Source organism: Lynx rufus, unplaced genomic scaffold, assembly GCF_022079265.1.
Source record: "Lynx rufus isolate CCGP_SWC_20201006 ecotype Redwood Valley unplaced genomic scaffold, mLynRuf1.p SCAF_2, whole genome shotgun sequence".
Classification (NCBI taxonomy): Eukaryota; Metazoa; Chordata; class Mammalia; order Carnivora; family Felidae; genus Lynx; species Lynx rufus.
In genome coordinates, this window is record NW_025814834.1 from 172211109 (window position 1) to 172787824 (window position 576716).

General features: G+C 41.3%; 1 protein-coding gene and 1 long non-coding RNA gene across 3 annotated transcripts; one reads left to right on the forward strand and one right to left on the reverse strand.

The window, feature by feature from the left end:
- Window positions 1–53998: 53998 nt before the first annotated feature.
- On the reverse strand, window positions 53999–421158 carry NFIA (nuclear factor I A). Of its 2 annotated transcripts, XM_047083780.1 has the most exons (11): window positions 420840–421158; window positions 414858–415389; window positions 232674–232739; window positions 178842–178916; window positions 161253–161370; window positions 154494–154621; window positions 130058–130186; window positions 108834–109012; window positions 106369–106534; window positions 87847–87938; window positions 53999–57348 (listed from the first exon to the last, which is right to left on the reverse strand). In XM_047083780.1, exons 1-11 carry the CDS (start codon window positions 420864–420866, stop codon window positions 57331–57333), a joined length of 1530 nt encoding a protein of 509 aa, XP_046939736.1. In that variant the 5' UTR covers window positions 420867–421158; the 3' UTR covers window positions 53999–57330. The 2 variants fall into 2 exon arrangements, with proteins under 2 accessions (XP_046939736.1, XP_046939737.1); XM_047083781.1 differs by lacking the exon at window positions 87847–87938.
- Window positions 421159–421456: 298 nt separating this feature from the next.
- Window positions 421457–423250, forward strand: LOC124515163 (uncharacterized). Its single transcript, XR_006962760.1, has 3 exons — window positions 421457–421609; window positions 421769–421819; window positions 423035–423250. It is a non-coding gene; the product is annotated as an uncharacterized LOC124515163 (long non-coding RNA).
- Window positions 423251–576716: the final 153466 nt, after the last annotated feature.

Sequence of the window (576716 nt, forward strand, 5' to 3'; positions counted from 1 at the left end):
GTTTGGCCTTCATCCTTGAAAACTTGTAATTTATTGCTTCTGATATTTCCATTGTGTCCCATCATGAGATGCACAGATAACAGAGGCAGACCTGAGATAGCAAATGGCCAGCAGAACCATGCTAATAATTAAATCATTTCCTTGGGTCGCACAGTGGGCCCATTTACACTGGGAGTCTATTGTGTATAAATATACTTTAACAAATTACCGAACAGGAGCGCCATTCAGGTTCTCCAAGAAGACAATCACTTGCAGCAAAGCCAGTGAGTGGGGGAGGAGACAGTACATCAAACCCGCAACAAAGGAAAATGTGAAGGCCAGCAAAGTCGGGCCCTGTCACCAGAGCTGGTGTGGCTATTCCCTTTCACTAGAGATACGCAGTCTCTGCTCGAGTTCTGGCGTCCTGAGAGCAAGATGAGCTGGAGAAATTTCGGAAAGAGGGTTCTCACATGGGGAAATTAGTAGACACAGAGCGTGCACAAACTTTGGAATCAAAAATACCAGTATTCATACCATTGCTACTGATAATACTAACATCAACTAGCAAACACTTCTGAAGGGCTCACTGTCAGTCACCGTTCTAAACATTTTATGTATAGTAAGTACCTCATTTCATTCTCACAGAAACTCCGTGAGAGGGGCATGATGATCGTCCTCATCTTACAGAGGAGGAAACTGAAGCTTAGACAGATTCAGTAACATGCCCAAGGTAACATACGTAGTAATGATGAAGGCAGGACTCATACCCAGGCAGCCTGACTCCAAAGTCAATTTTCTTTTTTTTAAATTTTTTTTTCAACATTTATTTATTTTTGGGACAGAGAGAGACAGAGCATGAACGGGGGAGGGGCAGAGAGAGAGGGAGACACAGAATTGGAAACAGGCTCCAGGCTCTGAGCCATCAGCCCAGAGCCTGACGCGGGGCTCGAACTCACGGACCGTGAGATCGTGACCTGGCTGATGTCGGACGCTTAACCGGCTGCGCCACCCAGGCGCCCCCAAAGTCAATTTTCTTGACGATTCTGCTTATCAGCTGTTCATCTTGGACAATTCATTTAAGATTTTTTGAGTTGAAGTTCCCTCCGTTGTAAAATGGGGATTTGAGAGGGTTATTCTGAGGAATCAAATAGCAGTTATGCAAGAAAATAATTAGAAAACTGTAGTGAAAAGAATCCTGAACTAAAATATATCATAACAGTTTTTTAAATTGAAGTAGGGTTGGCATATGATGTTATACTAGTTTCAAGTGTACAACATGGGATTTGGCAAATCTATACATTATGCAATGCTTACAATAATAAGTGTCGCCATCTGTCACCATACAAAATTATTACAATGCTATCGACTATATTCCCTATGCCATAGCTTTCATCTCCACGACTATTTATTTTATCATTGGAAGTTTGTACTTCTTGATTCCCCTCACCTATTTCAGCCACCCCCCTAACTCCCTTCTCTCTGGCAACCACTAGTTTGTTCTTTATATTTATGAGTCTGTTTTGTTGTTGTTGTTTGTTTCTGTTCATTTGTCTCATAACAGTATTTGTTTTTAATTTTTTATTGAATTTATTCATAACGGTATTTTTAAAAGTTTATTTATTTTGAGAGAGAGAAAGGGAGAGAGAGAGCAGGAGCAAGGGAGGGGCAGAGAGAAAGGGAGAGAGAGAATCCCAAGCAGGCTCCGTGCTGTCAGTACAGAGCCTGATGCGGGGCTTGATCCCACGAACTGTGAGATCATGACCAGAGCCGAAACCAAGAGTCAGATACTCAACCGATTGAGCCACCCAGGTGCCCCAATAGTTTTTGATTGTAAGAAACAGAAACTTAGGCACTCACTGAGGCAAAAAGGGGATTTATTGAAGTGATATACAACATTTTGTGGAGCTCCCAGAAAACCATCTCTCAGATGGAGATGTTTCTGCAGGACATTCCCTGGAGAATGCTCTTGGCAACACAACCCACAAGGGAGTGAGCAAAGCAGGATTGGGCAGATGGAAAAGTTGAACTCGATCCCATAAGGATGGCCTTTCAGAACTATCCCAAGAGAGTCCACGCCAGGGAGGGCGCATAACCTTGGGCGAGAACACCCATGAGCAATGGGCAATTCTTGGATGAGATTTATCTGTGGCTGTCAGTAAGCAACACTTCTGGGACCTGAGGGAATGAGTGCTTCAGTCCTGAGGGGGTAGCTGGACATTGCACCAAAGTAGCCACTGTGGGAAGTAATGCACAGAATTGAAGTAAATCTAAACGCTCAGGCTTGAGAATGGAAGTGGCTAGGCTGCACTGGGGAAGTAAGGTAGCAGGAATACAAGGACCGTCTTTCTGGAGTCATGATGCCACTCTGCTGGGTTCTTTCATGTGAATGTCACATTCCAGGCAGAGAGCACCTGGAGGGGTCTACTGCCTGGAGAGTTTACCTGCTGACCAGGATGGGTGGAGTCTTTGATGAAAAGTTCTACCAAGACTGGATTCAGAGTAAATTGTAGTGGAATTAAAAGAAGAAGTGGAAATAGATGGTAGGGGGACAAATAGCAGGTATCTATAATACTGAAAATCAGGAGACTTGGGGAGAATTCTTGGTAGAGTTAGGGTTGGATAGTTGGCAAAAAAATTCCCATTATTTCCATCCTTGTAGTCTGACCCCTAGAAGTGTGACATTAAAGCTCCTCCCACTAGGAGACGGAGACATTCCCCGCTCCTTGAATCCATGCTAGCTTTGTCACTTGCTTTGACTAATAAATAGGGTGCAGCGTTGTAGTACCAATTCTGATACTAGACCTAAGAGGTACTTCCGCTCTTCCATGGAATCCTACTCACCCTCCATGTAAATAAGCTCAGACTACTCTGCTGGAGGATGACAGATCACGTGGAGCAGGGATGAACCATCTTAACTGAGGCCATCATGGGCCAGCCAATCCCTAGCATACCCTGCATCTAACTGCACATGCATGAATGAGCCCTGTCAGGACCACATGAGCCCAGCCCCCAAATCCTGATCCACAGAACAATGAGCTAAATATATGACCACTGCCACTAAGTTTTGGGGTGGTTGGTACTTGGCAAATGCTAACTGATGCATGTCACTAATATGTTGTGTGACATTAAATAAGGGGTTCCCTGCCTGAGGAATGAAGGGGTTGTACACATGAGGATCACATAGTTCATGAATCTGAGAAGGGTCAGAAGTGGGGGTAGACTACCCAAAAGCAGAGCATGAAGCTAACATATACCTTGAGTTGCCATTACCTAGTGGAGAGGGGCCTCTGAGCTGAGATCTCTTCAGGATCTTTGATGAGTCATGAAATATCATCAGGTGAGGGTGGGAAAGTGACAGTGTGCTGATGTGGTTATTTTTGATGATCAGTGAAACATAGGCTAAAGACCACACCACAGTCCGTAGAAGGCAAGGACACACAACCATCCCCCTCTTCCTGTGACCATGATAACCTTCTGCACCGCTCTGTTTGCTGGGGATGGGGATTATGAATGCTTTCTTCCAGCCCTGGTGTTGTCATTCAAATTGGTACCTCCTTTCCTGTACATCTGCTTTTCCTTAACTGAAGGCAAGGGTGCAGTTAATCTCAGATTCCTTGCCACATCCAAATCCAAACCAGCCGTTATTTCTCAGATGAAGCCTGTGGCCCAGCATGAGCTGGTATGTGTGCGTGCATGTGGTTTTTTAGTTAGTTAATTAGTTGACTTTTTCAGTTTTCCAAGTCTTAGTAATAATTTTTTAGTTCTTGCAACATTTATTGAAAGCATGTTATGCACCATGCATTATTATCAGTTGTTTTCATGCGTATTACCTTATGATGATCCCCATTTTCCAAATGAGGAGAAGGAGGCTCAGAGAAAGTATGTAACTTTTCCAAGGCCATAGAACTAGCAAGTGGCAGAGCTGGAACCAGCATGAAGGTTTTTGGTGTCTAATTTAAGTATTTTTTTGTCCTGTAATGGGCAATTGATGAAGCCAGGGGCTTCTGCCTGGGCTGTGGGACCACTCCTATTGAAAGATGTGGGTTTTGAGCCCACCAAGTAGAAGCAAGGATCCCTAAAATGAGAGAGAGCTTATCTTTAAGCGAAATCTGAGATAATGACATTGTTATAGAATGGAAACTTAACTTGTGTTTCACAATACATGTAGTTGATTTCATGTGGAAAATAAAGCTTTGTATTTCATCAGGTCCCTAAACGTTACATATACTGTTTTACTCATCTGATTCAGCCTCGAAGGGACATAGATTTCCTGAAGCCTGTTGCCAAATTCAAGTGAATTCAGGGCTAATGGTTAGGGGGCAGGTACCAGAATAGGTATATTGGTTGTCAAATGTGGCAATAATTCCATCCTTGGCAGAATGTTCCTGCTCTGAGCCTTCAGAATACTCTCACACCCCTCCCTGACTCAGCAATCCTGAGTCAGGGACCCTTCACCCCACCTCCCCATGATCCAGCAACTAAAGGGTTAACAGCTGGCCCAGTAGGGCCTCTGGTAGCTGACTCTCTCCCTGCTGTGGGGCACTCTCTGTTAGCCCTCTACCCTCAATGCTTGTATTTCCCTGGCATCACTCTTCTCTGCTTGATAAAACTTGGCACTTTAGAAAGATCTCTGATGCGGCTAGAGTTGAGGATGGGCTTGGGGTGGCAGAGATGGTGCAGCTGGAATTCTGCATTCTGGAACTTCCCCCATCCTTTACCATGACCCTCAAAACCTATCTGTCTCATGCCTTATCCACTTAGGGCTCATACTGTTCTTTCCATGGGGAAAGGACCCATCGCCTTCAAAACATTAGTCTCCTGAAATGTCCTCTGAATAAGAAGGTTCTGCGGTCTTGGGAGTTGATGAATGCTTTGTACTATACCCTCATTTTAGAGCTTCACATATATACATAGTAAAGGCTCTGAAAATACCTTCAATACAGAAATCTACCTTGTTTAATCCAGCATTTCATAACCAGGGGGAGAGAAGCATCTGCCCTACCCCCATTAGCCCACTGAATTTCTACTTTACCGTATGAGAGACCATGGATGTATAATGGCCTTGAAAGAGGGCAAATGAGGGGTAAAGGGAGGGAAGGGAAGCTGGAAAAATGCTGCTGACATTGTACCTCATGAACCAGAAAGGGATAGGAGGGAAGGTAGGGAGGGTGGAGGTGGGAGAGAAAAGTGTGCAGGGGAGCATGTCACTGGCTCTCCTGCATCATAGGCATCACCCTGCTCTGAATCCTGGGCAAGCTCAGAGAAAGAAGAGGGCCAGCCAGCAGCTGGGAGTCTCCCCAGCAAATCTGGAAGAGCTCCAGGCAGATTCCAGTCTGCTGGTTGAGAGCTGGGTTCTTGTTCCAGCTCGGTAATTTTCCAGCTGTGTAACTTTGAGCATGTTATTTAAATTCCCTGGACCTCTCTTTCTCCAGTTCTAAAGATTAAATTAGACAAATACATGTAAAGGATCTCAAACTTGAACGTGCACGGGAATCAACTTGTGAATCAGACTTGTTAAAACACAGAATGCTGGCCTCCCCCCACCGCACCCCACCCCAGGGTTTGATTAAGTAGGTCTGGAGTGGGCTGGTGAATTCACACTTCGGACTAGTTTCGGGTTCAGCTGCTGCTGGGACCACACTCTGAGGGGCATGGATAGAAGAAGTTGAAGTGCTTTGTAATTTGTAAAGTATACGTCTTAATTGATTTAAATTAATTCATCCATTCTGTGTTAACATAATTATGTGTTCATGGGATAAGGTTTATCTCTTACTACCTCTGCGCTTTTGGGAGGAAACGCTTTTATTTCTCTGCCAGAGGAGCAGTTCCCATGATAGAAGTTTTAGGAAAGCATCTGGGCCCCCGGAAGCCTCTGTGACACTTCATGGGCAGGCATCTGCTCTGGCTATGTCAGTCCCCCAGACATTCCCCTGACAGGACAGAGGTCATCTGTCATCTCCAGAAAGCACATACTGACGGACACACCCCTTGGCGAGTGTGTGTTGTGGAACTCTTGTCCCTTAAGATGTCCTATGGAAAAACTTTTCTATGATTATACCCCCTTGGATATGTTCTATTTCTTCTTTGTGCTTCATAATACTTACTAATGCATAAAGGTTCTGTCAAGTCCTGCAGGAAAGAAAGCTAGTCAACTTTCCTACAGAGGGGTAGTGGTTAGAAGTACAGAGCCTGGATCTGGACAGTCCAAGACAGTTGCCACTAGCTACGTGTGGATATTTCAATTTAAGTAATTAAGTGTACATAAAATAAAAAATTCAGTTCCAGGGCACCTGGGTGGCTCAGTTGGTTAAGTATCCAACTTCGGCTCAGGTCATGATCTCACGGCTTTCTGCTGTCAGCATGGAGCTGGGAGCCTGCTTTCAATTCTGTCTCCCTCTCTCTCTGCTCCTTCTCCGTTCATGCTGTCTCTGTCTTTCTCTCAAAAATAAATAAACATTAAAAAAAAAGTATTTAAAAAAATTCAGTTCCATAGGCCTAGTAGCCACATTTCAAGTATTCAAAGGCCCCATGTGGTTAGTGTCTACCATTTGTATAGCACAGATACAGCATATTTTCTTCATTGCAGAAAGTTATATTGGGCCCAGAGGCAAGACTTTAAAACCCAGCTCCACTGCTTACCACCTGCATGGATTTGGACAAGTTCCTTAAATTTTTGGTCCCTTAGTTTTCTCATCTGTAAAATGGGCCTAGTAGATGGTACATACTTCAAAGTGTCATTGCCAGAATTAAACAACTTGGGGCTCTTGGGTGGCTCAGTCGGTTAGGCATCCAACTTCAGCTCAGGTCATGACCTCACGGTTCCCGGATTCAAGCTCTGCATCAGGCTCTCTGCTGTTAGCACGGAGCTGGCTTCAGATCCTCTGTCTCTCTTGCCCCGCTAGTGCACTCTCTCTCAAAAATAAAAAAAAAATAGAGGGGAAAATGGGTGATGGGCATGGAGGAGGGCACCTGTTGGGATGAGCAGTAGGAGTTGTATGGAAACCAATTTGCCAATAAATTACATATAAAAAATAAATAAAAAATAAAAATAAAAAAATAAACTTTTAAAAGAAAGAATTAAACAACTTACATATGTAAAGTATTTAGAATAGTGTTTGGCACATAGCAAGCCCTCCATAAATCGTGCCTATTATTATAATTTGTTTAATTTACTGTTCTTAAACCAATTTTGGAATCCTTTATCTATATAATACTATTCGTTTCATGGAACTAGTGTTCTATGGGAACACAATTTGGAAAACATTGCCCTGAATTTAAAAGCAGGTTTCAAGAAGAAAAGGAGGTTCTTTACACTGTAGTTCTAAACACAGTCACAAAAAATCCCAAGGAAGAAGAACATGGCTCCCTAAAAGCTAGTTGAGACTCTTAAGATGGCAAGAAAGAGAGCCCACTGAAACAGACTTCAAATAAAAAGGAATTTTTTCGGAAGGACTCATTGGGATCTCATGGAGCCCAAGGAAAAGCTGAACACCTACAACTCATGCAGGGAAAGAATGGTAACTCTAGGATTATAACAGCAGGAATTGGAGGCCTTTTGTTCTAGAGTTCTTCCAATGACAATTCTCAGCTCAACTCCAGGTTCTGTCCTTCAGGTATATTTTCTATAGAAAGAATCTCCAACTCTAGTCCATTCAACCATGGCTGAGGCTTAGTCTCATGACAGAAATAGGACTCCATCTATGTGATGGGGAGCAGGGATGTTTCCAGAGAAAGGGTGTCATCAAGCAACTCAGAGAAGTGACTTGCTCAAGACTTCCCAGCTCTCTCTGACACTAAAAGCCCTCACTCTTAATTCCTGGGAATACTCCCTGGACTAGAAGATTCACATCTGGGATTCATCCTGGCTTTCAAGCAGCATAATCCACAAACAATGAGCCTCTTTTATTGCTTTACAGGGTGCTCATCCATCTTTGGAATATCAAGCAAGGCCACAGAAATCAGAAAGAGTATAAGCAGATTGGAGGGACCATAATAACCCTGCACAATGTTCCACGATTTATAGACCTTTAAAGTGAGACATGTGCATTGCTTCATCAGAGCCTCGCACCAACTCTTAAGGTAAGTAAGATGGTAGTTGTGATTCCCATTCCACCCATGGACAAATTGAGGCACAGAAAGGATGGGTTCATTGGTAGAGAAACTCAAGTTTTTTAACATGCTTCAGCTCTCACAGACCTTCACCTCTCAAGGAATGATCATTGTTAACTTTTTCCATGAATATCTCAATAGTCCTGCATTATAGGCATGATGGAGATTATTATCTCACTTTTCCTGATGTGATGGCATTTTGGAGCAGGAAGAGACCAAGTAGCCCAACCTTTTTATTTCACGGATAAGAAAATCAAAGGTCAGAAAGAAGGAGATTTCTCAAAATCACAGTCACCGTACATACGTTCATTCACTGGGAGAGAAAGTTTGCTTGAAATGTATGTCTAAAGCTGTAATTGTTATGAGGGTAAGTTCACTTGACAAATATTTATTGAAGAATAGCTATGTGCCAGGCACAGCAGATACAATACCACCCTACCTCTCATATTCCACTAGTCCCTACCCCTTGCTCTCTCTGTTAGCCTCTGCTATGCCTCAAACATCCCGTTGAGATCACACAGTGGGGCTTTACTCAGGTCCTTCTTTCTGTCTGGAAGACTTTTCCTAGATATTTGCTTGGTGCACTCTCTCACCTTCTACACCTCTGCTCGGATTGGACCTTTTCAGTGAAACCAACCTTGACCGCCTTATTTATTACTGCAACGTAGACCACCTCCCCTTCTCTCTCCTGAGTTCTTCATCCCAACTTACTGTCCAGCTGAGCCCCTCTTAGCATATGTCCCATGCTTTCTTAATATTTACCTGAAATGCTACCTTCTGTTATCCTACCTTTGATAAGAGCCAAGCATGGAGAAAGGGGTGAGCATGTGCTAGAAAGGAGATAGGGATAGAAAAGAAAATAGCACACCCTGCCCCATATTCTGCTCCTTTAGGCTGTTATAAGCCTGGCATATTGGAAGAATTCCGTGTGACCAGGGCATGGAGTACAGAAGACAAAGGGGAAGGGATGGGCTTGGAGGGGGAGATCATCAAGAGCCTTACAAACCATACCAGGAAACTTAGACTCACCTTGAGGAGACTGGGTGTCACTGGAGGGTGCTAACTGCACAAGGGCGTGGTTAGATCTACATTTTAGAAGAACATTCTTTGGTTGTGCTATGGAGACTAGATTTGGAGCTACAGGGAAATCTGCAAACTCTGGATTCAGGGAGGCCCATTAGGAGGCTGGGTAAGAAATGATGGTGGGTGCCAGTGGAGTCAGAGAGAAATGGACACATTTAAGAGCTACAAAAGAGATAACACCGTCAGGACTTGGAGCGTATTGGATGTTGAGGGTGCAAGAGTGGAAGATTTGGCGGCGGGGGGGGGAGAGTGTTGTTAATATATTTTTTTAATAAATAGAAACCATGTCACTTCATTTGTTATAGCAAATAACAAATGGAGGGAAGTAATTCAAGAAGGATCGGAAAATTTTTCCATCCACAGAAGAACAGAAAGGATAAGCACCTTTACCACCCAAGTTTTGGGTTCATTGTTTTCTATTCTCTGCCCCCCACAGCAGCAGGCTGTTTCCAGAATGGAACTCTGCCTTCAACTTTTATACTAGCTGGGAGGCTGATCCATCATATGAGTCAAGAGAGGATGATGAGCTCAGTTTTTGGGCTGAGGGTCAGTGGGACATTCAATGGAAATATCCAGGAAGCAACTGGATATACAGGGCTTGATGTCCCAACACTGACTTCTCCATACTTTGTCATGGATGGGGTAGGGAAGAGTCAGAGAGTTTACAGTGGTTCTCATATATGTCCTCCTCCCACCAGGGGACACTTGACAGTGTCTGGAGACATTGGGGAAGGTCCAGTGGCTCTAGTGGTCAGGAATGCTTCTAAACACTTCTACAGTGCACAGAACAGGTTTCCACAGTAAAGAATTATCTGACCCAAAATGTCAGTGATGCTGAGGTTGAGAACCCCTGGAGTAGAAGTAGCTGGAGCCCCAGGAGGCAGCTGTGTAGTTGTCACAAAGAGCACAAGCTGGAGTCTAAGAGTCAAGGTTTGAACTCTGGCCCATATGGCTCACTAGCCACATAACCATTGGAGTTATGGAGCCTCAGTTTCCTCAATTATATGGTGGGGTGGTAATATCACACAGGTAGAGTAACCCAGTTCCTCATAGAGAGCACTTAGCTCATAATAACTACACTGCTCAGGGCAGACCAAGAATCCATTTATTCAGTAAAGAATTGTTGAGGCTGTGCTCTGTGCTATACATTGTGTCAAGCCCAGGGACACAATGGTGAATAAAGTGTAGTCATGGTATTCATGGTTTCCACACTAAAAACTGCACACACACACACACACACACACATCATCATCATCATCATCATCCCAACCTCTATCAGAAAACATAATAGCCCTTGCTTGGCTCCTTCTCCTGGATCCAGTTGACAAACAACATCGTCTCTTCATCCCTCTCTGCCAGCTGAGTGTTTGTTTTCAGGAAAGAGAGAACGATGTTGGTATTTTGGCCACAGGCAGCCTAGGACTTCAAGGCGCTTTCTTTCCTGTGCCTCCACCTTTGTCCCATTCTCAGAGTCCCCATGGGCATTACTAGCTGGCACCTATCTTCCCTCTCGTGACCTCTACTGGTTTAAGGGAGCTTGCTCAATTTTGAGACTTTAGCTGTGAAACTCTAAGGGGAAAGGAGCCTCAGACTTCTCCTTCTTGTGGGGATGTAACTGAGGGCTTCCTTGAGACAGGGCTTTCTACATGTGATCATTTAGCCATGGGGCCCAGAAACCTTCAAAGAGATCTAAACACTCACTGTATCCTTTAGTGGGAGCATTGAGTATCTACCAGCTGGGAAAATTCTTCAACCTCAGTCTCTGTGGCCTTACCTGAAAAAAAAAAAAAAAAAAAGATAATATATACCTTATAGTGTTGTCATGAGATTAAATGGCATAGGGCACAGTGTCTAGAACATGGGATGTGCTCATTTATTAATTCAAATATTTATCAAGTTTCTTCTCAGTATCAGGCACTGCTCTAGCAACTGGAGATCAACAGTCTATAAACTGAACTAAAATCTCTCCCCTCATGGGGTTTATGTTTTATTGCTTAAGATTTGTGGCAGTTTGGTACTATTTAATAGGCTTTATACTCCAATTTTATCTATCTAACCATCTATCTACACACACACATTATGTGTGTGGTATATGGATATACTTATATTTATATCCTGTTAATTGCTACTATTCCCTTTTATTTAGATCAAGAAATTGAGATTCAGGGGAATGAAGTAAATTATTTGGATTCACAGAATCAGAAAGCGGGGGAGCTAGAACTGAAGTCCAAGTCTGTCTGCCTCTAAGCAGGCGCTCTTTCAGCTATGCTACAGTCAGATACAATCAGACCCACTAAAACCTCAGACAGTGGCAGCAATGATCTGGAGACGAATGGTATTTTCCTTTTTCATTTCAGTGGCGCTTGCTGCACAAACTTTCTTTAAAAGGAGTATTAGAGACACTGACTTGAATGCTGCAATGATCGCTACAGAGCCCTACCGTGTGGGCCATAATTAATAGAGATGCCAAGTGCCAACTAACCAGAAAAACTCCAGCATCGTAAATCTGTCCCCTGGCTTCTCAAGAGAACTGATGGATGAGGAATTTAGCTTAAATATTTAACAATCAATAATTCAAATACCTATCCAACCATTTGCAAGTTGGCATGTTTATAAATATGAGGGCCATACTTTCTTGAATTTTACATGAAACTTACCTGGAGTTGAATGGAGGGGGTAGAAACCACCCCCTATTTTATGGGAAAGAATCTGGGGGAGGAGATGGAAATATCCTCCAGTCTTGGCTCCACTCGAATCTGCGAAAAACATCCAGCTACAATCTTGTACCATTGTTCACGCCCTCATGTTGCTGGTGAGCAAATCAACCACAAATAATGTGTTGGAAGGCCCAATTGTGCAGCTGGAGTAAGATGCCAGAGCCTGATTTCCTTTCCATCAGCAGCTCCTGGGATGAAACCTAACACACAGCCGACAGGACAATGAATTATTCACTTTGAACTTCCATGATCTCTCTGTCACTAGAATGGGTCATCTCTCAGGCTGTAATTCAACCTCTTACCTCTTTCCCCACTTCCCAGCAGACAGCCAGGAATGAAGCCCGACTCTGGGAAGATATTCTAGCCCAGTGGGTGGGGGCTGTGAGCCGCGTGTGTCTGGATGCTGAAGAGGAGTATTGCTGTTTGAATTTAACTCTTTTGAATGAATAAAGTCTAAGTCAGCATTGACAGCTGTGATTTATCTGCACTTCACAATTATTGAATTTAGATGCTCCATCCACTTGCTGATTTATTAAACTGCTCTCCCCTTGGAGGGAGAATCAAAGCACCTCCTTTGGCCCTAATGGATAGACACTTGGGAGGCACTTAGGGAAGCCATTGTTGACAAGACTTACTACCTCAAAGAGTACCCTCTCATGTTGTCTCTGCATGGCAACAGCCTCCATTATTCCTACATTATTTCTTCACAGGCAATAACTCACCATTTCCAAAGAAGGGTGGGGCAATTGGCAAAGGCCTCTGATACTGTAGGGGTTGGAGTATCAGGCCTGAGCAATGAGCTGCCTGCCACATTTCATCTACATTTCCCAGTTGTGTCTCCTCCCAGCTGTGTAGCCCAAGGTCCCCCGGGGTTGAAGGAAGGTTTTGGGCACCAGCTGCCTATACTCCCTGTTCACAGTTTCTACCTTCCCTTGGCTGCTTCTAGAAATAATCCCAGCCAGTATCTGGACCATTATGAGCCCTTTTTCAAAACAGTGCAGATTTGGAAACCCAGAGGTGGAGATAGAAGAGAGGGAGACATGAGATGAATTCAGGCCTGGTAGGCTCACTGCCTTCAGAACTGGGAAGGACTGTGGCTTCTCTGCACCACCAGTAATTGATGATTCCTAGCGGTGGATGGCCTGTTAATGATATGAATCCCAGGCAGCAGCATATCTGGTGTGGAATTTTGGCTCTACCGTGGGAAAACAAAACTAGCTGGTAGGGGGAAAAAGGACAGAGCAAAAAAAGCCAAATTCTCCTTGCAAAGACACCAGTTATAAGTCTGTCTTGATGTCGGTTTCAAGGGCTCTAGAGGAATAGATGAGGTGTAGGTCAGCTATGTTTGAAAGGAGGCAAAGGAAAAGCAAGGCTGGTCTAGGCTAATGATGAATGCATGTGAGAAAGTATGATATGTAGAATTTCTGGAAACTTGTATAAAGGACACAATAATAGTAACTAACTTGTGAACAGCATGTGAGAAATTCAGAGCATATTCACAATTGTTTTCATTGAGTCGGGGCAGGACTGATCAGAAGGAGAATCTGGAGGACTCTGTTATGGGAGGAGGAGAAGACATAAAATGTACTTATTAGAAGCAAAGTACATTATTAATACATTTAGGAGAAAGTGGACTAGTCACTAAGCCCTTATGGAGAACATCTGGGGACTGTGGACCTGTGGTTTCTCTCACTGACAGGAAGAAGTCAGCCTGGATCATAAATCTTATGGCTGCACATCCAAATTTTTGGTCTGTTTTTTCACCCATTGGTGTTGCTGCCTAGAAGGAGCCTCAGGCAGAAATTCCTTCTCACCTGTGTACCTTGGCTTGGGTGGAGAGCAATTGTAATGGCTGCTCTTTTATTCTTGCCCAGGAAAATGAGCCTGCTTGGAGCAGAGTAATTGAAATACAACGAGGAGCCAGGCTTCTCCTGTGAGGCTCATAATAATTCCAGGAAGTAAATATTATTGGTTCTATCTTTAAAACAAGCAAACAGAGGCAAAGAGGGGTTGAGCACTCTTCTCGATGTCACACATTCATATCATTTCTTGCAGAGCAGAGAGTTTAGTCTATGTGTTTCAATCTCCCCCCGCCGCCCCATACCCTTCTCTTTTCTTCTACAAAGAAGAGAATCAGGAGCTGGGATGGGGTGGGGGGAAGAAGGCCAGATAGGTGGGACCTGGGGCTCCTGCCTCTAAATTAACCAGAACATTCTCCTCTCTTTCACACATGACAGTCCACATGCAATCTTAGAGAAAAGACCTTGGGCCACTAAAAGACATTGAAGACCATTATAAAAGACAAGTTAATTTTCCTTTTACTGGCAACTGGATATAAAGATGACATGAAAAATCTGAATGCTAGCTGAAGACCTGGTTTTTTATATTAGCCATTTTCCACGTAAATAATGCTTTTCACTAACCTAATACTACCATAAACCGGAACATCTGGCTGAAGCCAACTACTGAATTTCATGCATGGTAGAGTTTCAAAAGTATTGAGTAAATTGAATTGAAAGTCTCAAATACATTGGCAAGTGTAGTTCACGAGTGAAGGCCTGCTTGCCTCTCTCAGGGTCAACAAAGGCCAGGCACTTATCTGGAATTCAAGATGAGACAACAAAGGGTCAGGTATAGACTGTTACTTCTCGAAGGACAAAAACCTTTCAGAATTTTGGCAATTATTGAGAAACCACCCAGGGAGAAGGTAGTTTTAAACACAATTAGGATTCTATTTTAAGGAGAAATTCAGAAACTGCCCACTTAACGCTAATGTTTGATCTTCTGTGAAAGGGAGAAGGGAGAAGCTATTACAAATTTGCTAATACCATCAAAACTTATAAAGTGATAAAATGAAGCTGCATGAAGAAAAGGCAGTCATCCCAAGCATGCATGAGGCATGCTAATAGCTGTGAATATATACGAGAGCAGAGAATTATTCTGAAAATCAGTGAATAGATCAGGCTGTTTTATGGGCACGCAGCATGGTGACCAGAGGAGACTCCTGGTTCTTGACCTGTTAGAATGATCTACAAAGTGGAGACACGTACAAGGATTAGAACTTCTATTTGCATTTATTTTTATTTCTTCTATTAAAAATGACTGTTTTTATGCGATTTTTTTATAATGTCCATAATACCTTAGTACAGAAGTACATGAATATAATTTAAAATAAATAGATCTTTACTGTCTTTACTACCCAAACTCTTGTTATCTGAACACAAGAGTCGAATCAATTCAGCTAAATTTTAGGATGAATTTTCTGCTGTCCAAACTCAGACTACTTGCTGTTGGAAACTCAGGGACCCAAATAGATTTGGATAAGCTTGTATTCCTCACTATCCAAATATGGTATCCCAAGCCAGGAACCAAGATTTGGATAATGAAGGATAGTCGTGTGTAATCACAGAGCTGCCAGATTTTGGTTTTAGACTAAGATTCACTATGAAAAGAGTTTAGGAGACCACCACAGCGGAGGACCATGTCGATACGTTTGACTTTAAGTCACAGGGCTCACAAAATCCTGAGGTGATCTCTGCTAACCTCAGACCAGGCAAAATGCTCCTGTATAGAATGAAGCTGTATGTTTCTTGGGGACTAGGTTTGTTTTTTTTTTAATTTTTTAATGTTTATTTATATATTTTTGAGAAGAGAGAGTGGGTGTGTAAGCCTGTGAGAGTGCAGGGGAGGGGTAGAGAGAGGGAGACAGAACGTCTGAAGGAGACTGCACTATCAATGCAGAGTCCAATGCAGGGCTGGAACTCACGAACCATGAGATCATGACCTAAGCCAAAATTTGAGGCTTAGTAAATTGAGCCACCCAGGTGCCCCTCAAGGACTAGGTTCTGATATCAGTGTATAGTGTAAAAACTTCATATAATCCAAATATGTTTTGGAAGTTGATGTACCTGCTGTTAGTAAGTCTGATGTGGTCAGGTTTTGCTTCAGTTTGGGGGTGGGGAATCACTATTTCTTAACTGAATCCCAGTGAAGATGCTGAGTTACACTTTGTGACCATGTGGTACCAGAAAGTCCTATCTTTAAATACTAGAATCAAACTCAGTGCAGCTACACACTCTGTGAGAGGCTGTGGAGAAGAGAGGTCCTTGAGAATGAGCCAACTCCAGGCCCCCTTCCTACAATCCCCCCGGGGCTAGCTGTGTTGAGCGCAATGACTAGAATCCCCTCTACTACTGCAATGGAAGTCAACTGAGTGTAGTGATGGTTGCCTAACTCTGTGACTACACTAAAAACCATTAAATTGTATACTTTCAATGAATGAATTGCACATATGTAAATTATATCTCAATAAAGCTGTTAGTTCAAAAAAGGCATACATCTCTCATTTCTGAATGAGTGCCACACTTTAGAGGTCTCTTTCTTTGGCCTTCCTAGGGCTGCATCCTCCCCACTGACTGAGTGTCCATAGGGCTAAAGGGACCTGCTCACCAGTCCCTCACTACCCCTTATAACTCATGTTATTGGTTCTAGGCCCCCTGGAATTCCTGCTCAACAGACCCCAATATGCTTTCCTGGCTTGTATAGTCTATTCACCTGTCCATTTCCCAAAGGCACTGGCAGATTTTGTCACAGGTATGTATACTCTTAATTTTGAGGGGTTAGACTGGAGCTTCTCTTTGCATTTGGGTGAGAGTATAGACAGAGCTTAGATATTCAGGTTGGGATGTTCAAGCGTGTGCACAGGGCTCCTCAGAGTGCAGGGCTGAGTTGAGGGTAGTAAAAAGAAAGGGGCTATCCTTGAGCCAGCAGCCCGTCTATGTATGCTTGCTCCAGAACCCTCAAATATTGGAACATACCAGCCATGATGGAACAAGGCCTAAAATCAGAATAAGCATCAACCTACCCTGGTACTTTCTAATATAAACACATCTCTTCTTTATCAGAAATTCAAAAACAGTGATGGCTAACAGGTATTAAATCTCCTAGGCTCTCTTTTATGAATTTAAATCTTACATTGAAGTGGATGCTGTTATCACCTCAACTTCTCCAATGAGAACACCAAAGCTTGCAGTGGTTAAGGAAATTGTTGAGTCAGAATTTGGTAACAGGACAATCTGACAAAATCCCACTGAGCCATACTGCCTCCCTGGGAATGCCTGGCTCAAAGATAAGATTGTGTTCTCAAGAAACAGGCTTCTTTTTAGCTTCTAACAATTCTGAGAGCGATTCGAAAGAAAAAAGAGAAAAAAAGTGTGTGTCTTCCAACAGAATAGTTGACTAAGTTCCTTTCATTTGGACAAGACCGGCTAGCACAGAATGCGCATAAGCATTGTAATATGAATCACCTTTGTAGAGGACACATTCATTTTCTCTGCAGCCTGAAGCAAAAGGTTGTCAGTTATTCCTTCTAAGATTAATCTTTCTGCATCAGAGATATGGAGATTAAGGGTTCAGGGTGTGATGACTTATGCACACATGAATATGATTTTCTATATGTTACTAAAAATTTGGTTCACAAAGCATTCCCTCCCTCTGAAATCTCAGTTCCATGGTTGCTTGAAACTTATTGGTGTGCCTAGACGTGGTTTTCTCAAGGTTGCAAGCAGGACCTCCAAATGTACCATCCTAAACTGGTTTTATAACAGCTGACTCAATTCTAGCATGGATTCCATTCAAACCAATTTATAATAAATGAATATTTGTGAGCATGTCCCATTATCAGGTGGCACTTCCATTCTACAAATGGGAAAATCAAGTCTCAAAGAAGTTGTGGAAATTGTCCAAAGTGGTAAGTAGGGTCAAATAATCAAATCAGTCTCAGGAGGCCACATGGCTTGTTGGAATGTGGTGTTTTTACAGGTATAAGGCACTGCCATTTTCATAATCTCACATGACTTTTAAATTAACCTAGACAGTTGTGTAGGAATAGGGGCCATCTGGTGTGTGCTTCCCCAGCCCCCATTTTTCCACCTTTTTCTCCCAGAAAATGCACCTATGTCTTCATCTGGAGGGAAGTCCCTTCCTAGGCTTAGCTCTCCAATGTGGAGGGGATGCCATCTACTTCATCTCAGATGGGGGTTTGGTTGGCTTAGGTTGTTCAGCTCAGCCCACTCTGGGCCACAAGGGTTTCTCAGGATGGGTATGGGACCCAGTTTGGCTGCTGAGGTGTGAGGAAATAGCTCTTGGGACTCCTAGGAAAGACGTTTCCTCTTTCATCCACGGTAACTACTGGAGGAGGCAAATCTTCTTCCTTTGGAACATAGACTGCATGGAAGAGGGGTCTGACTGTCATTTTTTGCTACCATAAGTGGAAGCACACCTGAACATGTCATTTTTGCTTAATTTTGATTGAGTTGATACAGTAGGGAATATCTTTCTCAATTTTGCACAAAAGAAACTGAGGGTCAGTAGGTTAAAGAACTTCTCAGTCTCCCACAGCTAGAGAGCCACATCTAGGATGGAAATACATGTTCCTTCACTTCAAGCTTGGGGCTTCCTCAGTGTTTTCAAAGATGCTTTCCCCACACTTGGGTCAGAGCAATACTTTTTCTCTTTACCCAGGAAAAATAAGCAAACACCCACTCCATAGAAGATTTATGGAGACAAGGCCAGAGGAATTGAAAAGAACAATAAAGCCATTGTAACAGAAAAAGTTGTACCAAAGCCAATAGAACCAAGAGAATTGGAAATAGCCAATCTTGGGCATTCAGAACAAGCTCTATTAAAAATGTTGACTGATTTATGAGAAACCAGGGAGGCCATTAAAAATTTTTATAATTAGTAAGAACCTCAAAATAGTCCTATTAAGATGCCAAAATTTGTGGAGCAAATAAGAAATGTAATAAAAAATAAATTAAAGCATAAAATATTAACTTTAGAATAGACCTTATACATCATTTCATCCTACCTCCCACTAGTGGAGAATTGCTTTCTACTATATCTCTAACAGTCATCCTACCTCTGTTTGATTACCTCCATTGATGGAGATCTCACTATCTCATAAGGCAGACAATTTTGTTTTTAAATTATACTGTAATCTGATCTAATTAATGAAAAAATAAAAAAGATAAGCACAGACAGTAATGTTGTAGAATATTTTATATTATTAACTTATTATTTATTATGTTTTATTTTTATTTTTTTGCTTTTCAGTATTTCCTGTTATTCTAAAAACCTTCCCCTGATTTGGCAAACAGCTTGTATGTTCTGTATTTTCTGCCTTGGAAGAGGGAAGGTCAGACAGAATGCAGAGAAGAAAGGAAAGTCAGGGCATAAGTAATAGATTCAGGAATATAGATGTAAAGCCAGACCATCCAGTCTTTAGAACAAAACAACAACAACAACAACAACAACAACAACAACAACAAGAGATTCTCCAGGTGAAGAGGTCAGAAAGTCACAGGAGAAGCATGGAGGGGTTGGACACAGTGGGGTGTTGAGAAATGTATCCTATGTCACACTCCACCTTCAGTCAGGTCCTAGAAGAAAGGAGACAGCAGATATTCCAGACAGGTTTGAGGAAGTCAAGAGTCCTCTTTCCTTTCCTAAGGAGAGTCTGTGAAAGGAGGAAATACACCAGAGTAGAAATAGCCATCTGTATCATCTAGGAAAACAGATCCATCATGTCCCCTCAGACTTTCCCATAGCACCGCGTGATGGTGGATGGAGGGATGTTTCCCAAACACAGAGAGAGAGGATGGGGCACAGAGCTCTTCTTGGTGGGAGGAGGTAGATTCCGTGGAACCTGCATGGACTCATGACATAAAGTCACATACAAGTAGCAGCATCTCTGTGAGTTGATGGAGGTGACTAATGACCAAGGATCAGAGTGTCCCTATCCCCCTGCCTCACCCTGCCAATGTTATGCCATGCAACATCCCTGAAGAGAAGCCCCACCCCACAGCACTGATCCTTTTTCATTTTTTGGCTTCTCAAAACCAAACCCTTTCTGAGATTTTGGTAGAAGTCTTAAGTGGAAGTATTCCCTCTTTCCATCACCCTCCCCCACTAGAGGGAGGGCATGTGACCTATGGTCACTAAGTGCTTCTACCCAGATGTTTGACTCTTGAGTGAGTGAAGCAAAGGCAGAGGGAAGAGGAGACCAACCACAGGGTGGCTGATGTAACTGGTTGTGACCACATCCTCGCCGATTTTTCTTGCTGCCTAGCCTTGCTTGGTTCCTGACAATTTTCCAGACCTGTGAGGTACCCAATACCTTCCAATGAATTCTTCTTTTGTGAAATGTAGTTAGAATCTGTTTCTGTTCCTTGAAATTTTCGGATACAGGAATGTGTATGTGCCACAGTCTCTTCAAGTCAGAAGAGCTGTAGGGTAGAAATCTGGGATTGATTATGTTGCCTCAATGGGGAGTTGATGACAATGATCACTTTTATCTTTTTTTTTTAGGATTCAGAGATAGGAACCTGGAAGCCCATGGTTCACAGGAGCAAAGCATCTTAATCATTACCTGTGGTGATTTGTTTTTGAAGGGCTCATGAAAAGCAAGTTTCAAAATCCCCCTAACCACTGTCATGGGACATTATAAAAGACAGAAGGAGTTCGAAGACTGTGGGATGGGCTGGCTGCTTCTACTGGTCCTGGTTAGTCGATTAAAAGAGAATGATAGATTTAAATCCTGGAATTCTCAGTTTAAGGCATATATTAACATCCAGAAACTTACTATGACTGGGCCAAATGGATTTCCAACCTCTAAAAGCCACACAGCTGAGAGAATGGGGAAAAACTTTAAGTTGGATTCTGAGGTTTCTAGAATTATATCAGTTAAGTTCTCAGCCTTGTCATCCTCTTAGGAGAAAGTTAAAGCATGGATAGGATAAGACTTGAAATGAGGGTATATGGGACGGCCCAGAGAACTCACTAACCCTTCCATGCCAGCCAAAGCCTCCCTCCTCCCTTGACTGTTGACCCTTTTTATTTTTTGCCCAAAGGTACTATAACTTCCTTACCCTAAAGAGTTACACTGAAAGGAAGAGTCTCTTTTTAATGATCTGCAATGCAGCAACCTTCCTTTGTCTTCAGGATCAGACCAGAATACCCATGGGGGAGGTGGGTAGTAAAAAATCAAACCTGGGAGCAGAAGGCATATATAACAAGTAATTTGCAAAACTTTGCTAATTTACACCTTCAAAGATCTGGGGAATATGTGTGGGAATGAATCCTGTAGGCTCTTGACTAAAGATGAGAAGAATATCATTTAGACCAAGTTGGAGTCCTTGACATGGATTCACTTAGCATAGACCCCAGATTCTGATGCAAGTTCCAGCAGCTGGGAGTAGACACCGTTGTTTGTTCAGTTGGTTGACAGAAGTCTGGACTCAGTGGTGGCCAACACTAAACAGATTTGAGATGTCATAAATTCCTTGATATCAAGTAAAGGAAAGAATCCAAAGACTCTGAGAGATAGGAATGCTGGAGTGAATTTATCATGTGCAACTGACCCTATCACTCCCTGACTATGTCTCCCAGGGGAGTGCAGAGGACATCCTCCTTGCCAAAGTCTTGAGAAATACCTTGAGGAGGGGAACACCAATGTCTTCACCATGGCCACTGTTATCTGGAGGCTGGAGATTCCGATGGAAGCTGCAGTTGACATGGGGTTTCTGGGTTCAGTAGGGATGGGAGGAACCCGGGGCAGCCAAGGACACATCGTAGCTTTTCAAAGGCAGAGATGGGAACTGAAGGGGGATTCCTTCCTGTCCCCTCCCTGGGAACACGTGGCTTTAATTCAGCCACTGAGATTTTCCAACCCTCTGAATCTTTTATCAGGTGTTTCTTTTGCAAATATTTTCTCCCAGTCTATGGCTCACCTTCTCATTCTTTTGACATTGTCTTTTACAGAGCAGAAGTTTTTAATTTTAATGAAGCCCAGCTTATCAATTATTTCTTTCATGGATCATGACTTTGGTGGTTGTATTTAAAGAGTCATCATCAATACCAAGGTCACCTAGATTTTCTCCTATGTTATCTTCTGGGAGTTACATAGTTTTGCATTTTACACTGAAGTTTATGATTCACTTTGAGTTAATTTTTGTGAAGGGTGTGAGGTCTGTGTAGAGATTCATCTGTGTTTGCATGTAGATGTCCAGTTGTTCCCATGCTATTTGTTGAAGAAACTATCTTTGCTCCATTGTTTTGCCTTTGAGCCTTTGTCAAAGGTCAGCTGACTATATTTATATGAGTCTATATCTGGGCTCTCTGTTCTGTTACATTTATATCTATTTGCCTACTCTTTTGCCAAGACCAGGCTGTCTTGGTTACTGTGGCTTTATAGTTATATCTTGAATTCAGGTGGTGCCAATCCTCCAACTTTGTTCTTCAAGAGTCAGCTTCTTGAGCAAGTAAAACAAAAATCCGGGTGGTGAGATTGTATTGGGGGACTTAAGGATATAGACCCAACCTAATCTGATACTCAACCTTACCTAATTTGACTTTTGATTTTTTACAAAGCTCACTATGAGCAAAGTCTTAACTTATCTTCCATTTCTACCTGCTCCATTCTCCCACTGGTCTCCAACCACATTGGCCTTCTTCCCGTTCCTTAAACTTGTCTGGACTTCCCTTTCCCTACATCTTTCACACATGCTGTTTCCTTTGCTCAAAATATTTTTCTTCCAACTCTGCCCTGGCTAACTTCACTCATCCTTGCAGCTACAGGTAAAATAGATCTTTCTTAGTACACCTTTCCTCTTACATTCTCTTAGATGTTTTCCTCTATTGCTCTTATCAGGATGTTAATTTTCTTTTAATTTGCATGCATTTTCTGTAATGTTTGTCTGTTCATGATCCTGCTTTGTTCTTTGCTGTGTCTGTTGCTGCTAACTTCTAACAGTAGCCTAACAGAGATGGTGGTCAAAAATTATTTGCTAAATTGATGCTTTATCTATGCTGTCTTGATAATTTTTCCTCCATTGTGTAATGGGAACATCTCATGTCAATAAATATAGCCCATAAAGTCATTTTTAATGGAACCATAGTATTCTACAATAGGAATTATGATGATGATAATAGTAATAGCTATCTTTATTTATCATTACTATCTGCCAGGCCCTTTTGTAAGGGCTGAACATATGTTAATAATTTAAGCTTCCCAAACTTATGGGGTAGACGCTTGTATTATTCCTATTTTATAAATGTGTACACTGAGGCATGGAAAAATTAAGTAACCTTTCTTAGCATCTCAGAAACAGTATTTTATGCAGCCAGGATTTGAACCTGGGCATTTTGACTGTGACTTCTGTGCTCTTAATCTTACTGTTGTGTTGCATATAAAATTCTATTTCATGGGGCACCTGGCTGGCTCAGTCAGTAGAGCATGCAGCTCTTCACCATGAATTTGAGCCCCATGTTGGGTGTAGAGCCTACTTAAAAACAATAAAATAATATAAAAAATTCCATTTCATTTAACCAATCCCCTTATTGGTATACATTTAAATTGTTTTTAACTTTGAGCCATTGCAAATGTAAGAATTAATTCTCATTATCTTTGTACAGTTACCTAATTATGTTTGAAAATATTTGCTGAATTGTCCACCACATCGAACATATTTTCCATCAACAGCTTGAGCAGACTCTTACTCCACATCCTTTGTGCTTTTTAGTACTGACAAATTTAACAGAAGACATAGGGCTACCTGATTTAGCAAATAAAAATACAGGATGCCAGTTAAATTTGGATTTCAGGTAAATAAAAAATAATTTTTGTGTAAGTATGTCCCATAAAATATTTGAGACACATGCTGTTTAGTGTAAGTGTGTCCCATGTAACATTTGGGATGTGTTTCCAAAATTTTTTTTGTTCTTAACTAAAATTCAAAATTAAATTCAAATTCTAATTTAGCTGGGCGTCCTGTGTCTATCTGATAATTGTAAGGAGGAAAGAAGTATTTAATTTAAAGTTGTCTACCTTTAGCAACCAATCACTACAAAATGTATTTATTACAATAGCCAAATTAGAAGCAAATTAGCAAATTAGAAGCAGCCCAAGTGAATGGATAAGAAGATATAGCATATATATAGATAAATGCATATGCAATGGAATATTATCCAGCCATAAAAAGAATGAAATCTTGCCATTTGCATTGACATGCACAGAGCTAGAAAGTATAATACTAAGTGAAATAAGTCAGAGACAGACAAATATCATATGATTTCACTCAGGTGTGGAATTTAATAAACAAAACAAATGAGCAAAGGCGGGGGGAAGGGAGAGGCAGACCAAGAAATAGACTTTTAACTATAAAGAAAAAAATTGATGGTCACTAGAGGGGAGGTGGGGGGGGATGGGTGAAATAGGTGATGGGAATTAAGGAGAGCACTTGTGATGAGCACTGGGTGATGTATGAAGTGTTGAATCACTATATTGTACACCTGCCACTAATAAAACACTGTATGTTACCTGTACTGGAATTATAATACAATACAATACATACAACAGTACAATACAATGAATGCATTTATAAAACAGCGGCTAAGTGCTGGATGCTTTGACTATAAATAAGAATATTAGTGCACTGTCTAGTGAGGAAAAGACACATAGTTAAATCTAATACCAGGTCATAAGCATAGTGATAGAGATACAGACAGGGGTGTCCATGAGTGACACCTAAAACCAGATGGGGAGGCAGAAAAGAATTGCTAAAAGACTCTTGAAGGTTTAGCTACCCTAAGGGGTAGTGGAGTATTTTAGGCAGAGAGGAGTGTATAATCTAAAGCAAAAGCCAGCAAGCAGCAGGAGTGTGTAGGCGATACAGCAGTTGATGTTGCTGGAGCCAAAGGCGTGAGGCAGAGAGCGACAAGGAATGAGTGTGGGGATTGGAGTAGGAGGTGAATCGTGAATGTGGCTTATTGTATATACCATGTTACTGAATGGAACAAGATTTTAAGTAGGACAGTGGCAGGGACATCCTCTCTCTTTCCCTGACTAGCTGCTGCCTGCTTCTAAGGCTCATTTCTGGTGCTAGCTTCTCCATGAACCTTTTCCACGAACCTTTTCTCCATGACCTTTTCCTTACGGCTTAGGGTCCTCTCCTCCAGGCTGTTCTGGGGATAGATACTAACCACATCGTGTCCCAAATGCCTATTCACTATCTTCCTTGTGGGACTTCCTGAGGGCAGGAATCATGGGGTTTTTTTTGTTTTTTTTTTAGTTTTTGGCACCTCTGTACCCTCATCCTCCAATTTCATGTTGGTTTTCCTGAATCCTAAATATTTGCCAGAGTGGGTGCCACATCAGTGACCTAGAGCTAAAGCACATTCTCTCTACTGCTAAATTGTATTCTGTCTGCCAATAGTCTCCAATGTCCTAACCCTGCTGTCAGTACTTTCCCAGTGCTGGGATCTCTCAGCCAATTCTACAGCTTGGAAATGAACTTCCTTTCCTACTTCTTTGTCATGGTCCCCACCAGTCTTCCTGCAACGCAATGACTTCTGCTTTAGAGAATGTCCAGTGAGAATGACTTCTGTTAGTGATGTCCCACGGCAGCTGCGGGTGGCCGACAGTGCCCTGCTCACCCCAAGGAAACTCTGGTTGGGATATCCCGTGACCACCAACTTTGATTTTCTATCACCCCTTATTGTCCTTCCAGAGGTTCGCCCTTTCTCAGAACATTAGGTCTCGGGCATATATTTGTTAGACCTTTGAACTTGCTCCGATTTAAGTTGGGGCTGTTGTTGTGTTATAGTTTAACTCTCAAGGACCAGCCTTACTTGCCTCATTGTCAATTTGTGTGTGTGTGGGGAGGGTACTTTTCTAACATTGCCATATGGCAGGGATATAGTAGTCCACCTTGAAGGATGTCTGACTGCTGATCTTGCTGTGACCTTTCTGTAGCAGGAATAAGTTCTCCAACTTCGCTCCTGTCCCAATCCAAGCCCTACCTTGCACGCTAATGGGCCCCAACCTCTGTTCCTTGCTTGCCTCCTCATCAGCTCTGGCTGCTTTGGCACACTGCCTTGGCCTCTGTCTCTCCAGGGTCTTGAGTTTCTGTGGTTCAGTTATGAGAGCTCTGGAATCCGAGGAACCCAGCTTCGACTTTCATTTCATTATGCAATTTAACCTGCCCAAGAATACTACCATGGCTGTATTATCATCTTCTGTTGACAGATAAAAAACAAAAACATATGGTATCTGTCTTTCTCTGTATGACTTATTTCACTTAGCATAACACTCTCCAGTTCCATCCACGTTGCTACAAAAGGCCGTATTTCATTCTTTCTCATTGCCAAATAGTATTCCATTGTGTATATAAACCACAATTTCTTTATCCATTCATCAGTTGATGGACATTTAGGCTCTTTCCATAATTTGGCTATTGTTGACAGTGCTGCTATAAACATTGGGGTACAAGTGCCCCTGTGCCTCAGCACTCCTGTATCCCTTGGGTAAATTCCTAGCAGTGCTATTGCTGGGTCATAGGGTAGATCTATTTTTAATTTTTTGAGGAACCTCCACACTGTTTTTCAGAGAGGCTGCACCAGTTTGTATTCCCACCAACAGTGCAAAAGGGTTCCCATTTCTCCACATCCTCTCCAGCATCTATAGTCTCCTGATTTGTTCATTTTAGCCACTCTGACTGGCATGAGGTGGTATCTCAGTGTGGTTTTGATTTGTATTTCCCTGATGAGGAGCGACGTTGAGCATCTTTTCATGTGTCTCTTGGCCATCTGGATGTCTTCTTTAGAGAAGTGTCTATTCCTGTTTTCTGCCCATTTCTTCACTGGATTATTTGTTTTTCGGGTGTGGAGTTTGGTGAGTGCTTTACAGATTTTCGATACTAGCTCTTTGTCTGATATGTCATTTGCAAATATCTTTTCCCATTCTGTTGGTTGTCTTTTAGTTTTGTTGATTGTTTCCTTTGCAGTGCAGAAGCTTTTTATCTTCATGAGGTCTCAATAGTTCATTTTTGCTTTTAATTCCCTTGGTTTTGGAGATGTGTCAAGTAAGAAATTGCTGTGGCTGAGGTCAGAGAGGTTTTTTTCCCTGCTTTCTCCTCGAGGGTTTGATGGTTTCCTGTCTCACATTCAGGTCCTTTATCCATTTTGAGTTTATTTTTGTGAATGGTGTAAGAAAGTGGTCTAGTTTCATTCTTTGGCATGTTGCTGTCCAGTTCTCCCAGCACCATTTGTTAAAGAGACTTTTTTCCATTGGATATTCTTTCCTGCCTTGTCAAAGATAAGTTGGCCAGACTTTTGTGGGTCCAATTCTGGAGTCTCTATTCTATTCCATTGGTCTATGTGTCTGTTTTTGTGTCAATACCATGCTGTCTTGATGATGATAGCTTTGTAGTGGAGGCTAAAATCTGGGATTGTGATGCCTCCCCCATTGGTCAGAGAAAGACAGATACTATATGTTTTCACTCTTATGTGGATCCTGAGAAACTTAACAGAAGACCATGGGGGAGGGGAAGAAAAAAAAAAGAGAGAGAGGGAGGGAACCAAACCATAAGAGACTCTTAAATACTGAGAACAAACTGAGGGTTGATGGGGGTTGGGGGAGAGGGGAAAGTGGGTGATGGGCATTGAGGAGGGCACCTGTTGGGATGAGCACTGTGTTGTATGGAAACCAATTTGCCAATAAATTTCATATTAAAAAAGATAAAGACAATTTATACAAAAATAAAAAAAATAAAAAATAAATTAAGTAAAAATAATTACTGGCTCAAAGTAGTAGATTAATAGGTAGTTTAGTCTTTAAAATATATTTGAGAGGTACTGGGTGGCTTAGTTGGTTAAGCCTCTGACTTGAGCTCAGGTCATGGTCTCACAGTTCGTGGGTTCGAGCCCCGCATCAGGCTCTATGCTGACAGCTCACAGCCTAGAGCCTGCCTCAGATTCTGTGTCTCCCTCTCTCTCTGCCTCTCCTGGACTCGTGCTCTGTCTCTCTCTATCTCTCTCAAAAATGAATAAACATTAAAAAATATACTCAAAATATATGTGATACTGTTTTATATTAGAAGAGAACTTATAGTTTGAGAAAGAGCAAGGGACATAAAGAATTACATATTTAAAGCTGAATAAAAGAACCATAGCTTGGTTCTTCAGTTTCTTTGTGAGGGGAAAAAAAATGCTGATCTTGAAGATAAATGTTAAAAGATTTTGGTCAGGGTGGCGCCTGGTGGCTCATTAAGTTAAGCGTCTGACTCTTGATTTCTGCTTGGGTCATTATCTCACAGTTTCTGGGATTGAGCCCACGTGCACTGTCAGTGCAGAGACTGCTTGGGATTCTCTCTCTCTCTCTTTCTCTCTGTCCCTCATTTGATCACACTCTATCTCAAAATAAACAAATATTAAAAAACAAAAAACTGTGGGCATAGAAAAGTTAATTTTTTTTTTAAAGTTACCCAGATAGTGAGTGGCATACCTGGGGTTCAAATTCTCGCTCCACAACCCACATTCTCCCCATCACATGGTCTCCATACAAGCAGAATGCACTGGCCCAGGGCAAGGCACTTCAGTTTATGAGTTTCGGCTTCCTCCTCTCCAAAACAGAGTTAATAATAGGTTAATGAGAACTACCTCTCAAGATTGGTGTAGAGATTAAAAGGAATTATGTAAATTAGGCACCCAGCCCAGAGCCTGACAACAACCGAGCGAGAAATATTTCCTTCCCTTCTTGGTGTGTCCATCTGGGTAGACTTTTCCATTGTCTTAGCAAGGGAGCAGCTCTGAGGAAATATCAACTTGTTAGCCAAGACGGCCCGGGAGGAGCTGCTTTCCAGAAACACAGGTGAATGAAGGCTCTGAAAACAAAACATGTGTGGGAGTCCCCATGGGCACCCAGAAAACACCCTGTCACAGATCAGGAGGCATTTGCATCCAGCGGGATGGCCTGGGACGTGCCCCCAGCACCTGGGAGGCCAAGTTTCCACCAACCTGTGGCATCCCAGAAAGAGGTGACTGATAATGGGCTCGGCAGTGTTTTGGGAGAAATGCTCTTTTGGATAAAGCTGCTTTTTGGTATTTCCTATCTCCCCACCCCATCTGAGCATGCCCACAGCCGTGCTCTGAGTTACGAGCACATAAATCTCCATCACAAATTTATTGCCATCATTTATCAGCTCCTATCGCTCAATGGCCAAGCAGTTAATTTTAAAATGAAGTGGGGCTGTTTTCATTAATACCCGTGCGCTAACTACCTATCAAAACACTCAAAGACAATTAATACCATGTTGCTGAAGTACTGAACCAATAAATATCTTCAGTCTTGGCGTGTCTCTGGCAGATAAAAGACATTAGACTCATCCCCTGTTTCAGTAATATTCTTCCATTCTCTTCCTCTCCATAGCATCAGAAACATTTACATTTAAGAACGGGATTAAATAGCCAGACCAGCCCATAACATGAATTTAAAAGGCTGTTGTTTCATGACATCTAAGTAATGCCTTCAGGGTATAATGGTAATGACAACGTGCCTGAAAAGAAGATGGAACATTTCTGAGGAAGATACATCATCAATACCAAAGCCTTCTGGCCTCAGAGGCTTTCTGGAAAGCAAATGCCTCGCCTCTGATGGGGGCTGGAATCCAGTTTGATCAGCAGTCTGAGCGGTGGGTGGGAGTTGGAATCCACACTCTCGCAGGCTCAAAACCTTTACAGACAGAATATTCTAGATTTTGACAACTCTGGAGCCACATCAGGGACTAACGGCATGTGGTCATTTGTTATTTACTAAGGCATGACTTTACACACCTCACATGGAGGCTGCTGTGCGAGTGATTTTCTCACTTGGGAGGCCTAGCAACCTTTTCTTCCACCAGCACCTTATTCGATCATTTTTCCTAACCGGTTATTTGTGGGTCCAATGTGTGCAAAATGCTGTCCCAGGGACGCTGCAGAGCATCTCAGTCTGCAGGGAGCACATTCCTATCTCCTTTATCATTTTCCATGAGTCAGCATCATTTACACAACAACGCTCAAGTAATAAAAATTGGTGTCTTTTTTAGAAAATAGCCCTGAAAAGAAATACAGGTGTTGCATTAAAATAAAACATTTTAGGGGTGCCTGAGTGGCTCAGTCGGTTAAGTGTCCGACTTCAGCTCAGGTCATGATCTCACAGTTCGTGGGTTCAAACCCCGCGTCGGGCTCTGTGCTGACAGCTCAGAGCCTGGAGCCCCCTTCAGATTCTGTGTCACCCTCTGTCTGCCCCTCCCCTGCTTGCACCCTGTCTCTCGCTCTGTCTCAAAAATAAGCATTTAAAAAATAAATAAATAAATAAATAAATAAAATATTTTATTGCTCCCCCCTCTACCCCATATTGCTTAACTAATGTGTTCCCCATGGCAAAAATTAGAAACTATAGCTGAGCAAAAAGAAAATAATTAGCTCCCTAAATCCTACCACCCGGAGATAACCATGGCTAACCTTTGCCTCCCACACACAGGGACTCTCTTTCCTCTTTTATATATCTACTGCCTTTTTAAAAGCATGATTATTCTTTGTATAATTGTCTGCCCCTCATCTCCTCATATAAGGCTATACTGTCCCCATCATTCTGTCTTAATAAGCACACTTGTATTAAGTAGCGGCTGCAGACACTCTGAGAGTCCTACTGTTGTGTGTGTTTCATTTTAAAAACGTACCCTAGGGGCGCCTGGGTGGCGCAGTCGGTTAAGCGTCCGACTTCAGCCAGGTCACGATCTCGCAGTCCGTGAGTTCGAGCCCCGCGTCGGGCTCTGGGCTGATGGCTCAGAGCCTGGAGCCTGTTTCCGATTCTGTGTCTCCCTCTCTCTCTGCTCCTCCCCCGTTCATGCTCTGTCTCTCTCTGTCCCAAAAATAAATAAACGTTGAAAAATCATAAAAAAAAAAAAAAAAAAAACGTACCCTAGGGGCGCCTGGGTGGCTCAGTGGGTTAAGCGTCCGACTTCAGCTCAGGTCACGATCTCGCGGTCCGTCGGTTCGAGCCCCACGTCGGGTGTTGTGCTGACAGCTCAGAGCCTGGAGTCTGCTTCCGATTCTGTGTCTCCCTCTCTCTGCCCCTCCCCCGTTCATGCTCTGTCTCTCTCTGTCCCAAAAATAAATAAACGTTGAAAAAAAATTTTTTAAAAGAAAAAAAAATTTTTTTTTTAAAATTAAAAAAAAAATAAATAAATAAACGTTAAAAAAAAAAAAAAAAAAAAAAAGAACGTACCCTAGTTTATCTATTCCTCCCTGTTTGGCTATTGAGGTCATTTTCTGCCCTTTTTAAGTTATAAACAACCCTGTGGTTCTGTTTGACTTGTCATTATTACTAGGTCCTGGTGCACACCCCGAATTATTTCCTTGGGATCAATTCATTGAATTGGAGTTTCTAGCTCAATTTATAGGCATATTTTTAAGGCTTTTGACTTATGTGGCCAGACTGCCCTCAAAATGGTTCCAGTTTATGCTCCCAGACCTGCTTGTCCTCTGCCATGCCAGCAGTCTCCAGTTTCTCCCAGTACAGTATGGGGGAGGCAGAGGTCTCCCTTTGCCCACGGCTCCTTTTACCCGGGGCTCTGCTTCCTACCCCTTTGTCGGCCTCAGGGCTTTTCCTCTATCAGTGGTAGTCTCTTTCTCTGAGCTCTTTCTACAGCACTTAAAAATACTGTCTCTTCTCTTAACTGCAGAGAACAAAGTGAGAGTTGCTGGAGGGGAGGTGGGCGGGGGTATGGGTTAAATGTGTGACACGCATTAAGGAGGGCACTCGTTGGGATGAGCACTGGGTGTCATATGTAAGAGATGAATCACTGGAAGCCATGACAACACTGTATGTTAACTAACTTGAACTTAAATTTAAAAAAAAAAAAGGAAAGAGTTTTATCACACACAAAATAATCCTGCTTCTTGTGTATTAAAAGAAAAAAAATGTCCCTGACCTCTGTCATGGGCTGAATTGTCCCCCCTCTCCCCCCCCCCCCCCAATTCATAGTTGAATCCATAACCCTCGGTACAGCAGAATGTGAGCACATTTGGAGACAGGGCCTTTAAAGAGGTGATTCACTTAACATGAAGACTTTAAGGTAGACCACAATCCAGTCTGACTGGTGTCCTTATAAGAAGAGGAAATTTGGCTGCACGGTGTGTGAGGTGTGTGGGCACACAGGAAAGACCATGTGGGGACGTAATGAGAAGGTCGTCATCAAGTCCAGGGGAGAGGCCACCAAAAACCCAAAACCTGCTGAGCCCTGATCTCAGACTTCTAGCCTATAGGACTATGAGAAAACACATTTCCGTTACTTAAGCCCCCGGTCGGTGGTTCTTTGTTACCCCCTAGCAAACCAATGCATCCTCGTTATAGAAAACCTTTCCTAGGGCTGCCCTTGTAAAACCAAATTCTTGAACAAATTTGCTCTTACCCTTTATTCTCTTGTCCCATCTCACCATCTGGTTTCTACCCCCAATTTGAAAGACAGCTCCTACCAAAGTTATAGACCATCTCCACATTACCAACCCGATGAACACCATGCCTGGCATATATAGACAACTCACTCGTAGGAGTTGCTGTTCTAATTATTTGAGTAAGAGATGCCAGCTCAGCCTGCCAAATTAGAGTACAGGATAATAAATATGTCCATATTATTTCTTTACAAAATGTGCATTGGCCATTCCCCCTACCTAGCCCTAAAGGAGCCAGAAGCAGCAGGAAAAGGGTAGGGGAAAGGCCTTTTAATGCCTGAAAAGGAGTGGTAATTATGGAGAACATGTTCGTAACAGGAAAGCTAAGGCATCTTTCCAAAATATCATAGAATATGTTTAAAGGGAGTTATCGGTCAAAAGTAAGCCATTTTCTTTTTGAACCCCATCAATTTTAGATTGTTCCATTAAAAAAGGAATCAATTGGGGCGCCTGGGTGGCTCAGTCGGTTGAGCGTCCGACTTCGGCTCAGGTCACGATCTCGCGATCCGTGAGTTCGAGCCCTGCGTCGGGCTCTGGGCTGATGGCTCAGAGCCTGGAGCCTGCTTCCGATTCTGTGTCTCCCTCTCTCTCTGCCCCTCCCCCGTTCATGCTCTGTCTCTCTCTGTCTCAAAAATAAATAAATGTTAAAAAAAAAATTAAAAAAAAAAAGGAATCAAAACACACACACACACACAAATGGACTTTTGTTTTCATTTAATACTATATCATGAATATTTCTCATGGCATTAAATATTCTTCTACATCAAAAGAAGTGTGCATTGGTAGTTTTCCAAATATGGGTAGAAGAAGTATACCAGTTATAGACTTATTTGGAAAATAGAGTAGGCATACACATTCTAGACTATTTGGGACATACACTGTGCTATGTGGGTCAGTTTCTTCCAGATGTTTTTGTTGTTGTTGTTTGTTTGTTTGTTCTCTCTACGCAGAGTTGTTTGCATGCTAGAGTCTGCCACATGTTATCCTGAGATTATTTTGATTATTTTGTGTCCGTCTCTCTTCCTTTTTAGGTGACATTATAACTACACCTCCTCCAGCTATAGTCAGGTTATTAAAAAGGAGCAGGTAGCTAGTTCAGGGATCCTCCTTGCCCTCCTTTCAGTTTCTAAGAGTCAGGTTTGGGGAGGTTTCTGGTAGTGCTTTGGCCTCCACAAAAATTAAAAGCAAGTAGCTATCAAGAAGCAGCCTTAGGACTGCGAGCCTGGTGCATGGCTCTCCCCTCTCCGTCTGCTCCCAGATGTCTAGGTGTGTGACCGAGTGCTCCTCAGGATGACCGAGTGCTCCTCAGGATCACTTGGCAATGATGCCAAATGCCTTTCAGAAAGAAGGGTGAGCCAGGCAAGGGCTCTTGTATCCGGCACCTGGCCTGGGCCAGGGCTTTGCTTGCCAGGGGGATGTTTCTTTCATCAGCCGGGCTGTTGTTCACCTCTGGAAGGAGAGACTTTAAGCGATCTTCCACAGACCCGGAGAGAGGTGGCTCAAAGCACTTGAAAGCACAGAATTTATGGCCTCATGGTACAGAGACTCCCTGGTTTGCGCCAGCAGAGTAGACCCAGTTCCGATGGGAAAAGAGGCAAGAATTTGGACCCTATCTTAGGGCATGGGTTGTTGACACCACATCCCCATGGGCACGCAGGGCCAGCGTGCAGGAGGCTGGGGTGGTAGGAGGTGGAGGGGTTTACCTAACCATCCGTCACTCAAACTGTGATGCAGAGAACCAGACCCCGGAAGCGAGAGGGCAGTCTTGGACCCCGTAACGCCAACCTCCTCTTCTCTGAATCCTCCCCTATGTTCCCAGTGTCACTCCTTCCTCATGCCTCTCCAGCTGGTTCCTTGGAGGGACATCTCTCCCTTAGCACATCCTGCCCACGTTCCCAGGCTCACCTGCTTTTCCATTGTGCCTTGAGCCCGAACAGATTCTTCCCTTGGCTTCCTGCCATTTGACACGGTCACCAATAGTTCAATAGCTTGTTTGCAGAATGTCTTTTCTAAGGATACAGAAATGTTCCCTGCCCTTAGAGGGGGAAAGACAGATATATACACTGAAAATGCCATTATTAATGGGGAGAGTGCTGCAGTGGAGGGAAGCACAGAGTTCTGTGGGGTTCAAGCCTCTGAAGACAGTCAGTCTTTAAACCCAACCAACATGCCAGAGTCCCCAGTTTCGGTCTCTAGCTTACTTGGTTTTCCCTCTGCTTCCAACGTTTAACAAGTAACTGCCTCCTAGACTTCAATGCCTCACATGCATCTGTGGCTTAAAATTGAGCTCCTAACCTCCCCCCCCCCCCCCGCCCCGCACACCTTAAAGTAGCACGAGCAGTAATACCCAAGCCCCTGTTACTTGTACAGGCATGAAGATCTCCAACCTCTGCCTGCTGGGCTGCCTCAGATTATTAAATGCTTCCACTATCTTCTCAGTTTCTGCCGTGTTTCTAAAACCTGAGGATTTCTCTTTCTTCCTTGCAAGCTGAGCCATGCGATTCACTTTAAAAATTTTCGGATTGACCAGTATCTCTAGTTGTAAAAGATGTGTCAATTTTTTACACAGGTAGGGTGCTCTGCCCTGAGGGCCTTCATTGTATTAATTTTTTAACTTATGAAATATACCACAAATACAGATAAGTGCACAAAATAAAGATCTATACTTCAGTGATTTATCCCAAGCAAACCTTCTCCTTTATTCTGTGGGTATGGTAAAGGACGTTGAGTTTGGGATGCTAAGGTAACCTTGCATTACTGGAATAAAACCAAGCTGCGTGTACTGTATGGCCTTTAACCATCAGGCTGGATTCGGTGTTAACATTTTGTTTACAGTTTTTGCGCCTCTGTTCGTGAATAAGATTGGCCTGTAACTTTTCCCCCCTATAATATCCTTGTCAAGCGTCAGCATCAAGGTGAAATAGATGGGTTTCTCTTCTTCTATTTTCTAAAAGAGTAACAAACTGTTAGCATCCTTCCTTCTTTATATGTTTGGTAGAAGTCCCTGTTGGAGATATTAGGGCCAGGAGTTTTCTTGGTGGGAAGGTTTGTAATTTCTTTCATTTTGATAAGACCATTCAGATTTCAATTTTGTCCAGTGTTAGTATCTTTAAGGAATTTGTTCAACATCAGTTTGGCCAATATTTTCTAGTTCGTTGGGATAAAACTATTTTAAGAAACTTTTCTTATTATATTATTTTAATGACTACTTTAGCTACAGTTATATCCTTCTTCTCATTCCTGACATTGCTTAATGTGTATTTAAGCTGCACTTTTATGGGTCATTCTCCTCAAAGTATTCAATTTTACTGTTTGTTTCAAAGTGCCAATTTATGGCTTTGTTGACCTCTATTGTATGTTTGCTTTGTCTTTCATTATTTATCTTTCTGTTTATCTTTCTCTTCTTTCTACTTTCTTCAGGCATAATTTAGTGGTTAAAAAATATTCGTAAGTTGGATCCTTGGTCCACTGATTTCATCCTTTTCTATTTGCTGTAAAATGTTATGTGCGTATGGTCTAGCTAAATCTCTTGAGTTTTTTCAAAATTTATTTTTAGTTTTACTTATAGTAAAATTAACTGTTCTTTGCTGATGAAATGTCTGTTCAAATATTTTTCCTATTTTTAATTGGGTTGTTTGTTTTATTATTGTTGATTTTTGAAAGTTCTTTACATATTTTGGACATAAGTTCCTTGCCAGATATACTCTTTGAACATATTTTCCTCAGTCTGTGGTGTTTCTTTTCCTTCTCTTAACAGTGTCTTTTGACAAGCAAAATATTTTAATTTTAATAAAGGCAAATGTATTTTTTGAACGGGTCGTGCTTTTTGCTGTTGTATCTAAGAACTCTTGGCCAAACTCAAGGTCACAAAGATTTTCTAGTATATTTTATTCTAGAAGTTTTATAAATTTAGGTTGCACATTTAGTTCTGTGTTTCATTTTGAGTTCAATTTTGTACAAAGTGTGAAGTATACATTGAGGTTGTTCTCTCCCTCCTCCTTCTTTTTGGCGTGTGAATATTCAATTTTCTAGCATCATGTGTTGAAAAGACTATACTTTTTCATTGGGTTGCCTTCGCACCATTGCCAAAAATCAGATTACTGTATTTGTATGAATCTATTTCTGGACTGTATTCTGTTCCATTGTATCTATTCTTTTACCAGTAGGTCTTGAAATCAGATAGTGTGAAACCTCCCATTTGTTCCTCTCTTTCAAAATTGTTTTGCCTTTTCTAGTAACTTCTCCTTTCCATAAAAAAAATTGAAATCAGATTGTTGATATCTACCACATTGTGCTGTGATTTTTGTTGAGATTGAATTGACTCTACAGATTAACATGAAGAGATTTAACACTTTACAACATTGGGGCTTTCGATCCAAGGGTGTGGTGTATCTCTGCATTTATTAAGATGTTATCTAATCTATTCACCAGTGTTTTTTGGTTTTCAGTATAGACATTTTGAATGTATCTGATTAGATTTATACCTAAATATTTTGGGGGAGAAATAGTAAATGGTGTTTTTTTAATAAAAATTTTTTTAAAAATATTTATTTATTGTTGAGAGAGAGACAGACAGAACATGAGTGGGGGAGGGCAGAGAGAGAGGGAGACACAGAATCCAAAGCAGGCTCCGGGCTCTGAGCTGTCAGCACAGTACAGCTCAAACCCACAAACTGTGAGATCGTGACCTGAGCCGAAGTCGGCTGCTTAACCAACTGAGCCACCCAGGTGCCCCCGTAAATGGTGTTTTAAAAATCGAATTCCAATAGTTCATTACTATTACATAGAAATATAATTGATTTTTGTATATTGACCACGTATCCTGTGACTTTGTTGTTACGGACTGAATGTTTGTGTCCCCACCCTCCCCTGCCCAGTTCATATGTTGAAGCCTTAATACCCAATGTGATGGTATTTGGAGACGGGCCTTCATGGGCCTTCCGGTTAAATGAGGTCATGAGAGTGGGGCCCTCATGATGATATTGGTGCCCTAATAGCAACAAGAGATACCAGACAGCTTCTTCTGTCTCAAGCCTGCAAAAAGAGGAGGTCATGCGTGCACACAGAGAGAATGCAGCTGCCTTGAAGCCAAGAAGAGAGACCTCAAAACGAAACCCACTTTGCTGGAAACTTGGTCGTGGACTTCTTAGCCTCTAGAGCTGTGAGAACTAAACTTCTGCTATTTCAGCCCCCCAGTCTGTGGTATTTTGTTATAGCAGCCTGAGCGGATTAATATACTTGCTGATCTCATTTCTTAGAGAAAATTCTTAAATTTCTTTTTTTTTTAATTTTTTTTAACGTTTTATTTATTTTGGAGACAGGGAGAGACAGAGCATGAACGGGGGAGGGTCAGAGAGAGGGAGACACAGAATCTGAAACAGACTCCAGGCTCTGAGCTGTCAGCACAGAGCCCGACACGGGGCTCGAACTCACGGACCACAAGATTGTGACCTGAGCCAAAGTCGGGCGCCTAACCGACTGAGCCACCCAGATGCCCCAAGAAAATTCTTAAATTTCTTAAAAAAATTTTTTTGTAGACTTTCTGGATTTACCTTATAGACAATAGTGCAGCCTGTGAATACAGATAATTTTCTTTCTCCTTTTTAAGATCAGTAACGGTGACATGCTGAGCCATACTGTAGCCTAGGACAAAAAGAAAAATCAGTAATATGGACTCTGTCTTTATTGAAAATTTTGATATTTTGTTCATCATGACTATCTTGCCTTCATTTATTTCTTTTTTCAAAATGAATTTTATTTATTTTGAGAGAAACAAAGAGTGTGTCAGCAGGGGAGGGGCAGAGAGAAAGAGAGAGAGAGGGAATCCCAAGAAGGCTCTGTGCTGTCAGCAAAGAGCCCAACACAATCCTCCATCTCAGGAACTGCGAGATCATGACCTGAGCCGAAGTCGAGAATCGGACACTTAACTGACTGAGCCATCCAGGCGCCCCTGCACTAATTTTTATTGAAAAAAATATTGCACCAAAATATTATTTATCTTGATTACTGAGTTTTTTGGCACCCTCTTAAAGTTTGCATCTTTTTTTTTTTAATTTTTTTTCCAACGTTTATTTATTTTTGGGACAGAGAGAGACAAGGCATGAACGGGGGAGGGGCAGAGAGAGAGGGAGACACAGAATCGGAAACAGGCTCCAGGCTCTGAGCCGTCAGCCCAGAGCCGGACGCGGGGCTCGAACTCACGCACCGCGAGATCGTGACCTGGCTGAAGTCGGACGCTTAACCGACTGTGCCACCCAGGCGCCCCTTAAAGTTTGCATCTTAGCAAGTACCCAACTTGCCATGCCTGCGCCCCGACCCTTGGTCTACTCAATTAGGAGCCAGAGTGCAGGGGTCTGTTTGTCAGAAGGGCAGAGTGAGGAGATGGGGCCATCCTTACATTAGGAATCTCATACCCCCGTGCCCCTGGTCTCCAGCCATGACCTTTGCTCTCTCTGTAGTTGATATGGACTCTGAGCTCTGGGCCCTTCCTAGGAAAGAACAATCGACTGGCACGATGCGTGCTCCCACCCACACCACACAGAACCACACCTCTGTTGTGATGCAGGCAGCCTTTGCACTGGTTCAATAAATAGCATTGGTAAATGACTGGCACACCGTTCTCCATTTTGGTAATCATATCTTTGTTGTTTTTACAGGACAGTTCACTCAGATATTATTCGTGGTTTGTCCTTGCTGGTACAGGAAAGTAGAAACCATGAGAAGTTTTTGTTTTTCTTCTCTCATCCCACGAAGTCAGTCCGCCTCCAAGTTCCGGCCCTGGCTGCCTGGACTCCTGCTCACCAGCAGCCCTGGACAGCCTGCAACTTCACAGTCCTCATTTAGGCATGGAAAACATGTAATTGTCTTTCACTTCTGATTCTTAACTTCTTTTTTTTTTTTAATTTTTTTTTTCAACGTTTATTTATTTTTGGGACAGAGAGAGACAGAGCATGAACGGGGGAGGGGCAGAGAGAGAGGGAAACACAGAATCGGAAACAGGCTCCAGGCTCTGAGCCATCAGCCCAGAGCCTGACGCGGGGCTCGAACTCACGCACCGCGAGATCGTGACCTGGCTGAAGTCGGACGCTTAACCGACTGCGCCACCCAGGCGCCCCTCTGATTCTTAACTTCTAAGCTTTCAGCAGGCAACTCAATTTAGACACCTTGGGATAAATTCAGGCACATCAGTGATTTCTGTCAACTTTAGAATGATCAGAGCCACAACCAGTTTAAAACCATTTCTGGTTTCTTCTCTGCCCTGCTCTGGTGTCTGTTCCAATGCCAGGGGCACTGGGGCAAACACAGCTGGGTAAAAGTGGAAAAAAGGGAGGGGCATCACGTTCCAGTCTCTCTTGTGTCTTGTTCGTATGTTGCCAGGGATGCTCCCATCCCCACAGTCTCACCTCTTGTCACAGATACTGCCTCGGGGTTGCTGTGTCCAGGGCACCTTTGGTTCCCTGGTATGAGTGATTCCCATGGAGGACACCTCTTCCTCCCTCACTCCCACGACCCATTGATGGGCATCTCTGTTGTGCATCCTTTCTGCCCCAGCAGGTGGTTTCCTGTAGATGGCACACAGGACCACTCTCCCAGGATCCATGTCTCCAACAGGGCAGCCTGGGGTGGCCGCTCTCAAATTATGTCCCCTCTTCCATTAGGACTTTCTTGTATTCATTGCCCTTCTTCCCCTCCCTCTCCAACAGCCTCTCCCCCTACCTTGCAAGACAAAGGGGGACATGAGATGGGCAAATGCTCATCACCGCTTGTCTCTCTTCTAAAACTGTTTCTACCTCCCCTTTTCCAGAGCCCATTTACCATTTCTTCCCTGGACAAGGGAAGAAGATAGTTTGGGTCTCTTCAGAAGGGTGTACAAATTAGTTAAGTCAGACGATGGGGACGGTGCCCTTTGAGCTTTATGTATAAAAGACCAGGTCTTGGCTTTGGTCACGGGTTCTGTTCATAGCAATCAATTCACTTCCAGCAGAACAAATGGATGTTTCTTTGGGTGTTGGTGGGGAGTGGGGAGTGACAAGCAACGAGTGGCCCCAAGGGAGCCAATGGGAGCACTTATCATTAATATTTCTGTGGCATCTCTTAGGAGGCACGGGTTATTTTATTATCTTCAATTCAAATGAGATAATACTTGCAAAGGAAGCCCTTAGCACATCACTTGGCATTTGGTCTTCATGAATGGGGCTAATTTACAGAAATAGTAAGTTGAAGTTTACTCTCGTTACTATGTCAGGTCTAGAAATAAGGAAGATATTTTTGGTTCTCTCATTCCAAGAAGCTAGCAGACCCTCCATGATTTGAGCTCCTTTCCCTCAGAGAGTCATTACTCTCTTTTACGCTTCAAGGCCAAGTAACACAGTTGCTAGGGATCTGGAAAAAGCCCTCCACTCGACTAATTATTGGGAATCTGGCCTTAATAAGATATGATAAGGCAGGAAGTTGAGGAGGTGGAAGGGGCAAGGTAACTTTTTGTTCTATTACACTTGGGTCTTTTGCACAGAACTGGTAAGATGAGGAAATAAAGGGGGCTGGACCCCACATCACAGCTCTGAAGCTTAAGCGAAAAAGCCCCAGGCCCAGGCTGGCTTAGAAACAACAGAGCTAACTACTTTCTGGAGGGACTCTCGGGCTTGGCCAGTTCATATCTCAGTAGAAGTGAGCCAGATATACCAAAGGGCAGGGGATCCTTTCTTGGGTTTTCTGGACTGAGTGAGCCCTGTCATTAGATGGGAGTGGGGAGCGAGGACCCTAATGGCATCTTTCCCCTTGGCAGAGCCTGATCCAGGGATGCCATCTTTTTGCTTCATTTCTCACAGCCCTTAAAATCCATTTGTCAACTTCTTATGGCCTTCCTTTGTTTACCAAGGACTTTTCACGCCTTCGAGAAGGCTTTATTTCACAAAGGAGGGGTGCTGTGATTCAGAGATGCGGTGGCCAAGATGAGTGAGCCTCTGAGAGCATCAGAGGAGACATTCACCCCCAGGCCTCCTGAGCCGAGTGGTAGCTGTTGACTACCCCTCAGCTCTGAACTGGACCTTAAGTTCAGATCCTGTGTGTTTTCGGTTCCAGGACAACATGAGGCTCAGTCACTCAAAGCGCGGTGGGCCAGGGAGTGCAAATCTCTGACTTCCTGTTGCTGTGCATTGGTGAGCCCCCGGCTTTCTGTGCCATGACCAAGGACTCTCCCTGGGCCTACCTTCTAGAGCTTTTGAAGATTAGGACTCCACTCATCCTTGTAATAGTCATGCCGTGTGTCCTCAGGAGTCATGTTCCCCACTCAGCCCACTGCAGACCCATACTTCCTGTAAATGGTGCTCAGGGTAACCAGCGATTTCCTTGTTGGTTCACATACTAACCACCCACTCTCAAAAACATGAATTGTTCAACAAGAATTTAGCACACTCGAGTGGTGCTAAAATTATTCAGATCTCTCCTTAATTATTTCGCTTTGTTTTGTTTTTTAATGTTTTATTTATTTTTGAGCGAGGGCCAGCAGGGGAGGGACAGAGACAGAGGGACCAAGGATCTGAAGCAAGCCCTACACTGACAGCAGCAAGGGCTTGAACTTGAGAACCGTGAGATCATGACCTGAGTAGATGCCACTCGACCGACTGAGCCACCCCCACTCTCCCCTCTCTTTGATGATTTTGAAAAAAGTTAAGGGCTGCGAGGTGCCTCCAAGTCCTAATTAGGAGCGCTTTTGGGGTATAAATATTCCATAGGATTAGTTGTTGGTACTTCTCTTTGTTGAAACAGATTTTACTCAGGTCTCAGGGCTCGGAGGTGAATCTCATGGTTCCTGCTCACTAGCTGGGTGATTTTTTGTTTTTAACATTTATTTATTTTTGAGACAGAGAGAGACAGAGCATGAATGGGGGAGGGTCAGAGAGAGGGAGACACAGAATTGGAAACAGGCTCCAGGCTCTGAGCGGTCAGCACAGAGCCCGACGTGGGGCTCGAACTCACGGACTGTGAGATCATGACTTGAGCCGAAGTCAGCCGCTCAACCGACTGAGCCACCCAGGTGCCCCTAGCTGGGTGATTTTGATCTTGCTGCGCCTTATCATATTTTCACTTACCAAATGGGATGAATCGCATCTACCTTGCTGGGTTCCTGGGAGGATTCAATGTGAAATGGGACTGAGCCAATGACAAAAGCCAGGCACCTGCTCCAGTGTTGACTCTAGGGTTTCACAGCTGGGTGTCTAATTGGAGGACTAAGTAAGGGCCGGTACAGCAGTCATTTATGCCTTCATGGGAACAAGGCAAAGGCCTCTTGTGAGTATGTTTACCAATCTAGGAATGAGGAAAACAAAGCATATCAGGTTGGAGAACACTTTAAAGATCTAGATACATGGTTTAAAATATGGAATTGGGATTGTGTGTGTGTGTGTGTGCATCGGAGTTTGAGGAGAAATTCTGAAATTCGGTAAAATTTATTTTTAAGCAATGGTTTGTGGGATCTGCGGTTTATCAGATCCTGGGGTGTATTTCTGGTCCTCGTTCCTGGCTGGCTCAGCTCAAGTCCAGTGAAAGCCCAGCCGGGTGGAGACTGATGAAGGGAAGCAGCAGAGGCCTGAAGGCTAATAGCAGGTTTCTGTTTACAAAGCAGCCGCCTTGTCAGAGCTGGTAAGTACCAGCAGATCGGCACCCTCCAGAATTCAGGGTCAGGATAACAGGCGGGGATAAATGGCCAAGTGGATAAATATATCAAAGGAGACGAAGAATCCCCCGTCACTCCTGTCAGGAACCCAGTCCGTGGTCTTTCAGCAGACGTTTGGAGTCCATCCCCTCCCCTGAGCAACCTCTTAGATCTCATTCTTGCAGAAGTTTGCTATGGCGTAGTGTTCTCCTAGAATGTCCAGGTTGATGACCTGAGACTAGCATGGGCAGATGATCTGCTTTCATTGATCTGCACTTTGGAGCCAGAGAAGAGAAAAGACAATTTAATGCACATTTTCAAAGAATGAAGGATCTTTTGTTCAGTTCTTGCCAGGGAGCAAGACAAAGGCAACGGGCTTCACCTGTAATGGGAGGGGTCCATGTCAGACAGGAGGGAGATTTATCAGGCAGGGAGTATGAAGACACTAAAATGAGTTATGGTATCTCCTTACCTGGAGATCTTCAAAGTAAGATATACTTCCCTCTGACAGGAGCAGTTGGGGGTGGTGGTGGGGAGGTGGGATTCCTAGCTGGAGGCAGGAAAATGGACTTCAGCGACCTTTGAAGGTTGAGTCCAGCCATCTGAATCTAGGATAAACTAAGATGGGAAAATTTATGGTTTTGACATCCATCAGGTGAATAAATCTGAGCCTCTGCTGGAATTTGAGGAGAAAGAAGGTTCCAGAAGCCTGCTCTGGCTTGACCACTCTATCAGGGTTCCAGCAGGACACAGACAACACATTCAACTCAAGATCATTTGAGAGGGGTTTAATAAAGAGACTATTTATAAAGGTGTGGGTAAGATGTAGAGAAATTATAAAAGATGGTAACCCAAAGCTCTTACTATCTCCATGCCTAAAGGGGTGAGGAGTGGGGTGGGGGAGGGCTGTTATCAGAACACAGAAGGAGAAATTAAGGTATGGAGAGCCATGTTGAGAGGAGCTTTGACCTTCCTTTGAGGAGGAATGTCACCAGCCAGAGAGGACCCAGGGAGAGAGCCAGGGGAATAAATACCCTGACATCACTGTCCTCCCTCCCAACAATCTATTGCCAGGGTTTTTGACTGGCTCATCACAGCTGGTAAGCCCAGGCCAAGAAAGCCCATTGACATGGTCCATATAGGTCAGCCTTCTGAGCACAGGGCAGTTTGGAGGAGGGTGGAGAGTAGATCTGAAGCGGCAAATAAAAGCTGACTGACCCAACCATGGCTTATCCTCTGACAGTACAAAGTGCCTTTTACGTGCTGAGCATGATTCTAGGCACTTGGAAGAGGACGGTGAACCAGACTTACATTTGGACTAATTGTGATTTAGAAATGTTATCTATCCCTTAAGCCCGTGAACATTAAGGCGCCACACGGGTAGTTACTAACATAAGTAAGGCAAGTTACTGAAACTCTCTGTGCCTCACTATCTGCATCTGTAAAATGGGAATAACAATTATTTCTCTTTCATGGGGTTAGCTTATATGTTCTTGTGCATGTGAAGCCCTTGGAACCATGCGTGGTGTGAGGGGCTCACTCAGTACATGCTAGGTGTCATTACTATTAGCATATCTAATGCTATTTGTATCTTCTAGCCAGTCTCTAGAACTCTTGCTCATCCTTGAAGACCTAGATTGTACGTCTCCTCCCCATGGCTCTCTTTCCCTTGGGAATAGTTGGTCCCCAGATTATGTGATGCCTTCCTGGCTTTTATAAGGCCATGATTTGATTTGCACGTCTGTTTTCTCTGCTAGACTCTATACTCTTCTGGGCTGATCTCAGATTCATCACCGTTGCCAGCCCCAAGTTCTGGCACATGGGAGGTATTCAATAATGTTGGTCCCGTTTGCTTTGGATGAGATTTTGTACTTGCATGGAGAAGAGTGTGGCTCAGGCCAGTGTTCAGAGGCCATGATGGCGGTAGTGGAAATAACAGATGAGCTAGATGAAGTGATCTGCGGGCTCCAAAGATTGTTCCATAGAGACTGATTCTCCATGCCCGGGGACTGACTTCTGCCCCCGAAGCCACACAGTCACAAGGGAAGAGAATGCTTGTTGCACAAGGAGGCAAGAGCAGAAAGACTTTTATCTGGAAGGTAGACTTTACCAACAAGAATTATTCATCTTGTTCCCCTTTAAGGTGGAAGCTGGCTTTTTTTTTTTTTTTTAGGTCATTCAGGTAGACTCTCCCTTGCTTCTATGGTTCCCGGCAGAGAAAAAAGCTAGCTAGGGATGGAGTTGGTGAACAGCTCCTGGAGCATTTTTCACTTTGGTTCAGTTATTTTGTCTACAGCTTCCAGAGTTGGGCCACAAACACAAGGTGAATTCTTTGGTCCATTCCATGACAGTGTGTGAGGCAGTCTTGGGATTGCATCCCATGGATCAACTCCCAAGGTCACGAACATGCTTCCAATTTAACGGTAGAATGTGTTTATGCCACAGGGATGCAATTCACAAAACTGAGATGGAAAAACTCTTCAGGATAAATAACCCAGTTTCTTCAGCAAATAACTGCAAGGTAAATAAAAGGAAGGGGATGCTATAGATTTAAAGATTTAAGATACATAAAAATCAGTTACTGTATGCACTATAATTATTTGAATTCTTATTTGGAAAACTATTAAAAGCATTGTAAGACAGTAGGAAATATTTGAACACTAATTGGTTATTTGATGATTTTAAGGAATTATTGTTAATATTTTGGGGTATGAAACAGTATTTTGAATATGTTTTATGAAAGAGTCTTTGGCTTTTAGAGATGTAGTCTAGAAATTACAGATGAAATATATGATACGTGAGATTTGCTTCAAAACAATATGGGGTGGTCAAGAAGTGGATGGGGTATAGAGGGGGTAGGAGTTAATTGTAAGTGATGAGTAAGAGGTACATGGGAATTCATTAATCAATTCTAGTTTGTACATACATGGTATTTTTCCATAATAAAAAAAATTTTAATGTGACGGTAGAAATAAATTTACTTTTCATTTGTTTTACCAGGGCTCTCTGTATTGAACCTGAAATCCAAACTGAATGTGCCAGATGGAAACCAATGTAGCTTATGTGAGGGGCACTTGAATGACTCAGTTGGTGAAGCATCCAACTTCAGCTCAGGTCATGATCTCATGGTCTGTGAGTTTGAGCCCCGTGTCAGGCTCTCTGCTGACAGCTCAGAGCCTGGAGCCTGCTTCCGATTCAGTGTCTTCCTCGCTCTCTGCACCTCCCCCATTCTCTCTCTCTCTCTCTCAAAAATAAATAAACATTAAAAAACACTAAAAAAAGAGAATGGGCTTATGTGTTTCAGAGAGAATAGAAAGAAGCTAGTTCATTCCTCATAGGTCAAGGAAAGCCTGGTTTCTCCCTAAAGGTCAATAAGACCTCTATACTTTGGCCATGTTCTTTCACCAAAGAGCCAGGACTTGAAGGGTTAAAATGATGACTAGGTACCACTTCCCTTGGCCAATTTTCCCTGAGTGATGAGAATGGATTTCCCTGGCATTTAACACCATTGAGGGACATAGGAACCAGAGCCAGATGGGACCCTCCAGCTGGGTTCTAGTCAACACAGCCTAGTGCCTGGTGCTTGGAATTGTGCTTCCCTGCACATCCTCATCTGTATTCATTGAGCCATTTGGGCCTTTCTCTCAGTTGTGACACAGGGAGAGTCACTTATTAATATCATACCAATAAATGGTGGAAGGGCCATTCACACCTGAGTCCTCTGGTTTCAAGCCCAAGCCTCTTTCCACTATATAATATTACCCTCTCAGGTACCAGAGTTCTTCTCCTCAGGGATGCACCAACCCAGGGTTGCAAATAATAATAGTTGTTAGGTGGTTGATACTGTGTCAGAGGGCCTACGTACACTAACTCTTGTAACCCTCTTAATGGTCTCAGAAGGTAGGTACTATCCTTATTCCCATTTTGTAGACAGAAAACCTGAGGTCCCAAATGTCAAGATTTAAACCCAACTGTGTCTGTCCTCAAACCTTTGACTACATTTTTTAAGCTACTTCTTGCTACTTAGTTGAGGCAGATGTTGAATGAAAGTTTTTTCAGGATTTGCTCAAATAGAGGCCTGGAAATGATGAGGAAGAGGGCTTTATGCCATCAGTGCACTGAAAGAACGCCTTATGGCCACATTTTGGAACCACTTCTTTATCGTTGTAGTTACAGCATTCGATATAGCATTCACGATATGCCAGGCCACACCACTCACCCCTTTATGAATGTTAACTCATCAAATACAGCAGCCTTGTGAGGTGGGTAGGGGCTGATTTTATTATTCCCATCTTAACAATGGGGAAACAGAGACACCTGCCAACATCACAGAGCTAGTAAGATGCAGGGCCAAGATTCAGCCCAGTCACTCCTGTGCCTGGGCCTGTGTCTTTGACCTCTACATTGCCTTCACCCCAAGCCCTGTAGCTACTCTCGACCTGTCAACAAGAGTTGCTAAATGACTTTAATTCCAGTTTCGTAACTCTGAATAATAAAGACCAAAGTGTCTTCTATTGGCTGGAGTCGTCACCGAAAGGTAATCACTGATTCCATCCGACTTAAACTCCAAGCCATGCGTGTGTGAAATTGCTCTATTCACTTGAGTCCGAAATGTGTTTTGAGGACTGACTATACCTTTTTGAGAGCTGCAATAATAAGAGAGAAAATATGAAATTTAATGGGATAAATCACATTAAAGAGCTCAATACCCTGTAGCCATTAATATCCTTATTACCTTCTCTGATCTGTCCGCCCCACCGGAGGCACCACAGCCCGGGCGACCGTCCTGTCCTCTCTCTCGCTGGCCTTCTCTGCTCTGCACCTCCCCCTCCTCTCCTCAAGCTATAATCTATAAGAGTTCCCGGCTGCAAACTGATGGTTTCCGGCGGGGAGGTGGGGAGGGGGATGGGTGAAACAGGTGAAGGGGGATTAAGAGTACACTTATCATGATGAGCACTGAGTAATGTATAGAATGGTTGAATCACAATATACACCTGAAACTGATATAACACTAAATGGTAACTGTACTAAAAAAAAATAAAATAAAAAAAAGGGTTCTCTAACCCTCCCTCAAGGAGGATTCTCTCCTTCCTGGTCCTGTTGAACTGAGGCATGGTCACATGACATGCTCTGGCCAATGAAATGAGAGGGGCAGTGGTGTGTGTCAATTCCAGACGGAATCGTTAAAAGCCAGGCGGTGCCTTGCCATGCTCCATTTTCCTCATGCTAACACATCCAGCAGTGGTTGAGATGGTAGCTGCTTTTCACCCTGGGTCCTAGAGTGCATCAAGACCCCCACACAACCCTTGATGGACACGCAAAATAAGATGCAAATCTTTACTGTTGTAAGCCACTGAGGTTCTGGACTTGTTTTCATCGCAGCATAGATCCAGCCTAATCTGACTGACACGTGTTTTAGGATGCTCTCAGGGGATAGGACAAAAGTCCCTAATATGCCTGGAAGGCCTTGCAATATCTTGACTTAAATGTCAGGCTTCATCTTCTAACATATTTCCTCTCCTTTTCTTCTCTTCATCCAGACGGGCCATCCTTCCCTCCCTCAAAGGTGCCAAACTCCATCCACCACAGGCTGTTTGCACATGCTGTTCCCTCTGCCCAGACCATTCTTCTTCCTGCCTGCCCCCTTTGCCAGTTAACATCTATCTGTCCTACTACATCTCGATGGGCTTTCATAGCACTGTATATCCTTTATAAACCTCATCACAACTACAAGCTTACCTTTGCTGCTATGTTTATTTGGATAATGCTTATTTTGCCCACTAGACTGTATACTTTATAAGAACAGTTGCTCAGTTTTTATTTACTTACTGTCCTTAGCCCCTGGCATAGTCTCTGGCACATAATGGGTACTCGAATAATTTTTATTGAATAAATAGTTGAGTTGATATATTGTAGTGACTATGGTATGGAAGTTGGAAGCCGACTTCTTGGATTTGAATCCCACCTGCTACTTAGTTGTTGTATGACCTTGGGTGACTTATTGAATCTCTTTCTGCCTTAGTTTCCCCATCTGTAAATGGGGATGAAAACAGTGGTCTGTCTTTGAGGTGTCTGTGAGGATTAAATGGCTTGAGATATACGTGCTGCTTGTGCACTTTCTGTGTCTGGTCTGCAAGCTCACCTCTCTATACTCTGTTCTGGGGGGGGGGGTGCTGGTAGTTTCCTTCCTACCTTTTCCTTACTCTCTTCCCAGATGGCGAGGCTTAGATCAAGCCAGAGACATTGGCGAAGTCTTAGAATACGAGGGAAGGGAGAGAGGGGATTTCTTTCCAGTTTCAGCTCCAGCCCACATGTGACAGCAGCAGAGGAGGCATTCGCCAAGAGCCTCCGCCTCCTTTCAGCTCTCCCAGCACCCACCATGCCTCGCCTCCTCAGAAGTACTGATACTGTTGGTTGCTTCCCCCTCAGCGATCCTAGCACCAACGTCCCCGCAGGAGTCTGTGACCATGCATGTGGTGCGTCCCACCTTCATGGCGCCCCCTCTCAGTAAAGACCCAAGTACCGGCTGCGTGGATTTCCTCCTTGGAATGCCTAGGTTCCGCTAGCCCAACTTTTCCTTTTTGTGTCCCCAGCTCCAGGGCTGGTGGCTGTAATCCTACAATTATTTCTCTGTAGGCTACCGCAGAGCCCCCTCTTGGAACACCTACCAGACCCTATTCCTGATTCCTGACTGGGCCCTCACTGATACAATATCTAAAGCCCTTAGAAGAGTATCAGGCACAGAAGGAGCACGGGGTAAACGCAGCATTTGTCTAAGCAGGTGAGAAAACCAACAGTGCCCATCAGACCTCTGTGGAGGGCGCGATGTGCTCGCCATTTATCCAGGATAATGCCAACTCCCCGGTGCAGAAGGACCCGTCCATACTCTTCCCCGTTACTCACACAAGCACCCAGGTGTGATTTAAAGCAAATGAGGACACAGCTTCCATAGCATTAGCAATTTTTTATTTTTCCTTTTTTGTTGCATAGGAAATGCAGTACTTGCTTCCAGTAATTGTATTGTAATGTGAGAAGGTGGTAGCACTAATGGTTGAATACAAGAGTTAAACTAATCCACACCAGCTCAAAAAACCTGTGGAGATTTAGTTGAATAAGAATGGACGCCCACAGTGATTCTCAACCAATTACAAATTTTCACAGAACACAGTAAAACTAAAAGGGTAGCTATGAGAGTCAATACAAGTATACTAGAGGCACAGGGGGCCCGGCTCATAAAAACAAATGTCAAACCAAGTTATTAACACGGGGGGGTGTTTAGTTTCACAACGGATCTCTTTTCATCTCTGGAAGTGTTCGGTCCCCTACCCCCCAACAATTTAAAATGAAAAAAAAAAAAAAAACCAAAAAACCGAGGTATCTTGAGTGGACAGATTTCCAAGGGTGGTGGGAAAGGTCCCCAGAGAACTTTGTTCTGCATTAAGAGGTCAAGGGTGTAGGGAAGGAGAATCACGTGTTTGCCTTTGAAAGTCTTTACTAAGGCCCTCCTAGAACCTGACAAAGCTCCAGCTCTAGGCTGAGTTAGTATCTCAGTGGTGACTCTACCAAACGCCTTCACAGTGCAGACAGCCTGGTCTGAGAGCAGGGAGAAAAAAATGGGAGCCAACCACTCTCTCAAACCTCCACCCCAACATAGCCAGCGGCCTTGTGGCCTTCGATTGAGATGTTAAAACAAAACAAAACAAAACAAAACAAAAAACATGCTGATGTATAGACTAGTACTAAAAAAATAAAAATAAAAAATAAAAAATTGAAAAGAAGAATAACACAAATAGAATAAAGGGGGGGGAAAGCTTCTGTCATTTTGAGAAGTCGAGCAGAAAACAGCAGGAAAAATAGCCCAGTTCGTTGGGCAGCTATTTGCCCTTAAAAGCACTGTGCAGATACAAAAGTTCACCCGGCGTGACCTGGTGAGTGTTTCCTCTCCCCCCACAGGTGCTCTGGTTGGATTAGAGGGAGCACTCCCACCATACAGTCCTGTGGTCCTGTGGACACACTTGGGAAATTGTGTTTTTTGAATTAAAACGCATAAGGAGCCCACATGTGAAACTCACGATGCCTGGCACACAGGCGAGGTCCTGCCCCCGCATGCTGCGGCCTCCCCGTTCTGGAGCTCAACTGCAGGTGGTCCCCTATCTTCCTGAGCATTTCCGGCATCTACACCCCATCTCCCCATTCCCCTCATCTGGTCATGTGACCCTTTTGGGCAGAAAAGGCAGATGGGTGCTGGTTTAGGGCGGGGGAAAGGTGAGATGAAACATTTAATTTGGGAAGCAAGTAGTTTCAAATTTAGACCCAAAAAAAGTATATTTAAAAAAAATCCCGTGTTAATAGCAAACTTCTTTTTCTTATGAATCGGGCCCAAAGTTTGTACAGAGTTTTATTTCTGAAGAAAATATTGCAACTGTGCATGAAACTAAATAGCCATGTGATTTCTTAAAGATTTTTTTCAATTTTTTTTTTTCTTTTCATATGAGGAAGTCTGGTGTGAAGACGGATCAAGCATGGGTACCTGGCTGAACATTGTCCATTAAGAAAATGCTCCAGGGTCGGCATAGCTTCAGTCGAGGGTCAAGGAAAATGTCCCTCGCTTGGAAATGTTCTCAGAGTGTCTTCGTAGCACAGTTCTTGAAATACAAATGGTCGTTTTGAGACAAAAGTCTTGCCAGGGACTGATTTCTGAAATCAACCACCCATGCTTGTCCCCTAGGAAGAAGAAAACAAAAAACAAAAACGAAAACAAAAACACAAGTAATACTGAATTTAAGTAAATGTATACCTCCAAAATACTGAAAACAGCCGAAATCAAGAAAGACAGAATTTGCGTTCTCAGTGAAATACCTTAAACCTAGCTGACAAGAACCAAGTCAGAAAAAAAAAAAAAAAGACTAACATAACTTTGAGTAATATTCATACAGTTCACTAAGCATTATGGAATAGCATGCATTAATATTGTACGGTTATTTTACATCACCTATACCAGAAGGTCCTGACTGACAGCAAAGGCTACCGGTGTAGAAAAATCTTACTTCAGAAGAGCAATATAATACAGATTTCACAGGCACTACATTTTAATATATCAGGTATTATGCTGGTTTTCTTATAATTCTTTCTGTCCTAAAGCTGGCATTATAACAATGACCAAAAAGGCAAGGATTGAAGTAAACGGAAAGTAGATACCAAAGTTGATATAGTTTTTTTTTTCTTCAGATAGATTAGTGCATAGTTCTCATGCAGATAAACACTGCTATGCATTTACACTGTTGGAAAGCAGAGTGAATTGAGCCCAAGTTGTCACATTGGTGTAAATCATTTTGTCAGCCTGTTATAGCACCATGTAATGGATTTGCATTAAACATTAAATTGATTTCAGAATTGGTGACACAGTATTCACTACAGTTAAGTGCTATGGAACAGCTTCAATGTTACCTGCTATCTATCAAAGCAATTTTCATCCCACTGCTTTTTCATTGGAAAAAAAATAAAAGGAAAACATACGCGACACTAATTAGGCAAATGCACAGCCTTGGACGTGGAGAAGGCAGAGCGGGTTTACCGTCAGACAGTAAATACATGCATTGACTTCAGGACGAAATTGGCCTCGGAAGCCGATTTGAATGAAAGCCCTGCCTGTGGGCAGTGCAGCTTTCTGAGACGAGACTGTCCTGGGACAGATCTCGGGGTTGTGGGGGGGGGGCGGGTGGTGAGGCGCCACTGAAGCTCTCCTTACACTATCATGCCAGTGGTGTTTTGAATTTGTTCTATGGAGGCCTGCTACCGGGAAAAAAAAAAAAAAAACCTGACAGAAAGATAGAAGGAAAGAAAGAAATATGGGAGAGAGACAGAGACAGAGAGAGAGAGAGAGAGAGAGACCACCACCATTATGGACAAAAAGATATTTCCAGAGACATGATGCAAAGTACATTAAACGACATTCTTAGAAATCCCTCCCCTCCCACCCCACCCCCCCAAAAAAAAATCACAAGGGAAAAAATGTTTTTCTTAATCCAGATTTTGTAAATACTTGATGATGCTGTAACTACAGAATTCAAGGTGTAGGGGGATAAGGGTTTGAAAAGTAAAAGACAAGCTTTTTGAGGGATGGGTTTTGCATATTGCTGTGGGCTGAATGAACACCATGACTCTGGAAAGTCGGGGTTCCCTTACACTTGGGCTGTCAGAGAATGAAGGATGCAAGCTTGGGGAGGTGTACTTTCTTGTTGTCGTGGGCTTGCAGGGGTGGGGGCGGGGAGGAGCTGACACCAATAGAGGCCATGCCAGGATGTGAAGAAACAGAAAAGTTTGCCCGAACCTCAAAGCAAAGTGAAAGGCTCTGGGATGGATAGAGTGGCATTAGGGAGAGGGCCTCTGCCCGTGAATGATCAGAAAAGGAGCATTTTAGTGGCAGGGGATGGGCCAGGAGAAAAAAAAAAAAAAAGCATATAGAAAAATGATCAGATTTAGTGTTTGTGCCTCTGACTTCAGTTCCCAAAGAAAAAAACGTGGAGAGTGATTTGAGGGACTTCTCTTTGCCAATATTGTTAATGCCATTTGATGGGAGAGAAAAAATTCAAATGTGTCTCAGAATCAAGGGCGGGGCCTTTCCACTGGGCCAGCCCTCAGCCTGTCAGTCTACACACCCCAGGTAGCAAAGTCTTCCTCAAACATCTTCGCTTGGCTTTCATCTAAAAGGTAAACACTCAGCTTGTTGGTGTTTCTTTTTTCCTGCTTGATCACAACTGAACTAGTTTCCTGCTGCTTTCTGGACAATGAAACATGAACAAAAATGTAACTTAGTGTATTTAATACTTAACCCCTGTTCGTTATCACCCTAGACTGCCTCCTTAATGTTTTAAAGCCTTTAAAACATTTTTTTTCCTGCAAATCTGTTCAGAGTTCCCTAATTTTAGCTTCATCAAACTGAATACAACAAAATACCTTCAAAAATACAGCATACCTGTAACGTCCATTTACAATGGTTTTTCAGTAGACCTATACTTCTCAAGCATAGGAATATGCTATACCATTGAGAGAAAAAAAAAATAACTGTATTTAAATACTTACAAAAAAAAAAAAGGAAACAGGAAAGTTTTAAACTTAAATCCAGTTCCCGAGGGGGGTGGGAGGGCGGGGGGCGGGAAAGAAAGAAAAGCAATTCTATGAACGCTGCCTTTATAATGGACAATCAGAAATTTCACTAGGCTAATTTGACAGAAATGTTTCCTCATTTAAACAACATTACAAAAGTCCTGCGTTATAAAATAGGGTAGAATAAATCAGTGTAATCAATAAAACTATACAACAATACAAATTACATATCTTCTGAGCGGGCAGTTTATCCTCTCTCTTTGCAGTCATGACTACAACATGCTCACTAGAAACAACTAAAACTGCCCAAACTATTGCTTAGTTTGTTTTGTTTTAAAAAAAGGGTGCAATTTTATTGTATATACAACCAATTTACTGGTAATACCTTGGCTTATAGCAAAGGTTCTGACAAAATGTTTGTCTAGGCTTTTTTTCCCTTCACTGTGAAGCACTGAAAGCTGCTATTTTTTTTCTTTTTTTTTTCTTTTTTCTTTTTTTTAGTGCACATATGTCATAAGAAAGTAATGCCCAGCTAAGTGCTATCGGGGAAGGCGAATTATGCTGGCTGGCTATAGGAAGTGACACCATATACTGACAACCACACCACACAAGAGCGTCAAACGACTATTCAACCACTTATCAGACACATATGAAAATCCAAAATGTTTTATTTTATTTTTTTTTCCTTAAATAGAGATAACCAGTAAACAATTTTCAGAACTTGGAAGTTTAAAAACGTGCATATAAAAATGGGCATTATATCCTTTTTATTGAATGTGGATTGACTGCGGTCTGCTAAGAAAAATGGGGTGTGGGAGCTGAAGAAAAAGGAAGTTGTCTTTTTTTTTTTTTTTAAGGCTTGCTTGTGAAAGGAACAGTTGTAAAAACAAAATTGCTTGAAGCAGGGTCAGCTTAGTGCTTCACAGTTTGACTGCTTCTCTAAGAGGAGCCCTTCCTGCGCACGTGCATTCAAAAATCACAAAAAAAGTACAAAGACAAACACCTAAAACACACTGCGTCAAGTGCAGCACCGACTTTGGTCAAATAAAAAAAATAAAAGAAAAATTAATAATCGCTAAGCTTTTCTACACGATATAAGCAGGTATTGCATATTTTCATATATCTGGGGGGAAAATAAAGGAAGACTCCAAATAAATTGTAAAATGCAGCAACATCCAAAATACTGATATTCTAAGCCATCTACAGATCTCAGAATAGCACTGCCACTGACCACAGAGGACAATAAAGACTACTCCTATCTGCGGAACAACTAACTTTCTATTTAGTTCTAGATGTTGAAACTGACGATGGCTGACATAAAAGTCACATTTACAAAAAGTGTCTCCAAATGCTTGACTAGGGAAAAACCCCTTTCAATAGAGGAGCATATGTGCAACAATTCCACAAATAATCGCTATCCAGGGCAAGGCACATTGATATGGAATTTTTGTTTTCGTGCAAATTAAGGAAAAAAAACAAAACAAAACAACATTGTTTCGGGGGAAAGATGAGGAGCAAAGTGTCTTCCCAAGAATTTCAGTTACTTGATTGTATAGGACAGTAGTAGAACCCTTCTGAAGGGCTGAAAAACATAGTTTAAAGGCAAGTGCCTAGAGTAGGGATTACAATATTGTGTCTTAATGCACTCTACTTTATCCTACATTAACTATATAAAAATTAGTTACTAACACTAGAACATGCAGAGACTTTCTCTGATCAGCAGGGCTTGCCAACCAGAACGTATATATATGTATAGTATAGGAAACCTTCTTGAAGTTGCATGGGAAGCAAAGGGGTGCTTCGCTGTCTGGTAGAAAAATCACTTGCACTTTTTTTTGTATGTTTTTTTGTTGTTTTTTTTTTTGTGTGTGTGTGTTTGTGTGTGCGTGTGTGTGTGTGTGTTTACATAAGATACAGGACATTTGGGGGTGCAAACTTTTTTTTTCCCTAACAGGTACCCTTGATCTGAATGGGCACCAGCATTTGTGTCAGTATTGGTTTTATCATCATCATTATTATTATTATTTTCCCATAGCCCAGTTCAGGGGCGCAAAGGTCTTTAAAAGTTCTGGACAATCTCTGGTACAATGAAGTGTCTGATAACTGATAAATCCTATGTTGCTGGATACATGTAAAAATTTTCAGAATTGGCATAATCCATTATAGTGACTTCTAGCTTATAAAATTAACAGATACCATGATCTCATTTTAGTTATGTGCTTTGATAACAGAAAATAATTAATTAGCATTTAATGTAGTTAACATATCGTGGTAAAAGCACCATTAGATTTGTTTTTTGTTTTTTTTTTTTAATTTTCCTTCAGTTTTTAAAGGGATACAAGTTTAACAATAAAAAACATAAAAAGCAAAAATAGCTCCCCTTTTTCTTGCAAGGCTGTTTTTTTACCCCAATAATTTAGAGTCCTGGGGTGGAAGGACTTGAAAAACAAAAATAGAATTTTCAACAATCTCTATCTTACAAAGATATTTAGCTATCCAATGAAATTGCACTTTACTCATTTCAAAATTCGATTGTTTTGATTGATTCCTGTCAGTTTCTGTCAAAACAGACCATCTTCCCCATTTCCACGTGAATTTGTGTGTCATTGTTGAAATTGTTGAAAAAATGTTTTTTTTTTTAAATGTAAGTGCAGCATTTCACAACTTTTAAAAAACTGAATAGTAGTAGTAGTTTGTCATTTCGGAATTGTTCTGCAACGTGAGTGGATTCACTGTCCTTGTGGGCCATGTTATATATTTAACTGCTGACTGCTGAACCAAAACCAAACTAAAAGAAAAAATAAAAAAGGAACATAACTGCATTTTCTTTCTCCAATATGTTACAGAAAAACATTGCCCTTTGACTGTCCCGTAAGTTATATATTGCAGATCTCAGCTACTACAAAAGATTTAGTTCTCCATGTGCCTCCCGATGACTCAAGGAGGCTCACACCTGTGTGGGTAAATTCATGAAATACTGTGAAACAGCCAGGCTCCGTAAGGGAAGTGTGTTACAACGGGAAGTCAGTGAGCAAGGGTAGACCTCCGCTAGCCACATCACCTAATGCTCACGCTACCACGGGAACACTCCACGTGTTACAAAGCCCAACCATTTCCAGCACCATATGAGAAAATTACAACAGTCCCTAAAGTATTTAAAAAAAAATCCCAAAAGGTTATGGCCTTTGCTGTTTGACCATAATGCTCGCTGTTTCCATGTACAAGTTGATTTGATTCTCCCCTTCCACTGACAGTGAAGTTGTAACCGCGCTGGGTTGAGGATGCGTCCATGTTACAGAGTTGAGAAGGGGTCAGGTGGTCTGTCTGGTGGATGGTGGGACGCTGCGACTTTTATCCCAGGTACCAGGACTGGAAGACAAAAGGAAGAGAGTGATTAGAGGTACAATTTGGAAAGTAACGTATTTTAGAAGTTGCCCTTCCAACCAAGAAATTGGAATCTGTATCAGGAATGAAGGGGAGGAAGGGGGGTGGAATTTTCTGGGGAGGTAGAGGATTGACAAACAGTAGTAAATATTGAGTCACTGAAGCTGATCTTATTCCTCTGAAGTTAAAACTCAATGTCTTCATTGAGGTTTGCCAACATTCTGAATGTGTCTTAAAAATAAAGTATTTGTGTGCTATATATATATCTACAGGAGGGCACGGAGCTCAATCACCTGGTCACTGAGTCTTCAGTGCCCAGCAGTGCCTGGAGTAGAAGGTTCTCAACAAAAAAGTGTTCAATGAATGGACAATGGGTGAGGGGAGAGGTTTCACGGGCTGATCAAGGTCTATTTTGATGATTTTCACATCTTTTTTTTTTTTAATATTCCCTCTTTTTAGTTATTTACATTTTATTTTAATCACCTGGTACTCATCATGACAGGTGCACTCCTTAATCCCCATCACCTATTTCTTCCATTCCTACCCACCTCCCCTCTGGTAACTATCAGTTTATTCTCTAGTTCAGAGTCTGTTTCTGGGTTTGTCTCTCTCTTCCCCCCCCTTTCCTTGTTTGCTTTGTTTCTTAAATTCCACACACGAGTGAAATCATACAGTACTTGTCTCTCACTTATTTCACTTAGCATTATACTTTCTAGCTCCATCCATGTCATTGCAAATGGAAGATTTCATTCTTTTTTATGGCTGAATAGTATTTCAGTGTGTGTGTGTGTGTGTGTGTGTGTGTGTGTGTGCACGCATATACACACATTCTTCATCCATTCATCAAGCGATGGACAGTTGGGCTGCTCCTATATTTTGGCTATTGTAAATAATGCTCTATAAACATAGGGGCGCATGTATCCCTTTGACGCAGAGTTTTTGTACATTTTGGGTAAATACCCAGTAGTGTGATAGCTGGATCCCAGGGTAGTTCTAGCACATTTCCTTTTCAATGAGATGTAGGCACTAAAGATGGTATTGTGACATTCTTTTAACAGGTACAGACGGTCAATAGTGATACAAAAATAAGTGGAGGTGAATTAGAAAAAGTGGCATACCAAGAGTCTTGCGTATTTAGGCAAGTCACAGCACCTCTTTTATACCCCGTCTCCTTATATGTGCATGAGGTAGATTTTATGACACAAAATGCTTTCAGCTCACTATTTCTAAAATAATATTTTCAAAAATGACAGATAACAATCAAGTGATATCAAGACCACACCCTATTACCTGCCATGAGGTCCAAATGACAAAAACGAGGCCACTGCATAGCCTGTGTTCATGCTTTTGCTCATTCAGCATTTATTTAGAGCCTTCCATATGCCTGCTGGGCCCTGTTACCAGTTACCTTTCAAAAAATCCTCAGGTGATGAGCTTTGGACAACAGTCCGGTGATACATCACTTTATATGCTGGAGTTTCTTTCTCTGCTGCCTACACAAAGTGACCAGTTATGGTCTAATATCAGAGTCAGTTTCTCAAGTGAAATAGAGAAGCACGTGGCTTTCGCCAACTTTTCTCTGGTGATACCCTGCCAAGTTCACCATATTCATCATCATTCACAGCAAAATCATCAACTTCAGCAACAGTGAATGCCTGTGAAAATCACTGAGTTGGCACTCTCAGAAAGGGGGTACATTTGAGTTGATTCAGTCCAGTGAAGGTTCATTGGTGCCGAGGAGATTCAATTAGGTGAATTAAGGACTCTGATACCAGGGATAAATGGCAAAGTGATAGCTACATGGAGGTGGGTATGAGATTTCCTGGTCACACAAGCTACCTTTGATTTCCAGAGGACTTGAAACACCTAAGCCTAAACCGTAAAACGACTCATCCTGGGTACTTTTCGATGTTCTTCTTTGACCACGTGCTTTGAGGGAACACAATATAGCCTCTTGTGTCCCGAAAGGAAATCATCCTGGCAAATACACGGCCTAAATCCAACTGGACAAAAGGAAGAAGAGGGGGGAAGAGAAGAGAGGGCAGGCGAGCCCCCAAACCGTATTTTTAGTAGGCCTCTCCTACTCACGCTGATGGACTCACGCTGCAGCTGCATTCTCTCGTCAACAAAACAGTCTCAAAGTTTGGGTGCGTCAAATCACGCTTACAGATTTTCTGTTCTCACACTTTCTAAGTCAGTTGTGAAATCCCAGCCTTCTTCAATCTGACACTGCATAGTAGCTCTTGAAGCAAACATCGGGGACCCAGGGAGTCAGCAGGGGGAGCAGTTTTCCATACCACGGTTTCTGGACACAACCTCAGAGTGCTACAAAAATCTGCAATGCCTCTGCACTTCTCTTAAAAAGCAAAGCAAAAAAAAAAAAAGTTTCTTCACACATCTTACTATTCAGTGTGTGCCTTGCCGACAAGGTTACCCCAGAGCAGCTCTGTAATCCTTCACTGAAATAGGCTTTATTGATTGCTCTGGTCTATTGTTCTCTTTTCAAGTCCCCCAAGTTCAAGTTCATCCTGGTGTTACATCATGTCTGGTTGCTAAGAGCAACCAGACAGACCCAGACGTGACTATCATTAGCAAGAAACCCTCCGTTCTCCTCCCACCAACCTTCCAGTGGCTCTGACGTAGCAGGCCCACTGCAAACACATTGAAGTATTTATTCTGCCTAATTTATGACCTACACAGCAAGCAAGACCCCCACTCCAAAAACCAACACTGTTGTATATTTAATTAATCTGTCTTTCTCTGGCACTTGGGAAAGTTAGACAAAGGACTAATTATTGTGTTTCACTCTCCATACTTTTCTTTGGTGGGGGTGTGTGTGTGTGTGAATATTTGCATGGGAAAGAAAACTACAAGGCCTAGCATTGCCCCCCCCCCCACTTTTTCTTTTTGCCCTATTGACATTTCATGAAATACTTTAGCTGCTTAAGGGAATTAGAAAAAAAAAATGTGATGTGAATGTTACTCCTTCTGAGTTGGTATTCAGTAACACAAATCAACTCATGACATGTTTAAATTTAAATGCTAACCACACACTCTCAGAGTTACTTTAAAGGTTAGTTTTTAATCAATAGAAGTTGCTGACTCCGGGTTTTTGAGCTGCGCACTGCAGCTCTTGGGCTTTTGTCTAACGTTAGAGCTTTCAAACTTTTTTTTTTTTCCTTGAGATGATTTTAGCAATGATTTTCAGACACAGAAGGCTATTGTGCTCTGACCAGCAACATGTCAATAGAGAAGCGAGTTGCCCTGTGGTGTGGTGTCAATATGACTCCTGAAGACATGGGTTGGGGGTCTTTAATAACCCGTGAAAAAAACTTAATTAACCCTTTCAGGCCCAAACCAAAACCTATTCTTAAACTTTTTCACTCCTGTAATTTGACCATTAGTACTTATTTCAACATCACACTAATCTTCATGACAATGAACCCAGCTACTTGACCAAGGCTTTCCCCAAATGGGAAGTCAATCCTTTAGGGGAGCCATACAGGGAATTTGTTTTTTGTTATTTTTTTTGGTTTTTGAAGTTCTTTTTGGGCGGGGGGGGGGGGGTGGGGGCGGAAATGAAGTCTCTTTGATTAAATCATTCCTTTGCAGAGATAGCAGATAAACAGTTATAATCATAATCAAAAAACGTATCCATTTCACTGAATTATTTTCTCATGATCTGTTTGTAACTGAGACATTCCTAATTCCTTTATGGGGAATGTTATAGCTGCACATGTATAAGCCGCTTGATTTTTAGAGACTTCCATGAACTACTACTAACATCAAATGGACAAGATAGTGTGTGGAAAAGACTGCTTTTCTCTTCTTGTGATATTTTGTTAGCAAATCTATTATGCAAGCAGTGCCAGTTTCAAAATATCACTTGAAGAATGACTCTGCGCATTTTCTTCTTGGGTCGTACAAGCAAAATATAAAAAACAGTCTGAGGTTGTTAAATTGTTGGGGTTGGGTAGCAAAAAATCACCAGGAAAATGGTGCCACACTAAACAAAGTTCATTGATGGAGAGTCAAAAAATGGTCTTCAGATATGTACTGATGCAAGCTTATATTTTATATGGTTTCTGCCTTCATACTTTATATGCCCTTAATCTAACCTACTGTATCCAGATGGACTACAAAGGAATCTCTCTGTCCCTTATCTGCAGCGAGTTCCAATATTACAATACAATATAGGATGATGTTATCTTGATACATTTACATTAAGGAAGTAAACACAGAGCTTTGATCTATTTTTTCCTCAGGGACTTTCAGCTCTAGTTGTTTTGGAGGTCCGTAAATCCACAACTCCCACAGAGGCGCTAGTTAAGTAAAATTACCCTGCTACACTCACAATTTCTACAGTTTGGGATGTGCTGGGGGGGGGGGGCGAAATGGCGGGGGAGGGTAATTGTCCTCTCTCAGTGTTCAAGGTGAAACATCAAAAGAAACCTGCAGTCCAGGACCGGAGCTCAGCTTTCCTTTTCTCCAGTCAAATGAAGAAGTAATCTCATCAGGTTGGAAAGTGCTGACTAAGGATTTAATAAAGTGCCTGCAGATGTGGCGTCTCTAAGGTATTCAACTCATGTAATGCAAAACAGCTCCACGCTGAATGTGCTTATAAAATTTCATTTAACCATTGCAGCGCGAAAAAAAAAATTTTTTTTTCAGCGTTCTCTAAGGAGTTTTATCACACTTCCCGCCCCTTAATTTACAGCTCCATGAAAGTTGGAATCCCATTCTGCTGGGATTCTGGAATACTCACAGTAGTCAGGTTTTATGAGCCATAAACAATATCTATCCGGCTGCATCCTAAACAGGAAGGCTGAAATAGCAGTTGGCACCCTCTGGCAGTGCCAGGCTCTCTCCTTCCTTATGCCCCACAGGGAGCAATTAGGAAACTCTTCCAAACTTTGGTCATGAGGTGGCCCGAGACATGGTTGAAGGAGACTCAACTCCTTAGTGAACGACACACATTCTAACGTGAATAACAACTTTTTTTTAAAGGCCTTTTATAGACTCTTCTCACTAAGAGGGCAGGATGTATATCTTAACAACAAAAGGAAATACAAGTCTCTTTGAGATAGCTAATATTTTACTTTAACCAAAAAAAAAAAAAAACCCAACAAAAAAAGGGAGGGTGCAGGGGGTGTGGATGGGGAGGGTGGAACAGACTGTGACGCAGCAGAATCTGTTTTTCAAATTAAAAAGTTAAACAAAAGGCCTCAAGGGCAAAGTTGAACACTGCGGAAGGAGGCTGTTAATGTGGAATCCAGAACTGGGTGTGACGCCTCGTTTTCTTCTCCACACAAGGTGGGTTATTTAAGGACATTCACACACATAAAAAGGAGACATGCAGATACAGGGGGGGCCTCTGTCCCCACCCCGCGGGCAGGCCCGCCTGTTCATCAGCCCCAAAGAGGACGCTACCAACCAGGACCACATGAGTTGTGGTCACCATTTTGACTCTTCTCTTGAGGAAGTGCTGTATCTCTGTGGGGTCACACTCATCCAGTTAGTCATTTTTGGCTTCCTGCTCTTGTTTGGAGGAGCAAAAAGCCCAAGGTTTAGCCCAAATGAGTTGCCCTTGGCAAATCAGCCAAAAGCCCCGTAGCTCCCCCGCCCCCTTTCAAGACAACAGAAATGGACCACCTTCTGAGTTTCTCACATCAGTAGACACCATTTTGGAGCACTTCTTCCCTCAATCCACAAGCACTAGGGGCCTAATGTGTGCTCGGTGCTATGTACACTAGGCTCTGGGGGGAGACTCCTTGAGTCGTTGTGCAGAAAGAAGGCACTGAATTGCAGCCTTCTATAGCTTTCATTGCTGTTCTTACAGTAGGATCTTTATCAACTTAATATCAACGGATGAGGCTGAGCATCCAATGTCCCAGGGACCCAGGATTGAGTCCTACTTTTTCCCTTAACTAGCTGTGGGATTTGAAGTAAGCTGGTCTCTGTCCTCGGGCCCCCAGAGGGTTGCTGTGAGGGCCATTCTGCATTACAGGAGAGGAAGGCAGATTTTCACACTGGTTTCTTCTGAAAAAGGTGCCATGCTGTACACAGGTGTCAGTTATTGGTATCACCAGCCATGGGCTTTGATCCCTGCCGTCATTTTTCTTGTCTGATTTTGTTAATTAAAGAAAACCTGTTTTCAATAACGCTAAACCAAGACTTGTTTATTGTACAGGAAACTGTTAAAACATTAATGGGCCATGATTGGCCCCACTTACCTTTGTGGCCTTATCTTTTCGCTGCTTGTACTCAACACTTGTGCTGTGTTAAACTTCTTCCAGATCCCCCAAAGCCAAATGCTTTCTCCCTGCTGGGCCTTGGCACGGGCTGTCCCCCTCTCCTTGGCTTGGCTAACACTTGCTAGCTCTTGCGTTCTCAGATTAGCATCCCTTCTTCCAAGGGGTCTTTCTCGAGGCCTTTCGTCCCAGGGTTTACCTCTGTCATAGTCACTGAGCTTTAATTACCTGTTTTCTCCCCAAGAAAATGGATACATTCTTGAGTGCGGCATCCCCAGTGTCTTGCCCAGTGGCTGGCATAGAGTAGGCACTTACTAAATACTGTCAAGGAAAGAAGGAAGGAAGGAAGGAAGGAAGGAAGGAAGGAAGGAAGGAAGGAAGGAAGGGGTGAGCTATCTTAGAGGTTCTGGAAGCCTGGTATCAGTTATCCCAACAGGGCATTTAGATGGATGACTTCTAGCATGGCTGTGCCATATCCATGCTCACGTCACATGGCCATGCCTCCCCAAATGACAGGCGCTCTCCCGAGAGAGGAACAGGTCTCCACACGCCGCCCCAGGCAGTTCTGACTAAAGAGCTGCTGCAGTGGGACCAACTGTGGCCAACTGCGTCAGTAGCATGTGCAATAGTTTTGTAACATGGACTGCTGCCTACTTACTACAAGCACAGAGGAGTTGTCCAAACCACCGCTCCCTGGAGAGTGACCGTGCTGCTCCCGGCCAAGACCTCTGTTTGGTTCAAACCTCAAGACGGGAAAACACTAATCTTTTTACCCAATGAGCCATCCGGCACCTCCAAACCTTGAGAGTACGTACACAATCCAGTTATTCCGACCGTTGTTCCAAAGTCTAACTCTTTCGCTGTATTCCAACTTGCCCTAGTGTTTGCCTCACCGTCAAGTAATGTTTTTTGTTTTTGTTTTTGCCCCCCCCCCTTTACATTTTCATCTGAGGAATCTTTTACCTCATGAAACCAGAGACTTCTGAATTAACAACGGCACTCGGGCCCACTCACATTTGCTCTGCGGACTTCCTGGAGGGCTGTCCGCATTGCAGTAGAGCTGGGGCCCTGGAGGCCGAGTTAGCAGAACCTCATCATGTAACTAGTATGCACCATTATGTACTAGTTAAATCATCTTAGGCGAGTTAGCATTCCCCAATCTTGGTTTTAGACTCCATGAAATGGAGATAACAACTTTATCAGTTTTTATGGGGATTAGATGAGCTAATGCCTGGACAGAGGCAAGCACAGAAAACCAGAACGCCAGGGTAATGGATTCTCTAACTGTAGCATGTGGACAGGCCCTAAGGTCCACGTGAGACGCAAGGAGGACCGGTTCCCTTGGAAAGTCATGGCCCGACAAGGCGTTTTTCTCTCATTTAATGATATAATTTCTTAGTTAAAAGTAGCAGCTGCATCAGTTCCATTTCCCCAGTTGCAAGAGAAAGTTCTTGAGAAAATAAAAATCTGTCTTTAATTGCGGTATTAAAATCAGAACAGCGAAACCAACCACACAAAAGGAATTGGCTCAAGTTTATGAAAGGCATTTGGGCCCTTGCCTTGCAAGGCTCAACTGCACGCCTTGGAAGTTGGGGGTGAGCGGGGGAGAGGGGAGGCGGGGAGGGAGGGAGTAGTCAGGCAACCAAGTGGGACAGAAACAATCCTATTTTGGTTTTTGTTAGCGAACGGCATACTACATAGATCAGAGACTTCTTATAAAATACAAACCCCCACTGTACACAAAGCACAGGAAAATGTGAGGAAAAAAGGGAAAAACTAAAAGCAGCTTAGGGTGTGTTAACGCTGCTATTCTGTCAGCTTAAAGAGTATTTTATGCTTGATCAACAGCTCTTTTTTATTGTGCTTTTCTTTCATTCATTCAAGACATCAAAGCCGGTCACCACCAGTGTACCTGCCTTCTGGAGCCGCTTGTGAGGGGGTTCTAATGAAGCACGACTCTGGGAGCCGGAGACCCCCGTGGACACGGCAGTTCAAAGGGAATATTTCAACAATGATTACATTTTGTAAATCTTTTTATGAAAGAGACAGCTTATTTCCTGCTTTTTCATGAAAAATAGATTCTATCCATTAAAGTGAGCCCGCGCCACGGAAGCTGCTTGAGATCTGAGGTGCAGCGTGGAGATTAAGGGGACAACGACCCGATGAAATCGTCCAGAGTTCCTATCTGTTTGGCTGGGTTAGCACCGCCGGATTTTCTGGGTGGAGCCCAGACAGTGCCCGGATGGATGGCTCTGCCTCGGAAACGCAGTGACAAGGGCGCTTCGCGGTTTATTTTCAGGAGGGCCTGGTGTTTACTGTTTGTTTTTTTCTCTTTTTTCTTTCTTTCTTTCTTTCCTTCCTTCCTTCCTTCCTTCCTTCCTTCCTTCCTTCCTTCCTTCCTTCCTCTTTCTTTCTTCCTTCCTTCCTTCCTTCCTTCCTTCCTTCCTTCCTTCCTTCCTTCTTTCTCTCTTTTCTTCCTTCCTTCCTTCCTCTCTTTCTTTCTTTCTCCTTCCTTCCTTCCTCTCTCTTTTCTTCCTTCCTTCCTTACTTCCCCTTTCTTTCTCTTTTCTTCCTTCCTTCCTCTTTCTTTCTTTCTCTCCTTCCTTCCTTCCTTCCTTCCTCTCTTTCTTTCTCTTTCCTTCCTTCCTTCCTCTCTTTCTTTCTCCTTCCTTCCTTCCTTCCTTCCTTCCTTCCTTCCTTCCTTCCTTCCATTCTTTCATTCTTTCTTTCATTTTTTGAGTCTACGAAGTCCAACCCAAGTATCAGAAAGCATTAAGGCAAGCCCTTTTACCACACAGAGGAAAGATGAAAGATTTTAGTTACAGATTCATTAAACGTTGTGTTTTAATGCCCTGAAATGGGACAAACCCTTTTGCATGTGGGAAGTTTGCCATTAAAAAACTGGCTCTGGTTTGAAGATACAATACAGGCTTTATGATTGGCTAATGTCTGCCCCAAAGGCAAAAATAGAGAAGGCAAGCTACCCTTTCGTGATTTTTGATTTTCAGTTTTAAGATCATCTTTCCTCTAGTCTTTTTTTTCCTTTTTTTTCTTTTCTTTTCTTCTTTTTTTTATTTTTTGTTTTTTGGTGGCAGAGAGACTTGAGTACAGTAGGGATGGCAGAGAGAATATGATTTCCTAGGGAGCTATGAAATGAAAAAAATGTATGTTTTCTACACATCAGATTCCAACTTTAATTAAATGCCTGTTGTCTAACAAGCACAGACAGTCACACTTGGGGCTGGCCCAATGGTGGCCGGGGGAGGTAACCTTTCTTGTTTAAAAAGAGAGGCGTGGGAGTGGAGGTCAGAGCTCAGCAGAGCGTGGCCACATTGTAATAATCATTCCACCCAGTGCTTCTCTGCTCCTGCTCTTCCCCCAGAGCGGAAAAGACCTTCCCAAACACCACTCAGGTTCACAGCGCATCTATCATGTAGATTTGGTGTTGGGATTGTGCAGGTAGAGAAAGTCTGGAAAGGGGAAAAATAACATTAAAGCGAAAAGTAGTCCAGTTATTACAAAAATTCTCGCAGAGCTATCCTGCAATAGGATGACAGAGGATCTGGTTCTTTGCCAGGAACGAATTCCCAAACTAACCTTTTCAGCCAAGAAGCCCCTTTTAGGCACTGGATGGCATCTGCCACCTTTGCACCTTTCCACCCCAGCTGGCACCAACTGCGAAGGCCCAGAGCACAGGTCTTTGCTTCCTACCCCTTTTAAGCGCCCTCCGTTCACGGTCCAGGCTCCTTCCTCCCGTCCTTTCCAGCCCAGTTTCCGGCCCCCTTCCCACCCCTCCAGCCAGTCTCTTTCTCTCCCTCTCCACCTGGGTTTGAGCCCCCCACAGGAATGAGGGCAGACCCCTCCTCTCCCAAAGTCCACACAAACCAACAGTCCTTCCTACTCCATTCACTGGATTAAGAAAGGCCTCGAAGAAGAGCTCAGTCAGCTGCAACCACGACCACCCCGCCTGGCAGCTGGAGTTGGAGGGCTTCTGGAGTGAGCCAAAGAAACGAGGCTCAGAAGCAGATTTGGGACAGAAGGTGGAGGAGGCTGGGGCATCTTAGTTCTCTCATTCACGAGGAAAGAGAGGCTGGGGAGATACACCTCCTCACTCACGGGACTGTGAATCGGGAACCCCCCCACTCCAGTCGCTGGTTGCCCTGGGACTTAGGCACACAAGGAGGCCGCTCTGATCGTACTCACAAAAATCCCATTCCTAAACTTTCTTTACCTTTCAGGAACGCCTGCGTTTCGATTTCACTAGTTCCAGGACTTATCTTTTCCTCATTCACAGTGTGGATGGGATGCTAGGGTAAAACTGCTCATGTCCCTCATTGAGGCTGGAGTGAGCTTGGCCATGGAAAATGCCAGAGACTTAACTTCTAGCCTCTGTGACTTAGGGGGTCCAACTTAACTTATCTGCAAAACGGGACTGGGTATACCAGTTATCTCAGCATTTGGGGCAGGAAATAACAAACATAAAAAGACAAAACTTTGAAATACTGGCCTAAATGACTTTGAAATGCCGGCCCCAAGCGCAAGCAGCATCATCACGGGAGGCGTTGCTGGGATCTGGATGGCATGGGGTGGGGTCAAGGCTTCCTCTGGGCCAACTACCCTCCATAGAAATGGAATGGTTTCCCCGAGCCCAGTCAAAGCTCCATGTGGTATCCCCGAAAGCACACACCAGGGATCAGTGAACAATGCTTTCCTCCTCCTTCTGAAAATGTGGTGGGATTTAGGGTTTTATGGCAACACAACTTGTCTTTGTTAAGACGTGACTTGCAAAACAAACCCACATGGGGGAGTTGGCAGTTTCAAATGACAGTACTTTTTTTTTTTTTTAATGCTGAAACAGCAAATGCTTTTTATGTTCAGATTTATTTCCTTCTAAATTTGTAGATTAAATTTACAACTGAGCAATATTCATTACTACAAACAATTCGATTCTTCCTGAATATTTCTCAGGGAGGTGAGTGGGAAGCCTCTTGGTGGGGCTGGGGTGGGGGGGGGGGTTGTTGAACAAAGTCCCACAACGTTAACACTCTGTGTGAAGGGTCTTTTCAATGGCTTGGACATAGACATGATATATATGACTGGCAGTGCTACCTGGCTTCCCTGTCAGGAGTCTATGCTTCTTAGAGAGAGGTAATATTACACTAACATAGACAAATTGGATTCATTTTTATCTTTTTAGTCATGACTTTAGAGAAGGTGGAGATCTCCCAAGCAAAGATTACTGAAGACAGATTTAAGCATGTGTTTATACAATCAAGCCATGGAAACAAAATCACCTACTTTGTGTTCAGATAAATTTTACCTGGTAGGGCTCGTCCAGTAAATGACACTCCGGAACAAACCCACAACTTATGCACACAGTGCTAATCAAGAACAGCTATACATTCCACTATCATTTTATTAAATTTTAATGAAACCAATTACACATTGGACTGTTCTATGTTCATTGGCTTTTTTTTTAACTTTTTTTTTTTAACATTTATTTATTATTGAGAGACAGAGAGACACAGAGCGTGAGCAGAGGAGGGGCAGAGAGAGGGGGAAACACAGAATCCGAAGCAGACTCCAGGCTCTGAGCTGTCAGCACAGAGCCCAACGCGGGGCTTGAACTCACAAACTGCGAGCCGAAGTCGGTCACCCAACCAACTGAGCCATCTAGGCGCTCCTGTGTTCATTGGCTCTCTAAATATCCTTTTTTTTTTCTTGCTAAATCACTATACAGATAAGAGATCCTATCGTTCATTTTGCATGAATGGTGGTAGTTTCAAGGGATACCTACTAACTTTTGCTGGATTCTGCAATCACAAAAATCTTGCAGCTAATACCACGTTAGCTACCTTAAAGGCACTGAGTTAAAAAAAATAGAAGATTTTTCTTTCATTTAGAGAAGTGAATTGTCTGAGCTAAAATATGGCTTCCCGTTGTACTCCATCAGCCTCTCGGTTGTTCTTCAGGAACATGTTTATGAGTTCAAGTTCAGGTTTGAACTAAATAAAACACTCCTCAGGAGTTTATAAGTGAGCCTCATTTACATGTGCTCCCTCTGAGCTCTGCCAGCCTCAGTGCACCAGTTTCCAAGGCTTGGTGAAGGAATGTTTTACAGTTGGAATCTGTACTGCTTTCTCAGGCATTTCAGACTCTGAGACTGGGCAGCACAGAGTTAGTGAGTATTAAAAGTTTCCTCGGATCTGTTATAAAGTCAAAGAAAGAGAGAAAGAAAGACAACAAGACAGGGGCCGGGAGAACTAACTGTATCCTCTTAATTTCCTCTATAAGGCTTTCAAGTTAACGTTCCAGTTAAAAACTAAGTAACAGATTCTAGATGTATATTCTAGAATTCCATAGCCATGGCTTCGAATTTCTTGGCGATCATTTTCAGCATTCTCAATGCATGTGTATTCCCTTCAAATATAAAAACTAGGATTTGCTTAAACTGTTTTTCCGCCTTGAAAATGAAGATAAAGAGTGTTATGAAGATAAATGTGCCAGCCCAGAAGGGGCTTTTCAGGTCAAAAAGATCTCGGGGATTTTTCAGGCAATAAAGGTACACTAGAGAGGAAGAAATAGCTCTTTTGGGTTTGGAACCAGGAGGAGTTGAAGTGGGGATTCTAAATGCTATCATATGGAACCAACCTGGAGAGAGCTGATTTCGTGACTCAGTGGAGTCAAGGTTAAGTCCAGGAGTTCAGAGAAAGCAGCCCTGCTCTTCATGGGCAGAAATGAAAAGAGAACCGGAGAAACAGCACCATGGACTCTGCCACTCAACTTCTCTCTGAATTTATCTAGCAAGAAAGTAGGTATAGGACTAATACACCAATGATGCAGGGCCTCAGGGTTACTTTACAGCATCTCTTTACACTGGAATGCTCCTTTCTTGACAGGTGAGCACATCCAGTGTCACTGCAGGTCCTGGTGTCCCCAGCTTCAGCAGCTGCCTCCCTGCAGAGTGGTACATGAGGAGTCAAATAGTTCAAGGGTAAGCACTGCTGGGGGGAGGTGGTGGTTAGAGAAGAATCTACCTGGCTGAGGGGGCATGGCCTAAGAGTCCACGATGAGTCTGTGTCTCAGTTTGTGCCTTGTGAAAAAAAGAATTAAGACCACCTTCCTGGCACGTGGTTGTGAGAATAAAATGAAATAATACATGAAAGTGCTGTGTGTCTTAACTAGACTATGCAGAACCGATGCTTTTTTTTTTTATGGCATTCTTTTCTGACATGGGGAAGACAGAAACCTCATCTTTATATGCCAGGCCACTGCTCCGCTTGGCCTAGTACAATGATGGGTAGTCGTTTTTCTTGAATAAATACGGTAATAGCATGAGTGTGCTAGCCATATACTCTCTTCCCTCAATCTCCTGAACTTAGACTAGGTCGAATGCTGAGAAACATTAAGGATTTTCTAAAACCACATTAAATGTGAGTAAGCTTCTAAATAAAACTCTTTGCTATGAAAATAAGAAGTTTCTTCTTTTGGATAAGCACATGAATGAAAGTGGAATCATGTAGATGATAGTCTGAAGAAATGGATGATAAAAGTAGTGTCCTTTCGGGCGGTGGTTTACTTATGGTGACTGAGTGGAACCTGGGCTTACAACCTTGGGAGTTTTTTCAGACGTTGGCCAGGAAAGGACTGGCCAATTTGCAGAAAGATGATAATTTGCATCTGAGACAGTCTCCACTAATCTCATCGGTCAGTCAACCACAGATTACTGAGAATCATGCTCTTTCTTTTGCCTAGTTTTTTGTTTCTTTTTCCTTTTTTATAAGTATCTAATTTTGACTCACTCTACACTGCCCTTTGCATTCTGCTGTTCAAGGTCTCTATAGGAAACAAATTAAGCACAATTGCTAATGTCACTGGTGTGTGTGTGTGTGTGTGTGTGTGTGTGTGTGTGTGTGTGTGTGTTTTAAGTTACTCTGGCAACATGGTGGATGGGAGGAATTTTAAACTCGAGATGGTGTGCAGATTTTCCTGAGGATTTAATTTACCAATGTGGACCTTAATTGTTTTGAAGATAAAATAATTTGATAGTTGACTTGATAGTTCAAAAAGCTGTACATTCATTAGTGTGTCTGTAGGTGGATGCAAAGGTAATGTTTTTGAATGGATGCTGAATCCATGTTTTGATGCATATCCAATGCTTTGAATGGACGCTGGTAAAGGAGTAGCCTTATTCTTCTACAGTTTTCTTTAAGAAACAGAGAGCAAGCCGCAGTTCTTGGTCTACAAAGGTCATTGTGATGCAAGGCCCAGGGGAAGAGCCAGGCGGAACAGCCTTCCTGGAAGATGGTGGGGGTTGGGAAAGGGGAAGAGTGATGTGTTTAGGAGGGTGGGGTGAAGAGAACCTGGTACATCTTTAGACTTCAACAGGAAAAAATATTTGGGAAGAGGCCAACTGTGAGATACAGCATGGCCCTCGCTGGATGGTAATGATGTAACAAATAGCAACATTCAGAGCTATCCAGATACCAGAGAGAACAACTGGCAGATATTAAAATCATTATAAGATGTGAAATTATACCTCTCACTGCTTCATTATCTCTATATTTCATAATATTTGTCTAGAAAGGCACACAAAGCCTATCAGGTTAAATTAATCCTAATGATCAATTTTACTTTTATTCTAATTAAACAATTTCAATTTAATTAATGCGAGCACAGAAATTAGTCAAAATTACAAATGTAAATGTTGAACTTTAAATCAAAGGTCCTCCCTACTCTGCCTCCCGCGGAAGCACTTTAAAGTGTTTGCCTGTGAAGGTAGATGGGAATTTTAACCTTTGTCTATACCGTGAAGGACAAAAGTTAGAAAAATGTGCAAGCAAAAGCAATCCAGGAGCACAGACAGAAATGCAGGTTTAATGCCCACCCACCCTCACCCACGTACGCACAATACACACACATGGTGGTCTATGAAGACACATTCCGTGAGGTAGACTTTTGAACCGCGTGCTTTTGTTCCTGAGGATTCCAACGCACTTGGGTCAGTTTAACGGATATTGGGCTTTTATAAAACACCTTTGTAAAAGAGGAGCCATGTACCCATTTCCTAAGGCACATGTTAAACTACCAGTCCCTTTCCTCCCTGGTGTCAGATACCCTGCATCTCAGTTCCACTTTGCCTCTGATTGGCCATGTGCCCTTGGAAGTATTTCCACCTCCCTGGGCTTTGGGTCTCTTATTTGGAGACGCTGTTTGATCACAATGATACACACTTTATTCCAAAATGCACTTAAATTTGTATCTGGAAAATGAGGGCATCTAGAGTAGATCATCTTTAAGAAAATTACCAGCTTCCATATGCTATATTTCTATGACTTCGAAAGATACTGGCATCTTAAAACGGATTTGAAAATGGTATGGGGTATAGGTGTCTGAGTCATTCTCTCAAGATATTCAAATAACTTTTCTTCTTGCTTAATAAAAACCCAAAGTGGATGGAGCCCAGACTTCTAAAAATGTGAGGTTTCAAGGAAATGATGTGACAAATGAATTGTTTTTTCCTAAAAAGAAAAAAAAAAGGCAGACAGGGTAGCAGCACATGCAAAAATGTGAAATAGAAAAGTTACACATGATAAAAAGAAATGCATTTCATGTTTTGTATTTAAAACTTTCTGTTCTGGTGAAGCATACTTAATAACGGGTCTGCAATGTCACAGATTCTCGGTCTTAGAAGAGTGTTATATGCAGCATAAGATTCTATGTTGTCACTCTTATATCCATAAAATAGCCACAACTTCTTTTCCCACAGGGAAGCCTTCATACATGATCTTCCATCCTGACTTGTTCACAACTGCATATGCGAATTATTTGATAGCAATCAATCCACTATCACTGTTCAGGGACATTATAGGAGAACAGCAGAGTAATTTAACAATATAGTTGATTAGTGTAATAATTATCATTAAATGTAGTAATGATAGTGGGATTCCCCTTACCTTGGTTAATGACCATGGACAATTCATTTCTTGACTGCCAGTGGTAGAAATGGTTTTTGAAATATTAACTTCTGCCCCATGGGAATGACACTTAGCCCACCACATTTAATTTTTGACCTTCACTGAACAGCATGATCCTAATCCCTTGATTTTATAATCTTAACTAGGAAACATTAAAATATGGATTGACTCCAGTTGGCAGGAATCTTTATGTTCTTTTCACTAAAAAAGCTATAAATCCAATGGTTGACCTTTTATTTCCAGGTCACAAATGACACCCACTCACTTTTGTCCATTCACCTAGGATTTATGTTAGGGTCTACAGGTATAAGCCATGAAAGTTGAACTTTAATGAAATGTCTTTCAAAGATGTGCACTTAGCCAAAAATTTTCCCACAAAAAATCAGCAGATAGCCTTTAAAAAATAGCTATTATATCTTCAGGTTTATGGTTGGCCTCAACTACCTCTATTTTTCACTTGTAGTAAGTTTCCTCTCGTACTATTATTTTTGTGAGGGTAAAAATTAGGCGTGTGTTTGGGATGATAATAGTACTTTAGTTCCCAATTTGGATTTCTAAACTGAAAGATTTCTGAAATGTTCTCTTTTGCCATCACAGTAATTCATCTATCTCCAGCTGAAAAATGTTCCCTGTCCTTTTTCAACGAAATCAATTGTATTGATGGGAGGCGTTCTGTGTTGTCAATCAGGGAAATGTGAGTTGATGGGACCCCAAAGCAGCGAGATAAGGGAAGGAATACCAAACCTGCTCAGGTCCACACCATCTGAATGAGATCAATGCTTTCCCATAATACTCTTCCTGTCATGTAGCACCCTAACTGTCACAATTAATAATGTAGAAGGGGCTGATTAATTTAAGTAAAGTGCTCTCTGCTGTGTAAACACATAAAGATCTATGAGGCAAAAAAGAAAAAAGAAAGAAAGAAAAGGAAAAAAAAGAAAAAAAAAAGAAAAAAAGCAAAGGGGGGCAGGAAAGAACAAAACGTCATTTTTATTTTTCATGTGGATGTGTTCTCACTTTCCATTCTTCTCTTGTAACAATTACTGTACCAGCCACTCTGACAGAGTCAATAAATTGATCTGGGTCTTATGCAGCAGCAAAGCAGACTGATCTGATACACCATTATCTGCAGGGGAGAGTGGAGGTAGGGGGTTGGGGTGTGCTTGGGTGGCAGAGGGCAAGGGGGAGAAGTCAGCAAAGGCAAGTCAGCGTTGTTCTGGATAGGTAATTAGTGCTCTATGTGGAGTTTCTGGAAGACATAAATGCATACACGGTGTGCCTGCGTGCATGTGCGTATGCATGTGTGTGTGCGTGCATGTGCGTGTTGAGAAGGGACAGAAAAAGAAGCCTTCAACTTGGCTAAAGGATGCAGCCTAAGTAATACCGTATGCACGACTTATTTAGGTCCCTGCGGTATTTCAGTCACTCACACGGATCTGCAATTCAATGAGGATCACCACCCCATTAGAACTAATCATGTCAGCTGTGTATCTGACAAAATAAACATTCAGAAACTGTGCTCCTAGGTTCATAACTTGTTTTTGCACTGGGATTTTTTTTTCTTCTCTCCCTCATCCAGCATAAAGTTTAATAGTTTTTTAATATGAAATTATAACATACAAAGAAACTCTCCGTATGCATTCCTCCACGTAGTTTGCCTCCCAACCAGAAACTGCAGCTGTTAGCTGAGCTTTAACTTGCTCCTTGGGAGTATGTTAAGTATGTTCTTAATAAATAAATATCATTCCACTAGCTAATGAGAGAATTAATGGCACAACTTATGGAAAACGGACGTAGAAGGATGGGGCAGGGGGAGAAGAAACTCAGCTTAGGGGGAAAATGACCAGATTACCTCTGGGAGTTTTGCCATATTAACATTTCTGGGTTTCTACTGGCAATCACAGGTCCCGGGTCCTAAAGATGAATTAGATGCATCCTGCCTGACCTCTGGTGCTGAGAGAGGTTCAGTTCTAAGGGGTGAATATGCAGCAACAGCACATATCAGCTTTCTGTGTGCCAGGGGGGTACTGGGGGGTCTTACAATCTAACCATATTGAATCTTCATAAAACTCTAAGTGGAATGCAGGAAGCAATTTATAATTTTATAAATGTGACATGTAAGGTTCAGAAAGGCTAAAAACTACCCCAAAATCACTATACTAGTCTCAGACTGCTACAACAAAATATCATAAACTGGGTGGCTTTATTTTCTCATGCTTCTGGAGGCTGAGAAGTCCAGCATCAAGGTTCCAGCTGATCTGTACCTGATTTGTACCTGAGGGTCCTCTTTCTGGCTTGCAGATGGCTGCCTTCTCACTGAGCTCTTGGGTGGCAGAAAGAGAGCAAACTCTCTTCTTACACCGGCATTAATCGCATCGTGACACCCAACTCTCATCTAAACCTACCTCCCAAAGTCCCCACCTTCAAAAACCATTGCAGTGGGGCCCAGGGTTTCAACCTATGAACTTTGGCAGGGAAGGGGTAGGGGTGGGAGGAAAGGGGGGAACGACACAATTCAGCTCAACAGCAGTCACGTACTGAGATAAATCAGTATCAAGTGTGTCTGGCTCCAAAGCTGATGTCTTCTCCACTGTATGATACTGCCCAGGAGAGGAGGCTACCTCCTGATCATGGGTCTTCAAACTACTATGATCTGTAAAATCCTGTACCTAATGAGTGTTAAAGCGATCTAGGTTAACGTTTCTTCACATGCAGAGATCCCACTGTGTCCTTCACCTGCTTCCTACCCTCCACAGAATGAAGTCCAGTTGCCTTACCATTGTTTGAAGTTATGTATTTATTCATGACCAGATCCTAACTTCCCAGCCTCATGATTCAACATTCTCTGCCACTTACATGGACAGGTATGCCAAACAGAGTAAAGTTCTCCAAACACACACTACTACTCTTTTGCATGTGCCTGGAATGGAATGTTGTACCTACCAGGTACGTCTGTCTCCTTCAAAACCATGTGTCACCTCCTTTAGAATAGCTTCCACGACTCCCCTGCTTCTCTCCAGAGTTAATTACCTACTCTGTGTACTCCTTACGGATCATACATACTTCAACGTTTTCATTTATCATACTTTACTATAGTTTGTTTACTTTTCTCCCTAGACGTCTGTGAGCAAGGTGTGGAAGGGACTGGACACGCGCGCACACACACACACACACACACACACACACACGCATCTCAATGGCCCTCTTCAAGCCTAGTGTGGTACCAAGAATATAGTAGGTGCTCAGTAAATTCTGAGTTTTTTTTCCCCCTGTCCCCAAGATTAATCACATGCTCATGAGTGGGGGGAGATAAGCTAGGCATCCAAGTATTTTGACTCCTAGTCTACCAAGATGCACAGGTCCCTACTACAGTCAGTTCCCTTACTAGAATTTTCTATCATACGGTCCTTCCATCTCCCCAGTACCACTCCTTCCCCACCCCCCACCCCCGCCCCATAATGGCCAGGGATCCATGGAAGGGGGATTGTACATGAGAGAGGCAGAAGCTGTGTGCCATGAGAGCTGGCCTTAAATTTCCCCCAACTACTCAAGGCAACAGGACACATTCACTTGGCCTATCCTGCCTTGGAAGGGAGCACTGAGCACGTTCTACTTCATTAAGGCAGCACTGTGGGGGGCTGAGGTTGCTCTTCAAGTTCATGCCTGGGCTGCAGCTCCGTTATCCCAACACATTCAGACTCTGGGAAGGGAGGGCGTGAGGGCAAGGAACACAGGGCTAGGACAGCCTGTCCTAACCCAGTGTCCCAGTCTCAACACAGGGCTCCAGCTTATCACAGGCTCCTGTGATTCATTAGTTAATGTGTAAAGCATTTGGAAAGTGGAAAGCTAATTAGAAGTGCTAAGTTATTTCATCTCTGCTGTAAAGGAAGCAATGTGAAGCCTAAGGAAAAATTCTCATGCAAATATTTTGGGGAGGCGTGTGCAGTGGAATGTAGCTCAGTGAATAGGCTCCATTGAAAGGCTAGATCTCAAAAAGAGAGGCCACTGATAAAAGAATGTGCCTCCATCCTCAATAAACAAACAGGAAGGTAAACAAGTGGGTGTGAGAAAAGTGGACAGGAAGAATCACTGAGGACTCACTTGAGATCTTTGAAAATCTCACTTTAGACAATAGGTTACCGGCCTTAAGACTGTGTATGTCAGCGGGACCTTCAAGGTCTCAGGCTCATTAGAAAGCCTGGGAAAGCCTGTGTCCAAAAGGAACCCCTCCTAAATGTGAAAGCCTATTTTTTTAGAGCTCAGAAACATTTGGTAAAGCAAATTCCTGGGGCATGGGAGTTTTCGCATGTGGCGGCTTTGGGGAAAGGGGGCAAAACCACCTGTATTGCCTTCTCGCCTCACAGTTCACGTAGCGGGGCCAATCAACTCATTTTCCTGTTCTCTGAACTCTGTTGACTCAAGCTCAGCAAAACCAGGCTCTTTTCTTTTGCAAAGGAAGCATCTGGTTCCAAGTCATAAAAGAGAAACCCAGAACCCATTGCTGACTGTTTGATAAGCACCTGGGAGGGCACATGGAGGGCACTGTTTCACAGAGTTCCCTTGCAATTACAAAGGCACATGTCCTCCAACTCAGTCTTTGCAGAATTCTAGTTTACCAGGAGAAAGTTGACCCAGCCCGTGGGAGCTGGTCTGCACAAAACTCTAGTATGTCTGCATGAATCCTGGACTCAGACAGAGGGCTAAAATGACATGATCACTACTCTCTCTCTCTCTCTCACACACACACACACACACAGACACTTACACAGTATATATGTTTCTTACACACATGGGGAGTGAGTATAGAGGAAAGGCCCTGTAAAAAGACAAGCATCAAGATATGAAGGGAGTCAAGTGCAACAACAGGGGTTAAAAGCACATGAAACACAGCAGAGAGTAGGAAAAAGAAATATGTCAAATACTGTTAACGGTTTACCTATTATTGATGGCCCCTTCCTTGTTGGGGCAGTTTTGTTTAGGGAGGACAATGTAACCAGCCCACGGCAACAGATCATGATTTGAGCCGATCAAGATAATTCTGTGCTAGCTTTCCCAGCATTCTGTGCTGCTAAAGATTAAAATGGAATCCAATTTTAGTCAGACCTGAACAGAAATTTGCTAACAGGAAACAGGGGAGGAGTATGGCAGGACCATTGTTTCCCTGATGTAAGAGAAATAGTGGAGAAGGATATGGGCATGATATCTGGAGCCGCAGCAGCCATTCTGCAACCAGAGGCACCAGGCATGAGGATGAATGGACGATGTGCTGAGGAGGGTAGAGTAGAATCTCTGAAAGAGCATGGGCTCCCGCTGGCATCATATAGCAGATGAAATAAGGCCAACAACCACTCAGAATTTCACGTCAGGAAAATAACTCTAGTTGGCTTAAGCCGCACTCAAGTGGGTTTTTTTCTAGGGGGTAGAGGGTACTGCCTTCATTTCATAGATGAAGGCATTGAATTTTAAGGGATAATGTCCAAGATCACGCTGATGAATGGCATAGCCAGGATGTGAAAATAGGTCTATCCTCCTCTTTAATTCATATTCTTTTCCCCTTGTCCCCCCACAAAGAAATCAGGCCATGAGTACCAAATATGTTTCCCTTGGTGTCTTGGAACTTCTGCCGATCAGAAGCATCATCATCAAGAGCCATCTAAAGACTGGGAATTTTGACAGCAATTCTGCAACCAAAACTAGGGTTTCCTGGCTTCATTGCAAGGCTATCATCAAATTCAGACCTCACTCCTCTCAATTCTCTGTGCAAATTCTCACCTTCTGTTTTCTAGCTTTCCTCCCGCCTCATTTTTTGGCCCCCCTTTTCCCACGATCCCAAGGCTAATTTAACGGATACCAGATTTTTTACCCCTCTTCTTCCGTAAAATCGAATTATTTCCTATGCAGGCTCCCTCTTATCTTACCCTTCTCCGTGGCCACTGATCTCGTTTTAATACTGAGAAGAGGCAAGTGAGGAAGGAGCCAGTATTTATTGAGCACCTATTGTGTGCCAAATCCCAAGTAGGCACCCAATTCTTTCAATAATCATCCATTTGCTGTAACTAAGAAGCTTCCCCAAATCTTTCTGGAGCAAGGCAAAAACCAACCAAACAAAAAAGACTAACACCGCACTAACACACAGAGTTAAAGGTAATAGGATTACAGAAGCATAAGAATGGAGGGAGAAAAGGAGACCACTATCTAGAACTGATGCCCTTACTTTGTCCAGAAGTGAAGTGTGTGGCTGAGGACATCTCAAAGGTGCTGCTAAGTTAAAAACTGAAAGACTGGATAATGGGGATAACAACAATAATGGGTCTGCCTACTTAATGGGTTGCTCTTAAGATCAAATGAGAAAATAGTTTGTAATCCAGAAAATACCATTTAAATATGAGTTTAGTTAGGGGCGCCAGGGTGGCTCAGTCGATTGCGCAACTGACTTCAGCTCAGGTCATGATCTCACGGTTTGTGGGTTCGAGCCCCGCGTTGGGCTCTGTGTGACAGCTCAGAGCCTGGAGCCTGTTTCAGATTCTGTGTCTCCCTCTCTCTCTCTGCCTCTCCCCCACTCATGCTCTGTCTCCGTCTCTCTCTCAAAAATGAACGTTAAAAAAAATATATAAATATGAATTTAGTTATCAACCAAACAATAAAAGCTATCATTTGTTGAATGCTTAGTTGGAATCAAGCATTTACTTTCTCTACACCAACAGAACTAAGACTTAAAACAACCATTAGAGATCATATAATCATCATTCTACAGTTAATAAACCAGACTAGAAAAAATTGAATTACCAAGAAAAAAGAAAAAAAAATAACCAAAAAATGGAAACATATACTGCTTCTAACTGAAGGAATAAAGTTCTACCCAAGTTCTGAAAAGGAAGCCCACAATCTCAGCTGCTCTGCTATCTGGTCTCTGGGCAGAGTCTAGCTGTTCTCACAGATGTGGACCGACATCATTAGTAAAGGTCTTTTTCCCAGACAGGATGACAGAATGAGCCTAGTCTTATTTTACAGATGCATGAACTAATAGGAAACTGGTCTTCAGAAAGACCAAGTGAGGCATCGGTCCTATCCCACAGGATAGGCTAGGCTTCTGATTCCTTGACGTAAGAGGATGAGTCAATCTTAGGCCATCTTAAAGAGAAAATGGTCAATAACTTTTCACTAACAGTAATTAAGCATGCAGATGGCATTTGGGAAAGAGAAGTTTGAGAGACAAACCGGTTCAAATCCTGGCTACCTCAATGGCCTGGGACGAAGGTACTCTTCCGAAACGCCAGTTTCCTCATCTGTAAAATGGGGATAACAGCACCAATCTCAGACGACTCTGAGTCCGGTAGCAAGTTCAGGCACAGAACCTGGCACATGTGGGTACTTAAGACACAGTACTGATTTGACCAATAAGTCTTCTTAACTTCGTCCAAAGTCAGAAGGAAATGAAATTTTGTCTGTCATTGTATGGGCTTGTAACTGAAATGCTCAAATTCAATTCTAACTAGAAAGGGGAAGCTACTTTTTTTTTTTTTTTGCCTCTAAGAAATCTTAGTTTCCTGCCTTTGCAGCTCTCTGACTGCTCCCTGAACTTCTGTGGGTACCCAACCTCCTACAGGCAGAAAGCACGGGGCAGGTTGGGGAGGAGGCAGAGAAGGCTTCAGCTAACTTGAGTGTAATCTCAGGTGACCTTGGTGCCCTGGGCAAGGGCATTACACAAGGAGGGGGAGTTTCTTGGAAATGAAGGGTGAAGGAGCTACAGGACATGACTGCGTATCTGGTTGGTCCAGAGAAGACAGAACTCAATAAACATGTTGCTCTTCCTAGGAGGGGCGAAATAAAGCCTTATCTACCAGCTCATGCATAGCATAAATGGGCAAAAATTAAAGGTAGGGGGGTAAAAAAAAGGGTGAATTACATGAAAACCAGAATCATATCATCACATCAAAATTAGATATGGGTAGAAAAATGGTTTAGCCTTTCTGCCCCCTTCCACTCTTTGAAAAGTTCTTGTACTATGGTCTCAAAGCCTCTTAGGCAAATCAGGCAAATCTTATTGTAACTGGCATCACGCTGCATTATTAATGTTGTTGTTGTCACTACTATTATTATTATTTTAAATGTCTATTCATTTTTGAGGGGGGGGCAGAGAGAGAGGGAGACAGAGGATCTGAAGCAGGCTGTGCACTGACAGCAATGAGCCCTATGTGGGGTTCGACCTCACAAACCGTGATATTATGACCTGAGCTGAAGTCGGACGCTCAACCGACTGAGCCACCCAGGCACCCCACTATTATTGTTTTTTTAAACATCTGTGCCTTCTACTAGTCTCTGAACAACTTGAGGAGAATTGTTACATCCTACATTCTGTAGGTGTTGGGAATACTATAAGGAATGGTGAGTAAGCAAAGAAAGGAACTTATGAAGAGTTTTGTGGATTGCCTATGCTTTTGTCTCTCAAGCAGAACTTCAGGAAAATGACACAGAATGTCAACAGATGGAAATGCTCTCCATATTCGCTGCCTCCCCACGTTCCTTATGCATCCCCACCAGAGGCAGACAATGGGTGACATGCCCATAATTTAGCCATGCAGGGACCTCTCTAGATCAGGTGGTTTCCAGCACAGTGAAGTGTGTGGCTTGTGCCTACGTTTATAAATTTCATGAAGCAAAGGCAGTGAAGTCACACTGCTCGCAGGCCGAGCAGCTAAATGATTTATTAAGCAAAGGTTACAGCACCTGTGCCTTTTTGTCAACAAATCAGGCCCATGCCATGCCAAGCGATTCTTCTAATAACCCAAATGGTAATTTGGTTTTAAATAGCATTTCAGATACCACAATTCTGTTGATGCAGAACAGTGATAGATTTGGGTGGCAGGGAAGAAATGCCTGTTTTTAATATTGTTTGCACTCATTTTTCATCTTAAAGAATTAGTTCTCATTGGAGTTCTGCAGGTTAAGCATTTTATTTGAACATTCTGATTAAACTAGAACCTGAATCAAAATGAGTTCTTTGCTCAGTCCTTCTGTGTGGGAATTGGTATTTCTATTTATTACCTGATGATGAAATATTAACTTTTTCCTCTAAATAAATGCATCCTCTTAATGGCTCTCGTTTTCAGGGATCAGATTAAATTATGGGATGCAATTGAAATGGCCATTGGCTTTCTGCTATTTGAGATGAGAGCATGTTCTCTATTATATTATATCATTCAGTGGGCGTGCAGGGGACATTAATAGTGTCCAAAGTGAAGTAAAAACTCTATGCCCCAGAGACTTCTCTATACATTAATATCAACTGTTCCTAGGACAAATTTGAAAAATAAGAGATTTGGGGTGGGGCCAAGCGGTCATGGTGTCTCAAAACAGACGGATGTTCTGAAAGCTGTAGGGAGGTGGCCACCCCCTATTTTAATGAGTTACGAAGTGGAGGATGCAGAGGGATACGAGTCAAATAATGATAGTAGCAGAGGTAGCAGGCAAGTGAGGCAGAAGAATGGGACAGATAACTTGGCAGGAATGTTCGAACAGAGCCACGAGCTGCGGTGAAATGTACAACGCAATTGCAAGATGGTTTGAAAGAAAACTAGCTCAAGGCAAGGCTAAAAAGAAGGCGATTCCATCTCAGTGAAGGGAAGAATTCACTGGAGGAAAAAAAAAAAAAAACAGACTGGAAGGGAAGGAGGAGAAAAAATGGCTTTCAATTATCCACGTTATCTTTCCCTACCAATCATTACAGATGATGAATTGGTGCAATAAAAGCCAATATTCAATTTTTCCAATTTACATGGAAAGAAGGCCATAATATATTGTTAAAGGGAAGAAACAGCAAGTTATCAAACGGGGTATGTAATATGATCTCATTTTTGCAATATACTTGTATGCATAGAAACAGTCTGGATGGATTTATATGGAAATGTTAACAGTAGGACTACAAGTGATTTTTATTATTTTTCCCATCTGTATTTTCCACAATTAACATGCATCATGACTGTAATGAGAGAAAGTCATTATTTTTAAACTTTCTTATGAATCATTTAGATTCAAGCAATGTATGCTGACTACCCACTATGTGCTGGGCATGAGAATCGGTACTTTGAGAGAGGTCAGCACACAATTACTGTGGATTTTGTTGATAAACTGCCTACTTTTCCTATTTGCTTTACAGAATTTCACGCTCTTCAGAGGTGAAAGGGCCATCGGAGTTTATCGAACGATTACATTTTAACAGTTGTGGTGAAACACACATAACATAAACTGGACTGTCTTAAACTAATTTTAAGTGGACAGTTTAGTGTTATTCAGTACGGTCACGCTGCTGTGCAGTCATCACCACCAACCGTCTCCAGAACTCTTTTCATCTTGCAAAATGGAAACTCCATACCCTTTAAACAACGACTCTCCATCCCGCCATCCTCCCATCCCGCAGCCACCCTTCTATTTTCTCTATGAGTCTGACTCCTTCAGGAACCTCACATACATGGGATCATATAGTATTTGTCCTTTCGGGACTGGCATCTTTCACTTAGCATGACATCGTCAAGGTTCATCCGTGTAGCATACTGCAGAATTTCCTTCATTTTTAAGGCCAGATCATATGCACTATACCACATTAAAATGGTGTATGCACAACAAAATGTATATGCCATATTTTGTTTATCCTATGTGTCTGTGGATGGAGACCTGGGTTGCTTCCACCTTTTGTCTATTGTGAATAATGCCAAGTACATGGGCGTACCAATACCTCTTCAAGACCTTGCTTTCCATCTCTTGGATATATACCGGTGATTAGATTTTAATACGGTCTCAGATTTAAAAGCAGGGAGCATGCTCATAGTATTCCAGAGCTGAGCATCAGTCAGTGTGGCTCACCAGCATGTGAGGCCTTCGTGAAGCACAATGGTTAGAGAACACAGGCCTTGCAGTCAGCAAGCTGGGTACAAATTCTTCCTTCACTTCTCACTGCTTATAGCCATGGGAAAATGAATAATCTCTTTAGGTCTCAGTTTCCACATATAGAGTGGAGATAATTATAGCTACCCTATTGGGGTGGCTGCAAAGATTAGTTGGGAAATGTACCTAAGGTACTTAGTACACAGGAAATGCTCAATGAATAGAAGCTCTATATAGTTAAAGAATACTTTTTTAAAAGTTGTTGTTGGTTTTTTAAGATGTATTTTGAGAGAGAAAGAGAGAGAGAGCTGGGGAGGGGCAGAGAAAGAGAGAGAGAAAGAATCGCAAGCAGGCTCTGCATGGTCAGCACAGAGTCTGATGTGGGGCTTAGACTCACGAACGGCAAGATCATGACCTGAGCCAAAACCAAGAGTTGGATGCTTAACCGACTGAGCCACCCAAGTGCCCCAAGAGTACTTTTTATAAATAAAGTTCTTACTTTCTTTATAAACTGAAAGCTGCCTATTTAAAAGGTCTACACAGTCGTTCAAGTTCTATCTGCTACAAAACAACAGAGACCATATCTAATCTGTCTCCTATAAGTCAATGCTTCGGTTATGTTGAAGAGATTTCCACTGGGAACTGGTCTTTTGGAGAAAGGGACACCATTTGACCTTGCGTTTGTTCATGCATTTGTGTACCTCTTCTGCATTTGTAAAGCTCAAGTACCTGCTTGGCTGACCCTTCAATTTTACTTCTCTAAAGGTAGAAAGCAAAATGTCGTCTCTCCAGAAAACTTTTCTATAATTCAGTTAATACACATTTCATGCCTCATCAACAAAAGCATCAAAGGTAGAAAAAAATGCAAGCTTGTGTAGAAAATTACTAATCTGCAGGTCATGTTCAAATTAGGTCTTAAAAAATTCGTGTAAAAAAAGAAAAACCAGACTCACTTCTGAATTAATGTCTTCTCAAAAAGGAGATTATTTTTTAAGAACATGACCATTTTTATCTACATCTATACATGTCTAACACTTTAAATGGTTACGGAAAGTAGTTCCTTTTTTTTTTTTTAAAGAGTTAACATATACTCCTTAAAATTAAAAGATTTTGAGCATAGGGGCACCTGGGTGGCTCAGTCAGTTAAACCAAGCGACCCTTGGTTTTGGCTCAGATCACGATCTCACAGTTTGTGAGTTTGAGCTCTGCATCGGGCTGGGTTCTGCACTGACAGCTAGGAACCTGTTTGGGATTCTTTCTCCCTCTCTCTCTGCCCCTCCTCTGCTTGCACTCTCTCTCTCTCTCTCTCTCTCTCAAAATAAATAAATAAATAAAAATTTAAAAAAGATTTTGAGCATATCATTTTTACCTTAGGATATATACACACATTTTTTTTTTTAAATGACAACTCCATTAGTACAGTTTCTCATAAGACAATTGGGATGGTTTTCTTCAAGATGAATGTGGCAGGTGTAACTGTGGTAAGAAACATTTAAGCTGTTGTCCCTATGATGCCAAATATTTAACAGACACCAAAAAAAATTCAATTCCAGATGCCAAAATTGGGTCTAAATGACATCATTCATCCAGATGCGTGGAGAATCTGGATTTTTAAGAATTGAATTTTTGTGGTCAACATCATGAAGACTCAGTTTCTGGGTTAAATAAGGCATTTGTGAAACAAAGCCTTTTGGAATATAACACGTTTTGATTATAGAGAAACAAATTGAAAGGAACACAGGGTACCATTTCAGTGCTATGAATCACAGACTGTATAAAAAAATACTATGTAAAGTACAAACAGGACATCTCCAAACTGCATATTTGAGGTTCTTAATGAAGTAACCCAAGCACTCTGGGGCTTCAAGAAAAGCAATCATTCAATATAGAGCCACTGTCCCCGGTTACCCCCTCCCACTGAACTTGAACACATGAGCCAAAAGTACAAAATCAAATTTTAATGCATCTGAGGTAATTGTTCAACTTCCAATTCACCAGTTAAGCATTTGAAGGTGTAGGAAAATAAGCAATAAACCGGAACAATTTTATGGCAGGTCCAGAGTAGATGTTAATCCCAGAAGCCAAGGATATGCCCGCTTCAGGAGGAACAGCAGAAGTGGGAAATTCAAGAGTTAACCTGCTGCCTCCCCTTTTTGCTCCCCTTCCCCTCCCAGCTGCCTCCTCTGAGGCTGTACTTTCTGTGACCCCGCTTTGGCGTAAGGAAGGCTTCAGATGCAATGTAGTTTCACCTGCACTGTCGACACAGCAATAAACTAAAATCCTTTACAGAGTGAGCAAATGGACCCAGGAAGGCAAATCTATCCCGTTGATAAGCATCTGGTCATATTCTTATAAACAAAGATGAGTAGTTACAAATTTGGCATCTGGAGATTACACACCCAGGCATATGCACAAAATATCCCAGGGAATTTTTTCAAACAACATGCTGAGAACCTCACAAAGAACATACTTTATGTCAATTATGATAGTATATAGTTCCATTCTAATTAGGAAATCAGAGAGTAGTTCCTTTCCAAACTTTAATCTAATTCTATTTCACAAACTTCAAATATTTCTACATCTACTACCTTTGAACTCCAAAAGTCTCTCACTGTTTCTTAATGAACAGCAGCCATTTCAAAACTTTTAAAAGGGATTTCTTCTCCTTGACCTGTACTAGGACAAAACACAACTGTCTACTGAAAAACAAGCTCTAGATGTCGTCGTACACTCTTTTCTCAATCACCTACCTCAACATATGACATTATAGTCGCATATGTCCCCTCCCACCCCGCTGCACCTTGCTCTCTAGTGGCCAGCGTAACCAGTAACAAATATCACCTATTTCTGCACCAACACCAGCAACTTAATAGGACTACTCAGAAACCCTCTCTTTTCTTTTCTTTTTTCAGAAAGTTTGCCAGGTTCCTGGGGACCCTATAGTGAATACAGAAGAGTGGCTGGTTCCCCCATTCCCTGGATGCACTCTGATTTTAACAGCAACCAGAGTGGACTTTTCCGGGTAGAGGTATACTTCCATCTGCTTGCATGCAGAGAGACCAGAATTCCTAGACAAGGAAACAGACGCTAGCTAGCACTGGGAAACCTTTCTCGCCACCGCAAAAGGAGTTCTGGCACAGAAGCCTTCCTCTTCTACCTCTCGATACAAGAAACGAAAAATCGCAGACAGCGTTTTCCACGATTTCTGAGAACACAGGGAAATGTGGCTGTAGGGCCAGGAAGGTTGGGGTCAGGAGGAAAGGGGACCAAACAGGGGCTGGGAAATGCAGCCTGTTGTGCCAAAAGACGAATTACAATGCACCTGATGAATAAAACAAGCTGCACCACATACAGAAAAGATGAGAGCGGCCCACCTGTGTCTGTTGAGGGATATTTACAAAGCTTGGATCCCGTGGTCCAACACTGACGAATCGGTTTGCGGGGGAGGTGCTGGGTGTCGAGTAGGCTGTGAAGGGAAGGGACACATGCGTTCAGGAAGCAGCACGAGATTGCACACACAAACAACACCAAAACACACAGTCTCTGAGCCTACGCAGCTGATTAACAAGGAAATGTGCAAACACTGTAGCTAGCAAAAGGGATCTGGCTAGCAAGGGCATTTGAGACAGTCATAAAAGGGAAAGGGTGTTGGCTTCTAAAGACTGTTGGAGTAAAACGATGTCAAATTGGTGCTCAGATGAGTTCTTTTCTCCTTCCGTCATACAAATTAGAACATGCAGGACATTTTTGCAAACTATACTTTCTGAGTTAAACATGAGCTCAGGAATCAGAAAGAGATATCCTAGCCCTTACAGCACAGGGAGAGAGAAATTAGGTAGAAAGGGGGAGGAAAGCAGTTCATTTTACAACCTTGCTTTTCACACTACTGCATTCCCCAAAATCATGAGACATTCCTGTGCCTCTATAGGTAAATACTGAAGAGGAGTCTTTATAGAAGAAATTAATGCGTTCTCCAGAAAGGAGGTGGAAAACCATTTAGAACCAGCTGTCTTTATAGGTCCCAGGAGAGTGTCTAGAATCTCTATGATGCACGAAATGTGCTTAAAATATTAATATTTGGGGGTGCCTGAGTAGCTCAGTCGGTTAAGTGTCCGACTTCAGCTCAGGTCATGATCTCACAGCTCGTGGGTTTGAGCCCTGTGTTGGGCTCTATGTTGACAGCTCAGAGCCTAGAACATGCTTTGGATTCTGTGTCTCCCTCTCTCTCTGCCCTCCCCCCTCTCAAATATAAATAAATATTTAAAAAACATTAACATCTAGTCTTCTGAGCCTAGAACCTTTCTGTTAAAGGTACAAATTATCAAGATCCTGTGTAAACCAAGCTATCACCCTGCAACCACACTTCAGTTTCCTATCCTTTCACAGTAAAGTTTTGTTGTTGGTTTTTATATATACAGAACTGTATATATATTTTGGGTTTTACATTTATATTTGAGAGCTTCACTCTAGTTTAGTGAGAAAAAAACTCAGCAGCTTTGGTGTTTTGTTGGCTTATAAATCCAAATGTGCATTTGGTCCTTTGGTGTCCTGCAATACCCTTCTCTATCACAAACTCCCGATATTTATTCGCATTCTTTCTTTGTACTAGAACTTTTAGATAGACTCTTGCTTCATTTCAAATCTGTTAACAACGCTTGTAAAAGGGGCCAAATTTTTCGAACGAACTCTAGACACACACCATCTAAAAGATGAAAAGGGTCTTCAATTTTGAAAAAGCACAGATAACTGAGGGAATCATACCAAATCCCTTTGCCAGATTTCTTTTTTCCTTTTTGGCATCATCCGCTTTGTTTTTGATTTTCTGTTTTACAGAAAACCACTCGGACTTCTTGTTTCTTTTGTGAAGCACAAAAGATATCTAAAGATAAAATTTCCACCAGTTTGGCCCAAGTCCTGTTGGTCATCTTTGGTAAGAGCTAAGTCACCCCCACCGATCTGTGATGGTCACATGGTGTGGCTGTGTTAAACCAGCATGGAACAGTGGATGGACATGAGAATCCTCTGATGTCTAGTAATAAGAAAGTTTTGCTGTAGTATTTGTTTTAGAAGGATTTGTCCGGTAATAGCTTTATATAAAACAATCTAGATGCATGATGTGTTATACTGTCTACTCATGTGAATCTACTGATTTCCTTCCCAGCCCAGACTAAATTGAACACAATGGAAAAATACCTGTCGATGTAGCCTTTCTGTATGTACCTCTCACTCACTGGTATGGCAGAAATTTAAGTTTTTAAAAGTTCAGTAAAAGAATTTTTGTTAATTGCTTTATTCAGCCTATTGCTTTGCTTCGAGATGGTTTAAGAAGTTTCCATAGAAAATTATTATTGAAAATGATGGACTATAATTACCTGGTAGTGAATTTACCTGCTCCTAGGGCATAAAGAGGATGTGGGAGAGATAAGGAGGAAGCTAGTAGATGAAATAACCTGTCAAACCTCTCAGTGGTTGGTGGGGGGGGCGGGGGGGGGGAGTGTTCCTTCACACGTGAATAGAATGGGAGGGTGAGAAGGAACAATAAAGGTATGAGGAGTATGCAAACGGTACGAGACTAAGTGATTGATGACAGATGCAGAGATCTGAATCCTAGAGAACTGTGTGTGCGGGTCTGCACTGGTCACAACAGACACACCACAGGATTTCCTACGATGCTTTTGCCGCACTGGTGACTTCAGAAACAAGCACGCTGACTGATCCCAGGATTCATGTTTTGTTTGTTTGTTTGTTTGTTTGTTTGCTTTTACTAAACCCGGAAAGGCTTGCACTCCATTCCATTCTCTATTGTTTGCCAGACCTAAATGGTGCCATTTGGAAGGTTTAGCATACAAATAATTTAGCCACTCAAAACTGCTAACAACTGGCTATTTTTTCTTCTTCAGGCATAGAGACCAACTTTGAATTCTCAATTTCAAAATATCCCAGAAGGCCTTTAATGCTTTCATAGGCATCCTAAAACTGTTTCAAAGTTTAGTCTGGTCTTTAAAACAAGAGCAACAGTGAGAGAGGTGGTAGTGTGTTAGCATTAAAAAAAAAAAAAAAAAAAGAGAGAAGGAAAAGAAAAGAAAAGAAAAGAGAAGAGAAGAAAAGAAAAGGAAAAAAAAAAAGGATATTACAACTACAAAAACCTGGGAATCTCTGAGTACCCAAGTCATCAAATGGAAGAAATGGTGCCCAGGGAAATTTATTCTATAGAAATGTAGCTTCTGGGAAAACTCAAGGACGCAGGGAAAACAAGGGAAGGAAGAAAGAAAGTCTGACTCATCTTCCATTATGGTAGTTACAATAGCCAGCGTGTTCACCTACAACAGGATGTAGTTCCAGAAATGAGGTGACATTAGTTAAATTTGATTTTTCCAAAGAAAAAGTGGAATAAGGGAGTTATACTATTGAATAAAAACCTCAATTGCAACTTTTTATTAAAACAACCACATATACCATAGCAAATCAATTATACATGCATAGTTAAGAGCTTTCAACATGAATATAAAATCAAGTAAAGGGGGCAATGTGGTAATTAATTATATACAACTGTATTTATTATGCTATTATATCACATTCATATCTTTCTTAATTATAATTCTGGCGTTATTTACAGCAGCAATAATCAAATGCTGCAGAAAGAGCTTCAGGAAATCAGGAAATCCAGAAAATAATTTTCTGGGAAGATTATTATAGGCATTTTTTTGAGGATTCTGGAGGGATGATTCAGGGGCATTTGACAATTTTCTGATAAAGTCAATCAGGAAAGGGAAATCAATTTGCTTATATAATCTCATTGTAAAAGTCCTCATGGCAAAGATGACTATTAGAAATCAAATTATTGATTATTTGCTTCTGAAGCAGAAGCTTTGTTTGTTTGTTGTTGTTGTTGTTGTTTTTGCTTTTTTTTTTTTTAAGCAAGTCTTCTTACCCACATGAGCAGTATCATCATGGACTATTTTCCTAATGTTATGGATGAACATTCCTATTAGAAGCTTTCACCATTTTATTGGCACTAATAAGATCATATTTTTCTTCTTTCTACTGTATTTCTTCCCATTATCCAATAGTCTTACTTTGGCCTTAGCCATAGTGATAAGTATCAAAATCCTAGACCAGAATTTGATCCCATATCCAGAAAATCCCATTCTTCTGTGTTACCCACTTACCATACACGTTGCTAATTATATAATCCTTCACTTAGTGCAAATCCTGTCTTAGTATGGTCAGTTGGAAGGATGGCTCAAGAACTGTTCATTCTTTATAAGTAATACTTTTACAAGGCCTCTTGAGGATGCCAGAATCTATCTCTAGCGGGGACCATGAGGCGGGCATGAGGCAGTGGGCAGGACAGTGGCAGAGATTGCCCTTTAAATCTGCTCTTTACCACTGTGCAGGTAGGTGTTCCCTGGGAGAACTTAGCCTTTCTGTCTTCAGAAATGATGTAACGGACTGCCTGCAAGCCTAAAAGAATTCCTACGTTTATTGTTCCCAAGGTGTAAGGCTTTGTTTTGTTTTGTTTCTTTTTCTCAACATGAAGATGTAAGGGATGTGTCCGGATAAAGAAATCATGATATTTCCACATAAATCCATTTTGAGTCTGCAATGGCCTTCACCTATAAAATCAAATCTGACCACGGTGTTAACAAGGTGGTCAAACTGTCTTGAACAAAGATGCTTGGAGCCTTCCTTGTTTTTGGGGGAAAAAATATGACCGAAGAAAAAGATATTAAAATATTTGTACCATTGTCAGTTGACATTTCCTTAAGTTAAAAACTGTATCATTAAAATCACCCAAATCTGACAAACGAGAAAATTAAAAGGAGGCAGACAGAATCAAGGTCTAGTTCAAATTTAGCAACCACTAAAATATGTGTAATCACTGAAAAGGGCGAAAAGGGAGAACATTTAGACAGATGTCTTTGCGGGGAGTGAGTGTAAAGGGAGAGCTGCCTTTTGGTTGAAGCCCCATCAGGACTCCCACAGGGAGGGAGTGCCCACAGGGAGTGCCCACAGGGAGGCTGAGGGGCTGATTCCCCTCTAGCTGAACTGCCTGAGGGGAGCGATGGCCAGCCCCCCTGCCCTGACTAGGGGGAAGTGACACAGTGAGGCACGTTGGCAGAAAAGAAAATGTAAGAGAACTGGTGAGCTTTGAGGCTCTGTATTTGCTTCCACACACAGGAAGCAATGAAGTCCCCTAAACCTTGGTAGCCTGGCCTACAAACTGACATGGAGTTTGCAGAGAGATCTGGGTTCTGTTTCATCAGACTCCAACTCTACAGAGGAGTGAACATCCCCTTTTTTATTCCCTTAAACCCTACCAAGTCTAACCTCTAGAGTGCCTCAAAGAGAGATATTTTAATATATTTAAATATTCATATTCATTCTCTCCTCCATCTGTCTCTCTGTCTCTCTGTCTGTCTCTCATGAACACCTGCTCTGTGCCAGGCTCTGTACTGAGCACTATGGGAAAGCCAAAGGTGAGCAAGACACAGTGCTATCTGAGAATGCTAGCGTCTAGTGGTGAGAGAGGAGTGTAGAAAATGAAAATATGGTATTAAAGGTGATACAAATAAAACTCGGTGAGATGTTAAAGGACAGAAAAGGGACACACAGGAAAAGCCGTGCAGAGGAAATAGGGATGGCTTTTGCGACATGCTGTAAAAGATGGCATTGGCTGACAGGTTCAGATGGATGGGGGAGAGGGTCCCACAGGAAGCAGTATGGGCAGAGGCGTGGAAGCAGGAACTGGAGGCAGGAATCCGAGGATCAATCACAGAGGGAAAGGAGAAAAGACAGGACGGTGCAAACCACGTTTTGCCATTTAGCTCAGGAAGGTAACATGTTAAGAATCAGAAACCTGAACTATTTGAAAACGGAGGGGAAAAAGTCCATTGAAATTGTTTTTCTTTTAAGAAGAATAAATAATTCATAAAATGAACAAAGTTATCAACTTCCCATTCTGAACACCACTAAGATCGCTTGACCTCCCCACACTCTAAACTTTTCCCTTCATATCTCAAATATTAATAGGCACGTCACATGTTCCCTCGTTTTCAGAAACTCAGACATACTCACATGTGGGGATTTCACTCCAAAAAAATACCTAGTCAAAAATTCAATTTCATAGACTTTAATGTGACTCTACCACCTGCCCAGGAATGTGCTCGTTATTGGACAGAGGTAATCAAAGCAAGTTCAGGAATGCAGACTTGAACAGATCCCTGTGTATTCAAGTTGCAATTTTATTAAATGTTTATCAGTGACACCTGACAGTGAAGAAAAAGTGCATGAGACAGCGTTCAGTGGCAAACTTGAAACAGTGAGATGATTAAGCACCTAATTGAAATAGTTTCTAGAATCTTAACTGCACTATTACATTATTTAAAAAAAAAAAAATGAGAAGCCCCGTGAGAAAACTTTCATTTCTTAAAAAAAAAAAAAATGCAGTAACTATCAGGAAATAGATTGGCTAATTTCTAAATGAAACCCATTACAGTTTAACTCATTTAGGAACTTGAACAGCACTATTTCTTGCAAGGTCACAAAGAAATGCTGGAGGATATTGGAGCGTTTTTCCTTTAAAGAAATCTATTGGTATCGACAACTTTACAGGGCCTGGGTTAGCATTATTCATATCATTATATAGCCCAGGAAACACATACAGCTTTTCCTACACATGATCCAGTATTCAGAGATTTAGAAATTCCCACATGATTGGCTGGATATTGTAGTTGTCATCCAGATGTTTGGAATCTAGAAGATAACCACACTGAATTTCCAGTATTTTGATCACATCTGTGCAGTTACCTCCTTCTATTATCTCTGTAAATCTTTTGTCTGCACAAACAAGTTACCAACAACAACAACAACAAAAAAGACACAGCCCTCAGGGCATGAAATTAAAACCTACTTATTGCTAGTAAATTATTACAGAACAACACACCCATAATCTTTGTTCCTGAAAAGCTAATGAATTCGAACTTTAATATATTAGCATTACTTAACATGTATGGGAACAATTTGCATGACATGTCTAATGTGCCAGTAGTTCACAAAAATCTTGAGAAGAAGCAATTTAGCCAGATGGTTTTGCTCTGCTGGCATTTCTATTTGTATTAAGGATCCTCACAGGGAGGCAGGGGCTCTAGCTACATCATGATTTGGGGGTAAAATATGCAGAAAGGAAGGTATAAGACCATTCATGTGTTCACACAGACAGAAGGGGATCAGAACACGTAAACCGGAGACGCTTTGACCTTCTGCTACCCAAATCTGTGTCATAAGCAGGCGCTTTATACTATTTCTTATATGCAGTCTATTTAAACTGCCTAGAACACTGTTTTTCATAATAGCTGTAAAGGATAAGAATACAGACTTGTTTCAGTTAATTTAAATTTACTTCTGGTGGCTAATCTAAATTCGAAAACTGTCATTTATTTTTATGTATACGCTGTGTGCTGTCCAATTGATAGAACATATATATTGATCTGAAGCAACAATGTACATGAGGAGGCACAGGTGAAAGTTATATTAAATAGCCATAGGGAATAAACTGGATTCAACTGGGGTTTAACTAAAAAAAGAAACTTAGATCAATATATTGGATTGCTCCCTTTTGAAAGGCTTCTGCAGCCTCTCCAAAGGCAGTGTAACTCTGGAAACCTACTTCTGGGAATTTATCCTCAAAAAATACTTAAAGGTACAGATAAAGATGTTCATTACAGTATTACTTATAAAGAGGAACAAATTGGAACCACCTTATATGTTAGTGCTTCACTCATATGTTGAAGTATTTTGCAGCCATTAAACACATTTTAAAATAATAATGGCATCATGACATGTTTATAATAGGAGATAAAATGAATAAAACCGGTTTACCAAATGGTATATGTATACATATAGACACACATATGCACACACACATATATCATGATCAATTATGTTTAAAATATGCACAGAAAATGACTGGGAGATAAGCACAGAAAGCGGTTATCTCTGAAGAACGGCATTGTAAATGATTTTTAAATAATGTCCAGTAATTTTTAATCTTAAATAAACATAAACAGAACCTGAAAACCCAAGTAACACTTTTGTTTTTCCAGCAGTGCAAGGTAGGTAGAAAATGAATTTTAGAACCAGAAAATCCTGGATTGAATCCATTCAATCTCTTACTTGAAATGTGATCTTGGCAAGCCAATTAACCTCTCTCAGCTCCTACATATAAAGACTCCAGCATAATAAATAACATTTACTCACATAGGCATGGCCCTTTAAGGCGTCATCCCTCTGCGTATATCTAATGGGTTACATTTTCTACAGAAGCCATTCAGAAAGTAATCCCTAAGACAGGCTTAGCCAGCAAGATGGGAAATCTCCCAAATTCCATTATACTTAATATTAAAAGGATTGAAGAAAAATGCCAAAGGCATCCAATAGGGGACTATTGATTCCAATATCTGATTAAGGGTATTACACTCTGAGACATCTGCCTTCTAACACTTAAAATAAAAAATCCAATCAAGGGTTAATGTTATGATCAGACTCATAAGTAACTTATAAATCGGCACAACCCAGCTGATTGGTGATGTATACCAAAATGAATAGTCACACTGTTGGTACTAGTAATTCCAATTCTAGCAATCTATCCTAATGAAATTATTAAAGTTGGGGACAAAACGTATTTTCAAAAATATGCAGGAACCTATTTCATAGATTGGGACAAAAGTTAATGTTCTAGAGCAGAGGAATAAGTACAAATTGTTTAAAATCACATTTTCTAATTTTTTTATGAAATAAGAAAAAGTGTAAAATACTAATTAAGAAAATAGCATACAGAATATTATATTCAGCATGGTAGCAATCATCTTATGTATGTGTGTGTACATCTACATACAAATACACACATCAACATGCATTAAGGAGAAAATGCACCAAAATGTTAATAGTAGCTGATTATAGGAGAATATAATTTTATTTTTATTTATATGCTACCATATATATTAATTTTCTGAAGAGTTTCTTAAAACGCATTTGTCATTTCTGTCAGCTGAAAAAGTAAAAAGCTGAGGCAAAAGCAAGACTTGAACGGGTTATGAAAACCTAAATGAAGGGAACGACCTATTGCCTGTTCTCTCTGGTCACTCTTTGTTGACAACATCCATCTCTTACTCCACTCTTGTTCCTCGACTTTTCACCAATTCAGTGTATGCAAGAGTCTGTTATTCTTGTAATAATATAAAAGTTCCTTATGGAGTGTCTTAGGGTTTTCAGAGGACAGATGTAGGTACAGTATTTTATCTCTAAACAAGGTATATATCCGCGTAGGGTAAGTACAAAGCATCAGAGTCCAACAGACCTGAGTTTGAAGCCCAGCTTCATCTCAGTTTCCTCTTTTTAAAAAGAGGACTAACAATCCCGATTTTGCAGATTTATAATCATAATCAAATGAAACTAAGGTAATGCTTATGAAAATACCTATCAAAGCACCTGCTGCTTTCCAACAGTTATTTTTCCTTTGCATATTTAAAAATGGTAAAATTACACTGTACACAGAATAGGGATATTTTGCAAAAAGCATTTATGAAAAATTATGATTTACGATAGTATGTGCCCATTTGTATTCAATGGGTTCCTAAACTAGAAATAGTGGCCAAATAATGGCAATGGAGAATGCAAATGCTAACCTTACACTTAACTCCTTGCTATAGGTGAGGGAAAAAGAATCCCTTCACCAGAAAGATCACACATTTTTTGCTATCATACCCAAAGTGCCGGTTAATATAGCTAAAATCTAGATGTATAAAAATTGCCAAGATTTTTATGGGATACCCCTCCCCACCCTGAGTTTTGGTCACTGTAGTGATTAAGGTAGAAAGAAGAATTTCTGGATCATTAGACAAATATTTTTGAAAATAAAAAAACAATCATATTTGCTATAAAAGGGGGATTAAAAACTCAGTAATATCATTCTCTTTGGATAAGGTACCAAAGAGCTATCCTATGACAAACCAGTTTCTGTCTTTCAACACACAAGCAAATGTGTATATACATCTCCTCCCTCTATGGTAGTATTCTGTACACACTTCTTAGCATTCTCCTTTGCTGACTTAACACAACCCCAAGATTATTCCATGAATTCATATAGATTTGTCTCTTTGTTTTTAAAGGGTTCCTAATGTATATAATGTTTGTAGATATTTAGGTTATTACTAATCTTCTATTATAATCAATGTTGCAATGAATACTTATACATCTGTGTTCATGTCCAACTATGTCACTTACATTTAACATTTATGTATGTAAAGACACGTATGACTCATATATAGTTTCATATGCGTGAAAAATTTAATTGTCTTCTGAAGTGGTTGAACCAATTTACAGTCCTCTAACAGTGCAAAAGACTGCCCATCTTCCACACACTTGCCAAGACTGTGGAAGATACTTTTTGATCTTTGCTGATCTGACGGGTAGAAATACCACCCAAGTCTTAATTTGTATTGTTCTTATGCTACATGAATGAGCCATCTTTCAAACGTTTTCCATTTCTCTATGTTTATACCGTTTCTTGGTCTTTCTATTGGACTATTGGTGTTTATATAATTTAACCCTCTGTCACATGTGTGGCAAATATTTTTCCCACTTTCATTTTTGTCTTTTTGTTTGTTATTTTTTTCCATGCATAAATTTTTGATACTCTTAAAGTAGAATTTATCAGTCTTTCCTTTCATGGATTCTGGGTTTTATTTGTGTGTGTTATTTAGAAAGGCCTTCCCACCTCCAATATTATTTTAAAAATTGTTCTATATTTTCATGTGGCACTTAAAGCTTAACCTTTGTATGTTTGGTTTTTTCCTCCAGCTAGAATTTATTTTGGTGTAAGGAATTTATTTTTTTTCCTGGACAAGTTACCCAGTTGTCTGGGTAACTTTACTGAATAATACTCTCCTTCCTCTCATATGAAATGCCACTATCGTCAAATATTAAAATATTGCATATTATATAGGTCTCTTTCTAATTCAGAAGAATATAAAAAATTGAAATGTAATGGAGATAGCAGCAGAACTGGTAGAGAAATTAAAACCAATGTGGAAAAACAAAACAAAACGAAACAAAAAATGATACCAATGTGGAAATGGATTGCAATCAAGTTCCCTGGCACTAAATAACCTCAGACATTAAATTAAAAGTAGGTAAGAAAAAGAAGGAAGTTTTGGGATTGTTCTCTATCCTGTCTGTAGAATTGGTTGCAAGAATCTATGATATTATAAAAACTTGTGGAAGTTTACAGCAAAGAATGGATTTTATTGAATGTAATTTAAAAAATTTAAAGGAAAAGAATAATGGAATAGTTCAGGCGTCACTAATGAAAAAGTGTTTTGTGAAAGGAAGCCACTAACTTATTTTTCCCCCATTTTCTCTTGCAATTATCCATTGGTTTTCTCTGAAAGAGGAAACAGTCCTATGTCACCTAAAAATTGTGAAAATATGATATATCATTCACTAGCTTGTTCTGAATCCAATTATTGATTACAACAGTGTGTTATACATTTTAAAGAAAAGTGTTGGTGAAAAGGAGAGGGGTCATTATTTGGGTGGTAACTCGGAAAATAATTCTTCAAAGCACTCATCAACAGTCCAAGTTCTCGGGAGTCGTGGAGAATAAAGGAAATCTGCCTTGATCAACATCTCCTATTTTTCGTCTTTTTGCTGTTTTTGTTTGATCTCCTTCCAAATCTTCTGCTCTCTTCCTTTCCCTGATAACAAGAGTTACTCTCAGAAACAGAGACCAATTCATACTGCAGTATAAATGGCCAACTAACATCTTCTTCTATATTTTTCCCAACTGCAAAAAAACACAGAAGCTTTGGGCTAACGCAAAGATACCCCATAGGATGCTATGGCCAAGTGTATGAACCACAGGGTCAAGGTGGCTGGGTGTGAATCATGATGCTGCTATACCTGGCTAAGAAACCCTTAATTAGGGTAACAGAAGTATTTACTTCATAGGATTATTGTGAAAATTAAAATAAGACAACACATACAAAAATACTTTTAAGGTGCGTGGCACATGAGTAAAAAGCTCAATACTTTGTTGTGCTGTGATTAATTTCAGATAAGCAGGCAGTTGTGGCTTAATAGCAACCAGAAATCATGTCATATTGCTCTGTAATTTGTACGAGGTATGTATGAGATAGTAGAAAGAGCATAGGAAGGCCTGCATTTGAGTCCAGTCTGGGTGACTACGGGAGTATGAGCTTGGGAAAGTAATATGCACTTTTTCTTTTTTTTTAAGTTTATTTATTTATTTTGAGAGAGACCAAGGCAGCACAAGTGGGGGTGGGGCAGAGAGAGAGAGAGAGAGAGAGAGAGAGAGAGAGAGAGAGATTGAGAATCCCAAGCACGCTCTACGGTGCTAGCACAGAGTCCAAGGTGGGGTGGAGGGGTGGGGCTCAAAATCATGAAACTGAGAGATTGTGACCTGAGCCGAAACCAAGAGTCAGATGCTTAGCTGACTGAGCCACCCAGGAGTCCCAGTAATCTGCACTTTTTAATCTCAGCTTCCTTGTCTATAAAATCCTGACCAACCAGGACTCTTAGGAAGACAGAACAAGATAACGTATTTGTGTACAGAGTGTTGCTAACCAAAAAGTATTGAACATACATTAATTATTATACTGCAAAATTTCCATCCCCATCATAGATTATTGTTATATTCTTGGTTAACAGGTTCATACTCATTCGCATAATGAATGTATGTAAGATTCACTGTAGATATAAAAATAAATAATAAAGGAAACTTGTTATTGCATGCTTCTTCTTTAATAGAATTCTAGTTTTAAAAAAACCAAAAGTTCATGGCTAAGAAGGCATGGAGAAAAATGTTATGAGTCTTTTATGCATTCTTAAATTGAGTTTTTGGGTTCCTAATTAATTAAAAAAAAGAAAATATGCATGTTTTATCTTCCATCATAATCCAAAAGCATTTTTTTTCCCTGTTATAATTCTAGGCTGTGATGCCAATCTGCAATTTCTTTTCTGGATAAGTCCATTTTTATAGTATGATCTTGGTACTAACCTATTATATAAAAATTGGATGTTACAATACAATTAAGAAAAAGAATACTGCATTTGGAATCATCATATCACAAACAGACCCAAATGTAATGAGATATTTCTCCTATTCCTCAACTGTTGTCCTCAAGACTCTGAGGACTATCCATTCAATGTATGGCATGTTTGAACAGGAATCCCTTCCCAATTAATGGATGATGCACACGGAAAAACTCAGTTAACTGCAAAGAGCTTTCATAGGTATCATGCTACTATAATTTGTACCAAATGGTAAGATACCTAATAGACATGTCAAACATAATTTGGTCAAACCAAACTCTGGTCCCTACCCCTCACCCAGATTGACGCTTCCTGCAATGTACCCCTCTCAGTTCATGGCAACTCCATCTTTCCAGTGGCCCAGGTAAAAAACCTAAGTCATTGTTGATTTCTCTCATTTCCCCCCTCTCAACCCAATATCTAAGGTGTCAGCAAATCCTATCAGCTCTCCCTTCAAATAATTCTCACCACACCTCCTGCCCCGTGTTAGTTCCTGGATTCTGCAACAGGGTGCCACCTCCCCTCCCTGTTTTAGTTTTCTCCATTAGACCTTATGGTCCCTAAGTTACTAATTTACTTATACTTTGATTATTGTTTGTCCACAGGGAAGGAGACTGTTTTGTTCACTTTTCATCCCTTGTGCCTAAAATAGCAGCTGCAGGTTGAAGACACTCATTATATTGATTAAAAAAACAAACAAACAAACAAACAAACAGCCTCTTAACTGGTCTCCCTGCTTTAATTCTTGCCCCCTACAATCTATTTTCAACAAAGCCTTCAAAGTGTTTCTGTTGAAAACTAGGTAGTTATCACTTCTCTACTTCCTGTCTCGGTCAGAGTAAATGCCCAAGTCTTTACAAGGGCCTACAAGAGCCTACATTATTTACCTCACTCCCAGCTCCCAGACTCATCCACCTTACCTTTGACCTTGCCTTCTCCTACTTTTGCTTCCTCATTCTGTTCTCACCACCCTGGCCAGGTGTACTGGCTGTTCTTTCTGCTTGAAAAGCTCTTCCCCCTACAGCCTCATGGCTCATCTTCTCACTTCCGTCAGCTCTTTGCTCAAATGTCCCCTTCTCAGACAGGCCTTCTTTGCCCACCCTGACAGTCGTCCCCTACCTCCACCACTCCTGACCCCTACGTATGCCGACAGACAACCGACTTACATCACCCTACCTTTTATACTCACTATTTTTATTGACTTTCTTCCCTTCTGTAATCTGAGCTCCACAAGATCAGGGAATTTTTAAAATCTCTTTCATTTCCTGCTCAATCCTAGCACCTAGAACACTACTTGGCAAATAGGTGATGGTCAATTACTATTTATTGAATGAACGAAAGAAGCAATATTCTCTCAGCAGGTATCTAAACCCACCAAAGGTAGTTAGCGGGAACAGAACACATCCATTGTGAATGACTCTTACGGGTTATCCGTATTTGTTATGGTATCAGAAAAAGATCTGACATAGTAGTACATCAATCTTTCTCCAAATAACTGTTAACTCTACCCCCACGCCCCTGGTTTTGTTTGTTCTGTTTTGTTTTAGGGCACTAGTAAGGATTTCTTCCATTAAAATGTATTTATTTCATTGGCAAATTTTTTCCCAAATCTGCCTTACCCATGTTTTTCTGGCCACAGCTGCAAAGTTGAATATTTGATGCCAGAGGCAACTGATTAGGTTAAAATACATACTCTGCTTTAGGCTGGCATCCATTTGTATTTCATTATAAGATGATATTAAAAATTATGCCTTGGACTCTTAACTGTCTACAGCACGGCACATCTGTCACCCCAGTTTGTCCTGTCAATCTGCCTAAGAGAGTGGGTATAGCAGCCAGTGATACTCCCATTAGCAGATAAGGGAGTTTGAAGCCCAGAAAAGTTGGTAATATAGGAGACCCTTGGCATGATTTCCTACTTGTATTTTGAAAATTTTATCTTACTGGAAGTCATCTCAAACGCCAGGTAGAAAAGGCTGTCCTGGGTCATACAATTAGTGTTTTTGAAAAAAGCCTCAATTTCCAACATGCTATTGGGATCTCGGACATCTGTACTTAATACCTTGTCATGATATTTCTTCTTGCTAAAGTTGAGCTCTAATAAACTGGCAAAGATAAACAGGATCCAACCACCCTGTGATTTTAATTTCTAAGAAGGTACATAATTTATGAAACTATATTTTTTGCCCTAAATTTTTATTCAGTGGTAATCTAATTTTAGACATCCCCTCCCCCAACCAGGCTGGTTTCTGAAGAAAAGTGCTACCTTCCTCCTCAGATTTAAAATACGAGACTATTATCCCTTCTAAATAGAAGTCACCCTCTCCAAAATCATCGTTAGCTAAGACTCTGTGCCTAGACCAAACTCCCTCCCAAGTGCTCCTGTAGAACCCAAGCCTTTGTCCCAGCGTTGTCTCCTGGGAACTACCCATTTGCCAGCTGTCTCCTTCCACAGGATCCTACATTTCGGTAGAGCAAGGATTAACCATCTCTGTATCCCAAGCAGCTAACACAGTCCTTGGCACATGATAAGTGCTCGCTATATGAAGGCTGAATGAGTGAATGAAAGAAGGTAGTCATCAAGATGCATGCTGAGAGAGGGGGAAGCGATTTTACTCAGATATTTGTTCCCTTCTATATCTTTGTGGCCTCTTTCCCTCTGATCACTTTCTACTTTCTAGACTGTAGAGTTTAGAAGTAAAAACCAGACATGACTTGTCCTGCTCCTTTCTCTTAGGAAGACAGGGGCTGGTACGCAACATGCAGCCATCTGGACCTCCGAGCTATCAGCTCTAAACGGGAGGGCAGACCCCGCTTAGGAAGGCCTGTGGTGGTCAGACATTGCCAGTCACTAGAGATCGGTCTGTGTAACTCAGGGGTTCAGCATTAGGAAGCACATTTGCTTACAGTTATCAACTAAATTCTCTGATAGTAGAAGTGATAGTCTGGTCTTCCTTATGATTTTTTCTTGTATTTTATTTACCAATTGGTTCAGAAATCAGGGCATGGAAGAGGAGTTTGTGCGTGTGCCTGTGGTGGCGGGGCGGGGGGGGAGGTGTTCCTTAAATGTCTTCCCAGTGTGGACCAGCGGGCTTTGAGATTTTTAATTGGAAAGGCTCCCCTATGCTATAAATTACATGTCCTCCAGCCTATCAACTGTCTTATCAATAAAGGAGAAGATGGTAAGGCGAGCTATTGCTGTGAAACAACACATTCTTGTGAATTCAGCAAACCCCAGAAAAGCCCAGAAGCAAGTCATGATGATAAAAGCCTTTCTATGCCACCAGTAGAACATTTTATTTTGCCTACATTCCTAGAATCATATGGTTCAAAAGTATTAAATTACCTATATCAAACTTTCGGGCTCTCTCTCCTGATATCCTCCTTTCCCCCCAAATCTTTAAACCCTGTTCTAATGGGCATGCAACCATATGAATTAGATCCGCCAGGACCCCATCCACGCTTCTTCACATAATGTTGAAGGAATGCTTGAGGCTGGGCATGAGAAGATGACAGATACCTTCCTATACAAGCCATTTGATTTAATCCATGGCGTGGAATCCAGAAGTATGGACCCAAAGGCATCAGCCTGATTTCGGGTTGAGTAGCTGTATGTGTCCTACAGACATACTTCATCCTTACCCAAGCCTGGAAACTGTACTAAGAGTTTTGGCAGATAATAAAAGACTTCAACAATTTATTTCGCGGTGGTGCTTATCATGGCAGGTTTCACACAACCCTGCCAGGCAGGTATCATCACCCACATTCTACAGAGGAGGAAACAGATTTGAAGAGACACACAGCCAGTAATTTAAAAGGGGGGGGATTTGAGACCTTATCTTCCAGACTTCAGTAACTGCACATGGTATTCTGATTCTTCCACAGGGCCACAGGGGTCCCCTCCCATTACTGGAAAATGTACTGTGAATGCATGGGACACTGATAGTGGAGAGGAATATGTGTTTAAATGAAGAGGAAGAGTATTACTGGTAGGCTTTTAAAGGACTGTGTCACTGTCCCGTGCAGAGAGGGAGAGGGTGAACAGAAAAGTGGTACACGGAGGGATGTACGGGGCACAGTAATTATGTGACTACCAGTCTGTAGGCCGTTATCCCCCCGTGACTAGATTTAAATAGAGTTCGGGGATGGTCATTTCTCTAATTTGTCTGAAGACATTACGTTAAGACACAATAAACAGGACACACCTATGAGCCTCTGCTTCTCAGAAGCTTATTTTTGAAGCTGAGCTTCCAAGATCTGTGGAACAGGCTTCGTTTGTTTCCTCTGTCACTAGACACTCTGGGTTTTTTCCTTTGTTGACAAGGGTTGAACCACCTCTTATCAAGGGAAGTCGGTCCCCACAAAATTGCCCCTGGGCCCCCAATCTTTTTGCTGTAATATCAGAATCCATATAAAATGCCACTCACTTCTACATGTGTTATCAGAATGAATAAATACTCAATAACCCAAAGTTCACCCTCAGACACATGTCCATGAGGAATTCCAGACATTTTGGAATCAGGGTCCCCAGAATTAAATCCAGTGACATAGTGTCAACATAGGCTTATTTTTCCTCTCTGGCCCTTTCCCTCCTGCACCCAATATCATTATGTCCCCCAAACTGAAAGTAAGGAACCTAGGAGGTCTAGAGTCATCCTTTGTTACACTCATTGCTGAGGTCTACAAAATATCCCTCCTCATGCTCCTGTCCATTCAACTTCTGTAACTGCTGCTCAAGTTCTCGATCTTAACATTTCTTTCCTGGTCTCCTCTCATGTTTTCCTCAATGGATTCCTTGCCTCCAGTCTCACCTTTGAAGACCTCCTTGGAGACCTGCTCTCCTTAGCATTAGTGTCACAATTCCTATCCTTTCTTATACTTTGATCCCTCAGTAAAGGTTTAAGGAGGTGCTCATCGCATCATCTGTCAAGGTTAGGTTGTCCATCCAACACCTCAGAACTCTGTCTCCGGCCATCACTCTTTTTTGACATCGTTCCAGGTACTAACAAAAGACAAATTCATGTGATCGAGCTATTCCTATCCCCTTGCCATCTTTAAAATATCAGGAACTATCCCTCTAATTCAGCAACTAATCATTCCTATCATCTAAAAAGGTTTTTATCATCTGATCACATGTTCCCATACTATTCAGAGAAGAGCCAAGAGTTTCTTTTCTTTTTCCATCCCATTATACTTTCTATCACCTCCCCCTGCCACACCTGACCATGCACCACAGTTATCAGCTCTGATCTTCGGCCAGGCTCTTGCTCTTGGTGAGTGGTCAAGGTACACACCTTTGAACAGTTACTTTGATTTAAACCTTTTTTTCCTGTGTGATGTATGAGATGCACAGCTCATCAAATGCATTTCTCTTGGACTGTAAGTTGCTGGAAGGCAGGTCTACACAAAAGCAAAAGGAGCTTTTTGCTAATAAGAATGTATGCAAGTAGATGCTGTTTGATGATCTCTGTGTTTGAGAGCACTCACAGCTACTGAAATAATATGCAAAATTTAAGAGTCATATCTTGCTCTCAGTCTTGGGCATATAGTTGCACCATGTTATCCGCCCAAACACCCAGTCACTTCCACATCTGGTGTAGTTGACGGTACCCGAGAGCGGTGTTCGCTGTGATCTTGTCTCGGCCCTGCAAACCCACGCTACAACCGTCGCTGGGGATGAGTGCCTATCACTAGAGCCTGTGCAGTTGGGACGAAACTTTAAATGAGGATTCAAGTACACAGAGCTTTATCAGTGACCGGCGCCTCGTCTCAGCCGTACTTACTGGGTGAGGTCGGGGAGGCTGCACCTCCTTCTGTTGATGTGGTTGGAGGCTTTGTGTCTGGCACCGGCAGAGGCACAGGCCTGGCCATCGGTGGTGGCGGCGGCGGTGGCAACATTGGGGTGGGAAGGAATGGGTTGTGCACTTTGCCTTGGCTACTCCCGTTGGGCTGTGAGGGCGGGAACAAAACAAACACGCAGAAGGAAAAGAAGAAACACATACCGACCATTAGCGGCTTCTGCAAATGAAACATGCATTAGTCCATCTTTTTATGTAAAATTATGAAGTATTCTAGCTGCTTGAGTTCTTGCATAAGAGCATATGGATTAAAAAACTGTTGGGCTGTCCTTAAGGCATTCCGCAAAAGTGTAGTCTTAGGCACACATGCTCAACGTAGCCTCAACTTATCTCTCGAATTACTTTGGCCTTCTTTACATCCTGCTTCCGTAAAACGACCTGCCAACTTGTGCTTGGAATGTTTCACTTCTGTATGAACTGCTACCTTCATCATCATTCCCACGAGTATTATTTATTTCATATGTAAGTGTTTTATAGGTTGTGGAATTATTCCGTCATGTCTATTTACACAGATACAATAAGGTTTCCCAAATATGCGTCGGAAATTAAAAATAATATTTTATTTTCACTCTTCAAAGTTGATATTATATAACATTTAATAAATATGTTAAGTGAACATGAAAAATTTCTTTCACATATTGTATAACATCAGGCACAGAAACTTTAGAATTGAGCTGTCAAAATTCTGCTAGGGAAAAATATCACTTCTAATTTTGATTTAAATTATATAAGCATATGCCATAAAAGTCATATTTATTTGGCTGCCTGATGTTAGAACAACCAAATAACAGCTCTTTAACAAAAGAAAGTTCCCCTCTGAAGAAAGCAATAAGATCCATTTTATTTTCAAGTTTTTCAAGATAGTCCCACAAACAGACCTGCCTTAAACCCTATAAAATATTGATCAAAACACAAAACCAGGAGTTTGATACTTATATACGATAATGTCATGACTATTTTTAAAAAGTTAGAAATTTAAAAGTGAGATTCTTGATGCTGGTGGTCACTTCAGACTTTTCATGGTCTCTCAGGTGGCCTTTCTGACTCCAGACTTCAGTGATACTGTGCAACCAATAATAACACCTGGTATTTAGGCTATAGTCCCGAATCAAAATTCAGCTGAGGGAGATCCAGTTGTCCCGGGCTTTTGAGCGTAAGCTTAATAATTCTGCAGACGCAGCCTCAGTTAGCCCCTCATCTACATTCTCTTATATATTTGGTATTGTTCCTCAAAGATATCTTGTCTGACAATCAGAATGCTGTGCTTTCTTGCTAGCAAACTTGTCCGTGTGTTATTTCTGAGCGGGCTGAAAGTCCGTAAGTGAATGCTTTGGAATAAGCCAAGCAAATGAATACACAAGCAAAAAGAAAAAGGCCCCATATTGATTTGTTGTCTAGACAGAAATGTATCTGCTAACACATCACCAGACATTAGTCAAAGCTGCCTGTTCTGTCTCAGATATGCAGAATCAGGTATTTCTGCACGGGAGGAAAATCAGTGACAGGGTCGTGTGATATAATATTCTAAATTAGGCAATAATAATTACGGCTCATCTGCGGCTTCGTGTGCAGCTATTAGGAGAAAAGGAAAATCACATGTAGCTTTCTGTTGGTCATTATTTACTATTCATTATTATTATTATTATTATTATTATTGGCTTTGGGATGCAGCTATCCAATTGTAAACATTTAGTTCCATTTTGAAACAAAATTTGTGATTTTTTTTAAAATCACTTTTACATTTGGAATATTATTTCAAATCGTGATTATTTGGTTGCTTAGAGAAAAAACGAAAATATTCATTTGAAGCTGCCGAATACTGTTTAGCTTTATACAAAGATAAGTGGGAAAGATAACCTACTTGCAGAAATAACAAACCATAATAAACTGTACTTCGAGCATCTTGAGTTCAAGTACTGGTCAACTTGATCTAAAGTGTTAGAAGACTGTATTTTTAAAAAATATCAACTTAGCTGATCTGAAACATCTGTGCCCCCTTCATCCCCCTACCCCTCCCTTCCCCTCCAAATCATTATTTAAAATTATTTGGTCTTTCTATTTTGTTAACTGTGTGAGCTCGAGGGTTAGTGTGCGTGAGGTGGAATTATCAGCCCACAGACCTTAGAAGGTTATACAGTTCACCCTTGAGATGATTTATATCCATAAACTTGACAGTTGCGAACTTAACACAAACACTTTTTAAACCCTGGCCAATCACTCTTAGAGCAAGTTAACTTTCCCACAATCTAGAATAAATATGACATTTGCCTGCAGTCCATCAGCACAACATTAGAGCACAATGTCACATGGTCATAAGGTCTCCCCTTGTTATTTTTACATTCGGTTAATATTTCTAAAGAAATTGGAAAAAAAAAAGGAGGTCTCCTTACATTGAGGAACCCCACCTGTCCAGCCTGCTGACCAGCATCAGGGCAGACAAGTTGGACAAACTCTTTCAGCGTCTCCTGAGGGTGATAGCGGATGGCTGGGTGAGAGAAGTAAGGTCCAGGCTGCTGGATAATGGGCGACGTCGGAAAATGAAGAGTCGACGGTGTTGCATGCGGGCTTGCTGTAGGAAAAGAAAGCGTCAGAGTCACGAAGAGACAGACCCGCTCTGCCACAGCTCCTAAGCCCGGTCCAGCTTCCTTTTTCTTTCTTTCCTGACCCAACTCATACCACTGCTCATGTGGCTGAATTTAACACTGGGTACATCTGATAGATTTTCTTCCTCAAGGCTCTAAGACAAACATGGAGGTTAGATTAGGGTAGAGTTTCAGGCTGTCTTTCCATTTTCAGTGGACATGAGTTATAAAGGCATTAATAATCCTTGGTGAAGCTGAAGATTATTCATTACCTTAAGAGCCTTTTTAATGAAGCAAGCAATAAAAAATGTATTTGGTAGATTAGACCTGATTTAACTGACATTACATATGACAAATTCTAGTTTGCACATATGGATCCTCTTTCATGCTGAGCTAACCCATAGACAATAATTCATTGTTAAAGCTCTTATACCCCTTTCAAGGAAATTTCTAGGGACTAATACAGGATGAAATTTTTTTGAAGTATGTAGTAAATGATCACTTAATGAACCTGTGTAATTTGGATGCCTCACTTTACATGGAAGGTTCACGTAGCCTTTTTTTCTTTCTTTTTTCTTTTTCTTTTCTCTCTCTCTCTCTTTTTTTTTTTTTTTTTGGCCAATTCAAAGCCAAAGTCAGAAATGCATAAATGTTAGACAGGGGAACCCACAGGCTGAGTGGGCAGTGACCCCTGCTGAACTGTGGGCCCTCTGCCCATAAAAATTGATACAAGATGTCAGACAACTATTACTCCTTTTTATTTGAGCCCTGCTAAATTTTATTTGTACAAGAAGATTACATTAGATTAAAAAACTTATGTGAACCGCTTGATAATGTTCCTGAGAGAACTTCTGCCCTTGAATTCGAAGGGTGATTGATAAAATCTGCTGGAGAATAAGAGCAGCACACAGGGAGGGTCGGAGATACTCAAACCAAGTGACGCCAAAGCAGCAGCTTTCCTCAGGGAGGGCCAGAGAAACAGCCCCCAAATAAAAGCAGGGGAGAGTGTTTATCCTGCCTTACTCTTTGCAATTTAAGTCTTCAAACTCTGGGAGTCCCTGCAAAGGCCAAACAAAGGGATGCCCCAATGTCTGGGGAATAAGATTTTCCTAATACCGAGAGGGACTCATAAAAGTGTGGAACAAACGAAGCAAGACAGGCCACACTTTCTTCCACCACCCCATAAGCATGGCTGAAGACTGTAAAAATCATACATCGCCATTGACCACTGGCCATGGGTTCTTTGTTCTTTACTGGGATATCTTTAGTATTGGGGTGCTTTGTAATAACTAAAATGGCTAAGGAGTTGGGGGTTCAGAATAGCATCTGTAGCTTGCAAAGAGTGCAAATGGGGGTTTGGAGTAGAAGCGATAGTCTTAATCCACGTCTTGCAGATGATCTGAGGGGACCCTTCATTCATGCAACCTTTAATCTATCCCATAAACACTGATGGGGCTGCTACTATGGGCATGGGATACAGCAGGGTGCCAGCACACGAAGTTTCATCTTCAGTCATGCAATTGAGGGCATCTTGAACATAGCCTATTGAAACTAGAATTCTTGTGATCTTCTACCCTTTATACGTGCTCTCCTTCCAGTCTTTCCCATCTGAGTAAATAGCTATTTCTAGTTACTTGTTCACTGTCAGATCCCCAGAACAGTGTCTGGCCCTCCACAAATACTAGTTGAACGTACAACCAGCGATTGCATACAAGAGTGGTACAGAAACCAAGAACCACACAGATAGACTTAAAACTTTGGTTTTTTTCCCCACCTGGAAAAAAAGCCAGGGGGGTTATAGAAAAACTAGTAAAACTTAGGACTTCCCAAAATAAATGATAAATCTGGTGATGCATTATTGCCTCTGAGCTTAAACCCACAGGCTAAAACGTTAAATGGCTCTGGTCATCTCTTTGCCAATTGTGCTTTAAAGAGCCAAAGGAGTTTTGTCTAACCTAACCATACCATCTGATATGGTATGGTTGTCTCTACTGGTAGCGAGAAGATGTGACCCAGCATCACATCTGACCAAATAGTTTCTAGTCAGGGGCAGAATGTAGTATTTCCCAAACAAGGCTGGGAACGTAGTAAGCACAAAAAAAATGATAGGCTCGGTTTCTGCAGCACGTCAAACACAAACGTGGGAACTTCGTTGTCAAGAGTCCCGGGGAAGCAGACCTTAATGATAAAGCGGCAATGCTTCAGGTGCTCGAAGGAAAGTGATAAATGATTGTTCAATTATGAAATTGTAGTGGCCAACAGAGAATGCTGCCCAAGGCAAAAAATCACTTGAGTAAATACCAGGTGGATAAAAGTTAAAGAAACTTGACAGAGGGAATCATTCAACTCATCTCGGGATCCCTCCGTTAATGTTAATAAACATCCCTGCCCTTTTTGTTATTGTTGTTAAATACGTAAAAGAACATCGTTAGCAACTTAAATTTAGATCTTAGTTTACTGTATTTTCCTAAAACAATTTCCCTTGTGGCCCCGAGTTTAACAGAAACCTAAGAACACATGGTACTACATGAAATTAATTCTACAATGACTGACTTATAAGGACCAATTAATTCTTAATTGGCACCAGGAAATCATTTAACCTGTAGTTTCAAATTAGGCAATTGCTGAGTCTGCATTTCAGAGGGTTATCCTTCACAACCCTTACTTTCTCATGCCTTGGACCTTCTGGTTCAGCCATTAGTTCACTGTGAAACTGGGTATAAATCATTCAAGATCCTGAGCTTTAATTTCTTCAAACAGAAAATAGTTGTTATAGACATCGCACAGTTCTGTTAAATATTATTAAATACATGCTATTTCTTTAGATAAACTGCTAGTATTACTCTTACTGGATGAGACCCTTGATCTTCCATTCTCTAAAGCTCAGCCTTCAGCAACATCTAAATTTGTATTTTCTTCTCTCCTATTTCTTGTCTTCTCTCCTTTCTCTTGGATTAGATGTTTTCAGTGTGCCTATATGTTTATGTCTAAGTAGTCTCAAATCATTTTAGCAAGTGTCATTGGGGTTAAACCAATCAATCGCCCAATCAGCGAAATTCATTAAAGGTACATTGAGATCTTCCGGTCAGGGATCCTACAGAGAGAAAGAAACTACCATTATGAATCTGGTGTGGTGTTAACGTAATGCACAAAGAATGATAAAAGTCCAGATTTTTGACAGAGGAAAACATCTCTTATGGACGTACGTGTGTGTGTGTGTGTGTGTGTGTGTGTGAGTAGTTGACACAATAAAAAATTATAGCACATTATGTAAATGCATATTTAGGTCCTCTAAAATGTGCATTATTTACTTGAGAGTCAATAAAGTCTTTTCTCAAGTGGTTACAGTTTATTGCAGTGCATCCGTCTGTATCCATGTTGATGTTAATACAGTTTTGTGTATTAAAAGGCACTACAAAATTGGCTGCTTCTGGGGTCTAATACTCTTAGTACCCTAGGCCAGGAGCAGCAGAGAGTGTCAGAAACACCCTGCTCTGGGTGGATCTCACTACCAGTTTAAACTTTAACCAGAGGCCAGACTTATTTAAAACAACTGCTAGGCTTTTCACAAACAATACGAGTAAGAAGGAAGGAAATTTGATCAGGTTTTCTTTGGCCAGAACAGCACTGCCTACACATTCTGAACAAAGTAGCCACAATTCAAAAAAACAGGGAGCCAGAATTTTCCAAAGGGTGTAGAGCTCAGTTATTTATTACAAAATGATCATATTACTAGATGCTTATAAAAGAGAAAGCAGGTCAGACAGGTTGGTTTACTTGTTTGTACTCCATTCCCCTCCCCTCACCCTGCTTCTTTAAAAGATTTTCTTGGTTTTAGTTTGAAAGAGAAAAAGCTAAAAATTTGACACTATATATATAAGTTAAAGATGCTTTCTCCTTTATTTTTTTTTTAATGTTTATTTATTTTTGAGAGAGAGACAGAACGTGAGCAGGGGAGGGGCAGAGAGAGAGGGAGACACAGAATCCGAAGCAGGCTCCAGGCTCTGAGCTGTCAGCGTAGAGCCCGACGTGGGGCTTGAATCCACGAACTGCGAGATCATGACCTGAGCTGAAGTCGGATGCCTAACAGACTGAGCCACCCAGGTGCCCCAAGATATTTTCTTCTTTAAAGCAGATTTAAAACTGGAGACGGAGAAGGTCAAGGTCATTACTAGGTTATTATGTATGTTGAGAGACTTTTTTGATCCAAGTGACTCTTGGTCTATGAGTCCTCCATAGCGGGAAGGCCTTATAGACACATATTCTAGCTCAAAATAAGATGACGTCAGGGAGGCATAGCCAGGTAAGTTTGGAAACTTGTATTTCATTCTTTTATAAATCTTGAGGAAACAAAAAAAAGAGAAGAAAGTAATCCCTCCTCACCATTTTTAGTTTTGCCCAAACTCATAGAACCTTCCAACATTTTTCTTCCAACCAAAATTTTATGGGTGAAATATGTTCTTGTATTTAACCTGACACAGGATTATTTGCTTTACTCCTCATCCACAAACTGTCACAGATTCTCACAGATTGGACAGAGACTTGGATTCTTTTCACGTTAGCATTGGCTTTCGAGACTCCAAAGAAAAGCTATCAAGAGAGCAGCGCAAACAATAAAACCTAATCCCCCTTCAGGTGTGTGCTTTTAAGACCGTGTTACACGCGGCCTTCTTCCCTCACAGAAGGAATGATCACTCCCAAGCCTTGGCATTTGTAAAACTTCACAGTCTTACCATTAATCAACACTGAGTCAGTGGCAACAGGTGAGAGTCCAAACTGTTTCTGTGTTAGCACCATTACCAGAAAAAGCCACTCATCTCTCTTCAGTAGTAAGATGTTCTTTACACAAAAATAACCATTTCCGTCAAGCAATGGGTGGCATTAAGAACTCCTGACTACTCATGTTTAAGAAGTAAAGGTTTTAATAAGGCAGAACTTTAAAAGAGGAAAGTGGAAGAAAAAAAAAAACTGCATTAAAGAAAAAAAAAAAGCCTTCCACAAAGGCAAATGGAATTTGAATTATTTGGGTTGTCAACTACTATGTACTTGGCTTCCTCAGAAATTCAAAACCACAGTGTATAACACCACTGTAGCCTGCCCTAAAGCTGAGAAATCTATCTTAATGGTCCATAGCTGTAATTTATAAATCATGCATGATCAGACGTGCCACTTATGAAAGCCCAGGAGTTTGGAGTTATGGGATTTATTTTAACGGAGACGCAAGGCAAGGGGACTTAGCAATGGTTTTTAAACCATTAGGAGGTGGAGCCTTTTCTAAATCATAAACCTTTAAGTTGAGGCAAGCCAAGGTTTTCAAAACACACAGTACGTACCTTTAACGTCGCCAAGATGCATGTGAAAGACCTGGGGGTCATATGAGAGAAACATGACCTTGCATGATGATGGGGAAAGCACCAGTATTTTTATATTGCTGCTACCAGAGTAAACTTGATTCTATGCTACATTTCTAAGATGATTGGTGTATTCTGTTCCATTTTAATTAAGGGGATCTTCAGGTTGGAGACCAAATTCTAACGTCTTCTGCAAAAGCAGACAGAAAGGGGGGCGGGGGGAACAGGCGAAGTTCTTTTAAAATTTTTATTTAGATCAATTTTACCTACTTAAAGACTCTTCTTGCTCTGAGGCCCTGGCTGATAACCTCGGCCAGGGGTGGGCAAACGTTTTTTGTAAAGGCCAGAGAGTGAAGGGGTTAGGCTTCGTAGGCTGCATGGTCTCTGTTGCAATTACTCAATTCGGCAGCTATGCTTCCAAAGCGGCCACAGATATTACATAAACAGATGAGTGTGGCCGTGTGCCAATTACATTTTTATTTTCAAAAACAGGCTGAAGACTCGATTTAACTTGTGGGCCCCAGTTTGCTGGCCCCTGGTGTAGACCCACATAATTCCTGTTCACTCTCCAAATACTTGCCATGTTCTGCTCATGGGTTGAGCACCTGACAATCACTTTCATCTCTTCCCCATCAAACCCTGTTCTTGTCCTGATCAGCCTTTCGGCTGAAGCCTCACCTTTCGGAAGCTTTCAAAGTAATCAGCTTGCCTTCTGTATTTCAACTAACTACCCATCGCCACTCTTCTTTTCTATGCTGGGAGCTTGTACCTTTTGACCACCTATACCCACTCCTCCCATCCCCCACTGTAGCTCTTTGCTCCGTAGCTCTCTTCACCATTATTTAACCTGCTTTGGTCTGTGCTAGTTTCCCACACCTGTGTGCATATAATTTCAAGTTAAACATATGAGTAAAAAAAAAAAAAAGGGAAAGGTATAATATGAGGACCATGAGCTTTAGAGCCAGATAGGTATAGATTCAAATTCTAGATCTTCCACTTAAACCAGTTATGCCTTAAGTTTCTGAGCTTCTCTCTGACTCAGTATTGCCATCTGTATAATGGGGCTAATAATATCTCATAGATTTGTTGTTAGGATCAAATGAGACAAAGTATATAAGGCACATGGTGTAGTTCTTGACCATGTGGGTAAGTGATCAATCAATAGCTTCTTTTATTGGTTATACTATCATAGGGATGGAGATGAGGATGGGAGATGAATAAATTGAAATTTGTTCCCATTTTCTAAGACCTGTTTGGATCACAGAATACACAAGGGGGAAAGAAAAGTAAGAATAAGAGGTACCTTCTGTTTACCTGTCTCTTGGACAAATAAATAAATAAATATTGATGAAAGAGTATGTACTATCAGGGTGGATATGACATAAGCATCTTGAAAAGAAATCTCTAGACAACAAAATGCAAAACAAAACAACAGTAGCAACAACTTTGGTCTAATAGTCATAGATACCATAGATACAATGACCTATGAAGACTCTTTTTGACCGAATATGCTTTGAACCTGTACCTTTGCTTAGATCTCAAACTTTCGACACTTACCCTAGAAACTTACAACTATGGGGCTATCTCCCTCTAGACTCTATTTTTCATTTACATCTACAATCCGTGAGTGTCCATACTGAACTCGCCTTTACCACGTAGACCCCTGCTATCCAAGCACACTTCAGAGCTAACCAGAGTCTACCCATGTCTTCCTCCTGGCCTTCCCAAACCCGAATACAATAGAAATTTCTATCATTCCCTTGAAAGGGCCACCATGTCGGTTTTGGGGAATTGTTTATTGGAGATCTAATACATGTTAAATCTAAAAAAAAAAGTTTTTAAAGAAGATCTAGAGTACTTTTAAGAAAAATTTGTTATTATTATTTTTTTTGAAAAATTTCTAACTAGATTAAGGGACTTTTAGTTTTGTTTCTGCCACTACTTGGCTTATGAATATAGGCAACTTCTGGGCGCTTGGGTGGCTCAGTCAGTTAAGCATCTGACGTCAGCTTAGGTCATGATCTCGCAGTTTGTGGGTTCAAGCCCCACATCGGGTTCTGTGCTAACAGCTCAGAGTCTGGAGCCTGCTTTGTATTCTGTGTCTCCTCTCTCTGCCCCTTCCCTGCTCATGCTCTGTCTCTCTCTCTCTCTCTCTCTCAAAAATAAATAAACGTTAAAATTAAAATTTTTTTATAAATATAGGCAACTTGTTTCTCTTCCAGTTCTCTCCTCTGCAAAATGAAGAGTCTGAACCCAATTGCTGAGGCTCACCTGGCTTTACATTCCAGTGGAATCTCGTCTCTGGAATTACACACAAATACTGAGTACAACTGGTCCCTAGTGAGAACACTGAAATCTAAAACATCTGAAACAAGGGAGCACATGCCCTTTGAAAGAAATTATTTTTCAAATGTTTCTGAGATATCAAGGTATAGAGTATTTCTGGACTCAGTCTCTAAGACACCCTGACTTTGGGAAGGCTGCAATACTTAGAGCTTTAAGACCTCTGAGTGTGTTTGTTCAAGCTCTCTGTATGATAGTGCCCCAGCCTTTGGATCCTGACCACCTTCTCCCTAACACGTGATATTTGTGCACTATTTGCCTAGGCTGCCATGATGGCTAAGGTGAGATGCGTTCAAACACCACACAACAGTGATGATTACTGGAAATATGAAGAGGGACTGTTGAGTGAGCAGAGTTGAAAAGAATCCTATTCCATGAAGGGAACGTGAGCTTTTTAAAAAAAAAAAATTTTTTTTTTAACGTTTATTCATCTTTGAGAGACAGAGAGAGACAGAGCATGAGTGGGGAAGGGTCAGAGAAAGAGGGAGACACAGAATTCAAAGCAGGCTCCAGGCTCTGAGCCATCAGCACAGAGCCTGACGCGGGGCTCGAACTCACAAACTGCGAGATCATGACCTGAGCCGAAGTCGGAGGCTCAACTGACTGAGCCACCCAGGTGCCTCAGGAATGTGAGCTTCTACATAATATGTAAGAAATCCTACAAAATGAGAGATGAGGAATAAGAAACATGGCAAAACACTGGAGAGAAAAGCAACCCCACAGAATGGACAAGCATGGAGGTTAATGGAAATAGGCAGGGAGTCCTCTAACAACCGGCTGGCCGTGCACTGGAATTACAAACTGCGGTCCTGCAAAGGAGAATTTCCCAAGTAAAATCTGCAGGGGTGCTCCAGCCTCTTGGAGGATTACCAAGGGATGGGGCCTGGGTGGTCTGCAAGTGGTCTGCCGACATGGGGGGAAAAAAAAGGCAAAAAAACAAGCAAATAAACAACAACAAAAGCCATGATAAACACAAAAGTGTGGGCTGATTTGCGGCATCTCGCTCACCAAACTGTCAGGTTTACATCGGAGTTTAAGCCCCTATTTCTGGGAGATATGTTACTTTCAAAGTGTCCTCCTGAATGCCAAGTATCTTCCTGAATACACCCCGGAGGACTGAAGGGTTTATTCCTACTGTGGTAGACTGCACACACACAGGGAGGAAGTGTGAGAAGAGTCAGTCTGGTGTGTGAAGTCAGGGGTTCACGTTTTGATCCCTGGTTGGGTACCAACCAGCTCTGTGTCAGCCTCCTGGCTTCTTTTACTGCAAGATGGAAACTGTATGGCATGTTTTACAGCTCAACCACCCTGGGCTTGAAATCACCATTCCCTTTCCTAATCTGGGGAAAATTACTGAACATTTCTGAGCCCACCTTTATCTATAAATTGGATAAAATAGCACAGAAGAAAAGATCTGAGACTAGAATTAATTCTAGTACACAGTGGGGCTCACTCACTTAAAAAGTATGTGTTGAGGGGCGCCTGGTTGGCTTGGTTGGTTAAGCATCCAACTTCGGCTCAGGTCATGATCTCACGGCCCGTGAGTTCGAGCCCCGCGTCGGGCTCTGTGCTGACAGCTCAGAGCCTGGAGCCTGTTTCAGATTCTGTGTCTCCCTCTCTCTCTGCCCCTCCCCTGTTCATTCTCTGTCTCTCTCTGTCTCAAAAATAAATAAATGTTAAAAAAAAAATTAAAAAAAAAAAGTATGTGTTGAGAATCAGCTCTGTGCTAGATAGTGTATTAGACTGTGGGTTATTCATTCTTCTTAGCATTGTTTTTTTTTTTTTTTAGAATAAATTAGGATACGTGAGAAATAATCATTATCATACAATGCAATGTGGCAACATGAGATAACTGGGAATCAAGAGTTGAACTGTTTTCAACTGTTTTCATGGACCCGGAGTTTCATGGCATGGGCTAATAGTCACTTTCTAGGACGTGACCTTACCTGCGCTCTGCAAGTCCTAACTGCAGGAGTAAGTCACTTTGGCTGGTGAGAAAGTCTGGAAACAGAGCTCTTATGGTTTTTATTTGGGGGGGAGGGGATACCTATCCTTCCCTCAGCCTCAGTCTATGTATTTAGAGTGGCCTTAACCCTACCCCCTGGCTCCACAGGTAAGCATACAACTCAGGCTACGCCAATAAGAAACCCCTTTATCTTTTAAACATAAGGATTGTTCCAAAAGTGACCCAAGCGAATGACCCAAACCGGGACAATCAGAGCCATAAGCATCCAGGAGTAGAACCTTTCCTAGATCTATTGTGAAAAGGCTGTTCTCTTTTCCTTGGGATTGTTAAATTGGTGAGAATTAAGCCTGGAGCTGCTCACATCATTAATGCCACAGTCCGAAGAGATTCAGCCTAAGAATGAAGTTCACACAGAAGACAGCAGAGCTGAGGGGAGAGAACAACATACAGCTTTCTGAAGGTATCACCTGAGCTTCTGGATCCAGCTCTACCTGAAGCCAAAAACCCCTAGACTTTTTGGTTACAGGCACCACCAGTCCGTGATTTTCTTTCAGAGCAGTAGAGGGATGGTTAAGGAAGTTGGATGTGTTTCTCTCACTGACAAGAATATTTCACGTGAAAGAGTCTATATTAACATATCTTCAAAGCCATTCATTACAGGGTATGCAGTAATTCTGCAACTTTTCATGGTGTTCAGGAACTTGGATTTGGGAAGATCTGGAGATATCCCTCAGGGATGCCAAGGTTTTCTAAATTCATATTGCATGCCAATAGAAGGGACCCCCACAAATACTTTACATACCTGTGCTATATTATCGCTTTCTTGAATTCTCCTCTCATTAATCTCATCACACTAATAGTAATCTGTTTCATATCTGTCTGTTTTATTAGACTGCAGGCACAGGACTTGTCTGGTTTGCTCATCAGGGCCTAGCACACTGCTTGGCGGATGGGAAGTGCTCAATAATTATATGCTGAGTTGATTCCTATCAACAACAGACTCTTGCGAACAAAAACGGTGCTTAACTTTAGCAAGAGCCATGCCTGAATGAAGACATGCCAAAGTGAAGTCTCTACCATGGCTGAAGGGCTACCCATCCCGGGAGGGAGCTATTTATTGCCCCACTGGGGAGATTCCCCTATTCTCCCAGTGTGATGGGGTAACCAGGCTGGTGCACTTCCCTGGGACCACATCTCCTGGTTTGGGCACATGAGGCTCCTCCAGGGGAGGACCCATGAGAGCAGGTAGAAGACAACTGGGGAGGAGGAGTGGGGAATGAAGGAAGTAAGGACCCTCTCAAGAGAACCACATTCAAAGTGAGGATAAAAGACATCCCAGAGGTGGTGAACATTTCGTGACATCCTTGTGACAGTACCTAGCACTTTCCATATGTCATTTCACTTCTTCCTCCTCCTCCTCCTCATGCTTTAAAGTTCTGTATGGGTGGGAAAACAAAAGGCAGGCAGAAGACAGGTGACTAGTTCAAGCACACACGGATCCCAAGTGGCCAGCCAGGATCCGAATTCTATTCTGGCCGACTCTACGGCCCATGCACTTTTCACTGCACTCCGCTGCTCCCACTTGAATTATTTTTTGGAGGTCAACCGGTTTATTTCCTTTCAGCAGTGTTTGTTCTCGGGTCCCTTATTATTGTATTGCAACCTGGCAACTCTGATGTTGCTCATGGGTGTTTTGCACATAAGAAAAAGGAAGCGTTTGATGGGGTGGGGGAAGGCAACCGCAATTTAATATGAAGAAATGGCACATGTCAAATGTAAATTTACTGTGGAAATATACATTTTAAAAACCATTCTATACGCGTGATTAAGTACACTAATTTCAACACTACAAAGGGTGCAGCATGAAATAGGTGATCTCTGTGATACTGCAACCACATTAATAGGGCCGTACATTCCCATTTCAAATATCAGTGCTCACCCCCCTCTGCCTACATGGATGATAAGCTGATACTACATAAACATTGTTAAAGCCACAGTTCCATGCTACAGTAATTCACTTAACTTTAACATGATTTATGGTTCTGTCAATAGGGGAGGTTGAAAACCGTGCACGGAAGCTTCAATGTGAGCTTCATATTTAAAACAGCAATTGTGTGCGTGTGTGCGTGGGTGTGTGTGTGACAGAAGAAAACATTCCACATAAAGAGGAGGTACGAGTCCAATATTGACTTTGTTACTCTACTCCGAAAAAAAAGGAAAATAAAGGAGTCCAAAACATGGAATCAACGTTACATTAAGCTACACCAAGAAGAAAGAACTGATAGGGATTCAGCTGATTACGTGATTTATAGTTCAAGCGATACCAGGAAGTCTTATCAATGAGAGGATTTCAAAGCAACCTTGCTCAGAACCACTGCCTTCACCATGTGTGCACATGTGGGTCTATGGTGGGGGTGCGGGTGGGGGGGAGGTAGAGAGGGAGGGAAAGACGGAGAGAGCGATGGAGACAGGTGGAGAGAAAGGGGCAAACAATCCCAAGGGAGGGCAGCTTCACAATGAGTTTAAATCTAGGCCCACGTGGTTAATCACCCTACTTTTCTCTCTGGCACTCCACCTGGGGGCCTTTTGCCTCTTTAAGAGATTAAGGAGTCAACTGGTCTTTCTCCTGTAACCTGTCCTCCTTGGGAACACATATTAGCAGGATTCCCCTACAGAAGAGCTCTCTTTAGAAGTTTGCTGCCGGGATGACAAATTAACCCAGCAGGGTGTCCCACACATCTATCTCGGTACAAATTATTAGTGTAATAGAGCTTTTAGTTATGCATTTATCTAGTAATTATTGAATGGCGACACAGAACCAAGCTGAGCAGCCATGGCCTTTTATGAGGTTCGCTCGGTGGGTGGCCTTACAGTTAATTTAGGATAGTTTTCCACTAAGCAGTTCACTTGCAGACAAATTAGCTAAACAGCCTTCTCCTTTAAATATTTTCCATGTCATAGTGAAACTCTTTACAATACAATAAAGGTACAGTTTTAATTACACGCTTCCTGACTTTTGTTTAGTTGTAGTTTTAAAACATTTGCTGGCACTGTTTTTTCCTTCGGCTGGGCAGTAATAGCTGGTTGTAAGTATCTGGCTAATGAATTTAATAATTTCCTGAACTGGGACTTAAAGGGCCTTCGCTAAAAAGCTGCTTTTCCTCCTTACCTTCCAGATCCTTCAAATCCCACCGGCCGTGTTTCCCACTAGGCTGGACACCAGCACTTGAGCTTAACTTTGACCAGTGTTCACAAGCCCTCTTACTTGTCTTTCAGTGCACTTCAGAGGTAGTGTTCTTAGGCCCATGATGCCTCCATTTGAAAATCAATTCTGGCAATTCCTATTGTACAGTGACAATGTAATGTCTTCTCAAATGGCATACTCCACTAATAAATAAACACCTTGCATCTGTTGGCAGATTATTTCAGCACCTTGTTAGCAACAGGTACTTAATTGCTTCTCGTTTCCCTGAGATGATTCAATTGCACTAAACCAGGAGAGGCAAATTAGATTCAGGTCCTTTGAAAGGAGCACCGTTCTACAACTAAGTTAAAAGCTTTCCTAAGAGGCAAAGAAGTTTGCAGACCACTTAGGTACTGGGGGGGGCAGGGAGGGGGCTATGCCAAGGGACAGGTCCCACGGTTATGGTGGTGATAAAGGGGGTATGTCTTCTTGTGGGTCCTTTACTTGAACAAAGAGAAACTGTAACCTTACAGCAGATAATCATTTTGAGCTCAGTATTCCTCTTAATGCTCATCAAGTAGAAGCTCTGCATGAAGACAAAGCAAATATATATTGAGCATTTTATTCACTATGCAAAGCATCTCCCTAAATGCTACCAAATACATGCTCTTGAATATTCTATTATTATTACACATGGGGGATGGAAAGGACTCCCTGTTATTCCCAAACTTTCTGTGTGCCTTCAATCAAATCCATGCAATCACTCATTTATTCAACAAATATTTGTTGAGTGTCTTCCTTACGCCAGGCACGAGGCTGAGGGACACAGATAGGAAGAATAAAGCCATAGTTCCTGCTCTAATGGGCCCTGCCATCTAGTGATAAGTGTTGCCTTCATATTTTACCTCTCCTTCCTTCCTCCTCTATTATTGTCTATGGATCTACACTCCTCCAACCTTTCCTGGTGACCTCAGCTTCCTGGAAGGTGATCTGAATTCTCATAATTCTCTGCAGTATGTTTTTCTTGGCCACACTGGGAGATATTGTTAACTGCAGACCCTCAGACATTTCATCACTGAGAGCAGGATTCCTGCTTGAATCATGAGGATCATGGACTTAGGTTTATAGAGCATATATGCTTCTGCCTACCTCTCCAAACCGAAACTGGCATGACTCTTTGAAAGCCGCACGATAAATCTTTGGTTTATATGGCTATTGTTTTAGCACATCTTATGTATATTTTCGGTACTAGGGCAATTTTTTAAATGTTTATTTATTTTGAGAGGGAGAGAGCAAGAGAGTGCACAAGTAGGGGAGAAGCAGAGGGAGAGGGGGACAGAGGATACCAAGAGGCTCTGTGCCGACAGCAGAGAGCCCGATGTGGGGCTCGAACCCACAAACCGTGAGGTCATGATCTGAGCCGAAGTCAGGCATTTAACCAACTGAGACACTCAGGCACCCCAGGACAATTTTACTTCTAAACTGCCTTCGTTGTATATGTTTTTTGACTCCTAAAGAAGTGGGCAGTTTAGTCTCATGCTCACATCGTGTATGTCTTTAATTCCTCAGTACTTAGTTGTAGAAAAGCATGACTTGTTTGCTGTTGCTTTGTTTGGTGTGTTTGCAATTAGAAGGTACCCTGCTGGAGAACGGGGGCTAAGTCTTATGCCTCTTTGGACTCTCGCAGTGCCAAATGCCACAGAGGTCTCTGTCAGGATGCCCTTGTCCCCGACAACACCTGTGCTTCCCTTGTCACAGTAATACAACTGCTAGCTTTCTTGTCCCGTCATCCACCGAGAGGTCAGCACTCTCCAGCCAGAGTCCAAGCTGCTCGTGTTCACTCTATTCAGCAACTGGTAGAGCCCCTTGTACACACTGTTAAGTGCTTGATAAATATTTGTGGAAAAAAATTAATGGGTCCCCAGACAGTAATGGGAGTCTGCAAGTCGATTTTAATACTGAAAAAGTCACACTGTAGAGCTAGTCAGGGAATACGGTGGAGTGAAACAGGGCCAGACGCTTGAGAGGGCTACTTGTAAATGTTTCTCCAGATGAGGACAATGTCTGAAGTATCTCTTTTGCGTCTATGCTGCAAGATGGCACAGTTGAAGAGGATTTCGTGCAGTCCTCACGTTTTCATAGGAATTAGCACATCTTCAGGCATGAGCTGAAGAGGTATGCCTGAGTGACTCAGCTTACCTCAAGTGCTCAAGTTGAGATACCCTAAGACACCTCTAATGAAATCAGATATGGTCTCTAGATTTTGAACTTCTTCAACTTGACCACTCCTTTTTTTTTTTAAACAGTAAATGTATGCTTGGCAAAAAAAAAAAAAAAAAAAAATCTAATAAAGTTGCTTGTTACTGTTAAAACAACAACAACAAAAAAGTCACACTGACCTCAAAAATTGTTTTTTGAAGTGATTTGCATCTAACAGAAATCCTACATTACCAGTAGCAAGGATTTGTGGGCTAATAAAAAAAGGTCACATGATATGTTTATGGCTGTTATTAAAAAACTCAGTGTGATAACATGGGTTATGTCATGCTTATCAAAAGATCTAAATGGCTATGTTATGTCTTACTAATAAAAAAATGTGAAAACAAATTAATTGTTTAAATAAATGCAGTTTATTTCTCCCAGTGGGTAGAAAAAGGCAGCACCTACAGATATAGTGGTAAAGGCACTGAGTTGGAGACTTGATTTCTATTCTTGGCTGAGATCTCTCTCATCTGCAAGAATAATGTGGAATAGTTACTAACTGCTAACCAGCAGAGTTCTCCGCTACTTAGCTACTTATAAAGTCTCCTTTTATATAGAGTGGCAATATGTTCAGCTTAAAAATATATATATATATTTCCCAGCCTCCCTTGCAGCTTGAGGTGATCTTGTGGAATACACAGTTCTGGCCATGCAGCCTAACATTCTGCAAAAGGTAGCAGAATGAGCTGGCTTTTCTTTCTGCTTGGAATGCTAGTGTAAAGCAGGAGTGCAGTGGCCACATTGTGACCATGAGGTCACAGCATGAGGATGGACACAACTGACTACAGCAAGGCTAAAAGAAGAAATCTCAATCCTTGGACTCGAACGGTCCTGAGTCACATACTTGTTTTTATATGAGAAAAAATATGACCTGTTTGGTGAGATTTTCTATTACTTGCAGTCAAACGCATTCTTAGCTGATACAGGAAATGAATTAGACCAGATTTCCAGGGCACTCTTCTAAAAGTCTGCGGTTCTAGGGGAAGCTCTGTAAGTGCTTACTCGCTAATTACTTTCAACCTCTGCCTTGAGATGTGGACAGTGCCTGTCCCTCCCCATTTCTAAATTCCCTAGAGCACAGAGCTGTTTTACTTAGTGTAAAGCATTCAATTAAATGAAATACTTAAATTAAGTATCGTTCATTAGCTTGTTTTTGAAAATAGCAAAGATTTTAGGCAGACACCTAAAGACAAACTTTCAAGGAACTCTAAAATATTACTGCTCCAAATTTAAAGGACAAATTTACAACTGTTTAAAAAGCAAAGGGAAGACTTGTTTAAAAAGCAAAGGTTTTTTTTCGATTATCATAAATCAAACTGTCGTGATTAAATACTTTGTTATGGCTGAAATTTTGAGTGCTGGCAAAAGAAAGTTTTTGAAAGCCCAATCATTCAGCTTAAAGTACACAATAATTGTAATAATATACAATGACATGTAGATGCTTTTATGGAAACTTAATGTCTTCTCCACTCCCCAGGGTATTCCAAAATGCTTTAACCCCTTTACCTAATTTTAACTACATAGGTGGCCAAGTATTCTTCCCATGATACAGATGGCCAAACTGAGACCACAAGGTTAAATGATTTATCAAAGCCACAAAGAAAGCCAATATTAGAGAGGGGATTTGTTTAAAAAAACAAACACACACCTATTTCTACCTTCATGATGTACATAGGGAAGTGATTAGACTAGCATAAAATACGAAAAACCATAGTTTCCATGTCAAAGTTTTACTCATATAATCTTATAAAGGTTTTCTTCCCCATCGTGGACATTCCTTATATACATATTTTTAATTTTTTTAAACATTTATTTATTATTGATAGAGAGACACAGAGCATGAGCAAGGGAGGGACTGAGAGATGGGGAGACACAGAATCTGAAGCAGGCTCCAGGCTCTGAGCTGTTAGCACAGAGCCTGATGCGGGGCTCGAACTAACAAACCTCGAGATCATGACCTGAGATGAAGTCGGATGCTTAACCGACGGAGCCACCCAGGCGCCCCCATGGACATTCCTTATAAAGAAGCCCTGCACAAACTATTAGCCATTTATCACCCTTAGTTCTTGTGAAGCAATGGGATCTTGTCAGTGTGGGGGAGGGGATGATGTCTTTTGTGTACATTTATGTGCAATCTGATACTTTTTATTTATTCAACCAATATTTGAGCATAATATCCATTGCATGAGACACAATGAAGGCAATAAAAAGTGCAAGTTATAGATCCTCCCTTTCAAAGGTTTCATGCTACGAGAACGACAAGGCATGTACATTAATAACAAAGCAAGGCACCAGTGGAGGAAATCTGTAGACATGAAAGGCTATGGGACTTCACAGAGCGTGAGGGGATGGCAGCCTGTGTGGAGCTAAGGGTTTTCATGTAAAAATTGTACTTGCACCGGTCTTGGGATGGGCAAAATGTTGATAGGTGAAAGCAAGAGGGACGACATGAAAATTTTCAAAGCCTGGGTGAAAATGGGTGATTGAACTGTTTGTATGACTTGAGTACATGTTCTATTTCCAGGTACTGGGCAAACAACTGCAAACACATGATTTCATTTGCTCCCGAGACAACATGATTCTCTTGAGGCAGAGATTACAATCTCCAATTTATAGAGGAGGAAGCTATGACTCAGAGAAGTAAAGCACTGTACCAGGTTGACACGGTTGGTAGAAGTGGTGGAGACAGGATTCAGACACTGGTCCATTTGACCCCCATGCCTTTATGCTTACCCACTATACAATGCTGCCTCCCTCACGGCCCTATTTTTCTGCACTTGCTTTGAACTTTCAAAGAGAGGTTTCCTTTGTAACAACTGGCCATCAAATTTCCAAATGTGGCTTATATCTGTAGTCAAAAATAGGGCCACTGTTTTTTAAGCACGGTGACCTTGCTTTGCTGTTGCTCTGTTAAAATATCACCTCTGGCCTGAGCACTGAGATATGTCACACAGTTATTGTTTATGAACTGGGGTTTGTCTAGTCAAGGTATTTTAAGACATTTTTAAAGAAGGCAGCAGAATCCTTGCAATCTGAGTCCTACCCAGAGGTGAATACACCATGTGATTCTGAGCAAGGGTGCAGTAAACAACCCCACCCCCTTCCCCCATCCCTGTGCTCTACGACCCTTTCTCTTCCTCCAGGCCCTTTGAAGTTCTACTGTCTGTCTGGATTCTCTATAATGATTTACTGATTTGGGTTATGGCAACTCTTTACAATAAAAGGAACATGTGAGGTTGAAGTCTCCTTTATGTACACGTCACATTTATTCCACGCTGGCTCGTTCGGTCAGACTCTCTCTTTCAGTTTGGCCTCATCTTCCTAAAATATCAACTTTTAATCCTGTGATCCCATTCCAAGCATTAGCTTTCCAACTGGTTCAGAGAAGAATAAAGGACAATATGGCACCTGCAGCAAATATTTCTCAGACAGCCAGACGCTCAATGCCAACCCTAAAAAATATCTTAGCCCCAAAATGTCTCGTGTTAGCCCATCTCCACTCAGATTCTTGCCACAACAACACCACTAAAGAGTTCCATCTACGTTATTCCAATTCCCTTTACCAGACCACTAAGGGGGGGCAGGGTGCAATAAGAATGGGTACCTGAGTAGATTTTCCAGAAAGGAGAACCGAGGATACTGGGAACCATCTTGAATTCTGGTGAAAACAAAGAATCTTTGGTATTTCATAATTCTTAAACTAGGTGTCTCTTTTCCTCATAAACACTGTTCACGCTATGAATATAAGATCAAAGCTCATTGTTCTGAAGGCTAGGGAGGTCCACTCTGGTTCAACCCAGCATGGGCTGTTTCAGCAAATATGTTTAAGTATGTAGCATGAAGAAGGTCCCAATCTTGGCACTCACAGGTAAACAGTAGAATTGTTTTAATAATTGTAAAACTACAGCTTTAAGGCAAGACACATAGAAGGCACTCAATATTTACTGGATAAATGGTAATATATGCACATCGCTTTATGCTCCTCAAAGAGTCTCTACAAATACTGTCTTATCGTGTTTCTACATAAGCATAGGCAGCTGGGAGGAAAAGTTCTTTCAACAATAGTATTGGCCCATTTTACTGGTGAGGACATTAAAAAATCCACAAGATAAGTGGAAAGGCAAAGAGGCACCTTACCCAGATATCCTGATTGCTGCCATATTATTCTTCCCAATCCTTATTACTTTGCTACACCATGAATCTTTCCTCTGCTTGGAATGCCTTCCATTCACATAAGCAACTTTTTAAGATTTGACTTCAATGCTATCTATATTTTGAAATCTCTTTATTAGGTAAAAAGCGGTAATAGCACGTTCCACATTATCTTCTGAATGCTTATTTCCTTGTATCTCTCTCTGCCCTAGACTGTATGCTTTATGAGGACAGGAACCACTGAACTCCCATGACAGGCACTCAGGGAACTGTTGTTGAATGAATGAATGAAACTCCATAGTCCCTTCCTCTGAGTTCCTGCAGAAATTTCTACTTTTAACATTCATTTAGCATTTAGAATGACCATAAAAAAGATAAGAAACATCACATGCCTTATCTCCATGAGACCAAAAATCTTCTGACTAAAAGGACTTCACATCTTTTATTTTCCACCACAGTTGAGATGCTTAATGACTATGAGGATAATATCATAATACTACCCCCATTTAAACAGACTCATTTTGGGACTGTATAATCCAACTCAGATGCAAGGTTTTCAAGTCAGAAAAAAATACGTATGTTGCCTTTCTAATTATAACACACACACACACACACACACACACACACACACACGCATGCACACCACACAATTGAAAATAGTAAGAAATCTTGAGAAAATTCTATCAAGATCACATGTTTAAAGATGGAGCATGTACGTTTTCATAATTGTAAATATAGTAATTGCTTCACAAAATAGTCCAAATACTTGTTTTCTTCAATGTGATTTCTGCACGTGTGCGCTGGCCGGCCCTCTCAACTTCCATACTTCCCTGAGATGCACCCAGAGTATTCATAAAGGGATTCAGATTTGTGGGTCTCACTTTGAGATTAATGCAAGAAATATCAGTTTCCCCAGGTGTATGTTAAGGTAGACAAGAGACCGTAACTTTCTAGGCTGTTTTATAACACCAGCTGGTAGATCACAGACCTACCTAAATGATGATCTGATGGAAGAAAGTAAACGTGGTTACAGTTATTCATACTCCTACTGTGGGGAGTTTCATAAACAAACTAATAAATATTTTCATCTTGCAATAAGATCGAGTTAAGTGATTTGCTGACATTCTCTTGAGGTTTAAAGCTTGTCTTTAATGCGAAATACAAATCATATTTCTTGTGGACACATTTTAATAATAAACTTAAAAGCACACGGGACAAAAATAATGAAAACATTGCAATGAAAACCAGACAAACTATCTACCACTTCAAAAGGAGTGAGTGAAGACTGCTCGTCAACACCGTGATGCAAACAATCTCAATGCAAAATGCCACATATTGAAATCAGGTTTCAAGGAAAGGGAATCAGCAGGGATGAGAGAATGAAAAACAGCTTATTACATGCAAACAGGTAACTAACTACAGGAAAATACACTCACCTAACCCACCCACCCCCACACACCCCCCACACACCCACACTCACACCCACACACACACTTCTTTTGTACAACCTGTAGGACAGATTTGATTTTGGTTCGGTTCCAATTACCTCCCACCTCTCTGCAATATCCCTCCGGTAATGAGAGGTTTTGGTCCCTTTTTGGCCTTAGGTACAGATCAAGGCTTTGGTGCCAAAGCTGTTCCCAAGGATGAGAAATTGGAACACTCACTGCCCTCAGGAGCATTCTGGGAGAGGCCTTCTTGTCTCTCACTTTGCTACCCTTGCTCCCGAGGCCATGATCTAAGCGCGACCAAGGGAGCCCATGGAGCAGCTCACCTCTGGGTCCTGTAATGACAGGTCGGTGATGCTGTGTGAATGCCGTTCCCAGGGAAGAGGTCTGCGAAGGGGAGGGGCTGCTGAAACCAGACTTCTCCGACTTCTTCAGTGTGGTTGGAGATGGCATTCCTGGCAAGAAGGATGGAGTGATAAGCACACTTTAATTCATGGCACGACAGCTTGTACAACCTAAAAGATAAAACTGAAAGAATTAAAAAAAGAAATCCACCTGTGAGCGCAAAATTTGTTCTGAATTGCTTTGAATTTGTCATGGGAACAAAACAGGTGACAAAATGGTTCCCTGATAAATCCGACTATAACTGATTTCAACTTATTTTACTAAATCGCAGTCCATTTTGGCATTATTGATCTTTCTAATTACAGAGGGCCACTTTCCAGTGTTGCTTGAGAGTTTTTATATGCCTGTGGCTCCTGGGACCCTTGAGGAAGAAGGCTCTCGAAGGCACATGAAGACCTCATCTGCAGTCACTTCATCTTGCCAGGTACCTTCCTTAAGCACCAAGGCCCTTTCTCCACATTTTAAATAATTTAGCTATTTTAACACTAAAAAAAAAAACCCCTCAACAATGGCAACTCAGTTAGTTGTTCATCTGATGAATCATTTATAGTAGAAAAAAGAAAGAAAAGATATAAGTAAAAACTCCTTAAATGCCTCCTAACGATTGAAACTGGTTAAATAAATATGATAGAACCCAAGGAAATAATACTGTAAAAGATTGACATGGAAAGATAATTAATGACATGGAATAAAGACATGGAAAGCAATAAAATAGGATGTTGTGCTATGATGCCATTTAAAAATATATTTCTATGTACAGAGAAAGAGCTGGAAGGAAATACACATAAACTCTCACAGTAGTTCTCTCTGTGTGTTGTATCTGAGTGATTTTCATTGCCTCTTTTTGCTTACTTGTTTTTTCTATGATGAACGTATATTACACTTTTATGTTAAGAAAATACAATAAAAACTTGTTTTTAAAAATAGTAGTTTTACTATAGTTTCTGAGGTTTTCATAACATTTCCAGCATAGAAAATGCTTCGGGAAGAAAATAATGGGAAAATAGTCTCTTGTAATTACTGAGTTTGTAATGTTCTCGGCAACCATGCTGACATACACAACTGGAGGCATCTATCAGTTTGGTAGGGTGCCAATTAAAACAATGAAAACTTGGATATAAAAATAAAGGAAATGACTTCTCATCTCCACATCACAGGACAAATTTGGGCTCTTTTAAATTTGCAGCTCAAAACTGGTCTGTACTCGTGTCAAAAGACTCAGATCTCCTTTACTTACGTATGTCTATATGTGTTGTATTCTATGACCAGAGAATTATTGGGTGAGCTGGAAAAATAGGATATAAAAGTAATAATGATATTAGCATGTACCTGTTATTGAGTAGTTACTGACTACAATGCACTGTGCCAAGCACTTTGTAGGTATAGATCTGTTCCAAAACTTAGTTCGGCCTGTATATAAATGTGTCCTTGTTATTTCCGATCACAGATTTCCTTAATAAGGTTCTACCACACAAGCTCCAAGTGTGACTACAGATTCTATAAGGATGGAGACCATGTCTGTTTTGCCCCTTCCGTTTTCAGGATATTCAACAGAGGGTCTAGGACACAGCAAGTGGCCTGAAAAGATATTTACACTACTTGTAACGGTTGCAGCTTTATCTGTGGCTTTACTCATTGATGTGTGGGGGCCTAGTAAAACTAGGGAGTGTGACCCCAAGAAAGAAAGAAATTGCAAGTTGGTGAGCATATTTGTGTGGTGCAATGGAAAGACAATATGAAGTGGTGTGTGATTTCACACCAACTTGTGTGTGAAACAAGTTCACCAATCTAGAACTTCATACCACCAATCTAGATCCCATCCATTCCAGATCAGTATCTATGTGATTTGAATGGAAAAGTGAGTCACGAAGCAACTTTAGCTATGTTTCTTTGCTCTTTGAATCAGTAACCAAAATCACACCATACCAATATCTTAACATCATTATGATGGGTTGAGGTTTTGGATCAACATTCATGCCAAGTAACCTAGCCTAAGGTATAATCACATAATTACATTAGAAAGGAGATTTCAAATTAAAAAATTAAAGGGAAGAAATACAAAGTTACCCAAATGTCAACAAACTTCTCAATTCATTTAAGCCTCTCCCGTGCAAAACACATTTTTAGGCTGTCAACCAGTCCACTGATTTAAAATCAGTCAAATGCCTGAATTATGTGTCACGAAACAGAAAGAGAAGAGAAAATGAAAATGTCAAAACTTTTAAGATGGCAGGATTTTTTTCAGACAATGGAATCACTGATGAAATGCAGTATCTGAACTAACCTTACATAAGAAAGAAAATGGTTGGACTCAAGGAAAAGTTATCATTTCTTTGAAAAGTTCACGTGTCCCATCCCATGCCATTCTAAATACTGCAGAAATATTGACTTAAATCCACCATGTACATTTAGTCTTTTAAAAAGGGGAATGAGGGGCGCCTGGGTGGCGCAGTCGGTTAAGCGTCCGACTTCAGCCAGGTCACGATCTCGCGGTCCGTGAGTTCGAGCCCCGCGTCAGGCTCTGGGCTGATGGCTCAGAGCCTGGAGCCTGTTTCCGATTCTGTGTCTCCCTCTCTCTCTGCCCCTCCCCCGTTCATGCTCTGTCTCTCTCTGTCCCAAAAATAAATAAACGTTGAAAAAAAAAAAAAAAGGGGAATGAATATAGGTAAAATTTAGAGAATAACAAGCATAAAGAATGATTAAGTTGGTAAATGGACTCAAAAACAGCAAAATTGGAATCTTTTTTGAAAGAGTTAAAGAGAAAAGAAATACTGTCTGCACGCAAGAAGAAGCCAAACTATGTATAATCTTCTAAATTTATCGCAGTCAAGTAATATGATCCCTAAGGCTGTCATGAATCTCAAAATTACTTTGTGTTTTCAATTTTTAAAGACTTGTATCGAGCACATTTCCTTATTATATACTTTAATATTTTCTCCATATGCATAATGTATGTTTTGGTTAATTTGCTTCGTATACTTAATTGACAGGATAAAATTTCAAAATGGTAGTAAAATACTTTATGTTAAAAGTGAGAGAACATTAATCCTGACTTATATTTTCGAAATCAAGTTTAGTTTCTGCCCCATAGATTAAAAATAAGCTTCTTGTTAGAATTTCTTTTACCAATTAGCTATGCACAATTGTTATGCAATTACTGTAAGGATTAATGACTGACTGGCTTTTTCTTAATAAATCAAAACTTTAATTTCAATGTATTTTTTAGAAGTATCAGATTTTTTTCAGAATGCAAGCTGGTGCAGCCACTCTGGAAAAAAGTATGGAGGTTCCTCAAAAAACTAAAATTAGAACTACCCTATGACTTAGCAATTGCACTACTAGGCATTTATCCAAGGGATACAGGTGTGCTGTTTTGAAGGGACACATGCACCCTCATTTTTATAGCAGCACTATCAACAATAGCCAAAGTATGGAAAGAACCCAAATGTCCATCGATGGATGAATGGATAAAGAAGATGTGTTGTGTGGAGTATTACACAGCAATATATATATATATATATATATATATATATATATATATATATATAATGGAGTATTACACAGCAATCAAAAAGAATGAATATATATATATATATAGGATGTGTGTGTATGTATATATATATATATATATATATATATATATATATAATGGAGTATTACACAGCAATCAAAAAGAATGAAATCTTGCCATTTGCAACTACGTGGATGGAACTGGAGGGTATGATGCTAAGTGAAATTAGTCAGAGAAAGACAAATATCGTATGACTTTACTCATATGAGGACTTTAAGAGACAAAACAGATGAACATAAGGGAAGGAAAACAAACATAATACAAAAACAGGGAGGGGAATAAAACAGAAGAGACTCATAAATATGGAGAACAAACTGAGGGTTACTGGAGGGGGGGGTGGGAGGGCGTTTGGGCTAAATGGGTAAGGGGCACTAAGGAATCTACTCCTGAAATCATTGTTGCACCAAATGCTAATTTGGATGTAAATTTAAAAAAAATAATAAAATTTAAAAAAATAAAAAAAGTCTAAAAAAAAGTATCAGATTTTTTTTGTTTCATATTAAATATAATTTGTCAAATTGGTTTCCATACAACACCCAGTGCTCATTCCAACAAGTGCCCTCCTCAATGTCCATCATTCACTTTCCCCTGTCCCTCACCCACCATCAACCCTCAGTTTGTTCTCCAGTATTTAAGAGTCTCTTATGGTTTGCCTCCCTCACTCTCAGATTTTTTAAAAAGGATTATAAAATAATACTGCCCTTTTCCTGGAACAAACAAAATATTATTTCAAAGTTCTTTTCAATATGTAAAATAAAGAAGTTTATAGAACAAGAAGCAGAAATTGAGCAGAATGGTGTGTTTAAATGGAACATTTTCTCCTATTGATTGCCATAAAAACCCCAATGGTGGTAAAGAAAATAGAAGATGGATTTCAAGAAGCATTTTGGCTTGTCATTGGTTCACTATTCATCAGACTTTCCAGATTTCTCTCACTTTGCCATTTTCCTAAGCTACCTGAGTCATTTCAGTGTCCAGAAGACCCAGGCAAACATGAAATTCTAGTCATTCAGTGACTCTGATCCTTGAAGGCAGTGAGAAGCCCAACAAGAAAACTTTGAAAGTACAGGCCAAAAACAGTACCTGCAAAGATTCCATTACAGTCATCATTAATATTTGTGGCGGTCAGAATTCTAAGATGGCCCCATGGCTCTTGGCCCCTGGGGTACATACTAATGTAATCTCCAGTTGAATGTGGGCAGTACCTGTGAATATGATGGATGCTATTCTTGTGATCAGGTTGTTGTATTGCAAAGGTGAAGGGACTTTTGCAGATGTAATTACAGTCCCTAATCAGGTGACTTTGAATTAAGTAAAGGATTATTATTCTGGGTGGGCCTGACCTAATCAGGTAAACCCTGTAACAGAGGGACTAGAATAGAGGTCAGAGAGGTTCTCCTGCTGGCTTTGAAGAAGTAAGCTGCCACCAGGGGAAAGAGCCTGTGAGAGGGCCACATGGCAAGGAACTGCAGGGACCTCTAGATGCTAAGCAAGGCCCCTGGCTGATAGCCAGCTCTAAGCAAGGTGGAACCTTAGTCGTAAAGCTATAAGGAACTAAATTCTCCCAATAATCATGAAAGTTTGCAAGAGAACTCAGAGCTCCAGAAAGGAATGTAGTCTGCATGAAATGTTGATTGCAGCCATGTGAGACCCTGAGATGAGGGACAACCTAAGCTGTGTCCAGACTCTTGACCCATGGAAGCTGTCAGGTAATAAATGTGTTTTTTTTTTTAAACTGTATTTGTGGTAATTTGTTATACAGCAATAACAAACTAAGATGATATTCAAATATGAGACTACAGTCCATGCTAGAAATGTGTGCATTAAAGATGCTGACTATGCACTAATTACTCTCTAGAATTCCAGAAGCTTCCATGATTTTTAGCAAATGCATCCTAGGTAGTGTGGTTTTCCACTAGTCTACACTCACCCAGAGAAAACAGTTAAGACATCTCTGCATGTAGCAAAGAGGCAAATAAGTGGTTATTTCCAAAGGCATAAACACTTTGGAAAATTTCTATTTCCCTCTGATTCTTAAAAAAACATACTAATAACAAAAGCAGATCAAATGACATGAAAATCAACTCAAAAATAATTCTTGGGGTCTCTTATAAAAAATCAAGGTTTTTTTGGGGGGGTAAGTTTTTCTATAACTTGATGTTACAAAAAGTAAAAATAAGACACAGGGAAAAAAACACATAATTAATTTCAACTCCCTCTCTCTCCCAAATTATGAGATTACTAAACACTTTGACCAAGAACTTTATAGGGAAAATTATGAAGCAAGTCCTACAGGAATGAGAAGGAAGCATAATGCTGTTCTTTGCTTAAGGAAGCTTCTTAAAGGGGATTTTTAGTCATCAATGTAGATACAATACTAATGGGAAGCAGGGGGAGAAGGGAGAGATCACACAATAGACTAGAACTATTCCAGAAACAATGGAACAACATTCTGGATTTGTTGGAGGACTTATCAAAAATTCATTGTCCTGTGAAAATTATCCCTGGTAATGCTGCTCAGGACAGCAGGACCTTATCTCATCTGTTGTAGGAGTTGGGGGTGCTGTAATTCAAGTTGTCAGAGAAGATTTAACTGGCATGTATTTCTTTCTTCAAACTATCAAAGTCAAGAACAGAAAATTTTCAGTAATGTTCATTTATAGTTGCAATCTGTTTGGGAAGAATGCTGGAAACAAGTAGACTCTGCACTTTTGTTTTAAAATCCAATATTTAAGCAGGTTAGAGAGGACTACAAAATGCTGCAAGTTTGGCTGTTCACGTTTGACTGTCTATATTCTCCAGATCATTGCCTTCATCTAATTCCCAATGACCTATCTTTACTACTGCTTTAGCAGAGCAATTACTATACCAGACCTAAAGACTACTGGAAGCCTCATCCATCTAGTGGCCTCAAGAGGGCTGGGAGGCAGCTAAGGAGATGGTCATCAAACCTCTTATATTTATCATTTCCCCAAAACAGATAAATAGCAAAATCTACAAATTATGGAGTACCTACTATGTACCATGTATTTACAAACATCTCAAATGCTTGTATTTTCATGTATTAATGTATCATGTAATCATGTATTTCATGCTTCCATTTTAGGTATTAATATCCTGCCTACTTATAACTTAATAATGCAGAAACTAGATACCAAGAGATATCAAGCAACTTGTTCAAGATCATACAGCTATTAAGTGGTATTTCAGACTCAGGTCTCTCTTGTTCTGAAACTTGTATGTTTTGTAATACATCACACTACCCTCATATAGTTTCCCTTGTATATTATAAAAACAGTGTCCTATTTAAGTCAATAAAGTATATTTATAGTTGAAGTTTCTAATTTGGTTATGCAGAGAAAAAACTCAAAGGAAGGTTGTATCAACTGCAAAAGAACAGGCAAAAAATAAAAAAGAATCTGAAATATACTAAGAATCATTGTATCTTCTATACCAAAGGTTTTTCTTGGCATTAGTAGGGATTAGTTAGGATTTTATTAAACATACTGCATTTATTACCAGTAATTCTTTAAAAAAATTTTTTTAATTAAAAAAATTTTAATGTTTATATATTTTTGAAAGAGAGAGAGAGTATTACATATTTTTGAAAGAGTGTGAGTAGGGAGGGACAGAGAGAGAGAGGGAAGCACAGAATCCGAAACATGCTCTAGGCTCTGAGCTATCAGCACAGAGCCTGACACAGGGCTCAAACTCATGAACTGGGAGACCATGACCTGAGCCAAAGTCAGAAGCTTAACCGAATGAGCCACACACATGCCCTTATTATAATTCTAAAATAGAATCTCCAAGAAATAAATATCACAGTCTTAGAAGAACATAATGATCCAAAGATGTTAAATTGTAAAAGAGTAAATATATACATTTAATATTTACAATAGGTCTCTTGCCTATTCAACAAGTTGCTTCCTTTATAAAGCCTCCTACAAACATAAGAAAGACCAAAATTCTTTTTTTGAGACTGATACCTTCCAAACCTTCTCTATGTTATAATGTAGTAAATACTACCTAAACCAGAGGTAGAGTCTAACACACACAATTGTCTAGAATTCAGTAAGTCTTGACAACAAGGGAGGCCCCTAAACTACTCAAGTCAGGATCAAAATAGGCAACTTAGCAGAGTCATTTAACTCCTAGGAAAGCAAAGTTTTATAGAAACCATTTCAAGGAGAAGGTTACGATGGAGTCAATCAAATGCTATTGAGAGATCACGTGTAATGAGAATAAATGAGCTCCAGGGGAGTAAGGCCCATGGAACACAGGTTAGAATGGTTTACAAAATCAGGAATGATGAAGCAGGGGAAATGGGCATACTCAACTCTTTGTGAAATCAGTCTTTGGAGGGAAGCAGAAGCTAGAGTATTAGCTCTAAGGAGATGCAGGGAAGCAAGGCAGAGCTTCTTGAAGATGGGAGGCAGTGAAGCATGCTTGCCTACCAGTAGGAACAGTCCAGGAGACAGACAGAAAGCAAAGACTCAGAAAGAGGACAGCTGAGGGAAGGAAGTCCCGAAGAAGGCAAGAAGCCACAGTCACTACTCCAAGCCGGGATCTGAACCCAGCAGGAGAGAGCTCTTTCCGCTTCCGGTGCCCTGCTCCACCAAGGCACCTCCTCCTGAAATAAGTTCTGATCATTTATCTATCTTCCTAATTCAGACTAATCGCGAGCTCGTTTAAAACAGAGCTCATTAAGGATACTTATATATTGTTCTACAGCCTAAATGGCATGCTAACTGCTACTGTGGCTGTTTTCTTCACCGCCCGGCCATTCAGATTCCCTTGCACCTCCTGGTGGAAGTGTGGGCAATGGGTACCCCAGTCATGTCTGTCGGACTGAAGGCATCAGTGTCATTCCTCAGACTCAGGATGAAAGTTGAATAGTACCCGTACCATATTTTACAAGTCATCTACCACCAGCAAATTTATGCTTGGCTTCACCTCTTCCAGCTGGAGAGAGCACAGCACTCCGTAAGCAGCTGCTACACAGGCAAGAACAGGACCTTTCTAGGACCATCTCATCTGTACCTTGTGATGAGATGATCGTCAACCGTGATGCTAAATAAAGGCTGTAATTGCACAGATTAATCCCACAGTTAAAGGGCCATTCTGTTCCTCTGGGTAGAAACACATGCTGTGTGCTACGGGGAGCAGTTCAAGATCCTGCACTCGTCTTAGATTTGTGTCTTAATGATAAAATCCATTATGGTTCATTCCAATGTAATTTATTATGATTAACACACTCAACAATAAAAAAGGTAAAACATTCAGACTATTTTGACTTTTACCCTTTTTCAGTGAATAGAAACGTTTTAAAATCATTTTTATGATGGGGAGAATAAAATGGGAGTTAATACAGCTTCTGAGGTTCATCCTTCTTACTCTATACGCAACCATTTCAGATGAGCAGAAAGGACCCCCCAAAGAATTACCACATCATAAAGAAGTTCAGGTAATTTAAAAGGCTTGCATACAAGTGATTTCTTCAATTTTTTAAAATGGGAGAATGGAGTAAAAATTATATGGATTATTCAGGAGAAAAGAAATGATGAGTTCTCTAATGTATTCCAAATGTTCATTTGTGAGTGAAAATTTACAACCCGAGAGAGTAAAGAATAGACACAAGGAAAATGTCATGTAAAGATCTGGTTCCTGGGCCAACAATAAAGTTCCCTGATTTTTTAGGGGATTTCCTCTCCTTTCAGGATAAGTACAGACACCCCAGTGTCAGGACTGAAGTTTAAAAAATTGTACTTCATGCTCCTAATATTTACAAGTTGGAGATTCCCTATCCATTCTCTCTTGCCTCTATCCCATCCTCCATGTGTTTAGGGAAGGACTGATTTTGGCTCAACACAGCAATCACACATATTCACAGAGGACTGAGAATAAACAAGAAATTACTGAGAAAACCAAGTAATTTCCTTTGCATGAAAAATAAATATAGTATAGCATAGCATAATGTTTTATTCATCCTGCCTAGATACCCAGCTGAAAAGTAAAAAACTCAATCATACATATGTTTGGTTCATATCTGCCCTATCCAATATGGTAGCTACTAGCCACATGTGGCTACTTAAATTTAAATTAATTAAAGTGAAATGAATTTAAAAATTCAGTTGCTCAGCACAGCCACATTTCAAGTGCTCAAAAGCCATATTTGACTAGTTGTTACAGTACTGGACAGTGCAGATGTAGAACATTTGCATCACTGCAGAAAGTTCTATTAGACAGCCCTGGTTTACATGCCACCAAATAATTTTTCACTTTTTTGGTCCTATTGTTGTATAACAGGTAAATCTTACTTTTATATTTTTTCAGCATGTTTAGCCCTTTTGTAAGTTACAAAAGTAAAACATAGGTACTATACAAATACAGAATTACATATTGTGGTGGTGCGGGGAGGATGAAGGATCAGTAGCCCTCTCCTCCCCATTGCCAACAGGCTGGGGATAAACCAGTGCTCAAGCTTGGTGAACATCTTTATAGGTAGTTTTCTCTATCTAGAATACCAGTTTCGGTGATGTGAAGTTAAGTGTTTATTAAAATATGCTCACTGATTTTGTCAGTCAGAACATGATCAAAAGCTTGGAGTTTAAGGGTCGTACTGGTAAAATTTAATTTTAGAGATGTCGTCTGTGATGTTCCATGTTTGGGATAAGCCTGCACCGGGGATCTATTCATCCCTGTGTTCCTTGGATGCGAGCAGAACACCCATCACTTTACTTAAGGTAAAATTTGAAACTGACTGGAACATTTCATAGAGGAAAAAAGAAATATAATTTTAGGCCTCTTCAAATTGCTTGAAGTGTGAAATCAAGTAATGAACACTAGAAAAGGTTCTGTCAGCTAGAATCTAAGCTTAGTGTAGTCAGCATTTTCCTGCTAAACCTTATTATGGCAAAGCATTTGATTTTTCATCTCTGTACTGTTCATCCCCGCAAATAAACTACTTTGACCTCCACCTGTTACTTAGTGAAATCTGCCCACCATCCTTCAATAACCCTATTCTTTGCCATCAAAGGCGTTTGAGTTGTTGAGAAACTGGGAAGACAGAGCTGTGTAAGGAGCTGAACTGATAGGACTTTATAACTATGCAGTAGTTCATAGTTCAAGCAGGACGCTACATAGCAAAAGGAAACTTTTTTTTCCTTTTTTTTAAAGGCAATGCCTGTGGATGCTGGAAGGGGGCAACACATTTCATCATTTTAACATGGAATTTTTCACAGAAAGAGATTCTCTTTTGAGCTCTTATTTAATGCAGAAAACTCCTGGCCCTTTCTTTATAAGGAAAACCTCTCTTTCCAAGAGTTATGCCTTCATTTTAGACAGATGAGCCACAAGGTCATTTCAAAGCTTAAAAACACTGCAAGTTATGCTCATTATGCAAAACAAAATGAACCACGAATCTCAAATGCAGCTTTGTGGATGCAAAAGGACCACGCTCTGATTAAACACCATTAAAACAAAAAAATTAAAATTAAAAAGGGAAATAACTATACACAACTCCATAAATCATTTTCCAAAATATCTGACAAAATAGTCTCTTTTTTTTTTAACAATGACATCTCAGGAAAAAAAAAAATTTCTGTGTAAAGTTGCACTTCTCCTGATTAATGCTACACTCAACACAAGAGACAGCGTCTGTCTAATTACACTGAATACTTATCTGAGAGGGATTAGCAGGATGTTTCTGCTCACTGTCATTCTTTGTGACAACGTAATGATAGATCCGTTTACTTAGGAGTGCAATTATTAAAAACCGTGCTGTTTTCTTAACTGTCTTCATATCTTGGAAATATTTTATTAAAAATTACTTAGCTGACACTAAGGGTAAATACTTGGCACAGTTTTTCATATCAATTAAGTCAAGGAGTTCGTTCCATTCAGTCACAGCCTTAGTAGAGAACCTTATTTAAGTTTGGTGATCACCATAATGCTTAATGATGATTAATGCTTAAGTTAATGATTCACGCTTTTTTCTCCTTGTCTTATTTGTCCAAATCCTAAAGTTTGGTTTTCACTTAAACTAAAAACTGCTCGTGGCCGACATTCTCTCTGGAGTCATGATTTAGCGCTTCTCCTTCATATTCACGCCTTTTTTTTTTTTTTTTGGATCCCAACACAAGGATCCAATTTTATACAGACAACTCCCCACAGGCCAATCAGAAAGGGCTTCTAGCAATATACCATCTTTTGCAGCTTTTTCTACTCGTGTAATTAACTTTACCCAGCATCTATTAGGAAAAGGTCTTTACACAAGATAAAAACTGAAAAGCAAACCATGTTGGGCTCTACAAGTGGGCTGGCTATCGTCAAACCAAAGGACTATTTCCATATGTGTCTAAAGAGACAAAATGAGGGTCCTTTCTTTTTTTCCCTTCCACTTTCCAATCTCAAATGACAGTTGTCAGCAACTGTGTCCCTGCACGTAAAAAACAACAACCAAATTTGTGTACTGAATGTAAGTTGCTGAACTGCTCCCACAAGACAGAGTTTGTTTCTATGGCTTTGTCAATTTAAGACAACTGTCAACTAGTCCAAGTGGCAGATAATGACATTTAAAACAAACTATATCTCTGGAAAAGTCTCCAAATGTGTGGCCAGGACATAAATTTATGTAACCCAATATAATGATTATGTATTATAAAGATTTTTTTTTTTTTTTTTACCTAAAGGCATGTTAAGGCTTCAATGCTGATGGACAAACTCATAAAAATATCAAGCACATCAAAAGGAGAAAAATTACCAGTTAAGTCTTTTGAGGATAAGATTTCTTTTCTGAAAAGAAAAAAAAATCACCCACTGAAAAAGAGAACTCTTAAAATTAGAAGCAGGTGTCACCACTATGAAGTGATAAATATCAAAGAATAACTGGCCCTGAAAAGCACTCTTATGCAACCCATACTACTTTTAATCCTTACATATGTATTTTGACATAAGAACACGAAGAGCTGCGTATATCAGTCCCTAAAGAGTGTTAAAACACAGGAGACGTTGCACAGCCATTTTGATAAACCCTCTCTTCAGTTGGGTTCATGAAATGGCTGAAAGGCAGATGGCAAATCCCGACTGGCATTGAGTCGTAAGTAATCTTGGTATACTAGAATTCATTAATCTTGGAAGCTGATCACAGCGAAGTGATTTCTGGGTTGGGATACCCAACAAGGCGGAGTAATCTGGTATTACAGAGGACACTTCAGATTAGAAATGGATATTGGGTTGTCATTCCTTGACTTCCTAATGGTCTGAGTGCATTTCCAGCGATGCAAATGAAAATTTTAACTACATCTCATTACATACAATCGCTAAAGACAGCAATGTTTCTTCAAAATGAAGGGCAATGAGATGTTCGGACCACATTAAAACCCGGAAGAGCTGCAGTAGTATCTGAATGACTACCACACATTCACAGCTGTCTGTAAAGCCCGCTCTCCACAGTGGGCTGAAGGAACCGGATCACAACACAGAGTTCTCACTCTAAACAGACCAGAGAACCAAGAACCAGAGTAACCCAGTATTTTAAATCCAGAAGTTTCAGAGGGGCTTTCAATTGTTAATAAAGGGAGGTCAGTAATACTTTTCTCTGAAGACATAAGCCAATTAACTGTATTTCAAAAGATTCAGTGTTTCTATGGCAGTTTAATTGTTCATCAAGGTTAAATGATGCTATGAAATAAAGTGACTTTTTGATTCCTGAAGTCTCCTATTTGAGAGACACACTTTGTGATTCAGCGCTGGAGAGAACCCTCTCCATTTTAGGACTTGTTGTGTTGTTCAGGAATCCATCAGGGGACAGCCCCTGATTTACTATGTCAATGTGAGCATTTCTCGTAATCTTGAAATGGGTGTCATATCTTTGATTAATTGATGAGTTTATGATGTATTTGAAATCCTTGTTTGGATCGAGTTGGATAAATAGGCATTATTGTGGTCCTCTGCTGAGTAGGAAAGCAATTGGGATGTGGACAACCTCATCAGAAACTGCCATGTAGCACAGGCAGAAAAGCTATGGACTCTTGAGATCTGTGTGGGCAGGAGGGTTTCTTTCTTTCCTCTCTCCCCTAGTCCCCACATAAAGCCCCTATTCTGGAGTATGGTGATACTATTCTGGAGTATCAGTGTCTTTAATAAAGTAAAGACACTGATGCCAAAAAAAAAGATAACTTTATTCCTAGATAGACCGATGGTGCTGTATTTGATTATTTAACATTTAAATAGAATACTCAGTATGTGGGAAAAGTATAAAAAACATATGAGAAATGGAAGTAAGTCTGAAAACAGACTTATTACTGACCTGTATCATTTTTTACAAATTAAAAATATATATGTCTTAGAACAATATCTGGCCCATAGTAAGCACTCAATAAACAGTGGCTATTACTTATAAAACACATATTTAAAATTCCAGCAGCATTCCAATGACAAAATACAGGTTAATTTACCTTTCATTGTTAATCAAATTGTGGTACTATTTGAGTCTATGAAATATCTACATTATGTTCAAAGAACGGACGAAGTAAGAACACTAAAGAATTTTTTCTCTTTATATCAGAGGTTAAAACCACCTTCTGTTTGAGTTCTACAAATATCTAATAATGTTTATTAGATAAATAAAATGTATTAGATACAGGAAAACCAGCACAGTGAACTCTAAGGTAAGTCTGATCTGCTATCTATCTAGTTACCTATAAATACCTATCTCTTTTGTTTCTTCTCTTCCAACTATACTTTCTGATTATTCTTCCCTTTGGTGAATTGAATGTTAATTCAGAATAATTGTGTTTCCTCTAAGTAAACATTTGCTTAGATTCTGCCCAATTTCATTACCCATAAATCAGAACACTCTTTTTTCAGGAAGGGGAGATTTGAGTCCATGGGTGCAGAAAGATCTGTGTATTTCCTGAGAGATTTCTAGCACACTGGTTTTCTGCATGATTTTTAGAGATAAAGAAAGATAAGACTTCTATTATGAAGGGACTAGCATTTACTGATGCTCCTTTAATAACGGAATGGTTGACAGAGTGGAGGACTGTGGCCCAAGCCAATGAATAAACTCCTACCCTGCATAAATCAGCCTACTCTTGCCTTGTATTGTAGCCACTGGATACTTGTTTAAGCAGTTACCCCTCCTTCCTTCGCTGGCTGTAAGCAGTTTGAGGGCAAGGTCTATCTTGGGTTGTTTGTTTATTTTTCCCTGTATCACCTTGCATAGTGCTTTGCATAAAAAAGACACAGATATGTGCAATATGTTTTCAACTTAATTTCATGTACAGGCATGCCTCAGGGAGGGGGTACAGCTCAGTGGTAGAGCATGTGACTACAGGCATACCTTGGAGATAATGCAGGTTCGGTTCCAGACTACCACAATAAAGCAAAGATTGCAATAAAGCAAATTAAATGAATTTTTTGGTTTCCCAGTGCATACAAGAGTTATATTTACACTATACGATAGTCTACTAAGTGGGTAGTGGCATTATGTCTAAAAAAACAATGTACATAACTTAATTTAAAAATATTTTATTACTGGGGCACCAGAGTGGCTAAGTCAGCGATTGACTCTCAGTTTCGGCTCAGGTCATGATCTCATGGTTCGTGGGTTTCAGTCCTGTGTCATGCTCCATGCTGACAGCCCAGAGCCTGCTTGGGATTCTATCTCTCCCTCTCTCTCTGCCTGTTCCCTGTCCATGCTCTCCCTCTCTCAAAATAAGTAATAAACTTTAAAATAAAAATACCTTATTTCTATGCTAACCATCATCGGAGCTTCCTACAACATAACCACTGATCACAGATCACCATATCAAATATAATAGTGATGAAAAAGCTTGCAATATTGCAAGAATTACCAAAATATGACACAGAGACATGAAGTGAGCAAATGCTACTGGAAAAATGATGCCAAGAGACTTGCTTGACACAGAATTGCAACAAACCTTCAATTTGTTAAAAACACAATATCTGAGAAGTACAATAAAGGGGAGCACAAACAACTGAGGAATGCTTGTATCTTAAACTCATACAGCACTTCAGAGTTTTCAAAGTATTTACCGGAACAAAAAGATATATAGGATTTGTATAAAGCTTTATGGTTTATTACGTCTACTTTACATATGTTAAAAATACGTCTGGTGCCATGCACAGAACCTTGCACACAGCTGGTGCTTCATAAATGGCAGTCCCTACTTCTATTATCATCTCAGCTGATCATTTCAAACTTACAAATCATGCAGGCTAAGCTGTTCCCCTGCCCCCAGTTGTTTACATAGGAGGAAATGAAAATTCAGAGAAGTACTCGGCTAAAATTCCCAGGCGGGTTGGGTTCATGGCAGAATACAAGAATTGTAGAGTTTTGATTCTTAATTTGTACTCTTTCCTCTTTGCAACACATTCTATTTCACTCTTATTTTCTCCCTCCTCAGCGAGCCTGTGAAGATTGTTGTGGCTGGAATAAAATTTGCTTTACGGTTCCTCCTTACTACATGCTAAATAAGGCCACATGATGAGCCAGCACTTTGCTAACAGAGGCCACTGGGGCTGTGCTGAAGATGGAGACAGGAACAGGGCAGGGCAGAAGATTTCACACACACACACACACACACACACACACACACACACACACACCCAAGGTATAAGCTACATCTCTTTCTTCCTTCTTTCTGGAATGTTTACACAGCCTCAATTTCAAACATGAAATTAAAAATTTGGAGATCTGGATAATTTATTTACTCAGACAAGCCCAGCTGAAATGCAGCATCTGTTTTCCTGGGAGCCTCTGTATTCACAAAATTGTGCATCTGGGTTCTCAGATACAAGTGAAGCTTCACTCCTTCGTACAACAAACCTACGCGGCACTCTGCCTCCAGAGCACTTCACCCTGCGCAAAGGGTGAGATCAGACATGCGTGGCCTCCATCTTATCGTTTATTTATTCAACGGATATTGATTGAATGGGTACCCTGTGCCACGTACTATACTGGGCTTCAGGAAAACAACAGTAATTTTTTTTTTTTTTTTTTTTACTGTGCTTCCTCGTATATGATACATTTATGTATATGTGGGGAGAGTATTTCTTTTCTTTTTATAGGTAACCTTTTGGACTCCCGATTACAATAGGTTATTTTGGGCCCTTTATTTGGCCTTAAAAAATAAAAACAGCCTTGATAAAAAAAAAAAAAAGTAAGGACATTTTGGAAGGGTGGTTAGAGTGCTACTGTGTAATATAGCTTTCCTGTCATAACCCCTTGTTTGGATGAAATTTCTCTGATAAAGGAGGGTCACTAAAGAACAGCCGCCTTGCTACTCTACCAGTGTTCCCTGGTGTACCCATCTCTAATGAGCAGGTGCCAATACTCAAGGGATAATGGAAGAGAATGTTGCTGCAGAATGATGCTTCCCCACTGCTCCATAAATGCAGAAGAAAAGCCAAGACATTGATCCTATGGCAGTGTTCTGTAACAGTGACTATTCTTATTACGGCAGGAGACTGTGGGAGATTTAATCACTGTCCCTAATATATGCTAGTGCAGCGGAGTGTCTGTGATCAATGTACTACTGTTACCAGCCTGCTGCCTTTTTATTGGCACTGATAATAGGCCTCCTCCTTATGTGTCTCAGCTACAAGTTTAAGTTGGTAAACTTCCCCCACTCTTATAATTGATGGATGATGGCTGGCAGTCAAATTAGGACCAGCAGAGTTGGGAATCCAAGTGAACCTAACGTGTGGTATTTAAAATTACAACGAACGAACAGAAGTCTGAAAAATGCAACTGTGCTTGCAGTGGCGGTGACACTGAACTCTGGTTCTAAAGGTCCCAGGCTAGAGGTTGACCAGATGTTTACGAAGCCATTCTTCTACAAATGCCTTTAAAAAATGTATTTCTTTACTTAATAATTATGGTAAGAACAGACCACATATTACTGGAGTGCTTGATTTTGACCTTCAAAAATGAAGACTACTTAGTCTTTGGGAAGAAGTTTATCTCTGAAAGAAGTTTATCACTGAAAGATTTTATGAAAATAACTACAATTAAACTTACTATTTATCAAATTTGACTTACAAATGTTTCACTGAACTGTGTAGAACGTCCAACAACGTGGCTAATGCAATTGTGTCTGTTAGCAAGGTTTTGCAATCCCAATATAATTGAAGGCCATGCTATTTCTGAACATTTTCTACAGGAGAAAATTGAAGGAGCCTCTTACTCCTGTTTTCAGGCACAGTACTAGATTTCACTGAAAAGTCCCATAATTTCATGTTTTTTCGCAACAGAAATTGATCTTAACTTCTGCTGCAACTACACTGAAATGTATATGCTTGATGCAGGTGTGGTCCTAAGCACAGTAAGTGGTGGCCCTCAGGAATCTGTGAAATGCACTGGACCCTTCAATGAGTCACTTTGGGTGACACAGAACCTGAAAAGGTTCATAGGACAACCACAAAGCTGCCTTGCAACTTAGGAAGAAAGAGGCAGAAAGAGCACTTACATTTATATATACTAATAGATGAAAGGCTGCGAAATACCAAGTCCCACGTTCAAGTATCTGAATGTTTCTCATCTGGGTTCCAAGTGAAACCTCGTTCCATGGCCGCCGTTTGAGGAAAGTGTCCTTAATTCTCCAGTCAGATTGAACAACTGCCTTCTTTTACTTCTACAGGATTTAACCCTGCCTGTTTTCAACTACCATCAGCTGAGTACAATCTCAATGATACTTTGCATGATTAGAGAACATTAACTTTAAAAAAGGACTTTGGCACTTGGAATGTTCAAGTTCAAATTCATTACCTCATTGACCGTGGTAACTCTGTGACAGAGACGGGGCAGAAACAACAGCTCTCATCTCACAGACAGTGACTGACAAGTGAGGACATTTGATGCGCCCATAAAAATAGGGACTTGATGGAGTTGTCTTTGTATGTACTCCATTACTGCACCCGGTCGGCACTTAGTATTCAATGACTTGGTTTGACTTGAATTATACCAATCAGCCATTCTTCGTGCACTTAAAGTGGAGGAAGATGAGAGAGATGGAGAACGTTCTTTCATGCAGTGAGGTATCTAAACACTGCATGAATCATTGCGTGAGTGTACTACCTTCTCTGATATGTTTTAAAAGAGGTTAGATTTTTATCTATCTAGAAAAATGTTAAAGGCATTCCTATTTAAAATAGGGAGGAAGGTTGGGGAGTACAACATGGAAAGTTCAGGGTGCCTCTAGACAAAGACTGAGTGGTGAAAATAATCACCACTGTTCACAGGGAACAGTCGAGGGAAGGGTCTGTGTGAGTGCTTTTCAATCCCTAACACATATAAACATCACCCAGACAAACATCATCAGCTGTTAAAATTCAGTTGCTTTGGGTAGGGCCTAAAATTCCTTATTTAAAGAAATTTTTTTTAATGTTTATTTATTTTTGAGAGAGATAGAGACAGAATGTAGGTGGGTTAGGGGCAGAGAGAGATGGAGACACAGAAGCAGAAGCAGGCTCCAGGCTCTGAGCTGTCAGCACAGAGCCCGACGTGGGGATCGAACTCACGAGCTGTGAGATCGTGACCTGAGCCGAAGTCAGACGCTCAGCCGACTGAGCCACCCAGGTGCCCCATAAAATTCTTTATTTTTAATAAGTTCTCAGGTGATGTTGCCATGTTGCCAGTCCTCTGACCACACTTTGAGTAGCTAGGTTATACCTCATACGATATAGTGTCTCATATGGGTGTTCCTCATACTTGTGTAAGAGAAACTTTGATATGGAAATCTGAAAAATATCAGACATAAATCAGGGTGGTTACATAAAATATTCTATAAAAATTCACTATTGTGGTTCTTGTTATAAAGCTTGTAACACTGAATTATCTTAAAAAGAATTATCTTAAAAAAAATAAAGTACTATCTTAAAAAAATAAAGGTTTGATTCACTTAAAGGAATACCCTTGAAGGCAAGGGTATCTGTAATAAAGTCTGGTACACTATTACCTGTCCATGGGGCCCATGCTTGAGGCTCAGCGACTGTTCTGCTTACTTGTTAGTATCTGGATGTGACTAAATAACGGTCTACAGATTGAGAATATAGTAAATATCAATTCTAGGAGGATTACTGGTGGCAAATTCTGTTTTCAGGTTTATTGACAACACCCCAATGGAGCTTTATAGGCTCTGTTCATTCAATCAATCAATATTTACTGAGTACCTATTATGTGTCAGATGCTATACGGGTGCTGGGAATATAGCAGTGGGAAATACTCACTGAGTCCCACTGCTCATGGAGTGTACATTCTAGAGACAGAACACAGCAGCAATGAACAGTGGTATGGAGGGGAAAAAAAGTAGGGTTACAAATTATAAAATGATGGAAGAGAAACAGCAATTATTTAGATCACTGGGGGCCCCTCCAGTGAGATATTATTTGAAGAAAGATCAGGATGCTGAATATGATTGGATTTTATGGGAAAAAATGATATTTTACTCTGTTAACAGTTAATACTATTTGCTCATCTATTGTGTCCTTTGAGTATTTCATAACCCACATCCCTTCTCTGGTTACAGTTGTATGACAAGGGTTTGGGGTAAGGAAAGTGGGGGACTTTTTAGGTCTTTCTGATGAGTTTTTTGTTTTTTATTATTATGGTTTTAATTTCAATACAAGCCCAGGACATGAGACCTTAAATTATAAGCATAAACATTATGGTAAAAGGGGTTACTGAGCACAGAAGACAAAACTTAAACTCTGAACTTAGACTTAGGTTGAAATTTGGATCCTGTATCCACAGGTTTGCTATCTGTATGGCCCTAGGCAAGTCACTTATTCATTCATTCATTCATTCATTCATTCATTCTTTATTTATTTATTTATTTATTTATTTAGAGACAGAGAGAGAGAGTGCAAGTGCATGTGCATGAGCTGGGGAGGGGCAGAAAGAGAAGAAGAGAGAGAATCCCAAGCAGGCTCTATGCTGTCAGTGAGGAGCTCAATGCGGGACTCGATTTCAGGAACTGTGAGAGCATGACCTTAGCCGAAATCAAGAGACAGATGCTGAACCGACTGAGCCACCCAGGTGCCCCACTTATCCTTTTATAATTCCGTTTTCATCTATACAGAGGCAAGATCATTCTATCTTGCATAATTTAGAGTAATTAAATAAAAAACCTGATAAACAGTAGGTACTCATACAATCGCTAACTATAATTTTTACCATATATCCAAAAGCACTGTGCACAGTGTCTGATTCAATGTAGGCGCCTGCCTGTTGGTTTCCTTCCTATTTATGTGCATTATCAGTTTCTCTGCAATTTTTCATTTGTACAGATAAACAAGAGTTGATGGTATGTGAGTTTTTGCTTGATAGAATTTCATAGGACTCATTTCATCAGTGCATGATTAGCTTCAAAGCTTCGAATCTAACCCAGTTTTTGAGATAACTGGGAAATGAAACTAAGTGGAGGGAACAAATGTAGCATTGTAAGAGAAGCAAAAGTCAGCTTGAGGTTGTCTGATGTTCTTAAACTAACATCATCTTTCATCTCCTATGCCCTTCTTCCCAGATAATAAGAGCTGTGCGCTAAAAGTGCTGAGATAAACTAATGGGGAACAGGATACTACAAAAGACATTTGAAAGAGCCCATGTAATTTACTGCATGTCTGGTTTGTTTTACTTTCCAAAGCCTTCCTGTTGCTCAAGGAAATTTGTCTCCTCTGGCAACCTTCGGCCCTCTTTTGGCCGGGAGTTCTAAAAAAGCATTTGAGGGCAGGTAAACAGATGCAAAGCTCTCTGAGTGAGGAGTAAGGACAGGCCTTGCTTCCTGTGTCACCTCTGAGGCAAAAAGAAAGTATCTTTTAGTATTTGTTTTAGAGAATAATCTCCAATGTAGGTAACCAAGATTCTGCCGGTGCATTCAGATATACATAACTCCCAACATGTTCTGAAGGTAATTTACATGAGTGAACCACTAAAAGCCTCCTACTCAATGAACTGTACCCCTGGGGAAAAGCTATGCAGGCCCGGATCAGTGTGGGAACAACATAAGGGTGTTCTCTGTGCCAAAAAGGGGATTGGGCTAGATGGAAAATCCCCAAAAAGGACCATCTGGCAGCATAAATTATCCATTTAAAATGGCTGGTGTGAGTTAATGACACCAAAGTCACCACGAACATGTACAACATCCTTTGGTTGAGTTTTAATGTCCCCTCAGGCCCTGTTTCAATTATGACTTTCTATGCTGAATATGGCCACATATAAATGTATCCACTGTCCTCCCCCCCCGCCCCACTCCCAACACATATACCATGAAACTGCATTTTTCTGTAATGAAACAGGGATAGAGAATGGAGCACCAATCCAAGAATATAGTATAATTGTGGGGGATTTTCTATTATGCTACATATATAGTATCATTACCCCAAAATAATCCGGCCGTTAAACTTCCATTATTTAATAACTGTGAAGGATACAGGCATTCAGATGTTAAAATTTATGATCATTTAAATCATAAGGTGCAAACAGGAATAGAATTACTCTGAAAACAAGAGTCACTAGGTCAAAGTACCCTATATTTAACCTACCCTCTCTGCCCCCAATAGGCTCCCCAAAAATCTACTTAAGGACCCAGAGAACAGTCTCATGGTGGGGGAGCTTCATGTACATCAACACAGCAAAGCAGCTTCAATATGTATAAAACTGCATTAGTACAACACTCGAACACAATGTACCAAACCTATCTATTTTGATTCTGAGTTTCACTGAAGCAGGTGAACTGGATAGGACTCTAATTAGCCTTTTAAAAAGGGTTCAAAGAAGTTGTACATCTTTTAATTTTTTAATAGCACATAAACTTTTCATTGGCACTATCCTGAGGTCTTGCTGATGATGCCATTAGTGGCAATGAGCAGTCAGCAGTCAGCATTTTCATTTAGGCCTGGGTTTTTTTTTTTCTTTTTCTTTTTTTTTTTTTTTTTTTTTTTTTTTGAGAGAGAGAGAGCATGTGTGAGCCAGGGAGAGGGGCAGAGGGAGGAAGAATCTTAAGCAGGCTCCGTGCTTGGGGCAGAGCCCAACGTGGGGCTCAATCCCACATCCCCAGGATCATGACCTAAGCCAAAATCAAGAGTCAGATGCTCAACAGACTGAGATACCCAGGTGCCCAGCCTGGGCTTATTTCTTAGCCACTTTCAGTGAACTGGCATGGCTAAGTGTGGCACGAAGCTGCACCTTGACAGACGGTCCACCACACCCTGAGTGCTGTGTTAGTAATAATTAGAAACAATGAGAAAAAGGAGACTAATGTCCCCGTCTCCCTACTTGCCATATCACCATGTAATGATCTCCTTAAGCAGGTTGCCGACCCCCAACCATGAATTCCTTGAAAGCAAAAGCCACAACCTTCCCATTCATCCTGGAGTTCCCAGAACCAGGCGGTGTCTCACCCAGAGAAAGCTCCCTATGAGGATGGCTGAATAAGTGAGTGAGCCTGCTAGGTAGAAGCAAGGCCAAGTGAAATTTCTGCCTTTTAGTAAGGGGAGTGAGATAAAGGACTCGTCCAATGGGGCCCGAGGTCTTGTTCGGTCTTGTTCTGTTTTTGATTATCATACAATAAAACTGCAGGGGTGGGGGATGGAAGGTGTAGGTTTCTGTGAACATAAACACACGTATAGATGGATTCCTGAACCCACCACCACAGTCAGGATACAGGGCAGTTCCATCAACCCCCAAATCTCCCTCATGCTATTGCCTCTGAGGACTGCTTTTTAACATGTCAGGGAGGAGAGACAGAAGTTAAGATCTGAAGACCAAAGGGTGGGCTCAGAAATCTCCTTGGTGCCTGTCTGCTCTTGCAAGGAATCACTCTGAGGCATAGGTGGGGGAGAATGATCAGAAAGCATTTTGTTTTAAACTTACTCTGTGCTATGTATAATTCTTAGATGGGTCATATATGTTACCTTATTTAATTCTCAAGAGCACTGAAACCGCTATTATTACTGACAAAATAAAGAAATGGGAACATTTATGCTCAGAGAGGTTAGGTCATTTGCCCATAATCCCATAGCCAGCAGAAGCTAGAGCCAGGATTACATTCTGTCTATCTATTCCAAAGCCCACACTCTAACCTCTTGATCCATTTGACTTTGCAGATTGAGGAAGGCACTGGAGAAGATTCTCCCTTGTTCATGTGGAGGTTAGACATTGATTAAGGTTTCAAAAGGTTCCTGCTATCCAAACTATTCCTCTCAAGACTCCAGAGCCAAGATTAGACTATCCCAGGAGGTCAGAATAGCAGTCATCATTTGCTTATTTCACTAGAGATGGACATAAAGATAGTTGTTCCATTTAAATAGAAAAACAATCATGATGATAGCCAAAATTAGGAAAAAAATATTTAAACATCTCCTCCTTTTACACAAATCTAAGTATAAACTGTGGCACAGGGAGCCCAGTCTCCTAGTCCAGTTGAAAAAGTTGACAGGTTTCTATTTAAGATTGTTCCAAGACAATCCAAAAAGCCAATCCCCAAAGGCTCTTGGCATAAAGACAAAAGCAAAGGCAAATGCATATGGGATTGTAGTGCAGGTAAAAATATGGAAGCGTCAAAAACCACATACTGTTCTTCCAGCCTTTCATTTCAGTTGAATTGCTGCTTTGCACGGCCGCCCTTTCAAGAAAGTAGCAGCCAGAGACAAACAAGTGTTCGCGTTCAGCACGTCGACTGCTTCGAGCCTGCTTCCTTCACTGTACGCGGCATGGCCGCCGCCATGTGCATCGTAGGCCTGAGCGCGCCCGCCCCGCTTACCTGGCTCCACTTCATGCCATCCGCTCGACTGACTGCCGCTTCCCGGGGAGCGCCCTTGGCCTGTGTAAAATGGCTCTTCACCAGGACTGTCCATTTCATCCTCCACGGACTTGAGGCGCTTTGTGGAGCTGAAATAATAAACGGGTACATGTTTAAAAGCCTTCCAAACCACCTCTCTTGGACACTGCATCTCTGGCTGAAAGAAAGCCAAAGGAGGAAGCAATTGGGCAACTCGGTGGAGTTCTAGGACTCTCTCTAGGCTCAGGTTCAGGTTAGTGAGTCACTGGAGGTGGAACAAAGTCGTGGGTCTGTGTTGTTCCAAGTGTCTGGGTTTGATTTTTATTGTCCCTCAAGATGCTGCCACTGCCACATCCTGTTCCTTTACTCCTTTGAGGAACTGGTGGCTGGCTCCTGCTCTTGTCTCCATCGGGAAGTGTCCGTAGGAAGACCACATTTCGTGTCTCCTCAGGCAGCAGCTGGCCCCTAGCCATCAGCAATGTCCCTAGACCTCTGGCACCCCAGAAAGGGTAAAAATCAGGGTTGACAGCTCTTTGAAAAAAGCTTGGATTGCTTTTGGTTTTTTTTTCCCTGTGTTTTCTCATCTTCCATTTGGATCTGTTCATTCAAAAAATATTTGCTGTGCAGCTACAATAGTCCAGATTCTGATGTAGATGCTAGAGATAATACAGTGAACAAGACAGATAAAAAAAAATAGGGGCAAGGAGTGCATTTCCCTCTGAGAATCGGGGACATGGAAAAAAGAGCAGCCCTATCCTTTTTATGTCCTTCCTCTTTTTGTGCCTCTACAGAGGTTCCCAAAATGAAGTTCTGGATTTGTTATTTTTGTAAAGGCATGGTTGAGAAATTTCCAGAATGTATCTCATTTCTTTCAGTTGAAGGACTGAATTTTTCTCCCAAGTTGAGGCTTCAGGAGTAAAAAGACAGTGAAATGCCATGTTGCTAATATGTTCTAATTGTCTTAATTGATTATGTCACTAACATACTAGCAGAATGAATAGATTTCATACCTAGTGGGAGTGCCCACTGGGAAACCTCTTCCTCATGTGTCAGGGTACAGAATTTTTAATATGTTTTCATTTATCAAACACACGCTGTGTCCCTTCTATGTACTAGGGGCTGTGCTAAATGCTGGGATATAGAGATGCATCAGACATGGCCCCTGTCTCATAGACGTAAATAAAATTGTGCAAAAGAGAAATACAGGTACTATCGTGCAAGTGCATGTATGACACAGTGGGTTCCTCGATGAAAGAAGCAAACAATGATATGCCTGGAAGGTTGGGAAAAGCTTCCTGAAGGAGATAGTTCCTGAGCTGTAAGACTGAGTGTCAAGGAGACAGGGTTTAAGGAAGGAAAGGGCACAGAGAGGCTGCTTTTCAGCTCATGCACCACTCAGGCAGCCATTATTATTTCAAAATATTGAAATACTTCTATATCAATTGGCAAAGTGCCACTGTCTCAAGCCCTGTAAGTCTCCCCACCCTTGCCACCCCGGTATTTGCCCCAGGACACCCTCATGATCCAAAAACTAAAGGGCTAACGTCTCTGGTGTATCTGGGGCATTCCAGGACTTAGCGTGAGCACTGTGGCAGAGCGACCACTGTTCTAATCAGTATGCTCACGTCACACAGGTTAACGGACATTCTGAACGTCACTCCCAGGAGGGAGGTGTGTATCAGGCAGAAGCCACATCATGAGGAAGGCGTGACACACACAGAACTGCCAGGTGTTTGGCCTGGCTGAAGTCGGGGGAGGGCCATCATGAAAGAAGTGGGATGGGGGTTACAGAAGAAATTACGTATCTGGATTTTGTCCTACAAGCAATGGAGACTCCCTGAAAGAGTCTCAACAGGGAGTGACATTAGAGTTGATTTCAGAAAGGTCACTCTGGTCATTTTGCAGATGATGGCTTTGGAAAAGCAAAGGAAAAAGGAGACAGAACCTACAGGCAGGGAGGTGTTTAAGAGGCTATTGCAGCAATCTGAATAAAAAAATGTGGAGGACCCAATTTAAGGCAAGAAATTCTAACGATTAAAGTTGGTATTCCAGTATTCTTTGCCTTTAAGTTCTGTTCTCATTAAAGCCAAATCACAGGAAGGCAACACATCTGTAGCATGCTAGCTTAGTACCCAAAGGAAAAACCTTTCGTAACTCATTTTATGTCCTTTGCTGGGCTTTCCTTGAAGTTCAATGAAAAATAGCCACTGGAACAACTTTTCTATATTTTATGTGAAACTACACCTAAGAGAAAAAATTTTTAAAAATATTTTTAATGTTTATTTTTTGAGAGGGAGAGAGAGACAGAGAGAGAGAGAGACAGAGAGAGAAAATATGAGTGGGGGAGGGGCAGAAAGAGAGGGAGGCACAGAATCTGAAGCAGGCTCTAGGCTCTGAGCTGTCAGCACAAAGCCCGATGCGGGGCTTGAACTCATAAACCAGGAGATCATGACCTGAGCTGAAGTCAGATGCTTAACCAACTGAGCCACTCAGGTGCCCCTAGACATTTTTGATAGAAGGAAGTGCACATAAAAAAAAATTATTCCAAATACATAAGCCAGAAAAAAAATATGGACACTTTGAATTAATTTCTATTGTTTCCTTTTATCAGAAATGCACATTATATAACATAGTGCTTTCCCTTCTTGCCTTGGCAACCAGGAATCTCAGGATTAAACTCTTGGTTGAGGTTTCTGATCTAACAATCTCTCCAATCTTTTCATATGGTCTCTGGCCTCTCTTTCTATATTTAACAGTACTTGTGCTGTATTTAAAACTTGAAAGCCACTTGAAACCATTCTGGAAGCTGGTAGAATAGAAGTTAAAAAACAAAATACATATTTCCCTGATGTTCCCTGGTTAATAAAAGGCAAGACCTTTATGTTCTGATGTGACTGTGAGATCTGCAGGGAAAGGGCCTTCTTTCTTTTCTTCTTTTTTTAAATGTCTACTGCCTGTGTTTGGCTAATAGCAGATGTTCAAAAAACTGCTGAATTGGGCCGTTGACTTAGAAACAGCCACATGAGTACTTGTGACAAGCATTTGCCAAGTGTCATGATTCAATGAGATCTAACGCAAAAGGCAACTCCACTCACTGCCCATCATTCTTCCGTTATTAATATTTTTCTGAGTTTCTAAAGCTTTTGATTTCCTTGATGTCCTTTAATAAAAAGCAAATTCCCTGTGCAGGTATTAAATCCTAAAGGTGGAAGTCTGGACTTATTAGCTCTCACCTTAGCGTGAAAGCAAGGACTTTTCAGAGGTTTGATACAGGACAAATGTCTGCAGGGCAGAGGAACAGAGTGGAGGAGAGAAAAAGATCCAGGAGTGAAGAAAGTCAGCAGTGCCAAGATGGACAAGTGGAAGGCTTCGAAGACAAAGTTTACTGACTTCACAACCTTGACAATTAGTTTATCTTGATGAAGTTCTTTGGGAGAAAAAAGTATATTTTATCCCAATTTTTACACAACCCCTTCTATGATTTTGGAGATATTTACCATGAAGAGGTACAGAGCTACAGTTAATGCCTATCAATCTCCTTTATTACTTGTTTTAATGTAGAAATGCATCAGTCATTGATTCTGGTTTCTTGCTCTTGACTTTTGAATACACTTATTCTCCCAGAAACATTTGAGGAAAATAAGAAAGTACCAGTAAGATCTCTACATAAGAGGGAAGAGAAATACTCTTTTGAGGAGTGATGCACCATCTCTTTCTGTGTGTGTAATTTGTTGTGTTCCTAGAAAATCCACCTAGAAATTAAGGTAAAACTATTACCTTCATTCCAAATGTTTGTTTAATTCCTACTATATGCAAAGCATAGAAGCCTTACCTTGTACCCACAAAACTGCAAAATGCCTCCTTCCTGCACGTTCATAGTACCCTGAACCGAAATTTTTCATTTATTTGTCAGTCTCTACCATTAGACATGGAAGCTCCTATTACTTGACTTTATATCCACAGTGCCTAGGACAATACCCTTGTTACTTAATAAATGTTGCCGAATTGGGGTGCCTGGGTGGCTCAGTCGGTTGAGTGTCCGACTTCGGCTCAGGTCATGATCTCGCGGTTTGTGAGTTCCAGCCCCGCGTCGGGCTCTGTGCTGACAGCTCAGGGCCTGGAGCCTGTTTCAGATTCTGTGTCTCCCTCTCTTTCTGCCCCTCCCCACTCATGCTCTGTCTCTCTCTCTGTCAAAAACAAATAAACACAATATTTTTTTAAATAAAAAAATAAATAAATGTTGCCGAATTACACACCGTCCTCTATGGGATTTAACAGTCTGAATGGGGAGGCAGGACCTGTACAGATCTCAAAAGATGGTAATAATTCAAGGTAGCAAACACTAAGTATCCAGGGAAAATAGGGATAGTAGATATTCCTTTTTGGGGGGATTTATGTTCTATTGTTCCTTACTGAAAGAGTGAGCCCCATTCCTAAGGGGATCCAATGGGAAAATATCATGTTTTTAATTAATTAATTATTTTGAGAGAGAGAGAGAGGGACAGAGAGAGAGCGCGCACAAATGAGGGAGACGGGCAGACGGGAGAGAAAGAGAGAAACTTTAAGGTTCCAAGCTCATTGCAGAGGCCAATATGGGGCTTGATCCCATGACCCTGGGATCATGACCTGAGCCAAAATCAACAGTTAGATGCTCAACTGACGGAGCCACACAGGCGGCCCTAGAATACCGTGTTTTTAAAGTTCCAGCACACCTGAATTTGAATATAGACTCTGCCATTTACTAGATCTGTGACCTTGGGCAAGTTACTTAACTTCTCTGGGTTGTGGGTTAAATGGCAACACTGTCTATATTGTAAAAGTATTGTGAATATTAAATCATATCAGGTATGTAAAGCATCTAATACAGTGTCTGCTACAGAGCAAGTGACCAATTAATATTGGCACAGCATGAACAAATATTGATTGGTGGATGAACTTTTCTATATGTAAATCTGGGGTATTCTTCTGGGCACATTTTCTAACCTGTACACAGATAATTCTGCTGAGTCTATATATTTAGAGAATAGTTTTTTTAAAAAAAAATTATCCTAGGAGAGCCTAATGAGAGTAAAACAAACATATTACCAAGTTATTAACTACTGCTGCTGTTTATAATTAGCTCCTTATCAGGGTTAGTTATTTGCAGAATATGAGAATGACAGTAGCCTTTTAAATGACATTAAAAACCAGGTTTCCACTCAGAGAATCACAACAAAAGGCAATCAAACAGCTGGAGAAGTCCAAAGGATGGGGGTGAGAAGCACTGTTTGGGACGTCCATGGTACATGCGTAGCACACATATGAAAAACAAACAGCCCATCAACTTTTAAATTAATCACTGCCACAAGTATTTGCAAAGCTTTTTCATGTTGACTGAGTGCCGTTACACACAATGTCCCTTCCATCAGCAAACATTCAAAATCCTCAAAATGTATTAACACCCGAATGTGTTCACAATCTCATTCTTTCATTATAAATGTACTTTGGATTTCAAACTTTTTTCCCCCCCGAGGATCTGATACTACAGTGAACTAAGGGGAACATTTAAACGACATGAAAGATGAGGGGAGGATTTGGTGGTTGTATTTAGGGAATAACTGCTTCTTTAGCTGTCTTCGAGGTATTAGTAACGACTAAGCTGATTCTTTTTCTTTTCTCCCTTTCTTTCCTTCCTTCTTTCTTTCTTTCTTTCTTTCTTTCTTTCTTTCTTTCTTTCTTTCTTTCTTTCTTTCAGTAATGCTGGTTAAAATATATAAAGTCAAGGTGAGAAGGAATCTCTACCAAGGAAAATTTCTATAATTTGGCCATTGTTTTAAACTATAAAATTCTGGGGCTTGCTTTAAAGAAGAATATACCTTTGTGAAACATTTTTTTTTTTCTGCAAAGTACACAAACATTAAAGATCATTCTACACCATTCTTTTCTTTGTTGTCACAGTCCAGTGCTAAAGCCAATTTGTAAAAGAATACTGTGGGTTTAATGCCTAATCCCTTTCCTTCTGGTACCGGTTATCCAGAGACAACAGGGTCTTGCAAAATGCTTCGTTTTGATTTGGGCTTTGTGACCTCGAGGGGATCAAGAACCCTGGAATCATTATCTGGTTGTGCTCTTCCAGTTTTACTTTTTTAAAGGTCCCCTGATGCAACAGAATTTATAATCCAGCACCCCCACCCCTCCCTGTGCCATAGGACTGCATTCATTTTTACAACCTCACACCTAGATAGCAATGTCACAGGCAACTCCAGTAGCCTGGATTTTGAGGCCTTTGGGGGAAAAGGGAAGGGACTGAGATGTAATATCTACTGTGGGCATGGGGACTGGAACTGGTGTCACCAGTGTCAACATTTTGTCAAACAAGCCAAAACAGGTGCCCTTTACCCTGGCCAAGAGCTGTCCTTAATCTCCTGAGAACATGCTGTGTTCATCATGCATCTTTCTCTATGCTTTGCTCATGTCTTTACCCCACCCAGACCCCATTCCTTTTCCTTCCCATCTTGCCAACCCTAACCAACATTTATCACTGAACTCAAGTCTGTCTTTTTGAATAAAGCCTTAACTATTTTTAGCCTATGCCACACTGTGTGTGTGTGTATAGATGTTTCTTTCTCTTCCCAACGAGACTGAAAGTCTGACGGGGCTGAACACACTTCTCTAGTATCTTCTACCAGCAAACACACATTGCAAGTGCCTCTAGGCTCAAAATCAAGGTGTGTAACTAGGGAGAGCCACCAATCAAATTACCTGGTAGAGGACGTGCTGGGTAAAGACCTCCTCATCGCTCCTGGACTCATGCTGTAGTATGAAGAACTTTCCAAATCTGAGAGAGAAAAATTTGGGCCAGTTCCTGCAGCTATTGGTGCTAGGAAAAAAAAAAAAAAAGTTATGTTCTGTGAATAAATGATCAATGAGGACACATATCATTGTTGCATTTAACACATTTTATTTCTGAATTTCTTTGATAAGCTTATCCAAAATCATTAGTAATGAACTCTGACCTCCAAATATTGTTGACAACAAAAATCACCTATAACAGAAGGACTCTGTTTTATATTTTACCTTTTATCTTTTCTCTTTTTGTAATAATGGCAAACTGTCACCAAGACTGCAACATTCCTGGATGCTTTTAACAAAAACACCTCCATGTTTTGCTTTGAAACTTTTCTTGGATGACCAGCAAGAACATTCTCTGGACTTTCCTAATTTTGGCTGATCTTGATAAGCTTTCACTCATCAGCATTTTGGAATTAGTCCAGAACTACAAACTCAACTTTCTGGGTTTCCCATTGTCAATTTCCTGTGATGAAAAATGTGTGATTTCTCCTTACTCTGAATTGCCATGGCACCTACATATGCCATTACTTTAGTTGTCCCACCTTCTCCCTGGAGGCAGTGTCCTCTAACCATGGTTCCTGGGCTGCAGTTCTTAATAAAGTTTTACTGGAAGATGGTCACACCCATTTATTTACGTATTGTCTCTGCTTCTGCACTATGATAGCAGAGACAAGCAGCCACAACAGACACCATATGGCTCACAAACCAGAAAATATTTATGTAGAAGTTGCTGAGGTCTGATTTAAGGGATTGCTAAGGATAATTTTGACTATATGTGATTTTCAGAGCTGATCCTTAGGTGAGATGTGATTCTCTGTATTTTTTATGGTCTGGAGCCTCCAGACCACCTTGTTTACAGTAGCAGCTTAAATAAATATTTTTGAATGAATAAATAACATCTATCAATCTTCTAAAACAACTCTGTGCACAGCTAGTGGTACAACTATATTAGTACAAATATTCTCTTCTTTTGAAAGATTATGCAAAAGTGGGAGACACAGATTCATGTATTACTGTACTAAGACATTGGTTTGAGAGTTAAGACCAGGTAAGTGGATATATAAATAAATTAAACAGAGGCTAATATCCATAAGAAGAAGGGATAATTAGAAATATCATGAACCAAGGACTTTCATTGCCAAGAATGGTGCAGGGTAAGGAAGGCGCTTAGATGAAAGACATATCCCCAACCTGAAACAACTCTAGAGGGAAGGCTGGCGTGTTAATTTCAATACAGTGTGATAAGTCCTTTGCTCGAGTTATTCCTAAATTTATATGGCCACACAGAAATGGGTATCCAACCCAGCTGGGGAATAAGAAGTTCCAGGGGCAAAAAAGGCCTCAGAAAACATGATGCCTGAGAAGATGTTAAAAGGATAAGTGGGGCTCACCCAACTGAGAGGGATAGAGGCATGCTAGGTAGGGGGAACAGCATTTATAAAGGTAAGAGAACATAAAATGAATACTGGTTTTCTGATAACTTGGTGTGATAAAATTTATAATACATGGGAAAAAGAGGGGAAGGTTAAGGTCAGTTTACAAAGGCCCTGGTAGGGTTCTTTAAGGACAGTGGAGGTGAGTCCAGCACATTCCCTAGTTTATAAGCTATCAAAGCACTTTATCACACTCTACTAATTGGGGGCCATTGGGGTTATATTGCCAGCATCTAATATAATCCCTGACACCACGAGGCAGTCAGTAAGCATTGGTCAACTGGAACTGGTTGCTAGTTAAAGGAGAACCAGCAGAATGTGAGAATGCATCATCAGACTTGCCTTTATAACCTAGAAACATCATCCTGTGGTGAGGGTAGGCATGGGGGACAGGGCGGCAGTTGAAGAATATAATCAGTAAAACCATAGAGGCCAGCGGGGTCATTTAAAAACAACAAGGTGGCTGGGGCGCCTGGGTGGCGCAGTCGGTTAAGCGTCCGACTTCAGCCAGGTCACGATCTTGCGGTCCGTGAGTTCGAGCCCCGTGTCAGGCTCTGGGCTGATGGCTCGGAGCCTGGAGCCTGTTTCCGATTCTGTGTCTCCCTCTCTCTCTGCCCCTCCCCCGTTCATGCTCTGTCTCTCTCTGTCCCAAAAATAAATGAACGTTGAAAAAAAAATTAAAAAAAATAAAAACGACAAGGTGGGGATGGGTCTAAACTCAAGGGATGAGAAGAAGGAGCCTAGTATAAGTTATTTAGGAATTAGAATCAGGAAAATGTGTTAACTTCTTCAGTGTAGTAATAACGGAAAAGGGGGAATATGGGACGGTTCCCAGGATTACTACTTGGGCAACTGGGTGAAATGTAGTACTATAAGAGAACTATGTAATCAAGGAAAGCGGGGAAGGGATACAATAATATCTAAGAATAAACACTGAGTTGTTGGGTTAATAGCAATGGCTAGACCTTAATCACAACTATATTAAAACAGTCACTCCTAAGAAATAGAAAGCTCTAAAATTCACATATACTTTTCTGAAATTCAAACATATCTCTTAATGACAGGCTGTAATGGAGGAAAGGCCTTTAGTTCAAAGACGAATGGTTAGACTTGACAATAAGTGTAAACAGAGTTCCAATGAATAATTTTGCTAGCCATTCCCCAATTTGCCTTTATACTAAATTTATCTGCATAGTTTCCCCTTTTATTCCATAATATTTTATGTATGAAATAAGCTCTGGGGGTGGGGAGGAGACTACTCAAATACATCACCGCTCACCTCTCTTAGCAGCCTGACATATAACAGGTACTTATTAATGTTTGTGCCTCCGTGGAGCTTAAAGATCCACACGTCTCATTAACTAAAGAAGAGAGATGCAGCTGATCAGTGTCGAGGGTATGGATTTAGATTTTTCTTTCAAACTTGGGATGGGGCTCAGGCATCCGCCGAATGCAGCAGGTGCATCATGCCTGAGCACCGGCCACAGTGCGCAAGCCTCACTCCCAGTCTCGGAAGGAAAGATAAAGCAAGATGTGAGTGAGAGGCCTGGCTGGACTGAGAGAAGTCTGGGGCCCTCTGCCCAGTGGCGCTTACACTTAACATTCTATTTACCACATTCTACTCTGGAAAAAGGTCCTCTGCCTAGATTATCTTTTCAAAATGTCAAGGGAGCCAGAATAGGCGAAGAATGGAAGATACAGTGTAAATATAGTGTGCACACCTCTCAGAGAGACTTAAAAAAAAAAAACGAACCCACAGAAATGTTCCTTCGCTTGCCCATATATTGACTTCCTGTTAAAGCACTTAGCACAGTGTGTGTGATCTAGCAAACGGCATCAGGTGGACTGGCAGCGTTATGATGCTTCTCGAAGTGTCTACTGCAGTTATGGTGTGTAACTTCAGGGCCTGGAAAACTGGCTATGAGCGCCTGAAAAGTTTTATGACATCATTAGATTTCTGAAATGAGAATGGGTTTCACAACCTGGGTTACATCATCCTAATAAAGCACCAACCCAAACTCTGCGTTCTTCAGAACAGTCAGGTGAGGAAACATCCCCCGGGAGTGTCTGGGTGCATATGTCTCACATGAAGGTCAGCCGATTGGAATGCGATCAGATTCAGTGGTACGGTGACAGTTAAAGAGAAAGCCTCAGACCTGTGGGTAGGGGTTACCATTAAGTGTCCCTGCAGTGAGTTGGGTATTCTCAGTGCCTCTCAACTGGAGAATAGGAAGAGCCTTAGAGAGGTAACTAGGAGAGGTGGGCTTTCAGCCGGCTTTCCTGAGTACCTAGGGACCATTTTTCTTATACCTCACTCAATCCACAAATCAACCTTTTTTAGAGGACAGTACCTTTTCTACGAGAGAAAAACTAAGCCCTGAAATGAGGTTAACTTGCTTGCCATGGATCACAGAGAGGCAAGAAAGAGGGAGGTCCAGGATTAAAATTCTAGAATGTCTCACTGCGACACCCATTGCGTTTCCTATCATACTACACCCTGCCACTCATTTACAATATTTGCCTTAAACTTGAGATGATAAAAAGGTATACAGTGTCTCTGTCTCACAAGGTTTACAACAGAGCGGAATGATGAAATAATACTTGAACATCAAATTCAAGGCTGAATGTGATAAATCTCATAGGAGAAATGCAAAGGATGTGTTAGGAAAATTCAAAGGCATGATGGATCATATCGGCTCGCGGGATCAAAAAAAGATTCGATTTCAAGAAGCGTTGGACACTTACACTTAGGCTTCAAGGATGGCAGGATTTGAAGAGGCAGAGAAGAGAGTTTCTAGGCAAATGACAGAGTATGTGCGTACGTTTGGAGGCAGGAAGTACAGTTAGTGACCTGGGGGATCCACGACTGTTTGTGAGTAGGGAAATGATCATTGTTGAATTGAGAAACATTATACAGAATGCACAAAAGGGGACTAAGGTGGGGAAATCCATTGGAAAGTTGATGCAAGAGTTGTGGCAAGAGGGAATGGAGGCCTAAACCATGTTGCCAAGAAAGAAAATAGAATTTTCACAATGGATGTTTGTCACCTTGGTAAACAGGTACAAAAGATCAGTGTCCAGTTGTGCACAGTGAAAGGGCATACACAAGCATATGGATCATACCATTCTAACAAATATAAAATACCAATAAGATGTATGTAACACAATGCACTTCTTAGCTAATAATAGGAATAAGTCCTTTTTGCAAATTGGGGAACTAAAAGTTGTCAAGGGTTAAATGACTTGAACAATGTCTGCCTAGGATGTCATGCTGGGCTTCTGAAGCCAAAGACTAACAGCCTGCTGATATGTCACAGAGATTATGTAGCCACTGCCAATCAAGGGTGGGGATGATAAGGAAGGACTGGACCAACCACAACACTTTCTGTCTGTTCCATATAGCGTGAAACCTGATTTTGTTCCACTTGTACTCGACCCTAGGCTCTATCATTCTTAAATGATCTCATACATGACATTTTTTTTCCCTAGCCAGATTGAGTGCATTTTGAGGACCAGACATCCTAGGCCATAGAAAAAGTGCTGGTCTCGGCCTGGGTGAGACTGTCTAGAGTTTCAGCCTTGCCAACAACCACCCGTGTAGCTGAAGTCATTTAAACTTTTGGACCTCACAACTCTCATAATAATTATGTTAGAAATGCAAATTCACCAGCACTGCCATGGCCATAACCAGCACAATAACAAAGCCTAATGTTTATTAAGCATCGTTTACGGGCCAGATGCCGGTCTGAGCCCTTTAAGCACATCATCTCATTTAAACTCACAGCGCTCCTGGGAAAGAACTGAAGCACAAAGAGGTGAAGTAACGTTCCCTGGTCGTGAAGTCAGACGGTCCTACCAGAGGACCTTTAATCCTACAGATCCAATAGCCTTTTCCGTGTTCATAAACAGCTCTGCAGAGTCTTGTACGACAATCAATACAACACAACAGATGATGATCAATAAATATGTCCTGAATTAAGGGGAATCAGCAGTCACCCTCTCCATTTGCCCTCTGCGCCCCCCAACTTTACACAATGCAAAACGAAACTCAGAAATCCATAAATCTACACAGGAGCGTGAGGACTGGTTCCTTGACTTTCTTAAGTAGCACTGCAATGACTCACACCTGAAGTTTTTGTGGATTTTGTTTCATAGAGGAGTTTTTCTCAAAAGATTAACTTTTGGGAATCGTCTCATCGGATGTCATTTCTAAGCCCTTTGTCCCTCCTCCCCCCACCCCCTTCTTTCCTGTCACGAGTAGAATGCAGTCTTTGTGTCATTTTTTAATAAATGGTTTGCTATTAAGGAATCATTATAGTAATGTGGGCTATTGGAAGAAAGGGGTTACTTTAGTAGCCAACCCTCTTAATGACCTGCTCTTCTGTACACATTAGTAGTTGGATAAGGTTGTGGTTATTGAACTTCTGCCATCCACCAGAGACAATCTGCTCGGGCTTGCGTTGTTGGAAAAGAGAGGGTGATGGAAAAAAAAAATTCTATCCAAAATTTCAAGCTACTCTGCCTGGGGTATGACCGTACACTGAGTTTACAACTTGTTCAGCAGGAATCCGTGGGGAGCATTAACTGAGTGACTAGTGTGGCCAGCCTATTGCTAACGGCCCATAGTCTCTGAGATGCTGCCTCTTAGGGGATTCGACAAATTTCATGGAGCAGTTTTCATGTGTCAGGCGCTGTTCCAGATGCTTGAGATCCATCATTGGACAAGATATATAAGGCCCCCTGCCCTTGTGGGGCTTACATTTTAGAGATGAACGATCATAGCTGCCCCTTCCTCGAAATTCCATGGCAACTAAGGAATATGGACGCATGGCTGATAGGTAACCCTCAAAAAAGACTACCAGGATATAGTACTCCATTTTCAACGTATTAAATAAGTAGGAAAAAATAAGAGAGGTGTATTTCTCTCCAGATTGTGTAATCTTATGTACTCACTGGGACTTTGGGAACTTGTCTATTAAGGCTTGGGGGTAAAAAAAATTCCAACAACAAGCACACAGTTCTAGAGGCCCAGCACAATTTAGTGTTGTTTTGCATTCTAGTGGCAAAGATCTCATAAGACAGTCCATGTCACTGGCACAAAAGGAGTGAACATGGGAAAATGCTTGGTCTTCTTTCTATCAAAGGCACAGTTGTAAAATACACAATGCTATGCACACTCAAGCAAATCTGGAATCATCGTTAAAGGGAATTAACTTGGAAAGTAATTTATGGCAAGAAAATTCAACTCCTTTGTTATCTTCCTTTTACTGTAATATGCTTCCTGAACACTGCCTATGAGAGAGGGCTTTTAGAAAGAAAAAAAAAACACATAAGTATAGTAAAATTAACTCATTTTATCAATTTGTGCTGTTGGCCAGAGTTTCCTGACTGTGGCTATGAGGGGCTGTAAAACTGATGAATTTGCATGGAAAAAGAAACCAGTGTAAGTAATTTGTGTAAGAGGTAACACGGACATACACGGCTATAATTCAGACACCCTGCAGATAGCAGACCGCCGCAGTGTGAGCAGTTATGGGTTAGAAAAATGACCACACTGCAGTCAGTCTGACTTGAATGGAAATCAATCATAAAGGTACGTTCTCTGCAGCTTCTACGCCACAGTCTTCAGCAACTCTTCTGCCAAGCAGATTTCTGGTCTGTAAACCGCGTGCTGATCTCCTTTTCCTACCCTGCCTTTCTAAAAGGTCTGACCAAGGCAGGCTAGGAGTATGGTTTTCCAAAATGGAACATAAAAGAAAGGCACTGGACCAAAACAAGGATTTCCCTCTATGTGGAAATGAGCTTCCCTGCTATTATGAGATTTAAGCAAGGCTTTTTATGAAACGTAGTATTAGGTGCCAAAAGCGAGCAGAATGTTTTAACCCCGTCAACGGCATCTGCGGATGCAGACAGAGCACCGTTTTCACACATCCACATTTGTGGACACAAGTTAAGAAATATGTGGGTTTGTGGTGCCAGAAGGGGGAGGAGGAGGTGAACAGAGAAATTTTTATTTTGGAAAAAATGTTTCCTTCCCATTAAAACAAGAACAATTCTCTGATACCTTCTTCCTCCCTGCTCTGAATCTTGAAGATGGTTTATCTTTGATGATTGTGAATTCAGTTTGTGAAGTTAGTGTATTCAGTCACTTTATTGCCACGAAGGAAGCTTAGTCTTGGATTTCAAGAAACTTAGGTTATCTACTTTATAAATGAGGGAACTATTTCTACTCATTTCTGTATTCTCCTCAGCACACAGCATGAGATGCTTCATATATCACACATGCAACAAATGTTTGCTGAATTGAATGAAAATGATATGAGCTTATTAATAAAAAACAGCTAAGAACTAATATTTATTGATCGTTTATCATGTGCCAGGCTGATGTGCTATGTGTTTTTACCTAAATTATTATCTCACTTCAGCCTTGCAGTATCCCCACAGAACAAGTATTTGTTTATTCTCATTTACAAATGAGAAAATTAGCTGTAAGGTTAAGTAACGTGTTCAAGATCACACAGCTAGGTCAGTGAGCCTTAAATATCTCCAGATATCAGCCCAAAGAAACAGAAGTGAAACTTAACATTTCTACTCTGTCTTTCCTTCATCATCAGTAACTAGAGAGATAGATTCAACAAGATTTATATAGAAAAAAAGATCACCTATCAATTAAGTGGGAAACTTCTATCTCATCATCTTCCTTCTTTGCGTTTCCAGGGCTTTCCAGCTGGGAGTATCGGCCAGGGCTTCCCAGGATGGAGGGCCTGACACTGGTCGGGCAGAGCAATCCACAGTGGGGTTGGCAATGCTGACTGAGCTCCTGCATTAGTGGCTTCTGCCTTTGGGACTGAAATCGATTTTCTGCATTTTAGAGTATCATCTCATCTTAGCTTTTGGTTGAGGTCAAATGTGGTACCCGTTTAGTATCTGATACAGCCTCGGCCATGGGATTAAGTCTTCCCTGACAGGGGACGGATGTGATGGCCTAAGACGCCTTTCCACCACTGTGATCTATAACCAGGGAAGGGCTTCTAAACATAAGCCCCTTTACCAAGAGTGCACGGGGACTGTCTGACCATTAGCTGTTAGGAAACCAAACTATATCAACGGTCTCATCCCAACAACCTACAAATCCAGCTGTCTATACTAATAATTCTCAATATTTTCACTAAGAACTATTTTGTCCCCCTCCTCCATCCACTGGAAGATCCTGGGTGTTAATAGGTACTCCTATCAATCACAGACTGCATTAACTCAGTTCCCATGTCAGACTTAACATGTGGCTCTGCTGAGCGTGGGCTGTAGTGATCTCATCCTGGACGTGCCGATGGTGTCACCAACAAGAGTCTTTCTAATCAGCAGGTGTTAGCTAGGGAAATATATGCCAGCCAAAATCTCAATAATATTTGTGGTCTTATTGTGCTGGTAATGTAGAATTTCTGTCAGGCTTTTGAAAATCTCAAAAATACCTTTTAGTTTTCCAATGTTACCTATTGGATAGGAATATCTGCTCTTAAAAAAAAAATTGAGGCTTATGAGTTCATACGGAAAAGTTCATGAAAAAAATCACATTGCTGGTAATGACCTCAGGGTGCCCCTGTTCCTCACAGGGAATTTTTATGTCCATAATATATAAGAAAGCAAAATTCAAATACTATAGAATTGAATACTACTTAAAAAAAAACTGATTACAAATAACCACGGTGTGGCTAGTGACTTAAAAAGTTGTTAACGTGTCAGTGTTAGATTGAGAATTTTAAAACATCTTGCTACCCATTAGGATACCCTGGAAGAGAAATTTCCAGAATAACACAGAAGTATAGGTTGGGCTGAAAAGTTGAGGAATAAGAATTTTCTGGCTTCCTAAAGCAGATGAATTAGATCTCATATCGGCATGCTCTTATTCCATCAGAATTAGTAACTTGGAAGGGGTCATGGGAATGGTCCTTCTAATAAATGGACTTTTAGAACTTGAATCTAAAATAAGTCCTTTTTAATTTATACATGCACACAGAGCACATACAGACACACACACACACACACACACACACACACACACACACACACACACACGTTTTTGATAAATTTGCTGATAGTGTGATCCCCTAAAGGATCAGCTCTGAACACACACAGTAAAAGACCAGGGACAGAGGCTTCTTTCAATAATAACCATTGTAGTCACCACTGTTGAGCATCCAGGATATGCTAGACACCTGACATTCTCTCACTTAATCCTGAAAACACTCCTGAGAGGTGTTACTGCATTCAGATGCAGTCCTAGAACACAGCTGGTATAGAATGGATTTGCTGACTGAATAAATGATCGCTGACTAGGAGGAGAACATAGATGAGAGAGGGGGATCAGTAATGCCCAAAGTCATATAGTGGTAAATGGCAGGGTCAGATCCTCACTTCTATATCCTGGGCCATGATACCACGCTGCCATCTTAAATATGGATTTTATATAACGTATTATATCTAGAGAGCATAACCCACGAATTAGCTAGAAAAGATCAGAAATAGACGAACATATGATCAGAGATCACTATAACAAATTCATACATATGTCAAGGTGTTACGTGTTTTGGGGCGCCTGGGTGGCTCAGTTGGTTAAGCTCCTGACTTCAGCTCAGGACATGATTTCCCAGTTTGTAAGTTCAGGACCCGCACTGGGCTCGCTGCTGACAGCTCAGAGCCTGGAGCCTGCTTCAGATTCTGTGCCTCCTTCTCTCTCTGCCCCTCCCCAACTCACAGTCTGTCTGTCTCTGTCTCTCTCTCTCTCTCAAAACTAAATAAACAATTAAAAAAATATTGTTAAACGTTAAAAAAAGTGTTAATGTATTTTGCTTCTCTCTGAGTCAAATGTTTAAAATGAGAATGCTCACAGTCTGGTCACTTTAGCAAGAGCTTCAGCTAAGAACCAAAAACATAGGGTCCCCAAGATCCTGCCATGAGAACTCTCTAACAGCTTTAACCAGGAAGGTTGTAGGGATAGGAGTGTCACAGAAAAAACTGGACTTTCAAGCATAGCATTATCTAATGGATGTGCTGATGTCATAAGCCTCTTGTAACCATAGTTTTTTTTTTATGTTTATTTATCTATTTTGAGAGAGAAAGAGAGAGCAGGGGAGGGGGAGAGAGAGGGAGAGAGAGAATCCCAAGCAGGCTCTGCACTACCAACGCAGAGCCCGATGCAGGGCTCCAACTCACAAACCGTGAGATCATGACCTGAGCCGAAATCGAGTCAGACACTTAACCGACTGAGCCACCCACGCGCCCCTCTAACCAGTTTCAAAATCAGTGGAATGGTGGGCATAATGCCACTGACAGGGCCACATCGAACACAAGGTATCTTGTACATTTCAATTTGTGGTAAGGATGGGGACACCTCTCACTTTGTGTGGCTCTTGCTCTGCTCGATGAGAACAGAATGGGAAAAATCACGTGTGGCCCCCCCTACTGTGAGCTAGGATTCGAAAGAAAGAGTTTGATGAAAATTTCTATTACTGCCAGTCTAGTCCATTGGCCGCTGGCTTTGCTGTCCAAATAGTCACCCCAAATATGTCAAGAAAATTAAGAGAAAAAAATTATACAACAAAACTGAACTAATTCAATTTCGGTATTTATTTTGAAAATGTATTGAATTAGAGTAGAGGAAACCTGCTAAATGAAGCCAGCCAGACTGATATTTTCCTTCCTAACAGTATGGTAATATTTATTATTTTGTATCTCCATGAGGGGCTGATTAAAACTAGAAAACATTTGCAATGTCATAATATATTCAGAATAAGGTGGCTTAGGGAAGCAAAATGAAAACATATACAGGGCCAGTCAGTATTTTCTATTCCAGAACTTAACAGACTTTCCTTAAAAACTGCATTTTAGCGACAGGCATTATGATTTTTTAAAGGGTCGCCCACCCTTTCGTCTGCGGCACACCGTACCTTCAATGTGGAAGAGGTGCCATTGACTTCTACAGATAGAAAATGTGTGATGTTCATTTTAAAATTACTAGTAGAGCCTGCTATTGACCATCTAATTATGCCGAGTTCCATTTATAAACATAGCTAACCACTAAGTTTATGGAGACTTTTTGTGCCGCTTTAATAGGATATTGATCGAGAGCATAGTTTGAGTGGACTGCCATTGAATTGTGTAATGGCAAACAAAAGGCAAGGTCACAGCCACTGTTCATGCTAGGGCTGAAGTCTATTTTTTATTATAATCTTTTTGTTTCTTCCTTTAATGCTTACACCCAAATGGCTTCTTTGGAAAGAAGGGCTTGCTTAAGAACATGAATTTTAAAATTAATGCCCATGCAATGATCATAGCCAACAGGCCACTTGTTCAGAAAAGAAAGTTTCAACTCTCTTCTCCTCTAACAAGGATCTAAAATCTTGCAACTACTTAAATGGCACCCCCCAAGGCCTGGACGTCTGGAATCCCTCATCCTATACCGATTTCCTCACGCGTCCTTCTTCGCAAGAACATTTTGTAATTTCCAAGTTTGGGCTTGTTCGTATCAAAGAGCTGCATTTTCATACGGCACCTTGGAGCTGAGTTAATTCTGCTGTACGAGTTCCATCGTGTCAGGTTAGAATACTGCCAGTTGTTCTTACTGCATTGCTGGCCAGAAAATCCGCGCCTGTGGATATGGGTTCTCAGAGACACACAAAGGACCTAGAGACTTCAAAAAGAAGTTGAAAAGGGAACTGCACCTCGGATTCCAGTGATGATTCTCGTGTGAGAATACAGAAAGAGTGCACATGCAGAAGGCAGCAAACAGCCACTAGGGTGCTACCTCATGCCAGGCTGAGGCATATGCCTGGCTCCGTTCACTCCCCCTCTCCATTGACAAACAAGTCGGGAGTCCTGTAGCCACCCAGCAGCCGGGCTTTGTGGTAGAGCCAGGACAATTCAGCTGCCGGATTTCATAGATTATGCAGCAGCGTGATAGGAACCAAAAATTCGGTCTGGGTAACTGAGAGTGGTTTTTACACCCAAAGGCGATGCTAAGGCTGGCCACAGTGTACTGGGAACCCTGGCTCTTCCAAATTCCAGGGCCGTGAAGTCATTCCTAGCCACGAAGTTTACTTAACCCTTGCAGCCTGCTCGGGTGTACAAACCACGGCTGGAAAATGAGACCCCGCCAGGCCAGAGTCACAATGGCCTGTGTGTATTTGTGGTTTTCCTCTTTCCCCACGAAGTAGTTACGGATTCAGAGCCACCCCCACCAACTTCAAAGTAGAAGAGTCAGCACTTTAGAAGGAAATGGGCAGAAGCAGTGGATTTTTCGGGAGGATTTTCTGGGTTCACACCAGGAAGGGTATTTGACCGCCTCAAAGCACACCCTTGGAGGAGAACACCCGTGCAAAATAAACAAGAGCGGGTGCTGACCGAGTCGGCCATCAAAGTGGGGTCATTTAGCAGCTAGCCGAGTGCACGCTCTTGGTGGCAGCTTCATGGGAAAGAGACCCATCTGAAAAACGCTTCTCGAGGGCTTTGTTTGAAAATGCAGCATCACGCAAGAACCATTTCAACAGATGGTTCCTGTCCTTTTCCTCACAGTGTTCGGCTGAAACAACTTTAGTGATTCTGAACTGCGTTGTTAGCACTTGGAAACCCCCCTCCCTCAGAGCAGAGAAGACCTCTCTCTGCCTCTGGCACAGTGTCTCGCGATCTGTATTCCCCCTTCCCGACCCTCTCCTGGAACAAAGTAATAAATTACTCGAACGACTTTCAGATGGCCCTGTCACAAGGAGGACCACATATATACATCTACTTTTATGCTGTGGTACTTCCTTTGCTGCTAAGAGAAACAGAATCTCCTTTCTTGCCTTTCGTGGACTCGACATAATACAAAAACTGAAAGGGTAGGTGGGTAGGCGGGAGGCGAGGGTGAGAGGGGAATTAGTGAGAGACCACAGCGGGAGCCCCTGATTCTAACAGCTCCATGCATCTGATCACTATAATCTAATGTCAAGCAACCTCGCTGCCTGACCCTCACCTCTGAATGTGTGAAGCTAAACCAGCAGCTTTTCTCTTGAGTTTCTCTGCCATTGCCACCCTGTAGTAACACGATTATAAACAACAAACTTAGCACGCGGTTATTTCAGTGAATCCTCAGGAGGAAATGCTGAAATAGCACCTCCCTCCTCTGTTAAATTTAAAAGGAGGAAAACGAGAAACAGAAACTAACTGGAAACCTGAGGAAAGTAAATATTTACATCAGCAGATTTTAACATTGAATACTAAAGATTCAGGAGGAGGGAAATTTTTCGAACTGAGGCCACCACCAGTTTGACATTTCCAGGCCACATATGTGGTCATAAGTGTGATGGGGGGAACTGGGTGGGGCTGAGATCAGTAAGAGGGGGTTAAGAAGAAACGTGCAGCAGAGTGGAAGAAATTCTAAGACTCTGAGGCTATTAAAAACATCCAGTTAAAGGCTGAACTATTCACAGAATGAGTAGTAATTTTGGAGACTTGGGGAGATGACCGGCTGGAGGGCAGGTGATTTTTCGGGAAGTGAGACTGTTCTGTATGACATTGCAATAAAAGATACATTTGTCAACACGCGGAATCTAGAACACAAAGAACTGAACCCTTATGTCAACTATGGACTTCTGTTAACAATAACGGGTCAATATCAGTTCCTCCCTTGTAACAAATGTACCACATGAACAACAGATGTTAATATATACAGGAAACTATTTGGGGAGGTGTAAATATTAAAATTCTGTACTTTTCACTAACCTAAAGCTGTGAACCTAAAATTGCTGTAAAAATAAAGCCTATTCATTAAAAAAAAATATCAGAACTGAAAACCAATCTGGGGAAAAAAGTTTAATTAAGTGTTTGAGTTTACATGAAAGTAGCTTCAACCTTTTTTTTAATGCACAGATTAACAAGCTAAAAGTTTATCAACTCTAACAAGAAATGGTTTTTTAATAAAAACACAGAATCCAAAGATTCCGTAGCTCTCTAATGCAGTTACAGGAGAGGTCACGACAAAAATGTCTGCAGTCAGTTAGCTGAGCACAGCAAAGTCAAAAGAGCAAGTTTCTTAACCTCTTTGAGCATCATCATCTTCTTCAACTATAAAAAGGACAATAATAGCAACCATGGAAGGACTGAACGAGATGATGTTTACAAAGTGCCTAGCACAATGCCTGGTACATAGTGTATGCTTGGTAAATACTAGCTACCGTAATTTTTCATGTTAGTGTTGCATCATGTTCCTAACCGGGCTAACATGATGCATTTAATCAACTTCTGTGCCAGTTAGCTTATTTCTATTTCAAGGCTGTAGAACGCACCCCAGCCCTGCTCATTTGTAAAAAGTGCCCACTGCACCTCTAACATGGACCCTTAGCTCTTCCAGCTCAGGGAAGGGGGCAGTGCTGTAAGGAATGGTGAAGGGTTTTGACTCATCATGTGGCTCGAGTGTTAAGTCTTTCAGAAAGGTGTGTGGGTGAGGCAACCTGAGCTGGGGGTGGGTCCGTAACCCCAGCAGCCAAGGCAATCTTGTGACATATACCCTGACAAACCTGGATTACAGATCTGCAAGAGGGAGGGGGGCTCTGGACAGCAGTTTGGCTTGAAGCCATGAGTTAGCTGACACAGCCCAGTCCCACTCTTGCCAAACAGTTTTAGTCAGCACGAGGCCATGTGTGAGTGAGTCCTACAGCGATTACACAGCAGTGTGCAGAATCGAAAAGCATTCAAGAGCTGAAGGACGCTCATGATGCCGGGCATCAGCAACATAACCCCCTAAATGGGGACAGGAAACAAAACCAGGTCCCTCTGCAAATTCAATCTGTGGTCTGCCCATACCCTCTGGCAGTCTTGAAGGCAGGTTTAGAATTCACTTGGCAACCATGCTATGTAGACTGAATAGAGGGCTAATCTAGCTTGGAACTGATAGGCCTTGGGATAGAAGACCTTAAAGGGGCATACAGAAAACGGAAGGGGGACAAGATGCGGGGACGGTCTTGAGCAGCGCGGGCCTTCTCATACAACATCCAGGCCTTGGGACACTGATGGTAATGAAGACCAAATGTAAGCATTACAGCAGCCAGGGTAGAATAAAAAGGTCAAGTGCTCCAATCCTAGAGTTAAGTAAGGGCTCAAGGAATGTATTTACCTGGAATGCCATTACAATAATTACCCTCTGAAAGGCATATATTCTACATTACTATTATTATTACAGTTATAAGAAAATGTGGGATAGCGGTCCTTTTTAAGTCTTACAAAGTGAAAAACAATTTTATTCAAAAAAAACTTTTTTTTAATGTTTACTTATTTTTGAGAGACAGAGAGTGAGCAGGGGAGGGGCAGAGAGAGAGAGGGAGACACAGAACCCGAAGCAGGCTCCAGGCTCTGGGCTGCCAGCACAGAGCCTGACACGGGGTCTGAACCCACGAACTGTGAGATCATGACGTGAGCCGAAGTCAGACGTCTAACTGACTGAGCCACCCAGTGCCCCAGTGAAAAACAGTTTAAAAAAATTGCATTATTTATCCATGGCAAATGACTGGCTAGTCAGCTGTGCTAGGCACATATCCTCCAACCTAATCTAGTCTCTTCCTCACCAGTTGATACTTGAAGCATACTTGATAACATGGAAGCAACGTCTCCATTCCAACTCATACCCTCACTGCTCCTAACACCTCGTTCCCTATGGTTCCACCTCCCTAACACCAGAACACCCCCAGGATCAACTGAGGGTCCCAACTGCCAGAATTCTCATCCACAAAGTTACCTTTCCCCTAGTCTCCCTGTCTAGTCTCACATTGTACACTTTCTCAAGTTCCTTTGGGCCCATGCAAGAGTACACATCTGTAAGACACAGACTTAGCTTTAACTATTTGCCCACTATTTGACTTTGGTGAATGACTTAAATAGACCCCCAATTTAACTCATTTGTGAAAATGAGTGTAAGTACTTACCTAACAAGTTTATGGCAAAGATTAATTTATATAACACACATGAAAACACAGCGTCTGGCAGATAGTGACTGCTCAACAGTCATTGGATTTTTTTTTTTTATCTATCCCTCAAACTCCACATCCTCTGCCCCCACGTCTTACATCCCACTTTCTGGATTCTTCACAGCCTTCCAGCATTAAGAAATAAGAGGAGAGAGAATCTGAGCTTGTGCGATTGGGATGGCGTGGCTTGCGTGACCCGACATCTTGTCAGAGATTGACTGGTTTACTCGGTCAAATTTGCAAGACTGTAATGAAGTGAATGGGGGGTATGGACTTGAAATGAAAATATTTATTTTTACTCCACCTCATTCCACAAAGGATTTGATGCAGTTCAAAACCAATGTTGACATTGTAAATTTTATCTATAGGCAGTATTTTGAAGTAGGAGGGGAATAAAAAGTAAAATTGTAACATTTGATATTTAAATTTTCCTCTTGTTATTGCCACCTATGACACTATAGTCATTGTAGGTATGCATTTAAATAAAAACAAAGGGATGTTTTTTGAGGGAAGGCAACAGTGTGTGTGTGTGTATGACTGACAGAGACAGAGAGACTGAGGGAGAGATATCTTCTCCTTGGACTGTCTGGATTATGTCATAGCAAAAATATAATCAATGACCCTTTTGATCAATGGAACAGGGTGGTGACAGGTACTCTTAATTCATTGTTGTTGGTGATTATTGACAACCGGGTAATGATCATGCTGTACTGTCACTCATGCTGAGGGCATTAGCATTCTTTAAAGGTCAAAAACAAATTCTTTTAAAATGCAGAATTTCTTAGAAATCAGGGAAGACTCAGAAAATTTTTTTAACCAGGTTCACACTATAAAGTAGGGAATATGTGAGACAGTCAGGATTTCAGTTCTTTCCCTATGTCTCACATTAAAATGATATTTAATTTTTCCTGATTTAAATTCTTGGCTGTCAAATAAACTGCGTGGCGAAATTCTTCCAATGGGTGAATGAAAAAGGGATTCTGAAAGCTATTTATGTCTCTAGGAGGCCCAGGCAGAAAGTAAGCACAAACCCAAGGCAAATGTGTACCAAATCAAAGCAAAATTATACTTACTCTGTGACACTCTTACTAGCTCAGTCACACTAAAAACACCTGATGTGACAAAACTGTCCTGGAAGCCCAAATGTCCTGGGGAAACAAAAACAAAAGAAACAGTGTCATAAATAGAAGACATTTGACAAGAGAATTCTAAATATTAGTTTCATTGTGATTAAAAAAGGCAAGGTCTAATTTCATATTCTGCTCTACTTTGAGTTTACGTGGGAGGGTACAGTCACTTCGTTATATAGATGGTTTTTTGGTTTGAATCTGGGGGTCATGGAAAGCTATGACACAACTGGGTGATTTTTGAAATGGTCAAAAAAAAAAACAACAGGAAATATGAAACAAAAGAAGATTTAAAATAAATGGTTACCTTGGCTGATCTCTGAGACCTTCACAGCTGGGATGAAAACAGCCTACCTATGAATCAGCCGGGATACCTAAGTTCCATACCAGTTTTTAAACATTATTCTCTAAAGAAACATATGATCAGCATTAGCTATCCATTCATTCAAATCAAATAAGATTTAAGGATGTTCTCTTCATTTTTAGAGGCACCACAGGGTGAATCTTTAAAAAGCCATTGTAGAAAAAGCAAACCCCAACCCTTGAAACGTGAAAACAAAGACTTCTGAGCACAAACAAAAGAGTTTTTTCATGAGTGGGTGGGTTGAGTCTTTTTTCTTTTTTTTAGAAAAGATAATAAATCAATGGTTCGAAATGGCAATCTTTGAATTTGCATCTGTTTTATTTTTGCTGGATATAATTAATTCCTTTAACATATCTATTACATCTCTTATCAGCTGCTTATTTATTTTTATGGTGCATTTAGGAATATAAAACTTATAAATAGCAAGGAATCCATAATTTATGATATGTTGTTTCTTTCTCTGCCTCTCAAGTTTTCTGATTTGGAGTCTCACATAGGTAAAATCTAGCTGAGATCTGTCTATAGGGTTAGCATAATCACCTGCTTTAAAATTAGGGCCAAACGAGAAGTTGGCCAAAGGGATTTTGAAAAACTTTCCTTTCTTATTAGAAACATACCTTAAGAAATGCAACATAAGAAACACTGAATACATAACAGTCCATATATAAGATTTACTGATAAAAAATAGATTTTACCCACTACTAAGCAGAAGCAAATTTACCTGTGGTATGGTTTATACACCAATAAATTCATTAAATGTCACACACATAAACACATGCAACAAATCACTATGTTTGGAGAATTATAAAGGTATGTACAAATTATTCTTTTTCTTTTGGTTGCATTAGAATTAGAAAGATATTTTTGTTTTTGCTGAGTTTAAAATTTTTTTCAGTTAATTTTTGTATCAAACATAATCTATGATATTTCAGATAAAACAGCTCTAATTTTTAGAATGTGCAGTAGCTACATACAAATTGTGTTTTAAAGTAAATGGGCAAACTTTCACTTGAAGATGTGCTTAAGAAATTTCAACTCTCAAAACAACTCCCACCCAGGTCTTTGATTGACTTTTATTTGGTAAGCACCTGAGGTGTTGTCTCTTGGATTAGGATAATTGAGAAGTAAAAATAAGCAAATAAGTCAAAATTCTCTAAACTGGTCTTGGCAAAACAGACTATAACATCTCTTTCTATTGTGACGACACTGACATTGCATTAACCCCACGGACTCTAACAAAGGGAATCCAACCATAATGTACATTAAGTTTGACTTAAAACACATCTAACAAGGACAAGGAAATGCATAGTTGAATGGTAAACTCTGGGTTGATTTCCAACTCTTGTTTATCTCTGCCTGTGTCTCTTGCTTGCGGGCTGATTCTTGTCTCAGTTCCAACCTTTGGAATTCCTTAAGGACAACTCAACAAGAATTTCTGTACAGAGTGAATGCGAACACGTGTACTTCAATCCTGCCACCAAAAAAGCAAGCACTATATTTTGAAAACTAAGTTTAGTTGGGTGTAAGGACTTGGGAGGGAGAAACACCTGCGCTCATTCAAACTATCATCTCTTGATGGCCCCTTTTCTTTTGTAAGGTCACCTCTTAGATGTGGTGCTCCCCGGGGTTTGTGCTCAAAAGGTGTATTCCTAAGCTAGTTCCTCTATTTCCATGATACCAGTCACCAGTCTTGACTGGGATGTTTCTAAAAACTAGAATAATGTTTGTTTCATTCACCACTGTATTTAATGCCTGGGACAAAGCAGTTAGTAAGTGAGTATTTGTTCAATGAGTGGATGAATGACTCTGTCAGCCAATGACTCTCAAATCTTGGCCGTTTACCAAGATCTCTCTCAAAATGTTTATTGGATATTTAAACCCAGATAGCCTACAGGTATCCTCAAACCCAACATGTCCAAAGTCGAGCTCATTTTCTTCTCCCCCCAAAATCTGTTCTGACTCTATGGAATTTCCTCCTTTAGTGGACCATCTACCACCATCATGCTTTCTATGTTTTGGGGCCATCCCTAACTCTTGCTTCTTATAAAACCCACATCCAACTACTCCTCACTGATTCCACGCTTTACCATTTCTTGACTCCAAGTACATCTCCCATTTCCACTCCCTCCATGACTGGCCCAGACATTTCCCGATTCTCACCAGACAGATGGGGCAGCCTCCTAACTATGTTTTCTATTATCAGTCTTGGTTTCTCCTTAGTCCATTGTCCACTCTGCAGCTACAGCTGTCCCTCACAGGCAAATCTGAAGGCTCATTTATTTATTCCACAAATATTTTGGGGGCACCTACTGTGATCCAGGCATTGTGCTAGGGGTTCTACATACAGTCCCTACATTCAGGGAGTTTATAGTCTAAGATTAGAGACAGCTGAACACATAAAACAAATGAATAAATTTAAAAATTATAAATGGTACAAATGAAATGAAGAAAACAATTAGGAAACACTTTAGAAAGGGTGGTCAGACAAGGTGTCTCTTAAGAGCTGACATCTGAAAAATACTAAAGAGAAAGTCATGAAAAGATGGGGAAAGAGCTCTTCAGGCAGAAGGATTAGTAATTTGCAAAGGCCCTGGGGTAAGAAAGAATGAGATGTTAGGTAATCTGAGATAAATCCAATGCATTCAGAGCTCACTGCCCTGTCAGAAATCTTGCCAGAGCCCCACAGAGAACTCAGGGCACAGTATAAATTCCATCATATGGCATACCACTCTTGACATAGCATCTCTTTTCCTCTCTAGGTTCATTTTTTAAAAAATCTCTTCTCTCTCTCTCTTCTAGCCCTACCCCCTTGGGCCTAAGGGAATGCCTTTTCTACCATGGCCCTGGTTCACTCCTCTCCCCACACTGTTCCCTCTTCCCAGACTGTCTGTCCTTCCTACTCTTTGCCTGGCCAACCTCCCACTTGTCCTTTAGGACTCAGCTTTATTGTCGTTCTATGAAAAGCCTTCTCTGCTCACCTGCACTTCTGGCAAAGACTCCTTTTCTCTTTTCTCAATATTGACCAGGTCTGCAGAGTATGGCTCTCATCTAGGAGCTAGCCCACTGAACTGTCATTTTGTCTTTTTCTCATATTAGGCTGTGAGCCCTGTGAGAAAGAGCATCTTCTGTGTCTCCAGGCCCCCCAGGTCCCTAACACAGTGCCTGCTCGGCAGTAAGCACTCCAGAGGTGCCTCTGAGGGAAAACAACTCAATTTGGGCTTGAGGATGTTTATTTTCCTTTTTATAGAAATGTTGACAGAACTTATTTCTGTCTCTTTCTCTCTCTCATCTCTAGCAATACAGTTTGAACTAAGTTGGAGCTACTGTACATCTGAAAACTGTTAAAATGAAAAATCCAAACCATCCCTCCAGACTAAGGAGGACAAGGACGGAGGAGACCATCCATGCAGGGTGGAGCTTCCAGTCAAGAAGGTGCCATCAGGTCCTCTGCTGAGAAATGCCTGGGGGTTGTCCTATTGTGATTGTGGTCCCTATTTTGGGGGGACTGAGTTAAACTAGAGTGTTAAAGGGCAGCATGATTTAATGGACATAAGCCCCGCCCCCAAAAGAGGCTAATCCCAAGCTTCAACTAGAATCTCGTGTGATCCTGATAAAGTCGCCACAAAAATCACAGCGGGATCCTCCTTGTCCTCTCAGCAACCTGCTCCCTCAGGCTTATTTTAGTAGAATGTGTATAATTTAGAAGGCGAACTATATGTGGATGTATAATAATCAGAAAAAATAAGATAAAAAGTAGAATGACTGTACAAGCCCTGATGTGACCATCTTGTCTATAAAGGGTCCCTGGGGAAAGGTCTCTGTAAACATTCCATGGAACTTGGAGGGACTATGAAACTGGTTTTGTTCCTTCACCAATTATTTGGAAACCCGCTGGTGAACTCTAGAGGAAGACAGCAACGAGAAATGAAACCTAAGAAATGATGGAAAAAGTGACACGTCTAATGTAATTACTAAGCAAACCTGAGCAGATTAATATTTCGTTCTCACTAACACAAACCAAGTCGTAAAAATGACTTGCAGGGAAATAACACTAATCTGGGTGTTCTACTTTATTGCCAGATGAGAGAAAAATGGAAAAGAAAATAAAAAGGTCAATTCCAGTAATTCCAACCTTCAACATTCACATGAAAAGATCCTCAGTTGGAAAGCTGATTAAACATCCCTGAAAGGTCCCAAGATTTACATTTTGAATACAGCCTCTCAGAAATGAGCGCAAAACATACTTTTGTTAAATATGTCTTAGCTGAAAACCCGAATTTTGCAGTGATCTCCTCCAATCCTGAACTACTGCTCAGAAGCAACCGTATTGTAGTTTCAGAGGAGGAGCAGAATCTTTTTCATTTTATAGGAAATGGCCAAAAAAGTTCATTCACTGAAGTCTTGTTCAGTGAATTCCCAATTAGAGTACAGATTTCAATACCTTGGAGTCAGCCATACTCACAGTGGGGAGATGAGGCTTTCTAAGAGAGGCAGAAATATAAAAAGCTAAATTCTTTTATGGGTGGTTAGGAAAAGCAGTTCTCTTTGCCTCGATGATATCAGCAGTTATTAGGGAAAATGCCATAGTATGGGGACCAAATCTCATCTCATGAAGGGACTGAACATCTATCTACCTTTTAACAGGCAGGGAAGGAAACAAGTTTGATTTGCAGAGACAGGTGACCTTGCAGAACTGTTCAGAGGTCGAGGGGAAGAAACAGCTGGGGACAAACCATCCAGAGGGTTGGCCTTGAAAGGAAATTTGAATGTCCATGAAGCAGAGGATATATCTGAGGAAGAAAGTTTACACACTAGATGGTATTTCTGTTTGTCTTGTTAAGCAAAGGGCTCTCAGCTCTGAATCATCAAATCTCATCTGGCTAATTAGGATGCAAACTGCAATACACAGGTCATTTCATCAAAAAGAATGCCTCTCTATTCTATTCTCCCCTTGGTAAATAAGGTTCCATCACTAGCAAAAGATAAGCCAAGGACCGGGCTTTTCCACATTTGTGCGTCTGGGCTCCTCAAAAGGAAAAGGGTTCCCCTTGTTCTCATGCATTTATATCGCGAAAGTATTAGAGATGACAGACCCTGACTACGTCCTGAGGACACTGCTCTCACAGAAGTTACATGCTCGTCCTCTAAAGAAAAGTCTACCTTCACGACTTAATTTCTCCTTGCATAACCTCCCCACTGGCCTATGAGCCACCTATGGAAAGGGAATGTGGCTCTTACACTTTCCCCATTCCCTACAGTCGGGGCACTTCACATGTGCTCAGCCAACACTGTTGAGGAGAACTTCTACCTTACCTGTCTCACGTCATAGCCTCTTTCTACCTTACATGAGAGTTACTTGTTTATCTGCCTTAGCTCCACACTGGTACAAAAAACCCAGCAAGGCAGGGTTGTAGGTTGTGATTGTACATTGTCCACAGAGCCCAGCACAGTCACTTGGTCTAGGTGTGCAAGAAATATTCATTTACTGATCCAGATGAGCGACTCGAGGTACCCTGACTTAGTAGCCCTCTAAAGCACAGTGCAAATTATTCTTGGCTCACCTCCAGGGACACCTTACTTCTGTCCTCTTGATTTGGAGTATCTGAATGTTTATTTATTTTTGAGAGAGAGAGAGACAGTGTGTGAGCAGGGGAGGGGCAGAGAGAGGGAGACACAGAATCCGAAGCAGGCTCCAGCCTCTGAGCTGTCGGCACAGAGTCCGACGCAGGGCTTGAACTGAACAATGGTGAGATCATGACCTGAACCGAAGTCGGACGCTCAACCGACTGAGCCACCCAGGCTCCCCAAGATTTGGAATATCTTAGAAAACAGGGTTTAAAAAAATTTTTTAATGTTTTTATTTATTTTTGAGAGAGACAGAGCTACAGAGAGAGAGAGAGAGAGAGAGGCACAGAGAGAGGGAGGCAGAGGATCCGAAGCGAGCTCTGTCCTTAGAGCAGAGAGCCTGATGTGGGGCTTGAACTCACCAACCGTAAGATCATGACCTGAGCCAAAGTCAGATGCTCAACCGACAGAGCCACCCAGGTGCCCCAGAAAACAGGTGTTTAAAAGATGGGGTGTCCAGTAAGCCCAAATTCTAAACTTTGGGTCTCATTTTTGACTATACATTGATGACTTAAATTATTCTGCCATTCGTGGATAACACTTGAGATATTATTTATTTTTAGAATAATTCCTAATATTACAACAAATGCCAAAAATTCAGACATCTACTAAAAAGAATGCAGTAGTAATAAAAATATATAGATGTTCTGTTTGTGTGATTAATCTTTACAACGGTGGAGATTTCACTCAGTAGTCTGCTTACAGTAAACATGAAAAGAATGACATAGGTTGTTGGACCGGCAATGAGACCATAATACTTCTATGTCTAGAAAGTTGTGTCTGAGAATGTGTAAAACAAAGAAATAACATTTCTTTGTGTTTTGAGAATCTCAGATGAAAAGGGTTGTTATAAATGCATTTGGATATGTCATGATTGTCATTTTGGTTTATCACAACACAGTAAGGAACTGTCTCTAGTATGGGAATAACGTAGTCTTAGCTGAAAAGGAGAGTGAGACAAGATAAGGTTTTAGAAGTATGGGTCGTGGGACTTATGTACTGTTGATTCCTTTTTTTGTTGCCCCAAATTTCCCTGCCCTGCTCAGGTACTATTATCTAATTATTATTCGACAAAAACACAACACTAATCTGTGTTTTTAATTTGTTTGTTCTGCCATATCCATAAAGTCAATATTTGGTTTACCGCTTTCATTCATCAAATATGTACCGGATGTCTATTATGTGTCAAGCACAGTCCTAGGCCCTGGGGATTCAAGAAGAAACACCACAAGGTCTTTACTATTGGGGGTTGATGGGCGGGGGGATATGCTCCTAGCTAAGAAACATGTTTACACCAAGATTTCACTAATGTATTGACCCAAAATTGGGGCTTTTTAGGGGTGCCCGGGTAACTCAGATGGTTGAATGTTGAACTCTTGATTTTTGGCTCAGGTCATGATCTCAGGGATAGAGCCCCACATTGGGCTCTGTGCTGAGCATGGAGCCTGCTTGAGATTCTCTCTCTGTCTATCTTCCTTTCCCTCTGCCCCTCTCCCCAGCTTGTGCTCTCTCTCTCTCTCTCTCTCTAAAAATAAAAAAAAAATACCATATGATTTCACTCATATGCAGAATTTAAGAAACAAAAACAGATGAACATGGGGAAAGGAATGAAAAATAAAAACAGGGAGGGAGGCAGACCATAAGAGACTCTTAAATACAGAGAACAAACTGAGGGGTGCTGGAGGGGAGGCAGGTGGGGGGATAGGCTACATGGGTGCTGGGCATTAAGGAGGGCACTTTTTGGGATGAGCACTGGGTGCTATATGGAAGTGGTGAACCACTGGGTTCTACTCCTGAAACCGATACTACACTGTATGTTAAATAACTTGAATTTAAATAAATAAATGTAAGTAAATAAATAAATAACCAAATAAATAAGCGTATAACCATATAAACAAACAAACAAACAAAATGGGGTCTTTTTATAAGACCTTTCCAGGAAAGGCTATAGCAAAGACTCTTGCAATGTCCTGTGTCAAGCCTGCTGGTTGTCCATACATATCCTTGGCTGACAGTTACAGACCGTAGTTCTCAGCCTCTTTTACAGTCAGAAGTGGCCACTACTTGGAAAGTCAATGGAAGTGATACAATCAACTCCTACCCAACCTGTCTGAAAAGAAAATTCCTGCCCTAGACACTCTTTCTTCTTCTTTTCATGAGCTAGAGCAGTGTCAACCATGAAGACAAAGACAGTGCCCATGGGAGGGCAGAGCAGTAAGGCAGAGGGAGCAAAGGAGCATGGGACCCTGAATGACAGTGTGAAGTAGAACCACTCTGCCCACTCAGCCTGCTCACGTGAAAGAGTTGACAACAAGAAAAAGAGGGGCGCCTGGGGGTGCTCAGTCGGTTGAGCGTCCGACTCTTGATTTTGGCCCAGGTCATGATCCCAGGGTTGTGGGATCAAGCCCCACATGGGGCTCTGTGCTGAGTATGGAACCAACCTGCTTAAGATTCTCTCTCTCTCCCTTTCATTCAGGGCACCTGGGTGGCTCAGACAGTTTAAGCTCTTGATTTCAGCTCAGGTCATGATCTCACGCTTCATGAGTTCGAGCCCCACATCGGGCTCTGCACTGACAGTGCGGTGCCTGCTTGGGGTCCTCTCCCTCCTTTTCTCTCTGCCCCTCCCCTGCTTGCTCTCTCTCTGTCTCAAAATAAATAAATAAACTTTAAACAAATAGATTCTCTCTCTCTCCCGCTGCCCCTCTCCCTGGCTCACGTGCTTTCTGTCTCTCAAAAAATAAAAAAAAAAATTTAAAGTAAATTTAAAAAAAAGAAAAAGAGATTTTAGTGTACTTAAACCACTGTATTTTTTTTCTCTTTGTTATAGCAGCCTACTACTTACCTTAACCAACAAATGCCAACCTTTCCCTTTAGAATCTAAAGTGTTGCAAAATTAGCAGCCCACAGGCCAATTCTGGTCTGCCGACAGATTTTGCTTGGCTAGCACAGTACTAATTTTTTTTCTTTTTTCTTTCTTTCTTTTTTTTTTTTTTTACATACGGATGTTTTTAAACTGGGCATGAGCTTACAAATGTACTACACTCCCCAATACTCTTTATTGTATTTCATTTATTTAATGATCTGTAAGGCCCCTGTAGGCACATAAATTTGTGATGCCTGTTAGGCATTTTCTCTCCACGTTAATCTGCTAGCACAGTAAGGAGAGAATGGATGGATGGTTGGTGTCTTTTGTCTGATGATTAAAAAAAAAAAGCCCATCAGTTTTTCATGATTTCTTTGAGAATTAAGTTTAGACTCCTTTGCTAGGTATTTAAAGCCCTTCAAAATCTGTCCTGTGGTACACCTTTTCAGTGTTTAAGATATATTTCCAATACTACCCAAATATATGCTCTCTATGTGGCAAGCCAAGATATCCCACCTGCTGTTCTCCAAATTTTGATATGTTCTATCCTTCACGCTGGAATTCATCTCAGTGCTTCCCAAAATGTGTGATGTGCAACAGTCTCCCCAAATCCTCCACCACAAGCAAATAAGCACAAAGATACACATATACGTAAAATGAAGATTTCCATAGTAAAATAAACTCAGGAAACACAATCATACCCACCCTTGGAGAATGACAACAAATATTCACATGTTAAAGCCTCTGAGAGTTCCTGCAATAAATAGTGTTTCTTAGTATTACTTAACTCCCTATTTCTCGACTAACTTGACAAGGATACCATTTATTTTTGGCAAATGTTGTTCTTCAGCTAGATTGTTCTCCTTTTCCCATTTTCCCCACTTGGTTTAGGTACTGATGCGCTGAGGGAAAAGTAGAATCTGAGCTCTTCAAGCAAATTCACACTTTAATTCAAGGCCAAAGGACATGCCACATCTTTACTTCCAATCATTTTAACATACCTACATTAGGAAAGTGGATCCACCCAGTGACAGGTGTTGTAAGGTAGGCTGCTTATCTGAAAATTCATTCCCAGAACGTCTCAAGATCATATTAATTTTCATCAAAGTATAGCTTTCCTTTATCTGGTATTTATGTGTTTGGCCTCCTGCTAAGCAACTTAGACATATTAGCTCCAATTCCTGCTGCAACTCTGTGTAGTTGGCAGTAGTCTGATTTTATAAAAAAAGGAAGCTTATGCTCAGAGAGGTTAAGTGACTTGCTGAAGGTCACACAGCTAGTGGCAGAATTTAGGATTAGAACACAGGTTCCTTTAGTTCTCTTTATATAATAAATGTTATTGCTTTTTAATCCATCATAAATAATACCGGAGACTTGATTATCCAGTCTAACCCAAAGGCCTTATCATATCTTTTCACCAATTCCTGCACTTAATAAGGGAAGTGTAGTATTTCATTAAATTAAATTTGACTGCTCAATGACTTCACATAAAGAGGTTTTATGAGTTTGAGTTACAGGATTAAGCACTTAATTAAAGGACGATGTCTAACAGCAAAACATCTAAATAAAAAGTGAAAAATGATTTTTACTTATTTGCATGCTTGGAAATACTGAATGCATGACAATGTGGAATGAACCAGAAGCAAAGATATTCTAAAGATCGTCTAGTAACAGAGCAATCATTATTGCATTGTAACAAAGATAAGTTTGCCTTCCCATAACTTCTCCTCTTTACCTCAATTTTATCCTCTGGAACAGGCCAGAATAAATCTAATTTCTCTTCTACTTTGCTACCCTTCAAGTATTTGAAGATAGTCCCTCAGCCTCTAATTTTCTCTCCTCAAGGCTAAATATCCTTTCTTTCATTTTCTTGTCAGGTCAACAGACTAATTTCCTCATTGTCCCTAAACATTTGGAATCATACATTTACAGGGCCTGTTATAAGCAGAAATAAATACTTTGCAAGTGGACCCAACAAATTAGTTGCATATAAGAACACAGAAAACACTTGCTTTACAGAATATTTTTTTAAGCACCATAAAAAAATTTAAAGAAAAGAAAAAAAAATTTTGCTTCATGTAAGTAAAAGTAAATTCCTAATTATAATAAGCACTATAAAATTAGTATTTTATAAATATTTTTAAATTATGTTGTTGTTTTTAATGTACTTAGAGGTACTTTTAAAAGTATTTTTTAATTAACCTGGTGTTGAACTAACAGGGGTTTTTAAGCAACTTTATTGTTTTGATGTTCTGAATCAACGTTTTCTCTAAACTTGGACAGTAATACCTGGTAATCTACAAATGGATCAAACTATTTGTAATAGCTTCAGTTTCTGTTTATGAACTCATACATATACTGGAGGAAAAATAAGGAAATTTATTCCCTGAATACATGAGAAACTGATTACCTTAACTGAAACAGACATGAAACTCGATCACCCGAAGGCTACCCCGGTTTATGGATGTAAAACAGCGAAAAAACCTTAATGTGCATTGTCCTGTTCTTCGTTTTTAGGTTTAATTCACACGGCTGTGAAACATTACAGAGAGCCCTGCTTGCTAAACCACCTGAGGACACACGCAATGACAAGGAAAGAAGATGACCAGGGGCCATGTGCTAATTTTAAGACACTCAACACTGATTTTGGTTCACCAAGCGTGGAAAGAAAATCATTGATGAGTTGAAGCGATATATTTTAAAAGAATCCTTGCAATTACTTGTCCAAGAGTACAAGAAGAAAAAGAAAATTACAAACAGGTAGATGTAGTTTTCCAAATATATAATAAAATTAGTTAATGTTTACGACCACAAAATACAAAGAGTTTTCATGTTTTTAAAAGTCACTCGTTTCATGCAATTCTTGCCCGCTTACCCGGCAATTACTTAATTACTGATGCCATAATTCACAGCGTTTATTAAATTATAGACTCTATATTATACATTTCTGCAGGTACTACAGCATGCCACAAATCGTGTGGGCCACTATACTTTGAAGTTTGCTGGCTTAGCACAAACACAAAGTATTTTAGAAGTACCAGAAAATTCTTTGTGAATATAACAGAATGAATTACACTGTTCAGGCCATGTCGTGTTAGCACAATGGAGAAACACTTTTAAGACTTTAAAGTCATGTAATACAATTCTAGGCTGGATTTTTCTTGTTAAAAAAAGTAGAATGGGAGTGATTGGAAGAGAAAAGGGCCAATATTTGACAACAGAAATCAGCATAACCTTTTAACTGCAGCAGCCATGGGTGACTGCCCTTTGACCTTGAAAGATTATGTGGGATTTCAGTGACAACAGCTGGAAGTGAGCATGTGTGAATAGAGAACACGGATCTGAGGCCTCGTACAAAAGACTGCACAATCTCTGCCCAGATCGGAGTGCTGATTAGAAATTGTTTCCTGGTCCTGGCTTAATAGAGTGTGATAATGAAAGGTTTTTTTTTTTTTTTTTTAATTCTTCCAAAAAGAAATCATCGGTAGATTTCTTCCATACCCACGTTCTCCTTCAGCCCCTCCAATCTTCTGAGCTTCCATATGTAACCAGCCCATCCTTCTTATGGATAGGGTTAAAACAACTTTGTTTTACAACCTACTTTTTCAAAGACAAAACTTCTTAAAGTGCTTGAGTTTCTCTCCTGAGTTTCAAAATAACCCTATCATGGCATTTCACATAGGGTATCATTTTTTTGTTTTTTTGTTTAAGGATGTGTCACACACACATGTACACACACACACACGACTTAAATGAGAGCTCAGTGAAAGTGGGAACTGTAGTTCTCTCATCTTTTTATTTTTTTATTATTTTTTTAACGTTTATTTACTTTTGAGACAGAGAGAGACAGAGCATGAACAGGGGAGGATCAGAGAGAGGGAGACACAGAATCTGAAACAGGCTCCAGGCTCTGAGCTGTCAGCACAGAGCCCAACGCGGGGCTCAAACTCACGGACCGTGAGATCATGACCTGAGCCAAAGTCGGCCGCTTAACCGACTGAGCCACCCAGGCGCCCCATTCTCTCACCTTTTTAATGCTACCATTTGTACAGTGTGCACCAAATGGTGGGTCTTTGCAATACTAGGACAAATGGGCAGAGAGATGAAACATTTATTCTTACCCATGTAGTCTTTTTATCCTTCTTGAGACGCATAGATAGACTCTTAAACACAGTCAATAATTTCATCTTTTCCTTCAAGCAATTTCACATATTCATTAGCAAATTTGTAGTGACGTCTATACATGTGTTTACCCAACAAGAGCATATGAAGAGGTAAGTAATTATTTCCTCTCAAAGATAAGGTAACTTAACCTAGTAGATACAGAGATTTGACTGCTCTTGAACATGGTCATTTCAATCCACAAGACTCTCAATGAGTGGCATTCATTGAGCAGAAATGCACCTAAACCGACCCAGATATAATCTCAAATTCCTCTGTAGGATCCTCATACTTGCTGACATGGTTCTGAAACCACCAGAATGATGCCACATGATTACTGAAAGGACATTGGGTTATGACTCATTTGTGTTGTTTTGGTTTTACCATACACTCTATCTTAACTTCTACTGCTCCAGATTTTGCTAACTCCTCTAGCTCTGGATTTTGCTAACTCCTCTAGTTTCTATACCAAATTAGCAACTCCTTAGCTTCAGTAGAAGGTGGCCTTTCTTTTATGCAAATAATACCTCGAGTCGGGCAAAAACCAACCTGGCTATGAGGTATGGGACAGACAGAGGCTGGTGAAACTGACTTCCAAATCAGACATGGGTTGTCTGCTTACATCCTTCTATAGCAACTCTAGATGTTATTCCAAACAAGCCATGGGACAGATTGTTTTTCAGAACAGACCGAATCCATTTGCTGTTTCAAAATTCTATAAACAGAGTATTAAGGAATTCAATTCCCACAGCAACTATATGAGCGCTGGCTTTGGCTTTATGGGAGTTTCTGCCAAGCTCAGATATTTGTAGAACTATTGGTTTAGAGTGTCCTTTGCAACTGAGAGCAGAAGGGACCAATGCTTGTGATCTCAGTTCACTTTAAGGACTGGGTCTTGCTGGTGACAGGTATACATGATAAATGTTCCAGAAGGCTGACCTAATTTCCGTTGAAGTGAGTGTTTTGCTAAGAACATTCCCTTAAAGTGTCAGCTTGCAACCAAGGATTCAGCCTGCCAGTGTCCATTCTTCTCAGCAAGTTATGACCATTGCTTATGAAAGTTTGCTCAAAATGCAGCTGATGCTGCCTCACTGAGCAAGCTTCTCCAGACTTACTTTTGAAGTTAAATAAATTATATATCTAATTTAAATAAATTATCAAACACACTCAGTTTCATTTAGTCATTTGTGATCAGAAAAACCAAACACTCTAGGCTAAGCACAAATCAAGACAAACCTGCAATGTATTTCTTTTCGCCCGTAACAGGAGTGATACGGCAACATGTTCATTTATCTTGTGCTTCAAAAAATTATATTTGCAAGGCATTATTTACATATAATAGAGCAGGAGGGATACTATTATGGAAATTAGAATCCTAAATATCCTAAACCTCAGTTTCGTCATCTGTAAAATGACACTAATAGTCATTCCTACCTCATAAGTTTGTTAGGAATAATGAGATAAAGTACTTAGAATGCTTAGCAAAGAGCCTAAAACACAGAATGTATTAAAAAAAAGAGTAGCTATTCTTATAAATAATAGCTATGTTCTTTAGATCTTAGATCTTGAATCATATAAGAAACTTTAAAAAGAAACAACAGGTAGAAATAACTATGTTCTTCTGACATGGAGTAGTAAATAACATAGCTATTCACAGAGAAGTGTGCATCTAAATAACAATGTTGATAACATAATTTGGGGTGAATTTTTGAGCAAAATAAAAGTATTTTCTAAAGCAAGTAACACAAAACTTATCATTAAAAGCAAGTCCTCTGGCATTTCTTAGGTTTTTCTAAAGTGGGATATAAGAGTACATAGTATCCATTATTTTAATAACTAGAGTTAAACTTTAGAAATCAAGTTCTATATTTATTTACAAATATGTTTACAAAAATATAGTTATTTGTAATTCTTAAAATAATTTTAAATATAAATCTATTCTTTAAATGCACAGTGACCATCTACATGGGCTAAGAATTAGCCCACATATGGAGACACTAATTTTGGCTTTACATTTTTACGGTGATAACTATAGATACTCAACGTAGAAATGAACCCTAGGTCAATTTTTTCTCAGTCGATCAAGTTTTACCTAATTTTTCAAATCACAATATATAGGAGTATTTAGAGAAAGACAAATTTTTTAAATGGCTACTTTTTTTGTTGTCTTTGGTTTTTGCTTTGTGTGTGTGTGGTGTGCCCAGTTATGCTTTATTTTTAAAGAATTTGGTGTGTCAAAAATTCTTATTGGTAACTAAATGCATGCTGCCTGTCTGAGAAAACAGGTATTTAGAAATCTAATTTTGTTTTTCAGTATTTTTCATACGAAAAGTATTTAAATTTTTTTAAAATGTGAAAATATTTTGGGTGGTATGAAAGTGCATATACAAAATAAACAATACAAACATTATATGTAGAAATACCATCTTGAAATGCACTGCTCTCTAGTCCAGGGCCTCCACGTTTTAGCTCCTCACTTCCATATAAATGGAGAGCCATCAGAAAGCATCATTAAAGAAAGGGTCTTGATTCCTTATTGCTTTAAATCAATGCTAAAAGAATTTGCCCTTTTAGGCAGAAGAATGATCGACATGTTTCACTTCACTGACTTTGATCACTGAAGCTCTTTATGACGCAGGCCATTTCCTTCATTTTAGGGAACAGGATCTTTGTTTGACCCACAGAATGGACCAAGCACATCTTCGACTCAGCTTTAGCTAAGTCAGAGCCCTGGAGTTCTCGGAATTTCTTCAGCGTTTCTCATCAGGGTTGTCAGCCTTTTGAGGGGGGACTCCTACCAATGCTCAGAACGACCTGTATAGTGTAGGACACTCAGCATCCTTGGGCCTTCACCACTGACTGCCAGCAACATCCCCTCCTTGTGACAACCAAACGTGTCCTCACACATTCTGATCACCTCTCAAGAAGGGCCATATTGTCCTTTGATGAAAAACACTGTAGTGTATAAACAGTGTCTTATGGATCTCATTAGGTATTTAATATTGCGCAATTTCGACCTCAACTGAACTGACTTATTGTCTCTATAATTAGAATGCAAACTCTTACCGGCCAGATTATTACAATTCTTTCTAAATTCCCCTGCAACGCTGGCCATGCCCTCTATCCTTCACCCTTAATGGAGTATCTAGTTCAGATATTAGAGTTAGAAGTCGATTTTTAAAAATTAATTATATTTGAACTACTCTGTTCTGTTCTGTTGGCAGGGAGGGCTCATACATATGGTCCAGAAGTACAAAATACACACTTTGGACTTTCTGGAAGAGTCTTGATTTCAAACATTGGCTCATCAGTCTGTACATGTATGTGAACACGTTGGCCAAGGCTCCCTGATCTCCTTTTGTTGCTGAGGAGATGTGTTCACTGTGAACAAACTCTCGTGAATCACATAAATAGTATTTTGTCTGTTCACGACAACATCATAGCATCTAACATCCACAGGCCCTGCAGAAATAAAATAACATGTAAAGCTTGAAAATAAATATTCATTCTGCTCTCTGCTCTCAATGAAAGGACGTAGGTGAAATAAAAGACACAGAGTCAAAACGACCTAAGCCCTTGTTGCCAAAGCCAAACCAACAACACTCTGAAAATAAACAGGAAACAAAACTAAGCAACAACAGGCTCCACATTGTCAAGCAACCAGGAATTCGAATGAATGCCTTTGTCTCAACTGCTTATTCAGGAGGAGGGCATCTCCTCCAGCTCTAATTTTTTTTTCCACTAATCATTCTGATACTTTATTGAATACCTGTCATTCTTCCAAAAGTAAGAGCCAACGGCAGCTCCCCAATGCGAGGTTGCACGGAAGTCCTTCTGCTTTGTGATCACCAAGGGGCACCCCTTTTGCTCAGTTCTTATCCTTAACACTAGGGAATCCATAAAATCTTCCTAGGTTGTAGAACAGTCACAGACCAGGTGAGAACCCTATGTGCATGGATGTGTATGTGTACTCATATACGTATGTGTGTTTAATTTAGTTTACTCTCTCAAAAATTGAGACAGAGAAAAGCACTTTCTTGTCAGATGTAAACTGTCAGGAGCACTTGAAATAAAATATTTTTTTCCACTAACATAGGCATTTCTGGCCTTCAGTGTTGCCATTAGCAACAATACCGTGAGGGACATGATTTGTGGCTAATTTGAACATGGAGCCCTTCTGGACACAGCTGGTGAAGCCAACAGCATTCTGCTCTATTATACAGTAAATCGTCTGAAAATGTCAGTAAGCTCAATGGCCAATTGTGAGGTTCCAACGACCACCAAGAGAGGTAGGGAGAAGCTAAATGTGTTTTTTAAGGTGCTTTCAGTATAAACTTAAAGTTTTCTCTACAGCCTGATTCTTTCATTTAACAAATATCTGTTGATGCCAACCTATGAGCTAAGTATACAGATGATGAACTGGGAACAAATGTCAACATATTCCCTGTCCTCAAGGGCTCACAGGCTAGCAAAAACACCCTTCAAAGAAGAACTAGGGAGAAGACCTGATTCGCTTCTACAAGACTCAATTCAAATGTCACCACCTTTTGATTTCATTTCTGTACCCTGAGAGCATCACAGACCTCTACATTGTAGCCTCAATAAATATTGATGACTGCCTGAGAGGAGAAGATGAAAGTGTAAGTCACACTATGGGGCTCAACAAAGATAACCCTATAGCTAGGGAGCCACATGCGTATGTTGGGGGCAGGGGAGACAGCAAGTACTATTGCTAGATGATAGCAATCGTGGACGACAAAAATGATTCAATCAATTTGATTCAATCAATTTGGATGATATCCTGTAAGTAATGGTTAGCCCTGAATCATAAGTTAATCTATTATTATTAGGGGAATATTTTCCATAGCTTATTATTTTATAAGCCAGACGTGGCTCCCATTCAGTTTTGTGATCTTCAGTAAGTTAACCAAACTCTCACTAATTAATCCAAAAATAAAAATAAAAACATCTATTGAATATCTATTCTGTTCCAGGCACTATGGTAGGCAGCAGGGTGTACCTCTTTGACCTTCAGGGACTTGCAGGCTAGTTGGGGAAGAAGGTCAAGTATGGGGACACTTATCATTCAACATGATACAGCCGTGTTAGTGGAAGCAGTCTCTGGCACAGAGAGGGCACTAGACTAGTCTGGGAGGGTTAGGGAAGGCTTCCTGGAAGAGTAAGGATGGCCTATACAGTCCCCAGTGACCAGCAGGATTAGCGCCATGAAGTGGAAGAAAGTGACACATTTTCTTTGTGGGTGTAAGAATAACAATAAAATGATGACAGCGAATATTTACGGAGTACTTACTGTCTGCCCGTTATTCTTCTCAGCCTTTTCATGTGCTATTTTCCTATAATCTTCTAGTGCTAGGAGGTAGGTACTATTATGTACTCATTTTACAGATGAGACCATTGAGGCACAGACAGCCTAACGAGGTGAGTCAAGATCAAAGAGTAATTGGTAGAGTTGGGATTTCAAACCAAGCAATCTAACTGAAGAGCCCATGTTCTTAACCCCGGCGCTATCTCTAATTGCATGGACAAGAATACCTACTCCAGAGGCCCAGGCACTGAGAAAGGGCTCAGGAGATTATGACATGATTGTGAGGACCAGTATTGTCATCAATGTATATATACAAATCCCTGATCTGCAGCTCTAATCTACAGATTTTTTTTCACCACCAGATGAAGGACCCACTAGATGCTACTCAAACTGAAATTCAATTTTATACTCAAAGGGAAGAGTAAAGTAAAATTGTTGTTCTCACCCAACAACTCTGTGGGTAGGTTATTTCTTCCATATCAGCAGCACTAAAACTACGATCTCTCGAAACAATGTGTATCCTTTTCGACACCACTTCTCTCCGACCTCTCTACCATACATATGGTTTTGATCCATCCTTGCCTACTACTTAATTAACTGGATTTTTGTTCCTTTGTGCAAATATAAAGCTGTACCCACTTAATAGTGGAAGCTGTGACTGAACACTTGGGGAACAGAATTATTAAACAGAATTATTGTATTTTTTATTCATCAAATGAAACTCTGTATATAATTAATCTTACTATAAAGAAATCCCAATTTGATTTTTGTTTTTGAGTCAAAATGTTGGGGAGTGGGTCAGCAGCGAATTATACAATGCCACTAAGAACCACAATTTGAAAACTCATCTGGCTTTGCCAATCAAGTCAGGTAATAAAGAACTGTAATAAAGAACAACTGTGGCAATGCTGATACCTCAGTTTTCATCTGAGGCCCCGTTCAGAGATATGGACACTGCACTTACTTAAAAAAATTCTGGTGTAGGGAAAAGATGACACCAGAATTGGAAAGGTATAAACCCACGCTGTACCCACAAGTCCATATAGCTGGCTAATCATGATCAGGTATTTATTAGCTTGCCAGAGATACAAAAAAGTAGAGGTACAGAACAGGTAACAAATGTCTCTCCACGTCTTGATGGTGGCCAACCTCTAGACAGATGTGGGCAACCTCTGTTCTGCACTGAGTTGAAACATTCATCTGAGAGGTAGGCAGCATGAAAGAGCCTAGGTCTTGCTGCCAAGCAGACGTGCACTCCAATCCCAATTCTTTTCTACTCAATGGCTGAGGACCTTGTGCAAGCTGTTGGACCACTGCGGTCCTCAAATTCTTATTCTACTGCTGGAGAGTTAAATGAGATAATGCACAAACCCCAGCACAGTACCTGGCAAAGGCTGTGGACATGCTTCCACGACCAGTGTAGCAGGTACCATTTCCTAATATTTCTGGTGCTATGTTTAGGCACCGGAGACATCCACGGTGATTCTAAAGGGCTCTTCACCATGTCCAGAGGGGCTTCAAGTATCAGAGACATTGCTAGGTGATTTTACAATTCTGCCAGGAGGGGATGATTACACACTACTCAAGCATTAACAGTTAAGACCACAAACCCAATAATTTGGAGAGAGCTCTATATGCATTTACTAAATGAATTAATGAACTACTGATGTCACAAGATATGTACACTTTGCTTCTTAAATGGAATTTAATGCACGTTAGTTCTTCCTTTACCTTAATCCTATGGTTTCTCAATTGGGAGTGATTTTGCCTTCAGGCGATACTTGGCAATGCCTGGATATGTTTTTGGTTGTCATAACTGGGGAGGGGTGCTCCCGGCATCTAGTGAGCAGAGGCCTCGGTGCTTCTAAACATCCCACAAGGCACCAGGACAGGGGCCCAGATGAAGGAGGCGTCTTGTGCAAAGGGTCAATAACGCTGTGGCTGAGAGGCGGTGACCACATTTTTACTCAACTCCAGCATAGTATACATATTTTCAGTTACTTTCAGAAAATGCAATGCGATACGGACTGAACTGCATCCATTCACTCCACTGAGCTTTACTGAGGGCCTACAATTTGCCAGGATCGTGTTAGTCCTAGGGACACAGGGATGAAGACTAGGCACTTGCCCACCAGGAGCTTACACGGTCACAGAGCAGTAGAGACCTCATGCAGCGGATGAGGATGAAGTCGTGTATTACAAAGGGCAATGCAAGCACAGAGGAAGTGGCCCCTAAGAATATGTGTGGGGGTGTCTGAAAGGCCTCCCAGAGGTGGGGGACACCTGTGTTTGTTCCTAAATGAGGTATAGGAGACTCAGGGGAAGGAAGAAAGAATAGGAGGGAGGCAGGGAGGTGGGCAGGCAGAAGAGGGGAGGAGAAAGAGGAAAGAAGGAGAAAAAAGAGGAAGGAAAGAAAGCAGATGGTCCGCATGCTGGTGGGGGCTGGAGCTAGGAGCTGGGAATGCTGATCTAACTGAAGAGTCTGGGGGGGCCTTACTTAATGGGGACACTCCTGGCATTTGGGGCAAGTTAATTCTTCACTAGGCGGGACTATCCACAGCGGTTCAAGATATTTAGCATCCCTAACTGCCCCCTACCTGACCCCCGCCCCAGGCACTAAAGAGCAGGAAGAGGCTTCCTCCCCAGGCATTTCGACAAGGAGGGAAGCCTCTTTAACTTCCAATACCCCAAAGCTTCAGAATCACTGCTCAGTCTGAGCTGGGCTGAAGCACTGCAGGGCACCCAAAGAGTGTCAGGCTTGCAGCCACGTGATCAGACAGAAGGTGAAAAGGACACTTCAAACTGGAAGGAGGTTGAGCCCCTCCACTTCCAGTGGTCTTTTCCTACCATTGTACCACGGCACAGACTTGTCGAAGTCTAATACCGCATCTATGCTGCCAGAAAATGTGGCCACCGGCCCAGCGCACTAAAGAGACCTTCCACAACACAAAGACGCACTGAATGGATAAACATTTCACCCGAGACACATCTTGAATGAACAACTCCAACCTGGTGTTACTTTGTCAATGATCTCGGCCACAGTAAAACTTTCTAGGTATCCTTATGCATTTCCCAGTACACAGATTTTACAACAGGCTTCCGCTTTACTAACAGGGAAAAGGGAAGCCATTGCTTCTACTTCGTGCAATCATTCTACAAAATAGCAAAGAAGAAGGAAACGTTCACCTAAATTTCTATACTCTTGAAGGTTTCTTTCCCTCCTTGAACGAGGGGAAACGTCTTAACCAAGTCTTTATATACGTAAACCCTCATGTGAATTTTCCGGCTTTTCTCTCTCACAGTTGAAAGAAAGAGAAAAAAAAATTGAAGAAGGGAAAGAGAATATGCCCAGAAACATGAGAAGACTGACATAAGGAAGAATCATATACAGATTTGTGGGTCAGGGAGAGTTTTTGGCGTGAGGTGGTTGGGAGGGGGTACTCACATTTTGCCAAAAATGAAAGATAATGGATATTGCTATTGAAGGAGGAGATCGAGATTCTGGGATTCACAGGGGCAAACAAAGGGATCATGGATCAGTGTCTCTTTGCATTCAACTCTGGCAAATCCCCTCTATACTGTTTAGCACTGCCTCCACATAATTAACATGATGTACAGAGCATCTGAGCTCAGATGAAAACCACAAGAAAGGAGAGGAAGATGAGAAAAACTCTACAGAGTGCTTATAAACAGATAACACACACTTGGTCTCTGTCTCTTCTGATGATTGTGCAAATGGAAAATGGTTTGAGAGTTTGGCCCCACAATATGGATTACTAAGCAACGGGATGGATTTCTTATGGCTCCTGTCCAGTGCTGGGTTTGAGGAGTTTTATATGAATATTGACTTCCAATCATTCAAAATAATTAGGTATGGGTCCTACTTGGAATCTAGCATAGAGTGTCACCGCCAGGGCTCCTGAATCAAGACAGTAAGACCAGCAATAACAATGGCAGGAACACCAACAATGATCATTTATTGAAGACTTACTAGGTACCTGACACAAAAGCATATAAAAAAAAATTGAGTCATGTTTTGACTTCTTTGTTTCCTAACCGAGAAAGCTAAGATAGAAAGTTTAAGTGATTTGCTTGAGGTCACCCATAACTAAAGGACAAAGCCAGGATGTAAACCTAAATTATTTTAAGCCTATCTTTCAATTTTTTTTTAATGTTTATTTATTTTTGAGAGAGAGAGAGCATGTGAGCATGAGCAGCGGAGGGGAAGAGAGGGAGACACTGAATCTGAAGCAGGTTCCAGGCTCTGAGCTGTCAGCACAGAGTCTGATGTGGGGCTTGAACTCATGAACCATGAGATCGTGACCTGAGCCAAAGTCGGACGCTTAACCGACTGAGCCACCCAGGTGCCCCTAAGCTTATCATTGTCCCATTGGGATACCTATCTCATTATATACCATGGTGTGGCTCTATGTGAAACTACAACTTACTAACCCCAATAGCTCACTAATATACGACAGGCTCTATTTTAGCGTGAACTTGAAAGTGTGAACTTGGATTATACACGCCTGGGAGGGAAATCTCATTTCATTCATTTAAAAAATAAATCTTTGCTCGTTCTTATGGTATGACACCCAATGCGACCTCCAGTAATTTTTATTATCAATGATGATGATGATGTCCTATGTTTTCCCCCATTCATTGAATCCTTTGACTCAAACACAAAAATGGCAAAGCACAGGAGAAACTGCATTCATTGTTTTGCTAAAGATTGTCACTACCACCTGCTTTCTATCATTACCAGTAAGAAAATGTGACTTCCTTCATCTCTGTCCCCCTCTGCAACATTCATACAGAGATAACCTGGCTGCTATTGCATTTTTCCAGCTTAAAAATTTAAAGCCAATAAATTCCAAGTACCACCAGGTTATTCTGCTAGACTTGTCCTTCATCCGGTTCAGCTACAGAAGGGGATAATGATCTGTCATAAAGGTAAATTCATTACCACAAGATAATATCATCCTACTTGTACTGCCCATTTCCCCAGCAAGGCGCGCTCTGTCTGTGATGCTGTATCTCAGTTCTCAAGGGAGCACTTCACTGCTGACATAATAATAATAATAACAACAACAACTTACATTTATAGGGAAGACAAGGCTGCCTATATTTTCTAGCTCTTGACAAAGAATAGCTCCCAGTTCTACTTCAGATGCATCAGCTATTACCACAAAAGGCTCGGGAAAATCTGGAGTCTTTAAAAGATGCCCGCAAATGGATCTGCTAAGGGTTCATAAAAGTTTAGCTATCACAAACAGGTGACTCAATTGCCAACTTCATTGTGCTGGGGAAACACTCCCAGTAGTATTACTCCAGAGCAAATTAATAAAAACACAAAAAGGAAACACAGTCATACCTAGATACTGGAAATGATTCTTTATGGATTAATGGCCGATTCACTTGATCACTCAACACACTTATCCAGGTGACTGATTTTCATTATGGTTAAAAAAAAAAATCACATTTTCTGGTGTTAGAATGCCATGTGGTTATTGTAGAATGCATGAATCCTTCCATGCTGATGCCATACCACCAGTGTTTTAAAAAAAAAATTTTAATGTTTATTATTTTTGAGACAGAGAGAGAGAGAGAGAGAGACAGAGAGCAAGCAGGGGAGGGGCAGAGAGAGAGGGAAACACAAAACTCGAAGCAGGCTCTAGGCTCTGACCTGTCAGCACAGAGCCTGATGTGGGGCTCAAACTCACGAACCGCGAGATCATGACCAGAGCCAAAGTCAGACCCTTAACCGACTGAGCCACCCAGGCGCCCCAACACCAGTTTTTTTTTGTAAAGACACTGCTTTAGTCTAAAATCTAATCTAGTCTCCATGAATCAACCTAATACTTCCTGAACCGTGAGTAAAGTAGTGTGCGAGATGTGGTAAATGAAGGTAAGATGAGTTAGAAAAGGATGATGCCCAGAAAGACATGCTAAGGGCAGAATGCTTCCTGAACTTTGGCATGGGATGAATTTTCTTATAGCCTAGGAGTTTAAAATATATTTTTTGAGCTTTATTTATTTATTTATTTAGAGAGAGAGAGAGACAGCATGTGCACAAGTGAGGGAGGGGCAGAGAGAGAGAGGAAGAGAGAGAGAATCCCAAACAGGCTCCACTCTGTCAGCACAGAGTTCGACACAGGGCTCGATCCCACGAACTGTGAGATCACAACCTGAGCTGAAACCAAGAGTCGATCGCTTCAATGACTGAGCCACCCAGGTGTCCCTAGCCTAGGAGCTCTGAATAGCCTGATGTGACACAATGGACTGTGCACGGACTTGCTGATCCCCTGGTACAAGTCTTCTAGGACTCCCAGGACAAAATGTGGGCACTACATGTTTGTGAGGTTGGGTGGGGCCAGTGAAGAATCTCCACAAACCAGTTGATTCACGTGCCAAGGTCACTGTATGGGTAACCTCAGTAATCAATAATGGTAAGCGGTGAAGAAGAGGTGGATGATGGGGAGAAAGCACTCTCGAGACAACAGATGAGGAAAAAAAGAAATTCTACACCAGATCCTATAGTTCCCATTCAAGAACAATTCCAGGGTGTAAGGGTGAAAGAGCCAAAAGGCAGGCAGAGAAGTGAGAGAAGCAAAAAAGCTGAGTAATGAGTTCCTGAAAACAATCAAAAGAGAGTTTCTTGCTAACAGAAAGGCAGTCTTTAAAGCCAGAGTCCAGTTTTGAATTTCCATACCCCTTTACAAACCAAGCCTCACAGTCTCCATCTGCTAAATGCAACCAACAGTGCCCTTCTGAGCATTAAATCAGAGGGTGGGCCCTGAAGGGATGGTGGTTGTTGTCCTTGTCATTTCCATCCACTGGAGGAGCAGGTCACACAGGGCTTGGCCCCAGGATGTGCAGAAGAAGGGATCCTGGTCCTCGTGTGTCTACGGGGGACTTTAAAAGCTGTCTGCGTTCTCAGATGATCTGCCCAAGAGGTCTGCATGGACTTCAGATTTCATAAGTCTACAGGTCACAGACACCGCAGCTAACTAAGTATTCTCCAAAGTCTAAGCTGCAACCTGTCTCATACCTGTCATGCTGTTTTCTGCTGCCCCTCAAAACTGTAGAGACTTGCGCAACGCCAGCCAATGGCCCTCCTGTGTGTAATGGTGGCTCCTGAAGGGACACCTTCCCTGATGCCATTTGGGGCTTGGTAATGAGTTGCCTCAGGGTCATCCCCTGCTCTGCTAAGCAGTTTCAAGACCTTGTGGTTCTTCTCACCTTACCATTCTTTCTTACCCCCCCCCTTTTTTTTTTGTTGCCTCTGGTTACCTTAACACCTCTTCTGCCCATTCTCCACTGTATCTCCACTTTCTGTCTTCTTTTCCTCCTCTCTCCCCCATAGGGTTACAGCTGCTCACTCCCCCATGCCCACCATGCATTTTAACATCTACAGCTTTTCCACTCCTTTTCCCCTTGTCCCTCATTTTACGTTACACTATGCCATTTTTGTGTATAGTGTGAATTTTGGTAAGGGACCAGGAAATGTCAGATTTGAAAAGCCGATGGATGGAAATCTACTTAAATTTCATAGTGATAAGAATGATAGCTACAACTAACATGTGATGAGTATCCTCACGCGACCCCTACAGCGAGACAAGCACTACCATTAAGCCCATTTGCAGATGAGATTGAGAGACCAGGCCCAAGTTGCACAGTTATTAATTGGAGACTGGGGACTCCAAGTTCAACTTTCTTTTCCCTCACTGCTTCCCTCATTTTGCACATCAGGAAGGAAGCAAAAGGCGGTGTCACATTTCAGTTCTCTCTTTCCTTATTTAACCCTTACAGATTTGGTGTCTCAGGGAGCCTGTGTAGGCACTACAAACAGCATTTCTTGAGACGCTGGGAATTTTCACCTCTCCAGCCCTACCAAGGATCAGCTCGTAGACAGAGTGGCAAGAAGCTGAAGGCCAACTCTGGGTTCCCTCCAATCCCCCATTCTCACTGCATCCTCACTGGTGTCCCCACTGTCTCCACAAGGATCTCTTTACAAAGTTCCGTGTTCCTAGGCAGAGCCTTGTCAGCTCTATTGAAAAAATGTCTCAACTCTCAGCTCCCCATCTTTTTGGTCCTTTTCACAAACTTGTAGATCAGCAGCTTTTTGAAGAGGAATTCACATAATATTCAAGCTAAAGATTTAACCAAAGGAATTTTAGGTTGAAGGTAACTGATGCTTAGCATGTTTTGCTTTAGAGGACAACCTCAAATAGACTTAGAATGGAGATAACAAAAGCTTAATGATGTCACCATGACCTCTTACTTGGATTACTGTGGGAGAGCCCTAATTGGTTTCCCTTCTTCTGGCCTTGACACCTACAGTCTACTCTCAGCAGCGCAGAGACCTGTCTCTCCTATACTCCCAAGCTCCCAACAACATGCATGCTATTGATAATAAAAGCCAGACTCTTACGACAGCCCCAGTGGATCTCAGCATGTGATCCCCGGACTCGCAGCATTAGCATCACCTGAAACCTTGGGGAAAAGGCAAACTTCTGAATCAGAAATTCTAGGGGAAGAGACCAGCAACGCACGTTTTAAAAAGACTTCTAAGCGAGTCTGGTGCTGTTAAGAGCTTTCGAGAACCACTGTCCTGCATGAACTGCACCTCCTCCCCAGCCCTTCTGTTCTCATCCTCACTCACTGCACCCCATCTACCCTGCTCCCCACCCCCTCTACCCCCCCCATCTGCAAATCCCACTCACACACCTCCTTCAGGGCTTTGCTCAAATGTCAACTTCTCAGTGATGTGTCTGTGGCCATCTTTTACGAAACACAAACTACCCCTGACTCCCTCTTTCTCTTCCTTTTGTTAATTTTTCTCCACGGGACTTCTCACCATCTGACACACTATATTGTGTTTTGATTCTCTGTCTCCATCAACTAGAATGCAAGCTCCTTGGGGAGCAGGGAGTTTAGGTGCTCTATTTACTGATGAACTCCGTGTAACTAGAAAGGTCTCTGGCACAAAGCAGGTGCTCAATAAATATCTGCTGAGTGTTGGAGGCAGGAATGATTATGTTCTGCTGCTTGGTAGTCATTGACTTGTATTTAACATCTCGGAGCCTCAGTTTCTTCATCAATAAAAAGAGGATTAAAAAAGATGAAAGCATGCATAGTGCTCCGTTCATTCTACTCACTCAATTAACGGTAGCAATTGTGATCACAGGAATAGAAAAACTTATTTCATTATCCTTAGAACCAAAGAAAGGGTAATGGTTTGAACTTTTAAAAGTATTTAAAGTTTGCAGAACATTTGGGGGTGGGTAGAGGAGCTGCTAAAGATACATCCCCCTTTCTAGGAGCAAGTTGGTGGGGACGCAGTTTTCCAAAAGGCAGCATTGTGATGAATTAAGAAAAAAAAATTACAAACATACAGCTTAATTAATCTTCAGAAACAAAGTATGTATTGAATAGGAAACACATTGAAAACTTAGGTTTGTTTTTAGACGTTTGTGTTTGTTGTTTTTTTTCCCCCAAAATAGTGCAATAAAATGTTTGGGAACATCTAATAAAACTAATATGCAGCTAGATTTTCCTGCCCCAAAACTAATTTGTGCTGATTACAAGATAGGTCACAAGGTCTGCATACTTTATTTTTGATGCATCCATTTTAATTGTTACTATGGATGAAGACTAAACACAAAAAATAAAACATCCTGTTGGGGAATGATCTACCCAACGCACACCACATGTTTTCTTTTCTATCGTTAGTCTGAGGGGGATTTCCACCAAAACGAAATTCTTAGAAACTAAGCTTTCACTCGTCATTGCTGCACATTCCCACTTAGTCACTGTCCTGGGACCTCCCGGGTGATCTCTGGTGAAATAAATCTGACGTTGTACACGAAAAAATAACCACAGCTAGGAATTAGATATTTGGAGAGCAAAACCCTCTTTTGGTACTATTACGCTTAACAGCACAATATCACGGTACACAGCTCAATAATTTATCATTACTGTGTTCCATACGGTTTTTACTATGAACACAGACTTCTCTAGACTTTGCATCCCAAGTGCCCAGGACCAGATGAGGATACAGGTACCAGCCTCTCTCTGCAGTGAATGGACAAGGTCAAAAGAAATGGGGAAATGGCAGTTGTCAAAACTCATACCTTCGCACCTAACATGCTGTCCCGTGTGTAAATAACCCTTTTGGTCCTTAGCAACAGTAGCACATTCACGTAATACTGCAAATGGGAAAGTATTCTCTCAGAGGAATGTTATGGATGGAACTCAAAGAAAAGGTCACCAGGCCAGCAGAGACTGAGAGCTGCCAACAAGCCCCTTAGGAAGCAGCATCGGTATTTGCTTTTAGAGGTAACCTGGCTCAGACAGAACCGACCCTTTCACTCCCCCTTGAAGAACCCGAAGTTCTTTCCACTTGGAGAAAGCGCTTTCAGACAACAATCTGATATCCATCATTTCTATTTGGAGAAGAATTAAATCAGCTTGTTCTCACTCTCTCTCAAAAAGCTCTGTATTCTAAATCTTGTTTCTCTTTAGCCAACAATAGACTTTATTCACTGCTAAAGGAATCTTCAAGCAACTGGGGAGACACTTCAGAGGGGACTTTTAAAAATAACCACAAGGGCAAATACCTGTTCTCCTCAGCAAGACTCTTCCTAAAAAGCCACAGTTTCTACCTTGTGAAGCCAACTCTGCTTGCCTACTGTGTAAAGTATATGGATCCAGTCTATAAGCAAGTATCAGTTGTTTAAAAAAAAAAAAAATCAATGGGAATTGTTTATGGCTCGGCTTTAATCGAAAGTCTAGCTGTGAGGAATATTTAAAATCACTTGAAGACCATGAGATCTACCACTTATATACAGTTTGTAAAGATCATGATGTAAATTCCTCTAGCTTTTATAAATTTCGTGATGGATTAGGAGTACGTTACCTTCACGGATCACTCAAAATTATTTTCACTGAGTTATACTTTTGCATTAGGTTATCAGCTCCTAGTTAGTGGCCCTACAAGAAGCTATCTTACCAAATCCTCTGCTGCATCAACTTCAGTAGCTTTGAATGCCCCTTAATCCCTCAGAGTCCCCCCGCTGAAGTTCTATAGGAAAATATCAGACCTATGTGCCAGAAAACTCTCTCCCTGAGGAGCTGCTATGTATCACCTTATAAGTAATAAGAATCACATAATTAATTATGTATATTTCTCTTTTGCCTTTGGCTGCCAGGAAATTCAGAACCAAACATAATTCGATGTTATTAACTATGTAGATCCATATGGTAGTCTTTGTTCAAGTTCTTCTTTGATTTTACCTTTTTATTTTAATTTATATATTTCCCATCTCTCATTTTTTAAAACCTATTTATGCTTTCCATTTTACTGTATACTTATTCTTTGTAAGCCATCTGAATCTGATCTTTACAAAATGGAGCTTTATGTATATATATTTTATTATATATGCCAAACAGATTACATACATACAACCTATACACATACACACATACTCCCCTTTTATGTAAGCCCCGTAATTAGAAAGATTACAATTTGATAATATATTTATTTTCATGGGAAAGAACTGTTACATGAAATAGAAAGAAAATTGGTTGTACTGGATTATTCACTGTAGAGGATTATTTCAACAAGTTCAATAAATCTGTGGGCTACCTACCAACATGCAGAAACAGCTGTGTCACACTTTAACAGCATTTTCTGTAATATTATTTTACCTAATACAAATGAGCATTTAGACTTCATGGAATCTAATTTCTTTTTGATTTTTTAGCTTTTTTTACTGTTTGTTTATTTTTGAGAGAGAGAGACACAGCATGAGCAGGGAGGGTCAGAGAGAGAGGGAGACACAGAATCTGAAGCAGGCTCCAGGCCCTGAACTATCAGCACAGAGCCTAATGCAGGGCTTGAACTCACGAACCATGAGATCATGACCTGAGCTGAAGTTGGATGCTTAATCAACTGAGCCACCCAGGCACCCCTTAATTTTTTTTTTTTAATGTTTGTTTATCTTTGAGAGAGAGACAGCATGAGCAGAGGAGGGGCAGAAAGAGAGGGAGACAGAGGATCTGAAGGAGGCTCCACGCTGATAGCACAGAGCTCAAGGTGGGGCTCGAACCCGTGAACCGTGGGATCATGACCTGAACTGAAGTTGGATGTTTAACCAACTGAGCCACCCAGGCACCCCTGGAATCTAATTTCTAATGGCCTTGTTCTCAAAATTTTCAGACAGGTGTCAATTTTGAGAAATTCACTATGCTTATTATTCATACTCCAGTGAAGTGGGTAGAGATCTATTTGAATCCCATGTAATCACACGTAGAAGAAGATAGGCAAGAAGATGATGCATAGGAAGGTGTTTTGTAAAATTCCAAGATATAATACAAATGTTAGCTATTGTTGCCATTGCCCATAATCATGTAAAACATGATTATCAGAGATGCACTGGGTCTGCTCATGGATACAAGTTTTCCTGTAAGTTCCTTTATTGGGTCTCTACAAAATAAGGATATATTCAAGAACCCTCAGATATTTGAACATTCTTTGGTCTCCTGGGAGTGGGACTCAATGTCTAATTTTAAAATATTTTTCCTATAAGACAGAAGTAAAAACAGAGATATTTTTAGTGAAGTTATTTGCCTGTTTGTTCCTTTCTTTCTGGTTATTAAATACAATTGAGCTATTCCCTAATAATCCAGGAAGCACAGAACTAAGACATTAACCAGCTTGTGTTCCAAACTAAAAGGAGGTTAAAAACACAGCATTGTAATACAAACACAGCTTATAAGTACAGCGTGTGTACCTACTGTTCTGCCATTTAAACTTTGAGTAGCTGTACAAACAAGTCTATCTTGAGGAAACAGACTGGGTAATTTTCCATTTGGACTGTTTGAAATTTCACCGAGAGCTTCAAACTTGCAGAAGTCTGTGCTGCCAGACATTCTCCTCAAATTTGTTATCTCTCCTTCTCCCCATTAAGATTTCCCTTTAACAAAAACGCTTTTCTTAAAGGTTGTGCTTTAAGTAAAAGAAGAAAAAAAAAGACTTTAATTCAACAGACACAGAGATTAAATTGAAAAGTAGAAGAGGTAGCGTCCCAGTTTTGGAACATGCGTTAATACTCTTCCTTGTAGCCTCAGACAGATCCAGGTCAAGCTTTCATACTCTGGTGTCTTTTCAAAGTTCAGAAAAGAATTCAAAAGATCGAAAGGGAAGGTAAAACACAAATCAATGAAAAGATCAGGGTGCAAAATTGCTGCATAGTGGCAGTAAACGCTAGCAGCAATGTGAGGGATCTTTAGAACCTCTTGATACGAGATGGGAACATGCGAGAAGGAAAACTTCAGCACTTAGTACATAACTAGAGAAGGCCATCTTCTCCGGCTTCTGTAAACTCACTGGAACGCTCAGGAACAAGTGTCAGGCAATGAAAAAGAGCTGTATTATACAATTATCTTAGACATGCACGAAAGTCCAATTTCCTAAGCTTCAGATCTCAAAATCTGCAAAATGCCTGTTCTACAAATACAAGCGAGCCTACTTCTAGGGTGCTTTTTATAGGGAAGGAAAGAAATAGGATCTTATTTCTAAATTAATGCAACCACCCTGAACAGAGAGATTTCTTCCCCAGTGTGATGTAAGTTATCAATAACTAAAATAAAGTCCAGTTCGTTTAAGATGGGAGACGATTATTTAAATATTATCAAATTATTTAATGTGATTGAAATTATTTAATACTATTGAAATGTTACTTAAAATTAGTAATTTCCATTTTTTGAGCACCAGCTATATGCTGGAGGCACTATGCAAAATACCTTTTATGCATTATCTCATGTAAGCTCCTAAAAACCATGAGGTAGGCACTATCATGACTCTGATTTACAGAAAAGTAAATCAAGGGTCAGAGAAGAATAGTTACACATCCGAGAACACAGCCACTTAAGAGCTGAGCCAGCAATGAAACCCAGTTTTCCGGGTTCCTAATCCAAGGCCGTTTCCAACACTCTGGTTGAATGACGGGGTGGGATTAAGACTTATATTCTGATGACAGTAAATCCACCAATGTGTGTGAACTGATAGCATCTCTGATTTATGTTGCAAGGAGAACCTAAAAGGAAGGCTGAAACATGAAGGCCACACTTGTGGACACCACGCCTTCTCATCACCCCTCATCGTCACCTTGCACAAGTCATACCAGACTATCTGGCTATTTTCCACCTCACCATAAACCTTTGGGCCACACAGAGCCATTGGGGGCTATTTCTACTGATGTGGAATGTGCTTCCTCCTCTACCTTCCTCACTCTTCTCTGCTGGGGTGAAATCTAACTTTCCATTCCCTGTCCCTGAAGTCAAAATTCAAGCATTCTCTTTTCTACCTTCTCAGGGAACTTTGTTTCCTTCTGGGAGCACTTAGCATCTTTACCCTATGTTATTATTAGGAACATATATGCCCCTCCCCATAGAAAAGAGTGTATTTCTTAAAGGGCTGAACCCAAAACCATCTTTGTAGCATCCGTGTACCCTAAACAGCACCCTGAACACAGCAGGCACTCAATAAATGTTTCATGCGTAGTTAAAATAGGAAACTCAGGGCCTACTACTGCAACATTTATATCAAAAAGAGGGCTACTCCCAAAGGAGGTAGCAAGTATTTTTGCCCACTCTTCTTTTTGAAAGGATTTTTCAGACAGGCTATCGCCATTCCAAGGAAGGTAATGGGGCTATTTTTCTGTTTAGGAACCAGTGGTTTAAGTAATGTAAGCTATGGATCAGTGGTTTGCAATGATGGGGCTGATCGAAAGACAATCACACTCAGCATTGCTAAGGTTAATGGCATTGCCTCTGATAGGGGAAATATAAAAGTGGAAGATAGGGAAGAAACCAATAAAAACATTTACACACACCTTTAATGGTATGCAGCGTAGAACCCACTTAAATGAATCCCAACTAATGAAAACATCTTGAAAAGAGAGTGATTTTTGTAGAGAAACCTTTTATCTACAGGTCTTATATTTATAGAGCAAACCTGTTAAATGAATACAGGGCAAAAAACGAATTAAACTGGTAATTGTTGTGATTCATTGTGGTTCACGTAACTTTCATCAGGCCAGTGAAATGAATGAACCATTTAACGAAGACGGCTCTTCTCCACCAATTTATGTCGTATGTGTCAGATTATAAATAGCCTATTCGGTAGGTACCACGAAGCACAAACAAGGTCTCGGGAATGCCTGAATCTTGCCTGTCTTGTTGCACCTCTACGTGGACATAGTCAAAGGCTTTTCTGAGACGGGGAGGTGAAAGAACTTGGTTCAACCAGAAAAGTGCAGGAAAAGGCAAATGTACCATAGCCCTCCCAATATATACTGGACAGTTTCTGCCTATGAAACTTACTATCTTTTTCTTTTTTAAAATGAGCTTTGATGTACTGACAACACAAGTGTTTGGTGAGTAGAAATGGAGGCTCAAAAGCAGAGATAAAAGTTGGAATCAAAAGGCACTCAAAACTTCTTTCTAGGGGCGCCTGGGTGGCGCAGTCGGTTAAGCGTCCGACTTCAGCCAGGTCACGATCTCGCGGTCCGTGAGTTCGAGCCCCGCGTCGGGCTCTGGGCTGATGGCTCAGAGCTTGGAGCCTGTTTCCGATTCTGTGTCTCCCTCTCTCTCTGCCCCTCCCCCATTCATGCTCTGTCTCTCTCTGTCGCAAAAATAAATAAACGTTGAAAAAAAAAATTTAAAATCTATTTAAAAAAAAAAAAAACTTCTTTCTAAGACCTTAGACATAATTTGCTAAAGATTTAAACTCTATGCTTGACAGATCTTTCAGACCAGTGGCTTAAGAAAGAAGACACTAATATTTCCTTTTAAGACGGCTAAAAACACGTAAGAATTACCAAAAACTGCTGTATTCCTATAGCCCTCACCATCTGGTGAAATGTATCTATTCGCCAAAACCACATACACGCTGGGTTCAAGCCTATTTGGTCTCTGAGGTGACTGTCCCAGAAAAAGAAAAGCTTAAATAAAAGTCAACTAAAAGTGGATCTAAATGCCACTGGAGTGAATATATTTACTGCAAACGAGAAAAAAAGGTTGGGGACTCAAAGGAGTTTAAGAATAAAGTCAAACACTAATATACTAACATAGTCTAATGATTGTTTTAATGTATTCTGGATTAAGTGAAATATTATTATTAGACACTATGGGTTTCATTTATTTATTTGGGCTACTTGAGATAATTCTGGATGCTTACATTTTTAAAAATTACCTTCGAAAATTTTAGAATTCCAGGTTAATTCAGAATAAGGGTAAAAGCAGTGAATATGGAAAAGAATACCTTTAGGTACCCTTACCACTCTGTGGGCATGGGGGTGAAATTGTGGGCCAAATGGTAAAATGCTGCCTAGAAGAGGGGAGCATCCATTTCCCATGCAATAGCTTTGTCACCATACTCACTTGAAAATGAGTCCCGTGAGGTTATCTGAGAAAAAGATGTGGAATGTATTCATTTTGTCTCCTAGCATGTGTCAGGAGACCAGGGCTGGAAATGAAGGAATTCCTGATGATTTGATATTATTGCAATAGCGCATTCTATATATGGCTCGATTTCTTAAAAAGTGCTTTCAGATATCTCGTTATGTCCTTACTGAATGCTTGGGAGTAAGAAGGGCAAGAATCAGTAGTCCCATTTCATAGATGAACAAGTTAAGGCACAGAGGAGTTAAGTACCTTTCCCAAGGTCAGGTATATTTAGTAAGTGGGGAAGTTCGGGTCTGAATGTTTTAAAAGCATTTCACAGCCCAGCAAGGGACAAAGTCAAGGCTCTGGCCTAGGTTTCTCAACCCTCTTCTACCCATGCACCTGTCAACGTTCAAATTAGAGGACCGTACTCTTCCTTTCAAAAAAACAGTTCCTCCAGTAAGCAAAGTTATCAAACTCATCACTACTTCAAATTTTACCCACTATCTGGACCCTACAAGATCATGAAAAAGGAGAATGCACAAAAGAGATACCATGTCTTGCATTTATGCTTCTCCATAAGGTATGGGCTAAGTCACTCGATAAAATAATTTGAGCTGGCCTTTCTTTTCACACCTGTACTTGCTGAGATGCTAACACAGAGCCCACTTCTGTTTATTCTTGCGTCCCTTTCTTCTGCTCAACCACTTACAGCACGAAGTTCTTTTCATGTCAAAGTCAGCTTTGCCACATAACGTGTATTTATCTCACACTTTGACCATTGACACCCAGCTGCGTCTCACACACCATTTTTTTGTTGGAGGGCTGTGCTCAGGGACGCGGATGGCCATGGGCAGAGGATGGCAGTGGTGGTGGCGAAAGGGAAATACTGTCAAACGTGCAGCCTGGATTCCTGCCAGTCCCAGCCAAGACCCAGGGAAAACCTTTCCTTTCTGACTGGCAGCAAACGTTTCATGCCTTGCTGCAAAAACCACCTTGCTGTGTCTGCTCCAGACAGCATCACAGGCACCCACCACCATCCAGCAAGCAAAACGGCAAGGTGCTTGACTGGCCATCTAAGCACTGAACCTAGGCAAAGATTGGTCGGGAAGTTCATGCTCGAAGCAGAGGCCCACTGAATATGGATGACATCATTTATGATCTTACCTGCTTCAGGCTTTTATGGAGAGTTCACACTGCATACACACTACACCAGGCAACAGAGATACTGTAAGGCATGAGAGATTCATCTCATTCTGCATTTACAACAGATAACTGTCGACACATACTACATGGGAGGCACTGTGCTAAGGAAAAAAAAGACAGTAAGTAAAAAAGGATACACAGCCCTTCCCTTCATGGCGTTTATAATCTATAATAATATTGGCCTTTGCAGACACTACTTGGAGAATCACAAAAATGGTGATATTAAAGGGGCTCCTGGGTGGCTCCGTCAGGTAAGCATCTGACTTTGGCTCAGGTCATGATCTCACGGTTCATCAGTTCGAGTCCCACTTCAGGTGAGCCCTGCTTCTCTCTCTCTCCATCTCTCTCTGTCTCCCTTTCTCTGCGCCTTGCTCACTTGTGCCCTCTCTCTCTCTCAAAACAAAATTGTGATATTAAAACAGCAATAATTCAATTCAAAATTCTAAATAAATGACTTCCAAATGAACTTCACAACTCGTTGGCAAATTAAGGGAATGATTTCAGTAGCCTTTCAAGTAACTTTCCAATTTCAGGTTATTTTGCGGGGAGAGGCAGGAAGACGAAGAAAAGCAGCGTAATATAAGTAGAGTAGAAAGAAATCAGGACAGGGGGATGGGCACCAAGCGTCTCAGTTCTACCACGAATCCATGTGTTATTTCAGGCACATCACTTTATTTTATTTTCCTTAATTTTTTTTAACGTTTATTTATTTTTGAGACAGAGAGAGGCAGAGCATGAACGGGGGAGGTTCAGAGAGAGGGAGACACGGAATCCGAAGCAGGCTCCAGGCTCCGAGCTGTTAGCACAGAGCCCGACGCGGGGCTCGAACTCACGGACTGTGAGATCACGACCTGAGCCGGAGTCGGGCGCCTAAACGACTGAGCCACCCAGGCGTCAGGCACATCACTTTAATTCTTCATCCAGAGAAGTCCTGTAACTGATGCCTGGCACAGTGTCTGGCAGACAGCAGATATTTACTAAATAAATGTTGGTTGAGTGAGTGAATATAATATGTGAAGATCTGGTGTGAATATTTCTGCAGTTCACAGTACACATGAAGAAATTAGAGATAAGAACAGTCAAGTAATAGAAATTCATGTAATGTGCTTATGCCCCAAATGAGACTGCACTAGTAAATAGTGTCAAAGCGGCCAAGGGCCAACAGGAGAATGTGGGACTGTGTCTGCCCTTTATACCTTCATACTGCATCCCTCAGGCTTGAATCTTATAACAATTTAAACTCAACAAATAGATTTTTTTCTCTGATTCCAACCCGGTAGGCTAGTACCTTGGCTAGCAAATTCACCGGTGCCACACTAAGCCTTCTTTTTCAATATTTACAGAATAAAAGGCAATTTCGGTTTTAGCCTTGAGCACATCAGATTTTGACAGCTTGGAAATGTCATCCTTAGAGCAAGGACTTTTCACATTCACAGGATTCTGGCTCTAACTATTCTCTAAATGCAAATGCAAATATCCTTGACCAGAAAACCTTGAGCATCATGTTCTAAGAATGTTAGTGAGATTACATGAAGTTCTTTTTAACTGTATTAGTTTCCATCCAACATCTACTAAATTGAATTAGAGTAAAGTGGGGAAGGCCTGGGTTCGAAAGGTGGATGCCAAAGAAGTCACATTTTAATTTCATCTCCATCTCTCCCTTACGGATGCTTTCTATCTGTCAGCCAGTCAGTCAGCAAGCTTTGTTCCAAGGGAGACCATTCAAGAATTAAACAGGATACAACTGGTGTATCAGAGACTGTTCGGAAACACGATGCCTTAGCCAAACTGAGCCTTACGTGGTGGGCTGAATGTTCTTTTTGCTTAACAAGGACCTTGTATTTTCCTTCTCACGCAGGCAGAAACTGTGAATCCCATTTATTAATCAAGAGTGCTAGAAGTCATTGAGTAGGAAAATATAGCGGTGGTACTTTTTTCACTGATAAAGCCGACTCCCAAGAACATATATCTGCAAAATTCAAGGAAATAAGAGACAGTGCAAGTCCTCTGCATTTAGAACTTAGCAAGAAGAGGCTCAGACACAGCACAGTGGCCTAAGTGGTTTTTAAGAACAGAACTGTTTAAAATCAATGTCAAGTGGTCTGTGTGTTCTAAGACATGACCCAAGTACTCTCTCCCCAACCCTGCTCCCCTACAATTTCACCAAAGTTAACTACCTACATAATTTCTATGTGTACACAGCACAGAATTAAGTATGAGGAAGGGGCTGATACGTGGGGTGCAGGACAGGGAAGAAAGCAGGGTGTGGCTGTGGAGAAGATCTGTCACTTAACCTAACCCAACAAATGCAGGAACCTAGAGCTGGAAGGGAACTTGGGCCTGAAAGCCCTCTTAGAAATATGCAAAAAATCCTGCAGTAGGCATTACATTTATCTCTTTAGAGTGTGGAATGGGGCTTTTAAGCTTATTCAAAGGGGCAAGGAGACCCTAGGTAACATCTGGGAATATACACACATTTGTGTTCTTTTATTATTTTTTAAATTATTTTTAAAGTTTATTATTTATATTTGAGAGAGAGAGAGAGAGAGAGAGAGAGAGAGAGAGAGAGAGAGAGAACGAGCACGAATGGGGGAGGAGCAGGGAGAGAGGGAGACACAGAATCTGAAGCAGGCTCCAGGCTCTGAGCTGTCAGCACAGAGCCCGACGCAGGGCTCGAACTCACGGACGGTGAGATCATGACCTGAGCCGAAGTCGGATGCTTAACCGACTGAGCCACCCAGATGCCCCTACATACATTTCAATGTTTAGATTAAATACATAATAAATCTCTTCTATGAAAACCTAAAACCTAACTATTGCTGTGTCTTACACGGATTTTATCACTTGTACTTACTTTCATCACATGCCCCAAACACTATCCAAATACCTTCAGGAGAGCACAGTCACATTTGATGGCAAACGTATGTTTAAATATCTGCCTTCCTTGCTAGAATATGTACCCAATGAGAACTACCTCTGCATTTCATTTATCTTTATAGCCCCATTGCCTAACACAAGGACTAGCACATATATTAATAAATACATGTATGATAAGGCAAGGATGAATTGAAAGGAGGGGGAATTACCTATAATTATGTATTATTTTTCCCTTAAAAGGCTTTAAAATCCTAAATTGGTGGTTGCCGGGGCGGGGGAACAGAAGAGATGCTGTTTAAGGGTGCACAGTTGTAATTAGCAGATAAATAAGTCCTAGAGACCTAACACACAGTACAGTTATTATAGAAAACAACTGCATTATAAACATTATTAGACACTAGATTTTAATCGCTCCCAGCACTGGAAGAAATGGTAATTATGTAATGAAATAGATGTGTTAGCTAATGGTATGATGGCAATCGTACTGCAATGTGAATGTATCAAATCAATATGTTGTATACAATTAAACCTACACAAGTTAATGTCAAATATACCTCAATTTTTTTGAAAAAGACTTTAGGGGCACCTGGGTGGCTCAGTCGGTTGAGCGTCCGACTTCAGCTCAGGTCATGATCTCACGGTCTGAGAGTTCGAGCCCCGTAACGGGCTCTGTGCTGACAGCTCAGAGCCTGGAGCCCTTCGGATTCTGTGTCTCCCTCTCTCTCTGCCCCTCCCCCGCTCATGCTCTCTTTTTCTCTCTCTCTCTCTGCCAAAAAATAAATAAACCTTAAAAAAAATAAAAAAATAAAAAGACTTTAAACTCCTGAGGACAAGATCTATTCGTTCACTCATTTACTCACTAATTCACTCACTCCAAATATATTTATTGAGTGCCAGACCCTGCACTTAGAAAACAACACAAACGTCAGTTTCTGCCCTCAAGGAGTATATACAGTTATAACAGTGGTTTCCTCAAAACACATGTTGGGGTACCTAAAGAAAACAATGGGAATTCTATTAATATCTATTTTGCATAATAATTAGTTACTAGTAATGCCATCTCCCTCGCTTGGTACCTAGGTCAGATGGTCACGTGTTGCCCATAATACACAAGGTATCCCTGGAAAAATGCAGAATAATTCTGCACACCTTTTTTTGTGAATATAATTTATTGTCAACTTGGCTTACATACAACACCCAGTGCTCATCCCAACAAGTGCCCTCCTCAATGTCCATCACCCATTTTCCCCTCTCCCCCACACGCCCCATCCACCCTCAGTTCGTTCTCTGTATTTAAGAGTCTCTTATGGTTTTCCTCCCTCCCTGTTTGTAACTATTTTTCCCCCTTCCCCTCCCCCATGGCCTTCTGTTAGGTTTCTCAAGATCCACATATGAGTGAAAAATATGGTATCTGTCCTTGTCTTCCTGACTTATTTCACTCAGCATAATACCTTCCAGTTCCATCCACGCTGCCGCAAATGGTATGATTTCAATCTTCCTCATTGCCAAGTAATATTCCATTGTATATATAAACCACATCTTCTTTATCCATTCATCAGTTGATGGACATGTAGGCTCTTTCCATAATTTGGCTAGTGTTGCAAGTGCTGCTATAAACATTGGGCTCCAAGTGCCCCTCTGCCTCAGCACTCCTGTATCCCTTGGGTCAATTCCCAGCGGTGCTATTGCTGAGACATAGGGTAGTTCTACTTTTAATTTTTTGAGAAGCCTCCACACTGTTTTCCAGAGCGGCTGCACCAGTTTGCATTCCCACCAACAGTGCAAGACGGTTCCCGTTTCTCCACATCCTCGCCAGCATCTGTTGTTTCCTGAGTTGTTCATTTTAGCCACTCTGACCAGTGCACACCTACTCTTAATGTTTGCACTTTCAACACACTGTGACATATTCCTGTTTCCAGGTGCCAGGATTCAGTTAAAAGAACTGGCAGATAGTCTAGTTTGAACTAGTTAACCACCATTGCTACTGCCATCATAAGTGTGTCATTACCATTGTCATTACCTAACCCCAGGTTTGTAATTTCCCTGGGGGCAGAGGGGACAGGACATACAGAAAATGCATCAGAAACCTTACAATACAAATTATTTGAGATTATTATAGTTGCTGGGTGGGTGTCAAGCCTTCCAAAACATTTCAGAGCTCCCCACTCTCCATTATCTCTGCTCGGTCTCAGACTCAGACCTGAGACTCAGACCTGAGACTCAGACCCGAGAAGATGAAGCATCACTTCCCCTGACACTCACTTGCTGTTGACCGTGTACTTGTGCCTCAACATCCCTGAACCTTATTTTTCTTGTCCTGTCTTAGATTTATTATGCCAAGATAAGAGAACATACTCAAACGGTTTAAAGTTTCTAGTACACAATATTATTCAACCACGGTTGATCTTCTTGTCTCTCCTATCGATCACAGAAAGAATCCATACAGAGAGAGATCTAAGCCCAGAACGCAAATATCCTACACAGTCATGTATGATTAGGCTACCCAAACTTCGTTTGGATCTTGTACTCCAAAAGTATGTTTTCCTGATCAATGTATGTAGAAAAGTGCTGTCTCAGGCTCCTCCTGTGAGCTGCCTTTAGCCCTGACCCTCACTATCCATTCTGCTCAGGGAGAACTGAATTTGACAATATCCACTGTAAAAATGAATGGAGGAATATAGTACAGAGACGACGGGCAGCTTGTGGGCACAACTACTGTTTACTGACTCTTACTGGCACCTGCTTTTCTCTTCTTCCCTCTCCTTCTGTAAGAGAAACTTAAAGGCTACTATTCAACCACTGGTCTCTCACTGAGACTTCTGTATCTTTTCTTCACTAAGGACACCTTATAATATTTTCCTGTCATGGAGCCTGTTTCTCAAAGTGTTTAATTTGCCATCTTTATTAAATAATGGGTAATTCATCTGTCCCCCACCTTTTATCAAGTGAATCCAAATTACAAATCTCTGTAAGATAACCAGTGTGTTCACAGAGTCAAAAGCAAAAATCTTTAGCCCACGTAGCTTTTTTGGGGAGGGGGAGATGCATAATTTCTTTTAATATTTTTCTTTTGCCCCCTTCAGCAACCAGTTGGCAACCACTGGTCAAAAGAATGTGTTAGTGTGTGCTGAGTTTTACTTATATGTATTTCATGACATCGATTTGCAAATCCACTAGAACTCAAAGGACACGCATATTCTGAACACTGCCACTTTTAGAACTGGCTGATGCTCTGACAACAAGGTACCTCATTGTCTCCCTCTCTGTCGTTAAGGATCTTTCTTATAGTCCAAAGCTGCAAGAATGCATTTAATGGAAAAGCTTTCAGTTTGGGCAGCATTTGCAATTTTAAAAGAAGATAAACCTCTCTATGGAGTTAACATGATCTGTGAATGTGGGACATGCTAGGAATCAGATATCCTAATGAACTTGGTCTTCTTCACTTGAAATGGAGAATTAACCAATTCTTTTAAATAATTCAGAAATCTAAAATCAAAGGGATGAGGGTGCAAGTTTCGACTGTACTGCACAAAAAATGGGGATTGGCAATAAACATTTTATATTTTCAATAAATACATTCCAACACCTTGTATCACTGAAATACTTTCAAATTTATTGCAAATTATAATTGTTTTATGCTATTCAACAAACATAATGGCATCTGTTATAAATACCTTATAACTCATCCCATTCTATACTTTCCATCTCCAGCAGAAAAATCAAGTGAAAATTTAGTCCATTGTTTAAAACCATCCATTTGGGGCGCCTGGGTGGCGCAGTCGGTTAAGCGTCCGACTTCAGCCAGGTCACGATCTCACGGTCCGTGAGTTCGAGCCCCGCGTCAGGCTCTGGGCTGATGGCTCGGAGCCTGGAGCCTGTTTCCGATTCTGTGTCTCCCTCTCTCTCTGCCCCTCCCCCGTTCATGCTCTGTCTCTCTCTGTCCCAAAAATAAATAAAAAACGTTGAAAAAAAAATTAATTAAAACCATCCATTAAAGGGGTGCCTGGGTGGCTCAGTCAGTTAAGCTCAGCTCATGATCTCGCAGCCCGCGGGTTTGAGCCCTGCGTAGAGCTCTGTGCTGACAGCTCAGAGCCTAGAGCCTGCTTCGGAGTCTGTGTCTCTGTCTCTCTCTGACCCTCCCCCACTCGTGCTCTGTCTCTCTGTCTCTCAAAAATAAATAAACATTAAAAAATTAAACCATCTATTAAAGAATCAAATACTCATAACACTTGAGATTGTAGGGGAAAAGAGTAAAGAATGTTAGTAAGAAAAATAAGAATGTAATTTTGCTCTCCAAATATCTAAAGCAAGAAAAAAAAATGTGTTCTGGATTGCCACCTGGCATATAGCTCACGTCCATGAGGCAATGAGGTGGATGAAAGAGAAGGCGGGCTACACTTTATTGAGTATCTACTATAGACCGTTACAAGTTCTGGGTACTTTACATGTGCATACATACATTCATACATATAATCTGCACAGAAACAGTCCTGTTAGTTCTGAGGACATAATTAAACCTGTGGGAGCCTCAGCAAGGCTGAGGCAGATACCTGGGAGGATGAGATAAGGAATAAAGGAAGAGATGACAATCCCAGATGAGAGAAAAACATGAGGAAGGAAAAGGAACTAACATTGTTTAAGCTCAAAACAAAACAGCAACCAAAACACACTTCCTGGGAAGGTGATGACATCCCACCTTACAAATGAGGAAACACAAGTCCAAGAGTTCAAAGTGCTCGCCCAAATTTACATAATCAATAAGTTATGGAACTGGAGGTTGTTACCATTCTTTCTATAATACAGCGTAATGGATACGCAAGTAGACTCTGGAGTTAGAATAAACCTAAATACACTTTCCACCTTCTTGACTGTGGGCAAACTATTTAAATTCTTTGTGTCTTAGTTTCCTCATATGTAAAATGGGCACACCAATGCTACCTCTCTCTGTAGGGTGGCTAATTACGATTAAATACGAATAACAGAACTCCTAGCATAACATTTTGCCATGGTGGCCATAAAAATGAGCCATCAGATCACTTGCTGCAAGGAGCCTAATGGTCTGATAACTCCAGCTACCACCCCTCTGTTCAAAAGTCACCCTTCCTCCAGGCTCCCAGACAATGACTAAGGGGGAGAATACCCCATTTCTATGGGACACAGAACTCTTATAACAAGTAACTTTGGTTCAAAGACTCTCCATTGGCCTATATAAAACTTTCTTAGAAGCTTACTGCTATGTGAGATTCTTCCCATTCAATCCTCCTCCCTTCCCCATCTCCTTCCACAGTTATCAGGTCAGTAGAGTGGTCTAAAAGCTGTCCCAGCTGACTTTTGCTCTCTCTCCTTATATTTCATAGGCTTTACCCCCAATAAATCCCTGCACATATAATTCCATCAGGGCACAGTCTTCTTGGAAGACCACCAGGCAGAAAGTAACAAAACACCACACAGAAAGCCCACAATGAATGTAAGCTATTATCATGATTATCACCCAAACCATTCTTTTTATCATTTCTGGCTCTAAAGCCCAGCAGAGTTTAACCGTAACTTTCCAAACTGTTTTCCCTGAATCTGTGAACGTTATTCTTTTTTTTTTTAATGGGAGGGTTCAAAGATCACACTGCGTTTTTGTAACATATTCTGATAAGTTTTGTCACACCTCCTCAATTACAAATGAAAACATATATATTTTGTTTCCCACACAGCACCCAAAAAATATGGCACCTTCTATTTTCAAGTCTATTTGAAATGCCTTTTCTCTACTTCATCTTTGAATGTGGAATTTCCCAGTGCTTTACTATTTGACTGATTTTCTACTTTCATCATCTTTCAGGAAGCAAATCATCTGCTGGTAACTAAATCTTGTAACACAGTATACTTCCTTCGTACTTGCTCTGAAGAAGTGACTCACATACTGTCCAATGGCTTACTCAATTGATATCCCACTAATTAAACTTACAAATTTACTTGCATAGATTCAATGGCTCTCAATTCTTATACTGTACCTATTGACTGTGCCTTACAAGAGGCTTATTGTTCCAAGATAACTACTGGACTAGGTACCAGCAGATGCAGGAGGAATGGAATTTAAGCAGTCAACTCATTAGAACTTTGTGGTACTCTTCCCAGGGTTCATTTTTCAGTGAGTTAAATTCCCGTGGTTTGACCCTTTGTGATCAGTGAAGTCATCACAGACTAATCAAACCTTTTCATATGTTGCTGTCACTACTGCCCAGGGGACCGTGGGGAGAATTAGGACTGGTTGCCAGATAAAATATAGGAGTTAATTTAGATAAACAGAGATTTTTTTTTTGTATAAGTATATCCCATGTAATACTACAAAATTATTCACTGTTTATATGAAGTTCAAATTTAACTTGGTGTCTTCTATTTTTATTGCTAAATCTGGTAACTATTAGGGAGAAAAATGAAGCTTCAGGATAAATGTACTTGAGACCTGGGGGCTTATGATCTAAATGGTGTCAGGAGATAAGGGATAAGTTGGAAGCCACAGATTTAGATTTCCATTAAATGAAAAAGAAATCGTTTGCATGAGTGGGTAGTATGTGAAGTCAAGTATCCCATGTAAGTAACTCAGCTTTTAGTATTACATGCATAAAGAAAAAACCTTTGGGGATACTAAAGGATGTTGCCATGGTAGATGAGAGAGTGTCTCTCTTTGGCAATGTTACAAATCAGGCCTTTGTCTACAGCTCCATACTAGACTCTATGCTTGCTCTGCCCACCACTAAACATTAAGTATCTAACCTTATCGTAGGGGCTCAAGATACAGTTCCTATATCAAGAAATAAATGGATTTGGTACGTGCATTCCTCTGTAGGGCATATCATAGCTTATCGAGGATTTGCCAAGTCCTCTCCTTGGCCTAGAAGATCCGATACAATTTGGTTTCCTGCTACCCCCATCTCCAAATGCTCTCTCCTTCATTCATGTCCCTCAAGCCACACTGACCCCTTATTGTACCCCCAGCATCCCTCAAAGCCTCCACATTTACTGTTTTCTCTTCCTAGAATCAAAGTCCCTAATGTCTGCATAGCTCTCTTCTTTGCCTTCTTTAGGTCTGAGCTCAAATGTCAACAGATTAGAAAAGCCTTCCCTGACCACACTATGTAAAATAGCACCCATATTCTCCACTGTTTATCCCCTTATTGGGCCTTATTTCCCTTCATAATATTTAATACCACTGGGCACATTACATATATACTGGTTTATCATCTGTCTCCTCCCATCAAAAGGTAAAACTTTGTCCGTTTTGCTCATGGCAGTGCCTGGTTCTTAAGATGCACTAGATAAAAGTTTGTTGAACGAATGGATGAATTAAGTCCTTCTCCCCTTACTAGACTATCAAGTCCTCAAGAACAGGATGTCTGATCCATTGTTGTATTCCCTCAATGCATCCAGTCCATAGTCCAAACAGACCCAGCAGAGTCTTAATAACTCTCTGTTGAATCATTTATGAGAAGACTGAGGCACAAAGTCTTTAAGTGACCTGGACAACTGATTTTCCTTTAGCAGATGCTCAGTGTCAGGCTTGTAATGGCCAACTCTCCTTTGCTAATCTGACCTATTCAGCAGCTGTGATTTGGCTTCTCCTTCCTTCTCTCTTGAGTTTACAAATGCTGCTTGCTGAGAAGCTCTCTGGTTGCAAAATACCTACAGAGATCTAAGAAAACACGGACTCTCCTTCATGGAGAGACTGTTGGAAGCCTATTCCTACTTTGCCACAACATCCTTTACACTTCTATCTTGGGATATTCACCATACGATGCCTGCAGATAAGGCATATGAGACTTCCTTGTTCCCTCTAGGTTCAAATCAACCAAGTACAGAAGTTAACAACAGAGATGGGGTAGAGTAATCTGCAGTAAATATTACCCCTTCCCCCACCTCCGTTTGAGATATCCCAGTAGATTTCCTTAACGACAAGCTAATGCCAAGAGAACAGAGTTGCCTGGAGCTGAGTAAATCCTAAAGAAGAGAAAAAGAACGAGGAAGCTGTAGGGAGACAAGGTGCCAAAAATCCTTGTGGCCACATGAATTTTTGTAGCAGACAACTAATCAATCTGGATTAGTGACTCCAAATCCCCAAATAAATTATTTATATTACAGTCAGTTTTCTAATATTATCCACAAATGGATAATTCCTTCCAAAAAATAATATACAGGCTTTAAGTCAACAAATTCACACTCAAGTGTCAAATCAGACCCTATTATTTGTGGCAAGGAAAAGCTCATACGTTATTCCTGACCCACACCAGTCTCCCTGATATTTCCCTGTGCTGATTTTTAACTCACGGGGAGGTATGCGAAAGTGACCATTAAAAGTACACTGTAGGTCCTTCTAAGGTCCTTCTTTGTCAAAGGGTCCTACCAGAGTTGTTCAGGCTTACATCACAGGGAAAACAGAACAACAGCAGATGGGAGCTGCAGACACACTCCAGGTGTACCTTCTACCACACTGTGATTTGATGACGGCTCCTCATTTGGTCGCTTCTCTGAGCCCAATTCAAATACTACATGAATTGTATTGCTTCCTATTTCTGGAGTCAAGATCTATGGACAGATGGACACCATCCCATATAAATTATAAATCAACACTTAAAAATGCTTTTCTACTTAAAATGTTACATCCACTAGGCACTCAAATGACTGTCTCTCCCGGGACAAGAGTTACAGGCACAAATAAATTTGAGGACCAGAAAGAAACCCCTTTACTTCTTCTTTTCTCTGTTAACTATTTGTGCGTGAGGGACTGGGGGGGGGGGAGGGCGCGTGGAGGAGGGAAGATGTCAGAACTAGACCACCCATCCAGTCCATTTTAGAATTTAGACGTCAGGGAACGTGGCTCTAAAACACTCCCTATTTTGGCTCCTAGCCAACCACTTAAAGTCTATTCAGCTAGCTAGCCTCTATATGTAGACAATAAAATACCCATAACGTGTGAGGTAAAACTACTTCTTTAGAACGACTACAAATCTCCTCTCTGTTTTTCCGTTGAAAGAGCTCCTTTACTGCACTGAGTCCTGTGGTCAACTCAGCATTCTCTCTACACTGCGGGATGCATGCGGGGGAAACCCTGCGGCCTCACCTGGTGCCTCATCTTTCAAGAGGCAAGATCCAAGAATTTCCTTTGTCTGGAGGCATTTCTAAAGAGCCTCTGAAAACAATGATGAGTCACATCTGCTAACAATATTTAAGAGAGCACAATTCACCTGGTCTCGGACTGATTTTTCAGATCAAACCAAGTTCTGGTTCTCTGGGCTCTTAAAGAAGAGAGACCAGCTCCAGCATATTGCCGAAAACCCATCAGTCAGAATTTAATTACACAGATCTGGAAACCAGGAGGCATTTAGGTTTTAATGTCTCCCTAAGTTGGGGCCTTTACATATTTTCAAATATTGATCATTACTGTTATCGCTGCTATTCTGGTGGTCACTCTACTGTGTCTGTCCCTGCAGTGTTTTCTTTTCTTTTCTTTTTTTTTTTTTTTTTGAAAGAACACTGCAGAGAATAACTGCTGCTAGGTAACTGTAAAGGAAACTCATGCAAATTATGAAATATTGATAAATTGTATTTACAAGTCAATGGTGCTAGAATGCTCCTGCTTTCCCAGTAAAGTGCAAATTATAAGGCTGCATTGCCTCCAAAACTCCTAAAATGACCCAACTAAAATGACACATGAATCAAAACAGTTCCTAAAACGAGCAGTCCATCCAGCAGTAAGCAAGAGACAATTCTTAGAGTTTGGAATTATGAATTTTATTGTGACTTTCCGCGATGCATTAATATTGTAATATGACATTGCAATATATCTACTACATATTTGAAGAGGTGTGAAAAAAGTTAAGTATTGGGCCTACAATTTTTTAAGAGAATGCCCTCATATAAAAGGATGTTTGTCCACAAGAGAAACAGAAATTCACAGTTCTCTTATCTCACCCCCCAAATTACAAAGTGGATCCTATACATAAATCTTCAGTCAGGGAGTTGGTGGCTCTGGAAGCTCTTTCCAAACTATTGAAACCTTCAAAATTCTCACAGAAATGAGTTAATGGATAACTGGTGAGATATGGCTGGAGGATAGTCCTTGCTCATCGAGAAACATTCAGCAATAATATCTAGTGTAGCGATACAAGGCAGAAATGACACAAATGAAGGTGGTGACCATGAAAGCCACACTCGACCAATTCTCCCAGGGTTATTTTCAAATTGGCAGGTAGAGCTGGAAATTTTCAAAATCTGGGGCAAGCATCGTGATTAATGGCTTTCCACTGATTGCAAAGGCCCATCTGAGGGTTTATGCCACCAACGTATGTGCGACTACCAGATAAATGAGGAAGAACCAACATGATTAAGCCTAAAGGAAATAATCCAAATACCAACTCCACTTGCCTGTTATAAATATCACATTTTAAAAACCACTAAAATGAGGTTATTAAAAGTAGTCTGTGCAGGTGATGAGAGAGAGTAAAGAGGGGAAAAAACATGAGAACACAGCTTTTCTTTCTCTGGCAAGGGAACCCCACATTTTCTTTTTTTAGTTAAGGGTGTTTTCACAGAGAGTCTCAGCGGGGAGGGTGCTCTCAGAGTGCCAATGCTGAACTATGCTATTCCCTCAGACATGGACTCAGTGTGGCCCCACAGAAGCGTGACTTGAATTAAGTAGGAGGGTTATTACGTGAGCTTTTTCCTCATTAAGGACCGACCTGATGCACCACAGAATGCAAGAGGACTGTTCACAGGTCCTGTAAATATCGAGCAGTCATCTCAAATATTCTGTCCCATAAATATTTTAAACAGTAGCCAAAGTACCTCATGGGAGTTCATGAACAAAGGTGGTTTGAGTAGATGCTCTAAGTCAAAGTCCAACAATTAAGGCTTATAACCTTCAGGTTCTCTTGAAAAGCCAGAAAGGGGGTTTCAGTAATATGTGAAAGAATTAAATGTGTAATTCCAGTCTGAGCTGAGAACTTCGTCAGAATTTCATTCCCTGTGGTAAGCAAGCATAAGTTAACATGATAGTGTTGCATATCTTTGCTCACACCTGTTCCTGTGAGTGGGGCAGAGGTGATCTGCTATGGACATTAGTATAGCTTCTGGCTTTGGCCTTCCCAGCACTATCAGCCATGTCTGTGCATGTATGTCCATGTGTCTGTGTACAACCTTCCTCCACACCCAAATTAGATTTTTGGTATCTCCAGTTGTTGGGTTTGTTTGTTTGTTTTTGATATTTGTTTCCTTAAAAACCTCTTGGTAAAATCAACAGTGAGCAGACACTCACAAAATATTTGGGGATAATGAGACCATACTCACCTAATTTATTAATTCTATTCATGAAGCAAATAAATACCAGGTACCTGCTAAGTTCAATGTTGTGCAAGATTGTTTTAAAAGGAATTTGCCATGAACCCGACCCTTAATCAGCTTAGAGTTTTTAATAAGACAGAGTCTATTTGGTTTGTGCCAAGGAAAAAAACTCGGCTAAAATTAAACCCATCTAGGTGGGGTCCCTTCTTTCCAGAATCACCTTTTCTTGCAGTGCTCATTCAGAACGTTCTAGCAACTCTGAATCACTTTTGTGGCAGTCGACTCCTCGGAGGTGAAGAAATGTGAGGATTAGTCCACATAATAAAACAGATGTGGCACTGTGGGAATTATGGACAGATTTAAGGAGATGTATGTCTGACGTTCCAGAACAGAGTAGGTACCTACAAAGGATGTCTTTAAAAGTCTTGGTTTATTTCTGACACTACCCCTCTTCCATTCCAAATCTCTGAGCTTCTGGTCTCTCCAATATGTATGCTCTATACAGATATGAGCTTTAACCAAAAGTAGTAATAGCTACTTTTCTTTGAGTCTTTACCGTGAACCCGGCATGATGCTGTTTCATGTACATATTCTTATTTTAATACAAAGTATGTTGTTTTAGTACTCTTACTTTACTGATAAGAAGACGGATATTGGGGCAATAGTTTATTCAAAGTCACCTAGCCATGATTTCATCTGAATTCGGGTGTGTCGGACTCTAGAGGGAGAGGTTTTAATCATTATATATTATACCAACTTTGAGTTTCGGAGATTCTGATATTTTATCTCTGGGCTTCAAATAATTCCTTCAAAATTCCCATCTAATACTCTAATTGGACAAAGATTTGTTTTCTTTTACAGTTGAGTCTTAAGGGAGTACAAGAAAAGAAAGCAAAAATTCCACAGGAAAAACCAGACTAGTTGGACAGGGAAGAAACAGCTGCATCCACTTTAGGTAAAGTTACATGGCCTAGTTTATGGTTTTGGATGAAACGGCATGTTACCATTTGTCTATTCATTCTCCATGGTTTACTAGGAAAATACCATTCGTTTCCCATTACCTTTCTCCTCAAGAGCTAGGATAAAAAGAATATTATTTCCCCTCGCATATATACATAAAGAAGGAGTAATGCGTTCCCGCTTTATTTGAAGATGAGAGTCTGTCCCTTGTTCACCCACCAAGATTCTCAAAGTGCTTAGAGTTTGGTTGATACATTTATGAGAGCTGCCTTTTTAAAAACAAAAATGAAACAAATGAAAACCTTTCAGGAACTTGTCATCCATAGCCTAGGTAATGAAAAAGAAATACCGCTCTTGGTCAAAGCAACACTAGAAAGTTCTCTAATGCATGTAAATACCTGGTCCTCAACTCTTCATTTATTTTCCTCTAGGGATTATGTGTCTTTAGAAAAGAGGTAAAATCACATTTCCTCCAATAACTTCATCTGAGATTGACAAAAGGCAGGTAGAGGATACTGAGTAGGCTGATTTTCCTCTAGGCTAAGCTTCAGTCGAGTTCTCTAAGACAAAGCAGCTTCGACTTTTTTCTTTGCCATGAATAGAAATTTGAAACATAGGAACTTATTACTTTCTCTTCTAGATACCAATGCTTTCTTTGAACTTAGATACGATCCTCCCGAAATAGTATTGTGGATCCTTGAAGTAGCACCAAGCAATTTGGGGTTAAAAGTGAACTTGGCTAATAGCTCTGTGCCTTTGGCCGAAAAATCCAGGCTCAATCCTGGTTGCTTTTTGGAATGGGAAGCGCACAATATCAGTATTGCAGGCAGCTCCAGAAAGGCATTGCCAGCCTCTCGTGCTCTCAATTTATATTTGCATGTGAACAGCTTGTCGGCCATTTTATGAAGACAGATGAATCGCAGGCCTGCGAGTGGGGCGGCCAGACCTACATACACCAACCACAGACCCGTACGGCCCACAAATTTTTAAAAAGTGAAATGAGAATAAAGTGCATATCTCAGGCAGATTCTATAGAAATATAATCTATGAGAAATGAAACGTTCAAGGTATCACCTACAAGTCCAGTGGAAATAAATGATGACGCTAATGTCACCTTAAAATGTCAACAAAAAATAAGATAGAGATATTTATGATACTAAAAACAAGACTTCAGGGGTCCCTCTTTTTTTTTTTATGCTTGCTATGAAAAGACAACTTTGATAAGAAAAATACCATTAAAACACCAGAATGAGAAGGGAATATAAATAGTCAGATAGTCCATATTTAAGGCTAGAATCCATCAATGATATAAGGAATTTACTACACGTGTGAAATGAAACAAATCCTATAAAATTAGTGAGAGGATATCTAATGTGGTAAAAATCCTCCACTGCACAACACTGACAGAATTCAGTCTACCTGTCTGTTCCAAAAGATCAGATGGAGATCAACAGGGAAAAATGTACAGAACAACAAAAGAGAGACCAGAGGAATGAGCTCATTCTAAGTAGATGAAAAATAAGTATGGTAAGGATGATAATGACAAGAAAAATAATGAGTAATATTGAAGAGCCAACAATTTTTAGTAAACTATATGAATATGTATGTCTCGTTTAGTTCTTCAACAGGTAGGCTATTATTATCTATTTTTACCATACTATTTTCAAGATGAGGGAAAAGTATACACCCTGAGAGGTTACATAACCTGTTCAATATTACACAAGTAAGAAACAGAAGAGGCAGAATTTGAACACAGGTCTGATGCCACAGCCCGAGCTTTTAAGCCCAATGCCATAAGCCCTTCACAGACCCCTCAAGGTCAAGCCTCCCCATTACAGCCTTTAGTATTATCACTGAGGAAGAGCACTTTGGAGTTGTAGGAGATGGTATCTGTAAAAGTACGTAGTACAGCGTTTCCTATATGATAGGCACTGCCGGTTCACTTCTCAGCTTTTATTGAAACCGATGGTTTTACTCAATCTTAAATTCCAACCTATGGCCATCTGTTTTGTACTTGGAGCACATACCACAAATTTAGTATTTTACCAGACACGATCACAATTGTATAGAATGTGTGTGCATTCTATGTTAATCAGGTTTCTGCAACAGAAAATTTATAGAATTCTGCAATTTAGGAATTTAATGCTGCCATGTACTGTTTTATTTCAGACAAGTTAAAGTGGAAAATCCTTCAAAGGCAGAGATCGTTTTCTGAAAGCACTTAGGAAAGGGCTGAGCTCTGAAAAGGCTACAAAAATATTTGTCGGTCAATGACTTATATCACCAGGGAAGAAGATCGCGGGGCACCTGCCACCTCAGAAGGAACTAAAATGAAACCAACAGACTGTGGCTCCTCACTTGTGCTGTAGAAGATTCTGATTTGGTAAAGCAACCCCACCTCTCACAGTCCGGTTCTCACGAGAACCCTGACGGTGCTTGGGAGCGGGGTGGAGGAAGGCTTGGGGCTGCTAGAATGATCCAGAGAACTCCCTGACTCCTCAGAGTTGTTCCTACTGTGAGCTGCCCATCAGGCAGACCCCAAATCCTTGTACTCGGTTGGCTCTTGGCTACTGTTGGACTCTGAAAACAGCAGCAGCTAGAGTCCCCAACTACACTTACCATTTTCTGGCTGGTCCTTAATGTCAGCGTCACTTGGCTGGCTGGGACTTTCAGATTGACTTGAATCTGAAAAACATAAAAAATACAGCCAAAAATTACAGGGTCTGTGAGGGAAAAGTGGATCAGAAGTGCCAGACTTTCTCAAAAAGTTCAGCATGTAAAGTAGGAATGAGAACGTTATAGAAATGATAAGATGAATGAAAACAAAAGGTGGGGGGGTGGGGAGAGAAAGGGAAAAGAAGGCAGCAACAGCAGCAGCAGCCCGTGCCTTCAGAGAGGACGCTCCATTCTGGGTACGCCTCCAGCGGCGTTTGGCTTGCGCCAGATCATAACTTGAAACTCCTCAGAAACCATCCTCTTACAGAGAAGCCATTTCCAAACTGCTCTTCTCCATTATTTATACACTAGAGTCTGATAAAGACTTCATCCTTCATTACACACATCTGAAGCTTGATTCAGAACATAATAAAGTGTCAAAACATATTTTGAAGCTGGTATATAAAAGCAACCCAAACAACAGTAACAAGTTCTGTTGATATTTAGCTCTGTATTCTAGCAACAGACTATGCAGACTAACACCATTAAATACAAGAGTCCTAATATTCTAGCGCATTTACTTGAAATCGCAGGATAACTCAAAGGCATCTTTCCTGAATGCTACACGTTTCCTCCTCCGCTTTATAAGTTTCATTTTCCTCTCGTACCAATGCCTCCAGGAGCTCCTAAGAGGGCTTGTTAGCAAAAACAAGTTCTTGCACACCTTCACTGAATTCCATTTATTTTTTACTTAAAAAATACAATTATTTTCCAAACTAAAAAATTAATTCAGTTAATTTCTAAATGGGATAATTTTTCAAAATAACATTTAATTTTTAAAAAAGATAAAATTCAGTTAGAGCAAAGGAATTTCATAGAATCAGAAGTAAACATACTTAGACATTTCTTGGAGAGAGGAGACAAAAATCAGGCAAAATATTTCCAGGGTAAACTTTTGTAATGTGAAACATATTCTGAGACTTGAAACAGTATATAACATGATCTAAAAACAAACAACACCCCCCCCTTTTTTAAAGAAAAACCTCTCTATCTATGGAAAATTTGGCTAATAACTTTACCTGGGCCTCACAGGGTTAGAATTGGCTGTCTAAAGTTTGACCACATTTCAGCAAGAAGTTCAGTGCAAGATCAAAAGGTCATGACACTTAACTATGATTAAACTGAAAATACCACTTCTATTTCAACAGCGTTGTAAGCATTACTGTTCTCTTTCTTGGAGATACTGCAAAAAAGAAGTACCGTTCCTAGTTATCCTAGGCCAAGAAATGCTAATTTATTACTTTAGAAAGGCTCTCTGCTTTTAAGCAAATGAGGATTTTAATTACAGGGAAGTACTATAAGGAAAATGTCTACCTTTAAGTTTCCAAATGATCTTAACCTGGTGACTAGAGCAAAAATCATATGTTGATCCAAAGGTGCAAATAAAAAAAGATGTGAAGATGTGAGTTTTTATTTAAGTCTGGCCAAGTGATTGCTTTCATCACTTTGTAACAATTGTCATGGTGAACACACACACAAAAAAGCATGACAGGTCAAAAAGGCTTCAGATATCCCACAGAATGATCACCCAAGTTAAGTATGGAGCCTGCACTGAAAATTGGGAATGCAAATTTATGTTGGACCGTATTTGAAATTTTAACTCCATAAATTACCATTACTTTTACAGCAAACAATTAAAAAATACGGCATGACTACCTTCTCTTTTTCTAAAGAAAGATCCTACAATTTTGCCATTAAAAATTACAATTAAATATTCTAAGAAGTATTTCAACATGTTTTAGGAGAAAGGCATACTTTGATTATTTTTGTCCTAGAAAATTTCAAATCATTAATATCCATAATTAAATTAAAAAAAACCTTAAATTTTGTTTTAGGGAAAGCTGAAATTCTTCTTGATCATATCCCAGAAAGGATCCATAAAATTCTGCCAAACAGAACATTTATGTTGCAGTAATACTAGCAAATCTAACTTTCCATATGACAGCTTAGCCCAACGACATTCTTCTAGGTGTATCTTTACAATGAATCACCTCATGAACAAACAGAGAAACATGTTTCATCTCAATTAATTTAAATATGCAAGAGCCAATTACTTCTCTGATACTTACCCACTATTATTAAGACAAGGAGGATAAAGAGATCAAAAAAATGTTTTTTAATAATAGAGAAGTGGACTTCTTTGTTCTCTTTTCTTTTACATTTGGTTCACCATCCTATCTTTATAGAAACATAACATGATTAGAGAAAACATGGACGGCAACAGAAGGTGGCTGTAGGTCTGTTCAAAGAAAGTTTAAAATTCCAGGCCCCAGAAAAAGGAGCAAATAAACAGCAAATGACTGAGAGGCAAGAAAAGACTGAGAGTTGGTCGGAAAGGGGCCGAAGCGCTCTTGTAAAAGCTCAGATACATACACTGGAGGAGGCATCTAGCCAAACTGAAAACGGAATTTAATTTCTCCAGTTTTATTCGAAAGCTGGAGACACTGTTATCCACCGAGGACAGCACACTAAAGCACAGCATCCTGGTAAGGGATAGGCAGAGCCAAAGATCTACAAGGAAATGTAAATGATCTAAAAATTTCTGTAATTATTTCCTACTACAGCCTGTTTCATGCCGTTTCTTTTTTGAACCAACAAGGAACAAAACTACCCAGTCCCGGGGCTATTCTATGCGGAGGATGCATGGACACTTTCCCTGGTATTGCAAAAGGTCACCGATGCTGCTAGGTATGGAGCCAACCAGATGACCAAAATTACAGATTAATTTCTACCCATGCATAATTGATATAAATGAAAGATTTCTTTTGTAAGCATTTACATTAAAACACTCTCATGAAGGTTAACAATTAATTTCTCTTTTATACTTGGTAGGGACCTGTCGGAAGCCTAGGTTAGCTTTATAGCTTATTTTTTTGGACAATTCTCACTTGGTCAGTTGATTCCCACCTCCAGAAATAATTGGAGGCCCCAGAAAACAGATACAACAGCATGGAATTGGATGCCATATCTCATAGCTTCTATCATATATCTGGCAGTGACTTTCTCTGGTTCTCTGGTTGAAAGCCAGAAGATCTGTATATTACAATGAAGAGAATATTATTTAAAGTATGTTTAAATGATGGAGTTGGAAATGCTATTGTAAGGAAGTACATTAGGGTCATCAATTTTTTTCCCATCTAGAGACTTGCTTTTTGTTTAAGGAATCTCAGACTTCAACCTAACCTTGAAAAGCAATGTTTCTTTTGGTTTTTAAAAAATTTATGAGCAGAAACTTAAACCTAAAATAGACAGGGTTTGCATATAGGAGGCTGGGTTGAGACCTCTTAATTGAACTGGTAGCCATCTATCTATGCATTTTTATGGCGCCTACAGCTATATTGCTGGAGTGCTCAGACAAAGATATTTCACTATCAATATAATCACTGGGGAAAGGAATAAAATAAATCCTAATGCCTACATATGAGTCTCTGCTTCCATAAGCTTGTGCAATGCAAGAACAGAAGCCATGTACTGGATTTGCTACTTATCCACTTATTCAGCTGCCCCAACCTCAGTTCTGCTCCCCCTCAGCATGGACTTCCAGAGAACATTCCTTTTGGAAAGGGGAAGAATGACAAAAACATGTCAGTATGGTAAAACTGGGCAGGAAAAAAGAAATACAGATCTCACTTCTGTGTCGTTTATGTTCTTTAGGCACGGAGCAGAGGTGGGATGTTGCTAAATCTTCCCTGTGCTCGACTTAGCATCCAACTTTCTCCTCTCCGCTCCTTTCACTGTACATACATCTCTTATGGTAAGCTTTATACTACGTTATACTAAGGTGATCTTAAATGATCTCCTATGAGAATTGGGGTTCCCTAAGAAAAGAGTTCCTTTCTGGGGCACCTGGGTGGCTCAGATGGTTGAATGTCTGACTTCAGCTCAGGTCATGACCTTGTGGTTCGTGAGTTCAAGCCCCACGTCGGGCTCACTGCTGTCAGCCTGTCAGTGCAGAGCCTGCTTGGGATCCCCTGTCCCCCTCTCTCTGCCCCTCCCCTGTTTGCGCTTTCCCAAAAATAAATATTAAAAAAAAAAAAAAGAAAGAAAAGAGTTCCTTTCTTATTCTTGTCTTATCCCCAGTACCTTCCAAGGGTGCCTGGCCTGCCCAAGGATTCACTAACTGCTGAAATAAAGAGATGAATTTTGAATAAGATAAACTTGTCGTTCAGCTTTCTAACACTGGGATGCTGCCAACAACTGAAAAACATACTAAATTCACACCTAAAAGGAGACTGGGACTCTCATAAAATGAGGAAGGAGGGCAGAAAAGGACTTTACTTCTGCTTGATGTTCCCCTTCGTTGGACCTGGCAAGAGAGAGACAGGCACTTGCCTCTGGTTCGGGGGTGGGAAATCTTGCCCAGTGTTTAGAAGTTGCAGACAATCACCTCCTATGATCCCCTGGCCAACACTGCACGAGAGGCTTCTCGGAATAACAAGAGGGGAGGACAGTGTCTGACACCTAGGAGGCCTCCCAGAAATGTGTACAATCTGAAACGATGGACGACACAGGACCTTTTCACACATGCAAAGAATATAAAGCTAAGAGAAATCTGCCGATTTCTAACACCCGAAGAGTATACCAACATCCCAGGGACTTCTGTGAACAGTTGATAAAGGAAGGGCAGACCTGCGGTGGTGAAGAACCCTTCCCACCCTGAAACAAACCAATGTAATTCCTATTCAGTTAACATGATATCAACAAAAGTCGATGGACCATGAGAGTAAAATTCTGTTTCCACTAGAAAAATAATTTAGCCTAAGTTTCAACCTCCTGACCTGCTTTGGCTAAAAATGAAGTTTGAAAAGCCTCTGTTAAACTTCTGTGTCCAGTTCTAAATCTCCTAAATTTAAAGGTGAAATGAAGAAGCCAGAAAGCATCGAAGAACATAAATGAGTTAGCCAAATGAAAGAAATAAAGTGAAAATTCCACCTAACAGAGTTTGGAGTTGTGATGTGTAAAGAAAAGGCAAAGACAGGAATGAGTGCTTTGCGGCAAATAAATGAAGAGTTAGGAGCATTTCAAGAAGACAAGAAAATAAGGAAAGGGGGTGATTATACTCTGAATATAATTAACAGTTACATTCCACAACTGCAGCCCTTAAAGATATTAAAAAAATTAGGTTAAGTTTTATTTCTTATGGTTCAGGAAGACAGAGTTCTTTGCAAAAGAGTCAGGCCAAAGGACACCAAGATTCATTTTTCTACATCCATGATGTTATAATAGAAAAATAATTCTCCTTCTGATTGCTACTTTGTTTAGAATCGCTCTACTGTGACCATCCGGTATCATAACATGTTATGATAGTAAAGAAATCTGGAAAGTCAAATGGCTATGATAGTCACATTTGTTTATTAGTCATATTATAGTTACAGTTATAAAAGAAATACGACTTTATAATATTTAAGACGATTGTCTTTTCTTTTTTTCCAGTCTCACCTTAAAAGACTCAGGTGTAAGGAAATATTTGAAAAACATTTATTTGAGAATGTAGAATGTCAGTGTATAGGTGCACATATGTAGATACAATTTGTAGCTTACATGTGAACACTGATGAATACAGTACCATCAGCTAAATCTAACATTATCCATCATGGTCTAGAGAAGAGCAAACAGAAATTTATAATACCATCATTCAGTCTGGGGCCTCTAAATATATTCAATTATTATTAGCTTTCCAGAGAATGGCAAAAATCCTTTAAGCTCTGTGAATAACCAAACCAAAATTTAATGTCAATTGTTGTCCACAATTGTGACCCACTTAATGAAACATTAACATACAATAACTTAGTTTTTAACACAGATAAATCATGAAGTGAATCACACCGTGAAAGTTTTCTTAGCTTTAAAAATGGAAACATTCCCCGGTCCTTTAAGTGGGAAGTCTTATCTTTATTGTATTTAAAATACAAACTTGGATCTCCATAACTTTCCCAGGAAGCTAGAAAGGAGTGTTCGTATGGATATGTGCATGTGCCTGATAACCACAGCAATCGAAGTACGCAAAGTTCTTCAGCAGAAGGGAGATGGGTAGACGTAGCAGAGGAAAAACAACTCGTTCCAAAAGAACTAGGCTAGGGTGCTCACGTGGGTCTTCTCCTCTAATCCAGACTCAGGCAGAGGGGGCAGGCTGTGTTCAGGCGGCGGCAGTGACTTGGAAGGGCTCCCCCAGACCACCCGGGGAGCTGCCAGCTGCTCAGGACATCCACCTCTTAGACATTCCCCCGGATAGCAGTTTTAGGGCATACTTATGAGTGTTACACAATCTAGGTTACTACCATTTCTTTTCCTTGAAACTTTTCTTTTTTAATGCCTTTCTGAAGGAGAATTTGTGAAATATTAAGTTTGCAGGAATTCGAGTTTTTGGCATTAGTACTGGTATTCAGAGCCCATCTGTTTGGTCGGGACTGTGTATGATGATGAGGCCGTTAGGATGAAGGGTTAGTCAACTGTCTTATCACCTACTCATAAATGTGTTATTTTTCTATGTGCACAAGGAGGTTGCGGAATGATACAGTTTTAACACGTTGAGAAAAAAATAAAATGGCGTAACTATTGTGTTATGACAGTGAGGGGGAATCATTTCTAAGCTTTAAAAATTACAAATTCAGTCACTCTGAAAGTAACGACAAAATGACTCAATCCTAAACCTTCAATCTTTGCATGAGGCTGATTTCAAGTAATGATCAGCGTTTTCAATGAAGTTATAAATGAAGTCGATGGCAAGAATAAGATTCTGAAAGATATGCAAGCACGATGCTAAATTTGTAATTTCTTACATTTTCTTCGATGAGGGTCTGTGACTAAAATAAGCTATAGTATTTAGATCATCATTTTGAGTTTTGTTTTTCCCATAACAGGAAATGTGATGGTAACCTGTTGATCAATTCAGAACTCCAAAGTTACTGTGTCAACCTGTTCACCAACCCACTCATGTGTAAACAAAGGCCTGCTTAAAAAGCCCTCGCATCCCTTTTTAGCCACTTTTGTCACAAACAAAATTGATTATAACAGTAAGTTGTTGGAGTTCTTAAACAGAAGAATATATACTTGAAGGTTACTCATATAGTCACCTACACCACTTAAAACAGAAAAGTTCCCTGTGTACTTTCATGTTATAAAAACAAACATGTCAAATGAAAATGAGGCATAATTGAGTTATAGTCTATATGCATTATTTTCCTGTATCTGACTATCTATAAAGAAATTATTACAATGACAAAATGCCCTCTGTCAAGGAAAACCAGGCTATTTAAGTTTAGGATATACACTAAATATTAGCTTTTCTTGCATTCATATTTCACTACCAAAAGGAGTACGGAATGATTGACCAAAAAAATGGCGTCTTACAAAATCTCAGCTACACAATTTAACTGCTCTGGATCTCAGTTTCTTCATCTGTAAAATGGGGACACTAACTACCATTTTGCCTAACTTAACAGGATTGCTGCAGAGATCAAATAAAAAAATACAAGAAAACCTGGTTTTAAAACTATAAGGTCCTCTCCTCCCCCAAATGTACATTTACCACGACAGTATAAATCTTCCCATCGATATGAGTTTTTGTTTCTTTTTAAAAATCAGTCCCAACCCATGCATGATGTGATTCTGGTATAAAACATCAGCACTACAGACCTGGTTTTAAAGAAAAGGTTCTTAATTCCCATATACTGGGAAAGAGATTATCTCTGCTAATGGAAATGTAAATCTCAGCTTGCCGTTGTTTATTCCAGACAGACATTTGTGTGTTAAGTCTGTTTATCAGGCAACACTTTGTCTAAGCCAGGAAGTAGTCAGTCTTTGTAACAAGATGTATGCAAATGAATTTCCCATGAGTCTCTGCAGCAAACTGTAGCAAGAAAAAAAAAATTCCTTGTTACTTTACCAGCAAGAAGCTACCTCAAAAGTAGACTAGAGACAGAACTATGAGCTAGACTATGCTGATTAGTTTAAATGAGTCCTAAACATGTGCTCACAGTCTGTTGCTCTTTATTCTAAGCAGACTTGGTGTATTACATCTGTTTATCAGACAACACTCTGTCTGGGTATTCGGGCTTTGTAACCTGTGTGAAAATGAACGGTGACTGTAATCCCATGAAATAACCTGTCTGAGGCAAAACTCCAAACCTCCCATCACTTTAAGAATCCCCACCAACAGAAGCTCCCATGAGACCTTTGAAACCTTACAAAAATTCCCTGAGCTCTAACTTTTTATCCACCTTCTATCTTAAAATAACTTTTCTACATTCATTCGCTCTCCTGAGGGCATGACAGACTCAGGACAGAATGGTCAATTTTTATCATGCAACATGGACTGATTAAAAAAAAAACACAAACTGCTAATATGCCCTACCTAATGATCAAAAAAACAGATTTTTAAAAAAGAAAATACTTTTCTAGCATAATAAAAACGAATTTATTCTTTAATCCTATTATTATTTACCCTGGGATCTTTTCTTTTCTTTTTTTTTTTTTAATCCTAATATAACCAACTTAAAAAAAAAATCTATACATGAAGCATTGAACAGTGTATTTCTTTTCTTTTTGTTTTTCTTGTTGGTTTTCTTCAGGGTTTGAAAACCTTACCAAAGGAATCGAATTGGTCTAGCTTGTCTTCCTAGACAAAATAAACACTTTAGGACTCGACTTGTTTGTATTCTCCTCAGTGGTGCTGTATGCATCAGCAGCTAAAAACAAAGAAACTTTTTAGCTGTTCAGACAAAATGCAGAAGCTTCCCAAACAAGGAGGCAAGGGAGGGGGCATGGTTGGAGGGGAGGGTGGGGGTGAAGTGTGCAGAAAGTCTGACAGTCCATTCAGTACAGGGATGATGGCTATAATGCATCCAGGGGCCCCTTACTAATTAAATATGCATTGGCACAGTTCTGATCAATGCAAGCCATGGATCAGGTGACACACCTGCAAAATCTGGAGTCCAGAGCTCCCAGGAAAAGGGAAAATAGTCTTGTCTCCTTATCTTTGTTTTCAAAGGCTCTCAATTTCTGTGCTTAGATATCTAATTTAATTCTCTCACCCCTCAGCAAACTGGATTAGGGAAGTCAATACTGCCTTTGTGCATCGACAGGAAAACACAGCTTTCCTTTTATTCAATTTAGCTATGACCTTTAGACAAAGATAATGACAACTGTCTAAAAGTAAGGTTAAGGCCTCACGAAGAAGACCCCCAGAGCTCAGGCCCCCACGGAATTTGGGATGACAAGGTGGTGGGGTGTGTTGTGATCTTTTCCTGCTTGGAAAGGCAAAAGGGAGGAAAGGGGATTAAGAGTGGGTGTGAGGGGAGGCGAGGGATGAGGTGCACATAGAAAAACTCAAGGGGAAGAGATTTAAATCCACTGACTGTACAACTGAACTCTCAATCAGATGACTGGACCCTGTCACATCCGTACCAGAAAGTACTTCTGTGAACAACAGGAGTCAGAATGGCATAGTAACAATTTGCCTAAAAAAAAAAATGCGGACACCTTTATGAGAGGGTTAAAGTTTCTGTGGTTGGGTAAATCAGGAAGTTTGGGGGGGGGTGGTCTTTTGTTTCTTTTTGGTCTTTCCCCTGAAGCATTTGAGAAAACAGGACTGTCTATCAGTGTGTGTGGAGTTCCACTACTGGTGAGAGATAGAACTAGAGATTTTGGACAAGCCTGGGATTCTGCAGTGTTAGCAATGTTCACACCACTACTCCTAATCAAAGGGGAAAATGATACTGGGACATTCTCCTGAAGAGTACTGCTTCCTTTTAGTTCCTTGTCATTGGGCCTACTATTCCATTCATTACTTCATTGCATTCATTAATCCATCTACTGCCTGCCTTTCACCTTGTCTACCAAGAGACACAAAATGAAAAATAAAATTATTGTTTACTTTTGAGAGAGAGAGAGAGAGAGAGAGAGAGAGAGAGAGAGAGAGCAGGGGCAAGTGGGGGAGGAGCAGAGAGAGAGGGAGACACAGAATCCAAAGCAGGCTCCAGGCTCTGAGCGCTCAGCACAGAGCCCGATGCGGGGCTCGAACTCACGAATGGTGAGATCATGATCTCAGCTGAAGTCTGATGCTTAACCGACTGAGCCACCCAGGTGTCCCAAGAGACACAAAATTTTCTCTGTTCTCAAGGAGCGCTCAGTCTATCTGGGTAATAATAATACAATCAAGATTCTCTGGCATCTCCTCTTGATTAAGTCCTGTCTCCTGATGAAATCAACGTACAGCAACATGTTATTGTGCACATTGTAATTGCTTTTATTCTCTTACTGTTAGCAGGAATCAGTACCACTAAAGGTAGCCTTGTAACAAAATTTACAGGATCCTGGTTACTCACTAACTATTGGTGGTAATGATTGGGATTTGTTTTTCTAGTGAGATACAGGAAGTTTCGGCAGAGTCCTTTTAAAAGAAATAGGGAGCTATTATTATATAATTATCGTTGTTGGGCATGGTATAAAATACCAAAATAGTTTTTTAAAGTAAGATTTTCCCTGTAGAAACAATTTCATAGATAGTACCGAATGCTATTCCTAATCAGGCCTGGTGTCCTCCCTTTTAATAGAAACAACAGCTCTAACAGAGGCAACTGTGGTACAAGTGAAAGACGGAAAGGTTTTAGCAAGCCTGGGTCTGAGCCCTTTCTCGGCAATCGGGCAAGTCTCGTTGCTTCTCTGCATCTTTTGAGTGCCTGAGTTTCAAGACGAGAAGAACTAAATGGCATTATTTACAATGCCTTGTGAATTATAAGAGTGATAATTCTCTAACTGCACACTGCACAGAAGCAGGTTTTCTAAAGTGTATAAACTGGTGAAAAAATCACATTGACTACCCACTTTTATTTCCTGCCTCATTATTTTATTGCCAGATAGCACAGTATCTAGAGCATACAGGTACTAATAAATGTTTATTGAAATGGAACTGAAATCAGAAGGTGAAAAAAATAGCTCTTTTAGGGCCATGAAATAAACCAGGGCTTATCTTAGGCGATGTCAACAGATGTTTTTAGATGGATTTTCTGGCTCTGGGGACCCTACAGGAGTCAGAAGGCCTGCTTTCTGGACCAGAATGAGGGGGTGTAAGGGATCCTGTAAAGATTCTTTGCAGCCCTAGAATTCTAATTTGAAATAGATCATAAGCAATTCAGTTATTGGTCTTCTGGCTGCATATAAGCCTGGGACCCCTATTTTATCTAAAGGGTCTGGGTAATCTTTTTTTTTTATTTACTGCTGATCATATTAAGTGCAATTAGAAATAACATGAGTGTACTAATCATTGTAAGTCAAAGACTGTCTCTTCTTTGTAAATGACCACAAATAGCTCGCTAAGAGTCACAAATGTTTATCTTCAATGACTTGGCCAATTCTGATCACAGAATAAGCAATGTTTTCTCTTTATATCTTTTTTTTTCTTTATATCTTAACCCACTATGTCATCCAGACCACCAGAAAATGTTGTGTGTTAGGAGGTACTGAATAAGGTATCCTTAAAGCATTTCATCTAGGTCCTAGGTCCTAGGATTTAAAACCATACCTGTTAAAAAATATATACTTCCATACACACACACACACACACACACACACACACACACACATACATACACACACACACACTATACACAGTAATCTTTAAAATAATGTGCTTTCAATTCTCACATTGATAATAACTTTTCCCTAATAACTTGGTTTCTGGGCCTATAACAAACATGCATGAATATAGGGAGTTATCATTTGTCCAACCAAAAAATAGTTCTCCAACCTCCCATAGTACCATAATAAAGCTCAAGTGATACCTGATTCTGTACAAATTCACCCAAGCCTTTTGCAAGCAGAAATAATTATACATGTTTTCTGTCTATGTCTTTATGATAGATAAAATGACTTAAATGTACTGAATCATTTCACTTTCAGGAGTTTCCATTTGGATCCTATCATGGCTTTCTCCTTGACATATGCAGTGCTAAGTTATTTAAAATTAATTGCAGTACAATATTTTAAAATTTCTTCACATGGTGCTAATCTCAAGTGCTTTGGATGTTTGAACCACACTTGGAAGCCATCAAGTTCTGTGTATCTTTCAGGGAGCAGTTGAACATGCTAAAAAGATTAGTCAGTGAACTTTAATCTATAACCAAAACTATACTGAATTATAAAATTTCAAAAATGTGTGACTTGATACAAATGATAAACTGCAAATATTCTACGTAACAAGAAAAAAAAACTAGGTAATTAAAACATATGAATCCACTTGTGTGGCTCTGACATCCGGAAAAGCTTTCAGGAATCCAACACTGATGGTGGGGTCCTACCTACTTAAACACAGTTAGGTACCAGTTGAGCTCATGTGTTCTCACTTTCATGTAAAGTTCATTTATCTGCAGTTTTATTTTCATTTTAGGACACAATCTACATTCTTTCCTGTAGTGACGCATAGTGATGCTGACATGAGGGATAAGAACTATCCATTTCAGTAACTCAGTATGGATGAATAATTTGCTTAGTAATAATCCTAAAATTAAATTGTCTTCCATACAATGCCTACTAATAGTTTGGGTCAGATTTTCCAAATGAACTCTCTTCAGGATGTGCCATTAAAATAAGAGTTTCTTGTCACCTGGATTTATTTTGATTTAAAAAATCCTGTGTTCTGGGAAGTCTTATATAGGTGCTATTTCAAGAGCTACTCCTCATCAAAAATTCTAAGTGGGTGATTGGAACTTGGCTCTGATTTCTTGTTCAAATATCATCACCACTCTAAGCAATAGCTAATAATCATTCTTAGAGGGAAGATACTTATTTCAGTCCATCAAACATTTTTTGATCACCTACTGAGTGCAAAAGCACTGTGGGCTTTTATTCAGTCCCGAGGTAGCTCATAATGTTGACTAAGAATTCCACTCATTCAACCCTATGCCATTTAGAAAAGTGTTCAGGGGCGCCTCGGTGGCTCAGTCCCTTAAGAGTTCGACTTCGGCTCAGGTCATGATCTCATGGTTCATGAGTTCGAGCCCCGCATCGGGCTCTGTGCTGACAGCTCAGAGCCTGGAACCTGCTTCAGATTCTGTGTCTCGCTCTCTCTCTGCCCCTCCCTTGCTCTTGCTCTGCCTCTGTCTCTCAAAAATAAATAAACGTTAAAAAAAAAAGTGTATGCTACTTGTTTTTTTAAAAGTGGCCACTTCCCCCATCTCTACTGGTGATAGTAACAGTATTTCCAAGTTAGAGCCCTTTCCAAAGTTTATCAGGGGAAAATGCGGGAGGTAAGTATTTCTCTATGTAAGAAATGGCTTATCTGTTTGTTTTATAGTCAATGAAAATGAAAAATCTCTGGGATGTACGGTTCTTCCCATTTTTTAGCCATGATGGAAGCCCATGTATAAGCAAAAGCTTATATGGAAGTGCAACAGCCAGTGTATACAACAAAAGTTAGCTACCTTCCCATCATGCCTCCATTTGCACATATTCTCACCTCTACACCCTTGCCCTGCTGGGCTTCGTGAGGCAACATTTAAACCCCTACAGCATTGACTTCAGTATCACCTCCACCTTTTCAGATTTACAATCTTTAAGATTAAAGATTGCAAAGAATAGAGTGGCTGGATCATCGTTTGGTTGGAGCCTATGAATGTCCTCTCTAAACTCTGTCTTGTTTTATTTTGGAGTCACTACAAAAGAAGAGAAAAACAAATAGTGAGTGGGGAAAACAAAGAAAAAGAAGAAACAGTAAAAAGAAAAAAAGGAAAGAAAAAAAGAAGCAGTAACAAAAGAAGTGGTAGCGTTCGAACAGGGGTCGGAAATAGCAATTCTTCCAACGGGATGGGAAGTTTTATTTGCAATAGATATGGGCGAAGCTATGAGTAAAAATCAGTTTATGCAGTGATGAAGGGTTAACTAACACCCCGCACAGGGTCTCTGAACTGCCAGCTTAGTACTGGGCAACGGATGCAGTAGAATCAGCAGCCCCTTCACATGGGAAGGATAGAAGAGACGGGATGAGCACTTTTCTTTGCTTTTCTTTGATTCTGGCCATCATCTCCAAAACAGCACATAATTTCCTAAGACTTTTCCATTTAGTAACTTGAAGACAATTCTCTCTTGTTAACATTTCACCCAAAATGATTTCGAAAATATCACCGAGCTGATTTCCATTTCCCACTTTTAGTTTCTACTGTAACAACTAACCTAACGATTTAATGATTTCCTTTTTCCCTCTAAGTGGAAATCCTGTAGAAAGAGGAAAACGTCTGGAGTCTCAGTCACCGAAGCCATACGCGTCTTTACCATACAAAACTGCCTCACATCTACACCACTGCAGTCACATATTCTGCCAACTGGTCTTAAAATCAGAGAGCACTCTGTTTTAATACTGCCACCGTGGTATTGTAAGGCCATGCATAGACTTCACGGGGGAAGCCTTGAAACAAACGTATCCGGAAGGAATTTCATTTTAAAAAACAGACAAAAAGAAAATTCGAAATTAACAGAGAGTAACATCTCACCAGTAGTAGATAGGGAAATGAATTATTCAAAACGATACAAACACTGATGTCATAATGAACAGAGGCAGGCCCTCAGGAACCTTAGTGAGAAAAGCTGGTATTTACCCAGTAATTGGGAGCAAAACCAAACAAGATAAAAAAGATTTCCCCATAAAGAAAATCTTACACACTGCTTTTGAGGACCCCATCAAAACTCATTTTGTGGCACCCTCAAGGCACAAACTTTTGATTTCCATAAGGAGAGAAAGTATGGACAACAAGACTCCCAGAGAAGAGACTCATGCAGAACATCAAATGTTACTCAACATTTTCAAGTAACCATGATATGTCAAACAGGCCACATGATGCAAGTACATTTAAATATAAGTTTCTATTTCTGCTTAAAAATAAAAAAGATCAGAAGTCTGAATCTGGAAAAGCAAAATCTCTTGCAGGTTTAGAAAAAGCATATACAAAACCTGGCAAAAGAAAACAGTGTTCACTGCCACCATCTGCTTTCTGGCACACGGAAGGAACTTTTACTCACAGCAACATTTTCTTACATTAGAAAATCCACTAATTAGTTTTGTTGTAATAAGAAAAATAACCTTTCCGTGGAAGGCGGATCTCCAGCTTGGGTTTTCTATTTTGGGGGGTTTTTTGTTTGTTTTTTTTTTGTTTTTTGTGAGTTTTTTGTTTTGTTTTGTTTTGTTGTTTTTGGTTATTTTGTTGTTGTTGTTGGCTTGGCCTGTACCATTTCCACGTGACATTCACCTCTGAGCTCTTTTGTACTGGAGTACTTTATTATTCCCTGTTTGGTCTAAAGAAAGTATTCACAAGTGAGAGATCAAATGTGAAAGCAACAGAGAGGAAAGGCTTTAAGGTATTTGGCTTACTATCCAAAAAAAATCAAAAACCAAAAAAAAAAAAAAACAAAACAAATTAAAACAAATAAACAAACAAAAAACCCCACCAGGTTCAGAATCTGGAAATCTGGGATCCAGAACCGATCGTTAAAAGCTTGTTAAACCTGGGTTCCCTTTACCTCATCTTTAAGGCCATGATAGTAAATGAGACATGGTTTTTTCCTAAAATTTCTAAATCCTTTAAGTCTAAATCATGTTTTCCCAAGAACCGTATGTCCCAAGAAACTACTGATTGCAGAAGAGTAAATGGGGCTTCAGATGACACTGATGAATCTGAAATAATTTATGGAACTTTGTCCTATACTGATTAAAATATTACAAATCTAGCAACCAACGAAACGCAAGCTCACCCAAAATTCCTTAATAATATACTCTAATCATTCAGTCAGCCTATCATTCCATAAGTAAAACCAAGTATGTGCTGAGTACCTACTGTGTGCCAAACACTCTTGGGAACACTGGACACAGGGCAGTGAGTGAAAGGCTCACAAAGGTCTGTACTCATCACACATACTTTATACTAACCCTACCGTCTATGGAGTTAGGACATTTATCCTCTGCAGAATTCAACAGCAAATCACCATGCTGCTCAGAACAGGAGAGTACAGACCACAAGAGAAACACAGTCCTTGGTGCTCACTTCACTGAAAGATCTGCTCAAAAGTTCCTTGAGAAAATACAATAAATGGGCACAAGCATTTGCTGAAAAAATATATGGAGAATAGGCATGATGTCTTTAAAACTAGCAACATGAAGCATAACCATGAAAGCATAGACACAGCCTTCCTGGGAAAGGTGTCTATGTTGTAAATTGTTCAAACCCGACCTCTGCCCTGATTGAACAAATTCATTGATTCAAAACTCAACTTTTTCCATTAAAAAAAATTTTTTTTTCAGCAGACTCAAATTTAGCTGAATTTAAAAACAAAACTGGGGGCGCCTGGGCGGCTCAGTCAGTTAAGTGTCCGACTTCGGCTCGGGTTATGATCTCATGGTTCAGGAGTTCGAGCCCCGTGTGGGGCTCTGTGCTGACGGCTTGAGCCTGGATCGCACTTCGGATTCTGTGTCTCCCTCTCTCTCAGCCCCTCCCCCACTCGCACTCTGTCTCACTGTCCCTCTTTCAAAAATAAAGAATAAAAAAAATTAAAAATAAAGAAACAAACAAAACTGCAACACAGGATGATCTATTGCAAACTTGAAAGTCCCTGTGCCTGAGGGATGTGTGACAGACTACTGCAAAGTTTAAACAACCCATTGGTATTACACAAACAAGCCCACACTGCTATTCCCAACTGTACAGCCATGACATGTTGATAACTAGGATAATGCCCACTGGGTTTATTAACCCTCACTTGCCATTAAAAGACATTAAAACTGTAACACTTAACCCAAGGCCTTCTATCAAATATTTGAAAAGATTTCAGTCAATTTGTACAGTTCTGACTTTGCTTTTACTCTGTTTTCACCAACACCTTATTTAGGCACAGTAACTGCATCCTTCCTTGATCCCTGTTGGTCATTTATACAGCGCCGATCCCTGTCCTGAATTTAGAAGGTAATTCGGTATAGAAGAGGATGAAGACAGAATCCTCTCCCTTCCTCTTGGCAGAATTAATCACTCCTTCCTCTGGTTCCCTACAGCCTGGTTACTAAGAACAGGGCTCAGCTCCTATATCATTTCTCCGTGTGTGTAATCCCCATCTGGCCCTCCCAACAAGCTGTAAACCCTTGAGGGCACAAGGCTCCTACTTGCCTGAAGAAAGTCTGCACATAATAAATGCTCAATAAGTGACCTTGAACAGAGGGACAGAAGAGAGGGGCCAGGCTGGGTAAGGCTTTTAAACAAGGGCTATCCCAAAGATGGCTTACAGACTTTTCTGTCTCCTAGCAGAACAAAATCCAGTTAGAAAACATGCTGGATGGGCGCCTGAGTGGCTCAGTCCATTAAGTGTCTGACTTGGGCTCAGTTACATGAAAGGTCGTGAGTTCGAGCCCCACGTCGGGCTCTGTGCTGACAGCTCAGAGTCTGAAGCCTGCTTCAGATTCTGTGTCTCCCTTTCTCTCTGCCCCTAACCCACTCACACTCTGTCTCTGTCCCTCTCAAAAATAAGTAAACATTAAAAAAAATTTTTTTTAATAAAAAGAGGGGTGCCTGGATGGCTCAGTCGGTTGGGCGTCTGACTTCAGCTCAGGTCATGATCTCGCTTTATGTGGGTTCAAGCCCTGCATCGGGTTCTGTGTTGATGCTCAGAGCCTGGAGCCTGCCTCGGATTCTGTGTCTCCCTCTCTGCCTCTCCCCTGCTTGCTCTCTCTCTCTCTCTCTCTCTCTCAAAAATAAATAAACATTAAAAAAATATTTTGTAATTTAAAAAAAAAATTTAAAAAAATAAAAAGAAAACATGCTGGATTTTTTTTCAATTAAGGCTACAATTCATGAAATGGTTACATATGAGAGGGCGATTTCCCTCTCTCTATCAGCAATGGGCAAATGTCTCACCTCGTGCTCACAATAATCTTATTAATGTAATATCTGAAACATAAGCCAACAAAAATAAGACTCTAAAAGGGAAGCAGATTACTGAAATCATGAGACAATTCTGACAATTCTTGGGCAGATATTTTGGGACCAGTCTTTAAAAACATTTCCTGTTATCTGTAGCAGAAGAAATAAAGTTAAGTTTAACTTTTTATTTAATGTAAATCCTTTTATTTCAATACTATAGACAATTTCTGTAGGATGTGATGACAGGCTTCTGCATCTCTGGCTTCATAATGACGCAAGACTCCTTGCTATATATACCCGAAAGGAAGAACACTTTACTAACTACATGAAGGAGTGACGTGGTGTGTTTGGACTGGTGTATCAGTAAAGCTGCTGGCAGTGAGAATAACAACAACAACATCAAAGGACAACAGAGGTTACATTTAGATCATTAAAGATAAGATACAGTTTTCATTGTAGCGTGCATTTCAGGAGACAGCTATCAAAATGGCGTTGAAAAAGTTGTTAGGCTAGAGACCAATTCCGATATGTAGCATGTTTCACACTCTGTTTGACTCAACAGAATTGCTTTTACCTTTCGCTTGATATAGGCTCAACCTCAGATAACTCTTAAATCCTCTTCTCAAAAACCTGGCCTAAAGTTGAGAATGCTATCTCTAAAATTAGCCAAAAGTTCTGAAAATGGCCTATGTTTAAGAATATTCACCTTTTATTAGGTGCTACTTACTAACAGACTACATTTAGAATATCCATGAAGTGACGTGCTTTTGTACAAATGATAAAACAGTATATGGCACATTTTCAAGGCAGGTAAGGACAGATGATAAAGGGTGCTGTATTAAGAGTGTAGATTAAGCATTTAGATAGCATAATGAGAGGGAAAGAAAACGTCACATAAGAAGCTAAATAAAAAATGGAAAATTTGGGGCGCCTGGGTGGCGCAGTCGGTTAAGCGTCCGACTTCAGCCAGGTCACGATCTCGCGGTCCGTGAGTTCGAGCCCCGCGTCAGGCTCTGGGCGGATGGCTCGGAGCCTGTAGCCTGTTTCCGATTCTGTGTCTCCCTCTCTCTCTGCCCCTCCCCCGTTCATGCTCTGTCTCTCTCTGTCCCAAAAATAAATAAAAACGTTGAAAAAAAAATTTTTTTAAAAAATGGAAAATTCATGACCTAGGACAATTTCCCAGCTCTGCATGTGTATCCTACTACAGAAATTGATGATTAGTTATCTAGCCTTAGGCAACACAGACAGACACATTTCTGTCACATCCCACCCCCCACCCCCACCTCTGCCCCCCAGACCTATTCTTCCCTTATCTTTCTGAGTAACGGAAGTAAAATTCTGCTAAGGATATTGGGTTTCCCTATGGCTGAATAAAGGACCTGACCTTGAAAAATATAAATAAAAAGAAGCTAATTATTAGCAAATTTGCTAAAATGGGTGCACTGTATAAACAACTGGTAGTCCCTTAATAACAACCCTTGAATGCAGCTCTAAAGTTGGAAAATTTTCATTTATTTACCAGATTTATAAAAATGGCACATCTTCTGTGCTCAAGCCTTACAAATTCTCTTCCCTGGCCAGCATGAGCACATACACGCAGTCACACACAAGCACACAAATGGTGACTGCCAACACTCTTTTCTTGACCAAAACAATAAAGCACGCAGAAAATGAAGTCCATGTCCAGAGAATTCTTATTTTCTGATCTAAATTTAACAACACTTAGGGACTAAAAGGTATGCTACATATAGGGAGGGCTAGGAATACTTCCTACTGGGCTTAAATTTGGGTCTTCCTGAGGGCAGACCAGCAGTAGCCACATCAAGGTCACGTGGGAAGCTTAAGTCTCGAATTCAACATCAACTACTGAAGAGTCTGTATTACTAAAATAAAGCAACAAAGTACCATGGCTTCCACGTCTGTGATATGGAAAATCTGTGGCAGCAAACCTATGACCCAACATGAGGGGCCACGAAAAAAGATGCACCTTTTCTACTCACCCCAGCAACTGCCAGTCAGGTTCCAAGGTGACTAAAGACCAGAACCTTCCACCAAAGCTAAAAACCTCAGTGGGGGGGGGGGGGGGGTCTGTCCTCACTGTGCAATACAACAAAACGCTTGTCTGAAAAGTAAAATACTCCTAAAGTAAAATACTTTTAATGGGACCACATTTCAAACAGTGTACCCATCACAATAAGAACTGAAATAAATATGGCATGTCTCCTTGGTCCATTTCCTTCATTATTCATGCGGTTTCATCTTTCTAAATTTGGACCTCTACCCCATTCTAGAAGGGGACGAGAATGTAATACATAATGCAAAAGTATTTAAAGCAAATCATAGGATATCTGTACTTGATACTTTTTCATGGTTTGATACCAAAAGAATCACTGCCTATGGAGGACTAGACATTTTTTAAATGCTAGAACACTGAGACTTCCTTTCATACAATTCAAAGGAACGGGCATTTTGCTGACACAGCAACACTGTGGTCTCAGAGAGACTGTGGGAAATGTCAAATTTATGGTCCTGGGGGTGATTGGTGGATGGTTTTGTGGTGTGTATGGTGTTTTGTTTTGTTTTGTGTGTGCCTTTTCTTTTCTCTTTTGAGCCTCTGACAGAAACAGAGCTCTACAAACTTTCTGGCGACCTCCCAGGAAAACAGAAGGAAGCTGTATCCTGTACTTCCCCTGGGATCTAATGAAATATACAGCCTCTGGGCTTCTTTCAATTTGGACTTTCAGATTGCTAAGCCAGTGAAAAGGGGATCCTAGCTGTCACAAACGTCACATGCTCGGGGTCACCTGCTGCTTGGGAGTTCTCATGCCAGTTGTTGACATAATAAGAACCCCTTACACTTTAATTACAATTCACAGTGTGTAAACTATGCAATCTGCTTTAAGGCAGACTGTCTTTTAAATCAACACTAAAATTCTATTACTAATATGGCAATGAAATGTAGCAGGGGAAGGGTGTGTCCAGATGAGTAACCAAATGCAGATATCTGCCATTTGAAGAAGATACGGGGCAACATTCGCCAACAGATAGGATGGTGTTGCCGCTCTTAATCCTGGAAGATGGGACTCTACCCTAACTCTGCCCCAAGACTTCCTGAGAGTGAACCACAAAAATGAAATGCAATATGCTTCATATGTAGCATTCTGACATTTGCATAACTAGCATGTGGGGGCTTAGCTATTCCATTTAGTATCTTGCCTACCCAACAGAACTGATCAACCGTTAAAGAACAAGGAATTTCTACTTCCCCCCTACCGTCCCCTCTAAACCTAGAGCAGTGCTAGAGATGTTCAACACATGCTTTCAGAGTTGTGTCGACGCTCTATCATTTACTAGATCCTTGTATTTTGTTAACTACAGACCCGGGTAAGCTATATTCTTGCAATCAAAACATGAAAGGTTATTTTAAAACAGAGCCTGTTTAAAATAATATGACAATGCAGGGAGCTGTTTAAAAAGTGCTAGCACATAATTATAGTCTACTGTTTTCTCCAAAAACAACAGTGGAAATTAGTTACAATTATATTATAGAGAACTACTATAAACATAGGTGGGCTAGCCTTTGTATGAACTGTCCCAACCCTCTGGGAATTACAGTCTCACTTTTAGTGCCACAAATGATGTAAAATGAAAGACATGAAATAAACTCATGCAAGGTTCATTTATGTTTATAAAGTCTGACTCAAACACCTCAGTTGAGCTGCCGGTGTGCCCCACTGTAAAATACCAGCGGCAGCAGCAACAACAGAATAGTCAAAGAAAATAGAAACCCAAATTTACAAAAATAGTAAACATTAAAAAAAAATAATGCTTGCATTTGTTTTAAGGAAGGATTGTATATGAATTACAAACACCATCAAGAAAGGTCAAATTAGCCAATAATTACTGATTGCTATTTTTTGCTACCAAGCAATAGTAGATGCCAAGACAAAAATCAACAACAGCAATAACAGAAGACAAAGAGTTTACCCTATTTAGATGTGGTTATTCTAACACAGTGCATCTTCCACTGTCCTTTCAAAAAGACTAGTTTCTTTGGGAAAGCTTTCACTCTTTGGCTGTTGGGTTTTGTCTTCATGAAGACATACATGGAGCAATGTTATTTTCTTTCCTATTGGAACACTGCTAGTCCTCCTCTGGCGCTCCCCAGTTAAACCATTTGACATCCAGTGGCACAACAGTCCCCGTCTGTACACACATCCATCCTCAGGAGACAGGAGAGGCTGTGAGAAACTTAATTTCACCAGCATGAAGCCACCCCTAGCCTCTGACCTCAGGCACCAATTCTGGTACCGGTAATTTGTGCCACGGTCTCCAACCAGTTGGCTCCGCTTTAAGTGCAAACTCTTTCCTGTACCTGTGCTTGGTCGAGCACTGGAGACATTAATTTGGTTTTCATCCCTCCTTCTCAAGAACAAGATTCTGACACTAAAACCGAGACTGGCACCTGGACCCCCATCAATGGCTGACAGATTTCTCTGATGCTAACTATCTGCCTGGATTAGTGTCACCTGCCCATGTAGTCTATTTATGGGATCTACCCAACTTCTGGGATACTCACTTTCTGCCAGTTAGACCTCCATGGTGTCCACTGTTCCACTAAGCTACCAGTCGATTTCTGTTAACAGACCATCTGGAATCTCTTTTGGCTGGGCTGAAGTTCTTTAGGGAACCCCCAAACTAGACCAACTTTAGACTATCAACTCCCACGTAATAATTTCAAGTCGTGGCCATTTATGAATCTAATATCCCAAGGTATAAACTCCCTCTGTCAATTCCCTCTAGTTTTCCTTGGTAGGAAAGAAATAGAACATCTCTAGGACTCTGAAAAGAATACAGAGAAGTAGAAGCACTCTTACCCAGTACTGTTGGGACTAGTAGCTGATTGGTTCTTTTAAAAAACTGGGTAAAGGGATGCTTGGGTGGCTCAGTCGCTTGAGCATCTGACTCTTGATTTTAGCTCAAGTCATATTCCCAGGGTCGTGGGATCGAGGTAAAAACAAAAGTTCTCGGATGTGTTAGTAGGTAACTACTGGCCATTAGCAATCAACATGCTACAGGCATCAGTAGGTTACAAAGAAAATAAAAAGACTTAGTGAATCTTGCAAGCTGATTAATATAAAGCTTCTACGGAGAGGGTCCACCCGAAGAAAATAAAATTCAAATGGTCATTGAGTGGATATTATGAGCAGGCAATGATGCTACATGCATGGTGCTTGATGATGGGACGCAATATTGAAAAAGACATCTTTCCCTGCATTCTCATATAGCCCTAATTTCCAATAACATAAGAAATAACCAGAAGACCGTTTCAAAGTTACTGTATTTAGAATGGTAACTGAATTGGTATTTCTATCCACTTGTTACAGAAGACAATATTTAAATTGATCCAAATGTATTTAAAAAGACAACATTAACAAACTTAATTGGACAGCTCAGCTCCTAATACAGTATTTTCAAATTACAAACTATATTTATATTTTGTTATTTTGTACAAGTACCAGAATATCATTACTGCTGTTTTGATTTAAAATTGTGGTTGGTGAAACATTTTTTAAAATCAGAGACACTGTGATAATGGAAAATGTTAATTCCCATTTTAACATCAGTTGGCTTGACAACTGAAAATAGTCACAAAGATAATATTGTAATGATTTTTAAAATATTTTATTATTTTTAGATTAATGTAACTATTACTTTTCATGTGATTACACTTTAGATCAATTTTTTAGGAACAAAAGCTTAATCTCAACTTTCTGCTTATTATTCATTAGCTTATTATTATCAGTTTATTATCAGCTTTAAGATAAATGTATTACTTGCGTCCACATATGATGACGATAGTAACAGCAAGCATTTACTAACTGCTTAAAAATGATAAAAGTGGCCAGCACTGTAAGCTAAGTGATTGACATACATGTAACTTTCCCAGCAACTTTGCAAGTATTACTTGTCATAGTTCAGGCTGAGGAAACTGGGGCCACGTGAAGAGAAAAATTGGGATCTCAAAAACAGATCAACTCCAAGCTTGGGCTTCTCACTTCAACGAGGTGTGTGTGTGTGTGTGTGTGTGTGTGTGTGTGTGTGTGTGTGTGTGTGTATGTGTGTTTAAAGTAAACCAGAGATCACAGACTTTCCTTTCCAGTGAAATTTTATTTGCACAGATGTGTGTGTGCATGATGGCATGTACATACACACACACACACATACACACACACACACACACACTTTAGTAAATTAATTTCATATGCAAAAGAAAAGTGAGCCAGGGCTAAGTTATTAAAAGAAGGCTTTGAAGCAAGGAGCGATGATGTGTGAAAGACATACCACAAAAGTTTATTTAAACAAAGAACAAGCACAGAGGGATGGAACAAAAGTGAAAATAAGGGAAATGAAAGCTCTCCATCTTTTCCATCTTTTTTCTGTTGTGTATGGATTTCTCATCCACGGAAAAGACAGGAAAAGACATCTGGAATTTATGGACTATCCAAAAGTAAAATAAGTTTTACCAACTTATAATTCAGATGAACCAAATCCACATATTTTCACTGATTTTTTTTCTAGGTGAAACATAATGATATTATCCTCCAGTAAAATCCATAATTTTAAACATAATTCCTCACTTGTAAGAAAAAAATTTCAAGGTAAGATTTTATAAAATATTTTTATAGTATCTTTTTCAGTGGTAAGTTATGAAAACAAAATTTTTGACTTGGCTTCAGAAAAGAGATAGAGAGCCTTTTCATTTTATACTCATAATGCTCTACATTTTAATATCCCAATGTACATTTCAATAGTACATTGAATCGTCTTCTTAAAATTGCAAATTTTGTCTGGTATGTATATATAACATCATAAAAGTTCAAGTTCAAATCCTGAAAAAAAAATCTATGGTGGGATGCCTGGGTGGCTCAGTCAGTAAAGCTTCTGACTTTGGCTCAGGTCATGATCTTGCGGTTCGTGAGTTCGAGCCTCGCACTGGACTCTGTGCTGACAGTTCAGAGCCTGGAGCCTGCTTCGGATTCTGTGTCTCCCTCTCTGTCTCTCTGCCCCTCCCCTGCTCGTGCTCTGTCCATCTGTCTTCTGTCTGTCTCTCTCTCAAAAATAAATAAACATTAAATAATTTTTAAAAATACATCATCTGGCATAGGCCTTTTAATTTCTAAACCTGTTTCATGTGTATGCCTATATATAGATGATAGAACTTTATAACTGAACAGTTAAATCTATATTATCAGAGGTACTTTTAAAAATAAGGTAATAAATTCTAAGTTATTCCTCAATGCAAACATTTCCAAGTATTACGCTACAGCAGACACCTTAACTTGAAGGTGAAAAATTCTCCCAATCATATAGAAATTATATTTATGACACACACTTCCCAGTGCACATGAAACTGACAAGGTACTTGTAGAAATAACCATTCCCTTTATGGCAAAACAAAAAGTGACTTTTAAATTGTTCTTAGGAGCAGAAATCACAAAAGTGGAAAAAAAGTTGCAGAAGAGAAAAATGAGGTTAGTCCGCTAAAGTTGAAAATAAATTTTGTCTGCTTGCATTTAAATAAACAATATTATAAAAGTCTTGTAGAGACTATGCTTACGAAAGGTTCTACTGCCTTTACATATAAATGGAAGCACATTTCTAGCACTTATATTATTGCAAATATTGAAAATGGCCTCCAGAAGCTTTTAGCAATGTACTCTTTGTCTTGTTTCCAAAGAAGCAATCCAATTAAAATGCTCATTTTCAGCACAAAGGGCTAGGACAAGGACCCATACACTACACCCAGCATCTTACAAACGCTATGGAAAATAGACTGAAACTTCCATATGATTTCTGTGTGCTTGTACAAACCAAGCATAATTTACAAATATTTTCCTAGAAAAGGAATTATATGGGTTTTTTTCTGCCTCTTCTAGGAAGTATCCATCCATGATGATTCCAACCTACATTATGCTTGCTTCCTTGAATTTTCTATCACTAGCATATCTTGTGTATTCAAACATGCCAACAGGAACATGGTAATGAATATTTTTCAGTTTTGATACATTTCCTCCACATCCTCCAGTCATACTTGCCAAATTAAGCATACAGAAGACACTTAATAAATGTGTTGATTGAATTTGTTCCCTTACAGTGGGGTTACTTTATTGTTCATTCTAACTGTAACATTCTGCTTCCTTCTGAAAAGAAATTATTCATTTATTTATCATGTTCTTATGTTCTTTTTTCCTCACTTAATTTCATAAATTTAATTCTTATGGCCATTTTTTTTTCAACCAAAAAACGGTTTTTGAGCATCTTATATAAGCTGTGGTTTTAAATGGGTTGCACTATAAACAACATTAATGAAATTATTAAATAAAAATGCGTTTTCTATCCTCCAGTATGTCTGTCATACAAAAGATGGATGCCTTCCTTTCAAGATATTTGAGTGGATCACCAAATGATTGCCTACTTCTCTCTCACAGCTCAGATAAATAATTAAAAGGAGATATACACAGATTGGTTGCATACTTAAGAGTTAGAATCAATTAAAACAAAATTGTATGAATGCTCTTACAATAATATATCACTTCAGGGACTATGAAATGCTACCTTTACATTTGTAAAATCACTATGGTTAGATTAGAGCCTTAATGTTATGTCTCCACGAGCATTTAGAGTGGGTAATCAACAGAGAAACATGAAAATGAGGGGAGGGGGCTTTAATTGGCAATTTTTTAGTTACTAATATCTTTATAATTAAATGTTTTAAAAGTGTCGTCTAATACCCCAGAAAGGGTCATTGAATATTTATTGAGCACACCCAAAGTCAAGTTTCTTGTTTAAGTTGGTATTGAAATTAGGATGGCAGGATGGGTATCTTCTGCAAAGACAAACTGGGTGACTGGTTTTAAATAAACGTGCAAATCCTCTTCGTTAATGGTCTCAGAGCTTTTCCAGTGCGATTTAGCAACAGGCTACAGTTCTGCTCTAACCAAAAGAACACAGAGCTCGAGGAAGATGGCATTTGTGGAGGAACAGAGGATCACAAGGGAAGGTACTCACTTTTAATTTAGCTCTGTGGGCAAACTCAAGTTTGGGGTTTCAGACAACCCGAAACCTTTGCTCTCAAGAGTGTTTTAATAGTAGGGAGCTGTCTCGTTTGTGCATCGAGAAGTTTGCATGAAGCTTTCGAGAAATCTGTCTCACCCAAACTTTTAGTTAGAAGCACTATCTTGCACTGTTGTGTACACAGATAATTGTACTCACACTGTTACACTTTTTATTTCATTTTTCATGGAATCACAGTCCGCCTGATGTTATGGTTTATCATGCATGGGTCTGCCTCTCCAGAAAGAGTGTGAGTTGGTTGAGGTCAGGCCTTTAATTTTCCTGCACCTAGTTCAGTGGCTGATACCGAAGGGCTTAGTGAACGCTGGCTGAGTAAGATTTTTCAGAACTTCCTCAGATCAGTGTTTGCTTATCACCCTACTACATCCATACAAGAAACACTTGGAACTCTTGAAAAGGAAATCTCATCCTTTATGGGTTCAGAAGTCACGACGAAAGATAACAATCTCACCAAAAACCCAAAAGTTCACAACCAGGAAACACGTAATAGAGGAGGTCCCGAGGATACTGATTCTCTCAATAAACATAAAAAAGTTCTCAGGGTCATGTTGGCAGTACATTGTCTCTGGCCCTAAGAGAAACACCCCTTTTCCAAGCTAAAATCATTGCCCAGCTGTGAAATCATGATGGCTGCCAGCAATCCAATGGTGGCAGCAAACTCAACCCAAAGGTCCAATATTTGTAAGCACCAAACAGACACTGCAGTGAGACAGCAGTGCTGACCAGATGTCAGTAGTGGCCTAAGGGCATCCTTTCACCTCCCCCCCCCCCATGATGCTGCCTTCCTCCCCCACCCATTAAGGGTGGCATCAAGAGCAATTACAGCTTACCCCCAATGGGCTGTGCCAGGCTGGCAGCTGTAACACCTGTCACAAGGTCTGCATGACATTAACAAAGACCCAGAAAGTAGCTTTAATGAGCTGCCCTTACAACAGACAGAGCCTAGTGCGGTACGGTGGATGTAGCGACTGGACAGAGGACTATTTCAGCAACTATTGACTTTCTTTAGCACCTAGTACTGGGCTAAATACATACAGTTCTTCACAGCGCCATCTTTCATCTGGAAATGAAACATGAAAATCTACAAAGCGCACACTTCACTGTCAGTTTCAACATCTTGCTCCTCTGAAAATATTTCTCCGTGCCATTTAAGTGATGAATTTATGCATTTAGGTGATGAGCTTAAGGTGTGACACCTGTGACCTGTAACACTGGGAGTTGTAAGCTCTTAAAGTAGACAGCATTTCTCTCTCATTGAGCTCTCTCCAGTGAGCAAAAGGCTGTATCTTTCAAGTAGATGGATGGGCAGATGAATATATGAAAACTACTTAATCCTTACAAAACTTATCAGGCGACGAAACAGTCAAAAAAGAAAAAACGGTTATGCGATTGAAAAGAGGGTCCTCATTTTGGTTAACTATCAACATTGACAGAAAGGGATGATTTCAGGATTCTTCAACACATAAGGACGCTGGACTATAAAAATAGTCATATAAAATGCCTAGTCAACTCAGTAAAATCATTGCTATACCAAGATCCTAAGGCTAATGAATAACTACAGAAGGACCAGTGAGCAAATTTTCATGAAAAGAGCACACAATGTCTAAGGCAGAGTAACCACTAGGTATGTGATAACTATGGTTATACTTTTGATTATGGTGATTAATAAGTAAAGTTAGGCTAGTGATTTATAAGGTGTCCTCATGGATCAGTCACCTCCTCTTCAAAAGGGATATAATGAACAACGATACAAAGATGATTGCTTCTGGGGATAGGCTTTTGTAACCAATAGTGATAGTATTTCCAGATCTTTTTTTATGAGTTGAAAGGAATCTAAGAAGTTCAATCTCCTCATTTTTCAGAAGAGGAAACCAAATTTCTATACCTGTATCTGAAGTCACACAACTAGGTGGAAGCCAAGTGACATAACGGATCAGTGATTCTCTTTTTGCACAAAGGGACCAATAATACCTACGCCTATCTACTCACACTTTCCCAACAAATGATGTAGCACAAGTCTTATTTGAAGTATCTGGCACAAAGGCTCAGTGTGAATTCAAAATAACATTACTTTTTCAAAATACTGTTGATGAAGATCTTACTATCAATACCATTACGAAAATAACCATTACTACTACAATATTTATGTCTCGCCGACTTTGTAAGAGATCCCGGGAGTATTAATACACGTAAGGACGTTCTATTCCTTTTCTGAAACGGCAGTATTCTCAGACCTTCACAGCAATATAACTGCATCTAAATACTTCGTAGCTTATGATTCATACCTTCCAAAATAAAATAGCTCACTTCCAAATTTAAATTTTGTCTTCAAATTTCAGACACACAGAGCAGCAACTAGAAAACAGTACATTTTAATTAGATGCACCAGAGTTAGTGATTTTCATTCTCTGGGGTTCACACAGCATTTACAGGACTTCATTCCATTTATGGGGTTCAGACAAGGCTCAAAGTGAACTTTGCCTGGAACTTTTCACATGGTTTGAGCATTAACCAGGGATTGAGTGGTTTATAGATCATCCAAAAGAATTTCTATCTTGGAGTCTTGCTATGAACTCTAAGTATTTAAATTCCAAGTGAGTTTACATCAAAAAGTGACTGCATGTTTTTAGTATCTGTTTCTGTTTTCTTATTTTTGCTCTTTTAAAATGAAAACTATAAGGTAGATACATGGAGAGAAGAGTCTGAATATTTGAAGTTTAAGAAAACAAAAAAGAAATTTTAAAAATGTAATGTTTTAATATTCAGCACTATTTTACTGTTTTACAGTTTACAAAGGGCTTTCACATGTATTAACTTGCCTGAATGCTAACCACTGACCTTTGTAGGATGTGATTAGATCAGTTTCATCCTAATATTATCTCAGACTCTTCACCTATGTAATTATACATTCTCTAACTGAAATATTTATAAGGAATAATAATCAATTATTAATAGGATTTATTTTGTAAACAAAGTATTAAATAAAGTCAGTTTATAGCATATTTTGTTTTCCTGAGGAACAAAAGCTTGGACCATAATATATGGAAAATATTTTGGTGCCCCACAGTGAGGACTTTGAACTTTGAAAAATATACTTTATATTTATGGAAATGTTTTGAGGGGACGTTATAATGAAGTTGTGTGTCTACCACATTTAAAGATCCAACACAATGAACGGGTACTTAAGGAAACAAAAGCCACACCTCTCAATTTAATTCTGCACACAGAGTTTATTAGATTTTAGCAGGGTGTCCTTACTCTAGTCAAGAAAAAGCCATCTGAATTTATGAAGCTGAAATCATCAAAGGTCCTATGAGGAGGTCCATTTCAATGTATGAGATGCCATTTTTGCTCACATTTTGGAGATTCCAACTGATCACAGGCATTTTTGCTCTATCGATAATATATATCTGAGGTGGAAGAACCTGGCAAGAGGACGTTGAATCCAACTTATTTCAATCTATTCAAAGTATCTCATGACCAAAAAGTATTCAAACTTCTAATATATCTTAAATAATAGGCTAGCAATTCACATCTCTGAGTCCACTCACCAGTGACAATTTAAATCTAGACAGGTAGAACGAAAATCTTTTAGGACTATTCCTTGAAAACCATTAGGTGTATGTAGAAAATAGTTTCTGTGAGGCAAAATATTATGGCATTTAAACGAGGGGACTGGTACTCTTTTGTTTGAAGAAAAATGCAAGATTTGGGCCTACAGCCAGAACTCATGAATAATCTACGGTTTTTAAACAATCAATTATGAACAGCACTACAACATTGTCACATTTTCTGAATGCTACTTAGAAGTAAGTAATAACTACTCTTCTGAGAATTTCTGATCCAAACCCAGGTGACTACAGTATACTAGATTCATCATTTTATCCAGGCCCATCATTTTATATATAATTCATGACTGTATAATTAAACTCACATTGATTCAAGGTGCACCACAGCTAACCCCCTAGCCCTTTAGTCTCACTGCATACTGGCGTTTAGTGAAGGGTAGCCAGCTTCTCTCACCTATCCTGGCAGACCCAGGCCTCTGGCTGTGAAGAAAACCACAATGTGGGGAGGAAAGCCTACAAAAGAATGAAAACAGAAAGTGTCTAAGGCCTTGGCAGAAGGACACTAAATAAAATAGAGAGTGGTGACTCATTTTGGCAGTGAATCCACCTCAACCCCTTCAAAGCCTTTGGCAAGAGTCCTCAGAGGAGACCCCAGCCTTTTGCCAAGCCACAAAACACCACAATTATTATCACAGCAGTCATCAACAAAACAGATTTTGTAAACTGACTTGTTGGCACATAGATTAAAGAAGCTATAAAAAGGAATAACAGCTGTTTGGGTTGCCCTATGCAGAAAGCTACTATATAGAAAGTAAAATTTATATCTCTATACATACTCGGGTAGACACAAGCACACAAGGACACCCCATGTACTAATTATACACATATACTATGTACAAAAGGGTAAGATCCAAACACACCATTACATAAATTTAAAACATAAACAGCTCTTTTGAATTAAAATACTCACTTTGGAAGGACTAATAGATAAATTTCCCAAAAAAAAAAAAAAAAGATTTTATAATTCACCAGTTTAAAATATGGACTATGCCTAACAATGAAAAAATAAACAAATTTTTTCTTAAAATACTGAAAAAGTACGGTACTTTTTATACAAGCAAGAATGCTGACGAATTCTTTGAGAATTTTCAAAAATATCCCTTATTCCACCTCCCTAGACATTGCCTGATTGGCGTTTTATACTATAAAATTTAGAATTATCTCATGTTTCAGGTGATTTGAAACAATTCTACTTGCTTACATATTCACAGATATAATCCATCATGGACGAGGTAAAAAAATGTTTAATGATTTAATTTTTACCATTGATACAATAATATGATTCACCTAAATACGTTGCCCATGAATAACATGGAATAGAAAAGAACAGGAAAAAATGACAGGTAATAATCAGTACTACTTATATGTTCCTAACTTGAAGATGAAAAATGTACTTTGATTTACTATAAAGAGGCATAGTCTCCTGATTTTTAATTTAAAAAGAAAGGTTTTACTCAGCTTCCTTGTCACCAATTCACAGCAAGATATATAAGAATTAGCAAGAAAAATTCTTAATGAAACTACCTTACATTTGTAATATCATACATTACGAATATAATCTGTAAATATGTATTGAAGGATCCGCCGTGCAACTTTCATGTCACACATTTGGCCCAGCTAACCTCTAAATGCCTATGTAGCTCAATGTTGAAATTTCCAGAGCTAAAGCATCTTAATGGCATTGATCTTTTCCATTGAAGGATGCGGAGTTCAGATTTCAGCACTGTCAATAACATTTGTTTTCACCTATTGAATGATCAGGTCTTGGTTGGTAATTGTCTACCACATTAGAAAGGACTAGAAAGGAACTTACAAGAGTCCTAGCTACAAACACTGTTGACTAAACAGCAAGAGGAAATAAGTAAAAAAAAAAAAAAAAAAGGACTGAAAAATGACATTTCTTGGCTACCTCTTTCAAAAAGTGTATACCAAGTATCCCTCTCATCACCCAAGGGCTCCATGGTTGAACACATCCTAAACTGTAGATTTCCAAAAGTTCAAACTGTATACAGTATTTACTATTTATAATAGTATAACTGGAGGATTCCACTACTACGGACATAAAACCACCACCTTCATGACAAACAGCTTTCCTGAAAGGCTACTTAAGAATTAAATAAAATACTCTTATCAATTATAAAATACCTTTAGAAATTCAAATATTGATCAGAAGACCAAGTCCACAGCTGATGTGAAACAGAAGACCTACTTCAGGAATTCACCGAGTAAACTGCCTGCCTGGAGAAGTTAATTCACCAGTATGTTTTTTAAAGTGTCACACGGAGAAAATTTTTCACAAGGTGCAGAAATACATTCGCTATTAGATCATTCTTCAAAATACCACAAACTCTACCGTTCTTCAACTGAGTTTGGTATTAGTTATTTACACCTAATAACCAAAACACACAGTAAAAATTGCATGGGGCTTAATTAAAATCCTTTTCTCCAGGCTTTGTTTTTTGAGTTCAAACTATTTTCCCTTATTATCATTTCCCCAGCGTCTCTATCTACCTTGGAACTGAAGCACATTATGCAGCCAGCACAATGAACTAACATGCCAGCAGAAGTAGTATGCTCCACCTATCCAAGAATTTTAAAAGCATCCAAGTACACACACACTGTCTCCTGTGTGTAGCCTGGAGATCCCTATTGAGCTCATGCCAAGTGTCTGAAAAGTTGGACCCTGCATCCGGTATTTACACTAAGCTAAAATTCTAATCAGCACTAACAGCAGTATGTTTTAATTCACCCTTATGATTTTATTTCAATCTGCTAAGTAGCACAACTGCCAGAAAGCAATTGCTATAAACTTAAGTAAACAAATGCAAAACTAAAATAAATCTTAAACCTGTTGTATATAAAGTTTGTGCCACTTTAGGCAAGCAGTACAAAAAGGCACAGCCTGAAGTCTTGGTGAACGCTTTTCGATCTCATTTAGAAAGCTCTTTGAAAGTATTGCTTTTTCTAGTCTTCCCCCAGATCTCTTTCTAAAAAAGTATTTGGTGCCTATGAGATCAGGTAGAGAAAATGGCCATGTTATTGGACGGTGGTGTTTTCACCTCACGTATTCCCCTGAATAGTCTTCTGCCAAGCATGTGAAACAAGTAGTACACGGTGACTACTTGAATATCTGGATGACACTATAACCACTCGTGCCAAGGAGTTGGTGCCAAGTCTTGCATCTTCGGGGTTTCCCCCCCCTTCCTTTTTGGGTGGTATTTGGGTGGGGGAGAGAGTGGCAGTGGGGGAATGTGACCAACAAACCCTAAGAAGTTGGTCACCATTTTGAACCTGTTCAGTGTGCTCAGACCTTGGCAGCCATCTTACAGCTTGGCAACCATTTTGAGAATTTGCTTGGCAAGCTCTCAAAATTCGCTGACACTGTTTAAATAGAATGCTAGTTAAAAATAGTCCACGTTAAGCAATACAATGTGATATCAGGTAGAATAACCCTCAATAAATCTTGCCAACAAAACAATTTATAACATCTTCACTGAGGTAAATGACATCCAAATTTTCTTAACTACTTAGCGCTAAAGCAGCTTAAAAGCTGACTCTTTAACCCTTTAGCAGACAAGTTCTTAAAAATCAATATTGGAGGGGCACCAGTGAGTAGGAAAGTGGCAAGTATAAAGAATGAAAGAGATGGCCGAAAACATAGCCACAATTTACATCAAAACATTCACAAATCCATTCTAGTTCAAGATATAAAATAGATGTCATCTTACTTCGTGCCGTATAATTCTAGAAAATGATCCCACAACTTCAGAATATGTCCTACTTAATGTTTTATGAGTTCATGGAAACTATCTTAGGGAGCCATGTAGTACAGAACTCTTCCTTTGGTAAGGAAATTACCTTAAAAAAAACAGTAATCTTAATATCTTGTGTAAAAGAAAACAAAAGGAAAAACTTGTAGATAATGACATTTTTCCAAAATCAAGAGTTATAAATGTTTTCTGATAATGCTGTTATATTTAACCTCACCTCAGTTTCATTGGTTATAATTGATGAAAAACAAGTTCTGTACCTGAAAACCTTTTTTGACGGCTACAAATCTGAAATACAAATGATAATTATGCATTGGTATAACTTTGGCATCATTACCAGATTTATGTAGTTTTGTAGAAGGACAAATTACCTGAAATGATATCAGATGATAACTTTACCACCATATGGAAAATGAAAATAACAGTCTAATAATCTGAAATATCCTTTCCATACTGAAATAAATAACATTTTAATATAGAATTTAGTATCTTCCCTTCAATGTCATGAATATTTAATATCATATTAGTATGCAGTGTGTTTATGGTAAAAAGACCATATTGTTTATAGTTTGAAAAAATCTAAATGCACTAATCTTCCTATGAATCCACTATTATAGTTAAATCAGAAATATGAAGATAAAGCCTAAATAATTTTGAATCTTGTGATGATAAAAAAAAATTTTTTTAATAATTTTTTTAATGTTTATTTATTTTTGAGACAGAGAGAGACAAAGCATGAATGGGGGGAGGGTCAGAGAGAGGGAGACACAGAATCTGAAGCAGGCTCCAGGCTCCGAGCTGTCAGCACAGAGCCCGAGGCGGGGCTTGAACTCACGGACTGTGAGATCATGACCTGAGCAGAAGTCAGATGCTCAACCGACTGAGCCACCCAGGCACCCCAAAAGAAAATAATTTGAAGTCATTAAATAATATTCTCAGCCAAATATCTGTCATTTAAACTTTAATGCATTATGGGGCAAGAGGGATAGCCGGCTTGTATTCTCTTCGCAAGTAAGATATCATTCATAATAGCACCTAAAAAGGCTAAATCCATGCACTACTCCCAATGTTTATAATGTTGCAGTGCTTTTTGAACTTGAAGACTGAAGTTTTAAATTTCTACTGAAATTAAATCAGGAAATAACTTTACTTCACATTATATCGTACAAGTGAAACAATTCATTAATCCATGATCAAAACTAGAACATTACATGGAAAACATTATGCTGAAATGGGTCAGCCTTAAGTCTTGATACTATTAGATGTCTCTTTATTGAATGACAGTATCTGCAGCAGATGACGTAAACGGTGCTAGCATACTTTAGAATGCATTGATAAATTGCTCTATTGATTCCGTTCTGCTTCACTTACCATAATTATAGCACAGTAATGGAAGACATGAATGATATATTTTTACTAGAGAGGAAAGCCCAGAGTTTGCCTGTTTCTTTATGAGATTATACTAAATCCTTTCAATTAATACAGCATGATGGATATCTCACACTGTCTGAGAATGAGAAGCCTGATTCTAGTGCTTGTCCTTAAATATTATTGTCCAAATATTTGACAATTATTTCAAATAAATGAATTTAGTATTTTAAAGACCTAGCATTTGTACTTCTGTAATGCGGCTTCCACACAATTTCACAGAAACATTTCCATTCCATTTAGAAATTGATCTCTCAAAACTTGAAGACATCTTACAAACACAACTTTATTATCTTGTACTCACTGAATATACTAGAGGTTTACCTTAAAGCTTTTCAAGAAAAATTTTGACAAGAGTTATTATGCTGAAGAAGAATAAATATCAGACTGAAAGGGAAAATAGGTGGGCAACTTAAAATATTATTTTTAGAAGAGAAAATTTAATGATTTGCTAATGCAGACAGCAAGAGATTTAACAGAAAGGACTGAAATGAAAATGAAAACTTTGTAGTAGACATCATTTATAATGAGTATTTGTCGTCTATAATTATTCGACATCTGTAAAAGCTACCATATTGTTTCCAAGAAACCAGAATCTGCATTAAGACCACATATAGTTGGTGACAGTGACACTGTGCCACCTTCTTCCTGATATCACCAGTCCAGAGTATCGCTAAGAAAGGACACCAGGTTTTCCCAAATGGATACATTTAAAATTAAAAGCATCTGTCATTCCAAGTCATGCAAAGAGAATTTGAGAAATTCTGAACAGGATACAACTGGGTCTTAACAATTCAAGAAAGACCTGAATTATTTTTATTTAAAAATATTCTTTAATGAAAAGGCCTTGTTTTAGTAGCTTCGACTGTTTCAAAGAAAAATACATAAACATGGTGAATTTGTAAAAGAACAGTCAAATTGTGGGAAGAAAATCTCCCCCAACAACTAAATGGTGTAAAAATTGATCTGCACTTCCCCTTTCACATTACAAAAGCTGTCACAGGGAATAAAATGTAACCCAGGAGGGCCGTGGCAGCTAGCAAACCTTCCCTGATACATTATAATGTCTGAAGCCCAGACACCAAAGGTTTACATCAGAAAAACTCCATCACGTAGCGAACAACTCAAAACCAACTATCGACCACGCTATTGATTTTTAGTGGGGAAACCAGGAGGGGAAAAGCACCAGGAAAGATAGAATTTCCCTTTTCTTCTCTCTTCTCCAACTTAGTGGGCTGCCGACCTTAGGTCTTCCCAGTCTTGAGCCCTCTGAGTTTTGCATTGCAGGATCCAGGATGTCTGCCTGAGATAATTCAAGCTAAAGGCCTCGGATCTGCAGTAGAAGCCGATTCTTCATTGGCTTGCAATGGAAACTAACTCAGACCCAAAAGTGTTTCTTGACAGAAGGGTACAGGAGGAGACAGGGAACAACCAGAGAAATAAGACACAGGATTATCTTTTCAGCTGGTATTTGAAGGTATCTGACTTCAAAAGTTCACAAATTAAACTGGACTCAACAACCGATAGAAAGCTAAACCAATCATATTTGAAGCAACGTATATGTGTATTACAGAGAGCCGCCCACTCTCAAATTCCCAACTAATTACACAGAGAAGTCCAAGTTAATAATTTTAAAAAGCTAACTTTTCCCCTTCACATAAATTAACACAAAATGGGTTATTCGAGAAGCTGAAAGGTAACAAAGCAAAGTGCTTGCTTTAGCTCCTTGGGGTCTTAATCACATAATTTTGAATTGGTTGAGGATCATTTACTTGGATCATTATAATCATATCCTACAAGTATTCTGCCATTTAATTTGTGAAATGCACGACCACAGATCATGTACATGGAAAGAATTATTAGATGCATTCATTTTACTATTAAATTTAGAGATGGCTCTGAGCCATTTAAAAATAATAACAATAATAATAATGATTAATAACAATGCACTTCCATTCTGACTCACAGAGCTCTCAAGGGGTTTTCCAGCTGTTTGCTAATTAAGTCTCATACCCCCCTTGCTAGTAGATGAACATTGTTAGGCCAGTTTTACACCTGGGAAAGCTGGGGCACAGCAAAGTGATAATGGTAAACCAAGATCCCAGGGCATACACAAGAATGAAAATAAGAATGTGGGAAACTTACAGAATATTCCACTTTTTGAATTTATATTTGAAGACAGTGATAGGAAACATAAAACAACTTGTGTAACTCACAAAAAAGCAATCTGGTTTATCTCCTGTTGATTTTGTTGCTTAAAAAAAAAAAATCAAACAATGGGTCTTGTTTATTTGTTTGCTTTTACCTATTCTGCCCCTAAAAAGGTTGTAAATTTTTCTGAATTCCATTTCTAATTTGCTTAAGTACAATATTTTGCCCACGATAGAGACGTAAGAATTTATTTATTCGTTGATCGTTAAAATAATTAAGGCTATCACTAATAGAACCCAACAAAGATAAGGTTCTCTTATTCTGTTTGGTTTAATAAAATGACTTAGAAATTATAAAAATAAGTATATATATTTTGTAGAATTATGTGAAGGCTCTTACTTGAAACAAGGCTACGTGAGTCTGAGGTTCTTGATACCAGGAATTAGAAATGACCACACGTGATTGACTGTTTTGAGGGCGAAGGAATGCTTTGAACCCATTCATTCATTCATTCATTCATTCACCATTGGGGGCAGTGAGGAGAGGTGCGGCACATGTATCACACCATGTACCATACGGCATTCTAGGTGTTAGGAATGTAGTGGTGAACCAGAGACAAAACTCCTTGTCCTCCACAACCTTACATGACACTGCAGTGAAAAACAAAGATTCTAGGGGCGCCGGGGTGACTCAGTCGGTTAGGCATCCGACTCTTGATTTCGACTCAGGTCATGATCTTGCGGTTTCGTTGAGTTCGAGCCCTGCGTCACACTCTGCACTGGCAGCAAGGAGCCTGCTTGGGATTCTCTCTCTCCCTCTCTCTCTGCCCCTCCCCTCCTCGCACCATCTCTCTCAAAAATAAAAAATGAAAAAACAAAAACAAAGATTCATCCATGCAATAATCGGCAAACATCTTGGGCCTTGGAATGAAAACATGAAAAGGCCATTGGCAATAGCTTCATAAAGTTATAAAACTTCATAAAGTTTTTCTAAGGGTTAATTTTCTAAGGTTTCCTCACTGATGCAAAGCAAGAAAAAGAAGAGCTATTGACATAGCTCACTGAGCTGGACATAATTAGAGAAGTGGACAATATCTGCCTGTAGACTAAAAAGCACAGAGTCCTGAGATGTACCCTTCGCGCATTAATAGAGCAAATGAATCCACAGTCATTGGAAACTAATCAACAACAGGGAAAAGAAAGGAGTCACGAAAATAAAGGCATTGAATGATGAGAAACCAGAAATAGGTTATTTTTAAGAAAACTCCTCTTTCGTAACAGTTAAAAGGTATTCAAGTTAGAGCAGGGGGGCAAAGTATGGAGGGAAGGTATCTGTCAACCCGACAACTTCAGGCTTTTCTATTTCTTTGTCTAGCTAGCGTTTTTGTAGGTGATCATCATGATTTGCGGTTTGGATATGATAAAGTACCTCGTGACAACGTGCATCAAAGAAAAGATATAAATATTATATACAACACCTGCCCTAAAAGAGGCCAGCACACACGGTTACTGTTTTCCAGGATACCTTGTGCTACGTGTTCGGGGACCCTCCCTGGCAGGACACTCAAGATACACCCTCCACTTCACACCTATTCAACTGAAGAACTCTCTCACATGACGACTGTGCTTGTCAGCTGTTCCCATGTTGACACCGATCTAGAAAAAAAATGACTTCTCTCTTCCCCCTTTGCCCACCTTCCTCTTAAAGATGGATCTTTTCTGAAATGATAAGTAGATCTTGCATTGGACACACAGATGATTCAGGATGCTTTTAATGTGTTCCGAATCAGCATTAGAACACGAGAGCAGCCCCCATGTTCCGTCACGGAGCAGGGGCTACAGAGAGGGAAGGGAAGATGAGAAAACCATATGAATAAGAGAACAACCTTCCCCACTGATCTATAGCCTACACTGTCAGATACTAACTCTAAAAAAACAATGAGTCCACATGACAGCAAAACAATCCTTAATTCAGTAGGGGAACCCACCCAGTCCCTTTCCGTTCTTACAAATGAAATGACAAGGGGTCCCTGGGTGGCTCCGCTGGTTAAGTGTCCGACTTCAGCTCAGGTCATGATCTCACGGTTCGTGTGTTCGAGCCCTGCATTGGGCTCTGCTGACAGCTCAGATCCTGGAGCCTGCTTCGGATTCTGTGTCTCCCCCTCTCTCGGCCCCTCCCCTGCTCATATTCTGCCTCTCTCTCTCTCAAAAATAAATAAAAAAACATTTAAAAAAATGAAATTATAAGCTGATAAATCTACTTTTTTTCACCCTTCTTAAATTGCTTGTGATGGAGTTGGTCCATTCCCTTATTCACTCGACAGACACTGGTCCTCCTGGCTACCATATCCTTCCCACAAGTTGTAACTTCCTTTAGTGGGAATAGCTGCTTCCTTGTGAGCGGAGTCTTATAAGCGGTGTAAAGGCTTGACTCTGTTTAAGAGAGGACCCACCAGGGAGAGGGAGGGACTAAAACACGAAGCCAGGGAAACCAAAGACAGATGTCACAGCCTTCACACGCCTGGTATGGCTGTCACTATTACGGCTCTATTTCCAGGAAATAACCCAGTTGTGGTCATTTTTGAAGACAAAAAAAAAAAAAAAGTAAAAATACTGTAACACAAATGTGTTTCTTCTTGTCTTTTAATAAAAATCTCATTCTGGAAGTACGGGCAGTCAAAATACATATTCAGTCTTCTTGAATAACGTGTAAGTCATCCGATCTTTAACTATTTGAGCAGCACAGCTACAGAGGCAGGAATAGTGACAGTTGTATGGTAAGAGGAAATGCACAAACTTTTTATTTTTTATTATTATTTTTTTAACCTAAAGCCGTTAGCTACTGTCTCTATTGCTGGGGCTGCAGCTAGCGATCAGGGGCCTCTCTGAGGGATGCATTTTGCTTCTATGCCAGTATTTTGAAGGGATTCCCGAGGGCCAAGTAGCAGGATAGGTGTGTAGAGACGAGAGACGAGAGCAGACGCTGTAGCTCAAAGCAGAGCTGGCACTCAGAGAACAGACACGGCACACAGGCACCCACATAAGCAAGGATGAACCAGCATCAAGCACTCCAAACTGCAACTCTAGGGTCAGAATCTGAGGATCCACTCTTTATTTTAGGTCCCTGAGAACCAGGCCTTTCAAAGCACCAGGAGCCACAGCAGACTCTTCCTCCCCTTCTGTCCACATTGTTTAGATTGAGAAAAAGTTAAGAGTTCAAAGACTGCTTCACAGCTCTCTGTGCATCCACCTATGGATTCCAGAAGAAAATAATAAATTATGCCAAGCAACTACTGAGACCAATTTAACGGAAATAGCATTGGGGACATGCCAACCTATGGTCACTCTACTCAGGCTCAGAAAAGTCAAGTCCCAAGATTTCAACCACCTCGGTCTAACTCTAAATTCAAAGGCACATTCATTTATTTATAGAGCAAGTATTAAGCACCAACTACGGCATTACTCCTCTGACCTCTCCAGTTCCAGTAGATTCCCCTCCCCTGGACTCCTTAAACACCTGGAACATGTTGCTATCATAGGGCTTTTTAAATAGTATAGAACAACGAATCACTTTATGGAACTTTCTCCCCTCACCTATAAACTGGGGTTTCTCCAAGTCTGTATGTGAATTACCTATTGTTTAGAAGTATCGATCTTTGGGTCCCTGGCCAAAACCTCTGGGTATAAGGCTTGGGGATATAACTGCTTAGCAATTCCTTCCAAGGGATTGTGACGCACACAAAAGTTTGAGAATCATTTCTATATGCTCTTTACTAGACAGCTTCCCATCTCCAGTAGCCAACGTATAGCTTAGACATGAAAATGGCAGGCACTCAAATGATGCCTGTGGAAGGAAGGGAGGGAACGAAAAAGGACAGTAAAAACAAGCAAAATACATCCTTAGAGCTCAGGGTCAACATAAGACCACTGAATATCCTCTCTTAGAACTGATTTGGCAAGACAGAGTGTATCCAACAGTGTAATAATGATAAATTGTAAATTAACAATTTAACAATAAACTACAACTAATAGTGGCTTAAAAGGAATAAAAAAAAATTGCCAAAGGAATTTATGAGCAATAAGTGAAAGGAAGCATGCAGAAAAATGAGATCAAACTTAGGGGTAACATTAGCCATGGAGAGCTCTTCGGAGATGGGGCTTCAGGTGCTTTCTGAAAAGAGAAAGGGAGGGGCCTGGGTGGCTGAGTCGGTTGGGCATCCGACTTCAGCTCAGGTCATGATCTCACAGCTGGTGAGTTCGAGCCCCACATGGGGTTCTGTGCTGACAGCTCAGAGGCTCTCTCTCTCAAAAATAAATAAATGTAAAAAAAAAAAAAAAAAAAAAGACTGAAAAGAGGAAGGGATTTACAAAAAAAGGGAAAAGAGGAGAAAGCATTTATACTTAAAACCAGACAAACTGGACTAAAATTCATTTAAAAGAAAGACCCCTATCATGAGTATTTTTTCTAAATCTGTGTGTTAATTTTTACCACAATTAATGGAACTAATATTTACACGCCAGCAAGTTTGAAATATAGAGCCAATAAAAACTTTTACAACTCTGGAAATTTCTAAAATTGGTTCCCTTTAAATTTGTAGCATAGGCAGAATCCCGGATGATGTGGTACAGTAAAAACATTTTATTGGCATTTAGTTGAGATGGCCTGCATAACTCACTTGTGGCTTTACCACTTATCGTGTCACCCAACTCACAGCAATAAAATGCCGATGTAGTATTGCTCAACTATGCTTTACATAAATATGTACATATATAATGTATATGGCTTAATTTCCCTTTTAGTGAGAATGGGTCTAGCCCAATCATTCATAGGAATATTTGTGAAGTTAGATTACAAAATACAAGAGACACCCAAGTGCCATCCTGTAATCATTCAGATATAAATGACTCAAAATTTACTTCTATAAATGCCTAAATAAAATAGGGGAAAACAATTAGAAAAATCATGAATCAACTGTTCTGTTTCTTGATCTTTGTGGGCTTGTTTTACATTTTTCCAATTCGTTAAATTAATTTTTAGCATATTAAACTCTCTTTTGAGCCCTTCAACAGGATACTGAAAACCTAGGTCCCAGCCTCAAACCCGTCATGAACAGCTGGTTGTAATGCTAGTGAAATCACTACACTTCTTTGAAACTCAGTTTCCTTATCTATAAAATGGGGATGATGATACTTGGTTTCTCAGGATGCAATCCCCTTTTGTTTTTGTCTTGGTTTAGCTGTTATATAAGCAAGTCTTAACCTTCTTAAAGATGGATTTGGGGGCGCCTGGGTGGCGCAGTCGGTTAAGCATCCGACTTCAGCCAGGTCACGATCTCGCGGTCCGTGAGTTCGAGCCCCGCGTCGGGCTCTGGGCTGATGGCTCAGAGCCTGGAGCCTGTTTCCGATTCTGTGTCCCCCTCTCTCTCTGCCCCTCCCCCATTCATGCTCTGTCTCTCTCTGTCCCAAAAATAAATAAACGTTGGAAAAAAAAAAAAAGATGGATTTGTTTTATGCCTTTCTGAAGCGCAACAGCACCAAATTCCTTCCTAAGCATACAAAAGAATCTGAATAAATATTTTAAATGGATCCAAATTTTACATATCTACGATTCAGTGTCATTTATTACTTTAAATAAAACACTGTTATGTGATTGCAAATGTCAGCAAATAAGCTAATGACCTTAACCCAGACATCTAATAAAGAAATGATTAGCACTGACAATATAAACACAAATTATAGCCTAATTCATAAAACGTTATTATTTATTCCCGAAAAAACATTAAGCATGTCATACGTTAGCTGTGACATAAAATATGTGTGTACTTATATTTTATGTCCAGTCATTGTTTAGTTCCGAAATGTCAAAAAACTAAGAAATTTTAAGGCAGTTGTCCCAGAAAATAATTATATTGCTACAAAATTATCTCAGAAACACAGACCTTCATGAATTTCAAAGTTAAGGGATTTTTTTTAATATTTGTTTCAGCAAATAATAGAGTGTCCGGTTATGTTCCAGTCACCGTGCTAAATGTTAGAGATGCAATGAGTTTCATACTCTAATGGGGGCTACTGGCTACTTATGGCTATTGAATAGTGTGGTAATTGCAATGACAAAAGTATATCAAGACGCTCACGGAACAGAGACAGTAGTCTCTAACTTTGCAAGAAGGTGTCTCCAGTGGTTTTCCGAATGAAACGGTGCTTTCACTGAGTGTTGCAGGAGGACCTGGAGTTTTGCAGGCTGTGGAACCATCTGGATGGAGAGCATTCACAGCAGAGGAACTACAATATGCAATGGCACCACACTAATATGCAGCATTGAGGCAGTGAAAAGCACAGAGCCTTGGTAAACCACAAGCATTTCAGCAGAGAGCTGGAGAATGATGTATCCAAATGTGAAAGGTGGGGTGTGGCAGTAATGACACCAAAGAGGGAAAGAGGGACCAGACTATAAAGAACCTTGTATGGAATGCTGAGAAACACGAAATTTATACAGCAGGTGATGGGAGCCATTGAAGGGTTGTCAGTAAAGGAGTGATAATTCTTTTTTTGGAAAGATCATTCTGGTAGTAGCATAATGAATGGAAGGGATGGATAACAGAGAAAGAATGAGAGCAAAGAGAGGAGGCTACAGAGAGTGTGAGGTAGACATAATAAGGGTCTAAAACTAAAGGAATCATAGGGCAAGATGGAATTGATTTGCATGCTAGTAAGTAGGCCGAGTTGGCAGAACTTGGTGGTTGATTAGACATGAAGCACTATGAAAGGAGAGTAAGAGGTAACTTCCAGCTTGCAATATGAGAGAAATGCGTAAGGGGGAAACTCATCAGATGCCATTCCCTTCCAATCCTATAACCTTTATAATTCAGAACACTAACTTCAAGGCAGGCTTTTTCATCAAATCACTGCCAAATTATTTTAAGATTATTCCTAGATATTTTGTGCTTTTTCTTCCTGAACAAGATCTTTTTTCCACCATAGCTTCCTAAATGGAGATGGCTGAATGAGGAAAACATATTGCTTTAGGGCTTTTATGTTTTAGCCGGATATTCTATTAAATTTTCTGATTGATTCCACATGTTTTTGGTTGAACCCTTTGCTTGTCCAAGTTGATAATTCTATCATTTGCAAATGGTGATAATTTTGTCTTCTCAACAGTCCTAACTCTTATTTCTGATTCATATATTATTACACTTGCCAAAGCTTCTAGGAGAACATTAAATTATAATCTTGATAATGGTCATCTTTGTTTTGTTCCTGATTTTAGTGAGGATGACTCCAATGTTTCATAATTCAGTGTGATTCCTTCTGTTGATACGACATAATTTTATCTTGTTAAGGACACTCTTCTTTGTTACTGGTTGACAAGGAATTTTGAAAGTCTTGGAATCAGTGTTGCATTTTATCAAGTCCTTTTTGCCCACAATGATTTTTAGTAAAGTTTTTGCACTTGTATCCTAGATTTTAATAGAAAACTCAACCTTTAAGGATTTTTTGAGGAAATGAGATTAACGGCTAATAAATGAATGTTGGGGAGGAAGGAAAGACACATGGCTCCTGACTCAACCATACATTCATCTTCCACAGGGCAGGGATGGGATTTATTGCACCTACCATAGTAGGCACTCAATAAATAAATCCATAAAAGTTATCTCACTGAAACGAGGTCTGGCTTAAAATTCCATGTCTGCTGGAGAAGCTCATCTACTTTAGTGAAATCAAATAAAGGGATTTAAAAACAAAAAACAAAAACACCACCCATGGATCTTGCCTAAGACATCAATGATGTGTTGGGGGCCTCTGAGTATGGGAGAATATTCAAGAAATGGGATATAAATCTCACTGCACTGTAAATACGTAACAAATTTTTAGGCATAAATACAAAAGATGTTTCTTTTCCTTAAGAATATATGGTTGAGTAATTGGCTTGGGAAGTTGTATCAGGGAAACAGTACAGTTGACCCTTGAACAACATCAGAGTTAGAGGTGCTGACCCCCAACACAGTCAAAACTCCATGTATAACCTTTGATTCCCCCAAAACTTAACTCCTAGTAGCCTCCTGTTGGGAAGTCCTACTGATAACAGAGTCGATTTACACACATTTTGTATGTTATATGTTTCATATGCTGTATTCCTATAAGAAAGTAAGGTACAAGAAAAAAGTATTAGGAAAATCATAAGGAAAAGAAAAATTCATTTATAGTACTTTATTTATCAGAGAAAAAAATTCCGCATGCGAGTGGACATGCACAATTCACATCTGTGCTGTTCAAGGGTCAACTGTAATTTGTTTTTCCAAGAATACCTGTTAAGTGATAGGCTCTTTAATTCACTCTGATTTGTATGGAGGAATTATGAAATTTTTTACCCAATAAGGGAATGAATCTTGCCAAGTCTGCCTTTTATTTTGCTCTGACCTCATTAATGACTTATTTTAGACAATTCAGATGAAACCTATTCATTTGCCCACATTAAACATAGAGATAAATACAGTATGCTATATATCATTTGCCTATATCAAAAAGAGGGAGAGAAATTTTATATTATTTGAGAGGAATATTTACATTCTTGGTTATTAGTGGGTTCCTATAAGGTTCTTTTAAAGTTTTGATAAAGAACCTTAAAAAATACAAATAATCAACGGCCTTTTCTTTGTCCAGAATCATTGAGTTCATTGTGTTGTACACAAATGCTTTCAAAAGAAAAACTGGTGTTCCAAAATGAATGAGGAGACAATAAATGCTCAGGAGCAGAGATATGTAAGTAAGATGACTACCTATTATAGAAAGCTTAACTCATAAGCTAAAAACATGAATCAGGGAAGACACTACGAATATGGTCATTGGGATTCTTTTGCACTTAAACATTATGCTGAAAATCTTCATGTACATGTGAGAAAATAAACTGAAAGCCCACTATTTCTTTTTAGTATGATCCAGAAAAATAAGCAAAGGGATGATTATTGCAGAAATCTTAGAATTTCAGAAATGCCAAAGAGCCAAATCTTAGTTTGTGGAATATAACTGCTTTCGTCTTTAAACATCACCCCCGTCACATTTGGGTCATTATTATCTGAACCATACCATCCATTCCTTTTGAACATCTTTCTACAGGGTAAGTGTTCAATACTGAAGCCCAGCCTAAGCCAAGGATGCACAGATGGGTGGTTACAGCTGCAGTTCCTCTCACAGACTGCAAAAATCCGCTGGGACACTTCCCCCAGCTCCGTCTATCCATCTTGTGAGCTGGTGTAACTCCACCTTGCTCAGGGCTTTGTTGAGTGTGTCACAGGACTTTGGCCAAAATGTAACCATCCGAAAGGGTCTTATTAATGGAATGAAAAATGGGCTCCCAAAATACACACACACATACACACACACACACACACACACACAACACGTGCACACACACACACACACACACACACACACACACATCACATGTTTCTCCTGAAATGACAGACAATTCTAATCAAAAAGAACATTATAATAGTTTTTTTTAAACCCTCAGAAATAGTGTATTCAGACTCTCTTCAGCAGGGTGAATGAGTCAAGTTACTCAATAGGATCCATTCAGACTGATTAAATTGGAGCCAAGCCAAAACAGATCTTCAAGATCTGAGAGATAGTGGTCATTGAGCCAGGAAGAGGAAAATGGCATCAACTGAGAATGTACAGACCACAATACTGTTGGGAAATAATAAATTGGCCAGTCCAAAGGCTACCACGGAAATTTATAATAATGGAGGTTGTAGGCCGAAATCATCACAACCTCCTTTATTTAAATCATGTGATAATTAATCTGAGTCTGCTGCTTATTACACCAGAAAAGTCCACTTAAAGATTTTAATTAGAAATAGACTAAAGTTTCTACGCTGAGTTTATATTTCCCTCTTAGTTATCACACCTACCTTCCCAAAATGATTTGAGATGTTTCACCAACATATACTAAATGCACATACACATATACAAACACATGCAAATCTGAGGCTGTAAAAGAAAAAAAAATCTGAACAAAAACAACAGGGGTTAAAGAAGAGAAGTCATGAAGGCAAAAACCTAGGCTGATGTATTTACTGAGATTAAGAATTAAATCTATTTCTGAGTTTCTTGCAAGCCAAGGCAAAAAGGGACAACATATTTATATACTTCCTATGATCTGCCAGAAGAAAGAATACCACCTTTTAGGAATAAAACTTTCTCTACTGTGACTTTCGAAAAGAACAGATCAGTCTTCAAGATTCCATCGACGATTTTAAGGCTGCCTGTTCCGCAGAATTCCTGACCTAGATTGCCAAAGATTATGAAATCAGACTTGATAAATAAATTATGAAAGAGCACAACCAATTTCTAAACTAAACAGAAAGGGAAAACCAAATGAACAAATGTTTCCAAACATTTAAAACTTAGAAGCGCCCAAAATAAAAATTGAAACCAGCGGCAAATGAAGTCAACCTGTATCTCCGCAAACCAGAATCACAAAACCCTGTCACTGCAAGCTTGGGAATAAATACTGCTTGTCAGTCAAAGTGTCTGTCTATGGCATATGGGTAAAGGTTTCAGTCTGCTATCTCCAGACTCATCTTATGGCACTGGTTCAACACCAGTGAATGGTGCTCTAAACAAAAGGGGAGCTCATTCAAAGTGGGCGTTTGTGAGTTGCTGGTCAGTGTAGCTGTGCAGTGTGTCTGAGCGGAGACTATTGGCACGAGAGAAATGAAGTGCAGCTCCAGGCCTTTGGAGTTTCCTAAGCGCTGAAAAGCAGCCGGGAGGTTAAAGCTGGCTGGTCGGAATGGCATACTTGGCTGAATGCACAGCCAGGTGGCTTGGGCATATTGGCAAACAACTGGCAATGTGCCCAATACATATGGCTTAGATTGCTTTGCTCTTCCCATGAAGCCTTCTTAGACTCTTGAGCAAGCATTCGTTTTAGAACAAAATGCATGTGAGTGTTAAATAAAATCTTTTAATAATATCTGTCTGATGTAAAATCCTTTTCCCAAAAATAAAAATAAAAAGATGGGAGGGGAGTGGTTGCCAAAGGCATAAATTAAGACTTTCTTTTTTTGGGGGAAGATTCTGCAGATCCCTTCTCAACTGTCTTTGGACTCGATTATTTGGAACGTCCTGTTTCACAAGGGTTAAAATGACCCCTGCAATCGCCAGGGAGCAGGGTTAACACACAGTGTACAGAAAGCTGCCAAGAGGTCAGGTGACCATGGATTCTTAACGAATACATAAAAATACAAAATAAGTAGGGTGACTCAATGGAAATGAACACCAGATACGTTTTATCAAGGAACATTATTAAATCTTGATTGACAGATAACACTACAAGGTGTGAGTATGGTCTATCATGTAAATCCATATCTGGAGACTTGTTAAAACAGTCTCCACGCGCTAACTGTTGAGGCACATGGTACTCTCCAGGCTTTACCAAGTGGCTGCCTTAATGTCAATAGCATGAGGCAAACTTGAGGTTTAATAACCCCAGCTGGTCACTAATCTTCTGTGTTACTGCTGTAGCACCACATTAGATATTCCACAAATACTAGTTTCCTGCTGGGGTTGGATTTCCTTCTGTCAGACATGTTTGCTGGTGTCCAACATTTCATTCTAGTTTACTAGATATCCTGAAAGTATTAACAACTGATACATTAGCTAATTAGATTACATGAATTATTGTCAAGATCCTGTTTCACGTATAAAGTTTAAAATGTATGCTTATGGTCTTTTAAAATGGCAAGTCATTTATCTAATAAACTGTATTAAATCCTCTGGAATTATTATAGTCTACTTGGTGGGAAGATTATAGAGTTGGTGTGGTATACGTGGTCGGTTGTGTGTGTGTGTGTGTGTGTGTGTGTGTGTGTGTGTAAGATTTTTTAGCTTGGTAACAGCTCAAACACTGACATAAACTCTTCTCTCATACTAGTGAGGGCTTCAGACATTAATAATCTAAAATCTTTTATAGATGCAAACATATATATTATGATATAAAAAAAATCATCTGTGCTTATTCAGCAAATCCTGAAGATGAAAACAATCTAGATGAGGACAGCAAACTTCTTTTTGGTGATTAAAAAAAACAACAACCAGAATTCCCAGCTACAGTTGCTCCTTTTCTTTCCCATGTAAAAAGATACTAAGTACATAAAAATTCACATAATGGCTTTACATTGAATATTTACTGAGTTTTTGCTTAAAATCTTCAAATCAATTTCCTTTTCACAGACTTTCTTTTTTCAAAGAAATAGGAGGGATAAAAACATTTTTTAAGCAATGGGGCAAATTAAAGCACAAGTGTTCAATGGATTCCTAAGTCATGAATCTCAAAAATAATGTTTTTTAAAAGTCTGTTTCTTGGTAGGCATAACAAAAAGAGAGCTTCATTAACAAACCTTTCCAATACTCAAAATTACGGGTGAAAGGAAAGGAGGCCTTTAAAAATGGACTTTAGGATCACACGAAATGACCTTTGTAGCATCACACTGTCACCACCCTTACCCTCTCCTCTTGATCAGCAAGTAGTACCACTTAGAGCTTTATTGGAACATCCCTTTGCCAACTTGGAACGGCTCCAGGCAAATCTGTCTTCCAAGGACGCAGTTTGAAGTACTTAAAGTAAATTGCAATGGACTGGATGGATGGGTAGCAGAGGTGGGACAACTGAATCAAGTGGCCTTGCTTCTGAGATAAAGTCCCCCTCCAGGGGGCACTTGGTACACAAATGGAGACTGGAACGTATTCATTTCTAAGGGCTCCTGCTGGGCAGCAGGGTCAGCCGGAACATAATTTTTACAGCGAAAGGGACTGAAATCCTAAGTTTCTTCACTTAAATGCAGAGAAAAGGTTAAAAGCATAATTTCGCAAAGTGTGTTTTGGGGGGTTAACAAGGGTTACAAGCAAAAAGTTCTGCTGACAGATAAATTTGGGAACTGCTAGGTTAAACTAAGTTCTCCGACCTTTTAATGTATTAATGTGCACTGTGGCTTTTCAAGAGGGACAACAGTATGCATTTATATTTTTTTTTTTAATTTTTTTTTTTCAACATTTTTATTTTTTTATTTTTGGGACAGAGAGAGACAGAGCATGAACGGGGGAGGGGCAGAGAGAGAGGGAGACACAGAATCGGAAACAGGCTCCAGGCTCCGAGCCATCCGCCCAGAGCCTGACGCGGGGCTCGAACTCCCGGACCGTGAGATCGTGACCTGGCTGAAGTCGGATGCTTAACCGACTGCGCCACCCAGGCGCCCCAGTATGCATTTATATTTTAGAGGTATTTCACGCACACACGCGCACACACACACACGCACACGCACACACAGCTCCCTTTTTCCATAGAGCATACCACAAGATGCAAATATCGAAAAATGGATTTTGGTTGGTATAAATATGAGGGTTTTAATTAGGATAAATAAATTTTATTTTACTTCAATAATCTATTTAATTTTACTGAAATGTATTAAGTAAAACTGTTTAAAATTGAAAAGCCCAATTCAAGATAATAAACTAATTTAAAAATTTTTACAACTAATTGAAATTCTTTCATAATTTTTCCTAATTTGAGTACCTCATCTAACTAATCTTACTGTTTTATAATATACCTCAATAAATAAAATGCCATTCTATCAGTAGTAAAAATCACTCCACCTCCCCACTAAAGCTCTAACTCAAGCCTTTCTTCTCATATTAGGCAAGAACCATCTGGTAATTTGCAAGTGGGAAGGCCAGTTTTCAAACAGGCTGGTTTCTGAATATGGGCTTTAAATTATTTATAGCAAAATTTAAGGTTAATGTTCTTGGAAGGTTCCTCCAATAAACGTTTAGTTGATATCCTCAGAAAACCTCAGAGTAAATAAATGTTAATACAGTTTAGCATCCCCGATTCCCTTGACTTTGACCATAGAGTTGTCTGATAAAAAACATAAATTTGAATAAACAGAAATACAGTGCAAGGGGTAGGGGATAATAACCAACATTCCAAATAAAACCACTGCTTGCCATCAAATAAGAAATCCACACTCTTGGACACATAATCAGACAACAAAAAATTAAAACAAACAATACTGCAGTTATGTGGAATCTTTAAAAAAGTCACAAAGTGATTTTAGAGACTTTTTAAAAATGCTATTTGAAATGTTGATCATACATTCCAAAACCAAGTTAAATTTTATGGAGCTTCCAAGCAAACAATCTCATTTTATAGTCTCAATTCCCAAAAGCTTAAGAAAGTATAAGTTTGTGCAGGTCAAAATTTAAATTGGGGTTTCTTGCAGAAGTACAGAGAAGACTGATTATAGCTGCATTGAGTGCCTTGAGAAAAGCTACTTTCAAAAAATGATACAAGAATCTGCCTGGATCACATCACACTTTCTTGGTAAACATTTGTTTCTGTTTTATTTTTGCTTCTGGACTCTGCCTATTTCCTGCCCAAAGTCTCACCTAATGGTAACAGAGGATTTATTTCTTGGTTCCAACTCCTGATGAAAATGTCCTTTAAATAGTATAATTTTATTTAATTTAATTTAAAAAGAACTGCTGTTAAAAATTCCAGCTAAAAAGAAAAATCAAACAGTTCTAAAAATAAACAATATTTGGTTAAACAAATACACAGATTTAAAGCATATGGGCAAAAATGAATGTTAGTGTAAACATACGGCAACATTTTTTTTTCCTTGAAAAAATCCCAGAGAAGAAACCCCTCTCCCCCAAAAAAGTTATTTTGGTTTAAATTATGAAGCCATTTTTAATAAGTAATCTTTTTTATTCAAGGAAAAACATTTCTATGTCCTCAGAAATCTGTTTCATTTCAGTCTTTGTGTAAAACTGCACATGAGAAGTATATTTATAAAAGAAATACCAGACTTCAAATTATTTATGTGATTGTAGCACGTATACAAAATACACGAGAGCCCACTGGAGATATATACATATCTCACATACGTAAAGGTTGAATTCTGTCCTAAAACTTATTCTAAAAGTTTTCTTTTGTACTTGAATCAGATTTTAACGTCTCAGAAAGCTTTATTTTAATATCACACTGTCTTACCTATACTTTGGCAAAGAGGATTCTAGCTTTTTTACCAGATGTGCTACTGACTCTAAAAATCTACCATTAAAGTTGGTAAGCTTTAAAATATACTGCTCTTGGACCGGGGTTGAGTTCTCTCTTCTTCCTAAGTTAACGGAAGGCTACCAGGACTCCAATCTTAGGCTTCTGGTAACATTCACCCCAAAATAGGAAACTATAGCTGTATAAACCTGCTATTCACAGATGTTTCAAGAACAAAAACAAACAGGTTGAAAATATACTAATGAGGAGAAAAGCCAAGGTACATAGAAACCCAGCTCCAAGACTCTTAAGGGTGTATTGGAAACCTTAGGAACAAAGTGCAAATGACTTCACTTTCTCTGCAATCTGACACTCTTGGTTTTATATTTAATATTTTACATCACTGCTGTGTATGAGAGTGTTCTCTGAAGGTGTTGCTTCTGCCAACTACATCGGAAAGATGTGTCAAGAAGGAACACGTGAAACTTCTAAACTTCTCTGTAACGAAAAAGAGGCCATGCTACCAATTTCTAGTGAAAACTAAACAAGCAGATCATTTTAAAACTCCTCACAGTGACGGTGTGTGATATAACTTTCAAAAAAAGTATCTTGTTTTAGGAAAATTTTTGAATAAAAATGTTGTACTGAGTTCAGAGTGCTTTTGAAGCCCAAAGACCAACTGTTCAGTTTTCACAAACCAACAATGTCTGTTCATTTTGCCCAAATCTTTTCAGCTTAAATATTCACAATGTGCCATTATTACTGAATCATTATCTGCCTTTAGCTCTGACAACAGCATCATACGGGCTATGAAAGGCTCCTTTCTTCTCATGATTAGGCCCTAAAACATTTCCTCATCTTACAGTGCTTTTCGACTTCCCAGAATGCATTGCTCAATTACAGTGCTGAAATTAACTGTATGCCACTCTTATTTATTGAGAAAAGAATAATCAAGTACTCCAAACCATGTCATGGGTTGCCCACAATTTTATATCAAATTTCAAGTAATAAAAATATTAACCCTTTCTGGACACCAAGTTTTAAAATCTACTATTTGTTTCTTTTTCAGCTGTGTCTCACACACACACAAGAAATTCAAGATTTTGGATTTCTGATGTTTTCTATAACATATAGCTTATACAATGAATTCTAAGTGTCCATGGAAGGGCTACTCTTAAAACAAAGACCTGTCTGAATTTTTCAAAGTAAGTTTTTATCAGAGCTCTCTTCAAACTTAAATTCCTCTCTTCTTTGCTTAGAAAAGTAGGATTTCCTTCCAACTTCTAGAAAGGCACAGTGTGAAACTACAGCAAATTATCTTTCTGAAAGCAGGAAAGAGAAAGATGTAAAAGCCCCGAGATTAAAACATAGAAATATTCCAATTCCAGAGTAATTTTGTTTATACCACTAGATAGCACTTTGTCCTCAATAATAATTGTAATCTTATTAAACAGAGAATGTGAGTAATCTTTTTACACATGCTCTTCAAATAAGTGTGATTCCAATAGGTATTATTTTAGAACACAACATTATAAGTTAAATTGGCCAATCTTCAAATATTATTACATTGATTATTTTTATATTTTGGGGAAGCTATATTCAAAGTACTTAGTGAATTTAAAAACGCATTACATATCAAATACTACAGTTGCAATATAATTAAAGGATATGCACTGGGTAAATAAAAACAGCATAGAAAGCAAGGAAAAAGCTATGATTGTATTCACATTGCAAATACTTGTGTGAAAAGGGATGGGAATATTTAACACATGTGGATTTGTATTTATTTGTTTTATACCTTCAGCCAACAGAAGAATGTAAATAAAAACACTTTTTAAACCTCAAAGATACTTACTAACCCATGCATACATTAATCATTCATACTGCATGATTATTGTTCAGTATTTTCTGCAATAACAAATTGGAGGGTGTGGGGGTTATTGTGGGTTTCAGCAAACCACATTCTATTTAGGCAAAGCCAAGTATTAAAGAAAGGCCTAACTTGCCAAACCAAGATAAATACATGCCATTATTATGATTACATAAAAGCCACTGTTCTCCGCGTTACAATTTCTCTTATAATTGGCACTATTATAATTAAATGGATTCATATGTTTACAATTCTTCTTTGAATTGTTAAGTGATTTAGCAATGATAGTGTCTCTAATTTCTTTTAACTATACTGACAGACTTCACTTAATCAGTGGTCTAAATACCGCATTGCCACAATAAATTAGGTAAATACCCAGTAAGGCCTGAATTGCTATTGAGTTTAAGTATGTTATAATAAGGTAGCAAGTAACTTCTCCAAAGCCTGCTGCTGGACTAGGCCACAAACCCACAAATTGGAGGGGACAGGGTAAAGTATTCCAATGGCATTTAAGATATTCTATGAGGGATAGAAAGGCACATGGGCAAGGAAAAACACACACATGCAGTTAAAGCCCCATAGGTTTTGGAAACAGGCAGTGAGAGATTATTTTAAAAATATAAACACAATTACTGTGGATTGTGTGGTCCCTCTTCTTCCTTAAAACCCAAGAAATTCTTCACTTCTCACCAGACAGACAATGGCATAAACATGCTCCCATGTTACTGATGGAAAATGCCCTAGTCTACCTGCCAGACACTATCATAAACTTTGTTCTATTAGTGAAAATAATGTAAGATAATTGGTATTTTCCTTAAACATAAGATAGCCATAAGCTTAACAACTCTATTAGTCATACAACATATCATAACTACATGGCTAATAAATTTTTTTAAATAGCTTTAAAATAACAGGTTAATAGTTTGAAAAATAATTTTTACAAAGTGTATGAACAGAAAAAGTATACAAGGGATGAATTGACCAATGCCATCTCACTCAATTTTTTCTAAAAAAAACATCAATGGCAAGTTAATGCCGCTTTTTTATAAAGCTGATCTATAAATATAAAACTGTGATGGGGCACCTGGGTGACTCAGTTAGTTGGGCATCTGACTTCAGCTCAGGTCATGATCTCACAGTCCCTAAGTTCGAGCCCTGTGTCAGTGGGCTCTGTGCTCACAGCTCAGAGCCTGGACCCTGCTTCAGATTCTGTGTCTCCCTCTCTCTCTGCCCCTCTCCTGTTCGTGCTCTGTCTCTCTCTCTCTCTCTCTCTCTCTCTCTCAAAAATAAATAAGACATTAAGAAAAAATAAATAAATAAATAAAACTGTGACTGTACCATGTTGATATTGCCACATTAATACAATAGCAAAAATTTGCAAACAAACTCAATATCCAATTTAGCATGGATTTCACAAATAACAGCCAATCTATATTCTGAAATATAATGCAGCCGTTAAACTCGATGCTGTAGGAAAATAGACAATGAGAGGAAAAGGTCTTTGTGGCATAGTGTCACATTTTTAAGAAGGATTTTAAAACTACACGCATATGTTTGAAAGGCTAAACCCTGAAATGGCAAAATTTTAACAATGGTTTTCCCTAGGTGATCTTTATTTTCTTTTCCCCCAGGTGGTTTTATTTTCTTCTTTTTACTGGGATGTACGATGCAGATTATGATGAAGGCAGATAAGTCTGGTAGTAATAAACAGAGGTAAGTTTTCGTTGTTGTTTAAAAAGATACCATGACACAAGGCATTTGTGCTCCACACACTGAAATCCCTCCTCTCAAATTCAACCCTAATAGTAGACGCATTTTAGACACTGTTAGTAGGTTTTCTGGTGTGTGTTAGTGCTAATCACAACTTACTAAACTGTGCTAAATTTCCAAATGCAACAAGAAAGACAGGTTCACAAACACAGGACATGCAGACTGTTATTAGATTACTACCATGAAATTCTCTTCTAGAAAAATTAAAGAATAACTCTTAAAAATTGAAAACTGTCAAGAAGTAGACTGAGAGCCATAAAGCTTATGTGACTTTGTTCAAGGATACATAATTCAGTTAACATTCTTAGTTGAAAAGTGTGTGATTATTAGGCTCAGTTCATAAGAAGCAAGTGAAGTCAGTCTTATTTGGTAAAAATTAAAAATAAACAAAATATAATGAATATGCAGAATTAAGACAAAATTGGCTTCTTCACTTTTACATTCTTTGACATTCTAAATGATGAATGAGAACCTAAAGCTGTCTGGTTTGGTTTCCAAGTTTCAATAGAGACACCAAATTTCCAGCCAAAACGAAGCAAAAGTCTTCTGTATTTCCCTAAAAATTCAAAATCCTTTGAGAAATCTTCTAAAGATGGCTCTAGAAAAACACCAATTCCACTACAAACACTTTATAATGCACATTAGATGTGAAACTGTAGGGGCTCGGGGGTGGTCAGGAAACAGAATATTCTATTTGATAGTTACCACTTTCGATGCTTGGACACTGACAAAATTACTGAATTACCTTGTTCTCTCTCATCTATTCCTCTGGACAAAACACAGTTAATAATTCTAAAATGATGTCCAGATGTGTACTCTTAAAAACAATGAACTAATTCTTGGAATATAGAACAATGTCTTGCACATAATAGCTGTTCAATGCTTTTACAATGGATAAATGAATGCATGAAGTTTGAGGGCAAGTGTACAGAAACCATAAGAAATGCATAATAGATGAAAAGAATTCTACCTGGCATCTGAACTGTGCTCCCAACAAAAGTAACCAGGTAAGCAAGATGGCAAACACCACTAAAACTGACTCTGCAGAGGTGCTGTGACTATATTATTAACAATGTTTAAAATACAATAGACATAAAAAAAAATACCCACATACAAAAGAGCTATTTCAGGAGATGTCCAGTAAGGCTGACAATTCTAATCACAGCAAATACAACCTTATCTCCGACTCACAAGTCTTGATAATTTCAAGCTATGTACATATCATGATGGATCAGTTCCACAACAAACCAAGAATTTGCTAAATCCCTATATTAAAGATTTCCTCAAACTGGCCAGTGTCCAAATATTTGGCCCTACGTATCATTCCTAATTTTCCCAGCTATAAATGGGACACTTCACGACTGTGGGTTTTCTAACCCATCTGAATCTTCCACAGATTATCCCCCACCCCACTCTCCGCTCCCATAGAGGGGATGAAGGACAAATGATAATCTTTCTGGCAATGGTGGTCTTCGTGCCTGTTAAATTAAAGTAAAACCCTAAAAACTGAGGTTCAGGGCACACCATGATTCATGAAATGAATCACATCCTTTAAATGCTTTAAAAAAAAAACTTGAGTGGGGCGCCTGGGTGGCTCAGTAGGTTAAGCGGCCGACTTTGGCTCAGATCATGATCTCATGGTTCATGAGTTCGAGCCCCACTCTGTGCTGACAGTTCAGCGCCTGGAGCCTGCTTTGGATGTCGTGTCTCCCTCTCTCTCTGCCCCTTCCCCCCCCCCGCCTCTCTCTCTCTCAAATCGATAAACATTAAAAAAAATTTTTTTTAACTCAAGTATCTTTTCTACATGGTATAAAAACACTATTATTAAATCATTATAGTCACATAGTTTAGAAATTATGTGTAAAGTGAACAGCAGAATTAGCTGCCCTGACTTGGGCCTTCTACAGTGCCACGGCAAACCGTGCCGGGGCTTCCCATTCCTGAGCGTGCTAAAGAGTCTCTGTGAACTTGAGGTTCATAAAAGGCCCAGTTTCCATTAGCATAAGACATATAACAAGCTTAGCCCAGTATACAATAAATCTTCAACAGATATCAACAGCAATATTTATATTCTTGGACTGAAAAATGCAAGTAGGAGATTGTCATTAAAATCAGTATTAAACTTTTGGAGTCCCCTCTCTCTTCTGGAAAGGATGAAAGCCATGGCCTCTTTCCCTGAGAAAATCCATATACTCACAAACACAAACTACTCTGTGTGACAATTCAGGGAGTTCTCAGATACTGCGAAGTCAGTACACAAATGAAGGTGAAGAACCTCCTTTTCAATCAGAAGACTCCCAGATGAGGCTATCAACATATCTTAAAACTGTGAAACATTCAGCTGTGCAGAGGCAACGACTCCAAATGCATCACAAACAATGAGTGATGCCTTAATTATAAAATATGTATCTGCATATTTAGATATGTGTATTTCTGTTTTAATTACTTAGAAACAATAAGGTAAATACGTTTGGCAAATGCTACTGAAGTAATGAAATTTATAAACATCCCCACCAGCTTTCTCCTTAAGCTTTTGCTGAACAAGAAGGAAACCAACATTTATTAATATCTTCTGTGTGCCAGTGACTGTGTTAAACACTTTCAGACATTACCTCATTTCTTCTTGGTAACAATGCCACAATATAGATATTATCATTACCCTTTGTAGAGTTGAAGAAATTGAGGTTAACAGATAATAAGAAGCATGCCTAAAGTCCCGAAGTTCCTAAGTGGCAGAGGTCCGACTGCATGCAATGTCTGATCTTAAGCCTTTATTCTGTTACAGTTATGAGTCTATAAACCACTGAAGTCAGGTTTGCTCTAATCTAATGCTATTTCAGTAAGTCTGAGAAACCTTTCCTCTCCAAAATAAAGGTTAGTCATGTACAGGGTTATGGGGCAAATATTTCATATCCTCCTTTGACCTGTGTGTCCAAAGTTCTATTTCCCAATCTTGAGCTTTTCCCAGCAAAATCCAGCTCGGGTCCTGTGGGACCCATCCCATCCTGACTTTAGCTCTGTCATGGATTCTTAACCAAAACTTGTACTCTAGAACAGCTCTTAAAACACAGCTGAAAGAAGGCTAAAAAGGGAAAATGTATAGATCACCTGTTCTAACCATAATTTTTAGAATTACTTATAGTTCTCTTCCCAGGCATAATTGTGCACATTAATAGAGTTCATACAATAGATACAAGCTATTTTAAAGTTTAATCAACCTCCTTTCTAGAGAATATATACACAGACAATTAAACAAAATAGGACAGTAAAGATTATTGCTACACACTGATACCAGAGATAGTACATGAATAATTATACCAAACATTTGTCTCAGAAGCAACTTGCTTGAGCAATCAATCACGTCTTGTTGAATTGATCAGTTTTTTTAAAAACTAAACTGACAATTCAATGCCGCTGAAACAGTGAAACTTTTTCAAGTTTCAAGAACAACTTACATGTCCCACAGTGACATTTCATCTACTACTCGTCGCCAGAATAAGAAATAGATGCCTTTCTTTGAAACTCCTATACTCACCTTAATTTTATTTTATTTTTTACTTGGAGGCTGTGGGGGTGGTAGAAAAAAAGCAGGAACCCACAGAACTGAGTTTGGTATCCCAACGTTAAAAGCCATTGAGGTTTTATAGACGCACGTTCCCAGAAAAGATTATATGATGATAGCACTGGATTACAACCCAACCCTCCCAGCCCGTCTAGAAATGTGGGCTATGTACCACCAAGAATGGTATACAGTGATGCTCACTAAAGGCCTAAATGCTGATGGAGTGAATGGAAAATGAACCAAGAAGGCTGAATTGTGCCAAACAGCACTACTGGAGTGCAGCAGCACTGTGCCAAGTTCATAACCATCACTATTTTTTCCTTGCACTTGGTAACATCAGCAGTCTGGATTATCAGGTTCTTGGTAAATAAGCAATCAAATATATCAAGGGTCAGGGCATGTGGGTGGCTCAGTCGGGTAAGCATCCAACTCTTGATTTCAGCTCGGGTCATGATCTCACACTTGTGAGATGGAGCCTCACGTCGGGTTCCATGCTGGGCATGGAGCTTGCTTACGATTCTTTCTCTTCCTCTGTCTCTGCCCCTCCCCGCTTGCGCATGTGCACGCGCTCTCTCTCTCTCTCTCAAAAACAAAACAAAACAAACAAAAAACAAAACACGTATATCAAGGGTCTATTCAACCAAAGCAAGGTACATCACATGTGCCTAAGTCCTCACATCCTCCTGTTTAGTTTACCTGTTTGGGGTGGGAGTGACCCTGGCAGGGCAGAAGGCAGAATCTGATTCTGAGTCACGTGGAAAAGGGATGAACAAGTCATGAAACACTTCAGACCATCATGTTACTGAAATAAGATAATAAACAGCTATTTTGTAGTGACCTGATGTGTACAGGCAATACAAAAAAATAAGTCATTTATAGGTCAGATATTATCATCCTTGTTCAATCACAGCTTGATAGATGGAGAGCTGGTGTATCTCACCTGCTTGAAGAAGTTACACTTCTACAATGTAAATGGTGAGGTGGACTTTACAAGCCTTTTTGTTCAGTGGTCATGACTGGAAAGGATTTTTCTATTCATCAGCTACAGAGGAACTGAATTTTTATCAGTGGGGCTGTCTTCTGATTTTTTTTTATCTAGTTTTGATGTTTTCCCTAGTTCTAAATGTATCTAATGATGTCTCCTAAAGAAATTATGGTCTTTTGTCTTCAATAGGGGGTGATTTTAATGCTTTTCAGAACAAGAAAATTTGGAACAAGCTTATCAAAAATTTATAGCATTACATAATCAGTAGTTGAACAGACATGGCTCCGTCAGAATTTTCCAGCTGTGTTACAAATAAAGAAAATATCTGTATATGATATACAAGATTTTATATCTCAAATAATGGTATAATCATTTTTTAGAAGTTTGGCAATATTGAAGAATCTATCAAATGTACTTTTTAATTCTCTTCATTAAAAGCACATTGTAAAGCAATGCTACAAATTGTTTTCTCAGCTTTCAAAGAAATTTACTCACTGGGAAACACTAACTTTTGATACATATTATCACTGCAAGTCATGTCTTCTGCTAAAGACTTCAGACATGTCACAGCACTACCTGGTGTTAGCAAGGGGAAGAGTATGTCTCTTAATATTTGCAGTGCTTAGCAAACTTTATAATAATATAGCAGGGAAGCCTTAGGGAGCTAAGAAAGTTTACACGAGTTTAGGCCTATCTCACAAAGGTGCTGATTTTAGCAAGCAAAAAATGCAACTTTGGTGCCATTCCCTATATTGGCTATGGAAGTATTAAGTAAAATATACATTTATAAAACATCTTTAGTTCTGCTAGAATGCCAAATATGAGATAATAAAAGACAGGGAAGTCCTCAAGAAGCTAGATGACAACTTCGGGTCAGAGAGCATGTCATGTACCCAAATTCAGAAGTGACAGTTTAGGAATTTGAGAAAAATCTCAAATTCTCAGAGCCTTAATTTTATCATCTGTAAAATGGAATGTGATACTGGGGATAATAGTAAAAATAATGACAACAGCTTCTTTTCCTCAGTGAGCAGTTATAATGCTCAGATAAGGTAACGCGAGCCAGTTTGCAAGCTGCTAACTGATATGCAAATGTAACTTATTATTAGCCCAACTTCTAACTTCCATCAGTCACACACCACTCCCTGGCTCCTAATCCCTATTTCCATCATTGAGATCCTATACAAGATATTAGCATAACCCTTCTTTTCCAGGATTTTCTTTCTTTACTTGCAAGGCTGAGGGTGGGGCTCCATTTAACTCAAGTGGGTTCAATCCAAACCAGAAAAGCAACATCCAGCAGGAAACATCCAGATCAACCCTAGTAGAACACGGGGGGGTGAGCCCCACTTCTGACCACGGGGTAGAATTCTCTCTCTCAGATGCCATCCATGAATTTATATCTTTTTTTTTTTTTTTAGTGTTTATTTATTTTTGAGAGAGAGAAACAGAGCACAAGCAGGGGAGGGGCCGAGAGAGAGGGAGACACAGAATCTGAAGCAGGCTCCAGGCTCTGAGCCATCAGCGCAGAACCTGACATGGGGCTTAAACCCATGAACTGTGAGATCATGACCTGAGCCAAAATCAGATGCTTAACCGACTGAGCCATCCAGTGACCCCCCTCAAATTTATATGTTTTAATCATCTGTCCACTCAAGCTTAGGCAGAGTCATGAAACAATGTCCTCCATGCACTTATAAGAAGAAAGCCCAACCTGGCTGACGACTTGCATGTTTAGGGGATCACCTCCAAACTTCCATGCTTCCAATGAAATGCGGTGGTGCTATCTATCTTCTAAGTCAGGCAGGTCGGTAGTTTGATTCTCACTTTCCTGGCATACATCCTTCACTGCCAGAGTCATGGAACGTATAACCAAAACCCTACACACCCCTGATGCGTCAGCAGGCATTACACTGTTTGACCGGCCGGGGGTGGGGGGCACCATCCGCGTGCAGTGTGAAACAGCAAGAGCAGCCAGAGGTTGAGAAACGTGCACTCTGACCATATTTCAAGCCACCAGAATTGCAAAGTTGTTGGTAAATGCTAAAGGGAAAAGTGGATTTTACTGCCCCTTTACGAAAACCCTGACATCCTTTCCAAGAAACTATACTCGAGCAATAATAGTTAAGTATTCAGCATACAGTTATTTGGTATCAAGGGCATTTTATCCAAGGAAACCAGTAAAATAAGATCACCACAGAGCTGAGGTTCTTCTAACTCGGCTTCCACTCGGGTAGAAAACAACGCCCATGTGACAGCGAAGATTTAAATGACATATCATCAACTTGCGATGAAAGTGGAAAAAGGAAAACAAAACAAAACCCAGGCCCGTCATGAACAAGGTTATGGACACTAGCTCGTCCTTGGAGATCTGGATTTGCAGCCTGTCCCACGTGAACACCTATCTTCACAACCTTCCTCTCGTGCTGACATTGAAACATTCACACATAGTCTGTCGCAGGCATGCTGTGCCTCTAACTAGAATGGTATCTGAGTCTGGAGCATCAGGACTGATACATCAGCCGGCTCAAATATCAACTGCCCACCAGAAATTTCTAAGGGTCTGAGTCAAAGTATGTGAAATGGCCGGAGGGGCCAGAAGCATTTTCACATGCTCTAAATATCTGCATAGAGTCCGACTCAGGCCATGTTAAATTTAAAATTTCATTATCGTTATCCCTGATAAAAATAATTATGCTTATTATGTTATGCTTCCCCGATTTTTGTCTTTCTTTAACTTATTTTGCAAACACAGAAACTGATCTAATTCCCTGATACCAGAGAGCATGGCGAAGTCAGGGAAAATGCTGGACTGGGGGAAACCATCAGGGAAGTGCCATGGTGAGCCTCCTCAGAGGCCTCTGCCAGGTCACCAATGGTGAGAGGGCCACAGTGTGAAGACAGCCAGGGAAAACTACACACTTGAGGAAAAAGCTAATGCAGCTGCCAAATTGAAAATAAGTACGGTCGACTTTCAATTATCCCAAGTGGTTTAACCACACGGCTTCCTTCTTCCCACTGCCCAACCTCAGTCTGGGCTGCAACCCAGACACCAAGCAGGGTGGGGGTCTGCAAGTCTGAATGGAGTGTCTGTGTTTGAAGGTGTGGTCCCAACTCTATTGAATTGTGAATTTTCTTTCATGAACCAAGATACAAAGTTCTCTTTTAACAATAGGGACAACTGCAATATATATGAGTGAATACCTTCTTTTGAATGTTATATGAGATTAAAGTTCTATAAAGTTCTAGGCAGATGCTTAGTAGATGACAGGAGAAAACTATAAATTTTGCTCATTCATTCCTTCACTCATTTATTAACTCAAAAAGTTTTATTAGACCCATACCATGCTATCTGTTGGACACTGTCTCAGGCACTCTGGACATAAAGATAAAGATAATTCAGTTCCTACTCATGGGGCTCAGTCTACACTGGATATGAAACACACAGAATTCAAAAATAATGCTTTCTAAATCTAAAATATCCTTTTAGATTAATATTGCACTGTCCTTGAAATAAATGTAATTTATCTGGCAGCTCTATAGGACACGAAGGTTTAGTGTGTGTCTCAAAGGCAACATATAAAAAAATTTTCATTGGGGTCAAAGGTGAAGTTTTAGCAGTAGGTGGAATCTGTGTTTGATGTTCTGCCTCACCCTGTGCCCTTGAGCACAGAAACCCAGCTTGAGTGCTTGTCCCTCTTTTAAATGTATGTTTATTTATTTTGAGAGAGAGAGAATGAGAGCAGGGAAGGGGCAGAGAGAGAATTTTAAGCAGGCTCCCTGCTGTCAGCACAGAGCCTGATGCAGGGCTCAATCCCACACCCATGAGATCATGACCTGAGCCAAAATGAAGAGACGTTTAACCGACTGAGCCACACAGGTGCCCCTGCTTATCCTCTTTTAAAAACAAACTATGTTAACCATCACCCCTCTCCTTTAAATCTCTCACAACCAACCCCATTCTCCTACAACACATCCAACAACCCAATTTGCTCATTCAAATTCACACCATGAGTGTATCTGATTAATGAAGACTAAAACCTCTACCGGGTTTTCTCTTTTTAAAAAAACAGGCCTCTTTTCCAGAAATCTCTAACTGATGGACTATGTGGGAGAAAACATGTTTAGTTGAGGGGAATATTTCCTGGTATCACTTACTCTACATATTTATGACCTACATTCTAAAAGAAGTTACCGAAGCTATCAAAAACTGGAGTTTCTTCAGGGCGCCTGGGTAGCTCCATTGGTTAAGCGGCCTACTGCAGTTCATGATCTCACAGTCTGTCGGTTCGAACCCTGCATCAGGCTCTGTGCTGACAGCTCAGAGCCTGGAGCCTGCTTCTGATTCGGTGTCTCCTTCTCTCTCGGCCCCCTCCCCACTCACACCTGTCTCTCTCTTGCTTAAAAATAAGAAAAAAAATTTTTTTGAGTTTTTTCATTTGTAAAATGGGAATAATGATGATAACACTTAAAAGGTTGTTGAGCGAATTACATGAGGTAATTCTTGAAAGCATTTAGCTTGGTATCTTTTAAAAAATAAGCTGTTACTGTTTATCATCATTTAAATATTACTGCTATTAAGTAAATAGTAACTTGACAATTTCTTCTTTTTTTTAAAGCTTCATTTTTTTAAGTAATCTCTACATCCAACATGGGGCTCAAACTCACAAATGCAAGGATCAAGAGTCACACGCTCTCTATGGACTGAGCCAGCCAGGTGCCCTTTGGCAATTTATTCTAAACTGTAACCAACCACTGATTCAAAGAGCAAGACAATCATGGAACCAAAATTTTCTCAATATCATTAAAGCTTCTCAATGACTGGGAAGCACAATTTGATTGCACCATTGTAATCGTCTCCTTAAAAAATGGGTACTGCTTGTTTTTTAAGTTAACATGAGATGCATTGCAAAGCCCTAGAAAATTATAACTATGGAGGCAGCATTTATTAGAGTGTATCTTCAGGCGAGATTGGGGGGGGGGGAAGGGGTAGGTTGTGAGTGTGTGTGTGTGTGTGTGTGTGTGTGTGTGTGTGTGATGGGGGTAAGTTCCTTAGAAGAAAGTCACAAATAACCACGCACCATAATTCTGTTCAGTGTAACTTTTACATAGTTTAGTGTAAAAAAGAAAAAAGAAAAAAAAAAGCTTATCCCTTAACTGGCCAGACACATGAACAACCCAAAAAGTCTCTGAACTTATCCGTTTCAGTTCACTCAACCAGGGAAGTGGGAAGAAGGTTATACTAAGATACCAATAAGCCACAAGAGTGTACAAACTTCCTTCCTAATACAGCATACTCCTTGCAATCTATTTCCTTGCTTGAAATTTATTGCTATAAATACAGAGCATGAAAAATGTGAAATGATGCCAGTTCAGCCATCACTTTGGCCCCGATCCTTTGCTAAATTTATGCATCTCTCTAGCTTGTTTAAATGCCAAAGAGCTAGGCAAACTAGAAGAATATTATGCTCTTCCCTTCAGTAAAGAAGTCCACCTGAGCAACGCATTGCAGATGGAGATGAGAGCCAAGGGAAAATGAATAAAAACGTTCACTTTGCAGATGAGAATAACAGGTTTGAGGTGTCCAATCAGGAAGGACTGCACGAAAATTACGTCTCAATACGATCTTTGGAAACCTTGCACATTCCCCAAATGTCATATCCATTTTTCCAGTCTTTGTACGATAATGGATGGGTGTGTGTAAGTGTGTGCGCGCACGTGTGTGTGTGTGTGTGTGTGTGTGTGTGTATAACAGAATTCAGTATGATTCAGCATGAGAAAAATCAGAGATGCATGGGCCATACAAGAAAGCATCTATAAATAAAGATATAACTCAATAAAAATAGTTTTTCATGATTCAGGACTGTGATAGATGCTGCAAAAATATGTATATGCTAACAATTCTCTCACGTTTGTGTCCACCTCCCATTTGAAGTTACCGATAATAATTTAAGCTCTACTGAGAAATGTTCGGAGAGAAAAAGTTACGTTCAAAACTTGGACTTGTGGAAACTAATGATTTTTTCCTGAATGACAGGAACACCACAATACAGCAGAACTGGGTTGTTGTACTGCCCTGGTGACCTACCACAGCGGCAACTGGAAGATTTTTCTTGAGTTTCCCTACCTTCCCTTTACAATCTCATTCCACATGAGGAACCGCATTTCCCGCTGCAGAAAGGAGGGAGCCTGGGCTGAGGAAGCCAAGGGTATTCTATCTTTCCCTGTGATTCTGTCATCCTTATTATTGTGTCTGGCTACCACCAGTGTCTGTCTAACACCACCTGGCCTCAGTATGAGAAGATCTTCGAGGATCTTACGTATGTATTTATAATCACGAATATGTACGACAGTGCTGTGTACAAACAGAAAAAGATCTGGAAGGAAACACACCAAGGTGTTAATGATCATTGTTTCTAGCTTGTAGAACTGTTATGATTTCTCTTCCATTTTTCTCTATTTTCCAAATGGCCTATAATAAGCTATTATTTTTTATAATAGAAGTACTTAAAAATTAAGATATTAATTTTCAGCCTAGGTACATACTGTGCTGTGTACTTTGAAGGCTACCTGATTCTTCAAAGAGATTATATGGAAAAATGAATTTAAAAAAAATGAATAATGTACTAACACCTTTTAGGGGAGAGAAAAGTATTTAACGCTAAATGATTAATGACAGACTCTGGAAGAGCAAATCTGGACACAAATAACTGCTTTTACAGAATAAACAAGTTTCAGTTTCTCCAAAATCAAACAGGTAAATGTGACAGACAATGCAGCCCTCTTGAGGGACAGCTATTTTCCTCTGAAAAAAAATCAACTTCTTAATATCAGTAGAATGCAATATATCAGTTTCTGAAAATAAAAGAAATATTTGATTTTTTAGTTTCCAAGCTCCCTTAATTCACAGGTTCTTTGGGTCCTTCCTACTCCATCCAATGCAGCAGGAGATCCGTCGTCTTCCCAGGCAGCACTGGGAATGACCTCTCTATCTGGTCATCTAATCAAAGGATCTGTTACCATTATGAACCTCATTCACTACTTTCTCCTAAACATCTCATGAAATAAGTATCTTTCAACTGCCCACTACTAATCAGCAAGAAACCAAGGGCTCATATGTAAGCCCTTTATAAAGTTTTAAATCTTAGACGCTAGATATGTTTATTAAAAATGTTAAATCATATTCAATCATAAAACTTAATATGTATTTTATGAAAATTAACCATGGGAAGAAAAGCCAGGACAACTTTGTTAATACAAGAATAATAGCAAGCCTCCTATTACATGCTATAGACGTTATAGGCAATATTCTTCTCCTACCAACCCTATTACATACTACTATTGTTCCTATTTTACAGACATCCAATTAGACCTTGCAAAGACTAAGTAGCTCGTCTAAGGTCACAAGGCACAGCTCCAAACTCAGATCTTCCAGACTCCAAAGACCATGCTTCTCATATGTCAAACTGCTTCCCTTTGAATAAAAAAGAGGGGGAGTTTGGATCTTTTCAAAACTAAAAAACAAAGCAACCAAGAAGACAGAAAAACCACCAGAATAGTCTTTTCCTCTTCATGCTTTTAAACCACTACCTATTTCTACTTCCTCTGCTGAGCTCATTCTTAGTCTGACATGAACCCAGCTGTATTCAGGCAGAGAACATGGCAGAAAGAATGTCAAATTGGTCAGAACCTTCTTGCAGCAGGATCTTCATATGCAAGGATTTATTGGTGTATAAGAACAAGAGTTTGACCATAATGTTGTGAACAAAAAGAAAAAAGAAGAAAAGAAAAAGAAAAGGAAAGGAAAGGAAAGGAAAGAGAAAAGAAAAGAAAAGAAAAGAAAAGAAAAGAAAAGAAAAGAAAAGAAAAGAAAAGAAAAGAAAAGAAAGGGATGATCAGTTGTAAGGAAAGCTTCAGAGCAGCTAAGTGGTCTCTCTTGGCTAAATATTGAAGAAAGGAAGCACTTGACCCAATCCTGCTATACCATGGCTCTACTGAGAACTCTCACTTTTAAAGAAGTACTTCACATGTTGTAGATAGTGCCTTTCCTTATCCTTTTATGAAAAGCTGAGTAAAAAAAAGAAAGGGTTAGTACATTTACAAGGCATGCCTCCTATCCCATATGCTGAATGAAACTTTGTTCGATTCTGTTTTCCCCAGCAAAACCCCACACTAACACCAAGGTGGGATGTGCACATTTGCCCCCAAAATGATAATTCATGGAATACTATTAACATGGAAGTACACCCTAATCTCTGAAAAACTCGTGTGGGAATAAATAAAAGGCCTATGCTTAACCAAAGCAAAGGGAGGCAGAAACAGTGAATGCAATGGTTAACACCAGAGAGGGCTTCTCATTCATGAATCACTTTGCTGTTGGTGCCACAAAAGTCCCACTTCATAGGAGAGAGAGTCACAAGAATTCCATCTGGACACATCTTAACAGTGTCTCTGTGGCCAAAGATGAGTGCTCACAGTTCCCTCTTTTCCTGGGCTCCTTCTGCATGTCCAGGCTGTCAACTGAACCCTAAATGTCCTAGGAGTACCCAGGTTGCTTTTTAATGACAGTTACCAGGTTGGGAAGGGAGTCACATGCGAGTGGAATTAGTCAAATTTTCTAGGATAATATCATAAAGTCGAAAAGGGAAAGGACAGGACAGGAAAACATGTACATCACAGCTATACAGTTTTAAATTGCCTCGTGCTCTTGTTTTTAAATTTAAAAATCATGGGGAAAGAACAAATAGGGATATATGTGAAATGAGTCTATTGCTCACTACTCAGGAATAATTAATTCCCCAGTGAGTGTCTACTTATATTTGAGAAAAAATAAAATGGCCAAAGAAAAACACCCGTTGTTCCTCAAACCAATTCACTAAGTTTCACTTTGAAATCTTACAAATTGTACAAAATTTGGAAGGTCTTCTTATCCAGCTTCTCAAGCCATCTCAGCCTCAAAATCTCTGAACCACTTCATCAGAACCACTGCCTCCCAGACACGGAGTCTCCAGCTTCTCAACAAGCCACGTTAGACTCCTTCGTTTATTACAATGACCTTCTTCATACTGATCTGATTTCGGTCTGCCTCTAACTCCCCGGCATTAATCCTAGATACATACCTGCAACTATCAGAAGTCACTTATTCTTTGAGATGACAGCTCTTCAAAACAACAGGGATGTTGGTCTCAATGCAAAGGTTTGCAAACTACAATGCAATGGTGTGTGTGTGTGTGTGTGTGTGTGTGTGTGTTTCCATGGGGTGTGTTTGGGAGTATAAAGACAAGCAGAAAATAACAGTTCTGAAAGACAAATCAGAGAAGAAGAGCTCTGTGACTACCTTCACTCTTTTCAAAAGTTAGTACCTAATGAATTCATATTTATCTAGAACACACCTTGCATCTTTAAAATGCTTTCTGGTAACATCCAAAGTAGGAGAGATTCCATCTGGTCAAAGGATGCACAGCAAAGGAGGAAATATGTATCTCTGAGGTCACACTAACAAATATGATCAAAACTGGGGAAAGACAATTTTCAGATTGACTTCTAATCATGATTATGACTGGAAGAGATAACATGCCAGTCACTGGGTTCATAAAGCTCGCAGAAGCCCAACCAGTCTTCTGTCCTGTCAACACAGTGAAATTGGGCTGATCAGAAGTCTTGCTAGCTGCCAAGGTAGTATCTATGCCTTTTCTTCCTAGTAATGGCTGATATGAAACCTTGAAAACTTCTCAGCAAGAAACTATGTGTCCAGTCAGACAAGATTTCCTATGTTGATAAAAAGACTGGTTTCAAATGAATATAAAATATTGAAAAATAAAACACTTTCACCCATGAAAACTTACATATAAATGGGGGCTCCTGGGTGGCTCAGTCGGTTAAGTATCTGACTTCGGCACAGGTCATGATCTTGCGGTTTGTGAGTTGGAGCCCTGCGTCAGGCTCTGTGCTGACAGATTGGAGCCTGGAGCCGGCTTTGGATTCTGTTATTCCCTCTCTCTCTGCCCCTTCCTCCTGACTCATTCTCTCTCTCTCTCTCTCTCTCTCCCCCAATAATAAACATTAAAAACAAATTTTAAGTTACAAATAAATGAATTTTGTGTCTACAAAATCCTGCAAAATAGAGTAAAACCTTACTGTAGGACATTTGTTGAATATTGTAAAACTAAGAATTGATGTAAAATATTGAGACCTGTGTCCACAGTGACATAAACACCACAGTGAACTGCGGTTCTCAGTTCTTTTGCAAACCTCTTGGTCCCATCTCTTCTGATAACCGAGGGTGTGAGCTGTGCCAGTCTCATAACCTCCCAACCTTCAACTTTCACATTTTAATATGTTTTAATGTTTTATTTATTTATTTTGAGGGGGGTTGGTAAGGGGGAGCAGAGAGAGAGGGCGAGAGAGAATTCCAAGCAGGCTCATGAACCGTGAGAGTATGACCTGAACTGAAATCAAAAGTCACACGCTTAGCTGGCTAAGCCACCAGGTGCCTCCAACTTTCACATTTTTATTTTTTTTTTTTTAATTTTTTTTTCAACGTTTATTTATTTTTGGGACAGAGAGAGACAGAGCATGAACGGGGGAGGGGCAGAGAGAGAGGGAGACACAGAACCGGAAACAGGCTCCAGGCTCCGAGCCGTCAGCCCAGAGCCTGACGCGGGGCTCGAACTCACGGACCGCGAGATCGTGACCTGGCTGAAGTCGGACGCTTAACCGACTGCGCCACCCAGGCGCCCCTAACTTTCACATTTTTAAAATGAAGAATCCAGGGGCTAGATCACTCCAGGGACTGTAAGTTTGCATGATTCTAAACTTTCTGTATTTTGATATCATCATTACAATACCTATGAGAAAGCCTCATTTCTGAGAGCTAGCATTTCAGAAAATCTGTTAAATGAACTTTTAGAAAAATTGCAATGCTATGTATCATTTAGGCTAAGGCTTTCTAAAAGTCTTAGGCAACTTAGCATAGTATCAAGAGTACCAAAAAATAAATAAATAAAAATAGAAGGGTACAGACTCAGAGTTGAAGACTAGCCAGGCTCAAATCCAGCTCTACAACTTACATACTAGCAGCATGACCTGGAGTAAATTGATTCACCTCTTGTGTTTCAGTTTCCTCATCTGTCGAAGGGGGAAAATAATGGCATGGCTTCATAAGGTAGCCACTGAGGGCACACCTGAGTTGACAGCAAAATAAACTTATAATTGGCAATGGGCTTTAAAGCAACCATGTGTCCTAGCACTAAGAAAATTATGTTTGAGCTAGGAGAATGCAACCTCAGTGCCTACAAGAGTGGGGATGGGGAGACTAGTTGCTGAGTGAATGAATGAGCACGTTCTGAGAGAAAACAGCTCTACCTAAGTGTTTGCAGGATCCTCCTGCGCAGGCCAGAGGAATGCTCGCACAGCAACAGAACCGCAGGCTGCTGCTGTCCACAACTCACCGGCCCTGGGAGGTAAGAACAGCAGCTAAGTTTGTTCTACTAAGTGAAGCCCAGTATCCAATGTCCACACAGCTTCATTATCTTCAGTAACTGCATCAACCCGAGGGGTCCGTACGGCGGGCCAAGGCAGATACGGTACCGACAAACATCCACAACTAGAAATTCAACCAAACATCAGCGCATGTCTGCTTCTTTGTCTTTATAAGAAATGAAGATAGAGACAAATAAAAGGAAACTCCCTTCACAAGCCATCTAGGATTACACGGTAAAGGCACTTTAAAAAAAAAAAAAAGGGTGGTCCTCCTGCTGTGCCTTATCTCAGGGTCTACCCTTTAGGGGGCCTTACATGCATGTTCTAAATCCAAATGGATGTACGGGTCAGACTGACCATAGAAGTTCTGTGGCCCAGGACAACCTCCGAAGATTGAGGTGTGAATCAGCTCAAGCCTGAATAACTTGGAGTCCATCAGCTAACCAGCTTCAGCTCACTCATCGAAACCTAAGTTTAACTCTGATCCTTTGAGCCTGTGCTCACATAGATAAAAATCTGAAGACAGTAAACAAATCAGAGGTTTCTTCTAGACTAGATCCACTTTGAGGGGGGCCGGAGGGAAAGTGGAGGTCACTTTGATGAGACCTGTCTGAAGAAAGGCCCTTGTTCATAAATTGCTAGGTAGCTGGTGGGGAAAACAAAATCCTTTAGAATTTATGGAAGCGGGGATTCATAGGAACATCTGCAAAGAAACAACTTCTTTGGTCAAAAATGAGTATGCACAGGCACCAGCAAATGCACGCACCTTAAAATCTACCCTGAGACATGAGGTCAAACAGTCCCATTGGAGCCTGGCAACTGGCCATGATCCTGGAGATGTACAGATTTCCCTAAACGTATCCTCACCACTTTATGGTCTGGCTCCTACTGAAATAGATTACTCTCATTTTTCCCCTTCCAGTCCAAACAATAGTTACTGAGTATCCACCACTACAGAGCTGTCACATGCGCTAAGAAAACAGATCCAGTGTGGAAGACCAACTCTCATTCATTTAAATACAAATGCAAACCAGACTAAACTACCATATGGCAACCTAAGGCATGTGCAGTAGGTAAAAGGATAAGGAAGAAGGATAATCATGGGGCATCTGGGTGGCTCAGTCGGTTAAGTGCCTGACTTCGGCTCAGGTCACGATTTCACTGTGAGTTCGAGCCCCGCATCAGGTTCTGTACTGACAGCTCAGAGCCTGGAGACTGCTTTGGATTCTGTGTCTCCCTTTCTCTCTGTCCTTTCCCTGCTCATACTGTCTCTCTCTGCCTCTCAAAAAATAAATAAATGCTAAAACTTTTTTTTTTTTTTAAAGAAGGCTAATCATGGGAGGCTGGGCAGAAGAAGAAACATGTATTCCCTGCCTTATTCCACAAAAGGTTGGAGGCAGCTTGAAGGCTGAGCAGGATTTCTACAGGCAGAGGAAGAACTGAGCACTCCAGACACTGAACAGGCAGAGAAAAAAGGGGAGAGGGACAAGTCAGGTATAAATGATAGATCTGTTTTGTAAACAAAGGAGGGTGGTGAGCAGTCTCATGTAACTTCATGCTTTAATTTTGACATGTACACTTGAGCATTTGAAGTGTTAGCATTTACACTGTCTCCCTATTAATAATATTACTGATAAGTTCAAAGTATTTCTGAACTCATTCCAGTAGAAAATTCCCCTGCCTACAATGTCTTTTCTACCACTTGACTCCTTCATTTAGACAAGGCAGGCTTTAACATGTGGTTCATGGAGAAAAGTGAAACCATAGGCACCAATGGATCTCAGAATAAAAAACACATTTTGAAATAAAATAAAGGTTAAGCTCTCATACCAACAGACCTTGCTAGATCAGCAAAAATGTAGGTGTTACAGGAAATCGCTATATTGTGTAATCCCCATTTCACTCTCCACAAAATTGCACTATAATTCAAAATAAGTGAAGCAACAATTGGATGGATGACCAGTTTTTGTTGTTTACATAGTTTAATGCACAAATGTGCAGTTTCCATGACTTTCAGAATGACGTGATTTACATGAGGCTTTAACAATAAATAAACTTGAAGTGCTGTATATAGTTAGCATATGGTGGAATTTTTAAGCAAAACTTTTTCTTCCACTCCCTGCAAGACATTTAAAATATTCTTCCCTATTGAGGGTTTCTTTTTCCCTTTGGCCTTTAATTTACACCCTGCTAATTTTCCTGTGCAAATATAAAAATTTTGTTTTATAAATAAAATTTAAGTGTGGAAAACAAACAAAGCAAAACATATTCTTTACACATTAATGCCACAATAATCGGTAACAACTGCACATATACTGTATAGATATTTATAACTTTGCCATTCTAAAAGTTAGTCATGGATACCACAAATACTTATATTACTATGTAATAATTTATGGCATTTCCATAGACCTGGTATATGTCATCCTTCTTTAACCACCTGGCATGCCAAAATACCTAGAAAAGATTAACAGAATTACTTGCAATAAATCCCAAAAACATACCTTCTGAGGAACAGACACAAATCCTTAAACAATGAAGCATTCTATTGTCGGTTTTTTAAAAAAACCCTTCCATAGAAATCTTATATGAACGTGATTTCCTGGAGTCTTACTGAACATATTTTGACCAAGGTTAAGGTTGTGTCCTTTTTTTTTTTTTAATATTTATTTATTTTTGAGAGAGAGAGATAGAGCATGAGCAGGGGAGGGGCAGAGAGAGAGAATGGGAGACACAGAATCTGAATCAGACTCTAGGCTCTGAGCTGTCAGCACAGAGCCTGACGCGGGGCTCGAATTCACAAACTGCGAGATCATGACCTGAGCCGAAGTTGGACACTTAACCAACTGGGCCACCCATGTGCTCCAAGGTTATATCTTTTATTGCATCCTCCTTTCCCCAATTTCACATAGTGCTTTCCTTCCTTCTCACCTACTTGAATTTTTATTTAAAAGAACCTTGATAAAGTTAATAACCACAGTTACTATAGGGAGGTAACACTTTAATTCCCTCTTATCAGAACCAGAAAACATGCCTTGACGGCATGTTTTGAATCTCAATTTTGAGATTTCAAATCTCAATCTGAAGTCATCATTGGCATCTACCATTCTGGAGTATCAGGACAGATGATGAGTTTGCAACACTAAAGTCGGGTGTGACGTATCACACGTCCAAGATGGGAGTCACATGCACAGCTTGATGTGCACTGACAGACTAAAGAATGCACTGGCATCTGATTTTTAAAGAAGAAAGGAAAGGATTACCTTGCTGTGATAGCTGTTCACCAAAATCATCATTAAGGAATACCAATGTTCAAGTATTTTATGAAATACTCTTAACTCAGAAATTGCCACTGGAGCCTCTTGGCAGTTTTTGCTTTGCACTACATTTCTATTCCCACTTGCTACAAATATTTTACCTGAAATACTTTGTGTGGAAACTCATTAAAATTCTCTTGTGAAAGGAGAGTGCGACGCACAACACTACCGCCTTCTCTTTGTCTAATGGCACAGGATCTCTCTCATAAATTCATTCTAATTAAATTACGCTTCTCAAGGTGCTCCCTCTCATGCAATCCTTATGTAATTGTACCTAATATTTTCTCCACAATTGATGTTACATTAAACAGGCTTTTACTACCTGCTATCCTCCTAATGGCCCTCACTCTTTTTCTTTTTTTTTTTTTCTTTTTAAAATTTTTTTAGCTCAAAGGAGGCAGGAATTTGACATGACAAATTCTATTTTAAGAGTTTGCCTTGAGCTTTCATCAAGTTCTTTGTAATTTTCTTAATGATACATAATATACACAAAGGCTCAAACAAATATATCTCTTTGAACACTGGAGAGAGCGCTGCGTTTTAAAGCTCAATGAAAGAAAGAAAACAGGTCAGTTAATGGGTCATTAGCCAGTTTTATCTCAAGGCAGTGATGTTCTAGGTGGGAGGATGTGTGGATTAAAATAAGTATTATGAACCCTACAAAAACTATCCACAATCACTGCATTTTCCACAGATGTAGTAAAGGGTATTGATTCAGCTATCAGGACGTATTTCCTTCCATATGATACTTGGGGTTAAAAAAAAGAAAGCCAAATCTGAGAACGTGTGTGAAATCATAATACATATCTTGGCCTGTGTTGCAGATTCTCATCAGAATTTTCTATTTTTAAAGAAAACGTAGAGGGAGTAGTTGTTTTCTCCTTCACACTCTGCTGTGTTTCAGCAACCCTGTGGAATACATGGGAGTTTTACAAGAAATGAATGGTTTGTGGTTGAAAAGATTATAGATGATAGAATTTCATAACTTTGCTAAGTATGTAAATAACTTGTCTGGAGCCATAAGAGAAGCTACTTAAATGTGTCCCGCCAGTTTCTACTACTGTTACTACCGTTGTTAGAAATATTACTACTAGCATTATATACGTTAGCAACATTTCTGGGCATTTTTTGTTTGTTTGATTTATGTGTTCAGCTTTTCTTCATCACTGTGCCGTTACTGGGCGATGCATATAAATTTAATTATGTGGTTGTGACAATTCACTGTACTGAACATGTAAATATTCTAGAGCACTTGTTGAAACCTAAGTGAGTAGATAAGTCTTGTCTACCCAACATGACTGATAGCTGTTTAAGGTTTGTGATGATATTTTTTATTTTGGGTATTCCATACACCATTTCACAACAGAAGCTCCATGTACCCTTGTTGACTGGCAGATCAAATTAAGAGGGTAACTTGTTTTATTTAGTCAGACACTTTTAAAAAAGGTTTATGTTTTCATATGAGAATTTTCAATAGAATGGATTGACTAATCTTCCTGAAAAATAACTTATTTTTCTGTGTCAAGTGTTAAATGTGAAGATTAATTGGAGCTAACATTTGTGGAGTACTGTAATGTTCCAGGAGCAACATTCTGAAGCGTCATACACGAATAACTCCTACTATTATCCCTCTCATACAGATGAAGAATTTGAGACACAGAGAAGTCACCTGGCTTGCACAAGATTATAATGCTAGTAAAACGGGAGGCTGGGCAGCGCGTGGGTGGCTCAGTCGGTTAAGCATCTAACTTCGGCTCAGGTCATGATCTCACGGTTCACGAGTTCGAACCCCATGTTGGGCTCTGTGCTGACAGCTCAGGGTGTGGAGCCTGCTTCGGATTCGGTGTCTCCCTCTCTCTCTACCCCTCCCCCACTTGTGCTCGTGCGCGCGCTCTCTCTCTCTCTCTCTCTCAAAAATAAATTAAAAACGTTAAAAATAAAAAGAAAATTTCTTAACTGGGAGGCTGGGATCTGGACCAGCAATCAGGCTCCAGAGTCCATACTAATGACCATGCTGCCTCCTTAGGTAGTCAACACCCTCCTAGATAATAGAAAGAAAACCACTTGTACACCTGTTTCTGTAGATGAGTGGCTTCACCATTAATCACAAGGCAGTAAGTAAATAAATAAATAAATTTTATGGGATGGATTGGATCAGCCATATAAGCCTGAGCAGTGAGATCTTTGGCATGAATGTCCTCCTAGAGATTAATGCTGGAGTTCATCAGAGATTTAAAATAAACCACAGGCACATTTTACCATGAGACAGCATGATCCCAACCTGGTTGTGGTTGAAAATACCCCTGGCTCATCATCATTGCAAATGGTGGCTAGGAGTTGATAGGAAATAAATCATGTAATTCTAGCTCAACTTCTCAAGCATATCAGTAAAACTTACTAAGATGACACACAAATGCTTATACTTGGAGGTATATGCCTCCTACCTAGGAAACCTGGATTGGAATAAACCAGAAAAAAAACTTGCATTTTCTTTCCAGACAGGAAGCAGTATAATCTGTCTCCAAACAGATCTGGGTTCAAATCTCATTTCTGTTACATACTAAGTATGTTAACTTGGAAAAGCTTCATAAGCAAGCCATAGTACGTTCATTACGGACATGAGGACCCTAGCAGTCGCGATATAGCAGGGATGGTGTGATAATTAAACGAAGTGAGACATACGTAAGTTGATTTGCACTTCCCTTAGCATGTTGTAAATGACCAATAAATGGCAGCTATTAACAGCCGAGATCTCCAACCAGTAGTATGTTTTTCTGCTTTAAACACAGGGACCTATTTCCATAGAATTTTGCTGTTATTGTTTTCCAGTCGAATTGAATCTAATCCTTTCTTAAAATTTCAAATGTAAACACGCAAAGATAAATATACAATGTACATATAATATATAGACACAGAGAATGGAGAGCGCAAAAGAAATACATGTACTTATTAACACCACACTGTCTAATCCAAAAAGATAAATATTTATCATAATAAACAAGCTTCATTTAAAAAATTTTACACTATGTTTAAGGGATAGTAATATTCACTTTTTTTTTTCTATTGAGAAAAGCGAGGTATAGACTGAAGGGTAACCTGTACAACCTACTGGTGACACAGGGACCACATTTCTGGTCTTTAGAATTGTAGTAGAGGCCACCAGCCACATTTGCTCACACTCCTCCTTGTCCCTTAAAATAGAGACTATTCTTACTTCAAAATGGGAGGTGAACGAATGAGAGAATGCTGGTTTTTTAGTGAGGAAAGGCCGTTCCCCAACCCATGCCTCAGGATGGCAAACATAATACCTCAGAGTGATGCAGGAGGGGGGACAGGCTGGGGTGGGGAGGTCTCTGCCTTTTAAGCAAGCCAGCCAGCAAACACAAATGCATGCAATTTGAAATTTTAATTAGGGTGCCATGTGCTGGTGACATATGGCGACACACTGACAGCTGGGCGTCCAGGTTCAGGAACAGACCTGGGTTCTGAAGTCACAGTTGGCAGCAGCAAAGTTCTCCGCTTGTGCGCTAGGTGCTAGCATGCCTGGAAAGTGCTCTGCCAACATCACCCCCCTAGTCAGCACTGCCTTCCACCGCTTGTAGACGCTGCCTGCCAGGGACCTCTGCTGCAATTCAGAGTGAAGAGCAAATAGAAAGAAATAAAAAGATTAACTCCCCCCCCGCCCCCACCCCCAATGCCTCGTTCACAGTTTTAAGCCAGAAAATGTCCCCAACAGCAGAGCCATTGATTTTTGGTGTGTGTGACTTCTCAGTCTCAGAGACCCTGGGACGTTCACACTAAATCATCCTTGCAGGAAGCACTCTGTGTCTGGGATAGGACACATCAGGGCATGGCGATTAAGAAGTGCGTTACCTGCTCCAAAGTCCAAAGCATTAAGCCCTTACATAAAACTAAATATGATTTAAAAGTCACATTTACATAGATTAGAAGATGAATCATGTTAGCAAAGTATCAAGATGGAATAAAAACATTTTAAGACAACTTGTTAAGCATTAAAGGTCAAGTTGGCTAACTTTTTTCTTCTACCAGAATTTTTTTTTTCCATGATGAATTAAATGTTGGTCAGTTTGACCTTTGAAGCTGAACAAGTTGTCTGAAATTGTCTTAAAATGGGTTAATGAATTGCCTTGTGGCTGCTTCTTCCGCTTTTCCTTGCCCACTGTGCTTATGTAGTCCGTTTGAAGTGGGAACAGTCGAAGTCTGCTGTTTCTAGGCAAGTCGAGGACTCGCTGGAAGCAGAGTAACGAGACGGTTTCCTAGCTGAACCATGCAATGTTAAGGGGATCATTCTTTAGGTCCTTCTCTACCTACAGACTCCTTCTGGGCTATAAATCTTTGTAAAGACCCAGAGTAAGTAAATGTACATGCCAAATTGTACCATCTACAACTCTGTGGGATCTGAGTTTCTAGCCAATAAGCAATGAAATTCTTCTGGGATATTATAAACATGAGGGCCAAATCCTTATCTCTTCCTTGCATTCCAAATACTGCTATCGAATCAGCCAAATGAATTTAAGGTAGAACTATCATTGAAGTGGAAATTCAAAATTCATCAATTTGATTAAAAGCCAGTAATTTACTGCTTCCTCCTATTCAATTAAACACACACACACACACACACACACACACACACACACAGACTCCTTTCAAGTTTTTAAACAGTGTGACATAGAGGAAATTTCACTTTATATTTTACTATTGGTATTGCGATTATTATGCAGAGCAATTGATTTACATCACATTTTATTCTTCTTCAACTTAATTTTTGGAAAGCAACAAAACAAGCTGAAGATTAACATCAGCCGTTTCAGGCTTCAGACAACACTGCTGCAAGCTGGAAAATACAGATACTAGAATTTACACCCTCTAGTTGTAAGCCCATTAACTAGTTTGGACAGCAAATATGCATTCTGCATACAGCTACCCTTAAAAAAATAAAGCCTGCTGATAAAACAAACAAAAAAATACTATAGCCTTCTACATATTAGCATGAGCTCTCTGAAATAAAACACCACTGTTCAGTCATATTGCCCGTAAGATTTGCTCTGAGGCAAATATATATTCTCAATTCTAGATCTTTACCGAATCTATCTCAAACTAGATTTAACTGGTTCGAATGAAGATTCCTATAACTTGAGGAAGGGCTCCACAGCCATGACCAAGGAGTTTACTAAGTAGTTAGTGCTGGATACTGCCTTGGAAACACAATTTTTTGTCCTACTAAAATCTTCTATAAAATTGATCCAAATTTCTTGTCTAAATCAACGGTTAGGACCTGATTCCCAACCCTAGGTTTTCAATAGCACACTGTAGCTGTAATTTTCTCAAAAGATACCACTAAATTTCATTTAAAACCCACCTCAGCACCTACCTACACACAAAAAGAATAAACACACCCCCAAAGCAAACTCAGTTCTAGTTTTCTTTATAAAATTAAAAACTTAGAAAAATGTGAACTGTAGAGTTTAAAATACACATTCCAATCAAAATTAGTAGACACCGAATCCACATGTAGATAGATAAAGCAAAATCAATCCAAAAAGATCAAGTTTGTGTTACAGAAAAAAATTCATTTACTCTGTAAGAAAAACCAGGCTCGTTAAAGTACTGTTAAATATAGTATTTTACTCTGCTTTATTTATACATTAATTTTTTTCTGCGAATATAACTAGGTTAATAAAACCTAAAACTGAATTTCTAGTCTCTGAAATATGATAAAGTAACATTTGAAACAGGTATTTTCTGGGGTGCCTGGGTGACTCAGTAAGTTAAGCGTCCAACTCTTGATTTCAGCCCAGGTCATGGTCTCACAGTTCCTGTGTTGGGGTCTGTGCTGAGGGCACAGAGCCTGCTTGGGATTCTCTCTCTCTCTCTCTCTCTCTCTCTCTCTGCCCCTTCCCAGTGCTCTCTCTCTCAAAATTAATAAAAATCAACTTAGAAAACATATTTCTTATGGTTTAAAAAAATCTACTGCTAATTAAGTGTAAATTTTCACTGCATCTCACAGAATGCCAAATTACAGAACATTTACAAAAGTATCACCTTTAAATAGGTTAAAACTGTCAGAGGATAAAATAATTCACAAATGTGATACAAAAGTAAAATGTTTAATGTTTAAAACAGTTCAAATACAGATAATGTGGAGAAGGCCATAAATTGTATTTTTAAATTTCTTAACTTTTGGCGAGAAAATACAACCCAAAATAAGAAAAAGACAAATGTACAGAGGCAAGTATGCAAGAAAGGGGGTAAATGATGGATTAGACCTTGAAATGCAAAGGATCCAAGGAAATGAAAGTTTAGGTGAAAGCCCTTCGGGCTCCCTTTCACATATGAATCGCATATATTGGTAATTTTCTTATGTGGCTAAGAGAATAGTAAGTAACAAGTGGAAGATATTCATGATTGCATAAGACTCTGGGATCAGAGTGGTTTTGACAAAGGAATCTGAGTTGACCAAAATTAACATTTGATAAAAAAGACAAGGGAAAGCTATAAATGCATACCTAGAAGCCCAGGGATGTCCCTACTGCAGACTAAATATGAACGAATGGCAAATCTTTCACTATAGGTTCCTAGCTACCATTATCTTCAATGTGACAGAGCAGCATATGTGACAAGCAGTGGTGATAGAAGGAAGCAGAGGTCTACAGAATTGATTTGTCAGAGAGCTACAGAGAAAGAGCCAGGATTTTGAAAAGAGGAAATCGGTAGGAACTTGTTATGGATTCTATGCTGCACCTGCTTTGGTATCTTTGAAACTGAAAGGAGCTCTATGTGGTCAGAGTGTCTGGATTTCATCCAGATACACTCATTAGACAGTTTGGGGAACCCCTAGAAAGTAAGAGCTATAAGCAACTTGTCAATAAGAGGCCAGGGATAGGGCATTTTTAATTACACAGAGAAGTGATCAGCATGGGGTAGGAGAGAGGCCACTGAACTCAGACCTGCTTCACCAGCTCTGCTACTAACTACACAGAACCTGAGCACAGTTCTGCTTCACTTTACCAAATAATGGTGGAGCCGAGGCCACCATCACTATGACCTAAGCTCTGCCTTGACTACCTTATTTGGGGTTTTGGGAAATTAAAATAAGCTTGCGTAGAAATTATCAAGTGTTCTTCTTTTAAAATACAGAAACTATTGTTAGGACCGGAAGTTGATGTGAATGAGGGAGGGAGGAGTGTTTCAGCTGCAAAATGGTGGAGACAGTTGAGAGACGATGTGATGCTTGCACTACTAACGTCTTCAGAGACAGAAGGCACTCTCTGTTCACCCAGAAACAAATCTGACAGCCGTCTGAGACATGGTGTCTTTTGGAGGACACATATTTTAAAATCCTAGAACATAACAAAAGGTACTGTCGTACACCGGTGACTTTGGGCCAAGTGTGCTAAGCACTTAACTGATTTCACTAAGCCTCCCAGCACTCTTACGGGGTACGTGCTGTTAACGCCATTTTAACAGATGGGGGGAAACGACACTGAAAATGTTTAAGGCAAAGTCATCTAGCTAATATGGATTTGAACCCAGGTCTCTGACTGACACTAAATTATCTTGTTAATCAAATTATCAAATGAATTAATTATCAAATCAAATCAATCTTGTTAATCTTAACTACCGCATTATACTAATGCTGTTCCTCTCTGCACAAGCACTTCCCCTGTTTTAATTAAATTCATCAGGCCAATCAGTTAATTGGGTCAAAAGTTAAGTTGATTTTGGATGTATACAGACAAAGTCCTGAATAAAAATGGAAGTATAAAGAGACCTACTCTTAAGAATCTGTACTAGAATCATCAGTCCTAGTGCAGTAGGATGCTTGCCTTTTGGTATTTCTATGAAAGACATTAAAGGGCAAATTTTTAAAGGGAAAGGTGGGCAGATGATGAAATAAGTACTTTAACCATCAGAACTTGTTTCTGAGATATATGGTTTATAGCCTGTCCAGTAAAATGTATCACGTTTGTATATCCTCTTTGGTAGAAGCAAAATACAAATGACTTTGGAGGATAATCCTTCATCATCTCTTTTCTACCACATAAACAGAGAAACATTCACAGAATAACAATGAAAAGCTCCTACTGCACTTTTTTTTTTCAATAGAGAAAGAATGACTAATTTTGATTTAAATTTTTTTTTTAATGTTTATTTATTTTTGAGAGAGACACGGAGTGTGAGCAGGGGAGGGGCAGAGACAGAGGGAGACACAGAATCCGAAGCAGGCTCCAGGCTCTGAGCTGTCAGCACAGAGCCTGACGCGGGGCCCGAACTCCTGAGCTGTGAGATCGTGACCTGAACTGAAGTCGGGCACTTAACCGACTGAGCCACCCAGGCGCCCCGACTAATTCTGACTTGATATTAGAAGCCGTTTATTTGCTATACCTAATTCAGAAACCACTCTATCCTTCTTTGGATGGGGAAAAGAGGGGGTCATGGAGAAGACAGAAGAACACCAGACATAGTAAGTTCAGTTACCACACTATGCAACTCTAAGAGACTTAGCAAAAGTTGGAAATGAGAAAGACTCTTCTCATAGCACTCAGGGATCAAAGGAGAAATACTGGAAGTCACAGAAAAGCTTCTTTTCTTAAGCTTTTCTGCTCCATTTTATACTCAACTATTCTGAGTAGCAGAGATTAAAATTTTCATAAACACATGAACATTTTACAAATTGGTCCAAACCAAACACATGGTCACCTGCCAACTTTGCTACGTTTTGCAACCACACTCAATGATAATAGCCATGTTTTTTTCCCTCGTATCAGAGGATTCTGACAGTGCCTGCCAGTTGTGAACTCTATATTAGGCTAATCTGGAGAATACTTAATAGAAGATTTCAAGAATCTCAGTATCAAAGTTTTCAAGAGTGCGAAACAAATGTTCAAATTCTGAAATCCAGGTTAGGGCCAGGTATGTGGTCAAAAGCCAGGATCCCTGATGAAAGTGGTCAACACCTCCTTGGAATACCAAATGAGACACATTACCATGGATGATTTATGGAATTTCCTCTTTAGATCAGAAATACTTCCAAAACCACCTCCCACTTGGTGCTTTAGCACTTCCAGTAAATGAAGTCAAAAGTGAAAATATACACAAATCCCTCCTTATTTTGACATTTCAAACCTCAATAAAGGCTCGGTTCCACATGGTGGCTTAAAATTAGACAAACTTTAGTAGAATAAAGAAAGAAAAGGAAGTTTTTTGTTGGGTTATTTTTAATACACTTCAAGGCTTGTTCAGTCCTTTTTTGTAAATTTTAAGGCACAGTTTAGAAATAGGAGACAGGTCCCTGCAGGGGCAAACGAAATTCCAAACTCACAAGCTCAAAGTATTATTATTTAGCATCTAAAAGAAAATTAATGGCTTCCTAATGATTTACTGGTATTTGTAACCCAAGGCAGGTCTTGGGTTTGATCAGTGCAATCACCTCCACTTTTTGTGATGAAGGAGGAGGGAGGGAGAGAGAGAGAAGAAGAGAGAGGTGGGAGGAGGGAGGGAGGAGAGATGGGGAAAAGAGGGGAAAGGGAGAAAAACTGATTGACTCATTGACTGATTGATTGATTTGAAAGTCATCAAGAAGGGATTAGAATCCAGAAAGAAGCACATCACAACACCCTCACAAAGTTTTCTCAAACAGAGCTACTGTCTACATACCAGAAGCTGATGGAATCAAAAACCTTCAGCACTCTCTCTCGCTAATTGAATTGGTACATGTAATGGGAGGAAGCTGTTTCTCAGAACCGAAATGAGTGGTGCTGGGAAAAGGAGGCCAACAAGGCAGGCTGGGGACAAACAGAATTGGTAGAACAGGCACCCAGATTCTCCAGAAAGCAAATCCTGTTTAGCCCTTATCCATCCAGGTCACGGTGAAGCCTGTATCATAGCAACTTGTGCCTTTAAATACTACTATTCATTTGGTCATTAGTTTCTCTTGGTTCCTTTCATTTGGCCGTATTTTTGATAGCCAAATCCTTAAATGAAAGCAGAGGCTATGAGAATGTTGTCAAATTTCAATAATGCTCAAGGGGGGGAAAAATCGCCAATCTCCTAATGGTTTGGTCTAACATTCTTTCTGGAGTTACCCAGTAACAGATTAATGTAGCTAAGCATTGTAACATTGAGTACTGAGAAAACATGCCTGAAATTTACAAGTAGGCCCCACTCGCTAGTTTAAAAAAAAAAAAAAAAAAAAAAAAACCCACTTCCCGCATTTTCACTGCCATGTTTCTTTATTTATTTATCTTTAATTTATTGTGGTGTCAAAACCCATGTCTGGTCTTAGAAGAATTTTGGCACAAAGTTGGCTTTTTATAGTACCAGACCATTAAAACTACAAAACCTCAATTAAAAAAGTGCCAGAAGAGTTTGGTGCTCAGTACCAAAAATGATATAAAGCCTGCAGATGGGGAAGGAAAGAAAAGGAGCTACTCTTGCAAGAAATCCAAGTCTAAGTCATGTAACTAAAATCCCTGGTGCTACAGCAACCAAATATAGTCTATGTTTTAAGTATATTATCCAATTCATATTCCTAGGTCCTGATTTTTTCACATATTCGAATCCCAAACTTTATAACTCTCTAAAGGGCAGAAAATTTGGAGTTTGTTTGTTTGTTTTGTTTTATTTGTTTGTTTTGGTGAATGCCCCAAATCCAACCCAATCAGTTACCTCATAGGATGCATAAATGATAAAATTTGCAACAAATCCTGATAGAAGATTAGCTACCATTCTGCCCCTCTTGTTCCCAGCAACTTCGTGTTTGGAGCTGCTCTGCAAGCCTATTAGATCTGGTCCATAAAGCCAACAGAAATTTGAACAGGAATCACTGCGATGATCCCATGCCCTGATAAAGCCCAACCCTTATTAAAAAAAAAAAAATCAATGATTAAATGCAAATCATTCTTGTGATGTAAGCATAAAAATGAGGTAAGGTATATGTGTCTGTTTTACAAGCACAAGAACTTGGATCTTTAAATTGCAGTGCTGACTGGAGTCCTACTCAGGAAAGCAATCTAGCCTCCAGGAATGATTCCACATTCCAGTCCATGCCTAGCTCAATACCAGTAGCACAAGAATAATAAATAGCACGGGAGGAATAATAGTACCTCGCTCAGGGGGTATTGTGAGGATTAAATAAGATAACTGACACGGAGATTTAGAAGACTGCCTGCTTGCCACACAGTAGCACTGGATAAATGTTAGTAGTATTATTAAAATTCAATAGCATTATAATCAGAAACAGCGATATGGGACATTTTCCCTTACCCTACAACTAAATATGAATGAGACGTCCCCCAATCCCAGACACGATCCAAACCCAATCAGTCCATCAGCAAGTGGTTAATGAGTCCTATGAGCCAACATCCCAGCACTCCTGTTAGCCAGCACTCCTCACAGGTAAGAAGACAAGAAGTTGTTTTTAATATAAGCAAATCACTCTGTATAACAAAACACTGCTGGTGAACTTCCTGATTTAGATACACAGTCCTTATTTGAAAACTGGGGAAGCGACGTGTGGCATATCTTTGAACCACATTTCAGAACCTTCTCTCTGTACCTATACTCTAGTTCTGAAGTCATGTGCCACCTAAACAGAGGGCAGAAAGAAAAGCAGAAGCCCAGGAGCTGTTGCCCAAAGATCAGGCCCCACGCCCCTCTAATGTTCAGGACTCCTGGCCTCATCTGCCTTAGTTTCCAAATCTGCCTCCTCCCCATCTTGTGCACACTTTGCCTTGCTTTCTCCTGGCCACAGAAGACTACTCACCTTTTCTACCATCTCATCCTCCTACACCAGCGGACTCTAGGACCTCAAACTGATCACAGATGATCCGTCTGGCTCCTTACCAGCTCGATTGCCTGACCAGCCATGATGCCCCCAAGTCTGTGAAAGGCACCAAATTGGCTATTTTTGCCTGGGTTATGTGTCATCTTCATGATGAGCCTATTATGAGACTGTCATGGAGGTATTACTATCCTTATCTTATAGACGAGGAAACATTTACTGTACCTACGTTAAACAACTTGCTCCTGGACAGAATCAGACACACAGGACTTTGAATAGAAGGCTGTGACCTCACGTGATTTATTTAACTTGGAAAAAATACACACTAGGTATGTCCTGGCAGCAAAAATTATAGTAAAATGGTGACTAAAACTGGCCCAAGTGTTTAGGTACAGTGAGTGACTTATTACTAACTTAGAAGAACAGATTTCTACCCATTGTAAATGCCCCCGAAGATTACAAAATGCACCTAAATAGCACTAACAACAATAACAACAGCACAGAGCTAAATAATTTGCCTAAAATCAAACAGTTGCCAAGTGATCAGCCCAGGATTGGAACCTGCATTATTAAATCATCCTGTTTAAGACTCCAAAGTAAGTGCACTATACATGTGGGGAAAACAAATTTTTCAAGCTAAAATTAAAAAAGAAAGGGAAGAAAAGAAATCTCTAGTATCTTGTTCTTGGTTCCCCGTTTATATCTTGCTTTGCAGTACACCACACAATGGGCACTTTTGTTCAGCTCAGCAGGGCTATTTATATGTTGTAACTCTCAGTGCCTTTGGGGACTGTGTTCTTCCTTCTCTGAAATCTAAAGATGGGCGTTTAAGAAAACTTCCAGGATGAGCTAACTCTGTTTCAACTAGCCACGCCAGTGTTTAACTCTGTTAAACAACTAGCCACACCAGGCCCACCACGTCCGGAAACACAGACCCCACCTCCACCTCCACCGGGAAACCAAAGTAAGAGAGGTCACTTAGCCTCCTCCTTGCAAGACTGCCCTGTCCCAGTCACAGAGAGAGAGGGCACGGTCCCCTCTCGCGGAAACCCACTTCGACAAAAGGGAAATAGAAATTGGGCTGTGATGAGCCTTGCCCTGGTTTTTAGCAGGCACAGAACACTAGCTTTCTGAAACAGGGGCATCTATCCAGTTCGAAAGGTCTTGAAGGAAAAGAAACGTGAGATGCGTCTGTAAAAACGTGCACCAGAGAAACGAGAAACAGAGGCAAGTTGTGGGCAATCAATACTTCCCTACTCCTGCAGATAAGCAAAGTCATGGAGGATAGGCCAGTCTGCAGTACCAAGTGTGTGAGGGGAAGGAACAGATCTTTCTGAGACTGTTCTCTGACACTGCTGAGGGAGTGGGTGGCAATATTGAGTCTAAACCGAGCGCGTCTCCATACCACCACCACAGCTCCTTACACTTCCCCAGGAAAACAAACTGCCTCACAGATGCATCGATTTCTGAGTTGAAATATAAAACGGGAAGAGTAATTTTTAAATACTAAGGCAGCTATGGCAGTTGGAGAGGCAGCTGAGGGACGATGCTAGCAACCTGGGTAGCATGCCATTTCAACTGCCGGGATCTTGCTCTCTTTGGAGGCGGATATCCCAGTGTGGAGGTGAACATGAGGAGAGAGGCTCTGGACGGTCACAGGGGATCACGGATCTCATTTCAATGTGGCTAAATAATAATAATAACAATAATAATAATAATAATAATACTTACAGCAAACATTTGTTAAATGTGTACCATATGCCAAGCAATATGCTAAGCACTTCACCTGAATTATCTCATTGAAGCTCATAATCACTATACAAGGTAGGTGGACATTTTACCAAATAAGGCAACAGGGCTAACAGAGTGAGACCTGCTCTTGAAGGAATCCTTTGGGGGCTTCCATACATTGAGAAACCAAAAGTGGAGCGCCCCTAGAATGCCCCAGTGCCTACGTAGGGGTGGTACTTAAGTTCTAACAACAAAAATGCATGCGATCCCAGGACTGACATTTAATAGCTGTGTGACCTTGAGCAGGCCACTTGACCTCTCTTGGGCTCAGTTTCCTTCTTTGTAAAATGGGGAAGATGATCTGATAATAGCACTACTTCACAGGGGTGCTGAGAGAACTAAATGAGATAATATATGTACAATGCGAAGAGTTTTGTGTATCAGTAAAAGAATTACGTAGGTATAAGCTGCTATTACTTTATTACTGTCTCTAAGAAACATATTCTACCTAAAGGGCTACTTAATCTGGCTCAAATGCTACTTCCCCTAAAGCACCTTTCTTGTCTACCGAAAGGTAGTTGCCTCCCCTTCTGTGTTTAATACTCTGTTGAGATATTGTTAGAGCTATTGGCACAATGGATTATAAGGGTTTCACCTACAGTAGGTAATTTACATATACCTCTTCCCTGCAGACTGAACTATTTAATGGAGAGGACTGTTTCTTAGTACAGTTGCACTCCAACTGCCAATACTGAGCCCACTGCACTGTTACTAATTAGCAGCAGCAACAATCGCAATAAACACTTTTGTCATAAGAGTTTTGCATATGACATCACATTTAATCTTTACAATAATCCTATAATATAGGAATTATTTGGAATCCTACTTGATACCCAAGGAAACTGAAATGTAGGGGCTGACTCACCTTACTTCAGCTCACATAGCTCATCAATGGCGGGGCCAAGATTCAGTACAGGCCACCTGAAGATCCACAAGTTTTGAACTCTCTGAACAAATATGATCTACTGACTCTCAGTGGATAAGTGAAAGCATTAGTCTAACAAGGCATTTTATAATAAAAGTTCTGTGAATATAGGTAATAAAATATGGGATGCTTCAGTGAAATTAAGGCATATGAAGTACAGATTTTGGAGTGCTCTAACTTGCCCAACATTTCATTCCCAATGTGCTTAGGTACAAAACAAAAAGTAGAAAACAGAGTGGTAAATATGATTCCTGTCATTGTAGGACTAAAAACAGGTATCAAATGAGTAATCAAATAAGTCAACAAGAATGTTTCAGATTACTAAAAGTTCTATAAAAAAATATAAATATGAAGGACAATTTTAGATAGAATGCTCCTCCACAAATTTATCATTTGAACTGAGGGCTGAAGGGTGACAATAAGCTAGCCACAGAAAGAGCAAGAGGAAGTGCATTCTAAGCAGTCAACAAGTAGCAAAGAGTTTGGCAGGTTCCAAAAATTAAACGGACATCAGTAAGGCATCCAAGGAGTCAGTAGGATACAGTGAAGTTGGAAAGGGAGACCATACAGCATCTTTAGGCCATGGAAACAAGTTGGATTTTATTCTAAATCCATAGGAAACCGTGAAAGGTTTTTAGGCAGAGGAATGATAAAAACTAATTCTTTAAAGACCAGTCTGGCTACTGTGTGAAGAAGCAAGAATAGAGTAAGGGGGAATACTCAGGATCACTGACATAGTCTCAGCAAGGATGATGGCGACTTGGACTAGAGATAGTCTTTTTTTTCTTTCGATTGACAAGTTTCCATACAAAAACAGGAGATGTGTTCTATACTTACTCTAGTTATTTACCCAAATTCAACTTCTAGTGTCTTCAGAGTGCAGAGAGATCTCACCTTTCTTCTCTATTGCCTTCATTGTACATACGTAGAAACTGAGGTACAGAGAGCTTACTGGACTCGCTAACTTCATGCAAGTAATTTATAGCAGACTTCACTCACTTAAAGTCAGACATCAGGGGGCAAAGGCATAATAAAACATGTAAGTTTACAAAATGTTCTGTTGTTCCTTAGAAGCCTGCCAAGATTCCATATTTGAAATCTGCAGCTCTCCTTCCTTTCCAGTCTTTTTACACTGTTTAAACCTCACATTAACTCTCATTATGAATATTACGTAGTCCAGCATTCAGCTCAGACATTCAGCTCAGACACGTAGATGGAGCCCACAGGGTTAAAAGAATGTAAGTAGAGTCAAGTCAGAGAATTGTGGGTTATGCCTGGGAGAAGTTCATAAAAGTAATTTTAAACTCTTCTGTTTTCTTTCAGTTCCGTCCTTCGTGTTTATGTGTAAATTATACCTTACTCTCTAGGTTGCATTTTGCCATTTTTCTCTCGTTTCCCCAAGAAAGCTCCCCAAAGTGACAATGCTTTAAAAAAAAGGGGAGGGGGGCCGGTATGAAGTTCCTCTGAGTTCCTGCTCTCTTCAAGCACGGCTCCTATCACACAATAATGTGTTATTTTGTTGAATTTTGGCATCCATCTAGCTTGTTTGGTCTGAAGCCAAAAAATTAGAGTGTGTCGGTCCACCAGTTTCTCAGCAGAGAAGCTCTCTTCTCACCCAGCGAGTGTGCTGTACCCTTGGCCTCTGGCCAAGAAGGGAAATCCATTTTACATAAAGAATGCACAAAGCTCAAGTGCTCAGAGACTTTTTACCTACTAAAATAACTTTATGGACAAATGCCAGTCTGCTAGACACATTCTGCAGGAACATTTGGCATGCAAAACAAGGTAAAGTGCTCTGTGGAGGTAGCAAGTTTTTTAGAAACAAGGAAATGGCTGTGCGTGCCCTCGTGGCACGTCACGTGGCTTGGCACGGCCGGCGTGATTGGCTGCGGCCGAGTAAATACAGCCGCCATGTAAGGAGCGGAACGTCGCCCTTCGCTGGCTTCTTAAAATGGCGGCCTGAGCCCGCACCAGGAGAAGCAAGCTGAGACCCACTCTCAATTTCCCCCCTGAAGTTTTTTGTTTTTGTTTTTGTTTTTAAATAAACCTTACGGATTTGAGTAGAAACAGATTTCTCACAACTTGCTTCCCCGGCTCAATTTCACAGTTCGGCATACACTCAGGCTCTGTCAAAAGCTTGACAATGTTCCAGGGAAAATATTAACTGTAAACTTTCCAAGAGGAATTAAAGGAACAGGCAGAAATGTCAGGAAGCCCTCCTTTTTGAAAGCATGTCCCAAGTTTGCCGCCTGTATGCGTGTTGCAAAGAAGCACATGCAGCCCGAGCTCAAATGACCTCCAGGATGGTCCCACTTCACCATGTCACACAGTGGAAAGGGGAAGGGAAAAAAAAAAGAAAAAAAAAAAAAAAGGACACATCCTCTTTGGCGAAAAGGCACGGAGGTCTCTCCCTCTCCCTCTCAGGCCTGACCAGTTGAACACTGCACACTCTGATGTATAAATATTTGCCTCTGGCTAAAGTTCAAGCAGCCCAGTGTGGCTGCCAGACACAACAGAAAACCAACATCCAAGGGAAAGTGTTTACTGCAGTGGTGGCCAAAGGAGCAACTGCCAGCAAAAGATCGCATCTGATTGGCTGGGCCTGCCTGTGGTGTTATCATAAAGCACCTGGCCTCTGGCCACTGGCCACTGGAGTGTTCCCACCCTTTCAGTAATGGTTATGTCCTTTAATGCACAGCCTTGCCACAGTTAATACAAGACCAAGAGACATGCTGATGGTTTCACATGTGTTCCTCCACAGCAAGGGGCCTGAATGAGCCAAACCACCCATATATCTGCTACCACTACTGCAAAACAAGGGTTTGCTCCTTGCAACTACCCTGGTGGGGCCGGTGACCTTTTTACACACTCCCGCCTCACAAAACCACGGGCATTTCTCAGGTCCAGGACCGCCTGCACACCTCCAGTTCTCATCCCTAGTATTCTACAATTAGATTCCTCCGTCAGCATCACTGGATGAATTTAAGCATCTTCGAAATTCCTGCAAGAAAATAAATTAGGAGCGACCCCTGATAGATAGCTACAATAGGTATTTTAAATAAAGCCACATATCCTTCAAATGCTCTCTCCAAAAAACAAAATATACACCGCGCTATTTTACTGGCTCTATAGTTCTGAAATAGGTAGAAATAAGAGAAGCTGCCCATCAAAAGATTAAGATCTTCAATAAGGATAAAGGAACTGAATGAGAAACAGATCTCGAAGAGGATCTTTTCAGAGAAGTTATGAATTCATAGTTTATGCTAAGCATGTAGCCAGCAGGGCAAAGTCTTTTCATGGTGTTCAGTATTCAGGGCAGTTCGAATACAATCAACATAAGTCACAAAATTTTTAAATCATTGTCATCCATATAACATTTCTATCTTCATAAACAATAATGAATGAACCAAACTTTTCCTTAATGTTGCAAATGAAATGTTTCTGTTTAGTTGAGCTGAAAAGTTATATGGAAAATGGGACAGAAAAATCAAGGAGTATGAAGGTAAGAACTTCTTTTAAGTAAAATTTTTGATGTAATGGAACAATAATTTAGGTAAAGCAAGCCAAGCTGTTATGATTTCATCTGTTTTGAATAAAATACACATTTGCTTAATTGAAACATTTGCTGTTTGTTGAAAATAAAGAAGATTTTACATCCGCACACAATTTAGAGTTCTAACTTTGAAAATTCAAGGTCCTGAATCTTGGTTGATCTTAGGCTTAAAGAAATTTCTGCACCTGAATTTGTTGCAAAACAAAAATAATTTGTTGCAAAACCAAATAATTCCATATTCGATTGTCTGTAAAACTTTAACGATTATATTGGTCCTGTGTAATCTAACTCTTAACCAAATGTGTCACTAAGGTTGATCTGTGTTTGACCTCAGAAGCCCAGGACTTATAGTATCAAGTTTGGCTTCCAAGAGATCCCAACGAATCATGGGCAAGCGAATCACAGAGGAATGTTCTGTTCCCAGCTGTGAACAAGACAGAATTAACTCTGAGACGCTTCTTCCTGCTGCCCCGGGTGGACAGAAAGGTCAAGATGGTTAGCTCCTACAGTCTCAGTACCAACCGTCAAAACAACACGCATGTTAAAAATAGATTGTCTGTAGGCAACTAAAATATAAATGTAGAAAAAATTTTATATAAAGGTAGTTTTAATATATTTAAATTTCGGCTTCAAGTACCTTAAAGACTGTAACATGAAACTAAGGAGAAAAAGGATAGAACAGTAATTTTCCCAAGTGTATTAACTTCACAAACTTTGAGTCTTAAAATTAAAAAAAAAACAATCATTCTGACCCATGGATGACACTTTTCTTAGGAAATTCCTTGGATTCACAAGTAATTCATTGGGAATTAAAGCACAAGAGGCAAATTTACCACTTTTATCTGTTTGTATTTTGATAACTACATTTTTCTCAGCTCAATTTCTATGGAAATAAAAATTCTGTTTACTGTCAGAGGAATTTCTTTATCTATCAGTGGGGAATAGAGTTGAAATACTGAGTTGTTGTTGTTTTTTTAATACGATGAAATGATCAAGGCATTCTAAGGTGCTATGATACATTGGTTCTATCATAACCACATAGAAAACCAGGGGCAACTGCTGTTTTATATATAAGTAGATACTTAAGACTTATCAACAAACGGCATGTTTAATAGTCTCTGGCATTTGCATGATAAAATGTTAAAACATTAATAAAACTAAACTGGTGATAAAAGTAATTCTATCTTACAGACTTTCACACTGAACAAAAATGTACTTTCTAAATAAAAACGTTACAAATGTAAATATTCCTTTTAAAGCTGCTGAATGCATCACTTTACTAGGAAAGGCTTAGTTATGTTATTTGCAATTCCCTCATTGCACAACAATGTACATTACTGTCTGTAAGCTCTAATTTGGCATGGCGCATCATTAATGACCTGAATGGTGGCTGTTTCACACATACATATTTAATTACAACAGCTGAACAAATTACATATTTATGCTTTATAAAGGGGATTGCCAGTCTAATTCATTTGCTATGCATGCAGGTACAGGACTCCATCTGCAACAGCATCTGCACAACAAGAGCTAACAATTATCCATTGTACAGCGAGTAAGCATATCTGGGGAAACCTGTAAGGGAGGCAGTCATATTAACCATTTCATTGCCTCAGGCCCTGTAATTTTTCTAGGGGGTCAAAATCTTTTAAGACAAAAATTGTACCCCTTATATTGGCCACAGTCATTTAAGAGAATCGGCCAACCCTCTCATCCATTCTGATTTCCAATGGGCTTAAGATGAGAGGGGTAAATAATCTAAATCCTACAGGGAAGCTGTGCTTCGAGTGGCTTCTTCTAGCGAGCAGACATTTTCTTAGGACACTTTCACCTCCAGAACTCAAGCACAGGTCCCTTAACGGCCCAACAACAGCCTTTGCCACCGCGTCAGTGGGGCTTATCTTCAACCAAGACAGAGGTTTTGTCTTTGCCACCACACCCTCCATCACACCATAGACCTGGGTGTTTATACAGGATGGGCCTGAAGAACTTTCTTAAGAGAAACCACACTCTGAGCCCCTTCTGAGAGCCCTAAGACCTCTGCTGGGCCATTCTTATCATCAATATACTTTCCAGCTAAGCCACAACTAAAAGCTACTATTCCCTCTTTTGGTAATAAAGTCCTATTCACCAGTGTTGCAACCTCATCTTAAATGGCTTCAGGACTTTCGTATGTTTAATTTAATATATCCAATGAGTAATATAAATATTCTGGACCATCACTTCTACTTCAAAACCCAAAGAGGAAGAATTAAGAGTCAGCCAATCAATAGTGAGGTTTCCCATTATCATTTAAGGCTCTTGCTAGGCAATAAAGAGGCTCCATGGTGATGGCCCCTAAAAGCTCCTTACGGCGTCTTTGCCTCTTTAGGCCGCAAAATCAAAGCATGAGTCAGAGGTGTGGGTTTTTTAATGTTCCCTCTTGAGTGATGGAGTTCAAGCCAGGGTCTGACTGGGTGAGTGGGGTGAAGGAACGGCGGTGCTGGGCACGGCGCTGGATGTGAGGATGCACAGTCAGGGCCTTCTGCCCTCCTCCTTGGAGTCTGACTCCTGAGGAGCCAGGGGGTACTGAAGGGTGGACCCCAACATGTGCTCCCAGCTATCCATGCAGTTCTTGGCTATGTTAGGGCCAAATGCACACGTGGAGAGAGTCCTGATTCACTTGACATCAGCCACCTGTGGATGAGTCAGCCTTTGGTCAGAAACCAAAGTGAGAATGAGAGATGAAAGTCTCACTGACATCTTAAAGGCTGATGGACCTTTAGAAGAACCAGTGCTTTGGTTTGTGAATTCGAACCCCATAGCGGGCTCTGTGCTGACAGTGCAGTGTGCTTGGGGTTCTCTCTCCCGCTCTCTCCCTCCCCTGTGCTCACCCTCTCTCTCGCATGCGCGCTCTCTCTCTCAGAATAAACACTGAAAAACAAAACAAAACAAAACACCTCAGTACTTTCTCAAATCCAAATCTTTCACCAGAAAAAAAAAAAGAAAAGTGCCCTCCATAGGAAACTACCAGAAATACAATCTCACTATGGTGCAGAAGTGGGGTTACCAATTCTCAGTTGGCCAGAAACCATACTGAGAAGGAGGGGCCTAGATAGGCTCTGAACTCACCCATGACTTGTAAAGTATCAGAATATTAGAAGACAGGCTTCCTGAGGTGTTGAGAGGGCACTCTTCAAGGAGCTTCACATAAAGCAAACAGTTGCCCTCAAAATCTACTAGCACCCAGTACTCCATCAGACGCCTCAATCAGGAGCTCCAGTGGGAACAGTGCAAAGGCTGCATAATTTACAAAGGCTTTTATGAACCCTGTAAGGCAGCTGTGTCCACTTTATAGATGAGAAAAGTGAGGCTCAGAGAAATGAAGTAACTCACCCAACACACAGCTAACGAATGGCAGAACTGGGACCAAGCCCAAGACTACCCGACTACTCCAATTCCTCTTTTCTGCCCCTAAGTCTGATTTTAGCTTCACTGTGCCCCCCTCCACCCCCACCCCACCCTTGCTGCCTAGCTTTACTTATATAAGGTTGTCAACCCCCTAGTCAGGGTCACCAGTCTGGATGCATCTTTATCAGCACTAATATTGGCTTCAAAAACAAAGGTAACAGGAACTACTGGTGCCCTTCCCACACGCTGCCCCCCACCCTGGAGGTCACTCGCGGCTGGATGGACATGCTTTCCAGCCTCAAACACAAACACCTGAGTCTCTCTCTCTCTGCCTTGGGGCTTTCTCTGTCCACAGGGCAGGCTGGAAGTGCAGGATAATTAACGTACCCAAGAGCGACCCTGAACCAGTGAAAGATACAAGTTGGCCCTTAGTGAAACAAGTGTGAGTTATGTTCTGTAGTCTCTAAGGGAGTGTGGGGGTGGGCAGAAGGATGGAACCCCAATTGCTAACGGCAATAATCTGCTCATTGAGACCTCTTTTATTGGACTTACCTCCTCCCCATACTTCCTGGGATCATCTCCCAAATAAACTATTTGCACCCAAACCTTCATCTCAGGGTCTGCTAGCAAGAAAACTCGAACTATAAAAACAAACATCAGCACTATTAGCGATGTAAGCTTGGCTCCCACATCCACTATTAACTGTAACCAAATACTAGTATTCTGCCTTGATTAATTTGTTACCAGAATGTTACGTACAAACATCCTTCAAACAGTGAGTGATTCTAATAACGCTGTAGCCTTGCCAAAAGATGGTCACAGAGGCAAATGTTGCAGGCACTTGGTTTTGACTCCTGATGCTGCCCTTTGTTTATATATTCTTCAGCACATTATTTAACCTTAGTGGTGATCAGCTCCTGTGTGAGCAATGAAGATAATGGTTTCTACACCATGGTCGGATTGTTAAGAAAAAAATAGGGCAGTTGTAAAAACACCCAGCATATAGCCTAGGTTCATAACAGTTCATCATTACCATTGTTACAGAACTAACGATGAAGCCAATATGATGTGGACAAATGTTAAAGAGGAAAAAATTCTCTAACAGTAGGATAAGAGGTAAGAAACTTTTTCCCCTACTGTTTTGTCTATCCTCTAAGCCACCTTTAATTAACCAAGAGTAATTCAAATGTTTTAGCAAGCTAACTCCTTTGCTGGTGTTGCGTGATATCACCCTAAAAGTTATGGGTGATACTCAGCACCGCTCTCTGTAAGTCAATGCCACAGGCACCTCGGCTGACCTTGGCAACTTTCAAAGCACAAAGCCATACTCTAATGCACTCCAGCCTTGATCTCGGGCGATCTAGGGGAAGTGGGCAGAGGGAATAACTAGGGACCCACGTAAGATAAATGAGCTCTTGTAAGGTGCTACATACCAATTCATGCGCTCGAAGGAAGAGATGAATGGTGCCTTGAAAGAGCTGATTTACTGTCTAAAGAGAAAGTCTCCTATAGATCTTCATTAAGAATGCTAACTTCCCAAGGTTGATTTGCAAGAGTGGCTACTGTGTGGGACAAAAGACAAAAAAAAATAAAGTTTGCAAATGTCAAGGTCTTACAGAACCAATAATAGAGATGGTTTATTAAAGCTCGTCTTTATTCAGGATACCTTAAATTTGAGGAGGAGGCTTATGGACAGGGGAGTCTGACTAGCTTAAAATCAAGGAGGATTTGTATAGAAAGCACAGTCTTCCAAAACATACCCTCGGGGGATAGAAAACATTTTTAATATAAACACTATACTAAAATATAATAGAACTTTCTTTAATGATTCAGAACGTACCTGAGTATCGTGGTATAGGGCTAATTTCTCAATACTGCAGAGTTTTCCTGTCTTTAGAATCGTGATAACAATAATGAATTGTTAAGAATTAAATGAAATAATGTACATGACATCACTAGGTAAATGGTACTGTATAAATGTGTTTTAAGTCAGGGTTATTACTATGACTGTCATCATGAATTTACTAAATACTGTTTAAATTCTACATAGAAGGTATGGGAAACTGGAATAACTTAACCCCATGACATACATTTGAACTTATTTTTCAACTAACTCCTGATAAGCATCTTCTGAATTTTCTCATAAATACAGAAAACTAAATGCAGGAAGGAGAGAGATACAGATAATGCTGCTTTTCTCATTTTGGTATTCCCAATAATTGTCAGAGTTTCCTATAAAGGATTTAGAAGGCTTATTTTGCCATGGAAACATAATAATACAAATATCTCTTGAATAGGTGGATTTTTAAAATCAATTTATTATACTATGATCCCACTTTTATTTAAAAGTGCATAGAAAGAAAGAATGGAAGAAAAAACGAAAAAAGGGGACAGAATTAGAGTTACTTTTAATATTCCTCTATGTTTTTTCTAGATTTTCTATACTAGAGATAATATTACCTGCTTACAATAAGAAATACATTATTTTTAATATCAACACATTTATATGAAAAAACTTTATTATTTTTATTTTTTAATTTTTTTAAGTTTATTTATTTTGAGAGAGAAAGAGAGAGAGAGAGAGCATGAGGGAGGTAGGGACAGAGAGGGAGGGAGAGAGAATTCTAAGCAGGCTCCTGGCTGAAGAACCGTGAGATCATGACCTGAGCTGAAATCAAGAGTCGGATGCCTGACTGAGCCACCCAGGTGCCCCTGGAAGAAAAACTTTAAATAGAAGTAAGCAATTAGGAAGGATTTCATTTCTATCCTATAAAATATCTACTGAGATGAAAGAAGGAACTTGGTAGAACTGCATTAATAAGGAGATTTAAAGGCATTTACCATTCACTAACTCATGCCTGCCCCCCTCATCCTGCAAAGTTTATGACCCAACTTAAAACAATAACGTTTACAATAAAGACAATGGCAACATTTAAAAAGGGGGGAGGGGCGCTTCAGATTCTGTGTCTCCGTCTCTCTCTCTGCCCCTCCCCTGCTCATGCTCTTTCTCTCTCTGTCTCAAAAATAAATTTAAAAACATTAAATATATACATACATACATACATACATACATACACACATAGGGGGGAAAATTAGTATCTGGGAAAGAAGAAGTATGGCCCATCCGGTGGTCCTTTACCACCCTCCATGTAGCTTTGGCTCTTGGTTGACAGAGCCATTCACCAAAGGTGCAAGAAGGACACAAGGGCTTTCACAAATGGACTCTTGCCTCCCTCTCTGCTTTTCTTTACACACGTTATCCTTGCTACCTCCACCCCGTAACAGCCCTTTGTGCCTCTGGATTCCCACTCATCCTCTACAACTGAGCTAGAGGAAACCCCTTTCAGAGACAGCCCTGAGAACCGCATGTAAGTCTCTCACAAAGAAAGCTGTATTATTCACTTTTCTGTCTCTTCGTTGGACAGTGAGCTCCTTGATGACAGGAGCACACGAGCACTGCGTGTGGCACACAGAAGGTGTGACAACGACCCAGTAAGAGGCTGTGATTACGTGACGTTACACAACAACACAGAAAGGCTTACTTTAAAAGTCAAGAGTGAATAATGTTTTGGCGACTGGTCTGTTAACACCCAACACCAAGTCTTTGAGATGTATTTTTTGAAACCCTTGACACTGTCATCAGGGAGAGAGCCACATTTTCAAGAACACCAATATTTAAAACACATTCTAGCTACAGAGGGTGCTCTTCACTGCATGCCAGCGTGCCCCTCAAAAGAACAAATCATCAGTGCCCTAGCAAAGAAGTTCATCCCCAAATCCGAACTTTTACAGTTCAAGGTATAACTTCGGCCCCATCAGGTGTGGCTCGAACGAACCTTCTCAAAGACAAGATCTGTATCTTCCCTTCTTATTCCCTGGGCACCTATCACAGTGCCTGGGACATCAGAGGTTACCAGACAGAACCAACCCAATCTGCCCTCCCACTTCACCATGCGGGGGTCAAAGGCAGAAACATACCCTCTCCTTCTCAGTTTTCAATGCAAATGACAGGTGCCTGGCTACTAACTAGTCCTGGACCACATGGTAGTGCCCATCCACTCACTTCCTCTTCCTCATCTCCCCACCCCACAGCCAGACAAAACCGGAGATGACAAATTCTTCTAAAAGCTGTGGGGTACTACATCTCTATCCTGGTACTGGAATTCCCCAACCCATTCCATTAAAAGTCCATTTCATTTTTAGACCACATGGAAAATAAAAGAAACCATCTGCCTCATGAAGTATGTGTGGGCACACACGTCACTTTTGGAGAAGGTAACACTGCCTGGGGAAAGCCTCCCAACAGCTTTGCAAACTCCCCTGGCCTGCTGAGAGTGCACATGTTCCAAGACTGAGGAGGGTGGAGAACAGGCCCAGGGCACAGCTTCGATTAGTGCATTTAGCCCTGGACCCCTCCATTTGCGTGACGCCTTCACCTCCTAGGTTGCCTTTTCCTTTAAGACACCTCACATCTGGGAGGAAAAAAAGATGGGAGACAAAATGAAAGCTGAAAGATAATAAAACAAACAGTGCTTAAAGTGGAAAAAAACGGCCAGATCCCAAAGCCATCCCTCTCTCCATCTACTTCTCTCATCAGCTCTGCCCCTATCATCAATCTCTATTCACTTTTCCCTAATACGGAGTAATATTTATTGAGAGCACATTGAGTGCCAGTCACCACGCATCCATTACCTCACTCAGTCCCCTCAGGTATCACCCTCATCCCTACTTGCCGGGGCAGTAACAGGATGAGGGAAGTAAAGTCACTTGTCCAAGGTCACACAGCTGCAACGTGGCTGAGCCGGGCTACCTGGCTCTAACTCTGATGTTCCTTCCATGGTGCACCCTCACCTCTCACAGGAAACACTTAGGAACATCTTCACCAGTCCTGTCTGGAAAGGTGAGAGAAAGAAAACACAGGAGAATCACAAAGAGTAAAGGATTGATTGAAGGCAAATAAAGCAATCCCTTACTCTTCCCTTGAGGGTAGACCTGAGGGCTCTATAAATGGAAAATGATTGCTTCTCCACCTCACACGTCAAGTGTACACAGGGATACCACCATTCACATAGGAATGTGCATCTTCCCAAGGAACACTCATAGAAATTACTTCTCTGTCACCTTCACCACAGAAATGCAGGATGGCACGGCTGTGGCAGATGAGAGACTGTCGCCTTTGGAGAAATCAAAAGAGAATTCTCCGGCATGGAGAAGGGAAGTGACTTGCCCGCAATCACACAGGGAGTGGCCCAGGGAGAGAAGCCAAGTCCCTTGACCCCCTTGGTCTTTTCTCATTTTACTTATTAGCCAGTACAACTCTCTCAGATCTGTCTCTCCCAGCAGACTTCCATGTTCCTCAGCAAGAGCTGCCAATTTTTCTTTCCTAGATGAGCAATGAACCTTCCAAGGGTATCAAAACAAACAGTGGAAAGAGCACTGGCCTCTGAGCCAGAAGAAAATCTAGGGGGCTCAAGTCCCAGGCATTTTACTGGTTGTGAAACCCTGGGCAGGATTCACAAGCACTTAGGTTTCAGACTCCTCATCTGTAATTTGGAGGTAACAATACCTGCCCTCTCTACCCCATAGAGTTGTCAGAAAAATCAAATGAGGGAATGGATGTGAAGAGTCCCTTATAAAACTGCAAATACTGTACAAATATAAAGGATTATTATTTTTGGATTCAATAGACTTTCTCAATTGAAAGAAGCCCTGTGTAGCTGGATGGTCAAGTTATGTTATAAATAACCAAGAAAAATGTTCTGGTTCCTGAAACAATTTTACCAGCCTGCTCGCTCCCACGAAAGGACACTGGTTGTAAAATGAATTAAATCAGCACTCTTTGCTATCTTCGGGACATAAATTGTTACTAGCTGAGGATAGGTAGGGGAATGGCTATTTTCAAAGGCATACAGACCTCTGCCTATAAAAAGCTGACCTTCCCTAGTCTAGAACACAGAGCATGAGGGCAAGATGGAAAAACAAAGGGGCTGCCTGCTGGTTTTACAACAAGAATTATCCAACATGGACTGCCTTATCTCCAACAATGGTTAAAAGAGCTCCTATGCTAAACTCAGCTTCTTGTTAAATATTTCAAGGATGCTAATGGAACCAAAAGATCAACTCCGTTATGCATCAACAGGCTGGCTTTATCCTAAAACCAATTATAAATAAACTTCTAAATACAGCCTGCTTTAAATATGCATTTTAAAAAAAAACATACCCAATCTTCATGCCATCCGTCACCAGCACATATCTGACTCATCTAAAACCCACTGTCTTCAGGGACCCAGTCCTGTACCTCTGTGACCATTTGCCTTCAGAATCATAGCTAGTGCAGCATTATTTCTAATAACTTCTAAAGGTTCCTTTCTCTTTAGGAAGCAGAAATTCACTGCCAAACACACTGCTTCCATTCACAAGATTATTTATGGCACTGATAATTGAATTCCGGTCACATGACTAAGGAAGACTGGGTTCAGAGGGAAAAGAACCTAACCATAATTTCTAGAGAGATCCATAAATTACTGCTTTTCTCCCCTGGAGGCTGAAGTCCTTGGAACTCTATGGATTCTTCCCCAGCATTTACGCTAAGTATGGAATCCTCATAGAAATTCTTCTCTCTGCACTCAGTGGCAAAGCTCCTAAGGTAAATCCTTTCAAATTACCCTTTTGCATCAAACCCTGAGAAACCCTAAGGGGGTGGGGGGTGGGCAAAGGACATCCCCCCTTTTTTCAAGGATCACATGTTGCTGTCTCCAGTAGAGCACAGCCTTCCTAAGGGGGATGGCAGCTTAGAATTAAGGATATATTAACCTACTCCAGTATTCTCTTTCCCCAACAAAAGCACACATCACATCCACACCCTAATAAGCACAAGACTGTAGGCATGGTGGCCAGAGAGAGGTGGATTCTCTTATGCTTTCTCAGATTAGATCAGCAGGGCACTTCCTTCATTTCTTTAAGGAAGACCTACAAAAAATCCTTCCTAAATAAGCAACTCCTCCTCCCTCCCAAATCCGATATTTAATGTTCTAACAAAGATGGGGCTTTAATGATTCAATGCAGCCTGAATTACAGATAACATTTACCTCTTATTATCCTTTAGCTCAACCAGAGAAGACATGTCACTATAGTTACTTTCAAAATATTTGCAAATTATGCTTAAAATAAAAATACAATGAATAATGCCAGTCTAGAAAGAACATCAAACATTTTTTTTCCTCTAAGAAATGCCCTCTTAAATATATCACATTTCCATTTGCTTGGCTTCTTATTTCAAGTAGATGGGTTAAACAGCATCATCCTATTGTAATACTTTCAGCCTGGAATAAATTTAGCATTTTAGAATTTTTTCCACAGTCCCTTTTATTTAACATCTCAGAGAACATAATAAACAGTATTTGATAAAAGATTGGGAATAAAAGAAATTGAGAGAGTAAATAAATCTTCCAAGGTTACAGAGCCAATCTGGTATCCATTCAAAGGCTCAGACTAAGTATGAACTCAGGCAGCCATGTGTGCGTGCACACACGCACGTGCATACCACACACACACACACACACACACCATGGAGCAAAAGCAAATACTGTGTTAGTTGCTTAGGCATTATTTTCTATAAACTTTCTGTCCTTTTCTATTTAGGAAATAATTCTCTCTCTCTTTTTTTTAAGTGAAACTGAAAGAGTCCAGTAGCTAATTTAAAATAAACAAACAAACAAACAAAGTCTGCTTCTTCAGAAGCTTATCAAGACCAAACACCTTTGCGGGTGCACCATCACTGATGTTGGCACAGTGTGGTGATAAGTGTCCAGCCGTTGAAAAGGCAGTGACACTAATTTTTGCTCAGCTCAGAACATCTTACGAAGTTCCAAAGTAAAGAAACAATACTTCCCACTACACTCAGTGAAGAACACCACTTTGCAGGGAAGTTCCAATGTTACTGATAGTTATCTTATTGTCATTTAGATGGCAGAAGCAGGTTGGGGGATGGAGGGAGCATATTCCCAGGCAAGAGTTCCGGTTAGGTTACAGTCCTAAACATGCAGAAATCCTACACTGGCTGGAGTACAGGGAAAATGCCAAATGCTACAGTCAGGCTGTAAGCTACCGTCACAGACCATTTACTAGCAAGCTGGATTTCTGGGGCTAGCCTAATAATGTAGGTCTTAGTCATAATTTGCCCAAGATCCCTACAGCTCCAGGGAAGTCATCTTTAGTTTGACTATCTACCTACATTTACAGGTGTTACTCCTCCCCCCCCTCCCCTCCCCTCCCCCCCCCCATGCAGGAAAGAGTAAATTCTGCCACATTGCTATGGATAGGAGCAACTGTGAACCTGTCCAAATGCTACCTACATGTTTGGTCCTTCAGGGAGACAAGTGTTAACTTACTCATTCACTTACCCTCTTCTGCATCACGGATGCCTTTGGAAACTTGACGAAAGCTACGGCTGATGATATCCAGAAGCTGTAGTTGGACAGTTGTCTCTGCATAAGGATTCCGGGGTAGCCCTGTGGGGCCAGATGAAGAGGCCAACACAGTGCCTACTGGTACTCAATAAAATTCTGACTGTCTGGCCTATGCTAGCTGTTGCCATGCCTTCCAAGATAAATAGCAAACATCTAAGAGTACATGGCAGGAGCAGTGGGAAAGTCTTCCTTTATATACCACAAAAAGATCACAGTATAATTGGAGATGGCATAAATAACATTACTTTAATTCAAATCCCAAAGAGGAAAGCTAATCTCTCCTGTTAAAATTCAATCTGGAAACAAAAACAAAAACAAAAACAAAAAACTGGTTTACCCAATGATTTGACTAGATGAACATTTACTGAGTAGCTACTATGTGCAAGAAGCCAAGATTTGCAGGGGTTATGAAAGAATCACAAAGCTTTTTCTACCCATTGGAAATTCAGAGCCAAGTTGGGAAGAGAAAAGACCAAGAGGTTATGACCTCACAGGACACGTTTTTTAAACCTTCTGTTTTCTCCCATAAGTAATATCTAATAACTACCTGTTGACCCCTGAACACTACTACATACACAAACACCTAAAACACAAGGCAGAAAAGGAGCCACAAAGTCGGTAAGGTGACCGCATTGCAAAGCACAGACCCCTTTCCAAAAGGGAGAGTTGGGGGAGGAGTAGAGACTTCGGGAAGAGATGGCATTTGCTATGCAGACTAAGGTAGAAGAAGTGAGGGTGGAAAAAAGGGCATGGCTGGAGGGACTGAGAGACCACAGTGTGAAAAGTGTCCCAGAAACAAACAGCGAGTGATCAAGTTGACTAGAACACAGAATAGATTAAGGGACAGGGCCGGGGGAAATACATATTTAGAATCTCTATTCTGTGCTTGTTACACAGTTGGAAAAACCAGGCTTCAGACTGTCTATGTTGCTTTTTAAGCTTGCAGCAGCAGGGGGAAAAACTTGTAATATTTATCTGGAAGCTTTCAAGATCCACGAAAATTACTTCCCCCCCCCCTCCTTTCAGGAGGAATCAACTGAATTTTGTAAATAAAAGATCCCCTTAAACAGAGTCAGGGCTAAGTTTAACAAGTTGCTATTTTAACCATTTAGGCTTGCCACGAACAGAGGGCCCGATATGAGGAGCAAAGGATTCACAGGTTTGTTCTTTGTTTTATGTAGCCACATCTTGTCTCCAACAAAATTACGATAAGACAGACTTTGTTTTCTAAACAAGCTTGGGGCCTTCCATAAGCAAAGGAAGCAAGTCTTGCCGCAAAAAAAGCAAAATGCTGATAATTGGAGAAAAGGAGAATATTTAACAGCCATTCATAATTAAGCTTTAAAAACCTTGGGATCAAAGCTATGAGTTTATAGGAAACACCAAGACTATGACAGCCAGGGCTTAATTTTTCAACCCCTAGGAAATAGACACATACCCTCCACCCCAGAAGCTTGAAACCATCCTAGGATAACACAAATATAATGTCGTTTTAAATATATCTAACAGGAGAAGTTTTCGCTGAATATCTTCAAGAATCATAGCCACAGAAAAATGCTAGTGTCCATTTATCTGCACATGTCTCCAGTTTGGGAAGCTAAAACTATTCCTTAAAGGGATCTCAAAAAAGATTTTTTTTTTAAGCCTCACCCAGCTGTATATTTAGCTTGAGTTTATGTTATAAATAATGCTCTTTTATTTTTATATAATCTCTCCTCAACATAAAAATAAAAGTGCAATTTACTTCGGTATTTTTTGTGTCAAAAACTATTATCTTTTTATCTCTATTTCTCGATATATACCTATAATACACATGCACACACAGAGATAGAGCACTTGTACAGAAGTAGATGTACCTGAAATCACTTGCTACAGAAAAATAATGTACATACAGCTCAATTCTTCAACTTCAACAAAAGCACTAATTGTTACAGGTCTTGTAGGTGGTATTTGCACAATTGGTTAAGACCTTACATGTATCAGTAGGAGTTCATTCCACAAGCTTGTATGACTGCTGATGCCTCAATATTTAACATAAACGTATTTGTCAAACTTGGCTTACGTGTGTATGCATAAGGTAACACAGGAATCTTTTCGTAAAAAGCCCTGATAATGTTCCTCTCTCTAATCAAAACCCAGACCCATTAACACTTCCACAGTCCTTTGTCTGATCCATCATGTAAATGAAAGGTATCAATTGGCATGAAATCTTCATACCTTATTAACTTTACATCAAAATCTGTGTATGTGGAGAGCATCCAATTTTGGAATTTAAATAACCTTCAAGATTTGAGCTAGGGGGGTTTCCAGACACACCCAGAAATCTACTGGAAATAAGGATAAGCTGTGACATGCTTTTGAAAGATCGGAGGTAGAGGAAAGAAAATTAAAAGAGAACTAAAAGGACCATAACACCTAAAACCTGAAAATGTTTTAATGAGAAATAACACCATTCCTGGCTTATGGAAATGACAGGATTAATCACTGCAGATTTGTCCCTTCTAGTGAGATCCTTCTTCAAATTATTTCAAATGAACACATGAAGGATTGATTTTTAAACCCATGTAAAATTCTTAGAGACAATGCAGACTGACTTAATTATAATCAATAGAATCTACAGACATTGATGCAACCCAGCAGAAACGCTGCCTACCAAAAAGCATGGTATAAAAATCACTCCATGGATCCCTTTGTACGCAACAGTGATATGACCTTAATAAATATTTCATTACTTACAGCGAATAACCAAGCATCAAGATGGCAAATTTTAATAGCTAGGAAACAATACCATAATGATTCTACTAAGAAAATGCCTCATTTAGATCAAAGTAAACTTATTCTAACTTCCAGCCGTCATTCCCAAAATACACTGCAAATCAGTTTGTAATCCTAAATAAGAGTACACTTACCCATCTCTTCCACATACAGATGGATGAATTGCTTAAAGAGGTTTTACAGGAGACTTTTCTCACTATAGCAACATTTAAAAAGTCATATGGGAAAAGATGTAAGTTCAAGTACATTTTCTTTCCATCTTCACACAAGGAAGTACTGAACAAATACTCTTCGATTAATTGACTTTAGGGGATAGCCAACGGTCAGGTCCCAGGACAGCCTATACATTGGCTTTCAGGTTTCTTTTGTTGAGTTGTAATTAGTAGCTAAGAGCTCATATCCTACAAATAGTTTGGATGGTTTCTTTGTTAAGTACATTATCGAACATTTACCCACACTTAAGTCCATCTGCTATTTTGCGTCTCACTCGCCCAATGTGGGTGGATCTTCCGATGTAGGGGAAAGAGACTGCATATGGAACACAGACAGAGCTGGGTTCAAAGGTCATCTCCAAAATGGACAGTCATACTTCAGGTAAGTGACTCAAGTACTCAGAGCTTTGATATCCTCCTCAGGGCAATGGGGGTCACAATACCCAATTTATAAAATTGCTTTGAGGATTAAGGGACAAGTTTAATGCATCTGGTATAATCTCTCACATTACGGGTACATACTAAATGGACACACGCTATATTTTCCCATACAAATAACTCCCCTGTTCTTTTCCTTGTCTCTGGAATAGTCCCTCTTTACAAGTCCACTCTAAAGTAGACTGTGATTTAGCATCTGGACAATATTTTATGTTTAACACTAAATAGATTATTTAGGGCAGTGGGATGGTTTACCTATCTATTTACCTCCTTAAATAATTCATAGATTGTCTTGGCATAGTTTCCCCAATAAAAAACACTTTTGCCTCTTACCTTCTAGCTTATGGTTACTGAAATATTTAATTATCCTAGCATTATGAGAGATTTCACTAACTTACTGGGCCTGACAAAGTGATTATATGTTGGAATTATATGAATGTTGTAAAGGTCTCCATGCTTCTGGGTACTCAGTAGGTGGCCCATTCACTCTACAATACCTTCCTAGATCAAGGAGGAACACCTTCAGACAATCTAGAGTTGTTGTTTTGGTTTGGTTTGGGGTATTTTTTTTTTCACTTAAAAAAAATTAACATCTAGATCATGAAAACCCAAATTTATAACCTTGAGAAGAAATGATCAGGATCAAATTGGCAGAAATATTTTCTCTCAATTTATGTACTTATGGTGGTTTCCCGAATTTGTCAAGGGCATTAGACAGTAGCTAGCTCAGCGATAAGCTGCAAAAAGGCATAAGCAAAAATATTACTGATGAGTCGATTGGCTGGAATCAAACAGATACGGTTTTCCTTTAGTGCATGCTTCCCTATGATTAAGAGTTCTTCGAAGTTCCATAATTCTTGAGTTTAATCAACTAAAAAAGACACCTGGTTTGGAGCAGTTCAACTATATGCGTACATATAAAACATGCTTTGAATCAGCCTGAAATGGCTGCTTTTTTGTAAAGCATTTTGGAAGAGTGTCCCAGTGTTTGAGTTAAATATACAGATAAATAAAAAGAAAATATTTCCTTCCAACAAAAGTTATTAAGATCTGGGGCGCCTGGGTGGCTCAGCCAGTTAAGCGGCTGACTTTGGCTCAGGTCATTATCTCATGGTTGGTGAGTTCAAGCCCCGAGTCAGGCTCTGTGCAGACAGGTCAGAGCCTGGAGCCTGCTTCAGATTCTGTGTCTCCCTCTCTCTCTCTCTGCCCCTCCCCGCTCATGCTCTGTCTCTCTCAAAAATGGATAAAACATTTTAAAAAGTTATTACAATCAGAGGTGAATGACTTATAAAGCAGATTTATTGTAGAATAAAAATAATTTTTTCAAAAATGTAGTTTATCCATAAATTTTTAAAAAAGGAAAATATGAGTTAACTTAGATATTTTATTATAATGCAGTAATACAGAAATAACATTGAATGGTATGTTCTTAACTTTTCCACCAAAATTCTACATATAAACTTCTCCGAGAATTATATAAGTTCATTTACTATTCCCAACAGTTTACTCATCATTAGCAAAGACCTATCCCATATAATGCAGTAGCATTTTGTTAAAAAATAGGGGCACCTGGGTGGCTCAGTTGGTTAAGCGACCGACTTCGGCTCGGGTCATAATCTCGCACTTTTGTGAGCTTCAGCCCCGCGTCGGGCTCTGTGCTGACAGCTCAGAGTCTGGAGCCTACTTCAGATTCTGTGTTTCCCCCTCTCTCTACCCCTCCCCTGCTCACGCTCTGTGTCTCTCTGTCTCTCAATAATAAATAAACGTTAAAAAGATTTTAAAAATAAGAAAAATAAAAATAAACACCGGCCTTCCCCTAAACGATACTTTTCCTTTATAATGGTAAAATCTGGAGATTTTGATACATGTTGGAGGTCGCGGGGTCTCCAGGCCCTGCATCTGGGTTTCCTGTTGAGTTAGTTTCTGTGTCAGGCCCTGTTCCCTGGCAAATACCGCAGCTATTTACAACCCCCCCCCCCCACCCCTCACCACAATAGGGACTAGAAAGCTGCATAGTCATTTCCCTGAATTTCCTTACAGCAAGTGATCCAGTTTTAACCAGTGAATCATACAGAGATGCCACCTGTTAAGTTCCTAGAAAAGTTTTTCCTTCTCTGATAAATGGAACAAATTAGGCTAGCATGACCCAACACTCCCATCCTCCTGCCTTAAACATACATATGGCAACTGTAATATGACAAGAATTACAAAATATAAGTCAACAAATAAGCATGTCAGGACAAAAAAAATGGAAGGTGCCTGAATTCTTACTGGTTTGAGTGAGCAAATAAACCACTACCAGCTACTACCTCTGGACTTACCTTACCACAATGTAAGAAAAATCTATCTTCATGTCAACCACTGGTTTTTGTTTCTTGCAACCAACAGCATTCTCTCAAGACTCAGCTGCCATTATTTAAAATATTCTTTAATTCATATCAAAATCTGGATTTCCAGATTCTTGAAGGCGGGGGGTGGGGGGGAGAAGGAGGAGGAGGAGGAGGAGGAGAAGGAGAAGGAGGAGGAGGAGGAGGAGGAGGAGGAGGAGGAGGAGAAGGGGAAAAGGAACTGAGACGTTGGGCCAAGGTTTTCACAAAACACCCAACACCAACTGGCTAGAGCTAAGGGGCTTTTCAAGAGGACTTGCTGGCTTTCAATGGGACTTGGGCTCCTCTGTCCATAGACTACTTCTTTAGTCACCTCTGTAGCTGCTTCAAGCATGTGAATGTGAGACCCTACACACAGCGTACAAAAATATATACTATGTACTATGAAAACAAAGTACTATTATAACCAACAAAAGATTTGCATCTTTGCTACCTACAATCCAGATATCTGGCATAGACAGTCACAGTCAAACTCATGAAAATGTATTTTCTTTTTCTGACTCCTAACTTTTTCAGTAGACGTACCGTTTGGGGTTCTCATAGGACACTTACACAGAGAGGAGAAAGATACCGTGTCACCAGAGGGCTATATATTACCAGTTATGGCTAAAGACCATACAATAGTGATAACGATGGTAATAATATCTACTATTTACTGAGATTTTTATGAGAGTGTAGGCAGTGTGCTAAGTGCTTTACAAATACTATGCCACTTAATCCTGAAAGGAAATATATTAGGTAAGTATCATTACCTTTATTTTAAAAATAAAGAAAGTGAGTTGTCAGAGAAAGTAACTGTTCCGAAATCACAGCTAACAAGCAGTAGAAGGAAAATTTGAATCTCAGTCTTTCTGAGTCTAAGACACATACTATTTAACCACAGGTTATACTGCTTTACAACGAAGTCCAAGAATATCGGGCTTTTTTGAGAAATATTCAGTAATATTTCTAAGACCTACATCTCACTCTTATGAAACTACATTCTAACATGAACATTATGTCAATATTTGATTTTTAATACCCACTAGTAGAAGTCTTGATTCCGGTATAGGATTTTTTTTCAAGAGGCACTTCCTTCTTAAGTATAACTGACCTGGTACAGTAAATTCTCAAGATTCAAAAGTGACTCATTTCCAAAGCTCCACACATTAGCAGCTGGTATTATTCAATCTGAGATTTAAATTTATAATGTACTCTTGATAATGTACTCCCAATACATTTTTCACTTCTCTATCTCTTGAATGACACAAGATAAAAGATCTTTAAGGTATAAATATTTTATACAAACTTTCACTCTGTTTTTCCTCAGCCATTTTCCATTTGCAAACACTAGACATCATGCAAAAAAAAAAAAAAAAAAAGGTTGAAAGAGTTTTATGGATTATGCTGGGGGGGCTGAGAACTGCTTATCCACTCTGCTGTGGCAGCAGACATCACAGCTACCGGCCTAACGGCCCTTGCTGGCTAATCAGAACGTTCCACCCTAAATGGGGTCTGATTCAAAGTACTATTTTTTCATGGGGCAGAGAGTGGGCTGGAAGGGAACAAATTCCCAGCATCATCTATAGAGATAAACTAAGTTTGTGCAGGGCACTGGTGGTGCCAATGGAACCCTGGTACCGAGGCACCTCATTCCACTGGAAAGGTCAGGACACAGCCATTCCTCCCAGGCATGATCAGAGGAACAGAATCTTACCAGAAATCAAAAGACCTGCACAAGGCATGTGGCTTCTGGCAATCAGTTATTAAGTCCAAGGCTCTCTTTTCACATTTGTAAAATGAAGAGGTTGACCCATTGAAGGTTTTCAAACTATCTACACAGATCCCCTAGGGCCTTGCTACTCACGCTGCGGTCACTGTCTGTGTAACAGCTCAGGGGTTTATTAAAAATGCAGAGTCTCAGGCCCCATCCCAGACTTACAGAATCATAATTTCCTTATAAGGGGTTTCCTAGGTGATTTCTTGCCCTAGGGATCAGTTCCAACCAAGGTTACTTTAGGAAGGCAGGCTAGATGGGCCAAGCTGACAGGGATCCAGGACTCCCACAGTTTTTCACGGTATGTATGTATGTATGTATGTACACATACGTGTGTGTGTATGGGTGTGTGTGTATATATACACACATATATATGTATATGTATATATATATGTATATATATACATATATATATACAGTTTTCCCATGAATTTAGTTTTGAAGACCTCTAAAGAAAATCTAAAACTACTGGATAAAAGGATCTATAAGGTCCTTCATAACTAGAACTGTCTATGATTTTACAAATTTGCAAAAGTACTCACATTTATCAGTATAAGGGCTATTTGTTTTCTACATTAACTCACTGTGGAGAGAAATATTCTATAATTTGCAACTAATATCCTTATATTCAGAAAATAATTTGATCTTTTCCTAAAGATATCAAGAACATGAGTTACATGAGGGCCTTTGGGTGGCTCAGTTGGTTAAGCGTCTGACTTGGGCTCAGATCATGGTCTCACAGTTCATGAGTTTGAGCCCCACGGTTCATGAGTTTGAGCCCCATGTCGGGCTCTGTGCTGACAGCTCAGAGCCTGGAGCCTGCCTCAGATTCTGTCTCTTCCTCTCTCTCTGCCCCTTCCCAACTTGTGCTCTGTCTCTGTCTCAAAAATAAATAATTGTTAAAAAAAATTTAAAAAAAAGAACATGAGTTATACGGAAGTGTTCTATTACTGTTAATACCCAAAAAAGTTACTTAGGAATATTAGTATATAGGATATTTGTAGTGCACATATATAAAAATACATATGTGTAAATAAATACATGTATATTCATATATATACATGTATACCTGTATATATTTATACATGCATACACGTATACACATATGTATACTATGCATTTAATTCTTTATATGCATACATATACACATATATATGTACTATCTATATTTATTTTTATATTGTACACACATATACATGTACACATATGTGTATATCTAGAGAGAGAGGATCTCAAGCTATTAACCCTCTCGACCTCGTATCTGTTCTACTTTTGACAGTGTCTCCCTCACTGTTCAAGCTGCCAGCTAACACCTCTTGTTTGTTTCCACTTTCGAGGCTCAAGCACCTGTCTGTTATGACTTTACTTGCTAGTCTGGAATAAAATGTCAGACTCGGACAGGAGTTAGGTTCACTGATGAACATAAGATCAAGAGCTTTAGTGCTTGAACCTGATAAAATCTACTTTGGACAACTGGAGGCTGGCTGTGCTTTTTTCCTGGTTATCAGATGTATTCCCAAATATCAAAACAGAAAAGCAAAACCACAGGAATGTGAGGTCTGTCTGTAAATGACTGTAAGAAAAAGATGCATTTTATTTCCTTGGTTCTCCTCATCTCCTGCCTATGCAAATGGACTGTGATAATCTTTGTGAAAGTGCCTGAAAAAAATGTCAGTTGGTGCTGCACTGTGCTGACCACCATCAGGAGAATCGGAGGATAAGGAGGAGAATGAGAGAGAACTCCTCAGCCTGCATGTTCTTCTCTGGCTTAACCCGCTGTCATGGGCCACTAAAGCAGTCAGTCCCAAGGCTGGGCTAAGCTAGGAAGGTGTGGGCCAGTGCAGTTATGATCTGTTCTGACTTCCAGGCAGGCCAGGCTTAAAACCCAGATGTTCATTCCTCCTTTCCACACGTGCAGCGGGCACCCTTGGAGAATACTCAAGTCCCAATTCGTCTCTGCCTATGAGACAGGACACTCTAGATCACACAGAAAGGCATTCCCACGACTGAACCTATCCAGAGAAATGCTTCAATATCACATTTCAAAGTTGTCGGACACTTCAGAGTGGTTCTCAAAATTTAGCATGTATCAGAATCACCAAAAGTACTTGTTAAACAACAGGTTGCTGGGCCCCATCCCCAGAATTTACAATTCGCTAGGTCTAGGAAGGGACTAGACATCCGCTCGTCCACCAAGTTTCCAAGTGATGCCAAGGCCACTAGACTTGGAGCCACACTTCAAGACCCATTAATCCAGGTCAAGCCCTTATTTTAAAGAGGACCAGGAGGGTGGAGTGATCTGGCCAAAGGCATAGAGCGGATGACGGAAGTGAGGACTCCAGTCTCTCTCCCCTATTGCACAGTTCAGGACGCTTCCTAGCACAGGAGGAGGCTCACACTGATTCCATGAAAGGTATGCCAAGAATGTCTTTATCTATAAGCAAAGATCCTTGGTGTCTTATACTTAGGTAGCCTTTTAAAATTTCATCTACATTATCTCATCTGAGTCTCATAACAGCCTAATGAGACAGGCAAAGATTAACGTCCCTATTTGAGAGATTAGGAAACTGAGATGCAGAGCTGTTAAATAGTCTCTCCAAAGCCACCAAGTTCAGTCGGTATGCGCTGTAACAGATTGCTGCTATGCAGGGTACGGTCTGGAGCCCTACAACTTGGACATCCACATGGCGGGAAGCCTGTTAGCGATGCAGAATCTCAGGCTGCACCACGCACCTACTGAGTCAGACTCTGCCGTTCAAAGGTATCCTCAGTTGATTCATATGCATAGTGAAGTCTGAAAAGCATTGGTACAGAGAGGCCTGGAAACCAGGTCAACTAATTCGAAAATCGATGCTTTCTCTCCCCTCTTTCTGTTCTGAATGTACTGCTCAGTGTCATAGTTTGACTTGTTTTGGAACATAACCTAATTAAGACGTTAACTCCTATCAGGAGACTCTTACCAGATAAGAAGTTAACTCTCACCAGGTAAAGGACACTTAGTGTGTTGTACTTTAAGAAAAAAAAAAAAAAAAAAAAAACTAAACCAGGTTAAATTACCTTGATTACCAGTCTTGGTAATTCCTCTGTAGTCATTTTCTTGACTGATGTATAGACCCCTATGAAATGAATCCTCTGAGAAGAAGATGGGGGCAGGGGAGATACGAGACAGTGATCAATGGATTCAATTAGTTACAGTAGAATTCTACTAAGATGAAAAAAGATCAAGACACAACGCATCTACTCCGGGGTGGCTTAACTACTTTACCCAGAAAGTACACCATTTCTTTCTGACCTTCTTCAACTATTAAGTTCAGAAAAGCCCAAAACGGCTGCTCCTGGGGAAATAACCACAATGAATGCAAGGTTCCTTACAACTGGAAGTATTTAAATACTGTTTTAGTAACCTAGGCAAGATGACAACTGCATTTCTTCACATACAGGAAGTGTTCTACAGACCAATTTCTCTAATGACAGCAAATAAACCCCTCTCGCGACATACAGTCAACCAAGAAGTAACTCAGTGGTTACCGTAAGACCACAGTTTTGAAACATGTATGCAGGTTTTTCCTTCAACTTTTCAAATCAATTCTTTCGATTGACATTCTTTGTTGAACAGAAACCAGAATGCTGATACAGTGCACCTGTGAAAAGCTGCTGACTTCAGCATGGCAAAATGTAAATTCAAATGATTTTTTAAAAATATATCAATCCTAGGCATTCAAAGAGTACATACAAATACAAACACACAAGGGTTTTGGTTTTTTTTTGGGGGGGGGGGTTGTTTGTTGGTTGGTAATTTCAAAGTTGCTCTGTGCAAACACATAATTAGTTAATCAGGGTAGTAAGAATCCAATCATTAAAATTAAGGGTCAGGGCACACCAATAACTATTTATAACAGCTGAGGAGGTCAGCATATGAAACAACACCTCTGCGATGCAAAACTATTATTTTAGAAAGATGCGAATCTATTAAAAGGAAGGTTTCTTCTCTAGTTTAAAAATAATGTGATGAATTAATAAAGTTGATCAAGTGATTAACAGAATCCACAATCTTAATCTTATTATTTGCAAAGATGAAAAGGCTTTTCTGCCAAGAGCCAACTGTCTCCATTTGCTTCAGAACAATAAAATCTGATTGACTGTGATCTGCCTACTCTCTCTGAGATAATTTGGCATGGGCATACCTTTAATTCTCCTTGTATTTCTTTATCAAGATACACAAAGCTGTTAGTGGTTTATCCCTCTGAAACCTGGGGATTCGTGTAAATAACTTCTAACGGTGGGATCGCACATAACAATTTACAGAGCACTGTGGCATAATGCAATTCAAAGTTGCTCTTGATTTAAAATGTTTAAAGTCCAACCACAGTGTCAGTCTGCCCAGAGAAATCTCTTATAAAAGTTTTCACACTCTGTTGGGTTAAGAGACAGTGGGTATTAATCCTATGGCTTCTACGCCAAACTTCCTTTTTGTGGTCAGCAGAGAAGCTATGTGGTTGGTCTGAAGGAGTCCAAAGTCTTTTTTCTGTGTTAAAACAAGGGAAAGTGGGCCGGTTACAGAGTAAAAGAAAAACCACAGCCAGCTCACTCTGCTGTAGCGTTTCCCTTAAATGTGGCCTAGAGCTATTCTGCTTTCCAAAAAAAGGTTTAATTTAAACCATACACAGTGCTGCAGGCTGCCACGTTTCCAAACTCAACATTCCTTTCTAATCTGTGCACTTCAGAACCAACATTCTGTTTCCATTGGTACTCAGATGAGCTTTAATAAATAAAATATCACTGCCCATCCATTACTTAATTTGAAAATAATATGCCCTTCTCTCCCCCCACCCCCACTGACATTATTCTAAGTGCTTGTATTCAAGTGTGTTGAACTGTTGTAAACATCACCCCTGAAAAATCGGTGCCGCTCTCTTTCGGGGAGCGAGGGGAAGGAAAACGGGGACTGCAGCGTGAGGGGACTGAGTGTTAGCAAGTGGTCCGGAGCTCAAGAAAACTGCTGCTCTGTGAGAAGGTTGAGTCTGCCAAAAATAACTTATTATCTTTACGTTAAGAAAGAAAAACCTTGTTTATTCCTCAGATGGGACACCAGACTCTGTGCCATTATTCAACATGTCACTAGGAAAGACCACAGTCACAGCAGCTCACAGCTACAAAACAGCCACATGACCGATACGGGTCTCTCTCTGGTCATCGGCGTGGCTGGTGCCGATCACCACCCTGGCCAGAGCGAGCAGAGTGAATACTCCACAGCTGGGGCCCTTTCAGTTTTCGCCTCCGTGTATTCACTCGGATGTTCATTAAGAACTCCAACCCCAGCGGGAAGGCCGGCACACGGTTTTCTATGTGAGTCACCATGCTCTATTATACATGACACTTGTCAATTAAAGAGGAAACCCTTTTAAAGCAAACTGATGTTAAGCTGGTACTTTCTTCAACATCTGATTTACCGCTGCTGTTATCGTCCAAAGGGAAGTTTGTTTTAGAACAATGATAGCAGTAGTAATCCTCCTATTTCAGTAGTGAGGGATTTAAACACATTCAGGGCGCTGGGGACCAGTCAAAAGGTTTCTTTCAACAGAACTATGTATTTTCAGTAGGAAAAGGAAGGTCTTACTGATGGGATAACTGCCAAGATTGGACAATTTTTCAGCCTAACAGTTTAGAGAATATCATTTTAAACTACCTGGTATAATACAAATGTGGCACCATAGATCAATGCAATGAATTCTCTATAGTCAGTAAAATGCTCTCCCAAATAATGGCATCCATTAATAATGATTACTGCCCCCGTGCCTTTGCCACAAAAGTAATGCCCAATGCTACATCTCCATAGTCTCTAATAAATACCCACAAGTCCCACGATAAGAACATAATCACAACATGGCAAATAAGCGCAGATTCCGGTGAGGGGGCAAATTAAAAAGCCATTACGTTTAAAACTTATTTTACCTTGTAAAATACACTTTCCTTATCTGTAAAATGGGGCTTAGAGGACATGATCTCATAAGTCCCTTCCAGCTCTATGAGTCCATGAGGGTTTCAAGTTTTCTCCCCGGTTTTAATTCTTAATGCACCCACTTTAGGATTCCTACAGCACGCCAATAATAATTAATGCTAATAAGGAGCCGTGAAACTTTGGCAATGAAACTTTAATTTGGATTGATCTGGAGGGAAAAGAAAATGTAGGAAAGAAGATTTCAACCTTAGATTTTTAGACTCAAACGTTACTTGTTTCCTGAAAAAACTGAAAGCAGCACATCTGGACTGTTGAAACATACAATTTCCTGGAAAGGTAGGTAAGTGACCCAGCATGGATGGACACTCTTAAGAAAGCCTATCTTAAGTATACCTTTAAACTCTTAAAAAGAAAACCCCAAAGCTCAGGAATCTATTTCAACTATGTCCCGGCTAATAATGATAATTAATATGCATTGTTTATTCTATGACCAACATGATGCAAATACTTTGTGTGAATTATTCCCCTTTACTCCTTACAACATGCTATAATTATCCTCAGATTATAAATGAGCAAACTGAAGTTTATGGAGAGCTAAGTAATCTCTTCAAGGTGAGAACTGGTAAGGAACCAAGACAGAACTAAACCCAAATTAGTAGAACCCCAGAGCCTAAACTCTTAGCCACAAAGAAGGCGCTGCCTCTTGTTAAATTGTATCTGTGTGATACTCTGGGTCAATCAGTTTGCTATCTTCAAAAACCCTTTACTTCTGTGTGGTATTGACCACCTTAACTACCTAAGGTCAGGCCTCAGATTGGTTTACACGCAAGATTACGTCTATGCTACAGATCTTTAATTTGCTCTATTTAATTAAAATGTGTGCTGTTAATTTCTCAATCCACAATAGTCACCAACAGCCTGAGTTGAGATGGAAAGGTTCTCTTTAGCTTGGGAGTCAAAGTATCAAATTGTCTTCCACTCTTTTTTTTAACAACCTTCCAAAATGCCCTTGACTGAAGGGAACAAATGTAACAAGGGCCTGCAGGTAACTCATATTAGGAAGCTCTTTTCCTTTCATCAGATGCAAAAGCCAACTTGTATAGAGACTGCCCTCTCTAAGCTGACCAGGAAGGCCACATTTTGAAACAGTGGCACTGCGTATTTGGACAAACAACTTACTTGAGGCTTTGAGGACAAGAGTAGCCCAGCAACTCATAAAAGAATAAACTAAGCGCTCACCTAGAGTCTTTGGAACTTCACATGTCTAAAAAGGCAGGAAGATCTAAGAGCTATTTTTAGTAGATCAAAAGCTCACACAGAAACTATAGGCTTACTCAAGAAACAACTGCACAACCTTGCTAAAGCATCAACCAACTCATTACACAAAAACTATTTCATGCCCTTACTGCTGATGGCTTGTTTGTATCTGTGAGCGCAGTTACAGATGTCTGTTTGCTTTAAAAATAGGAAAAGAAATTAATTATTAACCAATGCAGTTTGTCTACAAGACAAAACTTTTCAAAGCATGGAGTCAAAAATATTGGTTGAGGTTCTTGGTGAGAGAAAGAATTGGAAGTGAGAGAAGTCAGATTGCATTGAAAGGCATCCCAGGCCAACCTGAATCTCAGATTTAGATCCTTACAGTAGCGACAAAACACAAGGTCCCATTATAAAGGTATCACTACGAGGAATCATAAACACTTATAGACCATGCAGACAGATGACTGAAGCGGCTGCTAATACCCTATACCGGGGAATGGCAGGAATTATGGCCAACTAGAAGGCCCAGATTCCATCCCATAAGGTGTTCAGATTAAAATGTTTGAAAGCACTGTGCTGGCAGCATTCAACTCACAGAACACCAATTTACCAGGCCTGAACTTATTTCAACCATCAGGAAACTTGTTTTCCAAGAAGTAAAGTGACTTGACTAAATGCACCGCCTGGTTTACTCCCAGCTATGAACAACTCTAGGACTGGAAAGGATGTTTCCTGCTTCCCATTCTTGGGTGCATTTACTGAACAAACCCAGCGCTGACATGGGGCTATCCTCTCTGAAAAACACAGGGCTCGAAAGACAAATGATTTAAGTTGCCTACTCTCACTCTCCTTAGAGGAGGAGACACAGACCAGGAAACAAACATCACAATACAGCATGAACACTACAATGATTCTCTGTTCTCACAACTGCAATGAAAGGGCAGAGGAGGGTGACCAGAAGCCACTCTAGGCGATGCAGTCCTCAGATTTTAGCAACCAAGCCTGTGTGACAGGCTTTCTGGACTTAATAATTATATATATTTTTTAAGAAATATATTCTACAAAAAGGAAAAAAAAAAGGTCTAACATGACACTCTTGGAAAGTCTTAGCCCAAGAAAACTTTAATGGCCCAGTTATAAATCTTCCAAAATGAGAATCTGTAATAGAAATACTGACAGACCTTAATTATGGCAGCACTATGGGGCTTTGTATAATAAAGCCCACATATTTTCAGCTTAGATCATTATTTATAGGATGCCTTGCAAAGGATTTTATTTGCAAGTGCCTGCCTGAATCAATGAGGTGAAGTTTTACACAAGGAAAGGAAGTGCAAAGTACACTGTGTGAAAAAGCAGGGATTTACCTCCTGGGGTTCAGGAGGCCCAGGGACCAGGGGCTTCAGGCAGTGAATGATGATTTTGACTCCTCCAGTTTGTATAAAAGGTTGAAGTTCAGTCTGGCGCAGTGCAGCATTCCACGAGACCTGCTGCCTCTTTGAGCAGGCGATTAATCTCATGATCGATAGACCATATGATTAGGCACTAATAGCTGATAGGAGGAGAGAATAAACAACCATAAATTTGCTTTGTACCGAGTAATCCAAGTGTAAGCGGGGTCATTTAATGGCCACATTGGGTCATGTTACCTAAGGGGCCATATGGAATAAAAATGGACCATACATACATTTTTTAAGATCTTCCGTTATTAGCTCAGGGTTATGGGACCAGGGTGGGGCTATGGGAGCAACACCTACTAGTTTAGTATTCTTCGGTGACAAGATGCAAGGATTTCCATGTACTGATCGTGGAGGGCTGACTGCAGAGAGAATAATGGAAAAGTCCCATTGTTGAAATAATTCCTCTATAAGCACCATCGTCAATCACCCTCAGTATAACATGAGTGGCCCTGGGTGGTCTGTCTCATCAGTGCGTGAAACACTGTATTCTGTGCCTACAGGATGAACTAAAGGGAAGCAGGGCTCAGAATCCAGGACAGGATCTTGTGTGTCTCTCAATCAAAGCAGTTGCTGGACTGTTTAATTCCTCCTTTGCATGCAGATCACTGCTCCGGGTTCCCGGGCTGGTTCTCAGGGTGTCATGAACTTCCAGTATTGGGAATGGTTACGCGACATAAAAGCTGGGATCCAGAAGGTCATAAATCTCATTCTTTCTTTTCTCCTTTTCCCTGGCTTCTTCCCTAAGACGCTGACCTCCTCCATCAGCCCCTTGAAAGAAAGAAATCAATCACCCCCAGACTAAAATGAAAACCTGAGCCTTCCGTAGGCATTGGATGGCTCTCCCTTGTTTGTGACAAAATTCAAGAAAATCTAAAAAATGTCAATTCCCTCTTCCTTGCGTCCTTCTCTCCACCACACCCTTAGCCCTGCGAAGCAAAGATCCCTTAAGCTCTTGCTATCAATGACCATGAAAAAGAAAAGGAAGACACTTTGTTAGCCTAAAAGGAATGTGCCAGAGAAAAGTAATTGTTGGATAAAAAAGAACATCAACTGGTCCTGTGCTTCATTCTCAGCCCCTGGCAAACTACACAAATCTCTTTTCTTTGAAAACTATCTGGGAAACAAACCCCTCCAAATCACCCTCCCCACTTATGAATTGTCCCTCCCAGCCCCCATTCTCTTCATATCCCCCCTCCCTCCCTGCTCCTACTAATATGGCCTTTGTTAATTTCCAAGCCTTTAGGGACAACTGTTCACCACCGTTCCTTCTAGTCTAATTGTTCAATACTGCTGATAGCTCTTGAGCTGACAGAAGAGTTTTCGATCGGCTCTTTGAGAAGAAAGCGGGAGCGTCAGACACCCTGGGGTTTGTTGGGGGAATGTTTGTTGTTGTTGTTCCCAGGAAGCTGGGAAATTCATTCCCCATTCAAATACAAGTATTATCAATGCCCCCAAAGAAGTTTCATGTGAGAAGGAGTTGTTACAGCTGAACCACAGGAGAATTTTTAAATTTACCCTGAAAATCCCTTCTAGGTTTACATTTATTCAAAGAGTTTCCACTCACAGAATATCTGAGCTGGAAGACTTTTGGGCCAGGTACATTGAACATAAAAGGATGCCCCCAAATGTCAAATCACAAGGGATACTCCAAGATCTGGCCATTTCTCTGCTGACACTTTTTGGAACAATAAAACCAGCCCAGCTAGGGCCACCCATCCTAACTCCCAGTCAGGAAGAAGGACTTGCCTTGGGAAGAAAACCAACCAGAGGGCCAGATAATCTTCTGCTCCAATGTGCTCCCAGCAGGGGGATGTACAGCACAGTGATGGAAGGGGACTTGGCAGAGAATGTGGAGCTGAGCAGAGCCTTGACCCCTGGGAACATGGGTCAGTGCTCTTACCTCTACACCACCCTGACTCCTAACGTGTATTTTTTTAAGTTCTTCCTTAGTAACTAGGATCAATTTCTAGCCAACTCTGAAACAGCCAGAACAGGGAAGACACTCAGTTCCCTTCTTAAAACGATGTGAATTCTTCCCAGAGGGGGTAAAAGAAAAAAGAAAAAAACCAAGGGTCCTTCAAAGGAGTCTGTTTAGATCTAATTCAGCTGTCCTTCCCTGATCTTGGTAGCTACCTGTAACCATGTCCTTGTTGAAACCCTCCAGGGCCTATATCTAATATGGTTTACAGTAGTAATATTCATCATCATAATACTTACCATTTACTGAGCATCAGATATAAACTAGGACACTTACAAAAGCGTTTCTAATTACCGAACAGTCCTGAGTTAATATTGCTCCCTCATTTTACAAATGGAAAAAAAAAACAGAGATGAAGGAACGCAGAGAGGGTGAATAACCTGCCCACAGTCACACAGCCTGGCAGCAGAGACAAGATTTAAGTCACACCTATCTTGTCACAAAGACTGATTTGTTTTCCAACAGATTATGCTGTTTTACACACTGTCTTAAGAATTTAAGGGTGAGATTACCCTATAGTTCTCAGGAGTTACTTGGTACTGGTACCAATAGCTGGCCTTTCTGGTTAATGTTTTTCCAAGCATGAAAGCAATACAGTCTTATACCATTCCCATGGATACCAGAGTCTCATATCACTAAAGCAATCAGAAACAAGATGAGTCAGTCTTAGCAAAAGCACTAAGTATAGACTGAAGCTAGGGCTATGTGGGCAAAAAGGAGTGTGGAGTGAAAGAGACTATCTAAAAAATTTTTAATCCTATTATAAAGCAAAAAAATAAAAACCTTTCATCCTCAGGAAATGTTGGCCGAGCACCTACTATGCACCAACCTTTCCTAAATTGAATTAGAAAGGAAATGGTTCAATTTCCCAACTTCTATTTGCCTTTGGACCCTTTGGTATCAGGCACACCAAAAGTAACACATCAGTGGTTCTCCTTCATCATCCCATTTTACCCTGAGGCTGATGCTCTGTAAACGCGAGAGAATTGGCTGCCTCACTGGACTACTTCTGCTCCTGGTACTATAGAGCCATGTTTTGCCCATTGCTAGACACAAAGTACTGGGTCGCCTGGGTGGCTCAGTAGGTTGAGCATCCGACTCTTGATTTCAGTTCAGGTCATGATCTCACAGACATGGGATCGAGCACCGCACCAGGTTCCACGCTGAGCGTGGAGCCTGCTTGGGATTCCCTCTGTCTGCCCCTCCCCCACTCATGCTCACACTCTCTCTCAAAACATGTAAACATTTAATGAATGGATAACCAGATGACTCAAGCATCTGACAATTATCCACATTCTCCTGAAAAGAAGGTTCAGATAGATACACAGATTTCAACATGTCCACTAGTCAGAAGCGTGCTGCTGTTATTCAAAGGTTCAGAGAGAGATGAAAAACCAACCAGGCCTTCAATCAGATACTAGCAATGATGCCTCCTGAAAGTCTTCTGGAAGGCACCAAATCATAAAGAACCAACAGGAATCAGCCAGACAAAGGGATGGAGGTGTGGGGGGAGAAGGGGCTTGAAGGAGAGAAGACGGAAAGTAAACAGGTCCAAAGGGAAGAAGAATGTAGAACACTGAACAAGCTACAAATAGTATATTATGGCTAGAAGGTGGAAGGCAAGATGGCTTGAGGGGTAGGCAGGGGCCAGTATTCTTAAGAGACCTTGTAATAGCAATCTTTCATTCATTCTTCTATTCATTTCACAAATGCTAATGAGCACCTACCATGTACCAGGCATGATGCTAGACCTCAGAGGTACTGAGATGGGTTAACCATGTCTCGGATACTTGTTGCCACCACTCAACGATGAGCTGTACGTTACATGGCTGGTTCATGTTCAACATACAAAACGTGAACTGGAACATAAGAAAATGCCCCTTGCTTTTCCTAATCCACCTACTAAATTAAACTATTCACACCTGCAGGGGAAGGACTCACTTGCATTGGTTTACAATGAACATTAGCGAACCCCCTAGGATAACATTGGACTTTTGCCCACTCATCAATATTAATTGCAACATATATAGATGCACCCTGTGTTCTCCCATTTCTCCAATTTCAGCCCTCACACCAAGGTAGGCTCTTAATCCAACTGAAGTTTCAGGGCACACACTTCGGTGCAGCTGGGACCATAAAAATTCACATGGTATCATTAAGCACCACTAGGTGAAAAAAAACAAATGAAAATTACATGCTTTCCAACAACATAAAGCCCAAAGTCTACTTACAAAGAAGAAAAAAATCAGCCTGAACATTATAAAAGAGGCAAAATGAATTTCTAACAGTAACCACGCAGGACTCACAGATTTCTCCATGTAATAAGATTCTACTTTTAAAAACTGTAATAAAGTAAAATATCTCAATGACCAGAGGTCTGATTCCATTAGAGTAACCCTAAAAGTTATCAGGCCACAGAATGTTCTTTGGTAATGAAAATTTATTTTAGTATTCAGTCATTCACCCTGATTTATATCATTATTTCCAAATATTAGGAATCTACCTAATTGTAGATTTATGATGATACTGAGGGAAGAAGCGTGCACAGCTTCAGGATTATATTCACTTGAAAAGAATTGTCCATAAGAGTCACTAACTCACCACCCAGTCAGGTGTCCAAATGACGTGAAAAGCCACATGGTGCCAGTCCTTTCTGAACCCACCTGGCCACACTCCACTCCCAACTTCTAAAATACCTTATCAAGTGAAATTAAGTGAGACTCATCTCACACAGTTTCTCAAAAATGTGTGAGAGAAAAGAATCCTTCCATTGCTACAGAAACTTATACCAAATATCTTCTAGTGCCTAGCAGAAGCAGTCCCTTCCTGTAAAGAGCACACTATTTAGGGGAAGAGGAGGGGATGTGGGGGCCAGGGGGGTGACGAGTAAATCCACAAAATCACAACAGCAAAGGTGCTGTCTTGTAGTCACTTGCGCAGAGAGGGCCAGAGAGTCTCACATGAAGAACACCTCACAAGCCCAAGATAACCCAGGAAGGCTTCCTGGGGGCAGGGCTTTTGAGCTCAGTCTTGTAGAAGAAACAGGAATCATTAAGGAGATTTTCTGGTAGTTATGCATGTGTAAGTGACTCTGCTAAGTTAGCAATACTTGCATTTTAGACTGTGCTCTGTTGGGGTGGGTCTTCTAGAATGGAAGAAACTACTTTAAAAAAAATCCTGCCTATCAGCCAATGAGCCTAAGGACACTAGAATCTCTGGCAGGGTAGACTTAGCTGAATAATGAGGTCCACCTACCCAAGATGTCTATGTCCTAATCCCAGATCTGTGAATATGGCAAAAGGGACTCTGCAGATGTTATCAAGTTAAGGACCGGAAAGTGGAGAGATTATCCTGCATTATCCAGGTAGGCCCAATGATGTGATCTCAAGGTTACTTATAAGAGAGAGGCAGGAGGATCAAAGACCTGGGAGAAGGACGCAGAGACTGGAGTGATACGGCTATGCACCAAGGAGTGCCAAACCAGCCTCTGGAAGCTGAATGAGCCATCAGGGTTCTTCCCTGGAGTTTCCAGAAGCAACCAGCCCTACTGACACCAGCCTGGTTTTTAGACTTCCTACCTTCAGAGCTGAAGAAAATAAATTTGAGTCACTTTGAGGCAAGTGAGTGAGGGGCAGAGAGAGAGAGGGAGAGAGAGAAGCAAGGCTCACCCTAAGTGGGGCTCGAGCTCACCTGAAATGGGGCTTGTGATCACCTGAAACGGGGCTTGTGATCACCCCATGCAGGACTTGAGCTCAAGAACTGTGAGATCATGACCTGAGCCGGAGTCCGATGCTTAACCGACTGAGCCATCCAGGTGCCCCTAAACTTGTGTCCTTTTAAACCACTAAGCTTGTGGTAACATGTTATAGCAGCAATAGGAAACTAAAACAGAGTTTGCAGTAACATGAAGAAGAGCTAAGTTAAATCAGCACTAACGTCACCTCACAAATCCAGGGCACGAGGATGTGCCAGAGCAGAGAAACAGTGATAGTTGTCACTGCTGAAGGAGTTAAACTTTACACATAAAACCTAAAACAGGTGCTTGCTTCTATGACCGGAAGGGAGTGATCATGTAGCAGTGAGGGAGTTCATATCTGAGCACCTCTATCACGTGCCCTCCACCCCAGACCCAGCTTCTGGGTAGGGTGCCCCATGCCACAGACATCCAAACACACTCCCACCGGTGAAAAGAAAGTAACCAAGCACCTGGAGAGCAGGTATTTTTGTCCCATTCGTTCGCCAGCACTTGGAACGATGCTTGGCACACGATAGTTGCTAATAATATTTAGTGAACTAATGAAAGTCTAAAAATAAAAAAAAATAATAATCTGTTTGTGAATAACAACCAAATCTCTGGTGGATACTCTTTCTTCTGAAGGGTTATCTGACTGGCAGACCCCGCAGATTTTGAGAGAACAGCCTCCTCATAATTGTACTTCTGGTGTTAGCCATACAACGTGACATGTAATAAAAATGGCAAAACAAAACTTCGGAAAGTCAGTGAAACCAGGTTATATGGCAATATGTTAGATTCGTGTTCTTACTGTACTTGAGGGAAGCATTAATTTCCTTGAGAGTTTTTCTCCTTGGCTTAGTGCTGAAATGGCATAAAAGAGGCAGAGGTTTGATTCTCTTAGATTTACTATTAATGCCACCAGCATTTCAAGAATAAAATACGTACAAGCAGATATGGAAGAGCCTTAATTAAATAAGATTTTACAGGCATTTGAAATATCCCAAAGTTAACAGCCAGAGGGAAGGCAACCTCACTTAGACAGATGAGGATTTAAGTACCAGCAGTGGCCACACTGAGGCAGGTCAACACACATTTCCAAAGGGAACGTGTGCGTCAGGTATGTTCTAATGCTGGGTCTCATTATTCTGGTAACTTCTGCTAAAGATGGACAAAGGGTAGGAATTAAACAGCTGCAGGTCTTAGGCTAATGGCTAACACAAAGGAAAATAAATATCCATCCATTTTCTAAAGAACATTCCCTGAGCACCTACCCTGTGCCAAGCCCAGGGCTACATCCGAGAGAGAGAAAAACAATTATCCTGAGTTACTGAGCATTTTTTTTGTTAAAAATTTTTTTTTTCAACGTTTATTTATTTTTGGGACAGAGAGAGACAGAGCATGAACGGGGGAGGGGCAGAGAGAGAGGGAGACACAGAATCGGAAACAGGCTCCAGGCTCCGAGCCGTCAGCCCAGAGCCTGACGCGGGGCTCGAACTCCCGGACCGCGAGATCATGACCTGGCTGAAGTCGGACGCTTAACCGACTGCGCCACCCAGGCGCCCCGAGCATTTTTTTTTTGGTACCGAGCAGCTGCACCAAGCATGAGGTATGGTCCCTTTACTAATACCTGCATTTGCACAAGAAAACCAAAGTTCACAGAGTTATCATAATTCTCCCGAGTTCGTGTGGCTAGTGCTCGGCAGAGTGGGAATCTGAATCCATGTATGTAGGAGTATAGGGTCCGTATTCTCACGTGTAAGTGCCCTAGTGCCTCTGCCCAGCAAGCGCCCATCATTGAATGCCATCATGAAGTCAGACCTTGACAGACAGACACACACACACACACACACACACACACACACACACACAGGATAAATTTGGCAACAAAATTTTCTACAGAGCTACCTGCTTCAAGAACACAAAAATGTTGTTCTAAGCCCTCTAGAACAGTGATTTTCAAACTGTAGCATACATCAGCATCACCTAGAGGGCTTGTTTAAAAACAGATTGCTGAACTTCAGTCCCCAAATTTCTGGACTGGGGACCAAGGATTTGCATTTCTGACAAGTCTCCATGTGAGGCTGATACTGCTGATCTGAGGACCACAGTTTGAGAGCCACTAATGTATAAATCTGTAATGCAATCTCTCTAAAGGGCAAGATTCTTTTTTGTTTGCCGTCTCTAGAAGAATACTTGGCACATAATAGGTTTTCAGAAAATATTTACTGAATGAATGGATCTGCGGTGTATTTGAAAAACAGATAACCAACTGTATTAAAGTTGTGTGCAAATTAAGTGTAAGGAGGTTCTGGCTGGGACCTGGGAGATTACCTACCTCATGATTAAGGGCCTGAGACTTTCGTGAATGTTGTGACATATCCTTTGCCCGTTCAGAGGCATAGTATTCAATGTATGGGTACTGCTATCACAGCCTTTCTCCATCATGGTAATGTGGCATATTGGAAAGAATATGGAATCAGTGTTAATTCTATACTCACTAAGCACAGAATCTCCAAGGCTAATGCTATACAGCTGAATATCCCAGGGCAAGCTCCTAACCCTGGAAAGCCTAGTTTTCGCTTTTATAAAATGGGCTCTTGGGAAGATTAAAAACAACAAATATCAAGTGTTCAGATACGGGTGGAGCACACAGTAAGAATTCTTCAACAGGAGTTACGATTACCTTAATGGCAAATAAACCTCCGTCAGGGTCATCATAGGAATCTTGATCTTCAGTAAATGGTTGTTCACTCAACAATATTTCGCAAATATTTACCGAGCATGCCAGTCACTCTGTGGGGCATGTTTGATTCTCAGATGCCACATGGAGTAATGGGTTAAGGAAAAAAAAAAAAAAGATCCCTTCCCTAGATTTCTTGCCACCCAAAGGGCTTGTTCTAAAAACCCTGGGAGGAAAGGCCCACAAGAGCTCTCTGCAAGAGCGCGGAGGCAAGAATCAACAAGAGTTCTGTAAAGAGGTGAAGCCAGGTGTTTCTCCTCTCTGAGGAGGCATGAAGAGGGTTGAGTCAACAATCCTACTTGCTCTTGGGGCAAACAGTCACCACACAGGCGGTTCTGCTGGCAGGCGGGAACGGGTCAGAAGAGAAGCTACACTGTCCGGTGGCTACAGCTGGAAGGTTCTATCCCAGGCTTTCTCTTAAGCTCTTGGCCCAGGGGCAGACACTTTGTCTCGGCCAGGAGAGTCTCCGTCCGCGCCTTCCCATCTCCTTAACCTGAAACACGAAGGGCGACACAAAATGCCCCTCCCTAGAGTGCAAGCCAGTGTGTATTGCCATATGTTTGCATCAAGTTCTACTGTTAAGAAAACCAAAATGACAAGTATGGGAACCGGATAGCAGAAAGCAACCTTTACGATTTTGTATTCCTGTGTTCATTCATAATGTAAAAGACTTAGAAAGGTACCCATTTGGACTCTTGAGAACAGGAAAATCCCAAAACCATAGTTTACTATTTTCAAAGGAGTTTCAATATGGGCAGAAATCAAGAATACTGTTCTTCAGGCTAAGTTTATATCCTGAAATATGCTTCTTGTAAGAAATAATTTAAAAATGTGGAATCTAAAATTAAGCAAAAATAACATACAGTATGTTCAGCTTTGAAATTTGCCGGGACTCAGCCAAGTTTACCATAAACAGAAGGCAGAACTGTCTATTTTTAACTTTACAGCCCTTGGGTGATTAAAATTTTGAGCCATAATAAACAACTTTTTTCATCTTTGCAACATAATTTCTCATTTGAAATTGCAGTCTTTTTAGTTGTTTAGGAGATATGGATTGAGCACTTCGTGTTTTTAAATTCTTTCTTAAACGGAAATTTCTTGCAGAGACTAAATGCATTCATTAGCATGCCAAAAGCACAGATTTAAAAAAAAAAAAAAAAAAAAAAAAAAGGGAAAGGAAAAGAACCTCACCAAGGCCCAGAACTAAATTGCCTTGTCTTCTTCTGTTTCAACTGTTGAGCAATTAGCACCTTTGGCCAGTTGCATTTTAGGAGAACACAGTAAAAGATCCCACCATTCTGCCTATGTAAGTGGAATCACCACAAACACCTCACCATCACCCAGCAGATTATTTGGCAATTTGGCATGTTTGCAGACCTATTATGTCAGCAGAAAGTGTATCTTCCCACCAGGAAAGACAGTTGCATATGCAATAAACCAATAGCCTTTGACACACCAGTTAATTACATCAGTTAACTACTATCTCCTGTGCATGATCATAGTGTTAATGAAACTATTTTGGTGTGGAAATGAAACAGGTCAAGACAAGCAGATCAGGAAACAGAAGGGATTTAGGGTCATAGAGGATGATAATGTGCTGAGTCACACAGAACTTAACCTCGGCCCCCAAGAAGGATATTAAATTATTCCCTCTGCTGTGAGTAACGCTAGTATTCTTTTTCTTTGGCATCACTTAGTGCTAAATAGCTCAAAACTCTTTAGAAATTATCAAGTTTAACAGTTTGCCTCCCTATCAAAAGCTATTAGCAACTGAGTTGTTAGAGAGCAACAGAAGCCCAGTCCAGAGGTGCTGACTTTAAATGCAACATCTTTTTTTTCCCTGCGTGAAAGGGATGAGTGAAAGATAATGCCTGATTTCTGGTTTGGATGACAGGGTGAAGAATGGAGACAGCCACTCATTTTGCAACACAGGAAGATGAGCAGATTGTTGGGAAAAATGGGTCAGGCAGTGCAAGATGTTAACTCAGGTTTTTGTCTCAGGTGTTTCATGTCAGGTGTGGGTTTGAGGCTCCAGAGGAAAACCTAACTCCTACAAGAGAACAAGAGAATGTCCCAGCAGACACTTAAATATTTAAGCTCATTCTTAAGGTCATTCTAAGGAATCTCTGCTCCAGACTTTAGAGCCATGTTTTTCTCAACTGCCCCTCCTATGATATGATTTCCTGATCCATTAGCACCCAGGTCTCCATTTTGCTGGCATTCCTTTTAGCATGTGTACCAAAACTGGGCAAAAACATTCCAGCTGTGGTCAGACCACAGCCCAACATGGCCTTCGCCTTTTAAAAGGCAATGTCACACTGCTGGCCTCGATTAATCTTGAGGTCAACTTACACTCTTCGGTTGTTTTCACATGAACTTCTGTCAAATTAGGTTTCCTCCACCCTGCCTTTGTATAATGAAATTTCTATTCTAAAAGTAGGATGCCCCATTCCTAGCCTGTCTGTGTTTAAGAGTGAACGGATCTTCATCCCGTTTTCATTTCATTCTTACCGATTCATCCCCCAACTCTACCAGAACACCCAGAGGTACAGTCTTTGGGAATGAACTTTCCCATGCTACACTCCAAGAGTAAAGATGCCTGAAAATGTTCTACACCTCTTACCACTGGATCCTCCATACCCCAGGCTACTTTATAAATAACGTTTTCCCCTCCAGAACACATGTAAAGCCATTGAGGGGTGGGAGCCCTACACGGAGAACAAGATCATCTTCCCCTGGCCTTGGAACAATGCAGATGAACTGTAAATTATTTCTTTCTTATTCTAGGGTACAACATGTGTATGTTCACAATATAAATGTAGATACCATGCACTGCCTCATGCTTCCCACCCCCCCCCCTTTCCAAAAAGAACAGCCAGATATTTACCAACATCCTGGAGGCCAGTAAACAATTTAGGTCTTTTCTGTAGGCAGTAGTAAGGAATGTTGATTGCATTTCCTTAGCTATCAGTATGTAACAGGCTGTGTAGGCTTCAGGGCAGAGGTACAGAAAAAAGTGTAAAGGAGAGAGCTATGTCTTAAAAAAAAAAAAAAAAGTACACTGGCCAATTTCCAGCACTTATCTCTGCTTTGCAGCCCCTCCGCCTGGCGGTCTCAGGGTCATGTAAGGATTCGGATAAGTGAGCAGTCTCAACGCTTCCAGCTCCCTGGATATTCCCATCATCGTTTACTGGGCATCCCTCAAGTTTGGTGGAACCTAATGTCTGGATTTCCACCAGGTCATGGAGCGGTAGGGAAAGCTACTCTTTTACTGAGTTCTTTTAACATCCTGAAAATTTCAACCCATTCACCCATACCAAAATTTCTTTGTAAAAATCCCTAAGAGGTATAAAAAGCAATTTCATACCTCTGTGGAAGATGGTAACAGTAGGAAATATGCTTGACCTGATGCTTATCAACGTCAGAAATTAGCATGAACTTCTTAATAGTTAAACCGGTTACATACTCTTTTTAAAGAAGAATGGGAATACAACCGTTTGCGGTGATATAGATGTAGCTGTGCCTGAAGGCAGGACCAAAGACAAGATCCCTTCCCAGTAACTGTCTGCGTTCATTTACGGTGCCACCAGGGCAGGCATCAGCGACTCAGAATTAAGCCCGAGAAACAGTGTTAGGAAATCTCAAGTTAGGGAATGCTGACTCGTATCAGCAACTAACTTCCCAGACCAGCTTTCAGGAAAGGCATCCTAACTTCTTTCCTTACTCTCTGGTCCGTAAAAACAAGATACCCAGGAATCTCTTAGGGAAAAGAAAAAGGTCTCTGTGAATGGCAGCATCCAGGATTACAAGAGTCAACAGCAGGCCTCCTTGCTCTGCAAAACCAACCAGCCCCACATAGCCCTCTCAGAAAATGCTCAACCTGACCAGTATCCAAAGATACTTGGTCTCAGTAACGTAACAAGAGGGGCTACACGGGTCAGGTTCCAGATTGTCCTCTGCAAATTGTTTTCTTTCATTTGATCCTCAGAGTAACTGAGTTAAGAATTATTTCGATTGTACAGATTAGGAAACCGAGACTCCATAAGTTTAAAATGACTAATTCTTTCATTAGAAAGTGAGAGCTCGGGATTCATCCACAAATCAGTCTGACCAGAAAGGTTTTCTCCCTTTCTAAGGGAGCAGGTGTAAGGCTGTTATTTTGAAAATAATTTTTGTTTTAGTAAAAACAGATGAAAAAATGCTCTTGTCTTCAGCTCTCTGAGGGGCAAAGTTGCCATAATCATGTTTCTTTCCTTTGTTTTTCTTGCCATAATCTTCACTCCATCTAATTTAGCCTCTTTCAACTGGAAAAAGAGAAAATAAGCTAACAGTAAGAATAAAGAACACTTAATTTTTACATGCTAATTAATGCATAAGCAACATCTATCACAACTGGAGAAGATTTCAGGGCTTCCATATTTCTTCCTCTAAACAAACAGGAGGGTCATAATCAACGCTGACAAATTACTAGTGACACATAGGCTACCAAAACACCTATGTCTGAGGTAGACGTCTCTGAATGCAGGCTCTTGGCCCTGGCTGCACACCAGGAATCACCAGGAGAGCTTTCGAAAACACTAATACTTAATCCCATCCCAGGTGATGTTAAAAGGCCAGCAAATGCTGAGAACCACAGCCCAAAAGCAACGGAACTGAGGGTTAACCAGGACACAAAATAAGTTCCTTTAGAATTCTTCCGGGGCGCCTGGGTGGCTCAGCCTGTTGAGCATCTGGCTTTGGCTCAGGTCATGATCTCACAGTTTGTGAGTTTGAGCCCCGTGTCGGGCTCTGGGCTGACAGCTCAGAGCCTGGAGCCTGCTTAGGTCTCTGTGTCTCCTTCTCTCTCTGCTCCTCCCCCCCGCTCATGCTCTCTCCCTCTCCTTCAAAAATAAATAAAAACATTAAAAAAAAAAAGAATTCAGCCAAGGAAGAAAAGGGAGAGAGAACTGTGTATCCAGTAACTTATATGGCAAATCTGATTTTTAAAGCAATACAAACATCTGCTCTAGCCTGCCACCCAACTGCCCCAAAGAGCAAGCATTCGGGAACCAAGCCAACCTTGAGTTCCAATTTTGGCTCTCCCATGGTAACATGCGACCAGTGTTTCTGAAGCTCTTTATCCTTGTCTGTAAAACTAGGTAACTCCTACCTTGCAGAGTTGTCTTCAAATAGGTATATAAGGTGCTTAGCACACAGTGCTTAATAAATGTTTCAACCTTCTGAAATGTCTCTCCACTTGGCAGCTGTAGGCACCAAACAGTTCATCAGGTATGTTTGAGTCATCATTCTGTCCAAAAACTACAAGCTTCTGTCCTCTAGCATTTTCCCTTAAGATGATCTTGATCCACAAGATTATGTGTAGAATATTTACATTCAGAACCTAATTCTCACATATTTATAGGATAGTTCACTTAAAACCACTCTTGACTAAGTGGAAATTTCTCTTAAATATAGAACACCTACTTTTGAGCACCTATTATGCACCAGGTATTGTGCCAACCCTTCTGTATACACACAATCCAATTTAATTTCATTGAATTCTTATAAAGCCTGTTCAGGAAAAGAATTATCTCATTTTATAGATGATGAAACTGGGTTTCACAGAGTGAAGTAAACTTGTACATACACACACGTGTACACATACGCACACATACACACGCACACAGAGCTAATGAGGGAACTTGTAAGAATTTGGACCCAGGTGTGTCAAAACTCCAAAGTCAGACCATAACTGCCTCTCCACTGTACAAAACAGTTCATATATAAAGTGCATACAAATAATTTATATACAAAGTATTCATAAAATACCTTGTGCATGTGCCTCCATGCCAAACTTCAAAGTATTTTTGTTATATTTTTTCACATAGAACAGCATCATAAAATTAATTTTTAAATCAATGTGGAAATTCATCTAGCTTCTGTGTTTAGCAATTGGTGTTAATTTACCTCTCATAAGTGTTAGAAAGGCACTACAGCACCTCCCACCCTGGCTCTTTCATACTATTCAAGCTTTTTATTAGCCCTAATGTTGATTGCCTTCCCAGGGCATCTACTGGTTTTCGTATAATTTGTCTAATTAAATTTAAAGAAGAGATGTTTCAGGGAGCACCATTTCATCATTTCCTCTTATACTCCATTCTTTGGGCTTTAATGAGCACCTAAACCCCATCTTAACTCAGCCTTAGTTTCAGCACAGATGAACTGTGCTTGTTAAGACAGTCTTCAGTTGTCAGGAAAAATAGCTTTATTAAGGTCATGGAATGCGGAGAGTTTGATTAAAGCTAATCAAGGAAGAAAGCCAGGCTGCAGCACTGTGAATCAAGTCTCAGTACAACATGTTTAACATAACTTAACCTAGCCTATCTGGTAAAAGCAGACATAAATAAGATCAGGTTTCCAAAAAGAATGCATGAACAAATGCAGGCATATTACACGGTGTAATATATCTTCTGCATTGAACTTGAACAACTCTTTGAATAAGCAGTATATATTTTAAACCACATGGATACAAGTGACAGTGGAGGGTTGTCAATAGCCCCTTATCATTTAAAAGTGGGGGACAGGAGAATTACTTATGTTCTTTCAGATGTAAAATGTGTGATCTGTGGATGTGTCTGTCCAGTGATGGCACATAGATACCTATGTCTCATTATTCTGTTAAGTTAGGCTTCCAGCTCAGTAAATCTGAGTGACACCTACTAGCAAAATGCAATGCTAAGGCATTCAACACTAACAATATTTTGGAAAGCTCTTCTAAGTGGGGTGATTAGTATTGTTTTAGTTTTAAGAAAATTAACAGTTGTGTATGGGGAAGGGATAGTTGGAATCTGGAAATCTAAAGACCTAGGGCTGTAGTCTAGACTCTAAAGTAACTGGTTGCCATGACCTTCCAAAAGATTCCTGGCCTGGGCTATCTGGGCCTCAGTTCTCCTAAGATCCAAATGAATGTACTTACACTAAATGGTCTCCTAAAGTCTTAAAAAGTTCTATGATGCAATGGAAGTCTACCTCCAAATGTAACTTCTATGATGCTATTAAAGCTTACTTTGAACTTCAAGCCATTTCTTCCTAATTTAAGACAATATGTTAATATGAAGGGCCATCCAAATTTGTTACTCGATATTTAAATTTAAGAATAAGAATCCTGGGTGGCCTGGGTGGCTCAGTCGGTTGGGCATCCGACTTCAACTCAGGTCACGATCTCACATGTTCGTGAGTTCGAGTCCTGCATTGGGCTCTGTGCTGACAGCTCAGAGCCTGGAGCCTGCTTAAGATTCTGCGTCTCCCTCTCTCTCTGCCCCTCACCTGCTTGTGCTCTGTCTCTCTCTCTCTCAAAAGTAAATAAACAAAAATAAATAAACAAACAAACATTAAAAATTAAAAAAGAAAAAGAATAAGAATCCTAATTCAAAAAATAACTGTGGAGAATGAATGAGTATAAAGCCTTGAACAACTGTCCTAAAGATCATGATCTCTGACCATGATCTCTTTTCTCCTTGTTACTATCTTTCTACTTGTTACTTTCTATCCTTTTCCCTTCCAGATATGCAGCTTCAGGACATATTATTATTAACGAACGCACACATTTTTTTAAAAAATCTTTACAGATAATCCCATGACACTGATTTTAGGTCGACTCTAGGTTAAATTCATGATTATTCATCTATAGTATTAATGACTAATAAATACTTTAATTTGCTCATCAAAGAATCTTGAAGTGGTCATATCTAGGAGACCCCAGGTCATACCTAACATCTTGTATGGCTGAAACAGGTAAGACAGTCCATGAGATACACGCACTGGAGAGTGTGGAGTTCCACACAGTGAAATGGTCATGAGAACCAGCAGACCTCGCCTTCTACAACAGCCTGACTCACCACCTTTTTCTGATTTACTAGAGGTAATGGAATACAGAGGCTTAGGAAGAGCAGAGGAGAGCTATGCATAATGGGATTTAAATAATCTGATTTTCCTAAGAAAAGAAATTGAGAAGCAAAGAGATAAAGGATTTTCTGTACATACACACACATATGCACACTCATTTAAAGCACCCTGCAGTTTCCAAAGAGCTTTTATACCCCTTAGGTATCATTTAATCATTATTTTAAAAACAAAACAAAACATGAAGGCAAGGGTTCCAGTTTTTAAGCCACAGAGGAGCAAAGAAATTAAATGACTTAGGCAGCTCCTCATACTTTGTTAACGGCAGTGCTGGAAGTACCCTCCAGGTCTTCCGAATTCCAATCTAATGCCATCCTGCTATATGGTGCTGCCTATTTATTTATTTTCATGTTTGTTTAACTCAACAAATATTTATTGAGTGGCGGTCACACGTCAGGCACTGTTCTAGGTACCAGGAAAACAACAGGAAGCAAGCTCAATAAGCTCTTTTCCCTCCTAAAACATTCTAGTGTGCACATGCGTGTATTTACAATACATATCGTTTAATATATATGGCTTCTCATACACTTTTCTGTACCAGCCACTTTATGAGACTCATTAAAAATTAAGATCACATATAAATATTTATTATTTTTTAAGAACTGCACTCATTAGGTCAACACAGAACAAATAAACCCCAGCTACTCCTGCCTCCCTTCCTTCTTCGTTCCTCCACACAACTAGCCTTTTAAAACAATCTAAGCAAATAGCAAAGTAACATCTATTCGAGTTACACATTTGTTCACATGCTGAGAAGGAAAAAAAATGACTATAAAAGTCTTTAGAAAAAGGAGAGGTTCAAAATTATGGAGAGAGCTTTTTTTAAGGATCATTTTAAGCACACATACAGGATCTTAAAGAATGCACATGGACATCTTGTTTGGAAAAAGTTTGTTCTTTTTTCTTTCTTCTTTTTAATCTACACAAAGCACAGTCTTAAAAAGCCTGGGGGGTGGGGGGGTGGGGGGGTGTCTGCTCCCCATCTCTAGTTCTGTTGCTGAATGAAAGATCGACAGGAAATTAACACAGTGGTAGGGAGTTTCTGGCCAAGAGTGAACTCTGAAACAAAAGACCCACTATTGTGTAAGAAAATCTGACATCTATACCCTCAGCCATGTTTAAAACTTTAGTAATCCTTTAGTGTGATCTATGATTTGTTGTAAGTTTTTAACATATATATCTGGCGTGTTGTATTACTCATCTTCCAACTCCTCCTGAAAAAAAAGAAAGATTTTTACTTTCTTTGTTCCCTCCGTCCCTCCTTGTTTGTCTTTTTAGCCAGCAGCAGAGCAAATGAATTCAACTAACTTCCTTCCTTTACCATCCATGTCAAAAGCACACTACCTTCAAGGTTTACAGGCTTTCCATTGCTACCAAGTTACCTGAGATTATAACAGTAACGTTTTATTTTGAGCTGATGTTACAGAAAATGCTCATTTCTTGATACATCTGTCAACCTGACACTGTGTGTTATTTCCCCATTTCTAATACCACAGAAAGAGTACTCAGGCATGATGGTGGGAATCAGTAATCTAAGAAATTAAAATCAAACCACGTGCTGCTCAGGTAGATCCACTGAGCATGATCCATTTATGTGATGAAGTTAAAAGGTGAGATTCTTTTAGTAATGGTAGTGGATTGTCCTTGTTTTACATTCAATGCCAATCTCTCAGAGAACTTTTTAGATGGATTTTCTTGATTCGTTTTGTCAAAAATGTATTAGCAAACCTGGCCATATCTTCACTGTATTCCTTTTTTTTTTTTAATGTTTATTTATTTTTGAGAGAGAGAGCAAGCGCCAATGGGGGACGGGAAGCAAGAGAGGGAGACACACAATCCGAAGCAGGCTCCGAGCTGTCAGCACAGCACCCGATGCGGGGCTCGAACTCACGGACCGTGAGATCATGACCTGAACCGAAGTCAGACACTTAAGCAACTGAGCCACCCACGTGCCCCTTCACTGTATTCATTAAAAGCAAACTGGGCTTACATCATTTCTATCAATTACAATCAATGTTAGCTTACCCATATTTAATTGTAGAGAAATGTATAAAACTGTGACCTACCAACACAAAATCATGCTCCTCTGCTATTTAAATAGGTGCTGGTAAAGCTAGAAGTAGGAACAAGTCACCAAAGTATCAGCTGTAGAAGTTTTCTGGGCACATTCCAAAAGTCTACATCTGCTTGGCAACAACTCAGAAAAGAGATACGGTTACTCTTTTTACAGTAACATAGCTTTCCCAGGCTTCAATGTATAAAAAACAGCTTGCTCTGTATCAGAAGAAAATCCAACCAGATTTGCAAAAATCACATACTCACTATTCTACCCCATCAACTTAAACTTTACTGCCATACATAGAACCAAAATCATCAATGACATGGTTATCATATATTGTCCTGTTCGTGTGGTCTAAGAGTCCAAGTGGGATTTTTTTTTTCCTTTTCTTTTTGCAACATAAACACTTAAGCATTTAGTGATAAAATATTAAAAGCGTGAGGCTCCAGATCCAGTGAGTACAAGTTGCTGATATAGCACCAGGCACCAAAGAAAGGTGTCAAGTATGTTAAAATATGGCTCTAGCTTAGACATTATGGGCCCTATTCTTTCCCTAATATGCTTGCCTTGTTCCTACTGTCCACAGCTAAATGCGCACATCAGCACTAAAACGCATCCCCTTAAAATCTAGAGAGGAAATTCAACACATCTATGTCAATGAACAAAGTAATTGTCACATTTGTTCACCACAAACAACAGATCTAGACACTGTTTTTAATTATAACATTAATTGATCTTTTGTCACCACTAATTAGAGCAATAACATCACATTTAGTTACTTTACTAGCAGGAGTCAACTTTGAGTTGCTGGATAATGCATCAGTCGGGAAGAGGGTGAAGCAGGCAGAAAAAAAAAGAATTTAGGGGAAAAAAAAGTCTTATTATTTTTAAAGAAGAAATGTTTATCACATTGGGTGCGTTTTTATATTTTAATCTTATGTCTTGTGAAAACTTCATTTGGTCTCTTTGCAAATAGAGTTCATACTATCATAGAAAATGTTCCCTCATCGTTGGGAAATTACAGACAAGGAAGAATAGGTTGACGATCAGAAAAACTACCTTTGTGCCTTGAAAAAGACAAGTCACATGAACCTGTCATAGCCCTAGTCTGTGAGAAATGTAAGGGACTTTAATGGGTGTTTTAGTAGAACCACTTAAAATTAAGTGATGAATTGGAATGGGAAAAGTTATTCCAATAAAAGCAAACAAATTAACTAACCTGACCTTGGTCCACATAAAAGATTCATTTTCTTAATGGAAACAAACTCTTTGAGTCTAGCTCAGGTTTAACCACTGAAGTGTATGTGGAACCTAAATTAAGCTATAGAAATGTATGCCTCCAGAAACTCAGGTGTACATGCACAAGTAGGTAAGAGTTCTTATAGCTGTGGGATATGCCGCTGGCATGGTCTAGTATGACCCACTTCTACAATGATTACCACATGAGTCAGAAACCTGTTAAGACCCAATTAACAAAAATGTTATGCATCACTGATGCATGTTTTGTCCAGAGCTTAATTCCACTGTTTTCCTAAGTAAATTCTGTCTTTTCTATTCATTAACTTTCTCTTCCCTTGGGTACAAGTAGCAGCTTCTCCCATTTTGTTTAAAAAGGTTACAGAAGATCTGAAAGTTACAGGGCAACGGGCACGTCTTTGTGTCCATTACTCAAAAAGAGTAAGACAACACTGTCTTCATCACACACTTGGCATCTCTGATGTCGTAGAAACCAGGAATTTTTATTTCACCAGCAGTCTGAAAGACAGCATCAACGTAGCCCAAGCAAACTGGAACGGGATTGGTCTTTCCTCTTCTTCCTACCTCAACGACCAAAACTGTTTTAATAAAAAGTAGAAGTCATTACCAAAGAAGTCATTCTGGGAGCATAAGAAAAGCTTAAAGTCTAAGCTAGTGAGACAAGACAATCGTGTTTGAAGCAATCAAAGACACTGACTTTGACTTTTTGAGGAGAAGAGTCAAGGAAAGTTCATCATAACGATGCGAGAACCATTGCACTGGGTCAATTCCCTTGTCCATTAAGCCAGGATTCTAACTTGAACGGGGGCTCCTCTAAGAGATAGTTTGAAGGAAGTTATGGCTGCACTCTGAATTTTTCTCAAAATTCCTAGCTTTATTAGAAATCTTTAACATATTCAATATTTTGAAACTCCCCTTGGAAAATAGCCCTAATGGAAATACAGCAAAGAACTAGTCACTTCAGATAAGAAAATATGACTGCTTTTCTTTCCATAGATATATTTCACTTGCAAAGAAACTGTCCTTTAAAATCAAGTTGTGTGATGGGGCACTTGGGTGGTTCAGTCAGTTAAGCATTTGACTCTTGATATCAGCTCAGGTCATGGTCCCAGGCTTGTGGGATTGAGCCCCACAGTGAGCTCCACATCAGACTCCATGCTGAGCATGGAACCTGTTTAAGATTCTCTCTCTGCCTCTGGCCTTCTCTGCCTTTTGCACGTTCTCCCTCTAAAAAAAAAAATTAACTAAATTTAAATTTAAAAAATAGAAATCAAATTGTGTGGATTTATGCTTGATCTGTAAAACAATGGCAGATATGCATACAATAAACTAATCCTGGGGCAACTGGGCTACTTCATATGGTCTAAAAATGACCTTTACTTAATCTTATACTTTTAACATTTGGAAGATTTAAAAAAAAAAAAAAAAAAAGCATGAGGTAGGCACCACCATTTGTTGGAAAACGTACTATTACACTGAATGTGTGACCTTTGGAAGGTCACTTCACTATCAGAACCTGAGTTTCCTTATCTGTAAGGTATAGGACACTGTATCAACTAACTTCCCTCAGGTTTCAATTCCTAAAATGCTCTTTTTATGTATGTAAAATCATCAGTTTCCATTTCATGCAGGCCAGTGTCCCTCTTCAATAACAACACACGAAGGAGTATGTTAATAAACACTTTTCCTCAGGCTACATGTTTTTTATTTCATACATAATAAAACTCATCATTATTAACTGGGCTCTTCACATCTCATTATGGTCCATTATTCTTCCTCTTCATTATTTATTAAATTAGTTAGGTGTTCAGTACAATTGTATTATTACACCATTCACCCAAAATAACGGCACATGAAATAAGGCTAACTAAAATAAACAGCCCAATCCTAGAACATGGGCAGTTTCATCTGAACCATTCCATTCAATTCATAAACTTCAAGGGTCTGGTATTTGCCAGTGGCTTAGAGCGAGAGGGTCAAGGACTTGCAAAGGCCCCTGCTCTTGAGGAGCTCCCAGTCCACTGAGAAAGCCAACTCCTATTCTACTATCGGTAAGTGCTGGGTGTATACAGGAGATGCATCAGTATTCCACACATTTTCAAAGGTCCCTGAAGAGTAAAAGGTAAGGTTTTGGTGAATAACACTTGGGCTTATAATTTTAAACAGAGAATAATGGAGGAAGTTTTCTACTTTGAATAGTTACTAATTTTTCACGGTAAGAAGTTCCCTTAAAAATGTGGCAATTGGGGCGCCTGGGTGGCTCAGTCGGTTGAGCGTCTGACTTCGGCTCAGGTCATGATCTCACAGTCCGTGGGTTCGAGCCCTGCATCGGGCTCTGTGCTGACCGCTCAGAGCCTGGAGCCTGTTTCAGATACTGTGTCTCCCTCTCTCTCTGACCTTCCCCCGTTCATGCTCTGTCTCTCTCTGTCTTGAAAATAAACGTTAAAAAAAAAATTAAAAAAAAAAAATGTGGCAGTCTCCATCAACTCTCTTCCCAGAAAAATTCGCAGGTAGTCTAAATTCTGCATTCAATTTCAGGAACTAATACACAGACCATGAGTTAACCTAGCCTTTTTGTCCCGTTCACTATTAATTAATGGCTTATGCATGGCTTGAATGATGGCATAGTAACAACTGTTGATGAATCAGACAGGGTGAGATGAAACTAAGATATCTTCTAATGCTCATGATCTTTGAGTCTAGACCTCTAAAGATTCAAAAAGAGTTCCATATGTTGGAAGGTGAACTAGAATCAACAAAAGGACATTTGTGTGTGTGTGTGTGTGTGTGTGTGTGTGTCTGTTGTCAAAAAAACCAACTAAGTACGAGATGGCAGAAACCATATGGGCAGCAGTCGTTGTTAACATACCTTCATGACAAAAGAGAACTCCATCAACTCTGTGTCGTTCCTGAGGTGGAATCGGGACCAAGGAGAGATGTTAATGAGAGACAGATTTCAGCAAAATAAAAGAAAGCATTTCAAACAACGTATATTACTAAGACAGAAGAGAGTGCCTCATGAGGAAGGAGCTCTCCTCCAACCTGAGTGTAGTACAAGAAGATGGAACGAGGCTCTAATTTCAGTTTTGCCTTAATCTAGACACAGGAGCTGAGGCAAGCTTCCCTACTCGTAAATAACTTAGTTCCCTCACCTGTAATCTGGAGGTTATAAACCCACATGTAAGTCAAATGAGACGGTGAGAAAGTGTGCACCCCAGTATCTTGCAGATATTAGGTATTCAACAGAAGTTCCTGCCAACCTTCGTCCCTACTCCCCCAGTCCCTCAGTTTTTTCTGGAAGTATTTAAGTAAAGGCTGTTGGGGATAACACCTAGGAGGTTCCTACAGAGGAAGGCGGTTAGACATGATGGCCTTTAATATCCTTTTAAGTCTAGGGTTTGGTTAGCAAAACTATTCTTAGGTGATAGCTCTTCTACGTTATGCATACAAAGTCGGAATGATTTACTTCCATCCACCTCCCTTCCTTAAGCAGCCACCTAAAAATCAGAATGAATGCTCTTATTTTTCTTCTTAGGTATTATATGCTTGCTAGTTCATTCCACTTTATTTCAAAGAATTTTCCATAAGCTCTTAAATGTTTCCATATGACACCATATTCGGCAGGTAACCTGAGTTCATACCATTCCCTAAACACGAGTCCCTATAAAACGTTCCAGAATCTCTTTGTGTGCTCTGAATAGAATTTGTTAGGCTGCCAAATCATTCGGTCTTCTCTAGATAGCCTTGTCGTTCCTAACTTGGTTATCGAATTCTTTTATCAGCATATTTTAATCAAAGCCTTTCAAAACAGTCTGAGGGTTAGGAAATACCATAAGGTCTAAATGAAAAAGGCAAGAGGGCAAAATATAACTACCGACGGGGACAAAAGCAAAGGGCTACTCTGACTTTGCTTTAGGATACAACAGCGGAAGCTACTGTCATCTTAGGAGGAAAAAAATGCCAGCTCAAATGTCACATGTGAATAAATTATTGGCCGTTCGTAAACAACAACAAAAAGAAGGTATTCTGGTCTTATTCCCAGCCCATGAGTTTACACAAGAGCCTGAGTTAAAATAATTTTAAAAGGGGGGAAATCTCTCTTTTGTCAAGAAATCATCATCCACCACTCAAGCGTTTTAAAAATAAAATGAAAACTTAAAAAAGGAATTAAAGTCCCAGGCTCCATGCCTCCTAAGGCAGCAGAGATTCACTCCTCTTGTGGTGAGAAGCAGGGATGGTGGGCGCAATCCAGAGTCACAGCTGCTTTGGAAGCCGCCGGGCTCTCCTGTCATTTCAGAAGCCTTGCTGCACGCAGACACATTTGAACATGGCCACCTGGATTCCCTCCTCTCATGGCGGGAGGCCAGGTTACAGTGGTTCCATCCACTGCTGCTCCCGAGAAGGAAGAAGGAAGGCCTCTACACAGTGTTTGCCACCCTAGATGCGGGCTGATTTTTCAAACAGGGCAATAATTATAAAGAGAAATACTGGCGGCCTCCTCCCATCCAGCCCCAGTTTTATAACTAAAGGAAATCATTGTTTCTTTCATTATTATTTTCTTTCGAGCATGACAATAAACACTCTTCAGCGAATAACTCATCAGTGGAAAGCTATTCAAAGAATTTTACATTGATAACACTGCAAATGTGGAACTGGAAAGAACTTTGTTGATAATTTGTTCTGAACCTCTCACTATTCGCATACCTGGAATGTCTGCTCCTCTGCTGGTCAAAATAGAAAATCCTTATAAGAGATTTGTAATACAAATCTTCCTGTCTATTCCAGACAGAATGTTTCCTTCCTTTGTGAGCCAGTGTCTCCTATATAACACTCACTACATTATTCAGTTGTAATGTCTGTCTCCATTGCAAGACCTTAAGCCTCTTGAGAGTAGGGCTCAGTCTTATTCAGCCATGGATTCATAATGCCTAGCAGAATGGTTGGGTCCGAGAAAATTCTCATGGCGCCTCAAGAAGTGGTTGCTGAATTAACTTGGACCAAAGGACACTGAAGATCAAGAAGCTAAAATGACTGGCCAAAGATCACATGGCTAGAACAAGAATCCAATCCCCAGCAGTGTTCTCAATTCTTCCACATGGACTCGCCCATGCTAAACGAGAAGATATTAATGGCTATAATTTTATTGTCCCTCAAAACCCAATTATTCTTCCTTCAGCAACTTTTCCTCCAATAAGGTTCTCAGATTCAAGAAAAAGGATTCTGTTTTGCCTCGTATTAAACAATTTGATAAAAAGCTAGTAAACAGAGAGGTTTTACACATGCAAATCTGCCCTTGCACCCAATTTCAATTCTCTTATTCTCCTGATCTATATTCCTGCTCTCCAGATGGACCATCAGCTTTATACCAATGCCAGCAACAGCTTGTGTATTGTTTGTTTAAAACAAAGATGATGGATTAAATATCATATGCAATGTGAGGAAAGAGGTTAAGGCTAATATTCCTGTTCTGAAATATATCATAAACCCAGTCCATGTAGCTTTTTTCCCCCAGTGGATTCGTATAAATAAAGATTTAATTTTATTTTTCAGACTCATAGGAGGAAGCATGCATTCATCTAGAATATGGAGCCTTTCCATCGCTCCAGATTTATTCTCATTCTAAGGCATCATTACCCTCCAAATTATACAGACTTATGTCATTTCATTGAAACACTCATTCACCCATCACATGCCCAGATCCAACAGTAACACTTTTGTTTTAAAATTATGCCAAAATGAGCAAACTTGAAATTCTTTCACCTATATTTGAGTACTCTGCAAAATGTCTTTAATCATCTCAAATAAATTCCAACCAAAAAAACCTACAATTTCAATGTGAAATACATAAACCAAAGAAATCACAGCAGAGGTCTCTTTTTGTACCCTATGCGTTATTATATGAAGCTGCCTAAAAAGTACTTGCCAGTAGGGTGGACTATGTATCAAAACCAGCCCTACTGTGTAGGTTTCCTGCCATGATTATGGATTCTGCTTGGCATATTTATATGTCATCTCCATTAGGAAAATGATGGGGGCGGGGGATGGGGGGGGAAGGACACTTCTAGCTTTTAGAAGGCAAGATGGAAGAACAGTGCAAAATGCAAAGATAATTCTATTAAGGGATTCTGATGATAGGATATCATTTAAGTAGATTATCATCAACAAAAGAATACTGATTAGGGTCTAGAAGTCCCATGTGGAGTATCTCTAGAAGAAGAAACTAAAGGTTGAACTCTCTCTCCGTTTCCTTATGGCTACAAGGATGTGCGTATAGAGTAGAAACATGGAGCCCATCTGGAAGGGTTGCAAACATACAGTCTAATCCTTGACACAATCCAGGTATCAGCTTCTTGACCACAAGTTCTATTACTCTGCCATTTCTATCAACTAGTCAGGTTGAAACTTTATTTAAGGCTGGAATTTGGCCCTCCCCAGTTGCACCATGAAGAGAAAATATTTAAAGAAAGGTGTTTTGCAACTCCTATGTTTGGAATGAGTGATAAAATCTGTAGTGCTACCAATGCTTTCTAGATGCCAGTTCAATGATATCCATTTTATACGTCAGGACAAAACAGCAGCAAGACTGTATGTCTAAAGAGATACTCCACAACCCTGTATAAACTCTGGGATACATGTGAGTTAGTCTAAAACTTTAAAAAATGACCCTTATGGCAACTTGACTGTGAAAAGCATGACTAATCCAGTCTTACTGCACTATAACTTTTTCTCCATTGCCATTTTCTCTTGTATGTTTGCACGTGTGAGAGCATTAACAGACAAACAGGAATATACAAGCATCCAGACAAATAAAAAGATACTATAATACAGAATATGTTCCCACTGGTAATATAAAAAAAAGAGCCACAAATATATCATGGGTAAATAAGCAGACACATTAGTAAATTTAACTTTCAAATATGGAAAAATGCCATTCACAATCACAGAATATTTTGTTTTTCTAGGATCTTGAAGCTAAAATTTCGGTTAAATGAAACCTAAGGTCCCTTACAGCTATAACATTCTATGATTCTTTGAGTGTATTTTTATTTATTTGTTCCCTTGAATTTTTTTCTTGTCAGGGAAGGTGGCTCTAGCCTCCCTTTAGAATATCTTTCCACCTACACATCTTCCTACTGCAATAACACAAGTTAAGCTGAACGCACAGTTATGTAACTTTAAGATCAAAAGAAAATGGAAAAGAGAGTTCTACCCCATACCCCCATGATATCACCACCAAGGCCCAGCTAATGAACACTTAGTTTTACCAATATACTAAAGGCTGCATCGAAATACTTCCCAATAGGTTGGGAGAAAAATTCTCCTGGATTCTTTGGATTTATTGTGGGGGGAGGGAGGGCAGCGGGAATCACACCAGTGGAAGTTACCTGAATGATGGCATCTGCTGTTAAAATTTCCTTCACAATCCTCTTTAAGGACAGCAGAAAGGGTCTTTCATTTGTACACATCTACTTACCGAGTGCAAATTCTTTGCCTCATAAAGTGAACTTTATTTGTGCTTAATGTATATTCACCATTTCCTGCTAATGAGGTAAAAACTGATTCCAGATGAGAAGAAAAATGTCTTAGTTTTCACTGAAAATTAATTCCAGGACAAAAACTTTTAAGAAAGTTAAAAAAAAAAAAAAACAGCTATAACTCTGTAAATCAATTTCTGGTATCTTGCGCATGTATTTTACTCCCTAGAATTTTTTTTTTTTTTTTTGGAAGAGAGTCAGTTTATGATAACACAGTATACTTTTACATTCTGAGCATAAGGTTGCTAATTTCCATCCAGAATCCGAAGAGAGCCTATGTTTTCTTGCCCAAAAGAGAACACTTTTTTTAAAAGAGCAATACAATAGGGGCATAGACTATCACCTGAAAACACGAGCGTTCAAAAACCCCTGGAGAAAACAGAGTTAAAGATGATCATCTAATCAACCTTAACTCACACTACAATATTAGCTTATTGCATCATCGGCAGAACACAAGTCACACGCTGTACTCAGTCCACTCCATTGAGTAACAGACAATGCAATGCTTTAAATTTGATTTCCTAATGTCCAGGAGGTCAACCTAAGACCTCACAATTTGTTAATATATTTACTGTAAATGTATTTGAGATTTAAAAAAAAACAAAAAACAAAAAACAGGAGCTGGCATTATGGCTAATAGATGGCACGAATTAGCCATCATAAAATGCAAAGCATTGCCATGTTCAAGTTAAATCTGATTTGGGCAGTTACAAACCGTAAAAGCATCTTCTGTCCTGAACTTCTTTTGAACTATTTTGACTATTATTTCCCAATATTTTCATTTTTCCTTAAATTTAGAACCAGCTACAGTATTTAAAGGGTAGTCTGTGTGAGCATTTCGTAACGAACATAATTGTCAAATCACTATGTCAAATCACTATATCAGAAGGTACTATAGTATTGTATGTCAACTATACTTCAATTTAAAAATAAATAAGTAAATAAAATAAAAATGTCTGTGGTTCAAAAAAGGGGGAGGAGGAATTGTGGGAGAGCCACTTTTCCGCTTGAAATGGGCTTGAACTGCAGGTTGTTAACTTCAAAAACTGGAACCAGAGAGGGCCTAGTATGTGTTACCCTGATCACTTTTAAAGACATTTTCAATAATATCCTTTGAGATGGGACCAGAAATGACTTTATCACTTTCCCAAATACTTCACTTAAAAGTGTATCACTCTTTTGATAGCAGCTCTGTGTTACTGAAAACATCAGTGTCATGGAGGACGTAAAATGAGTGGACATAAGAATAAGACCATTAAAAACGACCAGAGTTTGCCTGGAATGCCCAACCCTGTGTAGCAACAAACGTTGATTTTGATTCTAACAATATTTCCAAACAATCCTTAAATCTGGCAGACAGAAAGAATACTAATCACCTAGATAAATGTGTTTCTTCTACATTCTGGAGAAGCGCCATAAGAATATATCAAGTTTAGTAAGCTTATGTGAGTAGAGCACTGTCCCACTTGGCATTACTCATTGAATTTCATATTATTTTATTAGGATTTGGTACAAACACTATGTAAAACTCTACAATTAAGTTAATTCAATCTTGTCATCTCACATAATTACAAATATTCCAGAGCCCAGACCAAACCTACAGCCATGTGTACACCACATAAATTTAGGTCCAAGAAATCTAGTTTGACCTATATAAACCAAAAAATATAAATGGGTAAAGGAAATTCCTTTTCCTTGCCCTTGATCCAAATAGGCTATCTATACAGATCAGGTTCCCCCTGAGATGTGCATTTACCCACAAAGGGAATCAACTACCAAACTTCTAAATATGCAAACTTTCTCCTTCCACTATTTGTTTGTAAAACAATATCAAAGTTAAAAAAAAAACAAACAATAATATCAAAGTTGATAAGGTCACAGATAAGATGGGCTGAGGCAAAAATGTTAAAATTGAAGAGCATTAAGCATAAGTATCTATTCACCAGATATAAATCTGCTATTTGATTAATAATTTTTCATTAACAATTTACCTACTCTCACACATTTCTTCCCCAAAAATGAAGCAAGCAAACATTTTGAGGCATATATATTTCCACAATAAAGATTTTCACTTATAATAAATGAGTCAAACTTTCAAACCTAAGGACTGAATTTTTTTTTTTAACTTTCCTGAGTTTTAGTCTGAACAGATGCAAAAATTTAGCAAGAAATATCACTAGAGTTATTTCAGCCATACAAATTATTTAATGAGTACCCATGCAATCTATGCCAAATAAAAATGAATAACACAGTGTAATGCCAACTTCTCTGATTAATGCATCCTTAGCTTACATTTCCATACAGTTTCTCTTAATTAAGAACAAACAGAAATTTCCTCTCAACTGAACACTTTAGGTTCAAATTTACTTTCTAGAGCTATTTCTAAAAGTGTACATCATTTTGTTTTGCTGAGTAACTGAATCACCTCATGTGATAAAGCATTAATTATGTGGACCTGGTAACGAGGAGCACTTACTGGGCTCAAGAACAGAGGCTGAGGAGCTTACTAGTGAGATGGACTTTGGGAGTTGGGTAAGCAAGATTTTGTGTTACTAGGGAGGAAAATACCTAAATAGCAAAAATCATCACCAAATTACATGCATAAATATTTGAAATTTCATGGGAAAAGATCATCCAGTAAAAAGGGCTTAGGTACATTATGTCTTTCAACTCAAGATCACAATTTATCTGAAAATGAGCCTGAATAATTTTCTGCTTATATTATAGGAAGAAAATACCAATAGTATCTTTCATATGCTATACACTTTCTCAGAGAGTCCTGAAATTTCCTCTAGATCAAAGTGTTTGGATGCCTATAGAAATTATTTCTTCCACTAGTCTTTGGCGTTCACGCTCTGGTGCCTGAATCACGTGATAGTCTACCAGCATAGTCTGGAGTCAAACGCTACCTTCACCCCCACTGACTTGCTATGTGATCTTGTGGTAAGATCTTGTGTTTCCTCCCTGGAGGAACTCAGTTATCTCTCTTTAGACCAGTCTCTCCAACACACCACCAACCACAACGGCCTTCCTTTCTTCAGTCCCTGCGAGACAGACAGACAGAAAGACACACACACACACACACACACACACACACACACCCATCTCCCACCAAATTCTTTGCACTTGATCTTGGCCCACGAGAAAAAGCCTAAAGACTGGATTCTACTTATATCACAAGATGAAAGGCAATTTGAGATAGGGACTGTGTCAAACGCATTAAACTTAGAACCTTATACACAGTAGGTATTTAATAAATATATTTGAGAGATTTAACACCTAACTGATAAACTGCAGTCTGTCAGGACAATGAATTATTAAAGCAACTATTATTAGTGAAGAATATGATGATCTCTTAAAACATTAAAGTTATGTCCACCAAATAATATTAAGTAAAAGGAAAACACAAAACTATGTAGTGCTGAATCATTACATACCCCAAACCATGCCTACACATGAATCCATATTGCTTTTCTATGTTCTTAACATTATTACAGACTTGACCACAAAGAATTAGGGTAGAGAAAGACTAGTTACTAAATATAAGACCTTAAACTTTCAGGAGGAAAAAAAAAATAGTATTAGGGAGACCAAGTGAATCCCGTATCATAACCCAGTGATTCATTACAAACATTCTTTTCTCTAGGGCTCGTTCTTCCATCACTATGGAGGGAATTATATCCATAACCTCCATTAACATTAATGGAAGGTAGCCACATTATTTCAGCAGAACTCCACTAGTGAATCAGGCCTGTAAGAAAAAAGCTTTCATTTATTAAGTTTATAAAGAATTCCTGATATAACACAAATAGCAGTGCCTCTGTTAATTTCCATGATGAGTGCACTCATGCTGGAGAGAGTGAAACAGAACAATTAAACTAATTCTGCTATATCCACAGAAAATATGGTTCATAAAGCTATATGCTTCTAACGCCTTCTAAACCCCTCCACTCTCAACTATAGACTATCCTCTGATACTCGACTGTAATTCCAAAAGGAAATGGTAGTTTTCAAGTATTTCTCATCATTAAAAAAAAAAAAAAAAAAAAAAAAGCATGCTTTAAAATGGAATGTTCTAACAAAATACACTCACACATGCAGGGAATAAGAAATTTACAAGCCGACACAAGGTCATTATTTAATTTTTAATTAGGTTTCACCTAACAATGGAAAACTAAGTCTTCCTCCATCCATTTAACAAAATGCTCATTTAGAATACTCCATGGCTTAGAAAGCTTCTGAACAGATGTCTAAAATGAGAATTCAAGACTCAGGAAAATATGTAACTCACTTTACTCTGTTCTCAAGTGATCTGATAAACAAACAGCCTCACCCACTGCAGTCATGGTTGATAATTTATTTCTAGAGTCTGATGACTATATGGCAATTCACTTTGCTGATGAAACATTCTTTATTTGGGTGGGATGCGCACAGATACCAACTTAACGAATGTCATTCCCACAAGATAATAGACCATAGAGAAGACGCATGCCAGGCAGCACTGCATTGAAAAACCACTTTTCACCTATCAGAAGATGCCTTAACAACTGACAGTGTTTATCATATTCAAAAAACTTCATTCCTGCTAGGCAAAGATCCAGAGCCAACTTTGTTTCTTCATTAAGGTCGTCGAAACTTTCTAATATCCATGTTTTCTGCATATTTGCAGTTACTAAGAATCCTCACCTTTGCAATTATTTATAGCAGCACTGGGAGGGACAGATATGTACTGTGAAGTTATTTTAATTAACTCAGGGTCTCATTTTCACCATATACAAGACTCTGCTCAAATCCATAAGACAATTCTATCGATAACTGAAGAATTCTTCTCCGACTTTATTCTGGGATCTCTAATTTGGGCCTCACATTTATACCACTGAACTCTGTTATAACTGGGCAGTCCCAGAATGAGAAAAAAACAGCATCAGACCCAAACTCTCTTGGGGGAAAAAGAAGGGGATTCCTCACACTAAAGGAAGGACTAAAGATACAGCAGATACTCCACAGATCACCCTTGGAGGGAAGGAGGAACAATCCAGCTGCAAGTGAAGAAAGGAAAGGAGCAGGGAGAACAATGATCTTCACCATCTTTTTATAGGTTTGAAAGTTTCATGCTTTAGTGAAGGGAATGTGAACATTTATTTATTTTTTAACGTTTATTTATTTTTGAGAGAGAGAGAGAGAGAAACAGAGTGTGAGCAGGGGAGGGGCAGAGAGAGAGGGAGATCCAGAATCCAAAGCAGGCTCCAGGCTCTGAGCTGTCAGCACAGAGCCCGACGCGGGGTTCGAACTCACAGAGCGTGAGATCATAACCTGAGCCGAAGTCGGATCCTTATCCACGTGAGCCACCCAGGTGCCCCAGGAATGTGAAATTTTCAAAATGCTCTTGAACCAAACTTTAAATATGCCAAGGGATACTATGCCAAAGGTACCAAATGTGGACCTTCTCTCTCTCAGGGGCAAAGGCAACTGGACAAACCCTTTCAACTCTGTCCATGAAGAAGCTGGTGGGTTCCTTACAGGTAGCCTAGCTCAATGGTTGGCACAAGGTAAGCGACGGGTGTTTGCTGAACAAATAAGGGCAGACGTGAAGACATCATATACACTGCATGCTCTGTGCTTCATCTGAGCCATGTGCCATTTCCAGAACACATGCCATAAACCCCCATCTGCATGCTCGGTCCCTGCATTTTCCTGCCAACCTCCAAGACCCTGCTTTGATGTCATCTCCTTCACAGAAGTATTTCTCTTTCTCCACAACTCAGAATCAATACTGTCCTCTCTTGAGTCATGTGGGTCCCTTGAATTCTACTATAAAACATACCAGCGGCACCTGGGTGGCTCAGTCAGTTAAGCGTCCGACTTCAGCTCAGGTCATGATCTCGCAGTTTGTGGTTTGAGCCCCGCGTCGGGCTCTGTGCTGACGACGGCTCAGAGCCTGGAGCCTCTTCAGATTCTGAGTCTTTCTCTCTCTCTCTGTCCCTCCCCCACTCACACTCTGTCTCTCTCTGTCTCTCAAAAATAAATAAACATTTAAAAATTTAAAAAAAAAGAAAAAAGCATACCACTTCACATGTTTTGCCTCTTCTCCTACCAACCAATGAGCATCTGGAAGGGAAGGACAGCTTCTTGATTTTATGTTTCTCCATCAACATGACATGTTACCATATTTCCAGTAGAGGATTAGTATGTATTCCTTGAATATTGAAAATAAGCACTTCTATCTATGCCAATCTACCTTCCTGTCTGAATACAACACCCAATTTTCTCCTGAATATGTTAAAATACCCAAAATGTGGTGTCTGTGGCCAGATCTGTCCTAGTCTCCTGAAGGGACTCTCAGATTACATACTATGAATAAAGTAAATATAGAAAAGTGACAAGAAGAATGATAAAAGTCACCATGTACACACCATGTCCAACCTTATCAAATATAAGCCTTTAAAAGATAAGAAGAAAGGTCCAGAACGTTCTCCTGAGTAACTCTGACATGCCCTCACCTTCCAATAAAGATCAAATATTGGCAATGAAGTAATCTGGCCATACTCAAAAGAAACACGAATGTGTTCTTTTAAAAGTCAACTTTTAAAAAAATACATGGGAAAATAATCTGGAAATCAATTTCCTCTGAAAGGTGAAAGGAAATAATGTTCTCTTTTTTTGTACACACACCTTCCTAAATCACAGAATTAATCACTATTAAAAATTAAAAGAAATAAAATTTATTTTATGGAAATATATCTTTTAAAAGGTTTTAAACACCACTTAGAATCAGAAATCACTAACTATTTTTCAAAAGCACACTTTCATTTCATGTATTTAGCTTATTACATTGCTCAGGGCATAGGAAATGAAAATCACTATTATTTTTAATCTTGTGCCAACACACCTACAAGACCTACCACTCACTGCCCCTGACTCTACTCTGTCGTCTTTTACAAGGCTCCCTGCATTTCAGCCTCACGACTACTCTTGCCAAAATACTTCCTGAAACACGTTATGCTCCTGTTCAAAAACCCTACCTGACTTTCTACTGTCTAAATCTTTCAACTGGCACTCAATGTCCTGCCCTACAGGAACCCGTCTCCTAACCGAATGTCTCAGCTGACCCCACCTGGGGCAAAACTGCATACTCCTGCTTCCACAGCTTCCCTCATGCCTCGGCCCTGCTCTCCAGGTCTTCTACTAGTCTCTAGCAGCACCCCTCCTCACCCACTAAAAATCCAAACAACCCTTCAATCCGTAACTCAAATTTCATTTTATCCAAAAGCTTTCTAGACTGTCCCAATACTTCACAAATTCTCTCCTGAATTTCCACAAAACGTGTTCTCACCCGTACTTATTTTTATATGCCCAAGAAAAATGTATGCTTCATACAAGCAAGGCGACACTGTGTAAGAGTACATACTTCACCAAACCTAGCATAATGGCTCACATGCAGTTGACAATACGTATTTGTAAATTAACTATTTCTAAGACAGTAATTTGTAAACTTTACATTGTAAGATCAAATTAAAGAACAGATTTAAAGACTATCACAATTAAATTAAGATACGCTCTATATCACAAACAAATAAAATGCTTTCCAGACAGACAATCTTCAAGTAAAACTTTCATTCTAATCATATTCCTAACCTTGTCACAATTTCAGGGCTAATACGACATTGGAAATACTAACCAAGCAGGATAATTTAAATTCCTCAACCCCAAATGACTACAAAAATTAACAATAAAAAATCCTAAACTCTGCTGGTGACATTTTATTTCCATAGATGCACAATGTCGTTAAAGCAAACTCACTAGTAACAATAATTGCATATGAAATGAGTAAATGTCAGACCTACAAAGGAGAGCAGAGTCTGGTGGGGCAGTATGAAAACTTCATTAGTCCACTGTATGCAAACATGTCCCTAATTTTAAATGGGTCTTAGAGAAGAAGACGGTGTACTGTACTAAGTCACCCTCGAGGCGGCTAACTGCATTTGGGTGGCCACTAAAAAGAAAGTTTTCTGACCTGAGATGTGAGCTATCACACATGTAGAAGACATGGGTAAAAACTACCTTTAACGTGTCCTCACTCACAACAACAAAAAGGAAAATACAAGACGTTGAAAACAGCTGGACGCTCTGAACGAGACCAGCCTACACTAAAAAATTTTAACTGAACATGGATTCAGACAGGAACACTTTACCAATTCCTACACATGGCGCGCGCGCACACACACACACACACACACACGTGTACGCACACATATGCTTCACCATGCATCTAATGAGTCACGTTACTCTCTACCACAGGTAAATGGTACTGTACCTTGATTTTAATCTCTACTTATTAGTGATTTAGAAAGCAAAGTGTAGCTTTTTCATTTTAAAAGTGTATTAAATATGGAAGATTCTAAAAAGGACAGAGAAATATAATCTTAAGCAAATAGAAAGCATTTATTTTTTTAAATGGCACGGCTCAACATACTAAAGACATACTCAAGCTGCCAATTTTTAGAGCATGGGTTTTTTTTTTTTTTTTTAAATCTTTCTATTTTGGACAAATAGGATTAGGCTTCTTAGACAATTCTTTGTTGTTTTGACTTCAACAATTTATGCAAATGAGATGTTAATTAGTGTGATTGTAACTTAAATTATGCTTGTGTAAACCTCTCCATTGGTAGAAAAGTGTGGGAATCTACACAACTGGTATTTAAAGGAGCTGTACTAACCCCCTTCTGAAAGCCCAGTATAGCAAGATCACTTTCATGTCTTTACAATTTGTTTTTATGAGGTGATAACATTTTTACAAATACCATCATTTTTGGTTTTTTATATTGTAAGTGACAGTCTGACATTTTACAACTGGCTTATTGAAAACAAGAATTGAGCACTCTAGCAGTAACGGACATTAACTGCTGAATAGAGATTCAGATGCTAATGAGGTGAGAGGGGCTCCAGAAAGTTTTGATAAATGCTACACACACTCTAACTAGCTGTGAATGTGGGTTGACAAAGAACATCTACACCAGGGTTCAATAAAATGTAACCCTTTAAATTAATCATACTGGCAGTATTTAATAGAATGCACAACAATCTCCTTTTCTGTTGGCTCTAAAGCTGGAGAAATGCAAAGTCTTCACAAATGAATGCCCCCACATTTCCCACTCCACATTGCTACTTTCATTTGAACGTCTACAGCTGTTTCAAAAGTACTTACTGTAAATAGCAAAGTAGAAGCATAATTCAGAGCCTGACTCTTTCACAACATTTTTCTGTCTAGATTTTTCCTCATTTTTCTGTCTAGATTTAAACAAAAACTAAATAAGAAAAAAAAAAAAAAGTCTGAGGTTTGAGTGCCCGGGTACAGAACCCAGAACATAGTAGTTTCTCAATAAACGACAGTTATTGTTATAGGAAAGTTCTGGCAACGTATAAAAAGAAAAACCATCTGCTCACACAGGAAAAAATAAGAAAATTCAGGAAGTAAGGCCTTCTGTCTTCCGATTCATAAACTTAAAGTAGGCCTTTGTTCTTTGGGAGCTGTTGGGCAACCTATTTTATAGCTTGGGTGAGGAATTCTCTTTATACAGAAATAATAATGTCCTATTAAGTGGAACTATAATGAGCCTTATTATCACAAATGTCAGGGAACCTCGATTTACTTTATTTAATTTTTGATGTGCACATGAATAAAACTCTTCTATTGATTGCAAACTTGTAGATTTCAACAGACTACAGCTCAAGAGATCAACCTTGTATTTCTTGAGCAAATGCAGAGCATTAACATGTTATTTCTTCTTAAAGTGACAATCCCTAATATCCTTTTTGGTTTTTGCCAATTTTAATCTTGGCAGGAAGTGGAAATCTGTGCACTCAGCAACACTGCAATCTTGCTGGCTGTCAAAATTATGTGTCAGCCAATGCCTGAGTGGTATTCCTGTCATTTCACCATGGTAAGAAACTTATCAGTCTGACATATAAAGCCTCTAAAAGCAGCGATTTATGCCAAAATGTAGATGTACATACCCACCACCTAAATTTCATTTTTATAATTCCCACAATTATTATAACTTCCCCCAAATATATATTCAGATTGTAGCTCGACTTCAAGGATGCTTTTAAAAATTCAAGGAATAATTATGACTTTTAAAAAGCTTTCGATTAAAAAACAACTAAATTTTAAAACACATGTGTGTCTCCATGACACGTGTGTGTACAGTTTGAAAATATGCTTGCCTACAGGTATGGCATACTTTTTTAAAGAATCATTTTCTCCCAAACTCTCCATGTGAACTACACATCTCCAAGACAAAAAGCTAATTGTTTCTCAATAAACTGCATAAAAATGATACCTTTACCCTTCAGCGAGCACTGGTTACTCTCTGACTTTTCAAGAGTAAAACCTCTCACTTAAAAAAAAAAAAAAAAGTGAGCAAGTAGAGAAATGTGTGCTATGGTTTAGAAATGGCCATTTAGCCAAATTGCATACTTGTGCTGTGTCAGCGTCCTGGCAGAGTCAACTCATTCCACCGGTCTAATGGATGGCAATTGAATTTAATTAACAAAACTCCTTTGACTTAGTTTCATACTGTGCGGAATGTAATGGAATCTCCTCTCTCTCTTTCTCTCTCTCTTTCTCTCTCTCTCTCTCTCTGGCATTCAACTAAAAATGTCCTTAACTGCTGTCCACTTTAAGAATATTAAAGGCTATACATTATACTTAGAAGATATAATACAGTCATCTCCTTCCCCATGACTTAAATTTAGTTACTGAATTATGCAACATAAAATAATTAAAAAGATACTTTGATAGTGATACACAGTATAGATTCAATTACCACAATGTATCCATTAAAGGTACTTTTATAGTATGAATAAAATGCAAATCCTCTTTATGGATCAATACCAGAACATAATTCTATTCTTCCTCCTAAAAAAAGGAAGTTAACCATTATAAATCATCTTCACATGAAAATGGTAAAAAGGTGTTCCTTTAAAAGTGTTCTGTTAATCTCAATATAGTAAGAATGTTACTTTCTCTGTTACACCCATTTTAAAACTGTATGCCTAAATTCCAGCAATATTTGATAATCAATAAACAGAAAACTTATTTACCAATCTTCTTCATACTTATCTAAATGCCTGACACTAAATTCACAGAGGCATTTCTATTAATTAAATAATCCTTTCTAAATAAAATCAAGAACACACGAAAAGAAAAAAAAAAAAAAAAGATGCTCCTAAGGGATTCCAAGTAAATACTACGCTCCCTAACTTTTGCCTGGCTGGGCACTCTGAGACAAGTTCCTATGATTGATTATTGTGGTATCGCGGAATCTTTGACTTTGAACCATAACCTTTTTTTCGAACAATGACAGTTGGGACCTACCATTTGCCATCTGTAGAGATGGAGGGGGGAAAGGACTTCACGTACATTAATCAACCAATTAAGAACGGACTTAAACAAAACACTAAAGCATAATAAACCCCTGACTGCTTAATAGCTTTCTACTTTTAATAGTTGTCTTCCTGCAGGCTGCTCACAGGATTAGGAGGAATCTGTTCAAGTCTTAACAAAAATTGCATGAGCAAAGGGAAAAAAAGTGAGCCATTCAAACCAGGCATTTTAAATTGTGAAAAATGCTACTGAAGGATTGATTCCACAGTTCAAATCAAAATTTAAGAGGCTGATGTACACACCACCTTATCAAGGAATCTCAAGTCAATACAAACTATGGTACTTGTCTCCACTGAAGTATCCAAAATGCTTAGTACATACAAATGATCCTCTTAGTTTGAAATTTTAGGTGACTACATTTTTAAAAACACCACTCACTCAATAATTTATAGTATATCACTTGGCATAAGGTAATTTTCCAGGAGAGTTTGAGGCTTTGGTTATTGGTAACACGGAGAAAACATAGTCATAGAAATTGGAGAAAAGTTAACAAAACAAGGTAAGGTCTTACGTTTTCTCTGATGAAAATGTGATCAGCAAATGTAGTGTTAAACAGTAAGGCATTAATTCAGCCTTGTTCACGAATAAACAATAAATAGGAAACCAAGGGGAAAAAGTCAAGGATGCCTACCTTCACAGGTTAATTCAATACTGAATTGAAGGTACTAGCCAATGAAGTGAGAAGCGCAAGGAAATAAAAGCATAAGATTGGAAGAGCAGAAATGAAGATGCTACTGCTTGCATTTGATATGATTAGCTGCACAGTAATCAAAAAAAAAAAAAAATTTACAAACCACTGGCTGAAAATATGTAACAATAGCTGGATATAATAAGATCATTATACAAGAATTGACTGTATTTCTATACCGGAAACACACAGTTAAAAATATACTTTCAAAAACACGATTTATAAAAGCAGTTTCCAAAAAGATGTTGAAGACCTGGGTGAAAAATAATTCAACTTTTCGAAAGATAAAATCTAAATAAATGGAGAGGCATACCATGTTCATAGACATAGTAAGATTTGATAATAATAAGATGTCAATTTCCTTTCAATTCAAGGGTAGATTCAATACATTTCTAAGCAAAATCCACGCAGGATTTTTCATGAAACTTGACAAAATGATTCTATTACCTCACATGTATTAGAATTGCTATTATTAAAAAGGGAAGAAATAACAAGTGCTGGTGAGAATGTAGATAAAAAGGGAACTCTTGTACATTGCTGTGGGAACGTAAACTGGTGCAGCCACCATAAAAACAATATGGAGGCTTCTCAAAAACCTAAAAATAGAGCTACCATATGATCCGGCGATTACACTTTGGGGTATTTATCCCAAGAAAATGAAAACACTAATTCAAAAAGATATACACACTTCCGTGTTCACTGCAACATTACGTACCATTGGCAAGATACAGAAACAACCTAAATGCCCATCCACAGGTGAATAAACAAATGTAGTATTATTTAGTCATAAAAAGAAATCTTGTCATTTATGACAATATGAAGGGACCTTGAGGGCATTATTCTATATAAGGTAAGTCAGACAGAGAAAGACAAATACCATGTGACATTTTATATATGCAATCTAAAAGAAATAAAATAAACCAAGCTCACAGGTATAGAGAACAGATTGATGACTGTCAGAGATGGGGGCTGGGAGATGGGGGAAATGGTTGAAGGTGGCCAAAAGATAAAAAGAAAGTTAAAAAAAAAAAAAAAAAAGAGGGGCACCCGGGTGGCTCAGTTGGTTCAGTGTCCGACTTCTTTGGCTCAGGTCATGATCTCAAGGTTCATGGGTTCAAGCCCCACACTGGGCTGGGCTCTGTGCTGACAGCTCAGAGCCTGGAGCCTGCTTCGGATTCTGTGTCTCCCTCTCTCTCTGCTCCTCCCCTGCTTGCGCTCTAATCTCTCAAAAATGAATAAAGGTTAAAAAAATTTTATATCAAAGCTAATTATAAGGGCTTAGCAACTGAACCAGCATGTTGTTAATACAGGATAGACAAATTAATCACTAGAACAGAGAACCCAAAAACAGAACCACAGAAATATGAAAACTTAACAAATGACAGAGGTGCCATTGAAGATCATTTGGGGAATAGAGAAACTATTCAATAAGTGATAAAGTGGAAACTGTTATTCACATAGAAAAACAAATGAAACTGGATCCCTACCTCACATGACACACAAAAATAAATTCCAAACAGAATACAGATGTAAATGTCAGATGAACATTTAAGGATGTATAAAAAATACCATCTATTTCCAAACTCAGAGTAAAGAATGGTATTTTAAACAGGACACAAAGCACCAACTGTAAAACAGAAGATTAATAAACCTTTACTATATTAAAATCAAGAATTTGTGTACATCGAAGATATCTTAAAGAAAATGAAAAAATAAGCCACAAGTTATGAAAAGATATTTGCAAACACATAACACAAAAAAAGTAGAATCCAGGCTATATATAGAATTCCTAACAAACCAACAAGAAAAAGACAAGCAACAAAATAGGAAAAAAAATGAGTAAAAGACATGAGCATTGATTTCACAGAAAAAATAGTGGCTTACAGATATACAAAAAGATGTTTCATCTCATTATTAATAAAATTAGAAATGCAAATTAAGGCTGCAATAGAATATCATTTTATAGTTACCAGACTGGCAAAAAGTAAAAAATCTGGCATTGGTGAGTGTTGGAGAAAACAGAATCTTTTGTACAGTGCTACCGCTAGTGAGAGTGTAAACAGATACAAATAGTTAATAAAATAACAGTATCTTCTTTTGAAATGTAACACTTACACACTCTGTGATTCAACAATTCCACTATTAGGTACATACCCAAAAGAAAACCTTATACATATGCTCCGCTAAACATGTTACCTACCATACATAACACTTGTTAGTTGCAAGAAACTAGAAATATCCCATCAATCCACCACTAAATGGCATATTACACAAGAAAGAAGAATAAATTACAGTACACTTAGCAACATTAGAAACATAATGTTGCATGAAAATGCAATTTCCAGGATCATGTACATATGTATGTGTATATATATGCATACATGTATGTATACATAATTTTTATAAAACTTAATAAGACTTAACAAGATATTTGATACACACATATGTGGTGAAAACATTTTTTTTTCATAGGAGGGGAACAGTAAACACAATACTCAGGATAATGGATGATATTTTCAGGGAACATAGAAGTAAATGCAAGGTATTGGTAATATTCTCCTTCTTGAGTGCAGTTGTAGATTCACAGGTCTTCGTTATAATATCTTACATATATTCTTACATTGAAAAACAAAGTGAAAATAATGAAATCAAACCAGTAATGTTTATTAAAATAAAGGATTTTTCACAATATCTTAGTCTTTCAGCAACAGTCCTGAAAAGTTTTAAAAGAAATACAACTGAATACCTATGTTGACTTATTTTAATAACACTGTCCCTTTTTTCTCTAAGAAAATGTATGAATAATCAAATTGAGGGGTGGGAATCTTCATTCTTTTTTACTTGAATGATATAAATAATTTGTATTTTGAATCCAATCTCAGCTCCCCATGCCAACAGGGAGGATGCTGTGATAAAGGAAGAAACTCCAGTATTGACAAATTCAAACAGCAGATAATCCACATTTCTGCTTGACTTAAAATGCATCAGTCAGCCTTTTAACATTGCATTTTATGTCCTGATTATACTTGGTTTCAAAGAACTTCTATTCTTGGGAAGGGACTAAGAAAGGACGATCCACGTTTATTGTAGATGGTTGGGCAGTAATACATACACACACACACACACACACACACACACACACACACACACACATCATATACTGTATGTCATATATCACACACACACACACATCTCTCTGTGTGTGTGAAGAAATCAACAAGGTGGTATTGTTGTGGTTTGGCAGAGAGGGGATGATAGAGGAATACAAAGCTGCCTTCCAATGAGAATGTCTTATTATAAATAACTCAGTTAAAGAACTGAGTTTCTATGAATTGTCTCCAAGAGAAAATTTTTGAAAACCTGACTGAACAGGAGTGGCATGCAGTCCACAAGGATGAATTTAACTGAAAGGAGGCCGTCCCTGTTTCACTAGGAGCCTGGTCAGAATTCCAGCACATGTGTTTTACAGGTAGACAGATTACGCTGTTCTTTAAAAAGACATTCTACTTCAAAATGCCTTCCCAGGTATGCTGAAATAAGAAAATGAAATAGCAATGTCTTTCCATCCATACTTTGCCAGAATAAAGGTGATCACCAGATGCAAAAATATAATCAGAGAATTAAGTAATAATTAAATAAGTTAGAATTTCACTGATAAGCATTATAGCCGCTGATATAAAGTTACTGTCTACTAGTCAAGATCCCTCCACTATATGCCATCTAAGTACACACTCCTCACCCTGAGAGGTGCTCAGCTAGCAACACCAAACAAGAGAAGATGAATACAAGAAAGGCCACGAATTCATCGTGATAGCTTCAACTACAGAATAAAACTGGAAAATAACCAATTTTTTTCCAGATGCTATAATTTCACTAATTAAACATCTCCTTTAGAAATCAATAATCCTCTAAGAGAGAGAGAAATTAGAATGCTTTCTAATTCAAGTTCTTAAACATAATTTTTCCTACAATTTTAAGAAAGGAAAAATAGATATTTACTTCTTCAATACAGTCTGGGGCTAGTGCTTTTGTCATTCAAAGATAATTTCTGAATTATTGTATGACAATCTACAGTATCACAACAGATATTTTTCCTTCTCAAGATTCTTATTACATAGCTATGCACTGACCTTGACCTGAATCTTATACTTCAGAAACAAGAATGGAATTGCAAGGAGACACATATTAAAATGCAAGTTTTTTCATTAGCCTAACAGTTATAAAATGTTCCAATCCTACGAAGTACACTGGTCAAATCCCACACTTTCTACCACTTTGCAAAGTACAGGCGGGCACACTATCCTCTCTGCAGCTCTGAGGTCCAATTAGGATGTAACTGAAAAAAAAAAATTACATTCTAGTTTTCATTCCCCACTAGAATATTTTTAGTGACTGTTCACCTAAAGAAGATGTCCAGATTTTGGTCCCCTTTAATAGTCTATGAAAGCACAAAAGAATGTGCTTCATTTTCAGTTTTCAAGAAAATTGATTTTCATATGATTTTAAAAGTTCTTGTTTCTCATTATTTTTAAGGTTTCAGAGGAAAAAAAATGGAAGACAGTAATGTATATTCTGTCAAAATGCTTCCATTATCCTTTGCTGAAACCAGTAGGAGGTTTTAGATATGAAGACGGGGCCAGACGGAAACACTTTACGGGAAAATCTGCAGTGGAACGGTGTTGATAATGAACATGCCTAGAGAAATAAAATCATGAATGCTGTATGTGTTGGGGGGGAAGAAACTCTTATCTTCAGTTGGGTTCTGTTTCCCTTAGAGAGGCTTATGTTACCCTACAATCAATAGGTCTCCAATTAAACAAAGAAGATTTACATATGCTGGTGCATTTTGGAGCTAATGAAATTGGTCTAACAGTTTTAATGAGGGCACAGCACTGGCTAGCAGGGGGAACTTAGAGGAGTCACCACATACAATGGGGCCCAACGCCTTCATTCTGATCTTTAACTCTTCTACTACTACTGCCTCTGGCCTCTCGAACCATGCCAAAAGGTACCCTGCTTCGTTAAGGACAGACAAGCCTGGAAATTCTCACTTGAGGTAAGGGTATGATCCACAAACACTTTCCCTGCAGAGCAAGACAGTGCGGGGTTCCAAAAACAAACAAAAATGGGTGCCATCCTGAGCAGAGTGCTCCATTTTAATTTTTTTTTCTTAACGTTTATTTATTTTTGAGACAGAGAGAGACAGAGCATGAACGGGGGAGGGGCAGAGAGAGAGGGAGACACAGAATCGGAAGCAGGCTCCAGGCTCTGAGCCATCAGCCCAGAGCCTGACGCGGGGCTTGAACTCCCGGACCGTGAGATCGTGACCTGAGCCGAAGTCAGACGCTCAGCTGACTGAGCCACCCAGGCGCCCCGGGAGTGCTCCATTTTTAATCAAGATCATGCTTTTTAAAAATTCAAGCATGAAGCTGATATCCTTTACGCTCCCTCCCAGCAGGGCACTGAGCACACAGTAGGTACTTGATAAATGCCTGCTGGTGGATAAAGGGGACTCCCTCACAAAGAAGTTGGAGCGGTGGCTTTACAACTTGATCACTTTCCTAGGTACACAGTTCAGATAAAAGTCAAGACCAGGATCTTAGATGGGAAAACAAACAGCCTGAATGTTTTTTTATAAATAGTCTAGCATCACAAAACCTTTATTTTCAGAATTAATGATTATTCACATGTCAGTACCTCCTTTGGGTTAACATGAAACTTTGGATTTTGGTGAGGAAACAAAAATCAGTTAACATGATAAAGTGAGAAGGGAAAATCATTCTGACCAAACAACAACAACAAAATTAAGCATAAATTCAGTATTCCTGAGGGAACAAAAGCTATATTATATGTCACCTCATTTTTCAATCCATATTATAAACATCTCACAACTTTTTGCTTTGTTCAAGCCTGATTTTCCACTTTGGTCACTAGCTCAACAAACGTACTGAACACACACCAGGTGGTGAGCCCTACATACCCGTATGGGGGAGGGTACGCAAAAATAAATACAACTCAGTCTCTGCTCATAAAGAAATCACAGCCCAATTTGGAAGACAGATCATTTTATTACGACGCATGAAGTTCTAACGGTGAGCACTACCACAGTGCTAACAGGACACCGTGGAAATGTCAGGAAGGGGCCCTCAGCCAGTGCTGGGGTCAGAAGGTGGCCTAAGCAATGTTAACCAATTAAAGGTGAGTGAGGATGTGCTCAGAAGGAATGAGATATATATATATATATACACACACACACACACACATATATATATATATATATGTTGTATATATTATATACAATATATGGGTGCCTGAGTGGCTCAGTCGGTTGAGGGTCTGAGTCTTGATTTTGGCTCAGGTCATGATCCCAAGGTTGTAGGACTGAGTCCTGCATCAGGCTCTGTAGTAAGTATGCAGCCTGCCTGGGATTCACACTCTCTCTCTCCCTCTGCCCCTCTCCCCTGCTTGTGCTCTAAAATAAAATTTAAAAAAACAGAAAATATATTAAAAAAATATATATATATACACACACACACACACATATATATATATATATATATGCACATTTACAATGATATAAGGTGTGACCACAGCCTTCAGCAAGAAGGCAGCCTGTCCCTGTATACTCCATGCACCAAAATTCTCATTTATCACCTCGCATGTGCACTCTCCAATTTCAAGGTTAGTTGTATTCACTGTTAACTCAATCTAGAAAGGGAATATACTCACTTTAATTATCCCACATTTGTCTAAATACACCTTACCCTCATTTAAATATGGCAGCTACTCTCTTGATTACAAATAGGAACATTCGATAATGCACAGCATCGTGAAAGTGGCCTTGTCAGAAGCATGAGTCATTCCACACACTAAGTTCCTTACATCCTGAAACCCCCTCTCAGAGGTCAGCTCCTACCTCTAAAAGTTCAAGGATCCAAGGCTGACACATTAGAGTTTATTGAAACATCACCCTGGTGGGAATCTGCAATTGGGGATTCAGTCCAAATTTAAAGACAAACAATTCCTTTTCCAGATGTTGGACCCAGACAATGAGAATACTCTGAAACAACTTCCTCCTAAATAACAGATTTAAAAACAGAAAAGGGTATTATATTGCAAAGTCACAATTCTAATCTGAATATATAGGATTTAAAATATACTACATTAATGAAGTCTGCTTAGGGTTAATGTGTTCAGCTTTACTCATATCACGTGAAAGAAACCAGAATAAGGCCAGAACTATAAAAATGCTATTCAAGATTACAAGGAAAGAAGGTATAGGGGAAGTGAAAGGGGGAGATTCTGAAGATGAGTTAGCAAAAACAGAGATTTTCAAACTTGTTAAACTTCCATTATCTGGAGATAAAACACTCTTAGAATAAAGGGAACATCAGCTGTTGCTAAAAGCATCAGGTAAATTCTAAAGTCTGTATCCAGGTGGCTTATTTAATCTGAAGACAACATGGTTCTCCCTGGAGGAAATGAACTGCTAACATCCCATGAACTCTATCAAGTTTGCCTCACTTCTCTTACCGCCTGTAAAACAAAGAAATCTGTCTTCAGTTTCATGATGTCCCACATGGTACTGTGACTAATCCCCAACCATTTTTATTTACAGTGTTCAGAGTGAGTTTCTATGACAATCCCATGCCATTCTCAATGTTACACACAGATTTTCTGCCTTTTGAAAATAATTACAGAACAAATCATTTGTTCTGCACTCTATATAAAGAAAAGCACACTTATTATTGGCTGGGCAAACAGATTTCACTCTCAGATTAAACAATAAGCAGATAGAACAGAGAACCAAAAAAAAAAAAAAAAGGAAAAAAAACACAAAAAAACTCCAATATCCACTGTTTGGGACCACCAGATTTTTGGGTCGTTATTTGTGTTTCATTTATCAGACATGCGATAGTTCTCCTTCCTATCACCATCTGTACACACTTTCCCAGAAGACCCTCACAGCTGTCCCATTAACACACTAACACACACTCGCACATATAGGACCTCTTCTGTGCTTTCTGTCTGAATGCAATCCATATCTGTTTTCTTTTCACAGGAGAAAGAAAGGCAAAGCAGCTTGAGACCTCGGACAACTTAAAATCCACTTCAGTGTAAAAGTCTCAAGATTGCTAACTTTCTTCAGAGATAGAGGAAAACAGAGAATTTAAGTGGCTATAATACTGAGACTTGGCTGTGTTTTAGGAACTACCACCAACTGCCAAATGAATTCACCATGGCTTGCTCTCCAAGGCCTTCCCTTCCTTTCTGTTTGTCACTCCCTCATTCTCCTGCTGTTTAGCTTTCCTATAACTCTGTTTTATCCTTCGGCATTACAAGAAGGATGGCCTCTAAAGAAGAAATAGAACTTTTTTGTGCACCAACATGCCACAGTGAACTATTAAGTAATAAAAAACACCTGTGCCCGGTCCTGTATCTGCTTGGGTTTTCTTTCCACTTCCACAGATAGTTTTGACATAAGAAAACTGAAAATTTAACAACGTAGTAGAAGTATCATCAAATGAGAGAATTCCTCAACATGTACCAATGGTACAGCAAGAAGGCAACAGCAACAGTTGGTTCTGCAAATGTTTAAAACTTCCATGGGGCGCCTGGGTGGCTCAGTCGGTTAAGTGTCCGACTTCAGCTCAGGTCGTGATCTCACAGTTTGTGAGTTCAAGCCCTGCGCTGGGCTCGGAGCCTGGAGCCTGCTTTGGATTCTGTGCCTCACTCTCTCTGCCCATCCTCCCACTCATGCTCCGTGTCTCTCTGTCTTGAAAATAAACATTAAAAAATTTAAACAAGGGGTGCCTGGGTGGCTCAGTCGGTTAAGCGTCCGACTTCAGCTCGGGTCATGATCTCGCGGTTCGTGGGTTCGAGCCCTGCGTCGGGCTCTGTGCTGACAGCTCAGAGCCTGGAGCCTGTTTCAGATTCTGTGTCTCCCTCTCTCTCTCTGCCCCTCCCCAACTCGTGCTCTCTCTCCCTCTGTCTCTAAAATAAATAAACATTAAAAAAAAAATTTTTTTAATAAAAAAAAAAAAAGCTTCCTATGGGCTATTAGTTTGTAAGGATCCTACTTCAAAAACATCAAAAGCTTTGAAATCTTAGTTTCTGGATCAATTTCACCCGAGATGGCATCAGCTCGTCTCATAGTATTTTCTTCAGTTTTGTATCCTTGGCATCTAGCACGGTGCCTAACAGGTAGCAAGCGCTCAAAATATGTTTCCTGAATCAAGTTGCCAGTGACGTGGTAGAATCTGTCAACGAAGGCAACTGAGGTAGATTTTCTATGCCAACACCAACCAAAGAGCCTGTGGTAACAACAGGCTACCGTGGTCCTCCAATTCACACGAGAATGTTCTATCTTCGGAGTTCCTGGGATGCATGCACTTGGTGTCTTCACCTTGTAAAATGAAGACTGCTTCCTTCAAGGTTTGAAACACTGAAATCTATTAACACACCAGAAAAAGCTCTACTCGCTCACTATTTTTTCAGCTTCAGGGAAAACCATGGCTTTCAGCACTGTTACATACTTCCAGTGAAAACTCTTACCCCATCCATAAATTCAGGGGTGGAGCTCAGAGAGCCTGATATCTTGGGGAACACCCTGGAGATAAAAAGCCGTAACAGTAACTAACCATCATACCATGGAGATGTTACTCAGCCTCTCTGCGTCTTCATCTGCAGAAAGGTAATTATAACAAAAAGCTCCCCTACCTAAATTTAAGGTTTATGTGAAAAGCTAATAAAATAATATATATGAAAAGCCAATTTAAATATTATAGAGGTTAACCACACAAGTCTGGGTTCTGATGGATCTGGCTTTAATCCTGGTTTCACCACTTACTCTTGGCAAAACCGTGAGTGAGTTACTAACACTCTCTGAGCCTCTGTTTCCCCGAATAATGGGAGTAACCCACAACAGAAGTCAACTACCATCTCTGCTCACCCCCGCCACCCAACATGAACAATTCTCCCAAACTTGGAGAGGTCCAAAAGGAAAACAAAATAGAAACAAAGAAACCCACATAAAACCAGAGAAGCCCGTATCCACAATTTAGAAAAACCAACAAAGCCAACCCTAAGAAAAGGCACCCAGATATGTAAATTCCTGGAGATGCCCAAAATATTTAGAGTCTATCACAGAACGCTCTGCATACAGAGCAAAAGGCACTGTCCTGTCTTCACTTTTAAACAAGGCGATTGGTAATAAAGGCCCAGAAATGTGCATCTCTAAGTGGGAATCTGTGCTCCTCCCCAATCTATCTGTTTCCATCCACTTCTGCTGTCTCATGACACGTCTTCACGGATTCAGCATTGCCCCCACCCCAGAACCTCTGAGGCTCAACTGTAAATAAAGTAAAAAAGCTGTGCATAATCAGTCTTTATACAGCAAAATTGAAAATGTCTCCCTTTGAAGAATTACAAAGCTTTCTGTCTGAAACCTCTGACCTTTCTAGAGAAATCAGAGTCACTGTAGTTTAAGAATGTAGGTGGTAAAAGTACAAAGGATTACATTTATCCATTTTGCATGTTTGCCGTCTTTTCTGAGATGAGGAGCAAATATCTTTAGAACAATTAGTGCTTCAACCCTAACATTTCAGGCTGTCATATCCTCATTCTCCAAAGAACTGTGTACATCCTGGCCCCGATGAGATGGCACTTTTCTGTTAATTACTTCTCCCACTTTATTTTACGGAAAATCTAAAAGCACACGAATTCCAGAACCTTCCTTGAAAATAAGACTTTTGTCCATACAGTGGATACACCAAGAAAATAATTTTAAAAATCATTTGATTGTTATTTAAAACCTCTGTAATTCTTGACTGGGTAGGGAGGAGGAGGGACTTCCAAAAGTACATCTAACAGAAAAAAAAAAAAAAAGAAAGAATTCTTAATAAAAGTCCTTGTCACATACTAAGAGCCCATACAATAAAAGTACTGCAATGACTATCCTTCCCTGACAGGAACATACAACAATAGTTATGCTGTTGAACAGCATCAAGTTACAAAGACTTCATTCTCAGAAGTTACTTGAAACTCCTCTCCAAAAAGAGAACCTCCACCATTTAAAAGAAGGGGAGGAAAAGCCAACTAAATGAATCAGAGACGTTAGTAACCTACTAATTTTTTATACAATATGCGTCCGTGCGAAAATCTTGCTATGGTCACACAAAGATACCGAGTGGCTTTTGCCAAATTCTTATCCAGAACCCTTGCTTGACCTTAAACGTTTGTAACCCACTCATCTTTAACTCCCAATTACTTAATGCTAAAATTATGTTCTCAGCTCTATGTTGGTTTCCATCAACATCTTTAAGATCTAATACTATTTACAAATTGTGTTCAGCATAAAAGATATTTATGATTTTCACTGCTAATCTGCCATGGTGTCTGAGCCCATACAGCTCTGTTGAATAGGATGCTTACAAAGGTTTACATGCAGATACATAGTATCTTAATTACTCATTCTATAGTGAGCTCTTTAAGCATCTCCATTCCTCACTCATTTGGAATGTTTAAAAATGCCACGGAGAAGGGCTTGATGTCATCTAAACACTGAAATCCATCTGTCTATGGCCCTCTTTTGACTTTACTCCTTCTGCAGCCAAATTTTTCACAAAAGTTGATGAGAATTTGTCAACCTAAGGACTTGTAATGTCAGCTCCTTTGAAAGGCAATGGAATATTTGAAAGTGACAATGATGGGATCCTGCATGTAGAATATTCACTGCATGTAGGAGTTTAAAATTAAATAATCCCTTTAAGATTAAAATACGCAGAATTCGAGATGCTTCCAATAGGGGAAGAGGCAGGCACATAACAGCAGAGACAGTTCTGAGTTCCCCATAGTAAATAATGTCCCTAATTTTGAAAATTAAATAATTGATATAGTAGCACAAGTTCCTATTATCCACTGACAAATAAATAGCTTTCCATACCAAGAATTACCACTCAGATCAAGCTATAAAACTCACCACAGATACATCTTCCCCAACAGCATGAACATGTTGCACTATCCAATCATGGGCTGGCAAAATTACAAAAGGAAATAAAATCACCCAAACCATAGCAACAAAGACAACAGCCTGACAATGGCAGATGCTAAACAGACATACATACAAATTTTGAAATTGTATTCGTTTTTAAAGATACGTCTTATTGTTACTTTTGTTTCACCTCACATTTTTAACCTACGAAAATAGCCATTGAAATATTTATCTGAATATATATGCTCTGAAAACTATTTGGTCTGGAAACTCAGAGGTTATCGGGACCACCATAAACACTCATCAGAGACATCAAAAGGGATGCAGTGTGGGACAATGGGGTGTGAATCCTATTTTTTTATTCCAATCCTCTTGTTTCCAATTTATACTTTTACTCATACACTTCAGTTTTCTCTTTCTGGCATAACTGACAGTGACTCTGAACAACCCTAACTTTTAATTTATTAGCATTTCTAAAAAAGCAACTTCAAAAGCAAGCTACATTTCTATTTTATTCAATATAAATTCGGCTCAGCAGCTTATTTTTTAAATAAACCCTAGAAGAATTAATAGACATATAATGAATGTAGTATAAATTATAATTACTGGTCTTTTTTTCTATTTACAATTAGAAAATTCATGTTGAATGGGGCTTTGAATTTTTACACTGAGGTCATTAAGAATTAATCTTGCTTAAGTTTAAAGATATGAAAATAAGGGTATTAAATATATCCATCAATTAATCAGTTATTTAAGGGCATTAAGATGAGCCTTGTTCTTTTCATTTTTTCTTTCTCTTTAATATTAAAAAACAATTTTAACAAATAAAACTCAATTTTTGCTTTTTTTTAAATAATGATACACGAGGCCGTAATCAAAGGATCTGTTTAGAGTAATGTAAATTTAAATTTTTTTATCTAATCATGAAGAGAAGTTAGAAATATACATTTTGTGCACATAAGAAAATATGTACAAATTTTACCTCGTAAAATATTACGTGCAATTCTGATTTTTAAACTAATGCTTGCTTTAATTCTCAGTGGCTTCCCAAAACACCTAGAACCAATTCATCTATCTTAGGAAAAGGGGGGGAGGGGATCTTAAACCTGTTATAGTGCTTGTATTCACTGAACTTCAACATTCTAAAAACAAGAAAGAACAAGTCACTCCAGACTTTGGACCCCAACACTGACAAAAGCATAAGAACATTTTCTCCCTCTCTTAGCCAAGTATGGACTCATTCTGTGCCTCAGAACTGGACTCCACAGTTAAAACGTCTCCATGGGAAGGGTCTGGATTTTGACTTTTTTCTTTCCCTCTGATTCAAGGTAGGTGTGGGATACCATTTAAATGACACCCAACCCCCACACGACAGGATAAGAGAGAGGGATACAGAGTGGATCTTAACTGTAAGTGGAAGAGAAGTGGGTTTGGAATCAGAAGGCCTCGGTTTTAATCTTACTATACACATGTCACTTGGATACTCTGAGACTTTAGTTTCGCCTGCACAAATGAAGAACACATATTTATTTACAATATTGCCATGATTTTTTTTAAGAAAAGAATAAGAGGGGCGCCTGGGTGGCGCAGTCGGTTAAGCGTCCGACTTCAGCCAGGTCAGGATCTCGCGGTCCTTGAGTTCGAGCCCCGCGTCGGGCTCTGGGCTGACGGCTCGGAGCCTGGAGCCTGTTTCCGATTCTGTGTCTCCCTCTCTCTCTGCCCCTCCCCCATTCATGCTCTGTCTCTCTCTGTCCCAAAAATAAATAAACGTTGAAAAAAAAAAAAAAGAAAAGAAAAGAATAAGAAAGGAAGAGAGAGAGAGAGAGAGAGAGAGAAAGAAAACTACCATGTATGGCAAAACTCAGGATAATGCTTGCTGCAAAACAGACAACTCAATAAAAGTTCACCTTCCTGCCTTCCTTTCTTCCCCCATGTCCTTTACTTTCAATTGATCTAGGTCCAAAATATTTACCACTAGGAAAGCATGTGAAAGACATGAAGAGAAGTAAGTTTAAAGGTCTCAAAGAACACTAAAGCTATTCTACTTCAATCTCTAGCTATTATCATTGCCCTGATCATTTCTAGGTTTGGGATTAGCAATATATTATGCTTCAAGGAAGACCAACACAGGCCAAGATACGTATCAAGAAAAAGAGAACTTTTTTCTCTTAATTTTGTCTTATTTAGTTGCTTTTGCAAACAGAACGGCAAAAATATCCTCTCCACGTGGTTGTCACAATTTGTCAACTGCGGACTTCTTTCTCTGCCTCACAAGCCATGTTTATTTAACTAGAATATTCATAGGAGGGCTAGTGCTGTTATCAGAGAAAATATACTTTTACACTGCGAAATGATCGTAAGGACACATGAAGCGTTGTTTGCTAATATTCTGGGAAAGACCTAGGGTAAAAGTTGTTTCTGTCTTGGCAGCAGCTAGACAATTCTGCTAAGTTCAGAGGGACTCTAAAGTTTAGATCAATAATCTGTATCTTACAGTTGCCTAAACAACAACCAAAATTTTGATAACACTGTAAGTTATCACTTTAGAAAGCAAGATGGTAATAATCATAAACATCTCAACAGTCCCTTTCCCAAGTTTATGCATGTCACAGTGTCCCTTACGGGACCCTTCAAAAGATAAAAAGAATTTTCGCAAAAGTTTTCTTTTCTAAAATTTTGAATAGGAACTCCGAAAGCCCCAAACACTCTCTGAGTCTGAAACAAATGGTGCCAAAACACGCACGCAGGGGGACGGATTATAAAATTCTCCACTTGATACCTAGGTGCTTGGGATCCTTTTACAGTCACTACTTAAACCAAAACACTTTGAGAGCATCTCCATTTGCGATTAAATTCACAGTTTTGTGTTTCTTAACAAAGCATGCCAGTTCATTCATTCTCTTCCTCCTCCACCTGACTTCTTCCTTCCCCTTACCCCACACCGCCCACCTCGCAAGGATATAGAGCTTATAATATATTTAAAAACAAGATTTAACCTCTAAATAAAGATGGGGAAATTATTGCTGAGATGGTAATAAACTGGTGTTTAACATTCTCAGTGCATTCAATCTGTATTTCATGTTTTTGCTTCTATTCTAACCTCAGAATTGCTTTCAATAATCTATATTAACATTTGCAAGCAATTAGAATTGTTGCTGCTTCTGTGCAAGTTTTTAAAAACTGACAGGCCATTCTGCATCCTGTGGAAGCAGCTTGAGGCCTTAACCAAGTGAAACACCCAGTCCTACTGTGTACAGCAGTGACCACAACAAAGGCTGTGGTTTCTCCCACACTAGCCCTAAATAGGTTTAAATTAATGCTATTCATCACTGGGTGGAAAAGAAGACAAGGCAAATCTAAGCCAGCAGCATTGGGAAATTTCTTACCAACATTCAAACCTCTTAGCCATAAATGAGCTGACCTCCGTTCATAAGTTTACTCCGAACAACCTTTCCTCCCTATTCCTACACCCTCTCTGCCTTTGAATTTCCATCTTTTTCACTACATTCTAGACAAAGGATATTGTTACTACCCTCAAGTTACACAAACATTGAAGGACATAAAAGCCATATTTATCTCAAGTTTGTTGACTGTTGGTGCTATTTCCTTTAAAGAATTAAAAGACAAAAAAATAAATGAAACTTTCTAAAACGGTGCATATACCAATAATTCGGAATGGATCAGTCAGCCACAAAATCTACCTTGAGTTTAGCTTAAGATTACGGTTAGAGTTTGAGACAGAGTGGTACTTACTCTTTTAATTTGAAACGTCACTGTGTATTAGTCTTACTCCCTCTTTTTCTGAATACAGCTTATTATTTTAAATCCCAGAAACTAGCTGCACACCCTTCTACTAAGGAGTTTACTGAGGTACTGAAAAAGCGTAATTACATAATGCGTCGTCCTAAACTTGAACATAAATACACACATACGCATGTATGCCTGCTAACAAAATATACTGAACATATTTTAGATATGCAATACTGATGCAAACTAATGCACTAAGTCACTTAAAAATTAAGCAATTACCGTAACTAATTCAGCATAAAATTATAAACTATAACAATCTAACATTAGTCACTTAAAAATGTTTACAATCCTTATTCTATATGCTCTGCTAACCTTACACATATAGTTACAGTGTATTTAAAGTAACAGCTTTTTAAAAAAAGAAATCATTTGCAGTGCTCTAAAGAGCACTCTGTGTGCAGCCTGAATGTGCACACACATGCACACGAAGCACACACACGCTCATACACAGACACTCCCAATCTTACACCTGCTCTGAAGCAGTAGGAAGTGAATTCTCAATCTGTCAACATGACCATCTGGTCTATCTGCATATCACGGCTTTCTCTATTACTATATGAAGGAATGGCAATCATGAAGCCAAAATAAAACTAAAATGCACCTGAATGGGACTATCTCTCCCTTTGTTGAAATGGAATAATACGTGGCACATCAGAATAAAACTGGCCGAATGTAAATAATTTAAAGGGAGCATTCACAACAGCATGATTAAATGAACAATATGGTGCAAGTAATGTGGTCATCAGTAATACTGGCCGTACAGGTTTACAGAACAGGTACCAGACTTCCGACACACCGCAAACAGCTCTTTCAGTGAGTGACAGGACCGTTACTATTCCTGGTCCAAGCAAAACTAAGCAAAGGGAGCAGCAGGGCCAGCATGGAAGCAACCAGTAGCTGCTGTACTAAAACAGTACTGTGAAAAATTGGTCACCTTCTACCTTAAAACTAACACTACTCGTGTTAGGACACTGGGACAAATTCAATTCGCTCTGTCACTGGCTAATCAACAATTACAGTAACTACCTGACAAATTCCAGTCATTTATTAGTCTTTCAAAGCAAATTTTAAGGCCACTAAAAATACTTCCAGTCTTAGGAAATTCCTCATCTGCAAAAAGTGAAGATGCTTATTGCAATTTAGCTTTGGGCCTTATGCCGCTCGAAAATTAGCAAAGGCCTTACTCAGTTGATTTAAATATAATTCTATTTATTTAATTTTACTTTTTAAATGTCTCCACACGGCTGCCTCAGAGCTTTCATTCCACCTCACAGCAGGTAATAGCTATCAAAAATAAATTGTGACACTATCATTCTATAGTTTAGATACAGCAACTTACCTCTATCTAAGAGAGGAGTCCTTAAAAAGTCGAACCTCCCAACAAAATTTAACGAACTCAACTGAGAATCTTTCTAGAATCTGATTACATTACCAGAAGTTATACAGACGCAGTTAAAAAAAAAAAAAAAAAAAAAACTCTCCAGAAAGTTCTCGGTTGAGTGCCTACTAATGAACAAAGGTTAACTTTATCTAAAAGGTCAAATGCCTGGTGGCTAAGGTTATGACCTTAACAACTTAAATTGTGACCTTGCCACGTGCCGGGTATATTGTAGATTCTGATTCAGATCATCTGGTAAAGACTGGTCATAAATTAGCTTTACTGTTACACGCCCACAAAGAAAGCCATTTGCCACAATTCCATAATATCTCCAAGTTGTCATACGATACATACGGAAGGACAACTCAAATAAAGACCAAATTAAGGGCATAAAATGGTTTTACTCTTTTATACTTTTAACGAGATGAAATTCTCAGGCTTATGGAATCACTCCAATTTCATTACCCTTGTTACTGTTTATCAGCCACAAAATTCAGACAGTTCTAACACCACTGGATTTAGAGGGGAAAAAAAATGGAAGGTGGTTTGTGTATTGTATTTTAGCATCTCAATCAGTCTTAGGAGAAATCACCTCCACTTTTAAAGAATGATTGATTGTGCACTAGCTTCCAGTATTTATACGTGTGTTCTAAGATTTCAACTTCCTACCAATGAAAAGGCTGAGGCTTGAAGCAATAATTATTGTACAAGTTTTTAAAAGGGAAAAAAAATCTTATTTTGGGAGCTATGTAGTGGGGGAAATGGCATTTTGGAAGAAAAAAAATCCAACATTTTAAGAGAGAGTGGGAAAAAAAATTTACTAAAGGTGAAAAGGCCACAATGGTTTTGGCATGTTTCTTGAAGCACGTTTCAGAGTCTCTGCCTCCTGCCAATACTGGCAAGTTCTCAAAACTTTTAAGGAGGTAAAAACATTGTTTAGTGTTTACAAATCTTCAGTATTATAACAGATGCTTGTCAAATCAGTTGTATGTAAGTTGACCGATCTACCTCGTATTTGTATTGGCAACTAGCTTCCCGTCCACAAATAACAGGTCTCTAAATCTCTTAAATCAAATTTGAACTATTGTCAGACAAAAGGCCCTTAATATTTTCTTCTGCAGCCGTCCTGTTGCGTGCACAGAGAAGCAGCCATTACTGCGCTCCGTGAAAGCCAATGGCCTAACACTTGGCTGCCATTCAGGCCTAACAGGGGATTCTGGGATACGTCAGGAAAACCAAACCGAGAGGTAGTCTGATCCACGTTGCTGTCAATAAATCTTTCATAAGCAGTAGGGATGCTAACTCTCCTAAGCAACCTTCTACCTGTCACGTTACCCACATAATCCTTCAGGTATTGAGACAACCAGCCACCGTGTGAGCTCAAGGATTTGCAGCAACGGCACAGGAGCAAACGGTCAACAACGAAGGAGAACACATGTAATGGCAATCACTGGAGAGCCTGCGGCTCTTTCAATCTAAGGGAAACGTTTGTATCTCACACTGAGAACGATTCTTCTCACTCCGACAGAGGTCACCGGTACTTCACCTCGACGTACCTGGTAAGGAAGCGCAAGCCACGGTGTGTGTCACCTGTTGGTACCCTCGTTTCTCTATGCTGGCCAATTAAAGCACTGGCGACAATTTATAAATGATGGACTTTTCTAAATATCAAAAAGATTAACCCCAAGATCTTAAAGGGTGCTCCCTGAAAGCACCTGTAGCACCCATCCTTTTTTTTTTTTTTCCGCACCTTGCCTTTCCCTGTCAGAATCTCCACTTATGTACGCAAATAAATTTCTTAAAAATTTAACTCTGCTTTTTCAATGCAGAAAACAAAGTAACAATAGGGTGAAAGGGGGATTAAGAAAAGGATACTTGTTCCTGTCTAGAGGTCATTGGAGAGGTGCTGCCTTTTCATTTTCACTACCCAGAACTGGCTAAAGCAACAGGCGCTTCTTACAATTAAGTACACATTCTCCCAAACCCAAATATTTGAAACACTTACAGATCACATCCTCTAAAATACTCATCTATCCCCTGCCAACAGAATGCAAATGATAATGTGACATGCTTGCAAAGTTAATTTCTCCAGTTTCTTATGTAAGGACAGATGGGTAACAAAAGTTCTCTTTCTAAAACATATATTGAGGAAAATAATAGAGAATAGGCTATCAGCTGACTTTAAAAAATAGCTCGCATTTTTAGAATTAAAAACATTCTGCAAAACAGTACAGTGTTGATCTTACAGGTAACACCTCTCTTCTTTGTGGGGAGAAAAAAATGAATATATGAACCCCAAAAGAGCCTACTGGTAGGATTCCACAACCTTCTTTCTTTCATCTGGCTCAAGTAACTGCCATGAAGGTAAAATCCAACAAGACCGATATGTACATATAAAAAGTCAACAAGTTACACAAGACCTGAGCTTTCACATAACACAATGAACCTTTTGTCTAAAACGAGGCAAAAGAAACAAAGTAAAAATGCATTCTTTTAGTCAGCCCTCAGTAGTTTTATCCTGAATGCTACTCTAGAATGGTATAACATACACAGGTAAAACATGCCTCGAAAACAGCCTTGAAACAATAAAGAATTTTATCACCAATCAAAGCAACTCACTCCATCAATGATCAATATCAATTTCTCAGCGCATTCATGCACTACCCAGGTTGGTTACTTTTAAGATTAACCTTACCATCAATTGCGTAAAGAGTTAGTTTGTTTTTCCTTCAGCTATCTTAGACAACAATGCGAATTCCTAAGTACAAAGCTACTAAGTTTACATATTAATGTGATTCTTTTTCCTTCATAAATGATCAGCAATTTGACAGTAATCTTACCACATCTTCTTAATAAGCATGGGGTCCAAGAGGCCCCAGTAGGTTAAACACTCCCAGAAGATAAGCAACTAAAAATACTGCCTCACCACCAAACTCAGTGCTTTTCAACTAGATCACCTGCCATTCAAAATACCCCCTTTATGAGAAAGGTGTTATGAGGCTTCTCTCGCCCATCATCAAAAAACGTGGTTTAAACATATCACAGAACTACCAACACCTCTGATAACACTACTCGCCAAGAGAACTGAACTTGGGGAGAATCCTCTCAAAGCTACGCTTTTCCACCTGAGTGAAGATGTCCCCTCAGACACCGGGGCTTCTGGTGACTTTGGTTCACCTTTGCAACCACACCTGTCTCTACGTATGTGGCCTGCCACTTGGAGGAGGCCTGAATGGCCCGGCATATACAGAGGTCAGCAGAAAAGAAACACACGAGAAAGCAGAACAACGTCTCACCATTGCACTTACCTGCTGCATGCACAAAGTATGCCAAATATAAATCGAGTTCCTTAACAGAAACCCCTATGTGATGGGGCTGCACACAGAGCCCTGGATTCGAGCACTGTGGGGACTTTACAAGGCGCTCACCATCAGTACTTTCGAGCGGAATACCTTTAAATAAAATCACCATAACGAGGTCCAACCTCCAGACTTTATCTGCCTGGCGAAGGCAGTCAATTCTTCGCATCTTGCCTTTCTGGTCTGGGTTGGAAAGAACACAACATGGAGGCTTTTTCCCTGTAACTGTAAGAACAAAATCCTCTCGGTACTCGGGGCGGATATCTTTCCGTAACTTGGCCAGAAGTCGAGATGCCCACTTCTGCTTGACCTCTGGTTTTTCACTTAGCAACTCATCCTTCACGGCTCTCTCTTCTTCTTTTGACATACGCTTTTCATGTTTTTTGAAGTATTTTCGTTTTCGGGCCTGCAGGTTGAACCATGTGTAGGCGAAGGCTCGGACGTGGGGCAGAAGTGCTTCAATGAAAGGATGAAACTCATCCTAGAGAGATGAACAAAAACAAAAATATAACTACAATGGAGACAAAAGGAAACAACTTTTCTTCAGATAGTCATTTAAAAAAAAAACAACAAAAAACAACAACAAAAAAAACATGATTTCACTTGAAAGTCGACTCAAGCATTACCTTACCAAAATTATATAGAGGATGCCTATAGGGAGTCTGAGGGGGAAAAAAGAAAACTATCAGTATCATTTCTCACAATCTCGGCAAAAAAAAATTGCTAAAAATCTTAAAATGTTTTGATATGTTCACCAAAGTGCACCAGGTTCTATTGCCAGGCTTAGGTCCCAAATCCTTTAGATAGTAAGTGAAGTTTATTGAAATGCTTATAACGATATATAATCTTAACCCTATTTCAAGAAAGGCATATCTAATTTTGCTCCAGCCTTGACCTCACTACTTGTAGTACAGCCAGGGCTCGGCCGCCAGATTGGCAAATCCTAAACATTTAGATGCCAGTCAATGTTTATGGAAGTCTAGGAGCAAAAAATCATCTCCACGATCAATGAAAACAAAGACTTTCCCTCTAAAAATATTGCCTGTAGACTCTAATCTGTTTCTCAGTCATTTTGGTAACATCTTAATTCCTTCTTAAGTATTACAGTTGCGTATGATTTTTTTTAGTCAAAAACTTAGAAAAATTTGGCGTCTACAAAAGAAGAGATGAATTTGATATTCTTCAGGCTGAAATAAAAGATCTATTTCCAAGACATACTTGCTGATACTGTGGGAATGAAACAAAAAGGAAGAAAAGGGGGGAGAAAAACAAAGAAAAGCGTACATGCCAAATAGTAAATAGAATGCGTCATTGTGACAACAGGGTTGCAACTAAATACAGTTAATTTCGTGAAATGCCTTCAGGAATAATCGTCCCTAAAAAAAGAGAACCGTTATTTAATTTTTGAAAATAATATTTCAGGCTTTTTCTCACAAGGAAATAGAGAAGCTGGTACATTTAATGTTTACGAGACTCCAGGAAAACCCTCCACGGTTGCCTCTTAAAATGTAAGTAATTTGAAAATAAAATTCAATTTAAGATGTTCACATTTTTCTTACTGTCCTATGAAAATGTTTGATTCTCTTACTTGTTGTTTTCTTAGGAAATATAAATACAAAATTAAAGAAAAATTAAACAGTAACCTCCACAAAGCTTTCTGAGTACATCTAACTTTTGATTAACCAACCCACACTGATCTTACATAACTTCTCTCCACCGCACAAACCCCCAAAAGATAAATTATTTACTTTCAAATGAATGAGGATAAGAAAACCAAAGAGATATTTGATGACTTTTTAAAGAAGGGTGTAGAACAGACAAATATTATAAAATGCATTCTTTTTCAGTTTGTAATATCCATCTAAATATATACTTTGGAGGCACAAGTAACTGTAATGTCCAAAATATTATTACTATAAATTATTAATTTTTTAAATGTTCAAATGTAAATGGAGAGGTTAAAATTGGAAAAATATTTTTCCAATTTTCCAAGACTGTTAAAACATTCTAAATTATAATCAATCATGTAAACACTAGACGACTATTTTTAAAGCAAGTACATAATAATGTAATACATAATAAATCATTTCACTAATTGACATTTATCTTTTTCTTCTATGAACCAATTCTAGGCTCTGCATTTCAAGTTTAGCTTTGAAAACTGCTTTTATTCAATAAAAATCCAAAAGAGAAGTCAGCTTTTATAACATATGTGCATTCTTTAAGTGGAGAGGAAACACAGAGAAATACAAGAATTATATTATCCTTTATCCATAAACATTTTTTAATTTCTGATGTCTGAGAATCTTTCTCACTGCCATACTTTAAAAGGCAGAAATGGGATGGGGGAGCATTTTTCAGGTCACGGTTTATAAGGTATACACCAAACCGCAAAGCATTTAAACATTACTAAATTCTGAGCTCATCCTTGAAATGCTCTAAAATACATAAAACTGGGGTTTGGAACAGTCCTTCACATTGGCTGATTTCCTTACATACACAGGACATGCTAGGGACCAAGGCTCTGTGGTATCATGCAAAGAACTCCTGGAGTCTGCCCTAACTACAAAGTGAGCTTTCACCAAAGGGAGGATTTCATTTTAAAATCTCAGCCCCATTTTATAAAGCAAAGCATAACTACACTCCAAACAATCCACATTTATGTTAAAATGTTATCTCACTCAAAAGGTTTATTAATGACAATAAACATTTTTTAAAAAAGCATTCTGATATGGCATTTAAATGTTGGAAGAGACTCCTACTAGTAAAGCTTCTCACAGAACTGTGAGCTGCGTTCATTCGTGTTCAAAAGGATTTTGCTTACCTGCCAACCAAATGCCTATCTATCTCATCATAAAAACACTTAAACAAGGCCAACTATGTCAACTAATCATTAAGAATAATCTAAGTCCCCAATTTTGCATCAAAAGTATTTATGACTTATTACTCCCCAAAGGTTTCAAGAATGTGCCAATAAAAGTCCACAATATTTTGTATAACTTTACTCCCACGTACCATTAAAGTGCTAGTTATCTTTCTCACCTCACGATCAGAAATATTCTAGATCATCGAAAGTAAAGAATATCATTAACTTGTAGGTAATGTTGAGGCACAGCATAAATTAATTTTGAAAAAAAAGTATGCCCTTATAAATCATGTTGCTGCACATACTGCCATACGCTATGTAATATTCCAAAATAGTCAAGAGAAAATAAAGAATATTGTACATAGGTACTCAGTGAGAAAGTTAGAGGCCACCAATGAAAACAAACCTGAAAACCTGTTTCAAAAGCGGTATGACTTTGAATCAGCATCTTAAACGTTGATCTGTTTGTAAGTAAGCCAAGTTTAAGAACCACTGAGCGCTGATATTTCTGGAACTACTTTTTAAAGGTTCACCTATAAATTTCTACTGGGTTATATCATTCTATGGTCAGGTAAAGGATGGTTATGATATGCTTGTATGGTTTAAAATAAGATGTCTGACATTTTCTTGATAAAGTTTTAAAAATTGCACACACATACATGGAGTTCATTCTTTCATTTAGAGTACTTTTATCACTGTGCTGACTGGACTTTCTTTAATGACCAATAAACTACCTAAGTTTGTCTTTCTAAAACTGGCTCTAGAGCTTTGTAGGTGTTCCAGCAAGTTGAATAAAACTGTAAATCAATTTTTTAAAGAAGACCTCAAAATCTATGGCTCTCATTCACTATTTAGTGTACCTTTGCTTCACATACTGTTACACTAAGTGTTTCCTTCAGCGGTGTTTCCAGAAGAAGGCCTAGTGAATGTATAAATCACACTGCCAAATATGTTTAAAAAACAAAGCAAAACAAAACAAAACTTTCTTAATGTGATAATAGCTCATGAGCCAAGAGAATCCAGCTTTGTCAAATACCTGACTCTGCCCTGGGCCTGCACAGAGACACAGGTATTCTCACATATGCACCAACCCCAAATATAAATGTATCTTTCGAGAGCTCACTTGAGAAGAGGCTCATGGGTCTGCTCAGGTCATTCCCCACTCTTGCAGCACCCTGGTATTGTCTACACATTCTCTGGGTGGCAAACTTTGGCCAGCAAGAACTTGAGGCTTCGTACTCAGCGTTTTCACTGAAGTCATAACTCACTCAAATTCTCTGACACTTTGCATCTTATCCATATGCAATTGTGAACCTTGCCAGAAGTGGTTGGAAAAGTTTCCTTCCTAATTCCACCAGTTCCCAAAATAGGAACTTTGGAAGTTTGCTAGGGAAAAATAAAAAAACTTTTACAATAACTACAAGCAACTGCTACCCATTACTAAGGCTAGGCCTAAATCCCAAACAGACCATTTCAACATAAAAGATGCATTTTTAAGAGTCTTCCGAGATCAAATGGCCGGTATGATTACTGTTCGATATTGGAATAAGAAAGGATGTCATACGAAAAATAAATCCAGAATCTAGAAAGGAAAAGAAAAAAATTATTGGCACTTTTTTAGCCTTTCATCAAGTATTCCGGTTAAACCGTTATCTCCTGCTAAATGAAAGCAGTAAGTGGTAGCAGGTTTTTTAAGGGAGTGGTAAATAAACATTTTATATGAAGCATACAACTTCACGTAGGTGATTAATGGTCAGATTGCAATGTACCAAAACAGTATGAAAGCTCACACTTTTTTTCCAAAAAAAAAAAAAAATGTTTTTAGCGCAAAATCACTTTGACTTCATGCCTTTTACTCAAAGAAAATAAATAATATATTCAAAAGGGTCCAGATTTGGAGCCGTGAAGTAGCAATATTTTGCCTAGGGGTGGTGCAGACAAGAGAGGGATGAAAAGGGAGGGCATGGGAAGGAGGGGCGGGGGGCGAGAGAGACCCACGCTCCGAGTAGAGTCAGCAGAGTCGGAGGGGAAAAGTTGCCCCCGTCCTGCGCGCGGAGCTGCCCGAGTCGCGCGGTGGCGGGAGGCGGCGGGAGGGGAGGGGGGGGGGGGTTGGGGGAGCCGCGTCCGGCCCGGGTTGCTGCTCGGGCTCGCGGCCCAGAGCCCAACTCCGCCCGGCGCTCCCCGGCCCGCGCGGCCCCGCGGCCTCCGCCGCTCGCCGCCCTGCGCAGCGTGGGCTCGTCCCGGCACCGAAACTTTCACTCGGGAAAGCGAGCGGGCGCCGAGCTGCGAGGACGCAGGCTCCACCCGGCCGGCGCTGGGGGACGCGCGTCCACGCAGCCCCGCTCCGCCGAGCTCAGGGGCCGGCTCGCCGCCGCCCGCCCGCCCGCCCGCGTCCGAGGGGCGCTGTCCCGGCCGGGGCCCGGGACGCCGGCCCGCGTCCCTCCCGCGGCCGGACCCCAAAGGCTGACAAACAATAAACAAAAGTAAGAGTTTGGGGAGGCTGCCGCGGCGCGGGCTCCGCGCGCGGGCCGTGGGCGCAGAGGCGCGAGTTCTCCCGCACCCGGGGGTTTCGGTTGCCCCGAGCGTGCGGGGCGTGCGGTGGGCTCCGTCGGCGGCCCCCTCCCCGGGCGCCGCGGAACTACAGAAACCGGCCTGCCGGCTGCAGAAACGCTGAGTCCAGATTTCAGCGTGTCATGGGCTGCAACCCCGCCGAAACACGTGCGGGGCGTCCGAAAACACCGCCGTTCCGCAGTCAATCGCCCCGATATTAATTAACGCATTAATAAGAGGGCGCCATTAGCCATGTGCCCACACAAATGGCCGTGCAAGAGGAATGCACCCGCATGGAAACAAAGTTACTTTCTTAAAGCTGTATTTCTCCCCCCCCTCCACGAGCACACGCGCACATACACACAGAAACACGCGCAGACACGGGCACACACCAACACACATTCCCCGGGCCCGGCCGGCGCGACGGTCCCCGGCACCCCGTGCCCAGCCCCAGGTCTGCCCCCGCAACCCCGGCCCCCCGCCCCCCATCCCGCCGCATCCAAACAGCTGCTTACCTGGGTGAGACAGAGCGGAGAATACATAACTGCCGGGCGGTGGGGTGTGCGTGTGCGTCTGGGTGTGCGGTTTGGAGGTGTGCGTGAGTGCGGGTGAGAAAGGAGAAAGAGGGAGAGAGGAAGAGAGAGAGAGAGAAGGGGGGAGAAAAAAAATCAAGCCTGCTTCTTGCGTTCACATTTCCAACTCGGCTCAACTGCAGCCAGCCAGCCAGCGCGATTGCCGCTCCATGAGCTGAACTTTAACCCCGCCTAGAGTTTCCCTACACTCCACTATACATGTCTACTGTACGCGGGCGTTAAAGGCATAGCGCACCCTTTCCCGCTCCCGCGCCCGCCCGGCCGGGTGCCCGCGAGCTGCCCGCGCGCCCGCCTCCGCCTCCGCTCTGCACCGCACCGCACAGCCGCCGCCCGCTCGCGCCGCCGCCGGTGGGGGGGGGGGGGGAGGGCGTGGGGGAGGGGGCGGCTGCGGCGCCGCGCGGCCAGCCGGGTCCCGAGCCTCCGCGGCCGCTCGCGCTCGCTCGCTCGCTCCCTCTCTCGCTCCCTCGCTCGCAGGCTCTCTCGCTCCCTCTGCCCCCCCCCGCCCCCGCTTCCCCGCTCAGCGCATTACTGGGTAACGCAGTGAGGAGCAGTTACAGTCTGTACTCCCGGGCAGCTATAGGCTGCCACAGGATGTGCTTAAGCAAACAAAACTACTTTTCCTCATCCCCATCCCCCAAGCCCCGCCGCAGACCTTCGCGGACCTCGGTGGAGGACTTGGACAACTTTGCCAGGTTGCCCTGCGCTCCCGGTTCACTGTGTGGGCACGTAGAGAACCGAGGAGAAGGCCGGGGTGGGGGGGGCAAATTTGCATGTATGCAAATTTTTTAAAAAATCAGACCTCCTAGGTAACTTTTTTTTTTTTCCCCTCTGAAATGCGGTACGGCTCAAAGCATTGTAATCTCTCCAACGAAGCTTTCTGTGGGAATAGATCGTCGGCAGAGGTAATTATGCACAAAATCCTGCAAACTTTGTGCAGCTTCAGTCCTGTGGCATTCAGAAGCGGGGGTGGTGGGGAATAATTTCACACAGAAGAGTCACCGGATTTGGGGGGTGGGGGGGGCTGTCTGGAGAAAAAGAGGCGGAGATTAATGAGCGTTCTCCCTCCCAGGACTGTGAAACTGGTGGGTCTGAACACAGACGCCATAGAAAAAGTTCTATCACGTTCAGAAACAACAGTGGTTTAGCTGTGACATCTTTTTCTCTTTAGGAGAAAAAAAAAAAAAAAAAAAGGAAAGGGATGTCCCCTAAGGGAAGGGAGATATTCTGGTCCACAAACGCGTGCCCAGAACTGGACACAGGCTATCATTACCGTTCCTGTTCCTGGGACACCTCTGGAAGGGTGCCTTTTAAGAATCCCCTCTTTTTCCCTCCCCCAGGTAATCGTTCTTAAAATGGAAAAGAGCTTCCTGCAATTATTCTAGGTTTGCTAAAGTATTGTTTTGGCAGAAAAGGGGGGTGGTTTTTAGGGTTTGGCAAGTTGCCAATAAGCCTGCTTTTCCAGTTTTTTTAACCTCATATTTTCTCTCCAGGCTTTCCTCCCTCATGGAAAAAAAAAGAAAAAAGAAAAAAAAAATACCTCTTCCTCCTGCCCCCCATCCCATCTCTTCCTCCTCCTCTTCCTAACTCTACTTTGCAGCCTGCTGCATTTGCGAATCCTTCTCAAAATTCCAAAAGGAAAGATCAGGTTGAAAGACACTGGCACACAGACAGAGGAATCTGCACCTTGGTAGAGGTTAAATAGCGAGAGAGCCTCGGAAAAGAGGACAGTCCTGTAGGAACCCCCACTCTGCAGGTGGGGATGAAGTGATGTGCTAAGGCCAGGCTCATTCAGACTACACCACCCACCTCCACGCCCCCCCCCTTTTTTTTAAAGTTAGGGGCAAGAAACATGCTACTGGAGAAAACAAAATATAATCCTCTAAAATATTCTGCATCTGTCTAAAATTATTTTATACTTGTTCTCCGATTACTTTATTGCTAAAATAATTTCTGAATGCTTCAGATCATTTTCACACACCCTGCTCCTAAATATCCTTGAAAATCTGTCAAATTATTTATTAAGGGGTGAGGGAAAATAATGACTTAAATCTTTAATGAGAGAGTCCCATTTTCCCCAATTAAACAACTGCTTTTCCTTGGTTCCTCTTGGATTTCAGGAGAAGAGAAATGTCCTAAAAGCTAAGCCGAGTTACAGAGACAACCTTCCTGGCCACGGAAACCTTTGCTGGGATCTATAACTTCAACTCGCTCCAAGTTTCCTCGATAGAAGTTTCTGGCTGACGGTCCCAACATGTAACTGAGGCACAGTGAGAAGTTATTGTTCCGTGTGTACTCTTGGGAAGCTCTCTTCCAGAGCAGATTAAAATCTTTCTTTTGGTGTATTAAAAGATATACTTCACATCTGCCTCTTTCCAAAACCAGAAAGATTCTTAGTTTTAACTGAATCTCAAGAAAAAGAAAAGGATTTTTTTTAAAAAAGGACTGGCACATCGCCCTGGTTTTTAAAAATAGGGAAAAGTAATTTAATGCTGATATTTCTAGTTTAAAAACTTCTTTTGTTGCAGCAGTGAATGTGCCCGCGATTTCCAGCTTTCTGCGGTTAGCAATATTATCTTAAGTAACTTTTGGCGCCCTTCGTAAGACTTTTGGATATGGGACGATTGTTTGCGCCCTCTAGGCAAGGGCTGGATCCAAGTTCAGCACCAAAGCCCTTCACATCCGCTCCTGCTTTCTCTCCTATCTCCGCCAGCTCCCGCTCCCTCCCCCGCGGGATGGGGGGGGAGGGGAGGCGGGGAAACACTACAAAGCACAGTTCCAACTACAGCCTTTGGAAACAAGACTGAGAAAAATACAGTAGAAGAGTTACAGTTACAGAAAGGCTTCTGGTAACTTTCTCTCCAACAGGCATAAATTTAAACACACACACAAAGAAACAGATGTTCCTCAAAGGGCAGTCTGGGGGTAAAAAACATTTCCAACTCTCTCCCCTCTTCCCAAGTTGCAAAAGTAAATCCTTGTCCAGAGTTCACAAAGATACTACGACACTTGAGAGAGAGCAGGGATGGAGGGGGGAGAGAAGAAAGAAAGGATAGTAGAGAAAACAGTGTAGGAAACAGGTGAAGTACAAAAACTAGTTTACTGCAATCATATAAATGACCCATTGTTAGGAAGGATAAACCCCTTATTGGAAATAACCGCTCCAATCATTTATTTTGCAAGTGCTAGGAGGCTGCCTTGAAATGGGATTGTCTTTGCGCAAAGGAGGCTCCTGTCATGCTCTCTGCTATCCATATTCTTCCTGGCACAGAGCCCAGCCTTGCATTTACTGTGTTTTATTTGCAGAAATGTTACCTTGCCAGCTTTAGTGAAATCCTCTTAGATATATAAATTACGTCAATAAGGTTTCACTTATATGTACATCTCAAATACCTCTCATTTCGGAGGTTACTTGATAGGAAGATCTTATTAATATGATTTAGATTTTAATGCCCAAAGCAGTGAAGATAAAATTGGGGTACATAAGTGACACTGCCATTAACTCTGTAGTTCTTATCAAGACCAACTTTATCACTAGCATTTTCCAATATTTTTCTTCTCTAGTTTTTCGACCCGCTGGTCACTTGCGTGCAGATTTTTCTTAGATGCGTATAATACTAAATTGGATAATGTCAGTGAACTGAGCATCCAAGTGGATTTTAACGTCAGGTTTCCAAACCAGATTTGATTAGAAGGCCTAAAGCCTTGGGAAATAGCTCGATGGGAATTTAATCCAAAGATGGGAAAGAGCCCATACTATTTTCCATTCATTTCCCAACAGAATTAGGTGTCTACAATGCTCAGTGGGAAGGAAGAGATGGATGTATTTTAGTCAGAGGCTGCCAGTTACTGCCTCCAAGACAAGCTGCAAGTTACTGCAGTTGGTTTCCACTGGATTGGTATCAAAGACTTGTCCAAGAGGCCAGACTCCAACGAAGAGTTAGCAAGTCAGCAATCTTCCACACACACCCTCCACAGGGGTTGTTGTGGTAACAAGAACAAATGTGAACTTGGCTAGTTCTAATAGCCTATTTGCCACTGACCATATATTTAAATAGCAGAATTCAAGAAAAGTGGAGAAAGAAACAGTCCTTTTCCCCCTCTTCCTTTCAAATGTATAAAACAGCTGTCAGTCCACCTGTGACACATCCTCTCCCCCCCTTAAAACTGTTGTTTCCAGTTCAAGAAGAGAGGCTTGCCTCTTCCTTCAAAGTATTTGAAAAGCCAAAGCTTCTCAGATAACCAGACGGAGAAGTGTTGTAATGCTGAGTATTCAGTACACTACTTCCCAAAGCTCAATACAGTCCTGTAGTTCAAGTTTCTAAGCTACACATTTTTTAAAAGCTGAACCTCCCCCTTCACAACAGTTAACAACTTCCCTGAATTTAAAAATAATTATTAATGCAAAGTTAGTATTTCTCTGGCAGAATTTTTCTAACTTTTTCCCAAAAGGCAATTAAGAAAGCATTACAATTCATGCAAAAATCCCCCAATCCGTTTTTTTTTTCCCCTTTAAACTCAAAAACTCTTTCCTATTGTGCTTGCTAAATCCGGAAGACCTTGTAGCTTTGACAGCTTGAACCACACCATCCCCTTCAGAGCCGCAGAGAACTTCAGATCTTTTTCTGCCCCGCCCCCTCTGGCTACTGAGAACCATTCATTGTACACCCAAGCTTCCTCATGATTGGCTGAAGCTTTTGTCAATCTCCCATGTTGTCCCATTGATTAGAGGATCGAATCGTCAATTATTCGCCGGGTCCAGACATTTCTTTTCGAGTTAGGTTGACTGCTGAGGCCAGACGTCTTTTTACAGAACAGAGCACGTAACAGGATTTTTTTCCCCCTTTCTGGAACCGAGCAAGCGCTAGGAGGAAAAAAATCTGTCAAGCTCAGCATTTTTTTCAAATCTCGGGAAAAAAAAAAAAAAGAAGGAACCCCGATCTGTGATGTACATAGCACAAAAAAAAAAAAAGCCATCCACAAAGCTACATCTTTAAAACAAAACCATCACAATAGACATTCACCCAGCAATCACTTAAAAGCATACGCAAGCTAGAGAAATTTTAAAGTCTTAGCCATTAAACAAAATCATCCTACCATTATTGTTGTTTATAAAACACACATCGTATAAACGCAAAATAGAAAGTTTAAGATGTGCCACGTACCATTGCAATGTAAAAAGAGTACGTGAGAAACTTTAAAATGTTCAGACGAATTGCTTCATTTGTTGTCCCCCTTTTTTTTGCATTAAAAAAAAATCTAAATAAACTTGGAACCGTTGAAAACCCGGAAGAGATTTTTTTTAAAGCTGTGGGCCAATTGCAGGCTTCTTGGAGATTTTTTTTTTTTTTTAACTCCAAATCAGAAGGCTTTTGCAATTGCAATGCGCGCTCTCTGCCTCTCTCACTGTCTCTCTCTCCTCTTTTGATAGCGATCCAACCCGGGCTGGCTGGTTCTCAGATTCTCTCTGGTTTTGCCTTGTGTGCTTTGGATTGTACGAGACTTTGCAGAAGTTGCAATCGATTCGCAGTCCCTCTCTCCTCTCCCTACCCCCTTGTTTATTTCCGCAATCGCTGCAATTTGCATAGTAACCACGCACGAGGCGCCGGCAGCCGCCAGCGGAGGGGGCCGGGAGGGGGCAGGGAAAAGGCCTTGCCCCCTTCTCCCCTCCTCCCGTCTCTCTCCCCGCCAGTCTCCTCCTCCCCCACGGTGCGTGGCCAATAGGAGCCCCGGCATTCAGCGCAAGCTCCGGTCGGGACACCGTTCGGAAGAAAAGCTCCTGTGTTACTAGGCCCTGCTCGCAGGATCGTGTTTTTGGCGCTGTGGAAGTTCCCCTGATTGCGGACCTCGCAGCCGGTACTAGGGATCTACGAGGATACAATACAATTGCCTGCGGTTGTGCGGGTTTTGCACGTTTTAATCAAGCCTGCACACCTGCTTTCTCGGTTTCTTTTTCCGTAGCCTCTCGTGAGTTATTAGGCTAGTTCATGATGGTTAGTGAGAGATTTAACCTTTATTTGCACTGGTGTAGACCAAGAGTTAAAGATCCTCTTTGGTGCATTAAATCACGAGAGTGCAAAATGTCACAGAGAACTTGCAGTGAAATAAAGCTTCTACTCTAGGTTCCTAAAGGAAAAGACTGGCTCTGTTCTCTGCAGATGACTGAACATAAAATTGCTAGGGGGGCTCCCTTAAGAATAAATTTGTTCATTTAAAGGAGGAGATGCAGTGAAATTCTAGTTGAATTGCCAAGCATCCACTTCGTCAATATCCTTACAAAACCTGGATTCCACAAAGTTGGACGCCCCCCTCCGCCTCCTGTCGCCCCGAGAGAAGGGCTCTGTTTAGACATTTGAAATGGGGGGAAGGGGAAGGAGGCTGTTAAAGTAGTTATGGAACATTCAGTCCTTCATCTCACTGATTCATCTTATTTCATTAACCCAGACTCTTTAAGACCATTTCAATGTCAATCTTTCATGCGTTTGTTTCAAACAACAGACTAGCCACTGGTGCAGTGCTGATGCCCGGAAGACAACTCTAAAGGAAGGGAGTGTCCCTTTAAATGGAAAGCATCACCACCAGGCTACTGCGTTTGTTTGCTTTGCGTCAGTTAAGTAGCTTTGGACGTTTTGCTGAATAACTGAGTTACAGGAAAATGTGTGCTTAGCTCACTTGATAAAAATGATCCAATGAGAAGTCCAGAGGAATAGGAAGCCACCTGGCAGTTGTCTGATTTTCTTAACTGTCATTGGTGAAGGTACCTATTAATTAATAACAGGACCTTGCACAGCTAAATTAGAGGTTAGAGAAACCTCCTATTTCGTTTTGAGCCACATGTTTGGCTTCAGGCTTGCACTGTACTACTAGCTAACTGATGCAGCATTACTGAGAGGTATGGTTGTGTGGTCACTGCTGGTGTGAGACAAGCTTTGCTGTGCTGGCCTGCCCCTTATAGTTTCTGATACTCTCTTGCTCCAGAAAGTCTGTGGCATTTAATCCTGGCCCCTTCTGCTCAGCGTCGTTTTCAACTTGGCATACTACTTTCACTCTAGAAATACATTTGATGGGATGCAGTGGCTTCAAAAAACAATTAACCAAAAACCTCCTAGGCCTAGTACAGCTGGTGCTAGGCTGTGTAACCTTGAGATAGTTATATAACACCTATAAAATAGAACATCAATCCATCGTGAGAATGGGGGATTGTTTTTTCAGGAGCTAAGAGCCTTTCGAATGCACAAGAGGGATCAGTTTGTACTGCATTGCTCTGGAGATGCCATGGTCTGAATAACCTTCAAGGCTAAGCAGCCAGGCCTTGTCAGTAGGTGGTAACTGAGTTTTGTGTGCATGTCTGTAGTTCATTAACTCCGCTTAATGTGGTAGGTTAGTACTGTTTCCAAAGTGACCTTTTATATCTCCATCTAGTCAACAACAACATAGTATAGCTTTAGAGTTGAACTTAGGTATTAATGTGAGTCTTATGTGACTCCAGACAAATTATTTAACCTCTGTAAGCTTTTTATTCCTCATCTGGAAAACAGGAGCTATTCAGATAACATATATAAATTACCTAGTACATTATGTGTGCTGAAAATATTGTATCTATAGTGATACCACTATTACTGTTTAATATGTACCATATTCTAGGCACATTGAATGTGCTAAGAGCTGGAGATACAGAGAATAAGACATTGTCCCTGCCCTCAAGAAGCTTTCAGTCCAAAGGGAAAGACAAAATAATAAATAATAATATAATGCGGTAAGTGCTGTGTCCAACTTAGATATACATAAAGGGCAATAGAAATACAGATGATAGAATGGTTTTGCTCGGATAAGTAGATAGGAAGAGTCACAGGAGGCTAAAAAAGAGGAAATGACGTTTGTGTTGGGCATTTGTCAAGTAGACAAGGGAGAAGCAGGACATTCTTGTCCAAGAAAGCACAGTGTATACACAGGGCCAGAGAATGAGGATGTATTTAACTGTGGCTTGTTGGTCTAGCTTATATCACAGTAACTAGAGACGAAATTGGAAAATCAGGCTGAGGCAAGATGGAGGACCTTGTAAGCTGTTTAAACTTTCACTTGAAGGACTTGGGAAACATCAAAGGTATTTAACCAAATGATATACAAAGTAAATTTTGCAGATTAGAAAGATCATTCCAGCAATGGAGGCAAAGAGACCAATTAGAAAGAAGTGAGAGAAGGTGAAGTTCTGAACTATGCACAGCAGGAATGAATGAGCAAGAAAGAGAAAGGGAGGGAAGAGAAGAGAGTGGGAAAGAGGAGAGAAAGCAAAGAAGACCCACAACTCACATTAGTTTTTAGGGACTTTGATCAATAGGGACAACTTGGGAGTGCATTTTTTCCAGGCTCTCCCAAGTCCAAATACCCATAAGATATATAATAAGAGCTATTAGTGAAAGAGGCTCTCCTTACTCCACACGATGCCACTTCTGTATCCTTAAACCTACCAATGTCAAATCATTTTGAAATAATACCAGCAACAGTAACAATCGCTCACATGGATTCAGTGTTTATATTGGCTCTTCTCACCTTGTGAATTTGCATTCCAGTAACATCAGCCCCACCATGCCACTGAAAATCAGCTGCACATTGAATAGTGTGACTTTGGATTGCCAACCCTATTGAGAGCCTCATGCTTCCATGTAGACTGGCTTTATGCCTTGAAAATAGTAGGCTCTTCCAGGAATTCTGCTTTTTTGACCCAAATAAAAACTTAATCCTCTTTCAGTGCATTGATAGGAAGACTACAACATCAGAGTCTTACAGATTTAGCAACATGATTCAAAATTGCAGTTTTTTTCTAATAATGTATTTTTTAACGTGTGAACTAAGTTGAATGTTGGACCATACGGATGTATTTCACATTTTCTTTTTTTTTTTAATTTTTTAATGTTTATTTCTTTTGAGAGAGAGAGAGAGAGGCGGTGGGGGGTGGGGGGTGGGGGGCAGAGAGAGAGGGAGACCCAGAATCCGAAGCAGGTTCCAGGCTCCGAGCTGTCAGCACAGAGCCTGACTCAGGTCTCAAACCCACGAACCATGAGATGGTGACCTGAGCCAAAATAGGACGCTTATCTGACGGAGCCACCCAGGCACCCCTATTTCACATTTTCTTGATTGGGTAAATCTTAGATCATCCAAAGCACTTTTTAGGCTAGGTAATCAACATGGGCATTTAGAGGACCAACATGGCAATATAAATGATAGATACTAGAAGAAAATACAAATCTAGGAATTGATGAGACTCCCTAATAAGCAGATTTTGGCAACTGTTTCCCCCCACATCTGTCCCTCTCTATTTTTGGATACATAAATGAGCAGTTTGGAGCCTATATTTCCTAGCCTTCCTTGCAGATAGGCATGATACATGATTAAGATCTGAATAGAATGGAGAAGAATTATTGAGTCAACCTTTCATGTCACTTGCTTAAAAGAAATTTATCCTAAACTTGTGGCCTTTCCAAAGGCTGCAGTGAGGTCATGTTAGGGACTCAGCTTCAATTAAAAAGACCAGGGACAACACCTTGGGAGACAAGAAAGCAGCAAGATGGAGGGAACATGGGTCCCTAAGTGACCTTATGGAGCAGAACTTCTTCTCTAGTCTAGATCATATTTAAGCCACTGTGTTTTGAGATCCCTGATTTGGCAGCCCAGCCTCTACTATCATCATCATTGTCATCATCATCATCATCAAGGTTGTAAATCAGTTACATGGTACCTTTGGATTGTTCTCTGTATAAAAGCATATGGCTTTCCCCAGCTTAATACAAAATACATTTGTTTTTTGGTTTTTTTTTTTAATTTTTAAAACATCAATTCATTTAAACTAAACAAAAAAAAAAAGTTCATCCATTTCTCCTATTGATTTTATTATCAGCCCCCGATTCCAGACTTTCCCCCTGCCTAGTCTCCCTCTACTACCCTTTCATCCAGACTAAATGAGTCACTTTTCTATTTTCATCACTTTCCGAATACACCATGCATGTTCATCCCTCTCTTCCCTTGTTTGTGTGATATTTTCTGCCCAGAAGTCCCTAATGTCTTCTCCCTGTTCCGTCATTTTTTTTCAATAACCAGTTTAATGCTACTTCCCAACCGCCGCCCCCCAGCAGAATTGGCCACTCCCTCCTGTGTTCTCTAACATCTTATGCTCATCTCTAGGACAGTTATGTTCACAGTGTACGTCAGTTATTTATTTGTGTGTTTGTCTGCTAGACTATGAGCTCCTTGAAGGGGCACTACCTTTATTCATCTTTGTGTCCCTACAAGCCAAGTGCTATAATCCTCAGTGGATGTGTGGTAAATTAATGTATGAATGAAAAGATGAACAAATGGTTACCCTTTCCAGTCTTGCACTCTGATATAATACAGGCTCAGGAGTGTGACTGATGCAAGGCAGGGCATTATCACTAGGGGGAAATTTTAAGTATAAATAGCAGGACACTGAGTTTGCTTTTTATAGACCTTCCACACATGTTACCACTGTTAACCTTCCTTCTGGATAGGTAGGTTGGGCACTGTCTTTCTCACCACACAAATGAGGAAACTAAGGCACAGGAAACTGTAGGGAGCCACTCAACATCATTCACTTAGGTTGAATAGAATTCAACTCATTTAGCATTCTTCCCCAGAGGTCTAGCTATGATGTTTGGCTTAGGAAAGATTTCAGGCTTCAATTTTTTTTTTTTTTTGGAGTAACATTTTAATGTTTAGCTGGCTGTAATCATAATTAAAGGTAAACAAATGAACCCATCCTTTGTTTTTTAAACGGCTTTATTGAGGTACAATTGATATACAAAGAACCACACATATTTAATATATACAATTTGATGAACTTGGACAGAGACAAACACCCATGGTATCATACGCACAATCAAGATAATAGACATATCCAACACCTCCAAGAGATTCCTTGTGTCCCCCCAACCCCGGACCATTTTGGGGGGTAAGAACACTTAACATAAAGTATACCTTCTCAACACTGCATTGTTAACTACAGGCACTATGCTTGCACAGCAGATCTCTAGAACTTACTCATTTGGCACAGCCGAAACTTTATACCCATTGAATAATAGCTCCCTGTTTCCCCTACCCCACAGATCTGTCCTATCTTGGACACACAACACAGTACGCTGCAGAGGTTCTTGAAGACCACAGGTGATGTCACGCAAGTGAGCTGGTAGGATAGTCAGAGAGAGGAAGCCTGTATCTCGACCAAAGCCAAGGCTGCAAAGTATGAGTTTACAATTCACAGAAGGAGAGCTGAAAGGGAGCTCAGAAGGCTCCAACCACCACATTTTACAGCTGATAAAACCGAAACTAGCAGAGTGAAGTAGCTAGCTCATGGCCACACAGCTGGTAAAGAATTAATCCCCAGTCCAGGGCCAGTGTCATTACATCATGCACAGGATATTTTGCAGGAATGGAAAAGGAGCGAACAACTATCTGTGGTATCAGAGTGGGAAAGAGGCCTGGGCAAGTGAAGAAACAGTGAATCTGATAGGAGACAGAAAATGGTTAATCATCTAAACCAAAGGGATGGCTATAAAATCGAGGCTGGTACCTGAAAGATTTACCCAAACATGTTCAGACAATTCAAGGATAATTTTCAGGAAAAATAAGGGAGGGTGGAGATGAGAGCAACAATCTAGAACTGTAACTTGGTGTTAAAATTTGTGAGCTGAACTGGTTCACTATTCTGTGCTGTTTGTGACCTTGGGCAGTTCAACCTCTCCCTCTGGCTTCCTTCTCAGTAAAATGTAAATATCGGCAGCCTCACTTCTTGGGGTTTTGATAGGATTCAATGAAATCATGAGTGTGAAACTTATAAATTTAGGTTTCTATTCCATGAAGGCCTACACCACCAACAATTGTTTATAATACAGCACAGAATACATAATATAGATAGTCGCATTTATCCAAAAGGTTTTGGAATAGAGATTGTGTGTGTGTGTGTGTGTGTGTGTGTGTGTTTATCTATATCTATCTGTATCTATGCACACATACATATATAAACATGCACACAAAGTCTCCATTCCAAACCTTTGAATAGAGGTAGGATAAATCTGATTACCTACCTACCTATATATATGAGAGAGACAGAGACACCATTAAAATGGAAATAAGGTGACATCAAGGCCAAGATTAGCAATCAAAATACATTCAATGAGATTCTATGTACTTTTTTAGGGTTGACTTGCAATTTTCCTTTGAGTTTCTTAGTAATCAACTTAAAAAAGAAAAGGTAAAAACTTATGAAATATATGATATTCATAGGATCATAAAATTCAAATCCAAGAAGGGTTGTTCAAAAGCAACACAGACATTCTGAGGTCTGAGAAAATGGGCCCCGTGACCTCCTGCCACCCGCATCACCATCATTGCATACAGACAGACAGACCAGGGTTGTCCTGAAGAGGACTGTCTTCAATATGACACATTGAACCAGGTACTCAATCCCTGGATGAAATTCCAGCCAGCCTAAGGACAGAGGGAGTAGGAGGATGCCGGCTTCTAAAATTACAATTTTAGGAACTCCTTGGCTATAGCTTAGTGCCCTGCGCTAGTGGTGCTAGTGCTCAGTATCTGGTAAATTAGAATGTGCCGTCAGTGTCTATTGTCCCAGAAAATCAGCAACAAAGAAAGGAAAGAGCCAGTCGAGGTCGACTCCTCTGACCCTGAGGTTTTTCACACTTACTCTAATATTCCTAAGATTACATCCCACCCCCCACCCACCCCCCGAAAATAGTATGGAAAGGAATAGCATGGGAACTGGCAAACCCAGCTGGCATGGACGCTGAGTCCAGACTCTCTTTTCCAGCCCATGTCTTTAGCTCTTCAGCCTCTCTTGACCTCTCTCTTTCATAAGGTGACTCAAAATGGGATCAGGAAAGGGAACTCCAGTAAAGGAAGTTATAGAATTGGGGTTATTGTTGTTTCGGACACACAAGCAAAAACAACTAGGTAGCTTGTCTCAAAGCCCAATCAGTAGGCTAAGAATTAGGCTTACATGTCAGCCAACAACATCACAAAAGAAAAAATAATGTCAAAAGCCTGTGTGGGTCAGGATAGGGAGATAAGTTACTATACTGGTAGATCCCTTTTAGGAAATGACAATCTTTTTTTTTTTTAAGCTTTTTTTCCCCATTTTTTAAAGTTTATTTTTGAGACATACAGATAGAGAGAGAGAGAGAGAGAGAGAGAGAGAGAGAGAGAGAGAGAATCCGAAGCAGGCTCCAGGCTGTGAGCTGTCAGCACAGAACCTAATGCAGGGCTTAAACTCACCAACCCTGAGATCATGACCTGAGCTGAAGTCAGAGGCTTAACCGGTTGACTCACCCAGGAGGCCCCCCCTTTAATTGTGATTAAAAAGTACATAGCGTTTACATTATAAGCATTTTTAAATGTACAGTTCAGTGCCTTTAAGTATATTCATATTGTTGTGCAGCCGTCATCACTATCCATCTCTAGAACATTTTCATCATCCCAAACTGAAACTCTGCATCTATTAAACAGTAACTTCCCGTTCCTTTCTCTCCCCAGGCCCCTAGAAACCATTATTTTACTTTCTGTCTCTATGAATTTGACTACTCTAGTTACTTTATACAAGTGAAATCATTCCGTGTTTGTCCTTTTGTAAGTAGCTTATTTCATTTAGTATAATGTCTCTAAGGTTCATGCCTGTTGTAGCATGTGCAAGAATTTGCTTCTATTTTAGGTGGAGAAGCATTCCCTGGTATGTAGATGCCACATTTTGTTTATCCATTCATCCACTGATGGACACTTAGGCTGCTTCCACCTTTTGGCTATTGTGAATAATGCTTCTATGAACATGGTATATAAATATCTATTTGGATCCCTGCTTTCAATGTTTTTGGGTATATCCATCAGAAGTGGAATTGCTTAATCATAGAGTAACTCTATTTTTAACTTTGGTGGTGGGGGGGAACAGCAACCTTAGTTTATCTTTGGGAAAAAAAATGAACAAATTCTTTAATGACTTGCTTCATTTATGGAGTTGATTTCATGAGCATCAGGAATCTTGGATTCTTATTAACTGTGTGCTCTTTGAAAGTCACTTGAGTTATCAGAAACACTCTCAATTTCCTTGTCTGAAAAAAATGATATCTTTGAAATAGTTGATATCCAAGGTCTTTGAAATTCTAAAGATCTACAATTCTGCATATTTCCTTGGTGTATGTATGGGTTCATCCATTTATGTCTTCATTCATTCACTTTGGAAATGCTGTTTGAATGCCAGAGCAGGTTCTTCCCCCCTCAAAGATAAACATGAGTGATGGGGAGAGGAGTAGGAATGGGAGGAAGAAGGCTGGCCTGATGGTTGAAAGAAGAAATAGAATGTACTGCAAGCCAGTAGGAGAACAGTACTAAGATGAAGGGATAAACATGGGTTAGGGACATTCTGGGCTAGTGACCAACTTTCAGATTTTACACTTTATCCTAACATTCATGGGGAGCCATTGTAGGGCTTAAAGAAGGTGGTAACAAGGTCAGTTTTGTTTTAAAAAATTACTCTGACAACAGTGTGGAGAATGGACTGTATAGGTCCAAAACAAGTTATTTATCTTTACTCCATTATCTCATCTTTTCCCTTTTATTTTGAAAGCGGGGAAATTAGTCAAGGTGTCCCAGGACCCATTGTTTCATCTTGGAGAATAATACTGTATTATCCTTCTCTCTACAATAAAAAAATATTTGGTCGCCATTTTCCCTGAACTGTGAAAACTACTCGCCATGGTTGTAATATATTAGTATCTCCAGGTCATTAGTTTGCCAATTAATATTTTAGGACCATGACATTACAGCAATTTTAAAAAGTTTTGATCAGAGATTATTATCCCTTTATGTAAACATTAGAAGACTCAATATCACATATTAATATATTTTATGAAAAAACTTAAAATTCGTATTGGATTAAGTAAATTTTTCCTTAATTGGGATGTCAATATAAAGCAAATGCTTTATATAGAATTCTTTATGTAAGTAATGTAGTATTATAAAATCTTAAAAGTCCTCAGTGATACTGTTTTCCTTTTGTATATACCTCTTATTTTCTGTGCTATGAAAGTTAGGTATACTACACCAGCAGATTGTATACCTATGAAAACAATGTATGATCCCTGAAGGACATTATTTTTAATGGGTGAAGAAAATAATTTGGTTTCTATCTTAGATCACATGAGTGCAGAAATGAGTTGTTTGGGAAAATACTCCAAGTTTTAATATGCAAGGGTAATTAATGCCTTGATTTACTGCAGGTATTAAGATTGATTCAACTACTAATGCCCTCTTCAGTAAAATAATGTTAGAAAGACTGGCATTTATCTTAAATAATTTTTGGCAGTTTGGCATAGTTTTTACTTTGTGTTTACCAAAGAAAGAAAACCAAAATGAGAGCGAGGAGAACCAATGATAAAGAGTGGTTTAGTTTGTCGAGGATGCTTGAAACAGCCAGTTTGTTACAAGCAGGGCCAGGCTGAGAACTGCAAGATTAAAGTTTGAAAGGTACCTGGTATATTTTTGGTATATTAAAAAAATAAGTGCTTTTTCAAGAAAGAAGCCAAAGAATGGTACATGTTTCTGGTTTTAACATTATTCCTATGAGTTTGCTAGTCCTCCCAAGAGCTATAAAGTTGACAATAAATCAAACTTATTTTAATTTGTCATGAGATAGCAGAGAGAAACAAAATTTTTCCAATTGGTCCTCTGCCAAAGTGTTTCTACCAGTCCAATTCACTTCCGAAATTTATACTTACTATTTAAAATTAAGAAAAAATTGAACTATCAAATAAATTCAAGTCTGGAAAACATTTACTGCGTGCCACTGTAGCCAGGCACTATATCAGGTTCTGGAGGTGCAGGAAAAGTAAGTGGTGATCTGGCCTTCAAAGAGGCAAGTGACTCTTTAGGCAAGGCTGGGTTACCTTATATGCCAGAGGTCAGAGCAGAATAGACTTCCCCAGGTGAGTAAACGCATATGACGTGTTATACCAAATATCGAGGCACATCCTACCTCACTGCTCACCTTCCAGTACCTTATAATTAGTAGGACTATCTTTTGAAGAGTATTTGAACATCAGATTGCAATAAATCCTATATCCTTATGTGACAATATAATATTTGAGTAAATTCTGAAAATATAAAATGCATGATACTTGCTTCAAAGTGTGTTTAAAAAACACAGCCATTAGTGTTTGATTTAGTTTCTCGAAGTCAAAATTTGAAAAGACAATTGAATTTTATGTGACAGAAAATTGAAAGAAAGACTCATTGCAGTATCACTATCAGGTGCTATTTAAAATGCTTTAATTTTTTTTTTAAAAATTGAAAAAAAATTGACAAGGCAAGAGTTTTTCTCAGTAGATAGCAATGACACAGACATCCCTATTTCCCAGCTAAATGTCCCTAATTGGAAAGGCATGAAGAGCGTATAAAACTTGTCCCTTTTCTTTTTCTTTTGCAAACGTGAATGTAACTAATGCCTCAAATCCAGTTTTACAAGTGTCTATATTGTTTTGACATTGTTACTTGATCACTCCAGTTGTTTCAGTCAGCTCAAGTCTTGTGCTTTAATTTTTTTTTTAATGTATAATGTTACTATTTGTCTTAAAGAGTATGCTAGGTGCAGTAATGATAGACTTCTATGGACTGTAGATAAAATAACTGGATTAACTTTGTAGTACCCTCCCCCCAAAAAACCCTCTCCATTTTTCACAGGTTATGGTATGAAAGTTTAACGTAATAATCCTCAATTGAAATTAAAAAAAACACTTCACTGATAGAGTAATTCCAGTATGAGGAAATCTGAAGTTTTTTACTACCATATTTTATGTTACTTTAAAATAAAAGCACGATCCGCTAAGAAATCACCATAATTAATGTTTATAATATTCAGATATGTATGAGTATCATCAAGTGAAATGCCTGCTCACTTTAGTTCTGAAGCACCAGCACAGGAACAATTTTTACTAAAATTTCCTATAATAAGAAAGCTTAGTTTGCAATTTTTCCCCTGGAGGGGGGGTGGGGGTGGGGAGGAGAACTTTGATACCACAAAAGTTTTAAAAGCAGACTCTCTTGCCTGAATAGGGTCTCTCTAAGGGACAAACCATAGTTATGTAGAAAATACTACAAAAAATATTCATTCAGATAAAGATTGGGGGAGAGCATTTCCAAGTTTAGAGCCCTGCCTAATAGCCAACAGAGTCTTTTTTGTTAGTTTTACTAGGTTCACATGGGAATTCATACATTTTGGTGTATCACTTTTATAGTTATAAATCAGATTTATGCCCAACTGCGAGGCCCTGGAATCTGGGTCTTTAAGGAAAACAGACAGTGGAGGTGTTGCTGCCATCAAAAGTGTGGCTTTCCTCCGAGTTGGTAGGCCGCTGCTCTGTGGGGCTTAGACGTTAACATGCTTTCGTTTGTCTAATGACTGAATTAAACTACTCGTCTATCTCCAAGTCCTTATAATGTGGAAATTGTGCACTGTGTACACATCGTGGGCTGTGAAACACCAGCCCAAACACACGACCAAGTTGGTGTGTTTTAAATGTCGGAGCACATGGGGTGGTTGGTTTTGAATTCATTTGCGCCTCATTTTTACTACTTGAGACACGCTCATTAAAAAGCTGTGTTTCAACTATGTTATATGTTCACATTTAACTGAGCTGGATTTTTCACGGCCCTGCTGCATTTGGCTTTTTAATTTGCCTTGAACAGGAGTATTCCCTTGTATCATAGACAATCCAGGCAGCCTTTACCAGGTAAAGTCAAGTCATTGGCTTGGCCTCTCCTTTCTCAATCTCTCCAAGGAAAATGGGCCTCTTTTCCAGCACACCCCTGGTACCCACAGGTTGGGATTGCAGAGATAGGAATTGCAGAACCCCCACCCGGAGGGCTGAATCACCCTCACTTTCTGCAGGGGCAAGCTACTCATTTGCAATCCTCTCTGCACTTAAACCCCTTAAAGTTACAAACAAACTTTGGGAAAGTTACATCACCATAAACAAAGACACAGTTCCTTAAATTATTATTATGCAACACTGTGTCATTACTCACGCATGGACATTGCAATTATCTTCCCACTTTGGCAAATACCACTACAGCGTTGTAGGCTGCTTCAGAAGTAGAAATCTAGGCTAAATATCTCAGTGCCACCTTTACACACGGAAAAGGTTTCCCACCCTCTCGAAAAACACTCAGGTTTTATCCTGCAAACAAAGTGAGACGCCAAAGCTGTCTCCTAAGTCTTCGGAATCCCCTATTTTAAATGCAAATTATCAGTCTGGTCTGACCCACAAGCCCAGCGATAGAGAACTATACAAAAATGAATTCGTGGAAGTGAAGTTCTGAATGTGGTTTTGTAAAACTCGCAGGCATCAATACACATCTGGTAATCAATTTGTTAATTACTGTATCCCTCAAAAAAAAAAAAAAAACCAACAAGTTGTCTGTGATCGCTGGGTTGTGTCTCCCCCAGGTAATCTACAGATCTGGTAAGGAGACTGTCCCCACTGCCAACCCGCGCTGCTGTTCAACCGCTGCATCGCTTGGTGTTTAAACAGAAGACAAATCAAACATATTCTGGACACATTTTTATTAACAACTTGAATCCAGATAAAAAGGATCAGGTTGTAAAAAGGAAAAAAAAAATTGGTAACTAGTTGTCCAAGAAAAAAGCGAGACTGAGGACAAATGACCCGCACAAGAGCCTAGGACCATTTTTTTTCCCTTGCTGTCGCAGAGCTGACAGGAGGCGGATGGGGTTGAGGAAGGGAGGGGGGAGGATCAGAGGGGGGGAAAAAGAGGATTTAAAGCATCATCTCCCAATCTGCAAAGGTCTGGTCTCCCCAGTGCTCAGGAAGCGGTGGTAGCCATTTTCATTTTCTTTCTTTTTTTTTTAAAAGAGCGTAAAAGGAAAATAAAACAGAAAAGGTATATATCCCCCTTCCTGCACCAACAGCTCGGCTCCTCCCTCCAGAGAAAAAAAGTATTAAAAAAAATCTCAGGTACAAAACCCAATCCACAGGCATCCAGTGAGGCTTCTGCAGTCAACTCGATTCGATTTGGCGAGTTGCACTGAAGGAGACGTGATCTTGAAAAATCAATCCGTGCTCGCGCCCCCGCGCCGCCGCCGCAGCCGCCGCAGTGGCCACAAAATTAGCGGCTCCGAGGACATTTTTGCCGCAGTGCACGTCCGCCGTAACCACCGAGCGCTCGGGTGAATAATGGAAGTACAGTGTGGAGACAATCAAGTTGATTTATCACGCAAAATAATTCACTGCTCCAGTCCAGCTCGTGGTCTGTCACTTTAAATCACAAACGCGCGGATACACAGAGCCGTAGGCCCCACACATGCATGGCACACGTGTGTGTGCGCGCGTGTGTGTGTGCGCGCGCGCAGAGCCGAGGGGAAGGATTCCGGGCTGCTTCGAGCGAGCGAGCGAGCGAGCGTACGCGGGGAGGGAAAGAGCAAAAGGGCCTGTCACCCCGACCCCCTACCCCCACCTTTTGCAGCGTGGACAAGTGGCTTGTAATGCAGCTTGGAGCAAAATAAAGTCTGAACAAAACTAGACTGTGAGACTAGCACGTCCCAGAGTGAAAGTGAGTGACGTTAACGCAGACTCTGTAAAGAGTCGGATCACTTGCAGGCAAAACTAAAATCCTCTTTTTTTTTTTTTAATATATAAAAGAAAGCAAAGAAAATCATTAACTAGGTTCAGATCTAAAATACTGCTTTTAAAATGCACGCACATGTCGAAGACTCAGCGACTGTAATTTCTTGGGTAAACATCTGGTGAAGACATTCCAGGAACACATCTGAAAGGAAGAAAGGCGTAAGACAGCCCCTTCTTTATATATCTCGGGTCAAAAAAGGGTTGTTAAAACTTTTTTTTTCTTTTTTAGAGTGTGCTCTCGATCTAAATACCTTTATGAGCTCTAAGGGTCAGTTTGGTTTGGGAGAATGGGACCGAGCTGGGAGTGACGAGTCCTGGGTTCCAAGACACAATGGTGTGTGATGTTCGGGCAGGTCTCTTTTCCTATGGCCCCATTTTTTGCCCCCTTTTCTTGCTGATAAAATCTCAGGCGGTAAATGATATGCTTTCTGTGTGTGTGTGTGTGTGTGTGTGTGTGTGTGTTTCACAGACGCTCCATGATTCTAAGATGCAGTGATGATGGGGTGGAAGAGGTTTTGATGTAGAGACAAAAAGAGGTCACATTCTTCAGGTGGCATCTGTGGACACTGGAGGTAATGAAAGTGATGAGTCCAGTTTGCCTGAGTCCTTAACAATAAAGATTGTGTCTATATTAAGAGCTACTATTGTCCCAGCTCTGAAGTATATATAGCATATAATGAGTGCTCTTTGAGAATGACAGTGTAATCTTGTAATTATATTGGGGAGGGAGGGTCAGCCAAAAGGATTTTGAGACTGGAACAATATTCAATATTCTTGTTTATTTGTAGCCTGTATATGAAATGCATTAAATCCCTTGGGTAATTCAGAGAATATTAACTTTTTAGTGGGTAAGAGTTCTTCTGTGCCAGATCGGCTGTCTAGATTGACCGGATTAATAGGATTAATTACTCCCTATCTACTTTTTCAGAAAACAGCTCCAAGCAGGGTCACAGGCATGGGCCACTGTTTGACACCCCCCTCCCCCTTATCTCTGAGGTGAGCGGTCAAGAGTGTGAGTGCTAGAGCCATACCACTAGCTAGTTTCGACATGCACTAGCTGAGTAATCATAGACAAATTATTTGCTTTAGTTGTGCCTCAGTTTCCCACATTTATATAAGGGGGATTATAATGACAACTAATTCATAGGGCTGTCGTCAGGATTAAATGAGTTATCATATTAAAGTGCTTGGAACAGAGCATGGCACATGTAACAAACAGCTCAATAAATGTTACAGGTTATTATTACTCCAATGTAAACACAAGGAAAGCAAGGTCAGATATAATAGAGGAATCTTTGAGCTGCTCCTGGATTTCAACTAAGGCCTCTAAGCACTTTATTTTATCTGGCTTTTATGTCAGCTTAAAGCAAGGAGCTCAGCAGTCTTTATTATTATTAAGAATAGGCCAGAACATTCCCTACTAAAACTCCGTTCCCATGCATACAGTAGTTATGAAACTGAAGAATTCTCCACTTGACCAGCTCAATGTAAATATGTAATATTGGCTCTATATGTTGAGTGTGTACTTATTGATGTGTGTTTTGACTATCCAGGTGGGAAGAAGCCAAGTTTTTTTGTTTTTTGTTTTTTTTTTTTCTTTTCCTTCCCCCTTTGGAGAGAAGTTTCCAAGGCATCAGTTCCTGACTGTTTCTGTTGTGGTATTCTTTGGTACACAACTTGTTACCTTAGGCCTAGCTGCTGTCATTGAATTATGAAGTCAAAACAACCCCAAATCTCTGGCGTGCTCCCTTTGTATCATTATTAGTTTAAAGGGGAAAAGCGGCATCCTGAATTTCTCTCCTCTCTTAATGACTCCCAGAGTCCAGACTTGAACAAGGCTTTAGGAAGGGTCACAGGCAAGGAATGCTTAAGGGAGCAATTCCACTAGTGTTTGCAATTTGGGATTGGAGGCGAGCTGCAGTTAAGCTTTATAGAGGAAGTGGAGATTAGGTGTTTTTCCAGAACAAGATAGGCGCTGGCAGGCCTAGTTAGTTCCCTGCTTGTTGGAAAGTCGTGTCCCCCTTCTTTCCTCCAATGGCACCTGAAGCCCAGGTGCACTAACTGTTCTACCAGGGGCCGGCGAAGAGACCAGGCTGGCAGGCCTGGGACGTCCGGAGTGGCATCCGACACCAAGTTTAGAGGGCGGCAGGCGCATGGGTTTTAAGTTCAACTTTGGACAGAAAGCATCAGCGACTGTTGCTGAGAGCGGCGAGAGAAAAGTTGATTCGTTCTAAGCGCTAGCGTGAGCGCTCCAGATACACTTGGTCAGTTAGATGAACACAATATCCTAAATAAATAAATCAATAAAAGACGGTGCGCTGCCTTCTACTCCACCTGCTTGCCCTCTTCCTTCCCTTTGTGGACGCGGAATGAGACTTTAGCTGGTGAAGACTCCCCCCTCCCCATTATTATCACAGGCGCACACCATTCTAAAGAGACTCTGTAAGGTGCCAGAGAGGAAGCCCAAGGTACCTATATTTCCAAAAATTTCGGGAGCCAAAGATGAGAAACCTGGCGAGTTTCTTTCCTCCCTGCCCGCAGCAACTTAGCATCCAGAAGCTGTGGGCGTCTGGCCGCGCAGAGCTTTCCAAGACGTCCGGCGTCCGGGGGACGACTTCACTGATCACGGTCCCTAGTGGACCGCGGACTTTGCCAGTTTCAGAGGTACTGGGGAAACTGAGAGCAAATAAATTAAATCTACCCTCCATCACCACCAGCCAGGACGACGGGGATCCCCCACTCCAGGCCTGGAGGGGGGTTGGGGCGACGGCAGGTGGACCGAATAAGCAGGAGGTGGGGAGCAGCCCGGCAAGGTCATGACCGTGAGGCCGACAGAGGAGGCCGCGGTGCGCAGCGGCCGGGCGCCGCCCTCTGGCCCCGGAGCTGACCCCTCGGCGCGCCCCCTTCTCGGCAGCCCGCCTGGCGCATCCCTAGGGGAAGGAGGGAGCGACGCGTTGGAACCGACCCTTACTTTCGCGGTGGAAGCTGAAATCCGCGGGGCTCCCGATGGCTGTCCCGTAAAGATGTTCGGATGCTCAGCACAACTGAACTTTAGAAGGGGCTCTTTGCACTGGTCCCCCTTTTTAATGGCAACCTGTGAGAAACTTTTGTGCCCTCCCCTCCGTGTCTTCTTGCCCCGGGAACTTGGCCCAGACGACCTAGTTCTCCACATTAATTCGTGGTCCCACCTACTCAGCAGCCCCTTCTCTCAGACAGACTTCTAGGGTGTCTTGTAATGAAGGGAACAAGTTCAATGCTTTTTTCCTTTGGGGGGAGCATTGTGTGATTTAAAAATCTCCTAGGTGTTACAAAACAAGCCAGACCAAACAACAAAACCAAAAACAAAATGCGCTGCTTTCACGTGAGTGTAGAGTGGAGTCAATCCAAACCTTCCTTAGGCCAGTCTGAGTCTTTGGTCAGATAGTCGAGTTCCTGAATCTTTCAGGAAAACAGAGAGCCCTTTTCACACACTTCTGGAGGGGACTTAATAAGACTGCAATATATTACCACGTTTAAAAGGTTTTTGCAGAGGCAAGATTTCCTAAAAGCGACTTGCCAGCGATGCATGGAAAAGCAAATCCGCTTATAGAGAGGAGCCGCTGAAGAGGAAGGGGGGAGAAGGAGCCCCAATTAAAAACCGCAGTTTCCAACTTTTGAACCACAGCACTGATAATTGTGGGGCTGTGGGGGCTGCTGGAATGTACTGACTGCCTCTGGAGCAGACAGGTTGTAGACCTCCAAGGCTGTTTTCAGTGTTGGCTGGAAGTCCCCAGACTTCTTTTCCGGTAGCCTTTCCCCTCAATGGCCGAAGTTAAGTCCCCCCTTTTGTGTTTTGTGGGTGTGCGCTCGGACCCTGTTGTGTGTGTGTGTGTGTGTGTGTGTGTGTATGAAAAGCCTTGCTCCTCACACACTTGAAGTGCATAAGTTTTTGTTCTTTAGCTGGCAGACTGTGGACCCAGGATGGGGATGTGGGTGCCAATGCGGGTGAAATCCTGTGTTTGTGCCAGTTTGTTGTCTGACCCCTCACCCTACTGCTGAGGAATGGGCCTAACACAGCCTTCATCTCCAGAAACTTTTGCTGGAGTTTCTCTCTAAGACAAATCATTTAATTATTTTGATCTGAAGGTTTTGGTATTTTGTATAATGAACTCAAGAGAAAAATCGCGGAGTGTGTAAGTTTTGTGATTTCTCTGAGCTTATAAAGGTTCTGGATCCCATAACTCTGAAGGGAAAATTACTGAGTCTTTTGCTCAGAAAGTATAACCTTCTGGGTTCATGAGGGTACGGATAAGGAAGGACTGCTTTCCATAAACTTTAACACATCCCAAACCAGTGCACCAAGTCTCAACTACCCCGCCTTTGGGAACACACATGCATCCCCCAGGTATTTCTGGTCGTCTGGTGGTTACCAGGCTATTTTGCAGCATGTTCTCAAACTATCTCTTTGAGTGGCCATTCTAACTTTTACAAAGTTTCTTACTGTTTACCATGATAAGTTGCACTTGCCCTGTGTGCAGCACAAGCTTGCCTTTGAGCCCTTGACATGCTTCCAACCCTGTACTGGGAGTGTTTTAAAGGTTACATTTTAGTCTTAAGGGATAAAAATGTTGCTTTCATCCTGTATACCCAGAGTGCTGGGGGTAGAGTGGCCAAGTTTGTAGGAAACCCGATCTCTTAGCTTTGCTAACATCAGGAGGATAGTTTCAACACACCAGTCCTTGCCTGCTAAAATGTCAGAGCAGAGTACTCGGGGGCGCACTGCATACGGGTCACCTGTTTCTGTCCACCGGCGGGTCCCGCCTCCAGCGCCGGGGATGCTGGACGTTAGGGATGTTACACACACCTGCAGATTTTAAAGCAGCCCAGGAGAGCGGGAGTACCCCTTTTTCCGTCAGGGCTGCTTAATGTAGCAAGTGCTAGACCTTCACAAAAGGGAAAACATTTTAAGTCTGTCCTTTCTTAGGAAGCGCTTAGAGACCAGGCCCACCAATATTCCGGATAAAGTTAACGCTACAGAAATGTGTGGTGCATTAGGAGGCCGACTGGGGACTCAATGAACACCAGACTCTTACAGTTAATCTCGCCTCCCTCTTTTTGTTTCCATGGCTCTATTTTTCCTTCGGTCTTTTTTCCTTCCCTAAAGGGTTTCCTAACCCCCCTCCCCCTTTTTAAATGAAGTAGACACTAAATTTGAGAGTTAATGTTGCAACCAAACTCTTCGGAATCCACCGCTCAGTTCGCTACATCTTTGCTGCCTGCAATGACAACCACTATTGTTCTTAAAATTCACCAAACTAACTCTTTCAAGTTCTTTGAGAAAGTGTAGTAAGTCTTAATCGGAAAACACCACCACCGCCCAGTTCTCATGTATTTTATTTCCTCAGATCAAGGAAGAGGACCCCAAGCGAAAGAATAAACTTTATGCAGATTATTTTTTAGCGATTCTTCTTACTAAATCGCGCAGCTCCACGCGATCCCCCTTGTACCTCTTCCCCCGCTGTCCTCACTAACCCACTCAGCAATTGTCCCCAGACGACTCTGCGGGTAGTGAAACCCTCCGAGAGGAGCCTCCACGTACTTGCTCCCTCGCTAAAGCGCTCAGTTTCAAAAGTTCTGAGAATATCTTCTTCAGAAACTACAAATGGAGCGAATCATTTACCTAAGTCATTCAAGAGCCTCTATAGGAAGGACTTTACAGGATGATGATCCTTATAATGCGGTACTAATGAAAATCCCCTTAGTCCCTCTCTCTTGGCCTCACGAGGGACGGCGTCCGCTCCCTGTCTGCGGTAGAGAGGCCCCGGCCAGCGGCGGTCCGGCGGCCCCTCCTCAAGTGCCCCCAGATGGCACAGCCAGCGCGCAGAGCGACAGCAGCGGCTCCAGACGCCGCCGGGGCCACTATCCCATCCGCCGTCCCTGGCCACCCCCTTCCCGCCTCCCCCCTCCCAGCGCGGGCCACTCCTAGGCTTTCCTTCTCGCCCTCCCCAGTGGTTTTATGGAGGAGGGGGGTGGGATGTAAAATGGGAACGTTCCCTCCATCGTGATGCCCAATTGCTCAGCTGTCTCCCACCGGAGTGGATTGTAATTAAAATCCGGGAATTCAATTTTGCTGCGAAATCTTAGTTTCCTAGGGAGGGGCTGGAGGGAAGGAAGACCCTGCGGAGATCGCGGGCCAGAGCAGCCCCCCACCCCGCCGCCCTGCCTTCCCGTAGGGAAGATGAAAGCGAAGGGTCCCTGGAGGGACTAACAGGCTCCCCCGCCCGCCCCCCCCCCCCATGGGGCCAGGGCTTTAGGGAAGAGGAGGCCGAGGCCGGGCGGCGAGTGCAGGGCGGGGGCTTCAGGTCCCGCGGGCCACCGAACCCCCCTTCCCAGGCTGGGGAGCTCTTGGCCCTGCAGGTGCACCCCCGCCCCCTTTTAGGCCCCTCCTTGGAAACCGCCTTCCGGCCCAAGTTCTGTTCTCGGAGGCTTTGAACGAGGCCTTTCAGAAGTTTTTTAAAGCTGCCCCGCCCCGCCCAGCACTCACGGGGTCACACTCTCCCCCATCCCTCCACCCCCGCTCCAGCTGCCGGCAAAAGGGGGTGCGGGGAGGGAGCGGAGGGGGCAGGCTCAAGGCCCGGGGATCCAAGCACAAAAACCAGGGGCGGCTGGCTCGGCCTAGAGCGCTTGGAGATCGGCGCCTGAACCCTACCTCGGAGGAAGCTCAGGCTAACTGCTCGCCCGGCGCGCCAGCCCCGAGTGGGGGAGGGCGGAGAGGTGGAAGACAGACCGGGCAGGGGGGCACGGCCACATTGCCAAGGTTCCTTTGCAGAGCTCGCCAAGAGACTATTTTAATTGGCCTTTAGGGGAGGCAGCTGGTGACCCGTGTCCACGTTCTCCAAGTTCCCCTGAGCGAATCAGGGCGCCACCTACAGGCGAGCTCCAGGTAGCAGGAGGGAGAAGGGAGCGCCGGCCAAGTGCTGCGGCCCCTCCAAGCAGGGCCTGGTTGGTGCAGAGCCGCCTCTGAGCTCCAGCGTCCGAGTTCTGCCCTCTAGTTACGGGTCTGTGGGCAGCAGCAAGCGTCCCGAGGGCCCTGGGGAGCGGGGAATTGGGGGGGGGGGGTAGATACAGGAATTGGGTTATTATACCAAAGAAGTTTCTCCTCCAGGCTAGTCTCAGGGAGTGAGTGCAGCGTGTTTCTTTGAGAAGAGTAGCTGTGTGGCCTTGGACAAGCGTCCTAATCTTTCTGAGTCTCGGTTTCCTCATCCTTTAAAAGGGGAGCAGTGGTACAGTTTATCCCTCGCTTTTGGAAGTGTGAGCCAGCCACTTCACTTTCACCAAAGACCCACCTTGGTACCTGTTTTCGAAAGCAGAAAGAAATGGAAGAGGACTCTTGCAAAAATAGCCATCAGCGTTTGTGTTATGGCCAGCCCTCAGCCACGCAGCGAGTCCCCTGAGCAGTTAGAGTGGCGCCCCCAAGCTCCTGCCCCGGGAACTACAGTCAGCATCTCAGCATCCAACCCGTAAACCTTCGAATTCTCTGTGAGCCTCTGTGCTTATTTTGTGAGTCCTTTTAACAAGATGTGTGGTAAGGTATCAGAACAGTCTAGGAGAGCTTATTTTTTTGGGTTTGGGAGCACTAAATTTTTTTTCACATAGAATATAATAATAATTGTCTCTGTTTTACACCATTTCGGTCTACAAAAGTTTTCATAGAAACGCTCTACCTTCAGAAGGGGGGTGGAGGACCTGTGTCTGCCGGGGTCCTTGTGAAAATGAAATGAGATAACGTAGGTGACTTGTAGGGAGTTTTCAACTATTTCTAATATGAAAAACGGTTTTTTATCCTAAGAAATCGAACATACAAGACTTTGGCTAGCTGCGTGCTGTTTCTCGAAGATTAGGGCCTTAGAAGAAGATAAAGGGAACCGAAGAGGCTTGAGCGTCTGATTAGGATAGAAGGATGGGTTAGTGGAGGTTTTAACAACTACTCTCTAGCTAATCCCCTTCCCACAGACAAATAATAAACTATTTGTGGATCACTTACTATTACCACATACTAGTACCTCATTTAATTAAAAATTTTGCTACCACCTTCAAAGGTATGCCTTACCCCATTTTAAAGATGAAGAAATAAAGACATCAGGTTGCAAGGTATAATTGGTTCACCTTTTTTTTTTCTCTACTTAAAAAAATTCCCATTCCAAGGTCCTCTGGCTGGCTCAGTCAATAGAGTATGTGACTCTTGATCTCAGGGTCATGAGATCAAGACCCACGTTGGGCATAGAGAGTACTTAAAAAAAAATTCCTGTCCCAGATATTTCAGAATCTACCCTTAACATCAGTTCGTTAAGCACATCCTATGTGCTTGGTGACTATATTAAATAATTGTACATGTGAGGTCTCCTGTAATTCTCATAATACCTCTGTGAAGTAAGAGTTCAAGTTCTCTCATCACAGAAGAGGAAATATTGGTTCAGAGACTTCAGGGGAATCCGTTAACATCCCACAGCCAAGAGGTGCAGCCAGGTCATGGAGAGCCCAGATCTTCTGACTCCACATCTAGATGCCTTCTGATGCACCATGACTTAGGATGGTCCCAACTAGTGTTAGCACACTTTAAAAAGTTATCTAGAAAGGTCTGGCAGGAGAAGGGGACACCTTGGTGTTTTTCCTGTGTTGGAGGTATAGTAAATAGTAAACGATGGTGCTAATAGCCTTAGTAATGGTGGAGTGTGACAATGTTTCCCAAGGAAATACTGATGGTGGAAGAAGGGGGCAGGGGTGCAAAGGGAGAAGCCAAAGAATGAGCTGACTTACACTTTTATAAATATGAATAACATTAAAGAAAGAAATATGACCGAATCAATCAAATATCACTATAACAAATACCATTACACGGAGAAGGTTGGTACAGCGTGGCTATTGCCCAATCCTGGTATTTGACCTTGGCAGATAGTGCTTTGGTGATTCGGTTATAAAAATTATTTAGTAAGTATCTTTGTACATTAAATATTTCTGCTGGTTCGTGTCCATGTAATAGCAACATTTTATGATGAAAGGACTGGACTGTTCAGGGAGGAGAGTTACACTCCTTTCATTGCTTTTGTTTTTCCATTGTGTAGCAATTACTCATTGGTTCCGTTTCTTCTTACCTACCTAAGTACCAAATCAAACCACCATTCCTCCCCAGGACAACTGCCTTTCACATCTGAAAATAACTAAACATACACAAGGCCTGAGAGTTAAATGATAAAATGCTTTGGCTTGGGGCATTGTGTGTAAAGTCGTGCATTCCACTTTCTTCTTTGTCCTACTGGGCCCTGCCATGATGCTTCTGCTTGCCAATGCATTACCAAGACCTCAGACTTCAACTGCGTTTCACCTTCAGCTTCTATACATTGTTTCTAATGATATAACAGATTTTCATTTTGAAACAAATGCCACAGGAGATTCTTTAGCAGGAAAACCCAACTGGGTAACTAACACCATAAAGGTATCAAATTTAAGGTCAGATGGCTTTGGATTGTCGGTTTTGGGGAACCAGTTGGTAATTAGTTAAGAAGGAAAACATGCTGAAACCAATACATATTTGTGGAATGTATTTGACATGTTCCAAATGTTCTAGATGCTAACAGAGACATAACAGAGTTTATATTCTAAGCTTTAGAGTAGAAGCTTCTCCTCTCTTCCATTCCCTGGAGCCATGCCTTAGTGCTGTTGTAATAGTGATGTATATCCTAGCTCAAATGTCAAGCTGAAATATTTCCTTCTGAAATTACTATCTTCAGACTAGAATTTTAATGTTACTCATTTCGTCATCTTTAGGTATGGTTATATAAATGAATGAATGGAGAAAGGACTTCAGGAAAGGTGGGAGCTATAACTATGGCCTCACCTCACATAGTCACCCATATATACATTTATAAGAGACAGCTTTGCACTTGAGACACTATTTTATTCTCTAATGTGGAACTGTGCTTCTATGTCATGGAAACACCTATCAGTCATTGTAAGTGTGTGTATGGGTGTATATCTATATCTTGGAGATATTAGCTACTTCTTTTTGGTATCCTTCTCCAACAGTGAGCAATCCAGGGCTCTTTTTAGTAATGAAAGGGCGGATTCAATCTATAAGCCAGTTTGAAATTCATTAGTGTTGACCTTCCCCAGTCCCAGTCTTAGAACTTTTGGCTGTGGGTATCTCCCCAAGTCAATTGCAGGTCAGCTCTGAGAACGAATATACTTAATAAAATGGAATGGCTTTTTACAACAGACAGGTGTAGGGGTTTGTTTGAGATGCTGAACTGCTGTTCCTGATCATGGGGAATTGAATTTTCTGCCAAAGCCGTTGGTGAGAGTCTAATAAACTGATGTTACATATTATTGGCATTAGATGGCCCAGTCTGATGAGATAGTTGCTCAGAAAGTCAATTACTAGAATCCTGTAGTAAAAAGCAGTATTTCCAAAGAATTTTAATGCTACAAAAGATAGTAGTATAGCGTGGACTCCTGAGTGCCTGGAGACAACAGAGCTGACTGAATTTAAACAAGAGGGGCACAGCCACATGTTTATTTGAAGAACCCTTAAAGATGCCCTGAAGGAGCTTAAAGATCATGGGAGCAATTCTGCAATATTTGAAAGAGAAGAAGGGGTTACATTAACACGGAATGTTTTCAGGCTGAAGACATTGTCGTATTTGACCCATATAATCTTCACTAACGTTGCAGCACAATGCTCCCATTTCACAGATGGGAACAGAGACCCATAATTATGTATGGTAAGAGGTATAGATGAGACTTAGACCTAGTCCAGTCTGTCCCCAAAACACATGTTTTCCTGCTTTATTCACTCAATGTCCAGCCCCTCAGCCTTCTCAATCTGGCCTCAGTTCACTTGTCCAACTTTATCTTCCAATAGGAATGATTGGCTCTTTTCCTGTATGTTTGAGTTTGAGTCTTAATTATTGAGTCTGAGCCTACACAGAACAACCTCTAATCTCCAAGTCACTTGCAGGGACACCCAGGTACAGAAATTCTGAGACTCCAAGAGTCAAGTCTAGTTGTACTCACCCTTTATTGGTACATCCAGCCTGGCGGCACCATTTGAATATTTAATCAAACCAATTTATTCCTTTTCTGAAGTTTGCCCTCTCTAACCAGCTTGCAAATCCCTATTTTCATTCTCAACAGCTGCCGGTGCCTGGGTCAGTGCTTTACACGTTGTTGTCTATCTAGAAATATTGGCTGGTTGCTTGTAAGGCATCCAACCTGCCCTTACTTCTTGCTCTCTCCTGTCCCCCCCCCCCCCCACAAAGGCTGGTGCAGAAATGACAAAAGGGGCAGGTTCAGCCAGCTACTCCTCCCTCCGTCCCCAGGCTGTCCCCCTCAGGCCCCAAATAAAAGGTTTAAGGAGGCTAGCTTCTTGCCTCAGCTCTAACAAACCCACACTTCCCTGTGGTCAGAAGGTTCTTTCCCTCCACAACCGCTGGGGCTGAACCTAGGCTCTCTTACTGGTACACCGACTGGGAAAGAGGAAACACGTGCGTGCTGTGGGTGTGTGTTGCCGGGGTGGGGGGGGGCAGGAGACGGTAGCAATGGGGGGGGCACAACGTGGGGTGGTGGCGGCGGGGAGAGAACGTTTTTCAGGGAACCCGAGAGCCACACTACTTGCGACTGCGACCCCCAACTGTCCCAAGGGAAACAGCGGGCCTAGCTCTTTTGTCAGCGAGGCATTTCGATGGCAGCGCGGCCGGCTCCGCTCAGGTGGCCTCGAGGGGTTCGCAAGCCTTCTCCGGGGGGGGGGGTGGGGCTCGGCCCTGGATGATTCCAACAAAGTCTCGACGGCAGGCACCAGGCAAGGAGAGGCTGAGAACCGCCTCCACTCCTCTCCCGCCATCGCAGCCCCCCTACTCGCGGGAGCTCCCCAGCGGCCCGCGGAGGGGCAGGTGCGGGGCTGAGCCGGGCCGCCCGCATCCGCTGCCGTCCAGATGCGGGGTTTGTCTCTTTCCCGCCTCCGGAGACCAGGGTCCCCTCTCGCCCTCCGCGCTGGCCCCGCGGAAGGCACGGCCGGGGGAGCCCAGCACCCCGGCCTGGGCAGCGCGCTCGCCCGGGGACGCTGCCGGGGTGCCCGGGGAGAGGACCGATTCCTATCTCCACCCCAGCCTCCTTCAGCTGCGCGGTGCGCGCACAGGACGTCGGCGGAGTTGCAAGACACTTTCTCGAGTTGGGCTTTCCGTTTGTGAACGGGGTGAAAAGTTTATCCGGCCCCTAAGCGCGCCTCCTGTTACCCGGCGGCCGCTAGCGGACACCAGAGGGCGCCCTTTTAATGCGCTTCGGTCGGGGACCCGCGCTCTGGGAGAGCGGCCGCAGGAGGCTGCGCCGGGACGCCGTTTCCCCGGGGGGAGCTGCCATCTCGGGGACACAACGCAGCGCCCTCTTCCCCGTCGCGTTCCCTCCGTGGTGGATAGGGTGTGTGTATGTGTGTGTGTGTGTGTGTGTGTGTGTGTGTGTGTGTGTTTGGGGAAGTGCTGACCCCGCATGGCTCAGAAGGCCCTGCGGCGAGGCCCCCTTTCCCTCTTCGCGAGAGGCGGGCTACTGCAGGGGTTCACTCCCTGGCTCCTGTCACCGAATGTGAATGAAGGGTGCCTGCGACCTTCCTTGTGAGGAGCAGGAGGGGTTCCCCAACTGAAGCCGTGCCCCCCTCTAACTGCTAAGGAACAAGTCTGCAGGCGTTGTTCAATTGCAAACGACTAATTAATTTTCCAGCACTTGTGCAGAATACTTTAAAATGGAAAAATGAAGGTCTTCAATGAAAATGAAGCTTGATAGTGTGCACCTGCCACTAATGTACGGTGCACGGTAACTTCCCCTCATTAGAGAGATGACTTGGGTTGAGAACAAGTCATATAGTGAAAATCACTTCAACACGTGCCTGTTCATATGCATAAACTCCTGTGTACCAGATGGCAAAATATAATGACATCTTAAACAGCTAATTGCATAAACCTTGTAATGCAGATAATTGCTGTACCAAAGTAGGAGTTAATAATTTCCCACTGTATTGCCTGGCTTCAGAGTAATCCTTAAGGAAAGTTGTGACAATTCTAACACACTAAAGTTCACCAAGCGGTAATTAAAACTAGCACTTAAATCATTTGACTTTCAAACCCTTAATTATGATGCGAAAGAACTGCTTTGTGGAAATCCAGAATTTATGGATAGTTACATGATAACATTTAATGCCTATATTTCATCAAGTTTTCTTTCATGGGCCTCATGTGGCATAATATTATAGGGAGTCCATGAGGGTATAGTCTATTTCCCAAAATTATTTCAATAGTGGGAGCTTTGCATTTGGGGGCGTATTAACCTCTGCTCCCAGTTGGGTCTGTTGATTACTTTCAATTTACGTTTATTTATAGAGCCCCTACTATAATAACTAATTCTAAGCCTCACCCTGTGCCTTGCATTGTTCTAAGCACTTATAAGTATTATCTCATTTAATCCTCGAAACAGCCAACTGAAACATGTATTGACATCCCCACTGTCCAGATGAAAAAACCCAGGCACAGAGATGCTCCGCAATTTGCTCAAAGTTAGCTGGAAGCCACGGAGCCAAAGTCAAGGCAGTCTGGCCCCAGAGCCCACGCTATTTACCATACTGCTCTCCTGTCCCCTGGGCTAAGCCAGGACCTTAGTAGTACAATATTTCTTACTCATTTATTTTCTGATCATATTTAGTAATAATGCTAAAATAACATTGTTAGAGTTATAAAAGACGGTTGGCAGGCAGGTATATCGTTGTTGATTTTAACTTACTAGGTTACATCATGACATATTTCAGAAACAGATATCTGCTGTTTTCCATAGGACAGTTCTTCAACAGTACATAAGCCAAGAAAAGTAACTCACTTTTGAAACTCAGTTTTGATTATACCAACATCTAGTGTAAAAAGCAGGCGTAGCTTAGTGTTTCTACTTCTCTGTCTTCACAAAGACTAAGATTAGGTTTCAACACCTTAATGAGGATATACAAGAATGAACATAGAAAAAAATCTTCTTTATAGAATAGTGACATATAGTATTTTTTCTCCTTGTTAATATTGCAGTTTTCCTTTCCTCAGTGTGAGCAGGCATATGTAGCATAGGATGAGAGATACCAGTTATTTCCCTAGTATGGGGGCCATAGCATTTGAACTCCCACCAGTAGATTCCTTTCTGTGACTTAAGCACTCTCTCCTCTGGGCTGCTGCTAAGATCCTTAATTCAGTGGGAAGCATATTGGTCTAGAGGCCAGAAGGCTGTAGTCTCATTCTAGTTTAGTTGTGAGGCTGCAGTATGACCTTGGGCGAGTCACTTCAGCTTCCTGAAATTGTCTCTTTGCCGTATAAATAAAGGGCTTGGCTTGGGATTACCTCACATCCCTCCCAAGTGGATCATTCTAGAATGTTATGCAACTACAGCCCACCATTACTTGAGTGGGAACAAGATTTTTAGGTTGATTTTCCTTACAAAAGAAAATGAAAGTCCTGGATTTGGGGGGAATGAATGGACAAGTGTCTCTGGGGGGAAGAAGAGTCTAATGAGCATTTTCCCAGGGGCAGTGCTCAGGCTATTATCAGGTGAAATAAGACATAGTCCTGGACATCATGAGTTCTTTTTTTAAAAAATATTTTTATGTTTATTTATTGATTTTGAAAGAGAGAGAGGGAGAGCAAGTGCATGCTAACGTGAGTGGGGGAAAGGCAGAGAGAGCGAGAGAGAGAGAGGGAGAGACAGAATCCCAAGCAGGCTTCACGTTGAGCATGGAGTCCAGTGCGGGGCTTGACATGGGGCTCAATCTCATGACTGTGAGATCATGACCTGAACTGAACTCAAGAGTCGGTTGCTTAACTGACAGAGCCACCCAAGCGCCCCTCATGAGTTCTTAATGCAGCGGGTGATACTGACAAGTAAGCAGAGGAGTACCATGAAGAGTGATGGAGATTAACTATAGAGACAGGAGTGACTCCTATGCCAGGCTGCAGGACTCATGGGAAATTTCCTGGTGGAGGTGATTGACTCCTGAGCTGAATTTTGAAGGATAAGTTGAGTTGACAGTGAATAGTAGCAGGGCATTCCATGCAAAGGACACTATATCCATGGTATAGGGAAGAAGAGAGAAAGCGTGGGTCTATCTGGGAACTGAAAGGAGGTCATTATTTCTGTCTGTTAAAGTGTGAGTTTGGGGAGGAGAAGGTCTAGGCAGGAGAGGTAGGTCAGATCTCAAAAGGCTCTCTTAAGGAGTTTGGACTTTGTTAGTACAGGGTAGTTCAAACCGAAGTTTGTCTATTTTAGGATGTTGCTTAGGTATTATACTAATTTACAAGTTACCAAAAAGAAGTTTTTTACTCATTTATTTTGTCTGCTTTTTTTTAAAAAAAATTTGTTTAATGTTTTTATTTATTTTTGAGACAGAGAGAGACAGAGCATGAGCTGAGGAGGGGCAGAGAGAGAGAGAGGGAGACACAGAATCGGAAGCAGGCTCTAGGCTCTGAGCTGTCAGCACAGAGCCCGACGCAGGGCTTGAACTCATGAACTGTGAGATCATGACCTGAGCTGAAGTCGAACACTTAATTGACTGAGCCACCCAGGCGCCCCCCCATACTCTTTATTAAAAAGCAGACAGGGGCTCCTGGGTGGCTCAGTCAGTTAAACAACCGACTTCAGCTCAGGTCATGATCTCACAGTTCGTGAGTTCGAGCCCCATGACGGGCTCTGTGCTGACAGCTCAGAGCCTGGAGCCTGCTTCCGATTCTGTGTCTCCCTCTCTCTCTCTCCCCCTCCCCCGCTCATACTCTATCTCTGTCTCTCTCTCAAAAATAAATAAACATTAAGAAAAAAATAAAAATAGAGAGTATGTGAATATACACCAGAAGGAGGAGCCCTACTTTGGCCACTGGAGGGCTGGAAGTCAGTTTTTCCTCCTTGGTGATCCTCAGTAAACCAGCTTTCATACAGTCCTACCCCCGTGGAAAGGGTTGGCCTCCAATGCTAAGCCTCTAAATCCCTCCAATCCCCAAGCTGGTGGTTTATTTTACATACCAACAAAGAAATCAAAGTCACAATGATAGCAAAAGACAGGACAGGGAACAGTTAGAATCCTTTTTAAATTGCTTTAAAATGGCAAATCTCACCTATGTTTATAAGGAAATCATTTCTCAGAAGCTCTGATCTGATTTTAGGAGTTGAACATTATTGCTCTCAAGCACTGTTGTTGGAAGTATACATTGATAATGCTTTTCCGGAGGTCAACTTGACAGTATATATAATGCTTTGTATCTTTTGAACCTGTAGGAATTTGTCCTAAGGAAATAATCATGAACTGTTCAAATATTTGACAGAATAAGGTCTGTGATAGTGGTTTTATAGTGATGAATGTTAGAAAAATTTTGATATACACTTTTAGAGAATTATTCAGATGAATTATGGTATATACATACTAGAATACCATAAAGCTATCAAGATGTTGTGATATAGTAAATGAATAAATTCTATTATAAAATAAGTATAGTGTGATCTTATTTTTGTTAAAAATGTATATATGCATAGGAAGAAGAAGGAAATATATTTCACAATGGTAAACTTGTAAATGGCTTTTATTTTCTTCCTTTTTATGTTTCTATTTTCTAAATTTTTGACAGTGGGAATGTAAACTTTTGTAATAAGAAAGCATAACAAGAAAATATGTAATTTATGATGTATGTAAATGTTATGTATATATTTATGTAATATAAATTATGATTACTTATATCCTTCCAGTTTTTATCAAAACAAATGGGACAGACTTGTACATCTATCAAGTAATGATGGACAAGGTAATTTGGACTGATCATCTTGCTGAAGACAATGAAAAGAGCTGATGAAAATACAAAAATATCTGCTTTAAGCCATTACAGAAGTGACAAGGTAGTGAAGAATGACCTGGGTAGGGTCTAGAGGTGAGGGAAGCCCAAGAAGTAAGCTCAGCATTTGGGCTTACTCTTCCACAAGGGGACTTTGCCAATTCAAGAGAGGGTAGCTGAGGGGTGGGATCAGGCAGGGAGAGATTGGCAATTGGGAGTATGAGTGAACCAGAAACAGAGAGGTCCAGCAGGGATGGAGACTAGTTCTGAATCATCCTTAAGTTGGATCGAAGTGATTATGGCTTGAAGGCAGAGACAAATGTAAATCTTCTGTGGGCGAGCTAATGTCATCCTAGGCCACAAATTAATTCTATAAACAAATGCTCAATTACAGTAAGTATTATGCAATAAAAGAAAATAAGTAGGCATGTGAGGAGACAAGATGGCAAGAATGGAAACTCACAAAACCACTCGGCAACAGAAACAGGCCCACGGAGATTCCAGATATAGGAATTACGAGACACAAACTTTAAAATTGTTATGGCCAATGTATTTGTAAGAGACATACCTAAGCATAAAATATGGAAAAGTCAGGACACCTGGGTGGCTCAGTCAGTTAAGCGCCCGATTTCGGCTCGGGTCATGATCTCGCAGTCTGTGAGTTTGAGCCCTGCATCGGGCTCTGTGCTGACAGTGCAGAGCCTGAAGCCTGCTTTGGATTCTATGTCTCACCCTCTCTCTGTCTCCCCCGTTCACGCTCTGTCTCTCTCTCTCTCTCAAAAATAAACATTAAAAAATTAAAAAAAAAAAGAAAGCAATTTAAGCTAAATATTAGTGAGAAATATGTGTCTAGACTCGTGGGATACAGCGAAAGCCATGCTGAGAGGAAAATCTGCAGCTTTAAAAGCATATATTAGAAAAGAAGAGAGGCTGAAAATCAATAAGCTGAGTAGCTATTGAAGTAGTGTAGAGATAAAGCTGAAACTTAAACTCTAATAAAATAAAAAGTAGGAAATAATAAAGACAAGAGCAGACAAATGATATAGAAAACAAACATAGAGTAGAAAGGATCCACAAGTCCGAAAGTTATTTGAAAGGCTAATAAAGTTGATAAATCCCTTATGAAGCGAATTGAGGAAAAAATGGAATGCAGAAAACCATGTCACAAATGAAAAAGAGGGTATGATTACAGATACTACACACACTAAAAAATTTCATGAAAGGATAGTATGAATAACTATGCTAATGCATTTGAGAGTCTGGATGAAATAGACCAATTCCCTAAAAACACAACTTACCAAAATGAATTAAAGTAGAAAGTGTGAATTGTTCGATAATTATTAGAGAAATTGAATCCATACTTAAAAAACCTTTTTGCAAAGAAAATTCTAGAATAAGATGGCTTTCCTAGCAAATTTCACCTATCATTTGAAGAAGAAATATTGCCAATCTCCCAAAAAACCCTTCCAGAGAATAGAAAAAGGGGAGTATTACTCTATTTGATTTATAGAGTCAGCATTACCTTAATACCAAAACTTGATGAGGACAGTTTAATAAAATAAAATTATATGCCAATCTCTGTTATAAACATACATGTAAAAACTCAAACCAAAATATTAGCAAAGAAATTTCAGCAATATATAAAAGGATAATAAATCATTACCACTTTGGGTTTATTCCAGGAATTCAAGGTTGGTTTGCTACTTCAAACTCAACAAATACACTGCATTTGCTGAATAAAAGAGAAAAATTATGTGATCATCTAAATACATGCAGAAAAAGTATCTGATAAAATTCAACATCCATTTATGATAAAAAAAAAACCCGAGCAAGCTAGAAATACAAAGAAATTTCCTTAATCAAGAAAAGAGTAGCTACCAAAACCTAACAGCAAACAATATACTTAATGATAAAATATTAAAACCTTTGAGACTGGACACAACATAAGGATGTCTACTATCACTAATAGTCTAGTCCATTCACTATTGCACTGATCGCAGTTAGTTATTTTATACAATAATATTGTATAAAAAATGCTTTGATAAAAGGAGGGACAGACTATGGATGTAACTGGATAATCCCATTTTATAAATATGTTATTTCTCTCCAAAAAATGCTGATGCATAGGGGCACATGTACCACAATGTTTATAGCAGTGTTTTCAACAATAGCCAAGTTATGGAAAGAGCCTCAATGTCTACCAACTGATGAATGGATAAAGAAGATGTGGTTTATATACACAATGGAATACTACTTGGCAATGAGAAAGAATGAAATCCTGCCATCTGCAGCAACGTGGATGGAACTGGAGAGTGTTATGCTAAGTGAAATAAGTCAGGCAGAGAAAGACAGATACTTTCACTGTTTGCTTTCATTCTTTCGTGGATCCTGAGAAACTTAACAGAAGACCATGGGGGAGGGGAAGAGAAAAAAAAAAAAAAAGAGAGGGAGAGAGCCAAAGCATAAGAGACTCTTAAAAACTGAGAACAAACTGAGGGTTGATGGGGGGTGGGGGAGAGGGGAAAGTGGGTGATGGGCATTGAGGAGGGCACCTGTTGGGATGAGCACTGGGTGTTGTATGGAAGCCAATTTGACAATAAATTATATTAAAAAAAATAAAATCCCAAGCGAATTTTTTTAAAATGGAACTTTTGGGGCGCCTGGGTGGCGCAGTCGGTTAAGCGTCCGACTTCAGCCAGGTCACGATCTTGCGGTCTGTGAGTTCGAGCCCCGCGTCGGGCTCTGGGCTGATGGCTCAGAGCCTGGAGCATGTTTCCGATTCTGTGCCTCCCTCTCTCTCTGCCCCTCCCCCGTTCATGCTCTGTCTCTCTCTGTCCCAAAAAATAAATAAACGTTGAAAAAAAAATAAAAAAAAAATAAAATAAAATGGAACTTTTGAAAAGATTATTCTAAATGCATATTTTAATGCAAATGGCCGACAACAACCAAGACATTTGATGAAGAGGAATAATGGGAGGATTTGCTCCACTGGATGGGAGGACTACAGAAATCACTATGGCATTGCCACCTGGATACAAAGATAAATTAGGAATCCCAGGAACCCATATATATATGGCCACTGGATTCGAAACAAAGACACTACTTCAGAGGAGTCTTTTTCAATGCTGGATCAGTGGCTATGCTTTCGGAAAGAATGAAATGACTCCCTGCTTCACAGTAGATCCCCAAACAACAAACAAATGAGTAAATTCCAGGTAGCCCTAAAAGTGAAAGATAAAACAATGAAGCCTCTAGAAAATAATATAGCATATCTTTACAACCTTAGGACGAGGAAATGTCTCTTAGAGTGGACAAAATAAAGCACAAGCTTTAAAAAGAAATACTGATATAAAGGATCACATAAAATTAAGAATTTCTTTTCCTCTGAGTACACCACTAGGGGAGTGGAAAGGAAGCCACCAACAGGAGGTGCTTATAACAGATATAACTCATAAAGGCTCATGTCTAGAATAGATAAAATTAACTCCTGTAATTTGAAAAGGAAGACGACGAATCTGGCACATGGGCCTGAACTGGCATTTCACAAAAGAAGATATTCAAATGGTCAAAAATTACATAAAAGAAGCCTAGTAGTCATTAGGAGATAAAAATTCAGACCATAATAAAATCTCACACACATAGGAGAGGGGCTAAAATGACTAGACCACAAAACGAGCCGTTGGTCAGAATGTGAAGCACCTGACATTGTCATACATTGCTGGTGGAAGTGACATTAAGCAACCACTATGGAAATCAGTTTGGCGTTGAACATGAGAGTACCTTATGACCTTATGAACAATTACTCCCTAGGCATAGATCCAACAGAAAAGCGTACTCCTAGAAATGTGTATAAGAAAATTCACAGCCACATTATGTAAACTAGTTAAAAATTGGTAACAATCTAAATGTCTGTCACTTGTGGATTGGACAAATAAAATTGTCATATATTCACACTTTTACTTCAACATTGAAAAATGAATGAGCTGTAGCTACCTGCAGCAAAATCGATTAAGCTCACAAACATAATATTGATCAAAATAAGCCAAACACAAAAGAATGTATAGTATATGATTCAATTTATATAAAATCCCAAAAAGAAAAAGAAACAAAACCAAATCAAACTTTGGTGCTTGGGGATACAGCTTAGGTGATAAGACTGTAATGTAAAGGAGAGCAAGGAAATGATATCCTTAAATATCAGGCTAATGGTGGGCGGGGGGGGCGCAAAAAAGAGCAGTTTGTAAGAAACTGATCACGTTCTATTGCTCGACGTGGGTGGACAAATTGTTGAAGTCTGTATGTATATCTTCCATATTTTTGTTTAGTAATATGTTTTAATATATGTGTTTTATTTTATAATAAGAAAGTGAAAGGATGGAGTCATATGCACACAGTTTATAAGGTAAAGGATGATGATGCGCATTTAGATTGTGCCAAAAATCTTTAAGAAATCCACATTGAAGGCAATAGCTCTCGGGGAAGGTGTATGTAGGCCCTCATGCCTTCCAATTGCCACATCCTTCATGCGTGGTCGATAGGCATCACCAGTAGATTGTGCCTCATTTTCCCACAGAGCTGAGCCAGCCATTCTCAATCAACCTGACTTTCCAATCTATTTTCCATCTGTTGTCTACATATCCTGACTTGCTAGATAAAGTATAATAATCAGACCAGTTTGTGTATGAGCTTGGCATACCCTTGGAAGTACATATTGACATGTATAAAGAAATTGTGCATAAAATTAGCACCATCTCACACCTCAGGAAACTAAACAGAGGACTCCAAAGACATATTCTGTTCTTGGGATATAGGACTAAACATATAAATAATAAGTATGACTTAGTTCTTTTGAGAAAATTGGAGCACATTTTATTTGTTTATTGAAAGATAAAATGGGCACACTGCTGTCACTTGGCACCAAGAGGGAGCATCACAAATATGATCCCTGCCCTTGTGGAGCTTCCCTCCCAGTCTTCCGGCCTCCTCGCCATGTGCGCCATTTTTCCTGGTTGTCACTCTCCCCTCTATCACCCACTGCTACTGTTGTTTATTGCCATTGCCCCTGTTCAATTCATCGAGAATCTGTACACTGCCATCTTGATGCTTAGAACTGTGCGAGATGGTATGAGGGCACAGGGTGGGGACGCAAGCCATAGTTTCAGTCTTCAATGCTTTTTCATGAACTGAGGGCCAAAAGATACATGTATGTGTTAATGAGGTAAAAATACGGGTATGTGGTTAAGGGCAACCTGCCCCTGGGATGGAGAACAGCTGCTGTAGGATTTTCAAGGCAGCAAGGATTAGAGAAAGTTGAGGTGGGTGGGGAAGACTTCATAGATAAGAGTCACAAGAAATACATTTAATGTGATTAAAATAAAATCCAGCCTTCTAACATGCCCTCGGGGCTTTGTGACCCTAGCTCATGATGACTCCTCCACCTTCAACTCCTCGTGTGGCCAATTCACTCTTGACCTTCCACTTCAAGCCAAGTGCACCTCCTTAGGAAGCCTTTCCTGACTCTCCTCAGAGAATCCCCATGGTGATTAGTTTACTTATTTTCCTCAATTCTATAACCTTAGCATATAGGCTCAGTGACTTTTACTTAATAAGTAATCAATAAATGCTTGTTGACTATTGAGACAATGAATTATAGAAGGTAAGGAAGTATATGAAAAGGTGCCTCAGAAGTGGTGATAATGACACAGTGCATCTGCCTAAATATGGCAGCCTGGAGAACATCGGGAGAAGGATGGGACAACACTCTTTTCAATAGCGCATCTGGGGGTTAATTCTAGTGACTAAATTTGCATCCTCATGCTCAGTCCAGTATTATATTCCTTTTGCGAAAAATCCCTCCTAAAGGGCACCTGGCAGGTTCAGTCAGTAGAATATGAGACTCTTGATCTCCTGGCCATCAATTCAACCCCATGAGTGGCACAGAGTTTACTAAAAGTAAAAAATCCCTCCTGTCATGCTACCTGTATTTGGCTTTGTGTAGTTCAACATTTCTATCAATTATTTGCATAAGGAATGGATGTTTCATTTAATAAAATCTACAGATGACAGAAAGCTGGGAGGAATAGCTAACACTGCAGATGATAGAATCAAGATTTAAAATAATCTTGACAAGCTCCAACATTGGTCTGAAACCACAAGATGGAATCCCACAGGGATATATGTAAAGTTTCGTATTTAGATTAAAAAAAAAAATCAATGGCATAAGTATACAAGCCCAGGTTTCTATCAGCAGACTGGAAAACTATTTAGGAGTTTTAGTTGATCCTTAAAAGCGGTTCTAGGCATCAACAAGGGACCCTCCCTCTGCCCAAATCTAAAGACTTAAGTTACAGGAGCAGTACCTAATGGATGGGATTAGATACGTGCGAAAGGACTTTCAAGAGGAGAAAGTGGAAAAGCAAATGGAATTTGGTTGTGGCATAGTTGATGGTGTTGTATCTAAAAAGAGAAGGTGTCTGTGGGAAGGGGAATTTGTTGGTCAGGGTGAAACATAGGAAACAAAGAACCAGTGCAGACTGACTGGTATGGTGTCAGAGGACAATAGCCTTTCCCTATGGTGTAGTCAGTGGATAAGTACACAGCCCTGGGGTCAGCCAGCTGCCTGGGCTTAAAACCAAGTTTGCCAAGTGCTAACTATGACAATTTGGGCAAGTTACCAATGCTGTGGCAATTCTCATTTATAAAATGGGGAGAATCATGATCTCTACTTACAGAGTAGGGGGTATTAAATGAGATGGTGTGGGTCAGGGTTCAATACCCATTAGTCTTTATTACCATTATCTTTATAATGGTCTTTTAAGTTTCTATATCATTCTTTTGTGAGATTCTGCAGATGATTCTTTTCACAAAAGTCTGCTTCATTTTGGTGAGCTGAAAAAATAATCAAATTCCTGAATGGTTGACCTTGGAACTGTAGTCACAGTTATTTTTATTATTTTAAAATAATATTCATATCATGTAACTATGCTAAACAGACCATAGTGGCATATTTCATTCATTTATAAAAAACCTGGCCTCTAAAAATGGCATGGACAAACCAAAGTCCATCCAGGTTGCCACGGCCTAAGAATGGCTAAAGAGCCAGAATGTTGAAGGGAGCAGTGCAGTTGTCTTTAATGCTTGAAGGATTGAAGGCTGAAAGGAAGGCCTCCATTTTGGATGGAGCTTCCATCCATGAATGCACACATTGCAAACCCCCAAAGGACGGCTGGGGCAGAACAGCTCTTTGGCTCTGTATTTCTGTAAGTTTGGGTAAAAGCAAAGAACTTTACCAGCCATTATAGCTTTAGCGTCCTCATGAAAACCTTGGGAAAATGAATGGGATCTAGGATTTGGTCTTTGGCCTCGAAATCCAGTATTTTCAAAAAGTGTATTTTGGGGCGCCTGGGTGGCGCAGTCGGTTAAGCGTCCGACTTCAGCCAGGTCACGATCTCACGGTCCGTGAGTTCGAGCCCCTCGTCGGGCTCTGGGCGGATGGCTCGGAGCCTGGAGCCTGTTTCCGATTCTGTGTCTCCCTCTCTCTCTGCCCCTCCCCCGTTCATGCTGTGTGTCTCTCTCTGTCCCAAAAAAAATAAATAAACGTTGAAAAAAAAAAAAAGTGTATTTTGAAGTCACTTGCATCAGAAGTACCCTTCACAGGTGTTTATTAACACTCCAGATACCCAAACCACATTCATAGAGACTCTGATTTGGTATATCTGGAGTGGGGCCCAGGAAACCTCATTGGTCCAGTCCAAAGTGCTTTCTTCTACCAAACTTTCTACTATAATACCAATTTTAAGACTTTTTTCTTTTAAGGAGTGCCTGGGTGGCTCAGTCGGTTAAGCTTCTGACTTCGACTCAGGTCAGGATCTCAAGGTTTGTGAGTTCGAACCTTGCCTCAGGCTCTGTGCTGACAGCTCAGAGCCTGGAGTCCGTTTCAGATTCTGTGTCCCTCTCTCTGCCCCTCCCCTGCTTGTGCTCTCTCTCTCTCTCAAAAATAAATAAACATTAAAAAAAAAAAGACTTTATTATTCTTTTGATGGATGTTTATCATTCCAACTATGCACCAGACCTGTTTCAGGGGTCTAGTGAATAAGACTATATGGGTCTCTTCTAATGGGGCTGATCCTTAGTAGGATGACACAGTTGCTAAATAAGCAAGCCAATAAAAATCAAGAACCATATCAGTCAGAAGAGCCATGTCAATAGCTAACTAGGATGTAGGGGCACCTGGTTGGTTCAGTTGGTTGAGTGTCCAACTCTTGATTTCTGCTCAGGTCATGATCTCACGGTTCATAGGATCCAGTCGAGCACCGGGCTCCACACTGACAGTGCAGAGCCTGCTTGGGATTCTCTCTCTCTCTGCCCCTCCCCTGCTGGGGTGTGCGTGCGTGCGTGCGTGCGTGCGCGGGCTCACTCTCTCTGAAAATAAATAAACTTTAAAAAAAAGAACAAAAGAGGGCGCTGTTGCCGAGAGTTATTGGTGACTCCCCTGGATTGGGGTGCCTCTTCCGGAAGGTGATGTTGGGCTGAGAGCTGCATGAGACCGCCCGCAGAAGGTCAGGGGCAGCACGGTCCAGCCAAATGGCTGCCTAATTCCAAGGCCCTAAGCGGACAGAGCACCTGTTGTGTTTGAGGGATAGAAACAAGCACGTGGCTGGAGCCTCCTAATGGGGGGAAAGTCAGGTCAAACAGGTTGACAGCACCCACATCCTGCCCAGCTTTGATTTTATAAGTACGAGACGGGAAGCCATTTAAGAGTTTAAACCAGGGAGGAAATAATCTGATTTACATCTTAAAAAGGTCCCTCCTGCTGTTGTGCAGATTCTATAAGTGTGTGACACACAGCTATTAAATATAGCATCACTACCACTGGAGAGAACTTGTTCTTTATGGGTTTCACTGTTAACACTTACACAGCACTTTATAGTTTACAAAGCATTTTTATATACCTTATTTCTTTGGATCTTCTAAAAATTCCTAGGAGACTCAGCTTCCTATAATCATCATGTTGCTGATGGACAAACTGAGGCTCATAAAGGAGGAGATTCTTCTTAGGCTGCACGTCTTCCTCTTTTTTTTTTTTTAACTTTTTAAAATTTATTTTTGAGACAGAGAGAGAGAGCCAGAGTACAAGTGGGGGAGGGGCAGAGAGAGAGGGAGACACAGAATCCGAAGCAGGCTCCAGGCTCTGAGCTGTCAGCACAGAGCCCGAGGCGGGGCTCGAACTCGTGAACTGCGAGGTCATGACCTGAGCTGAAGTGGGATGCATCACCGACTGAGCCACCCAGGCGCCCCTAGCCGCGTGTCTTCTAAGGCAGTCATTCGAAAAGGGGGGATTTTACATAAAGATCTGGACTGTTTGCTTTAAAAAAAAAAAAAGATGTGTCTTCACCTCATGGGGACAGTGAGCTGCTGAGGGGTGGCCTGTGGGATGACAGCTTCCCCCTCCCTTCCTGTTGAGCCAGATTGGCTTCAATTCTTTCCTTATCTGCTGACCCAGGCTGTATCTGAATTCTAGACTCCTGCTCTCCTGTGTCCTTAGCCTGTTCCTTTGGCACCTCTCTAAAAGCCGTTTTCCTCTTCCCCTATCAAATCTATTTCCATAAAGGAAGGGGCGCTGGTGCAGCCTCATTATCCCCAGTAGGGACTGTGAGCTTGTTCTCTTGCAGGTTTAGTCCAGGACAAGCTGTGCAAACACGGAGGCTGTTTTGATGTATGTGTGTTAGCTTACAAATTTATGCAAAAGTTGCTTTCACTCTATAATACGGCTACTTGAGATACTGATTCTCCAGGGGCAGGGGGACATCCATATTTGTCCTATACTTTCACATGACTTCATACTCTAGATGTCTGGGAAGCCTCCTAAAATTATATATAGAATTTTGTGTTTGTGTGTAGTTGTCTAAGGAGAGGGTTTATAGCTTTATTCAGGCTTTTGAAGCCATCTTCATCTAAAAAATGGATTTATTCATGCCGGGCTTATGGAGGATTGGTTAAATGAGATGATATATGTGAAGTGCTTCGCTCAGTTGGCGCACAGGAGACATTCACTAAACGGCAGGAATTACTGTCGTCATTGCTGATGTTCGCCTGCTATGGACTGAATTGTGTCCACATGTTGAAACTCTAACCCCTCTATTTGGAGCCTGGGCGTTTAGAAGTAATTCAGGTTAAATGAAGTCATAAGGGTGGGATCCTCGTTGGATAGGACTGGTGGCCTTAGAAGAAGAGGAAGAGATAGCAATCTCCGTCTTCATGCATAGGCACGAAGGAAAAGCTGTGTGAGCACACAGGCAGAAAGTGGCCATCTGCAAGGCAGAAAGAGAACTCTTACCAGGGCTCAGCCTTACTGACACCCTCATCTCAGACTTCCCACCTCCGGAACTTCGAGAAAACAAATTTCTGTTGTTTAAGCCACCTAGGCTATGGCATATTGTTATGGCAGTTTGAGCTAAGACAATGCCCAACCCCTTTCTTTTCTGAGCCGGTCCCTTCTAGAGCAGGGAAAAAGGGGACCCTCTACTCCATCCCTGGGGGTGCGGTTGGTTTGGAATTAGTTTTGCTAGTGTATGGTCTAGATTCATTGCGCCTTCCTGCGTGTTCACCAAGATGTTGTCTTTTTTTTTTTTTTTTTTTTTTAAATGACTGGTAGGCTGACCTGTGCATTCATCTGAGCTTCTGGCCATCTCTCATTGAGTGTTCCATTTCCCCTGTTGACTACAGCATTATCCTTATCATCAGCTTTCTGAGGAAGTAAGGTGATTTAATGATTAAAGATGTAATTTCAGAGCCACTCTGCCTGGTTCTGAATCCCAGCTCAGCCGCTCACTCTCGGTGTGACCTTGGGCAAGTTACTTAACCTCTCTGTGCGTTAGTTTCCTTGTTCGTAAAATGGTGTTAATAATAGTGACTATGTGAAAGGGCCACTGTCAGGATTAAATGAGTTAATGCATGGAGAGTGCTTGGAACAGTGCTTGGCACATATTAAACCCTGTAAACACTAGCTGTTATTATAATTACTCAACTTGGGCTTTCACCCAACTTTGGTTGGCCCCTTCCCCTGATGGTCTTGGACTTGTTTCCTATTACAGCAGCTACTTTCTGGATTCCTACTCCAACTGGATGTATCAGGTGCTTGATGTTGACTATTACCTTGCCTAGAACATCCGGCCACTGTAACCCACTCACTCGATTTGAACTCTTTGTGTACTGACTTGAATGTTGAATTGCTCTTCCTTCTAATGTAATGCCTGCCCTAACTCAGACAAGAGGATGCAGATGTGAAATTAATGCCGATAACTTGAGGCCTTTCTCTGCCCCTAAGTAATAGGGGCACTTCTAAGTAAATGCGGGCACTATTTACTGCATCTCTATATAAGGGCTCTTCTGCGAAGACGACTTATATAGTATTCGGATTGGAGGATGTAGGAAGGAACAGAATTCGGTGGTTCTTAAATGTGATGGCTAAGGATCAAAACCACTTGAGAAACTTATTACTGAGATGTATTCTTAGGTTCCATGACCAGTGCTCTTATTTTAGTAGGTCTGAGGTGGGGTCTAGAAAATTGTATTTAAAAAATTATTTTGTTTCTTTATTTTCGAGAGTGAGAGAGAGACAGAGTGAGAGTGGAGGCGGGTCAGAGAGACAGAGACAGAGACACAGAATCCAAAGCAGGCTCTAGGCTCTGAGCTATAAGCACAGAGCTGGATGTGGGGCTTGAACCCACGAACCACGAAATCATGACCTGAGCCGAAGTTGGACGCTCGACTGACTGAGCCACCCAGGAACCCCTGGAAAATTGTATTTTTAATAAGCCCCTCATGTAATTCTAATGCAGCTGTTTAGCTGACTAGTGTTTGAGAATCACCTGGCTGGATGTTCTTTCAAGGTCCCTTTTAGCCTTTGGCTGAATAGATTCCAGAATAGATACAAGGACTGGGGAATATAAGGAAATAACTGAGAACAAAGTTCTACTTCCTTAAAGCATCTCCCAGGTCAACACCTGGCTGGTAAAAACACAACCAGGCAAATGTATGTTAGGTTTTGTCTAGATTTTAATCTAAACAGGGAGCTAGATGTTTCTCGTTTATGGCAACCAAAGAATTTACAGTGATCATGTCAGAAAATGGAATCACATTGTAAGTTATCGTAGCGCAATTTACAAATAGCCATTCTCCAAAAGCTTTTAGCCATGCATTTTGGGAAGAGTTTCTGGAATGGTGGTCCCATTTAATTTACTATAAATTACCTTCTGGGCAAAATGGATAGCTGACAGTTATGGCAACATTTATTTGCAAGAATGAACAATCTGTGTAGCTAAGATCTTCCATGTATTAACTAGAATTTCAGAGTAGTTGGAACAAGAAACATCCTTTTACGGAAGACTTAAATCTTAGAAACGACCGCCTAGGAGATAAAATGCCATCCTCATGTATTCAGCGAAGACAGCCTGGGATTTGTTGAGAAAGCTAGCTGGTGTCAAGGAAGCTACAGGCACTGCACGTTAAAAGGCATCTCCCCTTTGACGAGTGTTTAATTTGGCCTTGTAAAGTGTATGAAGTGCAGGCTTTTAATTTGTTTGACAGAAGCAAGCCCAAAGCACCTCCTGTAATACTGTGCCACTGGGTTTCACGAGTCTTACCACATGTTAGGCATAGTCTGGGAGTCTGTATTAAATGAGCTTCAAGTCAAAACACTAGTATGACAAAGGTCTGTTTTAATTAAAAGACAAAAACCCCTCTCCTCTGAGCCAGATGGAGGGACATAAAAGAGTGTACCATCCACCATCTTGTCCGAAGGAACACTTTGCTGTCTCCTATAAGAGGACAAAGATGCTCTGGGGCAGACAGGTAGGAATCTATCAGTGGGTCCTAGGATGCTTAGTGTTGCTGGCCACCTGTGACATTCTCTTTCCTCCGACAATGCTGGCCATCTGCCACAATATCAATTATCTCTAGCTGAGACAGTAATAATCTAGGATACCACTTTACAAATATTATGTTTTAACAAACCAGAATTAGGAAACTCTACGAAATTCACACACTTCGACATCCCATGCATTAATATCCCGCTGCTCATAAATCAACCACAGTCATCAAGCTTTTCTGCCTCAAGCACGTGAGGTAACCATATTTTAACAATATATGAAATATTCCCCTAACCTGAGTATTCTGCTGCTCCCTGTCCTCTGCTGACGCTTGGCCATTTTTCCCACAAGAAGACAATAGCTCTGCATTCTTAGAGAAGTGTAGCAAAGTTGGCTAGCTCTAATGTGAAATGCATGTATGGTTTCTTTTTGGGGGATCGTAGTTTCTGAATTTCCATTTCCTCATGACATGGCCCAATCTTCCCTTTTCACCTCCTCTTCTGTCACTTTCCCCCTTCTTCCGTTCCCTACGTTCTTGAGTTTCTTCAAAACTTGATATATTCTCCTGCCCCAGGACCTCTCTATTGAGAAATTCGCCCCTCCCCCTTATTTCTGGTCCCTATACCCCTGAGCCCCTTCCACTATTTCCTTTGTTTGTTCGTTCATTCATTCAACAAGTATTTACTGAGTGTTTTGTAAGTGCCAAACACTTGACTTAATGAAACTAATTACAGAAACCTTATGGATCTTACATTCGAGTTTTGGGGAGGGGGGTTACTCAGATTAAAATAGACATAATAAATAAGTAAATTGTATGTTAGAAGATAATAATTAACATGGAAGAATAGAAAGGAGTAGGGTGTATGGAAAGTGCTTGCAATTTTAAATAAGGTGGAAGAGAACTCCTTACTGATATGGTGAAATTTAAATCAATCCTCAATTGGGTGTGGAGAAACCACAACCCTCCTGCACTGTTGGTGGCAATGCAAACTGGTGCAGCCGCTCTGGAAAACAGTGTGGAGGTTCCTCAAAAAATTAAAAATAGATCTACCCTATGACCCAGCAATAGCACTGCTAGGAATTTACCCAAGGGATAGAGGAGTGCTGATGCAGAGGGGCACTTGTACCCCAAGGTTTACAGCAGCACTTTCAACAATAGCCAAATTATGGAAAGAGTCTAAATGTCCATCAACTGATGAATGGGTAAAGAAACTGTGGTTTATATACACAATGGAATACTACTTGGCAATGAGAAAGAATGAAATCTGGCCTTTTGTAGCAACGTGGATGGAACTGGAGAGTGTTATGCTAAGTGAAATAAGTCAGGCAGAGAAAGACAGATACCATATGTTTTCACTCATATGTGGATCCTGAGAAACTTAATAGAAACCCATGGGGGAGGGGAAGGAAAAAAAAAAAAAAAGAGGTTAGAGTGGGAGAGAGCCAAAGCATAAGAGACTGTTAAAAACTGAGAACAAACTGAGGGTTGATGGGGGGTGGGAGGGAGGGGAGGGTGGGTGATGGGCATTGAGGAGGGCACCTGCTGGGATGAACACTGGGTGTTGTATGGAAACCAATCTGACAATAAATTTCATATTAAAAAAAATAAATCAATCCTTAATTATTCTTAGAATTTAGTTGAAATTAACTTCATTAGGGATATCTTCCAGATCAATCAGTGAGATTTCAAGTGTGTATCTAGGTCATCCTCTGTTATACGCTCTCATAATTCCTGATAACTCTCAGCACCGTTTGTAATTACATACTCATGTGATTATTTACTAACGAATGTCCAGTCCACTACATTGTACACTCCATGAAAGCAAGGATGAGAGCCTTTTTGATTACTTCTCTATCTCAAAAGCTAGCTCAAGACAAGTGCTCAATACAAATTTGTTACAATGAATGAAAGAGCCTGAGCAGTACGGATAAAAATGCACATTCAGCCTAGGGTATGGGAATCAACTGAGATAGTGAATAGCGAATAAATGATATGAGTGATAATGAAGGAGTGCTTCTTTATAAATTTTAAAGTTCGGTAAACATGGGGGCGTCATTATTTCTGTGGATGAAAGATCCTCTTGTATCAGTGTGGTTCTGTGTTCATTGATATCGTATGACCTCGAATCCCCTTTACAGCGGCAGTGTGGTTTCGTGGATAAGAGCATGGGTGCTGAAGCCAGACTCCCTGCATTGATTCTTAGCTGTGCCACTTACCTTGTGACCTCATCGTGCCTCTACCTCCTCACCAATGAAATGGGATGACAATGATACCAACCTCACAGGGATGTCGCAGGATTAAAAGAATTAATATCCCTAAGGTGCTTAGAGGAAGACCTGGCATATATTAAGTACTCAATAAACATTATCATGATTATGGTTGGTATTATTAACTGCCATGCATTCTACTACAATTCAGGGATTTATCTGTTGACGGAAATCTTTCTTGGTTTCTTCTTAGAGACAGACTACTAATTCCTAGTTCGGTGATGTTTTCTTTAACATAAATCAAAGAGTAAGGATGACTCCCAGGCCCCATCTTACAGGTTTTAGCAACTGTTCTGGTTCCCCAATGACTTGTTTTATCTTTGTGGTGCTTTTCCAATTGGCTTGGCAGATGGAGGTTAAGCTGGAGCTATTGATGGCCGAGAAAACTGGGTCCAAATCTTGATTCTGTCACTTACTGGTGGAAAGATCACTGGCAAGATATTAAACCCTTTGAGGTTCACACGCTCATCTATAAAACTGGACTCATAATTATTCCCTTGTGGGGTTGCTGTGAGGCCTGAGTGAGATAATGTCCATGAAGGGCCAGCTCAGAAAGCAGTTACACAAATATCAGTTCTGCCTCTCTTGTCCTTTGCTCAGAAATAAACGCACATTTTAGGTTGTTTGTTTTTTTATGTAAGCTCTATGCCCAGCATGAGGCTTGAATTCACACCCCGAGATCCAGAGGCACGTGCTTTACTGACTGAGCCACCCAGGTGCCCCACTAATGTACATTTTAAAAGGAGCCTTCTGGAGACACAATGACACTGTGGTCTGTGATGGAAGGCTCTGACAAGCATTCAAAATCAGGAAGCCAAAGTCAACACATGTGGAACTCACTGCTCATGAGTGTAAAATGATTCATGTTACTGGCAGAGATCAGTGCAAGCCCAGTGTTCATTTGTTATCCTACAAGGAGGAGGAAATAGCTATTTAAAAAACATTATTTTTTAAATGTCAGAATGTGTCAATTTACATAGAACTAACAAGAAATGCCATATGAAATATACTTTGTGGACTGCAGAAAATTTTATGAAACAACTTCTTAGTATGATCAACAAATATTAGTTAGGAATATTTATAATGTAACAGTCATAGGAACTCAGGGGAATCTTTCTGAATGTTCAAAGTTACTGTTGGATGATTGTAATCATATGTTACTCCAGGTTGTGTGTGTGGTTGCGACAAAAGTGAAAATAAGCCCAAAGTGTTCCCTTCGCATGCACAAAGATTCCTTTTTTTTTTTTTTTCCCCTCTCCTGGACTTTTTGCTAGCCTTAACTGATGATTTTCACCAATTGTTCAATTGCAAAATATGCTTTTTGATATGTCACAGTTAAACTCTTCAAATGATGTCCCACTTCAAAAGACCTGGTTTAGTTTCCAAATCTTTTTCCCCATGTTGGGGATTTTTGATCAACAAATGTTTATTGAGGCACCACTGTGTAAGTGGCAGGCTCCCAGAATAGCTTTTCCAATGGCCTTGGCATTCCAGATGTTGGATCAATTGGAAATCTACGAATTTGAAGTTAAAGCAGAATTAAAATTATGTGTGAACATGAACTGAACGCTTAGAAGGCAACATGCTGTTCGCCACTGGCAGCAGCAGAATTGGGGGATTTATTTTCCACTTATTGGCTTAGAATGTGAAATCTAGATGTGAGGAGGCCTAGCATACCTGTCCTTAGGGGATCGTCATGCCAAAGCTTCTCATTCTAATTCATCTGACATTCTTGCTCGCTTGGTGAGTGCTTACGCCATTCACCGTCGTTCTAGTCAGGGCCTTTGATAGCACTTCATGGTCTATAAAATAAAATTTGGCATTCAAGGCTCTTCACAGTATGGAGTCTGCTTACCTCTCCAGCCCTATTTCCTTTTACTCCTCTGCTAGCTCGCAATAGTCCAGCTGAAACTAACTTTCTACTCTCCCTCTACATGTCCTAAGTACCTATTCTTGGCCAAGCACTGCTTCATTAACTTAAAGGAATATTTTATCTCCTCAATTTTCCTGGGAGGTAGTTATCGTTATCCCCACTGTATAGATGAAGACACTGAGGCTCAGAGACATCAGATGATTTGTTCAAGTTCACGGGCAGTCATGCAGATGTAATGTTGTGTGCACCCGGGTCTCTAATTTCAAAACCACAGGGGAAAGAACTCTTTCCATCACACTATAATGCTTTCCTCCTCAAAATGCCTAACACTGACTCATTCTGCGCCCTTATCTCATGTGGTGGCAGAATAATAGTCCCCCAAAGAGGTCCGTGTCACAATCCCTGCCACCTGTAAATATGTTGCCCTCCATGGCATAGGGGAATTCAGGTTGCAAATCAGCTGACTTTAAGACAGGGAGAGGATTCTGGATTAACCAGGTGATCCAATGGAATCATGAGGGTCCTTAAAAGTGGAAGGGGGCAGTACTGCAGAGAACACTGAGAGAAGGAGATTGGGAGATTGGTCAGAGACAAGCAGCATTGCTGACTTGGAAGATGGAGAGAAGGGCCAGGAACCAAGGGCTATAGGTTGCCTCTAGACACCAGAAAACACAAGGAAATGGATTCTCTTCTAGAGCTTCTGTTCTAGGGAACACAGCCCTACAAACGCCTTGATTTTTAGCCCAGGGAGAAAGCATGGTGGACTTCTAACCTACAGAACTGTTAAGATAATAAATTTATGTTATTTTAACCCACCCAAGTTTTGGTAATTTGTTAGAGGAGCAGTAGGAGACAAGTCCACTCCAAGAAGTCTTCCTTTTCTGCATACTTCAGGTGCTGGGTGTCATGCTCAAGGCTGAAACCCACCGTCCCCACCAATCCTCCTCACTATTAAAGACTGCCCTTGGGAAGGATATGAAGCTGACCTTGTGAATTGTACCATTCTAGACAGGGCTGATGGAAACTGTCCAAGCCAAGCTCCTCATCTTCGAGAAGTGCAATGACTTGTCCAAGGTCACACACACAGCAGTGCGGCAGTGTTAGGGCAAGACTCAAATCTACAACCCCTGCCTTCCACTTTTTGCAGCTTACAAAGGAACCCTAATTCAAAAACATCAGCATTATTTTTGGGGGGGGGGGATCAGTGCTCTGAGATTTAGCTATTGTCCATATCAGAATTTCCAGATCTAGCAAGCAGATTGGATCCTTGCAAATCACACTAGTCTATGAAAAAACCCGTGACTATTGGAATTCGCCTACCCACCACCACCCTGTTCACTCATTCGTTCAACAAATAGTATACAATTTTCCAGATACTGTGCTAAGTCCCGAGAATTGAAAATGAGTAAAAACATAGTCTGCACCCATCATAAACTCATGGTTCAGTGGGACAGGGGGAAGGTCAGGGGTGGGGTGAACAGGTAAATAGGAACTACAATGCCTTGTGATAAGTGATAAGATAAGGCGATAAGCAGTGATACGATAAGGCGAAGAAGGCTAGGCACACTAGAAAAAGGGGCTTCAGTCAAGTTTGAGGCTTCTGGTGAAGGCAATACTTTGGCCTTGGCTGGGTTTTGAAGCAGGAATAGGAGTTGCAGAGAAGCAAAGCGCATTTTAGCCTGGAGGGATGGTAGGATTGGATGGGTCATGTTAGATAAGCAAATCATAGAGGTCTCCTATTCTCTACCAAAGTCCCAAAGTCAGTTCAAAGAGTTGTCTGATAATCCATTAGATTCCAGAATGTTTAGCTTCACTTGTTTTTTTTTTTTGTTTTTTTTTGTTTTTTTTTGTTTGTTTGTTTGTTTCAACTTCTCTTGTGAATGAGGGCCCAGCCTTGGATGGTCAGTGTGCAGCATGCAGGAGGGGAAGGATGTTTTACACAGGGGTATGGATTCTGACTCCACTCCTTCCCAGCTGTGTTGACACAGGGCATCCCTTTGTGCCTTAGTTTTCTTGTCTCCAAAATGGGAAAGCAAATTCCTTCTTTGCATGGGGGATGTGAAGACTAGAGGCAATGCGCCTGCTAGCACTTGCCATGGAGTGTTATGTAAATGGCAGCAGCCGTTATTATGAGGCCTGAGGATAGAGCTCAGATGCTCTCCCCTCTGTCTCTGTCCAATGTTTTGGGAAGCATTGTGTTGCTCTGCATTTCTTTCTAGTCTGCAGGTAATTCTGAGTCCAGGGGGTTCTCACAGCTGGTCTATAGCAGGTTGGGGGAGGAGGTCCTAGAGTGGTCTGGCTTTAGCTAGAATAACAGAGTCTACCATTAACCTTACAGGTGGTAGGGTCATCTTTCTACAGTGGAAGGCTGGCTGTACCTACACTCCGCAGAAGGCCTTACCTTCCTGGTGCCCGGTTCCCTCTCTAGCATGACCTGGTACTCCTCCACCTCGGACACCCAGTGCTTCAGCTGCTCTTTACTTCCTGTGGTGGATGGATCTGCTCTGGTGGTTATATTGCCTGGAATGTCCTTGCCCTACCTTGTCCGGCACATTCCCATCACCTTTAAAACTCAGCTTACACATCACTCTGTGAAACCTTCCCTCACTTCTCCATGAATCAGCCCTGTTCTCCTCTGGGCTACCATAGTGTCTTGTACATATGTCTTAATTCATTGTGCACATTACACTAAATTAACTATTTATTCGTCTACCTCCCCTGTCAGACTGGGTGCTCCTTGAGAAAAATGTGGTGAATTATTCATCTCTGTATTTCTAGCACATAGTAGAGACTCAACACCTGTTTGTCGAATGACCGATTGACTGAATGAAAGGCAGAAAGGTTTTCAGAATTTTCCAGAAGCTAACTCTTATAAAAAGGCAGATTGGGAGTCCTAGAAGTAATTACCCTTTCACATTCTGTAACGGATTGGTGCTAGCTGGGGAATGACAGTATGTCCAAAAGGTAATGAATTAAAACCTTGCTTTGGCATGTTCCCTTTCAGAAATGAGAGCAGTCTTCAGGTGACTTAGAAAACAGGATTTAGTAAAAGTGTAAGAAAATATATACAATTAGACTCAATCAATAATGTTGTCCCTGACTAATGTCTACATTTAAGGGAGCTTAATTAAATTATGAAAAAGGCCTTTCTGATTCAACTGTCATTCTGGCTTATCATATATGTATACAAACTGTTCATAGGGCTTTCTTTCAAGATTTCGAGACTCTCAACCAACTCAAAGATACAGAGAACTATCAATACACTGCTCAAGAGGGGAGAGGCTGGTAGGTGAGTTTGAGAAAGCAGGGAAGCCAACACAATTTGTCTAGGTACGTCGACAGAAACAGAAAGTCTGCAGAATGCTTCTTCTCTCTCCTCATTCATTCATTCAGAAAATATTAATTCAGCACCTACCATATGCCAGGGACTGCACTAGGTGCTAGCACTTGACTGCAGTGGAAAAGAAAGACATCAAACACAAATATATATATATATATTTGTTACATATTATGCTCCTCCCTGACCCCCACCCAAGCCCAGAATGCCCTTTCTTATTTTGTTTATGTAAATTCAACATCCTCGCAATAAACAAGAAGTACGGAGTAATATAAAATATGTGTTAAGTCTACGATGTGCCAGACGTGGTGCCAGGTACTAGGGACACAGAAATACCTTCAAAGAGCTTCTGGCTTTACAGGGAGAAACAGACACGTGAGCAATAAAACTAATAATGTAGTAAGAAAAGCGTAGTGATAGAGCCAAGGGTAGATGCTGCCGGAAGAACACAGAGCGATGGAATTTCCTTTCTCTCTCCCCTCCCACAGGCAAAAAGGCTGGGGAGGGGACTGGTGGGTGTTGAATAATATCATCGACAAGTTTTCTTAAGGAGAGCCAGCTTTGGATGGAATCTGTACTTCTGCCTACCTTCTGTCCTGCACAAGCAGAGGAAGGGTGAGGCCGGCAGACAGGATCATCCCTCCTGGGAGGATGGGGGAGAAATAAAAACTGCCATAGCCAGGAGCTCCCAGACAGGGCAGAGGGGCTGCCCAGAGCCGGTGGTCCTGAAAGCTGCATTCAGGGGCTAAGCCCTACAAGAGTGGCCAAGAGTCCACCGGCACTGGCTCTATCATGCGTGGCCTTTCCAAGGTGCCCCGGGGCAGAAGGGACTGATGTCAAAGGCAGCGGCCGAACCAGTACCAGCCAGGGGATGCTCAGCTAAAATCTCACACTTGAAATATATTGAAGTTCACTGATTGTATTTAAAGCATTCTGAACATTTCTGAAATAAAGGGCCCCTTATATAAAATAAGTACTGAAATATACCCGTAGTATCATTTTGCTTTGAGGCTGTAATCGTTAGCCAGAGTTCACAACGAGCAGTCCCAGGATGAATTTGGATTGCGGGTGCATTTTGCTGCTCAGGCATGTTTTAAAATTTTAGAATAAAAACGCCTTTATGGGTGGGGCGGGCTTTCTCTGCTCGCCCGCAGTTCCGAATACGCCCTGTTGCCTGCTGCTGTATATATATGTTACCTGTCTGGTCCCAGAGGGCAGCTGAGGTTGTGACCTCTCAGCTAGGTTGACCTCTTCATTCTGCAGGCTAGGAAGCTAAGACTTGGAGGGAAGTGTGACTGGAATACATCAGAGCTAGGACTAGAATCTTGGGTCCCCTACCTCACCGGGCTCTTCCTCTGACAGGGGCTGCCTCTCAGAGAAGCCCTTTGGGAATATGGTGTGGCCAGGCTGTAGGAAGCAGCCATCACAAGCTGCCCTCTGCAAGAGAAAAATCTTCTCTTTAGTACCACCGATAAGTGCAGGCAGCGGGGTTTAGGAGGCGGGCACCTATGTCAAAGTCTCTGTAATCTATACCACTGTTTGGCCTTGCAACCTGAGATAAGTGACACACTACTTTGCATGGGGCGGGCACATGCCCTCTCTCCCTTTAGGGTGCCCGTGCAGGTGAGAGATAGCGGGGTGGCCATGGAATGCAACTCCGGGTAGGGTTTGGCTGGGAACACATCACTATGAAAACCCTCTGAGCCAGGGTCACTTTAGAATGCCTATTTGCAAACTCAGATGTGGATGGGTGGGGAAGATTATGCATTAGGGCTTATCTCTCCCTCTCAGCTGGGTTTCTGTTATTACCAGGCGTGGAGGGGGCTGGCAAAGGCCCTGACCTACTCACTTGGCAGGTTTGATCTGCATGTGTGTATCTTTACCACTCTCAAGGAGGCGCTTGAGGGTGGGGGTGGGGTGGGGGAGGTGGGGTGAATTTGATCAGAAGCCAGATAGGAAAAAGAAATCAAATCCATGAATCCAAACACAAATTTGCAAAATATAGAATGACTGGCTAGCTTTAAGTGTTTGGGCAAGCCAGGCCAACCAGTTTAGGAAGAATATGCTTCTGGGAGAAAGGCTGATAATCAGCCTTTTCCCCAATGCCAAAGCATGCCGTCGCCCTTGGGGATTTTAAATTCAACTGATAAACAGTTCTCTCAATTGGCCCATTCACTGCCACTACCCATGGGTGGCATAAGGTTGTGAGTCCCTAAAATTGGGTACAAAAATCTGAAGATTTCCCACAGATGACGCGGGCAGCCTGAAGGGTGACAGGGAATCAGCCCATCTGCTGTCACTTTTCCCCAAGGGCACACTGTCACCTACTTTGCAGAGGCCTTGTAAGTCATTGCTGGATCTTTCCCTTAGCCCTATCACCTGCATTTAGGGACATCTGGAGGGGATCCCTCCACCCCTGTAAAAAGGTCTTGAGTTCAGCACTCTCACCATTGGGCTGACTGATGGCCTCTGAGGGCAGCCTCTTTTATAAGAGCCCTGGTTGTGGAATCTGGAGACCTGGATTCTATTCTAGCGGCACCTCACTTTCTCTACAGAGAGGTCTCAAAATGTTCACTTTAGCAGATTAACACTGGACTTTATAACTTCAGAAAAAGGTAAAGAACTCTTATCCTAGACTATGACATTCTTACGGGAAGAAATGATGACTTACGTATATATCTTTGTTTCGTAGGACCTATGCAGTGTTCAACACATGGTTGGTACGTGGCAAGAATTCTAAATAAAATTATACAGTGTCAGTTATAGGCTATAACGTCATTACATCGTGATAATAGGAAAAACGAGGTGTGTGCTTCACCCACAAAGAGCTTAAAATTTCATAAGGGAAAAGATGCAAATGAGGATTTCCATACAGGGAGAAGAAGGGAAGATCTTCTGTTGAATGGAAGAGCATGAGCAAAGGTATGCAGACAGACAACTTCTCCTGCCCCCGCCCCACTTCACGGACATCACTGGCTCACTTGTAGAGAAACAGCACGCATCTTGCACTTGAGTTTCCTGTCTCCCAGCAGAACTAGGTTGGGCCAGTTCATAGGTGACGTGTCTCATATACCTGGGCTCAGGCCCATTTGCTCAGCCACTTGACCTGCTCCTGGTGATCACATTCACTTTGAGAAAAAGTTTTTCAGATGTCTTTTAGAGTTCATTTTTAAAAGATGGTCCACCTGGTACCTGCTCCTCGGCGCTGGATGGAGGCCAGAGGGTGACAGCAGCATGAACTCGCTGTGGATAACAAGTCCTCTGTTATGACTGGGAGCGCTAGCAATGCTATAAATAACTCTATCAATATTGTGATAATGGCACTTTAAAGAGGTCTATTTTACAAGTGCTGAATGTAAGAGAGACCACAGCTGCGCTCATTAATTCTGAAGTGTGCCTCCCTCTATGTACGACTTGCAGGTGTAACAATAGGAGTGTTGACTCAGTGGAAGTCTAGATAATGTTTAGATTAAGAAAAAGGTTAGAGTAACGTTGTTAGTTTTTCCATTGTGTTTGGCATAATGAAAACAAATTATACGAGCTTAATTGGAAGTGGGGGGGGGAAAGGGCAAAACATAACTTTGGTACAGATTTCAGATGTTCACAAATAGCTCCTCCCCCTCAAGAGCAAGGATCGTAATTGACAGCAGTAGATCTTTTGATAATTAATTGCAGTAAATTATCACTTGGCACAAAGAAGGCATAATTGTAATTAATTTGCAACCTTCCCAGCATAACACTGAATTAGAAATGGCACCGCCGTCATTTTTCCAACGGAGGAAATTGAGGGTAAGAGAACAGTGTACCCTCTTCCTTTGATGTGCATTCAGAGTTTTGAGGCCAGCCCTGGTTGTGATTTTTCTGGTATGATCGTGACATCTCTGTGACTCTCTTGGGTTAGGAGTGTTTAATTTAGGTTGTGACTGTTGGCTGTGGGCTGTGATAGTTAGCAGGAGGGATCCCCTGCTGACTTCTGCCATGGCCTCTCATCACGTAAGCCTCCAGTCAGTCACTTAACCTCAGCGTATTTCTGTATCCATCCCATTCGCCAGGGTGCTGAAAGACCTAATTAATTCAGATAATAGGCATTGTTTCGGTGCAAAATATTATATTTGTAATTGAATGAATTAAGAAAGATTTTCCTTCAAAGTAGTTTCCCTCTTTTTCCAGTGCATCTTACTTTTGGGGGTGATGCAAGATCATTGTTAAGAATCTTTGCCATGGTGCAATTTTATAGTGATTGCCACAGATCAAGGTTCAATCTAATTGCTCAACAATTAATTAGAAACAGAAATGAGGAATACAAACTAGTTTCACCGGATTCTAGAGAACTGTTTCTATTTCATCAGAATGCCTGGGAGAACAAATCATTAAGCCATAAAAGAGTACATCTGGGTTAGAATTAAAGTCAAGTGGATTCATTAAACCAAATGATGGCCCAGAGATTACTGCCTTGGTATGCCACACTGTTGACTAAGGCTGCAAGGGGTCATGGAACTTTCCTTCTTTTGCTACAAGATGTCCATTTGAGAGAATGAGGAGAATCATACTTCTGACAATAAGGGCAAGGAATCACTTTGCCTAGTGGCTGGTCATGAAAAAAAAAGATATAGATCATGGCCCTATTTCAGGCAGAACTGTATAACAAAAATAAGCTTTATTAAATTATTGTGGACACTCTTCAAAGTTCTTCTTAGCCCCATTGTTATAAACGTTGAAATAAGGTGAATTTATAGCTAGAGTCCTTCACCATTGCTGCCCTGCCAATGAACTCAGGTTTGACCTATATGTAACACCTTCTCTGGGGGTTAACAAATCATTCAATCTTCATGGAACTTTACTTTCTCAAAAAGCAATGCCTTAAGTAACCCCTGCTACCCTGTACCCTGCCAATAACTTCCTCCAGTTGGGTTGAATTAGTCATGATAGTTTTACTGTGTGAGCTAATATTCACAAGTGTCGGAGTTCAAACCACCCAACATATTTCACAGGAGACTTCAAATTGAACTCAAACCTTAGTCCTAGCTGCCAAAGGTCCTAACGTTTATTTTACTGAACTCCCTATAGGGAGACCTAAAGCGCCTAACGAGGACACAGAGACACCACCTACGGTGTTTTGTGCCCATGAACCTGGGCTGCGGGAATCTTCGCTGGGGACAGAACTCCAATTTTCTGATCTAAAACTGAGGCATGGTTTCCACGGAGCAAATGGAGGGAGAAATTTTCTGACAGGCTCTTATTTGAAAAAGGAAGTAGACTTAATCTGTATATCCTCAGAGGAGAAGAACTAAGGTTCATGAACGGATGGTTCCGAGAGGTGGGTTTTGGGTTCAGGAAGAAGCATGTTAACATCTGCGGTTGTCTGAGAGGCGAAAAGACCCCTGTCCCCAGGAGGAGCTGTAGTAGAGAGTGGAGATCAGTGGGCACAGAGCATAAAAGAGATTGAGGCATGGGGCTTGAGAGAGGAAGATGAAGGCTTCAGACTACATGCTCTTAAAAGCCTCTTCTAGGGGCGACTGGTGGCTCAGTCAGTTAAGTGTCTGACTTCCGCTCAGGTGATGATCTCATGGTTTGTGAGTTCGAGCCCCACATCAGGCTCCCTGCTGTCAGCACAGAGCCCACTTCAGGTCCTGTCTCCCTCTCTCTCTGCCCCTCCCTCATGCATGCTCTCTCTCTCTCTCTCTCTCTCTCTCTCTCAAAAACATATTAACAGTAAAAAAAAAAAAAAAAAAAAAAGACTTGTATTAGAAACTTAGTATGGGTGTTGGGTTTCATGACATATGAAGGACAACAATGAAGCCCAGTCATCTACCCTTGGCTGTGGAAGGTGGGGGGGCAGGTGGCTCTTAGTGGGTGAAGCTCTACCTTGATGCCGAGGGCCTTCTGAATTCGTCTCCAGTCCTTTGGGAAGAATCATTAACAGACGAATGGTTAAACTGAAGGTCACTCATTTATTCTTTTAGTCATTTATTCATGCAATGAACATTTCTGCCGCATCCGCTGTGCCAAGCCCTCGTGTCCTGCCGCTCTGGAATTATTCAGGGATCACCCCTGCTCTGGCACTTTCCTTGCTCAGCCCAGACCAGGGTGCCCTAATTCTTTGGTATTTTGCTTTCTCATTCTCACTAGTGTCCAAATGAAGGAAAATACACTAGCTGTTGAGGAAAAAAAAAATGAGAAGCCAACTTTCTGAATCCTATGTAAAGTTTAGCTTGGTCATGAGATTGGGGTCTGGCTTCCACCTGCCTCCCTCACCAAACTCATATCATGACTCTCTCCGCTGTTCTTTCCCTCCAGCTTCACTGACCTTCTTCCCCCCCCCCCACACTTGTGTAAATACTCCAGCTTTGTCCTGTGGTGGGGTGTCTACTCCTGCTGTGCCCTTGGCCTTCCCTGCACCCCTGGATCCTTTACTTCTCCATTATAACTTCCTCCGGGAAGTCTTCCCTGCCCCACCAATCCAGAGCAGCCCCTCCCACCACCGGGACATCCTCCAGGCATCCCACAGTTTTCTTTAATAACACCTAATAATAGTTTGAAAACATTTGAATTCAGTAAAAAAAATTGAAACATGATTTCATTGTTTACAGAACTCCTGAAACATCATTTGAACCACAGTTTGAGATTCAGTGGTATAAAAGATTGGATTAATATCCATAGCACCTCTGGGAAGATGTCAACAAATTTGTTAACAAATAATAATACAGTAGAATAATAATAAGATCTTAAACTATGTAACTGTCATGGCTTACATGTATTTTTTTTTTTTTTTAGAAATGTTTATTTTTGAGGGGGGGGGCAGAGAGAGAGAGAGAGAGTATGTGTGAGCAGGGGTAGGGGCAGAGAGAGAGGGAGAGAGAGAGAATCCCAAACAGGCTTCATGCTGTCGGCACAGAGCCCACGTGGGGCTCAATCTCACGAATCGTGAGATCAGGACCTGAGCCGAAACCAAGAGTCCGATGCTTACCTGACTGAGCCACCAGGGTAAGCCACCAGTTTGCATGCATTTTAACGCATATTCCTCTTCTGTTCCTCAAAATGAACAAGTACAGAGGCACTTCTATGTCTCCCATTTCACAGGTAAGTTGTCAGAGGCTGCACAGCTTGTGAGTGGGGAAAGGGCTGAGAAATCAGACCTCGTTCCGTTCACAATGGCAGTCTCCTCCTTCAGTGTGTTTTACATTTAAGTCAAGGTACCCACATCCAAGCACTTAGATGGGCACTGTGTTTTTTTTTTTTTTTTTTTTTATCCCTTCTTTCATTCAAAGTTGCCCAGACTCCAGTCTCCTGGGGTGTAACCAGGCCCAGTTGGGGCAAAGGAGAACTGGGATTCGCCCTGTGGCTGGTCTATTTTCGAGTAAGCATATTTCCATAGTCTGCTGGAACTGGAAGGGGATTATGTTGTCCAGTGATACTTTGAGCTGTGCTGTGTGGAGCTTTACAGCCAGCACTGCCCCACGGCCCAGCTCCGGGGGCGGGGGGCAACTGGCACGTGGCAATCTATGGGAACGGTGCCCTGTGCGTCTGTGGGTGACTTAGGGACTGCCATGGCCACCTTTGCTTTCTTCCAGCCAAATCCACTTTGATCGTTCTGTATACTGAGCTTCCGAATAAGATTTTACTTGAGGGAACCGTTCTGCTCCTTAAGAAAGAAAGCACTTGGAACCTCATTACTAAATAATATACCAGCTGAGGCTTGGGTAGCCGAATGCCCTATTCATGGTCACACAGCCAGAGAGGGGCAGAATGGAGGCCTGATACCAAACCTCTGGGTTCAAGGCTAGCACGGCGGCCTCTGCCCTGGGCTGCCTGTCTAGAGATGTGGCAGATTAGAGGGACGTCGTCTTGCGAATGAACCTGGGTTGCCTATTGGAAGAAACCTCATGATGCAGAGGGGTAAAGGTTGCAAAGCTTCAAACTAGCCACATGCTGGGGCCCTGACTGCCTCAGGCACGCTCAGTCCTTAGATCGGCTCTGAAAATATGCATCTCCCCTCCCCTTATCCCAGCCACCTGCTACCCCTCTCCACCTCCACCCTGACGTCTCCTCCTCAGGGAAGGCTTTTCTGTTCAACTTTGAGAACACTGGAGAGCAACACTAAGGTCCTTTCTCTGTTTCCCGAAATCGCTGGGTGTGCCAATTCCCCCTTATCCTGTGGATGGACCTGACTTAGACCTCACACTCAGCCGCGGCCTGCATTTGTAGCTAGGACTTTTCAATAGCTCTGAGGATCTTTTTCAAAGGATGAGAGTGTTTGTTATTGCCATTGTTCTTGATCACAAGTCATAGCAAAAAGGTGAAATATTCTGAAAGCCTGTTTTCTGCTTTTTGCTTTGAAGTGAGACAATCCTGCCCTGATCTCATGACTTCACTAATCACAAATGGCCCTGTCAGCACTTGGTGGTGGTGGGTGGGGGGGAGGGTTGGGCTGAAGAAGGATTCCTGGTAGTATTCAAACCCAGGCAAGCACAAATATACTAAATAGAAAGAAAGACCATTACTCTGAATGCGTCTAGTTTGCAGTCAGAGTCAGCAAATGTTACCAGCTTGAATTAATGACTATTACTTTGTCCTAACTCACCAAGTCCACTGACAGGTGCCGGCAAAATCTGTGTTTCTACAGTGTTATATGCTATGGCTAGCAGATAAATAAATTGGACATCAGATGGTGTCTTTCCACCCACTAAAATGGAAATAGACAGACTCAAGCACCCGTTTCATGGAGTTGGTGAGTACGAAACCCTCCCCAAGATGCCGGGGCCTTGCTGGAGCCTTCTGTTCTTGTGGTCAACTCTGGCTTTGAGCTTTAATTTAATTACCTCTGTCTATGGATTTTCTCACTACCTGGCTTATGTGTCTGCTTCCCCAGCATACCAACTGAGATGTGAACTCAGCAATTTCTCCTGACTTCTGCCAGGAAAGCCACCCACACACAGTAAGGCTTTTGGGGATATAGGAAGCTTTCCTGGAAGTGGGGAAATGGGAGGAATCTTCGTTGCAGCAACACAGATAACTTAAAATTTTCCTGTGAAGGGTTTTTGCTTTTGAAATCCCTTTAGTCATTTTGAGAAATTGGCCTCCAACCCCCTGCCAGGTGCCAAGCTTCCACACCCCCACCCCTCCCCTGTCCCTCTATCCACTCCCTCATCTCTAGCAAACAAAATAAAACAAACATCCCATTTCCTTGTGCAGTGAGACTGAGTTCTCTTCAGCCTTTGCCCCAAGACTGAGCCCTAAATTCATCAAGGTCCTGAGCAGGATGAAAGACCTTTGGTGAAACAAAGTCTCCTCCCCTCACTGCCCCCCCCCCCCCACACACACTTGGAAATAAAATACATAAAAGCAAACAAAAGTTGCCCTTGGTTCCATGGAAAATCAGTGTGGGGTAGCAGACATGAGAAAAGGCCTTTGGTGGCACAGGGTACCCCAATTTCCAGGAAAAAGGCCTAGGCTTTCAGGCATGGTGAGGAGGGACAAACGGTGTGGGGTCACAGCAAGGCCTTTGCAGGCAAAGTGGCTTCCCTTGTGCTGATTCAGCATTCCAGGCTGCTGTCACCATTTGCTCCTTGGAAAGGGGACTGCAGAAAAACGTGCCCTGCTTAGAAATGAAAAACTCACCAAGCCTTGCCCGACGCTGAGGATGGCTGCTGAGGGGCAGGGCAGGGACCTCCAGAGGATGTCCTCTGTCCCTGCCCAGAGCCCGTGGCCTGGGCCAACCATGATTATCATCACTAACATGAATGGGTGTGGTTCTGTACTATGTTCCTGAGCAAGAACTACCTCTTCACACTCCCCTCAAGACACGGGAATTCGAACGATGGTCGGCAGTGTATGTGAAAATAGCAAAAACACGTGTGCGAAGCAGCTAGAGCCAGTGGGACACGTGCAGGTTGAGTCAGGAGACACCGTTCTAATCCTGGTTCTGCCTTGTACTTGATGCGTCACCTTGACTAAGTCGTGCCTCACCCTCTGGCCTCGATTCTCTTACCGTGAAATGAGGGTTCCTGGTTTTCAAAGCGTGTTCCTCAGGGGTTCCGTGAGGCTCTGCACGAAAGCAGAGAGCTGAGGGCAGAAAGAGGCTCCAACACGAGCAGGTCTGGCTTTTTCTGGTTTGTGGCTAGTGGTGCAAAGATTTTCTCTGCATGGAGGATTTGGCCATAAGAGAAGCCGGCAAACTATCGCTCTAAAGGATGGCTGTCTACAGCCTCTTCTAGTGCTGACATTACTTGATTCTAGATGGAGGCAAGAAAGAAGAATGGATGCTGGGAAAGACGCAAGCCTAAGAAAAAGAAGTTCCTGCTACAAATAAATCCCCGGCCAATCTCTCTTCATCTCTGAAAGTTTAAAGATTTAAAATCTACTTTTTTTTTTTTTTGTTTAAACTGCAGTTCTCAGCAAATAAAGACTACTTTAAATTATTCAGGTTTGTTACACCCACAAATCACCCATACAGTACATTCTAAATAAAAAACTAATAACTCTCTTTGCAAGAAGTGTCCCTTCCAGAGGCCACGTATAAGGCATTAACCTGCACTGGGAGAAAATAATACCAGTGATTTCCAAATTACACTCATTTTAGGAAATAACTTAAATAAATGAATTGGGCCCAATGCAGCCTGCTTATTTCCTCTGCATTTCAATGCAGAGGTAATATTTTTCTGCCAGCAAGTATTGGAAACAAAATCACTTACAGCCACACTTAAAGAACGTTTTAGAATCTTCCATGCAATTAGTTTAGTTTCATTTCCAAAGCCTTTGCTTTTTACAGTGCTCAGAAGAGTGGGGAGGGGTTGAGGTAAGGAGGGTAGGAAAAGGAGGGTCCCCTGGGCTATGAGATAAGCTCCAAATGTAGAGACCTTAGCAGACACCTGAGGCCCCCCCATACCACATGCTTCTGTCTCTGCTTGTAACATTCCTCTCAGGTGCTCACCCTGCTTCTAGAGGACCCTCTCCAGGCATGGCCCCCAGTCTATCCTCTTTTATGACGGATCTAGTTGTTGGGAAATGTCTGGTGGAGTCAACATTCAGTGTTTGTGAATTAATGAAACTGCTCTACCCTCTGGTTGTTTCCCATTGTCCCGGGAAGCCTTCTGAGGAAGTGCACAGAACAACATTCCTCCCAGGGGAACCCACAAGCATCCTTTCTTGAGAGATGGCAGAGGCATGCTGAGTGGAGGGGGTGAGAAGCCAGGGACACGTTCTTTCTCCCTTTTGCCTTGGGTGGTGCTGAGTGGCAGGGTGAATTCAGTGTACAGCCCAGATTGAAAAACCCGGAGTCAGAAGAAACATCCAAGGCTGAGTAAGGTTGTGGCAGTGCGGTGGGTGCTGGGGAGAGTAGATGTGGGTGTCAGTTACAGCACGGAAGCTGGGAGCTGAGTTCTAGACTGAGCTGGGGACCTACTTGATTCAGGGTGTGAGCCTCCATGCCTTCATTTGTAAAATGAAGATGACAATGCTCACTTTACAGGATAGTAGTGAGGATTCAGTCCAGGAACTGTGTTTTATAACCTAGTTATAAAACTAGGTTATAACCTAGTGTTTTACCCCAGGCCATGTGATGTCCCTGCCTGTAAAGAGTTCAAGGTCTGGGGGCGCCTGGGTGGCTCAGTCAGTTAAGTGTCCAACTTCGGCTCAAGTCATGGTCTCACGATGCATGGGTTCCAGCCCCACGTCCGGCTCTGTGCTGACAGCTCAGAGCCTGGAGCCTGCTTCGGATTCTGTGTCTCCCTCTCTCTCTGCACCTCCCCCACTCATGCTCTGTCTGTCTGTCTCTCTCTCTCTCGCTCTCTCAAAAATAAATAAACATTAAAAAATTTATAAAAAAAATAAATAAAGGGTTCAAGATCTGAAGAGGAGACAGGTAAACAACGGCAGGAATGTCATGTGGAAAGTCCTGCTCGGTAAAGGACAAGGCACCAGGGAATGCTGCGGCAGAGCCTTAACCCAGCCAGGGGGTGTGGGTGGATCAGAGCGGACCTCCTGGCCGACAGAAAGATGAAGTGAGGGTTGTGATCTGCGTTGGGAGAACACGAAGCCAAAGCGATAAGCAGTGCCAAGATCGTGAGAACCCTCGTTACGTTATGCTAAGAACAGAGGTTGCATTCTGGGTGCTGGGAAACCACAGAAAGGTTTGGTGTAGCAATTCAGTTTGCTGATATATTGGGAAGCACCTGGCACATCGCAGCGTCTCAATCAATGCTCATTTCAAAATTTGGAGCTGAGATTACTTTTTTTGTTTGCAGGAGAGTCCCCGCACCTCTTTGCTGAATGCATATGAAGACACTCGTGGTAAGAGAGCTTTAACGCTGTAAAAAAAAGCACTGGACCAGGAGTGAGGAGACAGAAGTTAGCCCAGGTGGCCGTATTCACAGTCTGTGTGATCTCGGGAAATTCACACAATGTCTTTGAGACTCAGTTTCATGATCTGCAAACTGGGATTCGCATCACCCACCCTACCTTCACAGAGAGTGCTGTGAAGGGTCACTCAATATCAGGGGTTCCTGTTGTATTGTTTGTGGCTCCCCAAAGGGGGCTGGGGATCTAGGATCAGAGGACAAGAGAGAAGCGTTCGGGCAGGGTTGTGAGAACAGAGATTTGAGAGGGGGTTAACACGTATCTTCCTTTACTTTGTTAACCTGCACCTCCCAAGTGAGTAAAATGTATGCTGTGTGCATCTCAAGACGGCTGAGCGGAGTGGCTGAGGACAGAAATAGCCCTGCTGATTTATGAGCAGGAGGCAGATTTGCTTTAATATCGCAACACAAGGAAGTCAGGTCTCTTAAATAATATGGCTCGCAGATTTACAGCTGTGTTGCATGTTCGCTTCAGTGCTGTCTCTGGCCATGGACGGTGCTTTACTCTGGAAAGGCTGAAGTCAGCAACTTTCAAGACGCTGGCAAATAGATCCAGTGGCAGGAGCCAGTCCACTGGGTCAGCTGTTTTCAGTGGGGCCCCGCTCCCTCCCACCACTTTGTTACATGTTGTTAGGACTCGTTGTCCTACGTGCCCAGCAGGCTTGGGGCTGGTTCCGGTCTCGTGAAGCCAGAAGTATAGCACAGAGAAAGGGCTGGTGCTTCCAGGGTGCTATTTGGGAGGTAGCAGGAAGCTCCAATATTATGTCCAATATTGCCCCCGTCCTTTGGTTTAGGCCACCAAGGTAAGGATTGTTGTCCCTTGGGCCTTTTGAACAAATGCAAGTATTTCAGGAAGCAGGGACGCAATGAGCCCCTGGTTCCTTAAAAATAATGATGTATTTATTCCACAAGTATTTAGCTAGTGCTATTTATAGCCCAGCCACTGTTCTCAGTGCTATGTAATTATTGACTATTGTTCCTAACCGCCCTCTGAGGTAACTCTGTTATTATCTCCATCACACAGATGAGGAAACTGAGGTAAACACCTGAGATGAGTAACGTGAACAAGGTCCCAGGGCCAGTGAGAGGTGGAGACAAAATTTGAATCTGACAGGCTGGCTCCATTGTCTTTGTTCATAACCATCGTGCCGTAAATAATGGCACGACACCGATTACAATAGCTGTGAACGTTCACTGGGTCCCATACACCAGTCATTGTACTGAGTGCTTGTTACACATGTCATTTCATCCTCACGGGACCCTGTGGGGGTATGTACTATTCTTATCATCCCCTCTTCGTGGAGGAGAAAGCTGAGGATGCAACTTGCCAAAGACCCCATTGGTCGCAAGTGGCAGTGTTGGGATTTACACTCGAGCAATTGGACTCAGGAGCTCGTGTGCTAAATGTCAATGTGGTGACTGAATTTCTTTCCTTGCACTTTTTGGAAAGGAAGTGATAAAAAGAGGGAGAAAGCCGTTAGGGCAAGAATGGGAATAAAACTGCACCTATTTGAGTTTCTGCCAAGGGATGGCCCCATCAATCCCGCCACTAATAAGTCCATTCCAGGTTTGGTGGGTGAGGGCTGGCCAAAACTCCATGGAAACTAACTGCACAGTGTAATGAGGGACCAGGCTCCTTGCACAGCTTTGTTCTCGGCCTCAGGGGCAATTTGACACTCTTTCCATATACTCTCTCCTCTCCTGGCTCCATCAGTAATCAGAAATCATCCTTGTCTTGGGGTCTTCTGGCCTGCGTTTGAGACCAGTCCCATCTCTCCTTCTCTAGTTGTGGTACCTGGGTTCCTGACTTCTTCCTTCTACTTAACCATCCACCCTGATGATGTGTGCATGGTCCACTTCTTGCAAGACCAGCCCCTGCTCTGCTTTCTCCAGCCTCGTGAATGCTGGAGGTTTGGCTCAGACCTCCAGGCCTGTGAGTGTGGCTTGCCCTATACCTGCTATCAAACCCGCCCCGTGTTGATGAAACACCTCCGTTCATCCCGTCATTCATTCGGTGCCTGTGAACGGAGCTGAGAGAACACCTATCAGTGCCGGGAACTGTTTTAGATGCGAGGGGCACAGAAATGCACAAGATCAGTCCCTGCCAACACAGAGCTCCCAGTCTGGTGAGGATAAGCAAATCAGTCATTACAGCACAACGGATGAAGCAGTGCACTAGTTGTGAGCATGCAGAGTGTTTTTTTCCAGAAAAAAAATTTTTTTAAGTTTTATTTATTTATTTTGAGAGAGATAGAGATAGCACAAGCCAGGGAAGGGCAGAGAGAGAGGGAGAGAGGGAGAATCCCAAGCAGGCTTTGCACTGTCAGCGTAGAGCCCAATGTGAGGCTCGAACCCATGAAGCTGTGAGATCATGACCTGAGCCAAAACCGAGAGTTGGACACTTAACTGACTGAACCAGCCAGGTGCCCTGAGAGGAAGAGTATTTAAAACCACATGGTGTGTGTGTGTGTGTGTGTGTGTGTGTGTGTGTGTGTGTATGAGCACGTGTATGTGAACTGGGGGTGAGGGAGGCATGGGGAGATGCATGGTGGTCTGGCTTTGACACAAGCTGATTTTTAAATGTTGGGGGAGGGATAAAGAAGGAGAGGGATCAGTGTTTTGCACAGAGGAAATAGCAAATGTGAAGGTTCTTAAGTATGGAACAGGCTGGCCAGTTTGGGTAGCTCTCAGGAGACTGGTATGGGTGTGGGACACAGGAGGGGACCTAGGAACACTTAGGGGCCAGAACAGGCAGGTACGGGCAAGAGCAGAATGGGCCTTGGGCACCGAGCCAATGGATATTAGCTCATCTCTCTCAATAGAGAGCCAGTAGGAGATCGGTATGCTCATTGTCACCTCTCCATGTCACCCGCTACCTGTGCATGGCTTGCTCAACTCTCCTGCTCTCTCCAGATGCACCATATTCTTGTTCTCCATCCACTTCAGACAAACTGGGTCCCACCCACTAGACTGGACTTCCTGAGGGTGAATGCCCTGTCCATTTGTAGCCCTGGTGAACTCTGCTTCTGTGGCCCCCTACTTCTGGGCCATCTGAGGAACAGCAGAAGACCAAGGGGGCAGGTCCAGAGATGGGGGGAAGAAGAGCTGAGGTACACGGTAAGACAGGTAACAGGGGCACACGGTGACGGCATCGTGGGCCCCTGTAAGGACGGGGCCTGGTGCTTTCGTTGAGATGGACAGCCATCAGAGGGTTTAAGCTCAGATGACATAATCTGATTAACATCTTAATAGGATCATGCCAGCTGCAGTGTGGAGGAAATACTGTAGAGCGGCAGGAATGAAAGCCAGGAGACAAGCTAGGGGGCTGTTGCTCGATTCTGATGAGAGGGGCCGGCAGCTTGGGTGAGGGTGAATGGAAATGGCCCAATTCTGGGCATCTTTAGGAGGCACAGGAAGTAGAATCTCCTGCTGTACCGGGTGTGGGTGGTGAGAAAAGAGAGGAGCCGAGGTGGCTGCCACGTTCATGGCGCGTACGAGTGGAATGGCGGGCTTGCAGTTACCAGACGTGGGCTAGACACCTAGCTTTACAGCCTGTCTTTTGGGGGCCCCGGCATGAGTGTGGTCGGACAAGGAGACCACGGGAGAGGCCCAGGCGTTACAGGGATGCTGAGGGAGCAGCACCATGGCCTGTGGCTCGCACTGCGGGGTCTAAGGTTTGGAATATCGTGACAGGAAGCCTTCGTTTTGGGAAAATACGAGTAACTTACTTGCTTTGGTCTATTTTCTATATTTAGCTATTTCCAGGCACCTGCACGCTGCATCTGCCGCCCCATTATATCTCTGAGAAGGTGCTGTCTTCTCCTGCCTTTTGCTAAGTGACAGGATTTACTGTGGCCTCTCGCGTTAGGCTTAAATCAGGCTTGGGGATGTGGACATTTTGCTAAGCAGGAACTCTGGTGCAGGGACCCAGTAATGAATGGGTCTTTCCACAAGCCTGGAGCAGTTAATAACCTCCAGGTTGTCCCCAAGCGATTTCCATGGGAGTGGACCAAAAATTGCCTATCAGTCCAAATGAAGTATGCCACAATTTCCCCTACTTTCTAGTTACTTTTTAATTTCAGCACCACCTGCTCCTAATTCTCCCAGGGCTGACTCTGCCAGCATCGTCATTATGGGTTTTGTCTGTCCGTGATGTGTAACACATCATGTCACGGGCCTCTTCCTGCTCAGTGGCTAAAACAATACTTGCCAGTGTATCAGCCTCTCTGGCCCGAGAGGCGTAAAATGTGCTGCCCTCCTTATATCCAGATGCGCCTCTGAACCCATTGGCAAAGGCGTACCAACATCATCGCATTGTCTGTGCGCTAATTATTCTTGGCGTCAAGGTCAACTTGACCCAGGCATGGTATGTGGGAAAGGCAGTGGTTTTAGTGTCGGAAGGAACCGGGCTCAAATGCTAGATTAATGGCTTACCCCGCGGGTGACTTTAGGTAGTTTAATTCTGGTAATTATGTCACTTTGGGTTTTCCCAAGAGTGACATGGGTGTGGTGCCCGTCTCATGGGATTGCCATAGGCAATACGGCAGTGTATGGGAAGCAGGAGAAATGGCTTGGCATATTTGGGCTCCTGGTACATGTTAGTTTCCCTCCACTGCCTTCTCTGTGCGGTCTCATGACTTTCCTCATCTGTAAAATGGGGATACACTGGATTTCGCTAGAGGTTACAAGCGCTGGCTGTGGTGCCAGGGCACTTGGGTCTGAGTCTCTTACTAGTTGTGTGACATTAAGAAATAACTTAATCTTGGGGAAGGGAAGGGGAAAAAATAGTTTCAAACAGAGATGGAGGGAGGCAAACCATAAGAGACTCTTAAATACAGAGAACAAACTGAGGGTTGATGGGGGGTTGGGGGAGAGGGGAAAATGGGTGATGGGCATTGAGGAGGGCACCTGTTGGGATGAGCACTGGGTGTTGTATGTAAGCGATGAATCATGGGAATCTACCCCCCAAACCAAGAGCACACTGTAAACACTGTATGTTAGGCAACTTGACAATAAATTATGTTAAAAACAGAAATTACTTAATCTCCTTATACTTAGCTCTTCATTTGAAAAACAGAGAAAAATTTTAGCTAGCCTTCGCCAAGATTCCCTTACCATCAAGGAGATATTTAGCTTGTGGTGAATAAGCTCCCATATTAACTTTGCAAAGTCAACTTTGATACTTGATTCCACTTGAGTCTCATAATACTTGGGAGGTAGAAGAAAGGTCCTTTTTTTTTTTTTTTTTTTTAAACTATCATTTAACATATGGGAAGCTGAAACACAGAGCAAAGAGGTAAATCACTCAAGGGCATTGACTAAGTTAGTGGCAAAGCCCAAGTCAGGCCATGTCTCCTTAAGCCCTATTCCCCATTCTCCTCACTGTATGATACTGACTCTCATCGCCAGCAGGGTAGAGCACATGGGCCAAGTCCTTGGAATGCTGTTAAGTCTGGTGGCCCATGTAACTCTTGAATCTATGACTCCAATCTCATTTGGAATGGTAGAAACACCATGCATTTATTGTGCAGGTACTTGAAGAACTCCACATTCTTTTTATCCTTGACAATGATGTATAAAAAAGACTTTGCAAACAGGGACACAGTTAACAACCCTAATCTATTTTTTTGAGAATTAATTCACATACCATAAAACGAAACCTTTTAAAACATGTGATTCAGCGGTGTTGAGAATATTCACAAGGTTGTACGACTCTGATCATTATCTAATTCCAGAACATTTTCGTCATCACCCGAAGGAACCCTGTAAACCCTAGAGGTCGCTTACTCCCTATTTCGACCCCCTGGTAATCACCCATCTACCTCTGCCTCTGTGGGTTTTTCTGTTCTGGATTTTTCATATACATGGAATCATACAAGATGTGGTCTCTTGTGACTGGTTTCCTTCATTCAGCATAGTGTTTTCAAGGTTCACCGTGTTGCAGGAGGCATCAGTATTTTGCTTCCTTTTTATGGCTAAATAGGATTTTGTTGTATAGATAAACCACCTTTTGTTTATCCATTCAGGAGCTGGGGGACATTTGGGTTGTTTCCACTTTGGGGCTATTATGAATAATACTGCAATAACATTCGTGCCTATATTTTTATATGAATATATATTTCCTTTACTCTTTTTTCTGTTTTTGTTTTTGAATATATGTTTTAAATTCTCTCAGATTATATACTTAGAAGTGGAATTGCTGGGTTATACGGTAACTCTATTTTAAATTTTTGAGGAATGGCCAAACTGTTTTCCAAAGCAGCCATGCCATTTTACATTCCTGTCTGCAGTGTTTGAGGGCTCCAATTTCTCCACATCTTCCCCGATACTTGTTATTGTCTATAAGGTATTCATTTTATAAGGACATATTTTCATTCTGAGAACTTTCCATCTTGAATACCATTAAAAAGATCACACTGCTTAGTCAAATAGATAAGAGAGAATCTTCAAAGCTCATGGGTACAAGAGAGAAAAGTATGTTTGCTTCCTTGGATTTTAAGAACAGCGGTAGGGGCGCCTGGGTGGCTTAGTAGGTTAAGCGTCCAACTTCAGCTCAGGTCATGATCTCACAGTTAGCGAGTTCGAGTCCTGAGTCGGGTTCTGACAGCTTAGAGCCTGGAGCCTGCTTCAGATTCTGTGTTGCCCTCTCTCTCTGCCCCTCTCCACCCCCCCCTTTCTCTCTTTCTGTCTCTCAAACAAATAAACATTAAAAAATTTTTTTAAAACGGCTTTAATGGAATAGAACACTTAATTATTGGGTTGTACTATGTATTACCACTTGGCATTATTTTAATATTTCTCCTTTGTACCTTCCTGTTTTAAGAAATCATTTTCAAGAATGTGCATCTTGGAATAGAATTATCAACAATAGCCCAATTATGGAAAGAGCCCAAATATCCATTGTCGGATGAATAGATAAAGAAGATGTGGTATAATTACACAAAGGAATACTACTCAGTCATCAAAAAGACTGAGATCTTACCATTCACAATGACTTAAATGGCACTAGAGTATATTATGCTAAATAAAATAAGTCAGAGAAAGCAAAATACCGTATGATTTCACTCACATGTGGAATTTAAGAAATAAAGCAGATGAACACAGGGGAAGGGGAAAATAAAAAGAGAAGGAGGCAAAGTGGAAGAGATTCTTAACTGCAGAGAACAAACCGAGGGTTGCTGGAGGGGAGGTGGTTGGGGACATGGACGAAATGGGTGATGAGCATTAAGGAGGGCACTTGTGATGAGCGCCGAGTGTTATATGTGAGTGATGAATCACTAAATTCTACTCCTGAAACCAACATTACACAATATGTTACCTAACTAGAATTTAAATACAAAGTTAAAACAAAACAAAGAATGTGCATCTTGGAATAGACCAAGCTACACGCCCCTTAGGTCTGTTAGACTGCCTGTTGTAGTAGCCATGTATCTCTATGGTGTGGCATTATTCTATGGGATTGCGGTATGTTAGCACAATCTTTACAAGTTTGTGAGATAGTTACTAGTGAAATCTTCATTACACAGATGAGGATGTTGAAGTACAGAAGCATGAAGTAACTTGCCCAAGGGCACACAGCAAGTAAGTGGTAGAGGAGAGACTCAGACTCTAAAGTCCATATACTTAATCCCTGTCCACTGTGGTACTAATTTTTACAAACTTTGTGGTCTTGACTTATTCTGGGCTGATACACTCTCATATTCAAGGTCTTTGGGTAGAGTAGAGTACCAGGACCATAATATTACTGTACGTTTGAGTTATCCTGTGAACTGAAACAATAAACGTAAAGAAAATGCCAGGGAGCCTGGGTGGTTTAGTCTGTTAAGCGTCCGACTTCAGCTCAGGTCATGACCTCACGGTTCCAGAATTCGAGCCCCTCGTCGGACTCTGTGCCGACAGCTCAGAGCCTAGGGCCTGCTTTGGATTCTGTGTCTCTCTCCTTCTGCCCGTCCCCCACTTTGCACTCTGTCTCTCTCTCTCTCAAAAATAAAAGTAAACATTAAAAAAATTTAAAAAAATGCCAAGTTAAGACTTTAAGCCCTCTTACAAGAATTCCTTGATTCCCTCATTCAGAATTATCTCTCATTTCTTATTTCTACTTTGTATGACAGTTCAGGCCAACAAATATTTTTGCTCCAGACATAGTAATAGGCGTGAGGATGCAGAGATAAGTAAGACAACGTTCCTTCTAGCACTTATAATAGTTTGGCATGTATTATTTACACATTTCTCTGTCTCTTCCCTACTCCTTCTGTCTTCTCCTTTCTGCTGGTGAGTCATACTGAAAATAAAATCTAAATTTTAGGCTGAGCCTTTATAACCTTTCTGTTACATGTCTATGATGAAATTTCCCCTTATCTCTCTGAGAAAGCACGGGATCCTCATTTCTTGTCCTTCTTCCTGAAGACGACTTACCTATTTGGAGAGATCGAGGGAAGGAAGGGAGCAGGTAGGTCTCACTCAGCACCTTTCTCTCCACCAAATGTGACACCTCGCCCTCCAGACCCTGGGCCTCTGCTCGTTTCTGTCTGAGGAAATGGCATCACCTTCTACCCAGCAGCTCAGATCCTGGACCTAAGAGTGTCCTCGATTCTTCTCTCTTCCTCATCACCCACTTGGAATCAGACACGCGTTTGTGGCCTCCTTCTCCAAAAATCACTCCACATCTGTCCACCTCCCTGTACCCTCTCTGTCCCCGGAGTCCAAGTCTCCCATGCCACCATGTCTCACCTAGACCCCTGCCATCGTCACCTCCCTCCTACCTCCTCCTTGTCTCCTGCAGGCCATTCACCACACAGAAGCCAGGATATTTTTAAAACTACTTTTAAAATGTACTCCTTTGCTCAAAAGCAGGCGATGGCTTTTCATTGCAGGAAATAAAATCCCAACTCCTGATAAGGCATTAGGCTGTTTGTAATCGTGCTCTTGGCAACACCACCCCCTCTTTTCCTTCTATTCTTCTGCTCACCCTCTCCAGCCCTACTGGGTGGCTTACTCTTCCTCAAATTCTTCTTGAACGTTGCCAGGGAGTTTTGTGTTAAAGTCTCTGCATTTGCTGTTGTTGCTGCTAAAATGTTTTTCAACTATTCCTTTTCTCTCAAATTTTGGCATTTATTCCCTTTCTACCTGGGCCTCTTGTAGGAATGCCATTTCCCGAGTGTGACTTTCCCTTGACCTTACCTATCTGTCCACTTTTGTCCCCTGTCATTGTCTATTCCCTTCTCGCCCTGTTTAGTTTACACTCCTAGCACTTTAAAAAGTGTCCACGTCTGTCTCTTCCGTTAGAATGCCTGATCCAGGAGTTTTGTTCATGGCCTTGGTGCCGAGAACAAAGTCTGGTACAAAGTAGGTGCTCAATAAATTTTCCTTGGGTAAAAGGAAAACAGCACCATTCTCAGAGCCCTGCCCATTTTCTTTTTCAGAAGTCCTGTTCTCAGGATGTACACAGCTTTTGCTCCGACACACGGGAAGCTTTCAGGTTGCTGTTAGTTATCTCTGTCCTGCCCAGGTCATTTGCCAGGGAGAAAATAGGCATCCATCAGGTCTCAACTTCAGTGTGAACTCTTGAGTGGATGCCTTCCCCGAGTACCCTATCCAAAGTAGATCACTTTCGCCGAAGATGTTCTCATTCTCAGCATCCTTTGGTTTCTTTCTTCACAGGGCTTATACTTGCTCAGTTATTTGTTTATTGACTTCATACCATAGCCTCTCTTACTGTTGCAAAACTTACTTGTGCCAAGAACCATGCCATCTCTCCATCTCTCGCTGGAGATCTGACGTGGTCTCCACCCTCAAATAGCCTTCGCTTTAATAGAGGGGCAGAGAAAGCAAGACAGACAGATGTCACTGCAGCAGAATTCTGAAGTGTGAAATACCAGACAGGGAACATTTGTTGTGGATGTTCATGCCAGCTAAGCTAAATTCACTTACAACTGTAAGAAAGTGTAAGACACAGCTCAGCCAAGGACTCACTACATAATCAGCTTCCTCGTCTATAGGATAAAGATCACAATAATGCCGACTTATTGGGGATGAGGATACAGTGGAACTGTATGTGGAAAAACACTATAAAGGGCTGAGACTTGGTAAGATATGTGTTAACTTAACAATGCTTGTTGTTGGAAACAAAAATGCCAGTTCCTTCTAGCAGAATTTGATTCCTTCCCTCTCTGTTGTTGGTGCTGCCAGCTTAGTATGTATCTGCAGCGGATTCTTGTGGGTGCAAACCACGTTGGTGGGAAGACACAGTGGTGCAAAATTCCTCTCCTTCCCCGCCGAGACACGCTTGCCCTGCAGCTGTCCCTGACTTCTCGGAAAGCCGGCCAAGATAACGTCCCTTGTCACAACCAGATGTGCAAGACCTGCTCCAAGCTCTGGCCAAATTGGGAAGAGCCAACAGAACAACAAAACCGAAACCGAATATGGTGCATGCTACCCTGGAAGGCACACAGGTGGGCACACGGACTGACAAAAAAAGTACGCATTTCATTTGGGGCTTGATACAAGTAGTTCCAGAAAAAGCAGTTTGGGACTATTATTAGTCAATTCAGTATCTAAGCAGTGTCATAAATGAGGGATCTAGTCACATGGAAATCTATCCAGTCCCATGGAAATCAAGTTTTCATTTCAGTTTGGCAAACATTGAGTGCTTATTTCATGTCAGGCTCACTTCTAGGAACTGGGGTAAAGAAAACAGATAAAAATCTTTGTCCTGATGCAGCTTACATTGTAGTGGGGGAGGCGGTTAACATATACAATAAAAAGGTTATAACATATGTAATAAATAGGTTATAATGGATATAATAAATAGGTTATAATAGATATAATAAATAGGTTATATGTAATTTTAAAGAGTCAGGGATAGGGCAGCTCGAGTAAAGAGTATAAGATGGGCAAGTAGCCATGCATATATACCTAAGCAAAGGGCATTCTGTACCAAGGGAAGGGTCAGAGCAAGACCGGAGTGGGAGCATGCCCAATGGGTGTGGGGAGTAGCAAGGAGACGGATGTGGCTGGAGGAACACTAGGGTGGAGAGCGGTGGGAGGTGAGGTCAGGGAAGAAATGGGCATCTGACCATGCAAGGTTGTAGAGAATCTTGAGACTTTGGCTTTTACTCCTGTGAAATGGGAGGGTTTGGATCAGAAGAGTAACATGGCATATTTAAAGATCCATGACTAGACGCTGGATAGAGAGTGGGCTATGGAAGGGGGCGTTCATAGAGAGAATGATTATTGAACTATTCCAATAATCTGGGTAAAAAAGACGATGCTGGATTGGACCCAGAAGTAGACTCGCTTTGGATATATGAGGAATACACAGCCAACAGTGTCTTCTGCAAATTATTGTGGATTAATTAAACAGTTACCGTGCTTAAGAATACTGTCTTTTTTGAGCTTTAAAAAAAGTTTTGGTGTGTTATCTCGTGTGATCTTTAAAAAAATTTTTTTAAATGTTCTATTTATTTTTGTGAGAGGAGAGAGCGATAGAGAGAGAGAGAGAGAGAGAGAGCAAATAAGGGAGTGGCAGAGAGAGAGAGAGAGACAGAATCCGAAGCAGGCTCTAGGCTCTGAGCTGTCAGCGCGGAGTCCGATGCAGGGCTCAAACCCACAAACTATGAGATCATGACCCAAGCTGAAGTCAGATGTTCAACCAACTGAGCCACCCAGCCTCCCCTCATGTGATCCTTATGACAATCTCGTGATGCAGGGCTGGGTGCGGGGGAGGGCTGGCAGCCTCATTCCCAGCACCGGCTGTGAAATGGTTGTCCTGGGGCCACATAGCGTGGTCAGTGGCTGAACTGGGACTCTCTCAGCCTCTCAGTCCCAGGCTCCTTTCTTGTCTCCTTTCTGCTGGCTGCCTTTGCATCTGAGCTCTTACTTAGGTCTTACCCTCTAGTTTTCGAGCTCCCACTGGACCATCATCATCTTTAATGGCCTCACTCATATCCATCCAAACCTCAACAAGGACAAACGGGAGTCAACAAAGACTTTCTGGCTCCCAGGCTGGACCCCACCCCCACCCCTCTTGGCCTTTCACGTCCCCCACAGGTCTCTCCCCCTCTGACACTGCTCGTCTGGACTGAATTCAATTATTTCTCGTACTCTCATTACAGTCTGACCAAGATTTATGAGTTGATAATTGTCTGAAAGTAAGACCACAAAGTATCATTTGTGTTTGAGGCTAACCTTCCCGGTGACCTTTAGGATTAAAGGCAAAATGAAAAGTGTGATTTCTGCAGAACCAAAGAGGGTAATGTGATCCAACCCGGCTAATGATCCAAAGCCTCAGATTTCCCTGGTGGAGGACACATTAAAGCTGGCACAAAGGGGGACAACTAATCCTGCAGGTTCATTTCACAAATTAATTTTTTGAAGGCGTCACAACCTCCCTCTCTCACTTTTGGGTGCATTCTGAGTGACGTTTTCCAAACAGGATGATGACAACAGCTCACACCTCTAAGGCCTTTATTGGATTATTTTTACAGGCTATTGAAAAACACTTTTTTGAGCAGCCCTAATTGAAAACAGACCTCTCCCCTCGCCCGAGTTAGCAAACGGAGCATCACGGAAAAAAAAAAAAAAAAAAAGAATTCATGGAAACTTTCCCAGGTTGGTGGGTGAGACCTGATTGCTCACTTCCCCGAAGCACCGTGTGCGAAATAATGGCTCTTCCTCACGTGCCCCAACTATTCAAAGACACGGCTGCAAAGAAAACACTTCTTGAGCCTCAGTTTATAGCTTCCAGCCAGCCTGAAGCATTTGGGAGGCATTTGTGGTTCTCTGTCGGGAATGTGCAATACTGTGTCATTCTGAGTTAGAAGGCCACTTCCGAAGGGAAGAGGGGCAGTTGGCTTCTGTCCCATGTAGTGAATCATAAAATGGGAAGGCCTAATAAATATGAAGCTGTGATAATGCCTTCCGTCTGCTCTAGCAGGCTTGATGTTCAGTTCAACAAGTATTTATTGTACCAGGCACTGTGTTGGATCTTGTGAAAAAATTTCTGCAAGACCTCAAGGAACTCACAGGCTAGACTCTCCTCTCAAGGCGAGCAAGGACCGAGGGCTCTGCTTGGGCTGGGGTTGGGAACAGATTGGGGTGATTTGCAGGTACTGGCCTTGGATCAAGGGGAAACAAAGTCATTGTGCTTGGAGGAAGGAGACTCAGGAAGAAGTATGGACTGCTCGTAGTGTCAAATCCAGGGGGTTGGGCGTGGGGTTAAAAGAGTGAAGACTGGAGCTTCATGAAGGCAGGGACTATCTGTGTATTTTCCATCATTGTACTCATCTGGTTCACCAAAAGGTAGGATCAACCATTGCTTAATTTCACAGTCCTCTCCCCCCTGCTCCCCGCTCCCGCCATAGGAACGTGTGGTGATATCTCTGAACACATATATTGTTTTGGACCAACTATTGGAACACACTGTCAAAAACATGTATTTATTCCACTTTGGTGTGTTCCTTCAATGTATTGTTTGCTTTCTGTACAGCATTTCAAACCAGTGTAACACAAACATGCACCTGTATTGCTTAGCAGATACCACGGTAGACTCTGAAGTTCGGCTGTCTGTTCCATCTGTAAAATGGGGCTACCAGCAGGGGCAGAAAGCATGTAAAGCACCTAAAACAGTACCTTTTCTAAAGGCTCAATAATGGTTATTAAGTGCTCATGAATGATTCTCAAGATTATTCACTAATAAACATAAGCAATGCTGATCTCTCAGATATCTGTGACACCTTCCAAAAACCTCCTCACTTTCCCCCCACCTGTTTGTTCTCTTTGTTCTCTTTCCGACCATGACTTGGCCTCCAATCCACTCTGCTCTTGTGGTCTGCTGTTAGCACTTTGTCTCATTTATGTGTCTGGCTTCCCGTTCCCCTTAAATATTGGCTTGGCCCGTACCCCCACCTCTTGCTGATCCACATGGCTTCAAGTAAGCGCTCAGCTCACATCTGGCCTCTTGAATCCCCACCCCGCAGCTGGTGCCCTGGTCAACCCTCCGTCTGGGTGAAGTCCATCCAGAAGCGCGCTAAAGTGGGTTGAAACCACTGGGGAAAGTCAATTGTTAAAAATTACAGGAATTTTGCGGGTTGGTTGTTAAACATAGCCACCACTACAACTTAAATGATATCAATTTGCAATCAAATAAATGATAGGGATGACAGAGTTAATAAGTACTCCAAATTGCCTCCAGATTATTTTATTATGTTTTACTCTGATCTGTACTTGGGATTACACATGGAGTACCATGTAGTGGTTTATTCTTGCACATCTTTTTCCAGCCCTCTGTTCTGTGATATATGTTGCTAGCTTGAAATTGGTCTCACAGGGATTATTTATACCATGGCAATTGGCATGAGCTACGTATTAGAACTTCTTCTCCCTCAGAGAGCTGGTTGTTAAACATGGCCTTGCACACCATGGGGCCCAGCTCTCCCAGTGTGGCCTATTGAGGCTGCTCAGACTTCTGCCATAGCAGCTATGACACTGTTTGCAATTCCTGGTATATCAGTTGTATCCTTTACTGCTCTATGACCAGGTGGAGGGTAGGGACCAGCATCTAGTCATCTTTGGAGCACAGTCTCCCTTTCCCTAGGCTGCCCTTATCCCAGCCTATTTGTAGAATGAAAACTTGAATGTGGGCTTATGAAAGGGTGGTTTCTGGTAACATCTGCCAACCTTTCCCATCCCTTCTCCTTGATCTCACAATGTAACAAATGGAGAAAGGGAAAATGGCATCGGTGACTGTGACTTCATTCATTCTTGTAACTGGAAGGAGTTGTTTTTCAGTTGGGGTTGAGTTCTTGAGGATACTTCATGGCTAATGTACTGCACCAACACACCTTAAACCAGGCTGTTTCTATCAGCAGTGATTATGTTTTCAAAATGGGTTAGTGCATGTCTGTGTGTGTGTGTGTGTGTGTGCGGTATAGAGAGGAAGAAGATTCACATTGTTGAGCTATAGGAGGGAGAAGGTAAGAATGTGGCTGTTTAATCATTATTTATTTTTATTAAATAAATTTTTTAATGTTTATTTATTTTTGAGAGAGAGAGGGAGAGAGAGAGAGAGACAGGGTGTGAGTGGGGGAGGGGCAGAGAGCAAGGGAGACACAGAATCTGAAGCAGGCTCCAGGCTCCGAGCTGCCAGCACAGAGTGGAACTTGAACCCACAAACTGTGAGATCGTGACCTGAGCTGAAGTTGGATGCTGAACCGACTGAGCCACTCAGGTGCCCCTAAACATTATTTAAAGATGCTAAACATGTTCCAAAGTTAGGAGAGTTTTTGGTGATCAGACTAATACAAATGTTTCCATTCAAGGCTTTTGCCTTGAATTTGATGCCTGCATTGGAATGTCTAAATAGTGAATACCAGCTCCTTGTAACTGGGAATTCTTGAGGGGTCTAGGAAATAATATACAGCCCTGGGCCTGGTACATTCATAAATTTCATATAATGATAACTAGTTAACACTTTCCAAAGAGTCCTAAGAAACAGCCCGTATGAACCTTCACATTTAAAACTCAGCTTCACACATTTTATAATTAAATAGCCTTCCAAGTGACTTATAACTTGAGGTTTTTCTTTCTTCCTAATAGACAGCCTTGGCACCTTTTAGGGTTTGGCTGTTAACCTGGGTGGTTGCCTTTTGGGAATAATCCTGAGTTCTGGAGAATAAAAAGCCATTGCTTGTGCTTATGCAAAAGGATCACAAGGGAGACCCAGGTGGCCTCACTCCCCAGTAACCTGAAACATGTTGTTAGGTAAGTCTGTTAGGAATGTCACTTGCTCAGGTTTCTGACTCTGGACACAGTAAGACACTGTCAGAGATGAAACTGCTCTTTGGTTGAAAAGTTGTCTTCTAACATACAGTTTGGGACAACTGAGATCTGTAGGGCAATCGATCTGATTTTGCTTTAAAGATTGCTTCAAACAACATGTTGCTGGCTTTCTTTCTAAAATAGTCATTTTGGCAGGGCTCCTGGGTGGCTCAGTTGGTTAAGCGTCTGACTTTGGCTCAGGTCATGACCTCGCGGTTTGTGGGTTCGAGCCCCACATCAGGCTCTGTGCTGACTGCTCAGAGCCTGGAGCCTGTTTCCGATTCTGTGTCTCCCTCTCTCTCTGACCCTCCCCCGTTCATGCTCTGTTTCTCTCTGTCTCAAAAATAAATAAAAGTTAAAAATTTTTTTTAAATAGTCATTTTGGACCACCTAGGTGGCCCAGTAGGTTCAGTGTCTGACTTGTGACCTCAACTCAGGTCTTGATCTCAGAGCCATGAATTCAAGCCCCACATTGGACTCTGCTGGGTGTGGAGCCTACTTAAAAAATTAAATCAAATCAAATCATATCAAATTAAATCAAATCAAATAGTTATTTCAGTCTTGTAGCTCAAAGACTATGGACACAATTCCTATGTCTGACGTCTCCTCACTAAATCAGAGCCAGGCATTAAAGTACCTTAGTGAAAGTTAATGCACACTTACTGTTATTTCTACTCAGAATAATCATAATGATAGCTAACATTTCTTGGACTATTGCTATAAGCTAGGCATACTCTAGGAATTGGATGTGTCCAAACTCATTCAGTCCTATATGAGCTGGGTGTTATTATCATCATCTCCATTTCTCACCAGGAAGAAAATCGAGGCTTAGAGATGTGAAGTAGCTTGCCCATGGTCACACAGAGACCTAGTAGCTGAGGCTGACATTGAACCCAGAGCAGGGTAGGATGGAGAGGGTGGGGGAGTAGATCCGGGAGGGGAAAGGGAAGATAATCTGGCACAAGATATAACTGTGTATCTACTTCCTGTAGTATACAAGGTATACGACACAAAGGGCAGGTGCTGCTTCTGAAAACTGTTGTTTCAGTTCTATGTGCATATATTTGTAAGTGCTGGGTTACCATGTAAAATCTATTTTTTACAGTAGATGACAGCAGAAAAAAATGTTTGAAGAACATTTTTAAAGACAACAGGGACTCACAGGTGTTCAAGCAGGGAACTGACCAGATGACTCGATCAGATCGGTCACTTAGGGTGATCCGCCTGGCTACTTTATGCAAGGTGGACCAAGGCCAGCCAGGTGAGTTAAGTGTCTGCAAGCGTCCAAGCACCGACTAATTTCCTCCTAATTGTGGGAAGGGTGTCCACTGTGCGTCTTAAAAATCTGGTTCATTCTGTTCTCTTGAGAGGCAGGATGACATGGCAGTCTGAGCATGAACTCTGGTTCGTTGGTCGTGAGCAAGGTCTCTGAATTTTGTCTGCCTGCTTCTTCACCTAGATAATGAGGGTGATAATAGTACTGGCCCTGTGGGTTTGTTGTGAGGGTTAACTGAGTCTGGACATTTAAGCTGCTAGACCAGGGCTCAATACACATTGGCTAATATAACTTTGAGATCGACATAAATATGGCAATATTACAGTTACAGATTCATCTAGTCATTGTCTATTCAAAACCTGTTGACCGAATAGCCATTGTGGGCCTGGAACTTTACCAGGCCTGGAGATAAAGGTCGGTAGGGGAGACGAAGGGTGATGCTATAGAAATAATAAAAATAAACTAATTATGAAGACCAATGATATAGGGGTGCCTGGGTGGCTCAGTTGGTTAGGCGTCCAACTCTTGATTTTGGCTCAGGTCACGATCTCACCGTTTGTGAGATGGAGTCCCTGTGTCGGGCTCTGCACTAACAGGGCAGAATTTGCTTGGGATTCTCTATCTCTGCCCTTCCCCACTGTGTGCACACACACACACTCTCTCTCCAAATAAATAAATAAACATTAAAAAAAAGACCAATGAGGGGTGCCTGGGAGGCTCAGTCAGTTAAGCATCCTACTTTGGCGCAGGTCATGATCTCACGGTTTGGGGGTTCAAGCCTCATATCCGGCTGTCTGCTGTCAGCACAGAGCCTGCTTCAGATCCTCTGTCCCCCTCTCTCTGCCCTTCCCCTCCTCGCACACACTTGTTTTCTCTTTCCCTCTCTCTTAAAAATAAAATAAACATTAAAAAAAAAAAAAGACCGGGGCGCCTGGGTGGCTCAGTCGGTTAAGCGTCCGACTTCAGCTCAGGTCACGATCTCACGGTCCGTGAGTTCCAGCCCCGCGTCGGGCTCTGGGCTGATGATGGCCCAGAGCCTGGAGCCTGCTTCCGATTCTGTGTCTCCCTCTCTCTCTAACCCTCCCCCGTTCATGCTCTGCCTCTCTCTGTCTCAAAAATAAATAAACGTTAAAAAAAAAAAAAAAAGACCAATGATATATATTTAGGGCAATGTCCCCACTGGACTTCTAACTCCATGAGGACTTCGATTTTCTTGTTTGTTGTTTTTATTCATTGCTGTTTTTTGTTTTTAGCAATTAGAGCAGTTCCTGACACATGGTAAATATTTATTGTTAGATAAATATGCCAGCCACTCTTCTAGATTTACATGCAACAAAGCACCTCTTTTCACAACAACCCTATGAGGTACAAACTCTTCATATCCCTATTCTAGCAATGAGATCGGTGAACCCCAGAATCACTCAGTAAGACGTAAAGCTGGAATCTGAACCACAAGCAGCCTGATGCCCACTATCCTTGCTTTTAACCACTTTGCTACACAAAAGAGATAGTGCATTAAACACCTGCAGATATTCCCATGGCATCCAATATGGGGCACGACTGGTGCACAGAGAAGGTCCACTATGTGTCACCATGTTTGGATCTGAGCTGCGATGATGGGGGAGGCTCCTGATGTGATTTCACTCTGGATTGTCTGCCTTCTAGGAACCATCCAGACAGAAGGTTCCCAGGGCCATCTTTTTGTGTACACCTCCTTTCCAAAGCACTGCCATCAATAAAATAATTCATTCACTGTGTGCCAGCATTGTGCTAGGAGGTGTGGGGATGAAAGAATGAGATTGAGTTTGTGCTTTCAAATTCCAAAGACTTCATCTGAGAACGATCTCTGCACATGGAAAGATCACTAAAGACACAGGTACTGGTGATGAGCTGTAGGAGCTCTGAGGTGGGGGCTACTGCCTTCCAAGTGGTAGTAAGGCCTGAGATGGAGCTTGGGTTAAAAATAACACAGGAGGCCCAAAATGGAGTCAGTTACGCTAAGGCCCACATCACCAAACCAAAAACTTAATTACAGTTTCAGCTCTCTTAGAAATGGAACCTTAGATCAGTCAGCCAGGAATCACCTGATTAGCACTAGTTAGGTCATCTGCCTGATAACCCCCCCCCCCCCCCCCGCCAGCCAGTAAGGAAAGTAGCCTTGTTACAACCGATCTGCTTTTTTGCCGATAGTTCCTTGATCCTGCTCCCTTCTGCACATAAAATTCTTTCATGTGTATAGCTCTACATCTCCTCTCTGTCTGCTGGATGGGATGCTGCCTGCTTCATGAGTCATTGAATGAAGCCAACAAGATCTTTAAAATTTACTCAGTTGAATTTTGTTTTTTAACACTTGGAATTACAAATCTCCCAAAGTGCCGTGAGATGGATGAAAACCCCCTCTCCACAACTCAATATGGCTGCTGCCCACTTTTCTCCTCGGCCATTGGTGTCTACTACTCAAAGGGCACCCTATCAGTTCTGGACAGCTTGGTTTCTCACAAACTGTTCTTACTAGCTGGAATCTACCTTCTTTTGGTAGATTTTGGTGAAGACTAAGAATTGGAAGAGTGGTTGGGGAACCTCTGGGGTGGGGGGGGGGAGGCTGCTTGATGAGCAGACAGCATGCAGTACCTGGCAGTGAACGTTTCTTGACTGAGGAGCGGGTTTCCCGGATGGTATTAGATGTGAGCTAACGTCTCTACTAAGCTGTGTGCCTTTGAAAGAGAGCTATTACGGATGTTTTCCCTTCTGATGACACACACTAATTTCTCCACCAAAATAACAAGTCCTGAAGGCTGACATCTGCTGGAAATTGTATCCTCTGGGACCATTTTCTGTGTATAAGTTCATTTGGAGTTTTCCCTGTGCTGTGGAGAGGGCCAGCTGACTCCGCCTCTCCTGATTCCTTGTGATTCCCTGAACAAAGCCCAGAGTTATGTTTGCTCTTTCACAAGTTTGTGAAGCTCCTGGTGCCTCTGGCCTCAGGTCTGTGCTCCCCTGGGTGTAGGACTCACTGAGCTGTCTTCTCCCCTCGTGAACCCTGGGAAGCCCCGGCGGAGCCCAGAACAAGCTGCTGAGTGGCTTGTTTTGGTTCGTGGGGCCGACCCACCAGTCATCGGGCCCCATGATTGATGCAGGGCCTGTGCGCTGGGTTATGTGAACTCAGGCTGTTTTCAAGGGAAAATTTTGGTCATAAGGCAAAGCCTAGCCAGATTTGAGATAAGTGTGAAAAACACATTGCAAAAGGAAACAGACTCGAAGTTTCCTGACAAGGGAAACATTTAACCCTATGTTTAAGGAGTGTGAGAGGCACTCACGCAGAAACCATGCATCTCTGTGTGGGCACATGTCCCTGCCGGAAAGCATGACCGAGTGTGTGACAGCACGTGTGTGTGTGTGTGTGTGAGAGAGGGTGTGAGTGTGTGGTGTGGCTGTGTACATGTTTGGGGGTGGGGTGGGGAGAGAGACCGGGAGAGAGAGAGGGAGAGAGAGAGAGAGAAACGAACGTGCCTCAGGGAAGGCAGGGATATTAATCATGCTAAAAGCAATCTGGCCCCACGGGAATTTATAAGGATCCAGCTAAAATCAATGGGAAGTTTTATGAGACAATTTTCTTCTCGCCGGCTCTGGGGATTGTTTGAACTCTCATTGAGCTTCGGACGGCGCTGGCTCAGAGCTCCCCCCGGTTCTCACACCTGTGCATGAGACAATGCACATTTTCCATGTTAGCAGCTCTGAGCTGACTCATCTCAAAGGGCTGCCGCGGAGGGGGCCCTGGCCTCCCGACCGCCTGGCTCTCCAGCTCAGAACTGCAGCATCTGCTGGAGGTCAGGAGATATGTGGGGAGGAGAGGGGTGGCCGGTGCCCTTTGTGGGGTCCAGGTAATGGGGGAGGCAGCCAGAAGCACACAGGCTTACGGTACTCAAGGATATTAGCGGTTCCCCATTGGTTTCGGAATGCAGTCCAGATACCTTGGTCTGGCTGGTGTCCATTTCCCTCCCCGCCCGCCCCCCCCCAAAGCATCCTTCCCTCCCGTCAAAGCCGTGCTATGTGCCCCATCCAGACCCGGCCGGGCATTCATTATTCTGTGCTCTTGCTGTGCTTCCCTCAGCTTGGAAGGCCAGCCTCTCCCCATTTCTCAGCCTGATTTGGGGCTTCTAATTTAAACAGGATTCATTATGAGCTATTTCACATTTCTATCCAGAGAACAGAAATTGTTTACCAGAAACTCATATGCCCATCACCCAGCTTGAAGAGATGTCGACATTTGGCTAAGGCCCTTATCCTTCCCCTCCCCAGAGGTAAGCTCCATGGTGAAGTCGGATGTAATCATTCCCAGTGTGCTTTTACTATATCTAAATGCATCCACAAATCATCCATAACATTGCTTATGTGATTTTATATTTTGCATAATTGTATTAATCTGCCCATGTCCTTTGGGGAGCCATTTAGCAATACCTAGTAATTTTATTCACAATTGTCCCTGATAGGGAAGGATCTCACATGTGACCAAAGCATGTACAGGGATAGTCAATCTAACAGTGCACAAGTGGTAACGGCTTAATTGTCCCCTAGTTGGCAAATATACTATGGTTTAAAAAAATAAAATAGTATATCATAGTTACAATAAATAAAATCTATGTGCGTTATAAACATAATGTTAGGTTTAAAAACGGGCAAGTTGCAAAATTCTCTCCTTGTTTTTCATGGCTAGGTCAAACATGTAATCCTTCTCTTTAATGAAGCATTCTCTGAAAAATCCCATTGAAATGAAATGAATTATTCTTTTTTTTTCCCCATAGAACTTTATTTATAACTTTCTTTTGTTTGCTTAAGGATTACTTGTTGCCCTCCATTCTCCATTATAGGTTACACTGTGAACTTCTTAAATGCGGAAATCGGATTTTAGCCGTCTTTGTATTCCCAATGTCCTTGCCTGACAGCTTGTTTACAGCTGGCGCTCAGTAAATGAATTTCTAGATACTTCCACATATTTCATGACTTTCTCTGTCATGAGATCTTTATTATCTGATGAGGAAACTGACTGTAGTACATTCAGTGACTTGTCCTTGGCCACCAAGGGCAGTGACGGACAAGATTCCAGGTGCCTCTCTTACACCATCTCTCTGGTGCTAAACTGCCTTGTGTTAGACTTCAAGAGAGTGGGATGACTTAAATTTTATGTCACTTGCCTAATGTATTTGGGAGAGATGGTGGAAAACTTTCTTGGAATCAGAGAGCAATATACAAAGACCCCTAGAGATAGGGTGAGAAAACAGCCCAGAGAAGGAGAGCAATTTCATTTCAACTCAGCATAATTGAATACATAGGATTGCATCTCTATGTTTGTTTATTTACTTACAAATAGGAAATTTATTTATTTTATTTATTTGTTTGTTTATTTATTTGCAAATAGGAAATTATTTTTTAAAGTAATATCTACACCCAATGTGGGGCTTGAACTCACGACCCTGAGATCAAGAGTCTCTTGGAGACCCAATCAAGAGTTGCATGTTCTATTGACTGAGCCAGCCAGAAGCCCCTGAATAAATAGAATTGAATATTTATAATGTGCCAAGCAATTGTGTGAGCTCACCCAGGTAGAGCAAATGGAGAACTCGCTGGGGAAGTGCCTCGCAGAGCGTGGACACAGAGTAGATTTCAATAAAGGTCAATGCTGTTTCCTTCTTTAAGGGCAGAGTCAGAACTAGACCCCAGATCTCCCGATTCTAAGGTCAGCATCCTTTCAATCCTATCAGGGTCATGGAGAGGTGAGACCAGGAAAATGAATCTGTAGGGAGATCATGCTCTTTCTGGTAAAAAAGTGATACCATGCTTTTTCAACAGCTCTTTCTCTCTGTCATCCAGCCCCTGTCTCATTTTATGCTCACATGGCCATTACTCTCTATTAGCATACTAATAAATGTTTATGAGATTATACTGTATAAACTATAAACTTTTACATATTATTAATTAACCTCATACATTGGATTGGGAGCTCCTGAACATTTACTGACTTGTAAAACAGGAGAGCGGCATAGAGAGAGCCATGTCTACAAAACTGGTCTTATCGGCTCTACCTGGAGACAGGCGTGCATTTCATTTGTGCGTCTCTGAAGTAAAAGCCACAGACAGCATTGTATTTTTAAGTGGCAGATCTGGGCTTACCTCTTGGGTAAATTGCCTAACCTCTCAAAGGTCTAGTTTTTTTTTGTTTGCAAAATGGACATAATAATAGTACCCAGGGGTTGCTTGACACATGGCAGGGACCCAATAAGCATAAACAGAAATTGGACCAATGCAGAACCAATGAGTGGACATGGCAGGGAGTCAGAATTCAATTTGTTAATGACAGAAAGATCAATGCCAGGGATTTTCAAGAGTGGAAGGCCTGTACTCTGATGTGGTGAGTAGTGCGTTCTCACTGGAGAAGCTGGACGAGGGGAAATCTGCATGGGTTGGGAGGGTACACTACATAAGGAATCTATTCCTACCATCTGAGTATTCCATGATTCTGTGATTTTTCAAGGCAAGAGACAGGGCCAAAGGGGGAGTGGTGACTCAGGAGTTGTAGATTCTATGTTTAATTTAGTTGCTGACTAGTTTTACAGTTTAGTCTAGACTCGGGACACATAAATGCTATCTCCGTTCTCTTATCTGTAAAATCACTACACAAATTCAGTGTGGCAATTAAAAAAGAGTATAATTAAGAAAGCACTTTTAATAACATAAGGTTGATCTTTAACAATTAAGTCAGTTCCGCCATATTTGATATGGACGGTTGAACCTCCTTGTGTTCAATCTGCAAAGGCATCGTAAGAAAGGTCCAGACCTGGGATTCAGAGCCAGTCCAAACTCTGTCACTAATAAGTCCTGTGACTTTGGTTGAGTATTTCTGCCCCTTGCGTCTCAAGTAACTGATGATGTCTCATAAAATGAGACTAACAAATCTGCTATGTCAACATCATTGGAGTGTCTGGAGAATCAGATAAGAAAATGAATGCGGTTTAGTGCTTTGTAAACAGAAAAGGGCCATGGGAGTGCAGAGTACACTTAGAACACCTTGCCCTATTTCAAATCCGTTATGTTCTCATTTTCTACTCCACCAAGTTATGAGACCTTTATGCACAGAGCTGTCTTTCAGATCTTTATATATGCCAGTGCCTAGCTAAGTGAATTCATTGATTCAATACACATTTATGAAACACCTACTATGGGCCAGGCTTAGTGGTTAAGTATTAGCATTGGAGATGGAAAAGATACGGCGTCTCCCCTCGAGAAGCTTGCTTTCTGATAGAGGAATGAACTATGCACGTATTCAGGAATAAAGTTAAAGGAAACAGATTCTGAGAGGTAGCCTTCAAGGAGGCATTCTGTTGGTCTACATTGCCACCTGCAAGGCAGGAAAAGCTTCATCCCCTCTTTGCTCTCTTGTGGCCAAAGAAATGATGGCAGCCACCTTCTAAGTTGTTGACAGTCATCTTTCTTGATGGCCAGACAATTGTTAGTTTTGTGTGTTTCACTGCCCTTGGACACGTTCTGATGGAATACCTAAGGGCAACTCCCTCTTGGGGTCCACTCACCAGGTGGCTGTGCACAAAAGATTCATGGAATGATTTAAACCTTACAGAAATGGGTGAGCCCCCAGGGTCTAGAAGGTACTTTCCAACGAGGAAGAGGATGCCTCTTATAAATACAATTACTATTGATTATGGTCAGATTCTTTTATCTGATTCCTGCCCATTAGGCCCTCTCTTGTTGCTAGAAGCTCTCTCTTGCCCTCTGCCTCGCATTACCTCTGGAAGTGCCTCTTAAATGGGTCCTATGGAATCCTGGTGATCCCTGAATAGCTTGTAGGTGTTATGAGAGCATTCGGAAGACTACTTGAAAGCTTGACAATAAATAACCATTTTACGATTATGACATAAGTGGAAAGAAGGGCCACATCTCTTGAGTGCTCCGTCTCAGAATGGTGGCAACCAAGCCAGGTTGGTTACTCTCTACACAGCTGCTTAGCAACCAGAGGCTTTGAGTGGCTCCCAACTTCGAAGTATGTTGTAAGGGACACCTGGAGTTTGCACCCAGTATATATTCCCTTTGCCTTGCTTAATGACTCCACTTTTGCTTTAAGAGAACTGTCCCTCACATTCTCATCCTGTGCTTTTGGGGGCCCCTGTGTGCATCTGAAGTTGCTAGTGGTTTAGAAGGAGACTGCAGTGTGAGCCTAAGGGTGGAGCCTGTGTAAGAGGAACCAGGCCAAGATTCAGACCCTGGGGACATCATCATCCGAGTCAAGCTGTGTCTGAAGCCAGATCGGCTCACATTCTTTTCCTAGCTTGAGCCCGTTTAGGTTGGCTTTTCTGTCATTTGCATCCAAAATATTCCTAATACAGTGCAGTGTGTGATGATCTATGGCCTTTTTCAACATAACTTGTTGAAACAACATATATTAAATTATTTTACTTAATTTTCATGCAAGGTTAGAAGACAAGCTTTATGATCTTGTTTTATCAATAGGGAAACTGAGTCTCAGATAGAACTAGTGACTCACCTGAAGGAACAAGCTAGTCAGTGATTGGGATGGGCCAAGGAGACAGGGCCGGCTTCTGATCACAGTGATGGCAAAGACATATTCCACCCCCCAAACCTGATACTGATGGCAATATAAAAGGAATGTGAAGGAAACTACAAGTAAGGCTGATCACACAATATGTTATTTGCTGGGATGTTTTGTCCAAAAATACATGATTCTGTCCAAAATTAAAAGACCATCAACCATTTTTTCCTATGGCCATTGCTTTGGTCCACCAGGCCTCCCCCCTTTCTCACCAAGCTTACTCCAGCACTTTTCCAGGTAGTCTTTCTGCCTCCAGTCTCACCCCCCCTCCTGTCTATCCTCCACCCTATGATGGGTCCTTTTTCCAAATGCAAACCAGATCATGGCGTTGCTTGCTTAGAGCCCTCCAGGAGCTCTCATAGCTCTCAAGATAAAATACAAACACAGTTTTGCACACAAGACGCTTCGTAGTTTGACTCCTGTGTCTCTTTTCGCTTTGCCTTCCTCATTCCTGTAGCTGTGATGAGGGACCAATGGTTCTGCAAATGCTGATTCACTGCTCTGCTTTTGTGTCTGCCATTCTCTCTGCGTGGACATTGCATCTTTTTTTGCCTGGCAAACAAACCCCTTTTTTCTTTCTTGTTTTTTTTTTTTTTTTTTTTTTTTTTATGTTCATTTATTTGGGGCAGAGAGAGAGGGAGAGAGACAGAGTGGGAGTGGGGGAGGGGCAGAGAGGGAGACAGAATCTGAAGCAGGCTCTAGGCTCTGAGCTGTTAGAACAGATCCCGAATGACTTTTTTTTTTTAATGTTTATTTTTGAGAGAGAGAGAGAGAGAGAGAGAGAGAGAATGTATGTGAGTGGACAAGGGGTAGAGAGAGAAGGAGACACAGAATCCAAAGCGGGCTCCAGGCTCTGAGCTATCAGCACGGAGCCCGACGTGGGGCTCCAACCCATGAACCCAAACCGTGAGATCATGACCTGAACTGAAGTCAAACGCTTAACTGACTGAGCCACCCAGGCGCCCCAAACAAACCCCCGCTTATCCTTAAAATCACCTTCACCCTCCAGATGTTGTTCCATTGGGGGAGCCTTCTGTGACCCATCAGACTGATTTGAACGTTTCTTCTCTGTGCCCTCATTGTGCTCTGGACGTATCTCTCTCATCTCCTGTCTTATGCTGTACGATAACTGCATATCACCTGCCATTGTCTCCCTTAGACTGTGGGAAGCAATTGGGCCACATTCAATTTACATCACAGGGCCTAGCACACTGCCTGGCACATGACAATCTGTAAAGGTTTCTTGTGTGGATATCAAGAAGGCAAGAAAGAACGAACTAAGGGAGGAAATGTGGAAGAAGAGATCAGTTCCTTTCTCTTGTTTGACACCTTTCTTTAAAATATCACGCACTATTGGTATACATTCTCTTTTATTAAATTCAGATAACATGTTCTTCATGGCTTTAACATCTGAATCAATTGCTTTGTTTTTGTTGTATGAGTTTTTTTTTTTAAAGAAAAATTTCATGGAGTTTCAGATGAAATAGTCAATGTTTATTTTTCTGTGATCTCAAAACACTTAGGCCGCATTGCAGGATGAGGTGGGGCAGGGGGTGGTGAGGGTTTTGTGTAGGGTAAGAGAGAAAGTAGGCATTAGGAAGCTGAGAGCAGGGGCTCTCCTGGTCCCATTGCTGGCTGAAGACTTTGGCAGAATGGAAGTGATTTATGCTAGGGATCTCAGAGCCACTAACTTCAGTCTCCATGGACAGAAACGTTTCCTTCCCAAACATTTCAAGTTTGGGGTCTTGTGCTTACTGAGTCTGACAGTTGGTAAAGAATCTTGTCTCCATGGACCTTGTCTTAAGTTTACCCCTGGAAACTTCCAAGGGGAATGGCATTTGCTCCTCAGGCTTATGCATCTCCTTCTAATTATGTTGCTTACCTGCTGTTTCCTGTGAGTATTAAGTGTGCAACGTGCTGTGCAGGAATTTTCCATGCCAGGTCTCTTATTCTATGAGAATGAGCCTTTTCATTTATTTACTCCCACTATTCATAGAAAGTTTAGCTTACATCTCTGATTTGAGTAATTTATGCCTCGTAAGAGACCCTTCATACTGGTCCCAAAATGTCAAAGGAACTTTTGACAGATTGATTTCTAATTGGGATATCTGAGCTAACCACCCTTCCATCCATCCATCCTTCCATCCATCCATCTTTCCATCCTTCCATAACCATTTTCTGAAATCCTATGTTGTTCCATGTACTACCATAGGAGCAGTAGGAGAAATACCTAAACCAGAGTAGGGATGGGTGGGAGGTAGGGTCAGGGAAGTCTTCCTGGAGGAGTAGTCATCTAAGATGAATGAGAGTTAGCTAGTCAGCTAGGTTGGTGGATGGGGCAACATGGGTGAGCTGCTCAAGGACATGGGTGAGCGTGATGAGTTTCAGGAACTGTCAGCAGGAAGAATAAGCTCTTTTCTTGTGTTCCAGTGCTATACGGGATCTCCTGGAATGAGCTTTGCTGTACGAATCCTACAGCAAAGGCCTAGTGCTTATTTTCCAAGTATTACATGGAACATTTAATGAATAAGTTAGATGTGGATGGCAGAGGCAAAGGAGAAGCATGAAGCGGGGGGGTATAAATTTTATTCATTGTCTACTACGTTCCAGCAGTGTCACATTCAAATCCTCTGTGATGTCCCATGTACTGCTGTAAAAACAAACCCTATGAGGGGCGCCTGGGTGGCGCAGTTGGTTAAGCGTCCGACTTCAGCCAGGTCACGATCTCACGGTCCGTGAGTTCGAGCCCCGCGTCAGGCTCTGGGCTGATGGCTCAGAGCCTGGAGCCTGTTTCTGATTCTGTGTCTCCCTCTCTCTGCCCCTCCCCCCGTTCATGCTCTGTCTCTCTCTGTCTCAAAAATAAATAAACGTTAAAAAAAAAATTAAAAAAAAAATTAAAAAAACAAAACAAAACAAAACAAAAAAACAAACCCTATGAGAGATGAAAGATAAAGGGATGAAGCCTTGGAGAAGAAAAGAAGATACATATTGCCAGCTTTGGGGACTGAAAACATCCAGAATCTTTCCACTCTACCATTCTGTCTATCGCCAGGGAAGATCTTCCCTTTGACTAATGGCTCTGGGGACACGGATCTCACTTCTTTTCCCCTACAGCATCAGAAGCAGAGCCTAAGCATGCAGGCTGTGGATATAGGGAGAACCTTCTGAAAGGAGGACCCCTAGAAAGGGAGACTGGATAGAAACAGGATGTTGGGGAGTCACGTCACTTTGGTGCTTTGTGGCAACTGACCATCTTCCAAGATCCACCTTAAATCCTCCCTCCTCCTATAAGCTTTCCCCGAGGACTCCAGACACACCCCCTTTTCTGCCTCATGACTTATTGTCTCTATATTATATTTAGCAACTAATCACATCCGGCCTTGTCACGGCTTGCCTACCATTGCCTAAACTGGATACTTCACTCTGGCCTCATAATTCATCTTTGTGTGTGTATGTTTTTTCTCCCAATTAGATTATGAGCACGTTGAGGGCAGAGATTTTGGATGAACATATTTAAAATCCTTCCTTACTCTCCAGTATTTAGAGCAGGGTTGGAGAGCAAAGACTCAACAAATATTTCTTTAGGTTCATATAAAAGGCCACCGCAAGGATTTCTGAAATGAAGATATGTTAGAAATCTATTCAGTTTGAGGGCCAGGTGTTTCATATTTATTACCTATGGTAGAATTCAAAAATTGCCACAATAGGGGTACCTGGGAGGCTCAGTCTATGAAGCAACTGGCTTCGGCTCAGATCATGATCTCGTGGTTTGTGAGCTTGAGCCCCATGTCAGGCTCTGTGCTGATAGCTCAGGTCTGGAGCCTGCCTCAAATGCTGTTTCTCCCTCTCTTTCTGTCCCTTCCATGATCTCATTCTCTCTCTCTCAAAAATAAATAAAAGCATTAAAAAAATTTCAACGATAATCTTAAGCAACTTTCCTCAACAGGCAGGGTCTGTTTCCCCGCTCCTTGAATCTGGACTGGCCTTATGATTTGTTTTGACCAGTTTAATGTGGTGTAAATGCTATTTGAGTTCTGAGCTTCAAGAGCCCAGCTGAGCCCAGCCCAGATAGCACACCCACAGACTTGTGAGCTGAACAAGTGGTTGTTATTGTAAATCAGTAAATTTGCGGGTGGTTTGTTAGGCAGCAAAAGCTGACCGATATGTAATCTCCTTTACTTGTCACAATAAACCCATGAGGTACGTGTTATCGTCCCTACTTTACAGATAGGAAAGCAAGGGCTCCAGTCACTCAGTTGCCCATGGGCCAGAGATCTCTGTGATGAGAAAACCTGTGCTTTGTTGCTTCTACATTGTGCCGTTTCCTTTCTCTAATGTATGAGGGTTTTTACCTCGGGCTGTGACTCTAACTGCGGAGTATTCCTGAGAAGGGTTTTTAGGACCCTAGTAGTAACAGGGAATGTTCTCTGCTGAAGATGAGCTGGAAGAATATCATTAAGAATGATTGTAATTAGAGCCTTTCAGGGCTGCAATGAGTTAGCAAAAGTTACCCGGGTGGGGAACACATTACGAGGTGCATCTCTGGGCAGGAACTGGCCTATCTGATGGGAGGGGGCAAAGGAGAGTTGATTGGAGGAAGTCAGGAAAGGTTCAGACTACGGAGTGTTGCCTACAGCGGGTTGAAGGAGAAGGAAGGCAGAACCTCAGGGCACTTGTGTTCAGGCTGAGACAAGTGACTGGGGAGTCTCTAAAGCGGGAAATGATAGCAACAATGATGACTCATTTCACGGAGCATCTCTTCTATGCCAGAGCAGGTGCAAGACCTCTCATCCTTGTGAACGGTCCTAGGTGAGGTGAAAGCGATTAAAGAGGCCACATAGCTCGTAAGTGGTTGAACTGGCATTGAAACCTACGTGTGGCTCGGCAACTAAAATAAATGCCTCCTTCATAACATTGTCTGGTCCGTGACATCGTGTTCTCCCTAACTTCCAACAAACTGAATGGGGACCTACTTGTCGATGCTGGAAGAATGCTTTGAATGTTTTGGAGCACAGCCACACGTGGCAGAAAACCCATGACTTGCCCCATATTGGACACAGGACTGGTTCCTCCAGTCCGATAAGATCAAAGGCCCCTCTGCGACATGCTTTTATGATAACATTATCTGGCCTAGCAAGATTTCTCCAAATAGCTCTTCTGGAGGCAACTGTCTCTTCTGTTTTTGCCCTAAGGTGAGAATGACCCTCAAGCAGAGGCCTTCAGAGGCCCTCAGGAGGTGGTTTCCTCCAAACTAAACTAATTATGCCCTTTTCCTTTATCTAATAGTTTACGTACCGTGTACACACACATCTTGTTGAATCGACCAGCACAACAATTCTGTGGGACTCACAAGGCAGTGTGTTTGATTCCCATTTGGTAAAGTGAGAAAACAGAGACTCTGAAGAAGTTACCTCATGTGCTCCAGCCCACAGAGGTGGGTTCTGGTTGAGCTGGGACTGAACTTGGTCTCTGGCTTCTAGTCTCATGTTCTTGAGCTGGTCAGTTAAATCAACCAAGTCAACTCAAGAGCCCTTACTGTGTGTGAGGCGCAGGAGTATGGGGATGTTTGGGCTGGGTTCGTGTGCACGGTAACAGTGCACACCTCCACAGCTCTGGCTGGGCGCCAGACTTCGCTCTACGTGCCTCAGTGGGAATGGTCAGGCCAGGCGTCCTTGAAGAGGCGAAATGTCAACCGGATAGCGTCACAGAATTGGGGGTTGAAGGGACTTCAGCCTTCAGACAATCTGATGGCTTTCTCTCACAGAAAAAAAATAGGTGACCTCTATGTTTATCTAGTTAGTTGGGGACACAGCTTTGACTAGAGCCCAGGTCTCCTCACTTCCAGATCTGGTCATTTGACTATAGAACCTCCACGCAATGCCTGTCTGAATCGTTCTAGGCTAGCTCATTAGAGACGGTCATTCCTCAGTCCATGCTAGTGCTGCCTTTCTCACACCAAGTCAGTCTGAGTTCATGTACTTGCCCTTTCTCTGTCATTCTCTGGGGAGGGATGAAACTGAGCAATGAATGTAACAATGATGAAAAATCCTTCTACAGAAAGAGGGGACATGATAATCCATAAACAGTCTCTGGATAAAAATAACTAGTGTTTATTGAGCACCTATTATGTCAGGTGCTTACTAAACGTTCCCATTGATCTCCACAGTAACCTTATGAATTCAGTTCTTTTCCTTTGTCTTCCTTCACACAGACAGAAACACTAAATGCTTAGTTTTGTGGTAACTTAGGTTCAGTAGCTTTCTCCAGGTCTCATGGCAAAAAATGATTGAATCAGGACCTAAAGACAGTCTTAGTCCCCAAAGCCCATGTTCTAACCCTGGGACAGAAATGTGGCTGCATCCTGTCTGATGATAAGTAGTACCTGCCTGGACCACTAGTGAGGAAAATTGAGAGGCAAGGTCTTGAATCTGTTGGCAAGAATTCTGTGGCCTGTTAGCAATGTCTGCCATGGGTGAGAGAGTGGGGGTTGGCAGTAATACAAGGGCCCTGCTAACCCCAGCCTGTATTACTTCTCTGGAGACCGAGAGTCCAGATTGAGGCTGTCAGCGAGAGGACTCGGTTCTGTTAGAGAGGGGTAATAGCATCTTGGCTTGCTTTATTCTTCCACCCATGCATCTATCCCCCATCCCCCAATCATCTATCCCTGCGTCTCCCCAAGTCAACAAATCTGTTGAAAGTGTCTGGGTCTAAGGCACAGTGCTTGACTAGGGAGATATATACGTCTCCTGGTCCCACAGAGTGTAGTGGGGCCTCCTCGAAGGATACTGTTAACACAGTGTCAGAAAGGAGAGGGATGATGAGATGGTTTATGCAGAGACAGGGTATTTGGGGAGACCATGCAAAGAGAATCAGCGGTTTGCTCCTTCACTCCTGCCTCCGTGGCTGCAGATGAGTACCCAGCTGGCCACTGGCACAGTCTGCCTCTTTGTGTGAAAACCAGTGGAATCACATATGTGCTGCTCCCAGATGCGTCCTCGGCACCAGCATTTTCCAAGCGGGAGGTTCTGTCATGGTATTGCCTGCCAAATCTTGTCCAGAGGACTGAGGCCACTTGGCCAGCTGAACCAGGCTCTGCGCCTGTGCAGAGGACTGTCTCACTACAGAGAAGATCAGGCTGGGGATGGCAGGGAAGGGCAAGAGCCTGTGTGTGTGTGTGTGTGTGTGTGTGTGTGTGTGTTTAAGCTGGATGGAAGCCCTTTCCCATTGCACTCTGTACTTAAGACACTTCACTGGGTAGGAGACAAAGAGGCTTTGTGTTCTCTTCACAGTGCTCTGTGCTGACTGTGGTATACATCCAGGAAAAACCCAGCCCAAAGCCATGACATGGCCCCAAGTTCAAACCCAAAATGCAATTTGCAGTGGTTAGAAATGACAAAGGATGGGGGGCAAGACCCAGAGGAAAATCCCTGAAACCCAACGGACCTTAAACAGAGTGGAGGGCAATGATTTGATTTTTCAGGTGAGATCTCTAAGAAAATGTTATTGGATTCTTCATATCTGTGCCTATAGAAAAGTCGGCAGTCTGCATTTTGCCTGGCAAAGATTAGGTCTACTTTAAATTTTCTTTGAGGATTATTGGTGTTTTTATATTTAGAGTATGTGTCAGGGAGAGGGACAGGGAAGTCGCTTGTGAGATGTTTTTCTTTCCTTTTTAAGCCTCACCTGCTCTTAAGAGAAACTTGCACTTTGTCGGCCGCAGAATAATGCCTGGCATTCAGGCAAGTGTTTTAGATATAATTGAATTGCCGAGGTGCGTTAAACATTGCAGGGTTTTAAGCTGAGAAATAATTTAATGATGTGGCCTTTAGGATTGTTAATTAGCACTGTCTGTAGGAACATGTAACAATAACACCACCTACCGTAAAAGCGAATGTTCTACACTCCAGAACACTCATTTCTTTAGGGTTTCCCGCAGAGAAGCAGTCATTAACTCTTTTTTTGACAAACCCTTTTAGACATGCTCTTTAGGACCACGAACTCATCCCGATCCCTTCTCTACATTTATCCACGAGGCAGGCTGGCAAACAGGGAAGCATGGACGACTGTGAGCTCAGCCTTCCACAGTGGCACTGAGTGGTGAGGAGGTGATGGTCTTTTCCGAGACTGTCACTCCAGAGCCCAGAGAGAGATGTGGGGCGAGGATGTGGGGAAGTTGGAACACTTGTGCACTGTTGGTGGGAATGCAAAGTGGTGCCGTTGCTATGGAAAACAGTATGGAGGCTCCTCAACAAATTAAAAATAGAACTATCATATGATTCAGCAATCCTATTTCTGGGTATTTATCCAAAAAAATTGAAACCAGGATCTCAAGGACATATTTACACTCCCATGCTCATTGCAACAGTATTCACGATAGCCAAGATGTGAAAACAACCTAAGGGTCTGTCCATCGACGGATGAATGGATGAAGCAAACGTGATATATACATGCAATGGGATATTATTCAGCCTTAAAAAAGAAGGAGATTCTCCAGGATGTGATAACATAAAGGAAACTTGAGGACAGTAAGTTAAGTGGAAAAAAAAAACAGTCACAGAAAGACAGATGCTGCATGATTCTGCTTACGTGAGGTCTTTAAAATAGGCAAATTCACGGAGTCAAAGAGTGCCTTTGCCAGGGGTTGGGGGAGGAAGAGAGGCTTACTAATCAGAGGGCATCAAGTTCAGTTAAGTGGAAAAGTTCTAGAGATCTGCTGTATGACATCGCACCCATAGTCAATAATACTGTATTTTACACTTAAACATTTGTTAGGAGGGTAGATCTCATATTAAGTGTTCTCACCATGATTAAAAAAAAAAAGTCATAGGATCAGGTCATTGGAGGCGAGGTCGCTGGCTCACTCCCTGCCTGGCCTGCTGCAGGAAATGGTCAGCAGCTGACTTCTTCACCAGAGTTTAGGTGGGTCGGTCTGAGGCGTGAGTGTGGAGGGGGCCCCCTCATGCAGTATGTCACTACTGTCTTTGGCTTATTGAATGTGGAGGCTGATGATAATGTAGGAATGAGGCTTTCCCATGCTTTTCTCCATTAACATGGCAACAGCCAAGTGCCCTTTCAATCATCCGTCCTTCTCTTAAGGCATAAGTGTCTTTTTTTTTTTTTTTTCCCCTGAAGACACTTTTCTTTTTCAGTGAGACAAAGCAGCAGCATTCAGGTCTTTGAACACTAGACCATGTCTTATCCTCTATTCGGCCAAACATTCCCATGGCCAAGGTCTAGGCCCGGACAGCTCCAGTGCGAATTCCACCTTGGACCTCAGGCCCCCACATCTCACTCTCTGACCTCCCCTCCTCCCAGCTCTCTTACACCTTCTCTCTCCTGGCCTCATCTGGCCTCCAGGCCAGAGGTGGCGAATACCTGCTATGGGGACTGCCATCCCTTCTGGGCCATGGTGAACGTTCCTGATTGATCATGCACTCTTCCCTATTGAGCACAGAGGTAACTTTGGAATCCTTCTCCGCACAAGATTCTATCAGTTGGAGCTGACAGCTGAGATGAAAGCCATTTACCATTCCTACTCCAATGACTTGACCATTTTCTTTCAGCCCATCAGGCTAGACCCTGTGGTTGATCATTTGAGATGGTCACAATACCCCTGTTCCCTTGCACACACACATGTCCAGCAAGGTGTTCCCTCCACTCTTATGCCCTGACTACTGCGTGCTGTTTGAGTATCTTGCATTACTATGTGGAATGGATGTCACATTGGTGGTCTCTACTTCAGAATTGCCTTTGGCTTGTTCTTTAATAGTATCTTCTTACATTCTCAAAGCAGCTTTCCAGAGCATAACCTGCCCTTTCAGTCAGGAGACTGATCACTAGATCACTAGCTAGATCACTCTAGCTCCGCCCCTCAGCTGTTAACCTCCCTTCCCACTTCATGGGGAAAAGTGGTAGTGGCTCCCTTGGCCTCCTCTCTCGCCTTCTTCCTCTGCCTCCCGCACGCAACCTGAACCCCCTCCTCATCTCCCACTTGAGAGCCTTTTTAATAACTGCCTGGAGGACTGCGTCCTCCCTTTTCTTTCTCCTGAGATGTTCACTTTTCTTTCACACTCAGCCACAGCTCACCTACTCGCTAAAACCTTCCTTGGCTAACTGTCCCTCACAAGTCGACTAGGAAGTTCCCTCCTCTGTTTTTCTGCTGCATCTTCTCTCTACCTGAATTGAGGTATTTACCCCTGTTCGTTGGCACATCTCTCCTTTCCAGTCCGACTTTCATTCCAGTCCGGCACAATGTCTGCAATGTGGCAAGGATTCAAGCCATACTTGTTGACTAAGCAAATGAATGAATTGGGAAATTGAGGCAGAGAATAGCTTTTGCCCATCTCTCAGAGCTGGCCATCGCCTCAGCCTTCCTGTTAAAATTCTTTGTCTGAACTTCTCTTTTTCAGTGCTGTTTATCATTTTGTAGCATTGGTTTTAGTTATCTACAGACACATCTTATCATCCTGTCCATCCCGGGGGGGCCCTTGAGGCAGCTATCTGGATCTAAATCAACTATGTATCTCTCCAAATGTATACATAGTATATCACTCTTGTTGCATTAATGTTTGTTGAATGCAGGAGTTGTCGTTATATTGCTTTGTTCAGAATAAGAGATCAATACAAGTGTGTTGAATTAATAGAATTTAACTCTTTGTCACGAAAATGTCAAAATACCTAAAAAAGACCAGAAACTAAACTGGGCTATAAAGTCCATGAGGGCAGGGATTGTGTGCCTGTCTTGTTTTCATATTATTCTTAGCAGAATGATGGACAAGAGATTTGGTACTAAATACTTGTTGATTAAATAACGAATATCTTTTCTCCGACCCTTAGGAAGAAAGCAACCCCAAGTGGCTGAGAGTAATTCTATTGTCATTTTTTATGAAGTTCCCCAGAACAGACAGCATGTTCTCTCCAAATACAATTAACCAACCGAAAGTCAGGAGGGGCTGTTGTCATAAGCACCTTACTCTTTTCCCTTGTTCAATGAACAAAAATCCTTTTGATTTGGGCTATATATATATATATATATATAGAATCCTGAAGCTCTGACATGGTGTTTGGGTTTCCAGAATCACTCACTCAGACTGACAGACTGTTATCTTTCCTGCTTAAACACTTTCCTTAATAGATGGAGTCTGGTGTCCTTACACACAAATGCATTCCCACATGGGAGAGTGGCCATATTTCAGCTGCAGTGATGGAGTGGGCAGTACTCTGTCAGATCAATTATGGACAAGGCCCATCTTCAACAGAGTTCCCTCAGTTTTTTTTTTTTTTTCTCCTGACAGTTCACCTTGTGTCCAACCTTCTGTCTCCTGGAGGCAGACCTGGAGACAATCGCATGTCACCTGCTGCCTTCCCTCCTGAGAACATGACACAAAGGAACACTTCCCTGTCAAATTCTTCGTTATCCTTCAGATGACTTTCCCTGATTTCTAGAATGGGCACTTACACCTGTCGGGGGTAGATAGACCTTCCTCATATTTCCACTATCACACTGTGAGGAATACCATCACTCCTTAGTTGAGTGAGTTCAAATATATAAGGTGGGGGTGCTGGGTGGCTCAGTGGGTTGAGCATCCAACTTCAGCTCAGATCACGATCTCACGGTTCGTGGGTTCCGGCCCCGCATCGGGCTCTGTACTGACAGCTCAGAGCCTGGAGCCTGCTTCCGATTCTGTGTCTCCCTCTTTCTCTGCCCCCCCCCCCACTCGTGCTCTCTCTCTCTCTCTCTCTCTCAAAAATAAACATTAAAAAAAAAACCATATGAGATGGCATGTCATGGTGACCTTAGGTTTCTCTTTCTTCTGAAGTAACTGGCGCTCTGACCACGGTGAACAAGACAAGCCGTCACTGGGCCTGGTTTAGGGAAGCAGGGGTTCTCTGTCAGTGGTTTTTCTCTTCTGTCTGGGCCATGGTGAGTGGTGGTCAGGGGAGTTGTTTGGCTTCCTGGCAGGCATTGTTTTTTTGTGAAACTTCATAAAACCTTCTCCCGGGGTGAGCCGAGGAGATGACGTCATCACATTCTGTTCTTTGGTCAAGTTTTCATAGTCGAGCTTGGCAGAAGCCAGTCCAAACATAATGAGAGCGGGCTGGCGGGGGGCACCATCCGGGGGGTCAGAAAAGTAGGCGCTCTTGTCCGTTTATAAAAGTGCAAGGCGGCAAAAGCGAGGTCAGCTCTCCCTCAAAATATTTTCGGGACGTGTCCACTTCTTCACGTCTCCTGCTTGCACTGAACCCAAGCCAACTCTGCTGCTCCAGCTGGACTCCTGCAGTGGCCTCCCCACTGGTCTCATGACCCATCCAAACAGCAGCCCAAAGTCTGTTTTTCTTTTTTTTATTTTATTTTTTTTTATTTTTAAAAAAAAAATTTTTTTTCAACGTTTATTTATTTTTGGGACAGAGAGAGACACAGCATGAACGGGGGAGGGGCAGAGAGAGAGGGAGACACAGAATCGGAAACAGGCTCCAGGCTCTGAGCCATCAGCCCAGAGCCCGACGCGGGGCTCGAACTCACGGACCGCGAGATCGTGACCTGGCTGAAGTCGGACGCTTAACCGACTGCGCCACCCAGGCGCCCCTCAAAGTCTGTTTTTCAATGCACATCATTTTAAATGCTCAAAACCCTTTCCTACCTTTCCCTCTTACTTAAAGTCCAATTCCCCACGATGGCCTGCCAGGCCCAGGAGACCTGCTCTCCCTCCTTTCAGATCTCATCTAGAGCCACTCCTCCCTCCCTCAGTGTATTCTGATCACAGTGGACTCCTCCCCTTCTGTGGGTGCACCAGGCTCCTTCCTGCCTTGTGTTTCTGCACTCGCCACTTTGCCTGCCTAGTATCTTCTCAGCTACACTTTTGCATGGTTATAGCCTTCTTGTCATTGAAGCCTCAGCTCACAGCAAGCTTCTCAGGTGACACCTCTCTGACCACCCGCTAGAAGGTCGATCCATCCACCGTGCCCTGTTTTATTTTCTTTATTGCACTCATGTCTACCAGGACTTCTCTGGTTTACCTTATTTGTCTCTCATGTATAGTAAGCTGCCCCCAGAAGAATGTTTTTCCCATGATCATCACTGTGTCCTTTGGGTTCAGAAAGATGCTTGAAACGAAGTAGGAGCTCAAGAAAAATTTGTGGAATTTTGACATTCCCTGAGTCTTTTTCTATGTCTACTTAGATTGCCCAGTTATACCTTTCATTGGTCCCTTTCTTTAAGAAACATCTAGGATATAGTTGATTACAGTTCTGGAATCTGATGATGTTGTGCTCAAGGTCTCACTTTGGCCACATGCTACCTGAGTAACTCTCTCCAAGCCTCAGTTAACTCATCCCTAAAATGGGGATAATAATCGCAGGGCAACCTCCCAAGCCAGTTGTGCAGAGCAAGTGGTATTTTATTGTATCTGAAATATAGTAATTGCTCCATTGAAATTAAAGTGTGGTCAGTTTATGAAGGGTAGAGTGGATTCAACGCAAAGCCTTGAAAGGAAAAATAGATGCCCACCGAGTCTTGTTTCCAAAAAAAAATTTTTAAGCAGGGAAGCCTTGCTGCCAGAGGGACCTGGGTTCTAATCCCGCCCCAACACATAAGAGTCACTTCATTATAGTTTCCTCTCTTGTACTGTGGAGAAAACAGTTCGTTTCTTGGGGGGTTGAGAGATAATGCCTACAACATGTCAAGCTGGTGCCTGGTTTTGGGCTTCATGAGCAACAGCCACTTTGCCTGTCTCCCATTTTCCTGGGTGGCTGGGTTTGCAGAGGGGAGAGGAAGAGAAGCAAAACAGACAATCTGGCAATCTGTGGAGAGTCTTTTCTAGCAGTTCTGATAAGCATGGGCCCAGGGGCTGTCTCATTTGACTTCCTCTTACTCACTTTCCTGTCTGGCTGGCAGTCACCAGGCTGGAAGCCATGCCGGGGCCCCTCACTGGTGGGTCAGTGTGTTTTATTTCCCCTTAGCCCTCTCTAATGAAAAGCACTCGCATCCAGTAAATCTTTCCTTTGCTCTTATTAAAGCACTTGATGTTGGTTATTGAGGTCTGTTCCGAGCTAGGTGAGAATCAATAAGGTGATCCACTAATCACTTCAGCAATCAACGAGCTATTTTCTCAGTTTGCACTCTGGCCAGTGCCCACAGAGCCCTCGTCACCCACGGAGCAGCATGGAGACTTCCCCCTTCATTTCCTCTCTCCCTGATGACCTCAGGGAGTCCCCAGGCCTCTGAGACAGCTCTGCTCTCTGCGTGCTCTCTGCTTGGCTGTGTTTGGCAGGATAATGACCACCTCTGTGCTTCTGGAAAATACTCCTTGACATTAAGGGCTGCGGACAGTCAATACCTGATTACAGAGTGGCCCCGTTTCGCCACTGTGTCTTTGCTCCGTGCAACTGCTTAGAATGAGGGTTACCCTATTCTGCAGAACAACACGCCTTTCTCCCATCTCAAGATTCCAAACCCACCTATGCTGGGAAGCCTTCAAGCCCCCAGGAAGACTCAGTTCCCCGGCCCTCGTAATGTTTTGAACACAGGTCTACTCCAAAGCACGTTGTACCATATCTAGCTTCTGCTCTGTTTTCTAGCAGGTCTGTGGTCTTCTTAAGGGCAGAAAGTGTGTCTTAGTCATCTCTGCATCAGACCCACCCTAATGCCCGGCACATGGTAAGAGCACAGTTGTGTTTGTTGGAAGGAAGGAAGGAAGGAAGGAAGAGCGGAAGGAAAGAAGGAAAGAATTGATTACTTCATAAAGTCTTAGAAATGAGAACAGTTTCAACTCTTGGCATTGCCAATGCCTGCAGGGTGACCTTAGGCAAGATATATAATCTGGTTCAGCCTCAATTTCCTCATCTGTCAATGAAGTGGATAATCCCTCAAATTCCTCCGAGCTGAAACATTTTGTAATCTTATGCCTCTAAGCCTAGGTTTCAATGCTTTCGTACCCAAAGCCACTTTTTGTAACAAGCATTTTGAAATCCCCTTTGGCCAACACGAAATGAAACACTCCCATAGTATGACCTATCTCCAACCAATGTTCTAACTGTACTATGAAAGCAAAATAATTTATGATAAGACAGTATATGTTCCTTTAGGTAACGGCATGGTTGGGACCTCACTAGAAGACGAAACTGAGGGGTCAGATGCTTGTACACACTTCCATGAGAATCACGGGACGATGGCTGCCATTGTTAATGAAACCGTGTTTAATGATGAAGGCTTAAAGCAGTGTGCAGTGTTTCCAGAACTGACAGAGTAGTCACAGTGGAAAATTCAGGATGTGTAAAACAAATAATAAGCTCAGATAATTATAAACAGGCTTTTCACCATGTGAATATCAAGTGAGATGTTCAAAATTTCTCTTCCTTACAGTGCAGGCCTGTCCCCGACCTTGAGCGTCTCTGGAGTCTTTGGCCTGCTGCTTACCAGCAAGGCCTCCGCTCATTCTGCCAGCCAAGAACCTCCCCACCTACCAATATCCAAAATGCTGTCTACAGGATGGTACCATTCCCACCCTAAGCTTTGAAACATGACGTGAAAGGTTGGCTTTACAGATGGGGGATCTGCGTAGTCACTCAGGGCCAACCTGTTCTTAGAAGGGCTCTGCACTTGCTTTAATACTCTGTTGTCACCGCCTTAAAAATCCCTGAGTTTTGAGCAAGGGGTCCTGCGTTTTCGATTTGCCCCCCCGCCCTGCAAATTATACAGCCAGCCCTGGCTGTGTATCTTGCTAAGACCCTTGCATTCCTAAGTATTTGAAAGATGCTTAGTGTTCGAATGACTGTCTTCTTTTGGCACCAGTGTTTTCTTTTAATCAGATAGATCATCTCTATTTTTATTGGTTGACCCGTGATCAATTCTGTCACACATTAAACCAATACGTATTGAACTTCTTCTACATTCAAGGGAGGCTCTGGAGTCAGCAGACCTGAATTCTAATCCTGAAAGACCCTTGAGCTCTCTTTCTTTAAGCGGGTATCATTAATAACAACTGTCCTTGCTTGCTGCACAGAATACCCGTGAAGGCGAAAAGATACAGTGCACTTGGAAGTAAATCGGCACTCTGATGCGCATGTCGGTTGGTAATTCTGCTCTTGTACTACTCTTCACCTCTGGACTGGAATTCCCTCCTTTTTTCCCCAGTTAGAGGTCATGGAACGTGACACTCTTGACAGGGCACCCAATCCTGCCTTTCCTATGAAAAGCAGGAAATGATAGAATAATTGGATTCAGCAAAGTCTATCCATTTGAATTTCAGTAATTTGGAATTCATGCTAATGTGTTAAAGAATTTCACCAAAAAGAAAAAAAAAAAAGATTTGTTAAATTCAGTTAATCTGAGGATTGTGGATGTTTTGGGCTAAAACGGGCCTCAAAAAACTATCCAGTGCTTCGATCTGCTATAGCACCCGTATCGACTATTCAGAGAGCCAGCTTTGGAGAACTCTCATGATGTGTGCTGCGGACACATGTGCATCCCGTGCTAAGAACATTGAAAAAAGCAATTTCCCAGGCTTCACACGCTAATTACAAATTAGTCTCATCTACTCATTAAAGCAGGGCAGGCAGCATGCCTTCCACTTGGCAACACTTATTTAATCTACTTGTATTTTGTAGTAACAAAACTGCACAGAGAAGACATAATTTATAATCCATACTTTTCACTAATTCAGCTCACCCTAAGCAATTAATTTTTTATTCGTAAGGTATTACCATATTAAGCAGAAATAAAAAATAGAAAGACTAACTTTAAAAAGTGTTATGTTTAGAATCCACTGGGATACGGTTAATTGGTTCAGGATGGGTCGGCAGCACCCATTGGTGCTTCAGAGAAAGGTAAAAGCTGGTTTTGTTCTAATTGGTGGGAATTATGGACTGAGTCACGGTACGGGCCAGGCACCGTGTCACATCCAGGACGATCCCAGCCCTGCCATTTCCGGGAAGAGAAAAGGCCATTGCATTTGGAGACTGGAGTTCTTCGCTTTGAGGTGCCTTTATGGAAATAGAATTGACCCTAGCCAAATTTTTGTGTGGATTACCTGCTGTATATAGTAAGTAGCTGACGGTTTGGAAATTAATACTTTTTGATAGCATGAAGAAAAATGCAGATTTTATTTAGACAGGTTTAAAGACATTTTTTCACATGTTTACTTATTTCAGAGAGAGAGAGAGAGAGACAGACAGAATCCAAAGCAGGCTCCAGGCTCTGAGCTGTCAGCACAGAGCCCGACGCGGGGCTCGAACTCATGAACTGTGAGATCACGACCTGAGCTGAAGTCAGACACTCAACAGACTGAGCCACCCAGGCACCGCTATTTAGATAGATTTTATATGCAAACCTATTTATGTGCACATGGATGAGAGTGTGTGTGTGTGTATGTGTGTGTGTGTGTGACATGAAGCATGAGGAGGTCAAACAGTCATGCCCTTTGATAATACTGCCAGGGTGGGCTATTACATAGCGTTGGAAGCACTCAAGCACTTTGCAAGCCGAATGTCACTGCTCAAAGTGGGTGTGAAATCCTCCTCCTGCTGCCGAAGCTCACAGGATATAAAGCGATACAGCCGCCTAAAAACAGGGGGGCAGATGATTCAGGTTAGAGAGACAGGGAGCTGCAGCAAAACACTGAAGACATTTTAAGAGGGTGTTGGGGGGAATCAAAGTTTTCCCTGGAAATAAACTATTTAACCCTTACGACCTAGTATTTAAAGGCTGTGTTCGAAGGAAATGTGTGGCAAAGACTAAGGCTTGTTTGTCCGTAACGGGTCTGAAGCAAGAAATGGGCATTTCTCCTTGAAGAGTGTGGGACAAGGGCGTGGGGACCCAGGGACAGGGTTGTTCTGGGGCCTCATTAGTTGCAACAGTCCTTCAAATCCTGCCAACCGCCTGCCTTCAGCTCACTGTGGAGCTTGTGAAAAATGCTAATTCCACAGCCACACTTCAGGTTTGCTGAATCAGGAATATGTGTTTTTAACAAGCTTCCTTGGTGGTTCTTAATTCACCCTGAAGGCTGAGAATCAGGTCTTCTGGGAGGAACTGGATAAGTATTGGTTTAACGTCTCTCTCTCCTCTCCAGAATACGCGTCCCGTGAGGATGAAGGCCCATGTCTTGTTCTCGCATCTAGTTTAGTCCATCAACCATGAATGAATGAATAAATGAAGGAAGGAAGGAAGGAAAGAAACTACAAACCGATACCACAAACCCATAGTGTATCACTTATAGTTCTTTTTCATTTTGGTAGTAGAGCCAACAGATTCTAGTTCTTATTTCAGAATGGGATCGGACAATTTGTAATACAATTCATTATCTATATGTGTATCTATCTATAGATATCTTGCCTTCAAAAACCGTAAAGCATCGTTGTGTATGGGTATCTCGAGTAGGTGCATTTTTCCTGATGATCACAGTGAAGATTTTGGCACTCGGCGTGGAGAGTGCCAGGTGTGTGGAGCGTCCCTCCCAGGATTCTTTCTTAATTAAATTTGTTTCCGTCTCTGCTGTATTTTTTAAAAATGTTTTTATTTTTGAGAGACAGAGAGAGACAGAGCATGAGCAGGGGAGGGGCAGAGAGAGAGAGAGAGGGAGACCCAGAATCCGAAGCAGGTTCCAGGCTCTGAGCTGGCAGCACAGAGCCCGATGCGGGGCTTGAACCCATGAACCACGAGATCATGACCTGAGCCGAAGTCAAGATGCTTGAACCGACTGAGCCACCCAAGTGCCCCACTGTCTCTGCTGCATTTTACACACCTCTGGGAGGTGTCAGAGAGGTGAAGCAAGGGAACATGTATGAACTTCCAGTTAAAGCCCTGAGGAAAGAGTTCAAAGACAAAACACATCACACGCTGGTGGTTTGAACATCTTTCAACTGCCTCCCTGTTGCATAACCTAAGGATACAGTGAGACTGCAACTCTACCTCAAGCCCGTCTTCCCCAGACAGAGGTTGTTTCACAAAACCCACTCAGGCCTTTCTTCTCAAGTTCTTCGTACACTTTTCACCAGAAAAAAGAAATCATTCATATCTAACAAAGGGTCTTGGATTCTTTAGAGAGTTTCCATTATAAGTTTTTGGCACTGCTACTTCCCTGGGCTCAGGTTACTCTTCTGATCGCCCTTCTTTCATCTGCTGAAAATGGATTATTTCCTTATTAGCCTGAAACCGTTACTGTTCACCGGGAGCAGCCTATGCATGAACAATGTAAAGTCTGGAATATTGCTGGGGATCCACAGTTGCTCAGAAAATTACCTTTAAAAAAAAAAAAAAAAACAAGGTTTCCTGAGAGTGGGTTGGCAGTGTGTATTCTGGAAAGGGTTATTATCAGCAGGAAACTTTCCAGACCTCTCTGTCTTGAGAAAGCTGAGCCTTGCTGACACGTGTTGAGAAACCACAGCAAAGCATTTTCTGAGGAGCCCTGGGGTTCTGAGGATATCCCTCATGGTCCTGCCCCATTGGGGTGCTTGGGCCTCGGGGACATGTTGAAGAGACCCGCGGGTAGGTCTCCAAGTCCTTGATACTCTGCTTTAGTCAGAGTCCTTTTCCTTTGAATTATTTGACCATTGAAATTCTGCTTCTTAGTTCATTTGAAAAAAAAAAAAAGAACCCCATTCCTTGATATTTTAGAAATCACTTTTACAGAATAGCTCAAATTTGAAACATTTCCTAAGGTTCTTAACCAGGGTCTGTGGGCATTACTCAGGGATTTATGAATTTGGGTGGGAAAAAATTACACTTTTATGTTTACTAATCTATGATTGAAGTTTATAATTTTTAGTAATTATGATTACAGGTGAGTCACAGTCATATCAGCAAAACCCATGACTATGTCCCTAATATAAATCACAATTGTTTTCATATTGCATTGCGGTTGTTGAAAGTACCTGGAAACATTATTCACATATACTATTATTTTGAAATTCTAGTAGTCATTAGTTTCTCCGATAGAACTTCGTTTTTGATGCATTAATAAAGAAGCACTTAGAGGCACCCGTGTGGCTCAGTCAGTTTAAAAGTCTGACTTCAACTCAGGTCATGATCTCACGGTTTGTGAGTTTGAGCCCCCTGTCAGGTTCTTTGCTGACAGTTCGGAACCTGGAGTCTGCTTCGGATTCTGTGCGTGTCTCTTTCTCTGCCCCTCCCCTGCTCGTGCTCTGTCTCTCTCTCCTTTTCTCTCTCAAAGATAAAGAAACATTAAAAACATAAAAAAAGAAGCACTTATATTATCAAAGCACAGTGTTTTACATATTCTGATAACTAGAATTCAGTATTATTAGTGTATTTGGTAGTTCAATGCATTTTCTTTTATGCATTAAAAAGAAATTATTTTATTTTAGAGAGAGACAGAGTGCACATGAGTGGAGGAGAGGGGCAGAGAGAGAGAGAGAGAGAGAGAGTGAGAGAATCCCAAGCTAAGCTCAGAGGCTGATGCAGGGCTGGTTCCCATGTCCCTGGGATCATGACCTGAGCCGAAATCTAGAGTCAGACACTCAACTGGCTGACCCACCCAGGTGCCCCTAAAAAGAAATTATTCTGACAAAAGTTTCATGGGCTTCCCCAGACTATTAAATGGGTCTACAGCACAAAAAAGGTTAAGAAATCCTGAAATCAAGTCGGTGTCTGCGTTCTGTTGTTTCAGTAGCTAATGGGTTATATAATAAGGTGAAAAGGGTCCTAGACTTGAAATCACAGGACCCAGGTTTGAGTCCCACCTCTGCCACTTGTCAGCAAGAGAGCAAATTGTGAGCTCCTTGTCATTACAGAGAAATAATAGCTCCCTTGTGGGGTTATTGGGAGGGTTAAATAAATGGTGTGGGCTCCCCCAGTCTATGGTCTCCCCATCTCACTTCTTTTATCACAAATATGCATGCGTTTCCCTTCTGGAAAAAAAAATCCTGATGTTGCCACCTCACCCCTGCCTACGGGATTTTGTCCAGCTTCTCGGCACAGCGTAAGGGGGCCCTACCCCACCTCGCCTCTGCTCCCCACTAAACCATGTTGGCCACAAAGAACGTTTTCCACTTCTTTGCCACATCCTGCATTTCCTTCCTTTGGACCTTTGACCATGCGTTGCTTGTGCCTGTAATGCCTGGTCCATCTAGAAAGCCTCTACTCAAGTCATGATGCATCTCTGCAGCCTTTTCTGCTTCTCAAGGCCAACTCCTCCCCTCCACCATGCTCCCAAGGACTTGCTCTGGTCCCCTGTGATAACATTCACACGTGTCATATTAATTCGTTTGTTCCATGTTTGGTTCTGTCATTCTCCATTATATCATGACTTTTTCCAAGCTTGGGATATGGAGTTGTATAAGGGAGGAAATTTGCACGCCTTGAAAAAATGTGTTTATATTATAATTGCATCAGTTTGATTTTAACTGTGATCATTCTTGTATTCTGAAATGCCAGAGACCACGGAGGACTTGCGGTTTTTATGTGAATCCAAAGGTGGCGTTTATAAAAAGTTGAGAACATTTATCTGTTGAGGGAAATGGAGTAAAAAAAGTCAAGAATGGCAATACATGTGGCAAGTTCCGGGGAGGCACACAGGAGGGGGCTTAGCCAGGGATGAGACCATCTTCCTTGAGAAGTTCCAGTTTATTTCCCCCTCCTGAAATGAACTTGCAGGACCACCTTTACCTCTCTCCTTCCCTTTCAGCTCCATAGAGTTCTCTAGAAGGAGCATGCAAGGCCAGTGCAAAAACAAGGAAAGGACAGAGGCTTCTCTCCTGCCCTGCTTTTGGTTTCAGATTCTTGCAGAGGTGGTATTCTGGCTAGAGAAGTCAGTGGCTGGCGGTGGGGCTATTTCGTCCATCCACACAGATGCAGGTTCTGAAATCCTCACAGCTCAGGGCAGAGGGACCATGGGGTAGACCTGCTGGGGTGTGTACAAGAGGTGATCCTGGGGGCAGAAGGTGGGAGAGACGGCCCGCATCTGGTGAAGCAGATATGCACACCCCCCTTGAACCTCGTGACAGAAGTGTGAGTTAGATATTCTTTGCATCTCACAGATGAAGGAACTGAAGCTCAACACACACACACACACACACACACACACACACACATGCACGCACACGCACACATGATTTGCTCAAATTTCAGTGGTGGTGCTGGGGTTTGAACCCATAATACGAGTTCATGTGACTCCACAATCCAGGTTCTTTGTCCTCGGCAAACTGTACAAATAGCACGCATCCCAGCCTCACATCCTGATTCACCCTGTGGTCCTCGCTGGTCCAGGTGACCTTGGTTTCCCACAAAAAGGCGAGAAAGGGATGTTCACTCATCTTTAGCGTTACGTTTCGGGCAAATTAAAAACAAGAGAATGTATCTATAGTACATGAATAGCTTTTTGGCTCATAAAATGCCGTCCCATAATCATCTTCTTGGACACCACACCTCCCCCTCCCGGCCCCCAGTTTACAAACGAAGAAGTTGAGGCACAAAGTGGTTAAGTGACTTGCCCAAGGGGGAGATTTGTTCAGTCATAAAGATGGGCCTGAACTTTCTCTACTTTGCATTCTGACTTGAAGGGCAGAGAACATATGCTCAAGGGGGAGGTCTCACTAACTTTCATGTCAGATCGTCCTCTTGCTAATTTAATCCTGTCATTCCTAGTTACATCCCTTTGGAAAACCACCACCGATCCTTTCTCTTTTGATATTTTCATGCTAAAAATATTCCCCGCACAGCCACCTCACTCTTTCACAAACAAGCAACTCGGCACCCTCCCCACAAACGTACACAGCCCATCCCACCCGCACCCGGGCCCCGGGTCGCTGTAGCTTCCCTTCCAATTGGAATTTATTCAGAGCCTCCCACTATAGGAGGGAGCAAGGAGGGAGGCAGTTATCTTTGTGGATGTGGGCGCTCCTCGATTCTTTGTCCGCGTGGCTGTGTCCCAATTAGAGCCAAGGGCTCCCCAAAGGGGGAGGCTTATTTAAGTTTGGTAAATGCTGCCCTCCAAAAACCACTCGACATAAATGTTTCATGGCTAGCCTCTGCGAGGCCAGGGCTGGAACATTCAGCTGTGAGGGTGTTTATATTTGCGGAGTTCTCCTGAACATTTGCTGCGGGTTTCAAACAGCTGCTATGCTAAAGCTCTGGGGATAGGAGGATCATGAATATTCAGGTGAAGCCACCAGAATGAACAGCCGTTAATAGAATAAATGCCTAAACAGTTGTGTAAGGCTTATTAAGACCTATTGGGGCTGAGATAATAAATTCCCACTCTGACATGTTGCAACTACTCTCGCTTAAACACTTTGGACCACCTCTTCTGAACTGAAGGGAAAAATGATGTTAGTGCTCTGCGCGAACACAAAGAAACACCTGGAAGCCTTGGCAAGGGGATGAGATTTGGCAGAGATCTTTCTGTGTACCGGCGCATCCTCAGGAAGATGATGTGCTGTTCATTGTTCGTGTTGTCAAGGTTATCTCAGTCGATGACCGGCTGGAACGGGCACAGCTCTCGCACTGGAGAAAATCCGTCCCCACGCCATCACACGGCCCAGACATCAGCAGAGCGGCCACACGAACCTCTGCGGCACCGAACCTGGCCATCGGCGTCCACACCCGCAGCGCCCGCGGCCTGGGACCTCTCCCTCCGTCGGCCTCGCGCGTGGCGGCACTGGAGGGACCGGATATACATTAACATGAGGCTCTTTCCCCTTCTGCTCCAAAAATCCATAGTGGGAACATGATGCAAAGATTGCAAATGTAAAAGTGACCTTTCCAAGTGGCAACACCTGCTGTGTTAAAAAGTCCATTGCAGCCTGGGTTTGAAATGTGCATGCTGTAAACATGGGGAGTGTGGGAGATAGCAGAGAGGAGCTGTTTTCTCCTTTGGACGCTGGCTGTCACGTTGTGTTAGACTGAGTCAAACTGCTCAGTTCTGGCACCCGGAGTCACAAGGCATTAACCGAGGGGAACCAGAAGAACTCACTCAGGTTAGCACCTAGAGGCAGACTCAGTAATATTTGATCAGAAACCTGGTGTCAATTCACATAAAGGGCATTTGACTTCAAATAAAGGCGACTAACTCAATCAAGGAAGCTTGTACATGCAAGGCCACATTTGTTTCTCCGAAGCTGTCAGGGAGAGCTCATACACACTGGTCGTGTTCACTTACTTCCTCCATCTCTGAAGGCCCCATGGGGTCCTGTGGAAGACCCTGAATCATCAGAATTGTTTGGAAAACACACCCCAAAGAGATGCACATTTCCCAGCGCGGCTTTGTAAGAGCAGTAGATTGGAGGGCGATGCAGATCTGAGGTTACGTCAAGGCCTGAGTGACCCAAGGCAGGTTACTTGACTTCTCTGAGGCACTGATGCCTCATCTGTGACTCAGGCATTATCCTACCTATTTATGAGCTTATCTGAGGATTGAAAACATGTAATTCACCTGGTGAAGATACTGGCTCATGGTAATTCCTCAATTAGTATTGTTTATTCTTTTGTTCCACAATCATTCATGAGTTTGTTAACTTTGCCTCCTCCCCATGACTTGGAAAGGGTTAGGGCTAGGAAATCCTCTTGCAAAAGCAGAGGTTAGCTTCTTTATCATGCAGTTTCAGATGTCTCCACGCCTCTAACATACTGGATAAATCAGTACTCCAGGCAAATGGAAGGGGGAAAAATTATGTGCTTCTTTCTTTCAGCCCTCTGTACTCTACTTTCCAGTGATTGTGGGTGAACTGGTCATCAATGTCAAAACAAACTCTGTTTTGGAAGCTTTTGTGTCATGGTCAAAGTTACAGAAGAAGCAGAGATAAGTATCATAAATTAATTAGTCAAAGCAACTTAAAAAAATTTTTTAATGTTTAATTATTTTTGAGAGAGAGAGAGAGAGAGAGAGAGCATGAGCAGGGAAGGGCAGAGAGAGAGGGACACACAGAACTGAAAGTGGCTCCAGGCTCTGAGCTGTCAGCATAGAGCCTGATGTGGGGCTTGAACTCACAAACTGTGAGATCATGACCTGAGCTGAAGTCAGACGCTTAACCGACTGAGCCACCCAGGTGCCCCTAAACCATCTTTGAACTGAAAGGGCATTTCTTTTTCAAGAATGGCCAAAAGGGTAGGGGGAACGGGCAAGAGACCAGGTAGCAGAGGTGCCTCATAAAGCCTGAGGGCTAGAACTGGACATCAGTCTGTATTTTGAAGAAAGAGGTATCGTTTTTGTTCCACTTATCAAGTAAGTCAGGAGGGGATCCGATAGTTATCGTTTTTCCAGAAGTGGAGTAGAAAGTGACCCTGAAAATCTGTCCGAAAGGCAGAACTCCTGTAGAAGAGGGGGTAGAAAACCTTTCCTTCCATGCATTCTTGATGCAGTGAAGACAGTCATTTGCCTGCAAGGACGCCTCCTGGCAGGAGTTTGGATGGGGTTGGTAGATGTGTTTAGGAAGCTGCCGGCAGAGCCTGCTTGTCTGGCCAACAGCCGGGGCCTGGCTGATCTGAGACCAGATCATCGCACCATTTCTCTTCCTCCTGCTTTTCCCTCCCCTATCATGGGCTAACAGTCATCTCATCACCTCCCTGCCTGCCCTACTTGGCGCCCCTCAGGATTGATCATCACTCCCTGGGTTCTGATTTGAAAAGTTCCACTCCAGGACAGAGATCTCTGAGAATTCTGTTTTGTTATTTCTATCACACAACAGGCGTGCTCGCTGGGCAAACCCGTGATGAGCAGGAGACCCTCCAGGGCCCTGGGCTATGGATTTGACATGTTAACGATTCCTGCCCCTCTTGCCCCAGATCTCCTTGTCACATGAAGCTACTCTACCATTTCTCTTTCCCTCTGAACCTGAACAAATAGTAAACAACACATGCTTTTCATTCTAATTCTGGAAAAGAAGAGCTGTTTCCAGTGAAAGTCCGTGCCAAGTGGAGTCCCTCTTTTTCCAAGAGGTTTTGGGAGGGAGCGATTTTATATTCATCCAACAAACAGGGGGAAACATGCAAAATGGGGGTTGCTTCATAGATAGCCAGTGCAGGATGGGACTGAGAGATGGTTGACCTCAGCCTGCCAGTGCAGGTGAGGAAATCTGGGGCCCAGAGGTTAATGACTGCCCCGACATTTGAGAAGTTGCAAGAGAGCTGGGGCTGCCCTTGGAACTAATCATAAGGATAAAGTACATTTACCGAGGACTTTGTTTTAGGTGCAGGCGTTCTCTCCTTACTCCAGAACAGTCCTCTCCTACTCAGGTGAGGAAGGTAGGGCTTGGGGCAGAGAGGTAGCTCACCCAAGGTCACACAGATGGGAACTGGCAGACTGAGGACTCATACTTGGGTCAGCATCTGAGGCTGATGCTTCGACATCCTGGAGCCCTTCCCATGGCTCCTGCCTGGAGGGACGGTGGTCCCTGAGGCCAGAGGAGAACTGAGGCTTCCATGCTCTCAAGCGGCACCAATTAGATCCAACTGCCCACGTGAAGTTGTCCGAGCAGAGCCAGCGAGAATCAAGGCAGTGGGCTTGCAGATCTGTGCTGAACTTCAGCCAGTGAGCCTAAGCCACTTGTTGCACCTCTTGCCATCTTTGAGTCAAAACCCCTTATTTGGCCGTTGTGGTTAGAGGTGATTTTAAATACGTTCCAGATGTGACCAGAGGCTGGTGAGCCGGTCTCCGGGCATGAAGGAGCTGGGCCATGTGTGCACTAGCACCCAGGGCTGGCTCAGGAAGCGGGTCTATCAGCTGAAAAGGTAATAAGCTTCCTTTCGCCTCTGGCCAGAGGAAACGTGGGGTAGGAGGGGGAGGGCTACAGCTGGCTTGAGCTGGATGAGGGGGGGAGGGGCGGGAGGAGAGGGCCGATCCCAAAGGCAAGCAGCCCACTATTTCTGTTTTTGTTCAGTGTGCAGGGGATGCATGATTTTTGGAGTCAGACTCGGGTCTGCACTTTAGCAGCTGTAGCCGGGAAGTCGCTTAATTCCTCTAAGCCTCAGTATACTTGTCTATAAAATGGGGATCAATACCTGCCTTTGTAGGGCTGCTTTGAGAATTAGTGGGGAAAGCATGCAAAGAATCACAGACAGAAAATGTTGGCTATTATATATTAAAACAATTTTTTTTGAAATGTTTTTTTACTTTTGAGAGAGAGACAGAGACAGAGCATGAGCGGAGAGGGGCAGAGACAGAGGGAGACACGGAATCCGAAGCAGGCTCCAGGCTCTGAGCTGTCAGCCACAGAGCCGGACACAGGGCTCGAACTCATGAACTGCGAGATCATGACCTGAGCTGAAGTCAGACGCTTAACCAACTGAGCCACCTAGGTGCCCTGGCTGTTATATTTTTTACTTGGGGGCAGGAACAGTAATTAAATCAGTAGTTTTTAGAATTTTTCTCCAACTCTCTCTCCCTGTTCAAAAGTTCCTGATTTTATTTTAAGTTTATTTATTTATTTTGAGAGAGAGAGAGAGAGAGAGAGAGAGAGAGAAACAGAGCATGCTAGCAGAGGAGGGGCAGAGATAGAAAGGGAGGGGGGAGAGAGAGAGAGAGAGAGAGAGAGAGAGAGAGAGAGAGAGAATCCCAAGCAGGCTCCACACTGTCAGCACAGAACCTGATGTGGGGCTTGATCCCGCAAACTGTGAGATTATGACCTGAGCTGAAATCAAGAGCAAGAGACATAACTGTCTGAACCACCGAGGCGCCCCAAAAGTTCCTGAATTTTTACAGAGAGTGGAAATATTCTAAAGAGAGAGGAACATTTCTTGGTTTCCTGAATGGGGTTGGTGGATGGGGATGCCAGCTGCTCTACACAAAGAAGAGATACAGGGTGTGGTGGGAGTGGCCAATGGAGGGGAGGAGTCTAGAGAAGGTGCAGGGAGGAGCTGGAGGCAGCAGCAATTGCAGGGAAAGACACTTTGGGGAACAGAGAGATTTCTGAGGACGAGTTAGAGGAGGTTCTACTTTTTGATACGAAACGTAAACCTCTCACTTCATCTCCATTAAGAAGCCTTTGGTAAAAACCTATATTACTGTGCAGCGGCTTTGGAGTATGGTTTGTGATACTCATTGATGACAACCTTCAGGATAAGTGGCTCAAAGTAGCTCAGTTCCATTCAAATTACTTTCCAGGCTCTGGACAGGGTGGGGCAGAGTTACTTTCTATTCTCTGCGAATTGGTCCATGCGATGAAACGAAGCAGACTCACGGGAGCGGTAATCAGTTGGCATGCTGGACTGAGTTGCTTTGAGAGAGGATGAAATTGGCGATGGTATGGATGGGCGAAAACGATGAAGTTCGCTCTCAGATCTGAAGACTTTGAAGCATTTCAAGAACAAGGCAGCAATTTTTAGGTGTCTTTCTTAATAGTAATGTAGGGTTGCAGAATGTCAAGGAGGAAGAGCTCATGGGGCCATTTGAGTCCTGTAGTACATGACAGATGGACGTCCCAGTGACAATAATCAGGGGACTCTGTTCTCTGGGTGTCTTGGAAGGAAGTCTGCACAGGGTGGGGAGAGGATAGAGGGAACCCAAGCCGGCTTTGCCAACTCTCCTTGTGACTGCCATCCAGTCTTAAAGGTTCTCAGGTCCCTCTGGGACCTTACGGTCAACTACAGGGCCCTTGAGATCTACTAGGTTATCATGACAGTACATTGCACGCTAAAATACCACGCAAATATACAGTACGATACAAATATGACAAAGCTCTAGACTTCACCTTGGCTTTGATGCTTCCAACTTTGGTGACCTTGGGCACTCATGTGACCTCTCTGAGCCTCAGCTTCTCTGAAGGAAAGCAGCGGCAGCAAAATTGACTCTGCTGGGTTGTTTTGAGGGTCCAAGAAGTAACATTGGCAAGTGTTTCATAAAGAGTACAGCGCTATCAATGTAAAGGCCTGTTGTAACTGATTTTACTGCTTATGGATTTTAGTATTGATCTCATGTAGATTAAAGAACAAAATGGAGCCTTTATATTAAACACCACATAGGGCATAGAGCTTTTTAATGCCCTGCAACACTCATTTCCAGTAAGAGGAAGAATGTAAGCCTTTCTGAAATGAAACACTCTTCCAAAACCATTTTATTTGAACTTAATTTTACTATGTGGCTAGCGTGGGCAGAGTTCTGTGGGTAATAAATGACTCACCCCTCAAGCTTTTCCAACAACAGTGAAAAGTTACAGCTCTTTGATTTCCCCAATAAAGAGTTATTAGCAGTAATAATCCCAGAGAATATTAGGTTTAGGTGCTGTGGTCCCTGTTCTCAGGGAGGCCCCGGCTTGAATACAGGAAATACTTCATGATAGCTCAGCAGCTAACGAGAACGGATGCAGAGCCCTGGGGCTCCAGGCTGCGATGGTGGCTGCCTCATGGAGTCAATCCACTAGCCTCTGACTCGCTCATCTCAACTTGGGTGCGACAGCCCTGAACTTACACGGCCTGCTGGATGGACAGAGGGCCCTGCAAGTCTCCACACACTACATGTCCCAAACCAAACAAAGCATCTCCTCCTCAGACCCATTCCTCCTGGTTGATTACCTGTCTTGTTAGTGACACCACCATCTCGCTGGTCCCAGAGAGTCAAGATGTTAGCATCTCAACTGGGATCATCCTCTCACTTCCCAAGGCCCATCAGGATTGGACTATGGCCAGCCAGGCACATCATCTTGTTGACGTTGGCATTTGTCGTGCCTTTCCCATTATTGTACCCGTTGTCCCATTTCAGGCCCTTATTCTCAGGTAGACGATGGAAGTCTTGCTTATCTTTAACTAATCCTATCTGGATCTGGTTGTTCTGCCCTCCGGTGGTGTGTCCTTCCATACGATTTACTCTCCACTCATCTGCCATTCTGATCTGAAAACACAGATCTGAACATCCCACTACCCTGCTCATAAGTCTTCTATGGCTCCCGCCTGCCTATACAATGATGTTTAAATTCCTGGGCCTGGTATTCTAGACCCTCCACTATCTGGTCTTTTTGATCATTCCCTGAACCTCGTTCCTCAGCTGCATTCAACTACTTGCTGTTTGTTAGACACACTTTGCTTTCGTGCTTCTGTTCCTTTGTTCATGCAGTTTTCTCCACATGTCAGATCTCTGCCCATCCTCCCAGGAGATCCAAAAGTGGCACCTCTCCCAGGAGGAGTCCCTTAGCTGGAAGCAAATGCCTTTTTAACCTGTATGTCTACAGAACTTTGCATCTTGGGTCAGCTCTTATGTACTCACTATACCATGAAATCTAAGTGTCACAGGCAGGGAGCAGCACAAATGATACTTTCTCAGGGAGCTCACCTCTGAACTCTCCCTTTAAAGTATATTACCCCCTATTAGTCTTTTTCATAGCATCTCATTCTTTTCATGTACCACATTTGTAACTTTGTATTTGTGTGTATGCTTATTGCTTAATATCTGCCTAACTTATTGCACTGCAAACTCCTTCTGGGCGTGGACCATGCCAATTTGTTTCTGTTTATCACCAGTGTTTACCAAAAGTGCTTGGCTCATAGCATGTGTTAAGTAAACAACAGTTAAGTAAGTAAACAAATGAATGAAATGTCTGCAACCCTACCTAGATTGTTAACTTCTTTTTTTATGTTTTTTTTTTTTTTTAATTTTTTTTTTTTAACGTTTATTTATTTTTGAGACAGAGAGAGACAGAGCATGAACGGGGGAGGGGCAGAGAGAGAGGGAGACACAGAATCGGAAACAGGCTCCAGGCTCTGATCTGTCAGCACAGAGCCCGACGCGGGGCTCGAACTCACGGACCGCGAGATCGTGACCTGAGCCGAAGTCGGCCGCTTAACCGACTGAGCCACCCAGGCGCCCCTTTTATGTTTATTTTTAAGAGAGAGAGAGAGAGAGAGCGCAAGTGAGGGAGGTGCAGAGAGAGAAGGAGACAGAGGATCCAAAGCAGGCTCCACACTGACAGCAGAAACTCCAATGAGGGGCTCAAACCCATGAATCATGAGATCATGACCTGAGCTGGAGTCAGAAGCTCAACTGGCTGAGCCACCCAGGTGTCCCTAGACTGTTCTTGGGGATATCTTTGCATGTCACCATTCCATCTATCAGAGTCCTGCTGGCAGGCGCCCAAAAATAATTGAATTAGATTTTAATGTCAGGTCTTTATTTCTTTCTGTTGATTGAGGAAACTACTGTGGCTGACTTGTTGGCCTTCAGATTTGTCCATGAAAGAAGAGTGATGGGAAAGTATGCAATTAGATAGACTTTGTTTGCGTGCTAGCAGATTTCCACATAGGAGGTCCCCAACATGCTTTCTGGTTAAAAAAAAAAAAAAAAAAAAAGCCTTCTCCTGGTAAAGCAGATTCACAAAGTGGATGTTAGCAGCCAAGAGGTAATTAACAAATTTCTGACATGAGTCTGTTCATACTGCTACTATCAGGGGTAATCATGTTGGTTTAAGGAAGACCTTTTGCCTTGATTCAAGGAAGACATTTTGCCTTGATTCTAAGAGCTCACACATGAAAATGTCATTAGACATGGATTCTGGCAAACTTAACGTGTGCAGAAATTCATGTATGTGTTCCTATTGTGGAAGAACTATAACTTTAATGTGGGCAGGGCATAATTTGTTTGTGAATTAATTGATTAGACAAATTGTCCAACCATTCATCTCTTTGTTCTTTATTTTGTTCTTCCATTTTTCACTCACTCATTTGTTGGCTCACTTGACAAGTATCTGAGAGGTAACTGTGGGCTTAGTAGACTGAACACTGTAAGCAAAAACACGACAAGTACCAGGACCATCCCTTGGTGAGAGGTTAATGTGCCTACAGGGATCACAATAGGCTTTGTGGAGAAGTACCTATGGAAAAAAAGAGATCCTTCCCTTTGATGAATAAAGTGAGAAATGAGATTTTCATTCAGTAATTTTATGTTGCTTCTCTTTCTCGGATCCACTTGGTCATTAACCGTATCGTATGTGTATGTGTGTGTGTGTATAAGCTGTGTATGTGGGTATGTATATGTTTATCTGTCTATCTATCTATCAATCATCTATCGTGAACTAGCCAGGCCTAAATTCTGGTTGTGAAAGAGAAATGGAGGAAATTAAAATTTCCTAACATGGGTTGCTCAACTTTCTCTCCCCAAAGAGTATCTAGGGTTTTGAGTAAAACCCACTGGCTTAACTCATTATCTCTGTCGTCTTTCATCTTTTGCCTTTAATTTTCAACGTTTTATTTACTAGATACGTGTGATTAATATACCAGGAAGCAATAAAAAAATAACCAGCTGTGGCATTATTCCCCATGCATATGATCCCCTCAGATACACAAGAATCTACCAATACCCAGGTGAGGAAAGAGTTGGCACATGTTCAAGTCTCAAAAGTTGCAAGCAGGGTCTCCTGGCACCTTTGGCTCAGATCATGGAGGTAGTGAACAGACCCTTAAAGTGATCCCAGGTATTCCTGAAATATTTCAGGCCCATCAAATAGTGTATAAAATGATGACACGAACACCCATGTGTCCACCATCAGCATAAGAATAAAACAACATAACTCTAACGGAAGGCCTCTGTTTACCCCTTCTTTAACTGCATTCCTCCTACCCTCATCACACCCCTCTCGACACCACCCCTTAAGGTAATCACTCTTCTGGATTTGCGGTGATTACCACAGCCTGCCATCATTTTCTAAAGGCCACAGGGTGTAATTTGGTATGTATGAACTTTAGATTCAGTTACTCAGCAAGGAGAATTTCCACTTCTTTTAGATATTCTTCCTTGGATTACCACCAAGTGCCTTTTTTTATTAGTTGATCTGACCCTCTGAAGATAATTTAAACTTGACTGGGGTATATAAGTAGGTGGCTTCAACTTGAGCATGTTGTTCCACAGGGACCATGGTCCAGCTCCCCATTAATTCAGTTCACTTATTGTGAATAGCAATAAAGATTGGGAGGAAAGAGGGTGATTTAAAGTTGAAAACTGGGTTATTAATCTTGGGGAAAGGCTAATGATGAGAAATTTGGGGAGTGTAATTGCCATCTAACTATTTTAGGGACTCATTCTCCTCCATACTCCTGACACCTAATTGGTCATCAAGTGTTCCCAATTCTACTTCTTAAATATCTCTCAATTCTGTGCCTCCCTCTTCAACACACACACACACACACATAGTGCTTTTGTGTGTTGGGGCTCTTATCACTCTAGCCTGTTCTGGTGAAATAATTTCTTCACTCATTTCATGATTCTGCTCTCTCCCTTCTAATTCCTTTCCTTTCAGTGAATCCAGAGAGGTATTTCTAAAACATAAATCAGAGTAGTTTACCCCATTTTTGGGGACACACTTCAAGGGTGCCCCATGGCCTTCGGGATAGAAATCTAGTCTGCATAGTCTGGGTCTCTGCCTACCTTTGTGCTTCATTCCGCCATCTGTTCCACCTCCCCTATTGCTTCAGTCATGTAGAGTTCTGTTTAGTGTTCTCCTCTTATGTAGATGTGCCTGGGCCTGCTATCAACTCCTACTTGTCCTCCAAGGCTTAGGTCTACTGTCATTTCGTCTGGGAACCTTTCCTTGTTTGTCCCTTTCTAAGTTCTCATAAAACCCCAGACTCTTCCATCTTTATGCTCAATAAACTGCCTTATAAGGTCTTACTTGTCTGTCCCTCACTTTGGACTGTAGGCTTCTTGGGAGGGGGAGGGACGAGTGTCTACTTCTGAACCATAGCATCCGTGCCATGCCTGGTCCAATCCAAGTTTGTGAAATGGATGCATACATGTAGGCATGAAACTAGAGAAGGGGAACTGAAGATCATTCCCCACTCCAGTGTAAGCTTCTAGAAGGGTGGGGGTTTTGACTGTTTCATTCTTTGCTGTAGCCTCTGTACCAACAACCATGCATGGGACATAACTGGCACTCAATAAACAGCTGATGAGAAGGTGAACTCAGATAAGACTTTTTCTGTGTGACTCCAAAGGGTGGAAGTTTGACAGTGGGAGAAATTCCAGGGAGATTATCTGAGAGACATTCTAGCCCTATAATTAACCAGCAGGAGGCTCAGTCCTTTGCAAGCCTTAACCAGAAGTCAGGTTTGGCAGCATGGTTGGAACTTCCTTTTCACTGGGTAAATAGTTTTCTTTTTTTTTTTTAACGTTTATTTATTTTTGAGACAGAGAGAGACAGAGCATCAATAGGGGAGGGTCAGAGAGAGAGGAAGACACAGGATCTGAAACAGGCTCCAGGCTCTGAGCCGTCAGCACAGAGCCTGACATGGGGCTTGAACTCACGAACCGCGAGATCATGACCTGAGCCGAAGTCGGACGCTTAACCGACTGAGCCACCCAGGCGCCCCATCACTGGGTAAATAGTTTTCAAAACAGTTTGTAGACCACCTGGGAAACCCCTGCAGAAGTCATCCAAGGTGCATATTAATATTGCAGGTCACTGGCTAAGTCAGAATTTCTGGGGTGGCTCCACAAATCCGCATTTCCCCCTGCTTTCCACTTTCTGTGGACACCAGGAAGGTTCAACAATGGCATGAGCTACTCTAGAAGGCTAGTGAAGCTACTCTTTGGGAGATCAAGAAAAGTTTTGGTGACTGATGTTGGGTAACACTAGGTATGTGTCTGACTCTCCCACGACACCCTCCTAAATAGTTCTTGAAATAGCACAGTGTGGGCACTCCAGACGATTTGTTGCAAAATATGAATGGGTTCACAGACTTGTTTAAAAAAAATTAAATAAGTGCCTGTGAGTGATGTTGTGTTCATTCTTTATAAACTTAGGAAGGATGGAACAATTTACATGAACCGACAGGTAGATGTGGTTATTTTTTTGGACTTAAAATTCTTTTTATATTCACAAATAACACAACAGATATAAAGTTATTAAATTTCTCTCTAACATCTTTTAAAGTTATTTTTTTTTTGCTATTACATTTGCATTACAAATTTCCAGTAAGAAGGAATCTCTTAAAGTTCACTCGAAGTTGACCTGGAAAGGGAAAATGGTGCTTGAAATTGAGGAACCACAGTTATAATGACCTTAATCAATTTACAAAACACTTACCAGGAAAGAAGAAGTAAAGATACATAAATGTGGTGCACACAACATAAACAACTTATTTTATTTGGCAGAAGATACCTTTAGGGAGAGTAATGGAGGGGCTTATTCCTCTTTGTCATGTTTTATCTTTAGCACTTACAAAGCGTTGGCATTTTCAAGGCACTATTCTGATCACCTTGATGCCTTCCTGCCTGGGATCTTCCTTTCAAATCAATAGAAATATCAGCAGCAGAAAGAATAAAGAAATCCTTGTCAGACTGGGAATGCCTTTTTAAAATAAACTGGGAGGAATTCCTGACTCTCATATTTGCAATTTTCAGCAGGTGACCATGGATATGCTTTTGACCTAGTGAACAGATAACCATTTTTACCCTTCTGACTTTAATGCATTTTAATATCTGCATTTTCTATTGATTTGGATGTGTAAAGGAGATGATTAAAATGCTGTCATCCAGCTAATGGTTATTTGCTCTTCAAGGATACAGCCTGAGGCATTGCTGAATATGACCTCCCAGTACCCCATCTTTTTCGCTTAATGGGGGGGAGACCCTCTGTATAGTAGGTTGAATAGTGACCCCCTCTGACAAGTATATATCTATTCATAACATGCATATGTGATCTTATTTGGAAAATGGGTCTTTGCAGTTGTAATGAAGTTAAGGATCTCAAAATTAGATCGTCTTGGATTATCCAGGTAGGCATAAATCCAAGTGTCTGTGGAGGAAGAGGAGAAGACAGATATAGGGGAGATGGTAATGTGAATATTGGAGCACAGATTGGAGTGATATATCTACTAGCCAAGGAAGATCAGGGCTACTGGCAGCCACCAGAAGCTAGAAGAGAGGCATAGGACTGTTTCTCCCTCAGAGTCCCCAGACTTGCAGACATCTTGCTTTTCAGACTTCTGGCCTCCAAAACTATGAGAGAATACATTTCTGTTGTTTTAAGCCACCCAGTTGGAGATACTTTGTTATAGCCATCCCAGGAAACTGATACATTATGCTTTGGACTCAGTATCTCCAGCTTATTGCCACCCCAGTCTGCTGCTATAAGGCTTATCCCGAAGTGTGAGACCTCCTGTTATAGTGTTCTGAGGGATCTTATCCCAAGGTCTGTGCTGGGCAACTAGACTTTGAGAATAATCACGACCATGTTGGGGTGGAGAAAACTGAAAAATAGTCGAAATTTGTTGTTCACTTATTATTTGTCAGGTGTTGTGCTAGGAGATTTACAATGCATTCATTATCTTTTTCAATGTTCACAGAGGATCTCTGAAGTCGGTTCCAGTATTTTCTTCCATTTGGTAAATGAGAAAACAGAGGCTCAGAGGATTTACCTAGAACAGTTCAATTATAGTGCTGAGACAAGGGCTGAGCTTTGAACCTGGGTCAGCCTCTCTCCAACGTCTTCTCTCCAGATTTCAGGAAAAACAGAGAATGCTTTCATGGCCAGGTCATGCCAAATAGAGCTCTGATATTCATGAAGGCATTTCTGGAGATGTGTGTGACTTCTTAGGTTTTAGAAATCACTCTACTCCAGTAGGGGATAATGGACTGACTCACTCAGGATTAGTGACTTAAATTTGATTTTCATTTAATTCCCAAACAATGTTATAAAAAATTGTTATGAACACTGTTACAAGTCATGGAATATTGAAGGTTTCTCATGAGTAAAAGAAACCACCAATATTAAATTTCAGATCTATTTGGTTCCTGAATCACCTTACATTGAAAAATGTATCCTTACACCATAAAAAAAAAAATGTTAGTGAATGACCCTCTAATCTCTGTGTAGGAAGGATTTTTTAAGCTTAAAATTAATGGAAGGAATCACAAAGGAAAATTTAGATAGCCTGACTACATAAGAATTAACTAACAACTATATGTCCAAAAATATTTTAAACAATATTAAAGGGCAAGCAAACATCTGGAAAAATACTTGTGGCAAATGTAAAGAAAAGCTTAACAGCCTTAATGTATAAAGATGTCAAACATATTGAGAAGAGAAACAATATTATTCTCCAGTAGATAAATGAAGCAAGGGAATAGTGTGATGAATTATGGTATGTCATATGATAAGACATTAAGTAGCCATCTAAATGATGTTTAGAAAGGGTATTCAGCAGCAGGGAGATTCTCATTATAAAATGCTAAATCCACAAAGCAAGCTATAAAATATGTTCAGTATAATAAGGAAAGGTAGCATTGATTTAGGGCTCCTCATGCACCAAGAACTACATAGAGTGCTTTCCATGCCTTATCTCCTCCCTTCATCCCCCAAACAACATGATGAGGTATGTACTATTACCATTTCCATTTTATATTTGAGAACAGTAAGGCTCAGAGAGGTTGAGTAACTTGCTTAGCATCATCCAACAAATTCACAACACAACTAGGATTTCAATCCAGGTCTGTCTGTCTCCCAGTTGTAACTCTTGCTGTTTCTCACGGTTTACTATACCATGACTATGCTATGGATCACTTGGTGGTGGGATCATGCCTTTGTACTTCTCTTAGTACCTTGAAAACAATTAATTTTGCTACATTGTGTGAGGGAGAGCTACTTATTGATTAAGAGACTAGTTCTTACCATTAGGCAGATCTGGGTGGCCCTGGACAATGGAACAGCCCTCAGCTTCAGTTTCTCCACCACAGTAAGTCATGATAGGGATTAAGTCAATTTGTGTGCTTGGGGGCTTAGCATGATGCCAAGTACATAGAATGCATTCAGAAAATGTCAGGTTGATACTGAATTGAATGGTGTCACACCTCTGTGTAATAAGAGAAAAAAATTTATTACCTTAACAGTTGGTATGAACATTTCTCTTAGGGAGGAAACTGTCTTTGTTCGGGAAAATAACCTTGATGATTTACTAAGAGTGTTTCAGATCAAAGGGTACTGAGTATTGTTGTAAGCCCAACACCTCCCTTCCCCCAAAAAAGGGGAATGGTTCAAACAGTTGCATCTAGAAAATTAGATTTCTTTTCTTCTCCTGAGAGGGAAGAGAAGAGTACAAAGGGGCAGAGAATCATGAAGGTTGAGGCTGAGCTGGTGGGAAGGAAAGGAGTGAATTACAAAAAGTTAAGGGAAGTCCCATTTAAATCCTTGGCTGGTGAGATGGTTTAACTTTTTACATTTAATGCTTAACATGACATTGTGTTGTTGCAACATGAATCCCTCCCATTTCTTCCATGAGTCCAGCAATTTCTCCCAAATACCTACTCACAAAACTCACAAAAGCTTTGCATGAAGTTTTAAATAAGTAGAGAGGACCTCTTTCATGACCTAGTGGACACAGGCCTAGGTAGAAATAGCACTCCCGAAACGGAGCCTGGATGACCATAGAATACGAACTCCTCTGAGAATCCTTAAAAATCTTCGGACAGAGTAAGCTGGGATTCATGTCGATACGGCTGACTCTTGGACAACACAGGAGTTTGGGGTGCTAACCCCCACGCAGTCAAAAATCCACCTGTAACTTTCGACTCACCCAAAACTTAACTACTAACAGCTTACTGTGGACTGGAAGTTTTACCAATAACAGAAATAGTCAATTAGCACATATATTGGATGTTATATGTATTATATACTGTATTCTCGCAATAAAGTAAGCTAGAGAAAAAAATGTGATTAAGAAAATCATAAGAGAAAATATGTTTGCAGTGCTGAACTGCATATATTTGTATATAATTGGGCCCACACAGTTCAAATCCACGTTGCTTCAGGGTCAACTGTATGTGGAGATGGGGGGACCCCCATTTGATATTTTGTTTACTCTGGTTGCCTTACTTCCTTTGCACGTGACACGTGCTCAGCAGACATTTGTTAAATAACCAAGGAGAACAACAAAAAACATATCTCTGTGGCTCAGACTCTAATTATGTAAGAATTAACAGGAGGGAGAGACCCATGAGTTAGGGGAAAGTGGGGAAGACTTTGTTCAGAAGCTGTCACTTCTGATGCCTTGGAGAGCTGACCCAATAGTGAGCTTTGCTGTTGTCACGGGTTGATAGAGGCACCTGAATGGAGAGTATTGGTACAGCCAGCCCGTTCTGTGCCCCCTAGGATTTGGGGTTTGTTCTTACGGGCACCTCAGGAGGCTGCTTGGATATCAGTGGAGTGTGGTCAGAAAAGGATCATGCCATTGCCATCACAGAGGAAAAGGGATCAGTGAGCTCATTTGGGAGGAGAGCGGACAACTCCCAGATCCAGGTGTGAGTGGTCTGGGCATGACCCAAGAGGAGGGGGATCGCTGAGAGCCTGAATGTGCAGACAGGGTGGGATTTAGCCTCAGAATGGTCAACTTGCCCGTTGCCCAGGAAAGGGCACCTTGGCTGCCTCTCAGTTGGAAGATATTATCTCCAGATGGAGTCCTCTGCCTGCTGGCAAAGTCACCAGCATTATTTGGTAATATTTTGATGTGCTATTTATGTGGAAAGGGGTTTTATTGACATATCTTTCACATCGTGCACAAACAGTTCTAGCTTTTCCTTCTGAAAGGGACTGCAGCAATGAAGATGGCAAATCTTGGAAAGGCATTAGGGGGCAAAGAATGGGCCGGGCCTGGGCTCATGCCCAACACCATGTGTCCTGGCTGGAGTGTCCAGGCTGAGGCCTGATTTGCATTCAGGCTGCATCCCTGGTTGGTGAAACTGAACTCGCTTGTCGTCCTGATGAATCTGGCAAAAGCTCCAGACGAGGGGTGACAATGAATGAGAAAACACTGCAGAGGGACGGGAGGGGAGGGCTTGGGGGAATTACCCAGGGGTTTTATGTCATACATGTGCCTGTTCATCATCTCCATTTGGGAAACAACAACTTCAGAAAAGCAAGCAAAGAAGTTCACGTTACGTTAGTGACCCCTGAAAAAACTTGCACATCTCTGCTGGGAAATGTGTGCCTTCCCTCCGTGTAGCAGTTATTTCAGGCATTTAGCTTCCCCACACAGTGGCAACTCATTTACCCATTCTCTCTCTCCCTCTCTCCCTCTCTCTCTCTTTCTCTCTCTTTCTCATGAAATCGCTTTAGTCAGCACAAATTTGGAGGCAGAACCAAAGCCAGTAATAGCATATCTCATGCTGCTATCAATTTTCCGCCAGAAGAACATTTTGGGACACAAAGTCCTTTGTCTATTTCCAGAAGCTCGATTCAATGACATTACATGAATGACTACAACACTATAGCGTGCTCTGCACCGTTTCAAATTGTAACCTAAAAAAAAAAAAACAGGAAGAACTTGGATCGTGGCCAGCGCGTAATGATTTCAGTTCTTAAGAAAATCCAGCAACCATGACACCACATTCAATATTTTCTTGCTGTGGAAATTTAAGAATCGACTCTAATCAAATAGCAGCCCCACCACCCCATCCTCCATTTTGCTATGGTTCCTGTTACCAGCAGGCCTCCCACGTCTGTTTTGGCTTAAAAAAATAAATACGTTTACAATATGTTTTTAAAAAAATTGGGCTGAATCAGACAATTGTATATTCTGGAAAGTGAATGCAAAATGTAAAACAGGCTAATCATGATTCCAAATTTCAGGGCCCTAATTGATCCCATCCCAAAGGTAACATTCTATCTTAATTGACATGCTGAGATGGTTACAATTATGTAAAATAAAACTGGGCCTGTTGGAAACTCCATGTTTTCTTATTGAACGGGGATGGCCAGCTTTTAGAATAGTTGATTGCAAAAGGATGCAACCACTTTGCTCATATTTCCTATTTTGGTCTGGCCCTTGTACATGTGCCGTGGGGTCCCCCTCCCTTTCAAAAAAGTGTGGACGTCAAGGGGAATCCGACGCCACCATATTTTCCTTGGGGTTGGGGGAGGCACTGTGGAAAGGATCAGCATTTTCAACGTCCATTTTATAAGTCAGTCAAAAAGAGAGAAAGAGAGGGAAAGGATGAAATCGAGCATTTTCATAGCTGTTGGCAGAGTGCTTTTCCTGGGCCATTGTGACCACACGCACGAGCCTGTGCTCAGCATCGATGGGAAACAGATGGTAGTGAACGGGTGCAGAGCGTGCGAAGATCACACGAAGCCGGGCCCATGGGAGGGACCACAGCCCTTCCAGGACTTGGTAGAGTCTGAATAACAAAGCCCATAAGGAGCCCTCACCCTCTCTTGGACCCCTGCAGCCCTTCTGCCTCTCTGCTGAGAGCACCCCAGACTGGAGGCTAGGTCTCCCTGGGGATGCTGGATGTTGAGGAGGCAGGAAGGCAGGAGGCCTGTTTATGCAATCAGGAGAGGCAGAGGCCGCCTTGGAACACCTGTGCCTCTTGGCATCTTGCCTCCCTGGATGGGTGAACCAAGCGAGCCTCGAGCTGGTGATTAGTACTAATCACCCTCCTGCCCAGCAACGCCAGCCATGGGGGTGCCTTCCTATCGAATCTCCCCTCTACCCCTCTCTACCTCCCAGGAGTGTCAGTCTGTCCTTGTCCCCACTGGCCCCGATTTCGTTCAGGGCCTCATCAAGTCTCTCCTGGGTTGTTGCAGTGGGTTTCCTCGCTGGTCTCTGTCCCCAGTCTTGTTGTCTGTGACTTGCATAGAAGCTGGAGTAATATACAAAGCTGACTGTGTGACTTCCCTGTCTAAACCCTCCATGTCTCCCCAGGAGACTCAGAATGGAACACAACTGTTGTTACTTATGTTCATAATCATTTGCCAGGCACTGTGTGCAGGGCCTTCGTGACTTTATATTGGCTAAATGAAAGTGTCTTCCTTGAGCACCTAGGCAGACTCCCCTGCACACAGGGCATTACACAAGTGTGCCCACAGAGTTCATCCTTAGCAAACTACCAGTGCTCTAGTCAATTTTTATCTGGGTCCATCTAGATAAATAACGCAGTGAAAGAAGAACTCTTTGAGCCAACAGTACAGTCTGGACATACTCAACTCCCCAGGAAGGACTTTGGATAATAATAGTGTGATAAACAAAAAAGGTTATATTTTGCTGTTACTTTTTGCAGACCCGCAAGACCTCAGGGCTGCATGGTCTTAAATCACCTTGTTCAACAGACTACCTTTACAGAGGAGGAAATGGAACCCTGACGGGGCTTTGTGACTCCCTAGGTGGTGAGGACTTAGTTCCGGGCAGGGCTGAGATGAGAACCAGGGCTCCTAGCCCAAGGATCTTGTACCGTGTTGGGCAGGAGCTCCAGGTGATTTGGGAAATAAGCAAAATGCCTCCATGGCACCTCCTTTAATTCCATTTCAATTTTATAACCCCCACTTCTATTCCTATTTTTATGTTATTTGTGCTCAAGTCCCCTGTGGAGAGCCCTGTTCAGGAGAAGCAGCCTGGGACAAAGGAAGGAGACTCAACCCTGGAGTCAGAAAGACCTGGGCTCAACTCCAAGCTCTACCATTTTGCTCTATGAACTTTAGCGATGGACTTAGCTCTCTGAGCCTCAGTGTCCTCACAGCTACCTCACAGAACTGTCATGAGGATCTGATGAGAAAACACGTGAAAAGCTCCTGCCATGCTATAGAAGCTTAATACATACCCAGTGCCTTTTCCTTCCCACTCCTCTTGAATCCCATCAAAAGTCACCCATCCTGAGTTTCTGGGCCATACTCTCTGCCATTTATTTATGCCATTGCATTTTTTTTCCCCTTTTTGCACATATCCCAAGATGAATTATGCATTTCCATAGGATCTTTCTGGGATAATTTATAATAGCTTTGATTACTATGTATCATACCATATAGTATAAGATACATATATTTATCTTATATGTTTCTTTTATATAAAAAATTAAAATAAATCTTTTTGTCAAAGAGATAAATATCATACTGGGGCAAATAGATGAAGTAGGAAGAATTGGCTTTTGGAATCAGACATGCCTTTCAGTCCTCGTGCCCTAAATCACCAATGACACGTCTTTGGGAAAGCTGCTTAACCTTAGAAAGTCTTAGCTGTCTCTTCTGTAAAATGAGGTTGATAATTTCACCTCCCCAAGCCTGATGTGTGGATGGAATGGAGTGAGTGCTTCCTGCCTGGTCCAGAGGAGGTGCTTCTGGGGAAAATGCTAGTCCCTCACTACCACCTGGTACAGTCTGGGGCCATCAACTGTAATCCCAACAATTATTTGTTGAATTATACTGAACTTCTAAAGCCTAAAGGGTTGAGTTTAATGTGGGTTGTGGTAGAGTAGAGGCAAGTTCACCAACAAACATGGCCTGGATTCTGTCATGTGCTAAGAAGTAGAAATTCTGGATGTATTCAGTGACTCACTGTGATCCCTTAATGCCTGAACAGGTTGGTTATCAGCAGAATATACACATTTCACAATACGCAACAAGATGACGTGATCTAGGCCGACAGCTACAAGCGTGTTTCCCAAGGTTTCTTAAGATGGAGAAGAAGAAATTTTTCATTTGAGTGGAGCCGGTAGGATATCCTGTCCAGGAGGAACTAGGGGGCGAGGTGGGTCTTGAGGGGAAGGTAACCAGCCAGAGCTTGGAGGAGGCCATGTTGATGGGAGGGCAGAAAGGATGGGCTCACTTGTAGCCTCCTGAAACACACCTTACAGTGTATCTGGAGGCGAAATTCTCAGTGAGGTAAGGGCTGGTGGCATGTAGCTGCCGGGAAATGTCCATCATTGATGTTCACTGGTGCGTTTATTCCTAATCTCCAATGTCTTGGATGTTGCTTTTCTATTCTACCATGTTGGGGGTAGTGTTACCAGAGGAGGGGGTTGCTGAAAAGCAGTGGAACAGGAAAGCTATTGGTGGGGGGGGGGGACACACCAGTCCCAACACTTGCTTTGTTGTCAGTAATTCTTCCATTCGTATTTTAAGTTCATTATATGCCAAGTATTGTCTTTGGCCAGTGGCACAGCAAGGGCAAATGGTATCCACAGCCAAGGTAATGTATCTGTGCTCTCTCTCCTTCCACCCATTCAGTCCATGTTGTTCTAGAGCTTTCAAGAGTAGCCTCTTTGTGGTGGCCCCACACACTGGTTCCAGAGACACGTGTCCCCCGTTGGCTTCCATCCCGTATGTTTGTATGTGTCACTGTGGCTCTCACAGTGATAAACTAGACATAGCCATGCCCTCGAGTTTGCTGTCTAGTGTATAAGTCAGCTGAGAATGTGCAGAGAAAGTCACAAATCATAATCGAGTTTCCTCAGTGCTGTGACAAATATACCCGTGAAGTGATTTGAGGTGAAGAGAAAAGGGGAATTGAAACCTGGCTGTGGTGTCAGGGAGACTTCTTGGAAGATGTGACATCTGGGATGGGGCCTGGAGGATAAGGCCGAGAGAGTGATGTGAAGACATACTGTGTGCCAGGCACTGTTGTAGAAATCAAGATTACAGCAGGGATGAGCAAAAGAGAGTTCCTTCTCCCAAGAAGCTTTCATTCTAGTAGGGAGATAATGATGGGCAGAGTGGACAGGTACAAAGAACAGGAGGTTTTAGGGAACAATATATGATTCAGTGTAGCTAGAACCTTCAGTCTAAGGGGTAGGGAGAAGCAAGGAGAGGGTGGCTTGGAGAAAGGCAGGACCAAGGATAAATTTTGCCCTGACGACAGTAGGCAGCTACTGAAGAGTTTTAAGCAAGAGAGTGACATTTCCCTTTTAGAAAAATAACTAGTTACAGATATGAAAAGTCATTCCAGCTATTGGAATGAAATGAATTGGAAGGAGGAAAACTGTGAGACTTTGGGAAAATTATTTAACCTCTCTGAGCCTATCTGCATCTGTAAAATGGGTATATTGCCCATATAATAGGATTGCTGTGACCTTAAAATAAGGGAAAATAAATCAAATGGCTCTAGCATTACCTGGCCCTATATACTCTTCATGTTTCAAGATAATTGTTTTTTTTTTTAATTTAAAATGTTTATTTATTTTAGAGAGAGAGAGAGAGAGAGAGAGAGAGAGACCACATGTGGGGGAGGGGCAGAGACAGAATCTGATAGCACAGAGCCTGACGAGGGGCTCAAACTCAGGAACAGTGAGATCATGACCTGAGCTGAAGTCGGACACTTAAGCAACTGAGCCACCCAGGAGCCCCTCAAGGTAATTGGTTTTTAAGAAACCCAAGTGCCAAGTGTATTTCAGGGAACAACTGTGGGAGAAGAGCCGAGGTGGGGCTGGACTGGGCTGGGTTACAGACTGAAGTCAGGGGCATAGACATTCAGCCCCTGATTCAGAATAGAGCTAATAATAATGGTTGCTGTGTGTCTAAGGATTCTTGCAGGAGCAGAAGTGCGGTGGTGGAGTGGAGGGGGAAAGATTACGACTTTGAGACAAATACGATCCTTGTCACAGAGTGAAAAGCCTTTGCTCGGACACACACCTTCCTGGGTGCGTTTGATTATAAGAAGCCAGGAAGAGCTTTGGGGGACGTCCAGATGGGTATGAAATAGACAAGAACGTGCAGACAGAGAAGAAACATAGGAGAGGAACCTAGGGAGACAGTGGAAGAAACCAGTAATGGGAGGCCAGAGATTCTGAGGGGAAGATAAGCAAGTGAGAAACCCTCCCTGCAGGGATGGCTGAGAGATTTTAAGAACAGGAATGCTTAATTGCCTGATAGTGTTGTTCTATTGTGTCATGGCCCATCCCTGTTCTCCTATATTCTTAGTAAACTGTTCCATTCCTGTTCTCCCATATTCCAGTAAACTGTTTGGGAGGGAGTGTTGTCTGGGGTAAATCAAAGAAAAAGGTGGCATTGTGTATTTAAGTCAGCATAGAGCAGAAGAGGGCAGACGCAGGAGGGGAGACCCCGGTGCTTTCTAGATGTAGCAGGAACAGAAACCCTGCATAGCAAGAGATCAAGAACATAGAAACCCTAGAATCCACCGCTGTCTTGGGGAGACTGTTAGGTTTGATGAGGAATGGCATGGAGGTAGGTCTCAGCAATATTAGAATCTCAAAGGAGAGAGAGATCCTAGAGGACACTTGAGTTGCATATGGAATTTGTCCCAACTGTCCCACAAAGCACAAAGACTTTGAGAAACTGTGTGGCCTTTTGGGGGAAACACCAAGCAAGGGCCCGAGTCAGAATCTTACCCACTTTCTGCACATTTCAAAAAGGTTACCTATTCATCCACCACCTACTCATCTAGCCACCCACCCATCATCCATCCATCTGTCCATCCGTCTGTCTGTCCCCCACACATCCAACGTTCCAGCATTTCTGTCTCTTCCTCTCATTGCTCTGTGGTGCCCAGACTGGTAAAGTAAAAAAGAACAAAACCAAAAACAATACCCCCCTCAACCTCCAAAACTCCCCAAAACAAAACAGAAAATCCTCTTCTATCCTTTAGACTTTTTCATGGCAAAATGTCAAACTTTAGTCTCCTTTGGCCCCTTTCCTTGCTTTACTGAAGAATTTCCTGAACAGTTACCTGCACTGCCAACAAGATCATTCTGAACCAATGTGGTCAGCTTCGAGCCTTCACAGTTTGCTCTAGATATAGGGATTTGGGACTTTACAATTTAATTGTAATCTATTTTCCCCCATTTTTGGAAGCTATTGAATAATATAAACTACCTTTCAAATCCTCTTAGCTTGCCCTGGATCTTTTGTATTTTCCCTTTAACTATTCTGATTGGTATAGACACTGGGAGATTTTGTCTTCAGGCATTAAAAGGAAATGAACAGGGGCACTTGGGTGGCTGAGTCAGTTAAGCATCTGACTTCGGCTCAGGTCATGAGCTAACATTTTGTGGGTTCAAGCCCCACATTGGGCTCTCCACTGTTAGCTCAGAGCCCGCTTCAGATCCTCTGTCCCTCTCTCTCTCTGCTCCCACCCCCCTCAAAAATAAATAAATATTAAAAAAAAAGGAAATGAACAGGGTGTTTTTTCCTTGGAAGAATCCCACTTATATTTATTATCTATCTTCATTTTATCCAAAAACAATTTGGATAGATGGTTTTTATATTATTAGGAAGTCGCCAAAGTTCCCAACCTGACTTTGGGCTTGTTGTGGTGAATAGCTCTTTGGAGCCCAACTCCATACGCCCAATTCTGGGATGTAAGCTCTAGGGCAACAAGTGACCTTGAAAGTAGGTTGAAGACACTTTTCCGGAATGGGGTTCTGAAGGCAGAAATCTATAGCGTGGAGGAGTCCGAGGCTCTATCCTAAAGACAGAGGCAAACCTGTGAGCAAGGCCACGTGAAAAGAAGCATCTGGAGCCTTAATGATCGGCTTGGCTTCCTGTCCCTGTAGTCCACTAGTCCTCCAGGTGCAACCACTTAACCTACACCTGTGGGCTCAGCCATGCCCCAGAACCTGAATACTGTTCTCTCCCCATTTAAGGGGAGTCTAAGGAACTCTAGCTGTTAGTTCAATCAACCCAATGACTAGTTCCAAACGACTGAGATTTGCATTCGAGTTCCCCTGTTTTTCCTAGGGCTTACCCCATCCTGACCTCCTGGTACAATGTCTGAAGTTCAGTTTCCTAGGAACCAGTTCTCTAATCCCTCCTTGCCTCCCCGATACAGACCACACACCTGCCTGGATATTGCCAATGCTGTTGAGACACTACTTAAACCAGGATGTCACTCACAGCTGAAGTTTCCAAATGTCAGTTGCTACCCTGCCTATGTTTTTCCTCTTTCAAGCATCTTCTCCATTTGTCCCTTCAACTGGGGTTTGCCTGACCTCTGGATGAGGGTCCATTTTCATTTCTTTATTTGGAAGCTTCTATGAATTAGTCACTGTACTAAATCCTGTGAATACAGAGATGAATAAATCACAGCTCCTGTCCTCTGGGAGTTCCCAGCCTGACAGAGTAGACAGACATGGAAACAAATAATCCTACTCCATGGATGAAGTATATGTGGAAAGCCAGGAAAGAAAACAGGAAGAGTGTCCTACTCCTGGAGGGTTCAGAGACAGCTCCACAGCAGAGGAAATTTGAGCCTTAAAAAATGGGTAGGAGCCAGCTGCTCAGGTAATTTAGATGGAAGGAACTATTAAAAGCACATGTGTGTTTGGGGACGTGGGATGGGTGGCAGCTGAGACTAGTGAACCGGGCAGACCAGTGATGACCTTGTATAAGATAATAACAATGACTCTGGGGGTGGTAAGCGTAGAGAAGGATGTTGTTAATAACACCATATCCAATGTTCTTTTTTATTGTAGTAACATAATATTAATATGAATAGCATATATAGTAACAATAACCGCCAAATGAATTTTCTAGTATGTTCCTGAAAGTTTCCAACATCCAAGGTCAGATATTTGCAAATTGCCAGGTTAAAATAACATCAGGGTATTTCTCAGAACGTTTGATGTGTTAATGTGCTTTGTGACTGGGATGTGGCCAGGAGCACTTCCCAAATTTATTTGACCACCACCTTCCCTCTCCTCTCGCATGGCAAGGGACTGTAGTTTTGAGCAACACACTTTGTGGACAGACCTGGGATGTTCTTCATGTTCTGCCCAGTTTAGAGCATTTAGGAACGGCCAGTCCTGGGCTATAAGAAGACACCAACTGCAGGAGTCTCCTAACTGTCGTGTTGCTCATTGCACACCCTGCTTTGTTTTATCATTCACAGGCTTGCCTGAGATGTTACTGCTAATCTCTTAGACACCGCACAAGGCCAAGGCTGCCAACGATTCAGTTTCTGAAAGGGAAACATGGAGGAAAGAATCAGAGTGGAAAGGGGTGAAGTATGGTAGGGGGGAAGTACTACCAGTGGGGAGAGTAAAATGGGGAAGAAGCTTTAGAATGAGTAAAAAAACACCACTGCAAATGGGATATGGATCCCATTCCCAAGTTATGTTCTTGGTTTAGAGACTTTAGATCTGGGTTTAAAACATGTGGGTAAAAATTACCAGTAAGTCTGTGTTTCCCCAGCGCTGGAAAGGCAAGACCCTACCTTACAAATTTTGTGACTCCATAATGGCACCTGGTGTAAGGTAGGTGCTCAGTCCGTGTGTTAAATTAAATTTAGGTTTTCTCTCTGGGGTTCAGCCCTCTGCTAGTAGGCTTGCTGGTTTCTGTTGACATTAAAAATAACATTCCTTTGAAAACAGTGATGATCTTTGGGAGGAAGGATTGTGACTGCTTCACATTTTGTTTTTTCTTTTGATCTGCAATAAACATTTTTTCTTGTTATAAGAAAGGCATTACTTTTATAATTAAGATACAACAATAATTTTTTTGAAACGTGCATCCCTAGTTCTCCCTCCATGCAATTTTTTTTTAACGTTTATTTATTTTTAAGATAGAGAGAGACAGAGCATGAATGGGGGAGGGGCAGAGAGAGGGAGACACAGAATCCGAAACAGGCTCCAGGCTCCGAGCTGTCAGCACACAGCCCGATGTGGGGCTCGAACTCATGGACCGCGAGATCGTGACCTGAGCCGAAGTCGGCCGCTCAACCGACTGACCCATCCAGGCGCCCCTCCATGCAATTTTTATAGGTACAAAGAATGGACACTTGAGGGGATAAGCTTTCATGGTGACTCAAATCAATCGACCCCAATATGGCAGGGAAGGATGGAGAGGAAGTTTAAGTCTTCGAATCTAACATTTTCAAATATTGAGGCCAGATAGTATGTGGTATGTAGTAAATGTCCATTAAGTATCTGTTGCCTGAACAAATATCAGGGAAGCCGGTGAAGCTTATTACTCCATTCATTCATTTCCCCTTCTGGAGATCGTTCCAGTTGGAGAATTCCTCTTGTGGCCTAGGGGCGAGGGATGGGTAAGTCAGGAACAGTGTCCAGACAGGTTGAATGACCTGTTCAGGTTGCTCTGTAGGTTGGAGGCCAGTCAGCAGAGCCTGGGTTAAATCCAGAGACCTGGGCTCGCCCAGGGTCCAGGGTCTGCAGGGTCCTCAGCCAGTCAGGGTTGAGCACGGCCCCGGACTGATTGCACACATGTTGCTCTCCATGAGCGGTGGTGGTGTTTGGAGCAAAAGGGTGCCTCGAACAGATCTTAGCTACATGGAACAAAAGTAAGTTTGGGAAAAAAAAAAAAAAACAACCCACCAACTCCCTCACATACTAGCACCCTTCCTGCCGGCCCTGTTGTGATTTTGCACTGAGGGTGCATTTTAATTGATGAAATGTGCTACACAGCCCAACCAAATTGAAAAGTAACAACCTTCACTTACCATTTGGAGATGTGACGGAAGTGCCAGAAGTTAAACTCTGAGGACTAAATGAAATAACAGAAGCTCCCTATACTCTCTTGAAGAAGCTCATTAGTTTTTGCTTTCTCACATTCTGTTTGCTGTGGCCTGCAGCCAAAAATGGCGATAACGGTGGAGATAGTAAGTGAGAGTTAAAAATATGGGCAGAGTGGCTGGGCTATGTGCAGGACCCAGGGCAGCTGGGGGAAGGGCTCAGGTAGGGGGCAGCTGGGAGGGAGGGGGGAGGGGAAGGAGGAGGGGGAAGGAGGGCAGAAACAGGCTGAGAGAGAGAGAGAGGACAAAGAGACCTGGGAGATTGTGCGCTGAGCATATATTTATACCAACTGGAGTAGGTCCCGAGGTCGAGGTCATGCAGTGGGGAAGGGCAGGGCAGGGTCAATCACGTCTTGTTGTTTCGTCTGCACACCGTACCCACAGCAACAAGTAGACACAAGGGAAATCAGGCTTCACGTGAATTTTGAGGGCAGCCGTGAGAATGATGAGTGGGAGAGAGGATGTCTCAAATGTGGCTGGCCTGGCCACGGCAGGCCCCCTAGTCTATGATTACAGTTATAAGGAGCAAGCCCTCCCACCCTAGCCCCTCACTTATCAGGTAAATAAGGGGGCCCCTGGGGCTCTCCCGTTTATCACTTAATCCCTGCACTTGCAGGCCTCGCACCAGACCCGGGCAGAGTGGGAGCTTGCCAGAGAAGGGCTGCTTGACATAATGCACCGTGGTGCCACGTCCTCCCTTCCTGCTGCTTCTTGACGTCATACAGCTCGGTATGTGCCACACATCTGCCACGAGCACAGGCTCTGGTGAATGGGCACCACCCCTTTCCCCAAAAGAGCTTCTATGGCACTGGAAGAGAAGGACCAGAACGCGGGTGCCACCGCCCCAAGCAGAGCATGGGGTCCCAGCTAACGGCGACTTGGGCCCAGCTTGCTACATGTACGAGTCTCTGACAAATGCCACAGTGTGCAAGCCGACTTGGGTCTGAAAGGAAATGTCAGAGAGCAAAAAAAAGAAAAGGAAAAGAAAGGAGAGAGAAGCTAGCATTTACTCTTGTGCCAGGCACTGTCACATATGTTATTTCATTGAATGTACGGAGATACCCTGGCAGGTGGTTATTTTTATCCTTTTTTTTTCTTCCCCCTTGACAAGGAAAAGGAAGATCAGAGAGGTTAAGGAACCAGTCCAAGGTACCTCAGCTAGTCAGTGACAGAGTCACTAGCCTGGGTCTATCTGTCTTTACTGCCCCAGATTCCTCCCGAGGCCTCGTGAAAGTCGCTGTCCACCGAGGAGACAAGGGGCCGCCATGAACATTGAGACAGCCCCAGATCACAGCCAGGCTCCGGCTGCCTCCCACCCCTCCATAGATGTATTTTTTCAACAATGAGGTTTTCTCTGCAAGTTAGTGATTTTATGGCTCTCAGCAAAAATCTGTGACACCAGATGTTAAATGCAGCAGGAGAAAGTTATTTTCATCATTGGTGAAATCTTGCACAGTGCACTGAGTCTGGTCACATATCTGACTTCAGGCAACATGTGATCTGATTTCTGTTCACAGAAAGAGGCTCGGCAAGGGCTGACAGAGACGTGAATGGCTGTTTGGGCCTCTGGGTATTGGGAGAGGGGGCAGCTCAGTCTGTGACTTCTCTTGTGACTTGACTAATAAACAACACCTGGCTTATCTGTGGGACCAGACCTCTCGGCCAGAAACCCTGCCATCACTTGCTGGGGCCTTGACAACAGCACTTTTGGAACTTGTCCACACTGAGGCCATCATTCCCTCAAGTCCTAGCTGGTTGTGTCATATCGACCCCTTCTCTATTTCACTTCTGTCCTCTCTGTTCACTTCTAGCATGGTGTTCATCATTTAGATTCTTGGGTCAGTGTCCATGGAGCCAGCAACTATTGGATCGAACCACATGAAATTGCCTTTTTTTTTTTTTTTTTTGGTGGTTAAACAACAGCCAAATATTGGCAATTGTAGTCAGAGTGGTTTCTTCATTGTAAATTGAGGTGTTGGTATCTGGATCACAGGGTTGTTGAAAGATTTAATTAGATAATGTTTATAAAGACACCAACGACATTGCTTGGAACATAGTCAGCGCTCAATAAACGGAAGCCAGGCTTAGAATATGATTACTATTGTCCCAGGCTCCTTACTCCATCTGCCTACAAGTGGAGTCTTGCCCCAAAGTCCTGCTTCATGTCACTGGTCATGTGTGCCACTCCCCACAGCTTGAGTCTCCCTGAAACGCCAGTCCAGCTGAGAGGTTCCCACCACCAAAGACTATCTCCAGCCCTGAATGTCTGCCTGCCTGCCATTGCCCGGTTTCATGTGGTGCCTTCATCGCCTGATGGCCCCAGTGTAGCCAGCTTCTGGGCAGAGTCCATCCCCTCAGCTTCTGTGTTCACTGAGTTACGCAGATCTTAGGTTGGTTTCCCTCTGTGTCCAGAAGAAATGGGACAGCAGGGTCTTCTGGGGGGACCACAGACTGCTCAGCCTGGGCAGTTCTGTAAATTTAGAATTTGGGTGGTCAGGACAGATTCCTACTAGCTTGGCTTCTGGGAGGGCAGCGCACGATCAGGGCCAATTTATTCATTTTCAGTGAGAGACAGAGCAGCCAAAAGGAAATGCTGGGGTCAGTACATGGTCTCCAGGTGGAAAATCTTTAGGGGAAGTTTATGGGATATTTGTTGAAGAGTGAATCCGACAAAAGGAGGCCAAGCATCTTGAGGGATGATGAGGCCTGACGGGTCCTCTGCCCCAGCCGAGCACTCTCTCTGGTGGCCAGCTGGAGTCAGTGATTAGTGCACTGACTTTCTTCTCTTAAGCGGGGCTGGGTAGAAACAACCAGTTCTTCCCTTTAGCGGTGCTAATTATTTTCCTATTCCACTATGACCTCTCCCCTTTGGTAAATACCACCATCGTCCATCACATATGGCAACACCATTTGATCCCATTAACCATCCACTAGCTTCCTGAAATGCAGTTAATCTCGGTTTTGCCTTCCTGAGATGATCCAAGTCATATTCAGTTTAATTCAATTCCATACAATATTTACTGTGTACCTGCCATGTGCCAGGCCTGCCTAAGATTTTCCAGGTTATATTAAATTCAGTCTCTTCAACTCAGTTTAATTTGACCAGTACTTAGTGAGCTAGGCCCTGTCCTAGATCCCAAGGCTGCAATGGTAGACAGTATAAATATATATAGTCTTTATCCTGTAATCTAGTTAGGGGAACTACGCAGGGAAATTAGCAATCACAAAACAGTGTAGAAGGGTTACGATAGGGAAATATGAAGTGCCACTGGGCAGTCATAGGAAAGGCATCTAATCTACAGTTCTAGAGGGCTCCCTGGAAGAAGTGACATCTGGTCTGGGCCTTAAAGATCGATAGGAGTAGGGGGAAGGTGGCCATATGCATTTGTGTGTGTGTTTGTGCATGTGTGTGTGCGTGTGTGCACGCACGTGCACATGCATGTATGGGTGTGGAAGGGGGGCCCAGTGGAGACAGGATTAGGAGGGTACCAGGGGCGAGGCTAGGAAAGGGTTGAGAACTGCAAGGTCTCCTAGCCCAGTTAAGTGGTGAGGACTTTGTCGTCCTAACAAGGGGAAGCTATTGAAAAGTTTTAAGCAGGTTGTGAAGTAATCCTATTTGTGGTTTAGGATGATCACTCTGACTGTAGGGAAGGCTTTGGGGGATTTCCAATATCCTTTACTAATACTTTTATAGATACATGTCTCAATTTCTGCTTACATATGATTAAATTTCCCCGTGGATTATGGATTATCCCGTTTATTTCATTCATTATTTCCAAGTTTCTGATGGACTGGGGGGGGTGGAGAACACTCTTTGTCACCCAGTGAACAGAATATGTCTCTATCCCCTCTTTTTTCCTGCCTAGGTGTTGCTAGAAATGAACCATCATGACTCACCCCTGAGCCTAGTAATAACAGACTGGAATAATGCCGCGCAGAAAAAGTATTTTCATGAGTATTAAAACACTTTTTTGGAGAGAGCAAATGGCCGTAAGATGACTTTAAAAGTAAGAATTCCTAACTCTGCATTTGGTTGTTTAGGTTCCTAAATGATCTGGGTGTTACGAAGGACTCTGATGTGCGAGTGAGGGAGACATCATTGATCACTTCATTAATGGAAAAGGCTCTGGGGAAGGACAGAGATAATCCTGTTAGGGAAATCAGCAGGTTCTAATTGACTTAGAAGTAGTGGGGGCAGGGGGCTCCATTTCTTCTCCTTCACTTGCCATCATCAGATGGAGAGGAAACAGCTCTGCAGCTCTCGCCTGAGACTAGATTTTCCTTCACCAAGGGGAGGAAGAGGGACCTGATGCTGGCCTGTTGGGCACCATGACCTGCCTATTTTGGCTTCCACAGTGAGGTGTGGGTGAGGAGCAAAATGGAACTTCGTGATACCTACAGAGTTACTCTGCACTTCGGTTTGGGTTTAACACATGGAGGGAGGCTTTGCCTAAATTTCCCATCTTTTGCCACTTATCAGCTATTGAAAAGTGCACGTGTTCAGAGGCGCCTGGCTGACTCAGTTGGTTAAGCATCCCACTCTTGATTTTGGCTCAGGCAATGATCTCATGGTTCGTGAGTTCGAGCCCTGTGCTGAGCTCTGAGCTTGGGATTCTTTCTCTTTCTCCCTCTCTGCCTCTCCCCTGCTCGCTCTCTCTCTCTCTCTCTCTCTCTCAAAATAAATAAATACACTAAAAAAAAAAAGTGCACATGTTTGTGTGCATGAATGTGGATAACAAAGGATGCAGCTCCTAAAGGGGCAAGTTCCTGACAGCTGTGGAAAACAAGTCAACTTGACTTTGTTTCCTCAAACTTCTTGGCTGTGGGGGCCTCGGTCTGAGCGCTTCTCTTTCTTTCACCGATTGCTTCCATGGGATTGCCTCCCTCCCTCTCTTCTTCCCTTCTCTGTGCCTTCCTTCCCCTTCCCCTTCCCCTTCCCCTCCCCCTCTCCCTTCCCCTTTCTCCTCTCCTCTCCTCTCCTCTCCTCTCCTCTCCTCTCCTTTCTTTTTCCTTTCAGGAAAGGTTAGTAACTTGCAACTGAAACCTATTCCATAAGCATTTCTAGACTACCAAAAGGAGCTAAAAAATAAGTAAGAGACTGTAGCTTCAAAGGCAAGCCATAAATAGTGAGTCCATAATGTGGAAATTCTCAGGGTTATAAGAGAGCTGGAGAAAGTGCTTACATTCAATGAGCAACTACTAGCTACTTGCTGTACATTATTTCTTTTAATCCTTACGAAAACCTCCTGAGGTAGACATTCTAATCCTCATGGTATTCATGAGAAGGTGATGTTCAGGGGATGTAAATAACTTGTTTAATGTCACAAAGTTCAGCTATGGCCACAGGTCCATGTGACTCCCAAACTCATGCTTATTTTACGCGTGTTTCAAAGTATGGAGAGAATATATCCAGATTTTTTTTGGAGGAAAGGGACTGTGGGTAAAGGCTTCATAAAGGAATAATACAGCAGGTGGACACTGAAAAGAGGGAACCTATTTTAACATTTGAACATTGGGATTTTGTAGTGAGATATGCTTTTTAGTCAGAGAGAGGAGAAGCATACAAGGAAACTTTTCACATGCATATTAAGTGAGAGAGTTTCAAGTAGAGACTTCTCTCCAAACTGGGTTTCTGGACCACAGCAAGATATGTTGGGGGAAAATAAACTGGCTTTGAAGCCTGGGTTCAAGCCCTGGCTCCACCATTCTTTGACTTTCTTGTGTGATCTTTGGCCAAAATAACGACTCCGAGGCTCAGTTTCTGCATCTATAAAATGGGAATAGTGATAGCTACAGTAATACCCATGAAGATTAAAGAAGCAGACATTTATATTGTGCCTGGCACATGGCAGCTCCCCAGTCGATATTAGCAATTCTTAAGATAAAAAGCTACCTGTTGGGGTCCAAGCCACTGGGGTCAGTCAGGAGAAAGAAGTGAGGGAATTTTCAGATTCACCCTGGGTGTAGGCGATGGCTCTCAGAAGCAAACACTGCTCCCTCTAATGACACATCCCTTGGCCGTGTCTGGGAGCGGAACTATTTCCACCTTTTACTGTGTAGTTAGTACAGGCTTTTACAGGCTTCGGTTTCCTAGGAAGGCAATTTTTGAAGTGTTTATTATTTCTGGTTCTTATTCAGATGCTTGCTCGCTCTTCTTTGCACCGTGGGATGGTGCAGAAACGAGAGGCCAGGGACAGCCCCATGACGGGGAATGTTAGAACACGCTGGTCCACTGAGGCCAATTTGGTACGTGTAGCAGAAGGCCTGTGATGTTCACGAGCCAAGAAGTCTGAGGAAATGGGTCTGCGGACACAGGAAGACGCAGTCTCAGAAGAATCCCATACCGGCGCCTGGAGCACACAGTCTAGGGCCACAGAGTGGATGGAGCAGAAGGTGAGACAAGCCCTGTACAAGCTACAGACACAAAACATTACCGTGCAGACAAATTTCTTTACCCTGACGACACCAAAACTTACAGGAGAACAGGCCGTCGTACGGAGAACGTGCCTCCCCAAACCCTCTCACTTAAGCTGTGGCTTGCGTATGTGATCTGCCTCCTCCACACTCTCCTGTCCGGCCTCTTCTCCTACCCTTCCCCCTTTCATCTGCTCGGCTCCAGCCACATCCCTCTCTCTGCTTTCCTAGAACATTCCAGTCCTGCCCCTGCCCTAGGGCCTTTGCTCTGGCCTTCCCTTCTGCCTAGAATGTTCTTTCCTGATTGCTTTGCTTAATAGGGCTCCCTCATGCCCTGGCCCTCGCCTGCTTCATTTTTCCAGAGCACTTATTCGTCCAAGTTACAATGTTCGTCACATAACTCAGTTATCATTCTAAGTTAGAACGTTATTCTAGCATTGTTGTGGGTTGAATTGTATCCTCTTTCCCGAAATTCGTATGTTGAAGTCCTGACCCCCCAGGACCTCAGAATATGACTTCATGTGGAGGTAGGGTCTTTACAGAGGTCGTCCAGGCAAAGTGAGATGGGACAGGTGTCCTTACAAAAAGGGAAAATGTAAGAAGTAAACATAGAGACATACACAGAGGGAAGATGATATGAAGACACACAGAGAGAAGATGGCCATGTGGAAGTCAAGGACAGAGGCTCGGAACAGACCCCTCCCTCAGAGCCCTCCCTCAGAGCCCTCAGAAGGAACCAGGCCTGCTGACTTCCAGCCTCTGGGTGAGACACTGCATTTCTGTTGTCTAAACCACCCGATTTGTGGTGCTTTGTTATGGCAGCCCTGGGGAACGAATACACAGTCTCTGTAATTTCCTCTCTCAAAATTAAACTTATTCTAGATCTCTCCCTGTGAGAACACAAGCTCTACAAGGCAGAGCTTGCTTTCTGTTCGGGTCGCAGATATAACCCCAGTACCAGAACAATGCCTGCCATATAGGTGCTGTTCAATAAATATCGGTGGAGTAAATCCATCAGAAGACAGGGCATTCATACGTTTACTCTCCGAGTGCCCACATTAGGCATGAGACTGGGAAGAGCAGCTGTCCGCCATGATTTGCTTGGTTCTTCTATGTGGGGGTGAGGACCCTGTACTCTGGGCGCTATCTTCACTTCCAGCAGGTTTCAGAAACCTGAACCATTCTTCAGAAGACCTTCAAGGATGAGGAGGGAGCAGGGCCTCATCGGTGCCCAGAGAGAGTAGCTCCAGATGCAGCATTTAGCACACAGCCCAGGATCCAGTTACACTCGACCGCCCTGCTACGAGCACTAATAGGGCCCGACGGCCTAATAGGCTGTCCTGTGGTGAGGCTGTGTTGGGAAGAGGTTACCAATAACAAGATTATTCTCTTGACGGTTAGCTTGGCAGGGGTCAGCAGCGCTGGAAGTAGGGCGGGTCAAGGTGTGCTGGGCAGAGGCTCGTGTGCAAACTCTGGGCTCTCAAGCCAGTTTCAAAAGGAGAAACCCCTTCCCTGTTGGCTGGCTGCAGCGGCAAACAGTTTTCTGGAGACACAAAAGGTCCTCTTTCTTTTCTTTGGCTCTTCTTTCACACTGGCCCAAGTGAACTAAAGGTATTAGCATAGCAGAACAGCTTTTACTGAGCACCTACTTATGTGGCAGGAGCTGTTCCACCACGAGGAGATGAAGAGGTTAAAGACACACTACAGAGGTATCATGAGGATGGAATTAAGTGAAATTAAATGAAATGCTAAGGAATGGATGGAAAGTGCCCAGTACAAGGTCTGGCTTCGAGTGAGCATTGAAGGATGCTGGGTTCCTTTCTTTGGCTTTTGGCGAAGGTAGTGACCTGGGGTGGAAGGCAGCATATATTACAAAAAGGCAAGTTGATTTCTAGTGTCTCCTGGTGGCAAAGGCTCTTATGTGTTACAAGTTTCAGAGGAAGCCGATGTCATGAGGCTGGACTGATCATGGCGACGAGAGTGGACCAGAGGCTGAGAGATATTTGGATAAGGGGAGATGTATGGAGGTGTCTGGGTTGAGATTGAAGCTCGTGTATTTTGTAGGGACAAAGGCACAGCTGTGGGTGGAAGTGTATGCATTTGGGAGGTCCCCAAGGTAAGGCCTGGGACCAGGGAGATAGGGGCCAGGCTCTGTGCTAAGAGCTTTGTGTGTATATTATTTCTTTAAAAATCATGTGCCTCTAGGAACTACGTTCAATGATCATCTCCATTTTCTAGCTGAGAAGATGGAGGCCCAGAGGGGGAAGTAACCTCTGGTTGCACAGGCTGTAGGGGGCAGAGTCTTGGTGCATTTGACTCTAAAGCTCATACCTTTTCCCACAAACCAAAATGTCTCCATTCTTTCTATTGTCAGCTTCTACCTCCTTTCCACCCCGTGTCCTCTCAGGGTATGGGAGTACAGTCCCTTTGTTTGGCAATGGGATTCCTTCTGGGGAATGCAGAGTACTTTTCCAAGTGTCACGTCACGTCCCTTAACACTGTCCTTGTGACAGATGGTTGCACCTTCAGTAAGACTAAGCGAATGTCCTTGAGAATGTATAAGTCTCTTAGGGCTGCTGTAACTAACAAGTGCCACAAGCTAGGTGGCTTAAAGCAATAGAAACGTATTGTCTCATGGCTCTGGAAGATAGAAGTCCAAAATCAAGGTGTTGGCAGAGGCATGCTCACTCTGCAACCTGTAGGTGAGGAACCTTCTTTGACTCTTCCTAGCTCCTGCTGCTATCCTTGGCAGTCCTGGCTTGCAACCACTCTCATCTCGGCCTCTGTCTTCACAAGTTGTGTCTCCCTGTGTCTCTTCTTATAAGGACTCTGGTCGTATCGAATTAAAGTCCGCCCCAGTGACCTCATTGTAACTTGATTCAACGTTTGCAAAGGCCCTATTTCTGTATAAAGTCACATTCACCGGTATTGGGGATTGGGGCTTCGACAGATCTTTTTAGGGAACACAATTCAACCCATAACAGAGCACCTTAGTCAAGATCCCACTACTGGCTGGGACCTCAAATAGGATTAAATTTTGAATTCCTTGCTTTCTTCTAAATTCTCTGTGTTCTTTCTTACCTCCTTGCTTTGTTTATCTAACTCACTGTTGGGATTGTTCTCTTCCTTCCTTTGTGCTGGAAAGTTCCTCCTTCTTTAAGTCCAGCAACCTCTGTAAATCGTCCTCCTTGACCTCAGTGACCTCAGCCCTACTGGCAGCTTCTTTCTCTAAACCCCATAACAATTAGGTTGACTATTTTACAGTTTACTAATTCCTACCTGTCACTTGGTCTTATTTGCCTAAGTTATAAGTTTCTGATTCTCAAATACAGGCTAATCGTGACCATTTCTCCAGGGGTTAGTGTTGAGTGAGGCCACCGCAACTCACCGCAACAAAGCCTTGCTGGGAGAGTACTATTCATTTGTTTCAGATTCTAACTGTCCATTAGGGTTCCTTGGATTAATAGGACCACCCGGCCTACACAGAGGGCTGCGCAATGATCGGGCAAGGCTGATGCTTACAGGAAGCCAAGCTGTGCCAGGCCCTAATTCGGTACTCTTTCTCTTTCTTCAAGACTAGAATCATCTGGATAATTGTCATAACTTTCCACCTGACTTAGCCTGTGCCCACCAAGCCAAAATCACCAGAGGTCTGACTAATCTACGGACTGGTAGACTGGAAGCTAAACTGATTACAGACCAGAGCAGAGTGGAAAATCTAAGGGCCCCTTTGTTCCAGATGTCCTCAGTGCAGCTCCGCCCCTGGGGGATCACGTTGCAGGCTCTGCTCCTGGGGAGCAGAATGCTTCTCTTTCCTCCCCAAAGGCTGGCAGGAGCCCTGGAACAGTGTCTCTGCCCTGACAGCTTTTACGTTACTGACAGTACATCCTCTGTGGGGCCCTGGTGTTTCCTCCTTCTTCTTAAGCACCTCTCTTGAGACCTTCCAGGGCAGGACTGATTGGAGCCCATGTTCCCTTCACTTCGTTTCTGGAAGTGAAGGCCCAATGATACCCAAGGAAGTTAGCAAGAAATTGAGAATATGAGAATCTTAGTTAGGTTGGATGATTTTGCTCAAATGTATATCGCTTGGGGAAAGGAAAACTGAGGCATCCAGAAATGAAGCCGTGTGCTTAAGACATACTTCACAACGATTAGGTGACAAATCTGAGATTAGGACACAGGTCTTTTTCCATGCAGACCATGTCTTATCTGCTCTCCCAGGTGGCCTTGGTAATCATGGAGCCAGGGACCCAGGAGGGGACTCTGCCCCCTAAAAGGAGTATGGAGGG

Excerpts from the sequence above, each read along its gene's own strand:
- NFIA (XM_047083780.1), bottom strand. The coding sequence starts at position 420,866 with ATGTATTCTCCGCTCTGTCTCACCCAG. Across the intron at positions 154,622-161,252 it reads CCCAGCACGTCCTCTACCAG|CTCCACAAAGCGCCTCAAGT; the intron begins GTAATTTGATTG and ends TTATTATTTCAG. Across the intron at positions 109,013-130,057 it reads TGTCATTACAGGACCCAGAG|CAAGCCCGCATGCAACACCG; the intron begins GTGAGCTGCTCC and ends CTTTTCCTACAG.